Source organism: Homo sapiens, chromosome 2 (genome assembly GCF_000001405.40).
Source record: "Homo sapiens chromosome 2, GRCh38.p14 Primary Assembly".
Lineage (NCBI taxonomy): Eukaryota > Metazoa > Chordata > Mammalia > Primates > Hominidae > Homo > Homo sapiens.
The window spans coordinates 237,844,052-238,314,830 of record NC_000002.12 but is presented as its reverse complement, the minus strand read 5'-3'; the positions used below and the strand labels follow the sequence as shown (position 1 = coordinate 238,314,830).

The following is a 470,779-nucleotide window of genomic DNA, read 5'->3' as shown; positions in this document are numbered from 1 at the left end:
GACAGTGCAGTGCTTGAGGAGCATGGACTGTCTTCCATGCCACCCACTGTGTCTCATGAGGCCCCAACACTGCCTCAAGGTGAGTCCTCACCCTCTGCACAGAGCGGGAGGGCGGATGGGCATCCGGGGTGCTTGGAAAGCAGGCCTAAGAAGAGGCAGCTAAGGATTCCTGACTCCAAGAAAGAGACCTGCAACCAGGGCCTCCCAGGGCAGGAGGGTGCAGAGGGCAGCCTGAAGCCTCCAGTTCTAACGGCTCCAAGCCAGGTACAAGGTAGGAGGGACGATGTACCCTAAATTACCCCTAAGCTTCTCAGAGTCCTAAAAGCATCAGAGGGAAAGGCAGAGAACATAAAAAAGAGTCATTCATAAAAAAAAAAAAAAAGATAATTGATTAAACAACTATAGAAAATCACAGCAAAGAAAGTGTTGGAAACATAAAAGGCTGGCAGGAGATGTTTTGAAATGAACAGTTTCTGAATGAATGATAACCATGGCCCTGACTCGCTCCAGGAGAGAGAAGCCACAAAGCTTCCAATGTGTCTTCCAGGCCCTGCCTCCCCTCACCGGGAGGCAGACATTCCCAGAGACAAAGGCCTGGGGAGGCTGACTTGGCCCCACCCTGAACTCCATTTCTACCAAGAGCCCAAGATGTGGGTCAGGCTTTGGGAAGGGCTGGGGAGCAGATACCAGGTCAGAGAAGTGCAGAGCTGCAGATGGGCTCACCAGCCCTGGATCCACAAGGAAGTGGGGTGGGGGGTCACTATGGAGCAAATGCATGTCCACTGGGCAGAGACAGGGGAACTAGGCCCAAGAGGCCCAGCAGAAACAGAGTTCCATCACAAGCAGGAAGTGTTTGCTGTGACTGTCGCATCTGCTTCCCCAGCTTGGGGTACAAAAGAAGGTCCCCCACCTTTCTGAAATCCAGCTCAGATATTCTCACCCCCCGACCCCCGTCACTGAATCTTTATGTCTGCCTTGTGCAAGCTGGACGGCCCTCTGGGTCCCACAAAGGGTATGGGGGTGCAATACATAGCGAGCAGACCATAATACTTGGAGCTCTCCCCCATGGGCAGTCCGAGGGAAAGATTCACTACCCTCCCTCTCACAGGCCCTCAGGCCCTTCCAGGAGGGTCCCATGACTTTGAAGGGGCAGGGGCCTGGGTCCCATCATCCACCAAAGGCCTCTGAGCCACCCATGCCAATTTCCCAACAATCTTAAGCTCTGCTGGTAAGTAGCCACTCTTGGGTGAGGGGTGTAAGATTCTGCCTCCCCAGGCAGCCCAAGACACCCTTCCTTTGCCCCAGTCAATGCAAAGATGACACCAGGAGGGTGGAGCTGGGGAATCCTGCACGCCACAGGCCCCAACCACATCTGAGAAGAGAGACCACCATGAGTAAGAAGTTTTCAGGTGTCTCAAGGGAGCCCCTACTTATACTCCTGGCAGATACTCTCCACTCTGATTAAGTTACACAGAGCACGTTTTATTATTTTTGTAATTTAGTTTTATATTTTTGCCATGTCATTTATTTTTTCTTCCCCTTCCCTGCAGCTTTACAAAGGTATAATTGGCAAATAAAAATTGTATATATTTACAGTGTACAAAATGATGTTTTGATTTATGTATATATTGGGAAATGATTAAAATAAGCAAATTCATATATCCATTTCCTCTCATCTTTTTTTGCAGTGAGACCGTGTAAGATCTCTCTCAGGAATTTTCAAGTATATAATTAATACATTATTACTAACTACAGTTACCATGCTATACATTAATCTCCAGGATTTACTCAGCCTGTCCAACTGAAATGTTGTACCCTTTAACCAACATACCCGCATTTCATACACACAAACACTCCCCAGTCCCTGACAACCACCATTCTACTCTCTGCTTCTATGAGTTCAACTTTGGATTCCACATATGAGTTGAGATCATGCAATATTTGTCTTTTTGTTTCTGGCTTCTTTCTTTCTTTCTTTCTTTCTTTTTTTTTTTTTTTTGACATGGAGTCTCGCTCTGTCGCCCAGGCTGGAGTACAGTGGTGTGATCTCAGTTCACTGCAACTTCTGCCTCCTGGGTTTAAGTGATTCTCCTGCCTCAGCCTCCCAAGTAGCTTGGATTACAGGTGCCCGCCACCACGCCTGGCTAATCTTTGTATTTTTAGTAGAGACGGGGTTTCACCATGTTGGCCAGGCTGGTCTTGAACTCCTGACCTCAAGTGATCTGCCTGCCTCAGCCTCCCAAAGTGCTGGGATTACAGGCGTGAGCCACTGCACCTGGCCAGCTTATTTCATTTAACATAATGTCCTCTATGTTCATCCATCCAAGAAAAGGACAGAATTTCCCTCTTTAAGGCTGACTCGTATTCCATGGTGTGTAAATCCCACATTTTCTGTATTCCATTTATTTGCTAATGGACACTTAGGTTCATACCATGTCTTGGCCATTGTGTATAATGCTGGGATGACCATGGGAGTACAATTACCTCTTTGACATACTGATTTCATATCCTTCAGGCATCTACCCAGAAGTAGGACTGCTGGATCATAAGGTAGTTCTATTTTTTGGCCAGGCACAGTGGCTCATGCCTATAATCCCAGCACTTTGGGAGGCCAAGGCAGGCGGATCACTTGAGATCAGGAGTTCGAGACCAGCCTGGCCAATGGAGTGAAACCCCGTCTCTACTAAAAATACAAAAATTAGCCAGCCGTGGTGGCATGCGCCTGTAGTCCCAGCTACTCGGGAGGCTGAGGCACGAGAATCACTCGAACTCAGGAGGTGGAGGTTGCAGTGATCTGAGATCATGCCACTGCATTCTAGCCTGGGCAACAGAGTGAGACTCAGTCTCAAAAGTAAATAAATACATAAATAAAATAAGGTAGTTCTATTGGTAGTTCTTTGAGGAACTTTTATATTGTTTTCAATAATGGCTGCGCTAATTCCCATCCCCACCAACAGTGTATGGGGTTCCCTTTCTCCATATCCTCACTGACATTGTTATCCTTTGTCTCTTTGATCATAACTTTCTCCCACATGTGAGATGATAATGACTTGTGGTTTTAATTTGCCTTTTCCTGATGATTGGTAATATTGAGCATTTTTTCATATGCCTGTTGGCCATTTATCTGTGTGCCTTCTTTTGAGAAATGCCTATTTGAGTCCTTCACCCATTTTTGAATTGGGTTATTTGTTCTCCTCGCCATGGACTTGTTTGAGTTCTTTATATATTTTGGATATTAACCCTTTATCAGATGTATAATTTGCAAATATTTTCTCCCATTCTGCTCATTGTCTCTTCACTCTGCTGATTGTATCCTTTGCTGTACAGAAGCGTTTTAGTTTGATATTATCCCATTTGCCTATTTCTGCTTCCACAGCCTGTACTTTTGGGGTCCTATTCAAAGAGTCATTGCCCAGACCACTGTCAAGAAGGTTTTTCCCAATGTTTTCTTCTATGGTTTTATAGTTTGGGGTCTGAAATTTAAGTCTTTAATCCATTTTGAGCTGATTTTTGTATATGGTGCAAGATGAGGGTCTGGTTTCATTCTTTTGCATATGGATCTAGTTCTCCCAACACCGTTTATTGAAGAAATCATCATTTCCCCAATGTGTGTTCTTGGCATTTTTTTTTTTTGAGGCAGAGTGTCACTTGCCCTGCGTCCAAGACTGGAGTGCAATGACACAACCATAGTTCACTGTAACCCCAAGTTCCTGGGCTCAAGCAATCCTCCTACCTCAGCCTCTGAAGTAGCTGGGATTACAGGCGTGTGCCACCATGCTCAGCTAATTTTTTGTCTGTTTGTTTTTGAGATGAAGTCTCGCTCTGTTGCACAGGCTGGAGTGCAGTAGTGCGATCTCGGCTCACTGCAACCTCCACTTCCTGGGTTCAAGCGATTCTCCTGCCTCAGCGTCCCCGAGTAGCTGGGACTACAGGCATGTGCCACCACGCTCGGCTAATTTTTTTGTGTTTTTCGTAGAGATGGGGTTTCGCCACATTGGTCAAGCTGGTCTCAAACTCCTGACCTCAAATGATCCACCTGCCTCAGCCTCCCAAAATGCTGGGATTACAAGCGTGAGCCACTGCGCCCGGCCATCAGCTAATTTTTATTTTTTTTTGTAGAGATAGGATGTTGCTATATTGTCTAAGCTGCTCTTGAACTCCTGGGGTCAAGCTATCCTCCCACCTCAGCCTCCTAAAATACCAAAATTACAGGTGTGAGCCACTACCTCTGGCCTCTTGGCACTTTTGTTGAAGGTAAATTGACTGAGCCCTCCAACCTGAAATATCCCACCTGCCACTCCCTGAAAGCCTGCAGTTGACTCCCACTGACCCCAGGAGTCCTCCTCCAAGCTCCGGCGGTGCTGTCCAGCTCCCCCTGGCCCATGCTTAAACAAGGGCATGACTTTCCCCAGCTAGTGCACAAGGTCCAGGAAGGCTGGGACAGGGTCCATATGTCTCCTCAGGGCACCCCATGAATACTGGCTGCATGAACGTGTGGGTGCCTGAAGGAGGAAGGAGGAAGTCTTTAAAAAGGAGTGGCGCAGCCGGGCGCCAGAAACAAAACCTGGCCAGGCGCAGTGGCTTACGCCTGTAATCCCAGCACTCTTGGGGGACGAGGCGGGCAGATCACGCGGTCAGGAGATCGAGACCATCCTGGCTAACACGGTGAAACCGCATCTCTACTAAAAATACAAAAAATTAGACGGGTGTGGTGGCGGGCGCTTGTAGTCCCAGCTACGCAGGAGGCTGAGGCAGGAGAAGGGCATGAACCCGGGAGGCGGAGCTTGCAGTGAGCTGAGATCATGCCACTGCACTCCAGCCTGGGTGACAGAGCGAGACTCCGTCTCAAAAAAAAAAAGGCGTGGCCCTCTCAGCTATGGCTGCCTTGGCCCTGTGGTGGGTGCTGTGCCACTCAGGGCTGAGGCCCACACTGCCCCAGCTGCCAGAAGCAGTGATCCCTGTGGGCTCACAGCCAGGTTCCCTTCTGGGGAGACTTAGCCAAAGGGGCCTACTGTGCCTCCTGCTCCCTATGGGCACCCGCATTCAAGGGCTGATGGAGTTGGGGGTGCAAACCCAGTTTCCCAGAGATCTCTACCCAAGAGAGTTGCTCTCAGAAGTGGTCAGAGGAAATGGACCCTAAATTGAGATTTCGGAGCTGAATCACCACTGACCGGCTCAACTGAAGCCCCCAGGGTGGGCGTGAGAGACCACTGTCTCAAAAACAAACAAACAAACAAACAAACAAACTAGAATCCCCAGATTCTCCTGAATCATCTGGACCTACAGAGGAGGCCCACTGCTCCTGTTAAAGGCTAGCACCCCCTTTCTTGAAGTGTTTTATATAGAGAGAATGTGTGTGTTATAGTTGGGGGGCGGGGGGAGAGAGAGAGAGAGATGTCTGCCTTGCAAGACAATGCATGCGTTTTTCAGGATCTATGCCAATATCCCCCTCCTGACACCAGACCAATCATGAGGGTCAAACAACAACATAACCTAGCTAGGACATGCTGGCCTGCTAAGGGAGGGAGGGACTCTATTCCGAAGGAACTGCAGGATCTGCCTAGCATGGACCAGCAAGATCCAGGAGAGCACATCCAGGACTGCATCCCAAGAGTGCTGGACCCAGCAGGGGACAGAATATAAAGACGGATAAGACAAGAGTTGATGAATGTGGGAGGACTTTCCGTGATAGAAGCTTGTGACCCTGGCTGGGTCCCAGGGAGACAGTGCTAATGGGCTGTTAGAATGGCTCTTGGACACCTGCAAAGAGCTATGGCCTTCACTAAGTGAAGGAAAACTTCCAGCCCCACCATGGAGGATGGTAGGGAAATGAGCCTACTAGAGCACATACGTGATGTTGGGCCAGCAAACCTACCAGCCCACTGTGTCCTGTGAGAGGGCTCGGAGGTCACTTCATTTACCAAAGTGACAATATTTGGCATGTAATATTGGTTTTTATAGCCAAGAGTGGCAAGGTCAGAGTGGTAGCCAGGAAGACCTGACATGCAGAGAGCTATGCGGCCGGATAATACAACAAAATGTTCCTAGGGACCAGGGGAATGAGCAGTCAGCAAGGGTGTGGCCGAGCTTTCGAAACTAAAATAAATCAAACATGGATGAGCAGGAGGCTGAGAGTGGCTGCCCCAGTCCCCCGCTACAATCCCTTGCCTGGTTTTGGACCTAGAACTCATTGAAAGGCCAGGTTCCCAACATCACTGCCGGTGCAGGGAGCCAAAATCTCCCCCACAGTCCTTCCCCAAAGAAACCTAAGGCCACTCATTCAAGTAACTATACACAGGGAGGGGGAATACAGAACCATTTCAAGGACTATTGCACACAGAATCCTGGGGACATGGAGCATCATCTTGACTCCTGTTAAAGGGAGGGCATACGGGGTCAGGTGATAGAGCCCTAGCCCCACTTTGGATTTTGGTAGGTCCACAGGGTCCATGGAGCCACCTGGTGGTCATTTCCCGAGCCCTCAAATGCAATGATTGAAGTGGACACACTTGGCATATGGGGTAACCCCATGTTGGCCAGATACTTGGGATTGTGGAATAAGAGCTATAGACCTGGGAAGCTGAGTGGGAATCCCTGACACTGCCCCTCCCCCAGCCAAGACAGTAAATAAAAACCAATATTGCATGCTGAAGAGAGTTACAGCAATTATAAGGGACGAATAGATTCCACTGTTAAAACCTGAAGGATGCAGGTATACTTTCTCCCCATTATAGAGTCATTTAATTAGCCAAACCCCTGCAAAAACCACATGGATCCTGGGGATTGACAGTGGAATACTGCAAACCCAAACAAATAGGAGCCCCAATTGTGGTATCTTTGCTATAGCAGGTCAACACAATCTCAAGTCCATGGTAGGAAGCCAATACATTCATTTCCATCCCTACTTAAGAGGAGAACCAGAAGCCGCTTACATTCATTTAGGATGGATAAGAGTACACATTGGCTGGGCACGGTGGCTCACACCAATAATCCCAGCACTTTGGATCTGAGGTGGGCAGATCATCAGATCACCTGAGGTCATGAGTTTGAGACCAGCCTGGCCAACATGGTGAAACCCCATCTCTACTAAAAATACACAAAATTAGCCGGGTGCGGTGGGCGCTTGTAATCCCAGCTATTCAGGAGGCCGAGGCAGGAGAATCGCTTGAACCTGGGAGGTGGAGGTTGCAGTGAGCCGAGATTGCACCACTGCACTCCAGCCTGGGCAACAGATTGAGACTCCGTCTTAAGAAAACAAAAAAGAAGAAGAAGAAGAAGAATACACACTGATTGTCTCACCCCAGGGCCATATTAACTCTTTTCCCTCTTTCCTAATATAGTCTGGATGGACCAGACACTCTGCACAATGCTGCACTGGTTCAGTATACTGATATCCTATTAATTAAACTGGATGACCAGATTGACGAGGAGAAACCTCAGAGGCCTTATTAAGGTGCGTGTGCTGCAGAGGGTGGGAGAGAAACCCTGTGAAGTTCCAGGCGTCTGCTGCATCGGTGAAGTTTTTAGGGGCCCAGTGGTTGGAGCTTAACAGGCATCTCCACAGTGAAGGAAGGACTACATTGTGTACTTCCCACCACTAAGAAGGACCACGAGGACTGGTCGCCTCTGTGGGTTCTGGAGGCAGCACGTGCCACACTTGGGAATACTGCGTGGTCACATTTACCAGGTGGTGTGAAAGGCTGCCAGCATGGGGAAGAACGCTGCAGTGGGCACAGGCTATGGTGCTAGCAATCCAGCAAATTAGGCCAAATGATCTGGAAGATGCTATGGTTCTAGAGATACCTATGGTGGAAAAGATGCCTTGTTGCTTTAAATCTCTGAGTGTGTGATAACTTCATGGCAAACCCCCAGTGGGAGAATCACAACCTGGACCCTGGGGGTTCTGGAGTAAGGCCACGCTATCTGCAGCAAAGGAAGACAGATGCTGGTATGCCTCTGCACCCTAGCAGAGCGGAAGACACCAAGCGGTGATCACACCACTAGAGCTGCCTGCCTTGAGCCGGGCTCTGCCAGGGCCTCCAGGGCATAGGTCAGGCATGCTCGACAGAAATCTATGATAAGATGAAAGGGCACATCCAGCACTGGGCTTATGCAGGGCCAGAGCCACAGATAAACTGCACAAGACCCTCCTATCATCTGCCTCTGTTGCACCACTGGAGGTCCCTCACCTTCATCACTGCTGTGTTGGGTGGCGGTGTCACTTATGACCACCTAGTGGAGGAAGAAATAGGCCGAGCTTGGTTCATGCATGGGTTGGCTCAGTGTGGGATGCAAAAAATGCCTAAAAATAGATAGCTGCTGCACTGCAGCCTCACTCCGGGGCCTCCCTGAAAGGCAGTGCTGACAGACTGCCTCTCCCAATCTCCCCATGGACAGAAACTTGGTGTATTAGTTCATTGTTGCTGCTGTAACCAATTTCCAAAAACTTGGGAGTTTAAAACAACACAAATGGAATCTCTTACAATTCTGGAGGTCAGAGCTGAAACTGGGTGTTACTGGGCTGAAGTCAAGGTGTGGTCAGGGCTGTAATCCTTCTGGAGGCTCTAGGGGAGAATCCATTTCTTCTCCTTTTTCAGCTTCTAGAAGCTACCTGCATTCTCTGGCTCATGCACCCTTTCCAGAAACGACATCATTTTAACGTCTGTTTCTATGGCCACGCCTTCTTCTCGGACTTTGGCCCTCCTGGCTCCCTCTTCCACTTTTTTTTTTTTTTTTTTTTTTGAGATGGAATTTCGCTCTGTTGCCCAGGCTGGAGTGCGATTGTGCGATCTTGGCTCACTGCAACCTCCACCTCCTGGGTTCAAGTGATTCTCTTGCCTCAGCCTCCCGAGCAGCTGGGATTACAGGTGCCCGCCACCAGGCCCAGCTAATTTTTTTTGTATTTTTAGTAGAGAGAGGGTTTCACCATGTTGGTCAGGCTGGTCTCGAACTCCTGACCTCAGGTGATCCACCCGCCTCAGCCTCTGAAAGTGCTAGGGTTACAGGCGTGAGCCACCACACCCGGCCTCCCTCTTTCACTTATAAGGACATTTATGATTACATTGGGCCACCCAGATAATCCAGGATAATGTTCCCATCTCAAGATCCTCAATGTAATGACATCTGCAAAGTCCCTTTTACCCTGTACCAAAACAGATGTACAGGTTCCAGACATGGGCGTGTGTGGGGGCCCACCGTTCTGCCCACCATGCTTAGGCAGTACACGTAGCTCTCCATTTTGTGTAGAAAGAGAAGTGGCTTGGCATAAGAATATGTTCAGACCCATGGACAGCGGCAAAAGACGGCTGTTGCTGCTCTGGGCCTGGAAAATTCAAAGGTTGGGGACCAGGAGTTTAGTGGAAGGGTCATGCATGCAGCTAGGACCATGGGAGTGGACAGGCATGTGAAGGTCTCTGTATCCCTGCTAACAGCCACCAGAGAGCACCACCATGGAAAAGGCACCCAGCAGCCATGTAGGAAGATGCTTTGGCCGTTCGGAGTCAGCCTGCCTCTGTCATAGGCCATTCAGTGAGTAGCAGTGGTGGCAGGGTTGCAGGATGGTGTGGGCCTGACAGTATGGCCTCCAACTCGCCAAGGCTGAGTTAGTTCCAGCAACTGCTAAACATCCAGCTTAACAGCAAGACACCAAAGCTGAGCTCCCAGCAGAGTGCCACCGGGAGGAACTCAACTGGCCACTAGGTGGAAGGTTGATTACATTGGACTTAAACTCAATTATATTGCCCTAAAGGTGAGGCAGTGATTCATTTTGACTGACCCAAAGTGTGGATTTGGATATCCCAAGTGTGGATTTGTCTTTCCTGCCCTTACGAACACTATCTGGAGGTTTATAAAATGTTTGATCGATGGATATAGAATACCACATAACATTGCTTTGGACCAAAAAGACTCACTTTACAGCAAAGGATCTATGGTGTTGGGTACATGACCGTGGGCTCCACTGGGCCCATTCCTTACCATGCCGTTCAGATGCTGCCAATCTGGGTGAGTGATGGAGTGGTCCTCTTGTTAGCTCTGCTGAGGAGAAAATACCCTTTGAGGATGGGATTCCATCCTTTAAGACACAAAATATACCCTAAATCAGTGACCATCATAAATTGCTGTCTCCAGCTGATGAAAGGCATGGGTCTGGGAACCCAGGAGCAGAAGCAGGAACAGCCCCCAACCATGACCTCCAGGGATCCAGTTGGTGAATTTGAACTTCTCGTCCCCTCCATGTTGTGCTTTGCAGGTCTAGAGGCCTGTTCTCTAGAGGGGGAACACTGCCACCAGGGGATCCAGTGGACAATAAGCGATGGCTGTCACTGGTCACTCAGGCTCTGTGCCAAAAGACGAGCAAGCAAGGAAAGGAGTCGGTGTCCCAGCAGGGGTGACTGGCTCTGATCCTCAAGAGCAGGAAGGGCTGCTGGAACCGGGGTGGAGGAGAATCACCCTGGCACACAGCTGGCTTCTGGGGCATCACTTGGCACGCTCCTGCCCAGTTTTGGTGGGAAATGGACAAGCACAGCAGTTGCAGCCTGAAGAGCGTGTAGTGGCTGGGATGAGGGTTTGTGTCCTCCTGCCAGGTGGGTGCCCAAGCGCAGCAGAGGTGCTAGCAGAGGAAGTGGGGAATCCAGACTGAGCAGTAGATGACAAAAATCAGCTATGGTCATCCCACTAGCCTTCCTCCTACCTAACCCAGCAAAGAGACAAACCAGAGTCAGTCCTGGGAGGGGACGCTTCAGATGGGGTCCTGGAAATTTTCCAGGAAGAAAGGACGGGGGAGTTCACTGGAGAGCCATGGCCGAGCTTCCTTCCCACCTGCTAAGACTTCACCACTTCTCTAAAACACAAACCCGGCTCAACTGGTCGCCTATACAAACCTAACAAAGGCTTCGTCGGCTGCAAAAATATTGTTGCTGAAAATGGGTCAGTCTTTTGATGCCAGTGAAAGACGCTGGTCCCTGCTGATAGCACACACACACACACACACACACACACACACACACACCCCCCACACTGGGCCATGCAGCTGTTGGTACAGAGCTGCCAGGGCTAGAAACGGCTTTTCTGGGTGTCATAGGCCTTGGCCTCCCCTCCAATGCCCTGGAGGGGCAATTCCCAGTAGGAGAAGCTCCGCCCACAGGTCTGCAGGGAGCCCTCCTCAGATGAGGCAGCAAACGCCACTGCACTCTGTTGGCCGACATAAGATGTCCTAAAGGAAAGTCATCTCTGGAGTTAGATAAATATGGCCTGAAACCTTTATGTCCTGAATATTGGGGAGAGGGAGGAGAAATGGGGAGAAAAGAGTAAAAACAACCATGAGAAGCCTTGGACAGGATCAGGTGAAGTGCATCCTTGGGAGAAGGGGGAAATGATTCTTACTTTGAGTGAGTTCCGAACTGCCTTGGGGAGAAGCCCTAAACCTGTAGCCCAAGATGACAAGAACTTAATTCCTAGAAATAAAAAAGCCTCCACTATCCCTGTCATGGGATGCCATCAAAAGTTGCCTGGGAGGGACAGTTGTGTGATGAGTTTTGAGTTTTCGAGAACTCAGGAGTCCTGAGCGGGCGCATGGAGACGACAAAGAAGAATGGGAGCTGGAAAACCGGAGTGGGAGGCACCATGAGACCCAAGTCGCTGGTCTCAGGTGCTAGCAGGAAGTGAATGCTGGGGACGCAGGAAGTGAACGCTGGGGACAGGGGACGTCGTTTCTCATCCCATGAGGGCCAGGACTCTAATGAGTCCAGCACAGATGGACGTCCTGGTGGCAGGACTCAGTGTCTGCACCGGGTGACACACAGGGCCCAGCCTCATCTTCATCAATAGGAAAACATGAGCTCTGGTAGGGCAGCCCCACATTCAAACCTGGGCGCCTCTGGGCATCAGAGGAGGAAGGGCCCAAACCACCTGAACAAGTGCTTGCCCCAAAGGGCACAGTGACCTGGCTGGGGGCGACATCCAGAGTCCTGAGCAGGAGCAGGGACCCCTCCACCCCTCCACACACTGCCCCAACGGTTCTGGGAAGACCCTCACCGCCACATCTCAGAGATACATGGCCTTTAAGCAGACACTCCTAGAAAGTTGTTGTGACCGGGTGCAGTGGCTCACGCCTGTAATCCCAGCACTTTGGGAGGCCGAGGTGGGCAGGTCAAGAGATCAAGACCATCCTGGCCAACATAGTGAAACCCCGTCTCTACTAAAACTACAAAAATTAGCTGGATGTGCTGGCACACACCTGTAGTCCCAGCTATTTGAGAGGCTGAGGCAGGAGAATCACTTGAACCCGGGAGGTGGAGGTTGCAGTGAGCTGAGATCATGCCACTGCACTCCAACCTGGCAGCAGAGCAAGACTCCATCTCAAAAAAAAAAAAAAAAAGTTGTTGTTGTTATTGTTTTTAATCCAAGTGAGAAAGAACACGGGAGTCCACCTGAGCAAAGCAGGAAGACCATGTGGAGAGCTGAGAAAACAAGCAAGGAAGACACATTCCTCCTTCCACCCCAATGGAAATAGACACTTTTACATTTCCCCTTCTGGGGCTTTCCATTGGCACATTCTTTCCTATGGCTGTCAGAATAGGATATTGGCCGAGAAAAGCACATGTTTTGCTTTGTCTTTTAGCAACATTGCCACCTCTGCCTTCTTTTGCTTCACAGATATGCCCATGCCCATTATTTTATGTTTTACTTTTCTGTAGCATTTTTGTGCCGATTTGACTGAAAAGCCCTCAAATATTGAATATCTTCAATCCCATCTGAGTGCTCACAGCTCCTATGTTAGCTATTTGTTGCCCTCACAGTCATTCCTGGTCTGTATCTGTTGAATTGCTTTCTGTGGTTTATTTGTTTTCATCATCTGAATTTTGCTCTATAGACTACTTTATTTGTTTATAATCTCTACAGAGGTTTGGATGATAAACATAAGCTTGGTAAACCTCCAGCAACAGTTGTTCAAAATAGCATGAAACTCATATCTAATTACTGAAGACAAAGATTGGAAATGAATAGAAGTCAAATAAAAATAACTTCACAATACAAAAAATTTAATGCTTTTGCTTTTTACTATGCAGGTTCTCCATCTCTATTAACAAAGCAAGCCATTTTAAGCCAAATATCCTGCTCAAAATAGGTTTCTTATTTTATATTTAATAGTCTATAGCATTACTATATTTATGCTTTCTAATTATCAAATGCTTATAATAAAGTATATTACATATAATTTATAATTTATGTAAATTATTGTAAATGCTTATTATAGAATATGAAGGATACTGAAATATATAAAGAGGAAAACTAATGTCACCCATATTCTACCACCCAGAGGAAAGCACTATGAAAATTTGGGCATTCCTTCAGGTTTTTCTTCCAGATATACACTGACATGAAGGCACACCCCTAAAAACCTATCTGTTAATTCATACACCTCCTCTATAAGGTAAGTTCATTTTTTTTTAAGACAGAGTTTCACTGTTATTGCCCAAGCTGCAGTGCAATGGCGCGACCTTGGCTCACTGCAACCTCCGCCTCCCGAGTTCAAGTGATTCTCCTGCCTCAGCCTCCCAAGTAGCTGGGATTACAGGTGTGCACCACCACGCCCGGCTAATTTTTTGTATTTTTAGTAGACATGGTGTTTCACCATGTTAGCCAGGCTATTCTCGAACTCCTGACCCCAGGTGACCCGCCCACCTCAGCCTCTGAAAGTGCTGGGATTACAGGCGTGAGCCACCGTGCCTGGCTGGTAAGTTCATATTTTTCAAACCAAATTGCAAATCTTGGTTTCTCAGGCCAACATGAGGCACAAAGATCAGCAGGGTCTCATGCCCACCAAGTCCATGGCTGACAACGCTCACCCTTCCTGCATCCAGGAAACAATTGGGAACACTGCAAACTCTTCCCAGATTTCCTGGGACCTCCTCTTGGCCTTTGACCTCAAGAGTTGGAATAAGTTGGGGACTAAAATGCTGAGGTCAGCCCGGACTTCTGGCTCTCCTCACTCAGACAGAACCTGCATCTTCCACTGGAACCCTAATGATTTACATCAATATGTGGGAGAGCTACGCTGCCCTACCCAGGCCCTCACTCAGCAGACAACAGCCTCCTTTGTATTGATGGTAGATTTTAAGGCCACGAAGAGGAGGAGTGGCTTAACACAGAAAGGCCAGTCCCTACCACAAACAATGTCTCAATGGCAATGATTACAAATCCAAAATTATCATTTTTGCGGCTGGCTTCCAACATGAACTGACTTATAGCAAAAGGAGTTTATAAGAAGCCTTAATAACCTTGAGAAATATCTTACAATGGACACTTTATTGAGATTTGGTAAGAACAGCCCCTTTTAAAATCCTCTAACAAAGAGTTTAGAAAAATAGTCTTCTAGATGTCGAACTTTGGGAGCTCCATTTCTCCTTGTAACTGGGCAGATCAAAACTCTATTTTCTAAGGAATCGCTTAGGTTGGCCACGTTGGCCTGAACCCAGGGCAAGCAGGGCAGGCTTCTTCCCTCCATGCATGTGGCCCTACATGCATCACCACTTTCACTGGGGGTCATGGTGGGAGCTTGAAATTGGCCATGTGGGCGTATCTGTGTCACAGAAATAGATAAATGCTACATATTTTTTCTTTCTTTTTTTTTATTTTTCCAGAGAGCCAACTGTTACACATTAACTAGCACACCACTGGAGTCAGCCCAACAAATGATTGGAATCAGTTCCTGGTGTCCTTGCCAAAGCATCGAGTTTTAAATCACAGATGACTGCCCCTGTGCCAACGAATTCTTCTCCAGCCACCCATCTAGCGTTATGCTCCTTCGCCACCACACTGCGAAGAACCAGCGTCACCTGTGTTCCTTCAGCTCCTGCTGGCACACATTAGCTTTGCAATTCCTTTGGAGAACAGGACAGTTCTGACCAGAGCTGAGCATATGCCTCTCTGCTCTAGCTACGGTGAAGCCTGCCCCTGGATGTTGGCATCAAGGAGCAGTGGTGAGGGCAGGTCTTGAGAACAAACACCTTGCAGGACACCTACCACAGGTAAGGTATTCCGTAAGAACAACCTGTTCTCCGGCAAGGAGGAAGTATTTGCTTCTGTTGGCTTGGAGGCTTCTGAGAATTTGGGGGTTTGAGATTCTCAGCTTATCTACTCAATTGTCCATAGCCATGGTCTCAGGACCATTCACTATCTGGCTCCTGACTGATGCAGCAGGCCTGTCAAGGCTGTGACTTTAGTCTCGTTTGTAGCCTTCAACCCTTATCAAATTTGAGGTCTTCTTTTCTTTTTTTTCTTTTTTTTTGAGACGGAGTCTCACTTTGTTGCCCAGGCTGGAGTGCAGTGGCGTGATCTCGACTCACTGCAACCTCCGCCCCCTGGGTTCAAGCGATTCTCCTGCCTCAGCGTCCCGAGTAGCTGGGATTACAAGCACGCACTACCACGCCTGGCTAGCTTTTGTATTTTTAGTAGAGAGGGGGATTTTGCCCATGTTAGCCAGGCTGGTCTCGAACTCCTGACCTCAAGTGATCTGCCCCCATCGGCCTCCCAAAGTGCTGGGATTACAGATGTGAGCCACTGCGCCCAGCCTCGAGGTCTGATTTTCTTTTTTCTTTTTGGCTCACTGCAACCTCTGCCTCCCGCGTTCAAGCGATTCTCCTGCCTCAGCCTCCCGAGTAGCTGGGATTATAGGCGCACGCTGCCACGGCCGGCTAATTTTTGTATTTTTAGTAGAGATGGCTAATTTTTAATTTTCACTATGTTGGCCAGGCTGGTCTCGAACTCCTGACCTCAGGTAATCCCTCTGCCTTGGCCTCCCAAAGTGCTGGGATTACAGGCGTGAGCCACTGTGCCTGGCCGATTTGCAACAGTGATTTCTCCTACCCAGTGGCTGTAGGAGATGTAAATCTCCTGAGCTGCCAGTGAGGCCCTTGGGCATTCAAAGTTTGTCTTAGGTTGGCAAGGAACTCTCCCAAGCCCACCGTTTCCTTTCTTCTGAGTGTTCAGCTCCAACATAAGAAGGCACCACCCTTCTGCATAATCATGATCATTATCATTGTCTCCCACTCAGGAAGCACCACCCAATGCCTTGCTCTCTGGCTGCACCCATCATAACTGACCACAGGTGAAAACTCCAGTAATCATAACGCCACTGTGTGATGAACGGTCACCAGCGGTCAGCAAACTTTTTCTGTAAAAGGACAGATAGTAAGTAATTCAGGCTTTGTGGGCCTCGTGTGATATCTGCAGCGTATTCTCTGACTTTTCCCCCTCCCTTTCCCTCTAGCCCACAAGCCATGGAAGAACAGGCCATAGTTTGCTGACCCCTGGTCATTACAATCCCACTTACCAGAGGTATGGAGACCCTGTGACTCTGAAACAGGTGGGAAGATAGATTCCAACGTGAAGCCTTGAGTGAGGGTCGGCTTTGTCAAACCATTTTCAGTATCCAGTGTCTTAGTTTAGGTTCCCTAGAAAACAGAGCCAGGGAACAGGCTTAAGAACAAAAGCTTTGGCCGGGCGCGGTGGCTCACGCCTGTAATCCCAGCACTCTGGGGGGATGAGTCAGGCAGATCACGAGGTCAGGAGATCGAGACCATCCTGGCTAACACGGTGAAACCCCATCTCTACTAAAAATACAAAAAATTAGCCGGGCGTGGTGGCGGGCGCCTGTAGTCCCAGCTACTCTGGAGGCTGAGGCAGGAGAATGGGGTGAACCCGGGAGGCGGAGCTTGCAGTGAGCCGAGATCATGCCACTGCACTCTAGAGCCTGGGGGACAGAGCGAGACTCCGTATCACAAAAAAAAAAAAAAAAAGAACAAAAGCTTTATTGGGAGGCACAATCCCAGGGCAGGGAGAGTGGAGAAAAAAGGAAGAAAAGGCAAGGTGAGGCATCCCCATGCTGGCTGCTGCTTCCTGATGAGCCACACGAGGCAAGCCAGACACGCGGCATGTCCTCATGCAGCTTGTGAACGCCAATGCCCTGGTCCATTGGGAAACCATGCCTTGGATTTTGGCCCAACAGAGGGCAAAGGGTAAGGGTATTATCCACTGGCTCTCTCCTGCCTCCCACTGAAAGGTTTTGGGAAGAGCCCTGGCAGCACCTATGGCAGTGGCCTTTCTTGGGCCAGCAGTGACAGCCACCCAGGCTACCGTGTCTAGCAAGCCCGGGACTATCTGGGCCCCCTTCTGTTTCCAGCATATGTGGTCCAGGGCACACAGTCTGCCACTGCCCTGCAGGGAGCTCGGGGAACAGGGTCCCATTCCTCATCTTCCTGTGGTTTGAAAGACTCAAACAGGGTGTGGGGAAGCCCAGATCCAGGCGAACCTCACAGGGTGGACCCTAGCGTTACAAGAGTGCTCTTTAGGAATCTCATTTCAATCGTGTCTTCACTCACTCTCTGAGTCCCTTCTCAGAGGATTCAGAGGCCCTGCCGGGTGGACCAGGAGGTGACAATGCAAGGCTCTGGTCTCAAAGCTCCCTGCCTGGGGGACTCCTGGCCCCAGGCTCCTGCCTGTGCTCCTCCTCTTGATAGCTTCTCCAGTTTTCACACTATTCTTCCAGCACCTTCTCCATACAATGCCTTTCCTCCCGAGAGCCCCTTTCCTTTGTCATTTCTCCTGGTCCTCTCGCCTTCTTTGGTTTAGGGTTTGGCCAGCCGCAGAGCGTGGGGGGTGGATGTGCGGGGTGGATGTGGTGGAAGGTCTGCATTGGCAGTGCAGCCTCAGGTCCTCCCTGTTCTTTGCTCCTCGTTCCTGTCTCAAGTAGAGATCTGAACCCCTTTTGGGGGTTATTTGTGACTCTTCCTTTGAGGCCAGTCACACACCAGCCTGGAAAAACTGCTCCAGCCCGGCAGTGCCCAGAGGAATCGAGCTGAAGATGTCCCCCGCGAGGAGGGCCCTGCCTGCCATGAACCGCTCAGCACTTTCTGAGCCCAGAGCGTGGTGCTGGCAGGGATTCTCTCTGCGTTCTCATCAACCACGTGAGCCCAGCAAGCTCTTCCACGGTGGCTGCAGCCTTGGTGGGGATGCCTGGGTTTATGCTCAAGGTCTCAGGGAACCCCCCCTGGGGCCGCCACACCGTGGTCATCAAGCACCCACTGCGAGAAGTGCCCGGGAATGTCTGCCCGTGTCCGTGGTCACAGGGCACACAACTGACTCTGCAGCAGGAGGGCACACGACTGACTCTGCAGCAGGAGGGCACACGACTGACTCTGCAGCAGGAGGGCACACGACTGACTCTGCAGCAGGAGGGCACACGACTGACTCTGCAGCAGGAGGGCACACGACTGACTCTGCAGCAGGAGGGCACACGACTGACTCTGCAGCAGGAGGGCACACGACTGACTCTGCAGCAGGAGGGCACACGACTGACTCTGCAGCAGGAGGGCACACGACTGACTCTGCAGCAGGAGGGCACACGACTGACTCTGCAGCAGGAGGGCACACGACTGACTCTGCAGCAGGAGGGCACACGACTGACTCTGCAGCAGGAGGGCACACGACTGACTCTGCAGCAGGAGGGCACACGACTGACTCTGCAGCAGGAGGGCACACGACTGACTCTGCAGCAGGAGGGCACACGACTGACTCTGCAGCAGGAGGGCACACGACTGACTCTGCAGCAGGAGGGCACACGACTGACTCTGCAGCAGGAGGGCACACGACTGACTCTGCAGCAGGAGGGCACACGACTGACTCTGCAGCAGGAGGGCACACGACTGACTCTGCAGCAGGAGGGCACACGACTGACTCTGCAGCAGGAGGGCACACGACTGACTCTGCAGCAGGAGGGCACACGACTGACTCTGCAGCAGGAGGGCACACGACTGACTCTGCAGCAGGAGGGCTGTGTGGATCCCCTGACCTACCATTTGCTTCATTCAGCAGCACGTGTCACCCCTCATCATGCAAACAAACCATCCGTGCTTGCAAAGAGTTCCCCGGGTGTGGGTGGCAGCAGGGCCAGAGGGAGCCCGTTTTTCCTCTGTGCACCCCAACAGTCCACCTACACATGGCTTCCTCCCTGTAGCAAAGCTCCCCAGCTTCAGTGGTGGCCTGGGGAGTGGGTAGGGTGTCTCCCAATTTCCCTTCCTCCTCATCGCAGGACTCCATCTGTTGAGGAGGAGCGAGAAGATGAGTACACGGGCAGTCTTCGCTCCCAGCTGCTCTTCACAATGGAACCACCACAGTTCAGGCCCCACAATCACTGCCGTCGCAGGTCTAAGTCACTCGGGCTCCTGCCTCTGCCCTCAGCCAGGAAAGCGGTCACTCACCGCTCGAGGGGATGCCTCCACCCTGAGGTAACCCAATCAGACCCCTTTGCCTGTCTCATGCCTGTAATCCCAGAGCTTTGGGACGCTGAGGCAGGGGGACGATTTGAGGCCAGGGACTTGAGGCTTCACTGAGCTATGATTGCACCAATGCACTCCAGCAAGACCTCATCTCTAAAAGAAGAAGAAGAAGGAGGAGAAAGAGAAGAAGTAGAAGAAGGAGGGGAAGGAGAAGGAGGAGAAAGAGAGGAAGAAGAAGAAGAAGGAGAAGGAGAAGGAGAAAGAAGAAGAAGAAGGAGAAGAAGAAGAAAGAAGGAGAAGGAGAAGAAGAACAAGAAAGAAGAAGAAGAACAACAACAACAACAACAACTTTGTTGCTTCCAACCAACAAGACTCCGTTTAGGGACAAGTGATGTTTTTCCATGTTGGGCACCAGGGAGAAGCCAGCAGGAGAAAACAGACACCCAAACACCAAAGGAAACACTCTGTGAGCCACAGAAGCAGTGCTTGTTGCAGGCAGAGGGCAAGGCAGGTGCACAGGCCTGAGCCTTCACCCTCCCAAGGAGGGCACTGTGAGCTGGCATCGCTGGTGGGCTGGTGATCCCCAAGATGGACCTGCACCCCAGCCATCCCCACCTGTGAGTCCTTGTGGACTCAGAGCGGAGTTATATTAATGGAACGCAGGGAGCACCTGCATTCGCCAAGTCACAGAGGAGCTTTTGGGTGGGGAGAATGTTTGGAGAACGAGAGGCACGTTGGAGCTTGGACTTTGGTCGCTCCTGACTTTGCGGCCTTCCCTGCTGAGCCAGCTGGTTCTCAGGCTTCATAGGGGCAGGGTGGTGAGGGTAGCCATGAGATCTTTCTGCAGACAAAGGTGGTTTCTCCTTGATGACATACAACACAGACACACAGGATTCCTTTGGCGTCGTGGTGTTGAGAATGTCTTTTGCAAAGGGACAATGGAATGCAGGCGCATGTCCTATAGAGTGGTGAGGATGAAAGAAGAGAATGTGTGCCAAGCGCCAAGCGTGATGCCTAAACACAGCAAGCACGTGCTCCATCACAGCTTGTTTACAGGCCACGGGGGGCCCGACAGCCATACTCAAGTATGAATGTGAAGCCCCAAACTCGGGCTCCTGCATTCTTGTTAGTGTCACCCAGGATCAGGGACCCTAATGACAGCAGGCCTTGTTGGTCCCCAGAGCATGCAAGGCCCCCGTTCCTGACTCCAAGATGTCCATGGTTGGAGGTGCCAACTGGGCTACCCCTCAGTGACGCCCCCAGGAATGCTGGCAGAACCACACTGAGGCAACAGCCTTGCAGGACGCACACTAGACAGAGAGGGACAGAGCCAGGGAGCCTGCTGCAGGGGCCTGCCCGGGTAAGGTCCGTGGCCCAGAAGGCCAGCAGGATGACACCCTGACCGATGAGAGACCCTCCACCTGGGAAGGAAGAGATGCCTCGGACGTGGAGGATCACCTTGAACACGGGTATCACCTCAGACAGGGGGCATCACCTTGGGTGTGGGGGGGATCAGCTCAGACAGGGCAGGCATTTTTGACAAGTTACCTCTCCTTGGGCTCCTTCAGGACAGTGAGGGGTACTGGCTGCCCAGAAGCCCTGGAAAGAAACTCAAGCTGCCTGAGACCAGAAAACCTGATCCACAGATTAGTCCACAAGTTCCTGAGGCAGAGAGTTGACCTGCAACTCAAACCAGGAGCGCCATACAGCATCACCTACCCACTGCTACCCCCTCCCCACCAAAGGGCACAGCTTTCGTCTCAGTGAAATCCTTGGTTTTTCTTTCTTTTTTTTCTTTTTCTTTCTTTTTTTTTTTTTTGAGACAGAGTCTTGCTGTGTCACCCAGGCTGAAGTACAGTGGCATGATCTTGGCTCACTGCAGCCTCTGCCTCCTGGGTTCCAGCAATTCTCCTGCCTTAGCCTCCCGAGTAGCTGGGATTATAGACATGTGCCACCACGCCCGGCTAATTTTTGTATTTTTAGTAGAGACGGAGTTTCACCATGTTGGCCAGGCTGGTCTCGAACTCCTGACCTCAGGTGATCTGCCTGCCTCAGCCTCCCAAGTCCTTGGTTTTTCTTAATGGCCTTAATGACCAGAAAGTTTGAGGTTTTAATCCTTTCTCAAGTGACATGATAGCAAATTTTTTCTTGGCTTTGGTTAAAAGCATGCCTTTTATTTGCAAAACTGATAATAAGAGAAGTCAGTTGGGTACACATTTAATCACTGAATTCCTGTAGCAATAAAGAGGATATGTATAACATTAAAAAGACAGAATCTTCAGGTACTAATTATTTTATTCATTTATATTTTTTGTCTTAGGATACAATAATGAAGTAAACAAGTCTATACAGAGTATTGTATAGCAGAGACAAAGCTATGGCAATTTAAATTATTTGCAGATCTGCAAAAAAGAAAAGATTAGATGTATTTTGGAGAGGTATTTTTGAAGTAATAACTATTGCCATGGATTAAAAGCCCACTGCACCTATGTATGATGAAAAAAAAAAAGCAAAACAAGGCTGGGAGGGGTGTCTCACATCTGTAATCCCAGCACTTTGGGAGGCCGAGGCGGGCGGATCACGAGGTCAGGAGTTCGAGACCAGCCTGACCAACATGATGAAACCCTGTCTCTGCTGAAAATACAAAAATTAGCTGGGTGTGGTTACGTGCGCCTGTAATCCAAGCTACTCAGGAGGCTGAGGCAGGAGAATCTCTTGAACCCAGGAAGCGGAGGTTGCAGTGAGCCGAGATCATGCCACTGCACTCCAGTCTGGGCGAAAGAGTGAGACTCTGTCTTAAAAAAAAAAAAAAAGAGAAAGAAAAAGAAAAACAAACAAAAATCTTAGCGAATTAGAATATATGGCAATGGACATCTATAAAAAAGAAAAACAAAAATCTTAGCGAATTAGAATATATGGCAATGGACATTTATAAAAAAACAAACATCTAAGGCTCATCATACCTGGTGGTGAAATACTGAACACTTCCTCCCCCAGGGTGGAACGGGCCAAGGATGCCCACTCTCACCATTCTATTCCACATCAAATGCGGGTCCTAGCTTGTGCCACCAGCTCTGTGATCTCTAGGGCATCCTTTGCAAAGGAGCCATTGGGACATGGATGCTTACATTCCAGGCTCCAAGCAAGCTCCTTTCCCCAGGCTCTTCTCCAGGGTGAGGCGAAGAAAGATGGGGACTGCACACCCATCGTGGATGGCTCAATCTTGTGACTTCCTTGGGGAAGACATATGAGAACACGTGTGTGCACATCACACCCACATGTCTCCCCTAAACAAAGAACAGCCTCCCTGGATCTATATTTAGTTTAAAAATCAAAAAGCCTTCTCAGTAGGTAGCTAGCATGATAAAGATGCCTTCTTCTTTTTTTGAAAAGATAGGATCTCAGTCTTGCTCTGTTGCCCAGCCTGGAGTGCAGTGATGCAATCACAGTTCACTGCAACCTCGAACTCCTGGCCTCAAGGGATCCTCCTGCCTCAGCCTCCCAAGTGGCTGGGACCACAGGAACATGCCATCATGCCTGGCTTTCTTGTTTTTTGTAGAGACAGTGTCTCACTATGTTGCCCAGGCTGTTCTCAAACTCCTGGGTTCAAGAAATCCTCCCACCTTGGCCTCCCAAAGAGCTGGAAGATACTTTCTTTATACCGGTCCGCAAACCACCTCATGTCCAGGGACAGGCACCTGCCCTCGGGTCACTAGAGGCAAGTTGTCCTTGTCTCACCCTGAGACCCTGGACACAGGTGCCCGCGCCCTTGAGGTCACCTCTGTGAGCTGGCTGAGGGTCTCCCTGCCAGGAGCTGCCACCATGCCAAGCTGGGGTCAGCCGTAGGTCAGCGCTGGGTTCAAGGGAGGCTGGAGAGTAAGGGTTGGGCATTATCATCTCCAATGTCCCTAGGCCCAAGAAAGGGGCTCCAGCACTAGGGGGCCAGAAAGCTTGACAGTGTCCCCTCCATCTCTTTAGAGAGACTTTGCTGGCCACCACCTCCTCCATTTGCAGAGGGAATTCTCTTCCTAGCCGCCTGTCCTTTGGCCCTCCAGCTAGCCAACCCGCAAACCATGCCACCTACAATGAGAGGAAGCAGTGATCAGCACAGTTGCCTGGTACATAGTAGTTGCTCAGTAAACAATTGGCTGGGTGCATGAGTGAATGAGAGGGCCAGTGAGTGGACTGGCAAGGGCATGGAGGCCTGGGTGCAGAGAGGCCCTACAGGCAGGCCCAGACATAGATGGGTGGGCCAACTTGGGCCAGGCTTACTGGTGGAAACAGGCTGGTGGGAGTGGGTGGAGCAGGGGCCAAGCAGCCTTTAGCTGGGAGGCCAGCTCCTCCCACTGGCAGCATTCCCAAGGTAGGTGGGGACCCTGGCTTACCACTCCACCTCCACCCCCAACTAAAGGACTAGCTGTCTCCTAGCCAGCCTGCCTCCCACAGTGCCAACAGCAATTCCCCTATCCAAGAGCTCTGAGCTCCGTGCTGGAGGTGACAGCTGGCCAGTGTGGGCTGGCTAGGAAAGGGTTCATCCCCCTTCCTTCTCCAATCTGACTGCCCCAATTTGCGCTCTCTCTCTGTCACCATCTTGGTTCAGCAAGAATGGCATCCATGCACTTGGCCTGATTGTAGGAGCTCATCCCCTGAGCGCTGTCCTCTGTTGGAGCTGGGATGGAGGCTTCTGTCCATGGCTGTCCTATTCCCTCAGGACCTACACACCACAACTTAGACAAAATTGCCTCTGAATCTGCCTCCTCCCCCCTTCTACATCACCAACTCCTTACAAGCAGGGATGCAGTGAGATGTATTTTTGCATGCCCCTCAACACTCAGGTGTCAACAAGTATTTGTGGAGTGTACACAAATTTCCAATAATAGGAAAGAAGAAACTGGCTGTGAATCACTGAAAATAGATGAGATTCTGAAGAGTCCTAGAGCCCAAAGCACTTGATAATTTCTAAAAGAATTGATTTCAATATATTTCTACCAGATTTATTGGTGGAAATAAAAAAGGCTACATTTAGGGAGGAAATGTGACATCAGGTAGCAGGCTGAATATGGAGCAAGACCCAGCAAAAGCATGAAGAAGAATCTCGGTAAGGTGTGGATGAGCTGTCTGTTTACTCTTGTTTCCAGAACAATGGAGCTCCCCATTGACGTCAATGGGAGGGAAGAAACAAAAGAGCCTTTGGGTGTGTGCAGGGCGCAGCAGCCGGGCCTGGGTTTGCTTGGCATTTGTGTGTGTATGTGTTAGGGAGAGGGGGCGGGGAGTGTGTCGAGGTGTCAATGTCAGAGGAACAGGAGGAGGGGCCACCTGACTGAGTGTGTGAACAGCATGCAGGCCTCCCGGGGCTTCTGTGGGAAGGGCTGCCCCGATGAACTTGGTATTTGCCCTGGTTTGCATCTGAGAAGTTGCACACACACCTTGTCAAGTAGAAGAGAAGGAGTTATCACACTCAGGAATTCCTGATGTGGGTTCATAACTTTTCCTTCTGTCCCATCCCTGGTCCCCAGGTGAGTCCAGGTAAAGAAGAACAAGAAGAGTAAAGAGAGATGCTGCGGGCTCCAGCTTCTTGGACAGTCTCGCCTTCCCCATGAGAGCCTACACATTCAGAGCCTGCTGCGTGGGAGCCTGAAAGCTCCTTCCTGTCCTGTAAGTCTCAGGCTTCTACCCAGACCCGGGGAAATTGTACTCTTTCTCCTGACACTTTAAATGGAAGTTTAGAGGCTCCACATGCCCCACACAATGCTTACCGAAACAAGGTGATGCAGGGTCCCGCGCTGTCTCCCAGGACAACCTCCTACCCCTGGCTCCTGCGTCTCTACGGCTTGCACCGTTGTAAGGCGTCCCTTTCTCAGGGCCCATCTTACCCGCCTTGGAAGTGCTGCCTTTCTCACGGAGCCTGTGGGGATAGCTCTGGTTAATTTATAGCCCACATCGCCCAATTTAGCATTTGATTAAGTTTCCTTTTTATGAGATAGTCCTTTCTCCCTAGTGATGCGCTTGGGGGCAGGGACAACATCATTTCTTTCTTTTGTACCTCCCCAGAGTAACAATGACTCTATTTCCTGAACCAAAAATTGCAACACGTGGTCTCAAAAATAAGAAAGGTCACTTGGTAGCTGCCGGGACAAGTGTCGACCACAGGCACCTCAGAGGCCCGGGTGGGCGTGCCCCCGGAGCTGCTGCAGGGCGGTGCTGCCACCTTCTCCTGGGCTGCTCCGGGGCCCCGCGATGAATGAGTGAGTGAATGAGTAAATGAATGAATGTGAATGCGTGAATGAAGCATGCCGCGCGGACTTTCCCGCGGCCCTGGCCGCTGGGGGCGCGCCTCTGGCCGGTGGCCGGAGGTGGAGGTCTCCCTCGTCCGGCTTCGGCGCGCCGGGTCTGCCAGGCCGGCCGGAGGTGCGCAGGAGCCCCGCGCCCAGCTCCCCCGCCCGCAATGGTACGCGCCACTCCGCGCTCCCCGAGCTGGCGGGCTTGAGGGCGTAGTGAATGGAAGGCGCCGACGCCGGAAGTGGATGAGACCACTAGGGAGGACGACGGGTAGCACGAACGCGCCGCGTCTCCATTGAGGAACCGACGAGGTGAACATGGAGTTCCATGTGCGTCTTATGTAAAAAGAGCGACGGGCGCGGCCACCAATGGGCGCGCGGCGTTCGTAGGCCCCGCCCCTCATGTATGCAGATGAGACGGAGTCGCGGCCAATGGCGGAGGCCGGGGGCGGGCGCGGCGCGCGCGGTCACGTTTTCCACTATGTGACAGCGGCGACTCGGCCGCGGCGGAGGCGGCGGCGCTGAGGGGATACGTGCAGCTGTGGGCGGCGGCGGCGGGCGCGGGGCCGGGCGGACAGAGCCGCGAGTCGGCGGAGGGACCGGCGGACGGGCTGACGCGGGCGCGGCCGGCGGTAAGTGGCGCGGCGCGGCCCCGCTGCGGCTTACGTAACCGCCGCCGGCGCGCGGGCCTCGGGCAGGTCGGGGTCCCAGCGCCGGCTCGGGCAGCGGAGGCGCCGCCGGAAGTTCCTTGGGCTGCTGGACTCCTCGGCTTGAAACGGCGCCGGCGTGGGGGCGTGTGCCCTTGGCCCTGTCCCAGGTGGAGAGTGGTCGAGCCGCGCGCAGGGTGCGCTCGTTTGAACTGCGGTGACACCGAGGGTTGGGGACTCGAACCCCCGCTTCGCAGCTCAGGAGCCTGAGGTCCGAAAGGTGAGGCAGCGTGTGTAGGGCACCGAGCTACCGAGTGACTGCGCGCGGGCTGCGGTTCCGTGGGCGATTCTCTTTTGGGAACCCTCCCTCCCCTCGCATGGGGAAGGCCAAGGAAACCAAGGGTCAGCGCAGCCGGCCCTGGGATCTGGAGGACCCTCGGGGAGCTGACTGCCTCTTCTGAGGCCACAGGGCTAAGTCCTGGGCTGGGGAAGGGCCATGGAGGGGCGCTGATCTAGGAGCTTTTCCTGGACACCCACGGGTCTCCTGGAATGGGTGATCAGAGGGACAAGGAAGTCCCGGTGCCAAGCCAGGCCTGGGAACCTGAGGGCGGGGAGACCCTCTAATGTTCGCCCCTTTGCCTCCCCTGGACCACCCTGTATTAATTCCCTTTCCCCGGACTGGATAGAAGGGAATGGGGGTGTCCACTCTTTGGTGCAGCAGTCGCGCCTACCTTCTGGGATGTACTTTGGCTGCCAAGTCCCAGACATAGACCAGGGGGTGGGAGGTGGCCTGCTTCCCCCTTCAGGAAGGCCAGGGTAAGGGATGACGAGTTGGTTGCCAGGGTTTCTGTAACCTACACAGAAGGAACCCGTTTGGAAAGCTGATTCATACAGAACAACAGAGCCAGAAGGCACCCTGAAAATCACCCAGAGTAACCCCTCAGCCTGACAGATGAGCAAACTGAGGCCCAGGCCCAGGCTGTCTGCAGGATCTTCCCATCGTCCTGGGGCAGGATGAGCTTCAGAGGTTCAGTGATGGCCTCCACTTGCGTGCTGAATCCTGGGTGGGCTGGAATTTGGGAGGAAGGGCCTTAAGTCCGGGAAATGTGTTAAGAACCCCACACGGTGGCTAAAGCCCCACATGGACGCCTCTCACCTGTATATGGCACAGCAGGACTGCTAGACTTCTTGGCCCACCCTCTACCCCCACCTGGGGCTTCTGGTCCCAGGCTGGGTGTGCCTGAGAAGAAAACAGGACTCTACCTGAAGGCTTTATTTGGAAATTGAGTTTTAAAATACAAGGTGAATTGATTTTTGTGTGCTATATGACTATAATGAAGAAAGGGACTCCGTTTTTTTTGAGTGGAAGCTGTGTGGTGTGCCAGCGCGGGGATGGCACCGTGGGTGTTTGCAGTTATCTGTCACTGTCGCCTTGGTATGATTCATTGGTACAGAACTAACGCAGCCCTGGCTTTCTGTGGAGACTGGAGTGCCAGGTGGGAAGGGGGAGCCCTGTGTCAGCCAGCTGGCTGCTGCTGGCTCCCAGTCTGGGCCTCAGTTTCCTTGTTTGTTTGGAGGGGCTCAGATTGGGCAGTCTCAGAGGTCTACTTTAATTCCCAGGTTTTTGGTTTTCTGTTACCCTACAGATGATTTTTCCCAGGTTTCTCGCAGGAGACAGAGGCTTCTGATATGCTCTTGCCTTTGGGCCAAGTAATGTTCTCCTGTGAGCCACGTCTGCAGTGCTTACAAGGAAAAAGGAAAGATTCCTCTCCTGTGCACTACTTCTCGTACCCACTGAACTTTCTCAAAAATACTGGTAGTCACACTGCTGTTTTTAAGCGATGATGTAACTTCACCAGGACTCGGCAAACCACGGCTCTGTCAGGTCATTGAACAGCTGGCAGGGCCACTTGGCGTTTAGTCAGAAGAAAGACAGGCTCTGGGTGTGCTTTTACCTTTTGAAAACTACTCTGTTTGGCAGAGGGAGCCAGAAACACACAATTCCATAAGCTTGGCAGAGACTGTCGCCACACTTCTGGAAAGCTGGCCCACCTTGGGAACCAAGGGAGAATTAGTCTAGAGGGGGCCTCTGATGGACCCCTCCCCCAGCCCACGCACTCCCCCCTAGGGACCAGGCCCTCCTTTCAACTCATTATGCTCATCGTGTACACATTTGTAACAAGTTTGTTACCATATCTCCAAGTCTAGAGCAAATTAGAAGCAGTAAATGAATAGCAGTGACTGGTGACAGGAGTCAAGGCCACTTGGTTTTCAGAGACTGGTAGTTCCCAAGACAGAGTGAGCTGCCGTGCTGAACCCTCACCGGCCTCGAAGGGTTCCTCGTGCTCTTCCTGGGGTGACATAGAGGAATCAGAATCCACTCTTTAAGAAACCAGGTACAGGAGGAGCAGATGCCTGAGCTTCCTGCAATTCGGAGTAGCTCAGTCCCTGACCACCGGGGAGCTAGGAGGCTGACACTTTTGCCTTTATTTGCTTTAAAGTCTTGTAGTTCTAAAAATGTAGGGATTTAAAAGTCTGAATTGAGATCATTGAAGGTGTCCTAGTGAGGCCAAGACAATGCCTCCCCGGTGCACCTCCTTCCCTCCATATTTGGATGGCTGCGGTCACATTTTCCTCAGTTACCCAACCGTTGCCATGGAGAGTGCGGCTGTTTATTTAGCAGGACAAACATTTTCTCAGGATTACAGCAGGCTGGCCTCAGGGAGTTGGCTCCTACCAGGAAGTAGAAAACATGTTAGAATATTTGGGGTTGTAAAATCCTGCAGGGCTTGCAGAGACAGTACATGCTGTATGAGCCCTATTATGTAAAGTTCGAAAACAGGCAGAATTCACTAGGCTGCAAGAAGCCAAGCTAGTGAGTCCCCGCGGGGTAGATGGTGGCTGGGAGGGCCACCAGGAGCCTCTGGGGGGCTGGCACTGTCCTGCCTCTGGTGACATGTGACATGGCATGTTGTTTGTGGATATACATCAAGCTGTGACCTCATGAGGTGGGACTCCTCTGGTGATTGAACACTGATTTCTGATTTCCACAAAAAATGCTTTTCCGCCTTAGGTTTGCAGGTATTGAGTACAGTAAGACTTTACCAGTCCTGGCAGTGGCAGTGGAGGCTGGAACTGGGTCCCAGGCTTGCTTTCGTTCCTAATTTTTAAACACTATTATGGAAAGTATGAGTATCTCTGAAAGTGGGGAGGATAGGGTAACGAACCCATGCGACCCCACCAGCCAGTAGTCTCTGCTCCTGGCCCCACTCCTTCCCCACCCCCACCAGCTGCTTTTCCTCCTGATCCCAGGCTCTCTGTTCTTGTGGTGGACTGCACTTTCTGAATGGTGCTCTGTCAAGTTGAGGCAACCCAGCTACCAAAAATGTGGCCAGGTGACCTGGTCAGGGGTCCGAGCTTAACCTCTTTCTTTGAGTCTGACTGTTCTTAGGGGCAGAGCCAGTAGGCGGACATGCAAAGAGGGCCTCAAGGGCAGGTTCACGCCCAGAGGCTCATGTTGGCTTTTGGCAGCCCCTTTTCAACCAGGCTGCCATTTTCCCTCCTGGGCTTTGGTACCCTGAGCACATAAGTGCATGCCCACCCTCCCTCCCCCTACCCGCCTTGAGGTGGAAACAGGTTTCCTAGGAGCTCCCCAGGAACAGCTGGTCCAGCTGGCTATGGGCACACATCTGTGGAGGGCAGGAGGCAAAGTCCACTTTGACAGGGACGTTGGTTTTGCCAGCTTCTCAAAATGAGGCTGGTCTATTAGAGCCGCTGAGGCTGAGAGACGCATTTTCTGGAATGACGAAGTTTCTGATAATTTGGCTTTCACATTTCTGCCAAGCTTACTCTACCCTCTTTGCAAAAATACTTATCTTCCACCTAAGGTAATGTCGGGGCACCAGTGAATCGTATTTAGACAGGCTTACAGGGGATGGACTTAGGGGTGAAAACCAGGAGAGCTACGTGCAAAGCACCCGGGGCCCAGACAGCATGGTGGCTTCAGATACCTGATGCTCCTCTAAGGACTGCCTGGGCTGGAGGTGGCACTGAGTTCTTAGTCCTTTAAATATAAGAATACAAGCCAGAGACAGCTGCCATGACAATTCATTCTCTCTCTTCCAAAATTACGTTTGTTGCCCATCTGTTTTTCTTTTTCGTTTTCTCTCTCTTTTTTTTTTTTTTTTGAGATAGAGTCTTGCTCTGTTGCCCAGGTTGGAGTGCAGTGGTGCAATCTTGGCTTACTGCAGCCTCCACCTCCTGGGTTCAAGCAATTCTCCTGTCTCAGCCTCCCAGGTAGCTGGGACTACAGGCACACACCATGACGCCTGGCTAATTTTTGTATTTTTAGTAGAGACGGGTTTCACCATATTGGTCTGGCTGGTTGCGAACTCCTGACCTCGGGTGATCCACCGCCTCAGCCTCCCAAAATGCTGGGATTACAGGTGTGAGCCACCGCGCCCAGCCGCCGTCTGTTTTTCTGTAGTGATTAGCAGTGATAAGCTAATATTACATTCCAGATATCTTGCATGGGTTGTGTCATTTAATCCTTCTAACAACCAGTAGGAGGCAGGAACTACTGTTACCCCATCTCACAAATGAGGACACAAGGCTCAGGGAGGTTAAGGAACTTGTCCGAGATCACATAGGAGGTGGTGGAACCCAGCTGAAACCCAGGCCACCCAGGACCTGTGCCCTTAACCACTCTGCTGCTGCCTCTGATCACCTTAATGACTCACTCAGAGCAGAAAGGACCAGCTGCTTATCTGGGGGAGGGCTGTGGGGATGAGATGGGTGGTGTCCAGGGTGTTGAGGGGTCAGGAGTGAGAGAATGCCCTTGGTACCCTGGGCGGCCCCTTGGCAGCTCCACTGAACCATGGCAAGAGCACCCTGAGAGGTCTCCTTGCTTCCACCTTGCCTCAACCCTGCAACTCCATTGAAGTGTAAGTGAGATCTTGTTGCACAGAACTCTCCACAGTTCCCTATCGGAGTTCTGACTGCCCCCGCAAGGCACTCCGTGATCTGGCCTTGCTGCCGCCCTCCTACCGCTGCCCGCTCTGCTCCAGCCTCGTGCACCTTCCTCAGACAGGTCAGGTGCTTGCCTGCCGCAGGGCCTTTGTGTGTGCTGTCCCCCTGCCTAGAATGTTCTTCCTCTGGTAGCTCACTCTCCACTCTCTTCAGGTCTGCCTTCAGGCTCTCTTGAGAATGGAGTCTGAGGTGAGCACTTTACTGGGAATTGCAGTCCCAGGGTAGCAGTAGAAAAGGAAAAGGGAGGTAAGGAAGAAAAGTCTGGAAAGCACACACAAGACGACACCCTGCTGAGATGAGGCTCTGCCTTACAGAGACATCCAGCTGGGTGCTCACCCCCTTGGGACCTCTTCAGAAAGGCTGTGCCAAAACAGGAAGGAAGGAAAGAAAGACAACTTCAGAAAGGTCCATTTGAGGGAGAGAGGGAGGGGGCATTTTCTGCCAGCTCCTCCTTGCCTCCTGTCCAGCAAGCGAGCTCTCCCTCCTATCCAGCTGCCTCATCAGACCCTTTGGCAGCAGGCAGGACAGTGAGGAGCAGCAAGGGCCCCCACAGTGGTGTGGCACGTCATCCGAGTCCACACAGGGCAGGCAGAGCCAGAGATGCCCAGTGCCAGCCTCAGGTGTGAAGCCAGAAAGACCTGCTGAAGCACGTGGCTGCAAGCCTGAGAGAGCGAAGCCCAGGGACCCTGAGTCAGTTCACACACGAGGGCTCGTGCGCAAGGTCCTTGTCAAATGCCACCTACACCTGGGGCCACCCTCATTGAAATGTCACTCCCAGCCCCTCAATTCCCACTTGCTAGTTGCCTACTCTACTGTATATTCTAGTTTCTTGTTTATTGTCTGTTTCCCCCTAATGTAAGCTCCCTGAGGGCAGGAAAGATGTCTGCTCTGTTGTCTGCCCCAGTGCCAGCCCTCAGTGCTAAGCGAATAAGGGCAAGTCAGTCAGTGGGAAACTGCTGGCACCGGGCAGGCCCTGCCTGAGTGCCATCTGTCCTTTTTATTGTTGTTGTTATTTATTGTTCTTGGACTTGTTCATCTATGTCTGAGACTCTCCCCACATCAGTCTTTCTGGCCTCTATCCTTTTAGTGGGTGTATAGTATTCATAGTATGGATGTCCCAGGTTTGTGTCTTCAACAGTACGTGCCAGGCCCTGGGGATCCAGCATTGACCAACGCAAACCCCTGCCCCCATGGAGCTTAGGTCCCAGAGGGGAGGCAGGCAGTAAACAGCCCAGCCCCTCAGTGCTGGCGAGGAAAGCCCACAGAGCGGCGGTGGAGGCACAGAGAAGGAGCTGGTGGGGAGACGGTGCTGTTCATGCAGGCTGCCCAGGCATCTGCAAGAAGAGGGCTGTGGGCACGAGGGAGCAGCAAGTGCAGAGTCTCTGTGGTCAGAGCACACAGGGCTGGGGCTGAGGGGTGGGCAGTTAACAGGACATGCCCAGGAGATTGCAGGAGCTAGACTTGCAGAGCCTTTGGCCCTTGTGCACACTAGAATTGTGCTCTGAGCAAGGGTCTGAGCACGGGCCGGGCGTAAGCTAAGCCCCTTCACCAGGATCGCTCTAGATGCTGTGTTAACCATAGCAGGGCCAGGTGGAGGCAGGGGACCAGTCTGGAATTGGAGGCTGGCTCCTGGCCAGGATGATCGTGGACAGGATGCGTAGCCTCCCTGTTGATGGTTCTTCCCAGGTTTTTATATTCAGTGCTCACACATCTCTGAGCACATAAATAAGCACTTCTCTGCAATGGATTCCTGGAGGTGGGAAGAGTATGCAGATTATAAATGTTGCTGGGAACTCAAATTTCTCTCCAGAAATACCCTATTACTACACCACCACACACAAGAGCCACTCTTCTCCACCTGAGCAACGCTGAGTGTGATCAGTCCTGTTAATTTTTGGCAACCTGATGGGCAAGATAACCTCGTCCTTTGCATTTTCCTGATGCTAATGAGGTTGAGCCTCTTTCTACAAGTTCACAAATCTTTTGGTGTCTCTCTTTGTGGGAATGGCCTAGGCAGTCTTCTTGCTTAGTCTCTCTGTTCCCAAAAGGTATTACCATTCATCTTTCATTGAATTTGCTAGAACTGCCATTAAATGTAAAATAAAGAAAAAAGACTAGAATAACAGATTTGCTTATTTTGTTCCTGACTTTAAGGGGAATGATGCTGGCATTTTGGGTTTTATGTGACTCAGGATGTTGATAAAACCAGCTATGTAACCCACAATCAAGTATCCTGTAATTGAGATTTCCTCCCTTTGACCATAAGCTTTTCCTCTCAAAGCTATTAATATATGTAGACGGCCGGGCCTGGTGGCTCACGCCTGTAATCCCAGCACTTTGGGAGGCCGAGGTGGGCAGATCACGAGGTCAAGAGATCAAGACCATCCTGGCCAGCATGGTGAAACCCCATCTCTACTAAAAATACAAAAATTAGCTGGGCGTGGTGGCGGACACCTGTAATCCCAGCTACTTGGGAGGCTGAGGCAGGAGAATTGCTTGAACCCAGGAGGCGGAGGTTGCCATGAGCCGAGATTGCGCCACTGCACTCCAGCCTGGTGACAGAGCAAGACTCCCTCTCAAAAAAAAAAAAAAAAGTGTAAACATTGTCTTCTGGAAATGTAATATTGCTGAAGAGATATCCAAGACTAGTGTGATTTTTTTTTCATCCTTTATGGGTAACTTGTTTGTTCTCTGTGGATGTTGGTAGGACTTTCTTTATCCTTGAAGATACCGTTTGTCATCTGGATGCACTTAGGCGTTGGACTCTTGTCCTTTGATTGGCAGATTCAGATCTGTCTCTGGTTCAGGATGGTTCTCTTTATGTGTCTCGCTCATTATGGTTTCTGTTTTATTGTTCTCGTCTCTTTCAGAAAGAGCTGTAATCCACAGGTAAAACCCGGCTGTCCTCCATCTCTCTTCTCTTCTCCTTTCCCTTTGCATTTTAAAAGTCTGTCACGCATCTCCTATCACTGAAGCCATTTTCTTTTTATTGATTCTGAACTTTGTCCTTTCTAGTTTTCCATTCTAATGTGGCATTTTCATCTCAGTCAGTGGCCTTATCTCATCCCTCATTACTTGTTTCATTGAATCCATCATTTCTTGAATTCTTAGGATGAAAAGTAGATGGTGTCTTAATTTGCTGCTTCCTCTGTGGCATGAGGGTTGTGTTCAGTTGTCTTTGCTGTGTGTGTTTTCCACAGCCCCGTGTTGGCTTTCTTCTGTTTATTAGTTTGTGAACAAGGCGAGGTCTAGTCGGCCCTGCTGTTCTCCAGACACTGATGTGGGTGGATTCTCCATGAGCCCCGCCTCTCACCAGGCTGTCCTGGAGTGGCTCACCGGCGAATGGGCTCGACCTGGGGAAGGGGATGCTGAAGGCTCTTGTTGGAGCTTAGCCATTCAGTTCCTGGGGCCAGCTGTTGGAATCCGGCACCCTGTATGTGTAGCCCTCAGTATTGCTGGCTGGTTTCTAGCCCTTTCTTAGAGTTGCCCTGTTGGGGAGGGCACCTGGGGGTGTTCAGTGGGTGAAGCGTCTCCAGGAGAACCTCTCCTTCCCACAGGATTTCTGTTCCTGTGTCCGTTCTTCTCCCACAGCTTCCTCACGAAGCATCTTCCTGGTGGTAGAGCTCTTGACTGTCCAGCCTTGGCCATGGCTTGGGCCTTCCATGGCCGGGGGTAGCAGGGATCTCAGCACTAGCCACTTCCTCAGGGGTATTTGGACTCCAGTGCACTCTTCATGCTCCTTCCATCTCAGCGACAAGCAGCCGGACGCACCTTCACTTTGTGGCAAATGATTGGGACCCTTCGGGACTTCTAGGGCTGCTGAAAATGATCCCTCCCCCCGACCAATTGTATGATCCTTGGTCATTTCACGTGGGTACTGGTGGGAAGGAGGTGGAAGGGGAGGCTCTCCCAGAGCTAGATGGGAACTGGAGCATAAGATGTTTCACAAGATTTGGGGTGTGGAATCCAGAAACCCTTCTCTCCCTTTGTTCCAGCTGCCCTGGGAAGGGCCAAACGGATGCCATGCAGAAGTGGAATGCCACACTGGGCCAGAGTTGGGGCTGAGCACAGTGCAGTGGCAGGAAGCAGGAGGCCCCCACACAGCTGAGCCTGGGTGTAGGGTGGGGGTCCCATCTTCAGATGCCGGCAGGCCTGGAATCCAGGGCTGTCATCTGCTACTGTGTGGCCTGGGGTGAGCTACCCACCCCTGTTGGCTGCTCCGTAGAACGATCTCCTGCGCACCATGTAGACCGTGATCCAGAGTTGCTGGGAAGCTGTGTGTTGGGTGCTTAGCATCATGTCTGTAGTCAGCAGCATCACCCCAGAGCCTCACAGCTGTGTTCATTAAGCATGACCACTTGTGTCAAGCAGGGCCTTCATCTGGCTCTCTCCAGTGCCCCGCTTGAGTGGGTGCCTGCTTCCTGCTGGGACTCTGCTGAAAACGCTGTCCTGGGGATGGGGAGACATCACTGGGTGAAGAAGGGAGGACCCGGGATGGCATTTTGGCCTCTCACCTGCTAATCAGTCCCACCCCTCCCTACTCCCTGTCTCTGTTCACCCCCCCTCAGTTTGTGTCCAGGATGATCGCTGGTCTGTCTCTAATTTCAGCCACTCCACCCACCTACCCCAAAGTGCAGAGGTTAAGTTTCTGACCAGCACAGCAGTGCAAGCCTGTCCAAATGCAAGCTGAGTTCCGTGGGCCTGGCACTCAGAGTGCCTCAGCAGCTCCCAACCATTCCCAGTAAATGTGAAGCCACATTGTCCTGGCCCCTCTCCATCCCACTTGTACATGCTTGTGGGGCCTGGGATCCCCGAGCTGCTGGGAGGGTTCCACACCTGCCAGGCCCCTCTGCCCTCTTTACCCGGCAAGCCCTGTCTGTCCCCATGTCTCCTGCTAGCCTTGGCTCCTCCTCCTGTAACTGTGCCGTGCTGTAATGGCCAAGATTTCTGAACCCGGCTCCCCCACCCCACCATCATCTGGGGAAATTTATAAAAGGCAGATCACCTATTCAGAGGGACCATGTGTTTTTCCCAGCACCCCACAGGCCGGGTGTTGATTATCAGTGCTCTTGTCTGCCTTCTGATGAGGCCGTCAGCAGCTCTATGTCGGGCTGAGGCTGCCTCATTCAACCATCTTCCTAATCCATGGCAGATAGGAGCTCTTGTCAATAAGAACAAATAAGTAATGTGATGAACTAACGTGCGTGTGATTGATCCCGATGAAAGGGCAGTTTTGGCTGCGTGTGGTTGGCCTGTAATCTCAACATTTTGGGAGGCTGAGGCGGGCAGATCGCTTGACTTCAGGAGTTCGAGACCAGTCTGGGCAACATGGCAAAACCCTGTCTCTACCAAAAATACAAAAAATTAACCAGGCATGGTGGTGAGTGCCTGTGGTTCCAGCTACCCTGGAGGCTGAGGTGGGAGGATCGCTTGAGCCCAGGCACTGCATTCCCTGGGCAACAGAGCCAGACCCTGTCTCCAAAGTAGAAAGAAAGAAAGAGAGAGAGAGAGAGACAGAGAGAAGAAAGAAAGAGACTGCAGTTTCATTAGTAACAGAAAGAGTCAAATGGGTGCTCTACCTGATGGCTGCAGCGCCCCTTGTGCGTGTGCTTGTTAATGCGTGACAGCATCCCTCTGTTTGCCAGCTTCGTTCCAGAGCCCAGCATGAATGGATACGCGGAATTTCCGCCCAGCCCCAGTAACCCCACCAAGGAGCCCGTGGAGCCCCAGCCCAGCCAGGTCCCACTGCAGGAAGATGTGGACATGAGCAGTGGCTCCAGTGGACATGAGACCAACGAAAACTGCTCCACGGGGCGGGACTCGCAGGGCAGTGACTGTGACGACAGTGGGAAGGAGCTGGGGATGCTGGTGGAGCCACCGGATGCCCGCCAGAGGTGAGTTCAGCCTCTGGCCAGATGGAGGCTGGGCAGGTTGTTTTCTCAGTGGCTCATTTCTGCTGTGATTTGATTGCTTTTGCAATCTTTAAATCATGATTACCAAGTTTTTCAAGATTTTTGAAAATACCTAAAATGTGCCAGTGTCTGTCCTTCCTCATAACGAGGCCCTGTCGAGTTCGCAGATCCAGTTGCCAACAGACAGGTACTGGGTAGTGTAAGGAGATCTTGGGAGGTAGCAGTGGTGGGTAACCCAGCCAGTGGCTGCTTATACAACACTGGGCAGTTTATAGAAAAGGAACTGGCTCCTGTTATCATGTGTTTCTGTGTCCTGGTACTTAGTTTTTCTGATGTCTGAAGGTTTTATATTCCAGTTTTATCTTAACCTTGTATTTTTAAAAAATTGTCTTACCATGGTATTATCTAGCCTGTTATCACTGGTAGGATGGCAGGGGAAGATGTGTCTGGAGCATACAATTGTCTAAATTTTGCTTTTATTTTTTGTTTTCATAGTCCAGATACCTTTAGCCTGATGATGGCAAAATCTGAACACAACCCATCTACAAGTGGCTGCAGGTAAGGCCAATTAGAACTTCATACATAGAGGTTTTAGAGAAATTGAAAGACTTCTTATTGGAGGTTAGTTTTCTGGGAGTGACGTGGCTTTTTTTAAGCTGTGCTAAAACCCATCTGTGTGGCTATGTGGGTACGAACCCAGCCTCACTCTGGCCTTTCAGACACTGACTGTGTCCCCTCACCGTCCAGAGCCCCCGGGATGTCGCTCCAGTACCTGTAGCTCCTCCCAGCTCTACTCGAAGCCGACTTTGCCTGAGTCTTGGGCATTTTCATCTGGAACATTCTTCACCCTTCGTAGGTGTTTGTAACAAACTTACCCTATGTCAATTTTCATGTCACCTCGGGAGCAGAACCCGGCTCCTTGTCCAGGGCATGTGGGCACTTTGCATTGCCTGAGAAACCTTGATTTCCATCATTCCTTCTGCACCCTCTGTTCCACACAGGCCCATCTTCATCAGCCAGTGCCCCGCTGTCCTGTCTCTCTAACATCTCTGTATCCTCAATTAATGTTTGAAGACCCTTTTCCACAATCCCCTTTTCTCTGTGTTCATGGCTCACTTTTATGTCCCAGGAAGTCACTTTGCTGTCCTCTGTAATCCCATCACTCAGTCCTTCTTTACCTGGGGCAGGGAAGAAGGGCACAGCTTAGTGCACAGTCCACTGCACCAGACTATGGGTCGACCAGTATCCTTTCCTGAGCAAAGCCTAGCTCTAACCCTTCAGGGAAAAGAACACAGTTGGAGGGACTTCTCCAGCATTCAGTTGGGTTAGAGCGGTGACTCTTGACCAGGAACAATTTGTCTCCCAGCGAGAAACATCTGGCAATGTCTGTTGACAGCTCTGATTGTCATACTTGGCCAGGGTCTCCCTGGTCTATTGTGGGTGAGGCCAGGGATGCTGCTAGATGTCCTACAGAGCCCCACCAAGGGCCACCCAGACCAGAACATCTCTAGAGCCGAGGCTGAGAAAATCTACAGAGCCCCACAAAGGGCCACCCAGACCAGAACATCTCTAGAGCCGAGGCTGAGAAAATCTACAGAGCCCCACAAAGGGCCACCCAGACCAGAACATCTCTAGAGCCGAGGCTGAGAAAATCTACAGAGCCCCACAAAGGGCCACCCAGACCAGAACATCTCTAGAGCCGAGGCTGAGAAAATGGGCAAGAGGCACGTTTCTTCAGGAAAGGACACCTAGGAAGCTAACATTTGGCTGCCTCTTTCTTGAATCCTGCAGTAGCGACCAGTCTTCGAAAGTGGACACACACAAAGAACTGATAAAAACACTAAAGGAGCTGAAGGTCCACCTCCCTGCAGACAAGAAGGCCAAGGGCAAGGCCAGTACGCTGGCCACCTTGAAGTACGCCCTCAGGAGCGTGAAGCAGGTGAAAGGTACGTCGGCCTCGCACATCTGCTCCAAACCTATAGAAATATGTTTTAAATCCCCCCAAATTATAGCTTGGATTGTGTTGACTTTCTAAAACTCGAGGCTCATCGCAGCTCACTGCAGCCTTGACTTCTGGGCTTAAGCGATTCCGCTGCCACAGCCTCCTGAGTAGCTGGGACCACAGACGTGTACCACCACGCCCAGCTAATTCTTGTATTTTTTGTAGAGATGGGGTCTCACTATGTTGCCCAGGCTGGTCTCGAACTCCTGGACCCAAGCAGTCCTCCCACTTCAGCCTCCCAAAGTTCTGGGATTATAGGTGTGAGCCACTGTGCCTGGCCTGGCCTTTTTTCTTTAGAGTGGAAACTACCACCTCCAGAACTTTGAAGAATTCCTTAGCTGTGTTGGTCTGTTGTGACGAGCAGGCAGAGACCATCAGTGTCAGCCAGGGTGGGAAAGGAAGGTGCCCTGCAGAGCATCTTCACACCTCCTGCCAGTTGGTGTGTGAGCACCTCCCGACTGTGGAGCTGTGCCTTTTCATGTGTTGCGCACATGCACTAAGGGGCTGGTGGATCTTGTACATTAAAAACATGCATAAAAATAGAAAAATCTGAGAGGCTTAAAGGTGAAGCAGTAGCTGTATTCTATTATCAGTCGTTTCAAAGCACAGTGTACAGTTAGGGCAAAGTTCTTCACTAGTAATCATGGGTATAAACTCGTATTTGAAGCAGTCTTCATATTTTTAAATGTTTGGGTAGTTTTTCATCAGCAGTGAGCAGGTCATCAGCACTCATCTCTGGGGTCCCTTGAGCCAGGTGTGGAAGGGTTGCTCTGCCATGTGCTAGCTTGGACTCTTGCATTTTTGGGTGTTGGCTTTGGGTGTCCTCTAAGTTTCTCTGCAGGCTCCTCCCTAATCCCACTGTCCATTTTGTGAGGGTTGATACAGACAGAACAAGGTGCCTGGGCTACTCGTCGGTGCTGGTCAGGTCTAAAGATACCGCATGGAAATCCGGTGCCCCTGGGATGAGCACCCCACCATGGAGGGCACCGCTCTGGGCCTGCGTGCCTGTGGAGGCCCCCTTTTCCGGAAGGAGGAGCCAAAGGGAAAGTTCGTTCTGATCAGTTGGGCTGCTCTGTTCTCCAGTGATTATGTCCATTTAAGGTGTTTCCCTGTTGGCCTCTACAGTAACTTCACAGCTCAGAAGCTCTGCCACATGGACATTTTCCACACTTTCCAGCAGTTTATATCTTGATTTCAGAGCATACTCAGAAATGTGCCTGTTTCTGAAATTACTGAAGGTGGCAAAACTGAAAGCATATGAGACCCAGCTGTGGGTCCAAAGGTCTCCTCACCACATTGCAGGAAGCACACGCGTGGCAGAATCCTGGGTCAGACTCGTAACGCAGCCCCAGGTTTCATGTGTCCGGGGCCTGTTGAGCCCTGAGGGCAAGTGGCAGCCTCGAGCTGGCCCCTTTGCTCCCGCCTGGAGTGAGGGCCGCTGTGGCCATGAGCACCGACACCCAGAGACAGGCTTGTCACCCCAGAGCCCGCCGGATACACCCAGGATGACGTGGGAACTCAGATGGAGTGGCCCTCCTCTTCAGATTCTATTTTGAAAACTTTCTTTCAAATGTTTCTTGTGCCTGTTATTTTTTTAAGCAGTCAGTTCTGCCTGGATGGGGGTGTCTGATGGCATCACCCAGGGAGTCAGATGTGCAGGGGTTGCCATGTGGTCCTGTGTGGAAAAGTGAATATACCATCATGATTAAAGACTTTCTAGGGGCCGGGCGCGGTGGCTCACGCCTGTAATCCCAGCACTTTGGGAGGCCGAGGCGGGCAGATCATGAGGTCAAGAGATCGAGACCATCCTGGCCAACATGGTGAAACCCCATCTCTACTAAAAATACAAAAATTAGCTGGGCGTGGTGGCACGTGCCTGTAGTCCCAGCTACTAGGAAGGCTGAGGCAGGAGAATTGCTTGAACCCCTGGGAGGTGGAGGTTGCCGTGAGCTGAGATCGTGCCACTGCACTCCAGCCTGGTGACAGAGCAAGCCTCCATCTCTAAACAAAACAAAAAAGAATAATTAGCTGGGTGTGGTGGCGGGTTCCTGTAATCCCAGCTACTTGGAAGGCTGAGGCAAGAGAATTGCTTGAACCTGGGAGGCGGAAGTTACAGTGAGCCGAGATTGCGCCATTGCACTCTAGCCTGGGTAACAAAAGCAAAACTCCATCTCAAAAAAAAAAAAAAGCCCCTTCTGGAGAACATGAGAGGCAGCTGGAACTCTGCGACCGTATTACCTTAAATAATGTAGTTGCCACTTTTAAAACATTTTATAATCAAAGTCCTTCTGATGTTTCAGGGAAAAATATCCCGATTTCTGTCTGTGAGTTTGTTTTGCCTTCACGTTTCCGTATGTTCTGTGTCCCAGGAAGACGAGATTTATATCCTACCTTTTCATTTGAGAAAAGTAGAGCCCTCAGTTTGTAAGAGCTAGTGACTGTCTCCGGCCAAGCGCTGGGTTCTGCCCACTGAGTGAACACTGTCTCTCCTGCAGCCAATGAAGAGTATTACCAGCTGCTGATGTCCAGCGAGGGTCACCCCTGTGGAGCAGACGTGCCCTCCTACACCGTGGAGGAGATGGAGAGCGTTACCTCTGAGCACATTGTGAAGAATGCCGTAAGCCTCTTTCCGCAAAGTTTCTTTCTAAAATGGCAGGAGTTCCTCCTGCAGGCGAGCTAGCTCAGCACTGCGGCCGGTGGCTGTAAGGCAGGAGTGTTTGGGGTTTCAGCAGATAAGTTCCTACCTTTAAAAGGAAGAATGTGAAGTCAGTGATTCTGGAAGTGGCATTCATGTTCTGGACTTCTGCCTTCTGTGAGACTGTCTTCCTCGTCCCTGACCAACTTTGTCCTGTAGCTCATGGGTGCAAGGGCAAACCCAGTGTGACTGAACTGGGGGGCTCTGGGTTTTCATGTCCTCGAGGTGAGGAGACACACTTGGTGACAGTCAGTTCACTTGTCCAGGGCTTTGCGGTCATGAGGGGGAGCTGGGATTTGAGACTCCAAAGCCCGTGCATTCTTAAGCACACCCAAAGGTGGGCCCCTTGGAGGGCACATGGGCCACATACACACACACCTACTCTACCACTCTGAGTTCTCAGCCGGTGAGAACAGATGTGAGGGCTAGTGGGGATCCCACATGTGCTGGGACCATCATGAAGCTGGCCTCATAACAGGGCTCCCTAATCCTTCCCATCTTCTTCCTCCAGCGTAACCCCCAGGCAGCCCCCAACCCTGAGCCCAGAGGGCCAGCCAGCAGGTAGAGCGCCCATGGTGGGCTGGAGGGGCCCAACCAGAGGCCTCTCCTCCCCAGGAAGCCCCTAGAACCCTGGGAGACAGCAAGGCTGGTGGAGGTTGTTAGGGCAGGCCAAGTGAGCAGAGGGTCCCCCACCTCCCAGTCACCCAGCCTGGACACCAGGTGCCATGTCCAAGACAGCGGGGTGAGTGGCGCCTCCCAGGGGGTGGAGACAGCTGGGGTTTCTTCCAGCCATAGAACCCTGATGTGTTGTTTCAAATAATATCATGCTGGACCTCCCAGTATCTGTAACAGGTGTAAGAGTTAAAGAGGAAAGAAACATGAAACGCAGCTTGGCAGTCAAAGACAGGTTTTCTTTAGTTAAAACCTGAGAGGTACTCCTGGCCGATTTTGGTCAGGAGCGCTTTCTCTTACAGACTGAGAGTATATGTTGGTTTTAGGGTGAGGGGGCTTATCACAAGCTTGGAATGTTTCTGTGTGTGGAGAAGTTTATGGCGGGGCTGGAATCTCTCTGGGAGGAGGGGAGGTTATCTTGGGGCAGGCATCTTTCCGGCCCGGATTGGGGTCATCTCGGGGCTAGTATGTCTCTGGTCCGGGAGGAGTTTGGAATGTTTCTGGTTGGAGATGTTATTTGTGGTTTATGGTCATGTTGACCTTAGCCATTAGGCTGATGCCCTTTGGATGTAGGCTGTTTTTTATTAAGGTGAACTTTAGAATGAGGGGCTTGTCCAAGATGGCGATGCTCCTGCTCTGTCAACAGGCAAGATAGGATTTTTTGGTGAGGGCTAGGCAAGGGAGTCAGAGAGCCCCCCACCTCCAACGCTCCTGGTGGGCGGCTCCCTCCAGCCTGCCTGCCTGAGTCGGATGTGGCGTCCGACACCATCTGACCTTGTCATCAGAGCCCTACTCTTCCTTTTCAGGATATGTTTGCGGTGGCCGTGTCCCTGGTGTCTGGGAAGATCCTGTACATCTCTGACCAGGTTGCATCCATATTTCACTGTAAAAGAGATGCCTTCAGCGATGCCAAGTTTGTGGAGTTCCTGGCGCCTCACGATGTGGGCGTGTTCCACAGTTTCACCTCCCCGTACAAGCTTCCCTTGTGGAGCATGTGCAGTGGAGCAGGTGAGGTTATCGAGGTAGTGCCTTGTTCCCTCTGGGGTCGGGAAAGGGGCCAGGAGCTGGGCCCAACCCAGATGTGGTGCAGGCGCCCTGCCTCACCTTTCAGAGCCCACCTGTGGGGGCCGCCAGCTGCCTGCTCTGGCAAAGGTAAAGGATAAGCAGTTGTTCGTCCCTTCAGAATAAATTTAGAGAAAAAAATAGTCTTTCCATACATTTCAGAGAGAGAAAACCGTTAGGCATTTTAGAAATGAAGTTGTTTGGAAAAGCTGGAATCTTGCTGTGATTGCAGTCGTGGGAGGCCGGGTCGTGGGGGCAGTGGGGAGCGTGAGCAAGGCACCCTGCTCCCTGCACGCAGGCGTCCCCCTGCCACCTTAGCAGCTGCAACCAGTGAGTGGGTCATATCCCAGAGTGACTTCCTGAGGGTTCTTTGCCTTGACCAGGGCTGGCTTTGGGTATACAGACTGTGAGATCCCTGGGCAGATGCCGCTGGCCCCCGAGGCACTGCAGGCCAAGTGTGCTGCACTGTGGATGGCAGCCTTCTTGGCTGCTGGGCCTGCCCCTGTAGCCACCGTCTACCCTGCCTCATTTCCAGGCTCCGCTCCCCAGCCAGGCCCTCCCAGCCGGGTCTGGTCTAGTCCCTGGAGCCAGCTGGGGGTGTGCCTGCCTCTGGGCCTCTGCCGGTGCCTCTGACCCCCACTCTCCTCAGGGCCTCCTGTGCCCCAGCTCTCCTCCCTGCCCAGCTAAGTCAAGGACCAGGTGAATTCTCAGGGGCCTTTCCAAGCTGCTGATTTTATATCATTTTCCGTAACTAGCCATTGCTTCTACTTTCCTAATTTCTTTTGAGTAGATGAAATGTATGAAAGACCTAGATCTAAGATTTTTTTTTTTTTTAGTTTAGATTCCCACGAAAGCAGAGATTTCTGTTTTTTAAATCCCTTTCAACTATTAGGGAAACACCTCTTCCTTCATTTCTGATGAGGTTGCCCAATTGATTTCATATTTTCACTAGACATTTCACATTTTAAAGGAAGTTACTATTTTACCAAAATACCGATGTAAGCCTTGAATGCCAAGTTGTTTCTGTTAGAACTGACTATCCCAAAAATATGTAGCATGAAATGTTTGGGGCTTCTGTTTCACTGTGGCCAGGCCTCTGCACACCTACCCCAAAGTCTGAGGCAGCTGAGAGGCCAAAGAAAGAGGCTGACAAATTCGGTTTCTTAGAAAGAAATATTTAACAGGGACTTAAGAACAGAGGCCATGCATGTTGTGGGTGGCGATGAGACAAGACTGGATCCCAGTCTTGCCATTCCCCCAGACCCAGGGCTTCTGTGGGACTGGCACACCGGCTTCAGAGGGAACCAGTAGGAATTTGCCCTGAGGGCAGGATTTACCTTAAGTACCTGCTCTTACTCAGGGACAGTAGGTAGATGAAATCTCCGAGGCCTTCCCAGAAGTGGGGTTAATCAAAAATCAGCATGGAGGCTTAGCTTCCAAGATATAGCTGCTGTGGCCTCCACAGCTTTCTTTGTCAATGTTCTGGACATCCGTGACTGTGCTCAGTTGTCGGTTAGTTGGTGTGTTTGCAGCAGTGCACCATGAGTGTGCTCAGTTGTAGGTTAGTTGGTGTGTTTGCAGCAGTGCACCGTGTGTTCAGTTGTAGGTTAGTTGGTGTGTTTGCAGCAGTGCACCGTGAGTGTGTTCAGTTGCAGGTTAGTTGGTGTGTTTGCAGCAGTGCACTGTGAGTGTGTTCAGTTGCAGGTTGGTGTGTTTGCAGCAGTGCACCGTGAGTGTGTTCAGTTGCAGGTTGGTGTGTTTGCAGCAGTGCACCGTGAGTGTGTTCAGTTGCAGGTTGGTGTGTTTGCAGCAGTGCACCGTGAGTGTGTTCAGTTGCAGGTTAGTTGGTGTGTTTGCAGCAGTGCACCGTGAGTGTGTTCAGTTGCAGGTTAGTTGGTGTGTTTGCAGCAGTGCACCGTGAGTGTGTTCAGTTGCAGGTTAGTTGGTGTGTTTGCAGCAGTGCACCGTGAGTGTGTTCAGTGGTTAATTAATTGGTGTGTTTGCAGCAACATCATGTGCCATTTTGAAAATGTAAGCCTCCTGGTGCTAAAATTTTAGCACTGCATAATTTGTAATGCACCACACTCATGAAGTCTATGTAATTTTAGTCAAAAATGTAATAGAAGGTTTCTCACATAAAGGATTTACTTTGTGCTTCCATAAATTTTCAGTTTTCACCTTGAATCTTGCTTGATTCTGCTGCTCCTCTTTTGTTTGTGAGAAATGAGGAACACTGTATTTAGTTGTTGGTTTGGATGAATGACTTTGGGCTCTCTCTTTTAGATTCTTTTACTCAAGAATGCATGGAGGAGAAATCTTTCTTTTGCCGTGTCAGGTAAGCCTGGTTCCCAGTTTTCTTAAATTAGAAAACCGTATAAACATTTCACCCCAGCACTGCTCCGCTTGAGGCTGGGGGGCGTGATCCCTGCCTGCAGGGACTCAGCACGCCTGTTTCTGAAGTCTACCAGAAAACACAGTCAGTTACATTTTAAATGTGTACAGGTCGCTAAGAATGCGGCCAGCAGTGGAGTGCTTTAACCTGCCCCTCATGGACCTGCACTTTCTCTCTGTGTCTTGCAAAGGCCTGTACCCCAGGGTCGACAGAGTTTCTGAAAGCACTGCGTCTTTTGGTTGTCTGTGCGTTTTTCTGGGGAGAGACCCGTAGCTTTCCCGACAAGGGTCTTGGTCCAAACCAGGGTGACTGATTGAGCATCCAGCTGCACTGTCAGGAGTGACCCCGAGCCAGACCCTGGCACCCTCAGGAGTCAGGGCCGAGGACCCCTGGCGGGAGCAGCACCCCTTTTCTGTCTGCTTTACCAACCCAGGGTGCAGGCTGCTCCAGGCTGCCCCACTGGTGGGGGTGTTAACTCTGATTTGCCCTTCAGTATGATGGGACTGAGGGAGGGACCGAAGAGGGCAGGGGGCAGGCCCAGCTCCTCAGGCAGAGCAGAGGTACACATCACCTGCAGCATGGCATGGGGCCCAGGTGAGGAGGGAACAGAACAGGGGACTGTTCCTGTGTCACAGTTCCCAACTTAGAGCGTGGCTCTTCTCCGCAGTGTCCGGAAAAGCCACGAGAATGAAATCCGCTACCACCCCTTCCGCATGACGCCCTACCTGGTCAAGGTGCGGGACCAACAAGGTGCTGAGAGTCAGCTTTGCTGCCTTCTGCTGGCAGAGAGAGTGCACTCTGGTTATGAAGGTAACAGCCAAGCCCAGGGCGAGGGCAGATGTTGTCTCTGGCTCCCCCTCAGTTACTCCTGTGGTTCACACATAACATCTGTACGATGGACTCCCCGCTGCAGTTCCCCAGCCTTGGCCTCTCCACCTCACCTTGGGCAGGGTCTCCATCTTTCTGGAGACTCAGCACACCCTGCTTGTCATCCGGCCCTGCCCATGGCAGATCACGGCATCTGGGTGCCAGCATCTCTCACCCCTATCCACACCAGTGCTGTGACCCCTTCTCCCCTTTCCCTGGCTGCTCTGCCTTTTGTCCACAAAGTGGGAACAGCTCTGACAAGTCTGGGGCCCTACATCCTTCCCATCCTCATCCCCTGCCCCATGCCTCAGCCTCATGGGCCCCTGTGAAGGGCACTGATGTCGCTGCCTGCTCCAGAACCCCAAACAGTTCCTCAGTCCCCAAGAAATGAAGTGCTGGGCATCCCTCCCTCCCCACCTTGGCCCATCCTAACTTTTCCTGGAATTTCCCTTCCTCTCAGACAGACATGCACTGACATGACTCTCCAGGTGAGTCAGCCTCCATACAAGGCTTGCTGTGCCTCTGTATGCCCAGCATTCTGGACCACAGTCTCTGCTCCTGCTGCCACCTCACTCACAGAATCCAGCTCACCTCACCTTGACCCTCTTGGTCCATTAGCTCTTCTGGCTACCCCACCCCCAAAATAATATCTGGGCTCTTCTCTTGAAGCTCAGAGGTTACAAGGCATTGTGCCACCTTGATGGGTCCTTCCTGTGGTCCCTCTTAAGAGCCTGCTTTGTGGCACCTTGGTCCTTGTATTGGCCGAAATCCCTGGCCAGGAACTGTAGGTGCTCACCTTGGCTGCTGAGCGAGTCACATGATCTCCAGATTCTCTGAAGGCAGGTGCATTCTGCAACTGCTGAACCCGGGGAAGCCAGCTGAGTCTGCTGTGCTGTGTTCACCACCTTCTCTGTGGTGAATGACAGCTTTTTTTTTTTTTTTTTTTTTTAAGAGATGGAGTCTTGCTCTTTTGCCCAGGCTGGAGTGCAGTGGTGCTATCTTGGCTCACTGCAACCTCCGCCTCCTGGATTCTACAATTCTCCTGCCTCAGCCTCCCAAGTACCTGGGACTACAGGTGGATGCTGCCACACCCAACTAATTTTTTTCTTTTTTTTTGTATTTTAGTAGAGACGGGGTTTCACTGTGTTGCCCAGGCTGGTCTCGAACTCCTGAGCTCAGACAATCCACCTGTCTCGGCCTCCCAAAGTGCTGGGATTACAGGCGCGAGCCACCGCGCCCGGCCAAATGACAGCCTCTTAAAAGTGATAGAAATATTTTAAGTATGTGACTTTCTCTGCAATGTTTTTTGTGTTCCTGCGTGTATTACAGAATGTTCTTTTCCAAATAGTAAGGTTTAGAGAGGGTACTTAGAGTTCAACAAGTTATTCCCCCAAATTACCAGTCTCCTTCAAGAATGAAAATGTTGGAATTTTGAATGTTTTGTCCATGAATTGAGGAAAATTTTGGATATATGACTCACTTTATGCAAATTACTCTATCAGCTTTGTCCACCTTTGTCTAGTTTCTAAACTGTGAAGTTCTCCAGTATAGTGACATTTGCTAAGAAATCTGAATCCAGACCAGGTGCAGTGGCTCATGCCTGTGGTCTGGCACTTTGGGAGGCTGAGGTAGGAGGATCTCTTGAGCCTGGGCATTTGAGACCATCCTGGGCAACATAGTGAGACCCTGTCTCATTAAAAAAAAAAAAAAGAAATTTGAATCCAAGTATGTAACTCATTTTCCTAAAAATAATGTGTCAGATCACTGTAGTTTCATCTTAAACATCATAAAGATGGGGCCGGGCGCAGTGGCTCACGCCTGTAGTCCCAGCACTTTGGGAGGCCAAGGTGGGCGGATCACGAGGTCAGGAGATCGAGACCATCCTGGCCAACACGGTGAAACCCCACCTCAACTAAAAATACAAAAAATTAGCTGGGCGTGGTGGCACACGCCTGTAGTCCCAACTACTGGAGAGGCTGAAGCAGGAGAATCGCTTGAACCTCGGAGGCGGAGGTTGCAATGAGCCGAGATCGTGCCACTGCACTGCAGCCTGGGCAACGCAGCAAGACTCTGTCTCAAAAAAAAAAAAAAAAATCGTAAAGATGGCCTTCCAGCTTTATTTTGCTAAGAGTAGTCTTTACGTGGTCCGTGTGGTTTTGTTAACACGGCAGTTTCGATTTACTAGACTAAAACTAGCATATAAAGAAGCTAAGAAGGCTGGCCAACGATCCCACAACCAGCATAAGGTTCTCAGTGTGGCAGTCTCTGTTGTTCAGAGTCCATGTTTTAATTTTTTTCTTTAGCTGCTCATTACTCTGAATCTACAGGGTGTTTTCTGGTAGTTTTAATATAACATCAAATATGCATTTCTTAGGATCACAAATGTGTGCAATATTCTGTTCTTTCAGCCCCTAGAATTCCTCCTGAAAAGAGAATTTTTACAACCACCCATACACCAAATTGTTTGTTCCAGGATGTGGATGAAAGGTACGTGGTCTTGACCCACCCCCTTTTTCATGTTTTTGATATAAAAGCTATTTAGCCAAAGCCAAGACTGCATCTTGGTTTTATAATTACATGATAATGGACAAAAACATGTAATTATATACAGGCAATGAAATAATTATGGAATTACACTGAAAACTTCCTAAGATATGCACATGGTGTAATTGAGGCTTTCTGGAGAGCTGTTGATCTAATTGAGCCTGTCTTAATTCTCCCATATAAACCCATTCGGAGTGGATAATGGTCCAGACAGAGGCGCTGTTGCCTGGGACCAGTGTCAGGGTGGAAGCCGGAGATGCCATTGGCTGGATCCCAGCAGAAGTCTATCTTCCAGCCTGTGTGCTAGAGGCTTCTCCAGGGGACAGGATTTTCTCCATGCCTCAGAGCCCCACTTGGGTCCCTCTCTCTGGGTCTCCCCCTCAGGGTGCTGTAGCAGGTGCGAACAGTCCCAGTGAGATTTGGGAGCACCCATGTTCTGAGTGGCTTCTGCCCCCACCATGCATCTTCTCCCAGCTCCTCCACAAATGCATGAAGACTCCAAAAACACTTGGGCCGGCTAGGTGCAGTGGCTCACACTTATAATCCTAGCACTCTGAGAAGCTGAGATAGGAGCATCACTTGAGGCCAGGAGTCTGAAACCAGCCTGTTTGAAACCAGGAGTTCAAAACGTAGCAAGACCCTGTCTCTGCAAAATAAAATAAAAATTAGCTGGGTGTGGTGGTGTGCACCTGTAGTCCCAGCTACTCAGAGGCTGAGGCAGGGGGATCACTGAGCCTAGGAGTTCAAGGCTACGGTGAGCTATGATTGCACCACTGCACTCCAGCCTAGGTCACAGCAAAAGACCCTGTCTCAAAAAAATAGAAAGAAAAAAAATGTGTGGGCCACTGGCAGTAGTCACCGAAAAGTGACCTCAGAAGATACCACAGGAAGTGGACCAAGAAGCACCAGTGTGCTGGGTTCCTAAAATGAACCAGGTCACCTAGAAGCTGGAGGATCAAGACCTCTCCCTCCTCTACTCTTGGCCCAGGGACACAGGCCCCCATCCTTGGAGTCAGGGCCACACAGCTTCCTGGGGAGGCTCTATGGGTAAAAAGGGATCCGTCACTTCCAGCTCCAGGTGGCTCAGGTGTGTCCGCGGGGCTGCCTGGGGCAGAGCCAGTTTGCAGATGCAGGCTTCTGGACACCACCCTGCCCTGTGGAACCAGGATCTTGGAGGGCAGGGCCTGGGGCCGTATATGTAAAGCAGCCTCTGGAGACTTTTCTTCCTTCAGAGATCTGAGAACTGTCTCTAACCCACTCCCATGCCAACTTGGTGTCCAGCTCAGCCCTGTGCAGGGAGGTTGGCAGACAGGTTCACCTGGCATGATGGGCCACAGCCTGCAAGCTCTCCTTGATGAAGCCTTGTGTGTGGCCTGGCTCACAAAGCCCAAGGACAGCCAGGGCTCCCCCTCCTCCTCCCCTCCTTCTTTTCACCCTCCACCCCCTTTCTGCTCCCTCCTCTTCCTCCTCCCCCTCTTTTTCCTTCCTGTTCCCCCACTCCTCTCCTCTTCCTTCCTCTTCTTCCTCCTTCAGCAAGGCCTTGATGGGACGGATGCCAGGAACATTCTGTATATCCTGTCCAAAGGAAAACATGAGGCCTGAAGAGAGAGCCTCAGACAAGAAGGAGGAAATCAAAGAATAACGCCAGGCCCTTGAGAAAGTTCTGCACCATGGTCTAAAGATTCACAGGGAAAATCCTTCTACACAAGCAGCAGAGTTTGAGGAAACATTGGTTTGGATGCAACAAGTGTTAAGAGGCAGATCGGGAGAAGAAATGGTCGGTGGAGCCGGCAGAGGGCGCTGGACACAAACAGAAGCAGAAGGTGCTGCTGAAGTTCAGCTCCGTCCTGCAATGGAGCAAAGCCACAGCTCTGGGAGGAGGCATGAGCTCAAAGGGCAGAGGCCCAGCCAGCCACCGAGACTCCAAAGAAGCCACAGTAAACCAACTGGATGCTGAGGCCAAAGTCACACGAGACCAGGCTGGAAAAGAAGCACATACAAAGGGTTTTCCGAGGCCCAGGCAAAACTTGTTAAGCAAAAATCCATGCCAGGTCACATGTGGCCAAACTAATGAATGACACTGAAAAAGAAAAAGATGCTGGAAGGAAGAAAACAAAAGCATGATCATGACTTATCTCTTGGGAGGTGAAACGCAGAGCTGAAGCACTCAGGCCCCAGCAGAGGGAGCCTCCTTCAGCGTCCTGGACAGTGAACCTTCGTTTGCTATTGATTAAAAGTCTAGCTGGTTCTGTTAGTCCAACTTTTGATCTCCGGGGGTGGGGGAGGGGGTGGGGTTTGGAGTGTATCTTCTCTTTCCAGGGAATAAGATGGTTCTTAGTGACAATCTCCTCATCTGTTTGGATGCCAATCCTAGCGTGTGTCTGCTTGCCTTCCAGGGCGGTCCCTCTCCTGGGCTACCTACCTCAGGACCTGATTGAAACCCCAGTGCTCGTGCAGCTCCACCCTAGTGACAGGCCCTTGATGCTGGCCATCCACAAAAAGAGTAGGTCCCCTTTTCATGGTACATCCTGAAGTGTTTGGCGGAAGTTCCTGTGTCCTTGGGGCTGCTTCTTGGGACCAGTCTAGCTCTGACAGGTCAGATCAGCTAAGGACAAGCAGGTGGTAGACGCCCGCCTCGCCGCCTCCCTCCTGGCACTGCAGTGCCCAGTGGAGTCGAGAGAGAGGGGTAAACTCATGTGAGTTCCTTTGTGGCCAGTTGTTTCTCAGTCCGTGGCCTGAGTCCGTAGCATCTTATGTTTACTGTTGGCTTCAGTGGCGCATGGGAGGAGGGGAGACCAGTTCATCTGTGGCTAGGAAGGTTCTCACCAGGCCAGGGGAGTGCACAGTGCATGTCCTCACCAAGCCCAGCCCTCATAGATGCAAGTGACACTAGCAGAGGTGAAACATGGGATGAAACAGCTCCTGCTGGAAACAGCCTCCTGGTAATCTACAGCAAAAACAGGAGGTTGAAAGCAGTGGCTTTGAAGAAGTGTTCATACCCCTACAGTTTGCAAATGATCCTGGGCCTGAGTGACTCTTGACTTGTCTCTCTCTACTATAAATCCTGTTTGCTCCCCTTTTCCCCTGAATGCTGGCTTTTGCTCTCCTAGTCCTGCAGTCAGGCGGGCAGCCTTTCGACTATTCTCCCATTCGGTTTCGCGCCCGGAACGGAGAGTACATCACGTTGGACACCAGCTGGTCCAGCTTCATCAACCCATGGAGCAGGAAAATCTCCTTCATCATTGGGAGGCACAAAGTCAGGGTGTGAGTGCTCCAAGGGCCCGAGGTGGCTCAGGGGTCTTGGGCGGGGGTCTCGGGCTGTCCTCACCTCCCAGCAACAGATGGCATAGGGAGGGGCTGAGAGGCCAAGACCGAAACCTTGCTTCCTGCCACCAATCTGGAGCCCCAGACTGCTAGGCAGGGGTGACCTGTCCTCTGCCCCCAAGTGGGAGGGACCTCATTCAAGCAGAGTAGGGAGTGGACAGGCAGCAGCCTGGGGGGCTGCAGGGGAGAGGCAGAGGGCCCACCCAGGCAGGCAGCATGTAGTGGCTATACAGTCACGCCAGAGAGGTCCTCCTGTGGGGCCCCATCTAACAAGATGAATTAAAACCACGCAGGGGCCCTTTGAATGAGGACGTGTTTGCAGCCCACCCCTGCACAGAGGAGAAGGCCCTGCACCCCAGCATTCAGGAGCTCACAGAGCAGATCCACCGGCTCCTGCTGCAGGTGGGTGTGGTGCCTGCATGTCCTCCTCCCAGGTAGCAGCCTGAGAGCCCCCTGCAGAGGACATAGGCTCTGAACCCTGGTCCTGGCACACCCACTCAGACAGCTTCATCTGTCATTCTCTGAACATCCCCCAGGGGACAGTTTGGGCATAGACTGTGCTAGTCCGAGACAGTCCATAGTACCCTTGGCTCTCTCCAGCCTTGCATTCGACCTTGTCTGAACTGCAGCCCTGAGTGAGTAGCTGAAGGACGTGTGCAGACCCCGTGCTCTGACACAGGCTGCATAGTTCCAGAGTGACCTCTCAGTGGTGCGGGGGCTCATTCTAATCCAGAGCAGTGGGACTTAAGGGAGGGACATTGTACTCAAGGTCCCTAAAAAAAATCAGGCCCACTGCAGTCAACCCCACACCTGAGTAGGCGCCTGCCTGTCAGTTCCCGGAGACTGTGGAGTGAAGCTGTCATCGCATCTTGTTTGTTTTAAACCCATCCACAGAGGCGTGGCTGGCTGCAGCCATGCGTTGATGAGCGGGTTGGACACATTCCTTTGGTGCCGTCTCCTCGGTGACTGCATGTCTGGGTCGGGGCACCGCGGCTGGAGGCCAGGAGTCTACCTCTGGAGCTGACCCTGGGGTTCAAACCTCAGCTCCCCTGGTCTCTGCCATGTAGCCTTAGGCGGGTCGCCATCCTCTCTGCGAAACAGGGTGTGTTGGCAGGGGGCCACATGCATAGCTCAGCAGCCCTGGCTGTGTCTGTAGCGCTGTCTGCTGTCTCCCCAGCCCGTCCCCCACAGCGGCTCCAGTGGCTACGGGAGTCTGGGCAGCAACGGGTCCCACGAGCACCTTATGAGCCAGACCTCCTCCAGCGACAGCAACGGCCATGAGGACTCACGCCGGAGGAGAGCCGTACGTCTCCTTCCATTCTCCCTGAGAAAATGAGTTTGTGGATGTCCCTCCAGAGTTAAAAAGCACACTCAAGACAACCTTTGGCAGTTAGGAGGGGCTTCCTGATTGCAGCTGTTGCTGCTTCCTTTCTAAACTTTGTCCACTTGGGACTTTTTAATCTCTTAAGAGTTGAAAGAGCTAGAAACCATAGCTAAGTGTTGGTTGAAAATTATTTAAAACAGACAAAACAAGCAAAAGTGAAGATTTAACTAGGATAGAAAGAAGAAAATGTGGGCTGGGTGCGGTGATTCACACCTGTAATCCCAGCACTTTGGAAGGCCGAGGCAGGCGGATCACCTAAGGTCAGGAGTTCAAGAACAGCCTGGGCAAGGTGGTGAAACCCCGTCTCTACTAAAAATACAAAAATTGCCTTGCATGGTGGCGCGCCCCTGTAATCCCAGCTACTCGGGAGGCTGAGGCAGGAGAATGGCTTGAACCCGGGAGGCAGAGGTTGCAGAGAGACAAGATTGCGCCACTGCACTCCAGCCTGGGTGACAGAGCAAGACTCTGTCTTAAAAAAAAAAAAAAATGTAATGTGCCGTTTTGCTTTATTTTTTATTATTCTTTAGGATCATCAAATAGGTTTTATCTAGCTCTACACCTGTCAGATTTCTCATCCACAGTTTCCTTCTGTGTTGCTGAAATTATTTCAGCCATCCTCTGTTCTCACTTTGCCGGACAGACTGAAGGAGGTCTCCTAGAATGAATAATGTGTTCATTTTGTTTTTCTTCAAGGAAATTTGTAAAAATGGTAACAAGACCAAAAATAGAAGTCATTATTCTCATGAATCTGGAGAACAAAAGAAAAAATCCGTTACAGGTAAAAAAAAAAATATTCAACATTTCCTTACTGAAACTAGAGTATGGCCACATGAGAAGAGGGAACCTGGGTTAAATGCTGACTCTGGCTGGCAGGGAGTCTACCTTGTAGCCGTGTCACACCCCCTTCTGCGTTCAGCACAGTCTGCAGCTTCCAAGAGGCGAGAGCAGCCCAGTCCTGCACTCAGCCAGTGCAGGCACTGATGTCCACACTGGGCACCTGATGCCCTGCAGGCCTGGCGGGGTGTGGCTAGGTGTGCAGGCCTGGGGAGCTGTGACCAGTGTGCCTTCCTGCACCCTGGCCTGCCAGCAGGGTGTGCCTGGGAGCCACGGCCTGGGCCGCTTGTTCTTGCTGTACAGAGTAGCTGTATGGCTGTGTGTTTACACTTGCAAACCCTTCACTCACACACACACACAACTGCCGACGGTTTGCCCAGCATCCACATACACTCAAACCAAACCTGTCTGAAGTGGGGAGTACCACCCAGGGGCTGCCGACCCACCCCCACTGCAGCAGCCCTTTCCTACCACAGCGCCACACTTCCCAGGCAGCTTCACAGTGTCATGCGCGGGTTCAGATTCATGCTGCTCCTCTGTCCCGCATGTATTTCTCACACAGCATGCACACAGACACGTGTGCACACATGCATGCATCCCAGTCCCCTCCCCCTGGTGGGCCCTTGCTCATTCTCTGTGCTCAGGCCGAAGCCTCCCGTGGGGAACACTCTGGCCAGACACCGCTAGGACTTTTGGCCTTGGGGATGTGTTGGTGGACATGCTGCCTGCTGGACTCTGTGCTGGGTGTTGGGGACACGCTAATGAGCTGGACACAGCTCTTTGCTTGAGGGTCCCTAGGGGACAGGCATGTGATGAATGTCGTTGGGGCAAGAGTCGAATCTGCAGCACAGTGAGCAGGCAGTTGTCATCATAATTGTTACTAGCAGGGATCACCTTGAAAACACTGGCCTGGCCCAGGAGGAGCATAAAGTACGTGGGCTCTCATTGGCCCTGAAAGTTTAAGAGTTCAAGTGAGAACTGCTGTCTCCCACTGCTGAGTCCCTGACCCCTGGGGACAGCCTAGACCCCAGAGAGAAGCAGACACCAGGCTGGGCAGCAGCTCCCCCCCCAGGTCTCTCTGTGGACGGCACTGTGGTGCTCGTGCCCACAGGGCTGCCAGATGCCAGGCTGTCCCCAGGCTTCCATACTCATGAAGCAGATTCTGAGTCCCCAGCCCTGTCTTCAGGTAGAACGAAAATGCTTTGTAAATACACAGCGTTTTCTGTGGGAGAAAAATGAATGAAAGAACAATTTTGCCATTCCTTCAGAAATGCAAACTAATCCCCCAGCTGAGAAGAAAGCTGTCCCTGCCATGGAAAAGGACAGCCTGGGGGTCAGCTTCCCCGAGGAGTTGGCCTGCAAGAACCAGCCCACCTGCTCCTACCAGCAGATCAGCTGCTTGGACAGCGTCATCAGGTATGCCGGCATTTCCAGCCGAGTCTCCACCATCTCACACACCTTCCCTCCTCTCATGTTGTGTGGCCTCACCAGTGGTTCATGCCTTTCACACAGGTACTTGGAGAGCTGCAATGAGGCTGCCACCCTGAAGAGGAAATGCGAGTTCCCAGCAAACGTCCCAGCGCTAAGGTCCAGTGATAAGCGGAAGGCCACAGTCAGCCCAGGGCCACACGCTGGAGGTATCTAATCTGTGTAGAGCCATGTACATGTGAAATAATGTAAATCCTCTGGAGTAGAGTCAGACGTCCCCATGGCTTCTGTGGACACAGTGTAAGGGTGTAGGCTGTTTTTCAAATGATGAAAGTAGTTCAAAAGTCAGCACCCTTCTTAGGAACTAGAGGCAAAGATGGTTCTGTCAGAGCCTTGGCTTTGAGAACAGGAAGCCAGTGGGGCTACTGGAGGCCTGGGGCCGTCCCCTGACCCCCCTCATGCAGACACACTGCAGGGACATCTCCTGGTCCCCTTCATGCGGCCACACTGAGGGGCCGTCTGCTGACCCCCTCATGCAGCCACACTGGTCTCAAGTTGTCAGTCTAGGGCAGGCCCTCTTTCCAGTGTGTCTCAGAGGGGCCCTTGGCCTGAATGTTAACATGGCCCATAAATCACATTAAATCCCAGGCTGCTTAACACAACGCTGTCAGTGTTGCTGATGTTCACCACCAGGATTAGAAATGGTACCCCGGCTGGGCGCGGTGGCTCACGCCTGTAATCCCAGCACTTTGGGAGGCCGAGGTGGGTGGATCACTTGAGGTCAGGAGTTCAAGACCAGCCTGGCCAACATGGTGAAACCCCATCTCTACTAAAAATACAAAAATTAGCCAGGCATCATGGTGCATGCCTGTAATCCCAGCTACTTGGGAGGCTGAGGCAGGAGAATGGCTTGTACCTGGCAGGCGGAGGTTGCAGTGAGCCAAGATTGCATCACTGCACTCCAGCCTGGGTGACAGAGCGAGACTCCATCTCAAAAAAGAAAAAAGAAAGAAACAGGGTATCCCGGATTATGGTTGGCTCCTGACTGTCGGAAAGCCCCTCCCCACAGGCCTGCAGAAGGGCTGCCTGGCTGCAGGCAAGAGCCCCTCACCAAGTGTGCCCTGCAGCTGCCAAGCTGCTGCGCCTCCCTGCAGAGGCCTCAGGATTTAAGTGTGTAACTGCTCCCATTTCAGAACTTTCTCTTTTCCACTATTCTTCTATGAATAAACATTGGGGACAAATCACCCCATGCCTGGGCCAGAGCATCTGTGGGATGGGATGGGATGGGTTGTGTGCACCCTGGTGTGGAAGCTGTATGGGCACTTGGGTGTCGGTTTCTCATCTGCACAGTGCATTGTAATGACACACTAATGTTTGTTCCCCCTTCCTCTCATGAAGAGGCAGAGCCGCCCTCCAGGGTGAACAGCCGCACGGGAGTAGGTACGCACCTGACCTCGCTGGCACTGCCGGGCAAGGCAGAGAGTGTGGCGTCGCTCACCAGCCAGTGCAGCTACAGCAGCACCATCGTCCATGTGGGAGACAAGAAGCCGCAGCCGGAGTTAGGTATGACTATGGGCTCTTGGATCAGAGAGCAGTTTGATTTTTAACCATGAAAACAAGAAGTTTGCCATCTTAAATTTTTCTAAGTGCAGAAGAACTCCACCATAGCCCGATAGGGGGCGTTTCAGGAAATCCAGTTACGTAAAATGCAGGGTGGAGTGCGGCCAGCCAGGGCCCAGGCAGCAACCTGTCCAGGTCTCTGCTGCCCTGTGGTGCCCTCCAGTGGCAGTTGTCTGTTCTGGCATCAACGCAGGAGGGTTGATTGTGGTGCAAGATCTTATCCCCTTTAATTGGTGCGGAGAGCACTGGGAGCGAGGCCCCACCTCCCTCTTCCCTGGGCAGGCCTGGGGTTCTTTCCTCTGCCCAGCAGAAGGTGCGACCGTTAGCTCTCCCTGTTTGTGGACAGGAGCCAGTACAGGTGGTAAACAGATTTACAATGAGCGCATTGGTGGCTGAGTGTTCTTGTTCTTTAGAATATTATGATTAAAATGAATCCTGAATTTGTTCTTTACTAAGAAGAGGGAAATGATAAGGAAAAAGTGTATGTCCAAGATCCAGTCCCCAAGCCCTCCCTTTCAGGATGGTCAGTGGCCCTGCCTGTCCCTTGTCCTGTCTGCCCCATGGGCCCATAGGGTCCCATCTATCACCATGCCTGGTCCCAAACCCGGAAAGACTCAGCACGTTGATCCAAGTTTCTGGTGTTCTGAAAGCTAAGGACAGCCGAGGGATATCTTCAGCAGCAGAGCTGAAGCCCAAGGTTCCCCACGTTTCCGTTTGTTCAGCCCCAGGTTCCTGAGCACCTGGCTGTCAGGGCTGTCCTGCTCTGCTTCTTGCCTTTTGCCATGAACTTTCTCAGAAAGCTAAATGAAAACGCTGTGAGTCTCATCCTCATGCCACAGGCATCATGAAATTACTTTATACGTGAATGATTTGTCTTGTTCGTGAATATAGTGTGGCCTTAAAATAATAAACAGGGCACGTGTGGACCAGAGCCCTGGGTTCTTGTGTTACAGAGATGGTGGAAGATGCTGCGAGTGGGCCAGAATCCCTGGACTGCCTGGCGGGCCCTGCCCTGGCCTGTGGTCTCAGCCAAGAGAAGGAGCCCTTCAAGAAGCTGGGCCTCACCAAGGAGGTACTCGCTGCACACACACAGAAGGAGGAGCAGAGCTTCCTGCAGAAGTTCAAAGAAATAAGAAAACTCAGCATTTTCCAGTCCCACTGCCATTACTACTTGCAAGAAAGATCCAAGGGGCAGCCAAGTGAACGAAGTAAGTGATACCCGAATTAAAAGTGCGTTTTAAAAAACTTTATTCCTGTTGGTACTGAGTCCAGTGCTGGTTTCAAAATGTGAAATGTGTCCAGTTTCAGAAGCATTAACATATAAGACAGCTGTTGGAACTTCCCTGGCAACGCCATCTGTTTCTGTAGAACTTCCCACCGGGGGGGTGCTCTCGGGATGTCAGCTTGCATTCCCTGGGGAATAGTCCCAGGCTAGTGCCCGAGGTGGGAAGAACCATGGCAGGGCAGTGCTGCCATGTCCACATTTCTTGCCTGAGTAACCATGTGGGCAGGGGCCCCACCTGGACGGGACCTCCAGAGAATCAGCGAATTCAACCTCAAGATAGTGGGCATGTAGTGCTGGGCACATGAGGAAGGAGGGATGTACCATTTCTGGTGCCCTTCTCCCCAGGAGATGCACCCTCCTGACTGGGCCAGCCTCAGGGCTGGGCTTTGGACTCCAGAGTCAGGCAGAGTCCATGGTCATGGTGTGGGAAGCTGCTGTGTAGGCCAGGTGCCACTTGGGGGGTTGAAGGTCAAGGGATGAAGTAAAATAGATGAGCTTCTTCACCCCTTTCCTGGCCCAGAAGTCTGGCTCCTGATCCCCCAGTTCCTTCCCATACCCCCAGACACTTGTTAGAGATGGGGCCTCTTCCCTTCCCCCTGGGACGCTGGCACAGGGATCAGAGCCAGTGAGCCCAGGAAGCCACTCACCACAAGGACCCAGCTCCCCCGGGTCTCTGGGCAGACGCACCAAGGGAAATTTGTAAGAAATTAAGCCCACAGCTTCCTTGAGGATTATGTCTTCTCCACTCTTTCCTTTCTCTCCTTCTTCCCCAGATTCAAGAGTTACTGCCAGCCCATAGAGAACCTCTGTAGAAATTAGAAAAAGGTGTACTCCATGGCCATGAGCAGACCCACCCCATGGGACCAGCCTAGTGCAGAGTTCCCGCTCTTGCTTGCCCCCTAGACAACTCTGTAGCCTTATGCAGTGCACAGACTACAGAGCTGCCTAGGGCAGCCCTGCCAGACCCAGACATGACATCCCAGGAGCCCAGTGCTTTAGCCACTGTTCCCACCAGGGGACAGATTTCTTGTGAGAAGAACACCAGATAGAGAGGCTGAATTGCAAAACCTCCATTTACATAGGAGTTTGCCTTGGACTAGCCCATTTCCCTTCAGCACATCCCAAAGGCATGGGACTGCCTTGGCACAGCTGACAGATGTCCCAGACACCTGCTGCAAGAGCCCCAAGTCACTCCGCGTGATGTGAGAGGAAAACCAAAGTTCCCTGGATCCCCCTCCCACTCCCCAGGGAGGCCATGGGGACATACCCAGAGTCCCTCCTTTACCAATTGAGTCCCTCCATCTTCCTGAAGAATGCCTTACTCAGCAGCACTCGTTATTGCAGAGGAAGAATTTGGTTGCAAGGCAATGCTCCCCTCTGATCTTGCTCAGGCTGTTTGACAGGTGAAAGAGGAAACATCCCTCTTTAAGGAACAGTAGTGACAGTGCTTATAAATTGAAAAATAGAGGAGGTCAGTGGCTCTCCCGTTCAGATTTCACTAACCAATTTTTCCCCCAAATACTGGGGAACAGCAGAGACATGACAGCTTTTTAGTGTATTTATTTAACAAATAGAACTTTGTATTACCACTTATCATATTAGCATTTCATAAAAGAAAGGACATTTAATACCAGAAGAAAATAAGGAATGTGTCCTGCAATTAAGAGCTTGTAATTTAAGTTGATTCAATTTAGTTTTATGGAAAAACCTGATGTTTTGCCCTGATTTTTCTCACTTCACTGAGGATCAGGGAAAACCGCTCGGTGGACCAGGCAGGCCCTGGGCCAGCATTTGGAAACCCAGGACTGTTGAACGAAGAGGTGTCTTCAAATTTGGAGTTAAAATTTTAACTCCGAGTATTTGTTTTTCTGCATTAGCTGCCCCTGGACTAAGAAATACTTCCGGAATAGATTCACCTTGGAAAAAAACAGGAAAGAACAGAAAATTGAAGTCCAAGCGGGTCAAACCTCGAGACTCATCTGAGAGCACCGGATCTGGGGGGCCCGTGTCCGCCCGGCCCCCGCTGGTGGGCTTGAACGCCACAGCCTGGTCACCCTCAGACACGTCCCAGTCCAGCTGCCCAGCCGTGCCCTTTCCCGCCCCAGTGCCAGCAGCTTATTCACTGCCCGTGTTTCCAGCGCCAGGGACTGTGGCAGCACCCCCGGCACCTCCCCACGCCAGCTTCACAGTGCCTGCTGTGCCCGTGGACCTCCAGCACCAGTTTGCAGTCCAGCCCCCACCTTTCCCTGCCCCTTTGGCGCCTGTCATGGCATTCATGCTACCCAGTTATTCCTTCCCCTCGGGGACCCCAAACCTGCCCCAGGCCTTCTTCCCCAGCCAGCCTCAGTTTCCGAGCCACCCCACACTCACATCCGAGATGGCCTCTGCCTCACAGCCTGAGTTCCCCAGCCGGACCTCGATCCCCAGACAGCCATGTGCTTGTCCAGCCACCCGGGCCACCCCACCATCGGCCATGGGTAGGGCCTCCCCACCGCTCTTTCAGTCCCGCAGCAGCTCGCCCCTGCAGCTCAACCTGCTGCAGCTGGAGGAAGCCCCTGAGGGTGGCACTGGAGCCATGGGGACCACAGGGGCCACAGAGACAGCAGCTGTAGGGGCGGACTGCAAACCTGGCACTTCTCGGGACCAGCAGCCGAAGGCGCCTCTGACCGTAAGGATTTTCTGATGCTCTTTCCCCAAAGCAGGCAGCAAACAGCACACCTGGCAGGCCGGCCGCACATCCTCAGTTCAGACATGGGGGTTACACGATTGAGGTTTCCACCAAACCCTGTAGGTTTTGCCATGAATGTGTGTGCCAGAAATTCATGCTTCCCACTTAATCCTATCAGAGTAGATTATTCGAAGCCTTTTATTGTCGTGGAATCTGAATGAAGGAGGAGAGATTGTGATACAGACTCCAGAAAGCAGCATGTGACTTGACAGTATTTGTGGGCTTCGACTTTTTAAATGACGCTTCAGAGATAAAGCACAGTCAGGTTAAATACCAGAGCTAGGGCTCCTCAGGGTGTGGCGCCGGAGCCTGGCTCAGGTGGCCCCGGTGAAGGCGGAGAAGGAGGGGGACACAGCCCTAAAACCAGCGTGACCTCAGTTTCCATCCTCCGCAGGCGTAGGGACACTGTGTGAGATTCTTAACCAGTTAATGAAACGGTAGTTGTATTTGCAGTTAAACGCTTGTGTTTCTGAACGAGCTCAAGTGTGTGGGAACGCCAGCAGCAGTGCAGTCCGTAGGCCTCAGGCGATTCCCTGCCTTGGCCAGAGGACCTAGGGCTCCCGGGTGAGGAAGTGCAAGCATGTAGATCTGTGGAGCTTCTCCCAGTCCTCCTGCCACCTCCGGGCTCCTGCTTCTGGAGTCCTGGGCCTGCAGTCTGGGTTTCCAAGGAGAGGAGGGTCAGGGATGCTCCCCAGGCCAGGCCCCGCCCTCAATCCCAAGGCAGCCCCCACACCGGGTGCTGTGAGAGGCGTTTTCCCCATCCATGTCTGCTGCATGTGAGGAGGGGGCTGTGGCCAAGGAGCAGCCTGAGGCTTTCCCCCCTGGAGCCCAGGTATTGCCGTCTTCCATGTGACTCTCCGAAAATTAAATGTAACTAGACGGCATCCATAGAGCATCAGTGGAATTTGCACCGTAGGCCTGGTGGTGATGCGTGGTCTGCTCGTTAGGCCGTCCCTGGCCGTGAACCTTGCAGCCGCTCCACAGCACCCCTCCACCCTCACCCCACTCATGCCCCCCACCCCCACCCCGCTGCATATGCTGTGTCCTGACTGAGCCCCTGAACAGCAGTATCTGCTTCCTGTCCCTAAAGCGTGATGAACCCTCAGACACACAGAACAGTGACGCCCTTTCCACGTCAAGCGGCCTCCTAAACCTCCTGCTGAATGAGGACCTCTGCTCAGCCTCGGGCTCTGCTGCTTCGGAGTCTCTGGGCTCCGGCTCACTGGGCTGCGACGCCTCCCCGAGTGGGGCAGGTATGTTGGCCCTGGCGGGGTGTTAGGCACTTGGGAGGTTCCTGCAGGATGCACTGCTCCAGAGTCACAGGCCGGCCTCTGTGCTCAGAACAGGGATCACCGGCACTCCCCAAGCAGCTGTCAGAGCCCATGCAGACACCCACACAGACACACTCTCCCTGTTCAGCATGGCTGGCCCTAGCTAGTCAGAATTCCACATCCTCCCTGTTTGCTTCTGATTTCAGTGCCTACAGGCCTCACACCCTGGCTCCTTGTGGGACCAGCCCTCTGACTCCCCAGATAGTGGTTTGCCTTCCTGCTTTAGTTCCACTTGTGTGAACTGAGGGTATGGAGCACCTGCAAGCCTCTACCCGCTGGGATCTTTCACATGTGATCTGGAATCTCAGGCACCAGAAATGTACACACTCTCCACAAAATTGAAGCTCCCCTACTTCTCTGGAGTGAGCTTTCACCTCGCCTCCCTTCGCAGGCGTGCTGCACAGGTGAGGCTGGCTAGGGAGCGCTCCAGGCCAGCTGCCTCCCCTTGTGGGAAACTGCAGTGCCCTGTGGTCCACATGAGTGGAGATGGTGAGAGCTTGGGAGAGAAGGTCAAGGCTTCTAACACGCAGCTCCACCTGAGCTGCTCAGGGCTTCACAGGAAAGAATCGCCTGCATGGCACTAGCAGAGATCCTGTTTCCTAATTACCCAGAGCATTCAAGAAGTGGGAGAGAAGGGGAACATGCACCGGCATAGATACCCAATACCTAAGAAGGCACTGGGCTCTCTCAAATCATTCTGACTTTGAGGAAGCACATTATGCAAGGTTTAATTTCATATGTCAATGTTTTGACGCACCACGTTTTTTGTTTTTAAAGGCAGTAGTGACACAAGTCATACCAGCAAATATTTTGGAAGCATTGACTCCTCAGAGAATAATCACAAAGCAAAAATGAACACTGGTATGGAAGAAAGTGAGCATTTCATTAAGTGCGTCCTGCAGGATCCCATCTGGCTGCTGATGGCAGATGCGGACAGCAGCGTCATGATGACGTACCAGCTGCCTTCCCGGTAACCACCCAGCGTTTTCCTAGGCACCTGGGGAGGGATGGGGTTCAGGAGCTCCCAGAAACAACAAGGTCAAGGTCATTCAGATGGGGCGGGACGCCCCTCTGAAAGACTTAGATTTAGCTGAGTGCAGCAGAGAAGCAGGCTTCCCTCTGGACAATTCTGCCAGGCTAGTACAGGGTGGCCCTGGCCCTGCAGTGTGGCCAGGATAAGCCGGGGCCATGTGGATTCACACCCTACAGCCTTCGAGGAAGACAGGCTCCTGGTGCCTCCTTCACAGTGCCATGCTCAATTTTCACAAAGCATTGGTGCCAGCATCTCTTGCTTTGTTGCCCAGTAACCCTGTGAGGTAAATGGGGTGTATCTGGCTGTCTGACTTAGACTTGAAGGAACCAAGTGTCAAGGTAGGTGACCAGCCCAGGGAGCGGGCTGCTCTGCAGTGACCCGGGGCTCTGTGTCCACATCAGGCTGCCATAGGGAACTGCATGTGGTCCCTTCCCCTGCGGAGCACCCGCTTGGCATGGGAAGCTGGGAGGAAAGAAAGGAAGGAAAAATGAACCCTGTGTAGGTCTGTTTCCACACTGCTGTAAAGAAATACCTGAGATTGGGTAATTTATAAAGGAAAGAGGTTTAGTTAACTCACAGTCCTGCGGGGCCAGGGAAGCCTCAGGAAACTTACAGTCATGGTGGAAGGGAGGAGAAGCAAGCACCTTCTTCACAAGGCAGCAGGAAAAGAGCACAAGCGAAGGAGGAACTGCCAAATACTTATAAACCCATCAGATCGCGTTACAACTCACTATCACCAGGACAGCGTAGGGGAACCGCCCCCATGATCCAGTCCCCCCTCACCAGGTCCTTCCCTCAACACATGGGTATTACAGTTCCAGATAAGATTTTTGTGGGGACACAGAGCCAAACCATATCAAACCCCTAAGTCCTCTGGTCAGCTAGTGGATATGGGGGCTCCATCTCCAGGGCAGCTGTAGTCCAGCCCAGCACAGGCCAGTGGCAGGGGAATGCCGTCCTGCTGGCAAGAATCTCCCAGATGAACCATGCCTGTGTGGACCTGAGCCCCAGGGGACAAGGTTACACCTGCAGATACGCAGCTCCCAGGCCTATTGTAAAATACAGAAAAATTAAATCTTGACCAGAATCATCATTTTCATAGAAAAACTACGGGTTCTTTACTAGGGAGATTAAGTTACCTTAAATGAAAATTTTTTTAAAGAAAAGGAAATTTGCATTAAACAAAATCATCTAAAACTACATTATTCTGAAAGAATAAAAATAGATACCCTTAAGACATTTGAAAGCTTACCGATTTCTAAATATCTTGCGAAGAAATTTAGAAGCGGTTTTGAAGGAGGACAGAGAGAAGCTGAAGCTCCTACAGAAACTCCAGCCCAGGTTCACGGAGAGTCAGAAGCAGGAGCTGCGCGAGGTCCACCAGTGGATGCAGACGGGCGGCCTGCCCGCAGCCATCGACGTGGCAGTAAGCTCACGGGACTCGATTTCTGATATGGCCCTAAAAGGCTCTGTGATGGGGATTCTCTGTACTGTCTTTGCAACTTTTCTGTCAATTTAAAACTTCTAAAATTAGGCCGGGCGCGGTGGCTCACGCCTGTAATCCCAGCACTTTGGGAGGCCGAAGCGGGTGGATCACGAGGTCAGGAGATCGAGACCATCCTGGCAAACACGGTGAAACCCCGTCTCTACTAAAAATACAAAAAATTAGCTGGGCGTGGTGGCGGGCGCCTGTAGTCCCAGCTCCTCAGGAGGCTGAGGCAGGAGAATGGCGGGAACCCCGGAGGCAGAGCTTGCAGGGAGCCAAGATGGCACCACTGCACTCCAGCCTGAGCGACAGAGCAAGACTCTGTCTCAAAAAAAAAAAAAAAAATTTCTAAAATTAAAGGTTTATGTTTTTAAAGGCACAGCACTAGGTCCACTTCAAAGAACTTTTCTCCAGTGGCTTTTCAATGTTGTTTCCAAAAAGGCTGAAAAATCTAATCTCAGTCACTTGCTGAAATCTGTTTTTTCTTTCTTTCAATTCTGTTTTCTATTTTACAAAAAAAAACCCTCTCCTGTCACAAACCCTCAGTGTCCCTGGAGAACATTAAATAATGGTGGAAAAAACAAGTTCCTGCTGGCGTGCTCTCAGGCACATGTCCTTCCAGCGGCCCTGTGGGCACTCCAGCCCCTCTCTCCTGCTCTCTGCCGACCCCTCCCTCCCACATACCGTGGAAGCTGCTCTTGTCAAGGTCTCAAGTTCTCCAGCAGCCGAACACAGTGTCACTTCTCAGTCCTCGTCCCAGGGACCATTGGCAGCAGTGAGCGGCTCTCTCCAGGGAGCTCTTGCTGCCCTTGGTCTCCAGGCCCTGTGCTCTTCAGGCTGTCCCTCTGACCTCTTGGCCTCCCCACAGGCTCTTCCTCTTCTGCCCACCCTCGGGCTCAGTGTCTGCACCTCTTTTCCCCACCTGCACCCTGCAAGCCCTGGAGGCATCCTGGGCTCTACTTATCAGGCCCCAGCTGGTGGGTTGGCAGATTGTCTGGGTTTAACCTTGAAGGTAGATGAAGCCCATCACCACACAGGTCCAAGCCATGAGGATGCTTCCATGGCATGAACCCTGGATGTCAGAGTGGCCTCGAAGCTGCACTCACTGCTCCCTGTGTCACCTCCGGTGACAGTTCAGATTCCTGCCAGCACTGTGCCACCTCAATCAGAATAAATGGTTGCAAAGCCATACACATCTGACCACCTATCCACATCTTCTACCTCATCTCCCATTTTTCCTCTCCTTCCCTCCTCTCCAGCTACACTGGCCCCTTGGCTGTTTCCCCGACTGCCCTGGCAGGCCCCTGCCACAGGATCTTCGCACATGCCCAGCCCTTTGCTTGGAATCCTTTTTCCTGAAATAGACCCGTGGCTCACCCTGGCTGCCTTAGAGTCTGTTTTCCACCCGCTGCTGCATTAGTAATCTGCTGCTGCATGGCAGATGGCCCCAACGCTTAGTGACTTCAACAATGAACTTGTATTACCTTGCACGGTCTCTTTGGGTCAGGAATTTGAGAGCGGCTTAGCTGGGTACTTCTAGCTCAGGGTCGTTCCTGATGTTGACGGTAAGATACTGGTGGGGGCTTCTGTCACCTGCCAGCTGGAGGACCGGCTTCCAGGAGCCTCACTTGCAGGCCTCTCACACACTGCTGGCTCTTGGCAGAGGCCTCAGCTCCTTGCCATGGGGACCTCTCCGTAGGGCTGCCTGGATGTCCTCACAGTGTAGCAGGTGACTTCCCCAGAGAGGAAAAGAGGAAGCCAAGGTGCCTTTTAGGACCTAGAATCAGAAGTCAGGTACTCTTTGTTAGAGGCAAATGCCTAAGTCCAGCCAAGGTTTAAGGAGAAAGGAATTAGGCCCCACCTTTTGAGGAAGGAGTGGCAAAGAGTGTGGACACGTTTCAAAATCATTGCGTCACCTTTTCTTTGGCCTGCTGTGAATGTCCAGTTGAAAATCACAGATGTCCTCTATATACCCTATGCCTCTGGAGCCCTTCTTAGTTATTGTCTCTCTCTGCTACTAGAGTGCCAGCTCCTGGGACAGGGATTTTGGCCTTTGCTGCCAGCCACCTCCTGGCTGACACCTGGTCACCTGCACCTTACTCAGTTTGAATGACTTTTTATCTTTTGAGACAGAGTCTCACTCTGTCGCCCAGGCTGGAGCACAGTAGCGTGATCTCCGCTCACTGCAAGCTCTGCCTCCAGGGTTCAAGCGATTCTTCTGCCTCAGCCTCCCAAGTAGCTGGGACTACAGGTGCCTGCCACCACGCCCAGCTAATTTTTTGTATTATTAGTAGAGATGGGATTTCACCGTGTTAGCCAGGAAGGTCTCGATCTCCTGACGTCGTGATCTGCCCGCCTCGGCCTCCCAAAGTGCTGGGATTACAGGCGTGAGCCACCGCGCCCGGCCAATTTGAATGACTTTTGTAACAACTCAGATCTCAAGTTTGTTACTGATTTCTCTTTTTTTTTCTTTTAAGGAATGTGTTTACTGTGAAAACAAGGAAAAAGGTAATATTTGCATACCATATGAGGAAGATATTCCTTCTCTGGGACTCAGCGAAGTGTCGGACACCAAAGAAGACGAAAATGGATCCCCCTTGAATCACAGGATCGAAGAGCAGACGTAACCCCTGCCCCACCTCAGCCCGGCAGCCAGCGAGGTACACCAGGTGGTGCTTGGAAGAGATGAAAGATCTTCATGGCTGTTTCCACTGAAATGGACACATATGCTCATGTTGCTTTTTTTGTTTTAGAAAAAAAAACAACATAGTTTTCTGAAGGGGCGACTTAAAACTGTGGAGAGTGGGGAGAGTTCGGAAAGAAATATGTTTTTATATATAAAATATATATGTGGAGTTTTGTGGGATGGGGAAGAGATTTTAGTTGTTATTTAACTTGAGAAAGACTAAGCGCCTCTTAGTGTCAGGGAAGTTGCCTCAGTGCTCCCAGAAGTCCTGTGACTGTGACGAGACCTCTGTCTGCTGCACCAGCTGGGGACTCTGGCTTCCAGAGCTTTCCCAGGGTGTTTGGATCAGATCAAATTTTGTCCTCTCTTGGGGACTGCTTTTTATCTGAATTATCATTTAGTCAAGGTAGAGTGTTTTTTTATACATACCAAATGGAGATAGCAGCCTCTCCTAGTTTTATTTCAAAACGTTTCACATTAAATGGTGTGAAGCGTTGTTTGGCAAACCAACAGCTTTGGCTTCTGGTGTGGTCAATATTTCAGTCTGACATAGGTTTTGTTTGTAGTGAACAAAGTTGAAACATTTGCTCTGGACTAAAGAAGCCTAGTGGTTTGTGTGGCCAACTCCATCGGATGAATGCACACGCAGACAGACCCTCTGTATATTTCTGCATTATTCTTGTCTCCTTTTCAGACCATGATGGCCAATATGGAGATTAAAATATGTCATCAGTCATCTCTTTATGGTGACTTCCCTTTGCAAACCAGGCTGTGACCAACACATGTGAGACCCAGTCCTGTTTGGTTTTCTTCCGTTGGAACCACCCAGACATCTGCTTCCACCCAGCCAAGCCCACATCACATCTCCTGGCCGAGAGCAGCCACTGCCACTCAGTCTGACAGCTTGCGACTGCATCTGTATTTTCAGGGGTGCAGTGAGCTCACCTCTCCCACTGCACCCTGGGTTGGGTGCACAGCCCTCATTCTTTTCATGAGCCCGACCTCTCTCGGAGCAGCTTCAGGCCTCTGCCAGTGTCCCCAGCACTTTTAGGTCATTTGGACACTTGGGGAAAAGTGAGGCCAGTCTGCCCGGCTTTTTACAAAACCTCATGTTGCATTGTATATTCCAAAGATGGTTCAGAAAATTTAATATTGGTCCCTGGTGGAAATTCAAAGTTATCACTGAAGAACAGTTGACTTAAAATTGGACCAAGACTATGAGGCTTAAAAGGGACCAGGGTTTTCTTTTTTTTTTTTTTTTTTTTTTTTTTTTAGATGGAGTTTCTTTTTGCCCAGGCTGGAGTGCAGTGGCGCCATCTTGGCTCACTGCAACCTCTGCCTCCCAGGTTCAAGCGATTCTCCTGCCTCAGCCTCCTGAGTAGCTGGGACCACAGGCGACTGCCACCACACCCAGCTAATTTTTTGTATTTTTAGTAGAGACAGGGTTTCACCATGTTGGCCAGGCTGGTCTCGAACTCCTGACCTCAAGCGATCCACCCACCTCGGCCTCCCAAAGTGCTGGGATTACAGGCGTGAGCCACCACGCCCAACTGGGACCAGGGTTTTCTGTTTTTTGATGGAGGTGAAATCTCTTTGTAATCCACTAGGTTTTCATCGTAAAACCATCTTATGCCTGACTATTAAACCTATTCTTCATAAACACAAGAACACTTTAATTTTTCGTTAATTTACAAAGTAACATCAGCTGCCTATGCCTATGATAAGGTAGCAGTCTGCATTCTTATGGCCATTAGATGTTACAAACTCCTTGCCTCTAAAGTCAGATCATGAAGGGATAGGTGTTCATCTAAGGTTACAGTTATGTTACCGAAACACAAAACTGCCAAAATCTTACTCTGCTGTTATGAATGTTTACCATCAGCATTATTTTATCATTTAATATGTGCTCACTGATTGTTAACTGTAGCTTCAGCGCGTGCCAAGCAGTTGACTTAATAGGATCATCTTGTGAATTTGTTTACGTGATGCCAAGCATCAAGTCATGTTTTCTTTAGTGTGTGTGCTTACACAGGTGTTAAACAGTTTTTCTCTATTTTAAACTGAGCCTTCTTTTTAATATATTCCCGAAGAGATATGTAAATAAGCTCTCAGAGTTTCTGTGATGATTTGTTGAGCCTTGCTGGACAAGTGGTTTGTTTGTGTGCAAACCAAACTTTCTTTACCCAGTGCAATAGATTTGTTTGACTGCTTGTGTCTTTTTATGACCTGTTTGCCTTTTAGAAAATTGGTAAATAAAGCAAGTATATTTTTATTTTTACTTGTATGTATTTTTCACATAGCACAAAGGAAAACCTGAATAGAGAGCAAAGATTATTTAAAAAAAATTTTTTTAAAGAACTCCAGGAATTCTGCATTAAAGAATCTTACATCCCAAAGGCCTCCTGGCGGTCAGCTCCCTTATAGCGTTTGCTTCTTGCTGGCTCCCTTTCTTCCTGTGCGTGTCACACACACACCCTCCTTCAGGCTGCAGGAGTGAACTCACGTAATGCAAACCTAATCGTGTCATGCCCCACAGTCTTTTCACTTTTAGTTGGAGGGGTGCAGCTGTCTGGCTCAGCCCCAGAGTGCCCCCAGCTCTGCCTCCACGCACCTCTGTCTTCCCTGCATCCCTGCCCTGGGTTACCTGGCCTTTCCAGGCTGGCTGCCTGTCTTCTGGTCATCGGGCTAGGTAGGGCTAAAGGTGGGGCGGTCAGGAGGCTCCACCAGGAAGGTCACATGTCTCCATTGCGAATGATATGGGCAGGGCGGCATAGTCCCCTGACCCCAGCCCTTCTTTCACAGTGATGAATGAAGCCTTGTGAGGCCAAAACTGTGGAAGCCCGAAGAGTTGCTCCCCATCCCTCCCACTCTTCAAACCATGACCCTGGGGGTGGGAGCAGAGAGCTGAATGGATCCTGAACCCAATGCCCAGCCTCTGAGAAGCTCCCTGAGCAGAAGGGAGGGGCTCTCCTCTGCCTGCTAGCCTGGCTGCCTAACGCCAAGTGCTGATGGGATAAAAGGCAAAGTCCTCCCTAGCGAGCACAGAGGCCTCTGCAAACTGCTCTAAATGGCCAGATATGGTTGTTTCACTGAACCTGAGTGCTTTTGGAAGACTCTTAATTGTATTTTTATTTACCATATAACCCCAAGGGATTTATTTCCAAACCAAACGGAGATTCTCTGAGTCTCCTGGGCAGATTGCCCACAAGGGGCCTGGACAGTCTACAGGCCGCAGCTGCCTTTGTTCCCCCAGGGATTTATGGCCTGCCACCCCCACTGCTAACTGGTATCCCCGCAGCAACCACCACCCTGCCCAGCCTCTGCTGGCCTCTGTTCCTGGCTCTAGGGGGATCAAAGGACTCAAATGCTCAGGAAGTCCATACTCAGGCAAACTTTGAAGGCAGGACTGGCCCAAGGGACAAATGGCAGGAAGTGTTGGCTAGGGGAGGCTGCTGTGAAGGAGGGAGGGAGGGCTTGGTGACCTCAAGATAGGCCAGGCTTCTGGGACAAAAAGGCCATGCCAGCTGGCCAGTGCACCGCTAAAGGGAATTGAAGCTGACCTTGCAGAGGGGACCTTGGGCAACTTCCAGTCCAACCAAGAAGGATTTTGCTGATGTACAGCCTTCTCTACTTAAGCTCTTTTCCCTGTAGGATCCTTGGTCACACCGAGGCATATCCCAGTGCTTAATTTCTCCCTCCCTCAACTCTAGACAGCATTCCTCAACCCTCCACCCACTCCACTGTCAGACAAGGCTTTTGAGGTCCCTAGTCCTCCCTTTAGCCTCCTCTCTCATAACTCCTATCACCTGTCCTTTTGTTTTTACAAGGTCAACTTTATATCATGTCCCATAACCATAAACAATCCTTCCTTGCCTTCTGTATAGATTAATTCTAAATGTTAAAACCCTATGAACACTGTTACATTGTTGTGACTGTGAAAATTGTCTCCTGAGCCAAGTAATGTGCTAAGATTACATTTCTTGGGAAGCTTTTTGTTTTTCCTAGAGTTCCTAGTTGCTTTTCTTTCTTTTTTTTTGCTTGCACCATTTGCCTTTATCATGTCCTCCTTGCCCCTCAAATCCAGTTCCCCATCCAATCAAGTGTTCAGTCAGGCTTTACCCAAAGTCCTCTTTTGGGGCCCTGATCATCCTGTTGCAATATAAATTGCCTAACATAAAGCAGATGTTTTAGGATGAGAGCATCCTAAAACATCTACTTGGCCTTGTTCGTTTGGATAATGAGAGGAGTGTAAATCAGTTTGCAAACTTGGGAGTACAGGAAATATCAGTGAGTTTATTTTTCCCTATCACAGTTTCTCGAAGTAGTGGAAATGTCATTGTAGCCACTTGGGGGAGTGGAGGTTCTCCTTCCCTGGGGTGATGTCTAAGTGGTGAAGGAGAGTAAAGTCACAGGCTAATAATCCACTTCCTTGGGATCCACCACTCCAGCCCCACCCTGCCAGCCCCACTACTGGGCAGGTGGGGAGTGTGTGAAGTAAAGCGGTAGTTTCACACCCAGGTGAGTGATGCTGGGCTGGGGGAAGTCTCAGGACCCTGCTCATAGAGCAACCAAGAGCCAGAGCAGGGACAGTTGGGAGCCAGCGGGAGGGGGTCCCAGGTAATTACAGAGGTCAGTGAGGTGACTTTGGGAGCTTTCAAACCTCTCACCAAACTCACCCAGCAGGAAGCCTGCAGGGGTCCCTCTGGTGGAGAGGCGCAAGTAAAGGGGCCATGGGAGGCCTGTCAGACCTCTCTAGGGGCAGTGGGGCGGTCGGTCTGCAGCCTAGTCCTGCCGCTCCGCTCAGCTGCTGCGGTCCCGTGATGTTCCCCTCCCACGCGGCCTTCCAGCCCATCCTGCCAGGGCCACCCCTCACCTTCCCTACCTACCAGCGCTTCTGTGAGGCCAGGCTCTGCTGGGGGTGCGGGGAGGTGGACAGGGGGTCCTAGGTCAGACTGTGCCCTTGTCCAGGGACGCTTATAGCCTGGAGGGGCTCAGAACAGACCCTGACGATCCCAGCCCGGGTGAGTAGTGGGGACTGAGGAAGGCAGGTGCTGTGCGGGGCAGGCTGGTAGTCGGCCGGCTGGGGTCCGAGAAGGCGTCTCCCGTTCCGGCTCCTCCACACAGCGTCTGGACTGACGCCGGGGCAGGAGCCGGGCAGGGGTCCCCAGGACGCTGCCCGAGGGCGCGGCCCCACCGCCCACGCACCCCGCCCGCGGCCAAGAGGAACCCAGCAGATGGGCGGCCCGCCGCGATGGGGGAGTCGCGGGCGTCTGGCCGGGACAAGCGCCCGCCGCCTGCCCGCCGGACAAAGGGTGCGAGACAAAGGCGCGGCCAACACCTGTCGCTCTTGGCGCGGCCGCCGCTTTTCTCGCTTTTCTCCGCCGAAGCGGCCGCAGCTGCCAACTGTCACGGGCATCAAGTTACAGGACCAGACGGCAGCTTCGGCGGGCCTGGGAGGCGGGGCGCGGAGGACGAGGAGGGGAGGAGGGAGGCGGGCGGGGGGCAGTGGAAGGGAGGGAGGGGGCCCCGGGGGCCAAAGGGGACTAGAGGGAGATGGGGGAGCTCAGAGGGGGGCGGGGCTGGTGACCCGCAGAGCCCAGGGGGAGAGCGGCGCGGGCGGGAGCACCCGGGACCCCGCCCCACTAGGACTCCAGTGCTGGCGGAGGGCGGCGTCGGGGGTCCGGCCCGGCGTCTGGACGAGTCCGGAAGAAACTCAGGGGCCGCCCCGCCACCGCTGCCCAATGGACCCTGCCTCCCCGGGGCTTGGCAGCCACCCCAGCCGGGACCTGAAACCCCTCTAGGTCCAGAGACCGCGGACTTGACTGTGGCTCTGCACACCAGGGACGCATCTCCTGGGGCCAGTGGCCCCAGCGCTCAACTCTGGAGGCGCCATCGGCGAAGGAGGGAAATGAATGAATTAATGGGTGAATGAATGAGTGGACGGACGGACGGACGGACGGGTGGACGCCTGCTCGCACGCGCGGCAGATCAGTGGTCCTAGAGCAGCAGACGGAGAGAAACAAGCGCGGGCAGGGCCGCAGCTACCCGGGGTCGCCGCCCCGGTGCCGCCCCCGCGGGGGTCTAGGGAAGGCCGGGCTGGGGGCCCCGCCTAGCTCAGCCAGCTGCCCGACCGCCAGAGCCGCTGGGCCGGACAAAGCGCGCTGCCCCGATTGGCTGCAGCGCGCCTCGCGGTCGGCCGCCCCGGGCCCGCGCGGCCAATCGGCGCATTGAGATGCAAATAAGCGGCTATAAAAGGGGCGGGACCGCGGCGGGCCGGAAGCCGCGAGGAGCGCGGACGGCTGGGCTGCTGCTGGGCGGCCGCGGGGCAGCGGAGGGCGCCGGCACTCCGGTCCCCGCCGCTCCCCGTCCCCGCTGCTCCTAGCCCCTGCCGCGTCCCCGGCGGAGCGGGCATGGCGCCACCCGCGGCGCCTGGCCGGGACCGTGTGGGCCGTGAGGATGAGGACGGCTGGGAGACGCGAGGGGACCGCAAGGTGCGGGCCGGGGCCATGGGCGAGCAAGCGGGCGGGAGGCCGTGCGGGGCTGGGATTCAGTGCCCCGCTCCCCGCAGGCCCGGAAGCCCCTGGTGGAGAAGAAGCGGCGCGCGCGGATCAACGAGAGCCTGCAGGAGCTGCGGCTGCTGCTGGCGGGCGCCGAGGTGCGGCGGCCGGGCAGGCGCCGTGGGGCTGCGGGGCGGGCGGGCGGGTCCGGGAGCGCGCTGCCGGCTCACCGCCCTTCCCGCCCGCGCAGGTGCAGGCCAAGCTGGAGAACGCCGAAGTGCTGGAGCTGACGGTGCGGCGGGTCCAGGGTGTGCTGCGGGGCCGGGCGCGCGGTGAGTGGCGGCGGGGCGGGCGGGGGCGCCGGCCGCGGGCGCCTGTAACCCCTGCCAGACGGAGGACTTCCCTCCCGGCGCCCCTGTCCTGTCGGCGGCGAGGGCTCCCACCGGAGCAGGGTGCGCCCCCGCGTCTCCTGGGTGAGCCGCGTCCCCGCGGGCCGGGTGGGCTGGGCCACGCAGTCGCCGCTCACCGCGCGGGACGCGGCTCTCTCCCTCCCACCCTCGGGCCCAGAGCGCGAGCAGCTGCAGGCGGAAGCGAGCGAGCGCTTCGCTGCCGGCTACATCCAGTGCATGCACGAGGTGCACACGTTCGTGTCCACGTGCCAGGCCATCGACGCTACCGTCGCTGCCGAGCTCCTGAACCATCTGCTCGAGTCCATGCCGCTGCGTGAGGGCAGCAGCTTCCAGGATCTGCTGGGGGACGCCCTGGCGGGGCCACCTAGAGCCCCTGGACGGAGTGGCTGGCCTGCGGGGGGCGCTCCGGGATCCCCAATACCCAGCCCCCCGGGTCCTGGGGACGACCTGTGCTCCGACCTGGAGGAGGCCCCTGAGGCTGAACTGAGTCAGGCTCCTGCTGAGGGGCCCGACTTGGTGCCCGCAGCCCTGGGCAGCCTGACCACAGCCCAAATTGCCCGGAGTGTCTGGAGGCCTTGGTGACCAATGCCAGCCAGAGTCCTGCGGGGGTGGGCCCGGCCCTCCCTGGATCTCCTCCCTCCTCCCAGGGGTTCAGATGTGGTGGGGTAGGGCCCTGGAAGTCTCCCAGGTCTTCCCTCCCTCCTCTGATGGATGGCTTGCAGGGCAGCCCCTGGTAACCAGCCCAGTCAGGCCCCAGCCCCGTTTCTTAAGAAACTTTTAGGGACCCTGCAGCTCTGGAGTGGGTGGAGGGAGGGAGCTACGGGCAGGAGGAAGAATTTTGTAGAGCTGCCAGCGCTCTCCCAGGTTCACCCACCCAGGCTTCACCAGCCCTGTGCGGGCTCTGGGGGCAGAGGTGGCAGAAATGGTGCTGGGCACTAGTGTTCCAGGCAGCCCTGGGCTAAACAAAAGCTTGAACTTGCCACTTCAGCGGGGAGATGAGAGGCAGGTGCACTGAGCTGCACTGCCCAGAGCTGTGATGCTCTGTACATCTTGTTTGTAGCACACTTGAGTTTGTGTATTCCATTGACATCAAATGTGACAATTTTACTAAATAAAGAATTTTGGAGTTAGTTACCCTTGAAGTATTGTTGAGTGATGTGTCATTACTGTGTCAAGATATGTAAATGCTAAACTAAGCACATTTCCCCTGCATCTGAGGCTGGTGAATGTCCTTTAAAACCTCACCCTTTCTCAGCAGAGTGAGCAGTGTGATGGTGGTGGGGATGCACTCCGTGGCTGTCTCTGCAGCAGGCAGTGCTTCTGCCCCCCATGCTAGGCAGGTCCTCAGACCCAGCCTGTTCTTGGGCATTGTGTGTCCTGGAGAAGGAGTTTGTTTGCATGAGGCTTGTCTCCAGGGTAACTCAGCAATAGGGAGATGACCTGTCTCTGTGCCATTTTCTTGTTCATGAGCTTCAGGAATAATAAAATAATGCCTAATTGCTACCTATTTGGTTTGAAAGTATCTTTTAAAGACCTGTTTTAGGACCCACGAGCATGACATAGACATGAGTCTACTTGTGTGAGGTTGTTGCTTATCTTGACTGAAGAAGGAACTTCCCCACTGCTGCCATTGACTTCAGGGTCAAGGAGACCCACCCAGTTTGTGGCCTGAAATGAAAGCGCCAAGGCCCCAGGGGGCTTGAGCGTTAGGTCAAACTGGGTCCAGGAGGTCAGAACCCTCAGGGATGGAGGGTGGCAGGATGGGCAGCTGGGGTGCGGGAGCCTGCCCTCTTGGGCTCGGCCAGACCTGCAGATAGCACGTGGTCAGCCGGCTGAAGTCACCGCCACAGTTAGCCTAGCCCCCTCCTCCTGCTCCAGGACCCCAAAGCAGCAGCTTCTCACTGTGGGTTGGCAGTCCCCAGGCTAGGGCCAAGGTGTGACAACTTAGGATTGACGTCGGGGTCTCCTCTCTGGACATGTGCTTTTGCCTTAAGAACACCTTTCCCAGCAGCCCCTTTACAAAAGCCCCCAAGCAGGTCCTGGCCACCAGGGGTGTTTCAAAGTTTGAGGTTCACTCTGGCTCACCTCAATTCAATCATAGAAGCCATTGGGCTATAACCAGATGCAGCTTTATCATCTGGAGCCGAGCTATTGGGGCAGTGGGGGAGCCAGTGCCACAGAAGAAGTCTTGAGCAATGGAAATATCATTCCTGGGATTATTTTAATGTCCTCAGACAGGCTGATGTAGGATGTACCCACCAGGACACGGATGGATAACGGGCCATCCTGAAAGCCCTGGTTTCCAGTAGCACCCAGAGGCCATGCCAATGAGCTCTCATGCCATTCAGGGAGCATCAGCCATGGACTGCTTCAAAGGAACAACTTTCACCTCTCAAGTCCACTCATCACACCTTCCCAGATGCCCTAGGAGGGGGTCAAGGGGAAGCCCAGGAGGCAAGGTGCAGGAGGCTGACCTGGAGTAAAAGCGTTGCTAGGACCAGAGTCAGAAGCCACTAACCCAGAACTCTGGCCCTGTGCCCCTCCAGCCCTAAAGTCAGCTTCACAGTAATCCTCAAGTGCAGCTTCTTTTGGAAATGTAACTGGCTCCCACACCAGTGACCACTGTTGGCCTCCTGGGGCTGAGAGCTGCTCTTGCCTGCGGTGCAGCCTGGGGCCACCAGCTTCCCAGCCAGCTGGTTGTTTCACACCAGCTCCTCTCCCAGCACCCCCAGGCTCCCCACAAGCCCTTCTCTGAGGGCTGTCTCCTTCCCACCCGGATCCCTTCTCTAAGGGCTGTCTCCTTCCCACCCGGATCCCTTCTCTGAGGGCTGTCTCCTTCCCACCCGGATCCCTGACCCACTGTATTACTTTTCTATGGCTGCCAAAACCAACGACCACACTCTTGGTGGCTTCAAACACACGATTATTGTCTTGCAGTTCCACGGGTTAGAAGTCTGTCAGGATTCACTGGGCTAAGATCAAGGTGTTGGCAGGCAGGGCTGTGTGCCTTCTCCTGCCTCTTCATTCAGGGGCCACCCACATTCCTTGGAGGATGGTCCCTTCCTCCATCCTCAGAGTTCCTCGGAAGCATTGCGTCTCTCTGACCCTTCTTCCTTGGTCACGTCTCCTCCTTACTTCTACTTTTAAAGATCCTTGTGATGACACCAGCCCCCTGGAGAATCCAGGATAATCTCCCTGTATGAAGGTCTTTAGCTTAATTCTTAATCACATTTGCAAACTCCCTTTTGCCATGTAAAGTAGCATATTCGCAGGTTCTGGGAACTAGGATGTGGTCATGAAGGACATTCTCTGTGACACCTGCCTGCACCCTGGCCCAGGCGTTCTGCCTTCCATCATGAAGCAGTGTGGCGCCCGCTTCCGACATGGGCATGGGCCCCCATCCCTGCTCACCTGCTCAGGGACTCTGCTCTCCACTGCACCATTAGCTTCTCCTCCCTTCTGGATCATTCTCATTAACCTACAAACGGGCTGTAATATGAATACCTTTACTCGGAAGAACCTCCCTGGATGTGACATACTGTTAGCCTCTGTCTCAATGCTCTAAAGCAAAATTCCTTGAAAGCGTCATCTACACTTACTGCCTCCACTTCCACGCATCCCATTCCTCTTCATTCCTTTCCAATCAAGCTATTGTCCACCCTTCCACTGGAACTGCACAGTCAAAATCTCTAGTAACGAGCATGTTTCCCAACCCAGTGGGCATGTCCGCATGTCAGCTTCACTTCTCGTGGGTTATGACTCATCCATCTGGAGGCTCCTTCTCCAGTCTCAAGGGCACCACACCAGCCTTCTTTCTACCTCATCGGCCATCCTCAGTCCCCTGTACTCAATGCTCCTCCCTGCCGACCTCCAACTGGACGTGTTCTTCCCAAGGCTCTGTCCTCAGCCTTCCCTGCCGCCCTCCAACTGGACGTGTTCTTCCCAAGGCTCTGTCCTCAGCCTTCCCTGCCGCCCCCACACCCAGTGACACCATCTGGCCCGTTTTGCCAATCCCATGCCCTTGATTCAAAGCCCCTCTCCAGGCGGCTGGCTCCTCTGTATCCTCCTGTCCACTCAGTGACTGCACTTAGATGTCAGATGGGCTCACACCACCACCAAAACAACAGATCCTCAGGCATTACCACTTCTTGGTACCCCATGGATTGAGCAAAAAAATCTAGATGTCACCCTCAAGTTCACCCTCTTCCTGCCATCCCACGTCCTATCAGTCAAGCCCATGAGCACTACTTCTTCTTCTTTTTTATTTTTATTTATTAATTTATTATTATTATTATTATTTTGAGACGGAGTCTCACTCTGTCGCCCAGGCTGGAGTGCAGTGGGGGAGATCTAGGCTCACTGCAACCTCCGCCTCCTGGGTTCAAGCAATTCTCCTGCCTCAGCCTCCCAAGTAGCTGGGACTACAGGCGCCAGCCACCACGCTCGGCTAATTTTTTCTATTTTTAGTAGAGACGGGGTTTCACCGTGTTAGCCAGGATGGTCTCGATCGCCTGACCTCGTGATCTGCCCGCCTAGGCCTCCCAAAGTGCTGGGATTACAGGCGTGAGCCACCAAGCCCGGCGGAGCTCTACTTCTAAGCCCTGCCTCCACGTGTCGTCTTCTTTGCCACCGACCGAGTCCAAGGCAGCCTCGTTTCTAACCTGGGCCTCCGCAGCAGGCCTCTGACTCCCCTCCCACTCCAGTCCTGACCGTGACCTTCAAGACTCTACCCGGTTCAGCACCGCCGCCCCCCGGGGCTCCTCCCTTCCAGCCCTCCCTACGCTCTGCTCAGGCCTCTGCAAGTGACCCGAGAGCCAGGACCCGGACGGTCTCGATCAGCCAGTCGCCCAGCCCTTGAGCCCTTCCGGGACTGCCCGGAGCCGGCGCTGGGGAATACCGAGTCCCTTGGAGCCGGGTTCGGGGGGCGCCGTGAGCTGGGAGGCGCTCGGAGGAGCCGAGGCCTTGACCACGCCCCCTCCAGCCCCGCCCCGCCAGAGGCGAGCCGCGGGGCCTCCTGGGAGATGTAGTTCCGACCCCTTTACTTAGATTTTTGGTTTTTTTTTTTTAAATCAGTTTTATTTAAGAATTTCCAACAATGACAACTCTTATAAAAAGCATCCAAGCACAGGACACAGAACTGCAGCAAACAGCATTCTTATGGGTAGCTAACAGACATTAGAACTTCTACCCTTCTTTGAGACACCAGAGTTCACTGCTGAACTCTGCTTCCAAGTCCTCCTGCAAAGCACACCACAAGCTCAGTCCATGTTCTCAGCCCATCAGCTTCAGTTCACATTGCCACACTTACATATCAGTAACAGAAGAGAACACACACCATACAGCATTCACAGCAGTTGACAAAGGGGTAGGGGGAGTACAAGTATCATTTCACTTAACACATTCAAATAAAGTGGGTTATCTAAGAACAAAAACTCAAAGTCTTCCAACAGATGTGGATGTCCTTTGAATGCAAAAAACATTCGTACATTATTTGCTATCATTGCTGTCTGCACACTGTCACCAAAGCCGCAGGATTGAGAAACACATCTCGCCAAGTTAAAAAATATCCGTTATGCACCACCAAGTCTCTGCACGTGCTCTCTCCTTTTCTCACTCATACTAGCCTTTCATGCCTCAGCACCACCGTCAATCCCACACAAGGTTTCAAAAGTTCAAACAGCCTTCTAGTTCCATATCACAGCCTTGCGTTCACAGCGTTGATACGACTCTATGAAATAAAGAGTAGCAGATAAAAATGGGACACCCACCGTCAAAGACGCGGCCTGTGATGCGTGATGACGAATTCTTGAATGAGAAGGCATGTAGACAGAAGTGTTCCTATGGCAGAATATTTACAGCACTACTTTCAACCAAGTGCTTCTTCCATAAACATTTGAAATGAGATGAACTGCAGAGATTAAATGAAGGCTTCATATTGTACTTTTGTGTTTGAGGGGAGACAAGTGTTAAAAAACAAAACAAAAGAACCAAACTGTGACACCATGATCTTCTAAAAGGAGATTTTCTTAAGGAAAAAAATCCATATGGTGGGGTTCAAATTAAAACAAGGAATAAAGAATGTAGTTCTAATTCATGGCTTCCATTTTGAACATGCAAAGAACTCACTTGACAAGTCCAGGGATAAAATATTACAGGAGAAACCTTCTGATATCAATTGTAGTGTGTTGGTTTACCAATCAGGCAAACAGCAGTTCACTTTCAACCACTCAATATTTCAACCTTTCATGTAACAAAACTTATAAAATTCCTTTAGCTGTTCCTTTTTCTAAAGAAAAATGTCAAAAATACTACTGAATATACTCCACACTGAAGAAACCAATTTTGAAAATTCTTAGTACATATGTATTTTACAATATACTTACCATGAGTTTAGAAAAATTTGAATTCCAACCATTCTATACCAACCAACCACAACCCCACTGTCTACGTTCCCAGCCAGAAGACTTAGAATCCATGCTTGAGCCAAAGCCGCCATTAAAACCACTGCCCGACCCTGCATTGGATGCTGATCCCCAACCAATTGTTGCACCAAAATTAGAACCACTACAAGAGTTATTTCCAGAACCGAAGGCCTGGTTTGGCTCCCTCTGCATGTTGCCTTGGCTTTGGTTATCATCCGATGGGCCTGGCTGCTTCGCTGGCTGGCTAACACACCCATCGTACACCAACTGCTCTGCAGCACTGCCTGGGGGGCAGCCATCATGGCTGGATTAATGCTGAACGCACCAAAGTTTATCCCACCACCCATATTACTACCTTGATTGTTTCCCAAACCAGCTCCACCCCCTCTACTCTTACCAAATCCACCCTGATTCCCAAAGCCACCTGGATTACCACCAAATCTTCCACTTCTTGCTGTCTATTGCTATTGCGCTTGGGTTCGGCATTGGATATGTGAACGCTGATTCCTTTCATCGAGTCCTCTCCACAAAGAGACCGCGCAATCTGATCATCTGCAAATGGAACAAAGGCAAAGGCCCTGAACGGCTTGGGGACGAAGACATCCATCACATCCCCATACTGAGAGAAGAACTCCCACAGCTCATCCTCAGTCATGTCCTCCGTACGGCGCCCCACAAACACTTTTCTGCTTCTCAAAGGCTCATCTTGGCTTTGCCGCACCATAAGAACGTCTCCAAAGGTACTACAGTACTCTTTCAGGTCCTGTTCAGTTGTTTTCCATGGGAGACCCAACACTATTAAATCGGACTGGTCTTTTCACTTTCACTGCTGATGAAGCTTCTGTCTCACCCATTTTTCTTTTGTTATCTTTCGGATAGTTGACAACATACACCGGATTTCTCCAGCCAGCATCGGGGGCATGCAGAATTCCTTCTACCAGCCGGACACCTCTCATACATTGAGACACCGGATTCCTGCAGCGAAGCCCACACGCCCCTGGAAACTGGGCTGTAACCGTGGACAGCAGCACCGTCCCATCGTCTTCCGATGGTATTTCAATGGGCTCATCGTTCTCATCTTCGGTTACCCGAATATATTCAGACATCTTTTACTTTTCCACTAGGCCGCTGCTGGGAAGCCCGACAGGGACACCGAGGCAGCGACGGACCCAAGCGCCAGTGTTTTTTTGTTTGTTTGTTTTTTGTTTTTTTAAAGAGGCCACCACAAGTTGAGGCGGGACTACAACTCCCAGAGGCCGCCGCGGCCCGGAGGCCACGCCCCTTGGCGGCGAGCTCTGAGCCCTTTGCCGCATTTGACACTCGACATCCTCGTGCTTCTTAAAGCACTTGCCCAACGGTGAGCAACGGCCTCCAACGGTGCCCGAGGGACTCGCGCTGCCCGTTAAGCAGCTTTGCGGTGGCGGAGGCTGGGCTGCCGTCTCTCCGACATCCCGGGACGGAGGAAGAGATGAAGGCTCTGCAGCCCCCGCCGCCCGATTTACGCTTGAGAAAGCGAAGGCGAGAGAGGTCGTCCAGCCCCTGGGGGCCCAGCCCTAGAGAGCGGGGCGCGGGCTGCGGGGCCCGGCGGCCTGGACGGCGGAGCGTTGAAAGCTCCCCCAGGGATAGGAAGTGCAGCCGAAATCAACGATTGAGGTCAGTGAAGGAGCGGACGCTTGAGGCCTTGGAGGGGAAGCAGGTTTCTCCAGGAGGGAACCCGGGCCTCCGCTTTGCTCAGCGCTCCCCTCGCGAATGTGTTGAGCACCTGTTATGTGCTGGGGGTACAGAGGTGAGACTCACAAGGCCCCTGCATTGTCTTTAAGATCAGCAAGACCCCGCAGAGAACCCAAATCCAACGCGCACTGCCCAGAGGCAGACACTGGCATTCCTTGATAGACGGTAGCCAGGGAAGCCCAGGTCTTACTAGATTATTATCAGTACTTGGATTTGAATGTATCTGAGAGGAGGAGGGTTAAGGTTTAAGCTGTGGCTCAGAAGCCCCTCAGCTCTTCGTGGAATCTCCCAGGCTTTTCACTCTTGCATCCTCATGGAAAAATACTGCCCTCCCTGGGAAACCATGCTTTCTGTGCACACCTGCTCTGTTCCCATGTCGCTGTACTACCTATTGACCTGTCAATGGATGATGACACTTGGGGTACTATCCTCTCTCCTCCAGATCTTGCCCCACCTTAACCTTGAAAGAATATTAAATGCGCCCTTAGACGTCAGGAACCATCCCTCAAACCTTGCCATTCCTCTCTGTTGAACCTGCTCCAAATCTTAAGTGCCAACCTCCATCTTATCCACTTTATCCTGGGGAACTTGTCCTCACACCCCGTTGAGGTTTCTTACTTATTGTCCTACTGTTTTCTTCACACTCCAGTTTCTTAAAAACAGTCTTCATTCTCATTTTCTTCATTTCCTCATCACCTGTTTGTCCCTAACAAAATTTCAGTATGGCTACATTTCCTGCCATTCTACTATAGAAAACTTCTGCCAGAGTCTCCAATGAACTCCTGATTGCCGAGTAGACTCTTCAGTTTTCTCACCCGAACTTTGCGGCATTTGATACTCAACATCCTCATGCTTCTTAAAACATTGTTCTTGCCAGAGCACGGTGGCTCACACCTGTAATCCCGGCACTTTGGGAGGCTGAGTTAGGCAGATCGCTTGAGCCCAGGAGTTCAAGACCAGCCTGGGCAACATAGCAAGACTCCATCTCTACCAAAAATGCAAAAAATTAGCCAGACATGGTGGCCCGCACCTGTAGTCCCAGCCACTCGAGAGGCTGAGGTGGGAGTATCACTGGAGCCCGGGAAGTCAAGGCTGCGGTGAATTGAGATCACGCCAGTGTGCTCTGGCCTGGACAATGGGAGTGAGACCTTATCTCAAAAAATTGTTCTCTGTCTAGTCTTCTTGCTCTTCTTGTTCCACCATTCCTTCTCAGGTTCTGGCAGTGGCTCTTCACAACTGGATATTAAATGTTGTCTTTTTTTTTTTTTTTTTTGAGACAGGTTCTCACTCTGTCTCAGGCTGGAGGCTGGAGTGCAGTGGTACGATCATGGCTCACTGCAACCTCGACCTCCCAGACTCAAGTGATCCTCCCACCTCAGCCTCCTAAGTAGCTGGGACTATAGGCGCACATCACCATGCCTGGCTGATTTTTGTATTTTTTTTGTAGAGAGAGATGTTTGTAGTGTTGCCCAGGCTGGTCCAGCAATCCACCTGCCTCACTCCCAAAGTGCTGGGGTTATAAGCATGAGCCACCGTGCCCGGCGAATATTGTCTTCTTAAATATTGTGCCCCACATTTCTTTGCTAGGCCCTCTTCTCTAGCTTCTAGGCTGTAATCTGTATGATCTCCATGGCTTCACCTGCTGTGCTACCAGCTGCAAAATCTATTTCCAGCCCAGCCCTCTCTGGAGCTCTCATAGAGTTTATCCAAATGCCCCTGGCTGTCGCCTCTCAGGAATCCCACAGGTTCTGCAACAAGTTCAAATGTGAACTCAGCTTTCCAACAAAACCTGCTCCTCCCTTCATGTTCTGGATCCTTCAGAGCAACAAGGGCATCAATCCTTCAGGCTGGAAACCAGACGGTCCATGGAGACACCTCCCTGGAGCCCTGCCTGGGCAACCTTGACCTCCCAGGTTCCAGGGGACACTGGAGCCCTGCAGGTAGCGTCCAGGAACTGGCAATCCTGCCACTTCAACAGGTTGAACGAACAAGAGGATGAGTCTTAGACGTCCCTTTCCCCCTGTCCGGCTCCTGCATTCGTAGTTCAGGTTCTTGGCTGTCACCTGGAGAATGGCAGTGGTCATTAAGAAAACCCCCACCTTGAAGGTTACGCCCTGAGCTTCAGTCTTTTCAAAAGCCCAACACTGCAGATTCTCAAAGAATAGTAGGCCTGGTCCTCACGTGGGCCAACTCAGAACTTACTGACTGCCTCCACACCCCCTCCACCACCTTCTGTCTCCATGCCCTTGCCAGATATTTGGTTTGCTGCATGGCCAAAGCCGCTGCTCTGCCCTCTGCATGCCTCCAGGTTTGGCTCAGATAGACTGCCTGCCTGAAGCCTTTCCTGGTCACTCCTCGTTTTATGCAGTTTCCAAGGCTTCTTTTATTTCCCTGACGGCATAGTCCAGATAATGTTTGCTTGTTCATTCCACAGTTGTTAACTGGAGGCCTGCTCTTTGTCAGGCATTCTTCTAGTTGCTGGAGACAGACAGCATTTCTTCTCAAGTTTATGCTGTTATGGGCAGTTAGGCTGTTGGGTTGTTGTTGTCTTTTTTTTTTTTTTTTTTTTTTTTTTTGAGACAGAGTTTGTGCTTTGTTGTCCAGGCTGGAGTGCAGTGGCACGATCTCCGCTCACTGCAACTTCCTCCTCCTGGGTTCAAGTAATTCTTCTGCCTCAGCCTCCCAAGTAGCTGGGATTATAGGCGCCCGCCGCCACACCCAGCTAATTTTTGTATTTTTAGTAGAGACGAAGTTTCACCATGTTGGCCAGGCTGGCCTCGAACTCCTGACCTCAGGTGATCCACCTGCCTCAGCCTCCCAAAGTGCTAGGATTACAGGCGTGAGCCACCACGCCCAGCCTGTTGTCTCTTGATCCTTGAATACGCAGTCTCTGTCTTGTCTGTATTCCTGCCTCATATTTTCTCTCTCCTGCCTCTTTATCTCTTAAACCGTTGTCTCTTCATCCACATCATGGGAATGGCAGTAGTACCTACTTGTTTTGAGGGTTGAATGAAATAGCATGGAAAGCCGTTTTCTCAGTGCCTACTGTTGGTTGGAATTCCCTTTCTCTTTGTTTCCACCTCGTTCTCTTTGCGTCTTCATCCTCCCCTGCCTTCATATCCTTCTGTTCCCCATCTCACCAGCTCTCTCTTCCTCTCTCTGGCTCCCTTCCTCTCTCCTCTCTTCCCTGTCTCTCTGCCTCTCTCTGTTTCTTTCATTCTCTCGTCCCTGTTTCTGTCTCTTCCTCCAACCCACTTTTGCTGGGCTTTCCCTGCCTCTGCCCCGCCTTGCCTTCTTTGTCTTTCTCTAGCCTCCCTCTGCCTCTACCTCCCTCTCAGACGAGAGCAGGTGACTCCCCTGATGCTTCCTGCCCCTTCCCTGGTAGTGGGTGTGGAGGGGGTGACTGCCCAGCTTCTGCAGCGCCAGCGACTTCCTCCACCTTGTTCCCGCCCTGCAGGGTCTGAGCACCTCCCTCATGCAGACAGAGCCCCGGCTCCCATGTTCACCATGCTGAGAAAGACCTGCGGGGGACAGCAGGAGGACAGCCGGGGAATGGGCCCGCACTTGCCCAGGTGAGTGCTGTGGGGAGTCAGGCCAGCCCTGTGGAGAAGGCCGCTGGAAAGGGGGAACTGATGCTGCCATTCCTTATAAAAAGGGCCACCCAGTCCATGTAGCTGAGGACCAGCACCAGGCAGGATCTTTAATGGGACTCTGGGCTTTGTTAAAGGGCCACAGGCTTGTTTAGGGAGGTGGGGACAGAGTCAGGAGGGAGAAGTACCACTTCTCCTGGGAGCGGCACATGGCATGGAACAAAATAGCCCTGGGGCACGCCCTGAGCCCAGCCCTAGTTTTCTAGCTAAGGATCAGGTGAGAACCCCCAGACCTCTAGCTCCTCTCAGGAGGCTGGCTGCTGGCTGGTTCCTCTTCCAGAAGTCCGTGCAGATCCTGTCCTCTGGCTTTGCCTTGCCTAAGACCCAGTCTGCACCAAGGCTGAGTCCCTGGACTTCTGGAGAGAGAGGGCTGTCCCTTTGTGCCCTACAAGTACAGTGTGTGGGCGCCTCCCCTGGGCCCTGCACAGGTTCTGTGGCACCGGCAGCATGCGGGAAGGTGGGAGGAGGCACACCCTGCCTTTGGGAAGCTGAGAACAGATCCCTGGGGGCAACCTGTGCCCCTGTAACCAGGAGGAGTCTCAATAGGAAATTTTAGCTGCTCCTGGTGGAGCAGGGCCTCTGTCTTAAGGAGAGTGGAATTTCCGAGGGACAGACATTTCCTGACCATTTGTGTATAGGAATCAAGGCAATGAGAGAACAATCAACAGGGCATGGGAGATGAGAAAAAGGTGAGATGACCTCTGACAGGCAGGCTCCTGAAGGAAGGCTTCCTGGAGGAGGTGGCATGTGAGCCCTGCAGGACAGGTAGAGGTTGGAGGATGAGACAGAGGAGGGGGCCTTGCCTTTCAGACCCCAGGCGCCACCATGCTCCCCATCTTGACTTGGGAATTTCCCAGTGACAGGGCAGGAGTGAAGTGCAGGGCCTTCCCACTGCTGGGAATTTGGCTGTGTTGGCGCGTGGGGTCTGCCCTGGGGCGCGTGCTGCCTTCGCTAGCTTCACCCCATTTCCCTCTCTCCCCTTCTTACCATCAGAGGCAGAGCTCGTGCATGCCCGACCTCGCTCCTCACGGCTCCCTGGGCAGCAGCGCCCTGGCAGTTGGAACTGGAAGGCTTATCAGAGTCCACGCAGCCCCACCGCCCTCCCCACTCTCGGGGGTGGGCATCGGGGGACAGGGCCAGGGCAGGGAGGAAGACAGGGCCCGGCTCACCCCACAGCTCAGCCCATGAGGGTGCGCAGAGCAGGGCTGGCAGGAGTGGGCCACTCCACACCCAGCCCTGTTGAAGAGAAAGAACAGAAATAGGGAACAGAAAGTTGTCGATTGCTGTGTAACAAATTGCCCGCAGTTTAGTGCCTTCAAACAAACGTAGCTGCACAGTGTCTGTGGGTCAGACATCCAGGCCCGGGGAAGGAGCCTCTGCCTCAAGGTCCCTCCCGAGGCCTCAGTCAGGGCCCGGCCGGACTGTGAGTAGATTGCACGCTCCGTGCGGGGAGGCTCGGCTTCTCTGCTGGCCCCGCGCCTGTGGGCAGGATTCAGTTCCTCATGGGCTATTAGAGTGAGGGCCTCGATCTTTTCTGCTGTTTGGCTGGAGGCCTCGCTCAGTTCTCTGCTGCACGGACCTTTCCTTGGCACAGCTCCCGCATAGCTGAGCAAGCCGCGAAGGCGGGCTCCTGCAGCCGAAGGGAATTCTCCCCTGTTTCTGCTGTGTTCTGTTTGTGTAGGTTCAGCCCCGGGGAGGAGGTTCCACAGGACAGACAGACCAGGAGTTGGGGGCGTTGAGGGCCATCTCACAGGCTGCCCACCACAGCCCCCACGCAGCCACCTGTGTCTGTGTTCTTGCCACTGTCCCTACCCTCCAGGAGTGGGTCTGGTCTCATCAGGGAGGGCAGCGCTCTCTTCACTCTGTCCTTACTCTGGTGTTTCACTGTGATTTTAAAAACTGAAACTGCACTTGTTACCCCTTGACAGAGCTGCACCCTGAGAGGGCCTCTGCGACGCCCCTCCTTCTCTTAAGCCTTTCCAAGCTGTCTGACGATTTTTAAATCCCATTTCCTGAGTGACACAGAGCATCTTTTCTTAAGCTTATGAGTGACTTATTTGTGTTTTCCTCAAAGCTAGAGGGGACCCCCAATCTGTTTGTTTCCAGAGTCCCTGATGGTGTCGTCTTGGGAGTGGAGGAACCTGAGGGAAAAGCCCAGGGACGAGTCAGGGGAGAGCTCTGCCCTGGTGCTCTTGCACGTATCCACATGGGCCACAGCTGCACCCGGCTCTCAGCAGAGGGCATCGCCATGCTCCTGGGCACAGCCGGGCCCTCTCGCCTCCCTGCGGCTCCTGATGCCTCCCAGGCTCCGCTGAGGTCACCTTGGGCACTTAGCGTGGCTGCAGCTCTTTGCAGCCCCGTGTCCTGTCATCCATGTGGCCGTCATGTGGTCACTTTTGGGCATTGCCCTGCGCAAGGTCCATGGGGACTGGGCACCTTTGGCCATTCTTTCTTTGGTTGTCTGTGCAAGTAATAAACTAAATCTGAAAAGGTCTTCAATTTATTCACCGGCCAATCTGTCAGCCTTGGCCTTGCCTTGTGCTTGACAGAGTGGAGGGGAAAGGAGGACAGACTCGGTGGGGGGCGGGGGTGGGTGAGGAAGTCCTGGGCCAGGCACCCCCTGTTTTGAGGACGCTCCGTGTCTCCCCTCGCCCAGTGCCACATTCTGCTCTCTGCCCCTTCTTTCCACAACTTGATCCATCCCCCGTAAGGCTTGGCCACTTCTCCCTCAGGATACTGTGTTTTACCCCAGCCGCCCACCTGGAGAGCCTCCGAGGGGTCGCGGGCGCTCCTCCGGGGCCTGCCGGCATCTGAAGCAGAGGAGCAGAGGCCTAGACCTCCCTTCGCCCCCAACACCTGGCGACGGACATTTGCCGGCTCTCAGCAGCGATGCGGGAATTTTACATTGCGCGTCTGGATATACACCCACCACCTGAGTGTGCCATTCACATGTTACTGGACTTTGTCACATCTAGTTAATCCTCCCTGCTTTGATCCGTTTTATTTTTTATGCATTTCCAAGTAAATTATAGACCTCAGGCGGCTTCCCTAACACTCCAGTGCGCACATCGTTACAGTCCATTTGCCACCGGGTTTTCCTTTGGATGGAAAGCTTGGCGTTCAGTGCAATGCCCTGCTCACGAGTGAATACCTGCTGAGTTTTGACAAGTGTGTGCTGTTTTGTGCCTCAAACCCTTCTCAAGGTCCTGAGCGTGGCCATCAGAAGGTTCCCTCACACACCTTCCAACCAGTGCCCTCCCGTGCAGGAGAGTGATGCTGGAGCCTGAGGCAAGAGGAACAAAATGTGTTTTGTGTGTGTGTGTGTTTTTTGTTTCTTTTCTTTCTTTCTTTCTTTTTTTTTTTGAAATGGAGTTTTGCTCTTGTTGCCCAGGCTGGAGTGCAGTGGCGCAATCTCGGCTAACTGCAACCTCCGCCTCCTGGGCTCAAGCGATTCTCCTGCCTCAGCCTCCCAAGTAGCTGCGATTACAGGCATCCACCACCACGTCTGGCTAATTTTTTATATTTAGTAGAGACAGGGTTTCACCATGTTGGTCAGGCTGGTCTCAAACTCCTGACATCAGGTGACCCACCTGCCTTTGGCCTCCCAAAGTGCTGGGTGGGGTTACAGGCATGAGCCACTGCACCTGGTCGAAAAATGTGTTTTTCAATGTTAATTTTTTTTTCCACAATGTTTCAGTAAGTGGAAAATAAAAAAAAAATTGGGAAGTGTGTATATTAAAACTCAAATATTTTAAGTTTCAATATTTTACTTATACAAAAACGGTAAGTTTACTCTCCTTACTTAAATGCAAACAAACTCGTGAATATTTCTAAAATCTACTATCTCGTTTTTCAGTTGAGAGAATTGTCATGTGAATTTCTCTTGACCAAGTGATGATCTTAAATAATTTTTCACTAACTTCAGCTGACCGAAATTTCTTTTAAAGATGCCACCGTGGCTGGGCACAGTGGCTCATGCCTGTAATCCCAGCATTTTGGGAGGCCGAGGTGGGTGGATCACGAGGTCAGGAGATTGAGACCATCCTGGCTAACACGGTGAAACCCCGTCTCGACTAAAAATACAGAAAATTAGCCGAGCATGGTGGTGGGCGCCTGTATTCCCAGGTACTCGGGAGGCTGAGGCAGGAGAATGGCATGAACCCGGGAGGCGGAGCATGCAGGGAGCCGAGATGACGCCACTGCACTCCAGCCTGGGCGACAGAGTGAGACTCCGTCTCAAAAAAAAAAAAAAATGCCACCGTGACTGGTAGTATTAAAAAGCTTCTCATGCTGGGTGCAGTGGCTCATGCCTGTAATCCCAACACTTTGGGAGGCCAGGACCAGAAGATTGTTTGAGCCTGGGAGTTCAGGGACCAGACTGGGCAACAACGTGAGACCCTGTCTCTGCAAAAAATTAAAAAATTAGCTAGGTGATCACACCTCTGCACTCTAACCTGGGCGACAAAGCAAGACTCTGTCTCAAAAAAAACAAAAAAAAATTCAGTGTTTACAAATATCTTTAGTTTGTGAAGTGCCTTGGTTGCATTTGATCTTGATCTCCGCGGGGAATCCGTGTGTGTTTTTAATGTAGTTTTTTTAAACAGATGTAAGAATATTGAATTCACACACAAACACAAACATACAACACTAAAACAAGTCGTCACATTTCATTTCACAGAAGCAGAATTTTTGCATATCAATTATGAGCACAGCAGTTTGGGGCTGTGGTGAGCTGTGTTCATGTCACTGCTCTCCAGCCTGGGCAACAAAGTGAGACCCTATCTCTTTAAAAAAAAATTATGAGCCGAGGAAGACACAATTTGGCATAATCATTTTTGGAGGGTCATGGTAGCTTATACACCCTTGTATAACCTGCCATAGTTGTTCCATGATCTTATCCCTGGCCACAAGCGTGTTTTATGTTAACACCTTTTTCCAATCTCTAATTTCATAAGCTAGACCTAGTTTTTTCTTTGATTTCTGTAAAGTCAATGCAACTTCTTTTACTGTTAATGGCATTATTCTTCATGTGGGTGTGCTCATAGTCTGACACACTTGTTCACAATCGGCTACATCTGGTGCACAATCAAAAGTAAGGGGCTGGGCTTGGTGGCTTCTGCCTGTAATCCCAGGACTTCGAGAGGCAGAGGCAGGAGGCCGTTGAGTTCAAGACAAACCTGGCAAATAGAACAAGACCCCATCTCTTTTAAAAAATTAAATTTTTCTTAAAAAGCAGGGTGTCAGATGTGGTGGCTTGTGACTGTAATCCTAGTGCTTTAGGAGGCTGAGATGAGAGGATTGCTTGAGGAGGCAGAGCTGAAGTGAGCTATGATTACTCCAGCCTGGGTGACAGAATGTGACCCTGTCTTTTTAAAAATGGAAGCAAAAGTATTTGCTTCTTTCATTCTTGATAATATCTCAAATCAAATATAATTTTCTAGTAGCAGTACACATTTGCTTTAATGTTATTAGGCACAACATCCTTTTTTATTTTATTCTTTTGGAGACAGAGTTGTGTTCTGTTGCCCAGGCTGGAGTGCAGTGGCACGATCATAGCTCACTTTAACCTTGAACTTCTGGGCTCAAGCAATTCTCCTGCATAGCTAGGACTAGAGGTGTATACCACAATACCTGGCATTTTTTTTTTTTTTAGAGTGGGTCTTGCTATGTTGCCCAGGCTGATCTGGAACTCTTGGCCCCAAATGATCCTCTCACCTTGGCCTCCCAAAACAGTGAGATTTCAGGCATGAGCCACGGCTCCTGGTTCCCTTTTTTTATGGTTAGCTATAAATTCACCTAAAGTTAATAACATGCCACCATTTGGGCCTCCAGTAATTTCTTGTGATCCCCTAAGATGTAAAATATTTTTTGCCTAACATGTAATATCTAAAATCACTCAAAATAATCTATTTTTGTTTCACTTATTTTATGGTATTCTGCAAAGCATCATTTATTAAACTGTCAATCTGAATATTTTCAAAAGACAGTTTCATTTTAGAAAAGCATCACATGAGCCAGGTGCAGTGGCTCACTCCTGAAATTCCAGCTGCTTGGGAGGCTGAGGTGGGAGTGATGCAGTGGCCGCTCCAGACGGCCTGCCGCTGCCAGGAGCCGGGGACCAGCAGGAGCCCTGCCCCTTCTGAGCTGGGGCAGGAGCAGCTCCCCGGTGCCGCTGCAGCTGCCCAAACCGTGGCTGCCAACCCGGGCCTCCCGCTCCACGGAGCAGGCAGGAACCTCACCGGCCCCTTCCCCGCCCAGCGGCGGCTGCCCAAACCGCGGCTGCAGACTCAGGCATCCCTGCACTCTTGGGGGCCCGGGAAGGCCCTCCTCCCCTCACAGGCCCAGAAGTGCCTGCTCCCAGTGCCTGGCCTCTCCCTGTTCCTGGTGCCTGCTCCAATCTCAGAGCAAAGTCGGGGCTGAGCCCTGGTGCCATGAACGGCAGCAGAAGGCAGACAGATTCCTGGGCAAAAGAGGACGGGTCCCTGGTGAGGCCCTACCTTCAGGCCAGGGAGGGCCTGAAGGTTGGGGGCCAGGCTGCCAGTGCCGGAGCACTGGAGTGGGAACTTGTGATGCTTTCTCCGGGCTGCCCATGGCTGCCCCGGGACCAATCAGCATGCACTTCCTCCCCTTTAAGGCCAATAAAAACCTTGGCTCAACCAGAGCTGAGCAGATGGGAAAACAAGCCGCAGAGAGGAGCTACCCTCTCTGCTGAGAGTTTCAGAGACCTGCAGAGACCTTGGGACTACCGGTTGCAGAGAGGAGCAACCCACTCCAGGGCCTCTTCTCTGCTAGGAGCTGGGCAGACACTGGGACAATCCCCCTGCAGAGAGGAGTCACCAGGGCTTCCTTTCTGCTGAGAGATGAACACTCAACAGGACGACTTGCTTACAGAGAGGAGCTACCCGCTGCGGGGCTCCTTCAGGCTGTTCTAACAGTCAATAAAGCTCCTCTTTGTCGTGCTCACCCTCTGCTTGTCTGCGTATCTCATTCTTCCTGGATGCAGAACGAGAACTCGGGCAAAGGTGCCACCGGCCACAGAGGTTTCCAGTCAAAAGTGACACCCCAAAGATCCTGTAACAGGAGGATCACTTGAGCCCAGGAGTTTGAGGCCACAGATGCAGTGAGCTATGATTGATTGCATCACTGCATTCAGCCTGGGTGACAGAGAAAGACTCTGTCTCAGAAGAAGACAAAAAAGAAAGCCTCACAATAAAACAAAATTTTCACGGTCACAAATTCTGTTTAACTGTTTCCAATCTTTGGAAACTTTTTTTTTTCTTTAGTTGCAAAAGTTTGATTTTATTGCATTGCTGCAGAAAAGTATGCATGAAAAATAAGGACAATTTTTTTTGGAATACATGAGCAGTCACAATGAATTCATTTGCCATTAGAATATTGAAGAAAAATGTTTTGTCAGGTGCAGTGGCTCATGCCTATAATCTCAGCAATGCAGAGGATCCCTTGAGGCCAGGAGTTCAAGACCAGCCTGGGCAACTTAGTGAGATGCCCCCTCCCCACTGCCCCATTTCTGAAACAAAAAAAGAAAAGAAAACAAGAAAACTCTAGAAATGTCCATTGTGTGAAGTAGATTCCCTAAAATCTAAATCTTTTCCTTTGTGATCTATTCAAGTATGTGCTCTATTCAGATCATTTTTACTTTATGACAAAGTAGCAGCCACAGTGGATAATTATTGCAATTCATTTGAAATGGCATCTTCTCACTTTTTTTTTTTTTTTTTTGAGATGGAGTCTCACTCTTGTCACCCAGGCTGGAGTGCAGTGGCACAATCTTGGCTCACTGCAACCTCCGCCTCCCGGGTTCAAGCAGTTCTCCTGCCTCAGCCTCCTGAGTAGCTGGGATTACAGGCATGTGCCACCACACCCAGCTAATTTTTGTGTTTTTAGTAGAGATGGGGTTTCACCATGTTGGCCAGGTTGGTCTTGAACTCCTGACCTCAGGTGATCCGCCTGCCTTGGCCTCCCAAAGTGCTGGGATTACAGGCATGAGCCACTGTGCCTGGCTGGCATCTTCTCACTTTTTTGCTCAAACTTATGTTCGCTAGTTACTGAAACTTGTAAAATTTCTCTTTAATGTTTTGAAGCAGATCCTTTAGTTAGCTGACTTTGATAACAACTCTGTTCTGATAATATCAACATTAGAGGACTCAGTCATTTTCAGTAGCCAAAATACTGTATTTCTAGCCAAACTTATAGTTGTTTCCTATAATTTTTATATATTTCTGCAAGTATTTTTATTCTTCTCCTGAACATTGTACCTCTTGGCTTTTATTTCTTATTTATTTTTATTTTAAAAAATTATTTTGTTGAGAGAATCTTGTCCAGGCTGGTCTCCAACTCTTGGCCTCAAGCAATCCTCCTGCCTTGGCCTCTCAAAGTACTGGCATTACAGACATGAGCCACTGCATTCAGCCACTTGGCTTTTTAGATACTGAAACCTCCACCTCCCAGGCTCAAGCAATCCTTCCACCTCAGCCTCCCAAGTAGCTGGGACTACAGGTGCATGCCACCATGTCTGGCTAATTTTTGTATTTTTTTGGTAGAGCTGGGGTTTCTCCACGTTGCCCAGCCTGGTGGGCAGATAACTCGGGAGCTCAAGTTATCTGCCTGTCTTGGCTTCCCAAGTGCTGGGATTACAGACGTGAGTAACCATGCCCAGTCTCAATACCATATTTATCTAAAAACTTTTAGTATGAATTTAAAATATATTTTAATATAGTATTTCATTGTGGAAATTATAATATTGATTTACATTAATTAACTTAATATGAATTATAATATTTAACAAGTAGGTGTACATAAAATTTTGTATCAAAAATACAGAAATCTCTGGTGTGTACTGAGAGTAAAAGAAAAAAATACAGAAGCCAGTTGGTGGGAATGAAAAATGGTGTAGTCACTATGGAAAACAGTTTAGTGGTTCTTCAAAACACTACACATAGAATTATCATATGACCCAGAAATTCCACTCCTAGGTATATACCCAAAAGAATTGAAAATGGGCTGGGTGCGGTGGCTCACGCCTGTAATCCCAGCACTTTGGGAGGCCAAGGCGGGTGGATCACTTGAGGTCAGGAGTTCAAGACCAGCCTGGCCAGTATGGTGAAACCCTGTCTGTACTAAAAATACAAAAATTAGCTGGCCATGGTGGTGGGTGCCTGTAGTCCCAGCTACTTGGGAGGCTGAGGCCGAAGAATCTCTTGAACCTGGGAGGCGGAGGTTGCAATGAGCTAAGATTGCAATCTCAGCTTGCTGCAACCTCTGCCTCCCAGGTTCAAGTAATTCTCCTGCCTCAGCCTCCCAAGTAGCTGGAATTACAGGCACCCACCACCACGCCCGGCTAATTTTTGTATTTTTAGTAGAGATGGGGTTTCACCATGTTGGTCAGGCTGCTCTCAAACTCCTGACCTTGTGATCCACCCACCTCAGCCTCCCAAAGTGCTGGGATTACAGGTGTGAGCCACCGCGCCCGGCCTCAATCTTTCAATAACATTTTCGTCTCTCTTTTTAAGCACTCATCAACAACCTCGAGGCCCGTCGAGGTTCCACTAACAGTCTTCTCAAGGCCATTCCAGCCTTTGCCTGATGCCCAGTCCCAAAGACAATACCATATGTTTTGGGTTGGGTTTTTTTTGTTTTGTTTTGTTTTTTAGGCAAGATCTCATTCTGCTGCCCAAGCTAGAGTGCAGTGGTGTGATCATGGCTACCTATAGTCTCAACCTCCTGGGTTCAAGCAAACCTCCCATCTCAGCCTCCTCAGTAGCTAGGAACACAGCATGCACCACCATGCTGGCTGATGTTTTTAGTTTTATAGAGATGGGGGTCTCACTGTGTTGCCTAGGCAAGTCTCAAACTCCTGGGCTCAAGCAGTCCACTAACCTTGGCCTCCCAAAGTGTTGGGATTACAGGCGTGAGTCACCATGCCCAGCCTGTTTTGAGTCTTTGATGTACCCACTCTGGGTACCAAATTTCTCTTCCAGTTACTATTGTGTAACAAATTACCTCCAAATTTAGCAGCTTCAAAAAAGCAAGGGTGCTTTGTTTTTTTTTTGTTTTTGTTTTTGTTTTCTTTTTTTTCTCGTGGTTTTGTAGGTCAGGAATTCACAAAGGGCTTAGCTGGGCAGGCCTTCCTTGAGGTCACTCAGGAGGTTGTAGTCAGATGTTGGTTGGGGAGGTGGAGCATGATGGCCAAATAGAAGCCTCCACCCATCATTCTCTCCACAGGAATGCCAAATTCTGCAACTATCTACACAGAGAAGTATCCCCCATAAGAAGCAAAAATCAGGAATCAGGTGAGCAATCACAGTACCTGGTTCTAACCTCGTATCACTGAAAGAGGCAAGGAAAAGGGTAGGAAAGACAGTCTTGAATTGCCAACAACCCCCCTGGCCAGTGCCCCCAGAAATAGCTGGCCATGTAGCATGGAGAGACAATCTGTGCCCTTGGAGGGGAGAGAACACAGTGATTGTGGGACTTTGCACTGGCACGCAGTGCTGCCAACACTGGGCAGAACTCAGCTGGCAACCATGGAGGGAGCAATTAAACAAGCCTTGACCAGAGGGGAATCACTCATCCCAGCAGTTGGAACTTGAGACTCAGCAAGCCTTGCCACTGCGGGCTGAAGTGCTATGGGATCCTAAATAAACTTAAAGGCAGTCTAGGTTACAAGGACTGTAACTCCTAGGCAAGTCCTACTGCTGTGCTGGGCTGAGAGCCAGTGGACATGGGGGACACACAGCCTAGTGAGACACCAGATGGTGCAGCTAAGGGAGTGCTTGCATCACCCCTCCCCCAACCCCAGGCAGCACAACTCACAACTCCAAAAAAGACCCCTTTGTTCTGCTTGAGGAGAGGAGAGGAAAGACTAAAAAGGACTTTGTCTTGCAACTTGGATACCAGCTCAGCCACAGTAGGATAGGGCACCAGGCAGAGTCATGAGGCCCTCATTCCAGGCCCTAGCTCCCGGATGACATTTCTAGACACACCCTGGGCCAGAAGGGAACTCACTGCCTTGAAGGGAAGGACCCAGTCTTGGCAGGATTCATCATCTGCTGATGAAAGAGCCCTTGGAATCTGAATAATCAGCAGTGGTAACCAGGTAGTACAGCCATGGGCCTTGAGTGAGACTCTGAGACATGCTGGTTTCAGCTGTGACCAGGACATTCACAGCTGTGGTGGCTATGAGGAGGGCCCCCTACTGCTTGAGAAAAGCAGAGGGAAGAGTAAAGGGGACTTTCTCTTGAACTTAGGTACCAGTTCAGCTACAATGGGGAAGAGCACCAAGCAGGCTCTTGGGGTCCCTGATTCTAGGCCTTGGCTTGAGATGGCATCTCTGGACCTACCCTGGGCCAGAGGGGAGCCCACTTCCTGAAGGATGAGTTCCAGGGCTGGCAGCATTCACCACAAGCTAACTGAAGAGCCCTTGGGCCTTAAATAAACATCAACGGCAGTACCCTCTGTGGGCCTGTGGTGGTGGTGGACATAAGAAGAGACTCCTCTGCCTGGGGAAGAGTGGGAAGGACTTTGTTTGGTGGTTTTGGCACCAGCTCAGCTGCAGTAGTATAGAGCAACAGTAGATTTCTATGGTTTCTGCTTCCAGACCCTGGATCCCAGGACTCACCTGGGGCCTGGGGGAATTTGCAATCTCAAGGTAAGGACACAAGCCTGGCTTGCATTGCCACCTGCTGATCATAGAGCCCTAGGGCCTTGAGTGAACACAGATGGTAGCTAGGTAGCAGTTATAGCAGGCATCGGGCAAGAACCAGTGCTGTGCCGGCTTCAGGTCTGACCCAGTACACTCCCAGTGGTGGTGGCCACAGGGGTGTTTGTGTTACCTTTCCCCAGCTCCAGGCATCTCAACACAGAGTGAGAGACTTTGTTTGTTTGGGAAAAAGTAAGGGAAGGGAACAAGAGTCTCTACCTGGTAATCCAGGGAATTCCTCCAGATCTTAGATCCTCTACGAGTCTGCAAGAACCACAGTGTTACTGGGCTTGGAGTAGTACCTAATGCAGCTACAGCTGCAGTGACCAAAAACATAGATCACAACACCTAAGTCTCATCAAATACCTGGAAAGCCTCCCCAAGAAGGACAGGTACAAACAAACCCAGAATGCGAAGACTACAATAAATACCTAACTATTCAATGCCTAGACACTGATGAACATCCATAAGCATCAAGACCATCCAGGAAAACATGACCTCACTAAACGAACTAAAAAGGCACCATAGACCAATCCCGGAAAGACAGACATATGTAAGCTTTCAGACAGATAATTCAAAATAGCCATTTTTTAGGAAACTCAAAGAAATTCAGGATAACACAGAAAATGAATTCAGAATCCTATCAGATAAATTTAACAGAGAAGTTGAAACAATTAAAAAGAAGCAGAAATTCTGGAGTTGAAAAATACAGTTGACATACTGAAGAAGGTATCAGAGTCTCTTAATAGCAGAACTGATAAAGCAGAAGAAAGAATTCGTGAGCTTGAATACAAGCTATTTGAAAATACAGTCAGAGGAGACAAAAGAAAAAAGAACGAAACAGAATGAAGAATGCCTTAAAGATCTAGAAAATAGCCTCAAAAGGGCAAATGTCAGAGTTATTGTCCTTAAAGAGGAGGTAGAGAGAGAGATAGGAGTAGAAAGCTTATTCAAAGGGATAATAACAGAGAAATTCCCAAAACTAGAGAAAGATATCAATATTCAAGTATAAGAAGGTTATAGAACACTAAGAAGATTTAACCCAAAGTAGACTACCTCAAGGCATTTAATAATCAAACTCCCAAAGATCAAGGATAAAGAAATGATCCTAAAAACAGCAAGATAAAAGAAAACAAACAACATACAATGAATCTCCAACATGTCCGGCAGCAGACTTTTCAGTGGAAACCTTACAGGCCAGGAGAGAGTGGCATGGTATATTTAAAGTACTGAAGAAAAAAACAAAACAAAACAAAAAAACAACCTTTTACCCTAGAATAGTAAATCTGGTGAAAATATCCTTCAAACACGAAGGAGAAATAAAGACTTTCCCAGACAAAGAAAAGCTGAGGTATTTCATCAACATCAGACCAGTCCTACAAGAAATGCTAAAGAGAGTTCATCAATCCCTTTTGTTGAAAGAAAAGAACAGTAATGAGCAATAAAAAATCATCTGAAGGCACAAAACTCACTGGTAATAAAAGGAAGACAGGGCTGGGTGTGTTGGCTCATGCCTGTAATTCCAGCATTTTGGAGGCCAGAGTGGGAGGACTGCCTGAGTCCAAGAGTTCAAGACTAGCCTGGACAACAAAGCAAGAGCCCATCTCTACGGAAAAATAAAAAAATTAGTCAGATGTGATATCACACACCTGTAGTCCCAGCTACTCAGGTGGTTGAGACAGGAGGGTCACTTGAGCCCAAGAGGTCAAGGCTGCAGTGAGCCATGACTGCACCACTGCACTCCAGTCTGGAAAACAGAGCAAGACTGTCTCCAAAAAAGGGTGTGGGGGAGACAGGAAGGAGGGAAAGAAGGAAGAGAAAACCAAAAGCAGCTAGAACACAACAAAATGGCAGGAGTATGTCCTTACTTATCAATAATAACATTGAATGTAAATAGACTAAACACTCCAATCAAAAGACATAGAGTGGCTGAATGGATTAAAAAACAAGACCAAATGGTCTGTTGCCTACATAAAACACTATTCACCTATAAAGACACACATAGACTGAAAATAAAAGGATGGAAACAGATATGCATGGAACTGAAAAAAGAGCAGGAGTAGTGATACTTAGATAAGACGGATTGCAAGACAAAAACTATAAAAAGAGACAACATCACTATATAATGATAAAGGGGTCAACTCAGCAAGAGGATATAGCAATTGTAAATATATATGTACCCAACACTGCAGCATGCAGATCTATAAACCAAACATTATTAGTGCTAAGGACAGTGATAGATTGCAATACAATAACAGCTGGAGGCTGGGCATGGTGGCTCACACCTGTAATCCCAGCACTTTGGGAGGCTGAGGCAGGCAGATCACCTCAGGTCAGGAGTTTGAGACCAGCTGGACCAACAGGGTGAAACCCCATCTCTACTAAAAATACAAAGTTATCTGGGCGTGGTGGCACATGTCTGTAATCCCAGCTACTCGGGAGGCTGAGGCAGGAGAATTGCTTGAACTCAGGAGGCGGAGGTTGCAGTGAGCCAAGATCACAGCACTGCACTCCAGCCTGGGCAACAAGAGCAAAACTCCATCTCAAAAAATAAAAATAAATAAAAAATAAAAAAAAACAACAGATGGAGACTTCAACACCCCACTTTCAGCATTGGACAGATCATCTGAAGAGAAAATCAACAAAGAAACATCACACTTAATCTGCACTACAGACCAAATGGACCTAATAGATATTTATAGAGAATTTAATCCAACAGTTTCAGAATATATTCTTCTCCTCAGCACATGGATCATTCTCAAGGATAGATCACATGTTAGGCCACAAAACAAGAATTAAAGCAGTCAAAGAAATTGAAGTAATGTCAAGTATCTTCTTTGACCCCAAGGGAATAAAACTAGAAATCAATAACAAGAGGAATTCTGGAAACTAGACAAACACATGGAAATTAAACAATATGCTCCTGAATGACCAGTGGATCAATGATGTGATTAAGAAGGAAATTGAAAAATATCTTGAAAGAAATGATAGTGGAAATACAACATACCAAAACCTATAGGATACAGCAAAAGCAGTACCAAGAGGGAATTTTATAGTTATAAGTGCCTTCACTAAGAAAGAAGAAAAACTTCAAGCTGGGGCCAGTGGCTCATGCCTATAATCCCAGAACATTGGGAGGCCAAGGCGGGTGGATCACTTGAGGTCAGGAGTTCAAGACCAGCCTGACCAACACAGTAAAACCCCATCACTACTAAAAATACAAAAAAAAGCCAGGCATGATGGTAGCCACCTGTAATCCCAGCTACCTGGGAGACTGAGGCACAAGAATTGCTTGAACCTGGGAGATGGAGACTGCAGTGAGCCAAGATCATGCCACTGCACTCCAGCCTGGGCGACAGAGCAAGACTCTGTCTCAAAGAAAGAAAGAAAGAAAGAGGCTGGGCACAGAAAGAAAGAAAGAGGCTCACGCCTGTAATCCTAGCACTTTGGGAGGCCGAGGCGGGTGGATCACGAGGTTAGGAGATCGAGACCACGGTGAAACCCTGTCTCTACTAAAAATACAAAAAATTAGCTGGGCGCGGTGGCGGGTGCCTGTAGTCCCAGCTATTTGGGAGGCTGAGGCAGGAGAATGTTGTGAACCCAGGAGGCGGAGCTCGCAGTGAGCCGAGATCGCGCCACTGCACTCCAGCCTGGCGACAGAGTGAGACTCTGTCAAAAAAAAAAAAAAAAAAAAGGAAAGGAAAGAAAGAAAGGAAGGAAGAAAGACTTCAAATAAAGAACCTAGTGATGCATCTTAAAGAAAAGCAAGAGCAAACAAAAGCCAAAGTTAGTACAAGAAAGGAAACAATAAAGATCAGAACAGGAAGAAATGAAATTGGAATGAAGAAGACAATACAAAAGATCAATGAGGTAAAAAGTTGGTTTTTTGAGGCTGGGTGCAGTGGCTCACACCTATAATCCCAGCATTTTGGGAGGCTGAGACAGGTGGATCACTTGAGGTCAGGAGTTTGAGACCAGCCTCGCCAACATGGCAAAAAATCCCATCTCTACTAAAAATACAAAAATTAGCTGGGCATGGTGGCGGGCACCTGTAATTCCAGGTACTCAGGAGGCTGAGGCAAGAGAATCATTTGAACTCGGGAGGCATAGGTTGCAGTGAGCTGAGATCACGCCACTGCACTCTAGCCTGGGCAACAGAGTGAGACTCTGTCTCAAAAAAAAAAAAAAAAAGAAAGAAAAAAAAGAAAAAGTTAAATTACACAAGAGCCCCAGGAAAATCCTGCCCTCTTCTTATCACGCCTCACTGAAGCTATGCTAAAATATACCAATTTGGACCCAGAATCTAGAGAAGGTCAAACTTTTTCTACCTCCAATTTATTTCCCAGATATCCAGAAAAAAAATTACAAAAACTAGAGGGTCCCCAGACATCTCGGTGGGACCTCCTAAATGCAGCCTTCTGTGTCTTTAACAACAGAGATGAGGAACCAAAAATTCAAAAAGACAAGCATCTCCATTTAAAATACCAGATGCTCACCTCTGCTGTCCAAAAGTCAATCACACAAAAGCCTCCCGATAACCCAAAAGGAAACTCTGCCACCTTTTTGGGAGTCTGTTTCCGATGTGGCAACCCTGGACACTGGGCAAAGGCTTGTCCTAACCCCCAGCCCTCCACCAAGCCATGCTCAACTTGTGGTCTTTGGGGACACTGGAAAATGGACTGCCCCCAATGGGGACACCTTCCCCATTCGGTGTGGCTCATAATGAAGTCCCCCAGCCATCCACAGGAGGAAATCTCTTCACTGCTGGTGCTGACAGCAGAGGACTGAAGGTACCCAGGATTCTTTGCCCCCATGTCTAGTGAGTCCACAGAACCCAGAGGGTAATTGGGACTGTATCTGGTAAGATTATTTCCTTTCTTTTGGATACTGGGGCTAGCCTATTGGTATTAACTGACTATCAAGGCCCGTTAGAACGTTCATCCATTTCTGTGTTGGTATGAAGGGCATACAAGAAACCCCATATAAAACACCGCCTCTATACTGCTCATTTCAGGGAGTCATCCTCACTCACTCTATTTTGGTCATTCCTCACTGTCCCACTCCCTTATTAGGAAGGGATATTCTACACAAACAGGGGGAATCATTCATTTATCGGCCCTACACCAAAGACACCCTTATTTATTATTATGTCAAGAACAGAAGCCCTCCTCAGACACTCCACATCAAACAGACTTAAATCTCAAATTTCTCAGCCATGTAAACCCCATCATATGGAACGCTGACTTCCCCATAATAGCTACCCACCATTCTCCAACCCAAATTTCATTGAAGAATCCTAAGCACTATATAGTGTTTCCAACATTGTCCCCTCAACCCTGATGGATTGCAGGGACTCAAGCCCATCATATCCTGATTTTGGGTGCCAGTATTTTAATCCCCACCCATTCTCCCCACAATACTCCTATTCTTCCAGTTAAAAAACCAGACAGCTCCTATAGACTGGTCCAGGATTTGTGACAAATCAACTCCGCTATTATTCCTGTTTGTCCCGTTGTCCCAAACCCCTACACCCTCCTATCACGAATTCCTCCCAACACTAGCCACTCCTCTGTATTAGACCTCAAAGATGCCTTTCTTACTATCCCTGTACATCCCTTCTCTCAAAACCTTTTTGCTTTCACTTGGGCTGATCCTGACACAGGCTACTCCCAACAACTCGCCTGGACTGTCCTCCCCCAGGGGTTTAGGGACAGCCCTCACTATTTCGGTCAGGCACTTCAATTAGACCTCTCCCAACTACCTCTACAACCCAGCATTTTGCTTCAATATGTGGATTTACTCTTTTGCACCCCCTCCCTAGAATACTGTATTCAACACATCACCAAGCTTTTACATTTTTTGGCTGAATGTGGGTACTGGGTATCCAAAAGAAAAGTTCAAAAATTTCATACCCAGGACTTATCATAACTCCAAATTCTGTCAGCACGAAAGCAAGGTGTTCAACAAATCCCATTTCCTAAAACAAAAAGGGACTTACTTTCCTTCTTCGGATTAGTGGGATATTTCCAAATATGGATAGCAAATTTTGCCATTGTTGCTATATCCCTTTATGAACACACAAAAGAAAATCTTGACCAACTCCTCACTCCCACCCCAGATCTTTATCATGCTTTCTCTCACCTAAAACGTGTGTTATTACAGGCCCCCACTTTAGGCCTTCCAAACCCCCTAAGACCTTTTAATCTGTATTTACACAGTTCTCATAATCAGGCCCTTGGTCTATTAGCCCAACTCATGGCAAACTCCCTCCAACCAGTGGTATATTTTCAAAACAACTAGACCCCATTTATAAAACCTGGCCCCCTTGCTTAAACATTTTGGTCACAACAGCAGCAATAATTATTCCTGAGGCACAAAATCTCATGTTTTATGAACCTCTTCAGGTATTTTCTTCTCACAGTCTACAAGATATGCTCAGCCACAAGGTGCTCACCTCCAGCTCATCCTCTCGCAGGCAAGCCCTACTTTCAACTCTCCTTCAACCCTCTATATCTCTTCATAGATGCTCCCTGACTAACCCCGCCACTCTTTACCTTCAACACCAATTTTAGACCCCGACCAACACTCATGCTCTGATCTAACTGGAAGTTCTCTATGTATCACCGCCTTACTTGCACTCACATAAAAGGAGACCCAGATTGGTTTATAGATGGGAGCACATCAAAACACTCTCCCCTCTAAGCAGGATATGCCATCATTGAAAGGATATCATGATGATACCCACTCTCTCCCACCTAGAAAGCCATAGAGGCTGCCCCCTTGCCTTTGGGCACATCCTCCCAACAAGCAGAATTAGTTGCCCTAATAAGAGCACTAACTCTAGCAGAAAACACACAAGTGAATATATACACTGATTCTAAATATGCCTGTAACGTTATCCATTCCAATGCCCAAATTTTGAGTGAGCAGGGCTATCTCATAGCTAAGGGAACCCCTATCATTAATGGAAAACTCATCCATCATCTATTAAAGGCAGCTATACTTCCAGAAAAGGTTGTGGTTATCCATTGCAAAGGACATCAATCAGACAAAAGCCACATTCCTTTAGGGAACCATGAGGCTGACTATTGGGCCAAACACGCCTCAGCCAACGACCCAATTCCCCAATACTTATTTCCCCTCACACAACATATGCCCTCCTTTTATCCAGAACACCAAACACAACAACCAATCACAGTAGGGGCAGACAATTTAAACCCCCATACTGGTTCATACAAAACAAATTAGTCCTACTTGACCCTGAAAAAACAATTTCTTCTATGGGACATTCACAACCTCTTCCACACTAGCCATTCCCCTCTACAGCATTTCTTAAGTTCCCATATATACATAACCCCAGACATAAAGGAACAGTTAAAAGCCATTTCCCATCAATGCTCTGTTTGCAAAAAAGCTTCACCCCACTTCAACACTAGACCCTCTTCTTTTCTAACCCATCAATCCAAGGGACACCTTCCAGAACAGGACTGGCAAATTGGTTTTACCCACATGCCCCCAGTAAAAAGGGTTTGATTTCTTTTAGTTCTGGTTGATACCTTTTTGGTACGGGTCGAGGCCTTTCCCACAACCAACAAACGAGCTCCTACTCTCCAAATTAATAACAGAAATCATCCCCAGGTTCGGGGTGCCTCTTTCTTTTCAATCTGATAATGGCCCTGAATTCATTTCTCAAATTATTCAAACACTTGCACAAGCCCTACAAATCACCTGGAAGTTGCACCTCCCCTCTCGACCTCAATCTTCAGGAAAGGTTGAAGAAATGAATGGCATTCTACAAAAACACCCTCACCAGGTACTCACACCAAACACATAAAGACTGGGTTACACTTTTGCCTTTAGCCCTTCTAAAAATTCGGGTGCTCCAATGTAAACTTCTAACGCTCAGCACCTTTGAACTCATGTATGGGAGACCATTTGCCCCTCTGCTCCACCTCAGGGTCAAGCCCCACCTCCACCAATCCCTCTCATTTCCCCTCTTGTACATACCATCTGCCATTTCATTTAGGAATATGCTGACAAATACCTGCCACAACCCATCACCGACTCCTTTAATCCCTCCCTACAGCCAGGAGACTGGGTTCTGGTAAAATACCCCAGTCCTACCCTCAATTCCTGCTTCACACCTAAGTGGAAGGGACCTTACCAGATCATCCTTACCACACCCACAGCACCGAAACTCCAGGGACTCCCCAGCTGGTTTCATTGTACTTCTCTCAAGAAAACAGACTTCCCTTCACCACATACCCAAACAACCAAGTCTGAAACCCCTTCGGCCTTCTCTCGTGTCTCCCAGGACCCACTTCTCTTCGCCTCACCCAAATCCCTGAGGAAAAGGAGGAGAAATCCACATAAGCCGCTTATGTCTCTTTCTCTCCCAAACTTTCATCACTTCCTAACTAACCTTGTTACAGACCTTCAGTGGTGCCCTTAGGAAGCTCCCATTATACATCCTGATCAGCTCGTTACTGCTCTATGGGACCTATGGCTTCAAGGAACTTTCCAGGACTTTACTCCTACCCAAATAACTTTTTTCGCTTTTTGCTTGTTTCTTTCAATATAAATTCCCTAATCACATCAACCTCATCAATACAACCACTCCTCACTGCTCTCAAACTAGAACGCTCTATAAACCTTACACAATCTCTCTTGCGGCAAGCTAACTCTTCCTTTGCTCTGGAATGCTGGGTGTGTTTATCGCTGTCTTCCTTAGCTTACACAGCCCTTCCTACATTCCTTCATGACCTTTTAACAGGAAACACAACCCTAATTTATAAACTCCAAAAAGGAGCTTCCTTTTTTGAAAGAGCTGACACTCTAGTCGGTGATTATCCCACTTCCAGGGCCGATCAGGCCAACAAATTATTTCAAACCTAGGATAACTCCCTACAGCGCCTTAAGCCCCACGGCCCTCCCATTGAAGGGCCCATAACTAAACACACTCCTCCTCTTATAATGAGCCTCACTTTGCTTTTCAGCCTCGGAGGGAAATTTCCCTGTAGGGTCCTTAACATCTAACCTATGCAACCACACTATCATTGTTAAACACCCCTCTGACCATCAAACTAACCAGGCTAACTACCAAGTATCACCTGAAGCGAACGGAGCATTTCTGCAGCTGGCTCGTTTGACAGCCTTTCCCTCAGCCAATGCCTCCAGCCTAACCTGTGCTGCTCCTAGTGCCCACAATTTTCCTTGGCTCAATATCAATAGTGCAGCATCCGACCGCATTAAATCTGTAAAAAATAACTCTTCCTATACCTCTAGTATAGTAGGTGTCTCCCAGGCCTCCTCCTTGTCCACCTGGAGTAATGAACCACAGGAAAGAACAAACACCTCATCTTTAATTCACTTATTTTCTGTCCATATCTCTGCTTGTATTTACAATAAAGGCTTGTTCTTTTTGTGTGGTCTCAACACATATTTCTTTGTCTCCCCATCAACCAGACCAGAACCTGTACCCTAGTTTATCTTTCTCCCTCCATTGGACTAGTTCCTCCTAATCAATCTTTACCCGTTCCATCCATCCAATATGTTAGGAAGAGGAGAGCCATCCACGTCATTCCTTTAATGGCTGCCTTAGGTATAACCTCCGGGCTTGGGTTGGGAGCAGGCTGATTCGCCACCTGCTTAACATACTTGAAATCTCTTTCAACAGAACTGCAGAGTTCATTAGAGCATATGGCCCAAAGCCTTATAAGAGTCCAAGGCCAACTAGACTCCTTGGCTGGAGTAGACTCCTTGGCTGGAGTAGTCCTCCAAAATAGACAGGAATTAGATGTTATAACAACTGAAAGAGGGGACCTCTGCCTCTCATTCGGTAAAAAATGTTGCTTCTATCTCAATCAGTTGGGCCTAGTAAGAGACGCTGCTAAAAAACTTAAAGAAAGGGCTAAAAAGCTAAGAGAATAACAAGACAACCAAATAAATTACTGGTTTAAAAACAAAGTCCTAATATGGGTCATCCCATTCCTGGGCTCTCTCCTAAAAATATGCCTAGGAATAATGTTCTTACCCTGCTTAATTAACCTTTTTCTAAGTTTTTTTTATTTTTTTGAGACGGAGTCTTGCTCAGTCGCCCAGGCTGGAGTGCAGTGGCGAGATCTCGGCTCACTGCAAGCTCCGCCTCCTGGGTTCACACCATTCTCCTGCCTCAGCCTCCCAAGTAGCTGGGACTACAGGCACCCGCCACCATGCCTGGCTATTTTTTTTTTTTTTTTGTATTTTTAGTAGAGACGGGGTTTCACCATGTTAGCCAGGATGGTCTCGATCTCCTGACCTCGTGACCCACCCGCCTTGGCCTCCCAAAGTGCTGGGATTACACGCGTGAGCCACCGCGCCTGGCCACCTTTTTCAAAGATTTTTAACCAGCAGGATCATGGCCATCTCACAGACAATTACCCAAAAACATCTACAGACAGCGTTACTCCTACAATCAATCTGAAACCAAAGAACTCTCTGCTCACTCCCCCAGCAGGAAGTAGCCAGAAAAAATGCGCTGCCCCTTGTCCTTTTCATAACTATAGAGACTGGATTGATAGAGCAGGAGCATTGCCATCTTGGACAAACACCACCTTTCTAAGTTCCCCTTGATTAAAAAACCACCTAAATCCTACCCCAAAACATCAGCCTAACGGCTAATGTCAGCATAACCAGAAATATTCCAACCCTAAGATAAACCTCTCTTCAACCAGAAACATGCTAACCCTGAAATAACCTCTCCTCCAATAGCCTCCCCTCCGACCAGAGACATTCCAACCCTGCAATAAACGTTCCCCCACTTCCAAAACCCTTAAATATCCTTAGTCTGTAAGAGAGAATGCTTAGTCTGTAAGAGAGAGCGCTCCTGATCGAAATTGGCCAGAATCCCCTCTCAGGTTTATTCTCTGAAATAAACCTTTTAATGTTGAGCCGCTTTTTGTATTTATTTCCTCTTTCTTTAACGGTTACAAGCATTGTTACTTGAGTGTTTCTGCTGTAATGGAGGAGGCAGCATGAATATCTCAAACGGTTGCTAGTGAGAAGCCACGCAGATGAGAGGCATGAAGCCTTGTTGGGCTCCCTCCATGTCCTACAGCCAGAGAGCGTCAGAAATACATCTGCCCCAGAATGAACTGGGCTGAAAACTCTTTGCATGGAGGGAGACCACATAACCTGGGGAACTTGGGTAAACGATGTTGGAACGGAGGTGTAAGATTTGGGTTTGTGTTAGTTGATTTGGGGAAACATTTATGGAAACGGGCCTTTGCTCCGGATTGGATGTCAGGAAGAGGAGGATTCCATGATTGGATATCTTGATGAAGCTTATCTAGACGGCAGGAGGACGAGACAAAGGCTAAACATGTAATGGTAAAGAAGCAGCAATCACTCTTATTGGCCAAGACGAGGGGAATGTGGTCACTTTTGTGGCTTGGACAGTGTTCCTGTTTTGTCTGTGTTCACACTTGATTACACAGTGGTCTGTTTTTTTCTCTTGATCTGTATCACGGCCTGATGTTGGTGTTTTATGAAATTGTTCACATTCAAAGAGAACACCCAGGCCTAGCTGTTTGTGCCAGACCAACCCCAAGTCCTGGCTGCAGAACCAGGCCAGCTCCCCGATGTCAGTGGCCGCCTTTCTCTTTACAGGCATGGAGGGGGACACCATTAAGGAGGAGCCCCTCTTCTCCGCTCCCCACAGACACCAGTGGGTGCAGACAAGTCAGGGAATGCCTCCTTTCCCTCCGGCATCTTTTGAGGTTTCCGTCCTGACGCCCAGGGCCGCTCCATCCAAGCCTCGGTTTCTCAGTCTCTAAAACAGGCCAGAAACCAGGCACGCCGTGGTGAAAGGACGAGCCGAAGAGATGGCAAGAGCTCCAGAAAGCCTTCCCAGGCATCAGGGGCTGCCCTTGAGCTCAGACGTTTCTCTCTGGACAGGGCTTCTTGGACAGGAACTCAACGAAACTTGACAGAAATCGGACACCCCCAGCCAAGGAAAAGCAGGAGGGGCCCGGGGTTCGCCAAGGCGGGAAACACCGCGGGGCCCAGACGGCGCCGTCCGCCCGGCTCGCAGTCGGGGCGCGGGAGGGGCCCACGCGCATGCGCACCGCCCCGCCCCCAGCCGCCCCGCCCAGCCCGCGCGCAGCCCTCTGGGGCGGCCGGGCCACGCCGCGCGCCGATTGGTGGCGTCCGGGACTCTCCCTGCAGGTGACTGACGGCGCCGGCCGCCCCTGCCCGTCGCCCGCCCGCTGCTGCCGCCCGCCCGGGGTGTGGAGCCCGGCCGCTGCTCGCGGGCTGAGTGTCTGTCGCTGCTGCCGCCTCCACCCAGCCTCCGCCATGGACCTCTTCGGGGACCTGCCGGAGCCCGAGCGCTCGCCGCGCCCGGCTGCCGGTAAGCGGCGTTGCCGCCGGGCCGGCCAGGGAAGGGAGAGCAGGCGGGATGGGGGCGGCCTGAGGCCCGGGGCGGCTGAGGCGGCGCCCGCGCTGGGAGGCGGCGGGCGGCGCGGGCTGCACGGGGCCTGCTCCTGCCTGGCCAGGCCCCGTCCGGCCCACTGGCGGCCCTGTCGGAGGCCCGGTCGCTCGCGGAGCTCGGAGAGGCCGCTCCGCCATTTTCGCTACGCAGGAAGGAAAGGGCCGAGCCGTCGTGGCCACGGCCCCTCTGCGTGGCGGTGAAAGGCGCCGGCGCGACCGCGTGGGCCGACCCGAGGGACCGGCTCTGAACGCCCGGCGGCACCGCGGGCCCCCGCGCCCCGATTCCACCCGCGGCCTGGGCTGCCTTGCGCGTCGCCCGCCCGCGGCTTCCGGGCCGCACTTCACCCGCGGGCTGTGGAACGGCCGCGTTCCGGGCCGGTGCAAGTTCAGGGGCTTGGCGTTTTTATTTGCACTGGAGATTGAATTAATCACCATCTTAATCCTTCGTGTTTTTGAAGCCTGGAAGACAGGATGCCTCCTCTGTCATCCTGTGATTTTGTGATAATTAACAGTAGTTTTTTTTTTTTTTTTCTGGTCCACGGGAAGTTCCCCCTCTCCTTGAAGTTAAGGGGTCCGCTCATCTCCTAAGCGCTGGCCCCTGCCAGTGGGAGTCCCTGTGGGCTGTGGTTTGAGCTCAGCATCCTAGCAGCTTGAAACAGGGCCTGTGTTAATCCCTGCGTCCTGTGGGTTACAGTCTCCGGGTTTCATCTGTCAAAACGCGTGAATATTTCATATGCAAGACTTCCAGCTTGATGTTGTAGTTTAGGGCCTTATTACAAAATTTAACTTGGGGGCAGAAAACCTGGAAAACTTAAGACGTTCAGATTTCCAGGCCCACCTCAGCCCCAGTAAATCCGAATCCCTGAGAGTGGGGTTTCCGAATCTGTTACTAAATCCCCAGGCCAACCCAGCGGGGGCTGGAGACCAGTGGTTTGGGAGCTGCTGTTGTAGGGTAGACGGAGGTGAGTAAGGCCCAGCCTTCGCTTTCTAAGAGCTGCTTTCTGAAGGGTACTAATTACGGTAATTAAAACTGGCAAAAGTTAATGACTGTGGGAAATGCTGAGGACTCTTGAGGAGGGATTGTCGGGCACCGAGAGACTGGGGAAGGAGGCAGTGTTTGAATTGAGCTTCCAAGGATGTTCAGGCTTGTGATTTGCAGTAATTCTGGGCGAGAAAACATTTTATTTTATTTTACTTTTTGAGACGGAGTCTCACTCTTGTCGCCCAGGCTGGAGTGCAATGGTGAGATCTGAGCTCACTGCAACCTCCGGGTTCAAACAATTCTCCTGCCTAGGCCTCCCTACTAGCTGAGATTACAGGCGCCGACCACCACACCCGGCTAATTTTTATATTTTTAGTAGAGACGGGGTTTCACCATGTTGGGTAGGGTGGTCTTGAACTCCTGACCTCAGGTGATCCGCCCGCCTCGGCCTCCCAAATTGCTGGGATTACAGGTGTGAGCCACCGTGCCCTGCCCCCACTGACCGTTCTGATGGTACAGAGCATCTCAGTAACTGGTCCTGGAGTCTTTGAACTTGACTCAGCCATTCATTTTCAAAATAACCACGGTTTTAGCTGTGGGTAAAAATTGGATTTGTGTAGCAGTCTTTTTTCTCTTGTCAATGGAGTATAATTTCTATCTGAATATATTTGGGACAGCATTTGGATTCACCAGTGTGCGTGTAAACCTATGAGTCTTAAAATCTCCATTGCTTTTTACCTGCAATTAATTAGGTTCTGCTCAGGAGCAGGCTCCCTTGACTGACAAAAAACCTGGCAACTCAGAATCTCATAGGTTGGCACCTTAGCAGCCTTTTGCCAGATACAGTGGGAAAGGTACATCCTGTTGCCGTTTTTTCCAAACTCAGTTTCCAACCTTGACTGAGCTGAAAGGGTGGCAGAGGGGGTGCATGGTGTTTAAACTGCTGACCACCCTGAGATTGGATTGGTCAGCTGCTCCCCATCTGCCAGGAGGGCACTGACATTGTCAACAGGTCCTGCTTGGCTGAGTGTATTTTTAAAAATAGCTTTAAAACGAAGAAGATCTCAGAATTTGTAGATGATTGGAAGCTGAGAGGGATAAGTACTAAAATGAGTGACAATTGGGATCCATAGTTATCATTGCAGGCTGTTAGCTACAACCAACAAGATGAGATTTGACAGGTTAAAATCGTTTGTACAAGAACAGAATCTGGTTTCACATACTTGTGAAAATACTGTGATTTAAAAAAAAAAAACATACTTTGAATAAATCATATTGATTGCTAAAGTGAATGGAATAATGAGTCTAAACTGTGCATCATGACCCTCACACATGATATGTGGGTACCACAAATCTCTAATGCAGTGAACAATAAAAGACCTCGTTATTTTCCCAGAGCGCAAGAAAAGTTGTTCAGAAAGTGTAACCAGACTACTTGGTTTAGAATCCAGCTCTTCGCTTACTAACTGTGCCTTCTGTGGCTATTCCTACATGTGTAAAAAGGGGTGACACTTGCCACTGTTACTGTACAAATTAGTACAGTATGTATGGTGCTGCACATAGTGTGGGGTAGAATGTATAGTGTTTTATAGATGTTAGCCAGGGTTATTATTTTTGAGACAGCCTCATTGTGTCGCCCAGGCTGGAGTGCAGTGACATAAACACAGCTCACTGCAGTCTCGACCTCCGTGGGCACAGGTGATTCTTCCACCTCAGCCTCCTTGGTAGCTGGGACTACAGGTGCGCACCACCACAGCCAGCTAATTTTTGTATGTTTTGTAGAGACAAGGCTTTGCCATGTTGCCCAGGCTGCTCTCGAACTCCTGGGGCTCAAGTGTTCTGCCCACCTTGGCCCTCCCAGAGTGCTGGGATTACAGTGGTAAGCCACTGTGCCTGGCTGAGCCATTAACAGTTGTTTAAAAGTGGAAAAACGCAGTCTTAAATGAATTATGGGAAAGCACTGAGTGTCCAAAGGGAGAATACTACACTGCTTATATCACATCAAATGTATTAATATTTTGTTTAGATCTTTTTATTTTTGTTTTAAACGTTGCATCTAATGTTCCCACCCCTAAACCTCTTAAATGTTTATAATCTAGAAAAATACATAGAATGCACTAAATATTTCAGGTATTTTGCTAAATTAGTAGTTTTCATCCAAGCCCTTAAAAGTTTTAATTGCTGAATGAATCAAGTTTTTTAAAGGAGAGATGTATATATTTTACCTAAAAAAAAGTGTTTGTTCATATCAGGCAGAAATGGAACTTTCCTATGTCATACCCATAAAAGTGCCGACCTGATGTCTTTAAGATTGGCAGCTTATATTGACAATCCATGTATGTCAGTTGAAGGTGTCATGGTTTAAAATTGCTTCGCCAGTAACTTGATTTCACTTTTATAGGGTGGTTCTTTTACTTATTTGGTTGCTACACTAGTACTTTAAAAATTGATGGTCAGTTGTTGAGGAGGAAATAAAATATTTGATGGCCACACCATCTTAAAAATACTTTAAAAAAATTGGAGGCTGGGCTCGATGGCGCATACTTGTAATCCCAGCGCTTTGGGGGAACAAGGCAGGAGGATGGCTTGAGGCCAGGAATTTGAGAAGAGCCTGGCACAACTTCGTGAGACCCCTGTCTCTACGATTAAAAAAAAAAAAGAAGAATATTTGAACATAAAGGTTAAGGTATTAGAGGAAAACAGATTGTAAAACTACAGGGTTGAACAAGAAAAAAGTCATAAAAAAGTGAATTTGACTATGTAAAAATTTAAAATTTCTGCAGGACAAATGATACTATAAAGGCAAAAGACAAACCGAGAAAATAATTGCAATATACATTACTAAGGGTATAAGAAAGGCTCACAGAATTGATGGGAAAAAATAAAACCCACTAGAAAAATGGTCAAAGGATGTATCCTCCCAGTTCAGAGGTAAGGAATACAAATGGCCCATCAACAGAAAGTTGCTGAGGAACTATTTACCTTTTCACCCATCAGATTAGCAACAGTTGGTAACATTGGTGAATGTGTAGCGAAGTAGACTTTCTCATAAAGTGTTTTGGGAGTGAAAATTACAACTTTTTGGGGAACAGATTTTGGCTTCTATCAGATTTAAACTAATATCCTTTGACGAGCAGTCTAGCAGATTAAGCAGGAATACATGTATCAGATTGTTGATTGTGGCGTCACTTATCATATGAAGAACTGGGAAAAGCTTGAACCCATCAGTAAGGATCTGGTCGAATGAGTGGAGATGCTTCCCATGTGTGGCTGTTGGAGAGGATGAATTAGACTTGGGTGTGTTGGCCTGGAGCATGCCTTGATGGGTTATGTGAACACTATATGTGGAGTATTGTGTAGAGTATGACTCTGTCTTCTACAAATTAAAATGCATGAGTCCATGTGCATGAGCATTAAGGAAAGTGGAAAGGATACACTAAACTCATACTGTGGTTGGGGGGTGTGGCGGAACCTGTCCCCCCTTTTTTCTGATAATACCTCTGTGGTGTTTGGAAAACACCTGGATTTATTTTATAGTTGAAAAAATTGAGGTATAAAAAACAATTTAGCCAAAATATTTTAACATCCTTTTTTAACTTTATTGGATACAGCAACCTTTAACCTGAATATGATCAACCCAAGGGTATTTTTCTCAGCATAGTATATAACTTCCAGTAGACTTAGCTCCAGAATGTAGATAACTGAGGAAAAAAAAAAGTTCTAGATGAGATTAACTATGATTAATGGACATTTTTAGTCTTGTATTCTTATTAGGGTTCTAATATTTTTAAGATTAGGGGAGGGGCCTCTTCCAGATTTTTAGGTCAGGGTCACACTTTGTCCAATGATTGCAGCCCCCAATGCTTTGAATTTCAGTTTATTCAAAATAGAATGTAAGGGCCTGGAGCAGTGGGTCACATCTGTAATCCCAGCACTTTGGGATGCTGAGGCAGGAAGATTGCTTGAGTACAGTAGTTCGTGACCAACCTGGGCAACATAGTGAGACCCCGTCTCTACAAAAAGTTAAAAAATTAGCTGGGCATGGTGGTGTATGCCTGTAGTTTCAGCTACTCGGGAATCTGACGAGGGAGGATTGCTTGAGCCCAGAAGGTTGGGGCTGCAGTGAGCTGTGATCACACCACTGCACTCCAACCTGGCTCACAGAGCGAGACTCTTGTCTCAATTTAAAAAAAAAAAAATCTAAGGTTTTGACTAATCAGTAGTTTCCTTATGTATCTATGACCTATAGATTTTTTTTTAAAGAATCCACATACAGACTTCTAAGTTAGATTCTTTTGATGATGCAAAAATTATTTCCAGAGATTTTATAAAATCTCAGGATTATCATCATAGGATTGTTGTAAGGGTAAAATGAGTTGATGTTTATGAAGTTTCTGGAAGGGTGCCCATGTATGGAGGCAGCATAGTACCTCACTAAAAGCACGGACTGCATGGCTTTGAATCCCCACTCCACTCCTTACTGGCTCTGTGATCTTGAACAGGTAATTGACCTCAGTGCCTCAGTTTTTTCATCGGTAAATAATAATAGTACCTATCTCATAAGAATTAAATGAGAAGATGTGTGGAGCTCTTAGAATAGTGCCTGACAGGCAGGCAGTATTATCATTTTTAGAAGCCATTCCCAGTTGTGGCCAGCAAAATGTAGGATGGTCTCATTGTGTTTAATTGAAATACCTCTCATAGTATTCCAGAGTGAGAAAGAAGGTGATAGGCAGTTCTCTGGGGATGGGGCTCAGTTTGGGGCACCATCTGACTGAATTGTAGCCAGAGGAGAGGCGGCCAGGCTAGTATTAATACTAAGCTGTAAGTTGCATTGTGAGGAATGCTTACAAGAACTGAAAATATATTTATTACCTGGGTAAAAGAAGACTTCCTCCCTTGTACAGTGGCAGTGGAAAGACCTGATTTAGATGGGCAAGTTAATTCAAAAGTTAAAATATGACCTGGTACAAGCGGAAGGGTTGTTTGCTCTTCATGTTGGGCTGTTACCTGTAAATGTCCCCTCCCTTGTCCTAAGACATCTGGCTCTGTGACACCACTGAATGCAGCGTGATTGTCTGGAACATCTCATGTGGTTTTTGAGTCTGTCCGGAGAACGGGCGTTGTGATTGTTAGACCCAATGTTTGGGCAAAAGTGACCTACTTCGGGATATTAGGAATTCTTGTAAGTGGATTAATACATTGAGTAATGGTTATCCTAAATACTTTTTTTGGGTGCTGGGGACAGAGTCTGGTTTTGTCCCCCAGGCTGGAGTGCAGTGGCGCTATCTCAGCTCACCGCAACCTCCGCCTCCCAGGTTCAAGCAGTTTTCCTGCTTCAGCCTCCCAAGTAGCTGGGGCTACAGGCACCCGCCACCATGCCTAGCTAATTTTTGTATTTCTGGAGAGACAGGGTTTCACCATGTTGGTCAGGCTCATCTTGAACTGCTGACCTCAGTCCTGACCTTGACCTCCCAAAGTGCTGGGATTATAGGTGTGAGCCACCACACCTGGCCATACTAAATACTTTTTAATGGCTTTCTTCTGCTTCTTGTATACTTCTAATAGAGTCTTTATGTCACTTGTAAGAAAAGTGAAAGTATTTGCAATTCCTTAATTTGTTTAGGGTCATCCTGAAGGATTAGAATACATTTTCCCATTTGTATTAGGGATATAAAGCAAAATAGTTATTTTTTGTTAACTCAGGAATTTCTTGTGTATTTTAGGTACTTCTGACGCAAAGACCCCGGGAGAAATTTCATTCCCTTAAGTTTATAAATTTTTAATTAAAGCTTTTGTTTTTAAAAGAAGAAAGTTGATACCCAGCTCATTTCTAAATGGAGGCAAAAAGATGATAGGGATGACCCTCTTGGGGGATATAAATTTATTTGTTTAGTTGAATTGGTGTTTGGCCTGGCACAATAGCTCATACCTGTAATCCCAGCACTTTGGGAGGCTGAGGCGGGTGGACCACTTGAGGCCAGGAGTTTGAGACCAACCTGGCCAACATGGTGAAACCCCGTCTCTACTAAAAATACAAAAATTAGACCAGACATGGTGGCTCACCCCTGTAATCCCAGCGCTTTGGGAGGCTGAGGCAGGCAGAACACTTGAGGTCAGGAGTTCAAGACTAGCCTGGTCAATATGGTGAGACCATGTCTCTACTAAAAATACAAAAATTATTTGGGCATGGTGGTGTGCGCCTGTGATCTCACCTACTCAGGAGGCTGGGGCAGGAGAATAGCTTGAACCCGGGAGGTGGAGGCAGTGAGCGAAGATCACATTACTGCACTCCAGCCTGGGCAACAGAGTGAGACTCAGTCTCAAAAAAAAAAAAAAAAAAAAAAAAAGTGAATTGGTTTTTAAGTGAGTACTTTTTTTTTTTTTTTTTTTGTGACAGAGTCTCACTGTGTTGCCTAGGCTGGAGTGCAGTGGCCCAATCATGGCTCACTGAAGCCTTGGCCTCCCTGGGCTCAGGTGATCCTCCCACCTCAGCCTACTGAGTAGCTTGGACTACAGGCGCCTGCCACCACACCTGGCTAATTTTTGTATTTTTTTCATAGACATTTTTTTGCCATGTTGTCCAGGCTGGTCTCGAACTCCGGGACTCAAGCAATCCTCCCACCTCAGCCTACCGAAGTGCTGGGTTTATAGGCATGAGCCACTGCGCCTGGCGTAAATGAGCACGTTTTTATACTTGAACTCTGAGGAGCAAGAGGTGGGATAGAGCTGGTGTGTTTGGTTGGTGTGTTGAACTTTGCAGGAGGTGAACGTGTATACTTTCAACTTGGATTCTTGTGTGCCAGTTCAGATATCTAATAGCTTAAACAGAATTTCAGGAAAAAGCTGGAAAATAAGGAATGGTCGTTAAATTTTATGTGGAAAAAGATAATTGGGCATAAAACATTTAAGACATACTTTTGGAGTGTAAATCTTCACATTTTTTGTTAAAAGAGTTTCGTGACTTTCTCCTGAGGCTATCTGTCTTTGGTTACCTGAAACTCCTTTATTTTCTCCATAGCTATTTATTGAATCAGACACTGTGCTGGGGCTAGGGACACCAGGTTCCAACAGATTTTCTTCCCTTGCAGAATGTTACCGAAATAGGATTTTTATAAACCTGTAGGTCTTTGAAGGCCCCTCCTCCACCCCACCCCAAATTTCTGAACGTCTATCAGGAAGTCTCAAGTATTGTTTTCCTGGTCTAGAATCAGTTTTTTTCTTCCCAGGATTCTATTTTAAAGAAAGACTTTTAAATGTTTCATGCTTTCAATAATGAAATTATCAAGAAAATACTTGTTTTCCTCAAAATATTCAGTGGCCCTGAAGATGCCTGTTAGGGCATCAATCATTGCTTTTATGTTGACTGTAACTGTTGGAAACAGATGTCCATATTAAAAAAGCTGTTAAGAAAATATGTTTTAAAAATTTGCCCAACAGGAAGGAGAAAATTAGAATCTAATAGCAAACTTGTGTCAAAGCAGGGGAGACCACATGATCTTCCTCTTTGAAAATCTGTCCTGGGTGATGACCATATGCTCTCTAAACAGGTTTTCTGTGTTTTAGGGAAAGAAGCTCAGAAAGGACCCCTGCTCTTTGATGACCTCCCTCCGGCCAGCAGTACTGACTCAGGTACAGTCTTCAGGCTCTCCCAGGTGTGTGTCAACGTCTCTACTCATCCTGGGATTGTAGTTGTCTCAATCTTTTTCCCTTTCCCCCATTTTCAACACACAGATGTTTTAGGTGTTGGACTGTCTTTAAGTTTTGAATCCATGGCATCAGGTAAGGCAGAAAAATCTGCTAGTCGCTAGCCCTGAGAAGTACTGCGAGGAAATGTGGAGCAGTTTTCTCTGGTTCATTTGAGTATTTATTTTACTACCTGAAGTACAATTTAACTTTTTAAGGCAGATTTTTATTTCCTTTGAAATAATAGGACTTTAAAATAGGTTCAAGATATTATTCATTGCAGTATGAGTTGCCACTGGATTGACGCAAAGTTTTGAGTTTATTTCAGTAACCTACATAGGTGTCCTGGTGGGATGGATTCTGAAACTTAAGTCTTACATATTTTTTGTGGGCTCACTAAGTGTTCTGCTGTGTTTCAGGATCAGGGGGACCTTTGCTTTTTGATGATCTCCCACCCGCTAGCAGTGGCGATTCAGGTAAGTGGTAGGAAAAATCCAAGGTGCTGATGGAAATAATACATAGTATTTTACTCTTATGTGAAATTTATGTATAGGTTTTAACGGGATTTTGGATGACATTAAGTCATAATACAGCATAAGGTTTACTAAAACTATAAACAGGCACATTAATTGGAAGCACAAAGATAATACTGTATCACTTTCTGGTGATATTAACTTCTTGAGGTTCAGATTGTTGGAACTGCCTTTAAGAATTAAGAGTTCACTAATTTACTCTTAACTTTGTTATTAACATTTTTTAAAAATTCAGAGTTCATTATTCCGATTTGCCTTGTTAAACAGAGTGCTTGACTCAAATGTATCGAGGCTAGTAGCATTGGCTCTACCTCCTCCTGAAAATGTTCCTTTTCATGTCCTAATTAAGTAGAAGGGAAGAATAGAGCAGATTCCTGTTGCCATTGCGGCAAAGGTATGATTCTGTCTCATGAGAACTTCTTAGGTAGAGCTCCTCTGGTTGGGGAAGGTGAGGGTTAGGAGAGGTTGGGAGATAGATGGTGTGGGGGCAGTGGGGAATGCAGGTAATCCCATTTCGTATGCAGGTATATTTTCTATATTTTAGGAAAAGTACTCCAGTCATCTTATATAAGAATTCTCAATCTTCAGGGCTGTAGACCCATACCAAAAAATTGCAGCATCCTCACACTCACAGTGTGGCCTGAAACCTTCCCAATAAAGATAGTACCCTTAGTTGTAATGAAAGTTAATATGTTCTGGCTGGGCGTGGTGGCTCACGCCTATAATCCCAGCACTTTGGGAAGCCAAGGCGGGTAGATCACTTGAGGTCAGGAGTTCAAGACCAGCCTGGCCAACATGGCGAAACCCTGTCTCTACTAAAAATACAAAAATTAGCCAGGCATGGTGGCATGTGCCTGTCGTCCCAGCTACTCAGGAGGCAGAGGCAGGAGAGTCGCTTGAACCCAGGAGGCAGAGGTTGCAGTGAGCTGAGATCACGCCATTGCACTCCAGCCTGGGTGACAGAGAAAGACTCTGTCTCCAAAAAAAAGGAAAGTTAATATGTTCAAAGAAGGCTGTTAAGGGATTTAATAGAAGAAATGAAGATACAGCATAGCTGTCTCTTATTTATCTACAGGACAAAAGGCAAAGTAGTAAAAAATTTAGAAGATTTACATAACACTATTAACAAGCTTAATTTTTTGGATATATAATCTTGGGTCTAGTGTTTTAGATTTCTAGAGAAGTTAACACATTTTTTTTTTCTTGAGACGGAGTCTCACACTCTCACCCAGGCTGGAGTGCAGTGGCACAATCTTGGCTCACTGCTACCTCCACCTCCCGGGTTTAAGCGATTCTCCTGCCTCAGCCTCCTGAGTAGTTGGGACTACAGGCGTGTGCCACCATGCCTGGCTAATTTTTGTATTTTTAGTAGAGACAGGGTTTTCCCATATTGGCCAGGCTGGTCTCGAACTCCTGACCTTGTGATCTGTCCGCCTCAGCCTCCCAAAGTGCTGAGATTACAGGCGTGAGCCACTGCACCCAGCCGATAACACATTCTTTTTTTTTTTTTCCTTTTTTGAGACTGTCTCTCTCTCTGTTGCCCAGGCTGGAGTGCAGTGGCGCGATCTCAGCTCAGTGCAAGCTCTGCCTCCCAGGTTCATGCCATTCTGCTGCCTCAGCCTCCCAAGTAGCTGGGACTACAGGCTCCCGCCACCACGCCCACCTAATTTTTTTGTATTTTTAGTAGAGATGGGGTTTCACCATGTTAGCCAGGATGGTTTCCATCTCCTGACTTCGTGATCCGCCTGCCTCGGCCTCCCAAAGTGCTGGGATGACAGGTGTGAGCGACCTTGCCCGGCCCGATAACACATTCTTAAGCGGGCAGGAACCATTTACAAAAGTTGATTATGTACTAAGCCATAAAATAAGCCTCAATGATCTGTTTCTTGTACAGACTACATTCTCAGACTACAGTGTAATTTGCTTAGAAGTCAATAACAAACCTGTAAGGTGTCTTTATTTTGAAATTTTATTATTTTTCTTTTTTTCTTTTTCTTTTTCTTTTTTTTTTTTTAAGACAGTCTCACTCTGTTGGCAGGCTGGAGTGCAGTGTTGCGATCTCAGCTCACTGCAACCTCTACTTCCCGGGTTCAAGTTCCTGTCTAAGCCTCCCGAGTAGCTGGGACTATAGGCACCTGCCACCACACCCAGCTAATTTTTTGTATTTTCAGTAGAGACGGGGTTTCACCATGTTGGCCAGGATGGTCTCAATCTCTTGACCTCATGATCCGCCTGCCTCTGCCTCCCAAAGTGCTGGGATTACAGGCATGAGCCGCTGCGCCTGGCCTTTTTCTTTTTCTTTTTTTTTTTTTTGAGATGGAGCCTTGCTCTGTTGCCTAGGCTGGAGCGCAGTGGCGAGATCTCAGCTCACTGCAGCCTCCGCCTCCTGGGTTCCAGTGAGTCTCGTGCCTCAGCCTCCCGAGTAGCTGGGATTACAGGCGCTACCATGCCCGGCTAATTTTTTGTATTTTAATTAGAGACCGGGTTTCGCCATGTTGGTCAGGCTTGTCTTGACCTTCTGACCTTAGATGATCTGCCCATCTCAGCCTCCCAAAGTGCTGGGATGACAGGTGTGAACCACCACACCTGGCCATCTGTTTTGGAATTTTAAAGGAAGAAAGTTTCACATCCATATGGGGAAAACTGGAACCCATACAGTAAGCCACAGGACACTAATGGGGACCTTTGGGAGAGATACTGTTGGAAACATCTGTGTTGCCTTATGCAGGGTGCATATGTGTATTATGTTATACTGTTGCAGAAATAGGGCCTTGTGCAACTAATTTACGCTTCTTGAGGGCAGGAACATTTTCATTACTTTTTCCTCAGCACTAAGAAATGTCTGACACAGGCGGTTCAAGACCAACCTACCCAACATGGTGAAACTCCGTCTCTACTAAAAATACAAAAATACAAAAATTAGCTGGGTGTGATGGTGCACTCCTGTAGGCTGAGACAGGAGAATTGCTTGAACCCTGGAGGTGGAGGTTGTAGTGAGCTGACGTTGCGTCACTGCACTCGAGCCTGGGCGACAGAGTAGACTCCGTCTCAAAAAAAAAAAAAAGACACCTTGTGTTTACCAAAAAAATTAAAAAATTAGCCGGGTGTAGTGGTTCCTGCTTTCAGTCCCAGCTGCTCAGGAGGCTGAGATGGAAGGATCACTTGAACACAGGAGTTGGAGGCTGCAGTAAACTGTGATCATGCCACTGCATTCTAGTCTGTGTGACAGAATGAGACCCTGTGTCAAAAACAAAAAGAAGAAGAAATGTCTGGCAAAGAGTAGGTTGAGTAAGTAAATAAGTACTTGCATCCTTTTTTTTTTTTTTTTTTTTTTTTTTTTAAAGAGAAACGTCTTACTACTTTGCCCAGGCAGGTCTCAAATGCCTGGGCTGAAGTGATCCTTCTGCCTCAGTCTCCAGAAGTAGCTGTGACTGCAGGCATGTGCCACTGCATCTGGCTGTTGCATACTTTTATACCTAAATGCAGAGAACATTTCAAGTCATTTATTAGGACAGCAGCTGCCCTTATTGGAGATTGATGTGTTAGGCACTGTGACAAATGCTCTTCCTACTTGTCCTGACCCATTTTCAAACATCCCTCTGAGATGACAGTATTCTTACCATGTTACGCACGGGTGAAGACAGCTGAGACTGAAAGATTAAGTTGCACACCTCTTTGAAACTTGACTTTTCTCATTTCAAACACATACACTGCAGATTCCCTTAGCTTTGAGTACAGATTCATCCTTTTGCTAGTGGGAACAGCTGTGGCAGCCTTATTTTGCCTTTGAAAGGATGTATTACAGTTCTTAAAGGCTGCCATTTACCTCATTTTGAGCCTTTTCGAGTACTTGTTACTTTTTGGAACGTGATTAGGATATGTTAGTTTGCTTACAGATTTTGTAAGTGTTTGTTTAACACTAAGAGCCTGTGGATATAAAAACATGTATATGCTACAGGCCAAAAAAAACCATGTATTTTTACCACTGGGAAAAGTCTTTTACAAACCCCTTCAGCAGGGTCAGTTTGACTCAGGGCCTGGATCTTAACTTTATGTTCTCTCACTGTGGGACCCCCCTCCCCCTCCCCGCCAACCATGAAGACACAACTCCTGGGTCTGCCTGTGTCTGCCAGTCCTTGCTTCAAATGACCTTGTCTTTGAGTGCTAGGATGAAGCCCAGTCTACTAGTGACTTTTTCCAACAGTCTACAGCTGTGTTTCTGTCTGGCTTTTACTTTATTTCCAGGTTCTCTTGCCACATCAATATCCCAGATGGTAAAGACTGAAGGGAAAGGAGCAAAGAGAAAAACCTCCGAGGAAGAGAAGAATGGCAGTGAAGAGCTTGTGGAAAAGAAAGTTTGTAAAGGTTTTCAGACAATTTGAAAACAAATGTATTAGACTTCATATTTTAAAACAACCCAGAGCAAAACCAGTTTCAGCTTTCTAATAATACTTTCTTTTTATGTCTGTATTTAAGAAATAAGTAGGGTTCCCTTTTTGCAAATGAATTTCCAAGTTTCTCTGTGCTTTCTCCTACTTTTCATGTACATCTATCTCTGATCCTACCTTTGATCAGATAGGAAACCTACATTTGTTCCTCAAGAGTTAAAAAATACAGGTGGTTTTTTTCTTAGCCTTCTGCAGTGAATGGTTAGTTTTTTGACCACCTAGTCTCTCTCTGACTTCCAATCTTTGTTTGCAGTTTGTCAATTAGTGCTTTGAATTACGTGATTTAGCTTAGTAGGCAGCTTCCCTAAGCCTGGAAAAAGCCGTTGAAATTTGTAGTCAGTTGTGTAACTTGTCAAAGTTAGTGAGGAAGAAAACGAAAAGTATTAACTAAAGAGAATACTTCAGTTGTGGTACTAAAGTATTCTTGAGCTGTGGGATTTTCTTTTTTTCTCTTTTTTTTGAGACAGAGTCTCGCTCTGTCGCCCAGGCTGGAGTGGCACCATCTCGGCTCACTGCAAGCTCCGCCTCCCGGGTTCATACCATTCTACCTCAGCCTCCCGAGTAGCTGGGACTACAGACGCCTGCCACCACGCCTGGCTAGTTTTTTGTATTTTTAGTAGAGACGGGGTTTCACCATGTTAGCCAGGATGCTCTCGATCTCCTGACTTTGTGATCTGCCCGCCTCGGCTTCCCAGAGTGCTGGGATTACAGGCGTGAGCAACCGTGCCTGGCCCGAGCTGTGGGATTTTCATTGACTGCATTGTCCTTTGTCACAGATTACCTCAGTGAAAGCTGTATGATGCAGGCAGAGGTATGTGAAAAAACCCACTTGTAGCTTTGCTGGGAAGATGTCATCTTCAACTTAGCTTGTCACTTCCCAGAAGACAGCTCTTCACAGTGTTCATTTTATTATTTGTCTGGCATTAGGTATCAGAAAATAAGCTTAAATGAGTCTAACCATTAAATGTAAATAGATCTCTGCCTGCATTGGAATCTTTTATCCTTTTCTTCCTCAGTTGAAGTAAAAGCAGCTGATCTTACTGTTTGTTCAAATTCTTCACCAGCCTTGAGCATGGAAATACATATTTTCAGGGCATCTTAAGGGCTTTTGAGATAAACTCTCCTGACTTGCATTTGTCCTTATTCAATTATCACAAGACTAATTTGCACATGATCCTTTTGCCTGATTTGAATCTCACTTCTCTGGGATGGCAGCACATCCCTTGCCCTGATGCTTTGACTTACACCCTAGACAGAGTTGTTTTGTGCTCACTGACTCCTCTTTTGTGTCCCTGTGCAACCTCTTAGAGCTCACCCTGTCCAACAGTGCTCCGATTTGAGTTATAGACTTGCAGCTGGGGGAGATGCCTTAAGGGGTATTGCTTATTTGTTTGCGCCATTAGGATATTGCTGAGTCAGACAGTCATAGTTCCCTCTCATTTGCTCTGGGACTAGGGTTTCCAGAGGGTTGGGCACAGTTTTGTATTGGCTCTTTTGTTCTCTTTTCCTTAGCCTCTTCGGTGATCTTTGGTCTGAAGGGCTATGTGGCTGAGCGGAAGGGTGAGAGGGAGGAGATGCAGGATGCCCACGTCATCCTGAACGACATCACCGAGGAGTGTAGGCCCCCATCGTCCCTCATGTGAGTCTCATGTGGTAGGAAGCCCGGCTGGCATTAACATCTCCTGGGTTCTGACTGGCATTTTGGACTGGCTAGTTTGTATTTACTAGAAAATCTAACACATCACTTGATTGTACATCAGTGATTCTCAGCTGGGGTTGATTTTGCTCCCCGCCCAGGGGACATTTGTCAGTGTTTGGGTACATTTTTGTCACAACTGCGGGAGGGAGTTGTTACTGGCATCTGGTGGGTAGAGACTAGGGATGCTGGTAAACATCTTAGAAGCACAGGGCAGCCCCACAACAAAGAATTGTTCAGCCTGGAATGTCAGTAGTGTCGCGGTTGAGCAGCCCTGCTGAGCGGGAGATGACGCTTCATAGCATGGCTCTGCAGCGTGTGTTACTCCTTACCAGCAACTGAGCGGCTTCTGGCAGAGAATATTTTTAATCCATGACCTAGAAGATAAGAGTTGGAAGCCACTAATTAAAGTATGAATGGTGATCAAGCAGAGCTAGTACAGATAATCAGGGCCCAGGAAGAACAAAAGTCAAAATGATGTCAAGGAAAAGACAGACAATGAAAAATTAGCTGCAACTATACAAACTAAAATGAAGCCTTCTGGATAAGCTCTTGGGCCTGGAAAAAAACCAGAAGGTAGGACATTAAGTTGGCTGTAAACATACATTATAGTACATATTACATAGGTTACATAATTCAGAATTACATAATAAATACATTACGTACCTTTACTGACACCAGTTGGTCATTAACATACAGTGTGCTGGAGCCGTTTGGGCTGATGGCGTTTGTCCAGTAGATGAGGTCTGCTCATGGAGATGAGGTGATGGCTGCTGCAGAGCAGCTGATCATATGTAGAGGGGACGAGATACACACCCATTGAGACAGGGTCTTGCTGTCTTGCTCAGGCTGGAGTACAGTGGCACAATCATAGTTCATTGCAGGCTTGACCTCCTAGGCTCAAGCAGTCCTCCCACCTCAGCGTCCTGAGTAGCTGGGACCATAGGCATGTGCCACCACAGCCGGCTAATTTTTTGAATTTTTTGTAGAGACAGTGTCTCCTTAAGTTGCTCAGGCTTGTCTCAGAGTCCTGGGCTCAAGCCATCTTCCCACCTTGGTCTCCCAAAGTGCCAGGATTACTCGCATGAGCCACCATACCCAGCCTGGGATTTGCATTAAAACCAGGAAAGGGACCTCTGGAGCCCAAGAAGGCAGATCCATTGAGTGTAAATTTAATTGGGAACACTACATCATGCCTTGCAAATAACAGGCAGTAAGAACAGCTCTGAGTTATAAACCAGATGAGGTTTTTTTTCTCATGGCTCAGGATGTCCTAAATTGAAAAGGAATTCCAAAAAACTTGAAAGAAAAGCAGCTCTCTAGAATAAATGTCATTTCTCGTGGGCATTTTTGTTTTTTTTTTTTCCTTGAAATAGTTTATTTGATGTCTTTTATTCCATATATGTGGGTTTTCTGGCAAAATTTGAAAGGGGAATGGGAATAAGAGTAGTAAGATAGGTTTTAAAAATGAGATATTTAAAATTTATTTGAGTAACAATTCTGTAATATCCTCCCTGCTCTTATGCAGTCATGTGCTGAATAACAACATCAAGTCAGTGATGGACTGCATATATGACGGTGCTCCCATAAGATTACAAATTTTGTAGAGATGGGGGTCTCGCTATGTTGCCCAGGCTGGTCTTGAACTCCTGGCCTCAAGTGATCCTCCTGCCTTGGCCACCTCCCGAAGTGTTGGGATTAACAGGCGTGAGCTGTCGTGTTCAGCCATAATACCATGTTTACTGTACCTTTTCTATGTTTAGGTATGTTTAAATACACAAATACTACCAGTGTGTTACAACTGCCTATGGTATTTAGTGCAGTAACATGCTGTGCAGTTTAGCCTAGGAGCAATAGGCTCTACCATGTATGTAGCTTAGGTGTGTAGTAAGCTGCGCCGTGTTAGTTTCTGTAAATATGTTCTATGATGTTCACACAACAAAGTCACCTAACAATGCATTTCTGTTAAGTGATGCATGACTGTATTTTTTACTGTTTTCGATAAATAACTTGATCTGTTTGTTAATGTTTAAAACCAAATCCGATTTAAATAGGAACGGAGTTCTGAATTTTAGTTTTGTTGTCAGTGAAAAATCAGAATTAACAGATCTTGATCTTTGAAGCAAATGTGAGTTTTAAACATTTAATGTAAAATACTGGGAAAAGTGTTACATCTCTTTTAGAATATTAGACCTTTAGCAGGTCTTGCAGTCTTCACCAGAAACACTCCCACACCTACACACACACAGTGTTTTTGTTTTTTTTTTTTTTAGACAGAATCTCGCTCTGTCACCCCGGCTGAAGTGCAGTGGTGCGATCTCAGTTCACTGCAAGCTCCGCCTCCTGGGTTCACGCCATTCTCCTGCCTCAGCCTCCCGAGTAGCTGGGACTGTAGGTGCCTGCCACCACGCCCGGCTAATTTTTTTGTATTGTTAGTAGAGATGGGGTTTCACCGTGTTAGCCAGGATGGTCTTGATCTCCTGATCTCGTGATCCGCCTGCCTCGGCCTCCCAAAGCGCTGGGATTACAGGCATGAGCCACCACACCTGGCCCACACACAAGTATTTTTTTTTTAAAAAAAGATAAAATGCTGTGAAAGTTACTTAAATATTTGTCTCAGTTAAAGCCTTTTTTTTCCCATTTGTAACAGTGTGACTGGTGTCTTAACCAGTGTGACTTCCTCTGACTTATTAATGTTCACTCTTTGAGACGAAATTTAAAAGCTTTAATGGAAAAGTGTGGTTTTTGCTGTGAGAATTTGATTAACTCTCAATTCGTTCTTTCAGTACTCGGGTTTCATATTTTGCTGTTTTTGATGGACATGGAGGAATTCGAGCCTCAAAATTTGCTGCACAGAATTTGCATCAAAACTTAATCAGAAAATTTCCTAAAGGTGAGACTGAGAACTAAATCAGTTGATACTCAAATTGGTTATTGCTGTTTGGTTGGCTGTGTGAAGCAGTCAGATGTGTTATTTTGGCTTTAGCAGAGAATCATTGATGAGTCTTAAAAGAGTGGTGCTGAGGAGTGGATGCCAAGGCTTCCAGGAGTAGCGGCCATGCAGGTGTGACTTAGAATGGCACTTCTCATGATTCTAAGTGATAGGCACCTTTTGTCAATCGTCTTTGGGTTCAGTTAGTGTCTTGCCTTTACTGGAAAACTAGTAAACCAACTTCAAATAGCACTGTGTTATATGTGAGGAAAGAAACAGAGATTGTTCTGGCTGGGCACGGTGGCTCACACAGCACTTTGGGAGGCCAAGGCCAGAAGATCACTCAAGCCCAGGAGTTTGAGACCAGCCTGGCAACATAGGGAGACTCTATCTCTATAAAAAAAAAAAACAAACCTAACTGGACATGGTGGTATGTGCCTGTGGTCCCAGCTGCTCAGGAGGCTGTGGTGGGAGGATTTTCTGAGCCCCAGGAGGTTCAGGCTGCAGTGAACCACAGTTGCACCATTGCACTGCAGCCTGGGTGACAGAGTGAGACCCAGTCTCAGAAAAAAAAATTTAAAAAAGGAAAGAAATAGGGATTGTTCTTAATCATGCTTGAAAATCAATTGATGTGCAGAAATTACAAAAACAAAATGGCCAGCCCTGGTGACCCACGCCTGTAATCCCAGCATTTGGGAGGCCGAGGCAGGTGGATCACGAGGTCAGGAGTTCGAGACCAGCCTGGCCAATGTGGTGAAACCCTGTCTCTACTAAAAACACAAAAATTAGCCTGGCATGGTTGCGCGCGCCTGTATTCCCAGCTACTCAGGAGGCTAAGGCAGAAGAATCTCTTGAACCTGGGAGGCGGAGGTTGCAGTGAGCTGAGATCGCGCCACTGCATTCCAGCCTGGTGACAGAACGAGACTCCGTCTCAAAAAAATAAAACAAAAAACAAACCAAAATGACAGTGGGAGGAGGATAATCTTCCCTCCTTGAGAGATTGTTTTCTTTTGGCCCTTCTGTAATAGGAGATGTAATCAGTGTAGAGAAAACCGTGAAGAGATGCCTTTTGGACACTTTCAAGCATACTGATGAAGAGTTCCTTAAACAAGCTTCCAGCCAGTAAGTATAACTTGATGATGAAGTTTGAGTGGACTGTGTGTGGTGTTTTCCTAAATGCATTTCAGTCTTCTGATGTGGTTTAACACTATTGCTCACTGTCTGAAAAGTGCGTAGCACTCAGCTTTTATAACCGTTAGCTAAATCTAAAACAGAAAAAAAGCAAGTATCAAGGAAATGGTTCATTTTGAAATATAAGATACTTCCCATTGAGCTCTGGAAATTAGTCTCAAAGTGCTGGGCTATTGGTGGTGACTGTGTTTCTGATGTGTTTCCCCCCAGGAAGCCTGCCTGGAAAGATGGGTCCACTGCCACGTGTGTTCTGGCTGTAGACAACATTCTTTATATTGCCAACCTCGGAGATAGTCGGGTATGTGGCTCTGGAGCCACCCACTTAGATGACAATACGTTTTATGGGGAAAAGACTTTAGCACGTACTTGTTGAATAAGATTAAAGTGATGGTGTCTGGTTGAAACCTTTCTTCTGGGGTTGCTGCAGAGTGTTCTGCTGCAGTTTAACTTCTGGGTAAGGGAACAGCAACTCAGCTAGAGGCTGTTTGTTCTCTGGGGAACTTACGCCCTATGATAGACTTGTGCTTTAAAACCCAGATCCCGTCTTTTTTGTTTCTTTTTTCCTCCCGTGGTTTGTGTGTGTGATGCTGTGGATCAGAATGTAATCAGTATGCAAGTAGCCTAAATCTTCTTTTATTTCCTTTCTCTGACCTTAGACAGTAATGAATGAAAAGCTTTAACCCCTGCCTATCAAAGTTACTGTGATTTCAGAGTAACTTGAGAGCTGTAGCTAGAAAATACCAGATGAGGTGCCATTCATCACCCGAGCCCGGTCCCTGGCTGAGGGAGAAAGCCCAGGGTGTTGTTCCCCCTGGTGACAGTCGTGGGGATGCTGTAAAGCCTAGAGGGTGCTGCTGCGGAAAGCTGGATGCAGACCCTGCCTCCTCTGCATCAGGACCATGTGTTCCGTTCCGTTGCCGCTTTTTCACCCGGCCTCCTTGCTCCCTAGGCAGTCACAGGAATCAAGTGACTGTCCACACTTAAGCAGCATCTTTAGACCCCTCCCCACGATGCTTCTGGGGGGATGATTCATCAAATACTAAGTGCTAGGGGTATGGCAGAGACTATAACAGATGACAGCCCCTGCCTGGTGGAGTTTACATTCTGGTGGCCCTTTAGTAGACTGGCCTTAGCCCACATGTGTTTAGACCACATGACTTCAGAAATAGCAAGAGGAAAATTGGCAAAAAAACAAAGACAGGAGTCAGACCCAAATTTGAATCCTGGCTCTGCTCTGTGACTTTATTGAGTTACTTATTCTTCGTGCCTCAGTGTCTTCCTGTAAAACAGACACAATGAACCTGGCAGGGGCGAGAACACCTGGAGGCACTGGTGTGGACGGCCTACCTGGCACTCGGCCAGCATGCACAACGCTTGCCCTCCTCTTTGCCTTCCATAGGCTCATGGACATGTCTCTGGCCTTCTAGACTCCAGGCCAAAAGGGACCTTGATACTTGTTGAGTGCTTCCTTTCATGTCACAAATGTGACAACAGCCAGAGTGAGCACTTGTCTGTAGTTATTCAGCAGAGTTTGTACCAGAGTTGATATCAAAACCAGGGGCGACTCTCTCCCTAACTGTTGTGTCTTTGACACTTCTTTGCTGCTTGATTCTCTGAACTTACGTTTATCAGCAGGAGGCTGAATGTGAAACTCCATTGTTAACTGTTTTCTTCAAACTCCATTGTTAACTGTTTTTTTCAACTGGTACCTTTAGATGCTGCGCCCACTGAATTTCATGACTATTACAATCTCCATCTTCCCAGGCAATCTTGTGTCGTTATAATGAGGAGAGTCAAAAACATGCAGCCTTAAGCCTCAGCAAAGAGCATAATCCAACTCAGTATGAAGAGCGGATGAGGATACAGAAGGCTGGAGGAAACGTCAGGTAACCAAGGGACTGAGAGGAGCTCATGGGAAGGAGGGCTGTTAGCTGTAGAAGGGTCCCGAGACCTTCAAGGAGTAGAACTTCCCCTGTTACGTAGTCTTCAGTGTGACGAGGCTCTGTCTGAGATCTAACACTGGTGACATAGGTGGATGACAGTTGTAGATTTCACATGTGTCCACGTGGAAGGAAACTTGCCTCCCTACATTTGCAAAAGGACAAATTCATATTTACCATTCACAGTGTTTTCTCTGTGCCTAGGAAGTTTCTTAAATACTGTCACTTTTCGTGGTGGCGGGCGCCTGTAGTCCCAGCTACTCGGGAGGCTGAGGCAGGAGAATGGCGTGAACCTGGGAGGCGGAGCTTGCAGTGAGCCAAGATCGCACCACTGCACTCCAGCCTGGGCAACAGAGCGAGACTCCATCTCAAAAAAAAAAAAAAACCAAAAAAAAAACCTGTCACTTTTCACATTGAATAAGTTACAGTTTTAGGTGAATTCTCCAGAGAGAAAATCTGAAGTAGTTAAGACGGGTTAAGTAATGTCTTTGGACTTCTTGGGAACAACTGGCACAGAGGACCATGTCTTACTTGGCTCTGTCTTTTGCAGTTTCATTTCACTCTCTCTTTAAATCTTTGAAAACCATATGTCTGCTCTGGTTTTATTATCTGCTTCTATCCAAGGCAGCTAAAGGAGGGCATAAGTCTTTTCTTTAGAATTCCACTTCAAGGACATTGCATTATGAATTAGACCAGGAGTATTTTCTGGTTTGTTGTACAGTTTGACTATTAAAATTTTATTTTCTGCCAGAGATAAGAGAGATGTCATCTCTTAGTATAAGACTGCACTTACCTATCCTTTGAAGTGTAGTTTCTCTTCTGTTGTTCATTTGGGGAAGCCTTTTTTATTGCTCCAGGCTGAATCTAGTCAGTGGTACAGGGAGGTTTCTGGAGAGTAGTTGGAACCCTTAGCGTTTGTTCAAAAAGCTCTTGGATTAGTAAGAAGCAGTTTCATTCACGGTCGCTGCAGTTTACATGAGCAGTGATGGGATTATAGGCCTGGTTTCAGGCCTCAAGCAGTGCTGTTGGCCCAGTTTTTGCCACCGTAACTACTGTCCTGGTAACTACTGTGGACAGTCATGCCTGAGAATGTGACTCTAACATGAGCGTAAGCATCACCTCTTCTCCCCTTTCTTGTAAGTTTTACATTCATTCTGCTTTTGCCTGAACTCCTTGAAAATAATTGGATACTGACAGTCCGATGGCTGAAAGTAAGGCCAGTTGTGTTGCAGTTGCTTCCTATATCCCAGTCCTTACCTGATTCAGAGAAGTGTTTACATGCCTTAGAGAAATCATTTGACAGTGTGGGTTTTGGGTGACTCCTTCATCTCAGAGAAGGGCTGAGGCTAAGAGACCAGCAGCGTGGGTCGCTGCCCCTGAGCAGCAGAGCCCTGTCGTGGTCTGTTCTCCTGCCTGAGGCCAGGGCTGGCTGCCCCACTCTCAGCTTTTATCATTAAATTTTTCAGACATACAGAAGAAACTTGACAATAGTAAAACATTTCCAAATCTACTAGCAGTGAACATTGTGTCATGTTTAGTCTGTATAGATGTGTGTCAGGCTGAGCTGTTTAAAAGTTGCAGATATGATGACATAACAGCCTAAATACTTAAGCATGCATCTCCTGAAGATAAGGACGTTCTTGACATAATTAGTGAGAATTTTCACACCTAAGACAATAATATTTCCTTAGGTTAAGTTATCTAATACCCTGTCTATATTTTTATTTCCCGAGTTATCCCCAAAGTATCTTTGTTTCAAACCAGGGTCTAGTCAGCATCCATGTCTGCCGTGGACTTGGCATTTCTTTTTCTTTTTCTTTTTCTTTCTTTCTTTTTTTTTTTTGAGAGAGAGAATCTTGATCTGTTGCCTGGAGTGCAGTGGCACGATCACAGCTCACCGCAGCCTTGACCTCTGAGGTTGAAGCGATCCTCCAGCCTCAGCCTCCCAAGTAGCTGGGACCACAGGCATGTGCCACTGTGCCTGGCTATTTTTTTATTTTTTGGTAGAGACAGGGTCTCTGTCTGTGTTTTCCAGGCTGAGCTAAGTGATCCTTCTGCCTTGGCCTCCCAGAGTGCAGGGAATACAGGTGTGAGCCACTGCACCCTGCCGAGACTCATTTCTTACCAGGCTTTGAACCATGTTATAGGCCAGCAGTTGTACAGAGTCACCAATATTCTGAACCTGCGTATTTTTTTACGGTGTTATTTCTGTATATTTCCTATAAACTGGAAGTTAGGTGTAAGACCTTCTTTAGATTCAGATGAGATGTTTTTAGCAATGTTTTATGGGGGATGCTGTATACTCAGTAGTCCTTCACTTCAGTAGGCACATAATGTGACCCTTAATTAAGTTGCCAAATCCCAGCACTTGGCTCCGGTGGTGACAGCCGGATGCTCCTGTTGCCTTGCGTCATCAGCAGGTAATCTGGGGAGGTTCACTGGTACCTTGTGAATATTCTGTTTCCTGTCAGCCTTTCACCTAATGGTCTTAGCATCCCTAAATCATTATTTCATCAGGGATGTCAAAGATGATTTCCATATTCTGTGATTCTTTTCACATGTATTAGCGGGCATTCTGTAAAGAAACTTCTTATCATCAATAAGAGAACATCATAGATTCTTCTAAAAAAGCAGGGTCAATGTTTCATTCTGTCCTTTATCCATTTGAAAGGAAGATAGTCACCTATAGTTGTGGAAATCAGTGTTTTCCTTTCACTCCTCTGCTTCTTTCCCTCCATCCTTCCTTTGTGAATCACTGTGTGCCAACTGACTATTCATTGTGTTGTAGTCACAGTCATGGGGTTTTCTGCTGCTCACTTGATTTCAGATATGGCCAGTGGAAACTCCTGCTGGCTGGTTCCTGTGTCCTTTTCATATGTGTGTATTAATGTTTAAGAGCCAAAATCCAGGCTGGGTGCAGTGGCTCACATCTGTAATCCCAGCACTTCGGGAGGCTGAAGTGGGTGAATCTCTTGAGCCTAGGAGTTCAAGACCAATTTGGCAACTGTGGTGAAACCCCATCTCTACAAGAAATACCAAAAAATAAAAAAGAGAAATTAGCCAGGTGGGGTGGCACACACTTGTGGTCCTACTCAGGAGGCTGAGGTGGGAGGATTGCTTGAGCCTGGGAGGCAGAGGTTGTAGTGAGCAGAGATCATACCATTGCTTTCAAGCTTGAGTAACAGAGCAAGACTTTTGCTTAAAAAAAAATAATAATAATTGATTTACATCAGTGTAGGGAATAAATTTTTTTAAAAAGCCCAAATCCATGTTCTCGGGTGCTCAGTTCAGTTGGAGTGTCATTAGTTCTATGTCCACTCAAGACATGCAAAGCTAGGAAACACAACACATTTTAAATCGCAAGCTTGGAGTGCTATTTCTTACTCATATTTAACGTTACAGAGTTTTCTCTTCTTTGGTTTAATATTTGTAGCTCGTTTCTCTTAATGCTAGAAATCTTGGTTCTTAACAACAGTATATTTATTTGTTAAAACAGTTTCATAGTATCAAAATTATCACTACTAGGGGAGCAGAGGGCTCACACCTGTAATTCCAGTGCATCGGGAAGCTGAGGCAGGAGGATCGCTCCACGTCAGGAGTTTGAGAGAAGCCTGGGCAACGCAGTGAGACCTTATCTCTACAAAAAATAAAAATGGCACCATGGAGCCAGTTCTGGTGGTGTGCGCCTGTGGTCCCAGCCACTCGGGTGGCTGAGACAGAAGGGTCACTTGAGTCTAGGAGTTCTAGGATACAGTGAGCTATGATTGTGCCACTGCACTCCAGCCTAGTTGACAGAGTGAGACCCTGTCTCAAAAAATAAAAATATCCTAACTTTAGTTTGTGTTCCTTGCTGTTCTCTTGTCCTTAGATATACCTCACTAAAGCAGTACTGTTGGCACTGTGCGCAAAAGTGAAATAACTGTTTTTACTGTGGTTATTTTGCCACTTTGGTTATTAATATTATTAGTTTTCCATTTATTTTTATTCAGTTTATTGTTTTCAGTTTATCCAATTTATAAAGGGCTTTTTTCCCTTTATAAATTACAGGGAGAAAATGAGAACCCCTGTGCATGGCTGGTGGGAATGTGAAATGGTGTAGCCACTATGGAAAACAGTATGGCAGTTCCTCAGACATTAAACACAGAGTTAGCATGTGATCTGCAGTTCCACCTCTGCGTATATACCCAAAAGAACTCAAAGCAGGGACACGAACAGATATTTGCATACCTGTGTTCACAGCAGCATTATTCACCATGGGGAAAAGGGGGAAGCAACCCAAATGTTCATTGACAGATGAATAGATAAGCAACGTGAGATGTCTATATAACAGAATATTATTTAACCTCAAAAAGGAAGGAAATTCTGACCCATGCTACAAAATGGATGAACCTGAGGACTTTATGCTAAGTAAAAGAAGCCAGATGCAAAAAGACAAACACTAGAATTTCACTCATAGGAGGTACCAGTCAAGTTCACAGAAAGTAGAATGGTGGTTATTGGGGGGTGTGGGGTATGAATTCTGGGGAATGAATCGTGGGGTTAGTGTTTAATGGGAACAATCTCAGTCTGGGAAGGTAGAAAAAGTCCTGGGGATGGATGGTGGTGCTGATAACACAACAGTGTGAATATATTTAATGCTGCTGAACTGTACACTTAAAAATGGTTAAGATGGTAAATGTCATGTATATTTTACCACAATAAAAAACATGAAAAACTCCCTGTTGCATGCTTCAAAATCTAAATTGAGTAAAAAGACATTTAGAGATGTCATGCTTTCATCCCTGTCCCCTTCATCCTATTTCTTGATTCTTTCCAGTATTTCTTAACAAAAGTATGTAAATCTTTGTGCATTATTTTTTTCTACTTTCTTACATTGAAGGTAGCTATGTAGCAGTGAATTTTTCTGAGAAGATTAAGACAAGTTTTATTTTTATTTTACAAGGAAGGCAGCTGAACAGATGGGAAGTTTACATATAGCATTTAAATTTAAATGTCAGTACTGTGTGCCTAGAACTTGATCAAGTGCAGGCCTCTGATAACCAAAAGTAACTGTTCTAGCATTGTACCTTTGGTTATCTCTGTAGCACTCATTGTATTAATATGTTGGATTTAGGCATCCACCAGTCTTTGGATGGTCAGGAGATGGAGCTTCCACCTCCCAACCTTAACTTTGCAAACATCACTTGTGGATAGTCTGTTTATTGAGACCAGCTGTGTCTTGCTTTTACTGACATGCAAGAGGAGCTGAAGACCAAGCAGCTTCCAGCTGCCTTTAGCAGCCAGATTAGCCTTAAACACACAAGTAGTAGGATGTCTCAGTCTCACCCAGTCTCTCTCTCTCTCTCTGGAGAAAGAACAGAAAATATCAACAAAACTAGCTAAGATCTGAAGACACTGTTGAACAGCTTGTCCAACAGTAGGAAAACAGTTTTCTGGTTGGCAGAAAACAGAGAAGAGAAATAAAGCAGCACAAAGCAAAAGTTGGAAGTGTGTAAGGGCAGGAGGCCAGTCCTAATGAGGGCTGGTACCAAGGGACAGGCAGATTGGCTTGGTAGGCTGAGACTTAAAATGCCACTACTTGGCCAGGCGTGGTGGCTCACGCCTGTAATCCCAGCACTTTGGGGGGCCAAGGCGGGTGGATCACGAGGTCAGGAGTTCAAGACCAGCCTGGCCAGGATGGTGAAACCCCATCTCTACTAAAAATAAAAAAATTAGCTGGCACGGTGGCAGGCACCTGTAATCCCAGCTACTCGGGAGGTTGAGGCAGGAGGATCACTTGAACCCAGGCGGCAGAGGTTGCAGTGAGTCGAGATCATGCCACTGCACTCCAGCCTGGGCAATAGAGTGAGACTCTGTCTCAAAAAAAAAAAAAAAAGCCACTACTTGCTAAGCATTGTAATTATGAGGGTGGGGGGGAAACTGAGGGAAGGGGAAAGAGAATGAACTTTGGGCAGTTTGTTTGAACTTTGAAAACTGGGCAACGGGGAGAACCTGCTGTGAAACAGACAGCTTTCTATTGTGTCTAGAGTAGCGCAGACTTTCTAAGAAATGGATGTGGATAGAGTATGTATTGGTGGCATGCGCCTGTAGTCCCAGCCACTTGGAGGCTGAGGCAGGAGGATCATTTGAGTCCAGGAGCTTGAAGCTATAATGCGCCACCATGTCTGTGAATAGCCACTGCACTCCAGTCTGGGCAACATAGCAGGACCTTTTCTCTTAAAAACAAAAAAGAGTTCCGGTGAAATGGATAAAGCAGACTGGGAAGGACGAAGCCTGTGGGGCTGGTGGGGCTGAGTCCCAACCAGCTTCATCAGTGGTGATCCTTTTGAACTTGTACCAAAGTTTCCAGAACAGAGGTGGCATGGATTTACCCTTGTGTGATGCTCGATCTCAGAGATGGGACTCTGTGATTGGCCTTTGTTGAACTGACAGGTATTTGAATGTGCACATCCTACGTAGGACATCGCATTGAGTGTAGGCATAGTGCCAGGGCAGCTTGCCTCATCGTTACCAAACGCGTTTCCTGGGATCTGTCATTCTGTCCATTGTGCTTTCTCCTGTTACTCTAGCAGTTCAGTGAATGTAAGATTACTACTCTGTATATGGAACTTTGAAAACAAGAATGAGGCCACATTACGCCTGTAATCTCAGCACTTTGGGAGGCTGAGGTGGGAGGACTGCTTGAGGCTAATTGTTTAAGGACCAGCCTGGGCAACACCCCATCTGTACAAAAAAAATTTTTTTTTTATTTACCTGGACTTGGTGACACCTGTAGTTCTAGCTACTCAGGAGGCTGAGGTGGGAGGATCACTTGAGCCCAGCGAGTGATTGCACCACTGCCCTCCAGCCTGGGCAACAGAGGGAGACCCTGTCTCTTAAAAAAAAAAAGAGAGAATGAGAGATGGCAGTTCCTGTGCTGCTCATATTGTCCTTCTTTAGACTTAGAGATTGTTTCACATTGTCTGTACTGTGTTGTGCAGTACCAGAAGTTGCTGGTAGCTACTTGGTCTTCTGGGACCTGCCATTGCAGACGTGGTGATTGTAATCTTAATCTTGTTGAAACAGGATGGATTTATGACTGGGATGGCCGGAAGCCACACCAGACACCCAGTCACCTGGTCATGGGAGAGGTACTTTGTTGGCTTTTCATAGTACTTACACTGTGAGCTGCTTCCTGAAGTGGCACTCTTAAGGCCAGGTGCCCCCACCCATCTTCAGTCCTCAGCTCTTCCCCTGTGCACTGTTTCCTCTTGCTATTTAACAGTTTGTATCCTAGAAGATCGCTAGGCTTTTTGCAGATACCAGCAGAAGTCTTTGAAGAAGAAAAAACATGTTTGTTACGGATACTGACCTGTGAGCCACTGAGAGGGTAACTGGGGCCCAGAGAAGGGCCAGGCTGAATTCTGCCTTTAGGACAGCAGCCCAGGAAGCATTTCCTACCATGTGCAGCCATCTGCACCGCATCTCCTGAACTTGCTTGGTCCATGATTTGGGAGCCCCGTGGTGATCTTAAACGCCCATGCGCAGCCGTGGCATTTGCGGAGTGCTCTCTCACACGTTGAGTATGGTTCTCTGCCTTGCCTTTACAAACAAGGGCCTGAAGGGGAGAGAGCTTGCAGCTGCCTAAGGTGACAGTGCTGCAGCCTAGACCAGAATTGTTCTTTGGGGCAGTAGGCTTCCCCAAATGGTTTTTCCTTGGCAATAGGACTGTCCCTTAGATGTCTCTTCCCATTTGTAGATCACTGCCCCATCTCCTCCATATCCCCTCACCTAAAATAGAATGGGTGAAACTATGATGCTATGCAGGATACTGTCATTTACATTAACATTAAACCGTACCTGTACTTGATGCAAAGGACATGTGCTCCACAATCCAGGAATAGCCACTTTCAGGGATTTTCCAAATCTAATTAGATTGAAATGCAAAATATCCCTCTGTTCTAGCTATTGTTAACCCTGGCTGCATGTGGGAAACACTCAAGGAGCTTTAAGATACAAAACACTGCCAGGCTCCCTTACCCAGTCAGTCAAATCCGATTCTGGAGTTGGGACCTAGGTGTGTGATGAGAACTGCTGAGTCCTGTCGAAGGTTAAGCTGGGCAGCACTGCTTGGCAGCCACTGGAGGTGCTGTTCCCACCCATGTGCAGCTGGGCAGGGTCCCTACCCCAGGGCAGCAGTTAATGGCCTAGACACCCCTGCATATTTGAGATCAAGAAATGTCAGTAGTGGTTAATAATGTGAATTCCACAGTCTGTATCTTTCACACTTCCATTCTCTGCTTTTAAGGTGAGATTCTAAGTACTGTGGACCCATAATCTGTCAGGTAGAGTCTGAAATGTTTTTCCTCTCATTTTAGGGATGGGCGTGTTTTGGGCGTGCTAGAGGTGTCACGCTCCATTGGGGACGGGCAGTACAAGCGCTGCGGTGTCACCTCTGTGCCCGACATCAGACGCTGCCAGCTGACCCCCAATGACAGGTAAAAGGCCCTATAAGAGGCACAGGTGTGTGTGCATGTGGGTTTATTTCTCTTCCTCACTTCCAGTTTCTATCAAGCCTTTGTTGGAGGGAAGGTGTGCATGGTGCTAGGCCCTGGGGGTGCAGAGATAAACAAAATGTGGTTTCTGCTCTGGTGGGGTCCACAGTGGTAGGGGGGGACACATGGGGATGGGCAGCTGCAGTCCAGTGTGTCCTAGGCATGTGCTGTGTGCTGGGGTCTTTGGCAGTAGGGGAAGGGGTTATCCCTGTCAGAGAGAGGAGAAGGGGCTTCCTGGCAGAGGGAACACACAGTAAGGCATTAAAATGTGACAGTGTGAAAGCATGGCCAGACAGGCGCTTGAGGGACGGAGGGAGTGGTGGGAAAGTGATAGCAGGGTACTTTGGGGGCAGATCCTGAAGGGCCGGCCCTCAGCCCCATGCTGGAGAGTTTGAACTTTAGTTGATCATTGGTGGAGAATCATAGGTTTTTACACAGAGCCAGGATCGGTTGAGAAAGAGACAGTTCACCTGTTCATCTCCTGTTCTCCATGCCTAAGGGTACGGCACCGTGCTGGCTGAGGGCAGGGCCTCAACAGGTGATGGTTAAAGATGGCATTATGGGGCTAGGGAGGCCTGTGAGCAGCGGTGCAGCAGCCCTGGCCTGATGATGAAGGGCTGAACTAAGGCAGTAGCAGGAGGGGTCAAGGAAAGCTCCCGGAAGCAGGATTCACAGCACTGAGTTGATGAGGGGAGGCCAGAGACACTAGTGGCACTGTGGCGAGTGGGCCTCCGAGTGCTGCTCTGAGTCCCGCCCCAGTGCTGCGGATGAAGAGCGCGTGCCTTGCTTTGGCACTCGCCTGCTTGGCCTTGTCTTGAGCCACTGCCCCATTCTCCACATCTTCTTCAGTGTGTTTGTCATGTTCTCACGTACCGCGGGGTCCTCCATCATCTCTCCAGCAGCCGCCGCCTCTGGTGTTCTGAAGGATGCACCTTCTGCTTTGCTTCCTAGCTCGCCTTCCTGGGTTGTAGTCATGGGTCTGTGTGATTGGTTATTGAGGGTCTGAGTCTCAGGACACTGGAAGGGGTGGGAGCCTGCCAGGACTAGGCCCCACGGTGTTCTCAGCATGGACGATAGGCTCGGCAAGTAGCGGCCGAGTGAAAGCCTAGTTAAACGAGGAAAACAGGCTGGGTGTGGTGGCTCACGCCTGTAATCCCAACACTTTGGGAGGCGGAGGCAGGTGGATCACCTGTGGTCAGGAGTTTGAGGCCAGCCTGGCCAACATGGCAAAACCTCATCTCTACCAAAAATACAAAAATTAGCCAGGCGTGGTGGTGGGCGCCTGTAATCCCAGCTACTCAGGAGGCTGAGGCAGGAGAATCACTTGAACCTGGGAGGCGGAGGTTACAGTGAGCGAGATCATGCCATTGCTCTCCAGCCTGGGCAACAAGAGGGAAAGTCCGCCTCAACAACAACAGCAGCAGCAGCAACAAAAAACAAAGAAAAAAAAACACAAAAAAACCCCACAGATATTACAGTGAGAAAAGGAGGGTGGCTTATACCGCAAAGCTGTGGGGATGCGTATTCCCCACCCCCAATGCCAGGAAAACTAGAACTGTCACATTGAATCCATTGGTGTTCAGAAAGATTCCAGGGACGGTCTAGGGGGGTTTGATTCTGAAAGGGAGAGCATGTGGTTTTCAAACACAGGAACACGCACAGCTGCCCCTTCTTGGGCCTCGGTCTTGGATGCAGCCCCAAGCTGTGCAGTGTGTGCCCAAGGATGTTTCACCGAGGCTGGGCTCATTCTCAGCTTTATGTCTGGAAGTGGTGTAAGGCCTATGGTGTTATAAATTCTTGTATATTTACCATAACACCCATGTTTTTATTCAGTGATTTTTCTGGAGTTTGCCTAAGAAAGTACAGCACCTAATGTTTGAGGTAATTAATAATTCTGTTAATTGGCGAAGAGAAGGATAGTCTCAGTTTTGATGTATAACATCCTATCCACAAATACTTGTAAGTAGTTTAAACCTTTGTCTCAGAAATTAAGTGGGTTTAAACAAATCTTAGCCTGGCCAGGCGCTGTGGCTCATGCCTGTAATCCCAGCACTTTGGGAGGCTGAGGCAGGTGAATCACCTGAGGTTAGGAGTTTGAGACCAGCCTGGCCAACGTGGTGAAACCCTGTCTCTACTAAAAATACAAAAAATTACCCGGGCGTGGTGCCGGGCACCTGTAATCCCAGCTACTCAGGAGGCTGAGGCAGGAGAACAGCTTAAACTGGGAAGGTGGAGGTTGCAGTGAGCCAAGATTGCGTCATTGCACTCCAGCCTGGGCAACAAGAGTGAAACTCCATCTCAAAAAAAAAAAAAAAAGAAAAAAGAAAAAAAAAACCTTAGCCTTTGAATAGTTGGACAAATATTTATTTTATCTCCATCTCCAGGCCCTTTTTTTATTTTTTATTTTTTGGTTGGGCCTAAAACCCGTTTATATTTCTCCCTGGTGTTGTAGGTTCATTTTGTTGGCCTGTGATGGGCTCTTCAAGGTCTTTACCCCAGAAGAAGCCGTGAACTTCATCTTGTCCTGTCTCGAGGTGAGAAATCTCACACGGGGGTGGTGGTTGTCCCAATTGTGTCTTAGTTTTCAGAGAAGTAGAAGTTCTGAGACCCCATTTCCTCCCATTGTGGGACAGCCCTTGTGCCCTTTTTCAGTGTGAACTCTGCCTACTGACTCACTGGTCAGTTTGTCCTGCCAGCCCTGATGGAGACCAGAGCAGCTCTTCTTCCTGGCAGTCATGTCTCAGGAAAGTGACAGGGTGCGGGGTCACTCCATTCACTCATTCCCTTTCTCATCTGGTAGGATGAAAAGATCCAGACCCGGGAAGGGAAGTCCGCAGCCGACGCCCGCTACGAAGCAGCCTGCAACAGGCTGGCCAACAAGGCGGTGCAGCGGGGCTCGGCCGACAACGTCACTGTGATGGTGGTGCGGATAGGGCACTGAGGGGTGGCGCGCGGCCAGGAGCACGCATGGTATTGACTTAAAAGGTTCATTTTGTGTGTGTGCACATTGTGTGTTTTGTGTACTCCTGTGGGACTCCCATGGTTGTAAATAAAGGTTTCTCTTTTTTTTTCCTAGTCTTTTGAGTTATTATACTGTGAGCACCTCTTGACCCTTCAGAGATTGTGTTTGCTTTTGAATATGCTGTCTTTCCTTGTTAAAACCATTATAGGCATCTTGGACTGGCTCGTAGTGGCCTGCAGGCTGCTGGTTGTGTGATGTTTTGTAGTTCACGGGCATTTTGCTGTGCTTTCACTGTCATGATGACCCTGGTTGGGGAAGTGGCATGTTGCAATGAAGAGACCCAGGGGATGACTGGTTAGTCAAGGCTAGGCCCAGACCAGGGCTTTGGGAACCCTCTAGCTCTTTTCAGTTTTCCCTATGGAAATAGTGTTGCAAAATGTTACATAGCATGAGCTCAGGCTTAGCCAGGAAATAGACTCATAGACAAGGTTACTCATGCATCAGACCTGCCAGAAACAGTACAGAATTAGCCATTCTCATTCCATTGGTGAGAGCTGCAGTCTGGTGGAAGGAGTCTGTGGAGGACTCGGTTCAGTGGCTTCCATCTGGACTCCCTGGGTGTAGGTGTGCACCTTCCTGTTGGAGCAGGCAGCCGGCTGCTCAGCATGGCCCGGAAATTCTGCTTCCCACGTGAGGTAGGTGTGGGGAGTTGGCCCTGTGCTGGAATGAGGTTAATCTTTGCAATAACACCTCAAAGGGGGACACTTCTGTTAAAGATGTTAAAAGCATGAAAAGAGTGCATGAAGAATAATAAGCTCAGAAGAATAAGCTTTAAAATACTTTTCAAGCACTTGTTTATATAGAAAACGTCATCATTATGACTGTAAGTAGTTTTTAGTAAAGCAGCTCTTGGATCCTTTTGTGTAAATGTTTGGCTCAGGATGATGTAAGATTCTAAAAATTTGCGTTTTCAGAATCTGTTTTGTAATGTTCCCTGGCCCCCACCCAACACACACACATGGTTTTATCACCCAGTTGATTGAGTGGAATTGGTATCCATGCTGCGAGGACCTCAGTGGTAAAGGCTTCATGTAAACCTTAGATGCCTCCTGGGGGTCTGTTGTGTAAAAGCCACAAGTAAGAACTGAACGAAGTGTTGGTGCTGCCCCTTCCTTCCCCAGGGAGTTTTAAGAGCCAAGTACCCATTTCAGTTTGAGGACTGGGACATTGTACAGTGTGGCCTCATTGAAGAAAAGAGCCCTGGCACCCCAGAATCAGGAAATAGAACCATTCATTTGGTAACTATCTTCCTATAGCAAACCAGGTGTTTGCACACTGATGTCTGTGACTCATACATCCCTATGTCCCACTGTTCCCGAGAGGCTTGACCCTAGTTTCCCAGGAAGGTTCACTCCCAGCCTTCAAGGGAGTCCCTCCCACGTAGAGGCTGGAGGCCATCTCCACTTCACCTTCCAGGTTCCTCCTTACTGTGCTTAGTTTAGTGAACCTGGGCTAAAGGATTGATTCCGGATCTTAAGGTCTGCCTTTTGTTTTGTAACTGTTGTGTCACATAGTTCTTAAGTAAGTACTTGAACCACCCCACGAAGTCAGTTATATAAATATATTCCACTTGGCAGTATTTATTAGACAATAAATACTTTAATAAATTGCTGCATAACACACTGAGAAAAATGAAAGAGATGTGGATATGTGGCTTTTACAAGAGTGAAAGATAAGTTCTCTAGAATATCTGTGCCCAGTGGATACAAAGTGAAATCTAGATAAGGGCGTGGCCACATCACCCCCTTATCAAAACACACGGATGCAGTACCCAGGCCAGCCCAGTACTTCTAGGTAGGGTGGGTGTGAGTCCTACTGAGAATCGCACCAGGCCTTTCCCAGGGCAGAGTGTTTGGTTTTTGTGTGTTACTGCACTTGGGGATGGAGATGTTTGATTCGATGTTGGGGTTTGGAAGCTGGGCTCCTGGGGATCATTCGGGCCTGGTGGCAGCCACCTCATCCGGAGGCTAGTTAGTTAGAAGGTGAAGGTGACTGGCCATTGCTCCCTTCTCTCCCAGGCCTGAGCGCCCTTGCCAGACCAGCTTGGCTCCCAGGAGGTCCTGAGGCACCAGGTTCTTCGTAGCCTGTTGTGTGGGGAGGCAGTGGGTTAACTCTTCCTCAGCAGGTAGGAGGCCCTGGAGGTCGCTGCCGAGGGCCTTGTCCTCTTCACTACCTACTCTGGGACAGTCCTGTACTTTGGGGAAAATGTGGGAGGCTACATTTGAGGAGGCTGCGGGCTCACAGCCTGTGTGTCCTCATGAGAGCTGCCGTCCCCATCCCCAGGCCCCATCACTGCCACAGGAGCACAGCAGGCTTGGGACCAGCCCTCCCAAGACCACCCTTTCTCGGGACCATCTCTCGTCCACCACCTGTCCAATGTCAGCGCCGCATGGCCACCCAAGTGGGAAAGATGCTTGGGAGGCTCATCCCAGAGCCGCTGGACCCAGCCAGGCCCTGGCACCCCTGGTGGAAGACTCTGCTTCAGCTATTCGGATGATGGGTCAGCAGGCCCGGCTGTCTCCAATCTGTAAAGACGTTCTAGATCTTTCCTCTGGTGGGTGGCTCCTACCAGTGAGTCAGCACCTCAGAGGGGAGGGGAAAAGGGATCTCATCCACCTCTGGAGAGGGTGGAAGGGGCCTTGGCTGTGAAGATTTGCAGAGGAGGGGAAGAGTGGAGCTCCCATTTGGAAAGGCCTTCTGAGGTGAATTTGTGAGTTAATCTTGCACACATTAGAACTAGAAGCTGGGCCCAGACTTACTGTCCCCCAAAGGCCCTTGTCCAGTGCCCCTCTGGCCCAGGCTAGGCAGTGCTCAGCTCCACTGGCAGGTAGAACACGGTTAGGGGAGGGGCAGGGAAGACCAAGGAGCCCAGATGGAGACCAGGGGAGTGGTGAGTGACCCCGTCCCTTCTAAGCAGTAAGAACACACAGCGTACGTCCCTGTGGCAGCCCCCTCAGCCCTGCGTCAGCTGACCCTCTCCCAGGTAGGGGCCCTGGCTGGTGCACTTTGCACTCCATGAGAACATGAAGAGAGGTGGAAAAGGTGGGGCTGGGCACAGGAAAGACGCAGAGGCCATCTGGGCAGGTGCTGAGCAGGCCAGGAAAGAGTCGGCCTGCAGCTGGAGACTAGCAGGTGCCCCCAGGCACGCCGACTCTTTCTTTCCTGGATAAGAGCCCAAGATGGTGTCCTGAATCAACCCTGGCTCCGGGACCACCAGCGTGCGTGTCACGTCCGTAGGCCTGCCTGCAGTGGCTCTGTGGGCTGAACTGCAGTGGCCAGTGTGGGCAGAGTTCCGGGTGGGCCTCCTCCTCCATGTGGCCACTGCTACTCTGACACTGTCCACACATTGTCTAGATCTGTGCTCCATTTGCCCCTGAGAGGAAGGGCCTGTGGTGGCCGCTCACACGCCCAGGAGGACAGCACTGAAGTGGGAGCCACTGCGCACTGTGAGGGAGCAGCCGCTGGCGTTGTCCAAGAACACGGAGGTCCACTGCCCCATCTGCAAGGAGGGTGCCTTTGAGGCACTGGGCCACCCCAACAGCCTGCAGAGGTGACCCAAGGGCCAGCCAGCCACACTCCCTCCTGCCCACTCAGCCCCGCTTTTGGGAAGGGCTCAGGCCCAGAGAAGAATGTGGCCGCCAAGGTCACAGAGCAAGGGCCCGCACGGGTTGGGCCCCACCCAGCACCTCTTCTGCTTTCCCTGCAGCGCCCTACAGTTCGCGTGTGTGGGAGTGGGCCCCTGCTCAAGGCCAGAGTGGGATTCAAGAGTCCAACAGGTTTCTCAGCTGCAGGGCTTCTCAGAGCCTGCAAGGGCTCCAAGTCAGGTGGGAGGGTGGCCCTTCCCCACAGGCAGTCATTTGGCAGAGCCTTCCGTGAAACCAGCACTCTAGCCTGGCTGCTCCAAACGTGGTCATGCACCAGCAGCGTGGTCATGCACCAGCAGTGTCACATTCCCTGGGAACTCCCAGAAATGCAGAATCTGGGATCCACCCAGACCTGCCTCAGGATCTGCATCTTAAGATCCAGGTGGGGCAGAGACCATCTGAGTTCACCAAGCATGCTGTGTGGCACCCAGAAGGGACCTCTAAATGCCTTTCAGCAAGCACAGACTCTGGGCCAGACAGCCTGGCCTCCATTTCTGGCTCTGCTGTGTGAACTTGGGCTAACTCGGGGAGTAGCTCTACCTTCTCCAAAGCTCTGGGAGAATTCAATAGCAGCTGTTATTCCACACACCTGCACTCAATTGTTTTCTTTGTTAGTAAATTCCACCTTTATGTCCATTTCTCTACCACTTGCCAAAATTCCCACAGTGCCAGAGATGGTCACTTAGGGTTTTGGGTAGGAAAATAACGTATCTGGCTTCCCATAGTCACAGGGGACTCAGGGCGTCAGCCTGGGCAGAGTGCTGGCCTCCATTCCCTCCCTGCACCAGTCCCTTCAGCGGGCTTGTGGTGGCCAGGAGTACTGGGCCTCAGGATGAGGTGCTCAGGGAGTCTGAATATTGGGAATGCAGAGCGGAGCAGCTGCTCAAGCGGGCAGGTGCCCTCGGGGAAGGGCTGTGTTTGGAGGAAGGAGATCAGGACTTGAAGCCTGGCTGCGCCCAGACCAAAGTGAGAACTTGGCATGTCCTGGACCCTCTCCCAGGCCTGGAGTCTGAGGGTGCTGCACCCGACCCAGTGATCCTGAGCATCTAACAGCACCCTTCTGCACCCAGCCACCCGTGGCCATGCCCAGGCGGTGCCCCTCGATGCCCAAGCCTGCCGCACTCACCTGCAGGTACAGGACGCCATTCACAGAGATGGTGAAGAGCTCACTGCTGCTCTCCAGGCCCATGATGGCCTCCAGGGAGCTGTACCCAAAACAGAGGGAGGGTCAGCCTGCCCCATGAGACCCCACCAACTTCACCTACGACACACAATCCTGCCAGCAGCCAACACATGCCCAGCAAAGTGCCTGACCCTGGCCAGGTCTTCCAGTGGAGGTGGTGTCTGAACCGAGTCCCCAAGAGGAGGAAGGACACAGGGCCAGAGGCATGCTTGCTGTATTGGGAAAGGCAAGGCGAGGGCCCAGCAAGAGGCAGCAAAGCCCTGGCTCTGATGGGAAACAGGACACTGGCTGATGCAGCCGGAAGTGGGGATGTGGTGGCAGGTGATGCTAAGTTAGTTCAGGCCAACACACTCTGGGGGTTCAAAGGCAGACTAAGAAGTTTTGGACTTGATCCATTCATTCAAGTCTGCTCCAGCTATCCTACCCGCAGGGTATCTCCGCTGTACCTGGGCTCCCTTCTGGGTGTGGGGAGACAGGGAGCTCACAGTCACTGCACTCGTGGGCCAGATGGTGCAGGAGCAAGGGATGCGATCATGGGGAAGAAAGTTCCCGGGTGAGGAGTGGGAGGGCGACTGAGGAGGGGGCCTCCAGAAAGCTGTCTGGAGAGGCCTCTTGAAGTAACACTGGTGCTTCGAGCCCCAAGATGAAAGTCCCTGAGGTGGGAAGGAGTTGGGAGGCTAGGAGGAGCCCGGCCTCCTAGGACCTGGGGAGGAGGTGAAGGTCTGGGCAGGGAGTGGCCTGGAAAGGTTTTTTTTTGTTGTTGTTGTTTGTTTTTTTGAGACGGAGTCTCGCTCTGTTGCCCAGGCTGGAGTGCAGTGGCGCTATCTCTGCTCACTGCAAGCTCCGCCTCCCGGGTTCACGCCATTCTCCTGCCTCAGCCTCCCAAGTAGCTGGGATTACAGGCACCCACCACGCCCGGGTAATTTTTTGTATTTTTAGTAGAGACGGGGTTTCACCATGTTAGCCAGGATGGTCTCGATCTCCTGACCTCGTGATCCGCCCGCCTCGGCCTCCCAAAGTGCTGCGATTACAGGCGTGAGCCACCGCGCCCAGCTGGAAAGGTCATTTTTAACAGCTCCCAGTTGCTGTGAAGGGAAGGCCTGATAGGGGCAGAAGTAGACCGGGAGACCTGGAAGAAGGTGTGGGGTCACCTAGGCCACGGTGGGGTGTGAACGGGCGGAAGCCCCGTCCAGTGCCTGTTTAACCACCTCCAGCTTGTGGAGGCCGAGCGAATGCGGGTGTGGGGTCCGGGCCGGGGTACACTCACGCGTTGCGCTGGCACCGGGACTGGATGCAGATGAGCAGGCGCAGGTGGTCCCGGGGGCGCGGCGGCCCCCTCCTCGGCGGCTCCCCGAGCGCTGCGGGGGAGGGTGGGACGTGGTCAAGCGGGCGGGCGGCGGGGTGGGCGACAGAGCGGGCGATCCTCCCACGCCCCGGGCCTCACCCACGTGCAGCGTGGCGGCGAGAGCGTAGAAGCCAGCCACGGGCGCCCTGTACTGGCCGCTGGTCAAGTTCAGGCCCGGGCCGCGGCGGAAGGCACCCTCGGCGTCGGGCTGCGAGGGGCACGGATGGTCACCCCGGCTCCCGCCCGGCCGGACTCACCCGCCCTCCCGCGCGCCGGCACTCACCAGGTAGTAGACGCCAAGCTCGTGCAGCGCGCGCCGCTCCACCAACGCGTCCCGGCGCAGGCGGCAGAGGAAAGCGGCCTCCACGCGCGGCGCCCGCGGCCCCGGGGCCAGGGGCGCGGCCAGCAGTGCCAGCACGTCCCCCACCACGTCGTCGTCGTCCTCCCCGGCGGTGGCCGAGACCGGGGCGAGGCTCGCAGCGACCGGCCCGGCGGGGCCACACGTACAGGGTTCGGGCTCCGCGCGCTCCCGCTGCCGCACCGCACCTGGCACAGAGCGAGCGGTGGCCGCGCGCCAGGGACCCCTCACCCGCCCGCCGCGTGGGTCCAGCCCTGAACGACAGGTGCTAGCGAGACCAGGGGCCTGCCGGGCGCAGGGGTGGGGCGAGGGCGACGTCCCCTCGGCCTGAAGGGCCTCGGAGTCTTTGCGTCCTGACCCTGCAGCGGCTCCCGTTTCCCTCAAGATTTGGGAAGCTCGGGCAGAAGTGCCCCAGCGCCCTTGGCCTCCAGCCTCACCTCTACCCCACCCACATTTTCCAAAGACGCTGGGGGTAAAATAAGCGATTGCAGCTTTACTGGAAGTACAAGGAGGTTCTTCAGCGCAGAAGGTGCTATATTTAAACGAACAGGACATTGAACTAAAAGGAAAAAACGGCTCAATTCTAATGACTAATGTGAGCCGCCGCTCTGCAGGAGGCCTCAGTGTGGACTCCGCGGCTCCACTCAGCCCTGCCTCCTCCAGGGCAGGCTGCCCCAGCCCTGGCCAGTGGTGACTGTGGGTGCCAGGCTGAGCTCCACCTGGTGCTGCCCCATACACTAGCCTCTGCCTTTCGCTGGGCTCTCCTGACTTCCAGGCAGGGCATAGGCGCTGGTCCCTGAGCACCCGCCATACTGAGTGGCCAGGTCCACCTTCCTCTGTGAAGCCTTCTCCTGGCCATGGTTCCCAACCCCCAGCCATCCCCAGCCCTGACCCTTGGCAGACATGGGCCAAGATGGGGCAGAGACTGGACCTGGCCAGCTCTACTGTCCTTGAGTCCAGCCCAGAGCAGGTGCCTCCTTGGGTGCCCGCCGAAGTGTTGAGGTTGGCCCTGTCAGCTCCTCGGGACACCCTCCCAGGCCCTGCTCACAGCGGGGTGTGTGTGTCCCAGCCGGTGCACACCCCTACCTTTCAGCAGCAGCTGGAACTCCTTCAGCAGCGCCTCGGGTGGGATGATGGGGCCTGGGGGGCCCTGGGGACCGGGAGGCCCAGGGGGCCCTGGCAAGCCGAACTGAAAGGGAACCTTGGCAGTGAGGACATGTGAGGAGCAGGCTGGGAGCCACAGCATCCCCTGTGCAAGCTCTTGCCACTAAGAGGCAGGCAACAGAGCTCCCCAGTGGGCTCCAACCTCCAGCCAAGGATCTACCTCAGTGAAAGCTTCTCCTGGAGTGAGTACAAGGACTGTGCTGGAGGTGGGGGCCCTCGGGGCGGGGCTTTGGCAGGGAAGGACTCTGCTCTGAGTGGGGAGGCAGAGGGCTGAAGCCCGCTCCTGCGGCCAGGCCTCGTGGAGGGAAGAAGACTCTAGGCTGCTTTTGGGGACTTGCATCTCAGGGTCTGCACTGGGCCCGAGTCCACCATCAGCAGGTCCCCACTAGGCTGGGTTGGGACCCGAACCAGAAGCCAGTGAGCCCCCTGTGGGGAGAAGCTTAGGGCAGGGCCAGGAGGCTGGGCAGAGGTAGAAGGCCAGGCCACGAGGACAGCGCGGCCTGTGCACCTGCCTCATGCACTCCGAGCTGGCCTTCCATCGTGTGTTCAGATCCCAGGCAGGTGATACTGGCCCCCAGGGGACAGAGAAGCCCACACCCCGTATTTTCCATTTTGGGGGCTCCAAGCAGGAGGCAGCACCAGGACCAAGCACCAAGTTTCTGCCCAGGCCAAGACCTAAGGCTGAGTGAGGGTGAGAGGGACCCTGTGCCCCTAGTCCCTGGGAGCCAGGCACTCCTGCAGGCCCCTCCAGTGTGGACAAGGTTCTCACCACAGCCTGGGCTAGCCCAGCCTCCCTGGCCTGGATGCAGAGGGAGGAGAAAAGAGGGAGAGCCTGGCATTTTAGGGGTGTGGGGAAATGGTTGGGACCAGGCCCCTAACTCGGGGCTCCCCCTGGGGCTGCCTGGGTTCTCTCTGTTCTCTGTCCCCAGGCCGAGGCGTGAGGGGTGTGCTATTGGAAATGTTCAGGATGTAGGAGTGGGAGTGGATGAGGAGCGAGGAGGCGGAACCCCCCACGGCCTGGCACTGACGGGATGCCGGCCTCACCTTCAGCTTCTTGGCCTTGCCCCTGCTCCTCTTCTTGCCATTGACACCCTTGTCACTCTGCCTGACGAAGAGCATCCAGGCGTCCCGGGGGTCGACGCTGTGTGCACGCTCAGCGGTGGGCTCCTGGAACACAGCCAGCCCAGCAGGGCGGTTGGCCTCACTGGGCTCCTACCAAGCAGGTGGGACACTTTGCAGGAGGTGACTGTGTGGCCTTCTGTACTCTGGGACCCTGGTCCTTGTCACCTGTGGTGCCCTCAAAGGCAGCTCCCAAAGGGGCCCCAACCCCTCACAGCTTCTCCCCCGGCCCGTGGAGGATGACTCCTAGGGAACGGGCCACACCTCGGCCTGGACTTGGCACTCATGGGAGAGGCAGACCCAAGATGCCTGGAGGGAAAATGGGGTGCAGGGCTTGGATATCGGGGTGAATCCCCGTACTGCTGGGCCTCCTTCCTCCAGAGGAGCTGCAGTGATCACACCGTCCTCCAGTCACCAGGAGGATCCGACCACTGGAGCACCCATAGGTGCTCAGGAAGAAGCAACTGTGATTATCAGGGAGCCCAACTACTAGCCAACCCTCCTCTGTCCATCCTCCCCCAGTGTCAGAAGTTCTAAGGAGGCAAATTCAGCTCTCACAGCTGCCTCGGGTTACAGTCCAGTGGGGGAGAGGACCAGGCGAGCTGTCATGACGCGAGGCCTCTGTGTGAGACTTTCATTTCCTCAGCACTTCTGAGACACTGACACATGGACAGTGATGCTTCCGGAAGTTCCCATTCCTGTCCGCGCTGCATCCTGACTGATGCTGACACTGAGCACAGTTTTGGGAGGGACCTTCCTGGGAGAGGCCTTGGGCTATCTGGGCTCCAGGCAAGGCTGCCAGCTGGGAAGGAAACCGGCCCAAGAGGGCTTAGATGAGGTCATGGGTGCTGACGCTGGGGGCTGACGGAAGGACCCTGGGATTTTAGAGCTGACTGGGCCCTTTTATCAGAGACAAAGCCGGCTGCCAAGTCACTGCCTTTGGTTCCTGGCTGATCTGGGGGGATGCAGGGCCTTCTTTTGGGAGCTGGCTGACCAATGCGCAGGCCAGGGTGTTGTGGTGGGAAGATGGGGGCTGCGGTGCCGAGGAGCCTGTGGTTGGGCGGAGAAAGGGTTCAGGGGCCCAGGGCCCTCAGCGCTGCTCAGTGCTTCCTTGTGCCTTAGAGGGTCAACTGCACCACCTGCTGGCTGATCTCCCCTCTACCCCCTCCCAGGACCCTCTTCCACTTCCTGTGTGCCCTCCGTGGAAACATGGGGCGAGGATGCCGCACACCGGCCAGGAGGGGTGTGCCCAGCTGACCCTCCCAGCTGCACCTGTGGCCTGTGGCCGGACCCTGACCCCAGTGTGGTTTGCAGGTAGAGCTGTAACAGGCAGAAGGTGGCGTCCCAGGAGACGGCCCCAGCAATGGGGGTGGGTATTGGGCAGCTGCCCTGGTTCCAGCCACAAGGGGTCTCTCAGAAACAAGCCTTGGAGCCTGGGAGGACCTCTGGTGTCACTGTGTCCCCCACAAACAGGGTCCAAGGCCAAAACTCCACCTGGAAGCCCCTGAGCCCCGTCTGCCTCCTGCTGACAGTGCCCTGACATTTGGCTGCTGTGCCCACCTGGGTGGTTTGGCCAACTGCACGGGGAGGGGGTGCCTTCAGTCCCTGGGAAGTGGCTGGGTGTGATGGGGCCGGGATAGAGAACTCTGGGGGACCCCAGGCCTGGCTGCACCCCTGTCCTCTCTAGTAGATGCGTTCCTGGCTCTCCCCTCTACTGCCCCTGAGCATCTTCAGAATAAACAGCACCGGCCGCCCACCCCGGCTTCCCTGGGGCAGCCCTGTCTCCCTGACCCAAGGCCCGGCCACACTGAGGGCTCCTCTGAAGTTCTCCCCTCCTCAGGCCTGGGCCACACCTCCCCAACCGGACCACCCTCTGCTCAGCAGTCCAGGCTCCAAAACCCTGGAGAGGAGGGGGCAGGGCAGAGCTCAAGATCACCCACTCACGGCCAAAAGCCACCTGATCACTTGACTCAAAGCCACATGTCATTCCCCACCCTGCACAGCCCCCCGACCCCAGATCCGCAGGAAAACACTTTTTGTTTTCCAGATAATTGCACCAAATAGATTGGGGGCGGTGGCAGTAATTCGCTTACACTTTTTACAAATGCGTTCTTCCCAATTTCCTCAAATCAAGTTATTTACACTTTATCTATTTCCCAACTTCCTTCTGTCCCAAAAGAAAAGGGGGGTTTCGCCGACCTAGTAGAACCTTGCTTTAAGTCAAACTACCCCAAAGCCAAAGTCAAGGCTGCCCCGCCGGGCTGAGGGCGGCGTCTACACGGCCCTGAGTCTCTGCGGAGCCCCGGAGCCCCGGTGCCAGGCGATGCAGCAGCCCTCGGGGGTGAGGGCGGGCTCGGCCTCCACGTCCGCCTCCCGCCGCCCCGAGCCGGGGCGTGCGGGCGCGGGCTGGGTCTGGAGCGGGCCCGGGCGTCTTACCGGCGGACGAGCGGCCGGCCCCGCGCGGCTCTCCCCGGGGCCCCGGGGCAGCTCGTTCCCGGGCGGCGGCTCCCTGCGGGCGCGGCTCCTCGAGGGCGCCCCAGGCTCCGGGGACCCCAGGCCCGCGGCGGCGGCGGCCAGCAGGCCCGCGTAGACGAGCAGCAGGCGGGCTCCGGCGGGGCGGCGGGCCGGGGCCATGCGGGCGGCGGTTCCCTCGCGGCTCCGAGCGCGGCGTCTCGGACGCCCCGGGCTCCTCGCCTTATAACGCGCTTGAATCCCCCGCCTCGCCCGAGACCGCGCGCCCGCCCGCGCCCCCTCCCGGCTCCCGTGCGCGCTGCATGGGGATGGGGGGAGTGTCCGGGCGGGGGAGGGGGAGTGGGGGAGGGGGCACGGGGAGCGGGGCAGGGCAGGGAGAGCGAGGGGTGTTCCCCTGCTGGGCGCGTCCCCCCTGCAACTCCTGGTTCTGGGATCCCTCCTTCGCGCTGTCCAGCGCTTCTGCTTCCTGGGGAGCGAGGCGCCCCTTCTCCCAGCCCTGGACCCTCGGCCCTCGCGACCCCATTTTCTTTGCGGGGAGCCAGGCGCTGCCTCCTCCCAGACGGCTCGAGGCATCCTTTCTCCCCGCTCTGTCCCCCACGTCCTCTGCAGGGACCCCCGAGGTACCCCCTCCCCATTCTCCTGGCTGCGCCCCGCAAGGCCCAGGCCTCTATGACACAGGTGGAGCAAATCTGAGCCGGGAGACCCTCAGGGCCCCTTCTCAGCGCCCCTTTCCCAGGCGGGAACTCCCCTTTCCAGGCCGCCCTCCGTCCATGGCTGGCGTGCTCTGAGCGCAGGGATTCACTGTTCTTCCCCACCTGTCGCACCTGCCGGGACCCAGAAGACGCAGGGAGCCAAGAAACAACTCAGGACAGCCGCCCTGCCCTGGTGGGGCTGAGCGGGGCCTGGGCTGGGAGAACTGACCCCTATCGTGCCCTAGCGGGGGTGTGGGGGCAGACCAGACCGGAAGCCAGGCTGCCCACCGCCCACCGGAATCAGTGCCCCCAGAGGTGGACCAGACCCTGCAGGCCTCGGAGAAGGTGGCAGAGAGGCCTCTGGGCGGCCCTACCAGGAAAGAGCCAGCCCCAGCCCCACCCTACCCCTGGCTTTGTTATATCGCATGCCCTTTTGACTATCTGCCCCACCACTGGACGCTAAGCCGAGGAGGGTCGCACACTTGGCTCGCTTGCCCCACCCCCGAGGCACCTGCCCCTGGTGGGTACACAGTGCTTTTTGTTAAAGAACGGGAGAAGGCTCCGCTGGAAAAGTACCTTACACTCACACCGAGGGCTGCTGTTCCCGGGGAACTCTTTTGAGAAGAGCCCGCTGGGGAAAGGAGGCCTTACCCTGTCCTGGTTCACAGGATGTGGCAGCAGGGACTGAAAGGGGCACCAGCAGCCGCAGGTGGTGCCCCCCAGGCTTGGGGATGGGCCAAGTTCCGTCCTCAGATGCAAGCTGGCCTTTGTCGCCTGCCTTTTCTGGCCACTCATGCGATGTTCCACCTGGCTGGCCTCATGCCTGGCAGGTGGGGAAACCAGGAAATACTTCATACTTTAGGAAAAGCATGGGATCAGAAGGTAATTATTCCCTGTGATTCCACCCCTTTTCCCATAGGATATGGGAATGGTGTAGAGTTGGGTGGGGAGGACGTTTAAAGAAAAACATACCCTGCCCAGCATGAGAATCTGCCCGGCAGGGGTAAGTCCCATGGACTTACTCTGTGAAGATGTCTTTCAATGGCAGGTGAGGACACAAGAGGGAAGTCCTGCCTTTAAAAGCCACAAATGGGCCAGACACGGTGGCTCACGCCTGTAATCCCAGCACTTTGGGAGGCCGAGGCAGGTGGATCACCTGAGGTCAGGAGTTCGAGACCAGCCTGACCAACATGGTGAAATCCCGTCTCTACTAAAACTACAAAAATTAGCCGGGTGTGGTGGCGAGCGCCTGTCATCCCAGCTACTCAGGAGGCTGAGGCAGGAGAATTGCTTGAACCTGGGAGATGCAGGTTGCAGTGAGCCGAGATCACACCACTGCACTCCAGCCTGGGTGACAGAGCGAGACTCCGTCTCAACAAAAAGCCACAAATGATTTTTTTTTTTAAAAAGACCAATACAATGAAAACATTTGAATTCCTATAAAACATGCAAGTCTTTAAGACACATTTGAGAAATATGAGAAACACTGGCTTAGGTCATATGTGCCCAGCAAGATATCTGAACTTATTTCACCTGCAAACATTCTGCAGGTTTGTCACAATTAAGGACATTTGCTCCCAAAATCACGCATATGAGGGAGATGTCTTAAGGCCCTCAGAGAGTGAAGGGTTTCTCTGGTGGGTTTTCATGTCTGGTTCTATTGGAATGTCTGTTAAGAAGCCTGATGTGTGGAACTTTGTCATGACATGTCTGAATGTGACATGCACATTCGGTGTAATGTGTTAACATTTCATTCGGTTTCACTTATTCAGAGGGACTGTATCTGTGGACCACAGGACCCTGGCGTGCCATGTTCTCCTGTACTCTGCTGGTAGAGAGGGGCTCCTGTCCCCAGGAGTTGCAGCTGTGTGAATGGCACCTTCTTGCTTCTGGAGAAGCTCATCCACACCAGCACCTCATTTGATTCCCCACCAATTAGCCCAGAGAGGTGGGCGGCTTGCCCAGGACGCAGCCCATGGGCAGAGCCGGCGTGGGGCTGCAGAGGCCCTCCTGCCCACTGGACAGGTTACATCTTCACGGCCTTATGTTTGGCTTGTTAGGGTTCCTCCTATTCTAGTTGGTGTGAAATAAGAGGTGCGTGATGAGTTGGAGCATTACTGCAGAAAACATAGCCCCATCTTTTCCCTGTGAGGAATGGGCATCCCACAGGTCTGAATTCCCTCTGGGGCCCTGGCTGCAGCTATGGCTCAAGGTGGATGCTGTTTGGCCCCACCCGAGCCCTGGGAAGGTGATGCTCAGGCTCTGCCACCGTCGGCAACACTGAGGATACGCAGGGATGAGGTGCCCTGATTTGGGGAACATTACCCTTAAGATACTAGTGTGATGTCATTCCACTTCGCAGTGGGGGGCCCCAGCTTTCAGGCCAGCATTGAGGACAGGAGCCGTTGCCATGTGAAAAAGTTATTTTCCCAAACAATGAACAATCCTCATGATGTCATGGGCCCTGCCAGAGGCCCAAATCCAATCGGTTCTGGTGCTGGGGCAGCCTCCTGTAACACTATCCTGAGAGGATGACTCCGCCTGGGTTGGGGACAGAGAGCAGAGAGGCCGGGGGTCTTCAGGTGGGGCCCCTGCATGTGTCTGCGTTCACATTTCAAAGTGGCTTTCACTCAGAGGAAGGTGGAGCTTAGCAAAGAATTGCGCAGATCAAGGAGCAGCAGAAATGGGGGCCTCCCCCTGCAGGAGCAGCCCATGGGTCAGAAGTGGGGCTGGCATCGGGGTGAGCCAGGACATCCCAGGATGGAAGAACTAAATGAATGGCCACAGAACGGGGATCACTGGAGCAGGAAGTGGCCTCCCCCATGCGCCTTCACGCCTGGCTGAAATCTAATCCTCATTCTTGGGCCCTCATGTCACGGCCCGGGCCTGGCTTCCCAGCAGCCTGATGCAGCCAAGCTGTTCCCACTCTTCTCTCTTCCTCCAGAGGAAGGACCTTTGCCGATGAAGTCATGGGAATAAAACCTCCCTCTGCCCTGAAAACAGTGGGACCGTGAAGTCAGCTTGTTGTGTGGCCTCCAGAGGCCCAGGCGGGTAGCCTTCGCTGTTTACTGGGCCTTGCAAGCCCACGACGTCATCTAATTTGCAAATCGTGTGATTATCCCCATTGCACAGATGAGGAAACTGAGGCTCAGATCTTGGGATTGGCCCAAGGTCACAGAGCCAATAAATGAAACCACATCCAGGTCTGGCCCCTACAACTTGAGGTCAGTTGCTCTGGAGAACCTACAGATTTAGTTCAGTTCAGTGAGCATTTGTGCAGTTGTGCAGTTCCCATGACGTGCCGGCACCAGGCCGAGCACTCGGAATACATTGTGGCCTCCTGCATGGGTGTGTGGGCAGTCTCGGGTCTCTCGGGAGACAATTCTTTCTCACTCCTGCCCAGAGGGTCTCTTGAGTTTTCTGCTAATTGTCTACATGTTTTTAATAGATTAATTAAAATAATCATCTTTAGCTCTCCTCTCAGTTGAATGCAATGCCATTTTGGAAAGAATCACATTCTTAAATGTGACTGTGATCAAAATCGTCTTGGCTTCTGAGGGAGTCATGATGTCTCCTGGGGTTTGTTCCAAACAGGATACTTCCCCCATGGAGATTCCTGTCCTAGTCTACCTCAGTCTCAGTGACAGCCACACACCTGGCTGCCCTGCCACGTACCTGGTGCTGCAGAGTCCGGGAGAAGCAGCCACACTTCAGACCGATCAGCTGATACCACGCCGGGCACTGGGGAGGGACGGTGAATGACACGGCCCCGGAGGTGCAGCATCTTTCCTGTGTACGTGGCTGTGCCCTCTCTCCTTAAGCCATTGGCACATTCTCCATCCATACACATGCTTTCAGCTGGATCAACTGATGGCCCAACCAACTGGAGTAGTGGCCTGTATCCTTCTGTTTTCTTGCTATAAAGGAAAATGTGAGGCTGGGTAATTTACAAAGAAAAGAGGTTTATTTGGCTCACAGTTCTGCAGGATGTACAGGAAGCATAGTGCCAGCATCTGCTTCTGGTGAGGCCTCAGGAAGCTTCCACTCACGGTGGCAGGGGAAGGGGAGCAGGTGTGTCACACAGTGAGGGAGCAAGGGAGAGCAGGGGAGGTGTCAGGCTCTTTAACGATCAGCTCTCCGTGAACGCACCAGCGTTACTGCACCATGCCATGCCTGAGGGATCCGCCCCCATGATCTAAACGCCTCCCACCAGGCCCAACTCCAACACCAGCGATCAGACTCAACAGACTCAACATGAGATTCGGAGGGGACAGATCTCCAAGCTATGTCATGGTCTATACTGACTATGGAAAACTGTCAGGTGACCAGTCCATTTAATTACAGTCACATGAGGGTGTCAATGGCCTGATCCCAGCAACCACTGTCCCTGCCTGAATAGAGAAGATGCCAGATAATAAAAGGGGCCTGTCTGTGAGGTGTTGGAAAACTCAAGTCCGGTGGAAGTGGCTGGAAGCATGCCTAGGCCCCAGCTTACTTGGGGACCCGGGGGAGCTGAGATACAGTTGGCAGTGCTGGGCCTGGCTGAGGGCCCTGTGTGCTCACTGAAGGCTGAGGGGCCTCAGTTTACCCAGCATCCTCTATGGGAAAGACAACACGCACCTACCTGGAGGACATGAGCACATGGGGCCTGGAGGTGGGTTTCGCCCGCACACCCCTGTGGGCATTTGCACATGTTCCAAGGCTACGCGCTCCCCTTTCTAGAAGCCCATATTAGCCTCAAGCCTTCTAATGAGTCCTTGCTGTCCTGGATTTTGATGATGGAAGGGGATACCTTGGCTGCCCTATGGCTGTCGCTTGGTGAGTGAGTGCATTAATGTCCCTTCGTGCAAAGCTCTCAAGTGGGTGACGTGTGCCGGACCTTCTGGCCGCCGTCCTGGTGCCCTGGCCACCTTCTCCACCTGTTCTGTGTCCCCAGGTGGCCACTACAGCCTGTCAATGGCCTCTCTTCCCTCTGGGTTCTGGTTGGGCTTGGCCTGTAGGAGGCGCTAGTGGGAGACAGGGGGCAGGCCAGAGAGAGAGGGCAGATGGACTCTGCCACCTCCTCCCAGCTGGACAACAGGGGTGGTGGCTGCGTTCCCCCGCCAAGGCCCTCTCTCAGCAGCTCCCTGGAGTCTGCGTCTGCCCTTTCCCTTCTCCCAAGACGGGGTGGGGGGGGTGGCACTCCCACTGCTGCTGTCCTGGGATGCCTCTCCAGCCACTGGGCTCCCTTCACCCTGCCCACAGCATGGGGAGAGGCCGTCGTGAAACTCTCCTTAGCCACTCACCTCAATACCCAGCAGACGCCCCTTTCCTCCTGGTGCCCTGAAGGCTGCGATGGCCCCCTGAATCAGGAGCCCAGCTGATCGGACGAGGTGCACTTTGGCACCTCAAAGCTGGGAGCCAGGCCCTGGAGAGGCCCACTCCTTCCACCCGAGGACCGCCCATATTCCCATAGGGTGTGCAAGGGTGGACAGCAGGCGTTGCTCTGGCACGCCGCCCTTTTGGCTACTTTGTGATCAAAGCCAGCCTATTTTGACATTTCATGTCTTCAGTTTTATTTTTATTTATTTTAAAATATTCTTGCAGAAATGGTTTACATGGAGGCTTTGTTTTTAAACAGCCCTTTGGCTGACCTCCTTCCATCACTGTCTAGAAAACATTTCAGATTTCCACATGGAAACAGAGCCCAGGGCCCCAGAAACCCTCACCCTTGCTTCATCCAATCCATCTGCCACCGAAGGTCTCCTCAGCTCTGGGCTCTTGTTCCTTTGGTAGCACCCAGAGGCCCCACTCTGTCTGGCCCTCCAGGGTCAACTCACTTCTCCCACACCTTGTAATCCCAGCACTTTGGGAGGCTGAGGCGGGCGGATCACCTGAGGTCAGGAGTTCAAGACCAGCCTGGTCAACATGGTGAAACCCTGTTTCTACTAAAAATACAAAAATTAGTCAGGCGTGGTGGCGAGTGCCTGTAATCCCAGCTACTTGAGAGGCTAAGGCAGGAGAATCTCTTGAACCCGGGAGGTGGAGGTTGCAGTGAGCCAAGATCTCAGCATTGCACTCCAGCCTGGACGACAAGAGCGAGACTCCGTCTCAAAAAAAAAAAAAAAAAAAAAAAAAAGCTATGAGAGGCAGGTCTGGGAGCAAAGCAGATCCCTACCTACAGAAGCTCAAGAGGCTCAGGGGTTTCCGTCCTCAGAACCCAAGGATGTCAGAGGCCCCTCTGGTCCCCAGGGGCGGGGGGTGTTAAGGAGGAACCCAGGGGCTGGTCCTGGAGAGGAAGCCTGGATCCGGCGGGAGACCGGAGCTGCCCAGGGCCTCTGGGGCAACACCAGGGCCTGTGCCTGGCCGGGCCCGACTCCTGACTTCTAGCCCCATGTCCCAGGGCGGAGCCTGTGACAGGAGGGACACGCCATTGGGCACCCAGGGAGAGTCCTTCATTGTCTCCTTAGCTGCAAAGGTGGGTGCCTCATTCAGGATGAGGGAGAAGCCACTCGGAGCCTGAGCCAGCCGGAGTCGGGCTGCATGCTGGCAGGGGCCCATCGGATGCTACCCCTCACCCTCAGGAGGCTGCCACCAATGCACCCAAGAGTCGTCCCCTGGTGGGAAATTCCATTCTAATGAAGAGCCTTTGTTCTGACACACAGAGACGGAGGCAATCCCTTCTGAGAGCAAAACTGCTCACCTCCCTGGGACCCTCCAGCCCCGCCCCACGCCCTGCCTCCCTCCTTCCTGGTGCCTCTGTGGGCACCGCCCTCTGGGTGCAAGAGATGGGTGGGGGCCTCCTTTGTCCACAGAAGCAGAAACACAGCACCAACATGCAAAGCCTGAGTGGGGACCCAAAGCCCACACAGCCAGCCCCGTGTGTGGTGGACGCGGAGCTTGAAGCCCAGAGAGGGGAGGTGGCTGGCCACAGTTACGCTGCCGTGAGCTGGGCAGAAGCAGGCCCACGAGGACCTGGTGCTGATCCCATCTCCGGGGCCTGCCTTCCCCAGCAGCCTCAGCTTTCTGGGACGCTCCGTGTTCACCCCACATTCATGCAACTGCTCCAAAAGCCCCTGCTGGGGTCCAGGGGCAGGAGTGGGGCTCGCAAGCTCTGGGAATGCTGGCCCGGCCCCCGGCTCCCCTCTCTGAGGTCTCGGGAACCCCAGGGGCAGCAGAGCTTCCTGTCCCTGTTATGCCAGCGTCTGGCACTCAGGCCCTTGTCACTGCTCAGCTCAGAGTTTAGTGTGGTGGCCACAGAGACCAAGGCTGTGTCCTCCAAGCCATGCCGTCTGATCACCCCTGGTGGCCTGAGCGCAGCTTGGAAGGAATGGTAGCTCCGAGTGAACAAATAAGCGAAAATGAAAGGGGCCGTTCCACAGGCTGATGAGGGGCCGCTGTGGGGACTCCTCCCCGGGGACCCTGGCCCTGGTTTAGTGCTCCTGGGTGGGGCCGGAGGGCTGGGTCCACTTGGAGACATCCAGGAAGACGGTGGAGGCCCCGTGGTAGAGCCAGAGCCGGGGCAGGGCGCCGTGGCGGGTCCAGGTGTCCCGAACCGTGTCGTAGGCCTCCATCTCCACGTGGTAGTCACCTTCCATGCCCTGCCAGCGGCCGCCCGTCACGTACAGCGCATCACCCAGTGGCACCAGCGCGCCATTCTCATGCAGGCTGTGCTGTGACTGCACCTGTGCACGGTCAGCGGGTTAGCGTCCGGTGGGCGGGAGCTGGAGAGCAGGGCTGAGGGTGCCCTCAGCAGGGTCGGGGGAGTGGCAGAGAGGACAGCCAGCCACCTGGCCCAGATCCCCTCCAGGGCATGAGCGCAGAGTCCCTGGGCAGCCCACCGCAGCCCCTCCAGCCTCCTCAGACTCTTCTTTTGGTGGGGAGGTCCCTTTCCCTCTCTGACCCTCAGCCCTTGGGATGACACTTCCAACCCCTGCAGTCAGAGGGGGCCCTGAGGCCTCCCGGGGAGGTCCGGGCTGACTCGAGGCCTCACTGAGGCTTCGCTGTCTCACAGGAGACAGGTGTGGCTCAGCCCTGGCAGACAATCAGGAAAAGCCTAGACAAGCCCACCGTGGGTTCCCTTGCCTCACCCCTGCACCCCCTGCTCAGTCTATGGCCTTGGGAGTGCCCCTGGGAGGGGTTGTGGGGTGAGGGCGGGTGGCTTTCCAGAGGCTGGAGAGAGCTGCGGCTTCAGGAAGAGCCCGGGCGGGTGGGAAGCGGGAGGCCGGTCTGTGGCCTCCAGATGAAGACAGGGAAGAGGTGAGGACCCAGGCCTGGAGAGGGTAAGGCAGAGCCCTGCTGTGCTGGGACCTGAGCCTGGGACAGTGGCCTGGGCTGGAGGAAGGCCTGGCTGTGGCCCAGCTGGGAGGGCCCAGGCAGACACGCTAGCCTGGCAGGGCCCACCCTGCACCTGTCTCACCGCTGTAATGGGGGCCCTGGGTCAGCTGAGCAGTGACGCCAGGGGACAGCTGTGGGCAGCAGGATTGCAGAAGTCCTGCTGTCACCAGGCCAGCAGCCTGCAGGGGGGCTGCAGGAAGGAGTTCCACCTTCTCAGCCTGCAGGGACTGGGAGTCTTGGGGCAGGTGGGCAGGTCCAGGGCATCTGGCTTGGTGCCAGGACCCATCCCCAACTTCCTGGGCACTGTCCCCTTCACCAGGGAGGCCGCCCAGAGGCTCACCTCCCTCCCCTTCCTCAGGCACTGATGGTCAAAGAGTGGGCCATGGTGGGATGGCACTGAGGACAACAGGAAAGCCCCCAGGCTGGTGGCTCTCACCTCACCCTCAGCTCAGGAACCCCCTCCCCAACTTGGCCACCCTGGGGCAGAGGATGCCCTCCCTCCTGGTCCCTATAGTACCCTCCGGCTGAACCTGGCTTTTCTCCCTGAGAAGGAGGACAGGCCACTCCTCTGTAGGAAGCTGGGTGTGCAGGGACAGAGCACCAGTGGCCGGCAACCCAAATCGCGTTCTCCCACCATCACCGTCACCCCTGTCCTCAAGGGGACTCGGGCCAGGGCACTATTGTCACCTTGTAGCCTGGGGGGATCTCAGCCTGCGCCACCCACTTTATTGTGGGCCCTCTGTGGGCACCCCAGCCTGCACCACCCCCTTCATTGTGGGCCCTCTGTGGGCACCCCAGCCTGCGCCACCCTCTTCACTGTGGGCCCTCTGTGGGCACCCCAGCCTGCGCCACCCCCTTCACTGTGGGCCCTCTGTGGGCACCCCAGCCTGCGCTGTCCCCTTCGCAGTGGGCCCTCTGTGGCACCCCATCCCTCACTTCCCAGGCTGGCTCTCTGATGTCAGGAGTCCTGGGCAGGGGCTCACACATGTTGGGGGAGGGGGCGGCCCACCTTCTGCCACAGGTTGGCCCCGGGGTCGTACACGTAGACCTTCTTGGTGTTGTCCCCAATGAGGTAGAGCTCCCCGTGCAGTGCAGCACAGCGAGGCGAGGACAGGTACTTGGGCAGGAAGGGCGAGGCGATCACACTCCACGCATCTGTGGGGGGCACGGGCACTGGCCACCGTCACCAGGGTTGCCAGAGCGGGCACTAGCACTGTGCCCCACTCTGAGGGACCCTGGACTCAGTGCCTCTCTGAACCTCAGTGAACCTGTCTGTGAAATGGGAGTAGGTCCCTGCGGTGCAGCTGGGAGGGACCCACACCTGCCTCTCACCCAGCCTCGATCTTTCCCTCTGGGGACAGTGACCCCTCACAAGGCTGCAGCATAGGTGAGGGGCCTGTGGAGGGTGCAGGGGTCCCTCAGGACTCTCCCTGTGGTGGGGGTGCTTTGGCCTGGCTGCCGCCCCACCCACCCCACCCTGACTGGGGACTGCTGGGGGCCCCTCCCTGCCCAGCCCCCAACCCCGGGCCTGGTACCCAGGTGGGCCTTGCCTGGACTCTGGGCCCAGTCAGTCTCTTGAAGGGTCCTCACATCCACGCCTCAGAACAGGGCCCGCCACCATCTACACTGTCCAGAGGGTGAAACAGGACTGGAGACCAGGGTCGGGGTGGACGGCTCAGAGCTCAGGGAGGCTGCGCTGGGCCTCAAACTCTGGCACAGAGTCCAGAGCCCAAGATGGGCCTCGAGGCCTCGGAGGTCGGGGTCACCACTCCCGGCCCGTGAGGCCCTTTTGGGTAGAAGAACAGCCAGGCAGCTGCCAGGTGCTGGGCTCAGATCACTGGCACCCCACCCCCACCCCCAGCCCCAGCCCACTGCTGCCCTAAGGCCTGAGCAGGACAGACGTGCAGCTCGCCTCTGTGCTGGGACTCTGCGGAGCTGACGCAGTGGGTCCCTGACCTCTTAGGCCCCTGCCTTCCTCCACATCCCCTCCTCTTTGTGAGAGGCCTGCGGCCGCCGGCTCTCTCCACCCCGGGCCCCGTCTATCCTCAGGAGCCCCAATCCTCACCATCACTACGAGCGGACTGTCGCCTGTCAGAGGGGCCTGTGGTCCTCTATCCTCGGTCCCTGAGCCCCACCCACCTGTGACAGGGTTGTAGCACTGCAGGGCCAGGGCGTTGTACTTGCAGGCGCTGGAGCCCACCAGGTAGAGCCGGCCCCGGCAGCCGGCAGCCGAGAAGTTGCTGACGTATTTGAGGGCCGGGCTGACGGGCGTCCAGCTGTCCGTGTAGGGGTCATAGCTCTCCACCTCCACCACGTCCAGGGTGGTGCCTGTGGGGTGAGGGCGGGGGCAGTTCAGGGCTGGGGAGGAGAGGGGAGGCCTGGAAACTCAGGGGCTGGGGCTTTGTAAGGCAGCAAAGTGGTGGGAGGTGGGGTGGGCTCCCCATTTCACAGACAGGGAAGCTGAGGTTCTGAGAGGTGCTGGCACCTCCCAAGGCCGCCCCGCCAGGAAGTGGTGGGGGTGGGGGTGGACACTCGGGCCTAGAAATGCCCCACTCCTGAGCTCGAGCTGGGGCTGATGTTTGGGAACGGGGTGGCGGGGAGCTGTCAGGAGGCTGCCCGCCCCCAGGCCCCTCATGTGCTGGGAGTCATTTCCTGGGGTGCTCTGAACTGGAATGGAGGATGCCAGCCCTGGGAGGGCGGGTTGCGAGACCCTGGAGCTGTAGGCAGCTCCCTCCCAGTCCCAGATACAATCTGGGTGTGGCAGTGATGGGGACGCCTCCTGGGGAGAGCAGGCCCTGGCCTGGGCCTCTGTGAGCACCTGGGGACCTCACAAGCCCTGGGCTCGGGAGCCCTGGGTGCTTTCTGCTCTCTGGTTGGGGACACGGTAGCCACTGAGAGAAAGGGGACAGCTGGGACAGATGGGGCATTAGAAGTGGCCTCAAGACCAGTTCATCACCTACAGAGCTTTTGGGCCCCATGTGTTTTGTTTTTCTTTTCTTTCTTTTTTTTTTTTTTGAGACAGGGTCTTGCTCGGTCACCCAGGCTGAAGTGCAGTGGTGCGATTACAGCTCATTGCAGCCTCAACCTCTCAGGCTCAGCGATACTCCTACCTCGGCTGGCACGTGACACCATGCCTGCCTTTTTTTTTTTTTTTTTGAGATGGAGTCTCACCCTGTCACCTAGGCTGCAGTGTAATGGCTTGATCTCGGCTCACTGCAACCTCTGCCTCCAGGGTTCAAACGATTCTCCTGCCTTGGCCTCCCAAGTAGCTGGGATTACATGTCCAGCTAATTTTTGTATTTTTAGTAGAGACGGGGTTTCACCATGTTGGCCAGGCTGGTCTTGAACTCCTGGCCTCGTGATCCGCCTGCCTCAGCCTCCCAAAGTGCTGAGATTACAGGTGTGAGCCACTGCACCTGGCCTGGCTATTTTTTTTTATTTTTTATTTTTTTATGGGCTGGGGGCAGCGGCTCCCTCTTGTAATCCCAGCACTTTGGGAGGCTGAGGCGGGTGGACCACTTGAGCCCAGGAGTTTGAGACCAGCCTGGACAACATGGTGAAATCCGATCACTACAGAAAATACAAAAATTATCTGGGCATGGTGGCATGCACCTGGGGTCCTACCTACTCAGGAGGCTGAGGTGGGAAGATTGCTTGAACCTGGAAGATGGAGGTTGCAGAGAGCTGAGATCACTCCACTGCACTCCAGCCTGGGTGACAGAGAAAGACCGTCTCAAAAATAAAAAACAAAATAAAAAATACATAAATAAATAAATAATTTTAAAAAGGGAGACAGGGTCTCTCTATGTTGCCCAGGCTAGTCTCAAACTCCTGGGTAACATAGAGAGACCCTGTCCTCCTCCAAGCAGTCCTCCTGCCTTGGCCCTGCCAAGTGCTGAGATTACAGGAGCGAGCCACCACACCCGGCCACATTTTGTTTCTCGATGTTCCTTTAATCAGTGACGGCTCCTGGGTGACTCCTTGCTGTAGCTGCAGGTGCTGGTGGGTGGGTGTGGCCGTCCCCACTGGCTGCTCCTGCAGGAACCCCTCCTGGGGCCTGAGTCACCATCTTGCTGTCGCTGTCCCAGCACAACAGAGGCAATGGGAGCTGGCCAGGGAGGACACCTGGGCTGTGGGTCTTGATGGCCCGCCTGGTCAGGAGCCCTGGCCTGTGGCTTGCCCGCCCCACCAGACAGCGAGCCCTGAGGGTGGCAGTGGGAGCGGCATCTCCGTGGTCTCCGAGGCCAGCATGGGGCTCTCGGTTCCTGTTGCTGCAGGGATGAGAGGCTAGAACCAGGCCCCAGGGAAGGGTGGAGAGGAAGGCCTCACCGCCGATAACGTAGATCTCCCCATTGAGGGCCGCGCTGGCGTGGTTGGTGCGGGGCTTCAGCATGGGCGCCACGGGCTTCCAGGAGGCCTCCTTCAGGGGGAAGCACCAGGCCTGGGTGGTTGACCAGGTGTCTGTCTTTGTGCCCCGAGAGCCACCTGCCGGGAGAAGTTCTGTCTACATGGGTGCCACCAGCCTGGGGCACCAGGCCATGGGGTGTGGATACCAATGTCCAGGGACCTCCTCCCATGCCAGGCCATGATCTCCAACGTGGTGAGCCAGAGGTGGGACCAGGGTAGCGCAGCCGAGCTGTGTGACTGCCCAGGTCCCTCCATCCCCATAAACAAGGACGACAAAATCGGTGGTTTCAAGCCCCCATCAGCAGAAGCTTATCCCCTCCCAAATCTTACAAGGAACCCCAATCTCTGAGATAGGAAAGAGCAAAGTGACCCCTGCAACACACGACTCTTTCTGGGGACCAAGACAGACACCTGGTCAACCACCCAGGCCTGGGGCTTCCTGCTGAAGGAGGCCGCCTGCAACCTCGTGGCACCCCATGCTGAAGGCCTGCAGCAGCCACGCCAGCGTGGCACTCAGCGGGAGGCCTGGAGCCTCACCTGAAGGAGCTGTGTGATGCAGGGGTGGGCCCACACTAGCCTGTGTACAGAAGCGGCTCCCAGCTCCCACGAGTGACCACGGATTTTAAATGTCCTTGTTTTCACATGCATGGAAAGGCCTCGGCAAGCCTTGACTAACCCTCAGGGACCCCACGGAGTGCGGGGAGTTGCACTGAGCCCAGTGCTTGGCTGGGCAGGGCATCTCTGGAAGGGTCCCCGAGCTGCCCACCTGTGACATAGATGTTGTTGTTCAGGGCCGCCAGGGAGAAACCCCACTTGTGATAGTCGGGGAAGTCTGGAAGTGCCATCCACCTCTCTGGCAGGAAGAGAGAGGCAGAAGGGTCAGGCTGCCAGGCTCCCTGCTGGGGTGGTCCCCACTCCCCCTTCCCAGGTGCCTTTCCATGCACCGGGTGCAGAAATGCCCCCCTCACTGGTGGGGAAAGGGAGGGGCAGGGTGACACTGGTACGGGGGCCCGGGGGGTCCTGGGTGCTTCTGGCTCATTGTGTCTCCCCCACCCACTCCGCAGAGCCTGGAACTCAGAGTGGACACAGGATAGCCCCCTGGAGAAGCAGCAAGGTTTTGGAGGCCGGGGTCTCACCTTGACCCTGCAGTTGACCCCACTGACCCCAAATGGACCATTCAGCCCCTGAGTCTGGTCTGTCGGTTAGATGCGGTGTGGGTTAAGTGGCCTGATCTGTGGGTGTCACTAGTGGGTGATAACACCAACAGCATGCCTGCCTGCCTGCCTGCCTGCCTGCCTGCCTGCCTGCCTGCCTGCCTGCCTTCCTTCCTTCCTTCCTTCCTTCCTTCCTTCCTTCCTTCCTTCCTTCCTTCCTTCCTTCCTTCCGAGCACCCTCCCTGCCCTCCTGGCAGCCAGGCACATACAGGGGATCAGGACCTGCAGCAGGCAGAGCAGGTCCAAATCTCAGATGTGGTGCCCCAGCTGTGTGTCCGTGGGCAAACCCCAGCCTCAGTTTCCTTGTTGTAGAATGGGGATGACCCCAGCCTCCCGGGAGCTATGGGGACTTCACAGAACTGCTCAGCTGATGACAGCTGTTAGGATTATTGTTCCTAGGGTCGTGGGGCAGAGCAATGTGCCCAAGTCAGGCCTGCCTCTCGGAGCTACAAGAGGTAAACTGAGGCAAGAGATGAGAAAATGCTTTGGAAAATCAAGACAATAAATGTGGAAATGGTAAAGTCCTATAAATGGACATATTTTGGATGTTTGTGGAAGAGACACAGGCCTTTGGGATGTCCCCTAGGAAGACTCTGTTTACTATTTATGACCATTTTTGGGAGATGCGGAATTCCAGGCCTCCCTGGGAGCAGAGCCTGGCACTGTGGGCAGGCACCGTGTCCCCATGACTCATGGCTCTGTCACCCCAGGGTGGGGGTTGCCCAGCCGTCAACAGGCTCTTCCTGCCAGCGTCCCCACCTCCCGGCCAGGTCTGAGAGACAGCTGCTCCCTCCTGATGTCAGCCCCAAACCCCCTCTCTTCAGCCCCTGACCCGAACAGCTGGCCTCAGGCTTCCTGGAGCCTGCCAGCCGCTGACGCCAAGGAGATGGTTGGCGACCTGCCTGGTGGCCCCACACCAGCCAGCCTGCATCAGCCCTTTCCAGAGCACCTCTTGGGGCCAGCGCAGGGGGCCTCCAGAGCCGCTGCGGGGCCCCTCATGCCTCCTTTCCCGCCAAATGGCAGACCTGGCCTCAGTGCCCACTTCAGGGCTCCCTACAACTGTGTGAGGAAGCAGCAGGAGCCCATTTCACAGATGAGGAAGCTGAGGCTCAGAGAGGTGAGGTCACCTGTTTGAGGTCCGGGATTACAACCCCGTTTGGGCTGACCCAGAAGCTGAGTTCTCGCTCCTCCAGCTGCCTGCACCCCTTCACCCCCCACCCCACTCTCCCCTTGGGGTCTCGATTCCCTCGGCAGGTGCACTGAGCAGGGAGCATGGGGAGGAGGCAGCGGCCAGGCCGCCCACCCCACAGGGTGCAGTCTTGGCCGTGGAGGCCTGTACACCGGCTCCAGGGCCTAAAAGGGACCAGAGTCCTGGGCTCCGGCTGCAGGGAGAGGGAGCAGCAGTGCCCGCCAGCCTTCCCCCTCCCGGGGTACCTCGGGCTCCTCTGCAGCCCCCAGGTGAGGCCCACCCAGGCACGCCCCTCACAGGGGCCTCACACAGCTCCCGGTCCTCTGCGAGCCTCATGCGCTCCACCTGCAAGGAGGACACAGCGGCTCCCGCTGGGACAGAGAGACAGCAGGTGGGTCTGGACGCGGGAGGGGTACTCACTGGCCTTGCTGTTGTAGAAGGCAAAGTTCCCAAGGCCGGGGGTGGGCTCCTCACCTGCCTCCTCCTCCTCCAGCGCCTGCCCGCCCACCACCACCAGGACCTCCTCCAGCTTCTGCTGGAGGGCGAGTGGTGCCTGTGGGGTGGGAGGCCAGGGTCAGGGCAACAGCAATGTGTCCCCATGCCCTGAGCCCCCGCGTGTCCTGGGCAGGCCTCAGCATGTGAGTGCATGTGTGCTTGCATGTTGCTGGAGATGGCGTGTGCCCGAGTGCACAAGCTGCTCCCTCCTTGCACCATGTGCCTTTCAGGGGCATTCCTGGAGTTCCTGAACCATCTTCAGAACCGATCCCATAGCAGGTCCGCAGCGCCACGCATAAGCTTCTCCCTGCCCCTGCTCCCTGGGTGGCCTCCAGCAGGCGGCACGAGGGTGTCCCGGCTCAGTGGGAAATGCTGGCTGTCTTAGGAACGGCCGGTAAGCAGTCACTGCCTAGGTCTCCCAGGACCCCAGGCTCTCCCACAGCCATCCACCCTGGCCCCCCATATGGAACCCCCAGATCTCCCACTGCCAGGAATTAGAATACAAGGTGACCGTCCACGGGCAAGGCTCTGAAGCCAGCTCCAGCAGGAGGCCGGGCGCTCTGTGACTGGCTGGAATCCAGTGGGGACAGGGGTTAGGGTTTAGCCCACTACTCACTCCACCCTTGGCCTGAGGACCATCAGTCTGAGCCACTCTTTGTCCCCGGACTTGGCTCTAAAGGAGTGCCCCGAAGCAAGGCCCCTGAGCAGGGTGCCCGGCAGCTGACCGAACAGCCACTCCCAGACCTGTCATTCCATCATGACCTGCCATGCCTGCCAGGCACACTGCCAGCACAAACAGGAAGTAGCACCCCATAAAAGCTCAGGCGGACTGCCAGGCCTGTCTGTGCCTCCTTGCCTGTGCACAAGCTGCACCTCCTTCCTGGATGGTTTTCCCCTCTTTTCCTCCTTGTGAGCTCCTATCCCTCCTCTAAGGCCCAGCTCAGATGCTGCCTCCTCCAGAGAGCCCTCCTTGACTGCCAGCCCACCCAGAATGCGTCCTAGGCATGTATTTGGCCCTTCCACACTGCCTGAGGTCTGTTTCCAGGCTTGTCCCACTGAGCTGCAGGCTCCTTCAGGACAGGGCCAGATCTTACCACTTCCACATTCCCCTGCCCCTTGCACACAGGGCGTGACACACACAGAGGCATGATCTGCACTTGAGGGCTGAATAGTGATGTCCTCATGGGGAACTGGCCCAAAACAAGGAGCGTGGCAAGGTCAGAGTGCACCTTGGAATGTCCACTCCTTACTCTGTCCCTACTCAGGTGGGGTCTCTGGGGCTCTCCTCCCTGCTTCCCAGGGATGGGGCCTCCCAGCCGCTCACTCACCCCATCATGGCCCTGGGACAGGGCTGCCCGGCATGCCTCTGACTCCTGGATCAGGGGCTCTGAGGCCAGCAGTTGCTGCACGCAGGGCCTGGGCACGGCGTCCAGGTGCACTAGGCTGAGCAGCTCGGGCAGGTGGGCGGCCCGGGCCTGCGGGTCATGGCGCACCCAGCGCATCAGGGCCTCGAGTCGGCTTTGCTCCGGCTGTACCTGCAGCAGGTCGCCGGCCAGACAAGTGACCAGCCGCTCTCGGGGAAGCTGCAGGAACTCGTCCTCACGTGCCACAGCCTCAAAGTTCTCTCGCAGGAAGGCCCAGGCCTTGGCAGCCACGCCCAGCAGCCCTTGCTGCTCCCCGAACTCACAGATGCCCAGGCAGTTGGCGGCATCCAGTTGCTGCTGCAGGTAGCGGCCGCAGACCTTCTGCACCGAGGGGAAGTGCAGGCGCGCAGCCGTGCGTGTCAGCGCCTCCACGTTGCCCTGCGTGATGGTCAGCCGGCCTGTGTACACGAAGTCCACCAGTTGTCCCACCACGGCGGGCTCCACGTCCCGCAGCTCCACGCGCGCAGAGAAGCTCTCGGCGAAGTCACCCGCAAACATGGCATGGAAGTAGGGGCTGCTGAGCGCCAGGAGGCCGCGGTGGCATGGCAGCTCCCGGCCGCCCACCAGCAGTGTGACGTCGGCCAGCTTGGGCTGAGAGCGCAGGCGCTGCAGGCCATCCAGCATGTCCTGGGCATGCGAGGGCAGGTGGAAATCCAGGTCATCCACGTTCCGCACCATGACGCCGTGCCCAGGGGACCTCAGTAGTCCACCCACTCAAGGGAAGAAGTGCCTGGAGCCGCCCGAGCTCCTAGGAGAGAAGAGAGCAGGGTCAGCCAAGTGGGGATGGTCTCATCCTCCTGAGCAACCCACCCGGTCTGTCCATCAGCCCTTTCCACCCCTTGATAAACACAGGATGGGCATCGACCATATGCCAGTCACTTTACCCCCCATCTGCCTCAAGCCACCCCCAGAACCCTGCAAGGTAGGGCAGGTGTCATTCCCATTTGCAGTGAGGAAATTGAGGTTCAGAGAGGGTGGGAGACCTACCCATGGCCAGGCATTCAGGGCAGAACAGGGTTGGCAAAAGAACCCATGCCCTGGGTGTCATCTGCAACCCTGGGCTACACTGAGCCCACCCCCCAGGGACCCCGGAGACACCCAAACTCCCGGGAGGCGTCCTCCGTCCCAGATCCCACATTGCTGGGGAGGCCATTTGGGGGCTGCAGCAGCTCCTGCTCCCGCGGTGCTCCCAGGTGCCAGGCCACGTGCCAAGCATGCAGAGAAGCTGTGCATTCACCACTCAGCCCCACAACAGTCCTGGAGGGTGGGTGCAATCATTGCCTCTTTTACAGCTGGGGAGACTGAGGCACAGAAGGTTTCAGTCACTTGCCCAAGATCACACATTTAGGAAGTGGTGGAGCTGGAATTTGAACTCAGAGCTAGGCTTGGGGGCCCAGGCTCTGAACCCTGCATTCCACGTGGCCGGGTGGAGGCTGCTAAACAGAAACGGCCAGCCAAAGGCAGCGTTCTGGAGGGTTTCGCGTCACCACGCCCGCATGGTTGAAGTCAGCAAGGCCGCTTTCAGGCTCATGTAATTATGTGCATGTGGTTTATGTCCTTCTGGTATCGCACCCTAAGACAACCATCCCTAGGAGAGATCAAGTCTGTGCACAAGCCTTCGACCCGGGTCACCCCAGGGCGAAAGGCTGCGCAGCGGAGAGGCCGTTCGCCCGCTAGGGGGCGCCTCGCGGGGCCATCCCGGGCAGGAGAGGCGGCCGCGCGTCCACAGGTACAAAATGCGTGGGAACGCCACGCATGGAAATGACAAAGCTCAGCTGGAGAACCAGGAGGCCAAGAATCTGGCCCGGGCAGCCACGGTGCAGGTACAGGTGCAGGCGATGGGAGCTAGGGCTCCCCGACTTCCCGACCCCGGTGCCACCTCTTGACCCCAGAGCGGGGAAGCACCTGGGAGCCCACAGGGCCTCGCGGACCAACCCGGGCTCGCGCACAGGGCAGCTCACGTGGCCGGGGCCCCACACCCCAGCATCCCGGCCGGTACACGAAGTACCCACCCAACACTGCATGCATGGGGTTCCTGCCTGGCCCCTCCCCAGGAGGCGCTGGCCCCGGTGAAGGCGGCTCTGCCCTCCCTGGGCAGCCGGGAGATGAGCTGGGGCCTGAGTAGGTGACAGGGCTGTCCCTGGGCCACCGCCTGCAGGCCTCACATTCCCGTCATTGTTGTGCTCCCTTGGGCCAGCTGCTGCCGGGCGATGGGCAGGCACGCATGAGCGCCCCCACTTCCCCTGGGGGCCTCGGGGTGCCTGCTGACACCTGTCACCCTGCAGTCCCTGCATGGGTCGGGGCTTCCTGAGGGTCTCAGAGCCTCACCCCAGTGCCTGCCCAGGCCCGGAGTGAGGAAGCCGAGTGGGCAGGACAACAAAAGGCCTGAGCCCAGCCAGGCTGGCGACTGTGGCTGAGTGGCCCTGGCTGCCATCTGAGGGGTGGCCCAGCCTCCCCCTCCCACCTCTCCGGCTGGGACATGGAGGGAAACCTGTCTCCTGAGCCCCCACCCTGAGGAGCCTGGCTTGGCCGCTGGCAAGGGCCAGGGGGCGTCTCCAAAGCACCCTGCTGTGATCCCTGGCCTCGGGGGCCTAACCCACCCTCCCCGCTGCTCCTGGCTGGGTTCCCCCTGCCCTCTCTGCTGTCCCCTGCCCCAGAGCCCCCTGGATCCTACCTCTCACTCAGCCTGGACCTCGAAGCTGAGAACACAGACCCGAGAGAGCAGGACTGCCTAGCCGGCAGCCAGGGGACACGGAGGCCTGCAGGGCGGGGCAGGGCTGGTCTGGTGGCCACGTGGGGAGGGTATTTTTAGCCTCTGTCTGCAGGGCGAGGGGAGGGTCAGGCAGTGAGGGCTGGGCTGGTGGGGGAAGGAGTGAGATGCCGGCTCCTTGGTGACTGTTAGCTCAGAAAGCCCACTGAGGCCTTCCAGGGACTTGTGGCCTAGGACAGACATCAGGAAGGGCTCCAGGGCAAGGACAGGTGAAAGCTGTCGCGGTTGGGCTGGCTGGTGGGGGCAGGGATGCAGCTTCCCCACCTGTTTCCTCGTCTACAAGTTGAGTACAGTGGAGCCCGTGGTGGGGGCCTGGGGTCACAGAGACCCTCAGCCCAGGGCCAGGACACCGACAGGTGCTGCCCTCGCTGTTGATGTCAGCGGCACCTATGTGTCCTCTTGTTCTGTTGTCACGTGGGAAAACGTGATTATCATGAATAAGCACAGGTTGGTCAGCAGAGGCTTTCCGAGCTTGGGGTCCATGGTGGCGGTAGGGAAACTTTGCCCAGAGAGGGGAGGTGCCACACTCAGTTGCCCCGCCCAGCTAGCGTGGATAGGGGAGATCTTGGGGCTCCTTGCCCTGCTACCCCATGGCCTTGGCCTCGGGGCTGCCCAGGACGGCTAAGAAACAGGGTCACCTAAAAATACAGCAGTGGACTATCAGCCTCCCGTCCAGCACTTGGTTCACGGTAGTCGCAGGGGGAAGCTCTCACGCCTGGGACTGAAATGGGCTCAGAACCACAGGCCCTGACCAAGGTCAGGTGGGTTGAGTTGGGGACCCAAGAGGCCACTGGACATTTCTCACACCAGTGACCAGAGCAGAGCTTTGTGGCTGAGGGACTTCAGGTGCATGGGAGAGAAGCCCTCAGCCCTCAGCCCTCTACCCATCGGCCATGTGGGCCTGAGCAGTATGACCATTTCCAGGTGTGCTGCGACCTGGAGGAACTGGGGAGTATTGGGTCTGGCTGTGGCCTCTTGATGCTACTAGGGATTGTCCTAATGCTCTTACAGACCAGAGAGGTCCAGGCGGCCCCCAGGGAGACAGAACCCCACTCCTGGTCCTGAGATGCACACAGCCTATGGAGGGGAAGCTCACCTACAAATTACTGCCAAGTCTGCAAGGTGCCCTTAGGGTTACCTTCCATAGAGATTCCCTGAGTCCATGCTTCCTCTACAGCCCAGCCTGGCCCAGCCATAGCCCAGCCATAGCTCAGCCCAGCTCAGCTATTGCCCAACCATAGCCCAGCCATAGCCCAGCCCAGCTCAGCTATTGCCCAACCATAGCCCAGCCATAGCCCAGTCCAGCTCAGCTATTGCCCAACCATAGCCCAGCCATAGCCCAGTCCAGCTCAGCTATTGCCCAGCCATAGCCCAGCCATAGCCCAGCCCAGCTCAGCCATAGTCCAGCCGTAGCCCAGCCGTAGCCCAGCCCAGCCTGGCCCCTGCTCCTGCTCTTTCCCCTGCTCGTGTCCCACACTGTCCCAGGGTTTTTCCCCAGCCTTGGGCATCAGCCTCATGTTGTGTGGGGGACCCTCATGGAGGACCCCAACTCTCGCTGTGTCCAGGACCACTATGGGGTGGGCGCTAGAGTGTTGGGTTTCCGTACTGTCCCCCTTGTTTGCAGTCCTGGCTCGGGCTGGAGGAAATGAGGACAGGGGATTCTGATGACAGGCTGCTGTCACGGGGAGCTGGCTCTGCTCGGGGAACAGCACTGCTTGCCAAGTGTGGAGGCCTCACAGCAGCCGTCGTGGGGCTCGGAGCCCCAGCACCTCAGATGACAGGTCAGTCTGGGAAACTCAACACCGGGGGCGCAAAACAGATCCTCCATCAAGAGATTGCTACTGAGTGGCGCAGTTTTTAAAAATACACCACTTGTTTCTTTTTATGAGGATAAAAATAACACAAGTTCCTTTTGGAAAACAGAAAAATAAAAAGCAGAAAGTGTCATTAGTAAAAGATCATTTGCCATTAGTATGCTTCCAGCTCTTTCCTGTTGTCAAAATGAGCCTGCCTGCGTGTGTGGGTCAGCGCCCTTTCCTCACACCTTGTTATATTGTGGGCGTTTCTGATGGGATCAGCACTTGAAGATTTTGAATTTCTGCCGGGCATGGTGGCTCATGCCTGTAATCCCAGCACTTTGGGAGGCTGAGGCGGGTGGATCACCTGAGGTCAGGAGTTTGAGATCAGCCTGGCCGACATAGTGAAACCCCATCTCTACTAAAAACACAACAATTAGCCAGGAGTAGTGGCGGTGCACACCTATAGTCCCAGCCCGCAGACCCTCCCGCCCCAGGCCAGGCTTCCGATGACTGCAGTTGGGCTGAGCACTTCATGGGACCCTCCTGAGACATCCTGAGGTGCAGCCACCCCACACACGTGCTCCCGAGGAGAAACTGAGAGACGATGCGTGTGACCATGCGTGTGTGCTGTTCAAGGACATTGGATTTCAGGCAGTTGACTATGCAGCACTAGGTCACTAGTACAGCAGACAAAAACATGTAAACAGCAGAGCAATGGGGGGCTTCCATCTCAGATACGAAGATGTCATCATTACAGCGTAAAATGCCATCAAACAAGGTGGTTTTGACCCAAGAATAAACAAATCCCAACAGCCAATGCACAGAAAGCGGTGCCACGGCAAGTCCGCAGGGAAGGAGGGGCCGTCTGACGTGTGAGAGTGCTGGTGAAAGGGAAACAAGGTCAGCCCGATGGAACCCAGGCCCCAAATCACCCCAGATGGAGTGAGAGGTGCTGTGCAGGGCTGTAAGGCCCCCGAGAAGGGGGCAGACTGATATGCGGACCCAGCCTGGGACATCCTCACAGCTGGAAGGCCCCCAGCCCAGCAGAGGGGAGCTCACTCACACAGTTTTTTGTTTGTTTGTTTGTTTGTCTCTTTGGAGATGGAGTCTCGCTTTATCACCCAGGTTGGAGTGCAGTGGTGCAATCTCCGCTCACGGCAACCTCCGCCTCCTGGGTTCAAGCGATTCTCCTGCCTCAGCCTCCTGAGTAGCTGGGATTACAGGTATGCACCACCATGCCCAGCTAATTTTTCTGTATTCTTAGTAGGGATGGGGTTTCACCATGTTGGCCAGGATGGTCTCCTGACCTCAAGTGATCTGCCTGCCTTGGCCTCCCAGAGTGCTGGGATTACAGGCGTGAGCCACTGCACCCGGCCTTACAGATTTTAACTCGGTGATTTCACGCTCGGAATCCATTCTGAGGGAATAATCACACAGGTGACACCACCTTCATTGTAATAGTCCCAAATGGAAAACAGCCTGAGCGTCCACGAACAGAAGGAGGTTATCACTCCCAGCTTCACAAAGAGCAACGTCATCCTATTGAGATGAAATTGAAAATCTTTTTTGTTTTTGAGACAGAGTCTTGCTCTGTCACCCAGGCTGGAGTGCAGTGGCATGAGCTCGGCTCACTACAACCTCTGCCTCCCAGGTTCGAGCAATTCTGCCTCAGCTTCCCGAGTAGCTGGGATTACAGGTGCCCGCCACCACGCCCAGCTAATTTTTGTGTTTTTAGTAGAGACGGGGTTTCACCATGTCGGCGAGGATGATCTTGATCTCTTGACCTCGTGATCCACCTGCCTCAGCCTCCCAAAGTGCTGGGATTACAGGCGTGAGCCACCGCACCCGGCCGACATTGAATTTTTAAATGAGCTGGGCTTTGCATTAAGCCTGTGCACCGACATGCAGGGAGCCCGCCCCTCTGCACATTGACCCAGCTGCGAGGGAGAAGCTGGGGTTCCAGCACCGCCCTTGGGGAGGGTTTCTGTTTTTCCACATCTCCATCCTGCCATCTATGGACTGGGGACACGGGGCTCCCTTTCTCCTGGATGTTTCTGACTCATGGGAAGCCCCCAGGCTTTGCGCCTTTGCTTTGCGTGTGACCACCTCACTGACATCGGCACCTCCGGGGTGCTGTAGATTCCGTCTCTGGTCCTCAGTGAGTCTTTTGTCAATTGAACAACAGATTTATAGGCACCAAATGGGCCCTACAGCTGTGAGTGTGGTGGCGCAGGGGCCAGTGCCTGCCTGCCCCCGGGGACACGTGCTTCCCACAGGTGAGCTGCTGGTGGGCCACGGGTGCCAGCTGCTGGGAATCGGAGCCGCCTGGAATGTGTTAAAACCCCAGCTTTCCAGACCTACCCCAGGCCAAGGGAATCAGAATCCCTGGGGCAGCTCCCCCAGAGGCAGGGTGTTGGCAGAAGGTCATTTAGGGGTCACCCCAGCAGCACTCCAGGGGCCTAGCCTGGATCTGAGCCACATCTCACCCCTCGCCTGGCTCATCCCACCCCAGGCTCTCCTGGGACCCCTGATGTGTGTGTCCCCTGCTGGCCTTGATCCAGCTCCTCAGCTGGGAAACTGAGGCCTGGAGGCTATGGAGGACTTGCCCAAGGGCATAGCGAGTGGGCAGGGACAGCCGGAGCCAGGAGGGCCGACTCCCTGCCCAGTGCTCTCTCTTGAGCACCCTCGGCCAGGGAGTGACCTGAGGCCTGCTGCCCCTGCCTCCAGCCCCCTCCTCTGTCAGGGCCCTCAGAACAACATTGCCAGCAGCTGGTGCATGAGGGGATCTCAGGAGACACTGCAGCGCCCAAACCTTCTGATGCCCCCAGCCAAGGGCTCTCCCTAGACCCACCTGCTGCCCCTTGCCCTCTGCCAGCCCTGGGCAGTGACCGCACTGGGTGGAGCAGCCCTGCTCTGTCTCCACTGGGGGCGTGTTGTGGCCAAGAGCCAGGGCCCCACTGACTGAGAGGCAGCGTTCAGGATGCTCCTGGCTGCTCCCAGTGCCCTGCTCGTTAGAAGCAGCTCAGAAACACCTGTAATCCCAGCACTTTGAGAGGCTGAGGCGCGCAGACTGCTTGAGCCCAGGAGTTCAAGACCAGCCTGGGCAACATAGCAAGACTTTGTCCCTACAAAAAATAAAAAGAAATTAGCTGGGCATGGTGGCTGACACCTGTAGATTCAGCCACTGAATCTACAGAAAAGAAAAGAAAAAGAGAAAGAAAGAAAAGAAAATGAAGGAAAGAAAGGAAGAAAGAAAGGAAAAAAGGGAAGAAAGAAACAAAGAGAAGGAACTCTGAAATGCTGGCTGCACGTTGGTGAGTGTCTGAGACGATGCTGTTTCCCCAGCACAGAGGCCCCTCCCATGTGGGACCTGCATCCTCCTTCACCACAATCCCAGGAGCATGAGGTCCGCATGCATCCCAAGCTGCAAATGAGAAACCAGAGGCTCTGAGGGACTAAGGACAATGGCCCTGGTATTTCGGCAGAGCTGAGCTGAGGACTCGGGTTTGGTACCGGGCTCTGTGAGGGCGTAGGCGGCTCTCAGGGATGGGTGAACAACAAGTGCAAGAGAGGGGGTGCGCTAGGAATGGGAATCTTTATTTAGCAAACACATGTTCAGCTTCAGCTCTACAGCAGGGTCTTCAGCAGTGGAGGAAGCCGGAGCGGGCCGGCTGCAGGATAGGCCCTTGTGGAAAAGCCACTGGCTTGGGGCTGCGGCCGGTGCTACTTCCCTTCCCGGCCCTGCCTGCCCCAATGGCCAATACCACCCCTCCCAATTTTACATCTTCTTGAGTGTCCGTCCCCTTGGGCCCTAGTCAGCTGCGAGGGTCTCTCTGTTCCATCCAACAGCTTGCCCGCTGCCCTCCAGGTTTTGCCTGGACAATCCCCAGGGATTGAGGCAGGGAGTCCTGATAAGCCTGTCGCCTGACTGCACCCTCCTCTGTCCCAGGGGGCCTGGATGCCAGGAGGAATATTCCTGAAGCCTCCCGTCCCTGCCACTCCCTGCTGGGCCATCTCACAGCTGCAGAGCCCCACCTCCAAAGTCCCTGTGGGCTTGGGCCCAGCCCTCCTCAGCCCCAGAGCCTGGGTGATGACCCATTCTCCTGGCTGCCATCAGAAGCTGGGGACAAGCCACACCCTATGCCAGCCATGCCCAGCACCATGCCCAGGAATACTCCGCAGCACCCAGAGCCCCCGAGGACGGAATCCATCTCCCTTCCTGTATCCCTCCCTCCAGTACCCAGGCCCCTGTGAAGAGGTGCACTGTGGGTGACACCCAGGTGCCCTCACGGAGTATCCACGCCCCCCTGAGGTCTGGCTGCTGCCCACCCCTGCCGGCATTCTCCTCTGTGTGCAGCAGCCTTTGAGAGTGGGCACCAGCCACCCTGCCTGGAGGACTCTCTCAGCCACTGCTACTCCCACGTCCCTGCTCTCCAGCCTTGCTGGGGCCCACGACTAGGCCAGGGCTGGTCAGGCTGGAGGACAGGGGCCCCATGGGGAGCCTCCTTTGAGGAAGCAGGGCCTCCGGAGCACCCTGGGCTGGGGCACTGGCCTGGCGGGCATCGGTGTGTGACCAGCAGGGATGGCCTGGCAGGAAGGCCTCCTGCCCATGGAATCTGTCCTCGGAATCACTCCAGCTCCCCCAAATTCACAGATGGGAGGTGAAGGGGTGTGACCCAAGGTCAGCAGGAGAAACAGGGGCAGGACCAGGGCCTGGGGCCACCTCAGACTCACATGAAAGATGGATGTGGCCGAGGCCACCAGCACCACAGAAACTGAGGGACAGGACGCCAAGGGAACTGGTGACACTGGGGAAGGACAAGTGAGAAACAGGCAGCATCCCAGGTCTCGGGGGCCGGCTGGGCAGAGGTGCCCTGGACTGGGGTGGCCCATTGCCTCACTTCAGGACCTGCCAAGGGGCTTCCTGGGTGCAGTGGTGAGAAGGAGTCTGAGTCCCAGCTCGGAGGAGAACCATGCCACAACAGAACAGTCCCGCAGCCTCCGATAACTGGTAGGACTGGAGGCAGCCTTGCCCGGCTCACCTGAACACCAAGGGTGTGAGCAAGGAAAAGAAAAGAGAAACTCCAAGTCACCCCCAAACCACATTCTGGAAAGCAGGCTGCCAGTAGGGTCATTCTCCAAAGTTGAACATCTCAGCTTCCTTCTCCTTCCAGAAGGCAAAGCTGCGGTTGATGTAGCCGCAGATGTCCTCACCGTTGAAGCTGCCCTGCTGGGAGCGGGACCCCAGCCGCTGTGCTGTGGGCTCAGGGCCGCTGCAGGGGACGGCGGCGTGAGGCAGGGGCCCGAGCAGGGTCAGACCTGACTTGCGGCCAGGCTCCGTATCCCAGGCGGGACGCTGGCTGGAGCCAAAGAAGCGGGCTTTGATGTCCTCGAAGCCGTCGGTCCAGGCCCGGCGGCCGGCGGCCACCTCGTCGGTCACGGCCTTGTGGAAGGCGCGCACAGCCTCCCAGCCGTGGGTGCCCAGGTGCTCGAAGACCTCGAAGCACAGCAGGTGGCGCAGCTTCCGCTCCTCCGCCGGCAGGTCGCACTCCAGCAGCTGGAAGTAACCCAGCATGAAGAGATCCAGTGAGAGGCTGCTGTAGGGCACCGGAGCCCCGTCCACGTGGGGCAGGAACTGCTCGGGGGACAAAGCCCCGCGGGGCTGCCGGCTCAGCCGCCGCAGCTGCCGGGCGGGCACGTGAGCCATGATGGCCTTCCAGTTGCCCAGCAGGTGGGTGATGGTGCTGCGCTGCTGCCACAGGTGGCCCAGCCGGGGGCCCTCGCTGGGCGGGGAGGGTGGCCCAGGGCTCCTGGCGGCCTCCTGGCCCCGCAACCCCGCGTGGCGGGCTCCTAGGGTCCTGCAGGCCACTGTCTTGAGGGCCGGCGTGTAGGCCGATCTCCTCCAGTGGCTGAGGAAGAGCATGATGATGCGCTCCTTGCGCAGGCTGGCCAGGTCTGGGCCGGCTGCGGCACCCGCCTCTGATGGCACCTCCTCGCAGCTGATGCCAGAGTCGCTGGCCTCCTCTGTGTCGCCAGGCCTGGGCTCCCCTGAAGCCAGGCCACTGCGGGGCTTAGGCAGGGCTGGCCAGCAGCCACTCAGGCACTGCCTGTGCTGGGCCCCCGGCTCGCAGGGGCCAGGGTTGAAGCCACAGAGTGGGCCAGAGGCCGACTCGAAGTTGCCCCGCAGCGTCCGCACAGACACCCCCCACTCCTGGATCTGGCGCTGGGCCTCGCTCCGAGGGGGGCTGGCCGAGGCCTCCCTGCAGGTGTCCTGCAGGGGCCGGGTGGATGGCTTCTCATCCCCCTGTACTAGCCCATGCACGCCCTTCAGCAGCAGGGACAGGCTGCGTACCAGGCGGGAGATGTGGCTGCACCAGAAGGGCAGGGGCTGCACCCCGGGGGCCACCTCTGAGGCCTCCGCAGACCCTGCGGGCTCAGCCGCTGGGATTGAGGCCTCCTCAACCTCCAGTCCGGGCGCCCGGGGCAGGAAGTGGCTGTTGACCGTGATGCTGACCAGGGGCTCGGGCAGCAGGGCCTGCAGCTCAGCCGCCAACCGGCCCAGCTCACTCTCATACTCCTGACAGCGGCGCCGAAGCTGCAGGTCTGCAATCTGCTTCTCCAGGTAGACCAGGTCATCCTCTGTCAGCAGCTCCCCAAAGGGCCCCAGGATGGCCTGATGAGTCTGTGAGTACCTCCAGGCCGCCTGCTCCGTGGGGCCTGAGCTCCCACCATTGTCCTGGGCACAGGAAGGGCAGGGTGAGCAGGGTGAGCCCACCCACCCACCATCAGCCCACCTAGCTTCCAAGTCCCTGAGTTCTCAGTATCTCTGCAGAGCCTCTGGTCCTGCCCCAAGGTAAGACTTTAAAGGGCTTCCCAGCTAGGGCAGAAGCCCCTGACCTGCTCTGCCCGTCTTGCTCTGCTCTCAACCCTGTGGCTTTCAGCCCCTACGGCTCCCAGCCCAACAGGCAAGGACAGGCTGGGCCCTCAGACAGGGCTGTCCCACAGTCCTGAGACGATGGAGACAGGCTGTATTCCAGCAGCCAGGAGCCACCTGTGGCTACAGAAACGACAGGTGGCTGGTGCGACGGAGGGGCAGGACTTTTACTTTCCTTAAATTGTAATGAATTTCAGTGGCTGCATGTGGCTGGCAGGATTGCGCTGGACACAGCGCTGGGCCGGGGGCACAGAACTCAATCATCTTGACAAAATCATAGGACTCTGAGGACATAATTCCTGAACTCCTGTCTGCACAGCAGCCCGGGGAGCCTGTTAAAATCCAAGGCACATCACAGCCCTTCTCTGCTCAGATTCTCAGTGGCTCCCCACGGCCTCACAGAGGTGCAATAATCCCAGCCAGGTTCCTCTCCAACCTCAGGCGCCCACTCCATGCCAGGGCGCCTCCTCCTGCTCCTCCCCCGGCCAGCCCGGCCTCAGGACCCTTGCACTGGCTGTTCCCTCTGCCTAGGAGGTGCTTGCCCCAAATTCCCACAGGGCTCCCCCTCTCTTCCCTCTGGCCCCTGCTCAAGGCCACGTCCCCAGAGGGGGCCCCCTAAGCACCCATATATCATAGTCCCCCAACTGCTTTGCTTTCTCCACAGCAGTGGGAATCGCACCCCACACACCTGCCGGCACCTGCCCATGGGCCACCGTCTTCCCTGCTAGACGCTGCGCCCAGGAAGGCCTAGAACAACGCTTGGCACAGGCAGGCATGTGCCACAAATCCGCCAAGTGGAAGGATACGTGGGACCCATGCCTCCAGAGCAGGTGAAGGGGCTCTGCTCAGAGTCCTCTGGTCAGGTTCACTTCATCCTCCGGCGGAAGCAGCAGCTGAGGCCACAGAGGAGAGGGGCCCCTGGGTCTTGGATTCAGTTCTGGGCTTCGGGCGCCCTGACTTCCACTTCCACCTACCTGGAAAAGGCCCCGCCCCGCCCACTGGTCCCGCCCCTGCCGGGGGCCTACCTGGGCCTCTGCGGAGCTCTCTGCGCCCAGGCGCGCCTGCAGCTTCCGCACCATCACCTGCCGCTTCCACTCTGGGATGGGCTGGCCGCGCTCATCCCGCGTGGGCACCAGCCCGTCGATGTCGCCTGAGGGCAGCCCATCCAGCTGTAGTGCGGCCAGGCCATCTGAGGTGTCCCCCGCCAGCGCCGTCTCTGTCCCCTGTGCAGAAGGGGGTGGGTCACACAGGCCCGAAGGGGACCCAGGCCCTGAGTGGAGGGAAGATCCGAGAGGACGTGGGGGGTTGGCTCCGCCCAGGGCACGCTAACAGGGCGCCCTGAGAGGAGGGACAGTGGGGGCCACGGACAGCACCCCACCCCCTCATCCCCAGCTTAAGAGTGAGGCCTCAGAGGGGAGGGACTGGAGGGGGCGGGGTAAGATGTGTGTGAGGGGATTGTCGGCAGAGAAATGAAACCAGAGGTCCCTCCCCGTCCCCTGTGCAAGCCCAGCAGATGCTCGCGGAGCGCACCGTATCCCTGGGCAAACTTGCTCTGGGCACAGCTACATAGACAAAGCCTGGCAGCCAATCCTGTGCCGCGGAGGGCTTGTCAGAGCCTTCAATGTGCCGTGCGCGCTCCAGCTCTCCACGACGGGCAGCAGCGCCACGTGGCGTTTCCCAGACTCCCACCGAACACCTCAATGGTTGAGAATCTGCAGTACCACGCAGGGAAAGTCTGGGCTGGCTTTCTAAGGGCCCGGCGCCCAGGAAAGGGAGAGTAAGGGGGAGCAGGACCCTTCTGCTGGTCTGGGCTGGCCGAGGCCCTGAGGAGGAGGACGGTGGCAGCGGGGCCCTGCCCATGGATGGCTGCTGCGATCTCCGCACTCCAAGCGGGCACGGAGCACCCCTGAGCTCAGAGGTCAGGGAGAGGGGCCTGGGCCACTGCAGCCCTCTGGGATAACAGAGAAGGGTCCCCGTGTTTCTGTGGTGGGGGGGACAGCTGCCGTCGCCCTGACATTCCTGTCTCTTCAGAACTCAGGGTGTTCTCGAGAGCAGCGGAGTGACGCAGGCAGCCTGGCATCCACCCTTCAGGAAAGGCCTGGCTGTGCTGGGGGCTTCTCTGGGCCCCTAAGAGGATGGGAATGGAGGCTGGCTAGGGGCCCCGGGAGACAGGAATGCAGGGGTGGAGGACGAACCTCGGGGTCAGCCGTGGCACTGGTGATGATCCTCGGAGGGGCCGGGCTGGTCATCTGCTCCCTGGGAAGAGGCTGGTCAGGATGGCCAGGCCAGGCCGGGCTGAGGGACATGGCTGCCAAGAAGAAGAAGGGTGTTGCAGAAAGGGCAAGGGCTGGGGAGCAGAGACCCAGAGCCTCGGGGATCCGGCCCTGGGGGCAGAGCTGACCTCCTGAACGATCTGCGAGCTGGGAGCTGACCCCAGCCCACCCTGCCCCAGAACACCTCGGGGGCCCCACTGGACCTTCTCTGGGGAGTCAGTGGGGCCCGCCCCCGCCTGGTCGATGGGAGAGCCTGCGGCACACCGCTGGGCCACGCCGCGGCCCCTCCTGCAGCAGGGGAGGAGCTGGGAAGGGCTTGAGGCCGCCCCTAACGCAGCTCTGCAGGCCCCAAAGCTGGTTCCCTTGCTGCCTGCAATGCTCCCTGCCCCGATGAAAACACACACTTCAGGGTCAACCTCGAGTGAAGAACACGTCTGCATCACAGCCAGGCAGACACGCACAGACACAATCACACACAGACATGCACAGACACAATCACATACACACAACACAGACACAATCACACAGACACAGACACAATCACATCACATACAGACACAGACACAATCATACACACAGACACAATTATACACACAGATACAATCACAGAAACACACACAGAACAGACACACAAACACAATCACACACAGATACACAATCACACACAGATAGACACAATCACACACATACACACAGACACACAATAACAGTGACACACACAATCACAGACACACAGACACGATCATACACACACAATCACACAATCACACAGACATACAGACACAATCACACACGCAGACACAATCACACACAGATACAGTCACACACAGAGAAACACACAGACACAGAACAGACATACACAAACACAATCACACAGAATCACACACAGATACACAGACACAATCACAGATACACACAGACACAATCATACGCAGAGACACACAGACACAAGCATACACAGACACAATCACATACACACAATCACACAGACACAATCACAGACACAATCACACAGAAACACAGAACAGACACACAGACACGGACACAATCACACACAGATACACACAGACACAATCACAGACACACACAAACACAATCACACAGATACACACAGGCACAATCACACACAGATGCATAGACACAATCACACACAGAAACAGACAGAACAGACACACAATCACACAGATACACACAATCACATAGACACAATCACACACTGACACAGACACACAAACACAAACACACATACACAGGCATAATCATACAGAGACACACAATCACAAAGACACACACAGACACAATCACACACACAATCACATACAGACACACAGACACAATCACACACAGATACACAATCATGCACAGAAACACAAACACAATACACAGATGTACAGAACACACAATCACCATACACATACATACAATACAGACACAGACACAATCACAGAGAGACACAATCACAGACACGATCACACACTCGAACACAATCACACACAGATGCACACAGACACAATCACACAGACACAGACACAATCAATCACAGAGACACACAATCACATAGACATAGTCACACACAGACACACATGAACAATCACACACATACACACAGACATAATCACACAGACACACAGACACAGACACAACATACACAGATACACACAGACACAATCACACACAGACACAATCACACACAGAGAAGGGTCCCCGTATCTATGTGTATCACACACAGAACACACAGACACAATCACACACAGAAGCACACTCCCACATGTGAGTACAGGGCCGCAGCAGGGCCCGTGGAGGAAGCTCGCCCTCACTACCTGTGGCACCTGTTGATAATTCCATTCCACTCCACTCCACTCCACTCCACTCCACTCCACTCCACTCCAAGCTGGTCACAGACCCCTAATGGTGGTGGCCCACAGCGTGAGGACTGTTGCTTGCCCTGCTAGCCCATGCATGCGAGGTGTGCTGGGGTCTGAGGGACAGCAGCCCATCCACAAGGGGCCTGGGCCCAACCGGCCCGTCTCCCCGCTTTTACCCCTGGATAAGTTGCTGTAGCTGTAAGTGCCCACCACGGAAAATGCTAATCCTCATGTTTCCAAAGCACCAAAGACAGTCAAGGAAACCTGGAAGCAACTGGGGAGGGAGGGTGATGGGGTGCCCGGCTGCCCGCAGACTTGCCCACCGGTCCAGGACCTCGGAGGGGAGGCCAGTGGCACCCTCTCCCAGGCCCATGCCCTGGGTGGCCCACTTGGGGCTGTGCACTCACGGCTGGGGTTCCCTGGCCCTGGGCCTCCTCTTCTTCCATCCTCCAGGGAGCGCCTCGTGGCCAACAGTGGAGGTGGGGGGAACGGTGGTGGTGGGGGCGTCATCAGCAGGGGCACCTGTGGGTGAATGGGCCTGGTCAGTGGGGGACCCCCGTGGGCTCTTCCCTGCTCACCTAGACAGGGGCAGGGGCACCCAGTGGACGAGCCTTGGGGAGCCTGTGCATCTGAGAAGGGCTGGGACAGGTAAGGAGGTGGCAGGAGAGGGGCAGGTCCTTGATCAGGGTTCTGTCCCAGGGTCATCTCCTGCCTGAGTGCCATCACTTCCTGGCACCCCACCTTGGTTCCCCGCCCACTTTCACCTCTATTGGGTGGGCCACCCCCATCTCAAAGCTCAGCTTCCAGGCTCCCTCTGGAGGCAGCTGAGCTCTGGGGCTCCGGGTACTGGGTTAGGGCCTGGTTTCCAGCTGTGCCCAGCGCCCTGTGGTCTCACAAAGACATGTGCACACATATGCACACACACGCATGTATGCTCTCCTGCACACACATGCATGTACTCTCCTGCACACATGCACGTACACTCTCCTGCACACACACGCACGTACTCTCCTGCACACACGCATGTACACTCTCCTGCACACACATGCATGTACTCTCCTGCACACATGCACGTACTCTCCTGCACACACATGCACGTACTCTCCTGCACACACACACATGTACACTCTCCTGCACACATGCACGTACACTCTCCTGCACACACACGCATGTACCCTCCTGCACACACACGTACACTCTCCTGCACACACACACACGTACTCTCCTGCACACACGCACGTACACTCTCCCGCACACCCCCCTCCCCGACTGCCCTGACTCCTGTGCTGTGGTCCGCCTGGAACTTCAGCCCTGACATGGGGCCTGTCAGTGTCTTGGGGGTGGATGGCCAAGTGAGAAACCTGGTGAGGAGAGGGAAGGGCAGTGGACTAGGATGGGGTCCCCAATGTGCCCACCAGCCGAGGGCATGGGCAGCCCTTGTCCCCAGCCAGCAGGGCCGCATGCCACCGTCCCTCTGGGCACCTCCCCCACTGTGCCTGTCAGACCAAAGCTCTTGTCCCTGCCCTCCAGTGGGCACTGGAAGCCAGACGTGGCCATCAGGGCTCCAGGGTCAGTGCTAGTGAGAGCCCTGGGCAGAGCAGAGCACTCAAATCGGCCACGATTCTGGACATGTGGCCTGGGCCCAGGGCCCGTCGTGGGAGGGGGAGGGACCCATGCTGCAGCTTGCTCGAATGCACGGCTGTCTCTGCCTTCAAATTCGTTCTCCTTTCCGAATGCAGGGCCCCCATTTTCCTGCTGCACCGGGGCCGGACTGCAGTGAAGTTGGCCCTGCCTGAGCAAATCTCTGGCCTCCCTAAGCCTCCCTTGCTCATGGACAAGGTGGCACAGGCTGCCTCCCAGCAAGGATGCTGGGTGGCCCCTCGGCCACCTCCCCTCCAGGACCCTCACCCCACTGGGCCACGGGGAAGGGAACACAGTCTGAAAGCCCATCTGCCCGGCCCCCACGCACCTCACTCCTTCCAGGAATCTGTGCCCACAGCCCAGGAACCCTGGTGCGCGGTGGGCTGGGGAGCAACCGCCCAGCCCCAGCCCCGGAGGCCCTCAGACGCGAACTGCAGAGTGCAGGGAGCACAGCTGTCCTGGGACACCGGGGGCTGCTGAGGCTGCCGCCCCCAGGAGTGGGAGGTGTCACATGAATATTTGAAGGCCGAGGTGTCAGGTGGCCAGGCGGGCTTGGGCCGGGTGTGGGATCTGTTACCACGGAACCTTTAACTGTCCACAGAGCAGGGGCCGGGGAGGGGATGCTCTGGGAGATGGAAGGGGACCTGAGATCCCTGGGCCCCATGAGAAGAGAGACCACCCAGAGGAATCCCCAGCCCCACCTACGGTACGGCCCCCAGGGCACAGATGGGGAAATTGAGGCTCAGAGAGGGCAAGGGGCTTTCTCAAAGCCCCACAGCCGGGCTGCCGCAGAGCCGGGATGAGAGTCTCACTGGAGACCTCAGTCTTTGCTCCCTCCAGTGCCCCTGAACAGCTGCTTCCTTGGTGGGGGACACCACAGAGGTCAGCCTCTAGGGAAAGACCAAGAACACAAAGCCTGGCTGTCCTTTCTGGGCCACTTCTCAGGGCTGTGTGTGCAGGGAGCGACTGAGGGACTAGGACTGACTTGCTGTCTGCTGAGCAACGGCGTGTTCCCCAGACTCAACGGTCCTCAGAGGAGATACAGACCTATGCGGCACAGCTGCCATCGGGACCCAACTCGCACCACCTGGGACTCGGGGGCAAGGGAACGCCTCAAAGCATGATGTGTGCTCCCTGCCGTGCTGAAGGAAGGTCCTCCGTCTTGGACCCAGGAGTCTGGTGTCTTTGTCCACGTTCAAGACATAGCGAGAGGCTGGCGTCGCTGCTTCAAGCAGGGCAGAGTCAGACTCCAGACCAGACGCGGCCAGAAAAGCCAGACACAAGTGGTGTCACCGACAGAGGTGGGCTGAGCCCTGCCTGGAGTGGGCCCCTCAACAGCAAGGCCACCCCAATGCCCCCGCACTGTCCCCTGCCCAGCCAGGACCAAGCCGGGAGTGGGATGGTGCCTCTCGCCTCCTCTCTGCCCCTGCCTGGGAGCCCTCAGCCCCCTCCCTGAGATGGAACCTGCTGTCAGTGGAGAGGGGCCACCCCTGGCAGAGTGAGGGGCTTGGCAGGATGGCAGCCGCCCTCTTATGCTGGGGAAGACAAAAGAGGTGGAAGTTAGTCTGGGGCTCAGGGGACTACCGGACTCTGGCCCCAGCACAGCATCTGTGGCCTGGGGGACCTTACTCGAGGTCCCTGTGGCCCAGCCCTGCTCCACTCCTCACCAACGAGAAGCCCGGGACGCCACCCCCTGAGCCTCCATTTCTTCACCTGTAAATCAGAGTTCTTGGAAATTTGAGGGACTATGGAGAGCACCTGGCATGGGCCTGCAAGACAGTGGCATTCAGACCTTGACGCTGCTGCCACCCTCGGTATTAGGATGGTCTCTGAGTTTAACAGGGATGAGAAGTCTGGCTGTGGCGTTTCTCCGGCAACGGGAGTAACCACACCCCTGGCTCCCATAGGAAGGCCCTGGACACGATGGAGCCTCAGGGATCTGGAGGCGCAGATGTCAGGGTCCTGTCCGTTGGGGTCTTAACATTTAGACATGTGCTGCCCCGAATCCCAGCATTGGACAGTTGCCCTGAGGCTGGTGGTCATGTGGCCCCACGGCCCCGACCGCTGTCGCTGTCCCTGGTTTTTGGTGAGATTTGAGCACCGCGGAGGCTGCATGCATTATACATGGAGAGCATCGTGGTGAGCCAGGTCACAGGCCTGTAATGCCACCCGGTCAGAGAGAATCACGGCCCACGGATGGGTGCCGGACACCCGTTGCCATGGCTGAGATTCCATTACTGGCTGTGTGGGTGCCACCCTTCCCAGCGGGAGGAGAGTGCCCAGGAAGCCTCTCACCTTCTCTGGGCCTCAGTTTCCTCATATATAAAATAAAGATGTCTTAGTACCTTTCTGGACCAAAGGGGAGGGAGTACACCTGTCCGGAGGGCCCACCAGGGCAGGCGCCTCATTGGGTGCTCGAGGAGCTTCTCCTCTACCCAAAAAACAAGGCTCTGGGCCGGGTACGGTGGATCATGCCTGTAGTCCCAGCACTTTGGGAGGCAGAGGCGGGAGGATCACTAGAACCCAGGAGCTCAAGACCAGCCTGGCCAACATGGCCAAACCCCGTCTCTACAAAAAATACAAAAATTAGCTGGGTGTGGTGGCGCACACCTGTAGTCCCAGCTACTTGGGAGGCTGGGGTGGGAGGATCACTTGAGCCTGGAAGGCTGAGGCTGCAGTGAGCTGAGACTGTGCCACTGCACTCCAGCCTGGGTGACAGAGACCCTGTGGTGAGAAAACTGGGGTTTAGAGATGCTCAGAACTTGCCAGTGCCCCATGCCCAGGAAGGGCAGCACCAGTGCTGGCGGGTGGGGGTGAGTGGGACAGCCCTGGACACCATGGGAGATGCCAGAGGCTCTGCTCCCCGAGCATGGAGGGTTCTATTCACCATTCCTGCCCAGACAGGGCACTCAGAGCCCCACAGCCAGGATCCCAGCTCCTTGGCTAGCAGAGGGGAGGGGGCCTGCCTCGAGGGCAGCCCCTGGCCTTCAAGACCGCATCCCTCATTGCGTGGAGAGGGGCCCCAAGGCCCAGGGAGGGTCAGGGCTGGCCTTCCCTAGCACCCTGAGCAGAGCCCGAGCTGGGCGGGCCCCACAGACCCAACACAAAGGAGGTACCGAGGGGGCACCTCCCACAGGGCAGGTCTCAGCACTCCTGTCCAGCATTGCTCCCCAAGCTGCTGCTGCTCTTGGAATGCACGAGTCCCCTGGGGGCAGATACAGGCTGTGCTGTCATGGGGAAGATGATGGATTTCACCACCTCTTCTGAGGCCAGCTCGGAGGCGGCCAGTGTGAGCAGCCCCTGCGGACTGCATTCCCATCAATATTGCAGCAGGCACACGGCCTCCCCCAGCCCACAGCTGACAGCCTGCCCTCCCTCAGAGGCCTGAAGAGGGGACAGCTCCAGTGGTGAGAGACGAGCACCCCCTGCCGTCACCAGACCCTCCCAGAGGGAGAAGACGGAGACAGGCTCCAGTCCCTACCCCGAGCTCCCAAACCGGCTCCTGAAGCTGCAGACTGAGGAGCCGGGAAGGCCCCGGGGTTGGGTTTTCATGCGCCGGGCAGGGGGCGCCCAGGCGCGGGCAGGAGGGGACTCTGGATGGGAAGGACGTGGCGAGCCTAACACGACCCGTCCTCCACTACCACGGGGTCTGGGGACAGAAGGCAGAGGCGCTGCTTGGACAGAAAGCCCAGGCATGGGACCCCAGAATGGCTGGGGCGGGAACAGTGTCAGGGACTCCCAGGAGGTCGGGCGGGGCTGTTCCCTTGTGCCAGGGGCTTGTGGAGGCTGGGACACCTGCAGAGCTGCTGCTGTCCCCACCTGCTAATCTCGGCTGCCATCCAGGGAGGAAGTGCAGGGAGGGGCCCAAAAAAGGCCAAGGCTGACCTAGCGGCCTTGAAGGAGCTGTGGGGAGACCCAGGCAGCCGGCACTCCTGGGCTGTGGGCCATGGAGCACCATCTTCTGTGGCAGAAGCCAGCAGAGCGCCACCACCTTCTCAGCCAAGCCAGAAAGACAGCCTTCTGCTGAACCAGGACCCGCTGGACGCCTAGCAAGCACACCATTTAGTAAATACGTGACTTCCAACAGTGACTGAATTCTAGTTCCTGAAACTGCTGCACCAGGGAAAAACCAGGGCAGAGCCGTGCTCCCCGGAGGCCACCTGAGCCACCTGTGCAGCACGGCAGGACTGGTGTGGGTTTCCGTCAGTGCCAACAGAGGCCCCAGTGGTGGCAGTGTGACAAGTGTCCAGCAGGCCCCAGGGGCTGGGGTGGGGGGGACTGTGGCTCTGCCCCAGTTGGTCCCAGATGCTCTGAGGGGACACATCAGAGAAGAGGAGGCACAGCAACCCCTTGGGGAGACAAAGGGTTTGGGGGGTGGAGGGCGATGACACCTTCCAGTCCTCAGTCCCCTCACCCGAAAAGAAGGGCCAGGTGATTTCAGAACACCTTCCTGAAGGGATGACCAGTAAAAGAGGTGTGGCAGAAACCGAGCTAGGTTAGAGGGATTTGTCACAGTAACTGCCCCAGGCCTCCCCTCCTCCAGCTCCCCTCCTCCATCCACCTCCTCCATCCACCTCCTCCATCCATTCCTCCTTCATCCACCTCCTCCATCCACCTCCTCCATCTCCCCTCCTCCACCCACCTCCTCCATCCACCTCCTCCATCCACCTCCTCCATCCATTCCTCCTTCATCTAACCTCCTCTCCTCCACCTCCCCTCCTCCATCTACCCTCCTCCATCCACCTCCTCCATCCACCTCCTGCATCCAACTCCTTCATCCACGTCCTTCATCCACCTCCTCCATTCACCCTCCTCCATCCACCTCCTCCATCCAACTCCTTCATCCATTTCTCCTCCATCCACCTCCTCCGTCCAACTCTTTCATCCATTTCTCCTCCATCCATCCTCTTCCATCCACCCTCTTCCTTCCACCCTCCTCCATCCACCCTCCTCCATCCATTCCTCCTCCATCCACCCTCCTCCATCTCCCCTCCTCCATCCATTCCTCCTCCATCCAAGGCCTTCATCCACTTCTCCTCCATCCATCCTCTTCCATCCACTCTCCTCCATTCACCCTCTTCCATCCATCCTCTTCCATTCATTCCTCCTCCATTCACCCTCCTCCATCCACCCTCCTCCATCAATCCTCTTCCATCCACTCCTCCTCCATTAACCCTCCTCCATCCACCCTCCTCCATCAATCCTCTTCCATCCATTCCTCCTCCATTAACCCTCCTCCATCCACCTCCTCCGTCCAACTCTTTCATCCATTTCTCCTCCATCCGTCCTCTTCCATCCACCCTCTTCCTTCCACCCTCCTCCATCCATTCCTCCTCCATCCATTCCTCCTCCATCCACCCTCCTCCATCTCCCCTCCTCCATCCACCCTCCTCCATCCATCCTCCTGCAACCACCCTCCTCCATCCATTCCTCCTCCATCCATTCCTCCTCTATCCACCCTCCTCCATCTCTCCTCCTCCATCCACCCTCCTCCAACCACTCTCCTCCATCCATTCCTCCTCCATCCACCCTCCTCCATCCACCCTCTTCCATCCACCCTTCTCCATCCACCTCCTCCATTCACTCTCCTCCATCCACCTCTTCCATCCATTCCTCCTCCATCCACCCTTCTCCATCCACCCTCCTCCATCTCCCACCATCCACTCTTTTCCATCCACCTCCTCCATTCACTCTCCTCCATCCACCTCTTCCATCCATTCCTCCTCCATCCACCCTCCTCCGTCCACCCTCTTCCATCCACCCTTCTCCATCCACCTCCTCCATCCATTCCTCCTCCATCCATTCCTCCTCCATCCACCTTCTCCACCCACCCTCCTCCATCTACCCTCCTCCATCCATTCCTCCTCCATCCACCCTCCACCATCCATTCCTCCATCCATTCCTCCTCCATCCACCCTCCTCCATCCATCTGCTGCTCCATCTGCCCTCCTCCAACCATCCTCCACCATCCATTCCTCCATCCATTCCTCCTCCATCCACCCTCCTCCATCCATTCCTTCTCCACCCACCCTCCTCCATCCAACTCCTCCATCCACCCTCCTTCATCCATCCTCTTCCATCCATTCCTCCTCCATTCACCCTCCTCCATCCATTCCTCCTCCATTCACCCTCCTCCATCCATTCCTCCTCCATCCACCTTCCTCCATCTATTTCTCCTCTGTCCACCTCCCCTCCATCCACCCTCCTCCTTCCACCCTTCTTCATCCATTCCTCTTCCACCCATCTCTCCTCTGTCCACCCTCCAGAGCTCTCCCCCCTCCATGTATCCCTCTCCTCATTTTTCACTCCTTTGGCCTCCCTGCCCCATTCATTCCTCCTCTGTCTGTTCCCTCCCCATCCATCCCTTCCTCTGCTCACCCTCATGCATCCACCTGCTTTTCTGTCCATTTGCTCATTAGTTCATTCAGCAAACACTTGTTGAGCTCTGTCACGTTCTAAGGGCTGGGGACCAGTGGGATAGACAAGATCCGTGTCCTTACAAATGGGGAAATGAGAGGCTGTGGGGTCCCAGGCTGAGAGACGAGAGCCAGGGCTGGAATCTGCTGCCTTCCGGCTGCTGCAGGGCTGTTGGCCGCCTTGCGATCACCTCTGGGAGGTTCCGTTCCCACTCCTGGGGCTCCTCAGTCTGACATACATCACCCACATCACCCACATCACCCACGAGGAACTCTGGCCACCGAGGCTCTTGAGTCACAGATGTGGTCTCTGTGACCCAGACGAAAGGCATGGCCTGGCCAAGTTCCAGCCACAAGCCCAGGCCGGGCCCTGGCCACAGCCATGGCCCCAGGCCCTGTCACATGCCCTCTGTCCTGACCCCTGTTACAGCCCCTGTCCTTGTCACAGCCCTGGCCCCACCCCTGTCACAGCCCCTGTCCTGGCCCCTGTCACAGCTCCTGTTACAGCCTGGCCCTAGCACTGGCTGCCCTGTGGCGCCTCAGTCCTGCCCAGGCCCTTGCTCCTGGCTCCAATGCCATGTATGAGTTGGACATGGTGAGCTTCCCAGCTGACTATGCTGCAGGTTCAGCAGTGGGGTCCTGGCTGGGGTCTGGGCCCACCCCCCATGCCTCCAGGGCAGCTGGGGACCCTGAGCCTTACCGGCTGGGCCACCTCCCGCAGGTACTGGGCGCAGTCCCGGTGTCCATGGTACTCCGCCAGGTCTGCCGCCGTGTAACCATCTTCATCCCGCAGGGAGGGGTCCACGTGGTGGGAGACTAGGGTCTGGCAGCACTGCAGTGAGGAGGGCACACATGTGACCCACCACGACACAAACCAGGTGCCCATGGGACTGGCCCTGTGCGGGCCGCTCCCCTGCCCCATGGCGCAGGCTGCCCTGATGCCCTTCCCAGCAGGGGCAGGACTTGAATCTGGGCCGTGGGGTGCCAGAGACCTGCCTAGGAGCCCCCGAGCCTCATCCCACAGCCACCCTGTCCTGGCCCAGACAGTACCAGGCACTGCTTATGAAGCAGTGCTGAGCTGACAGGCATCAGGGTGCCCCGTCCAGACCCCTCACAGCTGCCATGGCCCAAGTGTCAAATGCAGAACCAGTTTCCATGTTTGCCACCCTTGGAGGTGTGGATCAATGCACGTGAAGAGACGAGGCTCAGAGAGACAAGCAACCGGCCCCTGCCCCAGGGACTCAGGGCTACTTCCTGCCACAGCCCCACTCTCCGTGGGACCATCCTCCTGGCCCAATGAGGTTCCCCCCTAGTGCCTGGAGCACCAGCTCATGCCTGACCAAGCCGCTCACCACCTTTGCCAGCCACACTGCATGCTCCTACCCAGCCAACTTGGGGCCAGGACCCTCCTGTCTCCTTGTACCTGATGGGCTCTTGTGATGGGAATGGGGAGGAAGAGGGGAGGGAAGGAAGCTGGGGAGGGAGTCCACAGGACTGGAAGGCTAGAGGACATCTTGGCCTGTGAAGGATTCAGTTGGAAGAGGGACGGGGGACCTCAAGAATGAATTCTGTACTTTATTCTGTAAACATTTCTGTGTCTCTTTTGTAGTACCAGGGAAACACAAAAACGAACTCGAGTTAGGCGAACGCTGTGTTCACAAAACTGTGCCTTTGACCCAAATGTATCTCTGAGATAGACCAGCTGGGCCTCAGCATCTTTGGGTGACACTGAATTGAACTAAGTAAGAAGTTGTGAGACCCTTGGCCGGGCGCAGTGGCTCATGCCCGTAATCCCAGCACTTGAGGAGGCCAAGGCGGGTGGATCACCTGAAGTCAGGAGTTCCAGACCAGCCTGACCAACATGGTGAAACCCTGTTTCTACTAAATACAAAAAATTAGCCAGGCGTGGTGGCGGGCGCCTCTAATCCCAGCTACTTAGGAGGCTGAGGCAGGAGAATTGCTTTAAGCCAAGAGGCGGAGGTTGCAGTGAGCCAAGGTGGCACCACTGCACTCCAGCCTGGGCAACAACAGTGAAACTCCACCTCAAACAAGTTGTGAGACCCCAAAGGAATTTTCAGCTCCTCTCTGGACTGCAGTGCCTCACCTATAAAAGGTGCAATTAGTGTTCATTCTCTACAGATAAATACAGGTTCAGCATGCATGTGGAGCGGCGGGTGTGCCATGCCGTGAGTAAATACAACGTGACGCTGTCGTGTGTGGCAGGGGGCCTGGCAGCGAAGTCCAGTGGCCTTGAGCTCATCTGGCTCTGTGACTTGCTGGTCAGAGAACTTGGCCAGCTAACTGGGCCTGTCTGTAAAGTAAGGACACCTGCATTGATCTATGGTCGGCACCACCAGCCTCCCTTGCCCCGGCCCCTACCGACACTCACCTGCGCAGCTAGCAGGTCAGCTTGAGACCTCGAGGGCGAGTGCCTTGTCCTGGGGGAATCCTCTGGAGGGCTTCCTTCCCCTCCCTCCTCTGCCCTGAGTTCCATGGCCTCCAAGGTGGCCACAGCCTGAGGAGGCCACAGCGCCACCAGGGGAAGGTGGACAAAAAGATAGAGCCCTGCTCCCTGGAATCCCTGCAGGTCCGAAAGACCAGTGCCAGAACCGCCGCAAGATCAGCTCCAGAACCGCCACAAGACCAGAGCCAGAACCACCGCAAGACCGGAGCCAGAACCGCCGCAAGACCAGCGCCAGAACCGCAGAGCCACAGGGCTTGTCACTGCCTGAGGATGATGACCCTGCGCCTCTAAGCTGCAGACTGGGGTGTCTGCTCACGCACTGCCTGCCTTCCTGGGTGCCGTGCTGCCCTCCAGAGAGTAAGCAGCTCAGCCCGGGGGCCGCCGGCTCTGGCACAAATATGCAACCCTGGTCGTGGTGCGAAAGCTGCCACCCATAGCGTGGCCGGGTGCCCACAAGGCTTTATTTGTGGGCACTGACATTTTAACTTCAGATGAGTTTCATGTGTCATGAGATGTGATTCTTTTTCCTTTTCCCCATTTAAAAAGGGAAAAACTATTTTGAGCTTGTGGGGCCACACAAAATCAGGCGTGCGCACACCCCTTCCCCGGGGGCTGCTGGGAGGCTTGAACCAGATAACGCCTGAAGGCTCCTGGAGGCCCAGAAGGGCTGAGCCAGTGGCTGGTGTGGCTGAGGAAGCAGGAAGCATTTGTCAGATGTGCAAGGACACCGGGGCTGGGGAGGCTGGGGCAGGTCGCTGAAGCCAGTCGCTGGAGAGAGGCACTGCTCCCGGAGGCTCTGGGCTGGGGGAATGGCAAAGGTTTGCCAGGGCGCGGTGGGTGTGTGGGTGGGTGGAGGCGGAGCGTCCCCAAGGAGCTGTTGCTGGGAAGAGGAGGCCAGGATGCGGAGGAGGGGAGTTACGGGGTCTGCAGGAGTATGAGGGGTGTCACGGCAGAGGAAGGGGGACAAGTGTCAGACCTGGCCCCAAATGGTGCTGGGGAGAGAGGGCAAAGCCCTGATAGGAACAGAGCCATGGGGAGGAGGAAGGGAACCTCTCCCCCAGAGTGACGGACCCCATCACCGCTGGGATTGTCAGCAGAGGGTGGGTAGTGACAGACAGAACTCTGTCTGGAAGTCTGTGCAGAGGCCACAGCAGTGGAAAAGCAGGTGAGCAGATGGATCCACTCCAGGGAGGAGAGAACCAGGTGGGTCAGACCAACCCACTGCCCAAGGACGTGAAACACGGATTCACTGTAAAAGTCACCTGCTGACAGCCTCAGTAAGGTAACGCAGAAGTCAGGAGTGACACGGCCACACTCAGGAGAAAAGGAAAGCCTGGGGGGTGAGGGGTGTCGGGGAGCCCAGCACTCAGAACTGCTCTTGCCCTGAGCCTGGGCTGACGACGGAAGAACAGTTATATGATGTGCCGTCCTCCCGCAGCCTCAGGGGACCAGGGAGGCCAGGAACCGTGCGGGTTCCATCAGGGGTGGGGGCTCTGGTTGACCACCTCCCGATGTGGCCAAGGGCTCCACCCTCAGAGAAAATGGAAGCCAGACGCCAGCCAGGCCCCTGGTTCCTGTCACGGAGGTGGTCCTGGGAACTTCCTGCCTGGAATGCGGATTAAGATGATCCTAGGCCCACATGTGCCCAGCAAAGGCAAATAAGATATTGCTAAGGCCTCCAGTTATGCCTACGCTTCATTTTTCATGTCAGCATATGTCAACAAAAATAAAAATACAAGGAAATAAAATACCATGAACAAGAACCAGAAGACCCAGCCCACAAAGAAATAGAAATAAAGCTCTGAGAACTAACAGACAAAAAACAACTGTGCTTACTACTTTTAAATAAAGAAAAATCCAGGCAGCCAGATCACATCTCCTCAAAATAACAGAGTAAAAATAAACCCCTAAACATTAGTAATTATACTGACTATAGATGGTCTAAATGCACCAATAGGTAAAGACTGTCAGGCTGATGAAAAAAATTAAACATGACTGCATATGGTTAACCAGAGGTACTGGCAAACATAAGGATTCAGAAGGCCGAAAGCAAAGTATGAATAAGCTTCACCATCAAATAAGTATAGAAAGAAAAGTCATGTGTATACATATATCAGATAAAACAGACTAGATATGGGGTTCAAAATATATAAAACAAACGGTGACAGGATTGTAGGGAAACACAGACAAATCCAGAATAATAGCCAGGAATGTTCACACAATTCTCTCGATCCACTTGAAATCCAGTAAACTAAAATGTGTACCTATGGAGATCTGAAGAACACAATGACATAATGGACATGTAGCGAACAGTCTGCAAACTCTACAGTCTTTCCAAGAACATATGCAACGTTGATAAAAATTGACCATACACGGGGCAATAAAGTAACTTATCAAAAAATCAAAGGATTGAAATGACCAGAGCATATTTTCTGACCACAATGCAATTTGGACAGAAATTAATAACAAATAGATAACTAGAAGGAACACCTTCGTATTTGGAAATTAAGAAACATAATTCCAAGGAATCCCTAGAGCAAATAAGAATCAAAATGGGAATTAGAAAATATTTTTTAACTGAACAATTATCAAACAGTGGGATACAGCTAAAGCAGTACTTAGAGGAAAATTTATAGCCTTCAATAAATATATTAGAAAAGAAAAAAGGTTGAAAAGTAAGTGAGGTAGGCACCCATCTCAGTAATTTAGGAAAGAAAGTAATAACAAAGATAAATGCAGAAATTAATGAAATAAAAAACAAACATACATTGGAGACAATTAATGCTTTTTGGAGGACCTTGAATAAGTTAAAACCTGATCGTTGGAAAAACTACTGACTAACATCTAGTGAGGCTGATTGAGACAAAAAAAGAAACACAAAAATACCCAATATCAGGAATTAAAAGTGGGGAAATTACTACATACAGACAATAAAGGATCATGAGGATATTAAAAATAACTTCATGCTAATACACTTAACAACTTAGACAAATTTGATTCCTAGAACATTTCTAGGAAATAAATCCTAGAAAAATATAATTTGCTGAAACCAACACATAAAAAATAGAAAGCCCTAGTAGTTCTATAATTAAATAAATTGAATTAGTAATAAAAAACCTTCCCTCAAAGAAACAGCCAGATCCAGAGGATTTCACGAGTGAATTCCACAAAACCTTTAAAGAAAAAAATAAGTCTAATATAACCAAAATGTCTCAAAAAATAGGAAAAGAGGAAACACTCCCTAATTCATAGCATATTTTGATACCAAAATCTAACAAGGATAAAACAAAAAAAGGACATTCCATGCCAATTTTACTCAAGAATATAAGGCCAAAAATCCTAAACAAAATGTTAGCAAATTGAATTCAGCTATATTTAAAAGGAATAATATGTCATGTTGAATTTATTCCAGGAATGAAAGGTTGGTGTAACATTTTAAAGTAATCAGGGTAGATCCAGGTATTCTAATGCTGGGTATACATATCCAAAAGATTTGAAGGCTGGATCTCAGAGATATTTACACACCCCTGTTCATGGTAGCATGATTCACAATAGTCAAAAGGCAGAAGAACCCAAATGTCCATTAGCAGATGACTAGAGAAAGAAAATGTGGTATATACATACAATGGAATATTATTTAGCTATAAAAAGGAAATTCTGATGCGTTACAACAGGGATGAACCTTGAGGACATTATGCTAAGTGAACTAAGCCAGAGACAAACGGATAAATACTGTACAATTCCACTTATATGAGGCATCCTAAGTCATCAAGTTCATAAAAAACAGAAAGTAGGATGTTGCTGGCCAGGGGCTGGGAGATAAGGGAGACGGAGAATTGCTGTCTGATGGCCATAGCGTCTCAGTTTTGCAAAATGAAAAAGTTGTGGAAATTCTGCTGCACGACAACGTGAACAGACTTAGCGCTGCTGAAGTGTGTGCTCGAAAATGGCTAAGATGGTAAATTTTATGTTACGTATTTTTTAATCACAATTTAACAATTAAAAAAATAATTAGTGTAATTCACACCATTCAAAGGATAACTAGGCCGGGCACGGTAGCTCATGCCTGTAATCCCAGCACTTTGGGAGGCCGAGGTGGGCGGATCATTTGAGGTCAGGAATTCAAGACCAGCCTGGCCAACATGGTGAAACCCCGTCTCTACTAAAAATACAAAAATTAGCCAGGTGTGGTGGTGCGTGCCTGTAATCCCAGCTACTCAGGAGGCTGAGGCAGAGGTTGCAGTGAGCAGAGATCGAGCCTCTGCACTCCAGCCTGGGCGACAGAGTGAGACTCCGTCTCAAAAAAAAAAAAAAAAAAAAAGAATAACTAATGTGATATACTGAAACACAAAACCTATTAAAAGTAACCATCATTCCTCTTTAGAGGCTGCTGGAGGATCAACTCATTGTTTTGACATTTTATTTTTAAATGGGAAAAAGCTGTCAGAGCCAAGAGGCATCTGAGGAGACTTGATAATTAAATATCATATGGCATCCTAAATGGGATCCTGGGACAGAAAAGGGACACTCGGTATCATATGGCAACCTAAATGGGATCCTGGGACAGGAAAGGGAAACTCGGTAACATATGGCATCCTAAATGGGATCCTGGGACAGGAAAGGGACACTCGGTATCATATGGCATCCTAAATGGGATCCTGGGACAGAAAAGGGACACTCGGTAACATATGGCACCCTAAATGGGATCCTGGGACAGTAAAGGGACACTCGGTAACGTGTGGCACCCTAAATGGGATCCTGGGACAGAAAAGGGACACTCGGTAACATATGGCATCCTAAATGGGATCCTGGGACAGAAAAGGGACACTCGGTAACATATGGCATCCTAAATGGGCGGTGTGGATATATCCTGGGACAGAAAAGGGACACTCGGTAACATATGGCACCCTAAATGGGATCCTGGGACAGAAAAGGGACACTCGGTAACATATGGCACCCTAAATGGGATCCTGGGGACAGAAAAGGGACACTCGGTAACATATGGCACCCTAAATGGGATCCTGGGACAGAAAAGGGACACTCGGTAACATATGGCACCCTAAATGGGATCCTGGGACAGAAAAGGGACACTCGGTAACATATGGCACCCTAAATGGGATCCTGGGACAGAAAAGGGACACTCGGTAACATATGGCACCTTAAATGGGATCCTGGGACAGAAAAGGGACACTCGGTAACGTGTGGCATCCTAAATGGGATCCTGGGACAGAAAAGGGACACTCGGTAACGTGTGGCATCCTAAATGGGATCCTGGGACAGAAAAGGGGCACTCGGTAACGTGTGGCATCCTAAATGGGATCCTGGGACAGAAAAGGGACCCTCGGTAACGTGTGGCATCCTAAATGGGATCCTGGGACAGAAAAGGGACACTCGGTAACGTATGGCATCCTAAATGGGATCCTGGGACAGAAAAGGGACACTCGGTAACGTATGGCATCCTAAATGGGATCCTGGGATAGAAAAGGGACATTCGGTAAAAGCTAAGGGCATCTGAATGAAGTGTGGGCTCTAGTTAGTAACACTGTGCTAGTTTGGGTTCACTAATTGTGACAAATGTACTGTACTAACATAAGTTGTCAAGAATGGAGGAAAAGGCTGGGCATAGTGGCTCACACCTGTCATCCCAGCACTTTGGAAGGCTGAGGTGGGAGGATTGCTTGAGCCCAGAAGTTTGAGGCCTGCCTGGGCTCAGCACAGTGAGACTCCCATCTCTACAAAATTTTTTTAAAAAATTAGCTGGGCGTGGTGGCGTGCGCCTATAGTCCCAGCTACTCAGGAGGCTGAGGCAGGAGGATTGCTTGAGCCTAGGAGTTAGAGGTTGCACACGGTGATGACACGCTGTTGTGTGTTTTGAATTCCACAGTAAGAAATTTAAAAGGGAAGAAGTCTCTGTTTTGAGGCTTGAGTAATTTTCTTTTTACAGAGGGAAGCTGAGGAGCCAGAGGAGTCAGCTGATTTATTAAACTTCTTGGGCTGCTATCAAATATTTCATTTGAAAGAAGATTTTGCTGCTTTAAAAAAGCTTAAAAACCCCTGGCCAGGGGCCACTTACCCCTTCTGAGCCGAGTCTCCTGGGGCCTGCCTGAGCCACTCAGCAGAGCTCCTCCTGCCACCAGCCACCTGTCAGGGACATGCCTCCCAGGGCCTGCGGGTCACCCCTCCCCCCACTTCCTATCTCTGTCTAGGTTGGGGACAGAGACTGGGGAGACAGAGCTGGGTTGTGCAGAGCTGAGTGGACGGGGGATGGTGAGAGGAAGGGCGGTAGCTGGGGGGCCTCAGAGAAAGATGCTTTCAGCAGCGCTGCCGGGAGGGGGGATTGGGTTTCCTCTGCATTCTGCCAAAGGCTCAGCTCTGCAGGGAATGCGGTGCCTTCCGATGGCTCTGCGGCTGCACCGTGTGTGATTGTTTCAATGGCACTGCTGAGACTGGGTGACCCGGGGCCCCAGGAAGACCTTGGGTTCTAGCTGGGAGCAGTTGTCTAGACTTGCAGACCCAGAATGCGATGGTTGGTTGCACTTCCACTTAAAATCCCCCCAGACTAGCCTTGCAGAGGCCTGGAGCACGCTGCTGGCTCCCGACTGAGCAGCCTGGGCCCAGGAGGCTTTGGAAGAACGTGGGGAACCAGGAGACTTCATGGAGGTGAACAGACCCGACACTGCTCAGGACCGGATGGGGCTGGGGAGAAGTAAACTGTGTGCATTCTCCTGAGATGGGGCCTTGCCTTTAGATGAGGTCGACATCGGGTGGGCACCCGGGCAGGGCCAGCAGCTGATGGCTGCACCCACCCTCAAAGGCTGGGTGTGGTTCTGATGTTGTTGAACATTTGAATACCATCCCTGCCTACGTGGGGTTTTTGGATGTCGTGTCCTTGAGGCTGGGCCATGTGAGCCCCCAAGATTTATCTGGGTAATAGCAAAGGGGCTGACATCACACCCCTGCCACAGCTCTACTCGCAGGCTGCTCACAGCAGAGGGTCCGCCCCAAGGGCTGTTCTGAGAAGACTGTCACCAAGACCAAGCCCTGACCAGGCACGAGGGAGTTTCTGCGCGAAGGGAGGGAGGATGGTACGCAGGACGAGAGCATAGAGCTTGGATCTTGCCACTTGACCCTGGGATCTTGACCTTGGGCAAGTGACAGTGCCACTTAGAGCCTCAGTTTACCTATCTGTAAAAGAGGGTCATCACTCTTACAGGGTTGCTGTGAGGGTCAGTGACACAGCACTGGGCATGGCTGGCACTTGTGACTGCTCACCCTGTCTCCCTCACGCCCACCTTACCTCCATCTGCCCGTTCTCTGCTGCGTCGTGGAGGGGGGTCCCACCCCAGGAGTCTCTCAGGATGGGGGTACCCATGAGCAGGAGTCGGTCTAGAATGGGCGTGTGGCCGCCTCGGGCTGCAAAGTGCAGGGCCGTGGCCCCCTCATTGTCCCGTGCCGTGAGTCCGATGTCGGTGAATGTGACCTGGGGAAGGAGGGGCAGAGGGAGCAGCCATCCTCCCAGGGAGGAGGCACACAGAGTGGGAGGGGCTTGGAGCAGAAGTGAAAGTGGACTCTGGCTGTACCTCTCGGGGCACAGGGTACAACCTCAGGAAACCCCGGACAGGGCTGGCTGAGCACGTGCGTCCCCGTCACCCTGGGGCAGCAGGACCTCTGGGGTCCAGGTGGGGGTGAAGTGAGCGCAGTAGCTTAATTTGCAGACACCATGGTCCCAAATCTGAAAGCAAACATCATGGCAAATGAAAACACCTAGGGAAGAGTAAACATGTGTTTGCTATGAAGGAAGGAGAGGAGAGAAGGAAGGGAGGGAGGGGCGGGGAGGGAAGAACTTCATTTGGCCCGAGGGTGGCGCTGCCTCGTTGGGCATTTGCACTGAGCCCCTTTGCTGGAGCAGCGGGTCCTGTGGCCTCCCTCCAGGGCCTGGATTCGAGCCAGGCAATGAGGTTTGGGGCCCTGACCTGCCGGCCACCACCGCTGGAGCGACTTGAGGCCAGCCCTGCCTCTGGGGCCTCATCTGCCTTCTGAAGGGCCCCTGCTGTGGTCCACAGCACCAGCCAGGTGACAGTCCTCTACACTGACTTGCGGAAACCTGTGCAGCTGGGACAGACATGGGGCCTGGGCCTGCCAGTGGGACGCGGGGGTCTCCTAGGACAGCCTGCCTTCCTGACAGACGGGTGATGGGCGTGCTGGCTCCCCGCCTTCACCCTCCTTCCTGCCTTGAGTGTGCCCGCTTTCCCCACTGGGGAGGCCACGAGAACAGCAGAGCCGCCAGCAGCCCGTCGCCTTCGGTGTGAGTGCCTCCTAGCGCAGCCAGGGCGCTCCTGACTGATCAGTACTCAGAAGTGTCTGTTGGGCAAAGCACAATGAGCTGGAAACAGAGACAGGGACAGGGCTGCCGTGGGGCTCCTTCGCATCTGGAGTGGCCTCTCTGGCCCTGAGACCCCGAGGCCTGCCCGCTTTCTCCCCAGGAAGGCCGCTCATGCCTCAGCACAGTCCTAGGGGTTCAGTGGACACCCTGTTTCCCTCCCTCAGGACCCCCTGTGGTGAGCTGCTGCTGCTCTGCCCACTGTGTGCAGCCGCCGCTCATCCCAGGAGCCAGGCATAGTTTGGGAGGCTGAGGTCTGGAGTGAATGGGTCAGAACTGCTGGAGGGGCAAAGGGAGGATGGCCAGGGTGGGACCCAGGTCCAGAGAGCTTCCTTTGGGGTAGGCTGCTCCAGCAGGAGGAGCTGGAGAGGCAGCCCCGGGGTGGGGAGGGGCGCACTTGCAGGCGAGGCACCGGGAGGGGCTGCAGTCTCCACGAAGGGAGGCTAGAGGCCAATTCAGGCGGCCTTGGGGACAAAGTGGGCAGGCAGGCAGCAGCCTGAGGATCTTGGGGCCACGGGGAGCAGGCCAGCGCCATCCCGAGCGCCCGGGGACACGGTGAGCAGGCGGGACCCGTCCCAAGGGCCTCAGGGCCATGGTGAGCAGCAGGCGCCATCCTAAGGGACCAGGCCCCCTGTTCCTTCACTTGCCCACCCATTGCTTCAGTAAACATCTCCCGAGCCTGACTGCGTGCCAGGTGCGGGGAACGTAGCAGGTGGTGAAGTCCTGCACCCACGGAGCTCCTGGCGCCTACACGCCGGCTGGTGGAAACCACCACCAAGGCCAGGAGTCAGACACGCCGTGTGCCTGGTGCTGGTGCGCCGGTGGGGAGGAAAGCAGGAGTGAGGATGGTCGGGGCAGGCGGCTCCCCCCATAAACCAGCTGGGCAGGGAAGGCCCCAGGGGCAGCTGGGGAGCTGTGTGCCAGGCACAGGGTGCAGTGCATGCAAAGGCCCCGGGGGCAGAGCCAGCCTGGCTTGCTGGAGAAGGAGCTGGACTGAGTGGGTGGGAGCCAGGAGACAGGAGGCCCCAGGCAAGCATGGGAGGTCTGGGGGCAGGCAGCTCTCACTTCTCCATCAGCAGCCACAGTGACCTTCCAATATGCCAGTCAGATCCTACTGCTCCTGGCTCCGAGCCTTCCGTGGCTCCCCAGGACCCTCAGGAAAGAGCCCCGGTCCTCCCAGCGCCTCTGTCTGCCTTTCCTGCCCGCCCCCGGGCCCCATGGGCCAGGCTCTCCCCGCCTCTGAATGACCTGTGCCCCCCTCAGGAAGTTGCTTTGGGCCCCACTCCTTGTCCGGCCGCCTCCTGTCCATCCTCAGTTCTGCCCCCAAGTCCCCTCCTCAAAGAGGGCCTCCTCTACTCTTTTTTTTTTTTTTTTTTTTGAGACAGAGTCTCACTTTGTTGCCCAGGCTGGAGTTCAGTGGCGTGATCTTGGCTCACAGCAACCTCCGCCTCCCAGGTTCAAGCACTTCTCCTGCCTCAGCCTCCCGAGTAGCTGGGGTTACAGGTCCCACCTGCTCTGCTTTTCTGTTGTAGAGGCAGGAAGTCCCCAGCCCCCCCTTGAAGATGGCACCTCCCCAACCTCAGCCACTCTGCTCTGGGGTCTCAGGTCTTCCTTCCCCAAAGAGGCCAGAAGTGGAGGAAGGTGGGGGCTGGCCTGGGGATCTCAGGCGGCAGGGCCTGAACAAGTGGTCGAGTGGCCCAAACTGGGCACTGCTGGTGTGGGCGCAGACAAAGCACCCGGGCCACCACCAACTGTGAGAGCACCTGGGAGGCCTACCAGGACTTCCAGGGAGAGAGGGACTAGGAGAGCCCCAGGGGAGCCGTGGCACGACCCCACAGAGCAGAGTGCACTACAGGTGGTCAAAACTTCTGGGGCCCAGCCTGGCCGGAGCTGCAGATTCTCGGGAGCCATGGACCAGCTCATCGGATGCCCCAACAGCCCTGCGTGTCCCCAGTTCCCTCTGGAGCCCCCATCCAGGCTCCAGGCTCTGCTTGCTGGAGGGCCCACACTCCCTGGATGTCCCCTTCCCACCTCTGGCACCCACTTACCAGCCAGACGACGAGGGAGTAGTGGCCACGGGCGGCGGCAGCGTGCAGGGCGCTCATGCCATCGAGAGCACGAAGGTGCACGTCAGCGCCACAGTCCTTCACCAGGAACTGGGCCAGGTGCAGGTGGCCCTCCTGGCAGGCCAGGTAGAGTGGGGAGGCGCCACTGCGTGTCCGCCGGTTCACGCTGCTGCAGGGAAGGGAGGGTTTGGAGGCCCAGTCCCTGCCTATGGCTGAGCCCATCCCTCGGCTGCTTGGACTTCACCGCTGCCCCCTGGCCCTGCCCGTGATGACTGAGTTTCCCACATGCTTTCCAGCTGCTGCTGCGGGGTTCCCCCCTCCAGGTTGCTCCCCCAGGTGGCTGTGCAACCCCACTCTCCTATCCTGTCCTTTTCTGGGGACTCCTGGGTCCAGGTCTGAAACACGCATCTTCTTAGACCTGAGGGGTCACAGTCTTGGCTTCCAGGTTCTCAGTTGTCCCAGTGGAGGCCCAGGATTGACCCCCGACTCCCTTAGGGTTTCCCTCTGCCCTGTGCCCTGTGGCAGGTGGCGCTGGGTGCCTGGTAGCTGTGGAGCTGAGGGTTGCACTGGCTGGGCTGGGGTCACAGTGGCGGCGTGGAGGCAGGGCCAAAGTCACCGGGGAGGGTCAACTCTCGGGCTCGTGCCTGCTTTCCCGCCAAGCCTGCTGACCACGCCACCCTGTCCCAGACCCTCCACCTCCGGGCCCTTCCCCTCTCAGGAGGGGAAGCTGAGGAGTAATGAAGGGATCTCACGAGCACCCCCACACCTGCTCCCCACTTCTGATAGACGAATCTGAGCAACTCAGTGTCCACCCCAGAGGAGAGTCCAGTCACAGGCCTCAGCTGGCAGAGGGGAAACAGAGGCTGGGAGCTGATTTGTCCAGGGACTTGCACCTGGGTTTGAATTCCCCTCCCCTCACAAAGTCCCCCAGTACCAGCCCCCTAGCAGCCTCTCCCCTGCTCCTAGCAAGGGGGACACAGGACCTTGGTGGCTGCTTTCTGGCCTTGGACCACACAGGGATCGTCCCCTGCACCTGCAGAGCCTGAGGGTCCACTCCCTCATGGAATGTGCCCCAAAGGGCTGCCAGTATGCCTTGGTGCCCTTCTCAGGGGAGGATCCGTGCTTTCACCAGACTCTGCCAGGTGTCCTTGACTGCATCCAGGGTTGGAACAGGTGGTGTCCAGCGCGGTGGCTGGGAGCAGGCCATGATGCAGCCAGTGGGTCGGGGGCAACTGGAGGGGGCATGGTCTGGCCAGGGGCAGCCACCTCTCGGCTGCTGCTGGTCAATGCCAGGCGGGAACTAGGCCGGGGGTACAGGACCTTCCCATTTGTGTGTGCGTGTGTGCGTGTGTGTGTGCATATTAACATGAAGCCTCCTGGTTTTCTTCTTTTTTTTGAGACATGGTCTTGCTCTATCGCCCAGGCTGGAGTGCAGTGGCACAATCCCAGCTTACTGCAACCTCCGCCTCCCAGACTCAAGTGATCCTCCCACCTCAGCCTCCTGAGTTGCTGGGACTACAGGCAGTCACCACCATGCCTGGCTAATTTTTAAATAAATTTTTTTGTAGAGATGGAGGTCTCGCTACATTGCCCAGGCCAGTCTTGAATTCCTGGGCTCAAGCAATCCTCCAGCCCCAGCCTCCCAAGATGCTGGGATTACAGGCATGAGCCACTGTGCTCGGCCCAAGTCTCCCAGTTTTCAATGGTGGAAACTTCTTTAAAAGCCGTGTGGGTCTGAGAGAGACTGTGGCCAGCCAAGGCTGAGGGTGGTGTGGACGCTCTGGAGAAAAGCCACAGAAGCGAATCCCAAAGGCCTTTGCCAAGCAGTCCAGGATGGGAACACCCGGGAATGAGAACCCGATTCCACAAGCAAGCTGTCGGGGCTTGTCCTGGAGCTAAGGGGGTGTGGGGGACTGAGGCCTCTGGGGCAGCGACAGGAAAATGAGATGCTGCCTCGAAAAGAGAAGAGCCGTGGTCAGAGGTAGGTGGGTCCCTGGGGGACAGGAAGGTTCGCCCTCAGCCAAGACAGTAGGAGGCAGAGGGCCTGTTCCTATGACAACAGTGACCTTTGTAAGCAGGGCGAGGACTGGAGGAGCTTCCAGGTGGGGAGGGAGGCCATCTGCCTTACTGGCTGTCCTGACCCTGGTCCTTCCTCGTTGCCCATCCACTAATTCCAGCAGGGGGCACAGGGCCCCAGAGACGATGAGGCCAGCGCCCGGCTCTAGGGGTCCCAGCACAGGGGTGGGGCAGTGCAGAGGCAGCTCCAGCCTCTGTGTCCCCAAGTCCACTAGACAGTCCCCACTCCTGTCAGGTGATGGGAGGGTGCCCTCACAGGTTGCCAGCTGCCCACGTCCCCAGCTGTTTTAGGTCCCGAGATGCCCCCAGGTGGGGCCAGAGCTGCCCTGGGCATCACAGCAGCATCTTGCCATCGTCACCGCCCCCAGCCACTCTCCAAGCTGAAGCACTGGCCTGTGTCCCCTTGGGCCCTGGCATGGCACTGCCACTGCCTGGCCTGTGGGTAGAGGCCTCATTGCCCTTGGCTCCTGCCAGCTCACCCCCACAGTGACAGCATGCCCGCCTGCAGGATTCACCTCAAAGGCCACCAGCCTGTCCTCTTGGCCCTCCATGGTGCAGCCTCCCCTTGGCCAGCTCGCCCCAGGCTGCCCCCCCAGGCGGGACTTTGGGCTCCTTACCTGCCATGCGCGGCTGTCAGGAGCTTGAGGCAGGTCAGGTCCCCACTGACGGCAGCGTGGTGCAGCGGCCGGGCTCCCTCCCGGGTCTCTAGCGTGGCCGAGTGGCCCTCGTGGAGCAGCCACTCCACCAGCACTGGGTGTCCAAAACGGGCGGCCAGGTGCAGCGGGGAGACGCCCGAGGCATCTTGGTCCTACCAAGCCCCGGGTAGGTCAGTGAGTGGGGGGTAGGCCGTGAGGTCAGAGCCAGCTGCCGGAGGTGGGCCCTGGGCGAGGGCTCACACTGCCTGCAACCCAGTGAAGGGGCTTCCAGCTCCTTCCTCCTTCCCTCCGTTTCTGCCTGCAACATGGAGGGAGGTGCTCCCTGCTGGGACTGAGGTGAGAGGAGGGCCAGGACTCAGGTCCAGGTCTTGGGAGGCCACCTCTGGCAACCCTGCCCTCTCCTGGGCCCGTCCCCAGTGTGGAGAAGGCCCTTTCCCACGCAGTCGGGTGCCCGCAGACACCTGCCCACTCTGCTCATGGTCAGAAAGGCTTCCCAGGACACCTACCTCTGGCTGGTCCCCTGCCCCAGTGCCCTCCCGCTGGCCACAGGGTCCCGGGGCCAGGGAGCGTTCCTACCACAGGTGTCAGGGGTCCAGCAGACCTGGGCCTTCTCCAAGGGCCCTGTCAGAATGGATCCCCAGGCAGGCACAGCTCCCGCCTGCTGCCCTTGGGTTTGGCGGAAGGGCCGACAGGAACAGGATGCTGGGCCGGGACTCTCAGGTGCTCTGGCGAGCCAGGTGCTGGGGAACCTTCCCGCTCCGCAGTCTAAGCAGGCCCCACCGGCCCCCACCTCAACTCTGACCTCTGGGCGGCGGCGTTCTAAGGCCGGTCAGTCCTGCTCACCCTCAGCCCTGAAAGCTCCACAGGGCTGAGCGACAGCTCTAAGGGCCTCGCCTGCACAAAGGGGACTGGGCAGGCAGGATAGGGGAGGGGGGCCCAGTAGAAACGATCCGGACAAGACGATCACCATCAGCAGCCCTAACTCCCGTCCCCCAGGGCTAGGCTCCCAGCTCTCAAGCCCAAGTTCCCACAGTGCTTCTGTAAGGATCCCTTTCTAGACCCTTTGGGAGGCAGGCCCTGTGGACCAGGCCTGATCAGAGACAGGGGTCCTGATATCTGGCAAGACCCCCACTGGCAACGCCCAGCTTCCTGGCAGGGAAGGTGATAAGAAAATTTAGGAGGTGTTCTTGGCTCTCAAGCCTTTGTGCTCTGAGAGGCGTGGGGCAGAGACGGTAACCACTGACTGAGTCCCCAAGAGAAACAAAGGGCCCAGGGCCATGGAGCCCGGGGTGGCCAGTACTCTGATCCTCCGTGGCTCACACCTCCCTGGTTCCACCCCAGCCAGCTTCGTGGAGCCAGGCTGCCCCATCCCCGCTCACCTGCAGACCGCAGCCCCCCTCGCGGACCAGCCAGCACAGCTCGGCCAGGCTGCCCGTGGCAGCGGCGTCATGCGCTGGGGTGGCCCCGTTGTGGGCCCGCTGGTTGCCGGGCAGCTGGGCCCGCTGCACCAAGAACTTGACGCAGTCCAGGTGGCCAGCCCGGGTGGCGTGGTGAACCAGGCCGGCCCCCAGAGCATCGGTGATGCCCGGGCCCAGGGCGCCAGCCTCCAGCAGCCGCTCCAACGTCGCCACATCCCCATCCTTGGCGGCCACGAGTGCCCGCTGCTTCTCCATCCTCTGGCCCGGGCTCTCAGTGGCGACTCATGCACAGGCTGGGGCTTCCTGTTTCAGACGTGGATGAAGCTGCCGGCTCTGGTTACCCGATAAGCTGCCACAGGGCAGATGGGAGGCGGTGGGGTGGGGTCGGGTGGGGGGACAGGCCTTGAGGACCTGCCCAAGCCACTCCCACAGTGTGAGGGTGCCAGGTGCCTGGAGCTGGGAGGATGGAGTACAGGGCACAGGGAAAGGCCCACACCAGGCTAGGTCAGGGCTGGGTATGGCCAGCAGAGAAAGGAGGCTGGCCCTGAGGCTGCTCAGATCTGTCCAGATGGCAGGAACTTCATCTGTGGAGCGAGGGCTGAGGATACACGCCACTGAGCTTCTCACAGGAGCCCCGAGTGGCCTGGGAGACAGTTCCCCCAACTCTCACAGAAGGGCAGACCCCCAGCCGCCACCACAGTGTGTCTGAAGTAAAGGGTGCCCAGTAGGTCTACATGTTTGGCTGTGTTGACACCCACAGAGCTGAGCGCCCCGCCTCTGGGTCCCGGCCCTCGGCCCTGGAGGCTCCTAGGAATCTCTGGGGACACAGTGGCTCCACGGGGCCTGCAATGGGCTCAGGACCCTGACTTGGGTGTGTCCAGGCCTCTGAGGCGAGAAGGTGTCAGCCCCTGCCTCGGCCCCCTCTCCAACTACACGGACCAAGTCTCTGGGCTGCAGCCCCAAGGGCCCAAGTACATTTAACCCCTTTCCAGATTGTTCTGGACAATCCATAGTTCTTCTTTAGGGAAGTCAGGACCACCACAGCCTCTTCCTGGCAGCAATGGGAAGCTGCAGATGGGGGACCCATTACATTTGTAGGGGCTTCCGGAGACACAGCCTCAAGCTGGATTTCTGGGCTAACGCATCATCACACAATGGTGACCTGGGGGCTGCTGCACCCCTGGCTTCCCCCCGACAGGCTCTGTCAGATGACTTTGTGCCCAAGCGCAGTGCCCACTAGAGAAACCACAGGATCCCCAAGTCGGGCACTGAAATCTTTTATTCGTTAATTTAGTTTCTGGCAAGTGTTTCCTCAAAATCATCAAGTAGTTCCTTGAACCGTAAAACCACACATTAAAAATGTTATTCCACTGAAAATGACTCCTATGCAAATATCGACATGTGATGTGTGTCCAAATGCCAGAGCATTTTGAGAAAAGAATCCTCTGCAAATAAAATTAAGGTAAAAGCTGAGTCAGGGATGATCCGATTCCCACCCCAGGAATGACCTGGAGCTGCACCAACTCAGCGAGGTTGGAGCTGAAACCCTGAGTTAATAATGATCAAAAGGGACAAGACAGGAAGGCCTGGGGACCGTGGACAGGGAAGTGCGCAGCCCTGATTGCCAGTGGGCGGAACAGGGTCAGGCTCGGGGAAGCAGGAGGGGTGGTGGGCGGTGGGCGCTGAGCAGAGCAGGCCTGGCCGAGGCTGGGGGCCACTGTGCACTGAGGCCAGAGGAGCAGGGTGGTGGGGGCAGCTTTGGAAAGGGACTAAAAAGGGCCTGAGAAGAGACCACTCTGGAAAGGTGCATGTAGAGGCCATGATCAAAACAAAAAAATCAAGTTTCCTACGTTCATGATAGCATTTGGCTGACAATGAGTTATAAATACTTGGATTCTATCTTCCAGATAAAAACACCTTCCAGGAAAGGGCACTCACAACAGGCGTGCCCAGTTCCCAGTGGGGAGGGTGGATAAAGCTAAGTGTTTCCGCTTCACCACTGGAGGACGGTTCTATGTGGGCGGTCCCATGTGGGCGGTCCCATGTGGGCGGTCCCATGTGGGCGGTCCTATGTGGGCGGTCCTATGTGGGCGGTCCCATGTGGGCAGTCCTATGCGGCGTTGGTGTCCTGGGCCCTGTGAGCTCTGCAGGGGTCCAGGGAAGGAAACTGGGGGTGCACACTCGCTGGCACTCCAGGACAAAATGCAGAGGGGGCATGAGACAGTCATCCTGGCACAGCCCTCAGGAGGGAACTGGAGGGACAACCCTGTGCCCTGCCACGGGCTTCCCAGAAGCGGGGTGGGGAAGGCGGCCCCAGTGCTAGGCCTGGTCCTCCAGCTGCGCCACGGCCTGCTTCAGGTCCTGCACGACGAGGTCCACCTCGGCCCTGGTGGTGCTGCGGCCCACGCTGAGCCGGAGCGCGTTCCTGGCCACGTCGAAGGGGACACCGTAGCTCAGCAGCACTGGGGACGGCCTGGGGAGGGCGAGACCGAGCTGCAGCTGCTGCTGAGGGCACATGGAAGAGACACAGCCCCCCCTGCTCTGGACCACTCCCCTAGTGGGGCTCTGCCCACCCGGATGTGCGCCTGCCTCGCCTGGCATCCACCTCCTGCTAAACTCCCAGACCAAGCACACCCCTAAGATCACCCACATCAAGGTGTGGCTCAAAGTCGCCCCCGTTCTCCCTGCAGAGTTCTCTTGCACTTGGCACTCCCAGGTGACACTGCCTCCCTCTCGCACTGAGCTCTGGGGCCAGGGGCTCTCCTGTCCTTGAGGGGTCTGAGGTCCTGGAGAACACGGATGCCGACACAGACAGTGCCTTACCCATGCGGCCCACCTGAGCCACTTGGTAACTTCATGGCACCTAGCATGGGGCTTTGCAGACACTAGGGACCCAGTCAGTATCTAGCCATGAACAGATGACTGCGTGGGGACATCCTGAAGCAAGGCTGTTGGAGGCTCGAGATGTGGGCTCTGTCAAGGGGCCTGACCTCATCACACCCGGGTCCCTTTCCTCCCCTGCCCCTCCTGCAGCAGGGCACTGTCCCCCCAACAAAGGGCCCCATCCTGCCCCTCCTTTTCCCTGGAGCCAGGCCCACCACTGTCTCGCTCCAGGTGCTCCTGCACAATCCCTCTGCCCTGACCTTGATGGCCACGTGCTGCTGGCTACAGTTCCGCTCTCTCCCCAGAACCCTGAGTGTTCCTCCTGCGTCCACTCCGACCTCCCACAGGGGCCTCACGTTTTCAGCAGACCAGACCCAGAACCACTTCTCCCCTGCTGCCAGCAGGCCGCTGCTCGGGCACCCCACGCCCTCTACCCCACAGTCTCCGCCAGGCAGCCCACCCGCTCACCCGGGCCCTGCTATCTGAGAATCTCTGCTGCATCTTGCAGATGGCTGATCTGACACCTGAGTCTGCTCACACCATGGCCCTCAGGGCTCCCACTTCCATGAGGTTTAAGTAAGCACTGACACTCAGGCCATCCCCACCCCAGCCCACCCCAGCCCGCCCCAGCCCTCCCCAGCCCCGGCCACGCTGGCCCTCCAGGCCCTGCCCTCCCTCCGCCTTCAGAACTGAGCACGAGAAGCCCTCTTCTCCCGCACAAGTCCTAGTCCTTCAGATGGCAGCTTGGAAGTCACTTCTTCCAGGAAGCCCTCCCTCTGCCCCTCCTAGGGCCCAGACAGGGCTGTCCTTCACCAGCCAGAGTGCGGCCCAGTGGCCGGATCCTGCCGCCTGCCCACCACACCCAGTGCCCGGAGGACCCCTATGCCCTGGACTGGGTTTGTGAAGAGCACTTACTGGTCCCCGTGGTCCGAGTGGCACGCGGCCCCCACACTGGCCATCAGCACTCGGCACTGCGCAAGCACCACGTGGCCTGCGGAGACAGAGCACATGCCCCTGAGATGGGGCTCCAGCCAGGTTGCCCTTCTGTCCCTTCCCGGGGTCCTGCTGGGCGCAGGCTGCTTCCCTCCCTCTGTGCCACCTGGTGGAATTCCAGCACTGGCCATTCTGGCAGCTGGGGAGAGATCTCACAGCAGGAGCCGAAGAAAACGCTTCCTTTCTCCCTTGGCTGCACAAACGCAGACACTATTCTGCCTCACAAAGCTGGCCTTGAAAATCGCATTTGTAATCAACTGCCTGCTAAGACACCTGGAGTCCTGACCCGCTCCTTCCTTACAAGCTGGCAGCCCCGGCAATATCACGTCTCCACCTGTGTTCTGGATGGTAGAGACACGTGGGAGTTCTATTAAGCCAGAAGGCATTTCCCTCTTCTTTCACAAGCACAGCCATTAATGACTGCTGATGTAATTAACCTGAGAATTTCAGCCAGGTGCAGTGGCTTACACCTGTAATCCCAGCACTTTGGGAGGCCAAGGTAGAAGGACTGCTTGAGCCAGGAGTTTGAGACCAGCCTGGGCAACACAGGGAAACCCTATCTCTACAAAATATTTTTTAAAAATTAGCCAAGGCCGGGCATAGTGGCTCATGCCTGTAATCCCAGCACTTTGGGGGGCCAAGGTGGGTGGATCGCCTGAGGTCAGGAGTTCGAGACCAGCCTTGCCAACATGGCAACACCCCGTGTCTACTTAAAATACAAAAATTAGCCCAGCGTGGTGGCAGGCACCTGTAATCCCAGCTACTCTGGACGCTGAGGCAGGAGAATCGCTTGAACCCAGGAGGTGGAGGTTGTGGTGAGCCGAGATCATACCACTGTACTCAAGCCTGGGCAATAAGAGTGAAACTCCATCTCAAAAAAAAAAAAAAAAGTTATCCAGGTGTGGTGGTGCATGCCTGTAGTCCCAGCTACTAGGGAGGCTGAGGCAGGAGGATCACTTGAACCCAGAAGGTCAAGGCTACAGTGGGCTGTGATTGCGCCACAGCACTCCAGCCTGGGTGACGACAGAGTGAGACCCTGAATCAAAAAATAAATAAATAAAATGAGAACCTCTGTCTCATTTAAAGTAACACAGGTTGTCACTGAACACAAAGTCTGACCCCAGAACAAGGGGAACGTTGACAGAGAACTCTCCTTTCCATGGTGAGGAATTTGAGATGGTCAAGGAGACCCAGGCTTCACTGCCCACAAGAACGCATTTCAGCCCAGGTTCTCATGAACGCAGCCATCATGACGGTTACCCACGGGTTCTTCTTCATGGGCCAAACACGACTGCTGGGTTTCTCTGCGTGATCCAGGAAGAAGAAAGAAGCAACACTTTCATCTTCTAAGAAGTCAAAAACTTGTTTACAGATGCAGCTCATCGTGATCTCAGGGCCACTATAACCTCCTCCCAAATGACATGCGGCTGGTCAATCACCTGGACTTCCACTCTCAGGGAGTCAGGGCAGACCAGGTTTTAGGTGCATCTGGGACGGGGGTGATCCTAACTGCTCCTAGCCGAGGCAGATGTTGCAGGAAATCCAGATTTGCACTTGATCCTTACTCTGCCAGTTATTTTTGTTGTTTTTTGTTTGTTTGAGACAGAGTCTCACTCACTCTGTCACCCAAGCTGGAGTGCAGTGGCTCAATTATGGCTCACTGCAACCTCCAGGTTCAAGCAATTCTCCTGCCTCAGCCTCCCAAGTAGCTGGGACTACAGGTGCACACCACTATGCCTGGCTAATTTTTTGTAGTTTTTGGTAGAGATGGGGTTTCTCCATGTTGGCCAGGCTGGACTCAATCTCTTGACCTTGTGATCAGCCTGCCTCAGCCTCCAAAAGTGCTAGGATTACAGGCACGAGCCACTGTGCCCAGCCTCTGCCAGTTTTTAAAACTGATCACCTCCCCTTTCCCTCACTCAAATATTTAATTAAAACTGCCAACAAAATAGACAAATGTCTAGAATTTAATGTTGCTTCCTTCCCTGACGGCTTTTGGGGTGGCGCTAATGCCAGACACGAGAGTTTGCCACAGTCCACATCCCAGCAGCAGCAAAATGAGCCACGTCAGGGAGAGGAGGGGCCAGCGGCGAGAGCCCTGTGGACCACAGCACAGCCACCCGAGCCTGCTCTTGGCAACCCCAGCAAGGCCCTCTGACAGCCCGAGCTGTGTCATGCTCAGGGCAGGGCGAGTGGGAGTCACTGGCTCGGACCAGAATCCACGCACCGAGGGAGCTGTGCTCACACTCGGAAAGACCAGGGTGAGGGGCCATCACCTTGAAGCCGGGGTCCCCGGATGGAAAAGTTACAGGTATTGGGAAGCCGCTGGGTGCCTGGAAACTGGCTATTCAGATGGATTCTCTTCTGACCGAATTCAGCCTGAAAAAAATAAGTGAAATATTTGGTGACAGCTTCAAAGACACCACCACCAGCAACTGTTTGAAATTTAGACTTTTCCAGAAACACAACTTCAGCAGGTGCATACTTTTCAATCAGCATCTACCCAGAATAGTTACGGGGACGGACTATGGAAAGCAAAGTTAATTAGGAGAAAAACCAAATATTCAGAAACATATGAACCTTCCACATAAACCATGAGGTATACCACCTCTGCATATTTGATCCTGTGTCTCTGAAAAAGATCATGCCCCTGGCCTAGGGTCCTGCTTTCGGGGTTTCAGATCCCAATGTACTTTCTGCCACTGTTCTTTCTTCCCTCACTGCATCCTGCTGAGTTCCAGGCTACGCTGCAATCCCCACAGGTCCTGGGGTCTGGGAGCACCACACCCCTCCTCTCTGGGCACCTGCCCCACGCACCCTCCCCCTCCTGGTGCCCACCCCACGCTGCGCTCACTTCCAGCCTCTCTTCCAGGTAGTCGCGGACGTCCCTCATGTGGGCCTCATAAGCCTCGCAGTTCTGGGTCACCAGCTCCGCGGCCTGGGGGCAGACACACAACAAGTGGATGCACAATTCTTGCAAAATAAAGGAGGGCCAAAAAGCTTTCAACGGTACAGGTGGCATTTCCTGAAACTGCTCATTCTCCTGACAGTCACAGACAGACCATATTTTTTGAGTGCTGCCATTTGGAGGGTGTGGAAGTGCCCCAGAAACTGACTTCACCAGGTACCTCCTGACAGCACCAGGCACTGGAGATGCCTCAGCAAAGCAGCCCTGAAAGGGCTCCCTCGAGGAGCCAGCATCCCAGAGAGGCAGACGGACAAAAGCAGGGGAAGAGGGGAACAGACTCCTACCCACCAGTTGGCGCTGTGAAGGCACCTCGCAGGCCCAAGGTGGGGTGGTGACAGAGATGGCTGTACAAGGGCAGGGAATGGCGTCCCAGCAAGGGCTTTGCAGGGGACAGACAGACATTCTGTCTCTAGAACAGAGGGGCCTGGCGTGGCGGGTGGAGAGTGTGGAGGGGGTGAAGGCGCAGGGACAGATCGACAGGCCCTGCAGGCCCGGCCACGGGGCAGACGCAGTGAGGCTGAGGGAGGGATGCGATGGTCTGACTGGCCTGTCTGTTGGTCATTCTGTGGCCGTGTGGAAAATGGCAGCAGCAGGCCCCCAGGAGGCCATGGCAGGCATCCAGACCCTTGGTCTAGGGTTGGTGGCCATGAAAATGGACATGAGGCCGGTAGTGGGTGTATTCTGGAATCCAGACAGACAGGAAGGTGCTGCATTGGAGGCAGGGGACGATGACAAGGAGGGACTGAGGGCATCCCCCGGACTTCAGAGGTGAGAACCTGGATAGCAAGAGGTGCCCAGGGTGGGAAGAGGGTTGGAGGAGAGCAGTCGGGACAGGTTTTGAACTCAGAGGAATGGATCTCTCAGGACATGGGCCAGGGCCTAGCTGAGATGTCAAGTTTAAAGGCAGGAGCACAAGCTAGCATCACAGTGACAGGACAGACGGACCCACAAGGGCTCAGGTGCAGGGCTGCCAGCACGCAACCAAGGCAGAAAGGAATGGGTGAGGGAAAGCACGCTGGGGAGGGCGTGTGCAGGATGGAGTCTAGGCTGGGTGGCGGAGGGGGGCTGTCTAGAGCGCTGGTGGCATTGGGGTCTGGGCTGGGCGAAGCTGAAGAACCAGTGGGGGTGTGGTGCTGTGGCTGGGACCCAGCTGTGGCACTTGTGCCATTACAGGTGCAGATGCAGCTGCAGGAGCACGGAGAAGGTCAGGGGCTGGGGGGCTTCCAGCACTGTGAGCTGAAGCTCTACCTAGGAAGCTGTTACCGTGATTCCCATCTGGCAGCCAGGACTCAGGGAGTTCCAGCGACCTGACCCAAGGCACACGGTGAGTGAAGCTTCAAGCCAGGATTTGAACCCTGGGTATTTCAAAGCCTGTGGACGGCACCACTACTTCATCACTCAGGTCAATACGAGCAGGTACCGGACTCCACTTAAAACACACTCTTCCGGCTGGGCGTGGTGGCTCATGCCTGTAATCCCAGCACTTTGGGAGGCCAAGGCGGGTGGATCACCTGAGGTTAGGAGTTCGAGACCAGCTGGACAACATGGTGAAACCCTGTCTCTACTAAAAATACAAAAATTAGCCAGGCATGGTGGCGCATGCCTGTGGTTCCAACTACTTGGAGACTGAAGTGGGAGAATCTCTTGAACCCGGGAGATGGAGGCTGCAGTGAGCCAAGGTCGTGCCACTGCACTCCAGCCTGGGTGACAGAGTGAGACTCCATCTCAAACAAACACACACTCTTCCTTCTAGTAAATGTAGCCACAGTTATCACTGTTAATAATATAATTTTGAATATTCTAAGTAACAGGGAATCCATTCATACTCTTCCCAAGGCCCGGCCTCCTGGGCGCTAAGCCCTTTCTCTGTACTGGGGATACTGAGGCCGACATGGCCAAGCCCCTGCTCTCGGGGAAGCAGAAGGTGGGGCATACATCTGAACACACTACAGAGAAACATCAGATAGGGGAAATAAAGCAGTGTCAGGGATAGAGGGTGACAGCAGGGGACATGGGGGAACCAATGTAGCTGTGGTTCATGGAGGGTTGCTTGAAGGTGGTGGCCTTTGACCAGAGGCCGCACAGTGAGGGAGCAGCCTGCAGACGCCGAGGTGTAACCAGTACCTCTGCCTTCGCACGGCAAAACCTGAGCCTGGTTACTGTCGCAGAAGCAGGACAGGCCCCAGTGGAGGGCTGGTGGCAGGTGCTGGATTGGCCACCCCACAGACCAATCGGGGACAGAACGTCGATGGTGCGGGGGCTGCCGACGCCTTTGGGAATGGTGAACCTGCAGCTTGACACTTCACCTCTGCTGTAACAGTATCACTGTTTCTCATGTCAGAAGAGACACAGACAAGGAGTTTTTCCCTTTTAAATGCTAAACAAGTGCCACTAATCCACAGATCTGAAAAAGTACAGCTCTCCAGGTTGATAAATCAGATTCCAGGCTTTTTCTTGTCAGTCCGCTTATGAGATCACGAATATGATCTCCCTAAAGCCCCAGATTCCTACTAGAGCCGCTGGGGACACTGATGACAAAGCAATCAACTCATCTCCTCAAGCTCACCAGGGCTCACCTTCCCAAGGCCAGCAATCATTGGGGTGTTCTCTGTCCTGTAAGAAACAAGGGATTAAGCAAGAATAAACAAATGTCTCAGGAAGGAATCCTGTCTCCATGAAAGTCATTGTGTTAAAATAAAATCAAACTCACGCTACATCTTTCCTAAGCACGCGCCATGTGGCTATCTCAATGGCAGCTGCAGGCCCCAGAAACCTCCCCTGCCAAGTTTTCACTTGCCCTGGCCCAGTGAAGGTCAACGAGGCCCACTGTGGGTGATGTGTTGGGTGTTCACTGTGACAGTTCTATCTGGACCCTTTTCCTACCCAAAGCAAGCACTCTGCCTCCTGTAGGCCCCAAGGCACAGCTCTCTTTAGTCCTCACTGCCAAATCAGTATAGTATGGAACAGGGGAGAACCCTTTGTTCTCAACATTTCAGGCATCAGCAAACAAGAGGGGTGTGTGTGTGTGTGTATGTGTGCAAGCGCGTGTGGGTGTGCACACACACAGGAGATGGGCAAGAGACCCCTAAAGACAATGGCTTGCATACTCTGACCTAACAAACCGAAAAACAGAACTCATTACCCTATTTTCAGGAAAAAAAAATTAACTTAATAATTAATTTCTTAATTTTTTTTTAGATGGGGTCTCGTTCTGTTGCCCAGGCTGGAGTGCAGTGGATCTCGACTCACTGCATCCTCCACCTGCCGGGTTCAAGTGATTCTCCTGCCTCAGCTTCCTGAGTATCTGGGATTACAGGCATGTGCCGCCATGCCCAGCTAATTTTTGTAAAGACAGGGTTTCACCATGTTGGTCAGGCTGGTCTCGAACTCCTGACCTCGTGATCCAGCCACCTCGGCCTCCCAAAGTGCTGGGATCACAGGTGTAAGCCACTGCGCCCGGCCCATTAATTTCTTAAGTTTGCCTGAACAAAGTTTTCTTAAACCTCTGGACTCGGCTATTGCTTGTTTACCAATAGATATTTTCTCTGCACCCTCACCAGCATTTGGTGGTGTCTCTATTCTTATTTTAGCCATTCTGATAGGTGTTAGTGATATCTGGTGGTTTTAATTTGCATTCCCCCAATAACTAATGCTGTTGAACATCTTTTCCTGTGCTTATTACCTGGGTCTCCTCTTTGGTGAAATGTCTGTTTATATTTTTTCCCTATTTTCAGATTGAATTTTTTATATTATTTTTGCTGTTGAGTTTTGTGAGTTCTTTATATATTCTAGATACCATTTCTTTGTCAGATATGTCATTTGAAAATATTTTTTCCTAGATTTAGCTTATCTTCCCATCCTCTTAATATGGTCCTTCCCAGAGCAAAAGCTTTAAATTCTGATGAAGTCTAATTTATCAATTTTTCCTTTTATGGATGCTTTTGGTGTCAAGTCTAAGAACTCTTTGCCTAGTCCTAGAACTTGAAGATTTTCTATTTTTAAACGGTTTTATTGCTTTATGTTTTACATTTAATTTCAAGATCTATTTTGAGACACTATTTTATGAGGTGTAAGACAGGGGTGTCTAATGCTTTGGCTTCCCTAGGCCACACTGGAAGAATTGTCTTGGGCCACATATAAAATACACTAATGATAGCTGATGAGCTTTAAAAAAAAAAAAAATCGCAAAAAAAAAAAAAATCAATGTTTTAAGAAAGTTTATGCATTTGTGTTGGGCTACATTCAAACCTGTCCTGGGCCGCATGCAGCCTGCAGGCCGCAGGTTGGACAAGCTTGGTGTAAGACTTGGGTCAAGGTTCATCTTTTGCCTATGGATGTCTAACTGCCTTGGCACGATCTGTTGAAAGGCTAACTTTCATCTGCTGAACTGATTTGCGTCTCCTGCGGTTGTATCTGCACCCGTAACTCATATGGGCCTATTTCTGTTTGGGTCTATTCTCCTCCATTGATCTACTTGCTGGGATTTTGATAGAAATTGTTAGGCTTGTATATCCACCTTTGACATCTTTGGTATGTAGAATCTTCCAATCTATGAACACGGCATGTGTCTCTGCTTAGATCTTCTTCTCATCCACATTATATTATTTTCAGCATATAAGTCCTTTATATTTTGCTAGTTTATATCTGAGTAATTTTGTTTCATTGTAAATGGTATTATATTTTTAATGTTACTGTCCACCTGTTCATTACCACTATATAAAAATAAGATAGATTTTTGCATGTTTATCTTGTGTCCTGCAACCTTGCTATCCTCACTTATTAGTTCTAGGAGTTTTCTTGTACATTCCTTGGGATTTTCTTTATAGACAATCGTGTGATCTGATTAGAAACAATTTTACCTCTTCCATTCTGATCTATATGCCTTTTGCTTCCTTTTCTTGCCTTACTACGCTGACCAGAACTTCCAGCACTATGCTGGATAAGTGTGGTGACAGTGGACATCCCTGCTTTGTTCCCCCAGCCACAGGAGTAAAACATTCAGGCTTTCACCACTAAGTATGATATCAGCTGTAGGTTTTATGTAGATGTTCTTTTTCAAGTTGAGAAAGTTCCCCACTAATCCTATTATTCTGAGTTTTTAACATGAATGGTTGAATTTTGTCAAATGCTTCTGCTGCATCAAATATGATCATGTTATCTTCTTTATTCATTAGCTTGTTAATATGGTAGATTACATTGATTGAATTTTTTTATTTTTGTAGAGCTGGGTCTTGCAGTTCACCTAGGCTGGCCTTGAACTCCTGGCCTCAAGTGATCCTCTCGCCTTGGCATCCCAAAGTACTGGGAGATTACAGGCATAAGCCACTGTGACCTGCCTTGATTGCATTTTTTCTTTTCTTTTCTTTTTTTGAGATAGAGTCTTGCTCTGTTGCCTAGGCTGAAGTGTGGTGCTGCCATCTCAGCTCATGCAAACTCTGTTACCCAGGTTCAATCGATTCTTGTGCCTCAGCCTTCCAAGTAGCTGGGATTACAAGCGTCTGCCACCACACCTGGCTAATTTTTGTATTTGTAATAGAGGCGAGATTTCACCATGTTGGCCAGGCTGGGCCCGAACTCCTGACTTCAAGTGATTTACCCGCCTTGGCCTCCCAAAGTTCTGGGATTGCAGGCATGAGCTACCACTCCCGGCTCTAGATCGCATTTTGAATATTGAACCAGCCTTGCATCTGTGGAATAAATGCCACTTGGTCACAGTGTATCATTCTTTATTTTTTTGAGACAGAGTCTCACTTTGTCACCCAAACTGGAGTGCAGTGGTGTAATCATAGCTCATGCAGCCTTGACCTCCCACGCTCACTCAAGCAATCCTCCTATCTCAGCCTCCTGAGTAGCTGGGATTATAGGCATGTACCACCATGCCCAGTTAATTTTTTTATTTTTTGTAGAGGGGTCTCACTATGGTGCCCAGCCTGGTCTTGAACTCCTGGGCTCAAGTGATCCTGATCCCCTGCCTCAGCCTCCCAAAGTGCTGGGATTACACGCGTGAACCACCACACCCAGCAGTGTATAATTCTTTCTATGTATTGCTGAATTCTATTTGTAAACATTTTGTTAAATATTTTTTGCATCAAAATTCATGAGGATGTTGGTCTGTAAAGGATTTTTTTTGTACTGTCTTTATCTGGTTTTAGTGTCAGGATAATACTAGCTTCATAAAATGAACTGGGAAGTTGTCCTTCCTCTTTATTTTCTGGAAGAGACTGTATAGAAATGTTAATTCTTCTTTAAACAAAGAATTCTTCGATAGAATTCTCTAATGAAACCACCGGGCCTGAAGACTTCTCTTTGGGGAGTTTTAAAGCTGTAAGTTCAATTTCCTAATGGTTATAGAGCTATTCAAATGATCTATTTTATATCAAGTGAGTTGTGGTAGTTTGTGTTTTTTGAGGAAGTGGTCAGTTTCATCTAAGTTGTCAACTTCCTATGTGTAGAGCTGTTTGTGGCATTCCCTCATTATCCTTTTGATGGCTGCAGGGCCTGGAGTGGTACTCCTTGTTTCATTCCTGATGTTATAACTTCTCTGTTTTTTTGGTCAGTCTTGCTAGAGGTCTGTCCTGGGCTCAAGCAATCCTACCATCTATCTCAGCCTCCCACATAGCTGAGACTACAGGCCCGTGCCACCACATCCAGCCATTTTTTTTTTTTTTTGTAGAAACAGGATTTCACCATGTTGCTCAGGCTGGTCTTGAACTCCTGGCCTCAAGCAATCTACCTGCCTTGACCTCCCACAGTGCTAGGATTAGAAATGTGAGCCACCACGCCCAGCTAATGTTGTCTTTTTTTTTTTTTTCAGACGGAGTTTTGCTCTTGTTGCCCAGGCTGGCGTGCAGTGGTGCGATCTCGGGTCACCACAACCTCTGCCTCCCGGGTTCAAGCGATTCTCCTGCCTCAGCCTCCCAAGTAGCTGGGATTATAGGCATGCGCCACCACACCCGGCTCATTTTATATTTTTAGTAGAGATGGGGTTTCTCAATGTTGGTCAGGCTGGTCTCAAACTCCTGACCTCAGGTGATCCACCGGCCTTGGCCTCCCAAAGTGCTGGGATAACAGGCGTGAGCCACCGTGCCTGGCCAATATTGTCTTTTTTTTTTTTTTTTTTTTAAAGAGACAGGGTCTTGCTCTGTTGCCCAGGCTGGAGTGCAATGGTGTGATCATAGCTCACTGCAGCCTCGAACTTCTGGGCTCGAGTGATCCTTCCCCCTCAGCCTCCTGAGTAGCTGGGACTACAGGCACGCACTGCCATGTCGGCTAATTAAAAAAAATTTTTTAGAGATGAGATCTTGCTATGTTGCCCAGGCTGGGAACTCCTGTCCTCAAGCAATCCTCCTGCCTTGGCCTCCCAAAGCAGGGGGATTATAGGTGTGAGCCATCGTGTCAGCCTGTGTTGTTGTCACTTTGCCAGTTCCAGTGAAGCACAGACCTCATCTCCTATTATGTTCCTTTACCTTTGCCTTTCTATAATTATCTTAAATATGTCCTTTATGTACATTTTGAACCACATCAGATATTGCTAAGATTTTTGCTTCTGCTATCAAACGTAATTCAGAAAACTCTAAAGAAGAAGGAAAGCCTATTGTATTTGGTGATAAATTCTTAGTTTTTCTTCATCTGAGAATGTTTTGATTACTTCTTCATTCCTGAAAGATATATTCACTGGGTACAGGATTCTAGCTTGACGGTTTTCTCTGAGCACTTGAAGAAAAATAATTGTGTCCCTTTCTTCTGGTCTTTCTGGTTTCTGATGAGAAATTCAGTCATCCAAATTCTTTTTCCCATACTGGTGAAGTGTCATCTTTCTCTGACTGCTTTAGAGAATTCTGTCTTTCATTTTTAGAAGTCTAATCATATGTCTCTGGCATAGATTTCTTTGCGTTTATGCTATTTGGGGTTTACTCAGTTTCTTGATTCTGTATGTTTATGTCTCTTGCCAAATTCAGGAAATTTTTTAGCCATTATTTCTTCAAGCACTTTTTCAGGCTGTCATCTTTCTCTGTTTCAGGGATTTCAATGAAACGAATGTTATATCATTTGTTATCGTCTCATAGGTCCCTGAAGCTCTATTTTAAACCCCATTCTTTTTATTTTTTTGAGACAGAGTCCCGCTCTGTTGCCCAGGCTGGAGTGGCACGATCTCGGCTCACTGCAACCTCTGCCTCCTAGGTTCAAGGGATTCTCCTGCCTCAGCCTCCCGGGTAGCTGGGACTATAGGCGTGTGCCACCAAGCCCGGCTAATTTTTTGTGTATTTTTTTTTTTCAGTAGAGATGGGGTTTCACCGTGTTAGCCAGGATGGTCTCGATCTCCTGACCTTGTGATCCGCTCACCTCGGCCTCCCAAAGTGCTGGGATTACAGGTGTGAGCCACAGCACCCAGCCGAAGACCCACTCTATTTCTTCTCTGTGGTCTGGATTTCTATTGTTCTGTCTTTCAGCTCATAGATTTCTTTCTCTGTCCTCTTATTTTTCTATTAAGCCCATCCACTGAGCTTTATATTTTGGCTGCTGCTGTTCTTAGTTCTACAATTTCCAATTTCCATTTGGTTCTTCTTTTATGTTGTCCTTCTCTTTGCTGACACTTTGTTTCACTTGTTTCAAGGGTGTTCACAATTTCTCATTGAAGCATTTTTACTGTGTCTGCTGTAAAATATTTGTTAGATAATTTTAACATCATCATCTTAGTGCAGGCGTATATTGATTATTATTGTTCATTCAATTTGAAATCTTTCTAGTTCTTGGTATGATGAATGATTTTCACTTGAAACCTGGACATTTTTGCCTTACTTTATGAGAACCTGGATCTTATTCAATCTTTCTGTTTGGGCTGCCATTTTCTGACGTTGTGCTGGCAGGAGAAGGGGTATGCCACCATCACTGCCAAGTGGAAGTAGAAGTCTAGGTTTCTTTTTTTTTTTTTTTTTTGAGATGGAGTCTCTCTCTGTCACCCAGGCTGGAATGCAGTGGTGCGATCTCGACTCAGTGCAACCTCCGCCTCCCGGGTTCAAATGATTCTCCTGCCTTAGCCTCCCGAGTAGCTGGGATTACAGGAACACACCACCACGCCTGGCTAATTTTTCGTACTTTTAGTAGAGATGGGGTTTCACCATATTAGCCAGGATGGTCTCGATCTCCTGACCTTGTGATCCACCCGCCTCGGCCTCCCAAAGTGCTGGGATTACAGGAGTGAGCCACCGTGCTGGGCTTTTTTTTTTTTTTTTTTTTTTTGAGACAGAGTCTTGTTCTGTCACCCAGACTGAAGTGCAGTGGTGCCATCTCGGATCACTGCAACCTCAGCCTCCCGGGTTCAAGCAATTCTCCTGCCTCAGCTTCCCAAGTAGCTGGGATTACAGGCATGCGCCACCACACCTGGCTAATTTTTATATTTTTAGTAGAGATAAGGTTTTACCATCTCGGCCAGGCTGCTCTCAAACTCCTGACCCCAAGTGATCTGCCCACTTCAGCCTCCCAAAGTGCTGGGATTACAGGCATGAGCCTGTGCCTGGCCAACATCTAGATTTTTTACTTGGCTGATGTTGACACCCAATGGGAGGACGCTCCCTGTGACTGACAGGTGTGGGTCCAAGATCCCGATATGGTCTCTACTGACACCATGGTGGGAGTGCCTAAGTCCCGGTTCTCTACCTGGCCTTCTTGACACACCCGGTGGTGGTGTGGGATACCTTGTTACAGCCTGTATTGGTGGAAGTCTGGGTTTCCCACTCCATCTTTGCAGGTGTGGATAGGCGTGGCAGCACAATTTCCCCTGTAGCATCTGGCTGGAGTAAAGCAAGTGTTGTCTCAAAGTTTTCTGTCTTGCTAGGCCATTCCTTTCCTGGTCCACTGGCTAGAGAGGACAGGCTTTGGTTGGGGCATTTTTGTGTCTGCCCTTACTAGCATATCAGGTTTGCCGGCTTCTTCAGCACTAAGTGTGGGATACACAAGGTGAAAAGAAAACCCAGGAACTCACCACCATGCTGTTCCTGTTTCTCTCTCTTGTTAAGTAGTTTCTAACAAAAGGTGTGGTGGGGGCAACAACTAATTTCCCAGTTAACACGTCACTATACATAGAGGGGACACAGGAGCTATCAGAAAGGAGACCAGTGCTTCTGTGTGGTCCTGCTGATCCCCGAAGTTAAAACAGCAGCAGGCCTCAGCCATGAAGGGTCCAACAGTTCTCTTCAGTGGGCTGGGCCAAAATTACAAGGGGAATTGGATGCATTGGAGCAGTTAAAAGAAACAGAGATTTCCTTCATTGCTTTCAATCATTCCCAAAGAGACTGCAGGTCCTGTGAGCCCTCAGTGTAAAATCAATCAGTGGAGCCAGTTCTGACACAGCAGCAGTGTGGACATGCTACAGAGCCTCCACGAGACCAAGAAACAGCGCCATGTTTCTTTACAATGTCACTGCTCTACAAATGACACGGTCAGTAGGTCAGAGACTTTGTTAACTTTCTGCCTTACCCTGGCCTGAAATTCCGTTCTTGTCCACCTCCAAATAGCATAGGGTAGAGAGGGGTAAATTCACCAAGTCCTCGTATATAAAGTGCGCCAATCCTGGGACCATAAAACTGGAAGGAAAAGTTGGTCATTTATTCAACAAGAACTTTCCAAGGACCTACTCTGTATACATGCTAAGTGCTTAGGGGCACACAGGAGAAATGCTCTGCAATGCATAGTCCTGCTGCTTCCTTGTGGCGCCTCTGAGTGCCACCCCTTTTGACACGCAGAGTCACAAAAGCCTTCGGGGCAGGGTGGAACCCCAACCTAGGAGGCAGCGCAGGTGCTAGACTCTCGTGCTCAGCTCTGTGGCAGGCAGCTCTCCCCTGCGCATCATGTGATAGAATTTGTAAAAGGATCTCAAATCATATGAATCACAGGTTTAAAAAAAAAAAAAAGAAAGAGAATGCATAAATAGAGAGGGGTTGGAACCAGCGGTTGGCCAGGGCTTTTCCTGCAAATGATTCCATGTTTCCAACTGACACAATGCAGAACTCTGGAGTGCCAGTGTCAGGCCAGCATAGACACTCCTTTGGAAACCAGCTGAGGACTGTGCTTCAAAATTGAGTACTAAAAATATCTCGGGCCCTGGTAAGCTGCCAGAAAGATGTGCAAAATTTTCAGAAGGGTCTTCACTGTTAACTATTTTCCCCATACTCCCACCTTAAAGATAGCTGCAAAGGTTTTGCTGAGGAGCCGCATCTGAAATCACATTAGAGAAAGCAACGATTTCCTGTCCCTACATCTTCCACCCCACACCCTCTGCAGATGCCCTGTCCGCTGCAGAGACACTCGCTGCCTGGCCGAACCCCCTGCCTTACTCTCCCTGAGATCTCGACGTCTCCTCCCCTAGCTTGGTCTACCGCCCCCACCCTGCCCCATGTGGGCTGGGCACCCCCCCCATCATCCCTGCCATGGCATTCGTCCTGGCATGCTGGCCATGTGGGGCTCCCCTCTTAAAGCTCCTGAGGACAAGGATCCCACGTTGCTCCTCGCAGTGCCCCCAAGGCCTGGCTCACGGTGGGCAGTGAGGCTTACGGACCGAGGAGTAAACAGCCACCTGCGCAGTAGGCTCTGCCCACAGAGGCAGGAAGCCTCTGCAGACTTACCTTGTGCCCCACGATTGTAAGGAAGTCCACGCCCAGGTCCTCCACATCCACGCGCTGCTTCCCCAAGGCCTGTGCAGCATCCGTGTGCACGAGGATGGGAGGTAGCCCAGCTGCCACCCGTTCCTGGTTCAGGGCTTTAATGCGCTGACTGATTTCAGGGACAGGCTGACGGGGAAAGGAAACAGTTGAGTATGTTGCTCCGATCTGATGAAAACTGAATGACAGAAATCAGGAGTAGTGAGCGCAGGCCAAATGTTATCAAAGTGAACAGAGAAACGGGAGAGGCCAGAGCTGGGAAACCTGAAACGCCATGAGTCTAAGCTGCTGTTCTTCCCCATGAGCTCTCCTTAAAGAGAAACAAAGGCCGACTCACCATGACAATGCCAGTCTCATTGTTGGCCAGCATGATGGTCACGAGGCGTGTGGTCGGGCGGACTGCCGCGAGGATGTCGTCCACCTCTGCCTGCCCGCTCACCTTGGACACCGGGACAAAGGTGACCGCTGGGAAACAAACATGAGTACCGAACTGAGCTGCACAAATTGATTCCTCTCAAAACTGCGTTCCAACAGAGCTTAACAGTTTTCTACAACTATAAAAGTAAATTGTTGTCCAAGTTCAGAAGACTATAAAGAAGAATATAAGCCGCCCATCATCACTGGCCCAGAGTCACTGTCAGGTGCTTCAGTGTGAACGTGTCTTTAACGCGGCTGCAGTCAGTGAATCTGTGTCGTGGAAGCTGTGTGCCTTTCTGCTTCTACGGAGACGGAAGAGGAAGAGGCAACAGGGATGCAGGCTCTTGCTTTTGGGGAGGGTCCTAGTGCACAGCACTTCACTGCCATGCATTTGGCACCGAGCCAGTGCTGATGAAGCCGCTCCTACGCGCCAGGCGCTGACTGCCCCGGGCACTGAGAGTCTCACTACTGCAGATGGAAAATGAGCAGAGGGGACTACATTGTTTAGCTTTAGTGCTTTGAGTTTAAAATGGTGAAAAACAAATGTATCCACTGCCCACTCAGGATCCTACTGAAATGAAAGAGAAAACAGCTACTTCTCCGACTAAGAATCAAATCAAAACAACACCAACAAAGGGTATCTGGCCAGGCGCAGTGGCTCACTTTGGAAGGCCGAGGTGGGTGGACTGCTTGAGCCCAGGGGTTCAAGACCAGCCTGGGCAACATAGGGAGATCACACCACTGCACTCCAGCCTGGGTGACACAGTAACACACTGTCTCAAATAAAAGGGGGTGGGAGGGGGTATGTGGACTAGGAATTTTGAGGAGTCCCTAAAATGTAGCAAGATGATGGCATTAGATTAACAGGGAAAAGAACACTTAAAGGCCAATCTGAAAGTATCCAGTGGCCACCCAAGTTCAGGGTGGACAGCGGGAAGCGCAGGGCACGGGCCAGCTACCGAGGCCGGCAGAGGTCAGCTTCCCAATGTCCGAACACGCCCTGCTCCCGTACACCAAGTCAGCGGCAGAGGTGCTGACCTCAGACTGAGACAGCACCACACGCCCAGAGAGGGCGGGCACAAGGTGGGCTCCCAGGATGGGGGAAGGATCTAGAAAAGGGGGAGGAGCTTGAGGCATCTGCTAGGGAACTCAGAGGAGCAAAGCAAAGGCAGCTCCGTCCAGGGAAGTCACGAGAAAAGTTGGGGGGGTCCACCCGGCTTGCCGGGCTCTGCTGCCACCACCTTATGCAGAGCCCACCGTGGGCCTTCCTTTCCTGGGAGACACCTCCTGGGGAAACGCATTGAGAACTGGAGATGAGCCATCCCTAGCCCCTACATCAAACAACGAAATGCTTCATCCATCCACAGGAACAATCCAGGATCCCCAAGCCTGAGGAAAAACCAGGATGAACAGGTAAATGACTGATTCTAGATCACATAGAAGCAATCCCAGGAACAGGAAAACTAAAAAAATTCTAACTGGTATCTTCAGTGTGTGGAAAAGCAGGAAAAAAGGCAAGTGATAAAAACTGCCTATGACTGTACTTAAAGAGATAAAGAAAAGTATGATGACAATGGCTCATCAAATAGAGAGTCCTCAAGATAAACAAGAGAGAAATTATGAAAAAGAACCAAAAGGAAATCCTGGAGTTGGAAAGTACAACCGATATGAAGAATTCACTGGAGGGGCTCCAGAGTATATTGGAACTGGCAGAAAATACATTTAGTCAACATGAAGGTAGATTTACAGAGATTACGAAATCCAAATATAAGACAGGAAAAACATGAGAAAGATAAACAGAGCCTCAGAGAAATGTGGGACACCATAAGGCACCAAATAGGGAAAACAGGAGTAGCAGAAGGGCAGGAGCAAGAGAAAGGGGCAGAAAAATGTCTCTGAAAAATAATGGCTGAAAACATCTCAAATGTAATGGAAAACACTAATCTACATACCTAAGAGGCTCAGTGAATTCTGGGTGGGATAAAACACAAAGACATTCACTCCCAGACACATGATAATGAAAATGTTGAAAGCCAAAGACAGAGAAACTATCTCGCAATCAGCAAAAGAGATTCCGTCTCAAAAAAGTAAAGGAAAAAAAGGGCAGTGTAACTGTATATTGCTTCTCTTAACTGATTTAAAAGCAACTGTATAAAATAACATGTATATAATTATTTTGTTAGGGCTATAACACACAATATTTCATAATAGCACAAAGGAGGTGGGAGGGAGCAGAATTGTCTATTAAGGAAAGGACACCAGATGATAATTCAGATCCATGGAACAAATGAAGATAATGTGAAAAGGCAACTAAGAAGATTACTCAAGCAAAATCTATAAACATATACTTGCTCTTTCTTCCCTTAGCTTCCTTAAAAGATATGAAATTGGCCAGGTGCACTGGCTCATGCCTGTAAGCACTTTGGGAGGCCAAGGCAGGAGGATCACTTGAGCCCAGGAGTTCAAGACCAGCCTGGGCAACATAAGGACACCTTATCTGCACAAAAAATAAAAAATTAGCCAGTGCGATGGGATATGCCTGTAGTCCCAGCTACTAGGGCAGCTGAGGTGGAAGGATCACTTGAGCCTGGGAGGTTGAGGCTGTAGTGAGTTGTGATTGTGACACCAAACTCCAGCCTGGGTGACAGGGTGGAATCTTGTCAAAAAAAAAAAAAAAAAAAAAAAAAAGAAAAAGAAAGAAAGAAAGAAAGAAGGAAGGAAGGAAAGAAAGAAAAGACAGGAAATTAACTACAATGATATTTGTGGCTGGCTGCAGTGGCTCACGCCTGTAATCCCAGCATTTTGGGAGGCCAAGGTGGGCAGATCACTTGAGGCCAGGAGTTCAAGATCAGCCTGGCCAACATGGAGAAACCCTGTTTCTACTAAAAATACAACAATTAGATGGGCCTGATTGCACACGCCTGTAATTCCAGCTGCTTGGGAGGCTGAGGCATGAGAATCACTTGAACCTGGAAGGTGGAGGTTGCAGTGAGCCAAGATTGCACCACTGCACTCCAGCTTGGGTGACAGAGCAAGACTCTGTCTCCAAAAAAAAAAAAAAAAGATATTTGTAACAATGCACTGTTGAGTTTGTAACATATATAGATGTAATACCCATAACAATAAAAGCACAAAAAAGAAGAAGGAACAGAACTGTATAGGAGTAACATTTCTACATCTTACTGGAATTAAATTAGTATAAATTTGAAGTATATACTGGTAAGTTTATACATAAATAGTAAGCCCTTGACAACCACTAAGGAAATAACTAATTTAAAAAGTGAAAAAAGCACTAAAGAATTTTGATGTTAAATTAGAAAATATTCGTTAATGCAAAAGAAAACGGTAAAGGGGGAAAAGAGAACAAAAAATATATGAGACATCTAGGAAACAAAAAGTGAAAATAGGTGGTACTCCAACTATGTCAATAGTAACATTAAGTGTGAATGATTAAACAATCTAATAAAAAGGCAGAGGCTGTCAGACTAGATTTAAAAAGAACTGGCCGGGTGCAGTGGCTCAAGCCTGTAATCCTAGCACTTTGGGAGGCCAAGGTAGATGGATCACCTGAGATCAGGAGTTCAAGGTCAGCCTGGCCAACATGGTGAAACCCCGTCTCTACTAAAAATACAAAAATTAGCCAGCCATGGTGGCAGGTGCCTGTAGTACCAGCTACTCGGGAGGCTGAGGCAGGAGAATAGCTTGAACCTGGGAGGCGTAGGTGGCAGTGAGCCAAGATCGTGCCACTGCACTCCATAGCCTGGGCAACAGAGCGAGATTCCGTCTAAAAAAAAAAAAAAAAAGAGAATCTACAGGAGACCCATGTGTCTTGTTCAGGGATCTTGGGCTGGGCCTAGTTAACCTTCCCCAAAGGTGACTTTTCCCTTTTCCTATTATTCACATCAAAGATAAGTCTTAGATGCTGTGTGATGTTCAAGCAGTTTATTCTGGCAGTGCTCTTACAAGATAGCTAGCAGGAGCAGGCAGGTGGCAAGGGTCAGATACATTCAGGTATCAGATGACTGCCTGGCCGGGAAAGTCTCTGTCCAGAGAACATTCTCAGAGTTTTGGGGATTCTTCCCCTTTCTTATCTTGTATTTAGTCCAGGTCAGTTACCAGGTTTTTCTTCCATAAGGGAGTTAAGCTATTTTGGTAAGGGAAAGCTTTGTATTTATGGTTTATGAGAGTTCCATCTATGCTGAGGTGGTCTTACCTCCTGGAAATTCCCAAGCCAGGGTTGGAAATCCCTAGACCATGTTGCATCATACTGCTAATTGACACATAGTGTCAGCCCTGCAAGATGTTTGCATGGGCCTTACGGCTATCATTAATCTTATAGCCACAATATGTCTCTAACAGTGTATTACAACATGTCAGATTTAAAGACATAAATGGATTAAAAGTAAAAGGATGGAAAAAGATATTTATGCTAGCAGCAACCATAAGACAGTTGGAATGACTATACTTACATAAAATAAAAGGGATTTAAAAAGTTACCAGCAATATAGTTGGACATTTTATAATGATAAAAGAACCAGTTCATCCATAATATATAACAAATATAAATGTATGTGCACCTAACAATAGAGCACCAAAATACACGAAGCAAAAACTGACAGGTTTGAAGGGAGAAACTGATTAATAGTGTGATCAACTATTAATCAGACCACTGATTAATAATACTGGGATCATTCAAAATCACATTTTCAATAATGGATACAACAACTAGGCAGAATTTTAACAAGGGAACAGAAGACTTGAATAACACTACAAATTAAGTAGACCTAACAGACATCTACAAGACACTCCACCCAACAACAGCAGAATATACATTATCCTCCAGTGCACTTGACATATACTCTAGGATATATGTCTACATACATCCTAGGCCACAAAATAAAAAAAATTAAAGAATTTAAATCAAAGTATTTTCTAGCTCTTATGGAAGAAAATTAGAAATCATTAGCAGAAAGAAATCTTAGAAATTAAAAAACATATGGAAATTAAACAATACACTCTTTTTTTTTTTTTTTTAATTTATTTTTTTATTGATAATTCTTGGGTGTTTCTCACCGAGGGGGATTTGGCAGGGTCATGGGACAATAGTGGAGGGAAGGTCAGCAGATAAACAAGTGAACAAAGGTCTCTGGTTTTCCTAGGCAGAGGACCCTGCGGCCTTCCGCAGAACAATACACTCTTAAATATCTAATGGGTCATAGAAAAAAAAAACCACAAGGGAGACTAGAAAATACTTTGAGATGAATGAAAATGAAGACACAACATACTAAAACATGTGGAATGTAGTTAAAGCAGTGCTTAGAGGGAAATTTATGTCTTTAAATGCCTACATTAAAAAAGAAAAAACGTCTGGGTGTGGTGGCTCACACCTGTAATCCCAGCACTTTTGGAGGCCAAGGTGGGTGGGTCACTTGAGTTCAGGAGTTCGAGACAAGCCCAGCCAACATGGCAAAACCCCGTCTCTATTAAAAGTACAAAAATTAGCCAGATGTGGTGGTGCATGTCTGTAATCCCAGTTACTTGGGAGGTTGAGGCACAAGAACTGCTAAAATCTGGGAGGTGGAGGTTGCAGTAAGCTGAGATTGTGTCACCGTACTTCAGCCTGGGCAATAAGACTCTGTCTCAAAAAAAAAAAAAATACAAATCATAACTAATCTTCCACCTTAAGACACTGTAAAAAAAAAAAAAAAAAGGAACAAATCAAACCTAAAACAAGTAGAAAGAAAGAACCCATTTATGCCTGGTGTTCCATTATTGGAACGCTAAGCTTGTGGGAGTTATTTATATCCTACTGCTCAAGGTTATTGCCAAGGTCTGATTTTTCACACAAAAAAACTTGCAACCTCCGGCATAAATGGGTTAATAAAGGTTAGTGTAGAAGTCAATAAAATAGAGACTACAAAAATAACACAGGAAAATCAAAAGTTAGTTCTTTAAAAAGAGTTTTTAAAAAGATAAATCTTTAGCTAAATTGAACAAGACAGAGAAAAAGAATAAAATTACTAAAATCATGAATGAAAGGGATCTATAAATCTTACAGAAATAAAAAAAGATTACCAGAGACTACTATAAACAATGGTATGCCAATAAAATTAGATAACAAATGAAATGCACAAATTCCTAGAAGGACACAAACAACTGAAAATGACTCAAAAGAGATAGAGCCTGAACAAACCTATAAAAAGTAAAGAGACTGAATCAGTAACTTAAAAATTCTCCACAAAGAGAAGCCCAGGCCCAGATGTTGTCATTGGCAAACTCTATCAAATATTTAAAGATGAATTAAAACCAAGTCTTCACAAACCCTTCCAAAAAACAGAACAGGAGGGAACACTTCCCATGATTTATATGGGGCAAATTTTACCCTGACACTAAACTAGACAAAGACACCACAAGAAAACTACAGACTAATACCTCTTATGAATATTGACAGAAAAATCTTCAGCAAAATACTAGTGAACCAAATCTAAAAACATATGAAAAGGATTAAATGGTTTAACATCCAAAAATTAGTTAAGGTAATACAACATTACAAACAGAATAAAGAACAAAAACCCACATGATCATCTCAATAAATGATCATCTCAATAAATGGATTTAACAAAATCCAACACCCCTTTCATGATAAAAACACCCAACAAACCAAGCACAGAAGGGAACTTCCTCATCCTGATAAAGGCCATCTATAAAAAACCCACAGCTAACATTATATGAAATTATGAAAGAATGAATGCCTTCCCTTACAATCACTAGCAAGATAAGGATATCCACCTTGGCCACTTCTATTCAACATTGTACAGGAGGTCCTAGTCAAGGCAATTAGACAAGAAAATAAAATTAAAGAAATACAAGTTGGACAACAAGAAGTAAAACTATCTCTAGCTGTAGATGATATGACCCTCTATATAGAAAATCCTCAGGAATCCATTAAAAAACCAACTGAAACTAACAATTAGGCCACGCATGGTGGCTCACGCCTATAATCCCAGCACTTTGAGAGGCCAAAGTCGGGGGGATCACCTGAGGTCAGGAGTTCAAGACCAGCCTGACCAACATGGTGAAACCCCATCTCTACTAAAAATACAAAATTAGCCGGGCATGGTGGCACATGCTTATAATCCCAGCTACTTGGGAGGCTGAGGCAGGAGAATCGCTTGAACCCAGGAGGCAGAGGTTGCAGTCAGCCAAGATCACTCCATTGCACTCCAGCCTGGACAACAAGAGCGAAAGTGCCTCAAAAAAACAAAACTAAACTAAACTAAACTAACAATTAAAACTAATAAATTCAGCAAAGTTGCAGAACACAAGAGTAACATACAAACTCAACTGTACAGTTGACCCTTGAACAATGTGAGGGTTAGGGATGTGGACCCCTCAGGTAGTCGAAAATTTGTGTCTAACTTTTGACTCCCCAAAAACTTTTTTTTTTTTTTGAGATGGAGTCTTGCTCTGTTGCTCAGGCTGGAGTGTGGTGACACCATCTCAGTTCACTACAGCCTCCGCCTTCCGGGTTCAAGTGATTCTCCTGCCTCAGCCTCCCAAGTAGCTGGGATTACAGGTATGTGCCACCACTCATGGCTAATTTTGTATATTTAGTAGAGATGGGGTTTTGCCATGTTGGTCAAGCTGGTCTCGAACTCCTGACCTCAAGTGATCCGTTCCCCGCTTCACCTCCCAAACTGCTGGGATTACAGATGTGAGACACCACACCCAGCCAGCTCCCTGCAAACTTAACAACAAATAACCTACTGTTGACTAGAAGCCTTACTGATAACGTAAGCAGTTGATTAACACATATTTTGTATATTATATATTATATGCTATATTCTCACAATAAAGTAAGCTAGAGAAAAAATACTAAGAAAATCATAAGGAATAAAAATATATTTACTATTAATTAAGTGGAAGCAGATCATCATAAAGGTCTTCATCTTCATCATCTTCACATTGAGTAGGCTGAGGAGGAGGAAGAAGAAGAGGGGTTGATCTTGATGTCACAGAGACAGTAGAGATAGGAGAAAATCCACATATAAGTAGACCCACAGAGTTCAAACCCATGTTGTTCAAGGGTCAACTACATTTACATACATTAGCAATGAACAATCCAAAAATGAAATAAGAAAACAATTCCATCTACAATAGTATCAAGAGAATAAAACACTTAAGGATAAATTTAACAGAAGTGCAAAAACTTAATCCTGAAAACTGCAAAAATTGCTGGAAGAAATTAAAGTAAATATAAAGACATCACATGTTCATGGATTGGAAAACAATATTGTTATGGTAGCAATACTGACCAAATTCATCTACAGATTCAATTCAATCCCTATCAAACTCCTAGCTAGATTTTTGCAGAATTTAACAAGCTGATCCTAAAATTCTTTTGAGATGTCAACAGATGCAGAATAGCCAAAACAATATTAAAAAATAACAAATTTGGAGAACTCCTACTTTCCTGTTTCAAAACTTACTACAAACTACAGTAATCATAACAGTTTGGTACCAATCTAAGAACAGAAATACAGGTAAATGGAATAGAGTTGACAGTCAAGAAATAAACCCTCACATATTACGGTCAACTGATTTTCAATAAGGGTGCCAAGACCATCCATGGAAGAAGAGTCTTTTCAACAAATGTGCTGGAACAACTGGATGTCCACATGCAAAAAAAGTAAATTTGGACTCCTCCCTCACACCACACACAAAATTAACTCAAAATGTACCACAGATTTAAATGTAAGAGCTAAAACTATAAAACTCTTAGAAGAAAATATGAGTACATTTTCATGACCTTGGGTAGGACAAAATCTTCTTAGACATGACACAAGGAACAACAACAACAACAAAAATAGACTTCATCAAAATGAAAAGCTTCTGTTCTTCAAAGGATACCATGAGAGCAAGAGCAAACCCACAGAATGAGAGAAAATATTTACAAATCATCTATCTGACAAGGGACTTGTATCAAGCATATATAAAGAACTCTTACAACTCAATAAAAAGACAAGTCATCCAATTAAAATAGGAGCAAGGACTTTAATAGACATTTTTCCAAAGAAGATATATACAAATGGCCAAGGAGTACATGAAAGATGCTCAACACTACTGGCCATCAGGGAATTGTAAATCAAAACCAAAATGAGATACCACTTTACACCTACTAGGCTGGCAATAATCAAAAAGACAGATAACAAATGTCAGCAAAGACATGGAGGAATTGGAACCCTGTGACACTGCAAATAGGAGTACTAAGTGGTGTGGCTACTTTGGAAAACAAAGCTTAAGGTTAAACAGTTACCTAACATTTGTCAGATAGTTACCGCATGACCCAGCAATCTCACTCAAGTATAAACCCAAAAGAAATAAGAACATACCAATACACTAAAACATACGCACAAATGTCACATTAGTCGTAACAGCCAACAAATGGAAACAACCTAAATGTCTATCAACTGACAGACAAATCAAATGTGGTACAGATAGACAATGAAATGTTGTTCATCTGTAGAAAATGAATTAAATACATGTTACAACATGAGTGAACCTTGAAAACATTATGTTAAATGGAAGAAGCCCGTCAAAAAGAGCACGTTATAAGATTCCATTCATAGGGGAGTCTAGAATAGGGAAATCTGTAGAGACAGAAAGTAGATGAGTGGTTGCCTAGAGTTGAGGGAAATGAAGATTTACAGTTAACTGGTACAAGGTTTCTTTTGGGGCTGGCGAGAATTTTCTATAACTGAAAATTATAGAAAAATTTTCTATAACTGAAAAATATAGTGGTGATGGCTGCACAACCTGGTGAGCACACTAAAAACTGCTGAACTGTACACTTTAAGTGGATGAATGATAGCTCATTAAAGCCGATATACAAGAAATCCACTGGGATGTGTGGAGACAGAGGGAGTGCGAGGAAGGCTTATGAAGGTCCAAGTCCTTATTTTTACATTGAGGATGCTTGTGTTGATAAACCAAGAACTGGGGGTTAGGTTTTTAAGTTATTTAGCTTAAACTGGAAGTGGTTAAAATGATAATATCCACAAGAAGAACTCAAGGCAAACTGTAACAGTGGTTGCTGCTGCAGAGGTTTAGGGGCAGCAGGAGAATGACTTTTGTTTTTTTGTTTTGGAGACAGTGTCTCACCCTGTCGCCCAGGCTGCAGTGCAGTGGCACGATTTTGGCTCACTGCAACCTCTCCCTCTCAGGTTCAAGTGATTCTTCTCCTCCTTAGCCTCCCGAGTAGCCGGGATTATAGGTGCCCACCACCACGCCCGGCTAAATTTTTTTTGTATTTTTAGTAGAGACGGGGTTGCTATGTTGGCCAGGCTGGTCTCAAATTCCTGACCTCAAGTGATCTGTCCGCCTCAGCCTCCCAAAGTGCCGGGATGACAGGCGTGAGCCACCGTGCCCTGGCAGACTTTTTACTTTATACTTTTCTATAATATTTTAACTATTTCCATCACATGCATGTCTATACATTTTTTAAATTGTACAATTTTAAACAAAAGGTTAATTAATTACAACAGTAACTAATAATGATGTATACCAAGTTGCCCTTCTCTGTATTGGTAAGATAGGGAAAAAAAGGTACCAGAGGCTGGGCTCTGGCCGGGCTCAGGTGGCTCACACCTGTAATCCCAGCACTTTGGGAGGCCAAGGCAGGCAGATTACCTGAGGTCAGGAGTTCAAGAGCAGCCTGGTCAACATGGTGAAACCCCATCTCTCTTAAAAATATAAAAATCAGCCGGGCATGGTGGCGTGTGCCTGTAATCCCAGCTACTCAGGAGGCTGAAGCAGGAGAATTGCTTGAACCTGGGAGGCAGGGGCTGCAGTGAACTGAGATCACACCACTATGCATCAGCCTGGGCAACAGAGTGAGACTCCATCTCAAAGAAAAAAAAAAAAAGGTACCAAAAACTAACAGTACTTAAATAAGAAAATTAGATTTTTTTAAGTGGCAAAAAATTAAATCTTGGGATCTAAATCCTTCATGTGAATATGTTTACCTACGGGCAAGCATTCAAGTAAGACCACAAACAGAATGTTATAAATTTTTTTTTCCCCTGAGATGGAGTCTTGCTGTCTCCCAGGCTGGAGTACAATGGATCTTGGCTCACAGCAATCTCCATCTCCAGGATCCAAGTGATTCTCCTGCCTCAACCTCCCCAGAAGCTGGAACTACAGGCACGTACCACCATGACTGGCTAATTTTTGTATTTTTAGTAGAGATGGGGTTTCACCATGTTGGCCAGGCTGGTCTCGAACTCCTGACCTCAAGTGATCCACCCGCCTCCACCTCCCAAAGTGCTAGGATTACAAGGCTTGAGCCACTGCGCCCAGCCAAAAAAATTTTTTTTTCAAAAAAGGCTTCATAGTCAAACCAAGCAGTTTGGCCACAGTCCCTTAATCTTTAAAATAAAAATATTTTCTTTTTATTCACCTGCAGGTTTCCAGACAGATTACACAAGAAAACTCAGGTTGAGAAGAAAATCTGTCTCAAGGATAGTGTTGATTAATTGGCTGCCCCATTTTTACAAGTTAATGATCTACACCTGGTGAACATGTCACTCCCTTTTGGGACTTCCTATGACTCTGTGGCTCTGTCCGTGCTGTGTGACAGCCACAAGGCCACTGCTGCTGCAGCGAGCCTCCTCCTCCCTGAGGGCCCCTGCGCCTCCTGCCGCACTTGGGCACCACCTCACTCCGCTTCTCCACACATAGCAGGAGGCCTCGCGTCATGGGTGCTGAGATCAGGTGCGGCAGCTCGCTTATTCCAGGCTTCACACCTGAAGTTTAGGTCTATTTGATCCTTTTCCTTCATGTGAGAGGAGAGTGGGAGCTGAGATTTTATGATGAAAACCAAATAATGACAAGCATCATTTGCCTATTTGCAGGCGTACTATTTAAAGGTTAAATATTTATTACATGCAAGTTTCAAATATCACTCAGTTATACAAATGGCTAGTTCTACATATTCATTCTCAATGAACTTCCTAAGGGAAAGTTTGGCCACACTTGCCAACCCCCTTGTGGCAGCTGGCCTCTGCACCGAGAGGGGCAGCCAGGGAGCCCAGTGCAGTGAGGGGCAACTATTCACCAAGGTGCCAGGGCCTGCCTCCTCATCAGAACCAGTGAGTTACAGTGAGTGGCACACTGAATCTACATCTCTGCAGCGGATCCCGGGCTCTGCTCGCAGGCCACTTCCCGCCTCGCAGCTGGAGCTCAGCAGGCTGGTCCCAGGGCCACCCTGCACTCACTCACCTGCCACTTGTTCTTCCACCAGGTGCTCCAGGGGCAGCCGGATGGAGTCGTGTTCCACCGAGGAAGTAATGAAATGGGGCTTGGCCCCCTTCACTGGGCTGTGGTGCCCACCTGTGTGTCCCTTTGAGGTCTGGTTTGCGTGGAAATGTTTCACCACAGAATGGATTACTAAATTATTTGACTGCAGAGATACAGCAAAAAAAGCATTTACAAAAACTGTGCTGAGGTAAGGGTCAGAGCAACAATTTCTGTTACTTAATTTCTTTTGTGGCTAACATCAAAAAAGCTTCAAAGAAATTCAACTTCCTGAGTGGGACCTTTTGAAAGATTTGGGGTTTTCCAACATTCAAAAACATGAGATTCCAGTCAATTATGTCTGTTTTATAGTTAAGCAATATTATTAATTTTTAAGAATTTATATAAATGTATTGGTATAAGTGCAGTGTGGTTATATGCATAGAATATTATGAATTTTTAAATTTTATAAATCTGCCATAAAGAGTATTTTGTCCAGCCACCCACTATTGGTGGGAGTATAAATTGGTACAACCTCTACTGTGGGCCATTTATCACATCTACCAAATGAGCCCCGTGACCCAGCAATTCTAGTTCTTGGACTTTTTCCTACAGCTACATTCACAGTGAAACAAAATAGTGTGTATAAAGGTTATTTATTAAGTGCAGCACTGTTTGTTACAGCAAAACCTTGGAAAGTCCTTAAATATCTATCAATTAGGGATGAAAAGGACTGATTCCAGGGCAACAATGACGGGGAAACCTTTATGGAAATAACAATGCAAAGCAGGTTACTTTACATATTACATTACAAAAATCCTATCGGCTACCTGGAATTTACTTAAAGGATATATACTAATTATCTCGAGCTAGTATGCAATATAGCAAGACCACACATTACTCTCTTTCTTTCTGAGACAGGGTCTCACTCTCTTGCCCAGGATGGAGTGCAACAGCGTGATCATAGCTCACTGCAGCCTTGAATTCCTGGGTTCAAATGATTCTGCCACCTCAGCTTCCCTAGTAGCTGGGACTACAGGTGTACACCACCACGCCCAGCTAATTTTTTTTTTTTTTGTAGAGATGGACTTTCCCTATGTTGCTCAGGGAGGTCGCAAACTCCTGGGCTCAACCAACCCTCCTGCCTTGGCCTCCCAAAGTACTGGGATTACAGGCATGAGCCACCACACTTGGCCTACTCTTTCTTTAAATGAAAATGTAGCAAAAGGAAATCACTTTCTGTGTATTTTATTATAACTTACAGTTAACAGAATGTGAGTGTGTTCAGAAGCTTTACCTCAGTGCCCCCGGAAGTGAAGATTATATCTTGAGGTTTCCCCCCTATCATCTTCGCGAGGCTTTCCCGAGCTGCATTTATAATATCCTTGGCCTTTCTTCCTTGAGGGACCAAAAAGGAAATTCATTAACATTGCTTCACCAAGCTCAATCAACGCATCTAAAAGGACAACCAAATACAAAGGAATAAGAGGTCTGCGTGGGCCGTTCTAAGACAAAACCTGGCCCCTTAATGTGAGCACAGCAAAATGCTACAACCTAGACACAACCCGGCAAAGGGGCGGCCGAGACAGCAGCGAACCAGGGACCAAACTGAGAGTTATTAACTCCATGAGACCCAGAAACAAGTAAGGGAGTCTGGCTATGAACCTGGACGTCCCCCAAGATGTGGCTTTCTTCTTACTGGATGCTAGAGGGAGGGCAGCTGTGGCCATCTGCCTTGCTTCCCATTCATCAAGAGAGGAGAATGAAAGGATGGAATGAGTTGCAAACAACAAAAATAAGCAAAAACAGAACTCATGACTCGACGCGAAGTCCAGTGCCATATCTCATTTTGCATGTCGCCCACAGGGTACCTGGGCTACAAAGGTTACTGTCTCAGGGACACACCTGCTTTCAAACAGGGCTATGCATCCGGCCATCACCCAGTTTCACTGGCTAGAAGGAAAACACAGCAACCATGCTTGATGGGGCAAAGAAGGAAAGGCTCTGGCATGGGAATGCCGAAAGTTTCAGTGACCATTCTTAGTGTACACACCAGGAGTCCCCAAACTTTTTTGACCATTCAGTCTTATTTAAAAATAAGAAAAAATTGAGCAGGCACCGCTAAAACATATACTATTACGAAACATCATAAAAAAGAGAAATATAAAAAGCTGAGGTAAAATAAATATGCAAAGTAATTCTGCTGCTCCTTAACGCTACTGTATAGATGTCAGTTTTAGTAGTAGTTTCCTAAACACCTAAGTGGTGTTTAGGAAAACTCCATCATTTTTCTTGGTGACACTAAAAGTCACCGTAATAAACTGTCACCCTCACTCTCAGCCTTCCCTCTCTCAGTGATAATGGTTTGGCTGTGTCCCCACCCAAATCTCATCTTGAATTGTAGCTCCCATAATTCCCACGTCATCAGAGGGACCCGGTGGGAGGTAACTGAATCATGGCGGCAGGTCTTTCCCATGCTAGTCTCGTGATAGTGAATCAGTCTCATGAAATCTGATGGTTTTATAAAGGGGAGCTCCCCTGCACGCACACTCTTCTCTGCTGCCATGTAAGATGTGACTTTGCTCCTCTTTCGCCTTCCTCCGTGATTGTGGGGCCTCCCCAGCCATGGGAAACTGTGAGTCAATTAAACCTCTTTCCTTTATAAATTACCCAGTCTCAGGTACATCTTCATTAGCAGCATGAGAACAGACTAATACACTCAGGAAATGGCAACTCCATCCCTCAGCAGCCCAGGGCAAAAGCGTGGGCTCTTTCCCTTTTCATTCCCCGCCAATTAATCCACCAGCAAATGCTGTAGGCTCTGTGTTCAAACGATGTTCCAAACCTGACTCTGCCTCTCCACCGCCCAGCCACCAACCAAGCCAAGGCCACTGCTGTGATGTTCTCCTAGCAGGCCCCCACCAGGGTCCATTCTCCACATAGTGGACAAAGTAATGCCTCGAAAACCCAAATACATTTTGGGCACCGTGCTTCATCCCTCCCCCAACAGGGTGCTGAGTACACAGCTGGTGCTCAGTCAGTGCTGCTTACGTCAGCGGTTTCCAAAACCCCAAGGCCCTCTCAGGAGGTCCACAAAGTCAAAACTGTTTTCATGATGATACTAAGAGAAGAACTGCCTTTTTCACGCTCCTTTTCTCACAGGTATATGGTGAACCTTCCAGAGGCTTCCGTCACTATGATGTGACTGCAGTGGGCTGGACGGGGAGGTATGAGCGCCAGCTATCTTCCAGCAACAGGCAGTAAAGAGACTTCCACATGCACAACAGTGCAATGCTCACTAGGTTTCTTGTTTTGCCGAAGATAGTTTATTTTTCATAAAAATTCATGAATGCTGAGCTTATTTTCAGGGTTTTTGTTTGTTTTGCTATTATAAGCAAGACTGTGATAAATATCTTAGGTATGTAAAATCCCCACATCCTCAACATATTCCTTAAAATAAATTTCCCTCAAAGGCTTTAGATAATATTTAGGCTGGGCATGGTGGCTCACACCTGTAATCCCAGCACTGTGGGAGGCCGAGGTGGGTGGATCACAAGGTCAGGAGTTCAAGACCAGCCTGGCCAAGATGGTGAAACCCCGTCTCTACTAAAAATACAAAAATTAGCCAGGCATGGTGGCGCGTGCCTCTAGTCCCAGCTACTTGGGAGGCTGAGGCAGAAGAATCGCTTGAATCCGGGAGGCGGAGGTTGCATTGACCCGAGATTGCACCACTGCACTCCAGCCTGGGCGAGAGCGAGACTCAATCTCAAAATAATAATAATAATAATAATAATAATAATAAAATAAAATATTATTAGTTTAAATAACAATATTGTGAAAATAATTAAACCACTCTATAAATTGATTTTTTTTCTTTTGCATTTCGATCTGAGTAGCAACACAAAGTGAACTGCAACACTTTTGAGTTTATGGTTCTTAATTTGTGGAAACAAAGGCTATCAAGGAAACCTAAAAGCCACTGCCAGGCTTCATTCAGGTCCAGAACATGATTTCTCCCTGAGAGCGATTCCCAGACTTTTTCATGAGACAATGCCTGTCATCGGCATTTAATTATTCTCCATATTTTCAAGTCTAATACGTCAGAAATTTCAATTTTACTAGAGGAGAGACTGGATACGAGGCAATGTGCAGAAGATTAGCCAGAATAGACCAACAAATAAGCCAACAAATAAGTTAATGAATGACTAGTATCTGAGCTGAAGGGCTTTGTTATTAAGTTGCCGTGAAACGTTTAATAAGCAAATGGATAGGAGAACGTATTAAACCTGTAAATTGTACGCAAGTGTTACTAAATCGTATGGCCTGGCAATATTCTGTTTGAAGTTAATTTAGTTCATCATCATCCACAGTTAACACAGTTTATCTTAATTATCTCTCATAAACATGAAATAAGAAAGGTAAGACTTTAGCTTGCTCATCTGTCTGAAAAACAGAATGTAACTCTGTCATATAACTGACTTGAAGCAAATTCTTCTCCAAAACCTCCAATTTAATGGTCTACATTACAATAAGAATAAATTGGAAACAAATAAGAATATTCATAACTAAAGTAATTAATGAAAAAGTAATTTTCATCTTTAAAAAGGGCCAGGATTATATGTTATCCTGATGACCTAAAAGACATATTTTGCAAATTCTGTAAGGATTGACTGAGCTAGATCTGTGAAGTGCTCCACAGGTACTGACTGCTACTTCAAGGAACTCTCAGTAGACACCTTTCTCATCTGGGAAAGGGTGACAGGACAGCATGTTAAAGATTAAACATTAAAGGTTAAAGATTACAGTATCGACAAGGCTCAGCTTACAAATGGGGCCTTCCCAGAAAAGAAACTATCAAAAATTACAGCTCAAGAATTGCAGCTAACAGAAACCTATTCAAAACAAAGCCGTCACGTGTGGGTGTGCAATTTCTCTAAGAGCGCCCCATCCCCATTATCTCCCATCAGTGAACACGTGCATCTTCTAGAATTACCTGCTGAATACGGGCTGCTGGGATTTCCCCAGGCTTCCCACATGGCCTTGGTCATGGCCTGGATAACTTCTGGCTCCAGGGGAGTCGTTGCATTATAGTCCATATAAACTTTCCTGAAGGAAAGAAAGCAAAGACACCCATTAAGGAAAAGGAGATGGCATATGGGAAATATGGCTGCTCTGTGTCTATCCCATCGGCAGGAGCAAATAATGTCAAGGGCATGGTGATCCTCTGCATAAGCACTGCAGGCATCCACAAGCTGCACTTGGGAATCTACAGATCTACACTACTTATGGAAAATGCATGCATAATTTCTAAGACTCTAGTTTTTGTCAATTTCTTTTATAATTGATAGGACTTGGATTTTCATTTCGGTTTTCAAAATTTCTTTCTAGCAAGGCACAGTGGATTGTGCCTGTAGTCCAGCCATGTGGGAGGCTGAGGCGGAATGACCTCTTGAGGCCAGAAGTTTGAGGCTGCAGTGAGCTATGATGGTGCCTATGAATAGCCACTGCACTCCAGCCCGGGCAACACAGCCAGACCCAGTCTCTAATAACAAACACTCTTTCTACCCCTTGGTAGGATTAATGGTCTGTTGGGCCCAGATTACCCATCTGACTGCTGTAAAGGGCAGATCACTGGCCTCTTCCTTATGGAAGGAGGGGAACAGCTGCACATTCCCCAAGGGAACTTTCCTGTCTGCTGTTTTAACTTCATCAGAGGTTCGCCTTATTTCCCCACACTCATTTTTGCGATGGCCTGTGGGGCTCCTAGTGACCTGGGCTTCTCCCTGGGGCAGGTGAACTTTGGCCCCAGACCTTGCACTTTCAGTTTCTTTGCCCAGAAAGACTACATGCCCTGCCCCCACCTTACTTTTTTAGGTCTTTGTTCCAACTTAGTCCTCTTGTGAGACCCCCTGCCCTGCAGCTCTGCTTAAAACTACAGCTGGCTGGGCGCGGTGGCTCACGCCTATAATCCCAGCACTTTGGGAGGTCAAGGCAGGTGGATCACTTGAGGTTAGGAGTTTGAGACCAGCCTGGCCAACATGGTGAAACTCCATCTCTACTAAAAATGCAAACATTAGCCCTACTAGGGAGGCTGGGGCAGAAGAATTGCTTGAACCCAGGAGGCAGAGGTTGCTGTGAGCCGAGATCATATCACTGCACTCTAGCCTGGGCAACAGAGTGAGAGTCCGTCTCAAAAAAAAAAAAAACAACAACAAAAAAAACAAACCCACAAAACTGCAGCCACCTATGTCCCTACCTCCCCAGCCTCCAGGTCCCCTTCCCGCCTTCCTTTCTGGGCAGCATCATCATCTGACATACCAGACTTGTTCCCTTACTGTCTACCTTAATAGAGTAACAGAAGTATGGCTCCATGGGCATGGGGGCTCTGTTTTTCTCACTGCCCTGTCACCAATGTTGAAGCCCATGGTTGCCACACAACAGGGGCCTGATTTTTATAAGATGACAAAATAAATGCCACAGAAAGTACAAATTCCCTGAAAGATCCCTCACTAAGTAAAATTTATCTGTATATCTTTTTACTAATATCCAAAACCTTCGAAAGCCTTTAGAAAAATGTGTAGTAGTAGTCCTGCCTGATATTAATTTATCTAGTTTTTAAATAAACAGTGCTTACACCAATCCACATGAAAACCCAGATACAATGACTAACTGTGGCTGTTAAGCCACTGAGTGTGGACAGAATGTGCATTAGTTGAAATGAAGCATCTTTTCTGTTCAAAATCACTCAACAGGCTGTGCCCTGTGGCTCACGCCTGTAATCCCGGCACTTTGGGAGGCCAAGGCGGGCAGATCACCTGAGGTCAGGAGTTCAAGGTCAGCCTGGCCAACACGGCGAAACCCCATCTCTACTAAAAATACAATAAAATTAGCTGGACGTGGTGGCACGTGCCTGTAATCCCAGCTACTTGGGAGGCTGAGACAGGAGAATCGTTTGAACCCGGGCAGTGGATGTTGCAGTGAGCCAAGACTGCACCACTGCACTCCAGCCTGGGTGACAGAGTGAGACTCCATCTCAATTAAAAAAAAAAAAAAAAATCACTCAATAGGTACAAGGCTTTGACAAGTTTGACTCGCCATCCTTTACCACTCTGGTACTAGTATTAATAGTCCTAGGAATCCCCCAGCCCGGCTTGACTTTGCATGTGCCCTTATATCTGTTTTTCTTTCCTATAAATAAGCATCCAAAGTACCTTAGGCTAGCTAGTGTTTGTTGAGCGACTGTAGCTCTTCAATCTGCTGCTGGGCTGAACAAATCTATTTTGTTCAGATTAATACTTTACACATTCCTTTGCTTCATTATTTGCTGCTTCCTTAAAATGCTATCAGTATTGGATGAGCAGGCTCAACTTTGTTAGCTTCATAACCAAAAAATAAAAAATCTTGGGAATCTCGCTCCACTGATTCCCTAGGGGATATTTTCCCAGATCCCTTCACTTTGTTCCAACCAAGGTAGAATGCCAAATGTGTGTGCTTTAGGCCTGGACCCCCTCATATTCTAAGCATGGGTAGCGAATGAGCTCACAAAAAGGAAAAAGAGGGGTCTGGAAAGAAGACACACAAACCAGAAAATGCATACCCCTGCCTCCTGCTCTTCTCGGACTTAACTAGTATGGATACCACGTGCTTCGGGTCTCCGCGCTTCTCAGCGGTGGCCATCCCGTTTCCTGCAGCTGGGCCAGCAGTCTGGGAGAACCCTTGATTCCCTTTCACCTGCCCCAGTGCACCAGCTTCCTACCAACGCATCCGTTTCTGGGCGCACACCACATCTCTCTCCTAGGTTGTTACAAGATCCCCAACTGGCTTCCCGGCTTCCTCTCGTCCCATGCCTACCCGCGCCCCTACTTTCTAGGAAGCAGCCAGAAGGACTCCTTCAAAACACTTAAATTGCATCGCCCCGTGATCAACTTCCGAGGCCCCATAAGGCTCCGAATGAACCCCAAAGTTCTTCCCGGGCTCAGGGGCTCTGCCGGTTCACCTCCGGCAAGTCCCCTGCCCTTCGCATCTGCTGTGCCCTCTTCCTGGCAGGCTCTGCTTCCCCAGAACCTGCAAACCTCACCCCTGGAAGTCACTCGGGTTTCGGCCCCAAAGTCACCTCTCCGTGGGCCCTTGCGGGGCCACAGCTCGCACCCGCTCCTCCTTGAAGCTCGCATCCCTGACTTAGGCCGACCTCGCGGACATCCCCGCGCGGGACGCCCCACGCGAGAGCGGCCACAGGCCGGGAGCCCCCTTCGTCCTCCCGCGCGGGACAATCGGCGACAGGCGCCGGCCGCTCCCCAGCCCTGCCCTAAAGGCGCGCACCTCTCCGGCGAGTTGTGTTTCCCGCAGCCGCTGGGCTGACTCGCCGCGGGTGCCGGCGCATCCCTCCCCGGCGCCACGGCCGCCTCCATCCCCGCCCCACTGCTGCCGGGCATCCAGCCTCCTTCCCGCGGAGCGCTACGGGCCCAGAGCGCCGGGGAGGAGGCGGGGCCGCGACGCCCGGGCGCGTCCGGATTGGCTGAGCGAAGCACCCCAGCCAATCCACCCGCTTCAGAGGGCCGCCGAGCCCCCAGCGGGGAGGCGAGGCTGCGCTGGGTCAGGTGACGGGTGGGGGCGGGGCTTAGCGCGTCACAGAGCTTCCCGGGAACCGGGCGCTAGAAGCCGCGTCTCCTGGGCCGGCGGATCCCCGCACTTTCACTTCCGGGGGAGCCCCGTGACCTTTGCTGTCTGCGGCAGGGCCGCCATCGGGCCGCGGCCGGTTAGTCGGCGTAAGAGCAGGCGGGGCCCGAGCTGGACCTGAGGAGCAGAGGCGGCTGGGCAGTCCTGCGGGTGCCTCCCTCTAGCCGCATGAGCGCGGGACCGTGCACTCCGGGAGAGCCGGGGCCGCGCGGCCTTGTTCCCCGCGAACCCTCGAGGGGAAGTGCCGGGGCCGCGGCAGCAGGGCCAGGGCCCCGGGGGTCTCCCGCAGGCCACCCTGGACAGTGATGAGCAGGTCCGCTGGACCTGCGCGTCCGTTAGTCGGAGCGGCTCCATAGGGGACCTGGATGGCGTGAAGTTAAGAGTCACGCATCGAGGATGGACTTGAGGGGATCTGGAGTAGAGGATGGGAGGGCATTGAGAAAATAGGGCCAGAGATGAGGGACTCTAAGTGGGCGTGGAAACGCAGGAAAGATTAATTCAAGATCTGTTTAGGCCGTTAAATAGGAATTGGGGCATGAGGGACAGGAAGGAAGCAAGGATTAGACAAGTGACTGGGAAGATGTTAGTGCCTTTATCTGGGTAAGAGGGAAGACGGGAGGGGGAAAGATGATGGGTTTAGCTTTGGACATGTTGAGTTGTCTGTGAGACAGTCACAAGTGTAAACATCCACCAATGGTTGGTGTCCCGCCAACCATTAAGAAAAGTCAGTTGAGAAAGTGGTAGAAATGAGCAAAAATCCTCACGAAGCCATCCTACCGTCACTTTTTTTGTTGTTTTTTGTTTTTTTGGCATAATAGTGTCTACCTTTAATTGAGCCTTGAACTATGCCAGGCAGTGTTCTAGGTATTTTTCGTGTGTTCACTAATTTAATCTTGATGATTAACCCAGTCTGGTAGGTATTTATGTATGAGGAATCCAAGATACAGAAAGGCATCTTGCCCAAGTTCACACGAGTAGTGGCTGGAGCCAAAATTCGGTTTCAAGCATGCTTTGCCAAGAGGTTGAATTTTAATTGGCTTTTCATGGGCTTTCTCTATTTTGTGTCCTGTTGGGGTCCAGAATAACTTGGCTTTTCCAGCACAGCAAATCTGCAAATTTCTGGACTCATTCTCTCTCATTCTTCCCTATAAACGCAGCTCATTTCTTGCCAAATGCAGCCAATAGCAAAGGGCCCACCAACATTTAAGAAGCAAATGGATGCACAGGAGCATGAGAACAGTCAAAAGAGGAGGAAAGGAAAGGGAATTGAGAAGGAATGTCAAAAAAGTCAAGAAGACACATAATAGTGTAAAGTGTGGCTGAGAGGCAATCCGAAGTCTACTGTGCGTAACAATTAGGAGGCACTGATAAACTAGCGAGAGAAGTCTCAGTGATGGGAGAGGCATGGAAGTTAGAATGCAAAGATGGGATATGAAAAAATGAAGAATGCAGTCAACTCTTAAAACGGTTGAGAAAGGAGGAATTAAAAAGGCGTATAAGATTACAGGCAAGCTGGGCGCGGTGCTTCACCCCTGTAATCCTAGCACTTTGAAAGGCTGAGGTGGGTGGATCACCTAAGGTCAAGGGTTCGAGACCAGCCTGGCCAACATGGCAAAACTCCGTCTCTACTAAAAATACAAAAAGTAGCCGACTGTGGTGGTGCATGCTTGTAATCCCAGCTACTGGGGAGGCTGAGGCAAGAGAATCACTTGAACCTGGGAGGTGGAGGTTACACAGTGAAGCTGAAACCATGCCACTGCACTCCAGCCTGGGAGTCAGAGTGAGACTCCGTCTCAAAAAAAAAAAAAAAAAAAAAGATTAAGAGCAAATAGAGACTGAACATGTTCATAGGCTAAAGGGAGTTAGCCAACAGGACGTGCAAGGAAGAGGAGCCAAAGTCCTGGAGGAGACGATAGGGGATGAAGTTAAGAGTAAAGGTGGCTAGGGAAGTTGATAGGCATGGGGAGAATTCATTCTCTAAATCTGTTTGGAAGGCTGTAAGGATAGGAGCCCAAGGACAATGGACAAAGTGACGATTCATCCCAAGCACTCCTTGGGCCAGTTAGGCAGCAATAAGGTTTGTGTTTCCAGGTGAACATAGTGAGTGTAGTGGTGGAGTCAGACAAGATAGTGTCCAACATGGCTGGTGATACCCCGAAAGAATTGAGTACAAACATACAGAAGCCCAGGTGCTGAGGTAGCCCAGCTGAAAACAGTTTAGGGTACAACACGCAGCAGCAGCTACCACCATTCCAAGTATACTGGTCACACATGCAACAGATGACCTACCAAGATGTCTCTAATACAAACACAAGTGCCCCATAGTGGCCAGACATTTGAGGAATGGCATCTCCATGAAGATAGTGAGAGGTGACAGCGTGCTGGCAGCCCTGGCAGCCCTCGCTCGCTCTCGGCGCCTCCTCTGCCTGGGCTCCCACTTTGGTGGCACTTGAGGAGCCCTTCAGCCCACCGCTGCACTGTGGGAGCCCCTTTCTGGGCTGGCCAAGGCTGGAGCCGGCTCCCTCAGCTTGCAGCGAGGTGTGGAGGGAGAGGCGCGAGCGGGAACCAGGGCTGCGCGGGGCGCTTCTGGGCCAGCTGGAGTTCCGGGTGGGCGTGGGCTTGGCGGGCCCCGCACTCGGAGCGGCCTGCCAGCCGGCCCCGCCGGCCCCGGGCAATGAGGGGCTTAGCACCCGGGCCAGCGGCTGCGGAGGGTGTACTGGGTCCCCCAGCAGTGCCAGCCCACCTGCGCTGCGCTGGATTTCTCGCCGGGCCTTAGCTGCCTCCCCGTGGGGCAGGGCTCGGGACCTGCAGCCTGCCATGCCTGAACCTCCTCACTTCCATGGGCTCCTGCGCAGCCTGAGCCTCCCAGACGAGCGCTGCTCCCTACTCCAGGGCACCCAGTACCATCCACCGCCCAAGGGCTGCGGAGTGCAGGCGCAGGGCAAGCGGGACTGGCAGGCAGCTCCACCTGCAGCCGCAGTGGGGGATCCACTGGGTGAAGCCAGCTGGACTCCTGAGTCTGGTGGGGACTTGGAGAACCTTTGTGTCTAGCTCAGGGATTGTAAACGCACCAATCAGCGCCCTGTCAAAACAGACCACTCGGCTCTCTGTAAAAAGGACCAATCAGCAGGATGTGGGTAGGGCCAGATAAGAGAATAAAAGCAGGCTGCCCGAGCCAGCAGTGGCAACCCGCTCGGGTCCCTTCCACGCTGTCAAAGCTTTGTTCTTTCACTCTTTGCAATAAATCTTGCTGCTGCTCGCTCTTTGGGTCCACACTGCCTTTATGAGCTGTAACACTCACCACGAAGGTCTGCAGCTTCACTCCTGAAGCCAGCGAGACCACGAACCCACCGGGAGGAACGAACAACTCCAGACGCACCGCCTTAAGAGCTGTAGCACTCACCGCGAAGGTCCGCAGCTTCACTCCTGAGCCAGCCAGACCACAAACCCCACCAGAAGGAAGAAACTCCAAACACATCCATACATCAGAAGGAACAAACTCTGGACACGCCGCCTTTAAGAACTGTAACACTCACCGCGAGGGTCCGCGGCTTCATTCTTGAAGTCAGTGAGACCAAGAACCCACCAATTCCGGACACAATAGCACGTGCACCAAATAGAATTCTCACCTAAGGGAAAAAGTTTATAGAGCTATCAGAGTAGGTCTCCAATAGAGCAAGGTCTTGAGACAAATGGGTATTTTATTTAAAAAAAAAAATAGGCTGTCATGAAACAAGAACAAACAGTGAAAAGAGATACTAGACATTAATAATTGAAGTTTAAAAACTCAACATGAGTTGTCAGGTGTTGGGGAAGGAAAAGATGCATAGGCAGAGAACAGAATTTTTAGGGCAATGAACTATTTTGTATACTATAATGGTGGATACATGTAATATATTTGTCAAAATTCACAGAAGATACAACACCAAGAATGAATCCTAATGTAAACTATGGACTATGGGTGATGATGTGTCAATGAAGTTTAATCAGTTGTTAACAAAAGTACCACAGTGGATGTTGATAGTGGAGGAGGTTGCGTACATGTGCACAGGCAGGGGATATATGGTAACTGCTCAATTTTCAAGTGAACCTAAAACTCCTCTAATAAATAAGGTTTATTGTTTTTTTTAGAACCCCCCAATAGATGGGTTGAAGAGCAGAATAGGCATAGCTGAGGAGTGAATTCGTGAACTGGCCCTAGGAATTCTCTGATTATTGCTCAAAAGGATAGAGATGGAAAATATGAAATAAAATTGTCCATTGAATATGGTGATTCTCAAGCAGAGGTGATTTTTCCTTCCAGGGGTCCTTTGGTCATATCTGGAGACAATTTTGGTTACCATAACAGGAGCTGTGGTGCTTCTGGGCTGTAGTGAGTGAGGCTATTTATACTACTGAGCATCCCCCACAATAAATTATTAGCCCCAAGTGTCGCCAGTGCCAAAGGGGAGAAACCCTGATGTGGTTCCACGTTTCCATTTGGTATCATTTCTTCTGCCAAAGGACTTTGTAGTGCTAGTCTGCTGGTATGCTTCCTTCAGCTTTTGTACACATGAAAACTTGTTATTTTGCCTTCATATTTGATATGTTCCTTAGATCTAGAATTCTGGCTTGAGATTTTTTCTTTCAGCACTTTAGAGTTACTTCTCCAATATTTTCTTGCTTGTATTGTCTGCACGAGACATCTGTTGTCACTCTTATCTTTGTTCCTCTATATGTTGTCTCTTTATTTCCTTCCTGCTTGCTTTGAATATTTTGCTCTGGCCAGGCACAGTGGCTCACGCCTGTACTCCCAGCAGTTAGGGAGGCAGAGGTGGGAGGACAGATTAAGCCCATGAGTTCCAGACCTGCCTGGGCAATATAGCGAGATCCCATTCTTCACAATAAATTTAAAAAACTATTTAAAATATTTTGCTCTGTCACTGATTTTGAGCAGTTTCATTATGAGACTTCACTATGGGGTAGCGTTCTTCATGCTCTTGTGCTTTGGGTTTGTTGACCTTTTCAGACCCATTGGATTAGAGTGTTTATCAATTTGGAAATTTTTTCTTTTCAAATATTTCTTTCTCCCCTGCTTCTTTGGGGATTCACAATTATGAGTTATCTCACAGCTCATGAAGTTCTCATGGGGGGAGAGGTTCCCAGTTTTTCCCTTTATTTTGGATTGTCTTTGTGGCTCTATCTTGAAGTCCATGTTTCTTTTGTAACATATAAGCTGCTGTTAAACCCATCCAGTGTCTTTCTCTAATTTTTTTTTTTTTTAGATGGAGTCTCTCTCTGTCGCTCAGGCTGGAGTGCAGGGGCGTGATGTTGGCTCACTGCAACCTCCGCCTCCCAGGTTCAAGTGATTCTCCTGCCTCAGCCTCCCAAGTAATTGAGATTACAGGCATGCGCCACCATGCCCGGCTAAATTTTGTATTTTTAGTAGAGACAGGGTTTCTCCATGTTGGCCAGGCTAGTCTCAAACTCCTGACCTCAGGTGATCCCCCTGCCTCGGCCTCCCAAAGTGCTGGGATTACAGGTGTGAGCCACCGAGCCCGGCCTGTAATTTTTAATTGAATGCTAGGCATATTATATTTTCTCTGGTGTGTGCTGGATTTATTTTATTTTATTTTATTTTATTTTTGTAGACAAGAGTCTTGCTCTGTCACCCAGGCTGGAGTGCAGTGGCATGATCTCAGCTCACTGCAACCTCCTCCCAGGCTCAAGCAATCCTCCCACCTCAGCCTCCCAACTAGCTGGGACTACAGGTGCATGCCACCACACCTGGCTAACTTTTGTATTTTTTGTAGAGATGGGGTCTCACCATGTTGCCCAGGCTGGTCTCCTGTGCTTAAGCCATCCTGACCTCTGCCTTAGCCTCCCAAAGGGCTGGGATTACAGGCATGAGCCACCACTCCTGGCCTGGATATATATTTTTAATTAAAAATTGTATTGAGATCATTGTAGATTTACATGCAGATGTAAATAAATGAAAGAGATCCTGGCTGGGTGTGGTGGCTGACGCCTGTAATCCCAGCACTTTGGGAGGCTGAGGCGGATGAACCACCTGAGGTCGGGAGTTCGAGACCAGCCTGACCAACAAAAATACAAAAATACTCTCTACTATACAAAAAACTATACAAAAATACTGTCTCTACTAAAAATACAAAAAATTAGCCAGGTATGGTGGCGCATGCCTGTAATCTCAGCTACTTGGGAGGCTGAGGCAGGAGAATCACTTGAACCCGGGAGGCGGAGGTTGCAGTGAGCTGAGATCGCACCATTGCACTCCAGCCTGGGCAACAAGAGTGAAACTCTGTCTCAAAAAAAAAAAAAAAAAAAAAAAAAAGATCCTTTACCCAGCTGTCCACAATGATTAACGTCTTGAAAACTATAGTGTAACATTACAGCCAGGGCCAGGCGAGGTAGCTCACGCCTGTAATTCCAGCACTTTGGGAGGCCGAGGTGGGTAGGTCACGAGGTCTGGAGTTCGAGACCAGCCTGGTGAATATGGTGAAACCCCGTCTCTACTAAAAATACGAAAATTAGCCAAGTGTGGTGGCATGTGCCTGTACTCCCAGCTACTCGGGGGGCTGAGGCAGAAGAATCACTTGAACCCGGGAGGCAGAGGTTGCAGTGAGCCGAGATCACCACTGCACTCCAGCCTGGGCAACAGAGCAATACTTCCTCTCCACCTCTCTCTCTCTCCATATATATATATACATATATATACATATATATATATACATATATATACATATATATATATATATATATACATATATATACATATATATATATATATATATGTATATATATCTCACAACCAGGATACTGACATTGATACAATTCATTGTTTTTCCCCAGCTTTACTCATTTGTGGGGTGTTTAGCCCTATGCAATTTTGTGATGTGTACATTTGTGTATCCACTACCACAATCAAGATACATTTCCATCATTACAGGGATCCTTGTATTAGTCTTAAAAACAAATCCACCCCCTCCTCCTGCCCATTCCTGTCTCTAACTTCTGCCAGCCACTAAACTCTTGTGTTTCTAAAATTTTGTTTTTCCAAATGTGTTACATAAACAAAAACATACAGCATGTTACTTCTTGAGATTTTTTTTTTTTTTCCTCAGTGTAATTCCTGGAGACTGGTCCAAGTTGCTGTGAATAGCTTATTGCTGTTCACTGCCGAGTAGTATTCCAGGGTATGTGTGTACCACAGTTTGATTAACCATTCACAGGTTGAAGGACACCTGGGCTGATTCCAGATTACAGCTGTTATAAATAAGGCTACTATAAACATTGGTGTAAAGGTTTTTGTGTTAACGTAAGTTTTCATTTCTCTGGGATAAATGGTCAAGAATGTAGTAGCTGGGGCATACAGTAATTGCATGTTCACTGTAATGACTCAGCAACTGAAATTTCCAACTGTGACTGCAGATTTGTCTGTCTCCTTTCAGCTCTATCAGTTTTTACTTCATGTGTTTTGAGAGTCTGATGTTGGTAAAGGCACATGTAGGACTGTCTGGTGGTGAATCTTCTGTTATGTAATATCTGTCTTTGTCTCTGCCAATTTTCTTTGCTCTGAAGTCTAAGTGATCAGATATCAATATAGTCACTGCTGCTTTTTTTTTAAATTAAATTCCGCATATCTGTTTTCATCCTTTCAATCTACAAATGTTTTTTAATTTGATGGGAGTTTCTACTAAACAATATAATTGAGTTGTGTCTTTTAATCCACTCTGCCAATCTTTGACTTAAGAGAATTACTGATATGTTAGCTCTTAAATCTACCGTTTTGTTTGTTTCATCTGGGTTTCAAGCTGTATCTCTTTACTTGCCTTCCTTTGGGTTACCTGAACAGTTTTCAGTATTCTGTCTTGATTTCTTTATACTGTTTTCAAAAACTGAGATATAATCCACATACCATAACCTTCACCCTTTTAGAGTACACAATTCAGTGGATTTTCGTCTATTCCCAAGGTTGTGCAACCATCACCAATTCCAGAATATTTTCAACACCCCAAAAAGAAATAACTGTGCTCATTAGTATTCATTTCCCATACCCTAGCAACCAGTAAACTTTTTTTTTTTTTTTTCCGTAAGATGGAGTCTTGCTCTGTTGCCCAGCCTGGAGTGCAGTGGCTCGATCTCGGCTCACTGCAACCTCTGTCTTCCAGGTTCAAGCAATTCTTGTGCCTCAGCCTCCCAAGTAGCTGGGATTACAGGCGTGTGCCACCATGCCCAGCTAATTTTTGTATTTCTAGTAGAGACAGGGTTTCACCATTAGCCAGGCTCTTGTATTTAGGTCTTTAATTCATTTGACTTAATCTTTGTATTATAATATATGACATGAGGTAAGAAAAGACTATTCTTTCTACCATTTAATTGTCTTGATACTCATCAAATATCTATTGACTGTAGGCCAGGTGCAGTGGCTCATGCCTGTAATCCCAGCACTTTGGGAGGCCAAGGTGGGTGGATTGCTTTGAGCTCACGAGTTTGAGACCAGCCTAGACAATATGGTGAAACCCTGTCTTTACAAAAAATACAAAAATATTAGCCAGGCGTGGTGGCGCATGCCTGTAGTCCCAGCTACTCGGGAAGCTGAGGTGGGAGGATGGCTTGAACCTGGGAGGCCAGAGGTTGCAGTGAACTGAGATCGCACCACTGCACTGCATCCTGGGCAACAGAGCCAGACCTTGCCTGAAAGAAAAAAAAAAATCAATTGATCAAGTCAGGCATAGTCCCACATACTCAGGAGGCTGAGGTGGGAAAATCCTTTGAGCCCAAGAGTGCAAGTCTAGCCTGGAAAACATAGTGAGACCCCTATCACTTGAAAAAAAAAACTCAATTGACCATAGATGCATAGGTTTATTTCTGGACTCTATTATCTATTAATCTATACATCTCTCCTTATGACACTGTCTTGATTACTATGACTTTATAGTTAAGTTTGGAAATCACAAAGTGTGAGTCCTCTAGATTTGTCCCTTTTCAAGACTGTGTTGGCTATTTGGGGCCCCTTAAATTTTCTCAAGACTGTTAGGATTAGCTTGAGAGGGTTTGCACTAAATCTGTACGTTTATTTAGTGTATTAGTCCTTTTTCATGCTGCTGATAGACATACCGGAGACTGGGCAATACACAAAAGGAAGAGGTTTAATGGACTTACAGTTCCACATGGCTGGGGAGGCTTCACAATCATGGTGGAAGGCAAGGAGGAGCAAGTCACATCTTATGTGGATGGCAGCAGGCAAAGAGAGAGCTTGTGCAGGCAAACTCCCCCTTATAAAACCATCAGATCTCGTGAGACTCACCCATCACCACGAGGACAGCACGGAAAAGACCTGCCACCATGATTCAATTACCTCCCACCGGGTCCCTCCCATAACACGTGGGAATTTAAGATGAGATTTGGGTGGGGACACAGCCAAACCATGTCATTTAGGGAGTATTGTCATCTTAACAATATTAAGTCTTGCAAAACATAAACACAGAATGGCTTTCCATTTATTTGTCTTCAATTTCTTCCAGTGGTATTTTGTAGTTTTTGTCTCTAAGTCTTGTTTCTTTTATTAAATGTATCACTAAGTATTTTTTATGCCATCACAAATGGAATTGCTTTTCTTATTTTCATTTTTAGATTGTTCATTGCTAGTGATTACAGTATACTGCACTTATATATTGCAACCTGGGAAAAGCAGTTTTGTCCTCAGTGAGCTCTAACTCAAGTCAAATACAGCCTTGCAAGTGGGGCTTTTCATGGAACTACAAGATTTGTTAAATGACACATTTCTCAGCTGGGCGTCATGGCTCATGCCTGTAATCCCAGCCCTTTGGGAGGCTGAGGCGGGCGGATCACCTGAGGTCAGGAGTTTGAGGCCAGCCTGGCCAACATGGTCAAACCCCGTCTCTACCAAAACTACAAAAATTAGCAGAGTGTGGTGGCGTGCACCTGTAGTCCAGCTACTCGGGAGGCTGAGGCAGGAGAATCACTTGAACCTGGGAGGCGGAGGTTGCAGTGAGCTGAGATCATACCACTGCACTCCAGCCTGGGCAACATAGGAAGAAAAGGACACATTTCTCCAGGAATGAGGCTTTGAAGGATCTCCAGCCATGTTCTGCTCCCTCCAGTGGTGTCTAGGCTGTGCATTTGCACTGTAAATGTGTTTAAGGCTACTGTGGAGTTTGAGGGTGTGAAAAAGGGATAGTGTGCCAGGCATGGTGGCTCACAGCTGTAATTCCAACACTTTGGGAGGCCAAGGTGGGTGGATCACCTGAGGTCAGGAGTTTAAGACCAGCCTGACCAACATGGAGAAACCCCATCTCTACTAAAAATACATAATTAGCCAGGCATGGTGGTGCATGCCTGTAATCCCAGCTACTCAAGAGGCTGAGGCAGGACAATTGCTTGAACCCGGGAGGCAGGAGGTCGAGGTGAGCCGAGATCATGCCATTGTTCTCCAGTCTGGGCAACAAGAGCAAAACTCTGTCCAAAAAAAAAAGAAAAGAAAAAAGAAAGAGGAATAGTGTAAGTTAAAAATGCCATAAACCTCTGTTGTTAATGAGATTTACATATTTTTCTTGAGTAAATGCTCTGGATTGCTTCAAGCCTATGGTTAATTTCCAGAGCTATAAAAAGGTGACTGATAATTTTTTGCCAGTTTTGTTACTTTTATGGAAGAGAACATTTTAAGAAGTTCTTGGCTGGATATGGTGGCTCACGCCTGTAATCCAAGCACTTTGGGAGGCTGAGGCAGGTGGATCACTTTAGGTTAGGAGTTCGAAACCAGCCTGGCCAACATGGTGAGACCCTGTCCCTACTAAAAATAGAAAAATTAGCCGGGCGTGGTGGCGCATGCCTGTAATCCCACTTACTAGGGAGGCCGAGGCAAGAGAATCGCTTGAACCCGGAAAGCAGAGGTTGCAGTGAGCCAAGATTGCGCCACTGCACTCCAGCCTGGGTGACAGAGCAAGACCCTGTCTTAAAAAAACAAAATAAGTTCTTTGCCAATTTCACTGATATCATTTCTATTCATACTGTCTCTTAGTGTGTCTCTGTAGTTTCCTTAGTGGCTCTGGTATTACAATATACATATATGACTTATTAAGTCTACTAGTGTCAACATTTTACCACCTCTAATGAAATAAGGAAATCTTACTTGCATTTAATTTTATTCTTTTTTTTTTTTTTCCAAGAGAGAGGGTCTTGCTGTTGGCCAGGCCGGAGTGCAGTGGTGCAGTCATAGCTCACTGTAACATCTAACTCCTAAGTTCAAGTCATCTTCCTGCCTCACCCTCCTGAGTAGGTATGACTACATGCATACACCACCATGACGGGCTAATTTTTTTTTTTTTTTTTTGAGATGGAGTCTTGCTCTGTCACCGAGGCTGGAGTGCAGTGGCGCAATCTCGGCTCACTGCAAGCTCCGCCTCCCGGGTTCACGCCATTCTCCTGCCTCAGTCTCTCGAGTAGCTGGGACTACAGGCGCCTGCCACCACACCCGGTTAATTTTTTTGTATTTTTAGTAGAGACAGGGTTTCACCGTGTTGGCCAGGGTGGTCTCAATCTCCTGACCTCGTGATCCACCTGCCTTGGCCTCCCAAAGTGCTGGCATTACAGGCGTGAGCCACCGCACCTGGCCCCATGACGGGCTAATTTTTTAGAGATGGGGTCTTGCTATGTTGCCCATGCTGGTCTCAAACTCCTGGCCTCAAGCAATCCTCTTGCCTCGGCCTCCCAAAGTGTTGGGATTACAGGCATGAGCCACTGCACCCTGCCCTATTTCCTCTACTTTTAAATATCATTGTATTGAGCATCAGACAGCATGATTTTTAATTTAACCAACACATATGATTTATGAAGATTATTTTATCACTTCTTTTGTTTGAAGAACTTCCTTTAGCTAAACTTTATGGGTAGATCTGCTATTAACTAATTCTTCGTTTTATTTCATCCAAGAATGTTTGATTTCACTCATTCCTCAAAGTAAGTTTTGCTGTATATAGAATTCATGGTAGACAGTTATTTTCCTTTCAACACTTATAATACCATGCCACTTCCTTCTGGCCTCCATGATTTCTGAGGAGAAATTCACTGCTTTCAAACTGGTGTCCCCCTATAGGTAATGCACTATTTTCCTCTGGCTGCTTTCAGGACTTTTTGTTTTCAGTTTTTAGATGGTTAACTTATTATTTGCCTTGGCATGGATTTTTTTTTTCTTTTGTTTGAGACGGACTTTCACTCTTGTTGCCCAGTCTGGAGTGCGATGGCGCGATCTCGGCTCACCACAACCTCTGCCTCCCGAGTAGTTGGGATTACAGGCATGCAGCACCACACCCAGCTAATTTTTATTTTTAGTAGAGATGGGGTTTCTCTATGTTGGTCAGGCTGGTCTCAAACTCTTGACCTCAGGTGATCCGCCCGCCTCAGCCTCCCAAAGTGCTGGGATTACGGGCGTGAGCCGCCACGCCCGGCCTCTTGGCATGAATTTCTTTGAGTTTATCCTGTGTGGGGGTCACTTAGCTTCATCAATCTCTGAGTCTTTCCATAACATTTGCAAAGTTTTCACATTTATTGTTTCAAATACTCTTTTAGTCTTACTCCCTTTCTCCTTTCCTTTTGGAACTCAATAGGAAATGGAATCTTTTGTCATTGTTCCATTGAGGCTTTGTCCTCCTGCACTCCCCCTTTTTGGTTTCTCTCTCTTCGGATTTAGTAAATTCTATTGATCTGTCCTCAGATTTGCTGATTGTATCTTCTGTTATTTCTACTCTACTATTGGGCTCACCCAGTAAATTTTTAAAGTTTCTGTCACTGCACATTTTAGTTCAATAACTTCCACTTGGTTTTCTATAAGTTCTATATCCTTGTAGAGATATTCTATTTTTTTATTTGTCTCAGAACAATTCATTAACAGCTTTTGAAACATTTTTATGATGGGTACTTTAAAAATACTTATAAGAAAATTCCATCTGATTCAGCTCATGATTAGTGTCAGTTTATTGTATTTTCTCATTTAAGTTGCAATTTTCCTGGTTCTTGGTATGATGAGTGATTTTCATTTGTATCTTGGACATTTCTATTATGTTAGGAGATTGTTAATTTAAATCGCTGTCATGAACTGCCTGACGTCATGTCTGAAAGCCTGAAAAGCCATAGATATTGTTGGGTTTTTGCTTATTTCATATAGGAGGGTAGATCCAATCCTTGTTACTCAAGCTGCAAGCACAAGTCCCCTCTGTCCTGTTATCTTCCTTCCGATGGCTTTTGTCTGTTTTCTTCTGCATTCTGGGAGAATTCCTCAAATTTGTCTCCACATCATTGATCTACTTTCTCAGCATCAATTCTGCCCTTTGCTGTGCACTTTATTACGATGATTTTAGTTTCTTCATCTAGTTCTTTTATAGTTTCATTCTGTTTCCTTTTCACTTTGGCCTATTGCCTACTTAGGGCTTTTTTAGTCAAAGGTGCAATTTACTGCATTTTCCTAAACATGTGGATTTTTCTTCCCTAAAAGATTTTTTTTCATTCTACACTTCATTTCCAAAATCATGTTTACCCTTAGAATCTCCAGGATATTACTTCTTCTTTTCTGCAGCATTTTCCCACAGGCTTTACTCAAGCAAAGTAAACTCTGCTCAGCCTTGACATCTGTCAGCTGATGGAAAGGCAGTTACCTTGCCTGGGTGGTGCCAGACGCCATCCTCAGCTATTGCCTGGGCTAGTAAGTCCACCCAGCTCCTGGTTGACTGCCACAAGCAGGCTTGCAGCTGGTGTACTGTGCTCTTAAGCTACTACATATTTACTCAACAGCCAAAAATCACATTGTAGTAACCTACTCAGTTACTGCAGCTGGCTAAGGCCTGTACTCCAGATGCTGACTCCTGGGAGAGGCAGGAATACATATGTGAATAAGTGCAGTCCACACCCTTGGTGCTTCTGGAAGCTTGGGAAAGACAAGGATACTCAGAAAGTGTTCGTCTACCTGTAGGAGCAGGAACAGTTTCATAGCAGTGGCACTATATGACCTAACCCTTGAAGGAGTCCCAAGAGGGAGGCTGAGTGTCTTGGAAGAGTGGGCCTCATCTCAGAGCATGTTAAGCACTACTTTGAGGCCAGGGTCTTCAGGGCAGTGGCTGGCAGGGTGGACAGGGGCCCAGTGACAATGGGCTCTGTATGCCAGGCACAGGAATGCTTATTCTGAAGGCAAGAGGAAGAGGTGGAATGGTCAGAGGTGTTTCAGAAACCTCTGCAGCAGTAAAGTGGAGAGGATGTGGGTGAGGAGGCCATCCCCACGGGTTTTAGTCTCACCTGCCTGTCTGGCCAGCTCTTCCACATCCCACTGCCCTTCCTACAATGACCATGGTTTCTGTCACATGCCACTGTGATGGGTATGGCAGAGCACACAGCCATGTGAGTGGGCTCCACAGTCACTGGGCTCCACCTGTGTCTCCTGCTCTATCTGGAGCTCCTTGCCACAGCATTCCCCAGGGAGACAGGTTCTCTCTTTCCAGACTAACTTGAGGCGGAAACCTCTTAGGAATAGGAAACAAGGCTACTGACCCACAGGGCTGCTCCCAGCTACAGCTCCTCCACCTCACCATGGGTAGGAGAGGAAAGGACACAGGTGAACAGGGTCACTGAGGCTGGAATACATATTTTTAGAAAGGGATATCTGGTAATATCAATGACTGGTTTGAGACAAAGTAATCTTCGAACATTAGGCATCAGGAATGACATACGAGTGATGAGCTGCTAGGAACGTCATGAGGCTGGACAATGAGGTGATGAAAACCCAACACTGAAAAATACAACAAATACAGACAGAGGAGGCCTTATAGGCCACAAGAGCATCACCTGGGTACCACCTAGATTATCAGTGAAGGGGAAACACCCACACATGAACTGTGGACCAGAGGCCCAAGGAAGAGACAAAATGGAAGTTCTAAGCCACTATGGCTACTATGTAAGTCTCTCCTGGTTACTGTGCCTCCCTGACAAGTATTTACCCCAGTTGGCTGTGCATGGAGGCCCTGTTCACAGGTGTTCTCTTTCCCAGCATGGGGAACTCTTGGAGTAGGCACTGTCATTTCCATCTGGCCCTGACATAAGCTAAAAAAAAAAAAAAAAGAAAAAGAAAAAAAGCAGTGAATATACTGGAAGAACTCTGGCTCAGTGAATTTGCCAATGAGAATCAGCAAGGCCTAAGATGAATTTTTTGAAGTGATCATTCGGTTATTTATATAACTGTGTGAACAAACAGATATTCTTAACAATGCGGGGTCCCCAAATGCTCCCATCAGTGGGTTTCTTGAAGAACTTTATTTTTTCAAACCACAATTCTTTCAATAAATAAATTTCTGTAATCTATGGAAACCCGGGGTAAGAGAGGTGGCGTAGATAGGTGATACAGACGCCTCTGAACCAGCCCCTCTCAGCTGTTCAATATGTTTAATTTTAGGTGGGGCTATAGGAGGGAGGAAAGAAGGGAGTGACAGGTTTTCTCATTTTTCAAATTATTCTTTGGCAAAGAACAAGTTAAACATTTTACTAAGACTATATATCAACATTTTACTAGACTTATTTTATGAAGAATAGTGAACGTGTAGCAAACTTGAATTTCCAAAGCGAAACATATGGATAAAAGTGAAGGCCGGGTGCGGTGGCTCACACCTGTAATCCCAGCACTTTGGGATGTCAAGGCGGGCAGACTGTTTGAGCTCTGGAGTTTGGGACCAGCCTGGCTAACATGGTAAAACCCCATCTCTACCAAAAATACAAAAAATTAGCTGGGAATGGTGGTGCATGCCTGTAGTCCCAGCTACTGGGGAGGCTGAGGTGGGAGGATTGCTTGAGCCCAGGAGGTGGTTGCAGTAAGCTGAGATCACACCACTGTACTCTAGCTCCAGCCTGGGTGACAGAGTGAGGCCCCATCTCAAAAAAAGAAAGTGAAAACAATCCTGAATTGGTGGTTTACATCTTCTTGTTGGAATTCTTACATAAAAAAACACAACCTGCTTGATTTGATTATTGACAAAAAGGGCGATGTTAACAGGAATAAGTGACTTATTTTGAAAATCTCTTAGGGAATAAGAAGGTTCTACTTAACAAGTGTAACTCAGAATGCACCAGTAGTGCCGTGGGTTTTACAGAAGAAACTGGAACTGATTTTTCACAGCAGTTCTTTAAATAAGCGGGGATGGGGAGTGGCAGCAGAGCAACCCCAGGAACAGCAAGTGGGGTTTGTTCACTGAAGACTGTGACAGATTTTAGTGATCACCACCGCCTGGGAGTTTGCCCACTGGGATTTTATTTTTCTTTTTTGGGGGTCTAGAATCCAGCAGAAAGGCTATTCAATCTTTCTGCTGCCATAAGAAAAAAACATGCTGGGTCTATCACCAGATGGCCTCTGAATGGGCTAGGACACTGCTGAGACTGGCCTAGCTATGAACACTGTTGTGTTCTACACCCCACAAGGTCTTTCCAGACAAGTGTGCAAGTAACTAGAGAAAGAGGAAAACATGCACAGGTGCTTTGAATCATGTAAACTGCCGAATACTAAGGTACCTGATCCTTTACAAGAATGGACATTCACAATGTTTTAGCTCCTGAGCAGCCTCTCAGGCCTCTCGTGCCTGGAGACGAGGGCAGGTGAAGACAACCCTAACCCAAGACACTGGCTCCCTGTGGTCTGTGCTCTGCAAATAAAGCTGGTGGAAACATCACAGATGACGAGTCGTGGGAGAAAAGGCGAGGGGCACAGCTGAGATCCATTTTCAATATCTGAGTAATACTCTTGCCTTGGCTCCTTAGTAGAAAGGCTGCAAAGAGATGGTCACCTGCTGGTGATTATTTAGGGGAAGATCAGAGGTAAGATGTGAGCCTTCCTCTGAGAGGCTTACCCTGGAAGTGTTTCCTTCTAGGAGTGCTTGAAAAACATACAGCTTATGCATCAAATTCTAAGCAATAGTCATAAGGACCCTCTGGAGTCCAGCCAAGAACCAGGATTCAGGAAGCAAAGGTTCTGGATGTCCAACTGGATGTCAGAGCTTCCCAAGAGCTTCACTTCCCCAAGGGCCTGCCCACTCTCACCTATTTCCAGGACTGGCCTTTTGGCCGAGTATAGGGATTCCCATTCCCTGACAGATCAGAAATCACCAACTAGTACCCGGTTGGTTGGGGGCACATGCGCTGGAGCCAGAAATGTGACTTTGGCCTGTGAAAGAGGGAGGGGAATGCTAAGAATTCAAAAAGTCTGGAAGGAAACTGGGTCCCACAGTCACCCAACAGATCCCAAGGGCCCCACTGGCCAAGCACCCAGGACAACAGCTGCTGCTTACTGCGATGGGCTGCATCTGAGTGTGCTCCTAAGATGGGGTGTGTGTGCGCAACATATCTCTGGGGGATTTCCACTAGACAGAATGGGATGATTCAGTTATCTGGACATTTTGAAAGAATTGCTTAATCCCTGATAATGAGCAAAGTGTTTTTCTACTGTGCAGATACTTTGATGTCAGAATAACTGATATTACCACTTTCAGTGTGGTCCAGAGGGCACACTGTCTTTCATGTACACTGCATAAACGTTTCCACTGGACAGCAGGCGTTTCTCCCACAGAAGCGCTCTTCTGAAAAGTCCTGCATCAACACCTGCACCACCAGCTGGGGAACTCCAGGGAGCCCGAACAACTACTATGGGATGTGCCCTGACTTGGGCCTGGGACTGGCACCAAGCAGAGAACCTCATTTCCTGGGTCAGAGGGGGCAGGAATTAGCTGCTGGCCTCCTGCCCTGCCTAGAGAGGAAGCCTAGTGCTCAGCTGGCAAGTTCCTCTGACACTAGGCAGAGGAAAAGTGTGAAGCTGCAGTACCTCCCTCTCCCAGGCCCTGAGAGGTGGGGATTAATGTGTCTCCTGGACAAGCCCTGAGCTCCTGAGATGCCATCATTCTCTTTAACCAATCTCACCCTTCCTGCTCTGTGTGGCCTGTTAGCCAGGGGCCACCCTCAAGTCTAATGGGTGCAAAGAGGAAGCAAGGCCTACATTCCTCACCTGCTGGGTCTCCGTGACAGACTGATCTCACAATCAGAGATTCTATAAATTAAGAAAAACAAACTAAACCCAGTAGATGGCAGATGGGGGAATCCAGAGGTCTAAGGAAGCTGGCAGTTAAGTTTGAGAGTGTTAGGCAGGCAGCAAATGAAACTAGACAGACATTTATTTTGTGTTTGATTTCACTGGTTCAAATGTCTACATGCTGGAGTAAATCCACTTGCCTCTCTTCAGGGCTTTTCCTCTGCAGTATATTAACCTGGCCGAGGATGGCATATGCCACTGTTGACTCCTGGTCCTCCAAGGCCTAGGAGGCTCACCCCACCGGCAGGGCCTGGAGCCATAGCAAACTCAGAAGAAGGCCACAGGTACAGTCTCAGTGACATCAGACATTGGGCTGATTCCTGAGGCATCGCTCCTGTCTCCCAGGACAGCAGGGTCTGGCTCTCTGATAAGTAGCTACCAGGTCACAATCACATGACCACTGCAAAAGCATCAACCCCAGCTGGTCCAGGCTCCAGCCAGTTTCCTCTGGGCAGCATGTTAGAATGGGCTCCCTGCCTTTTTGTTTTGATCATCCAAATCTAGCTTCAAAGGGCTCCAAAATGTGCTCACCACATCCGGACCCGAAAGCAAGAGCTGATTTTTAAGAGTGAGATTCTCATTGCATTTGGACAAAATGAATAATGTGCCTTTCATATTTTCTTTGTATTTCTCTTCAATAGTTGCTTGACCCAACATCTTTCTGTCTGCTCTATACAATGAAAATACAAACTAAATGAGAATAGAAAAAATAATTAAAGCATTGAATTGTACAAATTACAAATCTGTTCCAAAATATACTTACATTAAATAAAATACGCATTTCAATAAGAGATCTACAGTGAATGACTCTATGCATTCTGGGAGGCTTCACAACATCTAGGCAGGGCCAACATTCGTGAAAGAAGCTAAGAGATTTTGCATCCAATCACAGTTTGTAGCGGGTATCTTATTGCCAATCTGCGAGTTACACTGAACACATCATTAGCATCGCTTGTGCAGAAAACCAATTTTGTTTGGGAAAAGGGAAAGCAAGCTCTGGCCTCAATTTTGAGTTCATTACAACTTCTTAAGAATTTCACCAACAGCCTATACAGTACAAGTTCAAAAAAGTAAACATGTTAAGGTAAGCAGACAACTCTTCAGAAGCCCAAACACATTTTCTTGCTGTATTTATGTTGAATTCTCCATCTACAATGAGCAGTCATGAAGATGGTCTTCTTCAGGGCAACATGGTCACAGGACTGGGGCAATCCAGGGGACTGAGAGGGAGCATGAGGACGGGAGAGGGGGCTACCTCTTGCTGTTTCATGTTAGAGACAAACTGTAACACAGTCCATGGGCCTGCAATCGTCCCCTTTTATCATCTGGCATAACGTTTGATGTAGTCATCCACTTTATTCCGGAAGTCCTCCTGTGGAGTAACAGCATTGGGGACAGAAAGAAGAACAGGAGGAGTGAGTGAGTGAGTGAAGCAGCGCTTCAGGGACAAGTCAGATCCACCAGCACCAAGGTCCCCTGTGGTCGCCAAGGTGGTAGAAGGACTGGGACCTTGCGGAGTCTGAGTGCCATTTCGCCACGACCTGGGTGCCTACTGCACGCAAGACACAGTGCTGGGTATGTTGAGGGGGGAGCACGTGGAAGGCCTGAGTGGAAGGGACCCTAAGGGGGTACCTATCCCTTCTCATTTTCCAGATGGGGAAAGTGGAGCCCAGAAAAGTGTGGTCGAGGTCACAAAGCCAAGACTCCTTTGGCCACAATGGATGTGAGCCACAGCTGCTGCTCTCAGGAAGACCCTTGTTTCTGGATTTGTCTTCCTAGAATGATTTCCCTGGATGCTGCTACCTACTTAAAATGTGCCTGCTCTTCACAGCCCATGTACAGGCCCCCATCTCTTCTGGGCAGGATGACCACCCTGCCCAGAAGAGAGCTGGGTGTGCCACAGAGCTCCATCCTCATGCATTGAAATGAAGGTGGACAGTGACCAAAGGCGGTGTGGACCTAGGAATCACCCCAGGCCAGTATGGGTGGAACAATCTTCTCGGATCTGGGCCACTGTCAGGTTTGTCCCTGGATCTGGTCTCCCCAAGGTTAGGAGTAAAATCCCATGGGACTGTATGAGCCGTAAGAATGACTTGGAGCTCTTAACCCTCTCACTCCTACAACACAGCTGCTGGGTCTCAGATGTCCCTGCAGGATCACACTGCTTCGGTCCCATCAATGCCATGCAGCCCCCACTGCCCAGGGAACACAGCACAGTTACCATAGTTCTTAGTGGGCATGAGCTCCATTTCCTTAGCTAAGCCTCAGTCCTCCTGTCTAAGCCTCAGTCTAACCTGTTTGCTGATTCCACTGCATAATCCCGACACCTGGCAATGTGCAGGGTATAACCTGGCACTCGATGTATACCTCGCTGCTGCCGCGATGCCCTCTTGCAGGGAGATCCTGCCTGGAGCATGGTCCTGGCCAGCTGGGCACCAGGTGCCTGCCCTCCTGCCACACTTTTAGTTAGCACAGCGACCCTTTCCAGGGCGGGCAAGTTCCCAATTTGAAGCTATGGATACGGTCCCATGACTTGCTCTGGTCTCAGGGTGAGAAAGTGGAGTGCTCTGAGTCTACCCAGGTGCCTCTGCCCTGCCAACCGCCCTATTTGTCTACAGGATGGCGTTTGGAGCCTCCCACATGGGCCTTTACCCCGCAACAAAGGGGGACTGTGCAGAAACCCTGCCTGCCCTTTTACAAAACCTTCTCAAGGCCATTTCCACAATCCCCAGAGCCAGACAATACTGGCAGCTCACAAGGACCCTGCAAAAGCTTACAGGATGTAAAATGAAGACCCCATAAATGCCCCCTGCCTCTCCATGTTCTGGAGGACAAAAGATGCCATGTACTCTTAGTCTCCCTGTTCACCTCAGCCAGCATAGAGCCCGGCGTCCATGCCTGCAGCAGGCTCCATGCTCCAGCAGGCCCCATGCTCCAGCCTCTGCTGCCTCCCTCCTCCTCTCCTACTGCAAGGGACACAAAGCACAGGGCCCAAGTGAAAACCACAGACTCTGGAGCCAGAAGGAGGTGGGTCCAAGTCCTGGGCTCTGCCTCCAATGGGCTACTCAATCATGGTGATTCTCAGCTTCTTGGCAGCTGTGTCCTCAGCAGCAAAACAGGGATCATGATGGTATCTGCCCCAAGGGGCTGTTGTGAGAAACAAGTGCACTCTGTGTCAAGTGCATGGAAGCGTGCCTGGCTCCTACTATTCCATTCCTCTGATGTGCACCAGTCATAATGGCCTCTTTTCTCTGCCCTGAGCTCCACAGCACATTCCTGCCTCAGGGCCTTTGCACTGCCAGCCAAGGTTTTCTGGAGCGCTCCTCTCTCACCACCCGGCCCTCTGTGGCCCCCTCTCCACCTCACATGCTGTGTTTGTTCACCTATTTTTTTAAATTTTAATTTTCATTATTATTATTTTTTTGAGATGGAGTTTCGCTCTTGCTGCCCAGGCAGGAGTGCAATGGCGTGATCTCAGTTCACTGCAACCTCCGCCTCCTGGGTTCAAGTGATTCTCCTGACTCAGCCTCCCAAGTAGGTGGAATTACAAGTGCCTGCCACCATGCCCGGCTAATTTTTTTATTTTTACTAGAGATGGGGTTTCACCATGTTGGCCAGGCTGGTCTCGAACTCCTGACCTCAGGTGATCTGCCTGCCTCAGCTTCCCAAAGTGCTGGGATTACAGGCGTGAGCCACGGTGTCTGGCCGTGTTTGTTCACCTATGCTCCGCCTCCTCCTGCCGGAATGTGTGCGCCACAGGGACAAGGACTGTCATTCCCACAGTCATCCTGAGCACTTTGCACCTCCCCTGGCACATAAGTGGTCACCAGCCAAATAAGTGATGAACGAGTGGACATAAGGATGCGGTGCTCACCAGCTGTGACTATGACTCCGCACGGAGACGGGGATGGGGCGGCACTGCTTAGGCTTCATGTGGAGGCACCACTGTTTGGAGATTTTAGGTCCATTTTACTGGGGCTAAAAGTGTACCAGTTGCAAAGTCCTATTTTATACAAATCAGGAATATGAAATCTTGTTTCATACAAAGAAAGGTAAAATGGAAGACATCTCTCCACCTGGAGCTGTGGGAGTACCCCTATTGCCATCACTTTCTATCTGATAAGGCTTGGTCCACAAGGGCTAGTCCTCGCCAACGACAGCAGACAGGAGTGCCGCCATGAATGCCTGCAAGGGGTGGGCCAAGGGGCACATTTGCCCAGGGCTTGTCAGCGCAGTACCAAGCCCAAGGCTTTACCAGACAACACAAGCCCATCAGGACCACCGACGGATGGCAGGGGTCGGGGACTGATTGCCCCCATGGGGAGCTGTGAGCACAGGGCTGCCTCACACCCCTGCTACTTCTCTTGAGGACCCCTGCTGCTCCAGCCCTCAGGACAGAGCTTGCCTCCTTGGCAGCACACCAGCCTCAGAAGATGGCCTGCTCTGCCCGCCTGGTTGCACTGCACCACTCCCCATGCCCACCATGCCTGCCACTTGTTTTGTGAGTCTGAGCAGGATGCATGCTGGGTGGCACTTCTCTTGCCTCCCTGTCGGAGGTGCTCCTGCCCACTCTTTGGGGCCATGGTCAGGCAGCACCTCCTGAGCTCAAGACTGTAGCGAGGACTTGGCAGGGCACATTTCAAATGCCCTACTTGGTCGCGGCACACAGTAGGTCTAACTAACATTAACAGAAGCCAAGGCGCTAAACATTCAGCACGATGTCTAGAACTAGCTAGAGGGGTTTTAGAACTGTGTTCAAAGCTACATCAGGTCGGGTGCAGTAATCACTTTGGGAGGCTAAGGCGGGTGGGTTGCTTGAGGCCAGGAGTTTGAGACCAGCATGGGCAACATGGTAAAACCCCCTCTCTACTACTAAGAATACAAAAATTAGCCCAGTGTGGTGGCGCATGCCCACAGTCCCAGCTACTCAGGAGGCTGAGGCACAAGAATTGCCTGAACCCGGGAGATAGAGGTTGCAGTGAGCCAAGACTGCACCACTGCACTCCAGCCTGGGTAACAGACTCTGTCTCAAAAAAAAAAGCAACTTCAGCCAAGTGAACAGTAGTGGCTGACTGACTGCCACAGTGGCAAGGCTGCCATAGGGAATCTGGTTCAGAAAACGGAGTGCGAGGTTCTACCACCAAATCCAGCCAGAGCCCCTGGCCTAAGCTGAGCTACCTCGACGCCAGCCACACATGGCCTGCCTCTGCAGGCTCCTGCTCCATGTGCTTTGCACTGGGCCAATGGTAAAGTCATTTCAGACCCCCTTTCCTGACAGCACTTCCCCTCCTCAAGGCTTGTATGCTTTCTTTTATCAGACAGTTAAAACCACTGCTGCCTTGCTACTCAAGCACAGTGGAAAGGTGACATTCAGCAACTATAATTCTTTCAGCTTGGGTTTTGTTATACCTTTTTCTTCCCAGTGAGTTTTAATATATTGTTTCTAGGTAAACGGTCTTCCTTAAATAGGTGTCTTACTGGAAGACCTCAGTGTGGCTCCTGAAATGAATGACTGATCATTTATGCACTGCATTAGAGGAAAAAAATTTTTAGAAGTGGAATTGAAGATTAAAAATAATGAATAGGGGGAGCTCTCTGAACCTTGACAAGCTCAGGGTGCTGTCCTAAAAATTAAATAAATAAATAAAAATTAAAAACAGTAATGAATAGGATCTCATTATTTTTGGGTAAAAATCAAAGTCAAGTGTGTATGAATGTGTATGAGCTCAACAAAAGGTGTGGAAGGATAAGGTGGGCCGCTGGGGGTCAGGAGGGTGCTAGTGGGTGTGACACCGTCCATTCTCCTTCTCTGTTCCTACTATTTACTTATTTATGTATTTAAAGATGGGGTCTCATTCTGTCACCCAGGCTGGAATGCAGTGGCACAGTCTTGGCTCACTCAACTTCCCGGGCACAAGCAATCCTCCCACCTTAGCCTCCTGAGTAGCTGGGACCACAGGCGTGTGCCACCATGCCTGGCTAATTTTTGTAAAGACAGAGTTTTGCCATGTTGCCCAGGCTGGTCTCAAACTCCTGAGCTCAAGCAATCTGCCCACAGTGGCCTCCCAAAGGCTGGGATTACAGGTGTAATCACAACGCCACCATGCTAGTGCTATACCTGTTTTAAATTACTCATACTAAATTCTACTAGGAAATCACATAAAAAAAAAATCACTTCTCGGCTGGGCGCCGTAGCTCATGCCTGTAATCCCAGCATTTTGGGAGGACAAGGCAGGAGGATTGCTTGAGGCCAACCGTTCAAGACCAGCCTGGGCAACAAAGCGAGACTCCATCTCTACAAAAAATAAAAGTAAAAAAATTAGCTGAATGTGGTGTCATGCACCTGTAGTCCTAGCTACTTCAGGAGGCTGAAGAGGGAGGATCACTTGAGCCCAGAAGGTGGAGGCTGCAGTGAGCCACTACTGCAACACTGCACTCCAGCCTGGGTGACAGAGTGAAATCTTGTCTCAAAAAACCAACAAAACAAAACAAAAAACAAAAAAACAAACACACACCAATTCTCTCCAACCTTGGGTAAAGCATTTTCCTGAGGTTACACACATTTACTATACCATATTGTTTACAAATTGCTTTGAATTCCAGCCTTGCATCCCACCACTCTCTTGGTGGATAAATTTCTCATTTATCCAATCAAGAGACAGTAGTAATCGTGTTCGTGACAAGTACATCAACCTAGAATAAGCCTGTTACTGGCTCACCTTGTCCCGCAAATGATGTTCTGCAGCTTCAATATTCAGTGGATCATCAAAATTCAAAAGATCCTTAAAAAGAGAGAAACTTAAAGTAAACATTGGGAGAACTGCTTTTCTGCTGTTAAAGTCTTCATTTTATGGCACAGTAAGAGAAGTCTAATTAGCAAATGGCAGACCAAACTGGAGAGCTGAGAATCCCACTAAGAACTCAAGTGCTTGTGATACCAAAATATCGAACATGTGGGTATTTTTTTCAAAATGGTGACTGACAACTGACTGAAAGAAGTCAGAGATATGTTGACATGTAGTTCTACAAAGTTTGGTGAAGATGGAGTAAATTGCAATCGCATTCATTTCTAATGCTATTTGTGATAACTGGAGAATGAAAACCACTATTATTAAGCATTTCCAAATAAAAATCCCCTTCTTTTCCATAAAAATTCACTTTTTCTTTTGTTTTGTGATTAACAGTTTTGACTTTTTGGGCCCCTTCCCTGGACTTTCCTTTCTCTGCTTCACCAAGCCTCCCATGCACAGCCAATAGGGACGATGTCTAGAACCCGAGCAAACTGCACAGCAGTGTCGCTAGGCTCATGTCCCCCGACTCAGGAGAGGGAGCCCAACCCATTCTCCCCTGGAAAAGCACTGCAATGGCTACGCCCCTCAGCCCCAAGAAGCACTCTGGACTTTGGACCAAAGCCGCATCTTATCTTCACACTGCTCAGCCCTCTTGTTGAGAATCAGGGGGCTTGCCTGGCTGGGCACGGTGGCTCACGCCTGTAATCCCAGCACTTTGAGAGGCTGAGATGGGAGGATCACCAGAGGTCACAAGTTCGAGACCAGCTTGGCCAACATGGTGAAACCCCGTCTCTACCAAAAATACGAAAATTAGCCAGGCATGGTGGCGCATGCCTATAATCCCAGCTACTCGGGAGGCTGAGGCAGGAGAATTGCTTGAACCCAGAGGCAGAGGTTGCAGTGAGCCAAGATGGCGCCACTGCACTCCAGCCTGGGTGACAGAGCAAGACTCGGTCTCAAAAACAAAAAAAAAAAGAAAAAATCAGGGGGCCTCAATTTGTCCTTATGATGAGTCATGGCTTTCCAACGCAGGCTGTAGGATGGATCATTGTCAAGACAACCATATTTCTCTTCAGGAATGATGTTAAATTTGGGGACTATGTTCCTGGAGATTAATATGGCTGTGACCATTAAAATGTTACAAAATAGCAAAGAAAAACTGTAAATCTCTATAGTCATTCACAGTTGGAAAATCAGATTCCAAGTCCTAGAAAAAGGCAAAAATATAAAGTACATATTAGATAAAGACTGTTATCAGACACACAGAATTTCTTATCTTCTTTACTATATGTTAGACCTAAGATAAATGAGTTGATCAGAATAACCATTACAGACTTAATTAGCAATTTTGATTGGCTCTTTTAGAATTTACTTAGAGCACTGAGAGATGGGGAGCTAGTGTGGCTGTAGCAGATTTCTTAAAAAAAAATTTTTTTTTTTGAGACGGATTTTCGCTCTTGTTGCCCAGCCTGGAATGCAATGGCGTGATCTCGGCTCACTGCAACCTCCACCTCTTGGATTCAAGCGATTCTCCTGCCTCAGCCTGCCAAGTAGCTGGGATTACAGGCGCCCGCCACCACGCCTGGCTAATTTTTTTTTTTTTTAGTAGAGGTGAGATTTCACCATATTGTCTAGGCTGGTCTCCAATTTCTGACCTCAGGTGATCTGCTGGCCTCAGCGCCTCCTAAAGTGCTGGGAGTACAGGCGTGAGTCACTGCGCCTAGCCAACAATTTTTTTTTTAAGTCCAAGGAGCCAGTGTTTCTTTCCTCCCATTAATTCCCCTGCAGCAAGTTGCCAGTTAAAACCTATTCAGAGCCAAGGAGCCTGGGACAGACATGGTGGGCTCCAGAAAAAAATTATGGTGGCTGATGACAATGACGGCATATGGGCCCCTAGAAGGGCCTGAGTTCACAGCTTTGGCTCTCTCAATCAAATCTGGAGATGCCAAGGCTCAATATTACAATGCAGCACAACTGCCAGACAGATTTCAAATTAGGCTCCAGAAATAAAACTTCATTCACTTCAATGAAAAAGCCAAAGACAGAAGCAGAACAAAGTGGCTAAGACCAGCAGAAACTGTCAAGTCCAGGTGTCCATCAGGTATGACCTCCCATGGAGATTCAGGGAGATCCTGAAATCACTGGAAGTGCTTGATTTCTCTGCTTGTGTGATAGACATTCACCAGCTAACATCTGACAGAAAGACAAAAGGTGGGCAGGGACTCAGTTTAGTTTGAGGCTCTGCTTTTGCTGAAGATAAGAACACTGTGCCCTCAGATGACAGGACAAGTAAGAGCAGACCCGCCCCTAGTTTAACTGAGTCCTGCAGGTGCCTCTGCTGTAGGCAACAGCTAGTGACCCACATGACACCTGGCCAGGAGGATGCTCATAAAACAGCCCACTGGCCTGGGTGGACCATCCAAGATCATAGAGGCACCTTAGGTTTTATCAAAAGTAGCAAAAACTATTTTTTCACAAACAGATCTCTGAAGCTTATTTCTTTAAAAGCGCCTTTATGAATCGAAAAGTAAAAATTCAAAGGAACGTATAATATCGTATAAAAAAAATCCAACCAACAGCTTTTGGCTGAGTCCATTTAGCCTCTTCCTGCCCTAGGGCCATTGTCTGAGAAATGCTATTTCCTGAGAACAGCAAACTTCAGCAGCTCATCACTGACAAAAAGACAACAACTCTGAGGTTCTGGACTCATGAAAAGCCCTCAAGGCTGGGTAACCACAAAATCATCCACCCCAACCAGAACACCTGGGAGGTGACAGGGCCACTCCCTGGGCTGGCTAGTGTAGCCACAGGCACAGAAGTGGACTGGGCCAAGTGACCCCAGAGTAACAGCCACCCTGCTGGAAGGGGCTAAGGGAAGTGGAACCAGCCTCATCCCCTAGAAACCGGGGTCAGCCACCTCAGCAGGGCAGAAGTGAGACTGCTGTGGCCCCTGCCCCAGACAACCTCCCCACATGTCACTCCAAAGTCCCCTCATTCCCCACCTCACTGTTCTACTTCTGACTCATAAAAGAGCAATAGAAAAAAGGGGTAACTATGTAACTGTTTGCACGGTGGGCTATTTTTTAATTTATTATTTTTTTTTAGAGACAGGTCTTGCTATGTTGCCCAGGCTGGTCTTGAATTCATGGGCTCAAGTGATCCACCTGCCTCAGTCTCCCAACGTGCTAGGATTACAGGTGTGAGCCACCATGCCCAGCCAGCATGTTTTTGGGGGGTTTTTGTGTGTATCTGTTTTTTGAGGCAGAGTCTCTGTCGCCCAGGCTGGAGTACAGTGGTGCAATCTCAGCTCACTGCAACCTCTGCCTCCTGGGCTCAAGCAATTCTCCCACCTCAGCCTTCCAAGCAGCTGGGACTACAGACATGTGCCACTATGCCCAACTAATTTTTCTATTTTTTGTAGAGATGGGGTTTGGGCCTCCTGGACTCAAGTGGGGATCCACCCAAAGTGCTAGGATTACAGGCGTGAGCCACTGTGCCCAGTCCATGTTTCATTTTTTAACATGGTTTTGTGTTAAAACCATGTCTTAACGCAATGTCTAAAACCAGCAACAAGGAAATTGAGAATAACTTGGGATTTTGATCACTGTACTTACAGTAAACAAAGAGTTTAATCCCCAAACGACATCCTGAAATAAAAAAGAAAACAGAAAACAAGTTTTAAGCCAAAGTGCACCTAGTCTTTTAAACCCATGATCAAGAAATATGCTTTGCACTGTATCAAAACCTGTCTTTAGCATGGTTTGTTTTTCTCAAGATAGAAAATTAAAATAACTTCTCTTCAAGTGTAACAACAAACTCTGGAAAATTCAAAGATATGAGCAGTCTCAGGTAGTGAATATAAAATCAAAGATAGCATCAGACACCCTCCCAGTCAGACCTGACAAGCCCAATCCTGCACGACAGGGCCCGCAGGCCAGTGTCTGCATAGGGGCTCCACCTTAAATCACCTCTTACTTGTTACCACCAAATATGGTTCTGACTTCTAAAAAGTCACCTTCAAAATAAAGTCTGTTGTTTTTACATCTACTGCCTCTTGCGGTCGTAGATAAGTTAATTACCCCTCATCCTATTAAGTTTTCTTAATGATTTTGCATTAGTTATTTAAAGAATCATAGAAGATTCACAATTCAAGGATCAGAGATTTTCATTAAATAAAACTGAAAGCCAGAGTTGTTCTATCTGTACTGACCTGCCATCTGTGAATCACAAATTCATTCTCCATTTTCCTCTTCATCAACTCAAGAGTTTCGTCCTTTTTAGGCCTGTTCTCATGCTCCTCCCCTACTTTTTGCTAGTTGGTAATTTTATTTGCCTTTCTCTGTTTTCTCTAGTCCATCAATCCATCCACCCACCCATCCCTGACCTTCCGATGTGAGCCAGGCCTAGGGTTGGAGTGTGGGTGAAGGTGAGCCCTCAGCCTGAGGAAGGGGGATGTACAGATGGGCAGGTCAGCAGGCCAGCACTGTTCATGAGACGTGTTCCCCAGAGCACCCACCCTGGGAGGAGAGGCTCCAGAGGCAATGACAGCCATCTGAGCCCCAGGGGAGCAGGAGTCTGCCAGGGAGAGGGCTGGAGGAGAGGGCCGCCTTCCAGGTAGAGGCACGACCTGCAGAGGGAAAGTTCTGAGAGGGCAGGACATTTCTAGAGCGTGGGGAGAGGCTAAGAAAAGGCTGGGTGGGCTGCCCATGGTGGCAGAGACTACAGCTCGGAGGAGCTGGGTCAGGACTGCATGCAGTCTGCAGTGTTCCCTTATGCAGGGCCAGGGCCAAAAGCCCCTTCCTGTGCTGTTCCCCTAGGGTCCCTGCCTGATGTTAGGTACCCAACACCTGACAGTCTTCTCTGGCCATAGGGAGTGGTTTGCACATCAATTTGCTGCTCCTCCTCCAACACCTAGTGGCCAGAAAAGCTCAAGACATCCCTGTTGAATGAATGATGGCCATGAGGTTTCCTATGTGGCGGGTGGTTTGGCTGTGAAGCCTGCAGTTTGGGCTCCTATCTCTGGTTCTAGAATGGTGCCTGGCAAAGTCAACAAGGATGCTCATCCGGCCCAAACTGACCGAGGTCAGTGACTGGCTAAGTAGCCTAGGCAGCAGGGAGAAGAGGAGGCAGGGTGTGTCCGGCCACTGGTGTGGATGTGACAGGCAAGGACATGTGCTGCTTTCTCGGGAGGCTGGCTACTGCAGGGAGAGGACCACAGGGACAACTTATGATCAAGATCAAGGCACAGACTCTACCTTTAATGTTCTTGTGGGAGCCCAGCCAGTGCCATCAATTGAATGTTCTCTCAATAAACTGAAAAAGACAAACACACAGTGGTTAGTGAGGAGCAGCCACAGGTGCCCTGCACGCTGCCAACTAGTCCTCTCGGTGTGTGCCATGCAGGAGCTCTACTTTTTATTAAACCCATCTTTTCCTCTGTGGCTTCTCAGTTTTCTCTTGCTGAGGAAGGCATTTCCACCTCCAAGGTTATATACATATTCAATTATAACGTCTTGTGTTATGTTTATCTATTTGTTGTAATACTTGACATGGAAGTTTTAGGCTGAGGAAGAGCATGTTTAAAACAACACACAAAGAACATTTGTCAATTTAATATTCAGAAAATGACAATGGTGGCTGGGTATGGTGGCTCATGCCTGTAATCTCAGCATTCTGGGAGGCCGAGGCAAGGTGGGAAGATAGCTTGGGTCCAGGAGTTTGAGACCAGCCTGGGCAACACAGTGATACCCTGTCTCTACTAAAAATTAAAAATTAGCCAGGCATAGTGGTGCACGCCTGTACTCCCAAAGGTGGAGGACTGCTTGAGTCCAGAAGTTCAAGGCTGCAGTGAGCTGTGATGGCGCCCCTGTACTCCAGCCTGGGAATAGTGTGAGGCCCTGTCTCAAAAAAAAAAAAAGAAAGAAAGAAAGAAAATGACAATGGCAACAAAATGACAACATGACAACAGGAGTAACTGAAGCTTAGAGCTTATTATGTGTATGTCAGGCACAATCCTAGGTGCTGTGCCATTAAATTCACTTAATGCCTATAACCACCCGTGAAGAGAGCATCCCTGTTTCCCTGTCTTATACAGGAGGAAACCAAGGCACAGAGAAGACACGCCCAAGGGCACACGCCTCATGAACAATGTTGTTCTTCCAACCCAGGCAGCTCACGGGCACCGACATTCTGAAACACTGCTGATGCAGGTTAACAACAATGGGAGCTCCCAGCATATGACATTTTAATAACTGGGTTTTTTTTTTTTTTTTTGAGACGGAGTCTCTCTCTGTCTCCCAGGCTGGAGTGCAGTGGCACGATCTCGGCTCACTGTAAGCTCCACCTCTCCGGTTTTACGCCATTCTCCTGCCTCAGCCTCCTGAGTAGCTGGGACTACAAGGCATGCACCACCTACGCCCGGCTAATTTTGTTTTTTGAATTTTTAGTAGAGACGGGGTTTCACCGTGTTAACCAGGATGGTCTCGATCTCCTGACCTCGTGATCCGCCCGCCTCGGCCTCCCAAAGTGCTGGGATTACAGGCGTGAGCCACCACGCCCAGCCGTAACTGGGTTTTTTTTTTTATTTTTTTAAAGTTCAAAAGAAAAAGCTTGAGGATAAAAGATTAATGCAAAATTCTGAGTATCAATCACTCCTTAGGTGGGGGGCCCATGCTCAGGGAAGGCACACCAGGATTCAGAGGTCTGATGAAGCCCTGTTTCTGAAGCTGGTACCTGAGAGTCCTGGTCATTACTGTCTATCAGCTGTAAAGGCACACCATATACTCTCATGGAAATGATCATTCCAGTGCTCACTTCCGCAGCACATATGCTCAAATTGGGATGATACAGAGAAGATTAGCATTTTCCCAATAATCTTAAAAAGTAAAAAAAAAATTTTAAATAATTTTAAAAGGATTAAATGATCATTCCATACTTTGAAAAAAGTATAATTTATTGCCAAGCTTCCTTCTGGAGATAAAATTACTTTTGTATTTGTTGAATTATTGTGCTGTGGCTTTGATCTGTAAATAAAATATCAGGCTTTATCCATAATTGTTACCTCTGATAAACTTTTTTGAATTAGAGCATGTTTAAATTCACAAAAGTCAATTCAGATCAGGAGAAAAATATGTAGAGTTTGAATCAAAGCTATAATCTTAATTGTCTGTGAAGAGCAGTTAAAAAAAACAGATAACTAACCTTAAATTGACCATTAAAATTTACTTTTAGCCTTAAAAAGAAAAAAGGAAAACTCAAATCATGTATCCTACCAACTGGGTGGACGTCTTTCTACCCTACAGAGGTATTGGTGACTTGTGGATCTGAATTGTCAACTTCTGAATAACTTTTTTGGGAATGAAGTCAAATCCTAGTGGCTATATTTTGTTGAATGGAGGAATTATTTCTGATCTAGCTAATCATTTTCTTATATAGATCTTAATGCAACCTTCAGTTATATATTTGTCATTTATTTGTTGAATGCCTGTTTCATCCATAAAAGCAGGGAATGCTAATTCCTCTGCCAGTGCCTAAGCTCAATCAACATTAGCTGAATGAAGGAGAAGGAAGCTCACCCTGAGCTTTGCTGTTAACAGCACAGCCAGAGCAGGAGGGCTTTGCATCTGGCTGGGGCAGGTAATGGGGAGGCAAGGCCGGCCCCAGCATGTGGTGGCCACTGGTCTGGGCAGCAGTGAGGCCCATCAGGGGTGCAGTGCCTCCAGTCACTGAGGAAGTTCTAGCCTGGCCTCACAGAGGATAGTCCCAGCAACAGCTCAGGAGACAGAGACACTTGGCTATCAGAGATGTCATTAAGCAAGGAGACAAAGGACACCCCACGAACTGTAATAGAAGCTTGGACTCTAGGAGAAGCTTTGACTGAGCTCTTGACCTAGGCCCTCCAATCCCACAGACATGGAGCCTCTGACCTTGTGCCAGAGCAGGCGAAGGGTCCCTGCCGGGACAACAAGGTGGAGCCAGGGCAAATCTCTCTAAAAGAGGAAGGTGCTCCTGTGTGCCAGCACTGAAAGGCCTGTGGAGCCCCAGGCACCCATCAGTCCTGCTGTGGGAAGGGCTGATGAGCTGCTGTCAGCGTCACCACAAACCAGAGGTGCGGTTGGGCTTTTCCTTCCCTTTATTCGGGACACACCATAAAGCTGCCACTGGACACTGTCTGCTTTTCACTAACAAGGTGGTCCCCGTACATCAATCTGGCACATTATTTCCTTAGATTAAATCCCTAGAAGTGCAGCTGACAAGTCCAAGGGTACATACGAGTTACAGGTAGTCTACGTGGCTGAAGGACCAATGAAAGGTGTGCAAATACACACACCCTCCAACAAGAGAGCCTGCTCGCTCTCTGTCACACACTCCTCCCCCAGCCACCAAGTATCTACCTTTGTGCCTGCCAATCTGGTGAGTGGTAAGCCACACTTCATGGTCTTCTGCGCCTTTCTCTGGTTACTGATGAGAGTGAACATCTCCTCAGATATTTACTGCCCACCTCTATTTCTCCTTTTATGAATCACCTATTTGTAGCCAATGCCACATTTTTCCAGAGAAGTATCCGTCTTTTTTATAATGAATAGTAAGGACTATTTACATACCAAGGATGTTAATCCAGTTGATCATTTCTTCTTCCATTTTGTGTTTTTAATTTTTACATGGTCAAATCTGACAATCTTTTTCCTTAAGACGTCTGGCTTTTATATCAGGATACCATCTGTTCATCCTTATAAGGCTTTGCTAATCATCTGACTTCCCAGAAGACGGCAAAAGGGACAAGAGAGCTTCCTATTCTGGACCCATTTCTGACTAAGGCAGGGACAAGACAGGGAAGTAGAGTATGGCCCCCCAGAAAGTGAGCCAGGTGTCCTCACAAGCACAGGAGGAAGCGGGGCAGTGGGGGCCTGGGCCAAACACATTTATAACCTGCAACCAAAGATAGTGGAATTTTAATGTTTCAATACGTAAAGGACAGATACTTCAAAGGGAAGATGCTTTTTTAAAAAGGTATGTCTGGTAAAATGTATTTTTAACCATCTGTGAAAAACGAGGCTGATATTGAAGAAGGAGCAGTATATACAAAAATGAAATGGGCAAATGGGCACTAACTGTACTTGTGAAGAGAAAGGCATCCGGCCCGGCGCGGTGGCTCACACCTGTAACCCCAGCACTCTAGGAGGCCGAGGCGGGCAGATCACAAGGTCAGGAGATTGAGACCATCCTGGCTAACACAGTGAAACCCAGTCTCTACTAAAAAATACAAAAATTAGCCGGGCGTAGTGGTAGGCGCCTGTAGTCCCAGCTACTCGGGACGCTGAGGCAGGAGAATGGCGTGAACCTGGGAGGCGGAGCTTGCAGTGAGCTCAGATCGCGCCACTGCACTCCAGCCTGGGCAACAAAGCGAGACTCCATCTCAAAAAAAAAGAGAAAGGGATCCTGAGGTAAGATTTCCAGCAGCCACAGTTTACACATTTCCTTTCAAAGGTGATTAGTGTTTACTAAGGAGAGAGGAATGAAAGAAAAGAGATACGGAAGTTGAGCATGAGAAATGACTTAGGCCACTAATTGCATTTCATGTCAAAAGTAGGAGAAATGTGCTAAGAAAACACTTTGTGCCTACTTTCCAAACTGGCTGAGTGTGAGGCACATACAGTTCAAATACCTAGCCTAAAGTCCCACAGCTGCCCCGGGCAGCCGGGCAGGGGTGGGGGCGGGGGCGGCGAGCTGGACTCAGGTCCAGGTGGTCTGATATCAAAGCCCCTGCAATCAACCTTGCTGCCTTAAAGTGATGAAAGGGACAAAGTGCAGAAAAAATAAAGCCCAAATGTGAAACTTACTTTAAAAACCAACCAATCCACCTACACAACTTTTCCAGCAGCCTTAGGAGGAGAAATCACTGATGCCTGACGTTCTGCCCATGCCAGGGATCAGGGACACAAGTCACAGCAGGCATGAAGCTCCGAGAGGCTGCCTGCCCTAAGTGCCCTGACATCTATCAGGACCATTTTGGTAGAGAGAGGGCAGCTTAAATACAAGTGCCCAAGGTCGTCTCAAGCCTGCCATCTACATTTTTTCTCCTGGGTATCTATCATTAATCATATTTTCTCATCTTAGCTAAAATCAGCCACATGGAGGGAATGTGGTCTCTCATGTAAATAGGAGGGGAACAAGGCAAGGGACTCCAAGGGTCCATCCTGGGCAGGCAAGGAGGCTGCACTAAGAACTTAGTAGGGCTGTGGCCCCCAGAGGGCCAAGAGAAGACACTCGTCTGGAGGCAGAAGGTAGGGTAGGGTTTGGGAGCAGGCAGGCAACCGCAGCTACTTCAGCTGAGTTCAAGCCCTTCCTAATCTTGGCCATGCCTCAAAATCTTTTCAGAGGAGACAACATGTTTAAAAGCCCAACGCTTGCACATGACACTCACGAATGTAGAAGAAAGAAAAGACAATAAACTCACCTCAGACATATTTCCCCTGTCTCTGTGATGTTGGGGTGCCAGATCTTGGTCAGGCATTTCACTTTGGGAGGCTGCAACACAGAGACAATGAGAGAGATCACGCCGACAGTCTCTGCAAATCACATCTCCAGGCCAGAGCCTTACCACATCCCCTATCTAGACGCTTGTTTCATGGCTGACTCAGTGTGCAGTTTGACTCGCTGAACACGTGTTCAACCCTGAATACTGGCTCACCTCACCCATGAGGCATGTGTTGATGCGCTGCATCCACAAGGGCTAGTCTCAGCAGCAAAGTCTACCCGTGGGCTTCTGAGCACCTCTCTACAAGCCCCATGTGTCCTGCCGGCTGACAGTGCTGGTGACTGGACCTCTGTCACCTCCCACACCCCCTGGGTTTGGGACTGCAGAAGGTATCCACAGTGCACTCTAAGGAATAGTTCTACATCCTCTGGGTCCAAATCCAATCAGAAGCCCCAGATTCCTTTGCAATACAAGTTACTATGGCTGAAAGTTACTGCTCCTTGCAAGAACAGCCTGTTCCATTTGCTGGATTTTTCTGAAGATGCTATTGTCACATACGTTTTCCTAGATGAAAGCCCTAGTCCACTTTACATTTAAAGGAGAGAAAGAGAATGAAAATGAATTTGTGGGGATAAAGTATATCAACATCATTTATGACTTGGCATGTTTGGATAAAGTTCTTTTAAGATTTTTCTAGTTTGGGCATGGTGGCTCACTTTGGGAGGCCACCTAAAAGAAGAAAATATAATTAATGATAGATACCCAGGAGAAAAAAATCTCAGCACTTTGGGAGGTCGAGGTGGGAGGATTGCTTGAGGCCAAGGGTTTAAGATTAGCCAGGGCAATATAGTAAGACCCTGTCTCTCCAGGGAAAAAAAAAGAGCTGGGCATGGTAGCTCCTGCTTGTAGTCCCAGCTACTCAGGAGGCTGAGGTGGGAAAATCACTTGAGCTCAGAAGTTGTAGGCTGCAGTGAGCTATGATCGCACCATTGTACTCCAGCCTGGGTGACAGAGCGAGTCCCTGCCTCCAAACCAGAAAACCAAACCAAACCAAACCAAACAGATTTCTCTGTTACAAAGGCAATCCATACTCAGAGAGAAAAGGACAACACAAATGAAAAGAAACATACGTAAATATCTAATAAATTCTGCTGTCTTTCACTTTTGTTTTTTATGTAAGAATATATACACTCCATCAAAATGCTACCCAGAAATTATGTGACACCTGATGTACATGTGTTTATGCCTCTTTTCTAGGCCACACACATAGTGTGCATGCAGCATACTCATTTTTCTTTATAGAAGAAAGCTGTGCTACATATGTTTTAGTTATTTCTGCCATCGTTTCAGATGGCATCCTGCATTCCATGGTACACCTGCCCGAGTTTAATAGGCACTTCCCTACCTCTGGGCCCTCAGGTTGCTTCCTCTTCTCCCAACCCTGCTCTATCAATGCAGGGTTCATCCTGGGTGAAATGTTTCCTCAGGATGAAGCCCAGGAAGAGGATCTGCTGGTCATAAACCCTAGCTTCTGATACACTGCTCATGTCCTTCAGAAGATGTGACACCCCGCCCGCCAACCCCACCACAACCTGCAGTAAGGGAGAGGGCCTCTTCTCCAGGACCTCCCACAGAAAGGTCCCCTTGGTTAATATGCAGAAGTGTCAAATCACAGGATCTCATCAGAAAGGTCATCTCAAAAAGGAATCAAACCTTTGTGAAATGGGTAACATTTTCCCTGTGTATCATCTGCTATTAACTTTTATTTATGATGCTTTCTGAGGAGTTTATTTTTGTAATCAAATTTTTATCTTTGATGCCATACTTAGAAAATACTTCACCATCCAAATATCCTCTTTAACTTTCTAGTAAACTTTTATAGTTTCATCTTTTTATTTATTTGTATAAAGCAAAAATACTTTTTCGACACTATAATGAGCATTCTTCCTAATTTCAAAATACCACAAAATCAGTAGATTCCAAAAAACTGATTAAACTGACTGTGCAAATCCATGTGTCTGAGGACAAAGAATTTAGGTTCAGAATGAGTTTAAATAAATTTCACATTGTGCTTTTCTACAAATAAATGGGAATGTATTTAATAGAAAGGAGGAACTGCATCTTTCCCTTCTACTGAGGCATTTGGGCTGCAGAGGGAAGGTCAGACTGCCATGAGGGGCAGGGCTCTGTGCCCCCTTCTGGGTCACTGGATGGTGGCAGGCTAGTGCTAGGCCAAGTCACCAACTCTCAGTTTTTGTAGGAACCTAGAAAATTGGCAAACTCACTCTCCCTCCCAAGCAGGTACCCCTTCTGCGGAGGCCCTCACACATGACCATGCAGCCTGGTGCTACCACATCTCCCAAAGGCTTGCGGGTATTCGCCCTTCCTCCTGTCCCCTTCACACCTTCCATAATTTGATGTTAACACAGATACCTCCTTTTGTCAACGGTCCTCTTAACTGTGGTTCCAGAACAGAGGGCAAAACTCTGCACCTGGCTTCTGACATACATACTTTCCAAACTGAATTAGGCCTGTAGCCCCTTCCCCCCAACCCCAGTGGCCCACAGCTAGACCAACAAGCAATGCCCAGCCCTCCCACATTCCCCCTCAGTGCTTGGCACGGCCACCATCACTCACCCTGCCAGAAGCCTAATGTATGACAAATCTGGCCTCTCAAACCAACAGAGAACTGGGTTATTTGGTGGGTCACTGGCTACCCATTTGGAAAAACACAGTGTTCCAAATGCATTAAAATTAAACATAAAAGAGAATTATAGGACTAGAAGAAAATGTAGATGACCATCTTGGGGTCTGAAGGCTGCTTTAAGCATATCATAACATACAAAACTCAAGCAGTGAAACAAAAAAACCAAACTTGTATAGAACAACGACTAAAGACGGCAAATGCAAAACAAAGAAAGTATTTACAGCATAGCTAAAAAACTGAAGAAAAAAGTTTCACATACTTTGCTTGTAAGGACTCTAGTAAATCTAGAAGAAAAACAAATATCCCCAATGGAAACATGGGCAAAGGACATAATAGCAGCTCATAAAAAATATAAACAGCTTATTAGTGGGAAATACTATTCAGCATCCGACTTAAGAAATGAAAATATAATGCTTGAATCCAGGAGGTGGAGGTTACAGTGAGCTGAGACTGTGCCACCGGACTCCAGCCTGGGGGACAGAGCAAGACTCTGTCTCCAAAAAAAAAAAGAAAAGAAAAGAAAAGAAAAAGAAATGACAATCGGATATTAAACGAGATACCATTTCCTCCCAAAATGGCAACAACAACAACAAAAAGGCAAATATTCTACCTTGGTAATTGCTTAGGGAAACGGAATTTTCAAACATGGATGGTGAGGATGCCAACTGGCATTCCTCTCTGCAAGGTAATTTAATAGGATTTATCCAGAACCTTAAAATGGAGCATCAATTACTCAATACCCATAATGCCATGTCTAGGAACTGATCCAGAGGAAAGAGGCAGACAGACATAAGATGCATGCCCCAGACTTACCTCACAGCCCTATTTATTCTGGGGCAGCAGACCACAGCCTACAGACCAAATCGAGGCTGGGACTGTTTTCACATGGTCAAAGACTGGTTTTTACATTTCTAAAAGGTTATTGAAAAAACAAAAAAGAATATGGGACAGAGACTATGTGGTCCACAGAGCCTAAAATATTTATTGCTTAGCCCTTTACAGAAAGTCTGCTTTATACTGCAAAAGGTTGGTCAACCAGTGACCAATGATAAAGGACTGGTTTAAATGATACATCATACAAGGAAGTGCTCTTATTAATAATGATGCAATTGTGCATTGACTGACATGAATGTGTACGTCCATCATATTATGACGGGAAAGCCCCAAGTTACCAGACTATGTGTAGCATCGCCCCATTGGTATGTGGAATTTATACTGTCTGCAACAGACATTAGAGAGTCAGGGTGATCATCTCTGGATGGAGAGATTACAGGTTATTATTATTCTATTTTTGCATGGCCGTGTTGTCTCAATTCCCTACAAAGTCTGATAATTTCATATGAAGAAGAAGGGAGAGTGGGAGTTCAGGTGTCACTTGTGGTCGTCATCACTGCTGTTCAACAAGTGTCTCTGGCTCTCCTCCTCCAGGGCCCATGGCAGGACTGGCCTTCCTTAGTCCCTCCGGGCTGGCCATGGTCATGTTATCTGATTTGGCCAACAACATGTGAGGAGACGTGGTGTCTTCACTTCCAGGAGGAAACCAGAGCCAAGAACAAAGAGCTGTAATCCTTTCTCCTGCTACAGCACACAGCTTCCTCCAACCAGTCCTGACCGACGCACCTGAGGGCTGTGTGACACCACAGGCCAGCTAGGGTCTGGGCTAAGGCTCTCTCCTCCTCCAAGGCATCCCCAGGCCATGTCACGTGCTCCTCCTCTGGGCGTCCCCACCAGCCTGAGGAATAGCCGTCACCCACATCACCACCCGGGCTCCTCATTGTCATGTCAGCGTCTGTCTCCCCAGAGACTGAAATTCTTAAAAGGCCACCAAGTTCCCATCCTTGGCCCTCCAGTGTCTGACACGGAGCCTGGCACAATGTAGGAGCCCACTAAATGTCACTACATCCGTTTGGACAGTTTCTAAACTGACAAATTACAAGGCAGGCTTTAGGCTGGGAGTTAAACTGCAGAGGCAAAGGAACAAAAACACAAAGAAAATTTGAATTTTGGCTGCTGGGATATTGGGTGGGGTGGGGGATTCCAAATGGACATTTTTCTTTTAAAAGTTTATTCTAAAATAACGATCGACTTTATTAAAGGTTTTCCACATTCACAGTCTTAATAACAGACCTTCACTGCAGGAACTGTAACTCTTAGGAGACAAGTCCTTATGAAGTACAGAAATTGTGTCAAGTCAGTCATGGCAGTGAAGCAGATGCACCCTGAGAAGCCCCAGCCCATCCCTAGGCTCCGCACTGGCTGCTGTATCCGTTCTCACTGACCCACCTGGTGCCCTCAGAGTGTGCCCTCACACTCTATCCTGAATGCCTGTGCCTATGTGATTTTCCTATGCTGACTGAATTATTTCATCTCTTTTCTACACTAAGTTTGTAGGGGGCAGAGAGAGGGGCAACCACTGAACAATTTGTGTTTTTGCCTAGCATGGCAGGCACAAGCTACACACCGGAAATAGTGTGGGCAAGACAGCTGGCACTCCCTCAGGGCTCACAGCCCAGTGGGAAAGAGATGCTCAGGAGAGTCTGTAAGCAATGATTCATTATAAATATGGCAAATGCAACTACTTTTGTGTTCAGCCAAGTACTACACCCTAATGATCCCCTGGAGACGCCCTGCTGGGGACACCAGTGACATATGCTGGCCCCTAGAAGTTGCCCCACACTTGCCTGAATGAGAGGCAGACAGGAAGAAAACAAGAGAAGGGAACAGGAGGCTGGGTTCAGTGGCTCATGGCTGGAATCCCAGTACTATGGGAGGCCAAGGCAGCGGATCACCTGAGGTCAGGAGTTCGAGACCAACCCGGCCAACATGGTGAAACCCCGTCTCTACTAAAACTACAAAAATTAGCCGGGTGTGGTGGCAGGCACCTGTAATCCCAGCTACTCCGGAGGCTGAGGCAGGAGAATTACTTGAATCCAGGTGGCAGAGGTTGCGGTGAGCTGAGATCATGCCATTGCACTCCAGCCTGGGTGACAAGAGTGAAACTCCATCTCATTAAAAAAAAAAAAAAAAAAAGGCTGAGCACAGTGGCTCCCCAGCACTTTGGGAGGCCGTGGCGGGCAGATCACCTGAGGTCGAGAGTTTGAGACCAGCCTGACCAACATGGAGAAACTCCGTCTCTACTAAAAATACAAAATTAGCTGGGCGTGGTGGTACATGCGTGTAATCCCAGCTCCTCAGGAGGTTGAGGCAGGACAATCACTTGAACCCGCAGGCAGAGGTTGTGGTGAGCTGAAATCGTGCTAGCCTGGGCAACAGAGTGAGACTCTGTATCAAAAAAAAGGCAGGGGGGACAGGAAGGAAACGCTGGGGAAAGGAGAGGAAAGGACCCTACAGAAGCAGGGTAGGAACATGGTTCATGCAGAGCCACCAGCTGCTCTCAGTACTTCTGGGTTTGAGAACATGGGGTTTTATTCCTGATGAAATCTGACCAGCCCATCATTTATGAAACTTCCAAAAGAGACAGCAGTGGAAATAGAAAAATGTAAGATCATCGTTACAGAGCTAAAGGTCAAACACAGCACACAGAACTTCAGAAAGGCTGCATGGGAATGATGTTTCCCCACAGGGACTAGTAGTGGGGAGGGGAGAGGGGGGCTGGGGAATAGCAGGTCTGAGACAAGGACAGGAAAATTTAAGCCTTACCCCTCCACCTCAACCTCTGTGCCAGTCTCAAACTAATAAGGGAAACTAATAAGGGAAACAAGTCTTCAAGGCTCAGTGGCTTTCAAGTCATTCTTTATTCCATTTTCCTTCCTATTTCTTGAAGTCACAAATGGGACAAGACAGTATGACAAACATTTTCTCACCACCTGATGTGGTAGGAAGGGCACACGCTTAAAAGCTGGGCAGCCCTGGACATTAAGTGACTTCAACAATTCAGCCGTCTCCATTGGCAAAGCTAATGTTTTTAACTTTAGCTTTCAGAACCCAAACTTCCTAATGTATAAAGATATGAATGTTAAGATCACCCACTGACAGGAGGCTAGGGCAGGAGAATTGCTTGAACCCGGGAGCTGGTGGTTGCAGTGAGCTGAGATCACGCCACAGCACTCCAGGCTGGGGAACAGAGCAAGACTCCGTCTCTAAATAAATAAATAAATAAATAACCCACTGAACCATCAGAAGAATGAAATAAAGTAATGTGAGTCAAGACACCTGGCACACAGAGGCTCTCAATCATGCCCATTCCTTCCCTGGTATTTTCTCTTAGTTTGCTTTCTTCCTATAGTGAAAACAAGGAGCTCTGCTCCTAGATGATGCCAGATATACCTGAAACAATGGTTCTCTGATGCCTCACGACTTGTCTGGAAAGTTTATCAGCTTAGACTTAACTCCCTGCTATGACATCCAGAACGGTATGTCATAAGTATTTAGCAGCAAATCTAAATACAGAATTTTAAATACTGTATGCCTGTTTGTTTCCAGAAACCACCAAAGAGTCCCCAAATTCTAAACATCTGTACTGAAACCAAGCCTCTGGAACCACCTCCCACCGGACATGGTGCAGTGCTCCGTCGCCAGGTTTCTCAGTGTGGTTTGGGAAGGATGGAAAGTCTCAGCAGGTGGTGGATGGACAAAGACTGGAAATGTGTATTTTCCCATCTTTGTCTACAAATTTAAAAATTTCTTGGGCTGCCAACTCTTCCCTATCCCCATAAATTACATTTCAAAAAGAACCTTAAATGGAGTAGTCCGGTAAAAAGTCAATTTCCATAGATGAAGGTTTGCTTCTAAAACAAGTGTTGCAGCCACTGAACGGAGCCCAGTGGCTGGGGTTGGGGGGCAACTCCACTCGTCAGGCAGTGGGAGCACACTTCCCACAAGCGAAGTCACAGGAACAGTGTCCCCAATGCCCACATCCTCATGATGGGAGTGAGGCTTCCTTTTCTCTGGCAGCACCATCAGCTTGTGCTTTCCTACTGGACGGGCCAAGAGGGTTAGTTAGAACACGTGAGTAGGAATACATATCCATGGTGCACGCCAGTAAGACAAGCATGCTGAACTGCCTGTACGTCAACCCCTGGCAATTTGGGCCGAGACACATCACACCCGTCCCTGAAGCGCAGCCACACCTCCTCTAATACCCCAACTTGGGGGTGTGGAATTATTCAGACTCTCCAGTGGTTTGTCACTGCCAAATCGAAAATGCCCAACCAAACCCCCACATCTGAGTTTTCCCATTTTTTCCTCTATTCTTCCCCAACTCCAATTCTTCACTCGAGTTGACCTGGCCCTATCTGCCTTCTGCAGGTTGCAAGTTCTCATGTCCACACCTGTCACCACAGTTCATCATGTTTCCATGTCACCTAGAATACCCTCCCCTGGTTCTGGGCCACATCGGGGTGACTCCAGTTAGATTTCCCCCTAAAAGCTTAACTAGCCCTGACCACTTTCCAAAGTGATGATTACTTTCCCTTCTCTGAATTCTCAAAAACTAGTTTCCTATCATTGATGAGTATCACTACTGTCCTCTACTTACCATTTTTATCGCTTTATCAACTTTCTACACTTTATCTCTCCTAATTGGTCTGTAAGTTCCACCAAAGCAAAGACATAATGTAATGGTATTTGGTATAATTATTGTCTAAAAGGATCTTTGAGGGATTAACATGAAACTATAGGTATAAATTACTTATAGTTTAAACTACAAGTCACTGTTCTCTGAAATTCTAAAATACACATTTTATAGACTTCTGGAATTTTGGTGTTATATCATGAACAAAACTACAGTCATTTTATTAAATGCTTTTTTTCTTCAGTGCCAGACTGTAACAGATAAGAGTTATAGAAAATACACAGGCAGGCTGCCTGGCACATAGTACTCATAAGTATTTGCTGAATAAACGGAATTCTCTACTAACACTCTAAATACTGCTGATGAGTGACATTCATCACAAAAATACTGAAGTGAGTACTCAGTCACACATGGACACACGCAGAGGGGAGTGCTAGGGCCCTGTGCCAGTGGCGGGCCACAGCCACAGGCAGCCCCGCCCGAGAAGTAAAACAACAGGCTCAACGCAGGCTACTCACCACCATGTTGTACGCATCGGGAACTTCAGTTTCAAACTGAAATTTTCCACCCTGGTAGTAACCCTCATCTATCAAAAAACACAAAACAAAACAAAAAAATCCTTTAAATTAAAAAAAAAAGGAAACAAAAAGCAAACACTCTGTTAGGATATGGCAAATACAGAGAATCAGGAGTTTAAAAACAGGCCTGCAGAGTTCCTCGGTTCCATCACCAAATGCACACACACTGGTGGAAGTCCTGCCCCTGCCTGAACAGAAATGGGCTCCATGCTGTCACCTGCCTGTCTGTCTTCTCAGGGGGCTGAGCACACCCTCAGGGAAGGGAAGGGACATCCTTCTGGGGCCATCTGCCTGGCCTCCTTGCATCCTACCATGTTCCTGGAACCTACAACCCTCCGAACACATCTCATGCCTTAAGTGACTTCTTTATCTGCTTACTGCTGGTCTCCCCAAGAGAATGTCAATTGGAGGACACAAGACTAACAGTCACCAACAAACCCTTACTGAGCACCCAACCTCTGCTGGGCATGGTTCTAGGCCTTGGGGACACAGCAGTGAACCTGACAGAATCACTGCCTCAGTGATTGCTTGATGCAGCCTTCAGAACAGAGCAGGCCTTCTAGAAACGCGGGCTGGTAGGCACGAAGGAGGAAGCCCAGGGTCTGAGCATCACCACATTGCCATCCACATGCTGTGTACCCCCACTCCCTCTTTACCCCGCCCCCCACACCCTGTAGACCCCACAGGGCAGTCCCTCTCCTCAGGTGGTACCCAGCCTGGGGTCACTAAGTGGCTGCTGGTGCCAGCAGAGGGCACTTCAGCATGAATGAGCTTGGAAAAGCCACTGGAAATAAATTATTCTCAATTTTCAAATTTGACAGAATTAGCACCATTTTAAAATTAAAATTCAACTTCCCCTAAAATATTTATCATCATGAACAAACCAGTAATATTAAATCTTATCATTTTCCTCAAATTTTTATATGAAATGAATGCATAACAGCAAGTTGTTAGCCTCAAACAAGTCATCATTAAAAAAAAATTCCATTCCTTAAGAGTTGAGACCGTATCAACATTTATGTCATCTAGTAGTTAAAACTGGCATTACCTGGACCCTAACATTTTTTTTCTTTGCCAATTTGATAGAAGAGAAATACCAGTTCTCTTTTATTTTACATTCTCTGATGAATACTAGTGAGGCTAAAATTTATATGATTATTGGTCATTTAGGTTTTTCTTTTAAGAACTGAATGATCAATGTTCTGAAACTCTCCTTTTATTACTGAGGTATTCATCTTTTAATTACCAATACAAAAATCTCTTAATTAGCCTTTGCTTTTTAAATAGGCTACAAGCAATTTTTCTTAGTCTGCTGTTTGCATTTTGATTTTGTGGTTTCTGAACACTAGTTTTCCATTTTTAAGAAGCTAATCTTTCTTTAGGGTTTCTGTCTTTGGGGTCATGCTTAGAAAAGGCCTTTCCCAACCAAGATTATATCAATATCCTCTTATATTTTCTTCTAGTAATTTAATGGTTTCATAGATTACATTTAATCAGCTCATTCATTCATCAACTGATTGCAGACTAAGGTCGTATTTTTTTTCCTAACTGGTTGCTTAATCACCCCAACGGCGTTTATTATTCTAGCCTTCCTCCACTTACTTGAGATGCGTATTTCTAGTTTTTATAAATACACTTGGATTTCTGACTGGCAGTATAAAGTCTCTGGCAAAGATACTTGTTTGGGGAAATTTTTAACTCCAGATATAAGAACTTTTCAAATAAGTGGCATCTTAGATATAAAATACTCAGAGTACATATCCTTGTTCATCAAAGCATGTGTGGATGTTGGTGTCTTACATGTATTGTGATATTGACCACTGTGGCACAACACAGAAATCCAATGCCAGGCTTAACATTACAAACCACGCAGTCCACTCTGTGAACTGTTACACAGCTTTTGGATGATGCTGCTTCACCCGCGCTGTCCTTTTCCTTTCCCTTAGGAATGATTACTACCCATGCGAGACACCCTGGTCGTGGCTGTGCTCTGGCCATTCCATCCTGCCATGCTATATTTTTTCTCTAGTTGGCTTTCCAGTTCATGGATTACAGAGTTTCAACTCTATTGCCTACCACTTTCAAAGATGTTATTTGGTCTAATATGATTATCACTTCACCTTATTCCCTCTGCTCCAGTCAAGTTCTTCCTTAATAATTATTAGGATTATATCTTCTCTTAACTCATTAAAAAGTGAGAACAGACTGTTTTATTTTTTTCTCTTTCATGAAACAAATCTCTCTCAGGAAAATGATCTGCTCCTGCATCAGTACTTCTTTTTCCCTCTTTGAAGTTGCACAGTTTTTAGACCTGATCCAAATCTGCTTATTTATTATTGTTAATTTGCCCAGAAATTCCACAGTCCAACTTAAAAAGCAGCTTGGGAGCAGACTGGACTGAGATGAAACCCAAGAGCATCTCTTATTTACAAGGTTTCCTTCACGATGTCCCCAGCTTAAGAGTTCAGATTCACCTTCTACACCTGGCTCTGGGAGTACCTGGCCCAAGGCGGAGACGGTTCAAGGAAGGCCTGCTCACTTCCACAGCCGGCAGGTAGTGGACTCATTGAGAATGTCTGTAACTACACGTGCACCGTGGCCCACAGCACAGTACACAAGTCCAGGACAGGCCAATTCTATGTTACTATCGTCCATGGCTGCTGGGACTGAAAACACATTTCTCAGACAACTAGGTTTTAAAATACAATAATGAAATGCAACTGAGGGAAGTTCCTGGCACTCAGCTCTCAATCAGCCAGCCTGGCCCCTGCCCCACTGTTACAATTAGAGGAATTATCCTCCTCTTTCCTTGTGCTTTAGAGCCCACTCCTCACTACCTTTGAGGAACCATACTCCAGTGTCTTCAAGATTACCGAGAGCCCTGGGAAAACAAACCTTTTGAAGGGGTATGTCGCCTCAAATCACTGTGACAGAATCCATTTCTAGATTCTAGATGGCCGACATCCACATATGCTCTGTCTGGTAACAAATCTGTGGACAACGCCCTTGAGGCCAAGGAGTCATGCCAGCTCTCTGTCCCACCTCCTCTTCTACAACCTTCTTCCCCCCTGCAAAAAAAGGCCTACCTCCCATCTCCCCCTGTACTAGAATGAACTGTCTCAAGGAGTGGACATTCCCAGGGGACAAAAGTACCCGTGACGCACTGATAAGGGTAAAGCCACCTCAAAGCGACACATTAAGGTAGGGTTGTGCTTTTCCCTATATTTGCTTTTTCCCCCACCACTGTGTCTCCATTCGCTTTTCCCTATCTATAACCATTTCTTTCTTTCTTTTTTTAAATTATTTATTTATTTTTGAGACAGAGTCTCATTCAATTGCTCAGGCTGGGGTGCACAGCTCACTGCAGCCTCGAACTCCAGGGCTCAGGTGATCCTCCCACCTCAACCACCCAAGTAGCTGGGACTACAGGTGTGTGCCACCACGCCCAGCTAGTTTTTTTGTAGAGATGGGGTCTCACCATGCTGCCCACGCTGGTCTCAAACTCCTGACCACAAGCGATCTGCCCATCTTGGCCTCCCCAAAGTGCTGGGATTACAGGCATGAGCCACCACACCTGGCCTATACCCATTTCTGTAAAGGACAAAGCATGGTATTATAAATAGTATGTCCTGGTTCACGCTGGAGTGTCTTGGGTTCAGACACTGTGGAGTCTGATGGCAGGGATGATGAAAACTTCATTTAGTAACTTCAAACCCTAGACCACTGTAAAAGCAGGCATTACCCCTTTGAGAGCCAACAAAAGAGGATGCCAAGAAACAACAGCCATGGTGCCTTCCTCCACCTAGGGCACCAGTTCCACGTCTCACCTATCTAACTAGGAACCTCCAGGAGCTCAGAGTGAGATGGCTGTCAGAGGCATATTGTTAGAATGAAAATGAAGTAAGACTTTTGCCTGAGGGAAAGAGTGATTTCGCAGACTAGTTTGACAATTAATGTATATGGCAGATAGTTTTGATAAACTGAATGGGCTGAATCTGGAGCTCCAAGCTTTGGGTGAAAATAGGAAGAATGTAATAAGATTTTTAAAAATACTACATTGGTATACATATTAGCATGTGGAAATTAATAATACTGCTGTTTCTCTCAACTCTTCCTCAGCATTTCCAGCAAAAGCCTGCAAAGCTGCTCTGAAGTGAGGAGTGACAGATGTAACTATTCAGGGTAGAAAAGCATTTGATGTCCCTGCAGCTGACAGGGATTGGTAAAGTGATTCTGGTGGACACTTCAGAAACTGAAGCAAAGGACTCCAATGACTGAGTGACAAAGCCTTCTCCAAGTCAGGTGGCTTCCAATTCTCTACTTTCAACAAAATGGAAGAAGGAATCTAATCTAACAGTCAGTGGAAAAATCATGAAAATACTTTATATGACGACAGGCAAGGTGACTCGTGCCTGTAATCCCAGCACTTTGTGGGGCCAAGGCAGGTGGCTTGCTTGAGTTCAAGAGTTTGAGACCAGCCTGAGCAACATGGCAAAACCCCATCTCCACAGAAAAAAAAAAAAAAAAAATTGCCAGGTGTGGTGGTGTGTGCCTGTAGTCCCAGCTACTTAGGAGGCTGAGGTGGGAGGATTGCTTGAGCCTGGAAATTTGAGGCTGCAGTGAGCCATGACTGCACCACTTCACTCCAGCCTGGGCAACAGAGTGAGACCCTGTCTCAAAAAAAAGAAAATACTTTGTACAATCTTTGGCCTTTAACTTTGAAGTCCAAAGACAAAATGGCACAGCCATAACAAGACACTTTCCATGCCCATCTAATCTACTTATTTATGTGAACAAGCAGTCCTGAGTGTTTATATCTATAAAGACAAAATAATGGAAGAAAACTGGTATCAGACCTTTGTTTCTAGCATAAAATAATATTCATTCACAAATGCATCAATTTAATCAGGGAAAATGCTAATAGTAACCCCATCATTTTCAGAGATACACTGCAAGTGAAATGTTTAATTATCATCAAAATTTGCTTAAATTCATTATTCATTACACAAATAGTTGATGAGTGCCCACCATGTGCCACACACAGTTCTAGGCCCTGGTGACACATCAACAAGAGATAATTCCCGCCCTTATGAAGCGTATATTCTAGTGGAAGGGAGAGAAAATACATAAATTATATAATAGAAGGAGTAGAAAGTGGGAAGAGGCTGCAGTTTTAAGCAGGGAGGTCAGAGAAAATGATGAATTGAAGGAGGAGGGTACTGGGGTGAAGGACACTCCAGGCAGATGAAACAGGGTGGGTACGGTAAGAGGCCTAGTATGTTCCGTGAACCCTGCAGAAGCCAATGTGGTCAGAGAGTGAGGTGGAGGAAGAGGACCTGAGCCCAAAGAGGGAGCAGATGCAAAGGGTGTTGGGCCCTGCAGGCCCCTGCATGTAGCTGGCTCTGATTCAGAGTGAGATGCGGCCATGAAAGGGGTCTGAGTAGGGGAGGCACAGGAGCATATAAATGGATCGCAGAGCAGGAGCCCAGTTGTGGTTATCTGTTGTAATCATCCAGGTGAGAGATGGTAATGGTTAGGATCAGGGTGGGAGCAGGTGAAGTAGACAGATTTTGAAGGCAGCAACACCAGAATTTGCTGACAGATTAGGCACGGAGGGAGGAGAGAAGGAGTCAAAGAAGATCTTTGACCTTGCAATGGAAATGGCAGAGTTGCTACCATGAAGATAAAAGGACTGCAGATGGCACAACTGTGTGAAGTTCAAATCAGACACATTAACTTGAGATTTCAAGTTGGCATCCCAGTGGAGGTGTTGAGTGGGCAGCTGACAGATCATTCTTGAGTACTGGGAGAGGTTGGATAGAGAGGGCAGTTTGGGAGCCATTCAGGGTAAAGCATTCTGATGTCACAAGATAGCCAGGACACCAGGGAACTGACTATACAGGTCCAAAGACAGGGTGAAGCCTTGAGGTTCCCCCACTTTGAGGGGCTGGAAGATGAGGCAGAGGACAGGCAGCCAGAGACAAAGGAGGAAAAACCAGAAGCAGGAGCCTGTACAAATAACAACTGCAACAATCGTTCAAAAGCAAATGTTTAACACCTAAGAGTCTTACAGTTATAGGAACTTTTCAAATAGTGAGCTCTGGGCCGGGCACGGTGGCTCACGCCTGTAATCCCAGCACTTTGGGAGGCCAAGGCAGGCGGATCACAAGGTCAAGAGTTCGAGACCAGCCTGGCCAACATGGTGAAACCCGTCTATACTAAGAATACAAAAATCAGTCGGGCATAGTGGCGGGTACTTGTATTCCCAGCTACTTGGGAGGCTGAGGCAGAAGAACTACTTGAACCCGGGAGGCAGAGGTTGCAGTGAGCCAAGATTGTGCCACTGCACTCCAGCCTGGGCAATAAAGCAAGACTCTGTATCGAAAAAAAAACCAAATAAATAAAGCTCAATCTATCTATCTACCTGTATATCTAGTTACAGAAGAGTATAAAAAAATGACAAATAAAATACTTAAAAGCATAAAAATGTTTACATTAGGGTGCAATTCAAGGGAACAAGTGGAATGAAAACATGAGTGCCAGGAGAAAAACTAGCAAAGGTTTTCCAGCCAGTGAAGTAGAGCTTATTCACATCAAAATAAACAAAAAAACAAAAAAACAAAAAACTGTGATGATGGGAGTATCTGTGGTGGTGGGCATATCTGTGGTATTTATATTCTACACTGGAAACATTTCAAAGAGTAATATAAGACTTTCATTTTTAAATGTCAATATTTACAGCACCCTGGAAGTGACATCCTATGCAAACTTTAAACTTAAAAGGCTCTGATCCATCTCAGATCAGACTGTTGAAAGAGAAGAGACAGAGACAGATGGTGGAGAAGAGGAAGTGAGTGTGAGCGGAGGCAGGAGGCAGCACAGACATGGGCACCAGGGAGTGGCCAGGACTCTGGGATGCAGGGCTGCAGACAAAGGCACAATGACAGCTATTGTATAGAGATGCTGAGACTTAGAGGAAAACATGAACATAATGAGGAAAGAAATGGACGGTTACGGGGAAAGCACCAAATGGAACGTCAACAGCTAGAAAATACAGTATCTGAAATGAAAAATTCACTGGATGCGCTTAACAGCAAATGAGACATTGCAGAAAAACAAACTGTCCAAAATGAGGCACAGAAAGAAAAGTGAACGAAGACCTGCGACCCAATGGAGGTATAATTTACACGTAGAAGTAATCTATATGTAAGACATATATGATATAGATATATAAACTAGAGTGCCAGAAAACGATCACAGAAAAATATTTAAAGAAATGTTGGCCAAATTATTTCTAAATTGGATGAAAACTATAACTCACAGATCCAAAAAGCTTAATAAACCCCAAGTGTGATAAAAAGAAAAAACCACTTCAAAGCACATTATAATCAAACTGCTGAAAGCAGTGATAAGGAGAAAATCTTAAAAGCAGCCAGAGAATAAAATGCACATCGCATAAAGTGGAACAAAGAATCACCACTAACTTGTAAGGAAAAAATACAGAAGGCAGTAGAATGATATCCTTAAAATGCTGAAACTGTCAACTTAAGAATTCAAACTTCAGCAACACTTGACAGAATTCATCACAAGCAAATCTGCACTACAAAAAAATCTTCAAGGATGTTCTTTAGGCAGAAGGAAAATAACAGAGAGGAGAAATCTAGATCTACAAAAGGGAATGAGGGTCATAAATGTTAAGTATGTGGAGACATATATTTTAAAAACAGACTGTAAAGCACAGATAATATATTCTGGGTTACAACATATGTAAAAGTAAAACAAATGAGAACTATAATATAAAGGTTGAGCTGGGAAATGGAAACATACTACTGTTTGTCTAAGCTTCCATCTTAAACATCAGAAAAAGAAGAGCAAATTAAACTGGAAATAAAGAGGAGGGAAATAACAAAGACATGAACAAAATTCAAAAAACAACAGGGCAAAATCAATGAACCTAAAAGTAGGTTCTTTGCAAAGGTCAAAAAATTGACAATCTTCTCATTAACCTGATCAAGAGAAAAAGACAAAAATTACAACATCAGTAATTAAAGAGGAGATACAACACAAACTCTACAGAACTTAAAAGGATAGGATAAGATGATACTAAGAACATTATATCAATAAATTGAAAAATGCAGATGATATGAGCAAATCCCTTGAAGGACACAAATTAGTGAAGCCCACTCAAGAATAACCTAGGCAGCCCTATATCTATTAGAAATTGTGTTTATACTTAAAATCTTACCACAACAAAACAAAATTCCAGAGACAGGTGGCTTCACAGGTGAATTCTACCACTGAATAAAGAATTAATAGGCCAGGCACAGTGGCTCACACCTGTAATCTCAGCACTTTGGGAGGATCACTTGAGCCCAAGGGTTCGAGACCAGCCTGGGCAACATAGTGAGACCCCCGTCTCTACAAAAAATAATTAGCTGGACATGGTAGTGCATCTGCCCACTACAGACGATGGGCATCTGTAGTCCCAGTTACCTGGGAGCCTGAGGCGGGAGGACTGCTTGAGCCCAGGATGTTGAGGCTGCAGTGAGGCGTGATCGTGCCACTGTGCTTCAGCCTGGGCAAGAGAGTAAGACCTTGTCTAAAAAAAAATCAATTAACTAATTAATACTAATTTTACACAAACTCTTCCAGAGAATAGGACACTCCCCAAATGCATTCAAAGACCAGAATGCATTACCTTGACACCAAAATTAGGCAACTCATTACAAAAAAAACTACAAATATCCCTCACAGACAGGTAAGGATTTGTAAAAATTCTTAACAAAATACTAATATATCAAACTGAGCAATATATGAAACCATTAACACATAATACATGATGAATTATGGTTTATCTCACAAATGCAGCTTTGGTTCAACATTTGAAAAATAATCTATTAATGTAATTTACCTTATCAACAGACCAAAACAGAAAAACCATTATGATCACCTCAGTAGATGCAGAAAAAGCATTTGGCAAATTAAGCATCCATTCATTATTGGCCATTTTTGGTTTGGGAGGAAAAAAGCATCCATTCATGATTAAAAAAAAAATACATACATACATATACATATATATGTATATATGCAAACAAGAAGTAGAAAAGAACTTCTCAACCTGATAAAGGGCATCTGCAAAAACCCTATAGCAAGGCCGGACTCAGTGGCTCACGCCTGTAATCCCAGCACTTTGGGAGACCAAGGTGGGCAGATTACCTGAGGTCAGGAGTTCGAGACCAGCCTGGCCAATATGGTGAAATGCCATATCTACTAAAAATATAAAAATTAGCTGGGCATGGTGGTGGGCACCTGTAGTCCCAGCTAATTAGGAAGCTGAGGCACATGAATCGCCTGAACCCGGGAGGCAGAGAATGCAGTGAGCTGAGATCACACCACTGCACTCCAGCCTTGGCGATAGAGCAAGACTCTGTCTCGAAAAAACAGACAAAAACCCTACAGCAAACCATACACGTAATGATGAAAGACTGACAGCAACCCCCTAAGATTAGAAACAAGCCAGCTGGGTGCAGTGGCTCACGCCTGTAATCCCAGCACTTTGGGAGGCAGAGGCAGGCGGATCACCTGAGGTTGGGAGTTCGAGACCAGCCTGACCAACATGGTGAAACCTCATCTCTACTAAAAATACAAAAATTAGCCGGGTGTGGTGGTGCATGCCTATAATCCCAGCTACTTGGGAGGCTGAGGCAAGAGAATTGCTTGAACCTGGGAGGTGGAGGTTGTGGTGAGCTGAGATCATGCCATTGTACTCCAGCCTGGGAAACAAGAAGGAAACTCTCAAAAAAAAAAAAAAAAAGAAAAAAGAAAAAAGGAACAAGCCAAGGATGTCCCTCCTACCACTTCTATATATGACTGTACTGGAAGTCTTAGACAACAAAGTAAAGCAAGAAGAGGAAACAGAAGGATACAGACTGAAAGGGAGAGATAAAATTGTCTTTATGCATAGATGGCATGATAGTTTACATAGGAAAGTCTACAGAATCCACAATACAACTACTACAATGAAAAGCAGGTTTATCAAGGTTGTAGGACACAAGGTCACTATACAAAAATCAGCTGTATTTTTATGTACTAGCAACAGAAAACTGAAATGGAGATATAAACCATGTTCATGGATTAGAAGATGTGATAATTAAGATGACAATTGATATGGTTTGGACGTGTGTCCCCTCCAAATCTCATGTTGAAATGTGATGCCCATTGTTTGTTTGAGGTGGGGTCTGGTGGGAGGTGTCTGGGTGATGGAGAAGATCCCTTATGAATGGCTTAGTGCCATGGTAATTAGTGAGTTTTTACTGTTAGTTCATGCAAGAGTTGGTTGTTTAAAAGAGTCTGCATCTCTTTTGCTCCCTCTCTCACCATGTGATATGCCGGCTCCACTTTGCCTTCCGCTAGGATTATAAGCTTCCTGATGCCCTCACTAGAGGCAGATGCCAGCACCGTGCTTCCTACACAGCCTGCAGAACCATAAGCCAAAATTAGCCTCTTCTTCACAAATTACCTGGCCTCAGGTATTTCTTTATAGCAATGCAAATAAACAAACACAGCAATTCTCCCCAAATTGATTTACATTAGAGTCAATGCAGTCCTAATCAAAATCTCAGCAAGTTTTTTGCCGAATTTCACAGGCTGATTCTAAAGTGTATGTGGAAAAGTAAAGGAACAAAAATCACCAAAATAATTTTCTACCAAAAAGTAGAAAAATGTTGAAGGAGTCAGAGGTCACATGATGGGATTTCAAGACTTACTATAAAGCCATAATAATCAAGCAGTAGTATTTGTACAAGTGTAGACGTGCAGAACAATGGAATGGAACAGAGTCCAGAAGCACACCCACACACATATAGTCATGTAATGTCAACAAAGGTGCCAAGGTAAGTCAATGGGAAAACCCTGTTCAACAAATGGTGCTAGAAATGGACAATGCAAAAAAGAGATAGAAAAAAAAAACCAGAAAACTACACTCTTCTCTTGTATAATATGTGAAAATTAACTCAAACTGGATCACAGACCTAACCATAAAACCTAGAGCTATAAAACTTCTGCTTTTAAAAAAATAAGGCCGGGCATGGTGGCTCCTGCCTGTAATCCCAGTACTTTGGGAGGCCAAAGTTGGCTGATCACTTGAGCCCAAGAGTCAAGACTAGCTTGTGCAACATGGTGAAACCCTGTCTCTACAAAAAATACAAAAATCAGCCAGGTGTGGTAGCATGTTCCTGTGGTCCCAGCTACCTCAGGAGGCTGAGGCGGAAGGATAACTTGAGCCCAGGAGGTGGAGGTTACAGTGAGCCATGATCGTGACACTGCATTCCAGCTGGGGCAACAGAGCGAGACCCTGTCTCAAAAAAATAAAATAATTTTAAAAATAAGAGAAAATCTTTGTATTTCTTAGACAAAGATTTCTTAGGACACAACAAACACAAACTATTCTTACTAGTTTTGCATTGCTGCTATAATAAATTTCCACAAACTCTGTGCCTTGAACAATACAAATTTATTATCTTCTGGAGGCCAGAAGACCAAAATGGGTCTCACTAGGCTAAGATCATGAAGTTGGCAAGAGGGCACTCCTTTCTGGATGCCCCAGAAAAGGCTGTCTCTTTGCACTATCAGCGGTCAGAAGCTGCCAGCATCCAGGGCTCATGGGCCCTTCCTCCATCTCCAGAGGGAGCAGTGGCAGGTGAGTCTTTCTGCCAGTGCCTCACCTGCTTCCTGCTTCCATTGTCACATCACCTTCTCTGGCTCTAACTGCTTCTCTCTCCCTTTCCACTTTAAGGATCCCTGTAATTACACTGGGTCCACCTAGAAACTCCAGGACAATCTCCCTCCCTTAAGATCAGATGACTAGCAATCTTAATTTATCTGCAACTCTAATTCCCTTTTGCCATGAAACATAACACATTCAACAGGTTCCAGGAATTAAGACACAGACATCTTTTAGGGCCATTATTCTGCCAACCACATTACCACAAAGAAAACAATCATAAGTTGGATATCCCCAAATGAATTTAAAATACATGGTCTTTAAAAGGTCTTTAAGGAAATAAAGACGAGCCATAGACTAGGAAAAAACATTTATAAAACACATCTGATAAAAGACGTATCTATGGTAAAGAACTCTTAAAATCCCACAATAAGAAAAAAAAACCTTATTTTTTTTTAAATGAGCACAACAGTTGAGCAGACGCATCTCCAAAAAAGAGACAGTCATTAAGAAAATGCAAATTAATACCACAATTAAATACCACCATGTAACCACTACCATGAGTAAAGTTTTTTCAACTAAATGCTGGTGAAAATACAGAGCAACTAGAATTCTCATACAGTGCTGGTGGGAATGCAAAATAGTGCAGCTACTTGGAAAGAACAATTTTGTAGTTTCTTATAATTTAAGAAAACTGAGAGCAACTCAAATGTCTACCATTTGATGAATGGATAATCAAACTGTGGTACACCCATACAACTGAAATAACAATAAACACAACAACATGGATGAATGTCAAAAGCATTACACTAAGTGGGAGAAGCCACATACAAAATGTTGCATATTGTTTGGGTTCATTTAAATAATATCCTAGTAAAGGGAAAACTACAGGGAAAGAAATCAGGTCGATGATTGCCAGGGGCTGGGGATGGAGAGGGGATCTACAAAGCAGATCGAGGCAACTTTTTGAGGTGATGGAAACTTCCTCAAGATTGCAGTGGTGGTTATGTGAGTGCGTAGGCCTGTCAAAAGGCAGAGAGCTGTCTATCTAAGAATGGCAAACTTACTGTATGTAAATTATAGCCCACTAAACATGATTCTTAAAAAAGATAAAAAGCCTGTGCCACATAAAAGACACCATCAGGTGGAACGGGAAACTTAAAGAGTGGTGGTAATTTTTTAAATGCCAAAAAACTTAAGATTTAAATACTATGTCAGTTTTGGAGATTTTATACGCACTATATACATTTTTACTGGAGACCACCAGAATCTGTTTTTGCCCATGGAAATGAATGGTTTTTAAAACAATTCATGTCATACTCACTTCAGGAAGCCTGAGCATCCCACGAGAGAATCTGACTTGGAGTTACATTTAAGGCAGGGGACAGACCAATGTGAGAACAGATCAGGTGTCTCTGTATCAGATGATGGGGTGGCCTACTCAGTAGGCACAGTAAGCAAAGAAGCATCACACCAGCCAAATTCTTGGAAGGAGCAAGGAGAGAGCAGTCAATGTTTTCCTGATGAAAGTTAAGAGAATGCTTTGGCAGATAACTGACATTTTAAGAGCTAACATCACATTTCTATTCTACATCGCAAGAAAATTGGCATCTGTATTTTTAAGATTATTTGAAAGAAAAGATTCCACCAAAAAAAAAAACTGTGCTTCTTCAAATTTATCCCCCTTATAATGTTTATCTCCATACTAAAATTAAAAATCAAGCTAGAAAGAAACAGGGATGAGAGTATAAATTTTATGTGTCTGAAACCTTTACATATTAACAATAAACTACATGTAAACTACTACATGGTCAGGATGTTGGTCAAGGTAATAGGTCTACTCTGGTGCTCTGCTCCATTTCCTTATCTTCCTTACATGTCCATAACTATTTAAATGTTGTTCCAAAACATTCATGCGTCAGCCGGGCATGGTGGCTCATGCCTTTAATCCCAGCACTTTGGGAGGCCAAGGCAGATGGATCACTTGAGGTCAGGAGTTCGAGACCAGCCTGGCCAACATGGGGAAACCCTGTCTCTACTAAAAATAAAAAAAATAAATAAATAAAATAAAAATTAGCCAGGCGTGGTGGTGCACACCTGTAATCCCAGCTACTCAGGAGGCTGAGACAGGAGAATCGCTTGAACCCAGGAGGCGGAGATTGCAGTGAGTCAAGATCGCGCCACTGCACTCCAGCCTGGGTGATGGAGTGAGATTCCGTCTCAAAAAAACAAAAAAACAAAATGTTCATGCATGGAACCATCTCAGGTTTCAGGTTTACCAACTGTAATTCTTTGCTCAAAAATTGGAATATTCCGGCCAGGTGCAGCGGCTCATGCCTGTAATCCCAGCACTTTGGGAGGCCGAGGCAGGAAGATCACCAGAGGTCAGGAGGTCGAGACCAGCCTGGCCAACATAGTGAAACCTCGTCTTTACTAAAAATATAAAAATTGGGAGATATACCTAATGCTAGATGATGAGTTAGTGGGTGCAGCGCACCAGCATGGCACATGTATACATATGTAACTAACCTGCACAATGTGCACATGTACCCTAAAACTTAAAGTATAATTAAAACAAAAACAAAAACAAAAACAAAACAGAAAGAGGAAAAAAAAAAAATTATCTGGGTGTGGTGGCGCATGCCTGTAATCCCAGCTACTTGGTAGCCTGAGGCAGGAGAATCGCTTGAACCTGGGAGGCAGAGGTTGCAGTGAGCTGAGATTTGTGTCACTGCACTCCAGCCTGGGCAACAGAGCAAAACTCTGTCTCAAAAAAAAAAAAAAAAAATTGGGATATTCCTTTATTACACATTCAGAAACTTCTCCTCCTAAAGCTCCAAAGCTCTGAAACAAACCAAACATGATGGGGATAGCAAATAAATCCACTAAACGTTTATGACTCAATGTAAGCTGCACGTTTATTATCATGTATCAGGGAGTTTTTATAAATTAAAATTTCAAAATAAGAAAACATCAATAATCTAATGACTGATACATTCTTTTTTGTTTTGTTTTGTTTTTTGTTTTTTGTTGAGACGGAGTCTTGCTCTGTCGCCCAGGCTGGAGTGCAGTGGCGCAATCTCGGCACACTGCAAGCTCCACCTCCTGGGTTCACGCCATTCTCCTGCCTCAGCCTCCCAAGTAGCTGGGACTACAGGCGCCCGCCACCACACCCTGCTAATTTTGTTTTGTACTTTTAGGAGAGACGGGGTTTCACCATGTTAGCAAGGATGGTCTCGATCTCCTGACCTCATGATCCACCCGCCTTGGCCTCCCAAAATGCTGGCATTACAGGCATGAGCCACTGGGCCCGGCCTAATGACTGATATATTCTGAAACAAATTTAGAGGAATACACACATAACTATATAAGATTTATAATCTAGCTGTAGAAGTCTCTAATCAGAATTTTTTCTATATGTAATATCAATAAAAACCCTTTAAAAAAAAACACCACATATCTGATAAAGGATTCATATCAAGGTATATAAGGAAAGCTTACAACTTAATAAGACAATCAGGCTGGGTGTGGTGGCTCACGCCTGTAATCCCAGCACTTTGGGAGGCTGAGGCGGGCAGATCACCTGAGGTCAGGAGTTCGAGACCAGCCTGACCAACATGGAGAAACCTTGTCTTTACTAAAAATACAAAATTAGCCGGGCGTGGTGGCACATGCCTGTAATCCCAGCTACTTGGGAGGCTGAGGCAGGAGAATCGCTTGAACCAGGAAGCGGAGGTTGCGGTGAGCCGAGATTGCACCATTGCACTCCAGCCTGGGCAACAAGAGTGAAACTTGACCTCAAAAAAAAAAAAAAAAAAGGCAAAACTCTATCTCAAAAAATAAAAAATAAAAGACAATCAATCATATTTTTAAATGGGCAAAATATTTGAAGACTCACTTGAACAAAGAAGATATACAGGTAGCAAACAAGCAAATGATAAGATCACCATCACTAGTCATTAGGGAAATGCAAGTTAAAGTTATAATGAGATATATACCTACTAGAATGGCTAAAATTGAAAAGAATGACAATACCAGTTGTCAGTAAGAATATAGAGAAACTGGAATTCTCATTCATTGCTAGTAGGAATGCAAAACTTTGGAAAACTTAATGGCGGTGGTTTTATAAAGTTAAACTTACTCTTACCACATGGCCCAGTAATTTAACTGCTTTGTATTTACCCAGAAGAAATAAAAACATACTGGCAAATGAAGACCTGCACATAAAAAATTTTAACAGCTTCATGTATAATAGCCCCAAAGTGGAAACAACACAAAGGTTCGTCCACTGGTCAACGGGTAAATAAACTGGTATGCGTCCATACAATAGAATACAATTCAACAATACAAAATACAGAATACTGATTAACAACATGGGTGAAACTCAAAAACATTACGTTAAGTAAAAGAATGTAACTTATATCTCAATCAACATTACTTTTAAAAACACTAAAATAGATACATACACACCAATGATCTAGGATCTACTTCAAGAAGCTAGAAAAAGTAAAGTAAAACCAAAGTATTAGGAAGGAAATAACAAAGAGCAGAAATAAATGAAATGGGCAAACAATTGAGAAAAAAGTCAGTTCTTTGCAAAAATCAACTGCATAAACCTTTAGCTAACATGATCAAGAAAAATGAGAAGCCACAAATTACTGTATCAGTAATGAAAAAGGCGACATCAATATAAGTCTTACAGATATTAGTAGACTAGTAAGAATATTCTGGGCTGGGCGCAGTGGCTCACGCTTGTAATCCCAGCATTTTGGGAGGCCAAGGTGGGTGGATCACGAGGTCAGGAGACTGAGACCAGCCTGGCCAACATCGTGAAACCTGTCTCTACTAAAAATATAAAAATTAGCTGGGTATGGTGGTGTGCACCTGTAATCCCAGGTACTCGGGAGGCTGAGGCAGGAGAATCGCTCGAACCTGGGAGGTGGAGGTTGCAGTGAGCTGAGATCGCGCCACTGCACTCCAGCCTAGGCGACACAGTGAGACTCCGTCTCAAAAAAAAAAAAAAAAAAAAAAGAACAACATCAAAATACTTAACATCTATGAATTTCAAAATAAGTACTATATAAAGCTACGACAATTAAAACAGTGTGGTACGGGCCTAAGGGTAAACACAGACCAATGGAACAGAATCAAGTCCAAAAAGCAGAACTACACATATACAGTCAATGCTGTTTGGTCAAGCTTTCAAGGTAATTCAATGAAGAAAGGAAAGTCTTTTCATTGAAACAGCTGGATATCTAGATAGATAAAGTAAATCTCAACCTCTGTCTTACTCCACATACAAAAATCAATTCAAGATGGCTGATGGACCTTAACATAAAACCTACCATCCTAAAGCTTCTAGGAAAAAAACATAGGAGCATATATTTATAAGTTTCAGGTAAGCAAAAATTTCTGGACAGGACATAAAAGGCACAAACCATTAAAAAACTGATAAACTGCACATCATAAAAATTAAAACTTCAGCCACATGTGGTGGCTCATGGCAGTAATCTCAGCACTTTGGGAGGCCAGGGTGGGCGGATCACTTGAGGTCAAGAGTTTGAGACCATCCTGGCCAACACAGCAAAACCCCGTCTCTACTAAAACTACAATGGATGAAACTCAAAAACATTACGTTAAGTAAAAGAGGCTGAGGCCTGAGAATCGCCTGAATCTGGGAGGCAGAGATTTCAGTGAGGTGAAGTTGCACCACTGCACTCCAGCCTGGGTGACAGAGCGAGACTCTGTCTCAAAAAAAAAAAATAAATAAATAAATAAAAGAAATTCCTCCTCAACAAAAGACAGCATTTTTAAAAATGAGCAGAAAAGTCACAGAATGGGAGAAAATATCTGCAGCTCATGCATCTGACAAAAGACTTGTATTCAGACCACAGCACAAAATAAAAAGTTTTTTTAGGGCAAAAGACTGGGGCACTTCAGAAAGGACGATGTATAAATGGCCCGTAAATACATGAAAAGATACTCTACATCATCTGTCACTGGGAAATGCAAATAAAAACCCCAATGATATACCATTTCACACCCAAATGTTGATATATGTGTAGAACAATGGAAACTTCTCATACAGTGCTGGTCAGGGTATGGCACAACCACAGTGGAAAGTTTCTTAAAAGGTTAAACATGTTATCTTTCCTATGACTCAAAAATTCCACTCTTAGGTAGAATTAAAGAGAAAGGAAAACTATGAACACGAAAAGCTTGTAAAAAAAAAAAAAAAAGCTCACGGCAGTCAAACCTCATAGCTTTTGGTTTATTGATACTAGCCAAAACCTAGAAACTACTCAAATGTCTATCACTAGGAAGATAAATTATGACATATTCATTAAAATTCCATAAAAAGGGAATAAACTACTGATTCACACAACATGTGTAAATTTAAAACTATGTTAAGTGAAAGAAGTCAGAGACAAAGAGTACATATATAAGATTCCATTTACATATAAAAAATTCAAGAACAAGAAAAACTAATTTATGGAAATAAAAATCAGAAAGGAATTTTGGATGGTGGTGTAGGGGGCAAGGAACTGGCTGCAAAGAGGCAGAAGGAAACTTTGGGAATGATGGAAATGTTTTTCATCTTTATTGGGGTTATGGTTACATATGTGTATACATTTTCCAAATGTAAGCTATACATTTCAAATTAGTACATTTTATTGTTTATAATTTTATACCTCAGTAAAACTGATTATAAAATTTTTAATTTAAATTTAAAAAATTGTCATTGTTACTTAAAGCCATGTTCCCTTCAGCCTAAAACCATCACCACCATCACAGCAGGGCAGGCTGAGGTGACCTTCATCAACATGTCAGCCAGGCCACTCACTGAACAGGTCCAGTTTTTCAAACTGTCCCACTAACTTCACAGAAGCCTCCACGGGATATTTCAGGCTATCTTTTACGTTTTTGTTTTGTTTCATTTCACTTATTACTACTTTTTCTTGTTTTGCGAGATGATGTGGACGCTTTTTTTCTAAATTCGGTCCCTTTCTTTTCCCCATCACCAAATTACATTTCCATGTTTTTCTCTAAAGAGTGTATTTATTCCCAAGCATGAGCAACCACTCCAAAAGCAAACAAAACTATCAAAATGTTAGCAAGTGTGAACAGGAGCCAGATAAAGAGGTGTGAGCTGAAAATGCAGACGCAATTCTTCCACTCTTGACCATTCTAACCCCCAGATCATAGATATTAGTGAGTTTTCAGCCCTAGCTCCAGGATTACTGGCTACAAATGAGTCCATTTCAAAATCATTTTATTTCATATATTGTTAAAACTTCACAACTTAGACATATCACTGTAATTTGTTTTCAATATGAAGAGGAGCAGGATTCTAAAATTTTTTTTAAAAACCATGATATGAAGCAAGTTTTTCCGGTTGGCATATCTCGGCCACACTTCTCTTAATAATCAAAGGGCAGGCATCACCACAGCTTTCTAATTCACAGACATCACAAAATAAGGGCATATACACAGTATCTAAAAAGCATGCTGTGCACAGCTCAATGTTAATGTCCCTGAAGTACACTTATTAAAAATATGAATATTCAGGCATTAAGTATTTACAGGTACCAAGACACAAGTTACTTTTTATTTATTTTTTTTATTTTTTTTGAGACAGCTCTGTCGCTCAGGCTGGAGTGCACTGGGCCAATCTCAGCTCACTGCAACCTCCACCCCCTGGGTTCAAGCAATTCTCCTGCCTCAGCCTCCTGAGTAGCTGGGATTACAGGCACGCACCACCACCACACCGGGCTAATTTTTTTGTATGTTTAGTAGAAACGAGGTTTCACTATGTTGGCCTGGCTGGTCTCGAACTCCTGACCTCAAGTGATCCACCCACCTGGGCCTCCCAAAGTGCGGGAATTACAGGCATGAGCCACCGGGCCCAGCCACAGGTTACTTTTTAATCTGATAGAACAGTGAGTACAAAAACTGTAACAATTATGCTCCATTTTCAAGGACAATTCTAAGACCAACATCAAAGATGCTGTCATATATACAATAATCACAACATTAAAGTGATTCAGTAAAAAATTTCAGTTAAAAAATAAGGGGGGCTGGGCGCAGTGGCTCACACCTGTAATCCCAGCACTTTGGGAAGCCGAGGCTGGCAGATCACCTGAGGTTAGGAGTTTGAGACTAGCCTGGCCAACACAGTGAAATCCCATCTCTACTAAAAATACAAAAATTAGCTGGGCATGGTGGCGCATGCCTGTAATCCCAGCTACTCAGGAGGCTGAGGCAGGAGAATCACTTGAACCCGGAAGGCGAAGGTTGCAGTGAGCCCGAGATTGCGTCACTGCACTCCAGCCTGGGTGGCAGAGTGAGACTTGGTCTCAAAAAAAAAAAAAAAACGCGGAGGGGAGGCGGGGAAGAAACATTTATCCAGACTTGCCAGAAACCCAATCACATGACAGTAAAGAGCCTGGAAAAATCAACAAACATCTTTGAGTGGCCAAGGACCACAAAGCCCATGCTTGGGATGGGCAGAGCCACAGAATCCCTGATAGCCATTGAAAATGCCCTAGAAAGGCAGATGAAAGAAAATATTTTACTATAAACACACAAGTCTGAAATTAGTAAACAGAGAACCAATCTTAATCACTACAATGATTTCTGAGAATACCCTACATTACTTAACAGAATAGTAAATGATGTCCATAGCAGTGACCTTGAGTCACCAAGAAAGCATTAGAGTGTGCTCAATACCTCTCGTAAAAAACAGCACAATATGCAATGTGTTTTAGGAAGGCAGCCAAAGGATCGTTAGAGTTTTCATCATTTCACAGTTTAAAGCCCTTCACTACATTTATCTATAGATGTCAGGCATGTGGAACACTCTGCTTTCTAATGATGGTGTTCTATTTGGCATAAAGTACAGCTAATAGAAAAAACAAGAAAGAAAAGAAAAATATATACATAATGATGATGTTCTAGTATTAACTCCTATACCCAAGTACTCTCCTTATCTTAGAAGAATCAGTATCAGACTGATTTATACTTCCAGAGCCCTTTGTGGAACCATCACATAGATAAAATAGAATTTTTTTTAAGGTTTCAAGCATATTTTGATATTTTGAAACCAGGATTTCTTGTGCTATTATTATCAAACATCTTCCACAGAAAAAGCCCATCCTACCTACAGAGAGACAAGGCCGGGACTTATTTGTGGGTTCATTGCCACCTACCAAAATCCTGTATTCTTTTCCACATTTTAATTAGCTAGTGACTAATAATTCTCAGTTTCTCACTACCTTTCCATCCCCCAAATAAAATAACACCCTATATTTCCACCACCAAACGTCCTTCCCTCTTGTTAATTCCCCACAACAGCATCGACCGGTTGCCACCCACTGTCCAACATAAACACCAGTGGGTTGTGAAGTGTGGGAATCTGCAGCTCTTGGAGCTGCATTGTAACTAGAAAATATACAAGTCCTCCTCTTGCTGTCACTTTGACCAAGAAGAAATATGTTGCCATGCTGGGGCAGCTTAGGGATTAGACACTTATCCGTCTTACTGAGGACAGCTGGTAATCTTCTGTCTGCTTCTGTGTGCCAGACCCTGGGCTTAAGTGCTTTACCCACACTATCTGTTTAATCCCCACAACTGTCCTATGAGATAGGTCCTATTTGATCCCACTTTGTAGATAGGCAGGCTGTGGCTAAAAGGTTAAGCAACTTAACCAAGGTCACACTATTCCTACGTAAGGGAAAAGGATTGGAACCCACTTATGACTTCAGAGCCCACACTCTTCACTATACACCAACTGCCTCAGCTGTCATTAACTTTAGTTATATTTATACATCATTATTGAGAGTGTACACTGAATGCCTCAAATTCACTTTAATATGCTTTATTTCATTCACTATGAAGTATATATCTTATCTTCATATGAAATTGTTATTAATGTGTTAATCTTTTAAAAGCTAGAGGACAAACCAAAGCAAAGATTACAGGTTTGGGCAGCCTTTATAATTCGCTGTTTGAAATCACTTTAATACTTATGTAAGAATATTACCTGGGGTTACTGTTAGCTGAAAACAATGAAGCTTGTTTGGATCAGGAAAATGCACTTTACATGTACCTGCAAAAGAAACAGCACATCAGGAAGGTCTGGCAGTGAGCAGCAGTCCATATGTTGACGCTAACCTTTGAACACGTGTAAAGTTAGCGGTGCTACAGGGATTCGTATGGTTTATGGAAAGTTGGTAGATCTCCCTCCCTATTTGTCTGATAATAATCGTGCCAATACTCTAAAATTGCAAACCAGTGGTTTTTGTCATGTGCTTTTCTCCTTACAGTGTTTTACTAGTTAATTCCAAATAGAGATGTTTTCCTTCAACCTTTAAGTGGTCACTAAACCATTTATTTCAAGAATTATGCTACTGTACTTTGACAAGAAGAAACCATATCTCAGGGAGATTAATACATGCAGGCAAAGGCTAACTAAACACGAAAAAACCAGGAAAGAGCCCAGGTCAACTCTGTTGCCCTAGCACCACAGACATTCAGTCACCATGGTAAATGGAAGTTCTTTATAAAGAAGGGTGCTGGCCAGGCATGGTGGCTTACGCCTGTAATCCCAGCTACTTGGGAGGCTGAGGCAGGAGAATCACTTGAACCCAGGAGATGGAGGTTGCAGTGAGCCAAGATCGCGCCATTGCACTCCAGCTTGGGCAACAAGAGTGAAACTCTGCCTCAAAAAAAAAAAAAAAAAAGAAGAAGAAGAAGAAGAAGAGTGCGCCCAGGACTTAGCTCCCACCCAGCCAGAGTTTACCATAATCTTTTGTCTTTTTAAAAAATACCTTTACTACCTAAGTGGTAAATCAGCTTGCTTTATTGGTAAAATAATGCTCTACTGACCCAGATGGCAATGTTCTGTGCCCACTGGTCCAAATCATAAGAGGCCTGAATCAGGACAAAGTGTTCCCCTGGGAGAGAAGCTACTGGCTGCTGGTGCAGGCCAGGGAAGTTGATTGCATCCCACCCATCTCCTTCAAACAAATGACACACAGCTAATTACCCATAGGAAAAATACCCAAGGAATCTGGAAGGAATATATATAGAAATTTTCTACATCTATAAAATCAGAAAATACTATGCTAAACTTTTTTTTAGACAGGGTCTCACTCTGTTGCCTGGACTGGAGGACAGTGGCATGATTCCAGCTCACCGCAACCTCTGCCTCCAAGGCTCAGGTGATCCTCCCACCTCAGCCTCCTGAGTAGCAGGGACTACAGGTGCACACCACCACACCTGGCTAATTTTTGTATCTTTTGTAGAGACAGGTTTTCGCCATGTTACCCAGGCTAGTCTTGAACTCCCATGCTCAAGTGATCCACTCACCTTGGCCTCTGAAAGTGCTAGGATTACAGGCATGGGCCACCACACCAGGCCTATGCTAAACTTCTCAGTTCACCACTGGTGGTGAACTAAACATGGAAAAACCAGGAAAAACCCAGGTCAAATTTCTACTCTGTTCTCTTAGCACCACAGACATCCACAGTCACCACGGCAAATGGAAGTTAAAAAGAAGAGTGCTGGCCAGGCATGGTGGATCATGTCTGTAATCCCAGAACTTTGGGAGGCCAAGGCAGGCGGTTCACGAGGTCAGTAGTTTGAGACCAGCCTGGCCAACGTGGTGAAACCCCGTCTCTACTAAAAATACAAAAATTAGCTGGGCAAGGTGGCGGGCGCCTGTAGTCCCAGCTACTTGGGAGGCTGAGGCAGGAGAATTGCCTGAACCTGGGAGGCAGAGGTTGCAGTGAGCTGAGATCACGCCACTGCCCTCCAGCCTGGGCAACAAAGCGAGACTCCATCTGAAAAAAAAAAAGAGTGCTGCCCAGGAGTTAGCTCCCACCCAGAATTTACTATGATATTTTGTCTTTTTAAGTTTTTAAAGTTTTTTTAGAAGACTTTTTAAAAATTTGTTTAAAGTTTTCTTACAAGTTCCACCAAAAGTATTTGCTTAGTTTGACAATGATAAAAATTTTTATCGAAAACAGGACAATTCAAATTTCTACTCAGAGGTGACCTTAGAGACGATCTAGTCCAACGTCCTCAATTAGGAGACATAAGTAGAAGGTCTAGAGAGGCTTGGTGACTAGCCCAAGATCATACAGGTTATCAACAGAAGCAAGGTTAATTCCTACATTAATAACTAGTTCATGACTCCTTCCCCTACCTCATGCCTCATTTCCTTTCAGTACTTAATGACCATGTTAAGACATGGGACACCTGTATATACAAGCAGCAAATAACACAGGACTGATAGTGGGGTTTCCTTTCCAGAGTGAAAACTGTCTAGAAAAGCAAGAAGCAGTCTTAGAGATGACAATGTCACAGTCCTTACTTGAGAAATAAACAAACTGGAGCCAAAGAGTTCAAGACTTTCCCCAAAATTACACATTTAGAACTATGTGTGAAATACTTAAAATGGGCTTTATTCTTCCTAATCTTAACTTGCAAAGATAAATGCCATCCTTCTAGTGAGTTCTAAGTAACAAAAACATATAATTCTGACTTGGGAAATGTTTCAATGATTCACTGAAGTTGGCATCATGTATTTGTTTTTAATATCTGGCATTCTCTTTTGTTTTAATAGACAGATGCGGAAATCAATAGCTCCAAAAAGCTGGCCCATCAAGAATAAAGAAATTATCGGCCGGTCGCAGTGGCTCATGCCTGTAATCCTAGCACTTTGGGAGGCCAAGGCAGGTGGATCACCAGAGGTTAGGAGTTCAAGACTAGCCTGGCCAACATGGTAAAACCCCCTCTCTACTAAAAATACAAAAAATTAGCCGGATGTAATGGCGCATGCCTGTAATCCCAGCTGAGGGGGAGGCTGAGGCAGGAGAACTGCTTGAACCCGGGGGCAGAGGTTGCAGAGAGCTGAGATCGTGCCACTTCACTTCAGCCTGGGTGAAAGAACGTGACTCTGTCTCAAAAAAAAAAAAAGAAATTATCAAAGTGGATTACAAAGCAATAAAACTATGCCAGGCGCAGCGGCTCACGCCTGTAATCCTGGCAAAACCCCATCTCCACTAAAAATACAAAAATTGGCTAGGCGTGGTGGCGGGCACCTGTAATCCCAGCTACTCAGGAGGCTGAGGCAGGAAAGTCACTTGAATCCAGGAAGTGGAGGTCGCAGTGAGCCGAGATCGCGCCACTGCATTCCAGCCTGGGTGACAGAGCAAGACTGTCTCAAAAAAAAAAAAAGAAAGAAAGAAAAGAAAAGAAAGGTTAAGTTCTAAAAAAAAAAAAAAATTTAACAGGTTTTTGTTCCAGTTCAATGCACCAGAATTAAGCTTTTTATCTACATGTAGGCATGCACTATCTGAGCCTCTAATATTTCAGTCTATCTGAAAGAAACATTTTAAATTTTTTTGCAGAGAAACCGCTAAAAACTTGCATGTGCAGAGCTCCAAACTAGTTCCGAATAGTTACTAAGTGGTACTGATACAAGGCAAGTTATTTTGTTTGCCTTTGTAAATATTTTAGAAAGATAATTAAATAGATAGTAAAGGGTTATTCATTGGTGGTTTCTTGTTTTCTCTTTAGCATAATGAGACATACTTTTGGAAAGCATGGCTTACTTGAATAAAATGATATAATTTCCCCCTCTTCGATTAGGAGAGAAGGTAGGGAGAAAGAATGAAAGAAGGGGCAGGGAGCATGCTGTCTTTTTATCTGACACCATAGCTATAGGGCTAGGAGATGTGCCATACTTCTTTCAAACCTAAGGTATGCAGTTACAATCCTGATTTGAAAGCCAGTCATAAAATTTTCTTGTTTTTAAAGTACACTCTATGGGTTAAAAACCAACAATCTCTGTAAGATATGTATCAAGGATGAATGAACCATTTATAAGTGGGACCTTTTCTGTGGTTTTGATTAAATGTCTACATGTGTTGGCCATGCACAGTGGCTCGTGCCTGTCATCTCAGCTCTTTAGGAGGCCAAGGTGGGAGGATCACTTGAGCCCAGGAGTTTGAGATCAGCCTGGGCAACACAGGAGACTCCATCTCTACAAAAAAATAATAATAATTTTATTATTATTTTTTTTTTGAGACAGAGTCTCACTCTGTCGCCCAGGTTGGAGTGCACTGGTGCTATCTCGGCTCACTGCAAGCTCCGCCTCCTGGGTTCATGCCATTCTCCTGCCTCAGCCTCCCGAGTAGCTGGGACTACAGGCGCCCACCATGATGCCTGGCTGATTTTTTGTATAAAAAATAATAATAATTTTTAAAAATTAGCTAGGCGTGGTAGCATGCACCTGAGGTCTGAGGTCTCAGCTGCTCAGGAGACTGAGGTGGGAAGATCACTTGAGCCCAGGAGGTTGAGACTGCAGTGAGCCACACTCATGCCACTGTACTCCAACTTGGGCAACAAAGAGAGACCCTGTCTATTAAAAAAAAAAAAAAAGGTTTACATGTATATACAGGCTCAAGTTGGGGGCCTGTGGGAAGATAAGATGGGACTGGAAAGCAGAGGGATTATTTTATTTTATTTTTATTAGGAAAATGTCCTAATAAAAGAGAAGAGTATAATGAACCCATCCCCCAGCTTCAACATTTTGCCAATTTTGCTTGTCTATCCTGCCCCCCCACAGTTATTTGTTTATTGTTTGTCTTCCTGTAGCATTTTAAAGCAAACTACTTCATCTGTAAATACTTCAGTGGGTAGAAAGATAACTTTTTTTTTTTTTTTTTTTTTTGAGACAGTCTCACTCCATCGCCCAGGAGTGCAGTGGCACAATCTCAGCTCACCGCAACCTCCGCCTCCTGGGTTCAAGCAATTCTCTTGCCCCAGCCTCCCGAGCAGCTGGGATTACAGGTGCATACCACTACAACTGGCTAAATTTGCACTTTTAGTAGAGACAGGGTTTCATCATGTTGACCAAGCTGGTCTCGAACTCCTGAGCTCAAATGATCCACTCGCTTCAGCCTCCCAAAGTGTTGGGAATATAGGCGTGAGCCACTGCACCCAGCCAGAAAGATAACCTTTTAACAGAATCTCAAGATATTGCCTCATTTCCGAGTTGAAGAAAACTTTGAGGTCAAGCAATCCAGTGTCTTTCAAAACACTTTCAACTGAGATCCACAGTAAGAAACATATTTTATATCACAACTCACGATACCTACCCATAAATTCTATATGCTGAAAATAATCTTTTGGCTGGGCGCAGTGGCTCACGCCTGTAATCCCAGCACTTTGGGAGGCTGAGGCAGAAGGATCACTTGAGCCCAAGAGTTTGAGACCAGCCTGCCCAACAAGGCAAAAACCCATCTCTGCTAAAAATACAAAAATTAGCCTGGCGTGGTGGTGCATGCCTGTGGTCCCAGCTACTCGGGAGGCTGAGGCGCAAGAATCACTTGAACCTAGGAGGCAGAGGTTGCAGTGAACCGAGATCTCACCACTGCACTCCAGCCTGGGCGACAGAGTGAGCCTCTGTCTTGAAAATAATAATAATTTTTTAAGAAACATTACATACTTACCCTCTCAAACTGATTTCACAACCATGGAGAGGTTGCAATCCACCATTATCTTTCCTACTTCAGATGGAGGCTGGAATGGGCCCTGTCCTGCCCCATGTCAGAGATATCTCCACATCCAATCCTAAGTTCTCTCTAGCACTCACCCAAACCAGCAGACCCACTTATAAAATATTTCACCATTACCCACAGACATCCTCAGCCCCAGAACTAATTTTAAGGGAAGTACAATGATAAAAAGTTGTAATTCAAAAAATACTAAAATGATCAAAGCTTTCAGGCTTTAATGATCTTTTGAAATAATCAAGGGTTTGGAAGATTAATGATAGAGAGAATACGACATGTATTACAAAAGTGAACTGCCTGATAGATAGCTTTCCGAATGTACGGTGCTCATGAGTGAAGACTGCATGCTGACCCTGTGTGTCTGGGGCAGAAACAATCAAGCAAGATGGACTCCCACTGACAGCAGCAAGGCAGTGCAGCCACCCCTCAAACATGCAGACAAGTTACAAATGAGAACTTTGCCAAAAAGCTGGTATCATCCCTAACAAAAGTGGAACTGTTATTGATTTATACACTTTTTCACTCAAAGTGGATGCGGGACAGAATGCATCTGGAAGAGGCAAAAACCTAACCAAATGCACCTCTGCTATGCTAAGGAGAGATAGCACTCAGAAAGGTGGCAGAACCTTGCTCTTTTTTTTTTTTTTTTTTTAAGACAGAGTCTCATTCTGTCACCCAGGCTGGAGTGCAATGGCGCAATCTTGGCTCACTGCAACCTCCGCCTCTTGGGTTCAAGCGACTCTAATGCCTTAGCCTCCCGAGTAGCTGGGGCTACAGTGATGCAGCACCAGGCCCAGCTAATCCAATTTTTTTTTTTTTTGAGATGGAGTCTTGCTCTGTTGCCCAGGTTGGAGTGCAGTGGCCTGATCTCAGCTCACTGCAACCTCTGCCTCCCAGGTTCAAGTGATTCTCCTGCCTCAGCCTCCCAAGTAGCTGGAACTACAGGCATGCGCCACCATGCTCAGCTAATTTTTGTAGTTTTAGTAGAGACAGGGTTTCACCATGTTGGCCAGGCTGGTCTCGAACTCCTAACCTCAAATGATCCAGCTGCCTCTGCCTCCCAAAGTGCTGAGACTAGCAGCATGAGCCACCATGCCTGGCCTACCTTGTTCTTATTAGACACTTGAAAAAATCCTACCTTTTCACAGAAAATTAAAATTCATTCCTAACATACATGAAAAATAGGCTTTTTACTATACAAGGTTATTAAAACATAAAAAGTTTTCTTCATGCAATTATTTCACAGTACTTAGTGTTTGGGGATGCTATACTTACAAGGTAAATTAGCTTCAAGTTCTGCAACCTCTGTAGAAACAAAGAAATTATTATTAATATTAGTCAATTACTCCACATAAAATCACCAGTTCTAAATTGGCAATTTCCTCTAGAACACTGAATCAAAAAAAAAAAAAAAAGGATGAACTGAATAAAACCTGGTCTAAAGTTTAGACTTTAAGCCATTTAGCTGCTTTCGATATACAAAGTGACTTGCAGAATGCCAACAAATTCAGTCAAAAGTCCTTGAATATTCACTTTAATGTAAAAGAAAAACATTTTAAATTAACATAGAAATGACCTATAGGTAGCCAGTCACTACAGTGTTTTTAAAAGTGGTTCCAAGTACTGGAATGATTCCTCTCAAAACCTGATCTATATGCACCTTGTGTCTATGTCTGTTCCCAGTGCTATCTTCCAGTTACCCCCTCATAGCTGCATTTCTTGGCCCCAGTCCTCTGCCTCAGGGCCTCAGACATCGCAGTCCCTCTTCCACGAGCCATTCATTTGGTGTTTAAGCCCAGCACCCCCTCTGCAGGACAAAACTGCAAACCCTCGCCACAATCCTGCTCACCACTTCTATTCAACACAGTGTTAGAAGTCTAAACCAGAGCAATCAGACAAGAAAAACAAATAAAAGGCATCCAAACTAGAAAGAAAGAAATAAAATTATCCCAGTTTCAGGTGACAAGATCCTATATGCAGAAAGCCCTAAAGACTGCCCTGCCCTTCCCCACACACACACCCACTTTAGAATAAAATGATTGGGAATAAATTTAAGGAGATAAAAGATCTGTATACTGAAAACTGTAAAACATTGATGAAAGACATTAAAGAAGACACAAATAAATATATGGAAATATATACTCTGTTCAAATATTTGAAGAATTAATATTGTTAAAATGTCCATACTACCCAAAGCAATCTACAGATTCAGTGCAATCCCTATCAAAATTCCAATGGCATTTTTCACAGAAATTAAAAAAACAATTCTAAAATTTGTCTGGAATCACAAAACACCCCGAAAAACCAAAGCAGCTTGAAAAAGAACAAAGTTGTAAGCATCACACTTTCTGATTTCAAGCTATAGAAATCAAAATAGCACAGTACTGGCTTAAAAACAGACACACAGAACAGAAAATAGAATCCAGAAGTAAACCTAAGCATATAAAAGTCAACTAATTTATGACACAGGTACCAAGAAAACACCATGGGGAAAGGATAGTTCCTTCAATAAATGGTGTTGGGAAAACTGGATATTCACATGCAAGGGAATAAAATTGGCTTCTTATCTTATACCATACATGAAAAATCAACTCAAAATGAATTAAAGACTTAAATGTAAGACCTGAAAGTATAAAACTCCTAGAAGAAAAGATAGGGAATAAGTTCCTTAACAAGGGCCTTGGCAATGATTTTTTTGATATCACACCAAAAGCTCAGAGAACAAAAGCAAAAATAAGCAAGTGGGATTACATCAAACTAAAAAGCTTCTGTACAATAAAGGAAACAATCAGCAAAATAAAAAGGCAGCCTATGTGCCAGGCATGGTGGCTCCTGCCTGTAATCCCAATACTTTGTGAGGTCAGGTGGGTAGATAGCTTGAGCCCAGGAGTTTAAAGGCCTACCTGGGCAACACAGCAAAACCTTTCTTTTTTAAACAAAATATACAAAAATTAATGGGTTGTGGTGGCACACACCTGTAGTCCCAACTGCTCAAGATATTGAAGTGGGAGGATCACCTGAGCCTGGGAAGTCGAGGCTGCAGTAAGCCGGGACCACACCACTGCGCTCTACACCACTCACTCTACGTGACAGAGTGAGACCCCGTCTCAAAAAAAAAAAAAAAAGAAAAGAAAAGGTAGTCTATGAATTGGGAGAAAATATTTACAAATCATATATTCGACAAACAGATTAATATCTAAAATATATAAGGAAATCACACAACTCAATAGCAAAAAAAAATTAAAAATGGGCAAAAAACATGAATAGACATATCTCCAAAGAAGAAATAAAAATGGCCAACAGATATATGCAAAGGTGCTCAACATCACTGAACATCAGGGAAATACAAATCAAAATCATGAGAAATCACCTCACACCTGTTAGAATGGCTGCTATCAAAGAGAGATAAATGTTGGCAAGAAGGTGGAAAAAAGAGAACCCTTGTATACTGATAGCAGGGCTGTAAACTTGGTATAGCCATTATGGAAAACAGTATGGAAGTTCCTCAAAAAATTAAAAATAGAACTACCATATCACCCAGCAATCCCACTCTGGTTATCTACCCAAAGACAACAAAATCAGTATGTGGAACAGATATCTGCACTTCCATACTCATTGGACTATTATTCACAATAGGCAAAATATGGAAATAACCTAAGTGTCACTGACAACTGGATAAAGAAATTGTGGTACACACAGTATATATGTTGGAACATTGTTCAGCCTTAAAAAAGAGATCCTGTCATTTGCAACAACATGGGTAAATCTAGACATTATGCTACATAAAATAAGCCAGACACACAAAGACAAATACTACATGATCTTACATATATGTAGAATCTAAAGTCAAAATGAAGGAACAGAAAACGGTGGTGACTAGGGCATGGGAGTGGGGAAGGGGGCAGAATGGGGGGATACAAAGTTACAGGCATATAGGATGAATAAGTCTAGAGATCTAAAGTACAGCATGATGACTATAGTTCATAATATTGTTTTATATGCTGGAAATTTGCCAACAGAGTAGATTCAGATGTTACCATTTTAAAAAAGGTAAACTATACAAGAAGATGAATATATTAATTCACCTGACTGTAGTAAACAACCTACTACTATGTTTATCAAAGCAGCATATTGGACCTGGCACTGTGGCTAATGCCTGTAATCCCAGTGCTTTGGGAGGCCGAGGCAGGAGGATTGCTTCAGGCCAGGAGTTTGAGACCAGCCTGGGCAACACAGTGAGACCACCATCTCTATTTTTTTTTTTTTTTTTTGCCTTTTTCCACAACCTCCCAACCTCTTCAAACAAATAAACAAACAAAAAAGAGTCAGGCGTGGTGGTGCATGCCTGTAGTCCCAATTACTCAGGAGTCTGAGGTGGGAAGGTCACTTGAACCTAGGAGTTTGAGGTTATAATGAGCAATCATCGCCTCACTGTGCTCCAGCCTGGGCAACAAAGTGAGACCCTGTCTCAAAAAAACAAAACAAAACAAAAACCTTCTTGTTGCACACCTTAAATATTTACAATAAACAGCTAATTAATTAAAAACAAAAACCTGCAGTTTAGCAGGGCATGGGGAAGGGTACCCTCTGAAATAACTGACCCGGCAACGTCCTCTGTGCCTCAGACAGAAAGTAGTGTGCTCTGGGGTCTTTGGGACAGGGAGATTCTCTCCAGCTGTGGGGACTGAGGAAAGAGGAAGTTTCTGAGTTGGGTTTTGGCAAGTAAGTAAAATTTAGTCCTGCAGAGTTAGGGGAAAAGAGGAGTATTCCAAGCAGATAAATTAGCAATGTGCGAAAGCACAGTGCATGGAAAAGCACAGAAACCAGACAGCATCCAGTGTGGCCAGAACAAAGGTCCCAAAACAACAGCAGAGCACTGGGAAACAAAGTAGAAAAACAGAAACAGGAGCGTGGAGGGAGCCATTGGAGATTTCTGAACAGAAGTTTCTAAACTTTGCTTAAAGAGGACAATCTTAGAAAGGGCAAAGTGGAGGCCAGTGACCTAAGAGATGGGCAGCAAGCACCTGGCAAAGGCAGAAAAGTGTGGGGGCTTCAGAGCAAACAGAATGGAGAGGTTCCAGCAACTCTGAGTGGGTGGAGGGGGTCAAAGATGGCACCCAGAGGTGATGTGCTGGGATGCGGGAGTGCCAGAAAGCCACGAGAGACAAAGAGGAGGAGTAGGGGAGGGGTAGGAAGAGGAGGAGTAGGGAAGGGGTAAGAAGAGGAGGAGTAGGGGAGGGGGAAGAAGAGGAGAACAAGGCTGGGAGCACAATGAGGGCAAAGGTGAGGGGTTCCTGCAAAGTGATGCCACCTGTCATCATGAGACTGGGTAAGGTCAACAAAAGGGAGAAAAAAGGACCTTGGAGAAAGCAACGGCCAAGGAACAGGGAAAGTTACAGATGAGAAACATGCCGAAAAGCAGGACAGCCATCGGGGATGTGGTGATTCAGTGAAAGAGCACAGAGGGTCCAAGGGGAAAGGCCATTGGAAGTGGATCAGACCTTGCTGATTCGCATTCAAAACAGCAGGAAAGCAGGAAGAGAGATGGAACCCAGAGTACGAAGTGAAGACGCAAATGTGAGGTCAAAACAGCTGCAGCACAATTCCTTCAAGAAGTGAAGTGGGGAAAGGAGGCAACGGGAAGGGGCAATGGAGGCCAGAATGCTCACAAAGCTGACCACCGAGTGGAGGAATGAAAAGGCTAGCTGAGGGCTCTACTCTGAGGCTCAGGGTTCAGGAGACCTGCAGGCCTCTGATCTCAGCTATTTATATGCTACAACTAAGCACCTGTGTAGAGGCACGTGGCCCATTAAATGCACTCATTCTAGGGCCCAGGTATATGGAATGGGCACCAAAGGTGAAGACAGACAGTGGAGGAGCTAGAGAAAGGGAGAAGCCCACCCACAGCCACTCCCTCTCAGGGCCAGGACATGCTCTGGCCAGGGCAAGCCTTCTCACACTGAGAAAAAGGACAGATCTCTTCAGCGGAGCTGAGTGTGGGGAGAAGAGGAGAAAGAGTTCACCCACTTGCCATGATCAGAAATAGAGCAAGTTCTGTGACTAAATACAACCCTGGGAGCCTATCTTCCTGGCAGTCTTATGTGGTGGCCCCTACATTAAAAAATATTCCCTTGACTGGGTGCAGTGGCTCACATCTGTAATCCCAGCACTTTGGGAGGCTAAGGCAGGAGGATCGCTTGAAGCCAGGAGTTTCATATCAGCTTGGGTAACATAGTGAGACTCTGTCACTACAAAAACATAAAATATATACATATATTTACTTAACAAAATATAATGATGGTGATCCTAGGAAAGGTTTACCATTATTCTTCTCATGCCCACACTGATACATAGCTGCCTTTCCAATGGGCCAGATTTTGCCCTTCCTTAGAGCAATGTATGGGAAAGGCAGAGGATGGAGAAAGACAACAGAACCTCGGACCACACCACCCAACACTGGTCACATCTCACAGGTGTGACCTACACAGGTGAAGAGCAAATGAGTTGTTCATAATGATCACTTTTAAATAAGGGTTACCTATATAATTAAACTTGATCTTAAAGCAAATACTAACATTTTATTCTGTATTATTTATATTTTGTTGATTAGAATTTACAAGAAACTGTTCTTGAGGGCCCTTCTTTTGAGAGATTGATGCTGGCCACTGGAATCCAGCTTTCCCTGGCATGACTCTGGCAGTGGCCCAAGCCACCTCAGTAGAGGGTGATAACTCCTGTCATCCAGCTTTTCCTACGGGAATTTAGAAATGTGTCCAGACGGCATGGTAAGCGACTGTGGATTGCAAGCAGAGGGGCCAGCATGACACAAGCAAAAGGTTCAAGAGGACAGTCTAGTGACAAGGGAAGAGGTGAGGTCTGGGCACAGACGGACAATGAAGAGTGAGGCCACTGACCAGTGCTAAGACTGTGATGTGGTAGGGCGGAGGAGTGGGAAGAAATGGGCAACAGAGCCAGGCCCCTTCTCCTACGGGGATAGGGGTGCGGGAGCAAGAGGCACTCAGGGGCCAGCAAAGTGACAGCCAGGAAGATGCCAGACAACACCTGATAAAGAAAGGAATGGAAGCCCTGGCTGCACATTCGCCACTCGGGGAGTGTTTTGCTGGTTTGACATTTGACAGCTTTGTCAGGGACCAATTTACATACAATCAAATAGACCCATTTTAAGTAAATGATTCAATAAATTGTAGTACATTTTGGAGCTATGGATCCATTACCACAATCCAGTACCTGCTGAGCTTTTAAAACTCCTAATGCCCCAGCCCTAACCTTGACCAATTATATCAAGAGTTTCAGGTAGAACTTAGGTCTCTGAATTTTTAAAATTCTCTCCCAGCGCTCATGCCTATAATTCCAGCACTTTGGGAGGCTGAGAAGGGCAGATCGCATGAGCTCAGGAGTTTGAGACCAGCCTGGGCAACGTGGCGAAACCTTGTCTCTACAAAAGATACAAAAATTAGCCAGGCATGGTGGCATGCACCTGTACTCCCAGCTACTCAGGAGGCTGAAGTGGGAGGATCACTTGAGCCCAAGAGGCAGAGGTTACAGTGTGCTGAGATCGTACCACTGCACTCCAGCCTAGATGACAGACTAAGGCCCTGTCTCAAAAAAAAAAAAAAAAAAAAAAAAAAAAAAGAATTCAAATTCCAAGATGAGCATCAGGCTCACATTTGCATGTTCAGTGCAATTCACTCACGGAAGGAGGGCAGGCTGAGGGAGCTCCTGGACCCAGCCTACCAATGATCCCACCACAGTCACAGTCCCCACAGGCTTCTGGTCCAAGAGATAGTGCAAGCAAGGACTACAATCCTGGGGCACAGGATTTCAATAAAGATGCTTGGCATTTTAGTTCCACCAGGGCAGAAAATAAGCCAGGCACACTCCCACAGTGCTCATCTCAGGGAGTTGTCACAAATGGTAAGAAGTTTTGCTGCACTTCCAACGAGGGCAAATTAGAATTCACTAACATCAACAGTTATCACCTTAGAGTCAAGGTGCAGTAAGACTATTAGCAAAGCTTGGCAGCCTCTGGGCAAAGCAGTGGCCCTTCTCTGTACACCCTCACCACCTGAAGAACGCCACCCACCTACAAGGTAATGAGAAATGAAGATACTTTTAAAACTGCTCAAGTCTTGCCCATTTCAAGATGTGACCCGGCATTTCTGGGAGGCACCTGGCTGACAGCTTGCACAATTCCGTGGCCGCATAACTTCCTTCTGATAGATTAGACTCTTTTCCTTTCTAACTAAAGATCAAACCACAGGACCCATTTGAAGCGTGACTACACTGAAATATCAGATTGCAAAATCCACCTGATCACCACAGAGGCCCCCACACAGCACGTACTCACCTTCTCCTGCCCTGGCCCTAACACAGGGCTCCTGCTGGCTCCTTGCCGCCTGCTCCCTGACCCTGCATACCCTGTGGGCAGGGGCCATGTAATCTGCCCAAGCCCTATGAGCTCAGTACCTGGCACTGGGGCTGGGCACACATGGGGTGCTCAGGAAAAGGGGGACACATAAGCATACTTGCCTACAGGGTGGCAGTGCCCCTGCTATGAGTTTCCTCTAAGACCCAAGAATGTTTCTTTTCACATAGCTGGGAACTGAGGAGGCATTCCAAAGGCGCTGTGGACTGAATTTATGCCCTCCACCCCCAAATTCATATGTTGAAGCTCTAACCCCCAATGTGATGGTATTTGGAGGTAATTAGGTTTAGATCAGATCATGGAGGTGGAGGCCTCATGATGGGATTCATGCTGTTATTTAAAAAAAACAAAAACAAAAAACAAAGAGGGACCAGAGCTCCCCTTCTCTCCTCCACGTGAAGACACAGCCAGGAAGAGGCCATCTGCAAGCCAGGAAGAGAGCTCTCATCAGGAACTTGAAGGTGGCCTTCCAGCCTCCAGAAGGGAAACACATGCCTATTGTTTAGGCCAAACCATCTATGGTCCTTTGTTACAGCAGCCCAAGCTGACAAAGACAAAAGGCTGGTCACACAGGCAGAGGACTCTTGGCAAAAGCCAGCTCCAAGCCCCATCAGACAACACTAGGCAGAGCTGCTGAGCCCTTCAACCTAGGTAGAGACAGCTGCCACTTTCCAGGTGACCTGATTACTTCCTTAAACCTGAAGCACTGCCTCACAGATTTCTAGAACTAGAACTTTATTTCTTAGCTTCCCACTGCCTTCATGCATTAAAATCCTCAAATCCACCTTTTCTGCATGCCTCACAGCTGGGAGACACTCGACTCACACACAGGGCCTCAGCCCCTCCAGAGAGAGCACCACCAGGGCTGAGGCCTCACACTACAGAGTGCAGGCCCACAGTGCTCATGGTCCCCTCCAGGCTCTGGAGGAGCAAGGCTGTAGCTCTGAAAAGCAGTCACAGCCCCTGTAGCAGAGCCTGGTATCACTAAGAATGGAGCCCACAGGTCTCCTACCACTTACTTTGAACACAAATGCAGATGATGTCAACTTGAGCCCTCATCTATGCTTACACAGGGTCCTCCCTGCCCAGTGGGCTATGTGGTACACCTGAGGGGCTGCCAAGTTTCCCGGGGCAGCTCCACTGGCATTTAACCCTCCAACAAAGCATCTAAAGGTCAGCCTGTGGCCAACTGCCTTACATCCTCCCCTTGGGCCACTGCTCTAGTTTTTAAAATATGTATTGTAGCACAGAACCTCCCAGCGGCACACACTGCTAAATGCTGTGACTACCCTGACAATGTGGCATGCCACACCCTGAGCCCGCCCTGCTAGACTTCCGCGCCAGGACACGCTGGAGACAGTGGTTCCAGAAAATAGTAAATGCTTCTCTTTCTCCCCCAACACTGAAATGGGGACATGTTGCAGACCTCATATAGGAAGGTGAGGGGTCCCACCTGTGACTGGACTGCTCAGGCAGACACAGGCACCCTCACAGAGAGAGGCCCCTGCATCCTAGACACTGGGAAGCTCAGGCAGATGGGCAGCCAGACCCTCCCACTGCCCCAGCTCCCATCAGCCAAAACAAGAGAAGGTTAGAAACCACCTGGGACTCAGGGGCTGATTGGGACAAGGGGTACGCACAGAATCAACCCCCTTTAGCTCCCCTAACTCCAGACTTGACCCTGAAATGGCTCAATTCCAAATCCCCACATTTAACAAAGACTGACACAGGCAAAGGGTCCTGTCAGACCTCCTGGAGACCCTTGAGGTCTTTGGGGGTCACTAACTGTATGCTGGCACTACAATGCATGTTGGGTGAACAAGTGAAAGAACAGGGAGACAGACAGGCATTGAGCTATTAGATGGAAACAGTGCCAAACTTCAGACAGGTAAGAAAGCAATTAATTCTGCCCTGAGGGGTGTTTGGGGGGTAGGGAGCACCATGGACTCAGACCCTGATGGACTCAGTCACACAGAGGTTCACAGGGAATGCCAACAACAACACTGGCAATGGCCAGCCCTCCAGTCAGGCCTGGACCCAAGTCAGGGCCAGCTCAAATGCAGATCTGACTCTCTCTCCTCAGTGACCCCAGCTTCTGGAGTCAGGAGAGACAGCAGCCCAAAACACTCATCATTCTACACCCTCCAGGCAATGCAGCTACAAGCATCACTCCAGCTCCAGCCCAGAGGGTGCCCTCAGAACTGGACTGAGGATGCTGAGGAAATGTGGGTGTGGCTGAGCGGGGAGCCCTTGCGGCCATCTGGAGGCCTCCCCATGGCCGGCCACTCCAAAGCAGGCCACATGTTTCCAGAGACCTGGAATCGAGCCAGGAGAGCTGACTCTGGCCTCCCATCACTGTTCAGAACTGGGCTCACTCTTCCAAGAAAAAGAAGGGGCCTCTGTTGTGCAGATACCACTGGCCCTTCCTCGCACCCCTCCCCAGGGACAAGCTCCTGCCTCCTATAAGCTCAGCCCTACTGCCATCTGCACCACATCAGAGCCCACATCACAGGTGAGCAAGGCAATGAGCCAGGCGCTGTGATGCAGCAGCACCCAGATCCCCTCAGTGAGGGCTGTGGGCAGGCAGCCTTCAGCAATCAGCCCTTTCAGGGATTTGGTGGCTGCACAGACCTGCACTCCACACCACACCTGTCCCAGGCAACCCTCATCTAACGAATGACAGTTGCAGAGCAGGAAAACCTGACTATCTCACCAGACTGGGGACAGCTCTGAAGGGCTGTGCTTGTGCTTGCGCTTGCTCTTGCTCCAAAGCAGAGGCTGTCGTGGGGCCTTCCTTGCTGCTTGAGTCTCCCTCTGCCTGCTGTTGCTTCCCTCGCCTACCCCACAGGTATTGTCCCAAAGGTACCCCTTAGTAAGGATCCTGCATGACAAACTCCCTACCTCCTCTTCAGGAAACCCAGCCTATGGCATGAAGTCCCAGACATATTGATACAAATTTCTACCACCTATGGATGCTTGTGAATAACACCCTTACACAAGCCACAGTACCCGATGACAGTTCTGACTATAGTAATCTTTCTGAACTCCAACACTCTACTTTTCTCAAAGTCCCAAAAGGGAGTTTGGATTTCACCTGGAAAGGATTCTCACTTTATCACCCCTCAAAGTGCCTTGCCATGCCCTCCAACAGCCACAGCAGCCTCCACAGCACCACTTCCGCCATAACTCCCCAGAGGATAGAAGGCCAGACTGCCACCAGGGTCAACAAGCCACCCACAAAGCAAGCTAAACAAAGGAGCACTCTAGGGGCGGACCCCACAAGCATGAACCATCAGGCACTCTTGTTGCACTTTGTGTGTACAGCCACCTCTCTCAGATCAGGCCCACCCTTCTCTTTACCCTCACCTCACAAACTCCACCACAAGCCCAAACTACTCACCACTCAGCCTGGCCTGCAGCCCCTGAGGTGAGTGGAAGGAAAGGCCACGAGAGGGGAGGTTACACTGAGTTCTACTGCCATTTATCGCCAGTGCTTTGGACTCTGAAACTTAATCGCTACCAGTGCCTGGGGAGGATGGAAATGGTAGCCTCAAGCGTTGGCTCTGCACCTCTCCTTGTGAGACCCTTCTCCTTGTGAGACCTTCTTGTTCTTGATGGGTTGCACAAGGTCAGAGAACCTCAGCTGGGCCCTGTCAACCCAGCCAAAGATATTTCCTTCCTTGGAGCTGGAGGGGCGCCCAGGTTGGTAGGTCTTAGTGGGCTCTGTCAGCCCTGGAGCCGGCAGAGAGCTCCAGGGTGAGTTCCTGAGCAGGGCAGGAGACATGGAGACGCAGAGCCTCCTTGAACTCTCTTTTCTGTGGACTTGCACTTCTATTCTGCTACTTTGGTTTCTGCTTGTCGCATCTGCCCCCACAGAGCCTGTCCTACCCCAGTATGTGGGTCTGGCTGTCTTGCTGCAATAAACCCGCAAACTGGGCAAGTTTCTTAACCTGAGTCTCAGCAGTTTATGGGTAAAATGAAGGATCAATCTGGCAAGGCTTTGAAAAGTCAAACAAGAATTACCCCATTAAGTGCCTACTATGGCTCGAATGGGGCCAAAATTCATGCTGAAGCTTAATCCCCACTGTGGTAGTATTAAGAGGTGGGGCCTCTAGGGAAGTGATTGTCATCAGGGCTCTGCCGCATAAATGGATCAGGGCCTTATAAAAGAGCAGGAGGAAACTAGCTTAGGCCCTTTTTGCCCTTCCATCTCTTCTGCCATGTGAAGACACGGCAACAAGGTGCTATCTTTGAAGCAGAGAACTACCTGTACCAGATACCAATCCTACTAGGATCCTGGACTTCCCAGCCTCCAAAACTCTATTGTTTATAAATTACCCAATCTGTGGCATTTTGTTACAGCAGCACAAATGAACTAAGAAGGTGCCCAACAGAGGGCCTGGCCCTAAGTGCTCAGTATACAAAAGCTCCTATTAGCTACTATTAACCATGACAATGATTGGGTAAAGAAGATGGGACAGTCTGTTTGTCAGCTTCTACCCACTCCTCCTCAGCTGACATCCAGGCCCTCCTTGCTGCAACTCCTCAGGCACTGAAGCACTCACTGTCTACTCCAAGTACAGCAACAACACACCATTTTCCTGGCTTGTGCTGCAGATGGAGCCCGGAATCTGAGAAGACACTCAAGTCCTATCAGGCACACCCAAGTAAGGTGCTCCAGCTCTTGCCCCGCCCTCTGGGCCTCTTAGGGTAAAGCCTCCAGCACAACAGACGCTGAATACAATCTACTATTCTCCCAGGCTTAGTAGGTAAGGCCAAAATGTGAAATACCATTCTCACTCCACTTTCAACCAATCATCAGGCTGGATAATCCAAAACTAAGTCCAAACTCAGGGGCAGAAGGAGAGTAAGAAAAAGAGTACAGGCCAGGCACAGTGGCTCATGCCTGTTAGTCCAGCACTTTGGGAGGTCAAGGCAGGCAATCACTTGAGGTCAGGAGTTTGAGACCAGCCTGGCCAACATGTTGAAACCCCGTCTCTACTAAAAATACAAAAATTGGCTGGGCGTGGTAGTGTGTGCCTGTAATTCCAGCTACTCAGGAGACTGAGGCATGAGAATCGCTTGAACCCAGGAGGTGAAGGTTGCAGTGGGCCGAGATCATGCCACTGCATTCTGTCTTAAAAAAGAAAAAGAGGACACTGTTAAGTCCCCACAAACCCAGTGCCCTCACAGTTCCCATTCCTTCCCCAGTTTAACAGTGATTTGTGTCTGGGAAGGCCAAGCACAGCACATTTACATACACCAGCTCTTCTGCTGTTAGATTCTTCAGGACACGTAAATGCCTGCAATCTCCATGTTGTCAACCTAATACAACATGAAAACAGGGAGTTCGAATACACTAATCAACCCTTTGCTTTCTAGCTGCTCTACATGTAAGAAATGTAAACACTTGACGGGTACAGTGGCTCACACCTGTAATCCCAACACTTTGGGAAGGCCGAGGTGCGTGGATCACTTGAGCCCAGGAGTTCAAGACCAGCCTGGGCAACATAATGAAACCCCATCTCTACAAAAAAATAAAAAATAAAAAGACTAGCTAAGCATGGTGGTGCACGCTTGTAGTCCCAACTACTCAGGAGGCTGAGGTGACAGGATCGCCTGAGCCCAGAAGGCTGAAGCTGCAGTGAGCCATGATTACGCCACTGCACTCCAGGCTGGTGATAGAGTAAGAGTCTGTCTCAAAAAAAAAAAAAAATTTTAAAGAAATGTAAACACCTGTGATAAAGTAAGGCCAGGCACAGTGGCTCACGTCTGTAATCCCAGCACTTTGGGAGGCAGAGGCGGGTGGCTCACCTGAGGTCAGGAGTTCAAGACTAGCCTGGCTAACATGGTGAAACTCTGTCTCCATTTATGGCCGGGCACAGTGGCTCACACTTGCAATCCTAGCACTTTGGGAGGCCGAGGCGGGTGGATTATCTGAGGTCAGGAGTTCAAGACTAGCCTGGCTAACATGGTGAAACCTCGTCTCTATTAAGAATACAAAAATGGCTGGGCACGGTGGCTCATGCTTGTAATCCTAGCACTTTGGGAGGCCGAGGCGGGCGGATCACCTGAGGTCAGGAGTTTGAGACCAGCCTGGCCAACGTGGCGAAACCCCATCTCTACTAAAAATACAAAAAATTAGCTGGGCGTGGTGGCAGGCGCCTGTAATCCCAGCTACTATGGAGGCTGAGGCGGGAGAATCACTTGAACCCTGGGGGCAGAGGTTGCAGTTAGCCAAGATTGCACCACTGCACTCCAGCCTGGGTGACAGAGCGAGACTCCATCTCAAAAAAAAAAAAAAAACAAAAAAAAAAAAACCACAAAAATTTGGCCAGGTGTAGTGGCTCATGCCTGTAATCCCAGCACTTTGGGAGGCCAAAGCGAGCAAATCACCTGAGGTGGGGAGTTCAAGACCAGCCTGATCAACATGGAGAAACTCCATCTCTACTAAGAATATAAAATTAGCCAGGTGTAGTAGCGCATGCCTGTAATCCCAGCTACTCGAGAGTCTGAGGCAGGAAAATTGCTTGGTACTCGAGAGGCTGAGGCAGGAGAATTGCTTGAACCTGGGAGGCGGAGGTTGTGATGAGCCAAGATCACACCACTGCACTCTAGCCTGGACAACAAGAGCGAAATTCCATCTCAAAAAAAAAAAAAATGAGCTGGGCGTGGTGGCGGGTGCCCGTAATCTCCGCTACTCAGGAGGCTGAGGCAGGAGAATTGCTGGAACCCAGGAGGTGGAGGTTGCAGTGAGCCAAGATTGTGCCACCGCACTCCAGCCTGGGTGAGAGTGAGACTCTGTCTCAAAAAAATAAATAAATAAAATACAAAGTTAACTTTATTATAAATAAGCAAATTATAATCTCCTTAAAGGTTGCAACTGTTTCTTCATCTTTTATAGGTCTTATGACCCCCAAGAAACCGACTTCAAAGCACTTGAAAATTTTAAGAGTTTGCTAAATGAATAAATGCAAAATTTATGCTCAAACATACAAATGAATGCATATCTGCATGCACGCATACTCTCATACATTTTACCAACCCTTCTCCAAGGATAAAGTTTCTCCTCACCAACATGGATAGCAGAAGTCACGAAAACTCTAGAACACTATATGTTATTAATTCCGTGAAGAGAACTAATTTTTCACAAGATTCGCCGTAGGCTTTGACCTGAATAAAACAGGAAAAGATCCTAAGAGATTACAAAATTTGACTCCTTCCCCTTTACAGAGCAGAAACTATGGTGCTGAGAATCAGAAAGAAAGGAAGATAATGGCAGCTCTGAAACCAGTCTTAGGCTTTGCTGACTCTCAGCACCTTATTCTTTCTGCTAGCATTTTGGCAGACGTGACAAAGAACATCCCAAGTGTATAAGACACACTGCAGTTTCTAATACCATCTCCTTGCAACAGTGTGCTCATATCACCTGCGTGGTACAATGTCCTTCACTATAAGAGATAAGCAATTATATTTTAAAATCTTTTAAACAGGTATTTCTATTCAGCAGTAGGTTGCTTTATATCCCCAAAGACTCTCCAGTCAAACTTCCTTTTGTTATAGGATATAAAAACAGTTCACACGAATGATCATTACCTTTAACAAGCAATTTGTCTCTCACAGAAACCCTCCGAGTCGAGTCGGACGCTGTGGCTGCCGTCCGGGACCCTTTGAGACCATCGTCACGCTTCAGTTTACTTGCTAGCGTTAGCATTACTGCTGCCTTTACCCTGAAAGACAGCAATGAAAGCAGGGTTAAGGACCAGGTCTCCAGAGACTAATTAGACACTGAGAAAAATGTATAAGTGCTTTTGTATTTTGATTTTTTCCCACAATTTAGTTATGGAAAAAATTTGTACACATTAATAAGATTGGATTCCTTCATAATACATTTGAGAAGCTCTATGCCATCCTCTATAAGCCTAACTTTTAAAATTATGAATTAACATTTTTTAAAAAAGAGAGTCATGGCTGGGCACGGTGGCTCACAACTATAATCCCAGCACTTTGGGAGGCCAAGGTAGGAGGATTGCTTGAGCCTAAGAGCTCAAGACCAGCCTGGGCAACATGGCAAAACCCTGTCTCTACAAAAAATATAAAAAAATTAGCCAGGAGTGGTGGTGTGTGCCTGTAGTCTCAGCTACTCGGGAAGCTGAGGTAGGAGGATCCCTTGAGCCTGGGAGATTGGGGATACCGTGAGCCGTGATTGTGCCACTGCACTCCAGCCTGTGTGACACGGCAAGACCCTGTCTCAAAAAAAAAAAAAAAAAAAAAAAAAAATTTAAAATTAAAAAGAGTCATGCATTTCACACTCACTGGGTGCCAGGTCCTGGGATGTGGTTGTGACAAAGCTCCCGTGGAACACAAGGTCTAGGGTGGCCTCCACAGTTTCTCAACCAGCATGCCCTCACCAATGGGTTCCACATGAGTCCATTACTGCCCACTGGTAAGTTGGCCCTTCCCTGCTGCAGGGGATCATGCACACACATGGTACGGTCCCAGGTTCTGGCCCATCACCAACTGAAGCAGCACAGCCTCTGGTGGAAGAGGAGCACCACTCTTTGCTCTCCTTCCTCTTTTAATAAAGGTGTGGATAGAGCCTTAATAAGCATCTTCTCATTTATTCATGCTGTGTTGCATTTACTTACATTTGTGTTTTATTTATATTTTTTGGCAATTTCAACATCAAGACTAAATTAAAATTAATGTCCCAAAGTAGATTATGTTCATTGGTGGCTTCCACCCCATCTGTGTTGCAGGTTCCCCTGCTGCAAGCTCACTAGTAGGGACAACAAAGACCAAACACAGGTGATGCCCCTTGCTATCTGGGAGACGGTTGAAGAAATGCCACAATTTGTTTAAGATTTTATTTTTTAATGGCAGTTTTAAGTATACAGTAAAATTAACAGGAAGGTACAGAGATTTCCCATACGCCCCCTGCCCCAACACATGCACATCCTTCCCCTATTACCAACATCTCCCACCAGAGGGTACATTTGTTACAATTAATGAACCCACATTAACACATTATAACTCAAAGTCCACAGCTTACATTATGATCCCACTAATTGTAACAAAGTAACTATCCGCTAGACTCTGCCTTCTGTTTCTAACATAAACTGACATTAATCGTCCTCCTTGCCATGGTCAGAGAGGGTCACTGGAACTTCTTTTGACTGAGGACAAATATTTGTCACCAGGGCCAGGTGCCGTGGCTCATGCCTGTAATCCCAACACTTTAGGGGAACGAGACAGGTGGATTATGAGGCCAGGAGACCGAGACCACCCTGGCCAACATGGTGAAACCCCGTCTCTACTAAAATACAAAAAAATTAGCCGGGCGTGGTGGCCCACACCTGTAGTCCCAGCTACTTGGGAGGCTGAGGCAGGAGAATCACTTGAAGCCGGGAGGCAGAGGTTGCAGTGAGCTAAGATTGCACCACTGCACTCCAGCCTGGCAACAGAGTGAGACTCAAAAAAATAAAATAAAATAAAACAAAATAAATTGTCACCAGTTCAATATTTCCATAATTTCCTTTGTTGCTTTCGTATCATTTTATTTCAATACCACTCTGATCGTTTCAACAGAAAATGATCTAAAAATTCCATGTGAAAAGCTTGACCTAAGCACAGAAATTTTAGGTTGAGGCTAAGATCCTGAAAGTCAAATAAGAATACTCCGTTCCTCATTGGCATTTGAAACCATTTTTCACCCAGGTCTCTTACACAGTTTCTCACACCATCTTCTGCATATCCCCTAAATGCTGTCAGATTTTATTTTCTATTGTTTGTACCATGAAAACAGTACAGGCCAGGCATGGTGGCTCATGCCTATAATCCCAGCACTTCGGTAGGCCGAGGCAGGTGGGTCACCTGAGGTCAGGAGTTCTAGACCAGCCTGCCCAACATGGCAAAACCCCATCTCCACTAAAAATACCAAAAAAAATTAGCTCGGCATGGTGGCGGGTGCCTGTAAATCCCAGCTACTCAGGAGGCTGAGGCAGAAGAATAGGTTGAACCCGGGAGGTGGAGGTTGCAGTGATTGTGCCATTGCACTCCAGCCTGGGCAACAAGAGTGAAACCGCATCTCAAAAGATAAAAAAATTTAAAGAATTTTTTCAAAACGAAAACAATACATAGAATACGATCTTCTGAACTGCACAGTCTTTTCCACTAGAGGACACGGACATACACATACCCTAAACCCCTTAAGAAGCACTGGTCTAAAGGTTTCAAAGACAGCTCTGCACTTTCACGGTCATAAGCTCTCAGAATTGCAAAGTTGGAATGGACTTCTCTCACTCCCATTCCATTTTAACATGTGGACCCCAGGACAACAGAGGCCCAGAAGGTAGGCTGCCCAAAGCCACTCAGCTGCTAGAAGCTGTCACCACAGACACACTAGTTTCCCTCTTGTGGATGACAAAAATGTTTTTTGTTTGTTTTTTGAGACAGGTCTTGCTCTGTAGCCCAGGCTGGAGTGCAGTGGCGTGACTTGAGCTCAGTGCAGGCTCAAACTCCCAGGTTCAAGAGATCCTCCCACCTCAGCACCCTCCACCTCCTAAAGCAGCTAGGACTACAGGCAGGCACCATCATGTCCAGCTAATTTTAATTTTTTTTGTAGAGACAGGGTTTCACCATGTTACCCGGGCTGGTCTTGAATTCCTGAGCGGAAGCAATCCACCTGCCTCAGCCTCCCAAAGTGCTGGGACTACAGACGTGAGCCACCATGCCGGGCAGGAAATGTTTTTATCTCGAGTGTGGTCATGGTTTCAGACTGATCAATTACACAATTTAAATATGGGCAATTTAGTGTATTTCAATTACGCCTCAATAAAGTTGACAAAAATGTGAAAATAAACCAACATTAGTTTCTTCATTGTTACGCTACTGTGCCATCTCCTCAGGTGGCCCTCCATAAGAGCACATCTTCACAGCTTCGCCCAGAGCAAAGCAGCTGGGTTCAGCTGATGAAGTTACTTCACAGGCAAATAGTCACAAACACCTGTAGGGGCTTTAGCTACCACAGACAGCAGCACCATCTAGAGCCAAGCTCTCCTGCTTCAGCCCCTACCTGGAATGATCTTGTCAAAAATCCCTCACAAGGATTCCTTGTCATGGAACAGTGTCTCCCTTCCCAGCCAAGTCTGCTGCCCCGTGTGCAGACTCGAGCACATCAGTCCTGCCACATCGTCAGAGTCACCCAATAATGGACCAAGACGTGCATCCATCCATCACCTGGGGGTCAGCTGGACGCACCAGATGCCCTACACAAGGACTACCAGGTCTCTGGCTGACCTTGGGAATGCAAATGAAGCAAAGAGTGAAAAATAAAAGCACAACTGCTTGAACATGAGTTCAGCAGGCAGTAACCTAGGAAAGTCAGAATGAAGAGTCCCACAGAACAGCAAGCACCAGGGCCACATGCAGCTCCCTGAAGGAGGCTCAGGGAAGCCTGGGGAGAGAGATCCTTCATGCACTCAAAGGCCAACCACCAAGAAACTCTTCTGCACCACTACAGCCCGCAGGCTACGCTTAACGCTTTTATACCCCCAATCACGCCACGATGAAGTCTTCTCTGTGGGCAGAAGACGCTCCAACATTCAATTCCACTGAAGAGTCAGATTGCTGGTTTACTATCTTCAAGTCTGTGACTTGCAAGATATAAAAGAATGTAACACTGGTGCTTTGTTTTCCATAGAAAGTAATAAAAAATGTACTTCTCTAACATTCTAAGAAATCTAATATAGTGACCATCTATTTTTCTATCGTGTGTATCATTTTCACACGCCACTTTAAGAATAAACCCAAGGCCTAATTTGGGAATGTTGCCATAGCTGTAAAATTAAATTTAAACCAAAGGATTCTATCAAAAAGTAAGTCTTCAAACTGTCAAGAGGCTAGCTGAATACCTGCAGTTGCTTCAGAATTCTTTTCCTTCTTCAATATGCTTCAACTCTTGAAGATCTGGTTTAAAACAAAACTTCCTCTTTCCTGCAAATTACGCTCTAAGGCAGCATTTCGGTAACAGATCAGCTGTTCTGAACAGCATTCTCAGTTTCTAAATTCCACAAGTTGTAATTGGCCCAGTTAGGTTCCTCCTCTGGGTGGGACCTGCTTTCAGACAGCCCGGAGAAGAGCATCTGGTGTGCAACTTACTAGTGCCATCAAGTGATATTTACTCAGCATCCCTGCAAGCAATGGCAAAACCAGGCCATGTCACTTGTGCAGGGACACCAGGGGCCAGTCAGCTCAAGGTGAGGGGGCTACTTATTTACAATTCCTTCCGAATGGAGACGTCTCAATCCAAGCATAAAGGATGGGACTGCGGGTCACTAGGGGACACTCAACTTCCCCAGCCAAAGGGGCCCCGATCAGGGCACAACAAAGTCCACATCCCACTCTTCTACAGAATGCCAGTGCCCAGGAACCTCCTGCTCGGCACAGGAGTACGCTGGTTGACCGACCATCTTTGGAGCCCAGCCCCTTTTACGTTCAGCAGTAAACCTGCCCCTTCCTGCACTGCCTACTACCTGAAAGGCAGGTATGTCCAGGTGGGGGGTCCTCAAGCCCCACAGCACTAAGCTTGGTGTGATTCTGTCTCTCAATCTCTCTCTCTCTCCCACCTCTATGCTCCCCCTTGCCTTCATCTCACTCCTCAGCCAGGATTCCTCTGCACCAGGCAGGCCAGTTTCCTCTTTGTTCCTTCACAACACCCTGTTCATTTCCAGAAGCTTCTATTCAGTCTGATACCCAGGTCTAGAATGCCCTCCTTCCCTTCACAAACGAATCCTACCCCTTCCTTAAGGGGAAGATTCCTACCTACATCCCAACATCTCCTCCTCCAAGAAGCTTTCTCTGGCTATTCCAACCCATCCTGCCCCCACTTCCAGGCGGTCGGGAATGCAGAGTGGGGGGACCCAATTCTCTCCTGTGACAGATGAGGAAACTGAGCCCAGGGAGGGGAAGGCCACACCCAAGATGACACACCAGCAGAACTAGGTCTGGAACCAAGACTCTGCTGCACTAATTGTTCCAAGATGCCCTTCCTTCCTCGTCTCCTTTGCTGTGGTAAAAATTTTCCAAACTAGCCTGGCCGCCCCCAGTTGTAGGTAAGCGTCCATACTTACTCTTCCCGCTGCAGGTACGAGGACCGGGCGCGAGTTGTCACTCCCCTCACCTCCCCCGCTCCTCACGGCCTAGCGCGACTCCTGCCCCGATCGGGAGTCCAGTCCCGGTTTCTGCGGCCACGTCGGGCCGGTGACCTTGGCCAGGCGCTGGACGCCCCGCTTCCTCCGTACAAGGCAGGCAGCCGATCCCGCGAGTGGGGCGTGAGCGCGGCCAGGTCTGTGCCACGCTCGGCCCAGGGCCTGGTTCACACCAGGTGCTCGGCGCGGGCCGTCCCCCGCCGCCGCCGCCGCGGTCACTCACTGCCGGGCGAGGCCAGCGCCCCGGCCGCCGACGCCGCCTCCGACCCCCGGCTCGCGGCCCGCGGCCCGCGGCCCCTTCCCATTCACGCCGCTCGGCCTCGCGTCCGGGTGCCCGCGCCCGCCAGGCCCCCGGCGTGAGGAACCCGGCGGGCCCGAGGCGGCCCCGCCACCGCCCGCGCCCTCCGCCCGGCCCGCAGGCCAGCCCGTGCACCGGCGGCCGCACCTCGCCCCGCCGCAGAGCCGCACGGTCGCTCCTCACCTGGGCTCCCCGAGACAGGCGAGGCGGGCCCGGCGCCCAACACCATGCCCGGTCCGGGCGGCTGCTGCGAGACGCGGCCCCTCACAGCCGCACCGGCTCCCGGCGGCGGGACCGGAAGTGGCGGGGCGGGGACTCGGCCGCTCTCGCCCGCGGCAGCCGAGACAGCAGCGGGCGCTTTAAAAAAAAAATTCAAAGTCGCGAAAAACTTTATTTGGAACCAGACACGCGAACAGCGGCGTGCGCCGATCGGGACTGGGCTGGGCGACGGGCCTCTCGGACCTCGCTCATTGGCAGAGGGCGCGGCCAGGGGGCGGGCACGGATTTCGCAACCGCCGCTGATTGGCGAGTAGCGTTAGGGGCGGGGATTCCGAGTTGGCTCTGGAGCCCGAGCGCCGGAGGGCTGGGGGTTTTGCACCTGGTTCCAACACGGGTTCACTTCGTGGTCTGCAGGGTTTAGGGGCACGGAGGAGCCCGGGCTATCCTTCCCTGAAGGAGCGGCCTCCGTGGCTGGAGCTCCCGCTGTCCAGCGCCGCACCTGGAGTGCAAAGGACTGGACAGGCCCCCGCAGCCTGCAGTGCAGGCGGTGAGGGAGACCGGGCGGTCAGACACGCAAGCCACGACCAACCCCAAACCGTGTGCTGCGCCCACAGGCCCCACTGTTCTTGTCATGTCCCTTTTATTCCTTCTTTTCTCTCTTAAATGTGTTTAAAGTACCTTAAAAATCCATTTCAACTTGTCCTCTTTTGGGCGCCCAGATTCATCCCGCGCCCATTAGCGTCCTGTGTGATTGACGAGGGGCCGTCCTGGGCGTCAGGCAGGCCCCTGGAGGAGTGGGCCATTAGAAAGATGAGGTTCAGCATGGAAACGGTCAGAAAGAGACAAGGAGTTAGACTTTCATTTCGAAAAACCCCACTGAGAGGTTTCTAACAGTGGAGTGACTATCAGGTTTTCTTCCTAAAGGAGGCTGGCGGGCCCGGTGGCTCACGCCTGTAATCCTAGCACTTTGGGAGGCCAAAGTGGGAGGATCCCATGAGCCCAAGAGTTTAAGACCAGCCTCCTGATGGTGGCAAGACCCCATCGCTACAAAAAAAGAAAAAAAAAATTAGCCGCGTGGTGGCGCGCGCCTGTAGTCCCAGCTACTCAGGAGGCTGGGATGGGAGGATCACCTGAGCCCAGGAGGTTGAGGCTGCAGTGAGCCGTGATCGCACCACTGCACTCCAGCTTGGGTGACAGGGCAGACCCTGTCCCCATAATAATAATAAAGGCTTTGGCTCTAAGTGAGTCGGTGGGAATGGAGTCAGGAAAACTGGTCAAGAACACAACTCAGCCGGGCGCAGTGGCTCAGGCCTGTAATCCCAGCACTTTGGGAGGCCGAGGCAGACAGATCACCTGAGGTCAGGAGTTCAAGACCAGCCTGGCCAACATGGCAAAACCCCATCTCTACTAAAAATACAAAAAAGCCGGGCGTGGTGGTGCGCCCTTGTAATCCCAGCTATTTGGAACGCTGAGGCAGGAGAATTGCTTGAACCCAGGAGGCGGAGGTTGCAGTGAGCTGACACTGCACTCCAGTCTGGGTGACACAGCAAGACTGTTTCCAGAAAAAAAAGAAAAAAGAAAGAACACAACTTGTGTTATTTCTTGTGTTTGGGACCATGTCTCTCCCTTTTTTGCCCGGCTAACTCTCAAGTTTTCCTAAGCTAAGACACCAACTTCTGATAGGCCTCAAAGCCTGGGGGTGGGGTGGGGCAGTGCAGGTGCCCTCTGTGTCTTCCTTGGAGCCCTGCACTTCCCTCTTCCTTATTGTCATGGCCTGTTTCCCTGACTAAGCTCAGCTCCTCAGCCCTCCTCTTCCTTCTTCCTCCAGCGTCACCTCCTGCCACCCCCTTTCCCATCCTGGAACATGCAGGTGATTAAAACACATCTGCTGGATAGAGATTGCATGCGCTGGCGGCATGAGTCCTGGTGAGAGGAGATAAGGGCTTGAAGATTGCAGTGTGTGAAGGTGCAGCCGGAATGGCGTGAGCACTTGTCTTACTCATAAGCGTCACTGTCTGCAGAATGGATTGCACCACACATTGGCCCACGTAGGCCCAAATTCCACCGCTGTGGATGAATGAAGTCATTTCTAGCTCCATTTCATGAGGCTGCCTAATTCTTTCACTAAGACTTATTTAGGACTTCCTAGTTTATTAACTCAATTAATCCAAACAATAACCCCATGAAACAGGTATTATCCCCATTTTATAGATGAGGAAACTGACACAGAAGTTAAGTAGTCTGTTGGCAAAAAAGGTCAAACTGTAAAATATTTGAAGAGATTTTATTCAGAGCCAAATATGAGTGACGAAGGCCTGAGTCACAGCCTCAAGAGGTCCTGAGAACATGTGCCAAGGTGGTTGGATTACAGCTCGATTTTTATAAATTTTAGGGGTGTCAGAGGCGTTTGAACCAGAGCAACTCCATCTTGAGGCTAAGACCTACTGGGCTACATTCCCAGGAGGTTAGGCATTCTAAGTCACAGGATGACATAGAAGGTTGGCACAGGTACAGGTCACAAAGAGCTTGCCGTTAAAAGGATGCCATTAAGAAGCCGGCCAAAACCAAGATAGCGACGAAAGTGTTCTCTGTTCATCCTCACTGTTCATTACGCACTAGTTATAATGTATCTGTTGCTAAAAGACACTCTCACCAGTGCCATGACAGTTTACAAATGTCATGGCAAAGACAGCAAGTTATCCTATGTGATCTAAAAATGGGAGGACCCCTCAGTTCCAGGAATTGCCCAGCCTTTTCCTGGAAAACTCACGAATAATCAACCCCTTGTTTAGCATATAATCAGGAAATGACCATAAAAGTGGCCAACCAGCAGCCCTTGGGGCTGCTCTGCCTACGTAGTAGCCATTCTTTTATTTCCTTACTTCTCTAATATACTTGCTTCACTTTACTCTAATGGATTCCTCTTGAATTCTTTCTTGTTTGAGATCCAATAACCCTCTCTTGGGGTCTGGATCAGGACCCCTTTTTGGTAACAGGGGGACAGAAGTTACAGGCAGACACCAATCAATACATGTACATTAGTTCAGTCTGGAAAGGCAGGATAACTGGAAGCAGGGAAGGGTAGGCAGGAGCTTCTGGATCATAGGTAGATTCAAAGATTTTCTGATTGGCAATTTGGTTGAAATAGTTATTGTCTAACGAACTGGAATGAATAGAAAGGAGTGTCTGGGATAAGATAAGGTGTTGTATAGACAAATGTTCTTATGTAGATGAAGCCTCCTGGTAGCAGGCTTCAGAGAAATAGATGGTAAGTATTTCTTATCAGACCTAAAAAGATGCCAGACTCTTGGTTAATCTCTCCTGGATCAGAAAAAGATCTGGAAAGGGAAATCTACAGAACGTAGATTTTCCCCACAAGAGACAGCTTTGCAAGGCCATTTCAAAATATGTCAAAGAAGGCTGGGCACGGTGGCTCATGCCTGTAATCTCAGCACTTTGGGATCACGAGGTCAGGAGTTCGAGACCAGCCTCACCAACATGGTGAAACCCCATCTCTACTAAAATACAAAAATTAGCCAGGTGTGGTGGCAGGCGCCTGTAATCTCAGCTACTCAGTAGGCTGAGGCAGGAGAATCACTTGAACCCGGGAGGCTGAGGTTGCAGTGAACCAAGATTGCTCCATTGCAATCCAGCCTGGGTGACAGAGCAAGACTCTGTCACAAAAAAAAAAAAAAAAAAACTCAAAGAAATATATTTTGGGGTGAAATATTTCTCTTTCTTTCAGGGCCCACCGTCATGTGATGCTATACTAGAGTCAGTTGGAATTTGGCATCTTATTAGTACAAACAGCCTGTTTTGTCAGTCTTATGATCTCTGTTTTAATGTTAATGCTGGTGAGCTGTGCTTGAATGCCAAAGTGAGGAGGGTATAATGCAGCATGTCTGACCCCTCCTTCCCATCATGGCCTGAACTAATTTTTTAGGTTTCTTCAGAATCCCCTTGTTCAAGAGGAGGGGTCCATTCTGTCGATTAGGGGGCTTAGAATTTTATTTTTGGTTTACATGTCCAACATGGCTGTGAGGAATAGAGAAGTTCTTCAAAGTTTCTTAAAACCATAAAGAGCTTGTCATTTCTTTGCTTTATGCATATCTATATATGTTCCAGTGCAGCTGCTCTGACTTGACCTGGCATGCCTGGACAGGGTTAAGGCAGCCCGGGACCATAGTGCCTGCCATAGCTTATTTGGAAACCCTCCTGACCCTCTCATGACTAGCTTCCTCTTTCCTTTGTCCTCTTTCCTCTTTACCTATTTAGAAAAGTTTCAAGCTGTTAGCCAATCAGGTCAAGCTTAGAATGTGAGGTCCCATTCTGGCCAATGGAAATGGGACACAGCCATAGGACGATTGCATCAGGTTACAAAGATTATAAATGTCCCCATCTCCTTTGTTCAGGTGTGCTCTCATGGCAAGACTGCTAGCGAGCGGCACCCTTTCTGCAGAAACTAAACTAGCCTTGCTGAGAGATCCTTTGTCTCAGTGTTGATTTTGCCACACCGAACTCCCATTTCCAACAATGGCAGAGCTAGGATTTAAAGCCAGGCAGTCTGACTCTGAGATTTGCCCTCAGCCAGCACACCTTGAGGCAGCTGATACAAAGAACTTGAGGTAAGCTCTGGGAAGCTGGAGATGGTGCCATGAGTGTATTGCCTGCAGGCCTGTCACCTGAGTCCTGGCCTCTGTGGGCTGGCCTTGCCCTACCAGGTGCCTCCAGGGAGCTAGGGCCTGGGCTCAGACATCTCCACAATCCAGGACATAAAGGGGGCTGGTGCCCCTAACTGTAACTTTCATGTTCTCTGGGAGGGACTGGCTCTGCTTCAGTCACAGAACCACTGTGTGTGTGTGTGGGAGTGGGGTGGAAGTTCAACTGTGAGCCTCACAGAGGAGTGTTGTTGCCCAAGGAAGGGCAGGGGGAGACAATGTCCTCGCATCCCTTCCTCCCTCACCCCTGTAAGTTCAACCCCAGAGGCTTCCAGCTAGGATGTGGAAGGGGAGATGGCCTGGGCTATCTATATTTTCAGCCTGGTCCAGGGCTGGCAGCACTCTGGCCTGGGCTGGTGCAGGGACCTGGGAACCTGTGGGGTGAGGGAAGGGTCTCCCAGGCAGGAAAAGTGGCCTCTGCCAGCATCTTATTCTGCTTAGGCTGCCATAAAATACCACAGACTGGGTGGCTTACACAACAGATGTTTATTTTCTCACAGTCTGGAGGCTGGGTAGTTCAAGATCAAGGTCTGGCAAGGTAGGGTTCGTTCTGAGGCCTCCTCTTGCTTGTAAGCAGCCGCCATCTGGCTGTGCTCACACGGCCTCTGTGTGCTGGGGCAGAGAGAGAGAGAGTGGGCACGCAAGCATGAGAGCTCTCTGTTGTCTCCTTATAAGGATTCGAATCCTGCCAGGTCAGGGCCCCAGGTTAGGGCCTCATTTAACCTTAATTGCTTTCATAGAGGCCCCATCTCCAAATACAGCACACTGTGGGTTAGGGCATCAACATATGAATTTTGGAGAAACAAACATTGTGTCCCTTGCTTCCAGGAAAGCCCTGGAGGGGCATCCACTGCATTTAGCCGTCCACTCCACTCTTCCCTCCTGCCCTCACTGTGGGTGGGGCACACTCCATTCATTCCCCACTGGGGTAGGCATTCCTGGCTCCGGGCTTCAGTGGAAGATTGGCCTCCAGAGGTACGATCTGCAGTCTGGGTGAGCTGGCATCACCAAGCCCAGTGGGTCCAGTGCTCATGCCCCTTCCTCCAGACACAGTGTCCTTACCCCAGGCAAGACCTTAGCCATGTTCCAGGTGCAAGCCCTTGTTGTGTGAATTGGGAAACAGCCCAGGGGATGCTGAACTCCCGTGGGAGTAGACATGGGAGAAAGGGTGCAACACAGCCCTTGGCCAGCCCTTGCTCCACTTGTTTTGTGTTGTTCTAGATTACTCCCAGGTGTGCATCTGCCCTCCGGCTTCATCTGGTGTTCCTGGGGAGCAAGGCCCAGGACACTCAAGTGCAGGCCTGGACACATACAGGCCCCATGTCCCTGTGGAGCCTTCTCAAATCTACTTCAATCCAAATCAGGCACTATATAATAAGTACCTGTCAAGGGCTGAGTGTCGTTGGGGACAGACCCTGCCCTCCAAAAGCCTCAGCTAATGGGAGAAACTAGCATTTAGTAAACCACCACAGAATAGGGGCAGGGATACAACTGTGGCCGCTAAGGTTTGTTCCAGACAGGGGGGAACAAAGCCTCCACTGACCCACATGAGTTTAGGGATCACTGGGGAAAGGAGGGAGAGAGAACTGTGCTGACGGTAAGCCTTGCCTTAGAATTCAACTGAGGAAGCTGAAAATAAATGCCAAAAATCCCATGTCCCACTAGCTCATTCTCTTGCTAAAAGGGGAGACAGGTAAATGGTGTTTCTGTTAGGAAAAGCTTTATTGGGCCTTTTGGGGCCTGGGGTCTAACCTGGAGAGGAGGACAAAGATGAGACTACAAAGCAGCCGGAGGTGGTGTGGAGTGCTGTGAGGCTGTCTGAGGGGCAGAAGCTGAGAGGTGACACCCAAGTCCCAGTTCTGGGGTCCTCCGTGGCATGAGGGAGGGATGAACTTCCCATAGCTGGGGCAGATGGGGGCTCAGATTATCATCGTTATTATTATTTAGTAAGGGGTCATCCAGGAAGCAGACAATTGAAAATTCTAAGTAGTATAATTTTAATTACATAACTGGTATAATTAAGTTTTGCTTTTGCAACTGGCCTCCAGGGAATACAGCTTGTTTCTTTTTATTTCTTAAAAAAAAATAATACAGTGGGCTGTGATGGCTTTGTTGGAGAGGGACTGAGTCAGAGTGGTGTTTTAAATCTGATGATAGGATTGAGATCGTCATCATTCACCTACAGCAACAATGGGCTCCTTTTAATAAGGTCTGTGCATGGGGACTGGAATAGGGACATGGTAGTCCTGTGGTTCTTCCTCCTTCCTGGCTGCCCATCAAGTGACCCCAGAACTGGCAAAGCCCTACAGGACCATCAAATGTGAGAGAAGCCACCTTCCTCTGGGGGCTTTTTGGTTTTACTTTCTTGCAGAAATGGATTTAAGTTGTCTGCCTTTGTCACACTGTCTCCCATTTTGTATTGCATGTTCTTTTGGATTAGTCACTAACCAAGGTTAGTTCAAGTTTTCAGGGGTTTTATTTTATTTATTTTTGAGACGAAATATTGCTCTGTTACCCAGCCTGGAGTGCAATGGCACAATCTCAACTCACTGCAACCTCCGCCTCCTGGGTTCAACCGACTGTCCCACCTCAGCCTCCCGAGTAGCTGGGATTATAGGCACGTGCCATTGCGCCCAGCTAATTTTTTGTGGTTTCAGTAGACATGGGGTTTCACCATGTTGGTCAGGCTGGTCTTGAACTCCTGACCTCAAGTGATCTGCCCACCTCGGCCTTCCGAAGTGGTGGGGTGACAGGCATGAGCCACTGCGCCCGGCTAAGTTTTCAGGTGTTTCTATGCAGCTAAAGAAAAGTGCCACCTTTTATGGTTTAGCTCTGTTAGAGGTCTTACGTGGTAGATGTGTGTGGTATGACAGGTCACAACCATATGTGGAAGGCTGAATAATGGCCCCTAAAGATGTCCTTGTCCTAATTTCTGGAATCAGTGAATATATGACTTTACATGGTAAAGGGACTTTGCAGATGTGAGTAAATCCAGGATCTTGAGATGAGATTATCATGGATTATCCAGGTAGGGCAAAGGTAATCACAAAGGTCCTTATGCCAGGAAGGCCAGAGATCTGTCAGCAGGAGATGTGAGGATGGAAGCAGAGGTTGGGGGCATTCGAGGAAGGGGCCCAAGCCACAGAATGCAGGTGGCTTCTAGAGGCTGCAGAAAGCAAGGAAGGGGGTGCTCCCTTGAACCCTTCGGAAGGAATGCAGCCCTGTTGTTATGGGCTAAATTGTGTCCTCCTCCACATATATACATTGAAGCTCTAACCCCAAGACCTTGGAATGTGACTCTATCTAAAGAGAGGGCCCTTAAAGGTAATTAAGTTATCCAAGAAGGCTGGTATGCGAGAAAAAATTCTGAATGTAAAAAGTAAATAAATAAAAAGGTAATTAAGTTAAAAAAGAGGTCATTAGAGAAGGCCCTAACCCAATACAGACTGGTGTCCTTATAAAAAGAGGAGTTTAGTATACAGACATGCATGGAGAGAAAACCAGGTGAAGAAACAGGGAGAAGATGGCCGCCTACAAGCCAAGGAGAGAGGCCTTGGGAGAAACCGGCCCTGCCAACACCTGGATCTTGGACTCCAGCTTCTAGAACGGAAATAATTAATTTCTGTGGTTTAAGCTGCCGTGCCTCTGGAGTTTTGTTATGGAAGCCCGAGCAGACTCACACACCTGCCAGCACCTTGCTCTTAGATTTCTGACATTCAGAAAGGTAAGAGAATGTGTGTCGTTTTTGAGCAACCATTTGTGACAGCCTCCACAGGAAGCGAATGCACCGTGTCTCCCATAGAGCATTCCCAGTGGATGGCGGCTGGGGCTGCAGCCTGGGGTCTGGGCTCAGGAAGGCCTGGCTGCAGGGAGAGGCACTGCCATCACCCGAGGGCACATCAAGGTGCTTTTCACAGGCACTCAGGATGCTGGAGCCGCTCTTGCAGGCAAGTACCGTAGCTGTACTTTCATTTGGCATGGCCTCTATAGTCTTCATTGTTCTCACTATCTGACATTGTGCACTCCAGTGGGTGCTGTGTGGAAAATACCACAAAACACTTTTCCCTAAAAACCCGGCTGAAAATGTGTATCTGCGAGTTCATGGGAACGCTTAAGTGCACAAGGCAGAACATGATCAGGAGCAGCCATCCCAAATTTGGAGCATCAGTGATGGTCGGGACGGCATCCACGCTGTTTCCATCTCAGGCTGCCCCCCCGGGGTCCTACTGGGGCCACCTAAAACAGTCACCTGGCACATCAAGGTAGTCCCTTCCCCTGCAGCCACAGCTCTTGCTAGAGACTTAGGGGGAACCAACATTCCATAACTCCTTTCGAAGCCCACGTGACTAGAGTCCAGGATAATTCAGGTGATGGTGATGCTACAGGTCTTATTTGTAAAGAGGAGGAGCCACCATTCAGAATGGGCCTGCCCAGCAGAGGAACAGGTTCAAATATCCTATCAATGATGTATCGTCAGTAACAACATCCCAGAAGCAAGCTGAGTAGTCCCTGTAAGGGCCCTGGGGAATAGGTGATGGGGCATTAGTGAGAGAGTCTACACAGCTGCTCCAAAAACAAGGTAAACACACATTCCCTGCTGGAAAAGTATCCATCACACATGATAAAATGAAAAAATAAGTAGGACCAGGCCCTGTGACTCACACCTGTAATCCCTGCACTTTAGGAGGCAGAAGCAGGAGGATTGCTTGAGCCCAGGAGTTCAAGACCAGCCTGGGCAACACAGCAAGACCTAGTCTCTACAAAAATGAAAAGGAAAAGAAAACTTAGCTGGGTGTGGTGGCATGAACCTCTAGTCCTAGCCATTCCAGAGGCTGGGGTGGGAGGATCACTGGAGCCCAGGAGCTCAAGGCTACAGTGAGCTATAAGTACACACTGCACTCTGCCTGGGTGACAGAGTGAGACCCTGTCAAAAGAAAGAAAGAAAGAAAGAAAGAAAGAGAAAGAAAGCAAGAAAGGAAGGAAGAGAAAGAGAGAGGAAGGAAGAAGGAAGGAAAGAAAGAAAGAAAGAGAAAGAAAGAAAGAAAAGAAGAAAGAAAGAGGAAGGAAGGAAGGAAGGAAGGAAAGAAAAAAACTTTTAAATAAAATGGTCTGTTTGGATAGAGATAAGTCTATGAACTATTAGAAAATATTTAGCTGCATATTGTGTTCATTTGCTAGGGCTATTGAAACAAAGTACCATCAACTAAGTGGTTTAAACAACAGAAATGTATGGTCTCTTCTTTGGGGAGGCCAGAAGTCGGAATGGAGAAGTGGAAGGCTTTCCTTCTGAAGCTATCAGCTGCGGTCTGGCCTAGGCCTCTCTCCTTGGCTTGTGGACGCCACCGTCTTCTCCCTGTGTGCTCCTCCACCTCCACCTCCGGATGTCCCTTTTCATAAGGACACCAGTCACATGGGATTAGAGCCCACCTTAACGACCTCTCTCCAAATAAAACTTAGGGGGAAGCAACTCTGAGGTACTGGGGGTTAAGGCTTCAACATATGAATTTCGAGGGGACAGCAATCCTACCCCTAACCCACAGACACCAGCTGCTGCTCTGGGCGGGAACAGGGGTCTTTTCACTTCACAGAACCCTGAACCGTTTTGATTTTGGGGGGTGGAACGGGGGTGGGATGCGAGGGAACAAGCTGCCAAGCAGGGCCTGGCGGGCCGCCTGTGGGAATCCGGGAGAAACCTTTGGAAGCGGCCTGGGGGCGGGGGTGGGGTGGGGGTGGACGCAGCCCCCTCATCTGCCAGTTGGCATCTGTCCGTTCAAGGGCCCCGGCCAGCAGCCCGGAGGGAGCTAAGTGCACGGCCCATCAGCCCTCCCTAGTCTGCTGCCCCTCTGTGGCCGACTCGGCTCCTCAGACAGGGGCGGGACGGGTCCACGGCGCCCACCGACCTCCCCGCGCAGGAGGAAGCCACAGTCCCCCAGCTCCGCGGGAGGTGGGCGTCCCTCCGAGGGCTGAGTGGAGACACCGCCAGAACCAGGGCCAGGGTCAGCAGGGGTGTCCTTCCACGAGGGGAGCCCTGGGGTGGGCTGCCTGCCTGCCGGGACAGCCCGCGGGGGACGCGGAGGCGCCCAGGGGATTCCTGGGCGCTGCGGCTTGTGGGCGCAGGGGCGCCCCTTCTTGGCTCCGCCCCCACTCCCAGCTCGGTCCTTGGACTCAGCGGCGCTGCGGGGCCGAACCCTGGGGCCTCGCATCTCCGCCCTGCCGTGAGGGCCAAGTAGCCGCGCCCAGGGCGCACGGCTTCACCAGGCTGCGGTTACATGGGACCTGGTTACCCGGGCCGCGGGATCCCAGGACACGGGGCGCGGTTACACTCGGCGCGGGGCTACTGAGGGTGCGGGGGTCCACGGCGTGTGGTTAGGACTCAGGAGGCATCGCCGCCGGGGTTGGGGGGACGCCTCCCTGTCGCCCTTTGGATGGTGGGCGCTGGTGGCCTCGCCTGGGGTCCAGGGGTCCACGCAGGGGGTGGCCCAGGCGCCGCAGGTTCCCCAAAGCCCCGAAGCCGGGTCCTCCCGGGGCAGGAGAGTTGGGTGGGGGCGACACCCGGGCATTGGGCTGCGGGTGAGGCTCCGCCTGCAGGGGTCCTGGCTCCGCGGGTCCCGCAGACAGGTGGTCCTGGCTGTTCCTGGAACCCGGCGGGCCCCCTGAAGGCTGAGCACCGGCAGCGGGGCAGTGCCCAGCCTTCGAGGAAGCCCGAAGAGCTGACTGCAGGGTAGGGCCAGCCTCCAAGGGGGGCATCTTGAGGAGCCAAGGTCAGAGCAAAGCAGAGAAAAATAGTGAGGGGAAAGGCTTGGTACACTGCGGGGCAGGGCTGCCTTTGCACGGAGCGGCCTGCTACCCCCTCCCAGCCCCGTCCCACCACTGCGTACCACCTTAAAGGAAAGATTACAAAGGAATTCAGATTCCAGATGAATTGTAGCTCTAAATGTAAAAGGTAAGACTACGCTTTTAGAAGAGCTCATAGGAAAATTGTTGCATGGAGAAGGCAAAGCTTCTTTAGGCAGAACACAAAAAAGGACTAGTCATGAAGGACAAAAAGACTACGCTATAACTCAGGACCTCTCTTGATAAAACGACACCATCAAGACAATCAAAAGACAAGCCGCAGGGTGGGAGGAGATATTTGGCACACATGTATCTCACAAAGAATTCATAGCCAGAACTGTAGTCTGTAAGTCAACAAGAAAAGGCAGAAATTCCCCAAGAAAAATCATCTGATGATTTGATTGGGCACTTCACAAATGAGGTAAGCCAAATGGCAAGAAGCCTGTGAACCTGGGAAGGGTGGCGCCTGCAGTCCCAGCTACCTGGAGGCTCAGGCCGAGAGTCTCTTGAGACCAGGAGTTTCAGGCTTCAGCGAGCCATTGGCCACTCACTAGTCAGCAGGAAAAGAAACCATCTGACATTGCTTCACACCTGTCAGGATGGCTAAAACGAAAAAGATGGTAAGGATGTGGAGCAAATGCACTCTTATACACTGCAGATGGGAGTGAATATTTATACATTGGCTTTGGAAAATAGGTGGCGGCCACTAAAGTTGAAGAAATGTTTACAACCCAGCAATTTCACTCTTAGGTATGTATACATATACTCACCAAAAAAAGTACTTATTCCACAACTTAGTTCTTTAACTTAATACTATGTCTTTGAAATCTATTCATATTGATATATAGAAATCCATATTGTTCCTCTTTTTTTTTTTTTTTTTTTTTTGAGACTGGGTCTTACTGTCACTCGGGTTGGAGTGCAGTGGTGCAATCACAGCTCGCTGCAGGCTTGACCTCCTGGCCCAAGCAATCCTTCTGACTCAGCCTCCAAAGTAGCTTGGACTACAGGCATGTGCCACCTGGTTAATTTTTTTAAATTTATTTATTTATTTTTGAGACGGAGTTTCACTCTTCTTGCCCAGGCTGGAGTGCAATGGCGCGATCTCGGCTCACTGCAACCTCTGCCTCCCGGGTTCAAGCAATTCTCCTGCCTCAGCCTCCCTAGTAGCTGGATTACAGGCATGCGCCATCATGCCTGGCTAATTTTGTATGTTTAGTAGAGATGGGGTTTCACCATGTTGGTCAGGCTGGTCTCGAGCTCCCGACCTCAAGTGATCTGCCTGCCTTGGCCTCCCAAAGTGCTGGGACTACAGGGGTGAGCCACTGCACCCAGCTAATTTTTAAATTTTTTATAGAGATGTGATCTCTAACTCCTGGATTCAAGCAGTTCTCCCACCTCGGTCTCCCAAAGTGCTAGGATTACAGGTGTAAGTCACCGTGTCTGGCCATATTATTCCTTTTAATAAGTGCATATGTTATTCATTCTTAAGAATATTTTACAATTGGCCACATGCAGTGGCTCACACCTGTAATCCCAGCACTTTGGGAGGTCGAGGTGGGTGGGTGGATTACTTGAGCTCAGGAGTTTGAGACCAACCTGGGTAACATAGTGAAATCCCATTTCTGTCAAAAATACAAAAACTAGCTGGGTGTAGTGGCATGCGCCTATGGTTTCAGCTACTTGGGGGGCTAAGGTGGGTGGATCACTGAGCCTAGGAAGCCAAGGCTGCAGTGAGCCATGATTGTGCCACTGCACTCCAGCCTGAGTGACAGAGGGAGCCCCTGTCTCAAATAAATAAATAAATAAAAATATATAAAAATTGGTCGAGCACAGTGGCTTATGCCTGTAATCCCAGCACTTTGGGAGGCCGAGGTGGGTGGATCACCTGAGGTCAGGAGTTTGAGGCCAGCCTGGGCCAACATGATGAAACCCCATCTCTACTAAAAACACAAAAATTAGCCAGGCGTGGTGGCGGATGCCTGTATCCCAGCTACTTGGGAGGCTGAGGCAGGAGAATTGCTTGAACCTAGGAGGTGGAGGTTGTAGTGAGCCGAGATCATGCCACTGCACTGCAGCCTGGGCAACAGAGTGAGACTCTGTCTCAAAAAGAAATTATGTGTATATGTATGTGTGTGTATATGTGTGTGTGTGTGTATATATATATAAATTAAAAATAATAATAATTTTTTAAAAAAGAATATTTCATGATTGTCCAGTTTCCTGTTTCCATTTCATTGCTTCCAATTATTTGCAATCACAAACACTGCTGCAGCAAACACACTGCCTGGTGAAAGTAAACTGGAGTAAGGTCCAGAGGCAAAACTCCTTATCTAAGAAGCTTAGAAGTAAATTAGACTTCCCTATTATCTAAAGCCAGCATCCAGTTCCAGGCTTCTTTCCCTAAAATGTATAAGTAATTCGAATTTCTATACATCTGCGGAATGCAGATGTCAAAACTCATTGTGCAACCCTTGCTGGCAGTAAGGCAGCAAAATGTCTACAAAGGTAATCATTTATCTGTCATGTCTTACCTGGCTAATATGGTCCAAATTACCCTTAAGCTCACACTTTAAGGACCATTAATAGCCCTAAGGAAAATCCACTGCTGTGTGCTGTCCCCTCTTGCTGAAGTGCCCACTGTACTCTTCCACAGCATAGTTTCTATCTAATAAAACTTTCCTTTCCTTCCTTCCTTCCTTCCTTCCTTCCTTCCTTCCTTCCTTCCTTCCTTCCTTTCTCTTTCTTTCTTTTCTGAGAAGGAGTCTCACTCTGTTGCCCGGGCTGGAGTGCAGTAGTGCAATCTTGGCTCACTGCAACCTCTGCCTCCCAGGTTCAAGCAATCCTCCTGCCTCAGCCTCCCATGTAACTGGGATTACAGGCATGCACCACCACACCCTGCTAATTTTTGTATTTTAGTAGAGCTGGGATTTCACCATATTGGTCAGGCTGGTCTCAAACTCCTGACCTCAGGTGATTTGCCCACCTCAGCCTCCCAAAGTGCTGGAGTTACAGGCATGAGCCACTGCGCCTGGCCTCCTTTTAAAATCTATACTATTGGTAAATTCTTCTTACTACCTGAGAGTCAATCACTTTCTGTTGCCCGGCCTCTGACACCTCGCCTGGCATAAGGTAAGGAGTTTCTCTAAAGCCTGCCCCAAAAAGTGAAATAGCTGGATGATAGAGTATACACATTTTCAGCTTCGCTAGAATTGCCACATTGGTCTTTAGAGTGGCCATACTACTTAACATGCCTACAAGCAGTATGTGAGGATTTGCACTTCCCCGTAACCTCCTGGCATTGACAGGCTGATTTCAGCAATGTGATGGGGATGAAATGGTATCTGCCTGTGGCTCTCCTTTGCATATCTCTCAATGGCAAGTGTGCGCAGTTTTCCTGTTGTCTATTGGCCATTCACAATTTTCCTTCTGTGAATGGCCTCTTCATATTGTTTGCCCATTTTTCTGCTGAGTTATCTTTTTCTTATTGATTTCTATACGTTCTTTAGGCATTCTGGAACAAATCCTATGTCTAATACATAAGACTTAGTGTATATAGTACAAAATCTTCTGTTCAGTGGCTGGTTCCTTAGCTTTGTTTTTTTGTTTTGTTTTGTTTTGTTTTGAGACAGCCTCACTCTGTTGCCCAGGCTGGAGTACAGTGGCATGATCTCAGCTCACTGCAACCTCAGCCTCCCAGGTTCAAGCGATTCTCGTACCTCAGCCTCCTGAGTAGCTGGGATTACAGGCGCACGCCATCACACCCAGCTAATTTTTGTATTTTTAGTAGAGATAGGGTTTCACCAGGTTGGCCAGGCTGGTCTCGAATTCCTGACCTCAGGTGATCTGCCCACCTCAGCCTCCCAAAATGCTGAGATTACAGGCATGAGTCACGGAACACAGCCTTAGCTTTGTTTATAGTTTTCTTCTCTTTCTTTCTTTTCTTTCTTTCTTTCTTGCTTTCTTTTGTTCGTTCCTTCGTTTTTTCTTCCTTCCTTCCTTCCTTCCTTCCTTTCTTTCCTTCCTTCTTTCTTTCCTTTCTCTTTCTTTCTTCTCTTTCTTTCTCTCTCTCTCTTCCCCTCCCTCCCTCCCTCCTTCCTTCTTTCTGTCTTTTTTTTTTTTTTTTGAGACAAAGTCTCACTGTCACCCAGGCTGGAGTGTAGTGGTGTGACTGCAACCTCTGCCTCCTGGGCTCAAGTAATCTTCCCACCTCAGCCTCCCCAGTAGCTGGGACCACAGGTACGCACCACCATGCCCAGCTAACTGTATTTTTGTAGAGATGAGGTTTTGCCCTGTTGCCCACACTGGCCTTGAACTCCTGGGTTCAAGCAATCTGCTCACCTTGGCCTCCCAGTTTTTTTTTTTTTGTTTTTTGTTTTTTTTTTTTTTTTTGAGACAGTGCCAGGGTATAGTGCAGTGGCGCAATCTCGGCTCACTACAGTCTTGACCTCATGGGCTCAAGTGATCCTCCCACCTCAGCCTCCTAAGTAGCTGGGATTACAGACATCCTCCACCATGCCCAGCTAATTTTTTGTATTTTTCATAGAGAAGGGGTTTCACCATGTTGCCCAGACTGGTCTCGAATTCCTGGGCTCAAGCCATGGAATTGCCTTGGCCTCCCAAAGTGTTAGGATTACAGCTGTGAGCCCCTGGACCTGGCCTATAGTTTTTTGTTTCGTTTTGTTTTTGTTTTTTGAGATGGAGTCTCACTCTGTCACCCAGATGGGAGTGCAGTGGCTCAATCTTGGCTCACTGCAGTCTCTGCCTCCCAGGCTTAAGCAATCCTCCCACCTCAGCCTCCCAAGTAGCTGGGACCACAGACATACACTACCACAACTGGCTAAGTTTTTGTATTTTTGGTAGAGATGGGGTTTCACCATCTTGCCCAGGTTGGTCTCAAACTTCTGAGTTCAAGCAATCTGCCCACCTTAGCTTCCCAAAGTGCTGGAATTACAGGGGCGGGGCACCACGCCCAAGCCGGCCTATGTCTTTTTATTAGTTCTTTCCTACATTGCTATAAAGAACTACCTGAGACTGGGTAATTTATAAAGGAAAGAAATTTAACTGGCTGTCTCCCAGGCTGGAGTGCAGTGGCACGATCTTGGCTCAATGCAGCCTTGACCTTCTGGGCTCAAGTGATCTTTCCACCTCAGTCCCCCAAGTAGCTGGCACTACAGGTGTGCACCACCATGCCTGGCTAATTTTTGTATTTTTTTGGTAGAGATGGGGTTTTGCCATGTTTACCGGGCTCTTCTCGAACTCCTGACCTCAAGTGATCCACCCAGCTCAGCCTCCTAAAGTGTTGGGATTGCAGGCATGAGCCACTGTGCTCAGCCTTTTGTTTTTTTTCAAGTCCATCTCTGGCAAATAAGCAGTCATATTTTCTTTGGAAAAAAGCTCTTGTACTCCAGAACAGATCCAGTTTTGTGGATCTCTGTCTTGATACGTAGATGAGGAGTCCTCTTTAAGAAAGAACATTATATAAAGTGATTATACAAAGTGCTATATACTTGGCTGGGTGCCGTGGCTCACTCCTGTAATCCCAGCACTTTGGGAGGCCAAGGCGGGTGGATCACTTGAGATCAGGAGTTCGAGACCAGCCTGGCCTACATGGTGAAACCCCATCTCTACCAAAAAATATAAAAAGTAGCTGGGTGTGGTGGCATGTGACTGTAGTCCTAGCTACTCAGGAGGCTGAGGCAGGAGAATCACTTGAACGCAGGAGGTGGAGGTTGCAGTCATGCTGCTGCACTCCAGCCTGGGCGACAGAGTGAGACCTGGTCTCAAAAACCAAACCAAACCAAAACAAAACAAAACAAAAACAAAGTGCTGTATATTCAAAGAATGCAAAGTCAGGGATGAAAGTCAATATTTATTTAGAGTTAGAAAATAATAAATAGCATAAAAATGACAAAATGCAGAAAACTATAATCACATAATATATATGATATGTAATATTATTTACAAAATAATAATGATATTGTATTAGTCTGTTCTCGTGCTGCTAACAAAGACATACCTGAGACTGGGAAATTTAGAAAGGGAAGAGGTTTAATTACTCACAGTTCAGCACGGCTGGGAGGCCTCAGGAAACTTATAATCATGGTGGAGGTACCTCTTCACAGGGCGGCAATAGAGAATGAGGATCCAGTGAAGGGAGAAGCCCCTTATAAAAACATCAGATCTCATGAGAACTCACTCACTCTCACGAGAACAGCATGGGGGAAACTGTTCCCGTGATTCAATTATCTCCACCTGGCCCCACTCTTGACACATGGTGATTATTACAATTCAAGGTGAGATTTGGGGGAGGGACACAGAGCCAAACCATATCATATATATAATGTGTGACGTATATAATATTTTCCTATTTTTTTTGAAGTTTGTCATATTTGTTTGTTTGTTTTTGAGACAGAATCTCATTCTGTCTGGTGTGTAGTGGTGTGATCTTGGCTCACTGCAACCTCTGCCTCCTGGGTTCAAGCAATTCTCCTGTCTCAGCCTCCCAAGTAGCTGGGACTACAGGTGTGCGCCACTACACCTGGCTAATTTTTGTATTTTTAGTAGAAACGGGTTTTACCATGTTGGCCAGGCTGGTCTTGAACTCCTAACCTCAGGTGATTTGCCCACCCCAGCCTCTCAAAGTGCTGGGATTACAGACGTGAGCCACCACCCCCGGCCAGTCTGTGGTATTTGTGATTTGCTTTCTCACCACCAATAATATTTACTTTCATCCTTAACTTGTAGTCAAAATTGAGTATACTTTTCCTTAAAGGAACTCTCCCCACCCCAAAGCTGTATAACAAACCTCTCCAGAAGTTTCTATGGCCACGGGCCATTGTTGTGGGCAGAATAATGCCCTCCTCCCAAATGTCCACATCCTAATCCCTGGAACCTGTGAATATGTTGCCTCACAAGGCAAAAGGGACTTTGCAGATGTGATTAACTTAAAGACCTTGAGCTGGGAGATTATCTTGTATTATATGGTGGGCCCAATGTCGTCACAAGGGTCCTTATAAGAGTGAGGCAGGCGGGGCTTGGTGGCTCACGCCTGTAATCCCAGCACTTTGGGAGGCTGAGGAGGGCGGATCATGAGGTCAGGAGATTGAGACCATCCCGGCTAACACGTGAAACTCTGTCTCTACTAAAAATACAAAAAATTAGCTGGGCGCAGTGGCGGGCGCCTGTAGTCCCAGCTACTTGGGAGGCTGAGGCAGGAGAATGGCAAGAACCCGGGAGGCGGAGCTTGCGGTGAGCCGAGATCGTGCCACTGCACTCCAGCCTGGGTGACAGATCGAGACTCTATCTGAAAAAAAAAAAAAAAAAAAAAAAAAAGAGTGAGGCAGGTGTGTGAGGGCATCTTTTTCCTCTGCTCATCTTAAGTTTTCCAGCTGGGGTCCTGAAAATTAGGCTGACAAAAGACAGACTAACAAGAGAAAAACAAACAGATTGTTAGAAAGTGCAGTACACATCACTTGGGAGAAACCTTAGTGATGAGTAACTCAGAGGGATATTTAGAACTGGGTTTATGTAGGCCGGGCATGATGGCTCATGCCTGTAATCCCAGCACTTTGGGAGGCCGAGGTGGGTGGATCACCTGAAGTCAGGAGTTTGAGACCAGCCTGGCCAACATGGTGAAACACCATCTCTACTAAAAATACAAAAATTAGCTGGGTGTGGTGGCATGAGCCTGTAATCCCAGCTACTCAGGAGACTGAGGCAGGAGAATCACTTGAACCCAGGAGGTGGAGTTTGCAGTGAGACGAGATTGTGCCACTGCACTCCAGCCTGGGTGACAGCTTGAGACTCTATCTCAAAAAAAAAAAAAAAAAAAGAAGAACTGGGTTTATGCAGCATTTTAGCAAAGGAACAATACATTTTTAGAGAAGCGATGAGACAAAGGAAGAGGGTTTTAGGCTTCCAAGGGTGACAAACTGTGAGAAGGTGACCAGATGAGGGAAGCTAACAGAAGAGTAGGGCTACCTGGGCAGGTCCATCTGGATGCTGACTTTCCATCTTCTACATGGCCATAAAGCTTCCCTGGGAGAGGAAATGTATAGCAATCCTCATTCCCCAGAAGTTTCTGCTTTTTTGTCAGGTAAGAGAAGCACCAAGAAGATGTTTTTCTTCATCTACTGATTATCATTTGCCTCTAGCTCAAATTAATCTTCATGCCGGCATAGTGTATTTTGGGGTGGCATATTCCTATGAGCTACACAGGAGATCAGAGTCAGAAAGAAAGAGATGTGAAGGCCGGGTGTGGTGGCTCACACCTGTAATCCAAGCCCTTTGGGAGCCCATGGTGGGAGGACTGATTGAACCCAGGATTTCGAGAACAGCTTGGGCAACAAAGCAAGACTCCCATCTCTACCAAAAATTGAAAAATTAGCTGGGCATGGTGACATACACCTGGAGTTCTGGCTACTCGGAAGGTAGTGATCCCCTGAGACAGGGATCACTCGAGCCCAGTGGATTCATATTTCAGTATGCTATGATAGTCTGGGTGACAGAGCGAGACCCTGTCAAAAGAGAGAGAGAGAGAGTGGAAGGAAGGAAGGAAGGGAGGGAGGGAGGGAGGGAGGGAGGGTACTCTGAAGATGCTCCTCTGCTAGTGAAGATGGAGGAAGTGGCCACAAGCCAAGGAACTCGGGCAGCCTCTGGAGGCTGAAAAACACAGGAAACAGATTCCCCTGAAGCCTCCAGAAGGAATGCAGCCCTGGTGACACCTCGATTTTAGATGTTTCACCTCCAGAACTGTAAGATAACAAATGTGTGTTGTTTTCACCAGGTTTGTGGTAATTTGTCACAGCAGCAATTGGAAGCTAATATAGCCATGTGTCCATATCTGCATCTTGAACCCTTTCTTTCTTTCTTTTTCTTTCCTTCTTTCTCTCTTTCTCTTTCTCCTTCCTTCCTTCTTCCTTCCTTCCCTCCTTCCTTTCTCTCACTTTCTTTTTCCTTCCTCCTCCCTCCCTCTCTCCTTCCTTCCTTTCTTCTTTCTTTCTTTCTTTTTTTTCTTCTTTCATCTCTCTGTCTCTCTTTCCTTCCTTCCCTTCCCTTCCCTCCCTCCCTCCCTCCCTTCCTTCTTTCCTTCCTTCCTTCCTTCCTTCCTTCCTTCCTTTCTTCCTTCCTTCCTTCCTTTTCTTTCTTGACAGAGTCTGGCTCTGTCACCCAGGCTGGAGTACAGTGACACATTCTTGGCTCACTGCAACCTCCACCTCCTGGGCTCAAGTGATCCTCCCACTTCAGCTTCCTGAGTAGCTGGACCACAGGCATGTGCCACCACCCCTGGCTTGTTTTTGTATTTTTTGTAGACATGAGTTTTCACCATGTTGCTCAGGCTGGTCTCAAACTCGTCAGCTCAAGCAACCCACTGCCTTGGCCTCCCAAAGTGCTGGAATTACATGCACAAGCCACTATGCCTGGCCTATTAAGGGTTAATTGAACCATTTCTTACCCAAGTGGGATCATATTCTATGTGAGTTTTGTAGCTTGCTCTTCTTATTTTTCCAGCTAACGGCAGGTCTTGAAGGCCTTTTCTGTAAGCGCACGTAGAGCCACGTCACTCCTGTTAAAGGCTGGTGGAGGTGGTGTTGTTCATTACCTTCCTTCTGCTCCCCATGCGTCCAGCCATCTGCAGTCAGGTAGGGCCCTGTGGCTCGCTACGGCTGTTGGGTTGTGGGCAGAAATGATATGACTGGCTCTGATTTACGTGAAAGAGGGAATTAGAAGTCCAGTTTTATCATACAGGCCTAAGAGTCGCACTCAGGCACCCTGTTCCCAGGGGGCATCTGATGGGGAGACACGCAGCAGAGAGAGTTGCAGACAATGCTGGTTGCTATGCCAACATCTACCCTTCCTTTCTTCTCTGTAACAAAGCCTGGCTTGAAGCTGGGTACATCACTTGGTCTCCCTCGATGCTAAGTGTGGCCTTGTGTCTCAGGTCGGGGTGGGAAGGCTGCTCAAATGGGGATGACTCACGCAGGGGGCGCTGCTTTGCCTCCTGCACTCCCTGGGTTCTCCAAAGTGATTTTAAGAAGCAGGCACTTGACAGCCCAGAAGCTTCTCTTCATCCACCGCTTGGCTTAATTGAGGTGGTGGTGGGAGGCCACAAAGGCTGCCCAGCCCCTCGGAACCACTGTCATGTCTTTGGTTCAACCTTCCTTCATCCACGTTGCTCTAGCCAAGAGTCTTTGGTAGCAACAAACAGAGACCCATGCAAGCTTTCTTCCACTAAAACCGGGCAGTCCAGGCAGCAAACTTCAGATTCCAGAAGGCTTCAGGAATGGAAACTTCTCTCTTCTTTGGAGGCCTGCGTCGCTCCACAGCCCTGCCTCTGTCTATTGCTGTCTTACTCTCCATTGTCTCTCAAGCTGCCTCAGGATCCTTAGGTTGTTGCTTTTGCAGTTGGAAACCTCTGTGGCTGGTGGTGCCTTTGCCTGAGTTTTTGCTCAGGCCCACTTGGCTCATTCTGCCCACTTGGCCTGGCAGGCTGCACTCAGCTCGTGCTACTGGCCGGGATCTTACACCTGACAAGGGTGAGCCAGTAGCAAAGTGGAGTGAGTGTGGGGTCCAGCCACTGTGCACAGCCAGGTGAACTGGCTGCTGCTATGGGACAGGCAGCTCCAGGCACTGGCACAGGCACCAACTCTGTGCAAGGCTGCATCTGGATAAGATGTACTGCAGGCGGCTTCCTCTGTGGTTACCTATGTCTGGACGAGGGGAGCATGGTGGTGCCTGGAAGCTTGGCAATACCAGGAACCACAGAGCTCCAAAGAAGGTGTCACAGCCCTGGCTCAGGGACCCCCTATGTCTGGGCTTCCTGAAGGGCCACAGGTCTTCTCTCCTTCTTGTTGCCCACAACACGGTGAGTGGGGGGTTGGGGGGCATGTTTCAGCCCTGTTTGTGTTACAGCTCTTTCAGTCACACCATGTGGTGAGTTCTTGTCCCATGTCCAGGAAGAATGAGGTACGTTGGCAACTGGAGAGTGAGAAAGATGGAGAGGAATTTTAATGAGTGACAGAACAGCTCTCAGGAGACCCAGAGTGGGTAGTTTGTTTCCACAGGGAGGTAGTTCTGATGAATGCAGCCCTCAGCAGAGAGGAGATCCGGAGTGGGTAGCTCCTTTCTGAAGGCAGGGCATCCTGATGAGTGTCCAGCTCTCAATGGAGATGAGACCCAGGGTGGGTAGCTCCTGTCCACAGGCAGGTTGTCCCGACAAGTTGAGGAGACCCAAAGTAGGTCGTCCCTTCCTTCCTGCAGCTGGTAGTCCTGATGTCTGTGGGAGTCTGGGGTTTTTATGGGCTTAGAAGGGAGGAAGTGTGTGCTGACCGTGGGCAGCCATAGGTGGGCCTGGAAAAAGTACCATAAGTTCTCACTCCAGGCTGTGGACTCCATCTGTAACTGACAGCCCAGCCCCTAGGCTTCAGGCTGTCCCTGGCTTGAATGTGGGGCTTCACTGGGGACCCTCCTCTTCCCACTCAGGAGCCTGTCTGCCTCCTGCTGCCATCAATGTGCCATCCACGGCACCCAAGCTGTTCATGTTGAGGGGCACCTGCAGGCCCTCACTGAGCTGCCCTCAGCACCCCTTTGGCTTCCCTCCCATGCTGGTTGACACCCAAAGTCCAGAGGGGGCAAGGTTCCAGGGGGCTGGCATGTCAGCAGCATCCCAAAATCAGGCACTCAGCCAGGTCATGACAGTGCCCAGGATGGGCCACAGCTTTGCTCTACCATAGAGTGGGCACTGGGAGCAGTGGGAAGCCAGGCAGCAGGAGCAGACACTTTCAAGCCTGCAGGGGTAAGGGGCTTCCTGGGCCCCCAAGAGTGCACGGATGCCTGGGTCTGGAGCTGAGGCTGAGTGGCTGCAGCTGCGCCTGGGAGCATGGGGCTTCTGTCCTGCCGACTCAGTAGGGGCCGGGGCTCCCGCCTGTTCTGTGGAGCATGCCGCCCTGACCACACCTCCCCCACTGCAGCTGGCATTTTCACAGTGGCCTCTCCAGATGGGCCATTGCTGCCATCAAAGCCAATGATGTCTACTTGCTCCCTGTCCACATGACTGGTGTTTGCTGTGTCTCTAGAAAAAAAATGTGTCAGCCAAGAGGAGGCTTAATACCCTATGCCAGGCCCTGTGCTATGATTGGCCACTATGTTGATTTAAAAAGACAAGGTATTAAATGTACCTCCCCTTAAATAACGCCATGGGACTGGCAGTTTATGTACTTAACAGGAGCTGGGCAGGACAGATGAAAATGGAAGAGGGGAACATATATTCAGGGTAACTTGACTATATGTCTCCTGGGTTGCAGTCCTCAAATTTGGCCCAAATAAACTCTCTAATTATACTTAAGAAAGACAGAGAGAGAGAGAAAAGAAAATCACAGAAGACAAGAATGAGCTGCATACAAACTTCTTGGTTCAGAGGGGCTTCATTACCCACCATTACAAAATTAGATAGGAAACCAAAAGTCAGCTGAAAATAACCTCTGAAGAACAATCTACTTATAGCCAGGTGTGGTGGCTCATGCCTACAATGCCAGCACTTTGGGAGGCCGAGGCAGGAGGATCACTTGAGCTCAGGCGTTCGAGACCAGCCTGGGCAATATAGTGAGACACCCCCGTTTCTAATATAATAAAAGGAAAAAAATTAATATGGCAAGTGATGTTAGTGAAAATACAATAAGGAACCCTGAAATTATTGTGCATTCTAAGAAGCAACAAAACATTGGCCCAAACTGCTGGAGTTAATTTCTTGGAACTCTGGAAATTAAACAAAGACTTGTAAGAAGTCAGGAAGCACTTGATAAGAGGAAGAGCTGAAGGAAGGGCTGGAGTCTCTGTAAGAGCAGCAGGCTTTGTGGCAGTTAACTTACTCTATTCCCCTCCCTGGCTCCCCAGCAAAGCAGGAAACTTGAAAATGAGAGGCCAGTTTAGGTGCAGTGGCTCACGCCTGTAATCCCAGCACTTTGGAAGTTCGACATGGGTGGATCATCTGAGGTCAGGAGTTTGAGACCATCCTGGCCAACGTGGTGAAATCCCGTCTCTACTAAAAATACAAAAGTTAGCCTGATGGCGTGTGCCTGTAATCCCAGCTAATCAGGAGGCTGAGGCACAAGAATTGCTTGAACCTGGGAGGTGGAGGTTGCAGTGAGCTATCACGCCACCGCACTCCAGCCTGGGTGACAGAGTGAGACTCCATCTCAAAAAAAAAGAGAGAGACCAAATATACAGACAATGGCCAGGCCATATACACAAACAGAACTCTCACCCACAACCGGTAACAACAAGCCCAGGAAGGAAGCCAAACCCTTATCTGCACATAACAACTCAGGAAGCCAGCATGCTACAAGTCAGACTTGTTGGAGGTCCAATTGCTCTCTCTAGAAACAATCCACAAAGTAAAAACAATTACTTCTGTGACAATTGGCCCCACGCAGCCAGTTGACTGGTTAATAACTAGACACTTTCCTAATTTTTGTCCCTGCTTCCAGCTGAGGACCAACCAGAGAAAGTCAATTTGCTCCCCTAAGCAATCATATAGAAGCCCCATTTCTAGCGAGCCCTCCAGCTTCCCTAGGTCAACAGCCTCCAATCTGCACACACCTGAGCCTTCCCTTTTCTCCAGCACGAAGCTTCCCCACTCCCCTGCCTGCTTTTGAGTGTCTGCTGAAACACAGGAGAGTGGCTTCCTCCCTTGTCATAGCAAGCTCTGAGTAGATAAATAGCCTTTGCTTCTCTCCTTATTTCCATACAGGTAACAGCACACATCCCCAGCACCAGAGAGAGCAGAACAGACCTCATTCTCAAAGAACTGTCATTATTTGACCTGTCTTCCCTGGAAGACCAGCTCAAAACACTTTATTTTTTTTTGACCCAGAACTTTCCCAGTGTTGAAGACTTACGCAGGGAGTGTTTGTGGAAAACACTTATAGCCAAAGGCTTTAGTTGTTGCTGCCCGAGGCAATAGATAACAGTTGAGAAAAACAATAATTGAAATTCTTCCTTTAATTGGAAATGGTGTTCAAAACAAGTATTTGAGTGCTCAGTGTGCTTATTGCTACTAAGGTGTTTGTGTGTGTGTGTGTGTGCATGTGTGTGTGTGCACGTGTGTGTGCATGTGTGTGTGTGCATATGTGTGTGTGTGTGTGTGTGTGTGTGTTTGAGATGGGGGTCTTTTTATGTTGCCCAGGCTGGTCTTGAATTCCTGGACTCAAGTGATCCTCTGACTTCAGCCTCTCAGGTAGCTAGGATTACAGACTCATGCACCATTCCCAGCTCAGGGTATTGGTTTTTAAAGGCCCTTTCAGCTAGCAGGGTAAAAAAATAGAGTCATGAACCACATGACAATGTTTGGGTCAATGATGGATGATATATTTGATGGTGGTCTCATAAGATTATAAGACTGTGGAGGCTAAAGCAATTCCATCTTGGACTCTAATCCACTATGGTGACTTCTCATTAACCCCTGTTCAGGGAGGCCTCTAAGATTTCTATTTTATCTACTATTACCATAAACCCTGGCCTTGGGTCAAAATGACCTTGGCCATAAATCCTGCCCTTAGGCAGATTCACATAGCATTCTTGCCCTTCCCTAGGGATCAGCTTCACTTGTCCTACCTGTTCCTTCCCCTATGGTAGGAATGGTGTGGGGGTCCACCAACTTTTGGCTACCTGAGACATGGCTTCTCTTCATAAGTCTTTATTAAATGCTTCTTTCTGAGGAGCTGGATTTGTCAGCCTCTTCTTTAGCCCTCAGCTTCCTTGGACTTTGGGGGTAGGTTTGCATGGACTGGACTGCTATGAAGCAAATACCATGTTTTTAACTGAACTTTTCTATGTTAAGATATGTTTACATGCATGAATACCACTGTGTCCCAATGGCCTACACTCTTCAGTACAATGACATGCCGCACAGATTTGTAGCCTAGGCACGATCGGTTATACCGTACAGCCTAGGTGTGTAGTAGGCTGCACCATCTATGTTTGTGTGAGTACACTCTCTGATATTTGCACAATGACAAAAATCACCTGACACATTTCTTAAAAGGTATCCCTGACATTGAGAGAGGAGAAAGAAACAGATCAGACAGGCAGTTAGGGTGGGTCCTTGGTTGAATTCTTTCAAACAAAAGAACAGCCTGCAGGCATAGATAAGGGAACTTGCACGGGGGGCTTGCCTAAGACATGCCCACAGCTGCACTGATAAGAAAGGTGGGCGGATCACCTGAGGTCGGGAGTTCGAGACCAGACTGACCAACATGGAGAAACCCCATCTCTACTAAAAATACAAAATTAGCTGGGCATGGTGCTGCATGCTTGTAATTCCAGCTACTCGGGAGGCTGAGGCAGGAGAATTGCATGAACCCAGGAGGTTGAGGTTGCGGTGAGCAGAGATCTCACCATTGCACTCCAGCCTGGGCAACAAGAGTGAAACTCTGTCTCAAAAAAAAAAAAAAAAAAAAAAAAAAGAAAGCCTACATAGGTGACTTGCCCAGACATGCCCACAATGGAAAATTCTGTCCCCTGACACATGTGCAGTAAGGGTTACAAAGCAATATGGAGTAACTCAAGCCAAGGGCACACATGCACGTTAGGAGGATGGGGTAGAGCTACCAGAAGTTTGTGCCTTAAGCAAATGAGACACTCGGCCCTCTTCAGTTTCCTATAAAAGCCTTGGCATTCAGTTGTAAAAATGGCAACCCTCTTCAAGTCCCCTCTCTGCAGCAGAGAGCTTTCTTCTTTCACTTATTAAACTTTTGCTTCAAACTCATCCTTTGTGTCCATACTCCTCAACTCTCTTGGTTGTAAGACAAAGAACTCTGGGTGATACCTCACAATGAGAGACTGCTCCATTGTGGTGCATTGATGAGACTCTAACACCATTAAGTGACACATACCTGTATATGTGTTCATACTAACTCATGTCACATATGTAACCAGCAGCATGTATCTACAACTATTTCTATATGTAGCTATCTGCATCTATAGTAAGCTAAGAATGAATTCATACTGATGTATAATCCATCACCACATGGATCATTCTAGCTTCCTCCCCTTGCTTTTGTGTAAACACACTGAGAAATGTAGCTTCTACCATCTGCCACTGTTTACATAATTGCTCTATTCCAGTATATTTGTAGAGCAGTATCTGAATTATTAGCTCATGCCTCCATAGCAAACAACTTTATTAACTAGACTACAGTGCTTTTGTGCAATTCCTTCTGTCTTTAGTCTTAGAGGTGCAACTCATTTCCAAGTTACTTAGGTCAGCACCTTCCCATCCCCTCCACCCCCACCCCTCCATCCCCTCCAGCAAAGTTGTTGCATGCATTTGTAATACAGTTTGTTGCGTAAACCAAAAATACAATTCTAAGCCTCCCAACTGACTGAAGAGACCCCTCCTTTCTACCAAGGGGGTCCAAAGAAACCTGAAAAACTACTTCATGTGATGACAGGAAAGAGGGGTCAGACATGCCTCATTATATTCTCCTCCCTTTGGAGTTCAGGCACAACTGACCAACACTAACATTAAAACAGAGGTCTTAAGAGTGACAAAACAGACTCTTTATAGTAATAAGATACCAAATTCCAACCTGATTCTAGTATAACATCACTTGACAGATAGTGTGTTCCTGAAAGAAATCAAAATATTTATCCATATATATATATATATATATATATATTTTAGACAGAGTTTCACTCTGCCATCCAGGCTAGAGTGCAGTGGTGCAATCTCAGCTCACTGCAGCCTCCACCTCCTGGGTTCAAGTGATTCTCCTGCCTCAGCCTCCCGAGTAGCTGGGATTACAGGTATCCACCACCACACCTGGCTAATTTTTGTATTTTTAGTAGAGATGGGGTCTCACTATGTTGCCCTGGCTGGGCTCGAACTCCTGACCTCAGCTGATCCACCTGCCTCAGCCTCCCAAAGTGCTGGGATTACAGGCATAAGCCACTGGGCCCGGCCCCCAAATATATTTCTTTTCTTTTTTTTTTCTTCTCGAGATGGAGCCTTCCTCTGTCGCCCAGTCTGGAGTGCAATGGCACAATCTTGGCTCACTGCAACTGCTGCCTCCCAGGTTCAAGCAATTATCCTGCCTCAGCATCCTGAGTAGCTGGGATTACAGGTGTGCACCACCATGCCCAGCTAATCTTTGTATTTTTTTTTTTTTTTTTGAGATGGAGTCTCGCTCTGTCACCCAGGCTGGAGTGCAGTGGCGCGATCTCACTGCAAGCTCTGCCTCATGGGTTCATGCCATTGTCCTGCCTTAGCCTCCCGACCGAGTAGCTAGGACTATAGGCGCCTGCCACCATGCCCGGCTAATTTTTTGTATTTTTAGTAGAGACAGGGTTTCACTGTGTTAGCCAGGATGGTCTTGATTTCCTGACCTCGTGATCGGCCTGCTTCGGCCTCCCAAAGTGCTGGGATTACAGGTGTGAGCCACTGTGCCCATCTGGAGTTTGACTTTTTAAAATCAACAACAGTTAGATTCTCTTGTCACGGTCGGCATTCCTTCCTGAGAGCCCCCTCCCCAACCTCCTAAATTATAATATCCGTAGGAAAGTAATAGACTTTCAACTATTAACAGATATCCTGCAATATTGCTGTAAACACTGATTCATTCTAGGAGTCTTTATTCTTTGGGATTTTCTACACAGACAATCATCTCATCTGTGAACAAAGACAATTTTGCCTCTTACTTTCCAATATGTATACATTTTATTTCCTTTTCTTGTTTTATTGCACTTCCTAGGACTTTGGTATGATATTGAATCATAGTGGTAAAAGGGGATATCTTTGCCTTTTTCCTGTTCTCAGGGGAAAAGCATTCAACTTTTCTTCATTAGGTATAATATTAGTTGTAGGGTTTTTGGGTAGATTAAAAAAAAACAAACTGACAAAGTTCCCTCCTCTTTCTGGTTTTATTTACTGAATTTTTTTTATCATGGATGGGTGTTGGTTTTGTCAAATGCTTTTTCAGCATCAATGAATATGATCATATGATTTCTTTTCTTTAGACTTTTGATGTCATGGATTGCATTAATTTATTTTTGAATGCTGAATCAGTCTTGTATACCTGGAATAAATATCATTTGATTTATGTTTAATTCTTTTCATGTGTTGTTGGATTCAATTTACTAATATTTTGAGAATTTTTTTTTCTTTTTTTGAGATAGAGTCTTGCCATGTCACCCAGGCTGGAGTGCAGTGGTGCAATCTCGGCTCACTGCAAGTTCTGCCTCCCAGGTTCACGCCGTTCTCCTGCCTCAGCCTCCTGAGTAGCTGGACTACAGGTGCCTGCCATCACGCCCAGCTAATTTTTTTGGTATTTTTAGTAGAGACTAGGTTTCACCGTGTTAGCCAGGGTGGTCTCGATCTCCTGACCTTGTGATCCGCCTGCCTTGGCCTCCCAAAGTGCTAGGATTACAGGCATGAGCCACCACGCCCGGCCATTTTTTTTTTTTTTTGAGACAGAGTCTCACTCTGTTGCCTGGGCTGGAGTGCAGTGGCACCATCTCGGCTCACTGCAACCTCCGCCTCCAGGGTTCAAGCAATTCTCCTGCCTCAGCCTCCTGAGGAGCTGGGACTACAGGCGCATGCCACCCAGCTAATTTTTGTATTTTTAGTAGAGACAGGGTTTCACCATGTTGTCCAGGATGGTCTCGAACTCCTGACCTCAGATGATCCACCTGCCTCAGCCTCCCGAAATGCTGGGATTATAGGCGTAAGCCACCGCACCCAGCCCTCTGTCACCTAAATTCTGACAAATTTAGAGAATATTGATTTGAAGGGATGGCAAAGAATTAACATGCCCCCACTGCCACCAGGTCCCAAAATGACTCAGAATTCCAGGGGTGCCAAGCACATTGGGTTCCATGCAAAGCATCTTGGTGGCCCTAGGAACCTGCCCCCACCTGTTTGCCATCTTTGTTTTTCGTTTTTGTTTTTGTTTTTGATTTTTTTTTTTGAGACAGAGTCTGGCTCTGTTGCCCAGGCTGGAATGCAGTGACTTGATCTGGGCTCACTGCAACCTCTGCCTCCCAGGTTCAAGCAATTCTTGTGCCTCAGCCTCCAGAGTAGCTGGGATTACAGGCACGTGCCAACCATGCTGGCTAATGTTTGTATTTGCGGTAGAGACAGGGTTTTACCTTTTTGGCCAGGCTGGTCTCGAACTCCTGACCTCAAGTGATCCATCCGCTTTGGCCTCCCAAAGTGCTGGAATTGCAGGCGTGAGCCCCCGTGCCCAGGCTGTGTGTGCTGTCTTGATCCTGATGGTTGCATCATCAAAGAGAAGATGGAATCAAACAAAGGGCATGATCTTCTTCTTGCAATTTGGTAATCATATAAAAGTAGTAGACAGACTTCCCTGTGCTAAAGAAAACATTAATCCAAGAATACTTATTAAAGCTCAATAAGGAAGACTTCTATTCAGGACCATCGGGATCACTGTAGGGAACACTTGCAGTGGGGGAGGGAGACTGCGCTCAACTCCGACTGCAGCACCAGCAAGCAGGGACTTGTAGCCAAGGAGCAGGGTGGGGTCAGCAGATGGAAAATGACTAAGAGGAAATGTCACAGGTGACAAGGATTCTGGAGCAACTGACCTCACAGGATGCTTGCTGAAGACAGGCCAGGGCAATCAGACATCCCCTGGGGGATGGTGGGAGATGAGGAACCTGTTCAGATGTGGAGGGTGATCGGCTCTCGAGAGGGCAGGAGTTCTGGCTAAACTGATTTAGCAGAGGGTTCTTTTGCTAAAACTGGATTTTCTGAGGAAGTGCACAGAGGGGCCCAGGGGAAGGAAGGTTTAGAAGCCTAACCAAAGTATGGTCAAGCAAACAATCATTGTCACTTTTAAACTGAGTTTTTCCCCCCCCACAATTTTTTAACTGCTGAATTTTAGGTCCGTTTGTTAACTAAAGCATTTATTTGTTTAATTGTTCCTGTAAATAAGCAATATTAGACTACATGCATATGTAAAAGGACATCTCTGTATGTCTCAAAATTCATAATAGGAAAAACAAAAGCACCAAAACAAGAGGAAAATAACCTCAGCTTGTAATTTGTAAATAAATACTCCCTATTTCTTTTCCCTGTTTGAAGATAATTAATGGCAGTCGACTCTGTAGCTGGTTTTGTTTTATAAATATGTTCTTATAGGAAGCTTGTCTTTTTTAACCTTTTTTTTTTTTTTGAGGCAGGTTCTCACACTGTCACTCAGGCTGGAGTACAGTGGTGTGATCTTGGCTCACTGTAACCTCTGCCTCCTGGGCTCAAGCCATCCTCCCACCTCAGCCTCCTGAGCAGCTGCAACTACAGGTGTGCATCACCACACCTGGCTAATTTTTGTAGTTTTTTGCAGAGATGGGAGGGGTTTTGCTACATTTCCCAAGCTGGTCTCGAACTCCTGAACTCAAGCAATCCTCCCACCTCGGTCTCCCAAAGTGCGTGGATTACAGGTGTGAGCCACTGTGCCTGGCCCTATTTTAAATTCTTGATTCTGTTTAAAAAAAAATCGTGACATCTTTTCTCCAAAAAAGGAGGGAAGAAAATATTTCCTAAAAGTAAAATTTTAAATGATGTTACATTTATTCATTCATTCAAAACTTCTTTTTTAAATGAGACAGGATCTTGATCTGCTGCCCAGGCTGGAGTGCAGTGGCATGATCATGGTTCACTGCAGCCTCAACCTTGTGGGCTCAGGCAATCCTCCCACCTCAGCCTCCTGTGTAGCTGGGACTACAGGTATGGGCCACCACACTCAGCTAATTATTGTATTTTTGGTAGAGACAGAGTTTCTCTGTGTTGCCCAGACTGATCCAAACTCTGGAACTCAAGAGATCCATCTGCCTAGGCCTCCCAAAGTGCTAGGATTACAGGCGATGAGCACTGCGTGGGGCCCAAAATATATTTATTGAACACATTCAACATCCAGCGTCTGTACAAGGCCATGGGTGCTCTGAGCAGAAAACAAACAGGCCAAATCCCTTCTTCATGGGTCTTAGACGGCAGTAGAGGAGGCCAGCCAGCAGGGAATGAGCACTCAGAGGAGGCGTGGTGGGGAAGGAAGCAGGCCGAGTGGGCCACAGGGAGGGCTGGGGCTGGATGGCCAAGGAGGGCTTCACGCTGGGCACAGACCTGAGGATGGTGAAGGGTGGAAGAAGTCATTCCAGACAGAGAGAACTGCAGGTGCAAAGGCCCTGGGGCTGTGCTTGGCTCACTTGAGGACAATGAGGTGGTAGGCAAGCTGCCTGGTGTAGGAGGGGCAGACAGTGAATGGGATGAGGTCACAGTGGATGCCAAACCTGCGCCATGTAGAACCTTGCAGGCCACTGCAGGGATTTGGGCTTTTACTCTGAAGTGGATGGGAAGCCACTGGCGGGATCTGAGCAGAGAAGACATGGTATAGCTGCTCTTTTAAAAAGATTACTCTGAGGGCTCCAACAGACTGTAAGGAAGAAAGGTGAAAAGTAAGGAGAGTAAAAGCAGGATTACAGCAGCTGTTTTGGTGTCTCGGAATGTGGTCTTTGTGGTGTAGGCAATGAGAAGTGATCAGATTCTGGGCTGACTGTGAAGATGGAGTGGACACGATGGACTGATGGGGTGGAGAGGGGTAGAAGGGGAAGAGACCAGTTGAGCTGGACTCTCAGTTTTGTGGTCTGTGTGATTTGGAGGATGGCGGTGCCGCTGCTGAGGCAGGGGAGAGGCAGAGAGGAGGAGCACGCGAAGCATCAGGCTTTGGGTCGGGCGCGGTGGCTCACGCCTGTAATTCCAGCACTTTGGGAGGCTGAGGCGGGCAGATCACTTGAGGCCACAAGTTCAAGACAAGCCTGGCCAACATGGTGAAACCCCGTCTCTACTAAAAATACAAAAATTAGCCGGACGTGGTGGCAGGTGCCTGTAATCCCAGCTACTCCTGCTGAGGCAGGAGAATCGCTTGAACCCGGGAAGCGGAGGTTGCAGTGAGCCGAGATCGTGCCACTATACTCCAGCCTGGGCGACAAGAGTGAAACTGTCTCAAAAAAAAAAAAAAAAAAAAAAGGAATAAAAGAAAAAGTGGGCTTTGGATGCACGGTCTGAGACGCCACTTTGTTCTTTAGTTTCTTCAGGTGGTTCAAAGTACAGGCATTTCTTCTTCATTTACAATCTAGGCTTTACGTTTCCCTGATTCCTGCTTTAAGGGCATCCTGTGAACTTAGGTATGTTGCATTTCCTTTTTTTTTATTTTTCTTTTTGAGACGGAGTCTCGCTCTGTCACCCAGGCTGGAGTACAGTGGCATGATCTCGGCTCACTGCAACCTCCGCCTCCCAGGTTCAAGCAATTTTCCTGCCTCTGCCTCCTGAGTAGCTGGGATTACAGATGCCTGCCACCATGTCCAGCTAATTTTTTGTATTTTTAGTAGAGATGGGGTTTCACTGTGTTGGCCAGGCTGGTCTGGAACTCCTGACCTCGTGATCTGCCCGCCTTGGCCTCCCAAAGTGCTGGGATTACAAGCATGAGCCACCACACCCAGCCTGGTATGTTGCATTTTCATTTTTATTCAGTTCAAAATATTTTCTAATTTTATTTTTGGTTGACTCATGAATTATTTAGAAGTGTGATATCCAGTTTCACATACTTGGGGATTTTCCAGAGATCTTTCTGTTTCTGGTTTATCATTTGATTCCACTGTGGTCAGAAAACATACTTAGTACAGCTTGCATTCTTCAAAAACATTTTTGAGACTTTATGACCTGCATTACAGGGGTGTCGAATCTTTTGGCTTCCCTGGGCCAATTTGGAAGAAGGAGAATTGTCTTGGGCCACACATAAAATACACTAACACTAACAATAGCTGATGAGCTAAAAAAAAATGCAATAAACATATTATTATTATTATTATTATTTTTGAGACAGAGTCTCACTCTGTCACCCAGGCTGGAGTGCAGTGGCATGATTTCAGTTCACTGCAACTCCACCTCCAGGGTTCAAGTGATACTTGTGTCTCAGCCTCCCAAGTAGCTGGGACTACAGGCATGCGCCACCATGCCCAGTTAATTTTTGTGTTTTTAGTAGAGACAGGGTTTCACCATGTTGGCCAGGCTGGTCTCGAACTCCTAACCTCAAGTGGTCCACCCACCGCAGCCTCCCAAAGTGTCTCATAATGTTTTAAGAAAGTTTATGAATTTGCGTTGGGCTACATTCAAAGCTATCTTGGGCCACAAGTGGCCCACAGGCTGCGGATTGGATAAGCTTGGCCTAGAATATGGTCTATCTCTGTAAATGGGTCCAGATACAAGCTCAGCAATTGCTGTTCTAAAATTCTGCACCTTCTATGTTTGTTTGTTTATTTATTTATTTATGTTTTTGAGATAGAGTCTCGCTCTGTTGCCCATGCTGGAGTGCAGTGGCACAATCTTGGCTCACTGCAACCTCTGCCTCCTGGGTTCAAGCGATTCTCCTGTCTCAGCCTCCCGAGTAGCTAGGACTACAGGTGCGTGCCACCACACCTGGCTAATTGTTGTATTTTTAGAAGAGACGGGGTTTCGCCATGTTGGCCAGGCTGGTCTCAAACTCCTGACCTCAGATGGTCTGCCCACCTCAGCCTCCCAAAGTGCTGGGAATACAGCATGAGCCACCGCACCCGGCCGGCACCTTCTACGTTTATTGTTAATTGAAAAACAGTCTTGAGCTGTGCCAAGGATGCCTGGGGATGAATAGAACTGTTTGGAGCATGTGCCTAACCTGTAACTGTGGCACTGCCACTGCAATGCATTGTGGGGGGTGGGCTGCCCCCACTTACATGACAACTGTGACAATCATTGCTCTGGAATAATCAGGATTCTCATTTGAGACTCCAGCTGGCTTTGATATTTCGTTTCTAGAGACTCACCCAGCAGTGTAAGAAAATAAACAAACTCTGAGAGGCTGTGAGTTTTGAATTGCAGAGGGTAAAACCAGAGCCAAAAGTTCCAGAGAAAATATTTCAAGCTTCGGGTGTGTTTGAGGAACTGAGAAGTCACAGAATAGCTGGAAAAGAGGATGTAGTGTAAAGTAAACTCAGCTGCACAGACATATGGTCTGTTGGTGGAACTGGAGTCCGACCAGATAATGATCATCAGCGAGGCAGTGCTCTGAAGAAGCCTCTCATCCACAGGTGGGGGTCCGGGCTGCTGCAAACAGTTGCGCAGGTGTGCGCTGCACAACTCAGGGCCACCGTTAACATCACACATAATGGCACATGGCAAAAGGTCCCATTAGGTACAGCCCTGTGGCTTTACCATGTTAAATGCCTTTCGTCTTTCTGGGCCAGTCACTGTGAATCTGAGTGCCTGTGAGGGCACAAACCCTGCACAGTTCCTCTGCTCCTGGCAGTGTAGCATCCCATAACTCCTCCCCAGGGCCCTGCCAGTGCCAGCTCAAAAATCTCCCTGTGGGAGGGTATGGCAGAAAGACCCTAGGGTTCATGCCCTATATAATCCCTTCCTCTTGAGTGTGAGTGGGACCTGTGACTTGCTTATAACCAGTAGAATATAGCACAGGTGACAGGATGTCACTCCCATGACTGAGTTACTATAGATACCTAGACAAGCCTCCATCTTACCAGCACACATTGGAGATTCTCCTTCCTGGCTTGATGAAATAAGGACCGTGTTATGTTATAAGTTCACCTAACAAAAAACCACTAACAAGGACCTGAGGGGGACCTTCAGTCAGAGGCCAGCAAAAGCCAGGGCCCCTTGGTCACATGCCCCACCCATTCAGTCCACTGGGCTGCACTGAGCTTGTGCACCAGCTCAGCCCGTAGCTGGGCCATGTGTGCCCCAGCCTGCCTGTGTTATAGCTCCTACCCACATTTGGTGGTTCCTGAACTCTTGTCTCATGTCCAGGAAGAATGAGGTTACCCTGACCATCGAAGGATGAGGAGGGCAGATAATAACTGTATTGAGTGATGGAAAAGTTCTCAGTGGAGAGGGGATGCAAGGGTTGTCCTCCACTCTAAGTTGGGTGGTCTCTCCTTCAGTGTGGCTGGGTCTGGGATTTTATAGGCTCAGAATGGGGAGTGTGTGCTGATTGGTTTGTGAGTATGCAAAAAAGGTTAAAACAAAGGCACTGCTCAAAGGTGGGCATGACAGTGTAAAAAACCAATTAGGGTAGGGTAGGTTTCTGTAAAATAGGTGAAGGGTGGGGATCAATCAGAGGAAAGTGCACCAAACGGGAAGACGGGTTCTCAATCTGGTCCGTGGATTTGACTTGTAGCTTGGCTTTCAGGTTTTAAACTGTCTTTGTCTTGGAGGTAGGGTTTCACTGGGGTTCTGCCCCATCTGCCTAGGCATGTGTCTGCCTCCTGCATCTGCAAGAGGAGGATGTGACCCAGCGGACACCTGGTGACAGCCTCATGAGACCCTGCCATCTCAGAGGACATAGCTGGGCCACGCCGGGACTTCTCACCAGCCGGGAAATATGTTACCCAGCGATATAAATGAATGCAGGGGGTCTTGAGAACACAGTCCAGTTGGAAGCAGAAAATAGGTGACTCGTCTTCAGATGGTGAACATGCTATTTGTACTTCAATTGTGTGTTTAGCTGGGGTGGCTTGGGGGTGCTGGTGGAAATTACAGTAGGCAAAGTCCCTGTGGGCCACCCCAGGACCCAGCAACTAGCCCAGCAGCCTGGAGGAGTGGGAGGCATGGCTGGGCCCTGGCCTGGGGAAGGAAGGGGATATTTGCTTGGAACATTCTAGTACAATTAATTGGAATGAAAGTGTTGTCATTTTAAGTTTCTGACAGTTTGGTTAGGTTAGACTTTAAAAATCGTAACGTGGCCGGGCATGGTGGTTCATGCCTATAATCCCAACACTTTTGGGAGGCCAAGGTGGGTGGGTCACTTGAGGCCAAGAGCTTGAGACCAGCCTGGCCAACATGGCAAAACCCTGTCTTTACTAAAAAATACAAAAATTAAAGGCGGGGCGTGGTGGCTCACGCCTGTAATCCCAGCACTTTGGGAGGCCGAGGAGGGCAGATCACGAGGTCAGGAGATCGTGACCATCCTGGCTAACACGGTGAAACCTCGTCTCTACTAAAAAATGGAAAAAAATTAGCTGGGCGTGGTGACAGGCACCTGTAGTCCCAGCTACTTGGGAGGCTGAGGCAGGAGAATGGCATGAACCTGGGAGGCGGAGCTTGCAATGAGCCAAGATAATGCCACTGCACTCCAGCCTGGGCGACAGAGTGAGACTCCGTCTCAAAAAAAAAAAAAAAAAAAAAAAACACACAAAAACAAAAATTAGATGGGCATGGTGGTATGCACCTGTAATTCCAGCTACTCAGAAGGCTGAGGCACAAGAATCACCTGAACCCAGGAGGCAGAGGTTGCAGTGAGCTGAGATTGTGCCAGTGCACTCCAGCCTGGGCAACAGAGGGAGACCCCATCTCAGCAAAAACAACAAAAAAAGAGGATACACAAATTTCCTTCCTAACCAGTACCCCAGTAACTTTCCTCTGAGTCAACCAATGTTGTTTCTCGTTTGACCTGCTAGAAAATTTCAGTGGACAAATTCGATTATTTTTATGTTCCTTTCACCTAACAGAATTTTGTGGGGTTAATTCCACATCAGTATTTACAGATCTGCGCTGTGCTTGTTAGTTCGTGATTGTGTTTTGTACTGGTGGATGCGTGGTTCCCTGCCTCACCCGCCCAGGAAAAAACATTCAAATGATCTTCTAGAAAAAGCCTCGGTTCAAGGTCAAGATGGTCTCAATTCATGCACAGCTGAAGCTATCGACTCTCACTTTCTGTGGTGACAAAGCCAAGTCCCTGTCAATTACACCCCAGAACCTGGAAGGCTCCTGCCGAAACCCACCCGATTGTCCCATAGAACTGATGTTTATAGGCCAGGTGCAATGGCTCACGCCTGTAATCCCAGCATTTTGGGAGGCTGAGGTGGGCTTGAGGCCAGGAGTTCGAGACCAGCCTGGCCAACATGGCGAAACCCCGTCTCTACTAAAAATGCAAAAACTAAAAAAAATTAGCCAGGTGTGGTAGTGTGCGCCTGTAATCCCAGCTACTTGGGAGGCTGAGGCGTGAGAATCACCTGAACCCAGGTTGCAGCGAGCCAAGACGGTGTCACTGCACCCTAGGCTGGGCAACAGAGTGAAACTGTCTCAAAACAAAACAAAACAAATCAAGACTGATGTTTATAGTTTATTTTGAGTAAACATAGAAATTGCGCCTCCCAGTCTTGAAATTTGAGAAAGTTATGTTTGTTTTTTCTGAGCTCCTTTCTCAGGAGACCAAGCAGCTGGCCTCCCAGATAGTATCAAGAAGCTGAAACTCACCAGTCACTGCATTTGGACAATGAGAAGCCAAACCCCTCACCTCTGATGACTGCCTAACTGGCCACCTGCTCCCTGTTAACTGACTCCTCTTCCTTACCCCTCCCTAATTCCTGCTTTCCTGCATGTGGTTACGTTTCTGCTGTACCAACCCCTAACTGTAGTCAGTCGGGATGGATTTGAGACGTATACCCCAAATCCTTGGCTGCAGCACCCAATTAAAGCCTTCTTCCAGGGCAATAATTGTGGTTTCAGTGATGGGCGTGGCAAGCACTAGGACCTAGACCAAATTCCTGGTGTTTTGGTAACACTGCCAGCCATGCCAAAGTCCCAGTTTGCCCAAGAAGACTTGTAGGAGCAGCTTTGAGGGTTTGTAACCCTCAAAGTGGATCTCCCAAAGCACAGAAAGAGGCTGCCCCAGAGCTAGTTCTCTGCCTCCTGGAGAGAGATCCATTGCTACTTGCAAAAGATGGACTGCCCTGCCCTACCTGCCTACTTCCCCTAGCCCCCATCCCGCCCCTTTCCTCTTCCAGCCTCTGGTGGGATCAGGTGTGGGGTGCACACCTGTAACCATGGAATTCCCTGGGGAGAGCCAGAGGTATCAGTGGCTTTGGTCTTCATCCCATGGGTTTCTACTTAGAGCCTGGTGCCATCTTTTAGCTCTGGGGGTTTGGGGTCCTGGTGTTTCTCCTGATCCTTCCTAGGAAGAGCACAGGGTGTTCATAGGTTGTCATAGGCTGAGCCAGGTTGTCATAGGTTGAGCTCTGGTGCAGCTCCAGGGGTGAAGACCCATCATCTTCCTGGTGCCACCTGCCCATTCTAGAACAAAGAATCCATCAAGTATTGATCAGGGTTTCAGCGGCCAGGAGGCTGGACAGCTCCATGTGAACTCCTACCCAGCGTGTTTGGCCTTCTCAAGAAAGAGGGTCATTTTTGCAAAAGTACTTGATCGGTTTTCTCCAGTGCGTCTCTAGAAACTTTGATATTCAAATTACTGTCTTTTGAACCACCTCCACAATCATCTGTGTTGCGTTTGAATTTCAGTGTTGGGTATTTTCATTCTACAACCTACAGGGACACTGACTCACCAAACTGATGGAACAGGGACAGCCACTGTTTTTATCTTTTTAAAATAACATTTTATTTTAGAACAGTTTGAGATTTACAGAACAGTTGCAAATAGAGTACAGAGAGCTGCCATATACGCCACACTGTTAACTCTATCACTAACATTTTATGTGAATAAGGTACATTTGTTACTATTAATAAACCACTATTCAAATGCATTATTGTTAACTAAAGCTTATATTTTATTCCTATTTCCTTAGTTTTTTCCTAATATTCTTTTTATATTCAGGAGCCCATCCAGGATACCACATGACATTCAGTTGTCATGTTTCCTTGAGTTCCTCTTGGCTGTGACAGTTTTTCAGACTTCTTTTGTTTTTATGATCTTGACAGTTTTGAGGAGTGCTGGCATATATATATATATATATATATATATATATATATATAATTTTTTTTTTTTGAGACAGGGTCTCACTCTGTCATCCAGGCTGGAATGCAATGGAGTAATCTTGGCTCACTGCAACCTCCGCCTCCAGGGCTTAGGTGATCCACCTCAGCCTCCCGAGTAGCTAAGACTACAAGCACACATTACCACGCCCGGTTAATTTTTGTATTTTTTGTAGATATGGGGTTTCACCATGTTACCAAGGCTGGTCTCAAACCCCTGAGCTCAAGCAATCTGCCTGCCTCGGCCTCCCAAAGTGCTGGGATTACAGGTGTGAGCCACTGCACCTGGCCTTTTTACTTTCTTTTTCTTTCTGCCTCAGCAGCTGCACAGAAATACTCTCTTGATGGAGTCATTTGATGCAAAAAAGTTTTAAGTTTTGATGAAGTCCAATTTATCTATTTGTTCCTTTTGTGGCTTGTGCTTGTGGTTTCATACTTAAGAAACCATTGCCTGACCCAAGGTCATGAAGATTTATACCTATGTTTCCTTCTAAGAGTTTTAAACTTACATCTAGGCCTTTGACCCATTTCAAGTTAATTTTCACATATGGTGTGAGGTAGAATATACATTCTTGACCAGGCGAGGTGGCTCACGCTTATAATCCCAGCACTTTGGGAGGCCGAGGTGGGTGGATCATTTGAGTCCAGGAGTTTGAAACCAACCTGGCCAACATGGTGAAACCCCATCTCTACTAAAAATACAAAACAATTAGCCTGATCAAAATAGACTCCTTCCCTGCAAAATGACTACAGACTGGCTTATGAATATGCATGCGAAAATACTCAAGAAAACAGGGGCCTTTTGTGCATAAGTTCCTAAACTTGCGGGGGCAGACTGCTGTTATGAAGAGTGTCATAACTTATACATGGGCCACAGGCCTGTGCAGTAATTCACCAAAGAAGACTTCCTATGACCACACCCGTGGGGAAAACATTGGCCTTGCTGTAATCAGATGTGTGTAATGAAAACTGCAGTTGGGAGCATCTTTTCCTGATCCAGCTGTTAAAGTTAATACCCAGTTCTGGCTAAAGTTCTGGCTAAAGTACTGGAGTAAGCAGAAACTTGCATCAATACTGGTGTGTCGGGGAGATGCAAACATGCGCGAGGGATATGGCAACAGCTACGCAGAGCCTAGGGATCTCCTTGACCCAAATATTCTATTTCTAAACATTTGTATTATGGAAGTGCACATCAGAGCGTTATTTATAAATAGCAATAAACAAAACAGGCCAGGCACAGTGGCTCACACCTGTAATCCCAGCACTTTGGGAGTCCAAGGCGGGCGGATCGCTTGAGGTCAGGAGTTGGAAACCAGCCTGGCCAAGAAGGTGAAACCCTGTCTCTACTAAAAATACGAAAGTTAGCCGGGCGTGGTGGCAGGCGCCTATAATCCCAGCTACTTGGGAGGCTGAGGCAGGAGAATTGCATGAACCCGGGAGGTGGAGGTTGCAGTGAGCCGAGATAGTGCCACTGCACTCCAGCCAGGGTGACAGAGTGAGACTCTGTCTCAAAAAAAAAGTAATTAATAAAAATGTAAACAAACAGATGAAACCCCTGCCCTTCAGAGCTTATAAAAAATGTGTAGTCATTTTCTAAAAAAAGTAATTTTTAAATTGATAAAGCCATTTACAAAAGAGTATGAGGCCATTTTAATTAATTAATTAATAATTATTATTATTTTTGAAACAGAGTCTCCCTCTGTTGCCCAGGCTGCAGTGCAGTGTCACAATCTTGGCTCACTGCGAATTCTGCCTCCTGGGTTCCAGCGATTCTCTCACCTCAGCCTCCTGAGTAGATGGGACTACAGGCATGCACCACCAGACCCAGCTAATTTTTGCATTTTTAGTAGAGACGGGGTTTCATCATATTGGCTAGGTTGGTCTCGAACTCCTGAACTCAAGTGATCTGCCCACTTCAGCCTCCCAGAGTGCTGGGATTACAGGTGTAGCCACCGCGCCCAGCAAGCCCCCCCTTTTTTTTTTTTAATACAAGCATCTATCTGTCTATCATCTATGTACTTAAGTATAAATTAATGCCAAAATGTATGTTAAAGATTATCTGAATGGTTGGAATTAAGACGGTTTGTTTACCTGCATTTGCTTTTTATTCTTTTTGCTTTGTTTTTTGAGACCGAGTTTCGCTCTGTCTGCACTGGAGTGCAATGGCGCAATCTCGGCTCACGGCAACCTCGGCTTCCAGGGTTCAAACGATTCTCCTGCCTCAGCCTCCCGCGTAGCTGGGATTACAGGCTACATGGCGCATGCCACCATGCCCAGGTAATTTTTGTGTTTTTAGTAGAGACGAGATTTCACCGTGTTGGCCAGTCTGGTCTCGATCTCCTGACCTCGCGATCTGCCCGCCTTGGCCCCCAAAGTACTGGGATTACAAGTGTGAGCCACCGCGCCCGGCCTTTTTTACCTGTGTTTTCTACAATGTACTTGTATAATAAAAGAAGGTGACAAGAAATAGGGGGAAATTGGTAACAAGCTTCATGTCTAACAATAGAGGATTGGCTGATGAAGTGTATGTCACATTTATTTACAATTAATGACGCCAATGAATAGTTTTTTTCAGTACCACGTGCTAGGCATTAGATGTTCTTTGGCTGTTCTGTGCTGTACATGTGACTATGCTTTTTGTTTAAAAGAAAAGGAGAAAAAGGAAAGGAAAGGGAAAAAAAGGAGAAGAGAGAGAAAAGAAAAGAAAAGAAAAGAAAAGAAAAGAAAAGAAAAGAAAAGAAAAGAAAAGAAAAGAAAAGAAAAGAAAAGAAGAAAAACAAAAGATAGAAAAAAAGGGAGGGGAGTAAGAGCAGGAGAACTCATGGCGTCCTGGGCGGGGCTGCCGGGCTCGCTCCCCGCAGGGCCCTCGTGGCTCCCCTGGCTCGCGCGCGCCCCTAGCGGGCGTCTGGGGTCCTGCGGGCCGTGCGGTCCCGTGTCATCGCGCTGGGCAGCCCCGGGTCCACAGGGCAAGCTGCGCCCCTGTTTTCTTTCCAGGGTCCCCTGCCCTCCAGCGAGCCTAGTTGAGCCCCAGCTGGACTCCAAGTCGAGCCTCTGCAGCCAGGTGTCCGCCAGATGTCTTCCACGGCCAGCAAGGGAACCGCCTGGGCACGCGTCAGTCTGGCCTGTTTCCTGATCCAGAAAATTATTTTCAGCTGCGCGTGACCTTCCACGGGGCCAGGACCGGAAAACTAGACAGCAGTGATCTTTTTAAAACCGTGGACTCTATGAACTAGGAAAGTCCCCTCCAAACTCGTCAACAGGAATTCACTGCTTATTGGTACCAGTTTGGGAAATCATTGTTTTTTAATTAAAAATCAGGGGGCTGGGAGGAAAGGAGGGTCCCCTGGCAGTCTTGGGTGGGCTGCAGGGCTGCAGGAACGTGACAGCAGGGGCAGTGGGGCTGTGGGAGGGTGCTCTGCCCGTGGGGCCAGCTTGTGATGGGCTGGGGACTGAGCTGTGCTCTGGGGACACACAGAGATTCCTCACTCAGCTGGGTGGCCTTATGTTCCCAGGGTTTTCCCACAACTTGTCCTGGCTGGGGGGCTGAGCTTGCCAGCCTTCCTGGGGAACAGCGGGCCAGGGCAGGACTCCATCCCCAGGAAGCACAGGTGAGGCTTACAAAACAGGTGCAGGACTTGCAGACGCAGCTCTCCTTTCAGCAAACCCTGCTGAGACGCAGAGCGGAGAAAACAGGAGGTGCCCCAGTTTCTTCTCCCGGGTAAGACTGAGAGCTGTCCTTGAACCTGATCGGCCAGAGAGAGTGCTGAGGAGAACCAGAGCATCCCGTGGGGCTCCCTGGGCTGGGCTCTGCCAGGTGGGTTTCCCAGGAGATCGGCCATGACAGCTGCTGTGTTGGGCACTCCTCCAGGGCAGGGGTGGCCCCGGGAGAACTTGGGCAGGAGGGGGCATGAGTCACACAGAGGGTGGCCCACTGGGTTTATGGTACCCGGAGTTGCAAACACTCAGGTGTGAGTCACCTGAGTGCACACGTGGCTGGAGGCAGACAGCCTCCCTTGCCCTCCCCTCCTCCAATCCCAGCTCCTGATGGTTGTACCCTCTCCTGTGCTGAGGGCAGCAGAGACTCATTAGCGAACTGGGGGCCCTGGAGTCGGAGAGCTGGCTTCCAATTCCGGCTCTAGTACCCGCGCTCAGGGACACTGGGCATGTGTTGTCACCTGCCTGTGCCTCAATCTCCTTAACTGCAAAATGGACATAACCTCCAGGCTGATGAAGACTAGGAGAGCAGAGGTCAGGGATGGGCCCCTTCATAGGGGCTCAGGGCCTTTCTGTTCCTCCATTGCTTTCTCCGGCCTGGCCCGCTGTGTGAGGCTGGCCGGCAGACATCTGTCTCTCTCTCAATTTTAAAAAATTTTTTTAGTAGGGACAGGATCTCACTGTGTTGCCCAGGCTGATCTCAAACTCCTGGCCTCAGGCGATCTGCCCACTTCGACCTCCCAAAGTGCTGGGATTGCAGGGGTGGCATCTGTTGGCCTCAGGAAGCAGGCCCAGGCTGCACTCCTGCCCTTGTCCCCCACCTTCCCCGGCAGGCTGGTTTGGCGGTCCTGCCCTCTCCACCCCCACTCTCCCCCATGGGGGAACACAGGCATCAGTGGAGAGTTGCCCATTTTTCAGAAGCGGGATGACAAGCCCCTGCTGCCTTTCACCAATGCCCGTGAATGCACCTGCTTGGGAATCCTCTTTGGAATCTCCCTGAGGTCTTCTGCCCCTCCCCGTGTCTCCCTCATTAAACCACATTTTCCCACAATGAGAACGTGCCATGATGTGCGTTGATGCAAAGCAGGTCTTTATTCAATCTTGTGATGTTTCCGTAGCCAATGCCTTACTGCAGTGCCGTTTTCCATGACTTTTCACGTGAATTACAACACTTTAATTCCATTCCAGCTTAAATTGGCTGTGTTGGGTCAGGTAGAAAAGCCCACTGCCCTGGGTGACACTTTTATGGTTGGGGAAGTGGCTCTTGTCCTGGCTGAGTTGTGTCCTTGCCTCAGAATGTGACTTCACATCTTGAAGTCCTAACCAGCAGTACCTCAGAATGTGACTGGGTTTGGACCCAGGGTCTTTACAGAGGTGACTAAGGTTAAATGAGGTCACTGGGTGGGCCCTAACCCAATGTGACTGTGCCCTTATAAGAAGAGAAGATTAGGGCCAGGTGCAGTGGCTCATGCCTGTAATCCCAGCACTTTGGGAGGCCAATATGGGTGGATCACCTGAGGTCAAGGGTTCAAGACCAGCCTGGCCAACATGGTGAAACCCCATCTCTATTAAAAATACAAAAATTAGTCAAGCGTGGTGGCACACACCTGTAATCCCAGCTACTTGGGAGGCTGAGGTGGGAGAATTGCTTGAACCCGGGAGGTGGGGGCTGCAGCGAGCGGAGATTGCGCCACTGCACTCCAGCCTAGGTGACTGGGCGAGACCCTGTCTCAAAAGAAAAAAAAAAGATTAGGATGCAGGCACAGAAAGACGACCATATGAGGCAGGGAGGAAATGACAAGCCAAGAAGAGAGGCATCAGAAGGAACCAACCCTGCCGACCCCTTGATCTCAGGCTTCCAGCCTCCACAGCTGCGAGAAACGCACTTCTGTTGTTTAAGTCCCCAGCCTGTTATAGCAGCAGCTTGGGCAGACTCCGACTGCACTGCTTTATCCTCAGCCGAGCCCGAGGAGGAGGAGACAATCCCCAAACTCGATCGTTTCCTATCATTATGATCACCGATTATTCTCCTTTTGACTCACCCGACCTTCTGTGCAGAAGGGCTGGGAACACTGAGAGACGGGAGCATTTACCCACATGTGTTCACGTGCACGTGCAGCCACAGCTCCCAGCCCTGCTGTGAAAGTGAATCACTATGGCCCCGGTTAGCAGCGTTTGCCATGTGCCTGCCACATGGCCAAGGGCTGTCTTCACTGTGAGTCCCTGAAGTGTCCATGGCCAGCACTCTGCAGGCGATGACACTGAAGCCCAGAGGGTTGAGGAGCTTGCCTCGCCTTTCTTCCTTCCTTTCTTTTTTTTTTTTTTTGACATGGGGTCTTATTCTGTCACCCAGGCTGGAGTGCAGTGGTGTGATCATGGCTTACTGCCTCCCCAGCCCAAGCGATCCTCCCCCACAGCCTCCTGAGTAGCTGGGACTACAGGCACATGCCACCACACCCAGCTAATTTTTTAAATTTTTTTGTAGAGATGAGGTCTCACTATGTTGCCTAGGCTGGTCTCAAACTCCTGGGCTCAAGTGATCCTCCAGCCTCAGCCTCAGCCTCCCAAAGTGCTGGGATGACAGGCGTGAGCCACTGTGCCCAGCCTGCCTCACCATTTTTAATCGGCACAGCCAGGATTTGGTTTCAACTAAGGCAGCTTGGTGCCATCACTTCTATGCTACAACTTTTAAAAATATTGTTTTTTAAAACATTTTATTTACATTATATACTTTCACACCTATGACCATCTGAAACTTTTTTTTTGAGATGGGGTCTTGCTCCGTCACCCACACTGGAGTGCGGTGGCATGATTTTGGCTTGCTGCAGCCTCCCACCTCCAGGCTTAAGTGATCCTCCCACCTCAGCCTCCAGAGTAGCTGGGACCACAGGTGTGCGCCACCATACCTGGTTAAGTTTTTGTATTTTTGGTAGAGATGGGGTTTCGTCGTGTTGCCCAGCCTGGTCTCGAACTCCTGAGCTCAAGCAATCTGCTCTCCTCAGCCTCCCAAAGTACTGGGATTACAAGTGGGAGCCATTGCACCCGGCCTGACCATTTGAAACATTTTAAAGGTGGCACTGCTTCTTGTAAGAAGAGATCTTAGGTGGCAGGGGCAGGGCTGGGATGTAGGTGCTCTCATGGCAGGATGCACTGGGGATGGAAAGCAGCTGCCACCTGTCATGGACATGCACCTCCAGTCACCCCTGTCTGCCTCCCGCCCTGCCCCCAGAAAACAGGAAGCAAACTTCCCCGGCCTCCTGTCAGAGTGTCTGTGGGGAAGCGATTCACGTGGGGGCATGAGCACTGTCCCCAGGCCCAAGGATTGTGGCTGGGGTGGGGCAGAGAGGGATGCTTTGGAGGGCTGCTCTCTTCCCGCTGTTCCTCTGCACCCCCTTCACATTTTTGTAACCCAAATAAAGATGGGCACCCATGGTCCACCTCCGCACAGGCCCAGGAAGAAAAAAAACAAAGTCAGATCCAAGTTCACTTCCTAAAATAGCCTTGAAAAGCAATTTAGGTCCTTCTTAAATTTGTTCTAGGGGGAACCAAAGTGCAATTATGTTCACAATCTAGAGAAAAATGTCTTGAAACCTCTTTCCTCTCCCGTTCTCAAGGCTCCCAGCCTACATCTGCTCTCTTCTTGCCCATTCTCATCCCTGTCCCCAAAAAATACGGGTCCTCTGGCAGGTGGCCTGCTCTTTGGAGCTCAAACACCATCCTTGGAATAGGGCATGTGACCAATGCTAAGTCATCTTTTCCATGCACACAAAATTATCAGAAAGATGAAAAGTTTGCTCAAAGTCACTCAGCTAAAAAGGGGTCCAGTCAAGATCAGAACCTGCTGGGCATCGTGGCTCATGTCTGTAATCTCAGCACTGTGGGAGGGCGAGGTGGGTGGACCACTTGTCAGGAGTTCAAGACCAGCCTGGCCAACATGGTGAAACCCCGTCTCTACTAAAAATGTAAAAATTAGCCAGGTATGGTAGTGGGCGCCTGTGATCCCAGCTACTTGGGAGGCTGAGGTAGGAGAATTGCTTGAACCTGGGAGGTGGAGGTTGCAGCGAGCGGAGATCGCACCACTGCACTCCAGCCTGGGAGACAGAGCGAGACTCCGTCTAAAAAAAAAAAAAAAAAAAAAAAAAAGACTCAGAACCTGCCAAGGCTGATCTAATGCCAGGGAGTGACAGCCCAGTAATTGGGATGTGGCACCTAGATCCAGACCATAGCCTGTTGTGTTGTTATCGTTTCTGCTAGTTGTATTATGTGCTCTCCCCCTACTTGGATATGGCCTGGGGAATGTGTTCACACACACACCAAAATTGAGATCAGTTCACTCTCCTTTTTCATAATCTGCCTTTTCCAATTAACTCTACACTATGAAAAAAAATTCCCATGTACTTAATTTAAGAACTTGTTTTTCCCAGCCAGGCATGGTGGATGGCTCACGCCTGTAATCCCAGCACTTTGGGAGGCCAAGGTGGGTGGATCACTTGTGGTCAGGAGTTCGAGACCAGCCTGGCCAACATGGGGAAACCCTGTCTCTACTAAAAATACAAAAATATAGCCAGGCATGGTGGTGCACACCTGTAATCCCAGCTACTGGGGAGACTGTGGCAGAAGAATCGTTTGAACCCAGGAGGTGGAGGTGGCAGTGAGTGAACCAAGATTGTGCCACTGCACTCCAAGGCCTGGGTGACAGAGTGAGACTCTGTTTCTGGAAAAAAAAAAAAAGAACCTATTTTCCTTGTCATCTGGATTTGATTGGATTGAACAGTTTTTCCCTGTCATCTGGATTTGATTGGATGGAACAGTTTTTCCCTGTCATCTGGATTTGATTGGATTGAACAGTTTTTCCCTGTCATCTGAGTTTTAATCTGATTGACAGTCCTCCAGTGTTGGGCACTGAGGGTGTTTCCACCCTTTGCTCTTATAAATAACTCCAGTGAAGATCTTTCCCTCCTGTCCTTTTGCACATCTTTAATTATGTCCTTAGGATATATTCTTAGAAGGGAAATTACCGGGAATAAGCATTTTAAGACTTTTGGTACATATTTCCAACTTGGCCTCCAGAAAGATGGTACCATTATCTATCTATCTATCTATCTATCTATCTATCTATCTATCTATCTATCTACCTATCTATCTATTGATCTATCGATCTATCTATCTGATGGAGTCTCTCTGTCTCCCAGGCTGGAGTGCAGTGGTGTGATCTCAGCTCAAAGCAACCTTCGCCTCCCAGATTCAAGTGATTCTCCTGCCTCAGCCTCCAGCGTGGTTAGGATTACAGGCTCGTGCCACCATGCTTGGCTAATTTTTTTGGATTTTTAGTAGAGACTGGGGGTTTCACCAAGTTGGTCAGGCTGGTCTGGAACTCCTGACCTCAAATGATCCCCCCGCCCTGACTCCCAGCCTCCCAAAGTGCTGGGATTACAGGCGTGAGCCACCGTGCCCAGCCTAGTTTTCATTTCTGACAAACAAGAGGCAGATTGCATCTCCAGAGGCCTCAGGGCTTTCTCTCCGGCAGGAGTGACCTGTTCCCAGGCTCAGGCTCATTGTGCATTCTGGTGCTGCCTCTGCCCCTCCGCTCCCAGGCTGTCTGTGGCCTCCTTAGTAGCAAATCCAACAGGGATGTCCTTTCTTTGAAGATTTTTCCAATCCAGAGCTGCTTCTTGGTTTACAAGAAACCCTGTCCCCAGAGCAATTTTATTTCTGGGAGCTCATTAAGACAAACATTAAGTGACGTACTTGGGCAATTCCATTTCCCATGCTAAATTCCATATTTTTCCCTTGCTTTTTAAAGCTTTTTTGATTTCCAATTCATTTTTTTCCTATGGATTTCTGTGACATTTTATGACATGGATTTTTATGACAAGCTCTGGATAAGAGAGTGTTTCTCCAGCTCAGGACACAATAAAGCCACTCAATCTCATTTCTTTTAATTAAAATTGGCTTTGGAGGCCGAGTGCGGTGGCTCACACCTGTAATGCCAGCACTTTGGGAGGCCAAGGCGGGCAGATCACCTGAGCTCAAGAGTTTGAGACCAGCCTGGCCAACATGGCGAAACTCCGTCTCTACTAAAAATACAAAAATTAGCTGGGCGTGGTGGCACATGCCTGTAATTCCAGCTACTCCGGAGGCTGAGGCAGGAGATTGCTTGAACCTGGTAGGTGGAGGTTGCAGTGAGTCGAGATCATGCCACTGCACTCCAGCCTGGGCGACAGAGTAAGAGTCTTTCTCAAAAAAAAAAAAAAAATTAATTAAAAAAAAAGAACAAAATACCCCCCCAAAACCAAAAATCAAACACACACACACACACACACACACACACACCCCTGCCACTGGTTTCCCAGTCAGCTTAGTAGAGACCCCAGACCCTCCCTGTGTCAACACTGCCTCCCGTCCTGGGCCCATCAGAGAAGGCTGGAGAAGGGACGGTGCTTCCATGCCCGGCCCACCTCTCCTTTACCACCCTACGTGCCGGCGTTCAGTTCTTGGTTCCCAGCCTTGTGATGTGCAAATACTTGACCAGGAACCTGAGCGGACAGGGCATCCTGGTAAGGGCAGAGCTTTGCCCATCCCAGCCACAGCTGGCCTTGCCCGTAGACCTCACCCGCTGCCCATCGTGACCTGACGATGAAGAAGGAAAACCGAAAGCTCTCTTGCTCCCCCTAAACCTTCGCAAACACACATTCTGAAGTCCAGTCTAAATACTGAGAAATTCTCCATCACCCTCGTCTCTTCCCTTAGCTTGGATAATTTTAAAGTAATGACATTGCGCACTGTTAGTACTGTCTAAAGCATTCTAATGATAACGCCTACTGAGCCGTGATTTCAGGAGGGGCTGCAGAGGCTGTGTCCTCTGAAGGCTCTGCGGGGAGCCTCTGTGTCTCGCAGCTTCTGGAGTGATACCTCGGCCCCCCCGTTTCTTCGCTGCATGGCTCCAATCTCTGTGGCCTTCTCTCTCTGTCCTGGTGTATCCCCTCTTCTCTAAGGACACCTGCATACTGAATGCAGGGCCCACTTTAATCAAGTACAATCTTATTTGAATTTAACTAATTACACCTGCAAAGTCCTTATTTCCAGATAAGGCCACATTCTTTGGTTCAACCAAGGGAGCAGAGCCGACCGAGGGCCCCAGCTGCTGGCTCTGAAATGCCTCGTGGCTTCCTGCGAGGCCACGCTTCACGAGGGCTGCCCCGCTGCTTGAGGCTGGGGTGGGAAGGGATTCAGGCAGACCTCCTCCCCCAGGAAGGCTCTGACAGCTGGCTTTGGTGCAAGGACACCCCCATGGCTTTGTGGAACCTTAGACGGCATGGCAGCCTAGGGCAGATCCCCGGGTCTTCCCCACTGGCTCCCTAATGCTTCTGGAGTTTGCCCCAATAACCACCCTGCATCTGAAACCCAGTCTCCACATCTACTTCTCGGAAAACTCAGACTAACCCATTTTACCTCATTAACATAATACCCACTTGAGGAAGATGCCATTATTGTCCCTGTGAGTTGGGAGTGTGTGGAGGCGGGACAGTAAGGAAGACCTGGTCTCAGCGTGGTCTTTTCTGCGGCCCCTCCCCTCCCCTCCCCTCCTCTTCGTCTCACTCTCCTGCTCAGCCTGGAGTGCAGTGGCGCCATTTCAGCTCACTGCAACCTCCGCCTCCTGGGTTCAAGTGATTCTCCTGCTTCAGCCTCCTGAGTAGCTGGGATTACAGGTGTGCACCACCACGCCTGGCTAATTTTTTGTAATTTTAGTAGAGACGGGGTTTCACCATGTTGGCCAGGCTGGTCTCGAACTCCTGACCTCAAGTGATCTGCCTGCCCACCTTGGCCTCCCAAAGTGCTGGGATTACAGGCGTGAGCCACCATGCCCGGCCTGTCACATTTATTTCTGATGACAGTAGACATACTTTTCCAAGTTGTAGAATAGGCATACCATCCTTCCAGAACAGCCAACACTCTGAAGTTTATGAAATTGGGTGACATCTTTTGGATCAGACCTTTTTTGATTAGAGTGCTCTGGGAACACCTTCTCCTACATAAAACCAGCCTCTGAATTTCAGTGTCTAGTTTCCCTTGGTCTGCTTCCCTATAATGGGGCAGTGGTCATGAGGGTCTGTCGGTGCTGTGATGTGAAAAGCAGCCACGGTCCCGGTGTCCTGGGAAAGGTTACTGTCCTTAATCAAAACAAATCTTATTAATCTGAGGCAAGTGGTAGCACAGCTGTGAGTGGCCACCTAGAAAGATGTGTGGCAGGAGATTCATGTCCACAAAGTATAACACACCCCTCCACAACCACAACCAGCAGCAAACAGCAGGCCTGGAACCAGTGAAAAACCCACGTCGTGACCACTGAATAAAGCAATAGAACATTGGAAGGGATAGCTGCACTTGAAGGTTACTGTTTGTACACACACACACGCACACACATGCACACACATACGTGCACACACACGCACGCATGCGCACGCACGCATGCACACACATGCACCCACATGCATGCGCACACACACGCACACACGCGCGCGCACACACACACACACACACACACACACGGCTGGCAGAGCACATGGCAGGGCCTTGTCCTTGAAGATGCTACAGCCCTAAAACGGATTCTGGGAGGATTCTGCATGTGCAGCAGTGGGCTCTGCATCCCCACCTGGGGGCCCGGGGGCCGCGGGGCTGCTGAAGCCAGGGCCTGGGGCTCTGCCACTGGTGGTGTGACCGTGGGCTAGCCACTAGGGTCCTCAGGACTCCCTGGCTTTCTAGGGGAGAAGTGGGGGATGAGCCGAGACAATTGTCCCATTTTCTTCCAGCTCTCATAACCACTTTGTGTCATGAGTGCAGGTGGGTTACAACTGGGCCCTTAGGAAAGGAGGCAGATGGAGGAAGAGCTGGCTGAGGGCTCAGGGGTCCCTGGATCCCAGGGAGGGGTGAGATTTCTGGAAGTGGAGATGGCGGAGTGAGTGGTGTGGACTAGACAGTGTCTTAAAAAGCATTGTCAACTAAGGTGACAAATGCTTACTGGTAAGAGGACAGCCCCAGCCTGGCCTCACTGATAATGTTCCCGGAGTGGACCTGTGGGCCATCCCCGTGGGCGCTGTTTTGGTGGTAATTTTCAGTGAATCCCTCTTTTCCCCAGTCCCCTGCAGGAGGACTCCATCCCAAGCTCCCACGCCTGCCTAGCCGGCCGACCCAGCCATGGCCCGGGCTCCAGGGCGGCTCAAGGGCTACCTCCTCCGGTGGTCCCTGACTTAGGTCCCAGCACAGCCCCCCAACCCAGGTTGGCCCGGCTGCAGGTTGTCTGAGAGATGCCGTCGGTATCGCAGGTCGAAATCGTGTGAGAAGCTCCCACCTCCCGTCTCCTCGCCCTCACTGGGGCCTCTCAGGAAAGGCCAGCTTGTGAACACAGGGGTGAGGCCTGGACCCCAGTGTGGCCCAGGGGGCAGGTCGGGGAGGAGCTGAGGGGGGAACAGAGGAGAGAAGGGGGAGGCAGCATCCTGGCCCCTCTTCGCCTTCATCTGTCCTGTGTATTGGAGTCTCTCAAGGAATCTTCTTGGACACATTATTGAAGTAACTCGGGCAAGTGACTTGAACTCTCTTTTCCTCCTCTGTGAAATGGGCACAACGACAGGCTCTCCCTCAAGGGGCTTCTCTGGGAGTTTTATGAGCACAAGTTCACAGCGCAGTGCCCGGCTCACGCAAACGCTACTGCTGTTGTCATTCTTATTATTTCCTTATGGCCCAAAGCCACTGGCCCCAGAGCACCCTCGGCTTCTCCACTCACAGGTGGTGACATCCTAGAAGCGGAGGAAGCTGGGGCCTGGCGTAGCAGACTGACCAGACCCTCACTGAGGGCCCAAGGCTGAGACTGGGTCACGGACAGTGGAGTCCCGGCGGTTCCCAACAAGACAGAGACTAGGATCAGTCCCTGAGGCCACCGCCCACTGTCAGTAGACCCTGGGCTCCTCTCCTGACCCAGTGTAAGGTGCAGCCACGCCTGCTCCTCTTGGGAAAACGGGCCCACACCACAGCCACGGTTCCGCTGGAGAAGCCGAGAAGCCACTCGGGGCTCCTTCTGGTCTCTTAGGCTGGGGATGCCTCTTGGGACTGGCTGGGTGGGGAGGTGGGGACTGCCCGTGATGGGTGCACCTTGTGGGCGTGGGGTGGGGACCGCAACACCCAGGAGGAGGCTCAGGGGCTCTGTTGGGGGAGGCTGCTGTGATGGGCTGCCTGGGGTCTGGTGGGCTCAGCCCAGCCTGGGCGGTGGGTGGCCCCACGTGGCTGTGGTGGGCTACAGCTGAACCTACAAGGCCACGGCACCGGCTGCCGTGTTTGGATGGGGCTGTCCTGTGGGGCAGAGGGAGAGGACAAGCTGAAGGTGATGGGGGAGTGGACACTCTTCTCAGTCACTGGAGAAGGGACAGGTCCTGGGGGCTGCAGGGACCCGAGAGGAGGGGTCTGAACTCAGGGGACACCCCGGAGGGACCGTGGAGGGGCTCCTTTGGGGAGCCAGAGGCTTCTGGAAGCTGCAGGTAGGGGCGTGGGCAGAAGCATGGATGGAGAGCAGGGAGGTGACGGGCAGAGGGCCAAGCCCGGTGATGCCTCGGGGACAGACAAGAAGAGAGCCTGCACCCAAGGCCCCAGGTATCTGTGGGGAGGGTCCCAGCCCTTCCTGGTCTGTGAGCTCAGTGTGTCCAGCCCTGGTCTGGACTGTGTCGCCGGGGGGCAGCAAGGGCCCCAGAATCCCCAGGAGCACCTCAGTGCACTCAGCACTGGCTCCAATGCCACCCCCGAGCAAAGGCCCCTGATTCCTCCTGTTAGAGGAAAGAGAGTCCGCAGGGCCTGGGTTTCCACCCTTCTCCCAGTGATGGGTACCCAGAGATAATGAGTCTTTCCAAGTTCAAGAACATCCCTTTTAATCACAAACCACTCATCCACAAATGTGGCTATGGGGTAAGCAGTCTAGGCTGGGACCCTTTCCAGAGGTAAGTCAAGGTCACGTCCCTGCCCCCTTCCTAGGGTGGCGGTGGCCTCCAGCCAGGGGGGCTTCCAGGTTAATACCAGAGCCTCGGCTACTCTGGACTCCTGTGAGCTCTTCTTGGCTGGAAGAAGGGGGGCATTGTGGGCCTGCTCTGTCCCAAGGCTCCAGAAGCTGCCCCTACCCAGGCCTGCCTGGCCTCACCCTGCAGCCTGGGTGCACCCGCGGGCAGCCTGGGCCCCGCCTACACAATGCCCTCAGTGCGCTTGCTCTGCCAGACCACCAGTGCCGTCACCAGCAGGGTCACCGTGATGGGGACCACGATGAAGGGGTAGAGGATGCTGCCGGGCGGGTCCCGCACGGCCCTGCCTGAGATGGGGCAGCTCCTGAAGTAGCGGCCATGCACTGCCAGGAAGAACCTGTCCACCTCTGCATTGGGCCAGAAGCAGCCCAGCTTCTCCGCCATGTGCCAGGTGCAGTCGGCCAGCTCCCTGTAGCTCCTGCGGATGGAAGAGGAGGTGGTAAGACCCTGGGCAGGCGGGGGATCCAACGCGGGACCCCAGCCCGGGCTGCTGCACCGTGGCCCCTCATGCAGCCCTGAAGCTTGGCTCGGAGAAGCCCCGACGCCGAGGCAGTGGCCCTGGATCCAGGAGGGCAGGGGCCCGATGGCTCCAAGGGGACTCCAAGGCGACCTGCATGGCGGCCCGTGGTGCAGGAAGCCCTGGCGTGGCCGTGGGGCCCCTCGCAGCTCTGTCTGCACCAGGAGGACAAGCCAGGCTGGGTGGCCAAATAAGGCCCGAACCTCTGCCACCAGCTCCTCTGCCACCAGCTCCTTCTGCCACCCTGGGCAAGGTCGCAGGCTGGTGTCGCGTCTGTGTGTGACTGTTATTCTGTATGTGACTGTAACTGTTATTCTTTGTGTGTGACTGTGTGTGACTATGTGTAACTGTTATTCTGTGTGCGACTGTGTGTGACTGTTATTCAATGTGTGACAGTGTTATTCTCTGTGTGACCGTGTGTGTGACTATTTTCTGTGTGACTGTGTATGTGACTATTATTCACTGTGTGTGACTCTGTGTGTGTGACTGTTATTCTGTGTGTGACTCTGTGTGGATGACTGTGTTATTCTGTGTGTGTGACTGTGTGTGACTGTTATTCTCTGTGTGTGGCTGTAACTGTGTTATTCTGCATGTGACTGTGTGACTATTATTCTCTTTGTGACTGTGTGTGACATTGTGTGACTGTTATTTTGTGTGTGACTGTGTGTGTGACTATTTTCTGTGTGACTGTGTGTTACTGTTATTCTCTGTGTGTGACTATGTGACTGTGTAACTGTTATCTGTGAGTGGCTGTTATTCCCTGTGTGTGACTGTGTGTGTATAGCTGTGTTATTCTGTGTGACTGTTATTCTGTGTGTGACTGTGTGACTGTGTTATTCTGTGTGACTGTGTAACTGTTATTCTGTGTGTGTGACTGTTATTCTGTGTGTTACTGTGTGTGTGACTATGTATATGTAATTGTGTTATTCTGTGTGTGACTGTGTGTGGGTGTGACTGTTATTCTCTGTGTGTGACTGTTATTCTCTGAGTGTGTGACATTCTATGTGTGACTGTGCAACACTGTGTTACTCTGTGTGTGTGTGTGACTGTGTTATTCTCTGTGTGTGATTGTGTGTGTGTGTGACTGTGTTATTCTCTGTATGTGTGTCCCTGTGTGTGAGCGTAACTTGTTATTGTCTGTGGGTGTGTGACTGTGTTATTCTGTGTGTGTCCCTGTGTGTGGGTGTAACTGTTATTCTGTGTGTGTCCCTGTGTGTGGGTGTAACTGTGTTATTCTGTGTGTGTGAACCTGTGTGTGCACGTGTGACTGTGTTATTCTGTGTGTGTGACCGGGTACGTGTGACCCCATATGGACTTCACCACAGGGCCTCTGACCCTATCCTGCCACGGCTGCAGGTGCCTTTACCCACAGGTATGGCTGCCACCAGGCTAGAAGGAAGGGAGTGGAGGTGGCCGTGCCGAGCCAGGGGCCTGGGCGGCACGGGCAGAGGGTGTGCCATTGGGGTGTTCCTTGGGCTTGGCTTGGAGAGAAGCCATCGCGGAGTCCCCTCTGCTCCAGGAATTTTAACCCTCGAAGCCACAGCGGGTGAGCTCATTCCCACCCTGCCCCTTAGGTGCTCTCAGGACTCTGCTCCCCAGGGCTCTCTGGGGAGAGCAAACGCCATCTGTTTCTGAACAACTTTCTCCATAGATGTGGGTTTGTAGGCCACAGGATGCCCTTTGAAATGAAGTGGACAAAACCCAAGTGGACCCAGCCATCGGTGCTTTTCTGTGTCATCTTCCAACCCAGGACGTGGGTGTCAAGTGCCTCTTGCAGCAGAGGAAACTGAGGCTCTGAGACATCACTGGCCGTGGGTAGAGCCCAGACCACGCCGGCTCCTTCTGCCTCCAGCCCTGCATTCCCTCCAACCCCCTGTGACCTCCTGCTTCACAGAACAGCCCTGAGACTCAGGAAGAAAGGCCCCTCTGGCGTTTCATGGGGCTCAGAGCCTGTTCTTGGGGACTGATGGCCTGAAGGGGTCTTGGTGGCATTCACTGTTGTCACCATTCCATGATAACTGCTGCAATCATGAAGGTCCACTGGGTACCCCTGCATGACAGGCACAGGCTCGGCAAGGCCTGTGTGTGAGCTCGCTCATGCTCGGGGACCGCTGTTACCCATTGTTTTGTAGACAGGGAAATGGAGGTTTGGGAAGGCTGGAGGGCTGCCAGGTGAGAGGGCCAGGGTGTGACTGCACGGGTCTCACACCTCACCACTGTCCCTCGCCCTCGGTGGCCAGATCTGGCCACAGCTTGGACACTTCCTTGTCTGGGTCCAAGTTGCACTCACTGGGGGTTGAGGCCACAGTGGGCATCCGTAAGCCAGAGAGCCTTGAATGAGCCCTTGCCCCATGGGGGCAGCCTGAGTGCCTCTAGGGCAGGTGCTGAGTCCCCTTCACCCCCGTATCCATGATGCCAGTGTGATGCCAGGCTTGCTGTGGAAGTTGTGCCACCAGGGCTGCAGCCAGGGTAGGAACAGGCTCAAAGGCCTTTCCACCATCCCAGACTCTTCTCTCCTGGGAAGCAGATGCCTTAGGCTGCTGAGGGAGGAACAGCACAGCCTGTCACCCCCAGGGCACAGACAAAGACACACCATGGCTAGGGGAAGGATAGGAAGGAACTCTTTTTCCTTGGAAGGGCACCAGGAAACCATCCTGGCCTACGATCCTGCACCATAGAAAACAGAGGCCTTGGCTGGGTGTGGTGGCTTAACACCTGTAATCCCAGCACTTTGGGAGGCTGAGGCGGGTGGATCACAAGGTCAGGAGTTCAAGACCAGCCTGGCCAAGATGGTGAAACCCTATCTCTACTAAAAATACAAAAATTAGCCAGGCACAGTGGCGGGCACCTGTAATCCCAGCTACGAGGGAGTCTGAGGCAAGAGAATCGCTTGAACCCAGGAGGTGGAGGTTGCAGTGAGCCGAGATCATGCCGAGATCATGCCACTGCACTCTAGCCTGGGTGACAGAGCAAGACTCTGTCTCAAAAACACCACCACCACCACCACCACCACCACCAGAGGTCTCTTCTCACTGGGGAAGGGACAGGACAGTCACACCCAAGACCCCGACAGAGTTTGCCACAGGGAAGAGGGGTAGGAATGCTGGGGTGAAGGGCACAGGGAAGGGCCTGTCTAAACTGAGGCTGGACCAGTACACAGAGAACCCACCCCAAGCCTTGAACATAACCTTGGTAGAATAACAAGCAGCAGCTGTCTACTGCCGAGAGAAAGTGGGGTAAGATCCATGCTGCAGCACAGGCAGGCAAGAGAAAGCTGAAAGCAGAGGGTGGGGCACCACACTGAGGAATCTCCTCCAGTGCCCTAGTCCCAACCCTGGGCACAAGGCAATGACAGCTCATTGCTAGAGGTACTTGAGGCCTATGGTACATTGAAGATAACCATAACAATGACAAATCCCAAACCCAGCTCAATTCCTAACAAGATTGACTCAAATCCCACACTAACGGTCTGACAGAAGAGGATTACCCATTTCCATATGTAAATACTATTGACCGTAGTCACCTCTGTTCTATACATGAATGTTCAGTATTCAATAAAAATTATATATTTTTTGTTCAGAAGCAACAAAAAACAACCAACCCATTGTCAAGAGGCAAAACAATGAATGGAGTTAGACTCAGAGACGACCTAGATGTTGTAACTATCAGACAGTTATGTTAGAATGGCTAGTATGACAACGGGTCTAGTGGAAATGGCAGACAATATGCATGAACAGATGGAGAATTTAAGCAGAGAAGTGAAAACTCAAAGTCAAAGACAGTTGCTAGAAATAAAAAGATATGGCATCAGAGAGAATTCCTTCAATGGGCCCATCAGCAGACACGAAAACTGAGGAAAGAGAGAAATTGAAGATGTCAGTAGAAATTAACCAAACTGGAACACAAAGAGAAAAAAAAGTGAGGGAAAACCAGAGCATCCAAGAACTGTGTAACATGACAATCCTATAAATGACATCAACCTCAACTCATAATGTGAGAGTCCCAGAAAGAGGAGAGGGAATGGAGCAGAAGAAATATTTGAAGAGATAATGGCTCAGGCTTTTAAAAAAATAATGAAAGACATAAAATCGCAGATCCAAGAAGCTTGGAGAACCTCAAGCAGGACAGAAAACAAAGCAGCTACAACAGCAAACAACCAAATAGACACATCAAACTCCAACTGCTGAGCACCAAAGAAAAAGGAAAAAATCTTGAGGTCAGAGGAAAAAAGACATACAGAAGAACAGTGAGTTACAGCAGATTTCTTAATTTCTTATCAGAGGCTTGTCATGTGGGAAGACAATGGGCAACATCTTGAAAGTATTAGAGGTTGCGGGGAGGGGAAACACATTTGTCAGCCTGGAATTCTATACCTAGAAAAAAATACCTTTTGAAAATGAGGTTGAGGCTGGGCACATTGGCTCACACCTGTGATTCCAGCACTTTGGGAGGCCAAGGCAGGCGGATCACTTGAGGTCAGGAGTTCGAGACCAGCCTGGCTAACATGGTGAAACCTCATCTCTACTAAAAATACAAAAATTAGCTGGGCATGGTGGCAGATGCCTGTAATCCCAGCTACTCGGGAGGCTGAGGCAGGAGAATTACTTGAACCTGGGAGGCGGAGGTTGCAGTGAGTTGAGATCACGCCATTGCACTCCAGCCTGGGTGACAGAGCAAGACTGTCTTTAAAAAAAAAAAAAAAAAAAAAAAAGAGGTTGATATAAGAACCTTTTGAGAAAAAAGCAGCTGAGAGAATTCATTGCCAGCAGACCTGTGCTACAAGAAATGTCAAAGAAAGTTCTTCAGTGATAAGAAAGAGTTTGAGATCCACATAAATAGATGAAGGGCTCCAAAAACAGTGAAAATGAAGACAATAGAAGGGTACTTTTCCTTATATTTAATCTAGAAAGTGAGTAAATGGATCAGAGGCCATAAATTAAATGTGAGGAGACCCCTGGGGGCTTTAAGAGGCTATACAGAAAAAGTAGGGGCCTCTCCGGCATCCCAGCACCCCTCTACCCCCGCCCCTATCGTACGGTCACTGTTTTTCCTTCCTGGCTGCCCTCTAGGTCACTGCCCTGAGTGTGCAGGGCCTCCCTTAGCCCATCCAAGAGGCCTAGTAGATGAGGCATGAGGAGGGAGAGGCAGCAGAGAGTGTGCCGTGCCTGTAGGCATTGGGGTGTGTGGTCTCTCCAGGTGAACAAGGACTCATGTTTCAAGAAGAAAACAGAAGTGGAAAAAGCCACATGAAGTCGTGACGGTTTGAGTCTCATCGTGGGGGAAAAACGAATGAGTGCACGTTATGTGGCCGGTCCATGGTAAATGTTAGACGTGTTATTGTTGCTGAAAACCAAGTCCAGCCTTCTCAACTACAGGGCTAAACAGTGAGAATGCTGCCTTTTTTTTTTTTTTTTTTTTGAGACAGAGTCTTGCTCTGTTGCCCAGGCTGGAGTGCAGTGGTACAATCTCAGCTCACTGCAACCTCCGCTTCCCAGGTTCAAGCGATTCTCCTGCCTCAGCCTCCTAAGTAGCTGGGACTACAGACATGGTCCACCATGCCTGGCTAATTTTTGTATTTTTAGTAGAGATGGGGTTTCACTATGTTGGCCAGGCTGGTCTCGAACTCCTGACCTCAGGTGATCTACCCTCCTTGGCTTCCCAAAGTGCTGGGATTACAGGCGTGAGCCACTGCATCTGACCAATGAAGCCTGCTTTGAATGATGATCCTCTCCCATATCTCAGACCCACCAAACCCGCAGGCAGTTTAGTTTTTGGTGTTCTGCAGATCCAGTGACACATGATCCTGAACACTGACCCCTGTCCTCTGAGGAGCGGAGCTGTGGCATTTTTAGGAGGAGCTATTGCCATCTCTGCACTGGCCAAACAGAACAGGAAGGAGCGGATGCAGGAAGCCACGCCACCACAGAACCCACGCCGAGGCCACGCTGAGGCAGATAGGGCCGTGTGTGGGTGGGCTATTCTGGGATCAGGCACTCTCTCCTTGATATGTCAGCCTTCTGGATTGCAGTGCCACCCACGTCTAAAAATATCTCTAATGTGCAGTCGGCTGCCCACTTCATCCTGTTTATTTATACAGAAGTGACAGCTGAAACTTTCAATAAATGTTGTGAGCTCCGTCAGTGAGGATGTGATAAAAGAATTCCCCTCAGAGTACAGACATTCTTCTGCCCAAAAGAACACAGAACGGACTGAAGGACCCAAAATAGTCATGAAAAATACACCCTGGCTTTAACTCCCTAAAGTTTCAGTTCTCGTGTCACTGAGTAATTATCCTTTTTTGGCTAGGACCTTCTATTCTGGGGCTCGAAGCAAACTTTGCTTGGAATGTTCCTGAATCCTATGGTGGGAGTTTCCAGCATATCTGGGTCCCAAGTCAAGGCCCGACACCACTGTTCATGGTTACTTGCTGGTAAGAAAGTGTGATCACTGATGCTCACAGGTGAGTCATCTACTCTGGGGACACCCTGGGTTGCAGTTGTCCCCCAGCTACCCCCGGCTGGCCCTAATATGAAATATCTGAGCCTGGGCCCTGTCACCCATAGACCTGGGTTCAAATCCCAGCTCCACCTCTTACCCAGAGTGATCCTGGAGACCTCATTCGCTTGTTCAAGTCTTAGTCTCCTATTAAGATAAAGATACAGGTCCTCACTTGACTGGCTCATGACGTATACATTTCTTGTCCTTTTTGAGTTTATACTTAAGCAAAAGGTGACCAGGCAATGTGTGTCTAAATTGTCAGAAAATCTGAGGGGAAAGCACTTTTGGCTTTATATTCGCTTTTTAAAATTTATTTATTATTTTAGACAGCGTTTTGCTCTGTTGCTCGGGCTGGAGTGCAGTGGCACGATCTTGGCTCACTGCAACCTCTGCCTCCCGGGCTCAGGTGATCCTCTTGCCTCACCCTCCAGAATAGCTGGGATTACAGGCGTGCACCACCACACCTGGCTAACTTTCATTTATTTATTTATTTTGATTTTTATTCTATTTTTGAGACAGAGTCTTGCTCTGTTGCCCAGGATGGAGTCCAGTGGCATGATCTCAGCTCACTGCAAGCCCCACTTCCTGGGTTCATGCCATTCTCCTGCCTCAGCCTCCCGAGTAGCTGGGACTACAGGTGCCCGCCACCACGCCCTGGCTATTTTTTTTTTTTGTATTTTTAGTAGAGACGGGGTTTCACCGTGTTAGCCAGGATGGTCTTGATCTCCCGACCTCGTGATCCGCCCGCCTCAGACTCCCAAAGTGCTGGGATTACAGGCGTGAGCCACTGAGCCCGGCCCAATATTTCTTCTAGAAATACAAATGACTACTAAGCATGTGAAATGAAAGACCAAACATCCAGATGGCACTCCTCTTAAAAAGGAGAATGCTAGGCTGGGCGTGGTGGCTCACACGTGTAAACCCAACGCTGGGGGAGGCCTAGGCCGGAGGATTGCTTGAGCCTAGGAGTTTGAGAGCAGCCTGGGAAACATAGTGAGACCTTGTCTCTACAAAAAAATACAAAATGGCTAACACAGTGAAACCCCAACTCTACCAAAAATACAAAAAATTAGCCGGGCGTGGTGGCGGGTGCCTGTAGTCCCAGCTACTCGGGAGGCTAAGGCAGGAGAATGGCGTGGACCTGGGAGGTGGAGGTTGCAGCGAGCGGAGATCGCACCACTGCACTCCAGCCTGGGTGACAGAGCGAGACTCTGTCTTAAAGAAACAACAACAACAAACATTTGCCAGTGCTGGGATGCACCTGTAGTCCCAGCTAGTTGGGAGGCTTAGGTCAGAGGATCACATGAGCCCAGGGAGGTGGGAGATTGAGGCTGCAGTGAGCTATGTTCCTGCCACTGCACTCCAGCCTGGGCAACAGAATAAGACCCTGTCTCAAAAAAAAAGAAAATAATGCTGAATGCTAGTGAAGGTGTAGGATACTGAGGCAGGCACTCATAGCAATCCTCAGGGAAGATAAACTGGTACAATTTTTCTGAAACACAATTTGGCAATATGTATCAATAATCTCAAACTCACGGATGCCTCTTGACCCCGTAATTGCATTACTGGGAATTATCCTAAATTAATAATGTGAAATATAGATAACAGTGATGTAAGAAGGTGTCCACTGCAGATTTATAATTATGAAAAACAGCAAACAACAGGACAGCGGTCACAGAAATTGTTTATGAGTGGCTCCATTATGTAGCTGTTAAAATTATATTTAGGAAGAAAATTTTAAGATGTGGAAAAACATTTATGTTCTAAAGCTGGGCAGAAGAACAGCTCTCATGCCTGTGATCCTAGCACTTTGGGAGGCTGAGGCAGGAGGATCGCTTGAGGCCAGGAGTTCAAGACCAGCCTGGGCAACCTAGTGAGACCCAGTCTCTCTGCTAAATAAATAAATAAAGTTTTGAAAAGCAGCAGCAGGTTAGACCAGGTGCCATAAACAGCCTGGATTGGGGTAAAATGGTCCACATGGGAGGGGGACACAGCAGAATGTCACAGGAGTGATCCCCACCAGAATGGTAATAACACGAAGGACTTTTCTCTCAACTTTTTTGGGTTTTCTACCTTGAGCATACATACTTTTTATAATTATATTTAACAGCTCATTTTAGCAGGAAGGCTCACAGGAAACTAGATGTTGGCGTCACTGCATCTGCAGCCACCGTGCCTGGTGTCTGGGGCAGCCTGGGTCTTCCCACCAGAGGGCTCTGATGTGCAGGCAGGGCTGGGACCCTCTGGTGACAGCGGCTCATGGGGGAGGCGTGCAGGGCAGACAGGGAGCGGGGACGGGGCGTTGGGCCTCTCCAGTCTCAGTGGCCTCCTGCGTGGAACTGGGGGCCCCGCGGGACCCAACTCTGAGGCAGGAAGGGGCTCTGTGGAAGGGTGAGTGGGGGTGCGGGGTGGGCCCTGGGGGCAGGACCCCACTTTCCTCCTCGCTGTGTTCCCCCCACCCCCTCTGCGGAGACCTCTGCGTCCTCCTGGTCCTCCTGTTCCCTCCTCCATCTCCCTGTCCTTCTGGCCCCTCCTCTTCCTCCTGATCCCTCTCTCCTCCTGGCCTCTCCCTCCTCCTCCCAGCCCCTCCTCCACCCCCTGATCCCTCCCTCCTCCTCCCAGCCCCTCCTCCTCCTCCCGATCCCTCCTTACCCCTCCCTCTTCCACCTCGCCCTTGCTCCAGGCCCCCACCTCATCCTCACTCCAGCCTTGCTCCGGGTGGCAGTGGGGCATCCTCACTCACTGAAGACCCCGGGCCCTTACCAGCCCCCGGAGGAGAGGCATCCCCCGCGAAGTGCTCCTTCTCTCTCGGCCTTGGGCTGCACCTGAGAGTTCCCCATTCTCCCTCCTCCACCTGAAGCCTGGGCTGTTCACTTCTGGCTGTGAACACATGTGACTCAGGGCCCCCATGCCATGCCTATCCCCTGAGTTATCATGGCTCCCCTTTCCCTCAAGGGTGCCCTCCCCTCCTGAGGCCCCATCACTGTGCCCAGGATGGGGCAGAAGTGACTCGTCCTGGTGGATGGGTTATTACAACTTACATACCAGCTTCCACTTTTCTGTAGTGAGTATGTGGGGGCTTGGCATCTATCTACCCCTTCTTCTGCCTCCCCCAGTTTAGTCAGGGGCAGCCATCAAACCCCTCCACCGCCCTCCACTCTGCATGCTGGGCTTAGCTACCACGGGCTCTCCAGGCCACATCCCACACCCTGGCCGCTGCCCAAGCCCACCGTCCACACCTTCCCACCCCTGCTTCACGCCTTCAGTGCTCACCATTACACCTGTCCCAGATTCAGAAGCTTCTGTGTGGGTCACTCAACTGGGTCCCCTCCCTCCTGCTGGCCACATTCTAGCCACAGTGGCCAGTGTTCTGCCTCAGGACCTTTGCACATGCTGTTCCTTTTAACTGGAAAGCTCTTAGCCTCATCTTCACAAGGCCACCCTATGCTCGCCCTTCGCTTAAATGTCACGTCCTCAAAGAGGCCTTTTCTGGATGCTTCAATCATATTTGGCTTCCCCAGCAAAGTGGGGTTTTCCTTCATAGATGGGTGTTACTTTGTGGCTGTCCATGAACTCATGTGATTATTCACCCACTGTTGGTCTCAACAACCAGACTGCAGACACCACCGGGGCAGGGAGGGTAAGAGCAAAAATCCCCCTTACTCTGGTCACAGTGGCCACCTCCAAGGCAAAGTGAAACAAAGCCTGAAGGAAGACAGCGAGAGAGGGATGTACCCAGGAGACGCAGACAGAAGGTGAGCAGGGGTGTGGGCTTCCCAGCAGACCTGGCCCAGGCCGGTGAGAAGGGCCATCAGTGGGGCTGATGGGGATGCTCCACCCAGGACAGCTGGCACTGCGCCACAGCGTACAGACAGCCCGCAGCTGCCAGGAACGCAAGACACGTGGGAGACTTAAACACACCTCCCAAGGCTAGGTAGATAAACAGTAGCATAAAGTGATTATGAAAAATAATGTTAATAAACCGATGCAGTGACTGTCTGATAAAGGTTCTATTCTACAGAGACTCAGCCGGCTTTTCAAAGGCCCCTGGGTCTGTGTTAGGCGGCAAAAAGAGACTCATCAAATCCCCAGAGTATAAATCATAAGTCAATATTCTCAGGCTACAATACTGAAAACTAAAAATTAGTTTTAAAAAAAGGATAAATTTAAAAAAATGGAATTCCTAGAAATGAAAGATCATTTATATAATTTCGAAGTCACAGGAGAATTTAAAAATTCAATTACAAAATATTAAGAGAACAAGATCGGCAATACTATATGTACAAATGAATGGAATGGGGCAAAAGTGAATTCTGAGAAAAATTAATAGTTATAAATTATTTTATTAAACAAAAATAAATGAAAATAAACAAAATAAGTATCCAAAGCAAGATATTTTTTAAAAAGAACAAAATAAATCTCTCCAAATGGCACATAATTTGTCCATCAATAATTATTAGAAGCAATATAGGCCAGGTGCGGTGGCTCACGCCTGTAATACCACCACTTTGGGAGGCCGAGGTGGGCAGATCACTTGAGCTCAGGAGTTCAAGACCAGCCGGGGCAGCATGGCGAAACCCCATCTCTGCTGAAAATATCAAAATTAGCCAGGCATGGTGGCACACACCTGTAGTCCCAGTTAACTTGAGTGGCTGAGGCACGAGAATGCCGTGAACCCAGGAGGCAGAGGTTGCAGTGAGTCGAGATCGTGCCACTGCACTCCAGCCTGGGCGACAGAGCCAGACACTGTCCTAAACAAACAAACAAATAAACAAAAAACAAAAAACAGAAAAGAAAAAGAAGAAGTATAAGAGATTAATACGTAAAAAAGGTTTGTTAAAAATTGGAAAATCCTCAGTGAATTGGGATACTTTTTGGTTAAATTATAAACTATCAAATATCGACTTAAAAAGGAGGAATTCCAAGAAGAAAAATGGCAAATGTTATTAAAGAATTGCTGTTTCAAAAGGCACTAGATCCCAGGCAGTTCTTTCAAATTCTTTTTTTTTCTTTTTAATTGAGACAGGTTCTCACTATGTTGCTCAGGCTGGTCTCAAACTCCTGGGCTCAAGCGATCCTCCCACCTCGGCCTTCCAAAGTGCTGGGATTACAGGTGTGGGAGGCGTGAGCCACTGCAAATTCTTAAAGTGAAAGAAAAAGATGTGCAGCTTCCCAGTTCATTTAAAAAAGTTAACAAACCCTGATCCCAAGCCTCTTGAGATGGCATGACATGCGTCTCAACGCATGCGCACACGGACGGAACAGATGCCCTTCGCTTCCACCTATAAATAGACACTCAAGTCCCCTACCCAATGCTAACAAACTTCATCTAGCCACATAGCATATTTTATTTAAAGGAGGGCTAATTTCAGGAATGCTTTAAACCTGTTACTACAAAATCACACTTTAATACACCATGGGAAAAAAATGTACCGTCATTTTAATACGCATTGAGAAGGCATTTGAGAAAACTCAATATTCTTTTCTGATTTTAAAAAAGCCACAACCTTGAAAACACAGAAAGAAGCTATTTTCTTCATGTGATAAAAATCTCTCTCTCGGCCAGGTGCAGTGGCTCACGCCTGTAATCTCAGCACTTTGGGAGGCCGAGGCGGGCGGGTCACCTGAGGTCAGGAGTTCGCGACCAGCCTGGGCAACACGGTGAAACCCCATCTCTACTAAAATACAAAAAATTAGCTGGGTGTGGCAGCGTGTGCCTGTAGTCCCAGCTACTCAGGAGGCTGAGGCAGGAGAATTGCTTGAACCCGGGAGGCGGAGGTTGCAGCGAGCGGAGATCATGCCACTGCACTCCAGCATGGGTGACAGAGTGTGACCCAGTCTCAAAGAAAAAAAAAAAATCACTGTCTCAAACCAATAGCATGCACCCCATTTAGGACTGGAACACAGTGGCATTTTCGTGGCAGCCAGCAACAGGCTTATTTCGCATTTAGGCAGCCAGGGCTGGCTTCTCCCTTGTGGTTTCTGCCTTTGGTGTCAGGGCTCACACCCAGGATTCTGTGAATAGCGGGACCTTTCCAAAGCAGGGAGGGGCTGGCCACTTACTGCGCCACTTCCTCTGTTGACAGAGAGCCACGCTGTGGCCTGGCCTGGCGTGCGTCAGGTGTGGAGCAAGCACAGGGCCAGCTTGTCTTTAAGAGGCCTCAGCCCGGGCCCTGGGGATGTGAAAGCCCACGCAGTGTAGCTTCCCACCTACGTCTGCGTGTGTGAGCTCGGGAGCCTGGCTTCCTGTCTCACTTCTGCCCAGCACTGCTGGAGGCAGCAGAGAACTGGGCACCTTTTGTTTTTCTTGACACTGGGGAAATGTATAAGGAAGTCTTGTTAACTGTTTGATGAAAAGCACTTCAGCACACTGTGCTGGCCTGGGAAATGTGTGCTGGGCCAGCAGGCTCTGAGCCAGCTGTGCACACCTGGAACTCCTACGGGTGAGTGGCTGCTCCCATCCCCCTGGGACTGGCAGCACGCGTGAGGGAAAGACGGATATTGTACTATCAAACCCTTCCTAAATCAGGCTGGTCAGAGAGTACAATCAAACTAGGGAAAAGGCCAAGCATTAGAAGTCCTATGTACCTGTGCCAGCCCAGGGATGCCTACACATTTGACCTACTGCATTGCTGAGACAGGAATGCTTTGAAATAAGTGTCATCACTGCATGCAAATGAATATGTTAAACAGGAATTTTCCCCAGGCTCTGACTATGGTTTATCTATTTAAGTTGTATTAACAGGGACTTCTGACATCTTAGCAAAGCCATTTTCCCAACAGCATAAGGGGAAATGCCAACTCCATCCCTTTCCAAAGAATTACAGCATCTGGCCAGGCACAGTGGTTCCCGCCTGCAATCCCAGCACTGTGGGAGGCTGAGGAGGGTGGATCACCTGAGGTCAGGAGTTTGAGACCAGCCTGGCCAACATGGTGAAACCCAGTCTCTACTAAAAATACAAAAATTAGCTGGGCGTGGTGGTGCACGCCTGTGGTCCCATCTACTCAGGAGGCTGAGGCAGGAGAATGGCTTGAACTCGGGAGGTGGAGGTTGCAGTGAGCTGAGGTTGCACCACTGCACTCCAGCCTGGGAGAAAGAGCGAGACCCCATCTCAAAAAACAAACAAACAAACAAAAAACAAAACCCCCCCCCAAAAAACCAAAACAAACAAAAAAAGAAGAATGACAGCATCCACGAGAGCATGTGTTTCTGAGGTTTCCACTAAGACACGTGGATCTGTAAACAAGAAGCCTCACCATAGGCTTCTTGCAAATACTTCGCCAAATCATGGAAGCCAATTCCATTCCACACCTTTGTTACCAGCTAAATATTGCACTTTACCACTGACTAGGTGCTTGCTGAACAAGGAGGACAAAGGCCTCTCTCTTGCAGGAAAAGGAACAACATGAATAACGCACCAAAGAAAGAATCTTGGGAGGGTTCAAGGAAACAGGAGGAAGACAGATGAAACGGGGCTCAGTGTTCTCGCTGCTGTGGAGGAGGCCACAATTCCTCCTGCAACACTCGCAGTGACTGTAGAGCATGCTGATGAAGCCGGAGAAAATGGCCAGCCCTCTCTGCACGTTGAGCAGGGAAGGCAGACACGGGACCACCTGTGGCCTTATTCTCACCTCCCCTCGCTCATGGCCTGTCTGGGCCTCAGGCTCTGTCCTGTCCCATGTCATCTGCTCTTTCAGTCTCCCTCTTTCCTGGCCTGAAGTGAAGCTGGTTCTCCCATTCCTGGGATGGAGGCTGAGGCCCAGGCGGGGCCCGTGGTTGCATGCGGGGCTCTGGGGTCCACCTGGACGGATGCACACCTCATGATAGCTGAGTGCCACACGGGAGCATCCGGTGAGCTGCAGGCATGTAAAAGAGGGACCCACTGAGGCTGGGGCAGGTGACCCCACCATCCCCACGGACAGCACATCACACCCCCAGGACATTTAAAGGCCTGGCCCCTCTGCTGTCCAAAAGTCTAAGAGGCTGGGTGCAGTGGCTCACGCCTGCAACCCCAGCACTTTGAGAGGCCAAAACAGGAGGATCGCTTGAGCCCAGGAGTTCCAGACCAGTCTGGGCAACACAGAGAGACTCCCCCATCTCTACACAAAGTTTAAAAGTTAGCCAGGAGTGGTGGTGTGTGCCTATAGTCCTGGCTACTTGGGAGGCTGAGTCAAGAGGGTTGCTTGAGTCCAGGAAGTCAAGTCTGCAGTGAGCTAAGATCATGCAACTGCATTCCAATCTAGGCGGCAGAGTGAGACCCTGCCTTAAAACAAAACAAAACAAAGTCTAAGAAAATACTAAGACCTGTTTCCCCGCGTGAGTGTGCTTCTCACATCACCCGAGGGCAGGTGTTCTTACCCCCTCCTTACAGAAAAGGGCGCTTGCTGAGGTGATGGGGAGGTCCCTGAGGCGGCAGTGCAGACTGGGGAACGGTCCAGGGGTCTGCCTGGGGGCTGCTTGGCCCTCCCTGGGCCTGGCTTCCTCTGCCTCCCTCCCCTTCTCCTGCTATGGTGGCCCCAGGCCGGGGAGGAATCTGGGCGCCTCTGCCCATGCTGGGAGAAGCGAGAGGTTTCTAAATCCATCCCTGGCTCCATGTGCAGCCAGGTCTGGCACCAGACACAGCCTGGGAGCTGCCAAGTCAGGCTCCCCACAGAGCAGCCACAGCAGGCGGGCGGACGGGCATAATACCTCCTCTGAGAACAGGCCTGGGCAGCGCCCTGGCTCCTGGGGCTGCCAAATGAAGTGCAGTTTTAAAATGCAGTGGGTGTCCCAGGCAAAGTCACAGACTGTCCTATGCTGGCTGCATCTGGGCCTGAGCAGGGGTTGCATTGCGTCCCAGGGTCCGAGGATCAGGGAATGCTGGGAGATCGCTGAGCTGTGCCCATTGTGGGCCGGGTGCTGAGGGCTCACTACAACCCCTGGGAGGTGTCCTGGCACCCCTGTGGGGACACCCAGGTCTAGCTGCCCAGCTGTGTGTGATGGGGCTGAGACCACACTCAGGCCTGTCCAGGCCCCAGGGTTCCCACCTCACGGGGACATGGGTGTGACATGTGTCCGAGTCTCAGGATTAAGCATGACAGCCGGCAAGCTATATTTGGATGCTAACACCCTGGGGGCATTGTCCTTGTGAAGCAACGCTGGCCTGGAGGCTGGACGGGCTCTGCCTTCCTATCCACCCCTGGTCTCAGCCCCAGCCAGCCGGCCCAAAGCATACTCACCCTCTCTGTACAAGAAACTCTCCCCCGATGCCACTAGACTCTTCAGGGACCCCTGCCGGGCTTCACGAGCCTTCAGCGACCCATCCTGCCCACCCACGGGGCGCCCTGCACCATGCTGGTCCCTGTTCGGGCATCCCACCAACTGGCCGCCTCCATCGGGGTAGCAGCCTTGCCACCCCTGCCCTCCTGCCACAATCTCACCTCGTTTGGAGCTCAGGGCAACACTGAGTGTGGGGAAAGGCCAGGCCAGGAAACATCCCAACGTGGGGTGTTCACTGTGGGGGTTTTGAGGAGTTGGCAGTTACGGAGCCTCGGTGTTTTCACCTTTAAAATGGGTTCAGTGATCCCTGGCTCACAGCAGCAGCGTGGTGAGAACTCCCTCAGAGGGCCACCACCATGCCATTCTCTGATGGGAGCCCATGACCCCCCCACAGGACCCCTTTGCACAGCAGGGGGTGGGCATGTGACTCGCGCTGCCCTGCCTTTGGATGGGAGCCCCACACAGGCAGGCAACACGTGGCCTCCTGTCTCGCTCCTGACTCGCTCTACAATCGCCACCATAGGGCTGACCTCAAGGGAGGGTGAGGGGCTCCAGAGGCCATGGTGCTGGGGGGCCGTGGCTCCAGGAGGGAGGGGGAGGTCCTGCCCTGCTGGGCCCTTGGTGGCTGGCACCATTGGCTAGGTGCCTGCTAAGTGCTCAGCAAATGGCTGCTGAGCTGAATCAGGTATCTGGATTCTGAAGGGTACCCTGCTACCAAGGTGCCTTCACCTAACTTGTCGAAGGAGAACCACAACCAGATAGGAGTAGGAACAGGCCACTCCTGTTCCCCAGGGCTGGCAACGCTTTGTCTCACCTCCTATGAACACGTGTCCCTTTGTTCCGTCTTTGAACGTGTTTGTGCACCACGGGGAGCCACATTCACCCGAGCAAGGGAGAAGGTTCCAGCCGTCCAGGGGCCTCTCCACAGTTCAAAAGCCACCTGGACAGCCTGGGCCTTGGAACTGCCACAGTGCACCAGGAGGATGAAGGTGCCAATAAATAAGTGTGGTGGGGACCCATAGAGCCTCAGCCCCGCCTGGCTTCTGGGATGGAGGGGTGGCAGGGGGGTCTCACCCCCTAGCCAGGTCCATCTGGGGCGGGGGATTCAGGCGCTGGTGCTGCCTGTCAGCAACATTCCCTGGTGGTCCTGGCTGCCCCAGGTCTGAGGACGTATGGCCTGCGGCTGCCCAAAGGGCCCTTCCACAGCCAGCCTCGCCCTGGCCTAGCTCCCACCCCAGCACTGCCCCCGGCTCCTCCTGCCTCCTTCCCACAATGGCAGAAATCTGGCCTCCCTGTAAAGAGGTGAGTTAATGTGTCCATTAGGCTTGGGGATAAAGGAAACTTTAATTCACTGCAGTATAATTAGTTTCAATTACAATATCCTAATTAAAAACTACTTTAGGCCGGGTGAAGTGGCTCACGCCTGTAATCCCAAGACTTTGGAGGGCCAAGGTGGGCTGATCACTTGAGGTCAGGAGTTCAAGACCAGCCTGGGCAACATGGCGAAATCCTGTCTCTACTAAAAATACACAAAATTAGCTGGGCATCATGGCATGCACCTGTAGTCCCAGCTTCTAGGGAGGCTGAGGCACAAGAATCACGTGAACTTGGGAGGCGGAGGTTGCAGTGAGCTGAGATCACGCCACTGCACTCCAGCCTGGGTGACAGAGTGAGACTGTCTCAAAAAAAAAAAAAAAAAAAGAAAGTATTTTTATTTTTACTTATTTTTTTGAGACAAAGTTTTGTGCTTGTTGCCCAGGCTGGAGTGCAGTGGCACAATCTTGGCTCACTGCAACCTCCACCTCCTGGGTTCGAGAGCAATTCTCTTTCCTCAGCCTCCGAGTAGCTGGGACTGCAGGTGCGTGCCACCACGCCCAACTGATTTTTGTATTTTTAGTAGAGACAGGGTTTCGCCATGTTGCTCACACTGGTCTCGAACTCCTGACCTCAAGTGATCCACCTGCCTTGGCCTCCCAAAGTGCTGGGATTACAGGTGTGAGCCACCATACCCGGCCGAAACTACTTTAGAAAGAGTAAAAAGCAGAATTTGTATTACAGGAAGTAAAAACAGATTATCTGGAAAAATGTATCTGGAAAAAGGATGTAACATGTACAGGTGGAAACAGTGCAAGATATGACAAAGAAGTGAAAGAAGGCAAAAATAATTCCACTGGAGCACAGAGGGGACAGAGGAGGGTGCCGGAGGAACCATGTCCGGAAACCTCAGCTATCGGGGAATGTCAGTGTCCGGTCCTGGAGAAAGGAGTCCGAGGAGGAAACTGCACTGCACACCAAAGCTTCTGCAGGCTTAACGAGGCCATCAGCAAAACAAGTTCTCACAAAATGTTTAAACCAAAAAGAATACTGCAAGCAACCACGCCAGGAAGGAGGAGGTCAGATTTTAAAAATATACATAAATCACAATCCCTTCTGCCTTCTCTGATGACATCCCAAACACCCAGAGACAATGGAACAACAGCTACAGGAACTTCACAGAACAAGGTTGCTCCTTGGAGATTTATTATCTTGCCAAGCTGTCACTCACGTTGCAAAGACGGCAGAGAGCTCCTTAGAAATTGTTGAATTCTGAGAATGTATTAATCACATGGCTTATTTCTAGGACCTACTTGAAATAATCTCCTGAATTTAAAAGGTAACATGTAAAAGGGAATGATGCTAGAAATAAGACACGCTTGAATTAACAACCTATTTGCAAAGATAAGTAAACAAGAGCCCTATCAGAGCAAGGGTTATTACTGATAAAAGTATGCAAATAGTGCAACTGTCAGAAAAACAGCGTAAAAATTAAAAACCAAATTACATAGAAGACAGAAAGGAAAAAGTAGGTTTTAGAACATTAATTGCAATCATTGAGGAGAAGGAAGAAGTGGGGGAGGGAGAGAAGGATGGAGAAGAGAGAGAGAGAGAGAGAGAGAAGAGGAAGCCCAAAACCCAGATTCCTGTCATCTCACACAGGGGAGGCCAAAGTGTGTGGTTGGACAATGTAAGATAATAAGTACAAGATAAGAACATCTGTTTGCTTCACATTTCATGGCTGGTTGAATGAAAAACAGCTTGCCAATATTTCAGTAATAATAGAAGAGAAAACACAGGCTGGGCACGGTGGCTCACACCTGCAATCCCAACACTTTGAGAGGCCAACATGGGAGGATTGCTTGAGCCCAGGAGTTCAAGACCAGCCTGGGCAACACAGTGAGACCCCATCTCTACAAAAAATAGAAACAATTAGGCAGATGATGTGGTGCATGCCTGTAGTTCCAGCTACTTGGGAGGCTGAGGTGGGAGGATCTCTTGGGCCCAGGAGGTTGAGGCTGCAGTGAGCCATGATCACACCACTGCACTCCAGCTTGTCTCAAAAAAAAAAAAAAAAAAAAGAAAGAAAGAAAGAAAAAACACATGGTGTTTCAACAATTGAGGGAAAAGAAAAGTAATCAGCATGGAAAGATAAACAATTAAGACAAAAATTGGAGTGCCTGAAGATTGAAAAAATACAACTTAATTTCCTGTGTTAAAAGGCTTGCCACTCTCCAGAAGAAAAAATGAAATCCAGCAATAAGCTGTGGGCAAGAGAGGTCATTAAAACAAAATAGGAAGACTAAAAAGAGTTACCAGTAAACTTCAAGTAGTTGAAAGGCTGGGATTCCAATGTTAATATATAGCAAAAAATAATTTAGAGCAAAAATGATTACATGTGATAAGGAGAGGTATCAGGATGAGAGGCATGGGTGGTGGCAGCATAATTACATGGAATCTAAATGCCATAAAGACAGAGCAAAACATATATGCAAATATCTCTGAGAAAAAAGAAGTAGAAATGATAAAAATATGATTATAAAATTAAAATACTTCATTATCAACTACATAAGAAATTCAGCAACACATAAAGGAGCTGAAGATCAAAACAAGGTAACATTAATGGTTGTTTTGGTGGGGATTAAATAGAACAAACAGATAATTTCTTCTTTTTCAAGTATTCATTGTATGTTCACAAAAAGTCATCATATACTAGTCTCAAATCAAATCTCCATAAAAATACAAAAGCAGAAATGATTCAGGCTACATTTCCTCCCTACGGCAAAAAAAGAGATTAAGAACAAACAGAAATAGAAATAGTATATTTTAAAATATACTTACCTAAGGAAAAAATTGTCTTGAGAAGAAAGTCAAGAAGACAATATCTGTCTGTTAAGAAAATACAATGGGCTGGGCGCGGTGGCTCACGCCTGTAATCCCAGCACTTTGGGAGGCCGAGGCAGGCGGATCACGAGGTCAGGAGATCGAGACCATCCTGGCTAACACGGTGAAACCCTGTCTCTACTAAAAATACAAAAAATCAGCCGGGCGTGGTGGCGGGCGCCTGTAGTCCCAGCTACTCAGGAGTCTGAGGCAGAAGAATGGCGTGAACCCGGGAGGCGGAGCTTGCAGTGAGCCGAGACCATGCCACTGCACCCTCACTCTGGGTGACAGAGTGAGACTCCGTCTCAAAAAAAAAAAAAGAGAATACAATGAAAAAAACTGACATATCAAAACCTATAGAAAGTGATGAATGAGGAAAGTCCTTAGAGAAACACATCACAGCCTTAAATGTCTTTATTATTTTCAAGAAAAGTGAGAAAAATGATGAACTAAGGATTGAAATCATATCTTAGGAAAGAAACAATTTTAAGAAAGGGAAAAGGGGGGAAGTGAGTGGTAAAAGTTAAAGCAAAAAAACTGAGAAAAGACACGGTGATGCAAAGTGTGGCCTATTTTCTAAAGACTACAAAACTGGGCATGTGCGGTTCATTAAACAGTGGCCTCTCAGTTCCTTTTGATGAATGAAATAGCATCTAAACAAAGAAAAAAAGGGGAAAGAAGAAACACAGCAAAAACAAAAGTGGAGGCATAAGCTTGAGTCTAAGGGATATTAAACACGTAAAGGAATACTATGCAGCATGTTTCAGTTAACTGAGAAATCTGAAGGACATAGACCAAATAAACACAGATGAAGATAACCGTTAAAACAAGAGCTAGAAAGTCAAAATAAATCAATAGTGGAGGAAGTAACTGGAGAAGGAAATCCCCCAAATTACTGAGGTTTGATGGTGTTAGTGATGAATTCATTCAAACTTCTAAGAAATAAGTAATTCTCACATCACAAATTATTTCTGGCTCGGTGCAGTGGCTCATGCCTGTAATCCCAGCACTTTGGGAGGCCGAGGCGGGTGGATCACTTGAGCCCAGGAGTTTGAGACCAGCCTGGGAAACACAGTGAAACCCCATTTCTACCAAAAATACAAAAATTAGCCAGGCGTGGTGGTGAGTGCCTGTAGTCCCAGCTACTCAGGAGGCTGAGGCAGGAGGATCACTTGAACCCAGGAGGTGGAGGTTGCAGTGAGCCAAGATCACACCACTGGACTCCAGCCTGGGTGACACAGTGAGACTCTGTCTCAAAAAAAAAAAAAAATTATTTCCCACCCTTGATTCTAATGGTGGGCTAGCATGTCTATCCCATTAGGCAAACGTGGTCCTAACCCTAAAACCTGATTAAGGAAACACAAAGAGGAAAATCCGGAGCTTCCTTATTCATCACTTTCTATACCCATTTTACTGGGGAGGCCGCAGAGGCTCACAGCGCTGAAGGAGGGACGCAGCCGGCGGGGTTTCTGCAGGCGGGCCCCACTTGGCACTGCATGCTTGGTCCCCAAGGTCCATGGTAGTTTTCCTACTATTCGCTAAAAAGCAGTATCAGGTAACAACCCATCAAACTGTAATCCCAGCACTTTGGGAGGCTCAGGCAGGAGGATTGCGTTAGCCCAGAATTCAAGACCTGCCTGGGTAACATAGGGAGACCTCATCTCTACAAAAAAATAAAAATTAGCTGGGTGTGGTGGCACATGCCTGTAGTTCCAGCTATTTGGGAGGCTGAGGTGGGAGGATTGCTTGAGCCCAGGAGGTCGGGGCTGCAATGACTTTTTATGGAATTTAGCAACATGATTCTTAAGTTCTTTTGGAAAAATAGGCAGAAAATATATCAAAGCATGCAAAACATAATGTAAAATATAATGAAAATGAAACATGGTAGGAGAGGCCTTCTAAATTGTAGGAAATATTGTAAAGTTGTGGTAATTTAAATGGCGTGGTACGACCCCAGAATATAAGTAAAAATTATTTCAAATAGACTCTAATGCACATAGGAAGCTATTATGTGTTAAATTAAGCAACACAAAACAATGGAGGTTGGCGACATTATTTAACAAATTCTGTTAGGATAATTGAGGTGGGAAGGAAATACATTTCTGTCCATCCACTGTGTTAAGAAGATACATATCATTTCAAAACACAGAACAACTACAAAGACACAGAACATAATCTTGTGGGCATATGACTCTCACAATTGAGACGACAGAGTCTGTGGACAGTTACAGCTGTGCGGAGGTCACACGGTCACTGACTGATGAGGGGTGAATGGGAGCATCCATGTGTTCACAGATTAGCTAATGAACGACAGTGTGGAAAATGAACATCAAAAGACACACAAACGAAACAAGAAAATATTTAGAGCACAATGGCAAATAGTTAATATATATATTCTTCAAGAATCTATGGCCGGGCAAAGTGGCTCATGCCTGTAATCTTGGGAGGCCGAGGCGGATGGATCACTTGAGGTCAGGAGTTCGAGACCAGCCTGGCCAACATGGTGAAACCCCGTCTCTATTAAAAATACAAAAAATTAGCTGGGCGTGGTGGCGGGTGCCTGTAGTTCCAGCTACTCAGGAGGCTGAGGTAGGAGAATCACTTGAACCCGGGAGGCAGGGGTTGCAGTGAGCCAAGATTGTGCCGCTGCACTCCAGCCTGGGCAAGAGAGGGAGACTCCGTCTCAAAACAAACAAACAAAAAAAAGAATTTGTAAAAGAAGATTAAAAATACCTCCAATGGGCATATGGGAAATCTCTGTACCTTCCTCTCAATTTTGCTGTGAACCTAAAACTGCTCTAAAAAATAAAGTCTTAAAAAAAGGAAAAAAGGGCAATGACTCACAGGACAAATAGGAAAGGTCATGGTGACGTAACTTGCACTTGAGAAAAAACAAATTCCAAATAACTGTCAGAGACCAGTTCAACTTTCCTAATTGCCAAAGACATGCAAACTAAAACTACAGAGGAAATCTCCTTTGACCTGCAAAAATAAAATCCCTACAAACTCAATACTCACGAGCCTATGAGGAACTAGGCATTTTCATATGTTGCTGATAGAATTATAAATTAGTAAAATTCTTTAGAGGAACAACTGGCAAAAATCTATCAAGAACCACAGAATGGGCCGGGCGTGGTGGCTCACGCCTGTAATTCCAGCACTTTGAGAGGCGGAGGTGGATCACCTGAGATCAGGAGTTTGAGACCAGCCTGGCCAACATAGTGAAACCCTGTCTCTACTAAAAATACAAAAAATTAGCTAGGCATGGTGGCAGGCACCTGTAATCCCAGCTACTCGGGAGGCTGAGGCAGGAGAATCGCTTGAACCCAGAAGCCAGAAGTTGCAGTGAGCCGAGATTGTGCCACTGCACTCCAGCCTGGGCGACACAGCAGGATTCTGTCTCAAAAAAAAACCCCCCAGAACCACAGAATGTTCATGGTACATGCTACAGTAAGCCTACTTGCATGAATTATTTCTCCCAGGAATGTCTAACAACAAAATCTTTTTTAAAAAAACAAAGGATATATGTACACAAGTTCTTATAGTGTTGTCATTTATTTCAGACAAGGTCTCACTTTGTCACCTGGGCTGGAATGGAGTGGCACAACCTCAACCTCCTGGGCCGAGGCGATCCTCCCACTTCAGCCTCCCTAGGACTACAGGTGCGCCCATTACACTCAGCTAATGTTTACATTTTTTGTAGATACCTGGTTTCGCCATGTTGCCCAGGCTGGTCTCGAACTCCTGGGCTCAAGTGATCCACATGCCTTGGTCTCCCAAAGTGCTGGGATTGCAGGTGTGAGCCACTGTGCCCAGCTCCATCATTTATAATAGCAAAAACCAGGAAATGGCTTTAACTCGAGCAGGAGTAGGGAACCACAGCGTGCCAGTGTGGCCTGCCCTAGAGTGAGGCGGCCTCCACTGCCTGGGCAGTGAGGGTAAACTCAGTCTCTTTTTCAGAAAGTGCATTCTCCATTTTTTGATTGAGACAAGAAGCTGAAACAAGAGTGGACTCAGACCCAAGGCCTGTCCCAAGACGCATCCCAAAGGGCACCCTGTGCTTAGGTCCCGCAAGATACTCGGTGTCCTCGAACTATGCACAGGGAAGGCTGTGAGGTGCCACTGCTCCCTGGAGGCCCTCCCACAGGGGACTGAGAATGCTGCTGGCCCTGCCTGTGCCTGGGAGATGTCTACCATCTGAGTGATGAATGGATAGATCCTGGGAGATGCCATGGCCCAGCCTGGGGGCTGGAGTGAAGGTCAGCATTAGGAGGGGACATCTGCTCTGTCCTCTACCCACTGCCCTCCCCACACAGGACCCACAGCCAGAGGTGTCACACACAAGGGCACATCTTCATCCTCTCTCCCCCACCCCACCCCCACCCCTTCCCCATGGGCAGCCCAGGAGGCCGCCTTCGGGGCTCAGTGAAGCCCTGTGTGCACAAACTGGCCTGTGTCCCAGGACAGCCAAGTCCCGTCTGCACAGCCTGGATGGTTCTAGGGCTTTCTGGGGGTGTGGCTGCTGTAGTCGAGTGTCCACAGGGGAGGCGGGGGTGGATGCTGAGCTACGACGAGCCCCCGCCACCAGACGTGTTCCACCTGCCCACCCTTTCACTCACTGCCGGGATCTGGTTAGCGTCACCGCATGTCTGACCTTTCGCGTTGACGCACAGGCCTGATTTCATCCCCATACTCAGGAGGATGTGAAACCAGGCAGTTAATCACCTGATGGGAAAGACGCCATGGTGGGCTCAGTGCCACGCTCCGCGCTAAGTCACCACAGGGTCTGGGGAAGGTCTCTCCATCTGTGCCTTCCCCCAGGGCCAGAAGACTTCCGAAAAAGATGTGCTGAGGATGACAAGGTGGTCCCTGGGTGTGGAGGGGTGAGGCCAGCAGTCGCCCGCTCCAGCCCCAGCCTCCAAGCTCCCCCAACACGAGGGCTCCTCTCTGTGGGTCCTCACAGATGCATTTCTCCTGGAGCTTTCTGAGAAGGGAAATGGGGCTCCTCCTCCCCATTCCAGAGCCCCCCAGCCCAGCAGGCAGGTGTCATCAGATCCTCTGGGGATCCTCATCAGAACCCACCATGGCGCGCACGTTAAGTGAGGCAACCCCTGACCTGAACACATTCCAGGGGCGGCTGCCAAGGACTCTGAGCCCTGGTTTATTTCTCCAGTGCTGAAAACCAGCAGAAGGCGCTCCCTGCACAACCACGGTCACGCGCGCCAAGGAGACTACAGGAAGGTGGAACGACACCCCCGTGGGGCGGCCTGGGCAGGGCCGGCATATCCCCAGCCACTGCCCCACTCTGCCCAGCCCTGGACAGCTGTGTCTACAGCTCGTCCCCATGGGGACCCGGCACCCCGGCTGATGCCTGCGCAGGCCACAGGAGTGGCGTCCTCAGGGGAGCCAGACTGGTGTCACTGCGCGAGCTGCATGTCTTTCCTGGCACAGCCACCTCCTTCTCTCCTCCTCTGCCCCCTTCTCCTCTGTAAGCCATAGCCTGGAGTCTTCGAGGACCCGGCTCCCAGGGGCTCTTCCTGCTCCTCTGCCTCCCGCGGGGCTGGCCATTAGTGCTGAAGGCCCCAGGAGGTCAGGGGTCAGCAGCCGGGTTTCCGTGCCCCTGGGGTGTGCTCTGGAGATGCCTGGAAAGATTCTCCCACCCAGGGGGGGCAGAGGGTGGGGGAACAGACATCTAGCCAGGGCTTTCCTCACAAGAACTGGCTTCACGCCTGGTGCAGACACACAGAGAGGGGCACGGCAGGAGCGATGGTGTGGCGGTGGGCAGGGAGGTCAGTAGGCAGGGAGGGCGGCCTCGGCCTGGGCAATGCTCGCCTTTGGATCCTCTGAGACCTGGCTGTGCTGGGCACTGCCATCTGTCCTGTCCACGCCTGAGGGCCTTTCCGTGGAGCCCACGCTATTCCACCAGCACACACAGGGATGACAGCACCACAGCCACCAGGGAGAGCACAGAGGGGTCCCAGTGCTCGTGGGCATGTGGCAAGTTCCAGGGCGGACACCGCCATGAACAAACCCACGAGGGCACCGAGGCAGCCCCAGATGCTGTACTGGGAGCTCCTGATGCTCACGACAGGCCTCAGGGAGGTGGGTGGGCTCCAGGGCCAGGCCTCCGGGCAGGGGCAGGCGGCGGGCAGGGCTCTGTGAACAGCCCATCCCGAGACCTCGTGGGGGTCGAGCTCAGCAGAAATCCAGGAGGACACCCTGCCCTTGGCCCAGACAGCCCTCGTGATTTCAGAAGAAGCCTCCCTCTCAGTTCCTGCTGAAATTCAAAATACAAGCAGCTGTTCCCATGTTGCTGCTGAGTTCTGAAGAATTTCCTGACTTGACTCTTTTAGCAGGAGACACAAAGAAGGCAGCAGGAGGGAAATGCAGCAGGCTGGGAAGGACCCCAAAGTGTTGGTGCACCCTGCCCAACGTCGTGTGGACCCAGAGCGTCATGCCTGGCGCTGGCCATGCTGAGCCGCCGTACCACAGCAGGCACTGCAGACATTTGTCTTGCGTCCCCCAACTACCACGCTGGGCTGCAGCCCCACTCCCTGGGGCCTGGAGCCCCGTCCTCTGAGCAGCTCCTTGGGCTGGGGGAGGGCCCATGATTGCCCAGCATGGGGTCGGCAGGGCAGGGCAGGGTCCGCAGTGACAGCCTCGGGTAACCAAAGCTGAGGTGACCTGAGGCTACCATGGTCAGTATTTACAAACCTGGAAGCTTTAGGGCAGAGGGACGGAGGCATCCCAGCTGGTATGGAAGTGAAGTCTGGTTCTCTGGGGCCCAGTGACCTCAGATGCTGGGAAGGCTGTGGCCCCATCCTCTGGCATCTTCCCCGAGGACACCTTTCCCCTGCCCAAGATGGCACTCAGACCCTGAAGCCATACAGGGTGGGGTGGAATAGGCGTGTCCCCTTCCCTCTTAAATCAACCGAGCATTTCTTATTTAGGTGAGGAAATCTGACGTGAGGCTTTTAAAAACCCATGTTTTATAGCCGAGTCCAGCACGTTCCAGATTCTTCTCTTCTCTGTTCTGCCTTCTCTCTCCCTCCCCTACACCCATAGGAAGGTCTCTGGAAATGAGAGTTCCCGATGACACATTTGCCAGGTTTTCTATACCTCCTCAAATTAGATTGTAGCTCCAGTTAATACATTAAATCACATTATGCCTCCATCAGCAAACCAAGGCTGCAGCTTAATGAGATGATAACCCCTGGTAAATGACGGCCCAGCCAGCTTGCAGGGGAGCCTGGCCCCGCTGAGCTCATTCAGCCACTTTTCAGGGACCTGTTCCATGTAGCTGAGTGGAAGACACCCAACACGTGTTAGAAAGGGCTCAGGAATCACCCCCAAGCCTTGCTCACAACAGACAACCTGACAAAATCCACCAACCAGGTAACAAAGCAACAGGATGAGCGGAGGAGTGGGGTCACGGTCAGGGCAAGGGCTGTCGGAACCCAGCAAGCACCTGCGTGCAGATCCATGCCGGGCAGCCAAGGTCCCAGGGCAAGCGCAGTGGCTACAAACCCTGAATGCGCAAAAAAAAAAAAAAAAAAAAAAAAGTGGACCTACAGGCCAGGGCAGGGACCCAGGAATGACCCCTGTGCAGAGGAGGAGCCTCTTTTTTTTTTTTCTTTTCTTTTCTTTTTTTTTTTTTTGAGGTAGGGTCTGGTTCTATCACCCAGGCTGGAGTGCAAGTGGTACCATCATGGCTCACTGCAGCCTTGACCTCTCAGGCTTGAGTGATCCTCCCGCCTCAGCCTCCCAAGCACCTGGGTCTACAGGTGTCCAACACCATGTACAGCTAATTTTTAAAATTTTTGTAGAGATGGAGTCTCACTTTGTTGTCCAGGCTGTTCTCACACTCCTGGGCTTAAGTAATTCTTCTGCCTTGGCCTCCCAAAGTGTTGGGATTACAGGCGAAAGCCACTGCACCAGGCCATGAGGAGTCTTCCATTCACTTTTTACTTCTATTCAACGTCCTGAGTAAAGCAGGGATCACGGGGGGCCTCCTTCCCATCTGCTTTGATAGAGGAAGCAAGACTTCTGGGCCGGCACTAGGAGCTGGCACGAGCATGTCTCAGCCCCCACTTACTCCTGTGTGTGTATCCCATAAAAGGCTGGCCGGCCGCCTTTGTCTACGTCGCTCATAGGAAGGTGAGTCCCCTTTGACACGCAGCTGTTGTTAAATGAGACCTCTGATTTCAGAAGAGTCTGGAAGCTTCCCTCTGCCATATACCAAGATACCTGCAGGCCCAGCCCAGGGCCCTGGGACAGCTATGACCTTGGGCGGCAGCAGGCATGTGGCAGCTCTGGCCCAGAGGCTCCTGCCTTCAGAATCCCCTGGCCTCCATGCCAGCCTGGTTTTGGATACCAGACCCCAATAATTGCCTGGTTCTGCTTGCTTGGCTTCTGCCCCAGCTGCCAAGCCTCAACTGCACTTGGCTCAGAGACGGGCCTTTCCCAGAGCCTGTGTCCCCCATCAGGTCACCTGCCTGGCTCACAGTCCTTGAGACCAGCTGGGACCCTGCTTGGGCTGGGAGCATTCCCTGAGGCCAGCCACCTGGCTGTCTGGCTGCCTGCCGGTCAGCCTCACTTTGGGGTCCCGCTCATCCAACAGACACAGTGCCACCTGCCCACACCTGGTGATGGCCTGCCTGCAGGCAGCCTAGCGCCTCTCACCCTATTTGTGCCTTCGTGTTCTCTCCAGGGCCCTCTTCCCCTCCACTAGTTACTTGGACAAACTTGCCCACCCTAGAACCCCAGGCCCTCGCTGCTACTGGAGACCCTTGGAAGGCTGCCCTTGGCCCACTGCCAGGCTTGGTGTCTCAATGCGATGGACCTCACCAGGTTGGTAGGGACATCGCCAGGACGGAGGCAGCACCTGAAGGCTTGCATCCCCATCTCAGGAGGCCACAGTTATATGGAGGCAGGGCATCCCTCCACCTCCGCCGGGAACCAGGAGGGAGCCATGGGTACCAGCTGTGCGAGCCTGGGCAGGTGAAGCAGCAATCACAACAGCCCCACCTCCGCCAGGCTGCTGCTGACCTCAAAAAGCCAATGTACGTTACGTGCTCGACACAAAGCCCAGCACGCGGTAATAAACGCCAGCTACAGTAAACGCGTTTCTTGGACTAAGTTAAGGGATAATTAGGTAAACATTCAGCAGGCGGTGAGGACCCATTGATAGTTCTGGAGAATAGATCAATATGAGATTCAGGTGAGATGAGGAAGGTTTGGGAAAGGGACGATTTAAGAAGGCACGGGCCAAGTGCACAGGGAAGCTTAGTGCATGACAAAGGTGGCATCTCAGGTCACGGGGAGCAGAGATGGACGTTTGCATAAATGGGACAAGTGGGTAGCGCATCCAGAAAAAGATAACATTTGATTCATAGTTCACACCATACACAAGAATAAACTGGAATAAACTCCGATGGGCCAAGGATTTCGATGGAACCAGTGGGACCACACAGGCTAGAGGAAAACGTGGCAAATCCCTCTTTTCCCTTCATGTGGGGAGGGGCTTTCCACTAGGACTCCAATCCAGAGGCGATCAAAGATGGATGGTTTTGACCACATTAAAAAAATTGTGTGGCAACAAAAACACCAAAAGAAAAAAAAAACAAAGTTGAAAGACAACCAACAAACTAGGAGAAAATCTCTAATGTACACGAGAGACAAAGGCCTAACCCATCTAACATACAAAGAACTCTTTAAAAACGACCTGATAGAAAATAGGAAAAGACACAATTTGCCAAAAAGATAAAAGAACGGCCTGTAAACATACGAAAGATGTTCGGATTCACTCCTAAGTACAGAAATGCAAACTCACATGCTGCTGAGACATCACTTCTCACTTATCAGACAGTAACAACTCTAATGGACGACAACACAGTCTGTTGGTGGGTCTGGGGAAACGGGCACCCCATACGCTGCTGGTGGGAATGCAAACTGGCATCAGCCTTCTGGAGGGACGTTGCAAAACCTAACACATTCCTCCTGCTCTCACCTTTGGTCCTGCGACCCCACTTCTGGGTATCTATTCTGAAGAGTCAGCTCCAGTGCTGGGAAAACACGGATGCGTGAGGCCATCCACGTCGATGCTGAAATGGGAAAATACTGGCCACAACCTAAGTGCCTCTGCTCGCTTGGCTTCTGCCCTGGCTGAAAGGAAAATGGCTGAAAGACTCTGCACGGCGGAGTACTATACAGCTGTAAAAATGAAGGAGGAGGCTCCCTCTGCACTGACAAGGAGAGAGTTCCAGGTTATGTTGTTAAGTGAAGAAAAACCAAAGTACAAAGGAGTGTCACTAGTATACAACCCTTTATATAAGAAAGAAGGGGATGTAAGAAAATGCAGGCATCTGCTCATTTATGCAAAAGATATACAGGAAAGAAAGACCAGAAACTGATGAGGTAAGTTGCCCACAGGAATTGGGTGGGAACAGGGTGAAAGGAATGAGAGAAATGGGCAGGGGCAGGAGGAGGAGGGACAATGCCAGTTGTCTGAACACACCTTTGCGCAGAGACCTCTGCCCCTGGAACCAGTGTGATGATTATAGCTTTATGAGCCAACTTGGCCAGGCTACAGTGCCCAGTTACTCAGTCAAACACTAGTCTAGGGGTCACTGTGGGGGTATTTGGGAGATGTGGTTAACATCTATCATCAGTTGTCTTTAAGTAAAGGGGATAATCCTTGATGCTGGGGGTGGGGCCTCACCCAGCCAATGGTAAGGCCTTACCAGCACGTTCGGAAATTCTGCCTCAAGAATGCTGCGTCGGCTCCCAAGAGTTTCCAGCCTGCTGGCCTGCTGGGCCCTGGGATTGGGCAAGCCAATTTTTTGAAACAATATTGTTTTACCCAGCCTTTCTCGATACCATGGCTTAAATAGGGATTCACCCATGTTTTCTTCTAGCACCTGTATGGTTCCGTGGGTTCCATCTAAATCCCTGGGATGTGTGTACACCCACACATACGCACATATATCTTGGTTTCTAGATACCATTCTCTAACAAAAGGAACCAGTGTTCCTTGGAGAAATGGCTGACTTCAGGGCTGGGGCACAAAATGTCTAAGATAAGCCTGGAACATCTCGTGGTACCAGAAAGAAAGAAAGTGCTCAAAAACAGCCAGGGGCAATGTCGAAAGGACACAGAAGCCAGTGTGAAGGCTCTCCAGTAGCCAAAGCTGGGACCAACCTAAGGGACCTTGTGATAGCACCGGGCCCCGGGATGATCCCGCATCTCCCATCTCAAAGCCACCTGATTAGTGTCACCAATTCTGTCTGTGACTTTATCCCCTTTGCCGTGTGACACATCGACAGTTCCAGGAATTACGCATGGACATCTCTGGGGGGCATCATTCTGCCAAACGCAGACCCCAGGGGCTGGCAGGCCTGGGCTGACGTGCTGAGATGCTGTTGTGATGTGGACTTTTCCTTCTTGGTTCCTAAATTATCTTGATTTTTTTTTTTTTTTTTTTTTTGAGACAAAGTCTCACTCTGTCCCTCAGGCTGGAGTGCAGTGGCGCCATCTCGGCTCACGGCAACCTCCGCCTCCTGGGTTCAAGCAATTCTCCTGCCTCAGCCTCCCGAGTAGCTGGGATTACAGGCGTGTGCTACCACGCCCGGCTAATTTTTATATTTTTAGTAGAGATGGGGTTTCACCATGTTGGCTAGGCTGGTCTGGAACTCCTGACCTCAGTTGATCCACCCGCCTTGACCTCCCAAAGCGTTGGGATCACAGGTGTGAGCCACAGTGCCCGGTCAGATTTTTTTTTTTTTTAATACTTTAAGTTCTAGGGCACATGTGCACAACGTGCAGGTTTGTTACGTATGTATACATGTGCCATATTGGTGTGCTGAACCCATTAAATGACGAGTTAATGGGTGCAGCACACCAATATGGCACATGTATACATACGTAACAAACCTGCACGTTGTGCACATGTGCCCTAGAACTTAAAGTATCATAATAATAATAATAATAAAAAAACGAAAATTCCCAGCAACTCCCCCTCCTTCTAGTTCCAGCTATGGCCACTCGGCTCCGAGGATGGCGAACTCTCTCTGGCCTCAGCGCTAGTTATTCCTCTTTGTGCTCTGGCACTGCAGGAAGCCATCTGTGGTGGCTTCCATTTCTAAGGACACTCCACCATGGCTGCTTGTAGAACACTGTGTGCATTACCCTGCTGTCTTCTGCCAGGCCTCCCGTTCACAATCAATCTACACAAATTAACCATCACTTCCACAAAGCAGGCGGGGGAGAGTGCTTTTCTCCAGGGGCCCCCCATTGTGTCTTCCCTGGATCATAATAAAATGCAATCTTAATTTAAATACAAATGACTCAGCTGTGGCAGAAGGCCAATTAGCCTAAAGAACAGGCTGTTCTGATTTTTAACAACCTCTTCCCACTCAACTCATTTTTCAGCTTAGAAAAGGAGGCCCTGAAATCTTGGAGAGACCTTCAGTACAGTAGAGTGAGGAGACCCTGCTGAGGGCACAGGGCCCCTGGAGACCCCAGAGGGTTGGGGTGGGCTCCCTGGTTCACTGTGTCTTATCAGGGGCCTTTGAGGCTGGAGCCGTGACTTTGGCCCTCCCACCTTCGGGAGCACCAACTCTCCCACCTGAACTGGAGCAGAGGGTACGGAGTTTCTGTTGTTTTAAATCCCAGCATGCACACCTGCATATACCCCATGCTTTCCTACTTTTTAAAAAGTTTGGGCTCCCAAGGTACAGAGTCGCCTCAACAACAGTGCACTGAGCACGGACTCTGGGCCTGAGGGAGTTCCCTGGGGTGGACGAAGTGGGCAGAGAGCACATGGCCGGTGGGAGGAGAAAACAGAGGCCACTCATCTGCCAATCTCAGTAGGACTGAAGAGGGCAGGCTGTGGCCAGCGGGGCTCTGAGGGTAGAGGGAGGCCCAAACCCAGGCTCAGAGGGGCAGTGGGAGCCACCCAGCCTCAGGGCCTCCCAGCCGTGGGCTTTCTCCCTGTGCTCACGCCAGCCTGCAACCCACAGGGGAGGGGTGACGAGTCCAACTAGGGGTCTTCAACCCCACAGAATTGTGCCCGGGTGTGTCTGGACCCTCAGGGGACACCACAGCCACAGGTACTCTTCGTGTGTGACCTTGGTGCAACCTTTCCTCCGTGAAGACCCTCCCGAGGCCCTCCTCCCTGCCCCTGGCCCTCCCCACCAGTCCCCAGGGCTCCCTTTCTCTCAGGCACTGGGGAAAGCGCTTGTCATCGGTGGGGCACCAGGACTTGCGCTGCGCTGTGAACCCACAGACAGATCTCTGTGCGAAGTTTGCATGGCAGGGAGGCGGTGGCCTTCAGCTCCACGCATGCACTGCTGACCCCGCTACTCACCCACTGCAGCCCCAGGACACCCCAGCGCCTCCCACGGAGGCAGAAACAAGGACTTGAAAGTCGATTGCGGACATGCCGAGTTCTGATCGCCGCTCTGGAGGCAGAGGAGCCTGGGCCTGCTGGGGAGAACCCCCCGGCCTGCTGATGGGGGCCCAGCACCCAGGAGGCTGAGGGAGGCAATGAGGGAGCCCCTCAAGCGGGAAGAAGGGCCCTTGGGCAGGAGGATCGGGCCAGGTGGGGAAGGGTTCGGCTGAAGCCGTCCTGCTGGGGGCTGTGGGTGGTGACAGCCTGCTCCATTACCAGAAGCTCTGAGCCCTGGACAGGGTGGGGCCAGGAAGGACAGCTTTGGCCTGACCACAGGGACAGAGGGAATCAGCAGGGACGTCCCTGAAGCCAGGCTCCAGTCAGAGACCCGGCCACCCTGGGCATGAGACCCTACTCTCAGTCATTCCCCAGGCGCCTGCCCTTGGAGAGGCCGCGGGCATCTCTGGCTGGACATGGCCCAGTCTGAACCCTCCATCCCCAGACCAGATTATTGAGGACGTGGCCTCCTCCCACCGTCACTCTTCACGTCCACCTGCTACTGGCTCCCTCCTCTGTCTTCATCCCGGCCCCCCCCACTGGGGGAAGAACCCTTCCGGGGTCTAGAAAGGATCTTCCACAGCTCCCACGTGGTCCACTCCTCCTCCGCTTGCCCCCTCTCCCTCCCCAACCGTGTCCTGCCCACCAGGGGCCATGGGACTCACCTGATGGTCCTGCCCCAGTCACACCACAGCGTCTCCCCGACGGCCTCCATGTCTACCTGGAACTGGGTGAGGCAGAGCTCCCGGAGGAGGGCACCGTAGTTAGCCTCCTGGCAGGCAGTGGTCATGAAGAGGTGATGGGCTGAAATAGACACGGCCATGAAGAGATGGCGGGCGGCAGCAGAGGCCTAGGGGTATCACCGCCAGCCCGCGCGCCCCTGCAGCCCGGACTCCACGAGAACGGGGCCTCTAAGCAACCCCTGGAGAGGGCGACTGTGGCTCCAAGTGGACGCTCTTCATCAATTGTTCTGTGACCTGGCAAAGGCCCTCCCTGCCTGCTAAGGGTGGCTTGGCCCTCAGTGCCCGTGCCAGCTTGGGCCAGGGCACATTCCATCCCACAATTATGCCATCGGGCTGCCCCAGGCATGGGCAGCATGAGAGGGGCCCGGAGACAGTCTCTGGCTGCCCCTGTTCCACGGGTACCTGGGGATGGGCTGGGCTGGGCTGTGCCCCCCAGCCCAGGAGCTGCAGGCACATCTCCTGTCTGACTATCTGCGGGCTATGAACCGAGCTGACAAACGGAAGCATGAACTGTGCTCCCTCCTCCTGCCTCGAGCCATACACCAGAGCAACAGTGACCTGCCCAGCGATGCCCCGCACAGAATCAGGATTGACTAATTTCCCCCGTAGCTCACTGCTGGCTGGGTGGGGGCGGGGGTGGCGGGGAGAGCATGGCCCTTGGTCCCCCACCCACCAGGCTTCTTCTTCCTCCTCAGGCTGAGCCTCTCTTTCTTGGCCACCTCGTAGGGCAGCTGGGGGCAGAAGCTTTGCATTCCCTGTTTAGGGCTTGGCTCCTGGCCCTCCCACTGTCCCCAGGTCCCCCTCCTTTTCCCCCCAGGCCACATCCTCTGCCCAGGGGGGACCCCCAGCCCCACCCCTACCGGCCTGGCCCTTTCAAATTCCTGGAAGGAGCTTGGCACTGGGAGGCCAGAGCTGCCCTGGGAGACGCTGGGGGCACCCAGCCCCTGCAGCCCACCGCCTGGCCCCCTGGGCCTCATGAGTGAGGACATCAAGTTGCCCCTTGCAGCCTCGGGCCCAGGGAGCCCACCCAAGGAGAGGTGGCTGCCCTTGGGCAGGCAGATTGGGCGAGGGGTTCTGGAGTACCAGTCTCCGGCACGTGGCCTGGGGTGGGTGTGAGCTCGAGGGGCCCCTCGGACTGCTGAGTAAAACGCAGAGGAACTGGAGCTGCCCCGATGCGCCGGGCACCCTGGAGCTCTTCACACACAGCCGCCTCAAAGTGGATCTGACTGCGATCAGCAATTTACGGATGGGGGAACTGAGGCTTCAGGGTTCAGAACTCGGCCCCAGGTCCCATGGCCGGAAGTGGTATGGACCAGAGAGCACTTGGCCGCTTCTGGGGCTGTGGGGCTGGGCACCAGATGGGAGGCAGGAAGTACAGGGAATGGCCTGATGTCCCTGGAGGTGCACCTGGGGGAGGGCGAGCAGGTGGCCATGCAGGGGTGGGGTGGGGGTGCTGTTGCAGAGCACCACTCCAGGCCCAATGGCTGGTGTGTCAGGGTGAACGGATCCCACACACTGCACACCTGGGCACTGGCCCAGCCCACAGCTGCTAGAGAGAGCTGAGTGCTGACCAGAGAGGCTGAGCCCTGCACGGGGCTGAGGCCATGAGTGGGTCCCAAAGAGCCAGGTGTGTTGAATCAGGGATGTTTAGCCCAAGAAGCCAGGGAGTGATGTGGGTGCAGTCGGGCCTGCATGGAAGGCTGGGAGTTGGAAAAAGCCCCACGGAGGAGCTCAGGACAGGACCTGCTAGCAAGCGAGACAGAGTCCCCCCACCTCACTCCAGTGGGTCACCCACCCTCGACCCCTGGCATGAGTGCCCAGCATTGGAGTTTGTGGCCACAGAGGGAGCTGCATCTGCCTCTGGGAAGGCTGAGGGCAGAACAGCCTCCTCCGGGCACCCCGGGGACACCTCAGGAGGCTCTGTACCCACCTGAGTCCATGCTGCTTCCCGACAGCACAGGTGTGTCCCCACCATGTCCATACCAGCACTGTGAGTGCACCTTGGGGCTGGCTGGGCCCGCTGTGGATGCACCCCCCACCCTGGGGGCTTCTTTCACCCCCAGTCAGGGCAGCCTTGGGGAAGGGGCTATTTCTGACACCTGCCCCATCAAGATGCCCCCTAGGAAAGCCCACCTACTGTGGACAGTGATGCCCCAGGAGCTCCCAGGGGCTCAGGAGGGCTCAGACACTGACTTGTCAACTCAGGGAAGGAATTCCAGGCTGCCTGTCCAGCTGCAATTGGAGAATCGTCCCTCTGTTTATCCCTCACTGCTCCTGGCATCCCGCCCCCCACTGCCTTTCTCTGGTGAATCCTGGGTCCCAGTCCCACCTGCCCTCCTCCGCTGCCCTGTCCTCCAAGAGGCCCCCGGCTGATCCTACCTATGGGAAGCCTGCCCCCTTACCCTGTCCCCCAGCCCATTTCCTCAGAGCCTCACTCAGGGCTGGTGGAGGGTCTCTTTCTTTTCTCAGAACCCTCTTGGCTGCCCTCTCATCTCCTACTCCTTTCTGACTCACGCTGGCACCCAGCAGCTTTGCACATTCATATTTGTCAAATGAGCCAGCAAATAAGATGGCCATACCCGGATTTCTCAGTGGCCATTCTGCCTGGGAGTGAAGCAAGCGTGCCTCAGGCTATCCTGCCTGGAGTGGAAAGATTGGGTGTCAGGGTCATGAACCACTGCAGACTCCCCTCCTGCTTTGGAAGAGCCGCTTCTAGGACAAATGAAGATGAACAGGCATGTCTGTGCCTCAGTCGGGATCCTTGGCTGCACGCAACAGAAACCAACTGGGGCTGGTGTGAGCAGTGGAGGATCTGGTAAAGGGACCCTGGTGGCTCCCAAGTCCCCAGGAGGGTCTGGGAAGCGGGGTCTGCACAACCGCCCTGCAGAGCCAGTCCCCGTGCGGAGGCCGAGCTGCTCCTTCTGGTGGGGTCTCCAACAAGTGAAGCGAATGCAGGTGCAGGGGCCAGAAACAATGACAGCGGTCCTTTCACCCCAGGCCACAGGGTGGCCCTCCCTGTCAAATTCAGGTCAATCTCCTGCTGTCCCCTGGGCTGTCCAGAGCAGCGGCCTGCCCCCAGCCTACTGGGCCTTCCTCTCCTGCAGCCCAGCCAGTTCTAGCTTCCACCACCCATGCAATCCCCTGTCCGGGTCTGGCTGCAGGGCTGGTCCGGTGGCCTTGACCCTGGCCTGGCTCTGGGCTGGTCCCTCCTGGATGCTGCATCCCCCACCTCTCTTAGAGCCATTCTGCCTCCCAAGGGGCGGGACTGCCATACCCAGCCCATTGTCCCTTGCTCCTTAGGGACAGAGCCCTCCCTGACCAGTGCTGCCCTTTCTTTCCCGCCCTATGGGAGCCCAGAGTCCCACAGCTGGGATGAGGCCAGGGGCAGCTGTTCAGGCAAATCTGGAAACCAGTTTCATTTTTTAGGTACAGGCGAAGAATGCTTGGGTTTTTCTTAAACGAGCCTGATGTGGTTTCTTTCCTTGCAGAGAGAGGTAACATCAAAGTTTTAAAATAGGATAAAATTGCCAAAGTTTTAAAACAAGCCATTCAGGGCCAAATGGGTTCCATTCCTCTGTGTGACTGCAAATGTAATCATTCATAACTCATGTCTTTCAAAAGCCACGTGCAGAGGTTGCTGGGTAGACGGCTGCGCTCCTCACTCAGCCCTCGGCGTGTTAAGACAGGAAACTTCCCTCGAGCTGTGCGTAAGTTAGGAACTCAGTGTTGCTTGAGGGGGTTCAGAGCAACGGCTTCCTTCTCCACAGCAGGACAGCGCCCCTGAAATGAGCATGCATAGCAGGCACCCCAAAGGTGGAGGGCCCCTCAAGCAAAGTGACAGGGTGGGGACAGAAGGACGGGGCAGCCGGGCCCCCCACAGGGGACCCCTGGACACTGCTCATCAGGTGTTTGGGCTTTCTAAGGAGACAAGAGGCACAGAGCTAATGGGTCTCAAACTCAGCAAATGCACTTGATGCCCATGTTTGGTCTGTGCCACATGGGGCAGGAAAGGCCAGTTCTGTAGCTGTGTATTTTAGGTTTGTAGAGAGAGAATCTCAGACCCCATCACTGTCCTCCTCCCAGCTGGAGTGGTGGCTAAACAGAGAGTGCAGGTCAGGTTCTAGGTCAAGTTCATGCAAATTCCTGAAGCCTCCCTGCTCCCCTCCCACCAGCCAGTCCAGGATGCTAGTAGCTGCAGCTCACAGGCCAAGTCCAGGCTTAAGCCCCTTACACCCATTAGCCTGTTTATTTTATTTGATTTTGAGACGGGGTCTTGGTCTGTTGCCCAGGCTGGAGTGCAGCAGCACAATCATGGCTTACTGCAGAGTCTTGACCTCCTTAGGCTTAGGCAATCCTTCCACCTCAGCCTCCCAAGTAGCTGGGACCAGAGGCACATGCCACCACACCCAGCTAATTTTTCTATTTTTTGTAGAGATGGGGTTTCCCCACGTTGTCCAGGCTGGTCTTGAACTCCTGGGCATCGTCCCACCTCAGCGTCCCACAGTGCTGGGATTACAGGCGTGAGCCACAGTGCCTGGCCACCATTAGCCTATTTAATCCTTGCAAATAACCATCATGGCAGGGACAGAGGGGCTCAGACAGGTTAAGTAGCCTGCCTAGAGTCACACAGCCCAGGAGTGGTACAGCCTGGATGCAATCCCTGGCACGCTCATCTCAGAACACGTAGGAGGCATGGTGAGGTCAGAGACCTCTTGTGGAGACCCCAACACCTGCCCCAAAGGCTGTGGGTGACCCATGTCTGTGGAGGCTCTGAGACCCTTGGCCAGGAGCCCCGGCTGCAGATGGGCTTCCTCAGGGTGTCTGCCTCCCTCAGGCTTCCCAGGAGAGGCTTCGGGGGCTCTCACTGGGCACGCGTGAGTCCCACGACCTGGGCAGTCACCTGGCCACCCCACACTAATGCCCAAGAGCACAGGGGCCCTGGGAGAGTGGATGTGTGGCCATCATCACCGTCACTGAGTGGACGACTTTGGCAAAGGGGCATGGACTGGATAGAGCACGAGGTGCCCCCGGCAGCACCAGGGCAGGCCGAGAATAGGCTGCCGAGCCGCCTCTCCTCCCCGTGCCAGGCCCTCCTTGGCTGAGGGGCTGGCATCGTCCATCTAAGCGCAGGCTCGATCCATACTCAATCCTGAAGCCCCCGCTAAGAACCCCTAACATCCTTAAGGCATGGACGATACCATCGCAGGAGGGTGGAAAGATGGTCGTGACTGTAGTAAACTATTCTCAGCATCCCTCCTTTCAAAGAAGCCTATATTTTTTCTCTTCTAAAACACGCCTTTATTGAAGTATAATTTATATACCACAAATTCACCCATTTTACATAGACAATTCAATGATTGTTAGTAAATTCACTAAGGTGTACAACCATCACCGTATCTAGTGGTTTTCTTTCTTCCTTTTTTGGAGACAGGGTCTCACTCTGCTGCCTAGGTTGGAGTGCACTGGCGCTCTCTTGGCTCGCTGCAGCCTTGACTTCCTGGGCTTAAAGAAGCCTATTTTTGCATACATTTTAGAACACATAGCGCAGTGGCACAGGGGTCTAATTTATAAGCAAATCCTGGAGGAGCGTGTCCAGATTATTTTACTGGCGGGGGCAGGACCAAGAGAGTTGGGGACGACTGTCCCAGAGGGTAGAAGTGCCCAGGGCCCAAGGGAGTTGGGGTCGGGGGGCGGTGGAGGAACCCAGAGCTCCCCAGCCCATAGGAACGCCTGCTGCTGCCTCCCTGACATCTAGCTCTCCTGAACAGGGCCCCTTCAGTTGCCACGATCTGTCCCTGGTGGGTTGCGAGGCCTCTGTCCCCGGTGAGCATCTGCTCCCTGCATGGCCTGGTCCGTTTCAGGCATGCGAGTGCCTGCGTGAGGTGTCAACCATGGCCTGGCGTTTCCTGTGTGGCTGGGATATCTCCCCATTGCTTCCCTCCAGGTCAAACTTGACATCCTCTAGAGTGAAAGCACTCAGCTGTCTGAGCTCCTCCTCTCCCTGCCCCTGCTCTGTCTAAAGTCCTGTCTCTCTAGGGGTCAGCTGGCTGAAGCCCCAAGGTGCTCTCCTTTCTCTGGCAAGACCCTCTCATTCCAACTTCTCAAGTCCAGGCTGAGAAACTCCCGCCATCCACTGACACCTCTGAGCAGCCAGTGCAGGGGCGGTTGCGAGAAGAGGAAAGGTCCTCGGGGCCGTGGGCCAGGGCCGGGTTGTTCCTCTCCCACCCACACAGCCGCTTACCCCGCCAAAGCCTCCACCAAGTAGATTCTCCTCCACCTGTCATCTGATTTTGGTCCTCAAAGACAGCAAAGCACTGCATTCCAGCCCACTGTCCCCTCTCTCGGGCTCAGAGCCTCTACCCCCACGAAGTGCCTGCTTTGTGCTGGATGGGGTTGCTGTGCACAGTTCTTTGTCCCTCTCTTGCATCCGTGTTGCTCACTCTTACTGGAAATGCCCAGGCCCTTCCGAGTCCTCACTTGGATAACTGTGGCAGCCTCCAGCCTCACCTCCAACCTTAGGAACCTGGTGGGAGACCCCTGACTGCACACAGTACCCTCCATCCTCCTCCCCAGCCTTGGTCCTGCCCCCGACTGCCATTCAGTAAAACTCTACACATTGTCAACCGGCACTCTTCATTTCTGAAGTTGACAAGCCAAGAAATCCTCATTTTTTTAAGTCATAAAATAAAACACAGGTTGAACTAAAAACTGACTGTCTACCTTCCAAATTACCAGAGAAGAACAAGGAAAATACAGACCTGGAGAAAAAGTCGGAAGCCTCTGTAAGTATTAAGAAACAGAAAATGGAAAATAAGATGTTAGATGAGCTCCAAGCATACTTCTTAAAGCCAGAAAGGCGGGTGAGCAGCACCAGCGCGCCGCATGGGCCAGGCCCTGCTACCGCCCCCACGGAGGCCTGGAGAGTCCTCAGGCAGGGACATGGGTGCTCCCACACCACCCCATCCTGCAGATCAGAGTTGCACAGGACGGGAAATGGCCTGCCCAGGGTCACCAGGCCCTCGGGGCAGGCCCTGGGATTTGGTAAACAACATTAAAATCCACAAGAAAACCAGATGTTAAACCAGGTCAAAGAGCTAAGTGACTCCGGGGAACATCCAAAAGGTGGGTGGCGGGACATGACACAGACAAAAGACTAGACAACGAGAAACCACAATGTTGTCCCCGACAAAGCTGCTGCTGTCCACCTGTGAAGTAACGAATGGCTCCTCAATCCCGTTAGAACGGCTACCATCGAAAACAAAATCACAAGTGTTGCCAAGGCTGTGGAGACGCTTTTTCTTCCCCGGCTCGGCTCTCCAAGGTTGGGTTCCCCACTGCGTGCTGGGGAGCCTGCAGCATGGCAGAGGTGGCCTCACACGGCCCCTGAGAACCAGAGCCTTGTGCACTGCTGGTGGGAACGCACGATGCCACAGCCACTGCGGAAACGCTGTGGCGGCTCCTCAAAACATTAAACACAGAACCACCTAATGATCCGGGGTATATGCCCTGGGTATATGCCCAAAGGAACTGGAAGCAGGGTCTCACAGAGATATCTGAACACCCATGTTCACAGCAGCCTGATTCACAACAGCCAGAAGTGGAAGCAACCCACGTGTCCATGGATGAATGGATAAACACAGTGTGGTCTATCCATAACAGTGGAATATTATTTGGCCTTCAAAAGGAAGGAAATTCTGATTCACACTACGACATGGAAGAACCTTAAGTGAAATGAGCCAGTCACAAATGCTGTATGATTCCACTAATACAGGTTCCTAGAGTAGTCAGAGACAGAAAGTAGAATCGTGGGTCCCAGGGGCTGGGGGAGGTGGTAAATCAGCAGGGGGTTAGTGTTTAACTGGGACAGAGTTTCAGTTTTGCAAAATGAAAAAACTTCTAGGGATGGATAGTGGCGATGGTTGTACAGCAGCGTGAGTGTGCTTAGTGGCATAGAACTGTACACTTAAAAATAGGTAAGATGGTACATTTTATGTGGTGTATACTTTACCGCAATTAAAATTAAAAAAGCAATGACTGGGACAGAGCTATAAGAAGTCACCATGCAGCTGTGACTGGCAGGGTCACATATGGAATTCCCCATCCTCTCCCCTGCGTGAACACGCAGCAACACGTGCCCAGGGAAAGCAGGCAGGATCACAAACGCAGTGCAGGGTTTTCACACAATGCGCATGGATGGAGAAGATGAAAATAGGGATACGGAGGCCCTAAGTATTAAATTTAATATGATGACCGGGATGGATACATAAAAACGCCACACTCCTCCCACGGGCTTACGGGCCATTTACAACACGAAAAATTTGTAAGACCAAGAAAGAACCCGCAATGCACACTAAGTCATGGTTGTGGTTCCCGCTCTGCCCCCGACCACAGTGCAATAAAACTAGCAATGAGTATCGGGAGAGAAACCAAAAAGCCGGAGCCCCTGAGATTTGTAAAAACTTGCTTCCAAACAATTCACGTGCTAAAGAGGAAACAGAAACCACAAATACAGAGAATCCAGAAAATATCAACCATGAGCACAAGGCAGAGGCAAACTCAGGGGATCCAGCCAAGCTGCCAAGCAGAGAACCGATGACGTTTCATTCCCACGCCAGCAAAGAACAAAAAGAAATGCGTTAGGCATTCAAGAAAAAGTGTAGAGTAAGTAAACTCAGGAACTGTTTTTTTTTTTTTGTTTTTTTTTTTTGGTGGGGGGAGGGAATCAGTGGGGAAGAGACCAATCACAGATTAACCACTGTCCATTCTGATCAAGAAATAACATGAAAATACAAATTCACAAAATTGCACTAAAAAGGACAGATGTTCACAGATGTAGAGGGAATTAGAAAAATAATTGTTCACATAATGATATGTGGATAAAATGAACAACTTCAGAGGAAAATGTAAAACAACATCACTGCTACAAGACACAGAAAACCCCAGCCAGGCACAGTGGCTCATGCCTGTAATCCCAGCACTTTGAGAGGCTGAGGTGGGTGGATCACCGAAGGCCAGGAGTTCGAGAGCAGCCTGGCCAACATGGTGAAACCCTATCTCTACTAAAAATACAAAAATTAGCTGGACATGGTGGCAGGCACCAGTAATCCCAGCTACCTGAGAGACTGAGGCAGGAGAATCACTTGAACTTGGGAGGTGGAGGTTGCAGTGAGCTGACATCGCTCCACTGCACTCCAGCCTGGGCGACAGAGCAAGACTCCATCCAAAAAAAAAAAAAAAAGACAGAAAACCCAAGGGGACCAATTAACACCAGAAAGATACTGAAAAGGTTGCCAATTTTCTACACCATGAAAAGGAGCCTGGCCCCGGTGGTTTTGCAGGTGAAAATGAAGACCCTCTAGATCTTCAAGGAACTGCTTATTTCCATCATCCTGACTATCCTAGCACACAGGGAAAGAATAAGGGTCCACAACCTGTATCTTGGGAAGAAAACCCAATGCTGGTAATAAAACTCCCAAGGTAAAGTACAGAGCAAGCTCACTCAGGAAGAACGAAGCCACACTCAGAACAAACAGTGGCCAACAGACACCTGAGACTGCCGAAAGGCTGCACAGGAATGAGGAAACGCTCCATTCATCCCAGAAACACGGTAGGTTCGCAGCCTCTGACCACTTCTCCTGTGTCACAGCCTCGCCAGTGCCAGCGGCCTGCCAGCACTGAGACAATGTCCAGCTGGGCAGGTTGTTGTGTCACATCGAACGGTTCTTCCTTCACAGGACAAAAGCTTACTTTACACACGGGAAGAAGATGCATTCTCCATCCCTCTCCCACCCCCACCCCCACAAAAATACAATAAAAAAGCATCTGGCCCCAAAGGAGAAAGACAGAAGGTTTAAGGTGTTAACTCTTGACCACATGGCTCTGAACTGTGTGGATCACCTACATGAAGCTTTTCTTCTGCCGCTGCCGCCACTGAGACAGCAAGACCAACCCCTCCTCTTGCTCCTCCTTCTTGGCCTCCTCAACATGAAGACCTTAGGATGATCCACTTACACTTAATGAAAAGTATATATATTTTCTGTGGGTTTTTTTGAGATGGGATCTCACTCTATTGCCCACGCTGGATTGCAGTGGTGTGATCTTGGTTCATTGCAACCTCCACCCCCTGGACTCAAGCGATCCTCCCACCTTGGCCTCCCAAAATGCAAGGATTACAGGCGTGAGATACCATGCTGGGTCTAATTTTCTTAATAACACTTTCTTTTCTCTAGCTTACTTCATTATAAGAATACAGTATAGGCTGGGCACAGTGGCTCACGCCTGTAATCCCAGCACTTCGGGAAGCCAAGATGCATGGATCACTTGAGGTTGGGAGTTTGAGACCAGCCTGGCCAAGATAGTGAAACCCCGTCTCTACCAAAAATACAAAAATTTGCCGGGCATGGTAGCGGGCACCTATAATCTGAGCTACTGGGGAGGCTGAGGCAGGAGAAACACTTGAACCCGGGAGTTGGAGGTTGTGGTGAGCCAAGATCGCACCACTGTACTACAGCCTGGGCAAAAGAGGGAGACTCAGTCTCAAAAAAAGAAAAAAAAAAAAGAATACAGTATACATACATGTAACATACAAAATATGGGTTAACTCACAGATAATGTTATCAGTAAGGCCTCTGCTCAATAGTAGGCTGTCGTTAAGCTTTGGGGGAGTCAAGAGCTACACTCGAATTTCTGACCATGTGGGGGTTCGGCGCCCCACCCCTGCGTTGTTCAAGGGTCACTTGTATTGCCATCGCCAGCAGCAAAGGAAGGCAGCTGCTGTCACTCCCCTACTCAGCAGTGAGTCACTCTCCAACACAGTACGACTGGAGAACAAAACAGGGAAAATTGTTAAGAGGTGGTAGGACCACCCTAGGTTACGGGTGACCTTATGACTGGCCTGAAGAACCAAGCAGGAAGCAAAAAAACTAAAATAAAAAACAGGCACAGGGTGACAACAGTCACAAAAGAAACACACAGAAGAGGAGCTTCCTCTTAGCCCAGCGATGACCAGCTAGAAAATAAAATGGGGGAAAATATCCCACTCTCGGTAGTGGCCACAGAGCACCGGATTCCTAGACACTGAATGAGTCATCTGCAGGAGAAATGAGATCTCTGTGGAAGGGCCTGGATGCAGACGTGGGGGTGGAGGAACAGACTGCTGTTTCTCGAGCCGGTGGTCTTGATGTAATCCTCCCTGACCAGTTAATACATTCAGTGCAATTACCATGAAAATCCCCCAAATATTGAGCCATTGATAAAAATTGCTAGGAAATTAAGGTAAATTCCAGATGCATCAAAGGTTTGTGTGTTTAGAACCATAAGGCACTGGAGGAAACCTACACAGGCATGCTCTCTGGTTTCACCTCCTCGCTGCCTCCTAAGGGCAGCTTTCGCCGCTGCCTCTCCTGCAAAGGACCCTGCCATCTGCCTCCCTCCACCACCAATCATGTCAAGGTGCCCAGTGGTGCCTGGGGCCCGTTTCCTTCTCTGTCCTCCCTGGCCGTCCTCTCTGGCCTCTCACAAGGAGCCTGGGCCTGTTTCTACCCACTCTCACCGGTCACCCCTCCAAGCAAGGATTTGACATAGGCCAGGCCCTGCTGCCGCCAGAAACACCTCTCTTGGCCATACCTCTTTCTGAACCCTTGATTTGCATAGACTCCTGTCTACGTACCATCACCCCTCAGAATCCAAGGGGAACGCTGAACCCCATGTGGCTGCTGAGGACGGGGCTGCCAGGTGCAGCAAATGACAGGAGGCCCTGCGAAATCTGCATCTCAGAGAAACGGTGGTTTTTGAGGCATGTTCCCGATACTGTATGAGACAGGCTTATGCTTCTTGTTTATCTGAAATTCCAGTTTGCCTGGGGCTCCCATGTTTCCTGGCAGCCCTGGCTGTGGCCTGGGGTGTCATCTCCCCTCCCCTGCACTCTCCTCTCTACTCCCCTGCCCTCCCCTCCCCTCCTCTCTTCTCCCCTGCCCTCCCCTCCTCTCCTCTCCCCTGCTCTCCCCTCCCCTCCTCTCCTCTCTTCTCCCCTGCCCTGCCCTCCCTACTCCCCCAGGAGCTCTGCCAGGTGCTGTTCTTCATTCCTCAGCGCTGCCTCACTTCCTGCATCCAGGCCCAGGGACTGGAGTCCATCACTTTCGCCTCCAGGACTCCCTGGAACCCTCCCACTCCTATCCTTGCCTGGCCTCCTGCCCATGCTGGGGGCCACAGCTGAGGGCTCCTTTAAACCACACCTTCTGTCCTGTCACCCCCTTTAATGTCCTTCAAGGTTTTCCCACTGCCCTAGGAATGAGATCTGAATGCTTAGAGAATGGGTCTTTCCTCCAGCACCAGCTTCGGCTCAAAGCCCTCTTCCCCACCATGCTTCAGTCAAAAAGGCTTCCAGGAACTTCCAAAGCAGGGCCTTTGCACAACCGTCCTTGCCCTCTGCCCTCTGGACTGTGCTGCCGCTGCTCCTCAGGGCTGTGCTCCGTGGTCTCCTGTTTATTTCCTGCTGCATTTAAGTAGCACCACATGTCTACATGGTTGACATGCAGCAGGGCTGCCCCACCCTGGCACTATGGACATTTGGTGTGGGATCATCCTCTGGGGGAGCTGCCCTGGGTTGTGTAGGACACCCTACTGTAGCAGGCTGCTCTGCACCCCTGTCCTTTGCCCCCTCCGAGTCCTGACCCTGGGTGTCCCACGTGTGTGAGAGTCCTGACCCTGTGTGTCCCGTGTGTGAGGTGGCAGATGGGTGTTTCCAGGAGAAACGGTGCAGCGCTTTCCCGGCATTCCCTCATCCATCCACCTCCCCCGCTTCCCTCTCACAACTGTCTCCTCCAGAGGCAAGAAAATCCCTGCAGAGAGAGCCACCCCGGGTGTCAGTCACCAAGTGTCCATTGAAGAGGCAATGCTTTCTAGGCTTCTTCCCCTCCCGGCCTGGGGCCAGGGTACCTGACAGCGGCAGGCCTTACGAAGCAAACACGCGCATGGTTGGGCAAATCACTGACTTTTCTCCTCCCAGGTGGTGTCAGACTCAAGACAGTCCTTCCTGAGACTCGTGTGGGGATACGTGGTCCGGGAGAACAGGGGGCAGGGCTTCCTGGGCAAGCTGTACCCCACCCCCTGGAGTGAGCTGGCCCAGGCCACGGGCCAGGTCACTCTGCCTCCCCTCCTGCCCCCGTGGTTTCCCAGAACTCTCAGCTAATTCAGGAGCTGCTTCCCCGGAGCCAAGGCCTGGGGGCCTGAACATGGCATGTGTGGGGGTGACACTAACGTACCCTGAGGGTCTGCTGGGGGCACAGAGGAAGACCCCCTGTCCCTGGGGTGGTGGGTGGGGTGGGGGTTCTGGGAGGCTGGGCAGTTGTCCCCGTGAGGGGTGGAGGTGGTGCTGACCCTGGCGGAGGGCACAGTGGACAGCCGGGGCCTGGGGTTTTGGGATTCTGGTTCTCGGTCCCAGAGAATCCACCATGTGACTGCACATGGGAGGGAGTGAAGCACTCTCGGAGCACGGGGAGGAGTCACCGAGAGAGCTGAGAACGTAGAGTCGGGGGGCCTGTGACTCAGGCCCATAGCCCTGCACTCCTGCCACATCTGGCTAGTGTGTCCCCCTGGACCCTGCTCCAACAAAGCCACCCAGAAGCCGTGATTTAAAAGATGGTTAAAGTGATGCCTTTCGGATGCCCCAGAAATTACTGAAATAAACCATCTTAGGAAAAAAATATTTTTCCTGAACAGAATAACATCATTCGGTGAAGTGAGTACGATTTTGTTTGGGCTGGGAGCCCTCCTATGGTGGCCGTGTTGACGCATCCTCCTCACTAAGGAGAAACAGGTCCTCCAGGAACATCACCCAGCTGAGAGTCCTCCTGTTCTGGAGCAGAGAGGACTGGGGACAAGGACATCCCTCCAGGGCTTCATATGTCTGCTGTGGGATGTGTCAGAGGTAGGCAGGGGGTATGGCAGGCTGGGAACTGAACAGTGCCCTGGCAGCACCGTCTCTGCCTCTTCATTTGCCACCAAGAAACTGGTGGGCTGGGGCAGTGGGCACATGGTCCAGCAAGTGCTGGAGCCACCAGGGCCACTGTAGCCCGGGCTCCCCTGTCCCCTTCCCAGCTCCCACTGTCTTCCTGGCTGCAGCACCTCTTCTTTCAGGAGGCCTCCCTGGGTCCCCAGTGGAGGAGGAGGCTCTTGGGCAGGATTCCCACAGTCCCCCAGGTACGCCATTCTCGGAGCCCCCTGAGCCTGCCGTCCCTGCAAGGGACAGACACCCATCTCAAACGTTATGGGTCACATGATGGAAATGTGTACCCCATGAGCTCGATCTAGGGGCTCAAAAGGCTTCAGGAGTGCTCTATGTCATGGACAGGTACTCCCCCATGGCTCACAGGGTAGACTGTGGCAGCCCCACTCAGATCCAGCCTGGAGGAAAGACGCAGCTTTTCCCCGTGGTTCCAGCAGAACACTGACTGTCCAGCCTGCGGCCAGTCTCCTCCCTGGGACCATCTGGATGGCCAGGCCTGGCTCAGAGACCACTGAGGGCCAGCCCACCATACCACAAAGACCGTCAGGAAAGAGGGGTTCTAGGCCTGAGTTGGGGGTGGGGGCACTGGCAGGGGCACTGGCAGGCAAGCCCGAGGGGCTTCACTCTCTGGGCTCAGCATTTCCGCTGGAATTCACACTACACATGGCACCTGCATCACACAGTCAGCCAGACGCCAGTTGTAACTGATTAGAAGCTATGAAATGGGCGCATTCTGGGGAAAAAAATCAGGACAGACTTTTCCAACTAGCCTTAACTAAAGATTCCACCTAAAACATTTCCCGGAGCTGAATCTACCATTTGCACTGTGGATATAAATGTTTCTCAACAGCCCTGGCCTCGGACTGGTAATAAGCACGCTGACAGGCATGCGCCTGTGGAAGGAAGACAAAAATCCAGAAATTTCTTCCTGCAGCTAGACACACAGAGAGGGTAAACAAACACACTGAGTTGATTAACAAATAAGAATCCTTCAGATTTGGACTTTGGCATGAGAACTGTGTCCAGATTTAAAACCGCATGGCAATCTGAAGCAGTCACATAGCATTTCCTGTGATGTCCCTGTCATTCCAATTCTACTTGTATTTATATAAAGTCATACATTTCAATTAATGTTGCAGCCATTAAAAAAACCCCTGGCTCCCACGTGACAGCCAAGGAAGGCATGCGTTTCCTAGGACAGGTGACTGAGTTCATGTGTGACAGCACCAGCCAGCATTCCCTGAGTGAAGATGGACTCGAAAAACCAGGGGCTTCTAACGCATCCTTCTTTCCTGGTTAACGAACAGCTTTTCGGTGTCTATACACAAACTTTTCAGAATGCATGTAGAGTCTCCAGTAAACAGAAGAGTACACAGGATGCTCAGAGGGAAAAGAACTATATATGGATCCTAAGTTTTTTTTTTTTTTGAGACGGAGTTTCACTCTTATCACCCAGGCTGGAGTGCAGTGGCATGATCTCAGCTCACTGCAACCTCTGCCTTCTGAGTTCAAGCGATTCTCCTGCCTCAGCCTCCCAAGTAGCCGGGATTATAGGTGCCTGCCACCATGCCTGCCTAATTTTTTTTGTATTTTTAGTAGAGACGGGGTTTCACCATGTTGGCCAGGCTGGTCTTGAATTCCTCACCTCAGGCGATTCACCCACCTCAGCCTCCCAAAGTGCTGGGATTACAGGCGTGAGTCACCATGCCTGGCCGGATTATGAGATTCTTAATAACTACCTAAGACAAATAGCTTGATTGTAAAATTGTCACAGATAAGTTCTTAAACCTGTAAACTAGAGTACTTAAAAAAATTCCACATTGCCATTCTTGGTAGCAAAATCTTCATCACCAAGGAGACCTGGCTAGTGCTACAGCTTGGGAAGGAAACAGCCTGTGCTCAGTAATTCTACTAATTACAGCTGGGCTCCAATGACATTAATTTACTGATAACCTCATAAAGTTTTGTTTGTTCTTCCAAGAGATAACATTAGCCAGGCCACTCAAAATAACGTTAAAATTACAGGACTTTGGACTTTCGGCAGAACATGAATAGTTTTCTCGGTAAACAAGGAAGGTCTTTATATGTGATCGTGACATAGTGTTTTATTTACACAAGCTTTAGAGGGTTCAGCCTCTGGACACTAGTAAAGAACGTTTATTTATTTGGTTATTTATGTAAAAAATATTCCACAACCCAGCTCTCTGCCTTGCTAACAAAGAAATGTTTGTTTCTTAGTAAATGAAAACAGTGAAGGCCATGTCAAGCCAAATGGAGAGAATAAAATTACTGCGAGATTCTGCTTTCCACGTAACTTCAGCCAAAACTCTAAAGTGGCAAGATCCGCTTTCAGATTATATTATATCGGCCTCTGAGGATTCTATGCAGATCTGCCACCCCTTGGAGAGGTTTACAAATAGGGAACAGAAATCCATGGCTCCCAAGAAGCCCTGGCCCCTCTCCTCGCTGGGCCACGAACCACTCCCCCAGCTACAACAGCGCCGGTGGTCCCTGCTTGCCCAGTGCCAGCGCCAAAGAGGTCTTGTGCGGCAGGTGCCTCTGACCAACATCACTGTTTCCGGGGAAAGGCCACACATACCAGAAACAACTGCTCCGGCCTTCCCAGGGACACTGGGTTCTCCCACGCCAGTAACCTATTCACAGTTTCCGTTAAAAGGTAGCTAAATACACGGAATAATGCAATAGCCAAAGCGGTTTAGAAGGGGCTTGAGTTAGCATTTTAGGAACACATTACAGACAAGGGAAGTGAACAGCACCGTTTCTTGCCGAGTGTGTGGCCAGTTCCTGTGGCCATGAGGCTGCCGCTAATCTCCACTTCTCCCTCCAAGTGGAAAGCCAAACGTGTTCCACCACTTCACCAAGGGACCCGTCCTTCTTTAAATTTCTATTAGCCAAAAGTGCCAAGTTAACAAGCAAACCAAAAGAAAAAAGAAAAAAAGCGATGGAAGTGTCCCGAAAAGGGCTGGCCTCATTTCTGCAAAAGACGTGATTTGCAAACAAGCAACTGCTGCAGGCGACAGATTGTCAGTGTTGACTAATTTCCATACAAACCGGCTGTGGTTCTGATTCCCGAACACTGCGTCTTCTGCAAGGTGCCCGTCTGCAGGTTTTGCAACGCGGGACGGCCTAGGGAAGGGAGCCTGCGCTGGCAGTCACCGCGGCGCACAGCCTGAGAAACGAGGTGCGGGGCTGGGGAACCCCGCGTCCTGTTTTTCCTTCTGAAAACTAGTTCTCCAGTGTGCAGGGCTGACTCACCCCACGCTTTCCAGAATGCCCGCTCTCCGACGTCCCCAAAGCCGTCCCTTCCCCGGCGAGAAGCGCAACACCGGTCCGCGCCCTCCGCCTCCCCTGTGCCCTGGGGCCTCCCGCCTGGAACCGGGGCGGCCCGCGTTCAAGGGCAGCGGATCTGTGCGCCCGCGGCGCCCGCCCCCACCCGCTCCCACCCGCTCCCACCCGCTCCCCTCCTCTCCCCTAGAGGACACCGGCTGGCCAGGGGAAGGGAGCTCGGCCGGGACCCCTGGACCTACTCACCCAGGAGCAGCCAGAGGCCGCGCCGCGGGAGGCGGCACAGGGCCCGGGCCATGGTGCACAGCGGTGCCGAGTCGAGTCCGCTCGCCACGCGCCCCGCTGAGGACTGAGCCCGCCGCGGCGCGGGCCCGGAGGAGACGCGCCGGGGGCGGGAGCGGGCGCGGGAGCGGTGGGAGGCGGCGGCCGCGCGGCCCGGCCCACTGCGGCTCCCCGCGTGGGTGCCAGGGCCGGGGGCGCCCAGGGCCGGTAAAACTTTGCAGGGGGGCCGCGCGGGCGTCTCCAGGCCCCTCCCGGGGGGCGGCACACTTGGGGTCCCAGGAAGGCCTCCTGAAATGTTCTCCGAGCAAATAAACACTTTTTAAACTAGGGAGGGTCTCCTAGACGACTCAGCGTGAGGGGCACCTTGGTCTCCACCTGGGGATCTTCCCCTCCTCCTCCTCCGAGGTTCTGGGCGTTCCTGCCTGGTGTTTGCCTTGCAAAAGGCTAAGATCTCCCAGCCTTATCTACCTCTCCGCCCAGGTGCAGGCGCTGGGGAGCGTGGGGGGCAAAACTCGCCACCGCGCCTGGCGAGACCCGTAGTAACCCAAAATGGCGCACACTTACCAGGCCCTGGAATGCTGCTCCAGATCTGCAGGATGAGTGGGTGGGCAGAGGCGGGGACAGCACGGCAGGTGAACAGAAGCCGTGGGGCTGGAGGAACAGGGCTCTTTGGGGGGATTGAGATGGCCTGGGAGTCTTGCTGTTGATGGGTAGGTAGCGAGAGCCTGGCAGGAGGTTGTGAGGGCCTGGCCACAGAGTCTTGAGATGAGGTTTGCTTTGGTGGCACTCTGGCAGCTGCATGGAAAACTGATGGGGGATCTTGGGTACATTCGTTTATGTAAAGTGGTGAGAGGAGGGCGCTCTGGAGATGGGCCGGGGAAGCCTGCGGAGGAGCAGGTTTTGGGAGGCACAGGCCTGGCCTCTCGGCATTACTGGTGGCTGGATTTCACTTGCAGTGGTTCCTTCTTGTATTATCCTGTTCCGAGAACTCTTAGCAACAGTAAATTTATACTTGTGCTAAGGAATGCACCACTGCCCTTGGAGGGGGAAGAATCACCACCCTGGTGCTGCGGCCACAGCTGTCTCTTTTGTGGTGGAAGCTGCAAGCGCACAGCATTGCTGAGTGACCATCGTTTTCTCCTAGGAAAGGGAACAGTCTGTGGCTGAGAGGCTGCTGCCACCTGCAGTAAGCTCAGAGAAGGGGAGACAGCTGACAGCGAGGTCATCCACTGGTTCTTCTAACACAGGCTGGGAGGGCACTCAGGGCCAGCATGCCTACCACCTGTGCAGGGGCCCCAAGTGTTCTGAGAGTGAGGGGTGAGATGGTGGGGGAGGGCACACATTCTCTTGACTTGATTAGCCCTTGTTCTTGAACCCTAGGAGATACACCCCATTGGGTGGCCTGGCATCCCTACTTTCTTCATTTAACAGACATTTGTGTCCCTATGTGCAAGACACTGTTAGATCGACAAGCCCTGCCCTTCAATTGGTGAATCTAGGGGGTGACCTCTAAGACTCTCAATAACATGAGCGCCACAATACAGGAGCCACCCGGAACAAGGGACACTCGCCTCAGCTGCAGTGCAAGTAAGGAGACAAAGGATTCTGGACAAAATGCAGCCCAGGCAGTCCTGAGGGCTGGGTGGAGAGAAGGGCACAAGGGAAATGCAGGCCCGAGCACAGGCCTGGCAGCCAGAGGCCGTGCCATGTGAGAGCAGCACAGCTAGTGGGGAAGGGTGGCTGCCAGCACAGCCCTGGGACAGGGCCACCGTACATCCTGCACTAGGCGATGGCCAGTCATAGTGGGGGAGAAGAACCTGCATCTTTCTGCAGCCATCACTCGCCCTCCATATCCAGGGACTCTGGCTTGAGCCACCCTTTCTACTTGTAGCTTGTGGACTTTGGCTGCATGTTTTTGGTTGGCAACTGGGACTCCTCTTTCATCAGGCTCAGCAGGAGTCTTTCTTCCCAACGTTTTCTCTTTGAAGCTTGACTGCAAGGAGGCAAGGCCAGAGGCCCCTGTCACTGCTGTTTTCTCAACACCCCCTAAAGGATACATTTTCCTAAGAAGACAAAGCCTATTTCTCAAGTTCACATGCTTTAGAAATTCACAGTTCTCTGGAGAATGCTGAAGTAAGGCACACACCTAGAGGCATGTTCTCTCCTAATGATTTTCCTGTCTGTACCTTGGGTCTAAGTAAGACATTCCTTAGCAACTACTATGGGCTTCCCGTCTTCAAAAGTTGTAGTCTGATGTATCTGTATTTCTAATTGGTCATAGGTAGCATGGAAAATCATTCCTCTCCCAGGGTACCTCAATCTAGAGGGGCATTAGGTTAAACAATAGAAGAGATTAGAAAATGGCCAAGTGCTTTACTGCATACACAGTAGGGCTAAAGATACAATCAAAGCCTGGTCAACACTGCTAAAAATTCACTATTAACATAAGATTCCTGCTTCCAGCCGAGATGAAGTTACAGGGACTGGACTCACCTTCCCATCTTAAACTAAAAAACTGGACAAAATGTATGAAACAACAGTTGTCACAGTGGACCACAAGAAGTGCAGGGACCCCTGAGAGCAGGGAAACAAATAAGGTGAGTGCTACAACTGCTCACTGCCTGGAGTTTGCAGACCACAGATGGAGAAAGGAAACCCAAAGAGAGTCTGGGGAAGCCAGGCAGTTAACGCTGGCAGGGCATAGTACCAGAGAGGAAAGAGCTGCGCAAAGAATGCGCTTGCGAGATCACAGAGGGTCCCACTTGAGTCTCAGCCCACACATCTAAGGACACTACCCAAGGGAAAAGAGCCTAAGAGCCCACACCCAGCTGGGAATAGTTCCAGTTCCCACCAACCATAGTGGAAAAATCTTGAAATACACAGAACATCAGAGCATAATTAGAAGGGCAAGTCCCTCTCTGTAGTCAGTAAAAATTACAAAGGCTATTCTGGTGCTGCCTAACAAAACTTAAAAGCAAGAACTAACAGGAGCAAATGATTTCCAAGTAGCTATTACATCCCGTAACTTAAAAACAATAAAAGAACAAAGCATCAGAGAGCCATGAGGCAACTCCAGGTGGCAACTCTAAGGTGTAACTGGAGCCCCTGGAGGAAGATGGGTGGGAAATATGTGAAAAACCACTATGTGGAACATTTTCTATTAACCCATGAGCCAAGAACATCCCCAAACTCCAAGCACAAAAATCATTTAGAAAAATATGTGAAAGCACATCACGATCAAATTGCCTAAAGCCAGTAATAAAGAGAAAACCTTAAAAGCAGCCAGAGAGAGAAGACATTACGTATAGCAGGGGTCCCCCAACCCCACAGGAGTACCAGATCATGGCCTGTTAGGAACCTGGCCTCACAGCAGGAGGTGAGCAGCGGGTGAGCTAGTGAAGCTGAGGTCCGCATCTTGTTAGATCAGCAGTAGCTGATCTAACCCTACCGTGAACTGTTCATGCAAGGGATCTAGGTTGCACTTCTTATGAGAATGATGATCTGAGGTGGAACCGTTTCATCCCTAAACCATCCCCCTCTCACCCCATGGAAAAATTGTCTTCCACAAAACCAGTCCCTGGTGCCAAAAAGGCTAGGGACTGCTGATGTACAAAACACAGGTAAGGGTGACAGAAGAGTTCTCATGGGATATAATGCCACCAGAATACAATGGAACGTTTTTAAGTACTGGAAGGAAAAAAGCATCAAATATTCTACAGATAGTTTTTCAATAACTTGCTGATATGAAGGGGAAGACTCCACTGGTGTCCTCACTATCAGGCCTGCAATTTAAAGGCTGAACTTCAATCATTATCAATAATGAATCAGTGGTTCTGAAGATAACATGCTTATAAGCAATAACAACTTAGTTCTGTGAGTTGTTTAAATCGTGCAATTGCTGGATAAACACTAACAAAAACAGCAGTATCTCAGGGAACTCAGGTTCATCAACTATCAATTTTTCAAGTCCTGCAGGAAGTCCCACTGTTAAAACCAACACACTTGCAAGTAGCTGAGAACAGAAGTTGCCTATCTCCCCTATTCCCCCAAGAAACAAAACAAACAAAAAACAAGAAGTGAAAAATAAATTCTATATAAAACTGTCCTCAGCATTACTTGGAGAATTTTCCAACTGCAAAGGAGCTGAGTAACAGGGAAAAAATTCCCACCAAATCCCACTACACAACTCACACTCCTATACTACCCTCAGCCAGCCACATGCTTAGTGTGAGCAAAGGCAGACTGAGAAAAATCGTGGAGCCAAGAGGGAGGCTGATGAACAGGCCTACGGGTGATATGAAACAATCTCCAGAAAGACGAACTCTTAACACTCTAGACGTGAAAAATTTAAAATACCCCAATACCATAGAGACAAACAAGAGACAAGTCCATCTAGAGCTACTGCAGAAAACCGGGACATGAAATGTCAGACATACAAACTGAAGGAACCCCTAACCTCTAGGAGACTATATTACAAATGTGTAACATAGCCACCCTGGGTGGATCAGGAATAAAAGACATAACCTAAGCACATTTAGACAAAAGAGCAAAAGACAAAAGAACTGTACACAAATGACGTACTCCAGTTAGTAAATCTGTTTCTTACAGGGCCATGGTTTAGCAACGCTGTAATGACTTTACGTGTATAGTAGGATTGAGCAAATAAATACATAAATAAATTGTGAATAACGTGAGCCAGTTTTCTCACTATTGGTATAAGGTAGAAATAAGGGACAGAAATTCAAAGTATCAGTATGAACACACACAGATATATGGTGCTGATGACTAGCTGTAAATACAGGGACAAAATACAAGTGTGTCTGTTTGCTTGGATTAATACACACGCACATATTTCCCAGCTATATCTACCGAGAGAGCCTAAGACCAACTCCAACAGCAACAAGCAAACCTCCTGACCAGGTCTTCGTTTCTAAATACTATTCTCCAATAAAAGGAAACAGCTTGTTGAAGTGGTGGAGTCCAGTGCTGGGGCAGGGAATGTACAAGATGAGCCAAAAATATCCTGTGATGCCAGAAAATAAGTACTTAAAAAAGAATGGGTTTTTCAAAAGGACACAGACCCCAACCTGAAGAAGCTCCTAATGGCTAATGCTGGAATAATGTGAGCAACGAAGTAAGAAAAGAACACTATTGTAATGCACAGAACAAAATAAACATCGAGTGCATACTGATATAAAACACTGAATAAACAGGGGACAAGGTGTGGCTCCTCCTTACAGAAAAATTCCAAGTAATAAATATAGAAGGGATGAGAGACACACAAAATCATCATTAAGCAAACACCACAAGAATAACTGTTTCAGCCAAGATTTGACGAATACTAGAACCAGTGACCAAATGTTTCAGGAGCAGCATATTTGTGTACTCTCAAAGAGCTCCTTCAATTACAAAGGAAAACCATTAACCTCATAGTGCAGGAACCCAGCAGAAGCCACCTGAACCAAGTGATCAAGGATAACATCACCTGTAAAAGATATTATCCCCAGGTATGATGTGCTAAGAAAGAGACGTTATTTCTGTGGTACTCATAAAAACGTATAGCTCAATCTAATCATGAGAAAACATCAGATACATCCAAATTAAGAGGTAATCTACAAAATAACCAATTAATACTCATCAAATGTCAAGATAAAACAATTCACTACCATGACAATAGTCATGAAACTCAAGAAAATACTGAGGAACTGTCACAGATGAAGGATGGAGGATGAAGAAAGCACAATAACTAAATGCAGTGTGGGCTACTGGATCGGATCCTAAAACAGAAAAAGAACATTAGGAAGAAAATTGGTAAAAATGAGTAAGATTTGTGGTTAATAGCATTGCACCAGTGTTAATTTCTTAGTTTTGATAATTTTACTATGGTTACAGGAGTTGTTAACATTAGGGGAAGTGGAATGAATGGCAGACATTAACTTCCTATGGTATTTTTTGCAACTTTTCTGTAAGTCTAAAACTATTTTAGACTTATATAAGACTTATATAGACTATATTTTAGACTAAATAAAAAGATCGTATATACCTAATATATTAGCAATAAAACTACTCCTAAATTAAAAGGTCAAATAAGCAGTCATATACCCAACTCTTAACATTGCCTGTGTTCCTACTTCCCAGTAATTCTTAGTGAACACTGGAACCATTCCTAATTACTCAGGGTAATGTGAGTGTTTGAGAGAGGCATAAACAAATCCTTCACATCTGAAGCATCTGACAGTGTTGGAAGCATTTAGAAAGCCAAAGCTAGTGACTTTACTGTGAATGTAGGTATACATATATATCGGCATATGTTTATGTATACAAACATAATTAAAGTCTGTATAACAAAGCCTTTGTATTATAAAATGAGGGAAAAATGCCTCCTGCTTATTCTGCTTCTCACTGGAGAATCAGGTTTCCTGTTCTCTGGCCACTCTTCACTTCATGGGTGTTTGTGGAGCCCAGGCCTATCATCAGAGTCTTCCCCGGGGTTTTGCTGGAGTTACACGATTTTTTTCCTCGAATTAGTAACTCAGAGAATTACATAAATTAGATAAACCTGTTAGCGACCATCTTTGCCCTTATGTGTGCGGAGCCTGATGCCAACCCAGAAGAAAGCATATCCAGCTTCACCTGAATTCATTTCTGGAGTATTCAACTATGTACGTTCATTTCCATTTTCTTGTACTTTTGCTAGTTTATGTTTCTATTATTTGCAATCACGTGTCCCCTGACTAGCAAGCCAACCTATGGTCTGCCTTATTCTAATAAATACTGAAGCAGGTTACAGACATTAATAGAAGAGGAATAAAAATAAATTAAGAAAGAATGAAGTAAAACAACAGATTATTACAACAAAGTCAGGGTAAGGTTACTAACAAAGATGCACCATGACACACTGCTAGATGACAGCACTACCACCAGCAGCAGCAGCAAACCTTGACTGCGCCATACACCATGGTAAATGCTTCACTCTAGGCCTGTGCAGTAAAGCTTTAAAGAAAGCCCTTCAGACCCTCTTAAATAGCTGATATTAAAGATGAACCAAGCCGGGCATGGTGGCTCATGCCTGTAATCCTAGCACTTTGGGAGGCTGAGGCAGGCGGATCACTTGAGGTCAGGAGTTTGAAACCAGCCTGGCCAATGTGGTGAAACCCCGTTTTGTATTTTTGTACTAAAAAATACAAAAAAAAAAAAGCCTCATGCCTGTAATCCTAGCACTTTGGGAGGCCAAGGCAGGTGGATCACCTCAGGAGTTCAAGACCAGCCTGGCCAACATGGCAAAACCCCATCTCTACTAAAAATACAAAAATTAAATGGGTGTGGTGGTGCATGCCTGTAGTCCTAGCTACTCGGGAGGCTGAGGCAGGAGAATCGCTTGAGCCCGGGAGGCGGAGGTTGCAGTGAGCCAAGATTGTGCCACTGCACTCCAGCCTGGGCATCAGAGTGAGACTCCATCTCAAACAAAAATAATAATAATACAAAAAAAAATTAGCCGAGTATGGTGGCGGATGCCTGTAATCCCAGCTACTTAGGAGGCTGAGGCAGGAGAATTGCTTGAACCCAGGAGGTGGAGGTTGCAGTGAGGCAAGATTGCGCCACTGCACTCGAGCTTGAGTGACAGAGCAAGACTCTGTCTCAAAAAAAGAAGTCTGACACAGATCTCACTAGACTAAAATCAGGGTTTCAGCAAAGCTGCATTCCTTCTGGAAGCTCTAGGGAGCCCCTGTTTCCCACCTTTTCCAGCTTCCGGGGGCTGTCCACTGGCTCTCGGCCCCTCATTCTGTCTTCAAAGCCAGCAGGAGCGTGTTGAGTTCTCACAATGCCATTTCTCTGGTTCTCTCTTCTGCCTCCTCTACCACTTTTAAGGACTCATGTAATTAGATTGAGTCCGGCCAGATAATCCAGGATAAGCTCCTAATCTCAAAAGTCGGCTAATTAACAATCTTACTTGCATCTGCAACCTTAATTCTCTTTGTCATGTACAACACATCACAGGATCCAGATGACAACAGGACATTTTAGAAGGTCACTGTCCTGCCCACGTTAAAATATGTTACTACTACGTGCCACATATGTATTTGATAATACATAACAATGTCAATACTGAAAAAGCAGTACTTAAGCCCATGTATAGAGATTACTGGTTGAGATCTATTTTTTAAAAGAGAAATTACCTGTTACATTGAGCTTCTGAGTCACACATAGTATCTCCTTTGACCAGTATAGATTGGCATCAGGCAGAGCCAATTGGGAATTTTTAGTTCCACTGTTTTTGCTGATTGTCTTATGGTATTTACAATTTTCCAAATCTCTGGTTATCTCCAAACATATTAATTATCTATATATTCTAGTTGATATAGCTAAGTGCTCTTTGGTATCTAATACAACAGTGTGAAAGAAAATTGATTTTGAGCACTAATGTATGTTAAATTATCTAAATTTTTGCTAGTGAAGATCTATGAAAACTTGGGACAATTTGACCAGTCTTTTAAAATTCTACAATAATTTTATCCAATTATCTAATATCAAGTTAGAGATTTTACAGAATAAGATAAACAGAGATTTTTCACTTGAGGTTCCAAAAGATTCATGAAAAATAACTCTAGTTTCTAAATTTAACTTGGGAAGCTTCGTAACAGCTAGCAATTTACTGGTCACAGCTGAAAGCCCTTTAATTTACGAAAGCTGCCTGATCTTTACCTTTAGCTTTTGGATAGGACTTTACTTCAAAAAACCTGAAAGTTAGTGTCAGGCCTCTGAGCCCAAGCTAAGCCATCATATTCCCAGTGACCTGTACGTATACATCCAGATGGCCTGAAGCAACTGAAGATCCACAAAAGAAGTGAAAATAGCCTTAACTGATGACGTTCCAGCATTGTGATTTATTTCTGCCCCAAGCTAACTGATCAATGTACTTTGTAATCTCCCCCACCTTTAAGAAGGTTCTTTGTAATTCTCCCCACCCTTGAGAATGTACTTTGTGAGATCCACCACCTGCCCACAAAACATTGCTCTTAACTCCACCACCTATCCCAAAACCTTAAGAACTAATGATAATCCACCACACTTTGCTGACTCTCTTTTCAGACTCAGCCCACCTGCACCCAGGTGAAATAAACAGCCATGTTGCTCACACAAAGCCTATTTGGTGGCCTCTTCACACGGACACGTGAGACAGTTAGAATTACTTTCCTCCCCACCTCCACCACGCTGAGATGGGGTCTCACTCTGTTGCCCAGGCTGGAGTTCAGTGGCAAGATCTCGGCTCACTGCAACCTCCGCCTCCCGGGTTCAAGCGATTCTCCTGCCTCAGGCTCCAAAGTAGCTGGGATTACAGGTGCATGCCACCATGCCCGGCTAATTTTTGTATTTTCAGTAGAGAGGAGGTTTCACCATGTTGGCCAGGCTGGTCTCGAATTCCTGACCTCGTGATCCACCTGCCTCGGCCTCCCCAAAGTGCTGGGATTACAGGTGTGAGCCACCATGCCCGGTGCTGAAAATTAGAATTTCAAGTGACTCTTTCTATATTTTCCCCAAATCAAAGGCAGTAATTTTGTCTCTATGTATTCTAGAATGGAATTCCACTTCATCATTCCTCTGGGAAACAAATGATTAGAGGTATGCTTCTTATTTCTATGGGTATGTTGAAAATAACACCTATTCCATGTTGCTACTTTATTCAATGCTCTGAATGTAGCCTTTTAATATAAATAACCATAAAATTAACATACAGGAAAAATATCCATAATTTTAGTAAAATTTAATTAGTAATTTAATTAGTAAAATTAGGATTTTACTAATTTGATATATGGCTAAAGCCAATGATTTTTGTGTTTCATCAAATATAGTCCTTTTAAATTATTATTATTATTATTATTATTATTATTATTATTACTTTTTGGAACCCAATTCCTGGTGGACATTTTGAGTGGATCTGATAATAACTGGAGACAAATTAATATATGAAATAAAACCTTATTCTCAAATATATTCAATTCTTTTATAAATCCCATAAAAGAGGAAACATTTGAAATCCAGTCATTTGATATATTGCCTTACCATTCATGTATATTCCATGTCAACACTGGTAGGCTAAATTATACTTGGAAAATGCCAGATGGAGGTTCCAAGATGGCTGAATAGGAATAGCTGTAGTCTGCAGCTCCCAGCGTAAGCAACACAGAAGATGGGTGATTTTTGCATTTCCAACTGAGGCACCGGGTTCATCTCACTGGGGCTTGTCAGACAGTGGGTGCAGCCCACGGAGCAGGGTGGGGCATCGCCTCACCTGGAAAGTGCAAGGGGTCAGGGAATTCCCTTTCCTAGCAAAGGGAAGCCATGACAGACGATACCTGGAAAATCGGGACACTCCCACCCTAATACTGCGCTTTTCCAAAGGCCTTAGCAAACGGCACACCAGGAGATTATATCCCGTACCTAGCTCAGAGGGTCTCACGCCCATGGAGCCTCACTCACTGCTAGCGCAACAGTCTGAGATTGAACTGCCAGGCGGCAGCGAGGCTGGGAAGGGGCATCCGCCATTGCTGAGGCTTGAGTAGGTAAACAAAGTGGCCAGGAACCTCGAACTGGGCGGAGCCCACCGCAGCTCAAGGAGGCTTGCCTGCCTCTGTAGACTCCACCTCTGTGGGCAGGGCATAGCTGAATAAAAGGCAGCAGAAACTTCTGCAGACTTAAACATCCCTGTCTGACAGCTTTGAAGAGAGTAGTGGTTCTCCCAGCATGGAGTTTGAGATCTGAGAATGGACAGACTGCCTCTTCAAGTGGGTCCCTGACCCCCGAGTAGTCTAACTGGGAGACACCTCCTGGTAGGGGCTGACTGACACCTCATACAGCCGGGTGCCCCTCTGAGACGAAGCTTCCAGACACAGGATCAGGCAGCAACATCTGCCATTCTGCAATGTTTGCTGCAGCATCTGCTGGTAATACCCAGGCAAACAGGGCCTGGAGGGGACCTCCAGCAAACTCCAACAGACCTGCAGCTGAGGGCCCTGACTGTTACAAGGAAAACTAACAAACAGAAAGGACATCCACACCAAAACCCCATCTGTACGTCACCATCATCAAAGACCAAAGGTAGATAAAACTACAAAGATGGGGAGAAACCAGAGCAGAAAAGCTGAAAATTCTAAAAATCAGAGCGCCTCTTGTCCTCCAAAGGAATGCAGCTCCTCGCCAGCAATGGAACAGAGCTGGACAGAGAATGACTTTGATGAGTTGAGAGAAGATGGCTTCAGACGATCAGTAAAAACAAACTTCTCTGAGCTAAGGGAGGATGTTCGAACTCATCACAAAGAAGCTAAAAACCTTGAAAAAAGATTAGATGAATGGCTAACTAGAATAAACAGTGTAGAGAAGTCCTTAAATGATCTGACGGTAAGGCACGAGAACTACGGATGCATGCACAAGCTTCAGTAGCCGATTTGATCAAGTGGAAGAAAGGGTATCAGTGATTGAAGATCAAATAAATGAAATGAAGTGAGAAGAGAAGTTTAGAGAAAAAAGAGTAAAAAGAAATGAACAAAGCCTCCAAGAAATATGGGACTATGTGAAAAGACCAAATCTACATCTGATTGGTGTACCTGAAAGTGATGGGGAGAATGGAACCAAGTTGGAAAACACTCTTCAGGATATTATCCAGGAGAACTTCCCCAACCTAGCGAGGCAGGTCAACACTCAAATTCAGGAAATACAAAGAACGCCACAAAAATACTCCTCAAGAAGAGCAACTCCAAGACACATAATTGTCAGACTCACCAAAGTTGAAATGAAGGAAAAAATGTTAAGGGCAGCCAGAAAGAAAGGTCAGGTTACCCACAAAGGGAAGCCCATGAGATTAACAGCAGATCTCTTGGCAGAAACTCTACAAGCCAGAAGAGAGTCGGGGCCAACATTCAACATTCTTAAAGAAAAGAATTTTCAACCCAGAATTTCATATCCAGCCAAACTAAGCTTCATATGTGAAGGAGAAATAAAATCCTTTACAGACAAACAAATGCTGAGAGATTCTGTCGCCACCAGGCCTGCCTTACAGGAGCTCCTGAAGGAAGAACTAAACATGGAAAGGAACAACCGGTACCAGCCATGGCAAAAACATGCCAAATTGTAAAGACCATCAATGCTAGGAAGAAACTGCATCAACTAATGAGCAAAATAACCAGCTAACATCATAATGACAGGACCAAATTCACACATAACAATATTAACCTTAAATGTAAATGGGCTAAATGCTCCAATTAAAAGACACAGACTGGCAAATTGGATAAAGAGTCAAGACCCAGCAGTGTGCTGTATTCAGGAGACCCAACTCACGTGCAGAGACACACATAGGCTCAAAATAAAGGGATGGAGGAAGATCTACCAAGCAAATGGAAAACAAAAAAAAGCAAGGGTTGCGATCCTAGTCTCTGATAAAACAGACTTTAAACCAACAAAGATCAAAAGAGACCAAGAAGGCCATTACATAATGGTAAAGGGATCAATTCAACAAGAAGAGCTAACTATCCTAAATATATATGCACCCAATACAGGAGCATCCAGATTCATAAAGCAAGTCCTTAGAGACCTACAAAGAGACTTAGACTCCCACACAATAATAATGGGAGACTTTAACACCCCACTGTCAACATTAGACAGATCAACGAGACAGAAAGTTAACAAGGATATCCAGGAATTAAACTCAGCTCTGCACCAAGCAGACCTAATAGACATCTACAGAACTCTCCACCCCAAATCAACAGAATATACATTCTTCTCAGCACTACATCACACTTATTCCAAAATTGACCACATACTTGGAAGTAAAGCACTCCTCAGCAAATGTAAAAGAACAGAAATTATAACAAACTGTCTCTCAGACCACAGTGCAATCAAACTAGAACCAGGATTAAGAAACTCACTCAAAACTGCTCAACTACATGGAAACTGAACAACCTGCTCCTGAATAACTACTGGGTACATAACGAAATGAAGGCAGAAATAAAGATGTTCTTTGAAACCAATGAGAACAAAGACACAACATACCAGAATCTCTGGGACATATTTAAAGCAGTGTGTAGAGGGAAATTTATAGCACTAAATGCCCATAAGAGAAAGCAGGAAAGATCTAAAATTGATACCTAACATCATAATTAAAAGAACTAGAGAAGCAAGAGCAAACACATTCAAAAGCTAGCAGAAGGCAAGAAATAACTAAGATCAGAGCAGAACTGAAGGAGATAGAGACACAAAAAAACCCTTCAAAAAATCAATGAATCCAGGAGCTGGTTTTTTGAAAAGATCAACAAAATTGATAGACCACCAGCAAGACTAATAAAGAAGAAAAGAGAGAAGAATCAAATAGATGCAATAAAAAATGATAAAGGGGATATCACCACTGATCCCACAGAAATACAAACTACCATCAGAGAATACTATAAACACCTCTACAGAAATAAACTAGAAAATCTAGAAGAAATGGATAAATTCCTGGACACATACACCCTCCCAAGACTAAGCCAGGAAGTTGAATCCCTGAATAGACCAATAACAGGTTCTGAAATTGAGGCAATAATTAATAGCCTGACAACCAAAAAAAGTCCAGGACCAGACGGATTCACAAGCCGAATTCTACCAGAGGTACAAAGAGGAGCTGGTACTATTCCTTCTGAAACTATTCCAATCAATAGAAAAAGAGGGAATCCTCCCTAATTCATTTTAGGGGCCAATATCATCCTGATACCAAAGCCTGGCAGAGACAAAACAAAAAAAGAGAATTTTAGACCAATATCCCTGATAAACATTGATGCAAAAATCCTCAACAAAATACTGGCAAACCGAATCCAGTAGCACATCAAAAAGCTTATCCACCACAATCAACTTGGCTTCATCCCTGGGATGCAAGGCTGGTTCAACATATGCAAATCAATAAACGTAATCCATCATATAAACAGAACCAAAGACAAAAACCACATGATTATCTCGATAGATGCAGAAAAGGCCTTTGACAAAATTCAACAGCCCTTCATACTAAAAACTCTCAATAAACTAGGTATTGATGGGATGTATCTCAAAATAATAAGAGCTATTTATGACAAACCCACAGCCAATATCATACTGCATGGGCAAAAACTGGAAGCATTCCCTTTGAAAACTGGCACAAGACAGGGATGCCCTCTCTCACCACTCCTATTCAACATAGTGTTGGAAGTTCTGGCCAGGGCAATCATGCAAAAGACAGAAATAAAGGGTATTCAATTAGGAAAAGAGGAAGTCAAATTGTCCCTGTTTGCAGATGACATGATTGTATATTTAGAAAACCCCATCGTCTCAGCCCAAAATCTCCTTAAGCTGATAAACAACTTCAGCAAAGTCTCAGGATACAAAATCAACGTGCAAAAATCACAAGCATTCCTATACACCAATAACAGACAGAGAGCCAAATCATGAGTGAACTCCCACTCACAATTGCTTCAAAGAGAATAAAATACCTAGGAATCCAACTTACAAGGGATGTGAGGGACCTCTTCAAGAACTACAAACCATGCTCAACGAAATAAAAGAGGACACAAACAAATGGAAGAACATTCCATGCTCATGGATAGGAAGAATAAATATTGTGAAAATGGCCATGCTGCCCAAGATAATTTATAGATTCAATGCCATGCCCATCAAGCTACCAATGACTTTCTTCACAGAATTGGAAAAAACTACTTTAAAGTTCATATGGAACCAAAAAAGAGCCCGCATTGCCAAGACAATCCTAAGCCAAAAGAACAAAGCTAGAGGCATCACACTACCTGACTTCAAACTATACTACAAGGCCACAGTAACCAAAACAGCATGGTACTGGTACCAAAACAGAGATGTAGACCAATGGAACAGAATAGAGCCCTCGGAAACACTACCACACATCTACAACCATCTAATCTTTGACAAACCTGACAAAAAGAAGAAATGGGGAAAGGATTCCCTATTTAATAAATGGTGCTGGGAAAACTGGCTAGTCATATGTAGAAAGCTGAAACTGGATCCCTTCCTTACACCTTATACAAAAATTAATTCAAGATGGATTAAACACTTAAATGTTAGACCTAAAACCATAAAAACCCTAGAAGAAAACCTAGGCAATACCATTCAGGACATAGGCACGGGCAAGGACTTCATGACTAAAACACCAAAAACAATGGCAACAAAAGCCAAATTTGACAAATGGGATCTAACGTAACTAAAGAGCTTCTGCACAGCAAAAGAAACTACCATCAGAATGAACAGGCAACCTACAGAGTGGGAGAAAATTTTTACAATCTACCCATCTGACAAAGGGCTAATATCCAGAATCTACAAAGAACTTAAACAAATTTACAAGAAAAAATCGAACAACCCCCATCACAAAGTGGGCGAAGGATATGAACAGACACTTCTCAAAAGAAGACATTTATGCAGCCAACAGGCACATGAAAAAATGCTCATCATCACTGGCCATCAGAGAAATGCAAATCAAAACCACAATGAGATACCTTCTCACACCAGTTAGAATGGCAATCATTAACAAGTCAGGAAACAACAGGTGCTAGAGAGGATGTGGAGAAATAGGAACGCTTTTACACTGTTGGTGGGACTGTAAACTAGTTCAACCATT

At 49.9% G+C, this 470,779-nt stretch overlaps 9 protein-coding genes, 5 long non-coding RNA genes, 1 other non-coding gene and 2 pseudogenes across 41 annotated transcripts, besides 70 other annotated features; 6 read left to right on the top strand and 11 right to left on the bottom strand.

Annotated features, from left to right (window-relative positions):
* Positions 1–14,765: 14,765 nt before the first annotated feature.
* PER2 (period circadian regulator 2) lies at positions 14,766–70,787 on the top strand. 5 transcript variants are annotated; one of them, XM_047446231.1, is made up of 25 exons: positions 14,766–15,029; positions 16,055–16,191; positions 24,794–24,932; positions 36,876–37,124; positions 37,638–37,700; positions 38,934–39,088; positions 41,640–41,761; positions 43,318–43,519; positions 45,857–45,908; positions 46,633–46,775; positions 49,241–49,319; positions 51,773–51,879; positions 52,487–52,640; positions 52,994–53,102; positions 53,878–54,003; positions 54,778–54,862; positions 56,187–56,334; positions 56,431–56,555; positions 57,745–57,909; positions 58,920–59,174; positions 61,129–61,919; positions 63,070–63,232; positions 64,088–64,280; positions 65,619–65,769; positions 68,307–70,787. In XM_047446231.1, the coding sequence occupies exons 4-25, from the start codon at positions 36,895–36,897 to the stop codon at positions 68,454–68,456; spliced, it is 3,768 nt and encodes a 1,255-aa protein (XP_047302187.1). In that variant the 5' UTR covers positions 14,766–15,029; positions 16,055–16,191; positions 24,794–24,932; positions 36,876–36,894; the 3' UTR covers positions 68,457–70,787. The 5 variants fall into 5 exon arrangements, with proteins under 5 accessions (XP_047302187.1, XP_047302188.1, XP_005246168.1 ...); XM_047446232.1 differs by lacking the exon at positions 16,055–16,191; XM_005246111.5 differs by lacking the exons at positions 14,766–15,029; positions 16,055–16,191 and having other exon boundaries at positions 24,694–24,932.
* Positions 15,076–15,276: a silencer, noted in NCBI's record as "peak4101 fragment used in MPRA reporter construct". NCBI's record gives its function as "represses an SCP1 promoter by STARR-seq MPRAs in K562 erythroleukemia cells {active_cell/tissue: K562}" and the evidence as "EXISTENCE:reporter gene assay evidence [ECO:0000049][PMID:32103011]".
* On the bottom strand, positions 16,085–26,962 carry LOC112268433 (uncharacterized). Of its 2 annotated transcripts, none has more exons than XR_002959458.2 (3): positions 26,934–26,962; positions 16,334–16,454; positions 16,085–16,174 (listed from the first exon to the last, which is right to left on the bottom strand). It is a non-coding gene; the product is annotated as an uncharacterized LOC112268433 (long non-coding RNA). The 2 variants fall into 2 exon arrangements; XR_007088147.1 differs by lacking the exon at positions 26,934–26,962 and adding an exon at positions 25,034–25,869.
* Positions 24,658–24,707: an enhancer, noted in NCBI's record as "active region_17380". NCBI's record gives its function as "activates an Ori minimal core promoter by ATAC-STARR-seq in GM12878 lymphoblastoid cells {active_cell/tissue: GM12878}" and the evidence as "EXISTENCE:reporter gene assay evidence [ECO:0000049][PMID:35858748]".
* Positions 25,474–25,743: a silencer, noted in NCBI's record as "silent region_12494". NCBI's record gives its function as "represses an Ori minimal core promoter by ATAC-STARR-seq in GM12878 lymphoblastoid cells {active_cell/tissue: GM12878}" and the evidence as "EXISTENCE:reporter gene assay evidence [ECO:0000049][PMID:35858748]".
* Positions 25,782–26,676: an enhancer, noted in NCBI's record as "H3K27ac hESC enhancer chr2:239196796-239197690 (GRCh37/hg19 assembly coordinates)". NCBI's record gives its function as "activates a minimal SCP1, AML or CMV promoter by ChIP-STARR-seq in primed H9 embryonic stem cells {active_cell/tissue: H9 hESC(primed)}" and the evidence as "EXISTENCE:reporter gene assay evidence [ECO:0000049][PMID:30033119]".
* Positions 26,084–26,233: a silencer, noted in NCBI's record as "silent region_12493". NCBI's record gives its function as "represses an Ori minimal core promoter by ATAC-STARR-seq in GM12878 lymphoblastoid cells {active_cell/tissue: GM12878}" and the evidence as "EXISTENCE:reporter gene assay evidence [ECO:0000049][PMID:35858748]".
* Positions 26,761–27,283: an enhancer, noted in NCBI's record as "H3K4me1 hESC enhancer chr2:239196189-239196711 (GRCh37/hg19 assembly coordinates)". NCBI's record gives its function as "activates a minimal SCP1, AML or CMV promoter by ChIP-STARR-seq in primed H9 embryonic stem cells {active_cell/tissue: H9 hESC(primed)}" and the evidence as "EXISTENCE:reporter gene assay evidence [ECO:0000049][PMID:30033119]".
* Positions 30,728–31,227: an enhancer, noted in NCBI's record as "H3K4me1 hESC enhancer chr2:239192245-239192744 (GRCh37/hg19 assembly coordinates)". NCBI's record gives its function as "activates a minimal SCP1, AML or CMV promoter by ChIP-STARR-seq in primed H9 embryonic stem cells {active_cell/tissue: H9 hESC(primed)}" and the evidence as "EXISTENCE:reporter gene assay evidence [ECO:0000049][PMID:30033119]".
* Positions 32,075–32,575: an enhancer, noted in NCBI's record as "H3K4me1 hESC enhancer chr2:239190897-239191397 (GRCh37/hg19 assembly coordinates)". NCBI's record gives its function as "activates a minimal SCP1, AML or CMV promoter by ChIP-STARR-seq in naive H9 embryonic stem cells {active_cell/tissue: H9 hESC(naive)}" and the evidence as "EXISTENCE:reporter gene assay evidence [ECO:0000049][PMID:30033119]".
* Positions 34,890–35,514: an enhancer, noted in NCBI's record as "H3K4me1 hESC enhancer chr2:239187958-239188582 (GRCh37/hg19 assembly coordinates)". NCBI's record gives its function as "activates a minimal SCP1, AML or CMV promoter by ChIP-STARR-seq in naive H9 embryonic stem cells {active_cell/tissue: H9 hESC(naive)}" and the evidence as "EXISTENCE:reporter gene assay evidence [ECO:0000049][PMID:30033119]".
* Positions 43,360–43,859: an enhancer, noted in NCBI's record as "H3K4me1 hESC enhancer chr2:239179613-239180112 (GRCh37/hg19 assembly coordinates)". NCBI's record gives its function as "activates a minimal SCP1, AML or CMV promoter by ChIP-STARR-seq in primed H9 embryonic stem cells {active_cell/tissue: H9 hESC(primed)}" and the evidence as "EXISTENCE:reporter gene assay evidence [ECO:0000049][PMID:30033119]".
* Positions 50,548–51,048: an enhancer, noted in NCBI's record as "H3K4me1 hESC enhancer chr2:239172424-239172924 (GRCh37/hg19 assembly coordinates)". NCBI's record gives its function as "activates a minimal SCP1, AML or CMV promoter by ChIP-STARR-seq in naive H9 embryonic stem cells {active_cell/tissue: H9 hESC(naive)}" and the evidence as "EXISTENCE:reporter gene assay evidence [ECO:0000049][PMID:30033119]".
* Positions 66,175–66,675: an enhancer, noted in NCBI's record as "H3K4me1 hESC enhancer chr2:239156797-239157297 (GRCh37/hg19 assembly coordinates)". NCBI's record gives its function as "activates a minimal SCP1, AML or CMV promoter by ChIP-STARR-seq in naive H9 embryonic stem cells {active_cell/tissue: H9 hESC(naive)}" and the evidence as "EXISTENCE:reporter gene assay evidence [ECO:0000049][PMID:30033119]".
* Positions 67,484–68,683: an enhancer, noted in NCBI's record as "BRD4-independent group 4 enhancer chr2:239154789-239155988 (GRCh37/hg19 assembly coordinates)". NCBI's record gives its function as "activates an origin of replication core promoter dependent on BRD2, P300/CBP, MED14 and CDK7 cofactors, and independent of BRD4, by STARR-seq in HCT116 cells {active_cell/tissue: HCT116}" and the evidence as "EXISTENCE:reporter gene assay evidence [ECO:0000049][PMID:35650434]".
* Positions 72,882–73,387: an enhancer, noted in NCBI's record as "H3K4me1 hESC enhancer chr2:239150085-239150590 (GRCh37/hg19 assembly coordinates)". NCBI's record gives its function as "activates a minimal SCP1, AML or CMV promoter by ChIP-STARR-seq in naive and primed H9 embryonic stem cells {active_cell/tissue: H9 hESC(naive and primed)}" and the evidence as "EXISTENCE:reporter gene assay evidence [ECO:0000049][PMID:30033119]".
* Positions 73,388–73,893: an enhancer, noted in NCBI's record as "H3K4me1 hESC enhancer chr2:239149579-239150084 (GRCh37/hg19 assembly coordinates)". NCBI's record gives its function as "activates a minimal SCP1, AML or CMV promoter by ChIP-STARR-seq in primed H9 embryonic stem cells {active_cell/tissue: H9 hESC(primed)}" and the evidence as "EXISTENCE:reporter gene assay evidence [ECO:0000049][PMID:30033119]".
* Positions 74,551–75,070: a silencer, noted in NCBI's record as "silent region_12492". NCBI's record gives its function as "represses an Ori minimal core promoter by ATAC-STARR-seq in GM12878 lymphoblastoid cells {active_cell/tissue: GM12878}" and the evidence as "EXISTENCE:reporter gene assay evidence [ECO:0000049][PMID:35858748]".
* On the top strand, positions 74,793–76,564 carry HES6 (hes family bHLH transcription factor 6). Of its 3 annotated transcripts, none has more exons than NM_001142853.3 (4): positions 74,793–75,006; positions 75,084–75,170; positions 75,269–75,344; positions 75,580–76,564. In NM_001142853.3, exons 1-4 carry the CDS (start codon positions 74,926–74,928, stop codon positions 76,002–76,004), a joined length of 669 nt encoding a protein of 222 aa, NP_001136325.1. In that variant the 5' UTR covers positions 74,793–74,925; the 3' UTR covers positions 76,005–76,564. The 3 variants fall into 3 exon arrangements, with proteins under 3 accessions (NP_001136325.1, NP_001269363.1, NP_061115.2); NM_001282434.2 differs by having other exon boundaries at positions 75,263–75,304; NM_018645.6 differs by having other exon boundaries at positions 75,263–75,344.
* Positions 75,794–76,362: an enhancer, noted in NCBI's record as "H3K4me1 hESC enhancer chr2:239147110-239147678 (GRCh37/hg19 assembly coordinates)". NCBI's record gives its function as "activates a minimal SCP1, AML or CMV promoter by ChIP-STARR-seq in naive H9 embryonic stem cells {active_cell/tissue: H9 hESC(naive)}" and the evidence as "EXISTENCE:reporter gene assay evidence [ECO:0000049][PMID:30033119]".
* Positions 80,018–80,107: a silencer, noted in NCBI's record as "silent region_12491". NCBI's record gives its function as "represses an Ori minimal core promoter by ATAC-STARR-seq in GM12878 lymphoblastoid cells {active_cell/tissue: GM12878}" and the evidence as "EXISTENCE:reporter gene assay evidence [ECO:0000049][PMID:35858748]".
* Positions 80,018–80,589: a biological region, named in NCBI's record as "H3K4me1 hESC enhancer GRCh37_chr2:239142883-239143384".
* Positions 80,088–80,589: an enhancer, noted in NCBI's record as "H3K4me1 hESC enhancer chr2:239142883-239143384 (GRCh37/hg19 assembly coordinates)". NCBI's record gives its function as "activates a minimal SCP1, AML or CMV promoter by ChIP-STARR-seq in naive H9 embryonic stem cells {active_cell/tissue: H9 hESC(naive)}" and the evidence as "EXISTENCE:reporter gene assay evidence [ECO:0000049][PMID:30033119]".
* Positions 80,258–80,387: a silencer, noted in NCBI's record as "silent region_12490". NCBI's record gives its function as "represses an Ori minimal core promoter by ATAC-STARR-seq in GM12878 lymphoblastoid cells {active_cell/tissue: GM12878}" and the evidence as "EXISTENCE:reporter gene assay evidence [ECO:0000049][PMID:35858748]".
* TARDBPP3 (TARDBP pseudogene 3) lies at positions 80,486–83,145 on the bottom strand (annotated as a pseudogene). The gene has a single exon (NR_026923.1). The product of NR_026923.1 is annotated as a TARDBP pseudogene 3 (transcript).
* An 8-nt stretch (positions 83,146–83,153) lies between these two features.
* Positions 83,154–89,718, top strand: LINC02610 (long intergenic non-protein coding RNA 2610). Of its 2 annotated transcripts, none has more exons than NR_026926.1 (3): positions 83,154–83,497; positions 87,033–87,147; positions 89,332–89,718. It is a non-coding gene; the product is annotated as a long intergenic non-protein coding RNA 2610 (long non-coding RNA). The 2 variants fall into 2 exon arrangements; NR_026925.1 differs by having other exon boundaries at positions 88,219–89,718.
* Positions 98,362–98,614: a silencer, noted in NCBI's record as "fragment chr2:239124858-239125110 (GRCh37/hg19 assembly coordinates)". NCBI's record gives its function as "represses an EF-1alpha promoter that drives an FKBP-Casp9 reporter gene in an ReSE screen in HepG2 liver carcinoma cells {active_cell/tissue: HepG2}" and the evidence as "EXISTENCE:reporter gene assay evidence [ECO:0000049][PMID:32094911]".
* Positions 110,255–111,127: an enhancer, noted in NCBI's record as "H3K27ac-H3K4me1 hESC enhancer chr2:239112345-239113217 (GRCh37/hg19 assembly coordinates)". NCBI's record gives its function as "activates a minimal SCP1, AML or CMV promoter by ChIP-STARR-seq in naive and primed H9 embryonic stem cells {active_cell/tissue: H9 hESC(naive and primed)}" and the evidence as "EXISTENCE:reporter gene assay evidence [ECO:0000049][PMID:30033119]".
* Positions 110,255–111,509: a biological region, named in NCBI's record as "H3K27ac-H3K4me1 hESC enhancer GRCh37_chr2:239112345-239113217".
* Positions 110,940–111,509: a silencer, noted in NCBI's record as "silent region_12489". NCBI's record gives its function as "represses an Ori minimal core promoter by ATAC-STARR-seq in GM12878 lymphoblastoid cells {active_cell/tissue: GM12878}" and the evidence as "EXISTENCE:reporter gene assay evidence [ECO:0000049][PMID:35858748]".
* Positions 111,136–144,429, top strand: ILKAP (ILK associated serine/threonine phosphatase). Of its 5 annotated transcripts, NM_030768.3 has the most exons (12): positions 111,136–111,332; positions 119,961–120,026; positions 120,500–120,556; positions 124,859–124,978; positions 126,574–126,700; positions 129,544–129,650; positions 130,718–130,811; positions 131,091–131,178; positions 132,645–132,766; positions 141,178–141,297; positions 143,807–143,888; positions 144,155–144,429. In NM_030768.3, the coding sequence occupies exons 1-12, from the start codon at positions 111,278–111,280 to the stop codon at positions 144,293–144,295; spliced, it is 1,179 nt and encodes a 392-aa protein (NP_110395.1). In that variant the 5' UTR covers positions 111,136–111,277; the 3' UTR covers positions 144,296–144,429. The 5 variants fall into 5 exon arrangements, 4 of the variants coding, with proteins under 4 accessions (NP_110395.1, XP_006712847.1, XP_016860547.1 ...); XM_006712784.2 differs by lacking the exon at positions 111,136–111,332 and having other exon boundaries at positions 120,005–120,049; XR_007082537.1 differs by lacking the exons at positions 131,091–131,178; positions 143,807–143,888; positions 144,155–144,429 and having other exon boundaries at positions 141,178–141,280.
* Positions 111,630–111,719: a silencer, noted in NCBI's record as "silent region_12488". NCBI's record gives its function as "represses an Ori minimal core promoter by ATAC-STARR-seq in GM12878 lymphoblastoid cells {active_cell/tissue: GM12878}" and the evidence as "EXISTENCE:reporter gene assay evidence [ECO:0000049][PMID:35858748]".
* Positions 112,090–112,149: an enhancer, noted in NCBI's record as "active region_17379". NCBI's record gives its function as "activates an Ori minimal core promoter by ATAC-STARR-seq in GM12878 lymphoblastoid cells {active_cell/tissue: GM12878}" and the evidence as "EXISTENCE:reporter gene assay evidence [ECO:0000049][PMID:35858748]".
* A 1,511-nt stretch (positions 144,430–145,940) lies between the features above and the next one.
* Positions 145,941–155,861, bottom strand: ERFE (erythroferrone). Its single transcript, NM_001291832.2, has 8 exons — positions 155,626–155,861; positions 153,115–153,237; positions 151,993–152,095; positions 150,832–151,094; positions 150,648–150,756; positions 150,471–150,561; positions 149,147–149,225; positions 145,941–147,875 (listed from the first exon to the last, which is right to left on the bottom strand). The coding sequence occupies exons 1-8, from the start codon at positions 155,821–155,823 to the stop codon at positions 147,777–147,779; spliced, it is 1,065 nt and encodes a 354-aa protein (NP_001278761.1). The 5' UTR covers positions 155,824–155,861; the 3' UTR covers positions 145,941–147,776.
* Positions 151,173–151,673: an enhancer, noted in NCBI's record as "H3K4me1 hESC enhancer chr2:239071799-239072299 (GRCh37/hg19 assembly coordinates)". NCBI's record gives its function as "activates a minimal SCP1, AML or CMV promoter by ChIP-STARR-seq in primed H9 embryonic stem cells {active_cell/tissue: H9 hESC(primed)}" and the evidence as "EXISTENCE:reporter gene assay evidence [ECO:0000049][PMID:30033119]".
* Positions 155,814–155,883: a silencer, noted in NCBI's record as "silent region_12487". NCBI's record gives its function as "represses an Ori minimal core promoter by ATAC-STARR-seq in GM12878 lymphoblastoid cells {active_cell/tissue: GM12878}" and the evidence as "EXISTENCE:reporter gene assay evidence [ECO:0000049][PMID:35858748]".
* Positions 161,050–161,549: an enhancer, noted in NCBI's record as "H3K4me1 hESC enhancer chr2:239061923-239062422 (GRCh37/hg19 assembly coordinates)". NCBI's record gives its function as "activates a minimal SCP1, AML or CMV promoter by ChIP-STARR-seq in primed H9 embryonic stem cells {active_cell/tissue: H9 hESC(primed)}" and the evidence as "EXISTENCE:reporter gene assay evidence [ECO:0000049][PMID:30033119]".
* On the bottom strand, positions 161,884–176,163 carry KLHL30 (kelch like family member 30). Its single transcript, NM_198582.4, has 8 exons — positions 176,073–176,163; positions 173,303–174,146; positions 171,900–172,032; positions 169,843–169,929; positions 168,999–169,154; positions 166,809–166,997; positions 165,679–165,824; positions 161,884–164,017 (listed from the first exon to the last, which is right to left on the bottom strand). The coding sequence occupies exons 2-8, from the start codon at positions 174,074–174,076 to the stop codon at positions 163,766–163,768; spliced, it is 1,737 nt and encodes a 578-aa protein (NP_940984.3). The 5' UTR covers positions 174,077–174,146; positions 176,073–176,163; the 3' UTR covers positions 161,884–163,765.
* Positions 173,394–173,907: an enhancer, noted in NCBI's record as "H3K27ac-H3K4me1 hESC enhancer chr2:239049565-239050078 (GRCh37/hg19 assembly coordinates)". NCBI's record gives its function as "activates a minimal SCP1, AML or CMV promoter by ChIP-STARR-seq in naive H9 embryonic stem cells {active_cell/tissue: H9 hESC(naive)}" and the evidence as "EXISTENCE:reporter gene assay evidence [ECO:0000049][PMID:30033119]".
* Positions 176,164–181,543: 5,380 nt separating the features above from the next.
* On the bottom strand, positions 181,544–214,491 carry ESPNL (espin like). Of its 3 annotated transcripts, NM_194312.4 has the most exons (9): positions 214,118–214,491; positions 212,700–212,890; positions 209,989–210,175; positions 206,858–207,040; positions 197,797–197,928; positions 189,447–189,561; positions 187,097–187,209; positions 185,927–186,124; positions 181,544–184,703 (listed from the first exon to the last, which is right to left on the bottom strand). In NM_194312.4, the coding sequence occupies exons 1-9, from the start codon at positions 214,409–214,411 to the stop codon at positions 183,099–183,101; spliced, it is 3,018 nt and encodes a 1,005-aa protein (NP_919288.2). In that variant the 5' UTR covers positions 214,412–214,491; the 3' UTR covers positions 181,544–183,098. The 3 variants fall into 3 exon arrangements, with proteins under 3 accessions (NP_919288.2, NP_001295299.1, XP_011509389.1); NM_001308370.2 differs by lacking the exons at positions 189,447–189,561; positions 197,797–197,928; positions 206,858–207,040; ... (1 more) ...; positions 212,700–212,890; positions 214,118–214,491 and adding an exon at positions 187,303–187,441; XM_011511087.2 differs by lacking the exons at positions 185,927–186,124; positions 187,097–187,209; positions 189,447–189,561; ... (3 more) ...; positions 212,700–212,890; positions 214,118–214,491 and adding an exon at positions 185,590–185,910.
* Positions 183,797–184,467: an enhancer, noted in NCBI's record as "H3K27ac-H3K4me1 hESC enhancer chr2:239039005-239039675 (GRCh37/hg19 assembly coordinates)". NCBI's record gives its function as "activates a minimal SCP1, AML or CMV promoter by ChIP-STARR-seq in primed H9 embryonic stem cells {active_cell/tissue: H9 hESC(primed)}" and the evidence as "EXISTENCE:reporter gene assay evidence [ECO:0000049][PMID:30033119]".
* Positions 187,367–187,426: a silencer, noted in NCBI's record as "silent region_12486". NCBI's record gives its function as "represses an Ori minimal core promoter by ATAC-STARR-seq in GM12878 lymphoblastoid cells {active_cell/tissue: GM12878}" and the evidence as "EXISTENCE:reporter gene assay evidence [ECO:0000049][PMID:35858748]".
* Positions 206,361–207,271: an enhancer, noted in NCBI's record as "H3K27ac-H3K4me1 hESC enhancer chr2:239016201-239017111 (GRCh37/hg19 assembly coordinates)". NCBI's record gives its function as "activates a minimal SCP1, AML or CMV promoter by ChIP-STARR-seq in naive H9 embryonic stem cells {active_cell/tissue: H9 hESC(naive)}" and the evidence as "EXISTENCE:reporter gene assay evidence [ECO:0000049][PMID:30033119]".
* Positions 207,272–208,181: an enhancer, noted in NCBI's record as "H3K27ac-H3K4me1 hESC enhancer chr2:239015291-239016200 (GRCh37/hg19 assembly coordinates)". NCBI's record gives its function as "activates a minimal SCP1, AML or CMV promoter by ChIP-STARR-seq in naive H9 embryonic stem cells {active_cell/tissue: H9 hESC(naive)}" and the evidence as "EXISTENCE:reporter gene assay evidence [ECO:0000049][PMID:30033119]".
* Positions 207,643–207,812: an enhancer, noted in NCBI's record as "experimental_57281 CRE fragment used in MPRA reporter constructs". NCBI's record gives its function as "activates a minimal promoter by MPRAs in K562 erythroleukemia cells, with activity observed for the introgressed 2:239015745 variant allele {active_cell/tissue: K562}" and the evidence as "EXISTENCE:reporter gene assay evidence [ECO:0000049][PMID:34662402]".
* Positions 208,182–209,092: an enhancer, noted in NCBI's record as "H3K27ac-H3K4me1 hESC enhancer chr2:239014380-239015290 (GRCh37/hg19 assembly coordinates)". NCBI's record gives its function as "activates a minimal SCP1, AML or CMV promoter by ChIP-STARR-seq in primed H9 embryonic stem cells {active_cell/tissue: H9 hESC(primed)}" and the evidence as "EXISTENCE:reporter gene assay evidence [ECO:0000049][PMID:30033119]".
* Positions 212,114–212,283: an enhancer, noted in NCBI's record as "experimental_57276 CRE fragment used in MPRA reporter constructs". NCBI's record gives its function as "activates a minimal promoter by MPRAs in K562 erythroleukemia cells, with activity observed for the introgressed 2:239011274 variant allele {active_cell/tissue: K562}" and the evidence as "EXISTENCE:reporter gene assay evidence [ECO:0000049][PMID:34662402]".
* Positions 214,492–215,417: 926 nt separating the features above from the next.
* On the bottom strand, positions 215,418–253,830 carry SCLY (selenocysteine lyase). The gene is made up of 12 exons (NM_016510.7): positions 253,688–253,830; positions 250,362–250,474; positions 246,666–246,766; positions 245,354–245,534; positions 232,995–233,122; positions 232,622–232,786; positions 231,477–231,583; positions 223,577–223,613; positions 220,887–220,970; positions 220,309–220,411; positions 217,955–218,030; positions 215,418–216,629 (listed from the first exon to the last, which is right to left on the bottom strand). The coding sequence occupies exons 1-12, from the start codon at positions 253,774–253,776 to the stop codon at positions 216,476–216,478; spliced, it is 1,338 nt and encodes a 445-aa protein (NP_057594.5). The 5' UTR covers positions 253,777–253,830; the 3' UTR covers positions 215,418–216,475.
* Positions 215,418–347,886, bottom strand: UBE2F-SCLY (UBE2F-SCLY readthrough (NMD candidate)). Its single transcript, NR_037904.1, has 19 exons — positions 347,699–347,886; positions 341,606–341,739; positions 326,839–326,868; positions 320,022–320,087; positions 284,218–284,275; positions 282,577–282,609; positions 278,891–278,953; positions 257,581–257,673; positions 250,362–250,474; positions 246,666–246,766; positions 245,354–245,534; positions 232,995–233,122; positions 232,622–232,786; positions 231,477–231,583; positions 223,577–223,613; positions 220,887–220,970; positions 220,309–220,411; positions 217,955–218,030; positions 215,418–216,629 (listed from the first exon to the last, which is right to left on the bottom strand). It is a non-coding gene; the product is annotated as a UBE2F-SCLY readthrough (NMD candidate) (long non-coding RNA).
* Positions 215,978–216,646: an enhancer, noted in NCBI's record as "H3K27ac-H3K4me1 hESC enhancer chr2:239006826-239007494 (GRCh37/hg19 assembly coordinates)". NCBI's record gives its function as "activates a minimal SCP1, AML or CMV promoter by ChIP-STARR-seq in naive and primed H9 embryonic stem cells {active_cell/tissue: H9 hESC(naive and primed)}" and the evidence as "EXISTENCE:reporter gene assay evidence [ECO:0000049][PMID:30033119]".
* Positions 216,049–216,343: an enhancer, noted in NCBI's record as "tiled region #4740; HepG2 Activating DNase unmatched - State 18:Pol2, and K562 Activating DNase matched - State 5:Enh". NCBI's record gives its function as "activates a minimal TATA promoter and a strong SV40 promoter by Sharpr-MPRA in HepG2 and K562 cells {active_cell/tissue: HepG2 | K562}" and the evidence as "EXISTENCE:reporter gene assay evidence [ECO:0000049][PMID:27701403]".
* Positions 216,647–217,314: an enhancer, noted in NCBI's record as "H3K27ac-H3K4me1 hESC enhancer chr2:239006158-239006825 (GRCh37/hg19 assembly coordinates)". NCBI's record gives its function as "activates a minimal SCP1, AML or CMV promoter by ChIP-STARR-seq in primed H9 embryonic stem cells {active_cell/tissue: H9 hESC(primed)}" and the evidence as "EXISTENCE:reporter gene assay evidence [ECO:0000049][PMID:30033119]".
* Positions 217,315–217,983: an enhancer, noted in NCBI's record as "H3K27ac-H3K4me1 hESC enhancer chr2:239005489-239006157 (GRCh37/hg19 assembly coordinates)". NCBI's record gives its function as "activates a minimal SCP1, AML or CMV promoter by ChIP-STARR-seq in primed H9 embryonic stem cells {active_cell/tissue: H9 hESC(primed)}" and the evidence as "EXISTENCE:reporter gene assay evidence [ECO:0000049][PMID:30033119]".
* Positions 217,984–218,651: an enhancer, noted in NCBI's record as "NANOG-H3K27ac-H3K4me1 hESC enhancer chr2:239004821-239005488 (GRCh37/hg19 assembly coordinates)". NCBI's record gives its function as "activates a minimal SCP1, AML or CMV promoter by ChIP-STARR-seq in naive and primed H9 embryonic stem cells {active_cell/tissue: H9 hESC(naive and primed)}" and the evidence as "EXISTENCE:reporter gene assay evidence [ECO:0000049][PMID:30033119]".
* Positions 219,320–219,987: an enhancer, noted in NCBI's record as "H3K27ac-H3K4me1 hESC enhancer chr2:239003485-239004152 (GRCh37/hg19 assembly coordinates)". NCBI's record gives its function as "activates a minimal SCP1, AML or CMV promoter by ChIP-STARR-seq in primed H9 embryonic stem cells {active_cell/tissue: H9 hESC(primed)}" and the evidence as "EXISTENCE:reporter gene assay evidence [ECO:0000049][PMID:30033119]".
* Positions 219,988–220,657: an enhancer, noted in NCBI's record as "H3K27ac-H3K4me1 hESC enhancer chr2:239002815-239003484 (GRCh37/hg19 assembly coordinates)". NCBI's record gives its function as "activates a minimal SCP1, AML or CMV promoter by ChIP-STARR-seq in primed H9 embryonic stem cells {active_cell/tissue: H9 hESC(primed)}" and the evidence as "EXISTENCE:reporter gene assay evidence [ECO:0000049][PMID:30033119]".
* Positions 222,343–222,512: an enhancer, noted in NCBI's record as "experimental_57269 CRE fragment used in MPRA reporter constructs". NCBI's record gives its function as "activates a minimal promoter by MPRAs in K562 erythroleukemia cells, with activity observed for the introgressed 2:239001045 variant allele {active_cell/tissue: K562}" and the evidence as "EXISTENCE:reporter gene assay evidence [ECO:0000049][PMID:34662402]".
* Positions 253,621–254,070: a silencer, noted in NCBI's record as "silent region_12485". NCBI's record gives its function as "represses an Ori minimal core promoter by ATAC-STARR-seq in GM12878 lymphoblastoid cells {active_cell/tissue: GM12878}" and the evidence as "EXISTENCE:reporter gene assay evidence [ECO:0000049][PMID:35858748]".
* Positions 254,211–254,420: a silencer, noted in NCBI's record as "silent region_12484". NCBI's record gives its function as "represses an Ori minimal core promoter by ATAC-STARR-seq in GM12878 lymphoblastoid cells {active_cell/tissue: GM12878}" and the evidence as "EXISTENCE:reporter gene assay evidence [ECO:0000049][PMID:35858748]".
* Positions 257,380–257,549: an enhancer, noted in NCBI's record as "experimental_57261 CRE fragment used in MPRA reporter constructs". NCBI's record gives its function as "activates a minimal promoter by MPRAs in K562 erythroleukemia cells, with activity observed for both the introgressed and non-introgressed 2:238966008 or rs6761839 variant alleles {active_cell/tissue: K562}" and the evidence as "EXISTENCE:reporter gene assay evidence [ECO:0000049][PMID:34662402]".
* Position 257,464: a transcriptional cis regulatory region, noted in NCBI's record as "Neanderthal adaptively introgressed variant 2:238966008 (GRCh37/hg19 assembly coordinates) or rs6761839 in the experimental_57261 CRE". NCBI's record gives its function as "modulates activity of the experimental_57261 enhancer by MPRAs in K562 erythroleukemia cells {active_cell/tissue: K562}" and the evidence as "EXISTENCE:reporter gene assay evidence [ECO:0000049][PMID:34662402]".
* Positions 271,931–272,123: a silencer, noted in NCBI's record as "fragment chr2:238951349-238951541 (GRCh37/hg19 assembly coordinates)". NCBI's record gives its function as "represses an EF-1alpha promoter that drives an FKBP-Casp9 reporter gene in an ReSE screen in phorbol 12-myristate 13-acetate-treated (for megakaryocytic differentiation) K562 erythroleukemia cells {active_cell/tissue: K562(+PMA)}" and the evidence as "EXISTENCE:reporter gene assay evidence [ECO:0000049][PMID:32094911]".
* On the bottom strand, positions 272,049–347,817 carry UBE2F (ubiquitin conjugating enzyme E2 F (putative)). Of its 8 annotated transcripts, NR_103500.2 has the most exons (11): positions 347,699–347,817; positions 341,606–341,739; positions 341,084–341,182; positions 326,839–326,868; positions 320,022–320,087; positions 298,198–298,265; positions 289,419–289,489; positions 284,218–284,275; positions 282,577–282,609; positions 278,891–278,953; positions 272,049–273,543 (listed from the first exon to the last, which is right to left on the bottom strand). NR_103500.2 is itself a non-coding variant. In NM_080678.3 (10 exons), exons 2-10 carry the CDS (start codon positions 341,721–341,723, stop codon positions 273,493–273,495), a joined length of 558 nt encoding a protein of 185 aa, NP_542409.1. In that variant the 5' UTR covers positions 341,724–341,739; positions 347,699–347,817; the 3' UTR covers positions 272,049–273,492. The 8 variants fall into 8 exon arrangements, 5 of the variants coding, with proteins under 5 accessions (NP_542409.1, NP_001265234.1, NP_001265237.1 ...); NM_080678.3 differs by lacking the exon at positions 341,084–341,182; NM_001278305.2 differs by lacking the exons at positions 341,084–341,182; positions 347,699–347,817 and adding an exon at positions 345,922–346,043.
* Positions 274,549–275,049: an enhancer, noted in NCBI's record as "H3K27ac hESC enhancer chr2:238948423-238948923 (GRCh37/hg19 assembly coordinates)". NCBI's record gives its function as "activates a minimal SCP1, AML or CMV promoter by ChIP-STARR-seq in primed H9 embryonic stem cells {active_cell/tissue: H9 hESC(primed)}" and the evidence as "EXISTENCE:reporter gene assay evidence [ECO:0000049][PMID:30033119]".
* Positions 281,887–282,082: a silencer, noted in NCBI's record as "fragment chr2:238941390-238941585 (GRCh37/hg19 assembly coordinates)". NCBI's record gives its function as "represses an EF-1alpha promoter that drives an FKBP-Casp9 reporter gene in an ReSE screen in K562 erythroleukemia cells {active_cell/tissue: K562}" and the evidence as "EXISTENCE:reporter gene assay evidence [ECO:0000049][PMID:32094911]".
* Positions 285,768–285,860, top strand: RNU6-1333P (RNA, U6 small nuclear 1333, pseudogene; annotated as a pseudogene).
* Positions 286,120–286,733: an enhancer, noted in NCBI's record as "H3K27ac-H3K4me1 hESC enhancer chr2:238936739-238937352 (GRCh37/hg19 assembly coordinates)". NCBI's record gives its function as "activates a minimal SCP1, AML or CMV promoter by ChIP-STARR-seq in naive H9 embryonic stem cells {active_cell/tissue: H9 hESC(naive)}" and the evidence as "EXISTENCE:reporter gene assay evidence [ECO:0000049][PMID:30033119]".
* Positions 347,594–347,773: a silencer, noted in NCBI's record as "silent region_12483". NCBI's record gives its function as "represses an Ori minimal core promoter by ATAC-STARR-seq in GM12878 lymphoblastoid cells {active_cell/tissue: GM12878}" and the evidence as "EXISTENCE:reporter gene assay evidence [ECO:0000049][PMID:35858748]".
* Positions 349,290–349,953: a transcriptional cis regulatory region, noted in NCBI's record as "candidate enhancer chr2.7219 targeted for multiplex CRISPR interference". NCBI's record gives its function as "positively regulates UBE2F gene expression with high confidence in K562 cells {active_cell/tissue: K562}" and the evidence as "EXISTENCE:mutant phenotype evidence [ECO:0000015][PMID:30612741]".
* Positions 350,280–350,683: a transcriptional cis regulatory region, noted in NCBI's record as "candidate enhancer chr2.7218 targeted for multiplex CRISPR interference". NCBI's record gives its function as "positively regulates UBE2F gene expression in K562 cells {active_cell/tissue: K562}" and the evidence as "EXISTENCE:mutant phenotype evidence [ECO:0000015][PMID:30612741]".
* Positions 352,920–369,369, bottom strand: LOC124908001 (uncharacterized). The gene is made up of 2 exons (XR_007088146.1): positions 368,744–369,369; positions 352,920–353,064 (listed from the first exon to the last, which is right to left on the bottom strand). It is a non-coding gene; the product is annotated as an uncharacterized LOC124908001 (long non-coding RNA).
* Positions 372,953–373,452: an enhancer, noted in NCBI's record as "H3K27ac hESC enhancer chr2:238850021-238850520 (GRCh37/hg19 assembly coordinates)". NCBI's record gives its function as "activates a minimal SCP1, AML or CMV promoter by ChIP-STARR-seq in naive H9 embryonic stem cells {active_cell/tissue: H9 hESC(naive)}" and the evidence as "EXISTENCE:reporter gene assay evidence [ECO:0000049][PMID:30033119]".
* Positions 380,614–391,945, top strand: LOC105373960 (uncharacterized). Its single transcript, XR_924046.3, has 3 exons — positions 380,614–380,687; positions 391,109–391,391; positions 391,774–391,945. It is a non-coding gene; the product is annotated as an uncharacterized LOC105373960 (long non-coding RNA).
* Positions 381,350–381,519: an enhancer, noted in NCBI's record as "experimental_57230 CRE fragment used in MPRA reporter constructs". NCBI's record gives its function as "activates a minimal promoter by MPRAs in K562 erythroleukemia cells, with activity observed for both the introgressed and non-introgressed 2:238842039 variant alleles {active_cell/tissue: K562}" and the evidence as "EXISTENCE:reporter gene assay evidence [ECO:0000049][PMID:34662402]".
* Positions 390,899–391,108: a silencer, noted in NCBI's record as "silent region_12482". NCBI's record gives its function as "represses an Ori minimal core promoter by ATAC-STARR-seq in GM12878 lymphoblastoid cells {active_cell/tissue: GM12878}" and the evidence as "EXISTENCE:reporter gene assay evidence [ECO:0000049][PMID:35858748]".
* Positions 397,257–397,457: a silencer, noted in NCBI's record as "peak4100 fragment used in MPRA reporter construct". NCBI's record gives its function as "represses an SCP1 promoter by STARR-seq MPRAs in K562 erythroleukemia cells {active_cell/tissue: K562}" and the evidence as "EXISTENCE:reporter gene assay evidence [ECO:0000049][PMID:32103011]".
* RAMP1 (receptor activity modifying protein 1) lies at positions 402,725–455,951 on the bottom strand. 5 transcript variants are annotated; one of them, NM_001308353.2, is made up of 4 exons: positions 455,104–455,208; positions 440,126–440,186; positions 437,469–437,607; positions 402,725–403,303 (listed from the first exon to the last, which is right to left on the bottom strand). In NM_001308353.2, exons 3-4 carry the CDS (start codon positions 437,591–437,593, stop codon positions 403,048–403,050), a joined length of 381 nt encoding a protein of 126 aa, NP_001295282.1. In that variant the 5' UTR covers positions 437,594–437,607; positions 440,126–440,186; positions 455,104–455,208; the 3' UTR covers positions 402,725–403,047. The 5 variants fall into 5 exon arrangements, with proteins under 5 accessions (NP_001295282.1, XP_016858642.1, NP_005846.1 ...); XM_017003153.3 differs by lacking the exons at positions 440,126–440,186; positions 455,104–455,208 and adding an exon at positions 455,704–455,951; NM_005855.4 differs by lacking the exon at positions 440,126–440,186.
* Positions 415,669–415,778: an enhancer, noted in NCBI's record as "active region_17378". NCBI's record gives its function as "activates an Ori minimal core promoter by ATAC-STARR-seq in GM12878 lymphoblastoid cells {active_cell/tissue: GM12878}" and the evidence as "EXISTENCE:reporter gene assay evidence [ECO:0000049][PMID:35858748]".
* Positions 415,859–415,908: an enhancer, noted in NCBI's record as "active region_17377". NCBI's record gives its function as "activates an Ori minimal core promoter by ATAC-STARR-seq in GM12878 lymphoblastoid cells {active_cell/tissue: GM12878}" and the evidence as "EXISTENCE:reporter gene assay evidence [ECO:0000049][PMID:35858748]".
* Positions 415,859–420,105: a biological region, named in NCBI's record as "VISTA enhancer hs1968".
* Positions 415,876–420,105: an enhancer, noted in NCBI's record as "VISTA enhancer hs1968". NCBI's record gives its function as "enhancer in: dorsal root ganglion[3/5]" and the evidence as "EXISTENCE:transgenic organism evidence [ECO:0001131][PMID:17130149]".
* Positions 418,960–419,838: an enhancer, noted in NCBI's record as "H3K27ac-H3K4me1 hESC enhancer chr2:238803635-238804513 (GRCh37/hg19 assembly coordinates)". NCBI's record gives its function as "activates a minimal SCP1, AML or CMV promoter by ChIP-STARR-seq in naive H9 embryonic stem cells {active_cell/tissue: H9 hESC(naive)}" and the evidence as "EXISTENCE:reporter gene assay evidence [ECO:0000049][PMID:30033119]".
* Positions 425,487–425,687: a silencer, noted in NCBI's record as "peak4098 fragment used in MPRA reporter construct". NCBI's record gives its function as "represses an SCP1 promoter by STARR-seq MPRAs in K562 erythroleukemia cells {active_cell/tissue: K562}" and the evidence as "EXISTENCE:reporter gene assay evidence [ECO:0000049][PMID:32103011]".
* Positions 431,697–432,198: an enhancer, noted in NCBI's record as "H3K4me1 hESC enhancer chr2:238791275-238791776 (GRCh37/hg19 assembly coordinates)". NCBI's record gives its function as "activates a minimal SCP1, AML or CMV promoter by ChIP-STARR-seq in naive H9 embryonic stem cells {active_cell/tissue: H9 hESC(naive)}" and the evidence as "EXISTENCE:reporter gene assay evidence [ECO:0000049][PMID:30033119]".
* On the bottom strand, positions 444,849–444,927 carry LOC124900521 (small nucleolar RNA SNORD55/SNORD39). Its single transcript, XR_007088712.1, has one exon. It is a non-coding gene; the product is annotated as a small nucleolar RNA SNORD55/SNORD39 (small nucleolar RNA).
* Positions 455,821–456,607: an enhancer, noted in NCBI's record as "H3K4me1 hESC enhancer chr2:238766867-238767653 (GRCh37/hg19 assembly coordinates)". NCBI's record gives its function as "activates a minimal SCP1, AML or CMV promoter by ChIP-STARR-seq in primed H9 embryonic stem cells {active_cell/tissue: H9 hESC(primed)}" and the evidence as "EXISTENCE:reporter gene assay evidence [ECO:0000049][PMID:30033119]".
* Positions 456,608–457,396: an enhancer, noted in NCBI's record as "H3K4me1 hESC enhancer chr2:238766078-238766866 (GRCh37/hg19 assembly coordinates)". NCBI's record gives its function as "activates a minimal SCP1, AML or CMV promoter by ChIP-STARR-seq in naive H9 embryonic stem cells {active_cell/tissue: H9 hESC(naive)}" and the evidence as "EXISTENCE:reporter gene assay evidence [ECO:0000049][PMID:30033119]".

Excerpts from the sequence above, each read along its gene's own strand:
- PER2 (XM_047446232.1), top strand. The coding sequence starts at position 36,895 with ATGAATGGATACGCGGAATTTCCGCCCAGCCCCAGTAACCCCACCAAG. Across the intron at positions 37,701-38,933 it reads CCATCTACAAGTGGCTGCAG|TAGCGACCAGTCTTCGAAAG; the intron begins GTAAGGCCAATT and ends TGAATCCTGCAG. Across the intron at positions 52,641-52,993 it reads GGGAGGCACAAAGTCAGGGT|GGGCCCTTTGAATGAGGACG; the intron begins GTGAGTGCTCCA and ends AAAACCACGCAG.
- HES6 (NM_018645.6), top strand. The coding sequence starts at position 74,926 with ATGGCGCCACCCGCGGCGCCTGGCCGGGACCGTGTGGGCCGTGAGGAT. Across the intron at positions 75,007-75,083 it reads AGACGCGAGGGGACCGCAAG|GCCCGGAAGCCCCTGGTGGA; the intron begins GTGCGGGCCGGG and ends CGCTCCCCGCAG. Across the intron at positions 75,345-75,579 it reads GCTGCGGGGCCGGGCGCGCG|AGCGCGAGCAGCTGCAGGCG; the intron begins GTGAGTGGCGGC and ends CCTCGGGCCCAG.
- ILKAP (NM_030768.3), top strand. The coding sequence starts at position 111,278 with ATGGACCTCTTCGGGGACCTGCCGGAGCCCGAGCGCTCGCCGCGCCCG. Across the intron at positions 120,557-124,858 it reads CGCTAGCAGTGGCGATTCAG|GTTCTCTTGCCACATCAATA; the intron begins GTAAGTGGTAGG and ends CTTTATTTCCAG. Across the intron at positions 130,812-131,090 it reads CTTAAACAAGCTTCCAGCCA|GAAGCCTGCCTGGAAAGATG; the intron begins GTAAGTATAACT and ends GTTTCCCCCCAG.
- ERFE (NM_001291832.2), bottom strand. The coding sequence starts at position 155,823 with ATGGCCCCGGCCCGCCGCCCCGCCGGAGCCCGCCTGCTGCTCGTCTAC. Across the intron at positions 151,095-151,992 it reads GTTCCAGCTGCTGCTGAAAG|GTGCGGTGCGGCAGCGGGAG; the intron begins GTAGGGGTGTGC and ends GCTCTGTGCCAG. Across the intron at positions 150,757-150,831 it reads AGCTTGGCGTCTACTACCTG|CCCGACGCCGAGGGTGCCTT; the intron begins GTGAGTGCCGGC and ends TGCCCCTCGCAG.
- KLHL30 (NM_198582.4), bottom strand. The coding sequence starts at position 174,076 with ATGGTGCGGAACGTGGATGACCTGGATTTCCACCTGCCCTCGCATGCC. Across the intron at positions 172,033-173,302 it reads TGTCCCAGGGCCATGATGGG|GCACCACTCGCCCTCCAGCA; the intron begins GTGAGTGAGCGG and ends CCCACCCCACAG. Across the intron at positions 169,930-171,899 it reads CTTCTACAACAGCAAGGCCA|AGAGGTGGATGGCACTTCCA; the intron begins GTGAGTACCCCT and ends TCTTCCTGCCAG.
- ESPNL (NM_194312.4), bottom strand. The coding sequence starts at position 214,411 with ATGGAGAAGCAGCGGGCACTCGTGGCCGCCAAGGATGGGGATGTGGCG. Across the intron at positions 210,176-212,699 it reads CTGACAGCCGCGCATGGCAG|CAGCGTGAACCGGCGGACAC; the intron begins GTAAGGAGCCCA and ends CCTTCCCTGCAG. Across the intron at positions 189,562-197,796 it reads TGCGGGAGGTGGCCCAGCCG|GTGCCCCTGCTGATGACGCC; the intron begins GTAAGGCTCAGG and ends ATTCACCCACAG.
- SCLY (NM_016510.7), bottom strand. The coding sequence starts at position 253,776 with ATGGAGGCGGCCGTGGCGCCGGGGAGGGATGCGCCGGCACCCGCGGCG. Across the intron at positions 223,614-231,476 it reads GAACGGAATTTCAGGCCAGG|GACAGAGAACACCCCAATGA; the intron begins GTAAGGCAGAAA and ends TGTTTCTTACAG. Across the intron at positions 218,031-220,308 it reads CCGGGGACCCCGGCTTCAAG|GCCACGTGGTGCTTGCGCAG; the intron begins GTGATGGCCCCT and ends CTGTCTCCGCAG.
- UBE2F (NM_080678.3), bottom strand. The coding sequence starts at position 341,723 with ATGCTAACGCTAGCAAGTAAACTGAAGCGTGACGATGGTCTCAAAGGG. Across the intron at positions 289,490-298,197 it reads CCGATGCGTACAACATGGTG|CCTCCCAAAGTGAAATGCCT; the intron begins GTGAGTAGCCTG and ends TCTGTGTTGCAG. Across the intron at positions 278,954-282,576 it reads GATTAAACTCTTTGTTTACT|GATCTTTTGAATTTTGATGA; the intron begins GTAAGTACAGTG and ends TCTCTTTTTAAG.
- RAMP1 (NM_005855.4), bottom strand. The coding sequence starts at position 455,155 with ATGGCCCGGGCCCTGTGCCGCCTCCCGCGGCGCGGCCTCTGGCTGCTC. Across the intron at positions 437,608-455,103 it reads CGGCCTCTGGCTGCTCCTGG|CCCATCACCTCTTCATGACC; the intron begins GTGAGTAGGTCC and ends TGTCTATTTCAG. Across the intron at positions 403,304-437,468 it reads GACTGGGGCAGGACCATCAG|GAGCTACAGGGAGCTGGCCG; the intron begins GTGAGTCCCATG and ends TTCCATCCGCAG.